Raw genomic sequence first — 576,716 nt, forward strand, 5'->3', positions numbered from 1 at the left:
TGACTCTCTTTTCTTCTTAATAAGTCTGGCTAGAGGCTTATCTATTTTGTTTATTTTCTTGAATAACCAGCTCTTGGTTTCATTGATTTTTGCTGTTGTTTTATTCTTTTCAATTTTATTTATTTCTTCTCTGATCTTTATTATGTCCCTTCTTCTGCTGACTTTAGGCCTCATTTGTTCTTCTTTTTCCAATTTCGATAATTGTGACATTAGATCATTCATTTGGGATTGTTCTCCCTATTTTAAATATGCTTGGATTGCTATATACTTTCCTCTTAAGACTGCTTTTGCTGTGTCCCACAGAAGTTGGGGCTTAGTGTTGTTGTTGTCATTTGTTTCCATATATTGCTGGATCTCCATTTTGATTTGGTCATTGATCCATTGATTATTTAGGAGCGTGTTGTTAAGCCTCCATGTGTTTGTGAGCCTCTTTGCTTTCTTTGTATAGTTTATTTCTAGTTTTATGCCTTTGTGGTCTGAAAAGGTGGTTGGTAGGATTTCAATCTTTTGGAATTTTCTGAGGCTCTTTTTGTGGCCTAGTATGTGGTCTATTCTGAAGAATGTTCCATGTGCACTTGAGAAGAATGCATATCCTGTTGCTTTTGGATGTAGAGTTCTATAGATGTCTATTAGGTCCATCTACTCTACTGTGTTGTTCAGTGCTTCCGTGTCCTTACTTATTTTCTGCCCAGTGGATCTATCCTTTGGGGTGAGTGGTGTGTTGAAGTCTCCGAGAATGAATGCATTGCAGTCTATTTCCCCCTTTAGTTTTGTTAGTATTTGTTTCACATATGCTGGTGCTCCTGTGTTGGGTGCATATATATTTAGAATGGTTATATCCTCTTGTTTGACTGAGCCCTTTATCATTATGTAGTGTCCTTCTTTATCTCTTGTTAATTTCTTTGTTTTAAAGTCTATTTTGTCTGATATTAGTACTGCAACCCCTGCTTTCTTCTCGCTGTTGTTTGCTTGAAATATGTTTTTCCATCCCTTGAGTTTTTAGTCTGTACATGTCTTTGGATTTGAGGTGAGTTTCTTGTAAGCAGCATATAGATGGGTCTTGCTTTTTTATCCATTCTATTACTCTGTGTCTTTTGATTGGTGCATTCAGCCCATTAACATTTAGGGTGACTATTGAAAGATATGTACTTATTGCCATTGCAGGCTTTAAATTTGTGGTTACCAAAGGTTCAAGGTTAGCCTCTTTAGTATCTTACTACCTAACTTAGCTCGCTTATTGAGCTGTTATATACACTGTCTGGAGATTCTTTTCTTTTCTCCCTTCTTATTCCTCCTCCTCGATTCTTCCTATGTTGGGTGTTTCGTGCTGTGCTCTTTCTAGGAGTGCTCCCATCTAGAGCAGTCCCTGTAAGATGTCCTGTAGAGGTGGTTTGTGGGAAGCAAATTCCCTCAGCTTTTGTTTGTCTGGGAATTGTTTAATCCCACCGTCATATTTGAATGATAGTCATGCTGGATACAGTATCCTTGGTTCAAGGCCCTTCTGTTTCATTGTATTAAATATATCATGCCATTCTCTTCTGGCCTGTAGGGTTTCTGTCAAGAAGTCTGATGTTAGCCTGATGGGTTTTCCTTTATAGGTGACCTTTTTCTCTCTAGCTGCCTTTAAAACTCTTTCTTTGTCCTTGATCTTTGCCATTTTAATTATTATGCGTCTTGGTGTTGTCCTCCTTGGATCCTTTCTGTTGGGGTTTCTCTGTATTTCCGTGGTCTGTTCGATTATTTCCTCCCCCAGTTTGGGGAAGTTTTCAGCAATTATTTCTTCTAAGATATTTTCCATCTCTTTTCCTCTCTCTTCTTCTTCTGGAACCCCTATAATACGGATATTGTTCCTTTTGGATTGGTCACACAGTTCTCTTAACATTGTTTCATTCCTGGAGATCCTTTTGTCTCTCTCTATGTCAGCTTCTATGCGTTCCTGTTCTCTGGTTTGAATTCCATCAATGGCCTCTTGCATCCTATCCATTCTGCTTATGAACCCTTCCAGAGTTTGTTTCATTTCTGCGATCTCCTTTCTGGCATCTGTGATCTCCCTCCGGACTTCATCCCATTTCTCTTGCGTATTTCTCTGCATCTCTGTCAGCATGTTTATGATTCTTATTTTGAATTCTTTGTCAGGAAGACTGGTTAGGTCTGTCTCCTTCTCTGGTGTTGTCTCTGTGATCTTTGTCTGCCTGTAGCTTTGCCTTTTCATGGTGATAGGAATAGTTTGCAGAGCTGGGACGAGTGACGGCTGGAAGAACTTCCCTTCTTGTTGGTTTGTGGCCCTCCTCTCCTGGGAGAACAGCGACCTCTAGTGGCTTGTGCTGCGCAGCTGCGCGCAGACAGGGTTTCTGCTTCCTGCCCGGCTGCTATGGAGTTAATCTCCGCTGTTGCTGTGGGCGTGGCCTGGCTCGGGTAGCTACTCCAACATGGTGGAGTCGCGTTGGAGCAGGAGCGGCTGGGAGGCTATTTATCTCCTGCTCCCTGCAGCCCAGGGTTTAGGGTGCCCAGAGATCCCGGATTCCCTACGTCTGGATTAAGTGTCCCACCCTGCTCCTTTAAGACTTCCAAAAAGCACCCGCCAAAACAAAACAACGACCACAAAAAAAAAAAAATTTAAATTAAAAAAAAAAAAAGTGGCCACTTGTTTTTCTTTATTCTCCGGCACCAGCCTCAGACATCTGCTCACCGGTCTTGCTGCCCTGTTTCCCTAGTATTGGGGTCCCTATCCCTTTAAGACTTCCAAAAAGCGCTCACCAGAACAAAACAGAAAATAAAAAAAGAAAAATGGTCGCGCGTTTTTCTGGTGTCCTCTGGCGCCAGGCCACCGGTGCCCACTCACTGTTCTCGCTGCCCTGTTTCCGTAGTATTGGGGGCCCTATCCCTTTAAGACTTCCAAATGTGCTTGCCAAAACAAAACAGAGTGAAAAGAAAAAGAAAATGGTCGCGCGCTTTTCTTATGTCCTCCGGCACCCGGCCTCCGGTACCCGCTCACTGTTCTTGCTGCCCTGTTTCCCTAGCATCCAGGGCCCCCTGGGCACGTACTGTGTCTGCACTCTGGCCCGGATGGCAGGGGCTGGGTGCTCGGCAGTCCTGGGCTCCGTCTCCCTCCTGCTCTGCCTGCTCTTCTCCCGCCGGGAGCTGGGGGGAGGGGTGCTCGGCTCCCGCGGGGCCGGGGCTTGTATCTTACCCCCTTCGCGAGGCGTTGGGTTCTCTCAGGTGCGGATGTGGTCTGGATATTGTCCTGTGTCCTCTGGTCTTTATTCTAGGAAGGGTTGTCTTTGTTATATTTTCATAGATATACGTGGTTTTGGGAGATTTCCACTGCTCTACTCACGCCGCCATCTTCCGCCCCTCTGTCCACATTGGTTATTAAGATCACTTTACATGGTTTCAGCTTTCATGGTCTTTTCTAGAGTCCCATGCTCCTGTGCAAAGCAAGGATTGCCTCGGGCTGGGCTCAGGCTCGGCTGCCTACCGGCCACTGTGCTCCCTGCCTGGGGCTGAGCAGTTTGGAGGACCTAATATTTCTTAAGATGAAAAAAAAAATGTCTTGGGAGTTCAGTATTTCTTCCAATTTCATTTTTTTCTTATGTTAAATTCAGTAAAATTAAACTAAAACCTCAGTTTTTTCCTCAAAAAAGCAGCATGTATAGCTTGAGCCTAATCATGTGAAATTGGTCCCAGTTGCCTCTCTTTAATAGATCTCTTATGATCAATACTTCTTACTCACTGTGGACATAAACAGAGGGCTGGAAAAATGATCACCAGATGCAGGCACAGGTTATTTCTGGAGAGTGAGATTGTAAGTGACTTATTGTTTCTTCTTTGAACTCCTCAGTGTGGCTGAGGATTTCTATAATGAGCAGGATTTTAGATTTTTATTTTTAAATAATTACAGGCTTACAGAAAAGGTGCAAGAATAGTATAAAGAAGTCCTATATTTTCTTCATTCTAGATTTCCCAAATATTAATATTTTACCACATTTGCTTTATCATTCTGTGTGTGTGTGTGTGGTCTGTGTGTGGTTTATTTTCTCCCCCTGAGCCATTTGGAAATAGGTTGTAAACAGATACTCTCTTTATCCTTAAATATCTCAGGTGTATTTCATAAAAACAGGATATTCTCACATAAAAATAGTATAAATATCAAAATCAGGAAGTAAACATTGATACCATATTATTATCTCACCTACAGACCTTATGTGAGTTTTGTCCTTTCCAGAAAAAGAACAATCCTCATGCAGGATCCAGTCCAGGTGCATGGGTTATACTCAGTTGTCCTTTCTCTTTAGTTGTCTTCCATCCAGACAGTCCTGCGTCTTTCCTTTTTATAAACTTGAGACTTTGGAGACTGTAGGCCACTAGTCTTGTCGAATGTCCCTCTATTTGAGTTTGAACGATGTTTTCTTGTGATTGGATTTGGATTATACATTTTGGGTGGGAATAGCCAGGAGAACTTGTCCCCGTCAGGGCACCATCAGGAGGCACCTGGGAACAATATGGTTCACTCATGCAGCATGTGTGGTCTTAGCAAAAACAGTAAGGTCATTAATTGAAAACAAAAATAATTCAGGGCTACCTACCATAGCATTGCCCAAATGACAATGTGAGAAGAGCGCACAGACATGCATGCTAGTGTCAGCCACAGCAGCCACCTGTTTGGAAGGTGCCTCCTGTGTGAGGAAAGTCCCTCTGCTATGGTGTGTGGCTCTCACGTGAGCACTGTGAGAGGGGCTCGTGCCCACCTCCCGCTACGGTTGTACGTATGACCAGAGTTCTGACATGAAGCAGATGGCACATTCAGCTTGTCTATTTGAGGAGAGTTTGGTGAATGGGTGATGCACAAAGGTGTGGGCTGCCAAGGGCACCGTAGGAGGGATGCAGTACCCCCAAGCGAGGGACAGCGGCTTGGCACACCTGCAGGTGTGGGAGGGTGAGGGGAAAGACAGAGCTGTGTGGAGAGGGCTGCCTGCTGGGGCCGAGAGCTTTAGTTAGGGGCCAGGCGAGCCTGGGTGGTGCCGCAGGGAGGGGCCTGGCCTCCCTCTCTTTCCCCTCATTCTCCTGCTGGTGCTCCCTTCTGCTGGGATACACTGGAGTCTGCACTGACAGTTCACGCAGATCCGGCTTCCAGGTGCAGAGTAGGTGGCCAAAGCCAAGGGTTCCATCCACTAGGTCCAGGTGTAACCCAGGAGCTGCTCTCCAATGAGGAAGGGCTGTTGGCAGGGATGGGCACAGGCTTTCTCAGGTACTGCAGGGTCTGCACTATGTTTCTCCTGCTGGGGGTTGCCAGGGCTCTATACAGTGTCTCTCTTTAACAGACACTTCCAAAATTATTGAGCATGCTGGTCGTAAGACCCTGGGGCAGGGCAGCTGGCATTACCCCTGAACCTGCTGCGGATCATTTCCTTGCTTTAGGCCCCACTCAAAACGTGTAGCCCCTCCATGAGGCCACACTGACAGAAATACACAAACAAACAAATAGAGGGGAAAGGAAAACTCTTTCTTAGAAGGGAAAGCCAACTCCAAAAATGTAGAGGAAGTGATGGAATGAGAAAAAAATCACCACTTGGCAACCATAACAGTAATAAATGATTCAGGCAAGAATCATCAACTAATACTAAAACTAGAACTAGTGGGAGAAAATTTGAGAAGAAATAGAATATTTATATAGTCTCAAAGTACCGTCTCAGAAGATATTTGTTACTGGCCAAGCAGAAAACAGTAATTTTATAGTGGAAAAGCTTGACAAACCTTACCAGTAACGGGACACATGGGTGCCATGCGCTGCTTCCTCCACTTTACGGTATTCTAACCTAAAGTATGCAAGCTGAATTTAATGCCAACCCAAACAGGGGAACACTGCTGGTGTCAGTTGAATTGCATACCCCCCAAAGATATGTTGAAGTTCTGATCCCTCAAAACATGACTTATTTGGAAATAGGGTCATTGTTGATGTGACTAGTTGAGAAAAACACACATAAAAGGATGAAAAAACAGGGATGCAGACACATGAGGGGAGAATGCCAGAATGCCATATGAAAACAGAGGCAGACATTGACGTGCTTTAGCTGCAGACCCGGGAATGTCAAGGATCACCGGCAAACTCCCAGAAGACCAGAAGAGGCAAGGGAGGAGCCTTCCCTGCAGGTTTCAGAGGGAGAAAGTCCTGCTGACACCTTGGTTTTGGCCTTCTAGCATTCAGACCTGTGAAACAATATGTTTCTATTGTTTTAAGCTACCCAATTTGTGGTGATTTTTTATAGCAGTCCTCGGAAATTAACACATACATCTGTGCTTGTTAAAGTGCCAATGTCATGAAACAAAATGGAGACGGGACATTTTCATATTCAAGTAAACTAAAGAGACATGACTAGTGAATGTAATAACCTGGGATATGGATTTTCTTTAGCTTTAAAGGACATTATTGAGACAAGTGGTGACATCTGAATAAGGTCTATAGACTAGATAATAATATTGCTACTGTTTATTTCTTGGTTTTGATAATTATACTATAGTTATTTAAGACAATTTCCTTCTTTTTAAGATATATTCATTGAATTATCTCAATGAATATAGGGGTAAAGTGATAAAAGAGTAAAGGAACATCATGTCTGCTCCTGACGTTCAAATGGTTCAGAAACTCCAGCAAATCATTTCGTGGATATTTACAAAATGATTCTAAAGCTGCAGGTAAAAGACCCAGAATAGGCAACACTATACCGAAGAACAAAATCAGAATACTGACCTGACACAACTTTAGGACATACGACAAAGCTACAACAGTTAAGACAGTTCTGGTTTGTGAAAGAAAAGACCAACTGATCAATGGAACATGACAGAGAGCCCAGAAATAGGCTCGTGTGAATATAGTCAACCAGCAAAGGAGCAAAGGCAGTACAATGGAGGAGCAGATGGTGCTGGAACGGGTGTCTACTTAAGAAATGAATCTAGACACAGACCTTATACCTTTCACAAAAATTTCAGTGAAATAAATCACAGACCAAAGTGTAAGATGCAAATCTATACCATAACTAGAAGACACCAAGAGAAAACCTTGGGTTTAGAGATCAGTTTTTTTTAGATACAATAGCAAAAGTATGATCGATGAAAGAAAATTTTGATAAGCAAGACTTTATTAAAATTTAAAACTGCTGCTCTACAAAAATCACTGTTAGGAGAATGAAAAGATAAGTCATAGACTGGGAGAAAACCTTTGTATGACACATATAATAAAAGACTGTTATCCAAAATATAGAAAGACTTCTTAAAAGTCTTCAATAAAAAACAACCCAATTAAGAAATAGGCAAAATATCTGAATAGACATCTCACCAATGAAGATAGAGAGGTTGCAATTTAACACTGAAAAGATGTTCAACATCATATGTCATTAGGATATTATGAATTAAAACAGATACCATTACATACCTATTAGAATGGCTAAACTCCTCCAAACTGAAAATACTGTGATGAAAGGGATGTAGGGCAACAGGAACTCTTGTTCATTGTTGGCAGGAATGCAAATGATGCTTTGCACTGGTAATTCCACTTCAGAATACAGTTTGGTAATTTCTTACAAAGCAAAGCATAGTGTTACCATATGGTCCAATGATTACACTCCTAGGTATTTACCCAAAATGACTTGAAAACATGTATACACAAAATCTGCACATAGATTTCTACAGCACCTTTATTCATAATTGCCAAAAATTGAAAGCAACCAAGATGTCCTTCAATAGGTGAATGGATAAACTAATTGGTATAGCATATTTCATCTGTACAATGGAATATTATTCAGCAATAAAAAAGAGGTATCAAGTCACAAAAGGACATGCAGGAATTTTAAATTCATATCGCTAAGTGAAAGAAAGCAATTTGAAAAGACTACATGTTATATGATTCCAACTATGTGACATTCTGGATAAAACAAAATTAGAGGAACAGAAAAAAAATCAGTGGATGTCAGCTGCTCAGGGAAGAGGGATAGGATGAATAGGTAGAGCATAGAGGATTTGGGGAACAGTGAAACTATTCTAGTGACACTGTAATGTTTTCAACTCTTCTGTGTCTGGAATTATGTCAAAACACAAGGTTAAAAGAAAAGCAACCAAAAGCCAAAACTTTGCAGCCTTAGGGGTTACTGAGTAAACAGTTCACAGCCAAATCTGGTTTTTCTTGCTCCTGAAAATCAAGCTTTGTGCTCTTGATGGCTGCTGGTGTAAAGTACAACACGTGCTCAACCTTAGGCCCTTAGAGGCTTCAGCCACGTGGCAGACTCCTGAATGTTCTCAGGGTTTATTTCCCACTCTCTGGCATGCAGGTACCTTGCTGAGGCACCTAGGTACTAGCATAATTGCGCCAACCAGGTTCAGTTAGCATGATAAAAAATGAAATGAATCAGTTTGGTGTTCTTCTAGACTACATTATGACCAAGTGCAGGAGAGCTGACATAGCCTGTGACAATATGCTAAAGGTATACGGTTGTCCCCACCAGGAGGAGGAAAGCATTTGCTCAGTGAATACCAGGTGCCAGGTCTGGGTGGATTTCTTTCTGTAAAAATACCACCTCTGCAATCTTGCTACAATTCGCCTCATTATTTGACTACTCTGTGAAAATCTGTAGTCATTCTCCATGACCCACTCAACTCCCTGACCAGAAAGGGAGTTAATTGTGGGTGTGGTAGGAATCACCAACCTGTGTTTTCAACCTTTGTTGGTGTTACTAAGCTCTCATGAGAGGCAGAGAAAAACATTTCTAAGAAGGCTGGCAATGTCGTAAGAGCTTAATAAATGGTAGCTATCATCATCATTATCATTATTATTATTTCAGCCAAACAAAGGACAAAATTTACATTACCATTTTTCTTTTAAAGTACCATATTTTATGGATCCTCAGAAGCACGTTTCACACTTTCAACATCTCTGAAATCAGGATAATGCTGATGGTGTGTTAGTGCTGTTCAGTTGGATTAAAATTGAGTTCGTTCACAGAGGATTTCTGTTGGCTTCTGCCAGTCCCCTGGGGGCAGAGACACATTTACCTGAAGCCAATGAACCAAAGCTTCAGGCCCCTCACTTGCACGGCCCTTCCAACTCCCTGCAAGAGGCCCTAGTCACAACATCATATTGAGACAGGGACCCTGGGCTTAGACAGAGTAGGGTGAGGGCCTCTGGAAAAACCTAAGCCAGATTGTCTTTGGCTTCCTGGGGGGCCCAGTTTATTTTTCTAACTTTACCCAGGTCCTGCTTTTCTTCCTCCAGCCCTAAACAAATGATTTGCAACTTGGGCAATGTAGCAAGCAAGCCCAAAACAATGTAGTAAAAACAGGAAGGTTTCCATATTGAAAATAAGATTGCATCTTAAAACCCAATTAGTTAAAAAGTAAGTTTCTTAACAGACAATAACTCAGCCCACCTTGGGAGCAAAGCAGGCAGCCTTGAGTGATATGCTCCGAGACCAGGAAGCTGCTATCCTGGGAGGAAATCAGAGCAGTAAAATTCTTGTAAATAACCAGGAAGCGAGTAAGAAACTTAATGTCTCTTCAAAGATAAACATTTTGGGACCACTTAGCAAGTGTGCATTCCTGGCCCTTTGTCTCTCAACTGCCTATAAAACCCCTAGATGACCACCACCCCAGGACTCTCTTGTCCCCTCCTGGCCTGAGCCAGGAGCTCTGTGCTCTCGCTTATCTCTAAATAAAAATCTCTGCCTTGCTCTCCTACTTTTAGTGTTTGCGAAGTTCATTCTTCAGCTCTGTGAACAAGAACCCTGGCATCAATATGATCGTATGTTTTTGTAAAATTTGTAACAATAAGATATTTTGTATTTATTTTCTTCAAGATGGCCCCAAATTGTATAAGCTATGGGCTCTGCCTCAACCAGGGAACTCAGTAATATGAAAGTACTTTAAATGAAGTTCTCTGAGGTTTTTTGGACTGCACAAATAGCACCACAGCCTGAAAGAGAACCAACTTGGGGGTCAAATGATCAGGGAAGATATTTCCCCTCCCTCCACCCAGTGGCAAAGTTGGAACATGCAGCCTCTTGCTGCCTTATTCTGCATGTCCCTTTCTTGATTATCTTTTTGTATATTTCTCCTCTATACTGAGGCATTTAGTGTCTCAGTTTTATCTGGGTCTCCTACTAGACTTCCGTTTGGACTGGTTTTCTTTCTAGTGTTGCATCCAGTAATGGTGCATCTTACAATTGACGATGCCTTAAGTTCCATGAACATAGCATATAATAGGGCAAGCAGGTTGTGTCCAGCTGAGACCAGTAGACCACCCTGTGGAGTTGGACAACACTGCCCCCTAGAAGTCCCTCTTGTCTCTGGGGAAATTAGCCCCCTAACTACTACTATGAATTCAGGAGTTTTTAAGACTCAGGAAATATTTGGGGACATTGAAACAGATGCCCAGTTACCTATCTGATTGGCATGGGGCTGAGGAACAAATATGAATTCAACTCAGATATGGGGTTCATATCTGTCTGGAGAATGAAATGGTTGGGGGTGAGTCCTGATGAAGCTAGGTTGAAGGAGAGGCTTGGAGAGAATATCACTATGGGGGAGAAAAGAAATTGGTAGGATTGCTCATCTGAGCAAGTGGGGACTACAGGTGAGGCCATGCCAGCCAATTTTCGTTCAGCTTACCCTTTCCAGAACTTGTGTAGTTAGGTCAAAGAATGGAGACAGATGTGGCATAAAATGAAACTTATGTCACAGGAGGCTCAAGAGCTTTGCTATAGGAACTCCTTCCAAAATAGCTGGTTGTGAAAAGCAGTGCAGTGTAATAGAAAGATTACCTGAGCTAGGTAGGAGGCCTGTAAAACTGCTGGAATGATAGCCACTCTCTGCCTGGGACACTCTGAGATGACCACCTGCTGGCCATTCCAGACATATCTGAGGAGCTGAAAGCAGGACTTCTTACAAATAAGTTTGCAAATATGACCTCAGTTGTTTTCACAAGTTCATTGTGCATCCTGTTCATCTCTACTTGATTTATATTTGCACTGTCCAATAAGGTAGCCACTAGCCATATAGTTATTGAACTTTTGAAATATGGCTAGTGTGAATGAGAAACTGAATTTTAAATGTTAATTTTAATTAATTAAATCATTATTTTAAAATTGAAACATTATAGGATATTTGGCTTGTAAAACAAGAAAAATTTGAAAAGCATTTTCTTTATAAATTTAGAGTTCTTCATAAATTTATGTGCTACCTCCTTAACCATGATGTTAATAATACTGAATGGACACAAGAGTTAGTGAATTTACTTGGACAGGGGTGGTTTTGAAGCTGATATGCTTTTGTTTCAAAGTCAAATGAACTCTTCTACAAAAGATGAACCAGTTCTGTCAATAGAGATAGCTGTAAACATCAAAGGAAAACATTTTTCTCATCCTCAGTTCAGCTATTGGAACACTTTTAAGTAAATTTGGAACAAACTGGGTTTGTGAATCTATTTGTTCCACTGTAAATTTTATGAAATCTAAATACAGATCAAGTACCTCTGATGAAAATTTAGTATCCAAATTGAGATGGACTTGAAAGATACAATACAAGCCAGATTAGGAGACTTAGTACCAAAAAGAGAGTCCAAGATATCTCATTAAGAATTTAAAAATTTCTATTACATGCTGAAATGATAGAATTTTGGATACATCGAAATAAGTAAAATGTGTTATTAAAATTAGTTTCAACTGTTTTTCCTCACCTTTTAAAAATGTACATATAAGAAAATTCTAAATTACGCATATGGCTTCTTGCATTCTGTTTCTCTTGGACAGTGCTGATCTAGATTATTTAAAGGCAGGTCCATATTTTGCATATCTCCATATCCTGGGCACCTGGAGGGGTGTTGACATGAACCAGGAGCTGCATGAATGTTTTTGAGGAAGAAGGTTTAATCTTGGAAAGAGTTTTCCACTACTGCGCATGATGGTTACTCAGGTGAACTGCTAAGACTGAATTCCCAAAATAATATGTAAAATCACTGTCTCCTTTCTCCAGGACAGTTTGTCACTCTACATGCATCTTTTGCCTCTTTTCTTTTGGCCACCAGTAGCTAGATGGTGAGGTGCTGATCACCCCCATCCCTACCCTTTTGTTTCCCTGTCCAAGCACCCACAGCACCACTGCTTATCATAAAAGGAGCTGGCAACAGCTTGTCTTAATTCTCCTTTCAGTTCTGCCGAGTAGGACTTTTAGTTTAAAATTGTGAACCTCATCTACACATTGTTCCTCTCCAGGCCATCAATAGAACTTAGCTGCAGAAACAAAACAAAAAAACAGCAAAGTGCCTCTGACTTGTACAAAGAAGTCCAGTAGTTTTTTCTTATCCATTTTGCAAAGCCCCTTCTCCTCAAATGCAACATGGCTTTTGTGTCCAATCCCAGGATTGCACGGAAAGCCTGACTTCTTGTGGTGTGAATTACCTTTCATTTTCAGGAGGAGCAGGAGGAAACAGAATATTTCCTCTTGGACATGACAAGGAAAATTGGGTTTTCTCTTGACTCTGTAACACAGCACATCTATGCTGAGACCTGCTCCAGCTCCTGCTCAACCTATTGTTCAGAATAACTAGTCTATTTAATCCAATCTAGCCAGTTGCTTCAGCTGAGAAAATAGTTTGCTTTATTTCTTCATTTAACCAGCTGAGTAATTTCTTGAACATGACTGGACCTGCTGTGCTGTTGAGTCAGGAGACTGAGTTTCCAAACAAGAATGGGCAAGGACATGGCCTAGGTTACCCCTTCCCCTTCTCGTGTGTCACAATACCCAGGCTAGAGATGCTGGACAAACCTTCATGTATCACTTGAGGTCAGGTAACTATGTGTGGAATATGAAGTATAGAGTGTTTCTGTCTGATATGATTAAGGCTGCCAGATAATTTTTTAATAGAAGCATGTCTCATGATACATGGGACACAGTTCTATTAAAAATATATTCATTGTTTAGCTGAAATTCAAATTTACCTGGCATTCTGTATTTTTATTTGCCAAGGTCAGTAACCCTAGAAAAGATGACAGAATTGCCCCCAAAGAGGTACCATTCACTTTTGACATTTCTCAAAAAAAAAGATGATGTAAAAGTTTATGAAGGAATATCTGTGGCACAATAGCATCAAAAACAATAAAATACTTAGGAATGAATTTAGCCACAGAGAAAAGAGCTTTACTCTGTAAACTACAAGGCATTGATGAAAGAACCTGAAGACGACACAAATAAATGGAAAGGTATCCTGTGTTCACGGACTACGAGAATTAATACAGTTAAAATGTCCATACTACCGAAAGCCATCTATAAATTCAGTGCAACCCCTATCAAGATTTCAATGACATTTCTTACAGAAGTGGAAAAAACAATCTTAAAATCTATATGGAATCACAAAAGACTGAATAACCAATACAATTATGAGAAGGAAGAACAAACTAGAAGGAAACACCCTTCTTGATTTCAAGCTAATTTATAAACTAGAATAATCAAAGCAGCATGGTATTGGCATAAAAAGATACAAAGACCAATGGGACTGAGTTGAGAGTGCAGAAATGAACCCATGCACACACAGTCAACTTACATTTGACAGGGGAGCCAAGAATACTCAGTGGAGAAAGCAGTCTTTTCAATAAGTGATGCTGGGAAAATTGGATATTCATGTGTAAAAAATGAAACTGGATCCATATCTTACACCACTCACAAAAAATTAACTTGAAATGGATTAATGACTTAAGTGTGATACTAGAAACCATGAAAATCCTAGAAAAAACATACAAAAGCTCCCTGATGTGGATCTTAGCAGTGATTTTTTGAATGACCCCTAGAGCACAAAGGTACAGATAAGAAATAAGTGGAGCTACATCAAACTAAAAAGCCTCTACAATGTAGAAGAAACAAAATGTAAAGATAACCTATAGAATGGGAAAAAATATTTGCAATCCCTTATATTTTACAAGGGATTAATATCCAAATTATATAAAGAACTCCCAAAATAGCAAAAAAACAAAAACAAAAACAAATAATCCAATTAAAAATGGGAAAAGGACCTAAACAGATCTTTTTCCAAAGAAGATACATGAATGGCTAACAAGTTCATGAAAAGATGCTCAACATCACTAACTGCTGGGGAAATGTCAATCAAAAGTACAGCGAGATATCACCTCACGCCTGTTAGAATGGATAGCATCATTGATAAATGCTGGCAAGGATGTAGAGAAAAGGGAACCCTTATGCACTGTTGGTGGGATTGTAAATTGGTGCAGCCACTGTGGAAAATAGTATGCAAATTCCTCAAAGAATTAAAAGTATGATCTAGCAATTCTATTTCTGGGAATATACCCAAAGGAAATGAAAAGACTATGTCAAGAGATATCTGCACAATGCAGCATTATTTACAATAGCCAAGACATGGAAACAACCTAAGCACCCACTGATGGATGAAGATATGGTATATAAATGAATGAATAAATGAATGAATGAATAACATTATTCAGCCAGAAAAAGGAGGAAATCTTGTCACTTGCAACAACATGGGTAAACCTTGAGGGTATTATGCTAGGTGAAATAAGTCAGGCAGAGAAAGAGGAATACTGTATGGTCTCACTTATATACTTAATCTTAAAAAAAAAAAACCCAACTCACAGAAAAAGAGATCAGATTTGTGGTTACAGAGATGGAGGGTGGGAGGGGGGGAAAACTGGGGGAAAGCAGTCAAAGGTAAAGACTTCCAGTTACCAGATAAGCACTAGGGACGTGATGTACAGCAGGGTGACTCTAGCTGACACTGCTCTGAGGTATATATTAAAGTTGTTAACAGAGTAAATCTTGAGTTCTTCTCACAAGGAAAACAACTTTTGTATCCATATGAGGTGATGGATTTTAACTTATTGTAGTAATCATTTCATAATACATGTATGTCAAATCATCATGCTGCACACGTTAAACTTCTACAGTACTCAATTATTATCTCAGTATAGATCTCAAACAATCAGGAGAAAAAATATCTGTGGGGGAGAGATAATCTGAGGCCAGCATGGTGCTTAGTGCTTCCTGATAAATCATCTGACAAAAAGCCAACAGAGATTGGGTCTGGATGGCTATTTTCATGCCTTCTCTGATAAACTGAATTATCTGAAGGAGTCATGCAAACTGTAATGCACTATTCTACCTGCTTTGCTTCATTTCCCCCTTTATGTGCCCACCTACAGTCCCCAACAAGATTGTAAACCTACCAGGACAGAAACTGTCTTTTTTTACTGGTATCCTAAAAAAACCTGACAAAATGTCTGGATCCCAGTAGGTGCTCAGAAGTCTTAAGAGATGGTAACGAAGGTGAGAGAGACACCTTCAGACACTTTGGTCTGAAAGCCCACGGATGTTCTCACAACCTCACTGGGCACTTACTGTGCTCCAGGAGCCAGGCCCGAGGCCAGTGGAGTTACCTGGTCTGGGACTAGAGCCGGTCTGTGCTTTCAGACGAGTCCATCCGAAGCCCTTCTCTGGTCTGCTCCAGAACAGATGCTCCGTCCCGATACCAGCCCAAGCAGCAGCCTCCCTGGTCACCTGTCAGCGGACCACTGCCAGAGTGTAATTTAACTGGACATTGTGGAGTTCACTAAGGCCCTGGTACAGTCGGCATGGCCAACCATGCCTTTTCCTACCTGGTAATGAAACCTTATTAGAAACAGCGAGAAGCCCTTGCTGAGAACAGGAAGCACTGGTCAGCCCTGGCTATCCTGCCAAAGGATGATTAGCTTCATGAGTTACATCAGCTGCATTTTGAGCTCAGGAGCACAGGAGGCCGAGTGCCAGTAGCCTGGCACAGCGTGCTGCCAGGTGGAAACACGAGGGTCTGCAAATCCTTTCTCCCCTTCCTCCAGTGCCGGGAACAGCTTCTACATTGAAAACGCACCGCCATTCAGACACAAAAGTACCTCCTTTTGATGGCTGACCTTTAGGGGCCTTCCAGCTGTTTAGGTTAGGGATTTAGGTTGTGGCTGGGGAGCAAAAAATTAATTGTAACAAATAAGAAAGAAAAGAAGCAGGCCTCAGTGTATGGCACATCCATCTGCATGTGCAGCCCATCTCCTGGGTGGCCCTTGTGCCCAGCTCCCCAGGAGTGTGCAGCCATGGAGAGGATTGGTGCTTCACAAAATGTAGCATTAGGTGGTGTCTTGACTATTTCTGTGCCTCAAACAACAAACAGAATTAATGAAAGGTGTCGTGCAAACCATAAATAGCTGTCCTGCCTGTGTGACTTTTTAATATACTTTTTTGATCCTGGAAGCCAAAAAGGAAAACGAGTTGGCAAAATTTCAACCAGGAGACTCCATTTCTTGCCTTCCTTCTCTTCCAAGCTTTTGTAAGGGTAAAAGAGGTTTCTTTTTTTATGTCAACCGTAGCTATTTGGCCCCCAGGCTTGGGGGAAGGGTGTCTTCAAATGTGCCCATATTGGACACATCCTTCGGTCTGGGTTAGCAGCTTATGAGGACAAAGACTCAACGTAGATATTTTTATCTGTAATTGTGTTTGACAGGTGGACTGCCAGAAGCTCGAGGGAAGAATTAAGAAATTAGGGCTGGGCTGTGGTGTACGTGTGTGGTTTTGGAGGCAGTGACAGCCTGTAGTAGGACACAGGTGGTGGTTTCAGTTTTAATCAGAAGACAGGGGAGTCTTACCTGGGTGGGTGGCAGATTCGTGAACTATGTTTGACTGGGGTGGGCTCTGAGAGAGCAGGGAAATACCCTGAAAGAAAAATCTGAGGCTGCAAGTGGGGTAGGCAACCACCACCGAATCAATCCCCCAGACTTAAACTGAAGTTCCCTTTAAACTGATTGAGAGGTGCTTTGCCACAGCAGTGAAATGTGTATGTCTGCACATTAATACCCATGCAGAGCACATTAAAGAGGCTGGAATGCTCCGGGATGCCTATAATTATGAAACACGCAGTGAAACACCATCCCATCTCCCCCTCTAGCGAGGGTGGTATTTTTGTCCCAAATTGTGGCAGTCTTGCAGGCTATGAGCACAACTCTTGACCAAACAGCGCACTTCCACCGGTAAGCCTGAGAGCAGCTGGCCCGTGGATGATGAGGCAGGCAGGACCTTGCTCAAGGACCCTTCCAGAGCCTTTATGAATGGCGCCATGAGCACAGGCCAGGCAGGTAAAGTGATACCCATCTCCACATGAAAGGTGAACAAGGTGGGCAGACTGGAAGCAGTGCACTAAGCATTTATTTGAAGAGGGGCAAGGGAGGTTGCTTAAGCTACAGACTATTAAATGAAGGCAGAAAGACCCTCCCCACTTCCAGGAAGGTTTTCAGCTGAAACTTAATCAACCAGGGAAGCCAGCTGGGGTGGGGTGAGGAGTTGGGGGACGTGGATGGAGAGACGTGGGAGCTTGTCAAGGAACTCATCGGTCAATTGGTGAGGAAGGCAGCAGTTTCTTCATGAAAAGAGGAAGTTTCTTCATTAGCTGAAACAACAAACACCATATATGAGCAACAAAAGACCTGGATGATGAGAATTAGTAAGGCTATCACAGTAGGACTATAGAAAGGCAGGTGTCTCATGGAAATAATTGGCCCGTGAAACAAGGCGGTTTGGGTTTCAGACTTCTGCTCAATTTGTTATTAGTGACCATGGAAAAATGACTTCAGCTTTCTACGGTTTTATTTCCTGTCTGTAAAATGGGGAAAATGATGTAGTCTTAGCAGGATTTGGGGTAGAAATGAAGGTAAAAGGAGCTTTAGACTGTGTTGGCACATAGTAGGCACTCACTAAATGGAGTTCTTAGGTTTTTGAAGAAATTTCAGCCTAACAGTACTTTTTGTATTTGTTCAAAACAATTTTGGGTATTTATTCAGATGCTCATAGGCATCTAGAAAATCAGCTTTGTTAGGAACATCTAGCTTTTATAATCAACAGAAATCAATTCAATAAAAAGGCATTTGGAAAGAGGTGGATGACATATTTTCCATTTGGATGGAGGGAGGGTTAGGTTGCCTCCGCACGGCTGTCTTGCCTTCTGAGGAAAGAGATGTTACGTGGCGCATTGGCGAGAGCTGGGAGAACTCTGCATTCTTTCCTTCCCGGGTCAGTAGCACATCTGGGCTGGTTGCTCTTTCTCCTGCTGCCTGGCTCTGCCTCCACCTCCCATGTGGTCATGGGCAAATCCTTTTCTGCTCTGAGCACTTGTATTTGCTCTGGGATCATAAGGGGTTGGACTATATTATCTTTAGGTTGTTTCTTAGAGCTGATAGTCCGTTCCTTAGCAATGTATGCCACAGATAGGAACCTGGATGGGAATATGGAGATATCAAATTGTGATAAAATTAAGATTTGGATTTACTTAAAGAGCTGGCAAGGAAGCTAAGCCCCCGGCTTAGGCATATGCTCCTGGAATCTTTACCCATTAAAAAAAGACTAAATATATACATATATATATGTGTGTGCATGTATATACATATATGTATATATACACATATACATACATATACATGTGGATGTACACTGGCATTCACATCCTCCAGGATAGAGGCGAGAAAAGCTAAATAGTTGCATTCCCAGCTTCCCCTGCAGGTAAGCATGGTCACGTGAGCAGGTTCTGGTCACGGAGACATAAGGGAGAGGCCACTGGAGGCCTGTAAAAAATGTTTTTCCTAAACTGATAAAAGATGAGAGCCACACAGGAAAAGCCTTCTTCTCCCCCTGTCCCTCCCCTTTCTCTCAACATGAGCGAGGGAATGGCGTCTGCAGTGGTGACAGGCATTTGCCAGCCAGGGTGACAAAGATGAAGACACAAAGCCAATATATCAGGGATGGTATATCAGAAAGATGAACAGGGCTTGGGACCTTAATGAAATTACTGAGCCGCCTAGACCGCCTTATGTCTGGAACTCTTAAATGAGCGTGCTCATGTGCTTAATGCCCAAAGAGTGGTCTGTGGGCCAGCAGTTTAGTCATCACCTGAGAGTTTTGTTAGAAATGAGGAGTCCCAGGCCCCACCCCAGACCTTCTCACGCACAATCTGCATTTTAAAAAAATACTCAGGTTTTGGGTATCTTGACCGCACATTTAAAGTTCAGGAGCATTGGTTCACTGTACCATTAATTAGGGTCTCTTACCTGCAGCTGAAAGGATACCGCATATGTGTTCGGTATGTGTGAACACATGCATGTATGTCTGTGTGGGCATATGTGTACACCTGTACACATTAATATATACAGACACACCCATATGTGTATGCATACATGCGCGTATAGCATGTGTTTGTATGCATACAGAAATACATAAATGTATATAGGAATAGAGGAACCCTGGAAGGACACAGCCACGCTGTGGGAGTCGAGGTGTACGTGTCTGCTGGGGAGTTTGGGGGTGATTTTTCCTTCTTACCTTCATTATTTCTACAGTGTTTGAAATTCAAAAATTTTTAAACCCATGAATATGTACTCCTTTTATAATTAAGGAGCAAAGAGCCGTACCCGCTCTCCTCCCGGTCCAGCAGGGCGAGGCAGGCCGCCACGTCGCTCTGCAGCTGGCACTTGAGCGCCAGCAGACGCTCGTGCACCTGCTGCCGCAGCTCGGCCTCGGCGCGCGCGTCGCGCAGCTCCGCCTGCAGCCTGCCGACCACCGCGCCCAGGTTCTGGAGCTCCACGTCGTGCCAGTGCAGGGCGTCGTGCAAGGTGTTCTCCAGGCCTCGTTTCTGCAATAGAGGGAACGTGGTCCAACCCCGAGGCGCACAGGCAGGGCCCTGGGAGGAGGAGGCGCGCGGGGCAGTGGGAGGGGCCGGCCCCGGCGGGGTCTGTGCAGGTCTCCGGGCAGTGACCTTGCCAGGCTTAGGGAGCTCCGGGAGCTCCGAGGGGACAGGGAAACCTCCTCAGGAGGCCGGGCTCTTGCTTGGTCTAACTGCCCCTCCTGATCGGCGGGGCAGCGGTGCCGGGGGAGAGGGGGAGGGGGGAAGAAGGGAGAGGGAGGTAGATGGGGAATGATAAGGGCGAACGGGAAAGAGGCGTGCAGAATGAGGGGAGACAGGAGAGGGCGAGATTCACGCGCGTGCACACACACACGCACGCACGCACGCACGCACGCACGCAGTGCGCGGCTGTTTTTCCAGTCTTGCTCTCCGAACTGCCGCTGGGCCTTCTGCTCAGGATCTCTCACCCCCGGGCCCTCCCCCACGACACCGCGGACCCCCGTCCATCCCTCGACGAGGACGCCCCCGCTGCCCCCACTGGACGTCTCTGGCCTTCATAGACCCTGCCTTCTTTCTTCCACGGTTTAGTGGCTAGTTCCTCTTCCTCTTGCTGCCTGTCACTGTGGGCTCCCCAGCCCCATCCTGAGCCTGTTTCTCTCTGCGCCGTGATCCGGGGCATATGGTGATGCCAGTCTTCTCTGCCCACGACTCCCGCGGTGACTCTCCCAACGCAGACCTCACCCTGAGCCCAGATTCAGGACTCAGCTTTTTACTGGAGTTGTTTGCGATCCATGGGTCCCTCAAATGAAGGTGTCCCAGATGGCGCCATGGGCTTTCTTCTGAACCCCTGGGCGCCTCCTCTCCTGTGCCTCAGCTGGTGAACGCACATGATCTAGAAGCTGGGGAAAGACATGCCCCGATCTTCCTTCCCTTCCAAGTTCAATCCTTACTGAGTCCTGCTTCTTGTAGAATCTGAAGAGCACGTACGTGTCATCTTCTCCAGCCACCAAGGCCCAGGCTCAATGCTTTGCCCCTCTCACCGGGGCTCACCTCAGTAGCCTCTTCGCTCCCCCCGCCACGGCCTCCAGCTCCTCCTCCTCCTGCATCGCCACACAGCAGCTGCAGTGCTCTGCCTGAGGCCAAGTCTGCACGCGCATCTCCTCCTCCTCCTCACCTGGCTCACTCCTACTCATCCCTAAGACCAAGCTCAAGGGCCACCTCCCCTGGGAAGCCTTCCTTGATACTCTCTCGCCCCTGCTGCCACCAGGCTGGGATAGGGGCCCCTCTGGGTTTCCATGGCTGCTCAAGCACATGCATGCCTTTGAACTTAGGCTCGTGGGCTGAGCTTCTTGGAGGCACATCTCCCTACCAGATGGTGGGCTCTTTGAGAGCAGGAAACCCAGTGACAGGGCCTGGCACAGAGTGGGTGCTCCTGTGTGAGTGTATTGCCCAGGATGACAGCACTTGAATTATGGTTACACTTATTGCCCTACCTGCCTGTCTTCCCGTTAAACTGGAAAGTCACCTTCTCATATACCAAGCCCTGCAAACTGTACGGCTGACTAATAAACACCTTTAAAAAACCGTGTGCATCTGTCTTTAGTGTTTTTTAATAGTTGTAATTACGGTACACATATAATTCAGCATCTGGCTTTTATTTAAACACATAAACAAATATCCTTCTTATATAACACATAAGAAACAAATATGTATCTTCCTAAATTAGACTGAGTCAAATCTTGATGAATCCAGCTTTTGTACCCTGTCCCCCAGGAGCAGATTTTCCACACCCTTTTGGCCACTGTGGTTGAAATGGAAGATTCTTGGTCATGATGGTGTCTTGAATCATGGCTGCTGGTAAGCAAGGGCCACCGTGTTATCTTATTTAGAGCTTCTTAGTTCCATAGGATATGAGGATGTTGAGCCAGATTCCCATCCCAGGTATATTTACAGGTGGCAAAATGTGATCAGTGGAATAAAGACTAGATCAGTATCTGGTCTGAGCTTATTGTTCTGCTGGTGAGATCAGGAAGCTCCTCAATGGCAGGGAGGGTGCAGAGATGGCCACTGGATTTTTTATTCACCTGGGAATCTTTCATTTCAATTTCTCTGAGTTTTGCCCCTTTATCAGGACATTCCTGGTCTGTGAGTGGTGGTTGTTGACATTGGACCTGTAACACCTGTGATGTGGAAAAACCCTGTACAGAATCACACTTGGATTTTCTGTCTGTGGTTTTTGCTCCATGCTCAAAGGTGACTTCCTCATGTGGCCTGGGTTTTTCTCTCATGACTTAGACCTACTGCCCAAGGGACTGGGTTCAAGAGAACCCCTGTCAGAGATCCTGGGTTTCTTCCATCTGTCCTCCAGAACCCACGTCCAGCTCCCCCCGTATGTCTGACATCCTGTTCTCACACCAGTGCCTGTGGGTGTCCTGGCCTAGCCGCCTCAGTGACCCAGCACCAGCAGGCAGACTGAGATCACAAAAGCCTTACTCCCCAGTCTCTAGAGACTAGAAATGACTTCCTTGAATTGCTGAGTCCTCTAAAAGTAAAACAGTGACTTTCTGTGATTTCTGGCCTTGAATTCCGTTCCTCACTTGAGTTGATTGGACACAGAGCTCAGTAGGCCTCAAGCATCATTGCCGGTGCCTGGCTGCCAATATAAACGGTGCCTTGTTGACAAAGGGGCTGAAAGCATGGCCGGCGTGGCTGTCTGAGGCTCACGTAACCTGTGGGGCCTTGTGTGAGCTCCGGTTGTTCTGACTGACAGTGACACGGAGGGCGGGATGAGCTCCGCCGTATTGGAAAGCGGTAGGAGGGTGTGCTGCTGATGCTGGCTCAGGCTGTGCTCCTAACATTGGCTGCAAGGCCCCGTGATCAGAACAGTGACCACAGCTCTGATCCACCAGAGCCAGCAGGGGACAGGCAGCCAGCCCCGGGTCCCGAGCACAACCAGCATGTCGCTGCTCCTGCCTTCTGGCTGGGGTGAGAGTTCTTCTCCCATTTGTTCCAGTAGTTAGCACGATGGGGTATAAGTGAGGGGAGCAGATAATGCCAATGTGTGTTTACTATACTATAATAATAATTTTATAGTGATAATTAATAATAAAAACCCTTTAGTGAGTGCACTCTCTGTGCCAGGCACTGTGCTAATGGCTTGACGTGAGTTAATTAATTACCCCATGACTTTATGAGGGGAATTCTACCTTGGGCCAGCGGCAGATCTCATTTCTGAAGGCAGCTGCTCCAGTGATCCCCTTCCCACGTGCTCTTTCTCCGTGTGACCCTGCCGCTGCCTCGTTGAAGCGTGGAGTTTATTTCCCTGCCCGTGGAACCTGGGCTGGCTGCCATGGCTTTGACCAACAGAAAGCGATGTTCAGGGACTTTGAGCTCAGGTGAGGAGAGGCCTGGTAGCTTCTGTGCTCACGCTCCGAGGGAAGCCAGATGCCGTGTCACACGTCCAGCTACGTAAGTCTGCCAGGATATGAGGAAGGCAAAGATAGCTCCACAGAGAGAGAGAAAGAGATGCACAGCTGAGGCATGAGACATGTGAGCGGCAGAAGCTGTTCTTGGGTGCTCCAGCCCCAGCAGATGCCATGTGGAGCAGGGAAGAGCTACCTCTGTGAACTCTGCCTAAATCGCAGAATGAGTGAATGAATTACTGTGCCTGAAGCCACAACACAGCAGATCGATGTGATAACAAGAATAGATCCTCACTTGGCAAGTGAGGAAACTGAATCTTAGAGAGGTCACACCGCTAGCGAGTGGAAGAGCCGGGATTCAAGGTGCCAGAGGCCGCCTGCCAGGCCCGCTCCCGGGCCCGCGGCGGGCTAGTGGAGGGGCAGAGCCCCTGGGGCCCGGCTCTCCTACACCACCTGTGTTCAGACCCACAGTTTTCTCTTCTGCAGAGTGGGATGGCTGTCACAGTCAGCCTCCTACTCACTGCTTCTTTGAGGGTCCAGTAGGAGAACACATGTAGGCATGCTCTTACGATCACTTTGAAGAAATCATGTTTTGGGCACTGTACCAAGTGCTTTGGTGACATGAAACTAATTAGACATGGTCCTTGCCCTCAATTGGTTAGTGGGCTTCAGTGGATGAGCTGATACAACCATGCACGTCACAGGGCAGGTGGGCGGGATCACACCTGCTATGCGGTGAGCATCTAGGTCTAGGCTCTGGGGCAGCACTTCTGTGTCTCCCACCTCAACTGTGCCAAGTGTGTGAGAGGAGGAGCAGGTAGAGGGGCTGGGGTTGGGGGAAGGGTCTCCCTCCAGCCGCTGGAAGAGCACATCCAAGGGCACAGGGCAGGGAGGAAAGGATGAGTTCTGGGCATGAAATGAAGCTCAAGCTGGGTGGTTCTGGAAGATCCAGCAAAGGAAGGCCTTCTGTTTTACCTCCAGGGGATCCCAGAGGGGAGGGGCACTGAGAATGCAGAGGGGAGAGGACAGCAGATAGAGGAGGACCCCAGGTGGTCCACAGGGAACAGGTGCATCCACCTGGAGGGAGGCGAGGGTGGGTAAAGCTTCAGAGATATTTTGAAGTGAGAAACAGAATCCAGAGACCTCATGTTGGGGACCTTCAACTTACCTGCAGGATGCGCAGGGCACAGCATTGGCTGAGGGACAGAGGTAAGGGCAGGCTGTGTCCTTGCTGGGAATGGAGACAGCTGGGAGCAGCCGTGCTGGGGAACACAGTACCCTCTGCTGTGTTCAGTCATATGTGCCCAGGTTTTCTTTTACCAACCAGGTTATGAGCTTTTAGAAGACAGGAACCATCCAATTCACGTTTGCATCCCCAGGGCCTACCTAAGGGAAAGCTTAGCACATAGTGGGCCCTCAACACCTGTGTAGAACATGTGCTGAGTGATGGGCCACCCACCACCTAGATGCGATTCATCCAGGGTGGTTTTGGATGAAGGGGCCTTGAGGATATGACCCCAACCTTTTGCCTGGAACTTTCTATTACTGGCAGAGTGGCAATTTTGGCAGCTACGAGGAGTTCTGGGGAGAAATGGCAGCCCCTACTGTGCCTAAAACAACTTGGGCAAAAGGCAGCCTCCCTATGATAGGATCAAGGGTTATATTGATGAGTATAAAATTTGTATAACTCTGAATAAATAATGGAATCCTTTTCAATTTTCTGAGGAAAGGAGCATGACTTCAGGCTGCAGCTTCCTCACTTTTCTCACTTCAACTCCTTTTCTCCATCCCCTTGCAGTGACCCAGATCCCGTCACAGTGAGTGGGAGAGACACGGAGCAAAGAGGTGTGTGTCATGTCGTGTCACGTCAGGGCAAGACTGACCCTCTTCCCGTTGCTGACCGGGTATCATGTGACCTTGTTGGCCAGAGCACAGCGCACCCAGGTGAACTGAGAACACTGGAAGGGAACTGCAGGGTGATGGGAAGACCCTGGACACAGGCAATGAAAAACCAGCTGGATCGAATACTTGAGCTAACACGGTGGCAGGTTGGGGGTTCAGGGGCCACGTGGGAGTGCTGGCGGTTTGGTGACGGAGCTGATCTGAGTGGCAAAATTGAGATGAGGATGAATGTGGAGAGGGGGGTTAAAGGGGCGCCAGCAATGGTGTCTGAACAGCCCCAAGGCTTGAAGCTGATGGGAGAGGGACTTCTCAGGGCGCAGTGGAGTCCAGAGCCCCTCAGCCATACAAGGATGGGGTGAACCACCCTCTTCATGCACTCGGCGTGTACCACACGCATGCGGTTTGAATCAGTACACAAAGGCTCCCAGTACACCTCTGGGAGAGCTGTGCTTCACACCCAAACAGAACTTCAGTACATCCCAGGGACCAGAGGGCGGATTGCTGTATTCTTAATGATTACTTTGATGAACAATAATAATTAGTGCAAGAGATCTGCCCCCAAACCACAGTGAGTCAGAGGAGCTTACTCAAGTGTCTTCGTGGGTTCCCCAGAATCAGAGCCGGAGACAGGGATCCTGGTACATGTAAACAATTAAGGGGTTGCTTTTGGGAAGAGGGGTGGTGAGGAAAGCATAGGGCACGGGAAGGCGCTGGGCCAGGAGGAGGTCTCAGTTGGAGCCTGGATACAGCTGCAGCCCATGAAGAGCTCAGGATTGTGAATTACACCTTGGAGCCTGTTCCACTTTGAAGCAAGTGGGCTGGGCTTCAACACCCCCTGTGAGTCAGTCATTGGTTGAGGGCTGGGCTGGGCCTAACTAACATTCACAGCGCAGCCCTGTGAAGGGTATTTCGCGGAACACGAACGGTGCCTACAGCACTTGTCGTTCAGTGTCTGATGATCCTCTCAGGCCTCGGCGCTGTGAGATGGGGAGCTCTTGCAAACTGTCACCCGCATGACTACAGTTCAACAATTGACAGTCAAAATGACACAAGAAATGCCAGGGCTCTTCCTGGCCCACTCACCAGGGCCCGCAGGGATTCCGTCTCGGCCTGGAGGCTCTGCACTTGGCACGAAGTGTTGTGTAACTCCGTCCTGAGGGCCGCAGCCAGCTTCTCTTCCTGGGTCTGCGCCACGCAGGCCACCTCCACCTGCTGGTGTGGGGAGTCCAGCCTCTGTGTGAGCAGGGATACATGGAGAGCCTGGACCCTGCCTTCCCTCTCACACCTCCCAATGACTACTCCACTGCCTCTGACACAGAGCAAACAGCCATCAGATTTTTAAATCCCTCTTTCTCTATAGGCACCTGCACCGACTTGTATACAAACACTTATTTAGTTTGAACATGTAATGCATGTAAACAATAAAATTCGAAAGATTTTCCAAAGTATGTATAGTACAAAGTTCTTTTCCCCATGCTCTGAATGTCCAGTTCTCCTGTTTTCAGTGCTATTCCCTTCTAGAAATACTTTATATATTTATAAATAGATATGGACAGGCACCTCCCCTTGCTTTGGTACTTAACATACCTTAGAAATTATTTTCTATCAGTATAAATAGATAAATTTACAGTCTTTTTAATGGCTGCATAGTAATATTTTGTTTTGAGGTTGCTAATTATTTAGAAGTTCCCCCTGATAGACACTTAGATTGTTTCCAGTTTTTGCCTGTTACAAACAATGGTGCAAAGAATAATCTTAAACTCCCATTTTCCACACATGGGAGCATCTCTGAGAGGTAAATTCCCTCAGTGGAACTGCTGAGTCCCAAGGGGAGGTGTCTGTAATGTTGATGGATGGTGTCAGATTGTCTGTAAGGGAGCTCGGAACTGCTTTGCAGCACCGTAAGACGGTACCAATTGCCCTACACCTCCTTCCAACCAGGAGTTATCCAACTTGATCTGAGAGTTCCTGTTTCCTTATAAAAGCCAGCCTGGCCACATATGTGCACACCCGGGGAAGGTCTGTATTTTGAAACTTCTCCCTCAGGAGGCTGCACATAGTCTGATTCCTCTCCGCACATTCAAGGGAGCAGGTCACTGTTACTCCTTCTCTTTGATGGGGAAAAGGGAGAAAACGAGAGATCACCCTCATTTATCTTCAATCCAGAATGATAAGATGTCTCCAAGCCAGTGATGTAGGGACAAAAATCTTCTTTCTCTCCTAGGTTACTGGCTTTCTGGATCGACCATTTTTACTAAACGTGAATACTTAAATAATTATGCAAAAACAGTCCAATCTAATTGGCTAAAAAACTGCAAATCAAGAAGTTCATATCGAAGTAGTAGTTCTTCCAGTTTGTGCTGTTCGGGGGCTGTAAAGAGCTCAGCAAAAGTGCCCATTAAAGGCCTGGGACCAGCTGAAGGAGAACAGAAGCTGTGGCCCAGCTGTGACTGGCCAGCCCATGGCTGTGTGGCCCTGGGCCACCATTCACCTTTGCCCAAGGAATGAGGATGACAATGAGTGGAGAATGATAGTCATATGATGACTCCCTCCTGGGGCCACAGGTTGTGCATATGGAAGCTTTCAGAACCTTAAAAGCATGCAAATATTGGCTGTATATATTTTCTGTATGTAAAAAGGAGTATTAGTCAATAAAAGAGTTTGTAAAAGCCACTATGAACTGAATAATACTGATAACTAATATGGGTTAAGCACTTGCTCTGTGTCAAGCCCACTGCAACAGCTTTAAGTCCATTATCTCATTTAATCTTTACAACTCCACTAAGGCAAATATCATTATTATTCCCTTTTTACATGAGGAAATGGGGGCACAGAGAGATTGAGTTATTTCCACGACATCATATGGCCTTTGAGGAATGGAGCTGGGATGGAAGTGTAGCAGCAGATCCCAGAGCTCTGCCCTTAACCAGTGTTTAATGTCATTGTCTCCTCCCATCCACCAGCCCAGGACACCTGCAATCCGACTTGTCTTCCCCAAAGTGAAGGTGGATCACTCTAAAACATACTTGTCTGCCAAGTACTCCTATAATAAGTAGCCCCATTTTTCTTCCTGTCTTTGTGGTTGGGGCCTGGCTGGATGGGCTGGGTGGCTGGGTGGGAGGCAGGAGAGGGGGTGCTCTGGCAAATGAATGGGGTCAGGAAGTGCAACACTACAGAGTGGCCAGGGCAGCCCAGAGCTGGAGCCGGCTTCGAACAGCTCACAGTGCTCAATGCTCGGAATTCTGCAAGCTGGTTGTTAAACACAGCTATCATTAACAATTAAATTGTATCAACTTATCATTAAAGAAGTTATATTAAAAAATGGTAATAAGTACTCAAAACATATCACTCACTAATCACTTACACTTTATCATTCTCTATGCTATGCAAGTTGTTTACATTGGTGGCACCCGTGTGGTGGGAAGAACACAGTTTCTGCACATCTCTTCCTAACTCTGTACTCATTTACGCCAAGTTAGGAGTCTGAAATCAGCCCTGGTGAGCATATTTACACCTTTGAGATGGGCAAGCATTTCAAGTCAGGGCTTGAATTACTGTTTTGTTTGCTGTCCAGAACTAAGAACGGCATGCAGAAAATGTTCATCATGCAGATTAAACTTTAAAAAGTGGGGCATGTCTGTAGCTGGTGCATTGTGAATAGCACAAAAATTAGAGGGAATATTCTTCCAGTATTTGAAAACTATTACCTGATTCTCAACAAAGATACATGGATTGATGAGTGAATATCAACCAAAATATCAACCAAAACTCATCTCAGAACCATCCTCATTCATCACTGATGTGAGTGATTTTTTTGCTTATTAGGTATCAATAATCAAGCATTTTTCTGTAGTCTGATTTCATGACACTTTTGTTGATGATAGAATTATAAAGATGGTTGCCAGATTTTGCAAAAAACAGCAAGTCATGCTGAATATAGGGGCAAATGAAAAAACAATGAAAGTATTTTATCTTAAAATTGATGTTTTTCTCAAACTATCTAAAGAAAAACAACAGAAACTTCTATGTTACATTAAGTCCTATTGTGAACCTGACTGACACGTAAACATGTAGCTTACATTTCCCCCCAGAGAACAGTTGTGGAATGTGACCAGCACACTATGGGTGAGAGCTGGGCGTGAGTGAAGTCAAGCCCCATGGAGGGCAAGTTCCAAAGCCTTAGTGGGTGGGTCTGGGGTAGAGCTGCTGGCCAAGGCTCCAGCCACAGTCCTCCACATGGTCTGTCCCTCCTCCCAACCCAGACAATGAGTGGCTTGTATTCACTGGTTCACTGGTGCACACTGGTCTGGAGAGACGAATGCTGGACCCAAGTATTTCCAAACATTCTTGGATGACCAGCATGGGTTTTTGACATACTTAAACACTAGTTCAAACTGTTTTAATTTAAACCAATTCACCTTTTCTTGTAAATAAATGTGTGTAAAATGGAAACTGTGGATAAGTTCTCAGATTTTAGTGTGCATCAGCATCATCTGGGGGATGTGTGAAAATGCAGGTTCTGATTCAGGGGACCCTGTGCAGGGCCCAGGAATCTGCATTTAAAACTCCCATGTGATGCCTGGTCCATGGTGCAGAGTTCTAGATTGCCAGAGAAACTGATAAAAGTATCCCTTGCCATGGGTAGAAGATAACTTAAAAATTAATAACATTAAAACAAACCAACCTTACATTCTAGCAAGTGTTGCCTGCCAAGTTGCTGAGTCCCAAAGCCTGCTTTCTCTTGCTGAAAGGTGAGATTAATAAGTATAAGGGAAGATTAATGACCTACTAGTACCTAATGGAAAGTTTCTTTTACAGTTAAATTAAGAGTAAAAGAAAAAAATCAGTTTGATCACTATGAGTTAAATATCATGTATATCATGTCCCATATCTTCGCAAATCAGCTATCACAAGTGATACTTGTCCATTACTTGGAGACAATTAATTGTTTTAACTCAGAAGTATTTAGATTTATGCTTTCTGGTTCTTACAATAACTCTAATTCTGTTTCCATTTTTGAACTTATTGCCTCCAGATTGCTCCTCACACACAGGTGTGAGATTCTAGAGCCTGAGGATAGGAAGGTAGGACTGTGCTCAGGTGCTCCATGCACTTGCTGGGAGGTGTAATGAGATTCAAATTCGTGGGTCCCCAGGGTTTCAAACCAGCATGAAATCTTGGCTCCACTGTGTGGGAACCAGGCTGCCCATATTTGCACTCCATCTATATTTCTGGGGCAGGAGACCATGTTGACATTTGGGATATGATAAACATTTTCAAATTTAAAAAATTTAAATTAAACTTACATGTTATTGCATGTGAAGGATGGATAGGAGAGAAGAAAGCAGCATGTTTGTGGGTAAGTCAGGATGCAGTATTTTAGAGTCTTCAATGAAGGGGAAAGTGATACACCTACAAATGCAATCCACTTTTCTGATTGGCATGGCAGATCCCCAGAAAATCCTTGGTGATGACCTGGAGGTGGAAGAAATGTTGCTTGTAGGGTGAGGGGACAGTGAGAGTTTCGGAGGCATGGTACAGGCAGTGACGATGCAGGCGTGTTCTTCGCGGGACATGTGTCCAGTGTGAGTGCTCGGGGAAATATGCATTCTGGGATGCAATGTACTCTCCTTTCCTGGGAAGTGGCTGTGTGGGTTTCAGCAAGTCCCTTGAGCTTTCTGGTTTTTGCAGCTGTCAGCAACAGCTCTGCCAGAGCACAGCTAGGCGCCCTGCATATAAGCTTCCAGATCTCACAGGCTCATCCTAACCTCATTATGTCACTATGGTGCGGGAGGGGAAAGCGGTGGGCTCCCTGGGGATCAAAGTCCCCGGTGTGTGTCACAGAGGAATCTTACCCCACAGGGAGGGCACGGAATCAGCTTTGGAGAGATCATGACAGAAGGCTGGCATAACTTTACGTCCCTCAAGACAAAGGCCTCCTAACCTCACATTCCACGAGATGTCACCTGCCCATTCTAAAAAAAGAAAATGAATCAAAAGAAGCCATTCCATGTGATCTGTCTGGGTCAGCCTAACAGTTAAGAGTGTTGGTTCTGGTGTCAGAAAGTATGATTTGAATCCCAATTCTGCCACTTGCTGTGTTCTTGGGTAAGTCACCTAACTTCTCTGTGCTTCAGTTTCCTCTTCTGTAAAATGGATCAAATGACCATACTTATCTCATATTGGGGAAGATTAAATTGCAGGCCTGTCAAGTGCTTAGAACACTGTCTGGCACTTGGTAAATGCCCAGTAAACACTTTGCTGGCACTCTCATCTGCCATGTAAGAGAGTGCTCCTTCTATCCACTGGCTCCCTCCTGCGCCCAGCCAACCCCACCCTGGATGGTAGATGCCTTGTGTTCAGGGACAACTTCTTACCTCCGCACTATTCCCACTGGGGACCTAACATGGCCTTTCACAGCTAAGACGTAACCAACATTTACTGAAGGTCTGCAATGTGTCTCAGGCACTTGCCAGGGACCACAGAAAAGGAGAATGTACCAGGAATGGAATTAAATCAAATTTTCATTTTGATAGGAGGGTTAGCTATCACTATTATAATGGTTGTAAGCCACTTTACAGTCACATGGTATCATAGACATTATTTAGCTAAGAATGGCTTTGACAGGCAGCACACACATCCCTGACCTGCCCCAACCAGACGTAGGGTTTATATGGGAGAACACTGGATGCCATCCAGCCTTCCCCTGAGACACAGGTTCTCCTTAGTGGGAGTTCAAAAGAAGTGCACGTCTCACTCTGTGAAATGCCAGCATGGCAGAGGAGCTTGCCTGGCTGGGCTGAGCCGAGGTCCTTGACTTTGCACACGAACTGCCTGGCTGCTGAAGCTGTCCTCTTTAGGGCGGAGGGCCAATTCCCAGCCTCGATGGAAGCCACCCAGGAAAGCAGAGAGAAGCACACGGCTCTGTGGGCTTGCTCCCTCCTTGGTCATAAGTAAGCACACCCTCCCGATGAAAGCAGCAGAAAGGCTCAGCAATGAGTGTGATTTTGAAGAGAAAAGTATATTTTTCTTATTAAAGTAATTATTGGAGAAGTCTAAATGACAGTATTTTTGTTCTGGTTCATGGAAATCATCCCATTCCTAAAGGGACTCCTTCCTTTGCTTTGTCCCTTCTAGGAGACTGCTAAGTGTTGAATAAGAACTACACTACCTTAAGTTCTCAGAGACTTGGGTTGTTTGATCTTTGAAAATCTCTTATTTTAGAAGTAAGGTCCCTATACTTTTCATGGCAAAGAGCTACTGTTAAGAAACACCTAAGATAGCTTTGAGATCTGCAGACTCAGTTGGTCAGGAACAGGCATTCTTTGAAGCCCGGGGCTTTGGGTCAATAGCACCAAGAGCAGGGCTGGACCCCTGGTTTGGGCTTGACAGATGGAATCTGAATGGGGGAGTGAGTGCAGATTCCATGGCAGAAGGTGTGAGGAGGAGGTTGCAATGTTGGGTGACCTCCTATATAGGTAGGCACTCAAACACTGGTTGTAGGCCAATTTCTGGTTGCAGACACAACACAGAAGATGAGGGTCTGAGATTGCCCTCTACAATATACATGGCAATGCTGGGTAGGTAAAACAGGCAAAGGACACCAATCTCAATGAGGCAGTCTCCACTTTTTCCCTTGTAATGACCATCTGGTCTGCCCATGTGGCCCCCTGGCCACATGGCTCTGTCATACAGCAACAGGAACCAAATCCCAGCTTTTTGGCTCCTGTAATAACCTGTCCTTATTGACTAATAGTATCTTTTGAAAGCTAGCTGTAACTACGGTGATTAAATAAAAAGACAAGTGACAAACCGGAAATGCAACTTATATCACAGAGAGAGGACTAATTTCTCTAATGTACAAAGAGCACTTCACACCAGTAATAAAGAGTCCATGACCTCGTAGAAGTGGGCAAAGCTATGATCTGAGAGTACACAGAAAAGCAAAGATGGATGAAGTTCAGCATGTAAAAAGATGTTCCACCTTTCCCATACATGAGAAATGCAAAATGCAACTATGCCGAGAAACCATTTTTTGAAACATATTTACCTAATATTGGCAAAGATCACAAAGTGTGAGAACAGTAGTGCTGAGGATGTGGAGAAATGGACATGCTCAAACATTTCTGTTGAGAATGTAAGTTGTTCCAACCTTTACAGAGGGAAATTGGGAATACTCTTCAAAATTGCCAATGCACATAATTTTTTGGTGCAGCAATTCCATGTCTATGAATTTATCCAACAGATACATTTCTAGATTGGGAAATGAGGGACATAGAAAGTGTGGGACCAGCCTTATTTATAATAGTAAGAGATTGGAAGCCACCTGAATATTCACCAGTAGGGCACAGGTTAAATAATTCCTGGGATATCCATTAGCTAGAACAGGGCTTGGCAACTTTCTCTGAAAAGGGCCAGATAGTAAATATTGTAGGCATAGCAGGCCATATGGTCTCTGTTGCAACTATTCAGCTCTGCTGGAGAACTGTAAATGCAACCATAGACAATGTGTAAATGAATGAGCATGGCTGTGTTCCAATAAAACTTTATTTGCAAAAAAACAGGCAGGGTCAGTTTGGGCTTGTAGGACAGTTTGCTGCTCCCTTGTGCTTCAGTATCGTGCAGCTAAAAAGTAGTATGTTCTGAATACTACTATCTGTGTCAAAATAGAGAGAAAATATATACATATTTTCTTTTACATGCATACAGTGTTTCTGAGAGAACATGTAGGAAGGGGATGACATGGACTGTCCCCAACAGAAAAGAACTGGGTGGCTGGGACATGGGCTGGATGTCACTTTTCATTGTATATAATTTTGTACGTTTTGGATTTTGAACCGAGTGAGGGTATTCTACGTCAAAAATGCTTTTAAAAAGTAAATAAGAAAAGAAACTAAAGCAAGCTGGGCCCTTTCGCCAAGGCTGCTCTGGGACATACTACACAGTGTGGAAATGGCTAGGTGACTCCCCTTCAGTTGCTGCTCAAACACACTGGAATAACTGTGGCTTATTTCACTGAAGAGCCAGCAGGGATCATGTCACAGACAGAGGACTAGTTTCTCGCCACCACACAGGGATGCTGAGATTACAGGTGCCCTCAGGGGTTCTGCTCTTTGTATTCTCCTTGACAGGAACTCTCCCCCTTGGCCATCAAGGCAATACCACATCAGGCCATCTTGCAGTCTATAAGCCAGTGACCTCACCTGAGAAACAGAAATCCATTTTAATCCAATTTCATATATCCTAGAAAATATTGAGTCTTCTTGGTAACCCAGGTTATCCAACATTTCTCATCTCCTTATGGGTAGACCTAGACCTATGCTGTCCAATATGGTAGCCACTCACCACATGTAGCTACAAGCATTAAATAAAATAAAAAATTCAGTTTCTCAGTTGTATGAGGCACATTTCAAGCACCCAATAACTTCATGTGGCCAGTCGCTGCCATCTCAGAATGCGGCACAGATTACAGAACAGTTCCACCGTTGCAGAAATTTCTGTTAGAGGGGACCGCTCCAGCCGGTCTGTACTGTCTCTTCCAGCTCTACGGCTCCCCATAACCGGGACCCTCACAGTTCACCTCGACCTGGTCACCTCTCTTCATGCTTAACCACCTCCATAATCTGTCATCCTGACTGTTTCAGGCCTGATGGTCACAGCTCAGACCACGTTCCTGATCACAAATGCCTTAAACTGATTCGAGGGGAGTGTGGACCTCCTGGCAGGGTGGACAGCATGGGAGCATCTTATTTGCTACAGAATGTCTGGCCCCTAGGGTCTATAAAGCGGCTGAGTTCTCACTCGTCAGTGCCTCCCGCCCACCCCACCAGTTTGTGCTGGTAACAGAATAAGCCTTTGGTTACTGCACACGTCACCAAGCAGCACTGACCAAAGGAGGCTTCTAGGGATGAGGGGGCAGAGGCCTCCCAGAGAAGGGAGGTCCACGGAGTGGGTGAGAAGGCAAGACAGAGCCTGCCCCCCTGGGAGAAGACTGCGGGCCAGGTTTAGGGTGAGAGAGCAGAGTGCCCTGCTGTGAACCCGGACAAGGAAGAGAGGACCTGGACTCCTCCCGACAAGTCAGGCTGCAGGTGGCACTGTCCACTGAGCAGGTGAGATGAGACGGCAGGAGCTGGGGAGGGATGCAGTCTTAGTTCTCCGTCTCAATCAGAATTCTAGGATGGCCTCCATGATCTCTGCCCCCAGTGCTGTGCCCATGATTAGGCTGCATTATATGTCAAAGGTAGGGGGTTCTGCAGATGTAATTAAGGTCCTAAATCAGTTAATTTCGGGTTGATCAAAAGGAAGAGTATCCTGGGTGGGCCTGATTTAATCAGGGCAAAGCCTTGAAAGGGCGGTGCTCTTCTGCTGGTCTTGGAAGAGGGAACTTCCATGTGGTGAGCTGCCCATGGAAAGGAGCAGCCCAGAGGGTGGAGGGCCTCAGCCCTGAACTGCAAGGAGCTAAATTCTGCCAACACGCTGAATGAGCTCAGAAGGCGAGAACAAAGCCCCAGCTGATACTGGGACTGAGCCCAGTGAGGCCATAAACAGAAGACCCGGTTAAGCTGTACCTGAACGCCCCACCATACAAACTGTGAGATAACCAGCATATACGCTTTAAGCCACTAAGTTTGCAGTAAGTGGTCACAAAGCAATAGGAAATGAATATACCTTGCCACCTTGTGGGGAGGGTCCCCAGTCCCCAGTCCTGCCCATGGGCAAACTGAAGTGGGAAAGGTCGACCTTTGAACCCTAAGTGGCTCTGTTCAGAAACCTCGGAAGGCCTTCGCCTGCAGGTGGCCCTGTTTCCAGCAGGATTGCACATTGTGAGGAAAAGGTTGGCTGGAAGAAATATGTGATTCTGTGTCTCATAAATGACTGACACTGACTTGAAAGAGAATAACTACATAATGTTCTTGAAAGGGTCCCAGAACATCATTTTCCTACTAATGATAAAGGCGTTTTCAAACAGTGGCATCTGTGAAAGAAAAACTTAGTGGCAATAACCTGACTTCAGACTTGCCTCTCTGCTCCCGGCCTTCCCTCCCGGCAGCAGCGAACACATCTGTGAAATGGGGATAACAGTATAGCAATAGCTCCTGCTTTTGAGACTGCTGTGAGAGCTGAATGACAGAAAGGATGTCAAAGGTCCCCACCAGGGTTATCAGTTCCATTTTTGAATTTTACGTCTTTTAGCCATGACTGACGCAGTGACTCAGTGCACCCACAAGTCCCACAGAAGTTTTAGAGAAGCAGGGTGCTGAGAGATCTTAATGCGGCCAAAGTCAGGGTCGAGTGCTGCCTTCAGGACTCTCTTTTTTGTTCGTCACCTTGCAGAGTGGGACCATCTCAGCATTTGAATCCTAGGAAACAGGTGAATGAGAGGACCCTGCAGTGCTCCCGGAGGCAGCCTTTGTCAGGCTGCTGGTGGTGGACAGGGGAATGTTCTCTGTGGCCCCCCAGGAGGTCTGCAGGGTGGAGTGGCCTGCCGGCTGAGGTTCCCGAAGCATCCCCAGTACCCTGAGTTGGGTAATCCTGACAAACGGAAAAGGAAAGGCCAGGCCTTCAGACCCTCCAGAAATTCCCTGACCAACAGGATCCCCCCAAACACTGAGTCATACAACTTGAGAAGCTCTGAAGACTGGACCACCAAGGATCCCGACATCTACAATGCCAAGGGGAGGAGAACCTAGCCAGAACCTCTTTATAAGCCTTTAATGTCTAAAAACTTAGAGGAGTTGGCCGATTAGAGGGAGCCGATGTTATCTCCCTTTACCCCTCGGTCCTTACATGTTAGTGCCCCAGCTTCCTGCCCACTGCCGACCCTGCACCTCTTGGCCTGAGGGCTTTCTCTGGAGGCTTTGAAAGGTCACTCGCTGGCAGATGGAAGAAGACTTCCCGCCTTTCCCATCCTGCATTCTGCAGGACCCCCGTGGGTGCGCGCTCCAGTCTCCCACGGTGGCTGCTGGTTGGAGAAGGCATTCTTTTTTGGTTCCCTTCTCTGCTTCTCCCCTACTGGTATTTTGGTCCCCCTCCCATGGCCAACATCCAAATAAACCATCTCCACTACAATATTTGTCTCAGGATCAGTTTCAAGGGAAACCTAAACAAAAACATAAATTAATCATGTCAATTAGTTTTCAGCCTTCCTGTGCTGAAAGGTAATTAAATACATGTTTGCACTCTCTCCGCAAAAGATTTCGAAAGCAGTGTGTGCTAAGCCATTTCCCATTTATGCTTTGCTGCCAAGAAACCCATCAGAGGTGCTGGCGATGGGCAACTGTCAGGCCCCAGGGCATGACTGCAACTGACTAAACTATTTACTGGAGGACTTCTAGCTGTCAGTTCTGATCTCTGTTGTTGATCAGAAGAATTCACTCATTCTGCAAATATTTTCTGAACTCCACCTCTCTGCAAGAGGCCCAGGCAGCACTGGCCACACTAAAACAAGCACTGTTTTCTCTGAGATGGAGCTTTCTGATGACTCTATTAAAAAAACTTGAATGTGTTCAGAATTAATGCTTGAATTACTGTTGGGCTGGTGATTATTCTCAAGAGGGTGAGGTGTGAGTGACAATGACCAGGGTTTTTTCTTTTTCATACTATGCAGGATTTATTTCTGTTAATTGCAGTGCCCCTCCCTGCTTTCCCAAAGAAATAATCACTACAGTGCAGAGTACATCCCAGGAGTGCTGGGGCAGAAACAAGTTTGCAAACTTCTGGGCCGCCGAGATTTTGCTCTGGGAACAGAGCCGAGGAGAAATGACAGCGCCATGTGGACGAGAGGTCCCTGGACCGACCTCAGGACATCAGCTGCCCTCTCGGGGTCTCAGTTTTCCTCACCTCTCTTATGAGGGAATGGGACTAGATAGTCTCTAGGGTCTTTAGTTATAAATACACATGAGTCTCCTAAAAAAGAAGCAATGGACCCAAATCAAATCTATGGTTCGATTTCACTTTCCCCTCTGCTATTTCCACCTCTCACGTGGTTGGAGGGGCCGGGGCTGCATTTTGTGGAATTTCCCAGTATAATTTGCCACAAAAAGTGTTTGTACTGGTCTGGCCCAAGGAATTGAAGGTAAGAAAGAAAAGATGCTGTTGCAAATGGGTAGAGGATGGAGAGGCGAGGGAGGGAAAGATGTTTTCTGGGCTGGAGAACAATTGGGGGATCCAGAATTGGGGGGCACCCTGCTGGGTGGGTTCCTGTTGATATTTGGGGGCAGGGGATTGGGGGGCCCTGCAAGCAGAATGAACAGACAAGTCCCTCCTGGTTTTCTCAGGGTAGCTCATTTATAAATGCCGGCTGCTCTCAACCATGGCTGTGTATTAGAATCACCTGCAGAGCTGAAAATAGTCCCTTTCTTCCTTCCGATTTAGCTGGTCTTGGATGCGGCCACGGCATGAGCATTTTTTAAAGTGCTCTGAAATAATTCTGCTGAGCAGCCAGGAGGACTGAGCCCTGCTGAGCAGTGACCCAGGGCGCAGGAGCAGCGGGCCCGCCTCCTCTCAAACAGCTACCTTATTCTCACACTCCACCCTTTGCTTCCTCTTCTGCTCTTTCTGTCCTCTGCTTAAAAATCCCTCAATCACAATGTGTGGGGAATGGGGAAGGGAGGAACAGACCCTGTATGTTCTATTTCCTTGTTAAGTCCTTTATTGTTTTTGAGGCTTAATAAAATATGTTCTTCCTCCATGAATGTAATTCATACTACTTACAAAAACTCAAGAAATACTCAAAAACAAGAAAGAGGGAATAACATTTCAACGTGTCAAACAGGTCCCTTGATCAAAGACTATTGGCTCTTACCAATATATTTTAGTGTTTTCTTTCTAATCTTTTCTTCATACCCAGTTTCTTTCTTTGAATGCTTTGCCCCACTTACTCTATCTACCGGAGGTTGGCAGACTACAGCCCACAGGCCAAATCCTGTCCAGCTTCTGTATCTATAAATAAAGATTTATTGAAACAGAGCCACACTCATTTGCTACCTTTTGTCTATAATGCTCTCACACCACAGTGGCAGAGTTGAGTAGGTGCAACAGTGACCGTCTAGCCCAGGAAGCCTAAATATTTATTATCTAGTCTTTTACAGAAAGAAATTTTGGCCCCTGGTATAGTCCATTCTGGACTCTCTTTTTTTCCCCCCATTTTACCTTATTGCCTCAGCATTTCTCATGTTGCTATAAATGCTTCATAAATATAATTTCTACTAACTGACTGATAATTCATTGCATGGTTAGGGTGTGGCTTAGTCTTTCTTCCTCAGGCTTCCCTCCCTTATAATGAATGCTTCAGTGAGTATATTTGGATGTGAACTTTATCAGCATTTGCAATTATTTCTTTAGGAGAGTGTTCAGATTATTCAGCTGGTGGGTGTGGGCATTTGTCATCAAGTCCCTTAGTCAAAAACATCATCCTAGCTTGCACTGCCCAACAATACAGGAGAGAACCCACTTTTCCACATACTTGCCAGCATTGAGTATTACCATTTTAAACATTTTCTGCATTTTAGACAGGGAAACAAGCTATCATTTTAAATTGCATTTCTTTTAGGTCTAATGAGGTTGAAACCGTGGCACTTCTTTTGCACACTGACTGCTTTTCATCTTTGGCAGGCCTCCTTCTGCACAGTGCAGAGTGAAGGGTGCTGGTACTGCCTCTTACCTTGGTTTGTAGCAAGGCTCCTGCCTCCGCCCGGTTCTTTTCAACATCTCTCTCCCAGTGAATTCTGATTGATTCAAGGATGTCTTCCAGACCAGTGCCAATGGGGACACCCATTTGTTCCAGCTCAGACCCTGCCAACTGTTTGTACAGCACTTTCACATCCTGAAAAATGACAGTATACACCTCGGGTGAGTTCCACAGGAGAAAGAAGAGGCATAGGATTCTGGTCAGCAGAAGCCCAGCTTTGTGGGGGATACTTTTTCTTTTAATTCTGCTGCTGCCACAATCCCTGATCCTTTTCCCAGTCCAGCACAGGTGCCATATGCTCTCTCCCCAAGGATGCATTTGTTAGACTGGTCTTCCTGGCCCAGGCCCACCCAAAGTAAATAGCAAAATAAATAAATAAACGATGAAATAAAAACATGGAGTAAGCAACAGCGGCAAGATGAAACTTAAGAATTTCATAAAGTTGGAAATATGCTGGAAGTGATTTAAATTTAACTTTGGAGTCTCTAAAGGATTCCTGTGCGACAGTGATGACAACCTACTCAGCTAAGAAGAGGAGGAAATGGGCTTATTGGTTCCTGGTTCCAGACATGAACATGGTCAGGTGGGCTTTGATTTTTCTGACTGAAAGTGCAGAGCTCCAGTCGGACAGTGATGTGTGTTTAGATTCAGTGGTTCAGAATCAGTGCAGTTCTGGGGGAACAGGGCCATGTCCCCATCGGAGGTCCCCTTTAGTACTGTCACTCAATGATCTGACCTAATTCTATTAATAAACGCGTGTAACCTGCAGCCTAGATCGGCTCTCAGAATTATTTTGTTTGTCCTATACAGTGTGGAATAAAAAATCTGAAATAGTGCGTCTCAGGTAGGGGAGGCCTCCTGCAATTCAGCACAGGGCCCGCCACTCCCCAGACCCGCTGTCCCCCCGGGGGTACCAGCGTGGCCCCAAATCCATCTGAGTGTGAGACTCTTGAGGTAGCCTGGCCCATTATGAGGATTTGAAGGTTTTTCACTGGCGTTTCCCTGCTGCCCGGGACAAACGAGCTGGAGAGGCCCAGATGAGCGGCCATCACTGACGCTGCGGAGCTTGGCCAGACAGGTGAGAGCCTCTGGTCCTGTAGCTGAAGCCGCGTCACCCCTGCCCCGCCTACCTCTTCATAGCTCCTTGACAGAAAGCCAAGCTCTTCTTTCAGGCTCTCTATTTGACTCTGCAGATCCATTTTCGTAAAATTTGCTTCATCGATGACTTTATACAGAGAGTTAATTTCCTCTTCCGCTGCCTTCCGAAACGGCTGCTCATTTTCATATCTGCAGATAAAGGAACTTAATCAGCAGAGCCAGGCAACCCAAAAGAAAAATTTATCAGATTATAATTGTTACTAACAGGCAATTATGTGATAGGCAACGAATGTTAAAAGTCACTGTTGCAACATCTTCGAGGGCACTGTTAATGCAATCGTTACATGCTGATTTATTAAAATGAAAGCAATTGCAGCCACTTGATAACCTTGATTAACGGGGTGCCAGCCCCATGGGGCACTGGAAGCACAGAGCTCTAGGGAAAGGGCCTCCAGGAGTTCAGACCCAGCACCACCCTTGTTCCAATTCGTCATCCTTTTCATCTGAGGATCCTTTCACAAACATTACTGAGAATCTGCTAAGTACCAGGCTACATGCTGGTGATGCCAAAAAGCCCTTCCTTTGCTGTTCTCCAGAGAGCCTGTGTGAGATTCCAGGACTGTGGCTGTAAACCGCAGTGCCTTCAGGAGCCAAGTGGGGGAGGTAGACAGGGGATGAGGACTAGGTGTGGGTGGCAGGTAGAGGTGGGCACGGGAGCACATTCTCTCACGTTCACCTCCAGGGTGCCGCCGCTCCGCTCCTCCGCGGTACTGCTCGCTGGGAGGGGTGCGATGCTTCTCTTCAGTGGCTTCATATGTGAAATATCCAGAGTTTTAAAAACTTGCGATTTATGCAGTAACACACACGCATACACAAGTGTACACACATGGACAAAAGTCTGAAGCTGCTCACTCTGAGTTCTTCCAATCTCTGGTTTGCACAGGGCCGTCTTTCTGGAAACTATGCAACATCTTTTACAGTTTCTCCCAGTGTCATTTCTTTCCTTCCATGGCCTTGCACCCACTGTACCACTCAGCTAAATTTTATGTTACCCTCATCCATCCATAGAAGGGGGAAATCTCACACCTCCCACTCCAGGAAGCATCTTAGGGTCTTAGAATTTTAGGGACTTTAGCCTTCAACTATTCAAATTCCTATCCAGTGACAATCCCTTGATGGCATTCTTGATAGGTGACCACGTAACCTAAGTGTGAATACTTCCAGTGATGGGGAACTGCTCATCTCTCAAGGCCACCATTCCATTTTTGGACAGCTCTAATTATTGCAGATTTCTTCCTTTAAGAGCATTCATCTCCATTCCTCTAAGAGTGTGCATTCCACCCTCTGGAATACGCCCGAGCCAGTCTAATCCCTTCCTTTGGGCAGTCCTGCAAATATTCAGAAGCTGTCCCTTGTATCACTCTCCTGTTCCCCTCCTAGGCCTCCCCAGGCCTTTTGTTCCTCAGGTTAAACATGGCCAGTTCCTACTTCCATTCTTCTTTTAAATTTGCTTCCATATCCCTCATCATGGAGGGGGCAGACACTGACCTTTCCATCTATGTATGCCCAGCACCAGCTCCAGGCTTCAGATATATTTGTGAAAGATTAGAAATGCTCTAATTGTTTGCATCCTTCTTGAAACGTGATACAGAGAGCAGAACGCGAAACTCCAGATGCATCTGGTCAGTGCAGAGCCCCGCGCGGGACCTCCTGCTCCTTTGTTTAAATCCTTCCATTCTGCTCATCATGGGCCTGAGACGTGCTTCCGGAGTTTCTGTTAGTTTGCATGTTCGTTCATTTGATCTTGACCAGCTGTATGTACCGCTGACTCACATTAGGTCTCCTGTCAACTGGAATCCCTGAGCACTTTTCACAAAAGCTGCTTTCAGCCCAGTTTCCCTGTCCTCTCTGGCTGCAGCTGGTATTTGAACCCCAAAGCAGGGGTTCATGTTTAACCTTCTTCAGTTTCATTGTCCCATTGTTCCAATGTGCTGTGATCATTCTGAGTCCTGATTCTGTCGTTCTACTCTTCACAGCCCTTCTGACTTTGTATCTTTGGCCATCTTGCCACACCTGCTTTCATGCACCTTGCAGCAGTTAAAAAGAGTCAGGGAGGGAACCAAGGTCACAGCCCTGTGGCCCACGGCCAGGGAGGGCCCTCAGCGTTGGACTTCGATTCTGCACTCAGGGGATCATTGGTGAAGCATGCTTTTGTACTCTATATGTAGGATTAAAATTTCCACCCAAATGTATTCTTTGTGCAGGATTGTGTTCTTACTAACATCTAGTCCTTTTGGAAACAAGTCCTGTCCCTCCATTTTAAGTGAAAACCCACCCATGTCACCAGCATGGGCCCTGTTGGTCACAGCTGGAAAAGGCCCCTCATGCCTCTGGAGTCCTGCTTTGCTCACCTTTCTAAGGAGTCTGGACCCTTCCAGGACGTGCTCCACTCAGCATCAGATTGCTCTCTGGCAGTCTTCTGAGGGTCTGAAATAGCTCTGGGCTGCCCCTCAAGGTGGCTGTCAGCATTCAGCTCTACTGCTGGGCCTTCTTCCTCCCCCTCCATCCTTCAGTCTTCATTCAGCATCTGCTCGCGGCAGTGTAACCCTCTCGTCCAGACCTGCCGGTCACTCTGGCTCACCTTCAGGGGCATCCCATAGTTTCTGCTTGGCTGCTCCACCATCAGCTCAACCCAGCTTGCTCAAAACCAAACTCATTACCTATTCCTGAAGTTTAGACAAGCTTTCCCTCCCCAATTCTATAGTTTAGTCAAAAGAACTACAAGTTTTCTAAATTATCCAAGCTGAGAACCTACAACTTACCTCTGCCTTCTCTTTTCAGGCTGTATATGTAGGTAACTGTCAAATCTTGCCAATTATTTCTTCAACCCATCCCACAAGTCTGCCCACTGCTGCCATCTCAAGCAGCCTCTGAGCTATAACAAAACTCCAGCTGTCTTCCCTGATGCAGTATTGCCCCCAGGGCAACCATTCTCCACCACATGGAGTCCCTTTTCTTCTCAGAAGCCTTAAATGTCATCCTCTGGCTCCTCGATGATCTGATCTCACCTTAATTTCCAACCACTTCTCCCAGTACAGACCCTGGCCCTCCAGCAGTGCTTCTCTCCCCCTGCTGCCCATTCGCGCTGCCTCTCCTCTCCACCAATGCAAAGCGTCCTTTAAAGCTAACTGGTCAGTGAGCCACTGCTAAACCCCTCTGTGGTTCTCCTCTGCTTTTAGGTCTTCAGGCTTTTTGGTGTGGCTGACGTGGTCCTCCAGGATTGGGTCCTTCCTGGTTTTCAAGCTGCATGGGTTGTCCCTCCTCATTCCCCGCATATGCCCCTGTTACAAAGAGCTCCTTGGAATTCAATTAACTCACCATGCTTTCTCATGTCCTCTTGCTTTTCAAACACTCTCCCCACTGCTTGGAAAGGTCTCCCTCCTTTATTTGCGTGGTCAGCTCCTAGTTAGGTCCCAAATCAGGCATCAGTGCTCTGTCAACCTTCCCAGGCAGGACTTCATGTCCCAGCCTCACCTCTGCTCATGTCAGACATGGCACAACCTCACTGTAATGCTCTTGTCTGAGCACTCCTCTGACTTTGCCTCTGGCGTATGAGCTCCTCGAGGTCCAACTCACTTCATTTCCAGCACCTGCCGGGAGGCCCAGCAGATATTCAAACATCTGTTTGTCTCATTCATTCATTCATTGTTTCAACAAATAATTGTTGAGCATCTGCCTTGTGCATGGCAGGTACTGTTATAGATGCTGCTGATACAATGGGGAGCAAAGCAGACCCAGCCCCTGCTTTCAGGAGTTTACATTCTCCTCACTTGAATGGCTGGATGAAGGCATATATGTATGAGTGAATATGTAGCAAATGAATGAGTAAAAGAAATTGTAGTCAAGTCCTCTTTTAATTTCATACTTCAGTTCAACGTTGAATTTAGGGCAAATGGTTTTGTCTACTGACATGTAGCTCTAATTGCTCAGTAAGCTGCCAGTGGCTGGATGGTGGCTTTGTGCTCCTGTGACCTTGGCTATCATGGTCCTTGTCAAGACAGCAGGCCTGGCTGGTTGACTGTCTCCCTAATTCCAGAAAGGCTACTAATGGAGATCCTTTGAGCAGATGGAGAAGCTTGGTTTTAAAGAAAGGACATGACTCAGTGTCTGAAGAGATGGATGGTGGTGATTCTCCTTTTCATCACAACATTCTTCTTACCCTCAGATAAGAAGGACAGCAAATCATGGTCTTCCCCAAAGACTTCCAACTATATGCCCTTTCCTCTTTGTAACAATTTCGGAGTGTTCCCTTGAATAACAATCTCATCACCTGTCCAATTGCCCAACATGCAGGACGCCTTTCCCACTGAATATTCTCAAAATCGCTGCTCCTTCATAAAACGGTCATCTTCATTTTGATTCTCCATTAGACCAGTGTTTCCCAAAACTCACTTGCCTTCATGATTTTGTGTGAAGCATATCTCCTGTATCATTATCTACTTTACACTGTTCTTTAAATTTATATTCTTAAAAAGTATATCTTAAGTCAATAAATCTTAAAAGCTTTTTATAGTAAATAAAATTTAAATTGCTACCATACATATAGTGGAAAAACAGTTTCATGGATCATAAATAAAAAAACACTATAAAAATAAATACATAACTATTAAAAATAAAATATTCATCCTTATATCACTTAAAATAATCTTCATCAGCCATATACACACCATATTTTAGGAAACACTCTATTAGACTTCAAAGAGGTTGTTCTCCAGGCTGGTGAGCTTTCAAAATACTGAGTACTGGGCCCCACCCACCGGGACTCTGGTTTAATGAGTCAGTGGGCTTGCACTGGCCTTTTTAAATGCCCAGGCAATTCTGATATGCAGCCATGACTGAGAAGCACTGTTCTAAACCAGTAGTTCTCAGAGTGTGGCCCCAGGACCAGTAGGATTAGTATCATCAGCAATTTGTTAGAAACATAAAATTTGGGCCCCACCCCAGACTTACTGAATCAAAAGCTCTTGGAGGGGGTGGGTGGTCACAGCAGTCTGTTTCCGACAAGACATCCAGGTGATTCGGAAGCACACTAGATTTTGAGAGCCCCTGTTCTAAGTGAGCGACACTGGCAAAAATCTCTGAGCCCTGGGGCCTAGTTTGTGTCTACAGGAAGGTCTGAGCCGGGCCATCTTGGCTCAGGATTCTCTAGGGCCTCTCCTGTCCCCCTTGGCTCCCCACGTGGCTGGGGGTGAGTGCTATGGAGTCCAGAGCGGCATTCCCGGTTGCCCAGGAGGCTGGGGACACAGAGGGACTGTCCCTTTGCTGTAGACGTTACCTTTCTTTAAAGTCTTCTGCGCCCGCCTGGATAGCCTCTGTCCGCAGCATGAGCCGGGCGTTTTCCAAGACTGCCTCGCCCACCTAGGAAGGTTACACACACCAAGGGGCACAAGGTCACTGCAGGGTCTTCCCTCACTTCCCGCAGACTCTGCTGGGCCCAGAGGCCCTGGGGGAACATAAAGCCAGTGAGTTTCCAGATCTTTACTGGCTAGGAGGGGGACTTCCAGCGTGAGTGGCCAGAGACAGGAGTGAGACGAGGAAGAACTGGGAGGGGAGGGCACTGAGGCTGCTGCTCCCCAGGGGCCCCGGGGCCGGGCGGGAGCAGACGGAAGACCAGGTGTTCCAGTTCAGGGACGTGGGACAGTGAGAGATGACCCCACTTTACCCAGAGGGAGCACTGCCCTCACACACAGCTGGGGCGCAGCCCAGCCCTGGGCCCCTCGGCCTCCCCACTGCAGCCCCGTCTCACTGCTGGCGTGGCTCCTCCCCAGGACAGCGCCTGTTCCTTGCTGTATCTACCCAAGGCCTGGCATGTGGCAGACACTCTGTCAATACTTGCTGAATGAACATGGGTGCGGATGGATGGTGGGACACCGGTGAGCAGTTGTCAGCCTTCCCCTGTGCCAGGCCAGGGGATCATTTCCCAGAAGCCCCACGGAAGGGTGCTTTAAAGTGCACCTGGGATTTCGGTTTTATTCAGGTATGGTGAGGCCAAAGATCAGGAGATGACTGACATGGAAAAGATCCTTCGTTACCCACAGCTCCCAAAGGGGGGGCAGCCACACCAGGCAGGCCACGTGGGGAAGCACCCGGGTCAGCCAGGAAGCAAAAGGGGCAAGACAAAAGTGTGGGCAAGAGCCTCGACTGAGCTGCTCATGAGGAAGAATGGGTGTGCAGGGTAGGGAGCTGGTCAGGTTTAGCATTGGATAGTTGAGTCATTTCAGCTGTTTCTCTTCTATAGGGGTGACCCCTGGCCACCTGGGATGACTTAGGGCAGAGGAATATTGCCTCCTGGAGTGTAAGGGCAGAGAGAGGAGGCAGGTGGGGGTTAGACTCAGGACTGGCTGGTTTGCATATGAAAGACACTCAGGGCAAGTGTTTACTATCTAAGATTAGCTAGCACTGTGAGAGGCAGGCAGCCTGTCCCTGCCAGTGAGGGCCCAGATGCCGCAGCATCAAGAATACAGACAATAAGACAGTGTAGTTAATCACTGAATACAGTTCATCCACAGAGCTCTGGCTGGGTGAGGGCTCTGGCCACCCTGAGGACTGGCTCTGGCTGCTCCCGCTGGGCCTCCTCTTCATCCTTCTTCAAGCGCTGCAGCCCCCAGCCGGGAGCCCCTTTCCAAGCCTGTGGACTCTCAGCGATGCCATTTTGCAGATGTCGAATTTAAAGCCAAAGGCGAATCACCCTGAGATCTCTCATAATGATGCCCATGGTAAATATCCTACTCTAGCACGGGACCCCAAGCCATAGCAGGCACCCAGGCCGTGAGCTCAAAAACTACCGCTGTAGAGAAGATGGCTTTTAAATTGCAGGGGCAAATACTGGCGGATGTGGGCCCAGAGTTTATAGGATTTGGGAGACTGCCTTTAAGAAAAAGAATACAAAATGACCAATACAGAGGGCCGTGTGTAAGCCAGGGCCGGGGAGTTTCAATGCCTCACCTTGGTGCAGCATAGGTTTGTTTCTTTGTTTCTGATTTTTAAGCTTGGGACCCAGGCATGGACAGAAAAAGTAAAGAATAAAACGACTGGAGTGTCCGTCAGATATATGCATGTCATATTCTGGAAAAGCAGAAAGATGGCTGAAAACTCAACCAAACCACCTCACATCCTGCCATCCAGAACGAGTGCTGACAGAATTTGGAGGTAGGTCCTCTCCGCGTTTGCTCTGCGTTGCCCCCACTGCAACAGTACCTAGTGGGTGGATCTGTAACATTTCCCCAGTTGATTGCACACTTTGTAAATAAGAGAATGCAGGGAGCAATCCGTGAGCACTGGGGAGGAAGTGCTGACTGCTGGTAGGTGGGGTGAGGTGAGGGGCTGGCTGCTCAGCGCCCTGCCCCTTGTTTGCAGTAGGGTTTGGGGACAGGCACTCTCTCTGGGGTGGTCTGGATGCTGCCCCACAGATTGGTAGTTCTATCCAATGTCTGTCCTACCAGGCTTGTGCAGAGCTAGGCTCGGGGAAGCTGGAGGTCTTCCTGCTTTAGCTGTTGTTTAGTAACAACCAGGGGGGGCTTATTCAAGCTGCAAGCAGAGGCTAATTACAGGCCTTGACTTGCCAAAGCGTGTTTGCTGGCTGTGCTTCCCTATCTCCTTCACAGACCGAACAAACCGCCAGCCCGCCGCTCTGCCACAGAGAGCCCTTCGTTGTCATGCAGGCACCTCAGCCGAGCAGAATGTCCCCGCTGCTAGTGGTGGCTCAGCCTCCCCAGCTGTAGAAAAGGCCCATCAGGCGGCATAATGAGGCTGGAACCTGGGCTGAGGTTTAGCACAGGCTGAGGACGGGGATGGGGCCAATGCCAGAAGTAAAACGTGGTGCCTGCAGTGGAAGCGGGAAGGTTTGTTTCCACTTTGTCTCTACTGGGGAAAACTGCAGACAGGAGAGGAAGCAGGGAGGGAAGTCAGGCTTACTGACCCTCTCCCGGTGTGATGAAGCGGCTTGTCCTGGCTGGCTGGAACCCACTGCTAAGTGTTTCAGGAGTTCTGTGAGCTGGTCTGTGAAACACAGCCATCATGAAAATTTTAATTACGTGAATTTACAATTACATAAATTATATTAAAAGACAGGTAATACTCAAAATACAGAGGTCATAAGTACTCATTGCTTCCTGATTGCTTTACTCTGTCATCTCTGCTTTTCAGATTATTGGCTTCTATTGTATCTGGACAGTGGAAATACTATATAATGTGCTCCTGTGCCTCTCTTCTCAACTCTGCATTCAGTGACAGCATGTTGGTAGCTTGATATCAGCCATGGTGAGAGTATTTACACCAGAGAAATTGGCACAGAGAGCTGATGGTTAAATAAACACCAGTTCACTGTGCCCCACATGCTACTAGTTAGCATTCAAGACTTCACTAAATGCTCATGATTCTAACACTGATTTCAATGCATTCATTTTAAAAATGAGGATGCTCAGGCTCAGAGAACTTAGGTAAATTGCCCAAAATCACATAGCTGGAAAGGGGCAGAGCCAGAATGCCAAACCAGGTCGACGTGACTCAGGAGTGTGATTATTTTTAGTCACCAACTTTGGAAACTGAAAGACATCAGGATCAAAAAAGAGACTGTGTTGTGGAGGATTGTTTTCTTTATCCTGCAACATGGAACAGTCAGGACTCCTGGTTCCTATTTAGGTTGCATCACGAAGGTAAAGAAATATCTTCCTGCCTGAACATGAGGATGTTCACCAAATCAGACCAAACCAAGCCATCTCCCACCCAAACCCCCGAGCTTTCATTTCCGAGCCCTGTAAGCTGACAGGAACTGGGGCAGATCTATGGGTCCAATCCTGAAGGCCTGGAGGACTAGGCTGCTGAGCACTTTACTGTCAGGCCCTGCAGAAGAAAGATCATTTGTATTTAAAGCTGTGAGAGATGTTCATTAGCTGCCCGTCCTCTCGGATTTATAGTGGAAGTGGGTGCATATTAACTTCACTTCTCTGATCCTTTTCTTTCCATAAGAAAAGGTAATAAAAATACCAAATGTTAATGCATACAGTCATGGGGCTGATGCTGTGAATACAGGTATATCGCTCATGACCCTGGAGCCACTCCTGACCTCTTTTCTAGTAGGAAAAAAGTATGAACTAGTGGAATAGTTGCACTTACGTTAGACATTAAGGGTGGGCAGGCTGGCAGTTTGCCCATCACCATGCAACTCTGCCCCTCCTCTCCCCTCAGCTCAAACAGAGCTGGAACGTGGACCATCAAGGAGACATGATGCTAGGTCTCCTATTAAAAAGAGCCACTGTTTAATGTTGGCGAGGTTGTGGAGAAAGGGGAACCCTCCTACACTGCTGGTGGGAATGTAAATTAGTTCAACCATTGTGGAAAGCAGTATGGAGGTTCCTCAAAATGCTCAAAATAGAAATACCATTTGACCCAGGAATTCCACTTCTAGGAATTTACCCCAAGAATGCAGCACTCCAGTTTGAAAAAGACAGATGCACCCCTATGTTTATCGCTGCACTATTTACAATAGCCAAGATATGGAAGCAACCTAAATGTCCATCAGTAAATGAATGGATAAAGAAGATGTGGTACATATACACAATGGAATATTACTCAGCCATAAGAAAAAAACAAATCCTACCATTCGCAACAACATGGATGGAGCTAGAGGGTATTATGCTCAGTGAAATAAGCCAGGCGGAGAAAGACAAGTACCAAATGATTTCACTCATATGTGGAGTATAAGAAGAAAAGAAAACTGAAGGAACAAAACAGCAGCAGAAGCACAGAACCCAAGAATGGACTAACAGTTACCAAAGGGAAAGGGACTGGGGAGGACGGGTGGGAAGGGAGGGATAAGGGCGGGAAAAAAAGAAAGGGGGCATTACAATTAGCATGTATAGTGTGTGGGGGCACGGGGAGGGCTGTGCATCACAGAGAAGACAAGTAGTGATTTTACAGCATCTTACTACGCTGATGGACAGTGACTGTGAACAGGGATGTGGGTGGGACTTGGTGAAGGGGGGAGCCTAGTAAACATAATGTCCTTCATGTAATTATAGATTAATGATACCAAAATAAAATTTTTAAAAAAAGAGCTACTGTTTGTCTTAGCAGACCTGTGGGAATTGCTGTGTGAGATGAGGTGTTCTTGAGGGACTATGACTCAGGACCCACAGGTTTTGCAGGAGCAAGAAACAAAGGTGCCTTCAAAGCACCCATTGTGGTCGAGGAGAATGGCAGGGTGAGCCCCAGGGAAGTGGACAGTCTAGGGGTCGTGGTAGCACGGGCTCTGTTCTGGAGGGATGGCGGGGGAAGGGGAAAGGGAGGCTGACCTGGCCGTGAGCTCACACTGCTCCCGGCCGCCAGCTGCCTCAATTTCCCTCCCTGAAGCTGTCTTCCTCTGTACCTGCACATGGAAGCTTCCTTGGCATACTTTATACTGGTGGCTCTCAAAGTATGGCCCCTGGACAAGGAGCATCAGCACCACCTGAAACCTGAAGTAAGTATGCATTCTCAGACCTACTCAGGCAGTGAGTCAGAATCTCTGGAGTGGGGGCCTGACAGTCTGTGCTTCAACAAGTTTCCAGGGCTTCTGGGACACACTGCACTTGGAGAAACCCTGCTCTGCACAGACCCTCCACTGGTCCCATGCATGCCACTTCACGGGCTGCCCCTGGAATCCCGCCATGGCCCTGCTGGCATCGGTGCCTGGATCTGGAACACCTGGTCTTACCACCTCACGCCTCTAGCCTTGCTGCTTGAGAAGTCCTACCCACCTGCATGCTTGGCTCAAGCATGGCTTCCTCTATGAAGCTTTTTATTCATCTACGCACTCATCGTTACCTTCATTTCTTCAGGACATGGGCTTGTATCCCCTGTGCCAGGCTCTGGGCTGGTTATAGAGCCATCAGCAGCTGTGTAGGAGGTACAGTTAGATAGGAGGCAAAGGCCAGCTCATGGAGGGAAGGCCTTGGGGCAGACAGAAAGGAGGTGGGGTTTGCTGGGAAGCCCTTGAAAGGTTTGAGCAGGATGCAGGGGTGACTGTGCAGTGGGGGGTCCCTGACTCCTGTGGGAGAGAGGATGGGAGGGCGAAGACCGTGCTGAGGCCCAGCTAGGGGGCTCTTGCAGGAGCCCAGGGAGATGGTGGTGGCCTTGACAAGGGTGGTTGTAGGGACAGCAGAGAGAAGCCGACAGGTTTCAGACATATTCGGGTGACGCAACACACGGTTGGGGATGGAGCAGTCGTAGGAGAGTGCGGGGTGGGAAACCAGGGTGACCCCGTTAGGGGGGGATTAGCCCGAGCAGCTGCATGCCTGCGGGGCCTGGGCTGACCCTTCCTCTCTCCCGGGGCCCTTCTGCGGCGAGTCACACTCACCCCTGGGTACTACACCCAGGGGACAAGGACAGCGCTCTCTTGTTCTCAAAGACGCTCCTCCGCTCTCCAGCGTGGGCAGGTACGCGGGCAGCTCTAAGATCCGGCTTCCTCTTCCACGGCCTGAAGATGGCGCTGCCCCCTCCGTCCTGGGCTGGTCCGGACGGTCACACCAGCCCCCCGGGGGGCATCAGCAAGGGCCGGGCGCGGAGCGCGTCTTCCTCGGTGGTGGCACGGCCGGCACTGTCATCTGTCCGGGCGCAGCAGCGGCCCCCTGCGGGCTGGGTGAGCCCGGGGGGTGCCTCCGGCCCTGTTCCCGCCCCGCTTCTTCTGGCGGCGCAGGCGGTTACAGGAGCACCGCCGTCACGGGGCTGGATTTCTTTTTCTTTCAGCTTTTCCTCCACAGTTAATTTGAAAAGTCTGGGTCACTGGTGCTGTGACGGGGATCTTCTCCCTTCCTACTGGTCCTCACTGGGGGCGTGGTTGTTAAAATAAAGAGCTGGACGTGGCATACGAGAGATTTGACCATCACGGTGTTTAAAAAATGTGAAGGACAGCAGCATTTTAAAAAGGGGTTTCATTTGGGCCCAGGATACAGTTAGTGCCTTATTTGCAGTTAAAGACCCTGGCGTCCCAGCAGCCAGGGCTGCAGGCGTGGGAGGAGCAGGGTGGGGGTGGGGAACAGGTGCACAGTCCCCGGAAGCCCTTCCTGTTCGTGTGACTGTAAGGTTTGGGATGGATGCTCGGCATGACTCACTTCCAGCCATAAATGAACAGAAGTCGCGATCTGTCCCCAACACCCGACGGGTCCCGCCTCCCCACCGCGACGGTGGTGGCTGCGTCGTCTGGGCCACCAGCGCCTTCGTCGCGGGAGACGCACTTTCCTCCCGTGGCTTCCCTGACACCGAATTTCTCAGGATTGGGCCTTGGGACCTGATTTTTAAATCCCTAAACGATCCCATCTGTGTTCGTGGGTTTAAACACGTGCTGAGGACGGCCGCTTTCACCTCTCCAGCCCGGGACTTTCCTCTCCAGGCCTGCCTACCGCTCTCTCCTTGACATCTCTACTGGCTGCTTCTCAGACATCTCCAACTTAACATGACCCCCAGGGGGATTTTAGATTTTTGCCCTTAAATTCCACCCCCATCTTCCCCTTGTCATAGACCACCAACATCCACCCAGAAACCCGGAAGCCTTGACATCTCACTTCCCCTCACCCCACATCTAATCCAACACCAAATCTGGGCCATTCGACCCCCCACAGCGTATCTCAAACCCGGCTACTTCTCTGCATTTCCGGCGTGTTGCTGTTATGCTGTCCTAGACTCTGCAGCATCTGTTCTTCCCTCTAATCCTTTCTGCATCCTGCTTCCAGAATGATCTTCCTAAACCCTTAGAATCAGATCATGTTGCTCTGATTAAATCAAACACTTAGAGGTGTTTCTCAGACTAACACCCAGACCTCTGACAGTGGCCTTCAAGGCCCCGTGTGCTTGTCAATCCTCCCACTGTGCGCGGGGCTCCCGCTCTGCTGGCCTCTGGTCCTTCTGGCCCGCAGCGGCCTCTCTCCCGACCCGAGGCCTTCACGCGCTGACTCCTCTGCCCGGACTGCTCCTTCCCTCCTCTTGGCATGGACGCTCCCCCGTCCCCATCGCTTCACCCAAGGCCGAAACTGCCTTCACTCTGCCCTTCTCTGCCTTGGTAGCTTTCTTGAAAAACACTTACCACAGGTTGTAGTTGTTATCAATTTTTATTTATTGGTTTATTAGTTACTACTTCTCATTTACCACCAGAATATAAACTCCATTTGGTCAGGCGCCTTTCTGTTCTGCTTTGGGTCCATCCTAGCGCGGTGTCTGCGGCAGTAGGTGTCCGCTGAAAGAAGGAGCCCAGCAAGAGCGCTACCTCCTCAAGGAGACCCAGGGTGGGAAGGCCTGGCTCCCACCTGCGGGGGCTGCCTTCCTGCCTGGGTCTGATGTGACTTGACCTTCAGCACCTCCCTGTCCTTCAGCTCCCAAATCAAAACACTATTAAGTCCTCATCGATGTGCCATCCTCCATTCCTGCTCCATTCTCCATCCTTGGCTCAAGCCCTAATCACCTCCTTTCTGGTTTAACCTGCTGATTGTTACCTGGGGATGTAAAATATGATGCCTGAGCACCATGAGTTAAGACTGTATCTGTGAGTGGAGTTAGGAAACACATCATAAAGTAATGGAGATGTTCAACCATCTTCAAGATAGTTCCTCCCTGAGCAGTCAAAGCCACTGGGAATCCAGTGACAATCAGCAACGCCCGAGGGCGAAGAGTGGCTCTTCGGAAGAACAGGATAATGGGCACTTCTGAGTCTATATTGCAAATAAACCTGGCCTCATGCACAAACTGTACTCTGGCCAAAGAAAGCATGTCTGTAGAAGGGTCAGGTGAGCATGGAGTGAGAAGCCAGAATTGTGGGTGGTGTTAGCCACCATTTTGAGGCAATCAGGAACACTCCAGTCCCTGGAGGTGGCCCTCACTCTTGACAAGGACAGAGTTCCCTAGGCCTGAACTTCCCTGGAAGCGTTTCCATCCACTCCAGTGCCAGGTTCTAGGCTCACCTTGCAGCCTGCATCTAGCTACCCCAGAGATAAAAGGGCTGGCTTTGGAGATTAGGCACCAGTGCTGGGCACTTAATGTTTAATCACCCCTGTATAATAGTATGTAGTCCTGTGTTTATGTCAGGAGGCTTTCTTTGTGGTGAGCCAACCCTTCAGGGCCTGATTTCCTACAGATGCCCTAATAAAACCTGAGGTTTGAGCACCAGGCACATGAAGATACAGTGAAGCTCTAGGCAGCGGCTGAGCTCCCTCTGAGACCTCGCTGTCTCTCTTTCTAGATTTGGAGCAACTGCTTTCCAACCTGCCATCCCCCTTTCTACAGGAATGAACTTGCAAAGGTGCAAATTTGAACTCACATTTTATTCAAGGATGTGCTCTTGACTAAACCCTCGCCATCTGGGCCTTGCTCTTCACACTAGCTTTCTCTCTTCTTCAAACCCTGCTATGAATTCTGCTGTTTCTCTGAACAGGCTCAGGTCTTCCCAGATTGCAGACCTGGACTCATGCAGCTACCCCTGCATGTCAGGACCTAGCCATGCCACCCAGTCGCCATGCGCTCCTTCTTTGCCGGGTAATCTCCTATTCATCCTTGGAAGCCCAGCTGAGTCTGCAGTGGGCACCCTCTGTACCCCCGAGACCCTTGTGAGTACCTCTGCCACTGCAGGCATTTTATTCCAATCTTTTTCTGTCCCCCACCCCAACTGAGCCAAGTGTCCCTGGGACAGGGACAGTCCCTCGTCTCTGCCTCCTCAGCACAGAGCTTCGTGTCTGGCACACAAGCACCCAATCAGTGAGTAGGTGAGCACAGAACTGAGTGGATGAAGGAGGCTAGATGAAGGCTAGCCGAGGAGAGCAAAGTAAGGCCGACATATAAGGCAGGACACAGATGCATGGACCTAAGCATAAGGTGCCCGGGAGGCGGAACTCAAAATTTAGAGCCAAATGTCATGAAACCCCAAAGAGAAGCAACCAAACAAATCAGCCCAAGTGTTTTTAAAGCCTTTACTATGTTTTATGCCTTGTTAAGCCCTTCACAGTCACGCTCTTGTTTAATCCCTACACCTGATGCAAATGGTTGTACAAAATGGGTACATATTAGCTCTTCCCATTACACAAACGAGGAAACTGGGATCCAGAGAGTTAAGTAACCTGTGCCCAGTATTAAGGGGCACAGCTGGATTAATTTATTTCATATATTTATTTAATTTTTTTAGTGGAAGAAAATGCTTTAATATATGATATTAATTGAAAAATGAAATTATTCACATTTGTACAAATGCAGCCATAAACTAATTTTTAAAAAAATTTTAGAAAAGATGAAGGCAACAGTGCTTAGGGCCCCCAGAGGGGCACAGCTGAATTTAATCTGTATCTGTCTGACTTCACAGCCCAATTCATTTTTGCCATTAAAAAAAAAAAGGAGGTTTTATTATGGGAAATTTCAACTACATAAAAGTGTACATAGAGTTTGTGAGGGACTAGAATGATGACACCCCATCTCCCCACCTCATCAATTGAGGTTCCCCTGCTCCTCCCCCTCTCCCTGCCTCCTGTTCCCCGTCAGCTTCAGCTTTTCTCTTGTCCAGAGCTTGTCCCATATTTGTACAAATTTCTTGATTGCTTGCGTTATCAGCCACAGACATTATTTGTTGACTTCCCAACCAATAAATGAAGATTTAGCTCACTCACTCTCCACCTCCCTTTCTCTTCATTTATTGGGTATCTTGGTAGCTTTGAGTCATAAAGCTCTATTTCTCACTGTATCAATTATGGACAACTTCTTTGTCACACACTCTCTTGCTCATAATCACAGATGTTTTATATTCTGAGGTCAAAGGGAAAGACCAAAAACCAGTATAATTATAAAACTATGGATGGTTGTGTGAAATATAGACCCTCTCTGCTAAGAATTATGATGTAGGTGCCCCTGACTGTCAGAAGTTATAGGCCGACTGCCAGATTGTTGTATTTCTCAGCTGCGCATCCTCAGGCCTGCAAAATAATGTCAGCTGTTCGAGTGTCTTTCACAGGGCTACCTTCTCCAGAGAGGGCCTGCAAAAGCCACACGCAACCATCTTGCCTTACCACCCTGCTTGGACCATGCCTCTAACATTAAGTAGCTCCGTTTCTTCTCTTGCAAAATGGGGCAGCTTTAACTTGATAGTACCGGCACACAGTAATCCCTTAACAGACGTTTGTTAAATGAAAAAGTGATACATGATTGAAGAACCAACGGGGAGTAACAGTGAGAATTCATAAGCAGCGAGCTGGCAACCTTTGGGATGGAGCATATGAAGAAAGCAGAGTTCTCACACCCTTCATGGGCTCTTCTGGGAGGGTGGATTTGGGTAGCCACTGTGGGGAGTGATTTTCCAATGCTGCATAAATGCTGACGTGGCCCACAGCCAATTCCACTCCTGGGTACTGACCTAGAGCAGGTCAGCAACTTTTTCTGTATGGGGCCAGACAGGAGGTATTTTAGGCTTTGTGGGCTGACAGTTTTGTGGCAACTACACCACCCTGCCCTTGTAGGATGAGAGCAGCAGTAGGTGATTAGGATACGCATGGGTGTGACTGCATTCCAGTCAAGCTTTATTCACAAATACAGGGGCCTGATTGGATTTTGCCTGCCTGTATTTGCCCACCTCTGACCTATACAGAAACTCTCCCATGTGACCTGAGCGGGTTTATGCCCTCTCCTGCTTTTGATAGAGAAAATTGGAAGCAACCTACATCCATCAACAGAAAAATTCATAACCTATGGAATATACACAATGAAATGCTATATGTATCAACATGGAGAAATCTCTAAAACAAATAAGGACTGAAGAAAGCAAGTTGCAGAAGGAAATAGTATGTGATGGTTGATTTTAGGTGTCACCTAAGCTGAGCCATGGTGCCCACATATTTAGTGAAACATTATTCTAGATGTTTCTGTGAGGGTGCTTTTGGATGAAATTAACATTTAAATTAGTGGACTTTGAGTAGAATGGATCGTCTTCCATAAGGTGGTTGGGCCTCATTCCATACTGTCACAAAGCAATCGGTTTCAAGCCTTCATAGAAGAAAGACAGGAAAGAGGAAGGAGGATTCTGCCAGTAGAAGGTCTTTGGATTTAAACGGGGCCCTGGCTCTTCCTGGGTCTCCACCTGGCTGACACCTCCACCCTGGACTTCCAGCCCCTGTGACCCTGGGAGCCAATTCCTTAAAATAAATCCCCATCCCCACCCCTCTTGTCTAAACATCCTGTTGGTTCTGTTTCCCTGGAGAACCCTGAATAATGTACAGCATAATATAATTTAACATAAAGCTTAAAATTATGCAAAATAATCCTGTAAAGGGCTTGCATACATATATAGTAAAATTGGAACAACATTGGTGAGAATGCCAAGTGCCAGATGTGGAATGGTGGTGGCCTCTGGGGGAGGGAATGGAATCAGGATAGAGAGTGAATGGGGTTTCAATACAAGTCTTTGATTTCACATTAAAAAAAAATGTCTGCAGGAAATAACATTAAGACTGACAATTGTGGGTGTGGGGTGCCTCTCTACATATGTTGGGGATATTTCATAATTAAGAAGAAAAACATGAGCTAAGGTAAAATAACGGGGAAAAGCAAAGGAGCGCAGGGCCAGGTATGCCGCGGGCCCGCCCGCAACCAGGGCGGGCTGGTGGGATAGGCTGGGGGGGGCGGGGGCGGCTCCGAGGCGGGCGGGGAGGCCGGAGGGGCGGACCCGAACGGCCCGCGAGAGCGGCGGGCGGCAGGCGGAGCCGTGGAGCTGGGGTCGGTCGTGTGCACTCAGTGCCCACCCCTCGGGCTCTCTGAGCCCCACTTTGTGTTCACGGGAAGGGGGTCCTGCAGAAATGGTTCTCCCAACTTCCCTCTGACAAGAATTGTTTCTGAGCTCCGACCAATGTCAGAAGACTATACTCACTGGGGACTTGCTGAGGCTTTGTAGGGAAATGGAAGTTCCACGGCCAGGATCCTCACCTGATACCCACTGTGCACATGCCATGAGGTAATACTTAGCCCACTGCGCAGGCTCATGGTCGCATACCCGTTGGCAACAGGCCATTACTGCACGTATTACTGTAAGAAGAGTTCTGCCCCGTGCTAAGGGCAGAGGGGAGCAGAGGCTGAGCCAGGGGAGGGGACAGAGGTGGAGGGGTGTCTAGGGCCTCAAAACTACTGCAGTGAGAATAAAGCACGGTATGAGCCCCTTTTTATCCACAATGTCCTGTTCCTGTTATTGGGTCTCGCTACATCCATAGTAACCTTGCCTAGAGCTGGGAACCCCCTCGGCCGCCTGGAGCTACAGGCTTAAACTGAATTGCAAATGCCTCCTTCCTATTTCAGGGGTGGCTGCTGGCACTCCCCCAGATTCCCTTGGATTTCTTTTTTTGACCACTTTTGTGTGCCCCCCAGTTCCCCAGCGTGTCCCTTCCCAGTCAGCACTGCGTCCTTAGGAGCAGTGTCCTGGGGCTACCTGCACACACTTTTCAGTTCCCTGGACTAGCCCGTCAGGAACGACCGCCGGGGTGAGGGTAGGGAACCAGCTACCTCGCTTGGGGTCAGGGCACCTCTAGGTTGGAGCTTTGCCTCCTCAGACCCCCAGAGAGGTCACACTGAAGCTGGAAGATGGCCTGAGGTGGTCCTCTTGCTGGCCCCTTCCTCACAGGTTCCCCCTGGACGCATCACCACTATAGTTCACCTGCTCAAGAAACCAGACCAGGGCCCTGCTCTTGGGACTCCATCTAAGCCAAGTCCTCTTCTCGGCCTCGTGCTCTTCATCCCGGAAGCCGTCTGGGCTCCGGGTGCTTTGAGGCTCAGTCTGTGTACAGTGGAGCTGAGCACACAGGCTCTGGAATTTAACCACCCAAAGTGAAAATTTCGTCTCTATCACTTCCTAGCTGTGTGACCTTGGGAAAAGTTCTTTAACTGCGGTCTGCCTCAGTTTCCTCATCTTTAAAAAAGGGGTCATAAATGTATGGGCCTCATATGGTGGTTGTGAGGTTAAATGAGTTAAAATATGCAAGAACCTCAGAATGAATTCTGGCACACAGTACGTGTTCAATAAATGTTAGCTTTGTTAATCTCCTGTGGAACCTAGGGGGCCCTTACGGGCAATCAGGGAATGAATATGCTTTACCCCAGGCCTGGGTATGCAGACCCAGGCTGATGAAATGAAGGGAACAAATCTCTGTTATGTGGACACACAACCTCAGTTCATCAGGATGGGACAGGGGCACACTTCAGTGGACTGGCAGGGTGGGTGTGGCTAATACTTACTGAAGGAATTACAGAGGATGCCCACTCTTCCTGTGCTCAAGGCTCCACCTCATTCTCCACTGGGGCCTGACTGAGGGGCCAGGGAGGTGGTTCTGGGAATGGGACTTGAACGGTGAGGGAAATAGGGCAGGGCAAAGAAACACTCACGAGCCTTGTGTGAACATCATCAAGGAAAAGAGAGAACTCTGAGTATTAGACTTGGAATGGGAAAGTGAAGTTCCACTCCTGGTTTTGATTAGACATGGAATTTCTCATCTCTGAACCTCCGTTTCCCCATCTGTAAAAGGGGGTAATAACACTGGTGTGTTTACTCCACAGGGTGGCTGTGAGCTTCTCAGGAGACCAGCAGAGAGATGCTGGGTGCTGTGAGCTATAAGGCACCGGAGGCCTGTCTGCAGCGCCAAGGCAAGGGCATTAGGGGACACTGCAAATTCACAGGGTTGATTATCCCTGTAAACCCCTTGGACGGGTGCTGTCGTGGAGACCCACAGTAGGTCACTAGGTCCACCACAGCTGGGGTTTTTCTCCAGATGAGATAGGGGACTTAAACTAGGAGTCACACTATCTGGAAGGTTCCTTCCCTGAAACACCAGTGTCATGCTCAGCATGGCATGATCCTCTCCTCAAGAGACGCATGTGGGAAATGAGCCTCTTTGAAGAGAATGCAAATTCATGCCTTCAGTTTCGTGCTCGGTCCAGGGCACGTCCTCATGGAGGGAACAGAATGCCAGCACCATTTGAATGGCGTTTCTTTCTCTCCCTGACACTTGCTCAAGGTGCACGCCCATGTGAGACTAGGGTGGCAGAGCAGGAAGTGCGGAGTGAAGGGCTGTCCCCCACACAGGAGGACGTTGCCTCTGCAGAGGTCTCTGTCATCTGTTCCAGGAAACCTCAACTCAGAAATTTCACTACAGTTTTAGAATGCAAAGGGCTCTCAGAGGTCAAACAAAATGAAGAACCGCAGAGAGGTGTGTGGGCTTGTCCCAGGGCTAGTCCTTTGCCCCTTAGAGCCCAGCAGCAAGGACTCATGGAGAACTGTGGGCCCTGACTGTAGAGACAGGGCTTCAAACCCTGTCATTGTTACTTGGAGATATGGGATGCTCTAAAGGACCCCCTGTCTGCAGAACAGGACAAGGAAACTTTCTATTGAGGGCTACAAGCTGATGGAAAGAAATGTATGTGTTTAATGTATTTAGCAGAATGTTAAATTGCCTGAGTCAGGACTGGGGAGCCACCACGTGCCTCTTTGGTACCCTAACGGCGGAGCCATCCTGGGCAGCCGAGTGCAGCCTGCCACAGGCACATTGTCCTGGACGCATCTGAGAGCCCCACCCAAGACGGCAGGCAGCCTTCAAGGGTGAGGAGGTGCGGCAGGCAGCAGAGGAAGGAGGGCCTCTCCCCCTTCTTGCACTTGGTCCTGCAGGGAAGTCTCAGAAGAATCCAGTAAAGGGTCCCCAAGAAAACGAATCTGGTTTAATGTAGCGAGACCTGCACACCATGAAACCACCTCACATCGGTATCTCTCAAGGCAGATTTTTCCTGCCCTCTTCTCTCCTTTCTTCCTGCTTACACCTGGCTGGTTAGAAACAGTAGCAGGGCCTGTGGCAGGGAGACAGCAAGAAAGAGCCTACCATGGCCGCCTGCCCCTCCTCCTAGGTGTGGGGCCCTCCCTGGGGCAGTGGTGGGGTAGAAAACAAAGGTCAATGTGTTGAATAATATATTGACTAGATGTTCTGTTTACTGAATTGAGACTGTTTTGTGACTTAAAATCAGCATGGAATTTTTAGTTACCTACAAGTGATCACAAAAATTATGAGACCATTTGTGGTATCATCCAGGTCCTTTTTTTTTTTTTAACAGTATTTACCTCCGACTGAGCATGTTAAAAGGGACCTTGGAAGAAGGTAACTCTATACCTCATGAGTCCCTCCTGCTCAACGTACAGCTGGCGTCCATTGCACACCCAGCACCGTGCTTGGCACAGAGCACACGCTCAACAACACGCTGGTGTGTTTACTCATCACCCCTCTTAGACGTCCAGGTCCTGGAATCTGAGAATTTTGACTTTTTAATATTTGAACTAAATATAGTGCCTGGTGCAGAGCAGACCCATGTTCAATGCCTGATGAATGAACATAATAGAACTGGATTCTGTGGCAGCCCCACAGCAGCCCCCATGACAGATGTCACACTGTCAAGACTGCTGGTGAGGAAGGAGGCGGGGCTGACGCAGGCCAGCCTCTTTAAAGACCTGTACTTAGGTGTGACGCTGTACTTAGGTGTGAACTGGCCCAGAATCAGACATTTTAATGGTCTTCTGTTCACATCCATCACTGGTAAAGGAGGGAGCAGAGACAAACCTAAGCCGACGTCATGGAAGCCAGCTTAGGGCAGGGGTGAAGAGGCATCTCCCAGAGCTACAGCTAGGCATTGCATAATTCAGCAGATTCAGGATTTAGGGTAAAATGCTGAAGCAGGCACACCGACTGAGGAACTGCCGGCCTGATGGTGACACTGACGGGGCCTTTTCCCACTCACGTTATTCTCCTTCAATTTCAAAAGAGTCAGGGCCATGGTGGCAGGTGTAATTTTCTCCCTCATTTTTCAGATAGGGAAACTGCAGGTGGAGAGATTAGGGACCTGGGTGAAGTATTTTGTGAGCTGAGACAGGACCCCTGACTCCAAACGCAGGTTCTGATCTAAAACCGGAAGCCACAGTGAATGCAACTAAGAAGAAAAAGGAGAGGGTGGATTCTTCCATCACAAATGCAAGCAGGAGGGAATATGACCAGACATACTGGATAATATAGGCAGTCTCAGGGCAAACTGAAATTTTATGGTTGGTTTATAATCCTCAGGAAATTGGAAGCTGTCGTGGAAACACTAACATGAACGGAGAGACTGCAGGACAGCTTGGACTGCATGACTGGCCTCTCACAATCAGGGTGGCTTCGGCAGTGAGGAGTTGATTATAGGCATCCGGAACTTGACACAAATAGCATTTTGCAGCTGGGTGACTAGGTATGCAGACAGTTCCCAGAGCAGCCAGGAGGTGGCGCCACTTACCAAGAGAACCAGGTCAGAGGCAGCTGGGACGCCATCTCCTGGAGGCCACTGTCATGGGTGGGATGCTTCTGAGACACCAAGGGTTCATCCGTGACTAACCCTGGGCAAATGTTGATCCCGTCCCCCCAGGTACTGTGGAGGGAGCTGGGCAGACGGTAGAGGAGGGCCATGCGGTCCGAGAAGTTATTATCATTTCACTACTACAAACAATGACCCAAATTACTACCACAGTTTATTGAGTGCACACCACGGCCAGGCACTAGGCTAAGTGCTCTCAGTGAATTATTTGATTTAATTCCCATGACAAACCTGTGGAATAAATATTTCCTTATTTTAGAGATGAGAACATTGACATTCAGAGAAGTTTGATTCCTTTTAGGTCAAAAGGCAGTCAGCAGCAGAGTCAGAATTGGAACTCAGTTCTTTTGGACTCTATTGCTTGTGCCATTAATCACTGTGACGTACTGTCTCTGCTTGCCTGCCCACCTGCTTCCCTCCCTCCCTGTTTGTGCCAGGCGCTGTGCTGTGTGCGGGCTCAGGGAGGATCAGGCCGTATCCCTGCTCTGGCGGGTCTCAGTGTGTCCTGCAGGCCCAGGTCACAGCAGAGGGCAATGGCAGCCCCAACGGCAGTGTGTCTGAGAAGGGGCAAGAGGGTTTATTTGTACCCAGCACCAGCTGTAGATGCCAGACTTCTCCCGTCTGAGTCTTTAGACTCTCTGAACCTTTTAAAATGATGCTGGGGGTTGTTCAAGCTGCGAATTCCAGCTGACAGTGGTTTGATTTAATCTGATTGGTGATCTGGATCAGGTGTGGGCTTTGCGCTCTCTCAGCAGCCCCCCACCTAGCCAAGTTCTCCCTTCATGGCCAGCTGGAAAGAACGGGGGTGTATTCTGGCAGGTGTAGGCATTCATAAATCTGCTGCTTCACCGATGCTGGGGCCTGGGCCACCCCCTGACCCTCGGAAATGAAGGAGATGGCCTGCATGCCCGAGCATTCCAGTCACAGCCAGCGCACCAGCTGAGCCGCAGAGGACTAGGCAGCAGGGCGCTTTGAGGGCTGTGTCTTCCCTCAAGGCTTCATCTGCTGCCCAGTGAGGTGCAGACCCAGGAAGGTCTATGGCCAGAGGCCTGGGCTGCCACCCGCTCCCTTCACAATCAGGGAGCCGCAGAGACAGGGATTTGTTACCTGGCACACAGCCAGGTAGCAGCCAGCAATGAAGGCAGACGTGGGTGTCAGCTGTACTGGGGCTCTTTGTGTCCACACTGCACAGGGTGCCAGAAAAAGATCAGGGGACTACCTGTTCACCAGAGTGATAAAATCGAATCTGGCTTATTCCCTGTGTGTCTGCAGGGAGAGGTCAGTTTGAGCCAATCTCTTCATTTACTTGTTGAGGAAACTGAGGTTCAGAGAGGTGAAGCAACTTGTCCATAGTCACACAGCAATATAGTGACATTGACTATGTTTCTACTATAGGAATAGTATTCTCTCAGGCTCTCTGAATGATGGCTTTCCTTTCTGAGATCCAAACTCAGTGTTGCTTGATAGGATTTGGGATCTCATTTCAAGTGCAAAGGGAAGTGAAGGTGAAGTTGATTAGGTGCAGAAATATTGGTATTTCTGGCATCTTTCTAAATGACATTTGAGGAAGAGGATAAAATTTGGAAATCAGGACCATAATGTGAAAAAACAATAGCTCCTGTTCTGGGTTGAATTGGGTACCACCCGAAAGATGTGCTGAACTCCTAGCCCCCAGTACCTGTGAATGGGACCTTGTTTGGAAATAGGGTCTTTGGAGATGTAATTAGTTAAGATGAGGTCATTAGGGTGAGCCAGCCAAGGCTACTGGTGTCCTTTTAAGAGGGAAATTTGGACACACACACAGGGTGAATGAAGGCAGAGACTGGGGTAACTCATCTCTAAGCCAAGAACGCGAAGGCTTGTCCACCACCAGAAGGTAGAAGACAGGCAGAAAACAGACTTGCCCTCAGAGCCTCAGAAGGAGCCGACCCTGGTGGCCCCTAGCTCTCCAGCTCCCAGCCTCCAGCACTGTGGCAGGATTAATTTCTATTATTTTAAGTCACCCACTTTGTGGTACTTTGTTATGGCAGTCCTAGGAAATTAGTTACTTTTCTGGGCAATTCCATTTGTCAATTTTATCAATATTGATTGTGCATCTACTGTGTTCGAGGCACTGTGCAGCGTGCCAAAGAGAGGTCAGGGGAGAAGCCGAGCTCCTGCCCTCCTGAAGCCTGCATTCTAGTTTACCTGCATCGCCTTTCAGAGTCCTCACAGCAATCCTAGGAAAGAGGGCTCATTCTCCGTCCACTCAGGGGGCTAGTAACTGGGCCAGGGCCTCATCTGTCAGGAGAGAGCTGGGCCTGGACCTGGCTCTGTAAGGCCACCATCTGGCTTATATCCATGCATCCATTCTACCTCATTCACCGTGTGGTGCACAGCTGCCAAGCTGGCCATCTGGGGGAGTGGTGCAGACAGCAGGAGTGTGGGTCCCAGAGAGCCTACCTGCTCAGCATTTCTGAGGCACAGAGCGGGCCCTGCCTTCTCTAGTCAGCACAGCCCAAGAAACCTCGCCTCGGTGCCCTGCACAGCTATGTGTGAGGCAGGAGACCCACAGGCCAGCTCTGTGTCCACAGGCCTCTGCCCCACCGCTGAGGCTGAGGAGGCCCTATTCAGGCCGGGGAGGTATAACCACGGCCCTGAGGGTGGGTAGTTAACTGCTAGGCCAAAGGACTCTCACCTGTACAAGAACCAGCACAGAGCACGGGTGGTGACCAGGCAGGGACCCTGTGATCCAGGTGGGAAGAGGCAAAGACGAGATCCCGCCATAATCACATTTGAACAGAGGCAAGGACACGCTGCAGCTTCCCACACCGGCGTCCCTCTTCCCCGTGAGAGATGAGGGACTCCTATTTCCTAATAACAGCTCTGTGCCTGCCTCATTCCTCTCGTCTCCTGGATAAGGCCTGGAGGACAGTTCAGTCATCACGCTGCCCCCAAGTCCCAACAGCATCAAATGGCGCCCACGTCCCCGTTCTGAAACCTCCCCCAGATCGCCCAGCACAGGCCCACACCTCATAACCCCTCTGCCCAGTCGTCCCAGTTCTCACTTGCTGCAGGAAGCTGATAAACCTGACTCTGTCCACCTGTACGTGAGTTCTTGGACGTCTGCCTGGCTTTAACAGGTACATGCCTCACCCCCAGAACCAGGACCTGCAGGGCTCAGCCCCGGGGCCCCCCCACTGGGCATGACCTCTCACCCCATATAATGTGCCCTCAGCTCTGCAAGTAGCCCTTGGAACTAGGTGGTGTGGGGGGTGGTCGCTATGCAGGGGGCAGGGCTCCCAGCCTGGAAGTCAGTGGCTGCGCTGATGCAGGCACGCAGTTTAGGGGAGGCCTCCACCTGCTCATGCAGGTGCCCACTGCCCGCAGCCTGCTCAGGAGTTCCTGAACTCCGCTCAGATAAAGATGTTCTGCCTCAAGGGCCAACTGCTCAGCATATTTTTCTGAGCATTAAAATTACTGAAGAAGAAAAATAGAAATCCCTGGGGGTTGGTGGGCCTGCACCGTTTCTGGCAGCAAAGCTATTCAGCCTTCATGTCCCAGTGCTGACCTGCTTGACAGGTGGGACGGCGCCCAGCCTCCTGTCCTGGCCGTAGCAGTTAGCTCCAGTTAGCGTGTTTGGGTGAGGAGCGATCACTGCTCCTGACAGCTGCTTCCAAATTAAAAGGTCAGAGAAAAGGAGAAAAAGGAGGCCCATCCCAGAGTTTGAACTCCTCGCAGAGAGCAGCCCTTGCGGCTGTGACTGTCTCATCGCGCAGGGGGCACTCACAGCATCCTGCGGCCCGTTTACCCCTAGGTCCGCAGTCTGAGGCAGGACCGACACCGGTCTAATAGGTGACTTTTCATAATGCTTTGGGGGTAGACGCAACACTGAGGTGGTCCTGGCTGGGACCTTAACTCAGTGAGTAACTTGATCTCTGGGCCTGTTGCCTTGTTTATGAAATGGGTGTTACGGGCTGAACTGTGTCCCCCTCAACATCATATGCTGGGGCTCCCAGGACCTCAGACTGTGAGTGTGTTTGGAGTCAGGGCCTTTAAAGAGTTGATTAAGTTAAATTATGCCATGATGGTGAGGCCTAATCCAATACAACTGGTGTGCTTCTGAGAAAAGGAAATCCAGACAGAGGTGTGCAGAGGGAAGGTGTGTAAAGACACGGAGAGAGGAAGGCCGTTGACAAGCCAAGGACAGAGGCCTCAGCAGGAAGAATCCTGCCCACACCTTGGTAGCAGGCCTGGGCCCCCAGAACCACGAGGAGACAGATTTCTGCTGTTTAAGCCACCCTGCCTGGTGCTTTGGCACTTTCCCAGCCCCAGCAGAATAACACAGTGGGCATGATCTCACCTTCCTGGGCCACACAGACATTGCTGAGAGAATAAAAAGAGTCAGTGAGTCAAAGTCCTTGCTGACACATGCAAGTGTCAGGCAGACGTGAGCATCGTATCTGAGGCCTGCACTTCAGAGCACAAGTGTGGACAGCGTTATCCTCACGAGTATATCCAAGTACATGATTTTGCTCAGAGACAGTGGAGGGAAACCTGTAGAACTCCCAGAGCAACTGTGCCCCTCAAGGGGAGCTGGACAAACACCCCTAGAATTCAGGGACCTGCCAGGCTTGCCCACTGGAGTTAGTGCCTTGGGGCTGCCTTGGGGCTGCGGGGCTGCACCGGGGCCCTGGGCTTACTGCTGGGCCTCTGCAGGTGCCCTGCAATACCACCAGGGACAATTCACTTCCCAGGTGGCGCTCCTTAGGGAGAGTGACCTCTCCCAGGGTGTCCCCGGGCTCCACCTCCTTGTCTCTTTTACTCCCGCAACAACATGCACACGCAACAGAGTTGGTCCCTATGTTATGCAGATCAAGTTACTCATTGAGTTAGTGTCCCAGCCAGGACCAATTCACCTGCATTATGCAGATAAACTAGGAAGTTAAGAGACATGCCCAGTTTCCCTAGCAAATAAGTAACACTAAATTCCTCTATCAGATAAGCTCCTTCCTCAGAGTTGGCCTGCAATGGGCTCTAACCTGCAGAGTGGGGATGGAGATGATGAAGCTGTAGCACAGTTACAGGCCTGGGACGGTGCCCAGAGGGCGGCTGCTGAGTGGAAGGGAGGGAGGCAGGGTGCAGTTGGGCTGGGCGTGTGGGCAGTCAGAACTCAGGCAGGGACTTGCCTCCTGCATGATGTTCCAGAGTCTGCTGGAAGGGGGCCCTTTCTAACTTCATCTCTCTCTCCATATTGTAGAGTTTTCCCTAAGACTTACTTATACGGTTATTCATTGGTCCTTGAAATAAATAAACAAAATGTACAAGTTATTTTCCAATAGCAGCTAGGCTTTGTGATGGTTTTCCGGCCCCTGGGCACTGCTTTTCATTACCTACTGATAACAGCTGAAGTAACTTCTCATTTCTGCTGAATAATGATGCATGTGTGGCAGTCAGCTTGCCCAATCAGCTCACTTACAATCAGATAAATGAGTCTTTATGTGCATTTCCATAGCCAGATGACATTAACAACGTTTTATTTTCCTAAATTGAGTCTTCAACTTCGGTGGCTCAGCATAAGCCCCTGGGGGAGCATTGGGGACCCCAATAATGTTCTGCTTGGCTCACCCACCCTTTCAATAGCTCCCTATAAAGAGCCACCACGTTTATCCTGGGCACTTGTGCTGGCCGCCTGGGTTAGGTTTTAATTTAGTTCTTCTGGAGAGGGTAGCCCACTAGAAGGTCATTCTTATTGCTCTACTTCATGGGCATTTACCTTTGCTGGGTATTTGTCTTGACAGGAGGCCATTCAGATGAGCCTCTAACCTGCCGCATGCGGCACTGCGAAGGGCGGCATGCTTCTGTGGAGCTGTGGTGATCCTTCTGCCCCCACCCCAAGATGCTTTGGGTTTTTTTTTTCCTGTTTTTAGGTTAAACCTTCTAACAGTGCAAAAAAATACATCTTCCCAAGCAAGCCTGCTTCACCTGGTCTACAGTCACCCAGCCTTCTGATTTAGAAGCATCGTGGTCACGGCCCCTTGCACAAGCCCAGAGAGAGCCTGCCCTCCCACCTCTTTAAACACCAACAGTAGCATGATATAGATGGAGTTTTGCAGCCATTTTACTCAAAAATACATATCGAGGGTAGCTTCACATCAACATATAAGCAGTTCCCTTGCTCTTTTCCTCCAGCCACAGAGGATTCCGTGGTGTCACTTAGCTACATCAGACATTCAGGTGGCCCAGTGTTTCGCCTCTCAGGTGGGATTCTCAAGAAGCTCTCCACCTCTGACTTCAGGTTCTGCTTTGGACCCTTGAGCTCTCTGTTTATGTAGTCAGCTCTGGCTGCCCAACCATTTGCTGGCTGCCTTATGGGTGTCATGACATACCCTCTCTGTGCCAGGGTCTTGGGATGGAGAGGTGAAGCGGCAGGGCAGTGACTGAAGAGAGCTTAGTGCTTGGTGGTGAGAATGTAAGACTTGTGGCATAAACGATGCCACCCAGCTCCCCACTGAGGGAGCTGACCGGACCCTGGCATGGCTTCTACTAGCTCTGGACCATGTCCCTAGGATGACCCCAGCACCCTTAGACTCTCTGCCTCAGAAAGCTCAATGCTGCCAAATGATTTACTTTCCTTCCAGGTCAAACCTGACAAGAGGCCCCTGACCTCACTTTTCCTAGGCAGTGTCTTTAGGAAACTTGAAATTGTAAATCCTTCTCTGCATGTTTGAGATATAAATCTTCTACAACCCAGAATGTGTCCTCAAGGACGTGGGAGCCATCTCTGTGAAATGCAAGCATCTGGGGAGATAGCTCCCCTACCTCCAGTTCCCGTGGGAGGGTGATGCTTAGTTTGGTGGGCGTCTTTCTCCAATTTGTGTGTCATAAAGGTATGAGAAGTGTGTTTCTCCTCTGGATAAGCACCAATTAACAAACACAGATGGCCTAGTTGCATAGACCAGCCCCTCCTCAACCTCCCTTTGTATCTTTCCTTTAGCACACCCCAGCATTTAAAATGCTTCTGCCTTTTGTTTCGGCGGAGCTGAGTTCAGTTCTATTCTGAAGTCTCTCTCCCCTACTGCAAGTAGTCTGAATAAAATCTGTCTTGCCAATTTTAACAAGTGTCCATGGCAAAATTCTCTTTGACAGTTGGAAAATCATATAGATTTTCCTGCTGATGTTCATGCCTGGTCCTGACTCACAACCTATGGTCTGAAGGGCCATCTTCTGGCATGCTCTTTGGGTCCCATATTTGGTCTCTACCTCTTGGGGTAACTTTGCAGAGGACCAGTCAATACCCAAGCTGTTGTCTAAACTGCACCATGTGTGGGTCGAACAACTCTTAAATACATGCATGTAAACACATTGTCTATGTTACTACTCAAGTTGTATCTTCTCATTTATTCAATTCCACAAACTTAATTGGGCACTGATTATGTACCCAGTAATTTATACACATTATTTCATTTAATACCATGGAGCAATCCTATAAGGCAGATATTCTATTTTCATTTTTATTATGAAATTTCAAAGAAACATAAAAAGAATGGTGTAACAGACCCCCATACACCCATCACCCAGCTTCCGTGAGCACAAATGCACAGCCTATTTCGTTTCACCTATACTCCCTCACATTTCTTATCTGCTTCAGATTATTTTGAACAAGCCTCTGATAGAGTATTTCTTCCTCAGATATGTCAGTATGGTTTGCTAAATTATAAAGATGATTTTAAAGAACACATAACTTCAAAAATCTAAAAATAACATAGCACCTGAAAATTAATAACAATTCCTCAATATCATCAAATACTCAGTTCATCTTTTCTCAATTGTCTAATCTATTTTTTAACAGCTGTTTGAATAATGGTTCAAATAAAGTCCACTTCAATGGGTTGACATGTCAATTTTATCTCTTTTAATTTATAGATTCCCCTTTGTGGGGAAAATGGAACTTCCTAAGGCCAGGATCCTCACCTGACCCTAAACTACTTGAAGATGCAACTGGCCTGCTAGGTCACTGCTTCCACACCCTAGGCAATGACCTATTATTGACTGAGTCACTATATAAAGAGCTCTGCTCAGTGCTGTGGGTGGAGGCACAGACAGAGGTGGATCATGGACCTACAGACTGCTGGACGTAGACATGATTCTGGTGCTCCACCTACCACTGGGAGAATAAAGCCAGGTATAAACCCCTTTACCCCAAGAACGTTCCATTGTAGTTTCTTGGTCTCACTAAATCCACAGTGAACTTACCCAGGGCTGAAACCTTCAGGCAAAACACCCTCCCATCTCTCTTTATCCCCCTTGCAATGTTTGCTTGTTGAAAAAATTTGGTGTTTGGTCCTGTAGTTTCCTCTGTTGGGATTTTGCTGCTTTCATCCCAGTGGTGTCACTTAACATGTTCATGTGACCTCTGTTATTTCTGGTAAATTAGTAGTCTTATGTTGAGGCTTAATCACATTCAGCTTCTTTCTTTTTGGCAAGACTATTTCATAGGTGTTGATGTGCTCTCCACCAGCAGGTACACCTCTTATTGTGATATTTAGTGATACTTGTGCTATTTTCAGGCATTTAGTGATTGTTTTTGCCTAGACCAATTATTTTATATGTAGTTGCAAAGTGGTAATATTCAAGTTCTATTCTAATAACTACTATTAATTATAAATTAAAATTAGTAATTATATTATTGTCTTGCCTGAGGGTTTCAGCCCTGGGCAAGTTCACTATGGGTTCGGTGAAATCAGAAATGAGAACAGAACATTCTTGGGGCAAAAGAGTTGATACCCAGCTTTGTTCTCCTGGTGGTAGGTCGAGCACCAGAATCACGTCTGCATCCAGCAGTCTGCAGGTATGTAATCCACTCCATCTCTGTCTTGACCCAGTGCACTGGGCAGAGCTCTTTATATAGTGACTCAGTCAGTAATAGCTTATTGCCTAGGGTGTGGAAGCAGTGACCTAGCAGGCCAGTTACATCATCAAGTAGTTTAGGGTCAGGTGAGGGTCCTGGCTGTAGGAACTTCCATTTTTCCCCCAATTATTATTTGATTTTTAGCTGTAATACTTTTAAAAAAGACACTTCCTCTCTTCAATTCTTTTTTTTTTTTTAACTGTGATGTTATTACAGGTCTTATAGGAAAGGCAGGAAAAATGTAGGATTCTTTCTCTTTATTTACCAGTTTTCAAAATAATGAATTGGTTCCCAGCAGATTCCAAGGGAACTAATTACTGGGAGTTTTTGCTGTTGTCCTTATTGTGTTATACTGAGCTCAGATCTAAGCATATTTTTTTGTGTTTCAATTCATCATAGTTAATAGTCTTATTGATACTTAGCCATCTTTGATTAGTGGGAGCCTATTCAAATTGACTCCTAAATCTTTTGGCATGACTCTATCATCTCCTTATAACATCCTTACTTTTGGTATGACCAGATGTTTCAGACTTATCCTGTGCATTTTCTGCCTCCAAACCTGGATGCAGCCATTTCTCTAAGGAGCCTCTGTTCTTTTAGTGAAAGATGGTAGTTAGAGACCAAATCTAGGGATAAAAATGTACATTGCCACTGGGTTGGCCATTGTTTCTAGGTCTTTTCACTAGTTAGGGCTAGGAAATGGACATATATTAATTTTAGGATCATATACATCATGATTTTATACTGATAATTCCAATTCAAATTCAGGACCAAAGAATTGTCACTAAACTTCATCAGTCTTACAATTGTATCCCGTTTCACCCACATTAAAGGTCTTGATTCTCAATGACACAAATAGAATTACTCTTGCTTTATCCCACAGTACACAGGCATGCACACGCACACACACACACCTGTGTCAGAATAACAATACCAAATACCACCACCAATGCGATTACTGAAAATGATTCAAGATTGTTTTTGCAGCACTCTTTTGCATCCCCACTGGGGCTGTACAAATTACTGTGGTTTAAAAAAGTCACTTGATTAGTTCTCTATGTGATTATACCATCAATTTGATACAGGACTTATTTGTTTCCTTTTCCTTTTGATTTTTAAAGCCTGCTTAAGATTTAAATTTTTTATAATTCTGTAAAATATTTGCATGGTTCCAGAGTCATGTCCACACAACAAGTTATGTTTAAAGATTTCTAATGTCTATTCCCTTTCCCTCTATCCTATTCCCACTCCTCATGTAAGTGATCATTTAAAAGACATTTCTCGTTTGGTTTTCTCCCTTATAAGCAAATATGTATGTATATATTCATATTCCTTCTTCTTAGATAGTAATAGAATGAAATACATACTTTCTCCACCTTCCTTTTTAACTCAGCAATATAGCCTGGATATCTTCACCCCCTAATAGTTAAAGAGCTACTCCTTGTTTCTTTTGTAGATGAATCATTGTTTATTCAATTAGTCCTCTATTGATAGGTATTGGGGTTGTTTCCAGCTATAGATATGATGGAAATGAACAGCTTTGTGCATTCTTCCTGGTCCTGTTTTTGCCAGTGTGTCCTTAGAAGAAACTCCCAGATGTGAGACTGCTGGGTCAAGTCACACATGCCTAAGTGCACGCACAGGCGGTCTAGATATCGCCAAATTCTTCTCCATAAGGATTATAACATTTTCTTGCCCATCAAGACTGTATGAACTTGGCTGTTTCTCTAACATGTCACCAACAAAACAGATCAACACACTTTTGGAATGTTGCCAATCTGATAGGTGAAAGGATTGTATCTTGGGTAGGTTTCTGTTTTGTTCGTATTTCTTTTATTATAAGTGAATTTGATCATCCTTTGATACAGTTAAGAGCCATTTTCACTGACATTTATGCCAACTATTTGTCTATATCTCTAGCCTGTTTGAAAATGAGTGTGTTGTTGGCTTTTATTTTAAAACTCCCAAATTTAAGTGCTGTTTATAAAATAGGAATATTAACCCTTTGTGTTCTAAGTTGCACACTTCTATCTTGTTTGTCATTTATCTTTTAGTTTTGCTTATGGTATTATTTTGTAACAAAAATTAAAAATATTTTTGGTAATCAAAGTTGTTTTTAGATTTTGGATTGTATCAAGGAAAAATATATCCTATAATTTCCTAATTATGTAAAAGAAAAAAATTCCAGTGAATTCCCCCATGTTTTCTACTTGCATGGTTTCCTTTTGTACATTTAAATCTAGGATACATTTGGAATTGACCTAGGGTGCAGTGAGTGATGGATCCGACTGTATTATTTTCTTTATGACTATCCGGGTATGTGAATACCACTTTTAAAAAATCCATCCTTTCCTCCATTGGTTTCAAATGCTACATTTATAAACATTAAATTTCCGTAGGCAGCAGGGCCTAATTTTGTATTTTGTATTTTGTTCCATTGGTCTCCCCATCTTGTAGGTGCCAGTAGGAACCTGCTTTGATGATCGACTTCCCTCCCTGCTCTGCTCCTTCAGCTTTAATTCTTGGCTATTCTTGCCTTTTGTTCTTACAAACAAAATTTATAATAAACCTTGTAGTTCTAAAAAAAAGCCCTATGGTATTTTAAAATGGCATTTAGGATTGCACTACATTTATAAATTAACTTAAGGAGAACTGACATCTTTCTTGAGTCTATATTCAAACACTTGGTATTTCTTTCCAGTGTGTCTCTCAAGAGGGTTTTATTATTGTCTCATATAGATTTTGGACATTTCTTGTTAAGTTTATTTAGAGGCATTTCATTTTATTTCTTGGTGTCATAAATAAGATTTGCTCTTCCATTATGTATTTTTTTGTTTATATATATCAATGTCATGTATCTTTACTGTTATTTTATAACCTGTTACTTTACTAAATTATCTTACTGTTGTACAGTTTTCATGTGCATCCTGTTGGGCTTCCCAGAAAGACCAAGATTTTCTCTCTTTCTTTCCAATTCTTATACCTCCCACTGCGTTCTCTTGTCTAATGGCATTCATTGACTATTACCTCTGACCAAGGTTACATAGGAGTAGAGATGGTAGGCATCTTTTTCTTGCTCTCAATTTCTGTGAGAAATCCTCTGGTATTTCCTTCTTAGACATATTTTATCATATTAGGACAGTCTCCAAACATCCTCATTCAAATGAAAAATCAAGATGTAGCAAGATCAATGAAGAACGTGCCTCGGGGTCATGCAGGACCTGAGTTTGACCTCAGGGTTCTCTGGTTTGAAAATCCTCAGTCTTTGAAGCACCCCCCCATCCCCCCACTACTTTTCATTATCTGGACCCCCCTGACCCCACTGCTCCACATGGGCCTCAGAAGATCTGTGGGAGCAGCTTCCTGCCTCCTCCCCCTCCCCTGCTCCCCCAAAATACTTATTCCAATCTTCTACATCAGTATCCCTGAGAGGAATTCTCCTGAATACATTTTTCCCTGATAGTCACATTTCTAATGACACTTCAGTGTCCCTTGTAGCTTGGCTGACAGCATAGCTGCCTTGCTAGCCTGCTCGGCATTCCCTGTATTAGTGCAGTGGCCCTGACCTCAGCGCATTCCGTGTGACTTGGGACTCAGTCTCTGGGGCCTCACCTCCTCTGTCCTGGCTCTCCTTTTGTGGAACTCCCAGGCAGGGCAGCTGCCTAATTCCAAGCTTGCAGTTGGCCTGTTTGAGGATGAAAGGGTCTGATGTTGTGGCCAGAGCTTATTATCAGCATCATTTGCTTGGTAAGAAAGGTCAGGATCAATCAGCAAAACTGGAAAGGGAAGGGCCACTTTCTGTCTGAGCAGTGGGCAGTGTCAGGTCCTCCTTGGCCTCTGTGGCCACCATCTACAAGGTTCCCCCCTGTTTTGTCTGTGTTTATTGCTTAGCAGAAGTGGCTGATAGGGTCTAACACAGCTGAGGAGCAGGAGAGAGGCCTGCAACTGAAAAGGAACTTCATATATATTAACTCAAACAGGACCAGCTACATAATTTGTGGATTCTAGCAAAATGAAATGTGGAGCATCTTGTTCAAAAAGCAGGGGGAAATAGTGCCTTTATAGGTGGTAAATACAAAGCTCTGTCCTTTCCCCATGGTTTTTCTCTCTACCCATCCCAGTCAATCTCCATGACTTCATCTCGCCCTCCCTTGGATCTTGCACAGGGTGTTCAAGGGCAAGTGCAAACCCTCATAGGCACCAGGGGCTGCACCCCACCTTTTGGGGTGCCGTGTGGCCCATAGACTGCTGAGTCACCCTTCCTGTCAGCCATTGGACTGTTGTGCCATGTCCTAGCCTGCGGTGGGGAAGTCAGGCCAGGCATCTCCTTCTCCCAGAAGCTGGCCACCCCAGCCTACAGAGGACAGTGGCCCCAAGAGTACTGAACCTCAGTGCCACTCTGTAGGTGGCTGGGTCCTGGGTTGGCAAGAGGCTCGCCCTCTGCCCCTGAGTTGCCTGCCAACTTCGCTGTGGCAGTGCCAGCCCTGGGCCTATGTTCCACCCCAGATGTCACCCTGGCCTCCCCTGAGCCTGTGACTGGGCCCTGCTGGGGTGAGGTGGGCAGGAGGGGCCAGAAAGGCCTGGGGTTTCTAGGGGCATGGGACCAGGCAGCTGTGACCCCAAGAAGGCATAACAGAGAGAGAGTGGGGAAGATGGGTCCCCTTTCAGTCCTTGACACGTGCTCCATTGTCCCATCAGACTTCACTTGCAAAACACAAATTCAAAGATAAGGTTCTAAGAATGTCTAGGTGATGAGTGAAGAGCATTAAACCCCAAGCACATGGCCCTACAGGACTGTACTGGCTACACGTACATGAAGCTGACCCTGACTCTGCCCTTAATTCCTCCAGGGTTCACAGACATATACAGGGTGAGGATGGAGAAATTTTCCCCCAGCACTGCTCTCCTGACTCGGTGAAAATGTGAGCTCCACGCCCCCCGACACTTAGTGTTGGAAGGTGAAAATGTGAGCTCCACGCCCCCCGACACTTAGCGTTGCTTTCCAAATGTGTTGTGACATTCTGCGCACAATGTTGGCCTCCATTTCTCCCCTCTCATTCCTGTTCCTTGTTTATCTGAAAGCCTGGCTCCTCATAGCCAGAGGGTGAAAACTCTCAGCTGGGGCAGGAGGCTGTGGGGAGATTCCAGGGCAGAGGGGCCCGGCTTCCAGAGTGGCCCCAGGAGCTCTCTGTGTTAGCCAGGAGGGCAGAGGCCACCTTTGTTTTTTTTTTTCCCCCTCCCAGAAAGCAGTTCTTCCCTCAGACATCTATGTAACTGTCAAACATAAGAGGAAATGATGCTTGTCACTTGGTCTGGACTTGCCCTGCTCCCCCGGCCTGACCTGAGGAAGCGCCATGAAATGGACTTCCTAGCCCAACCTTCTCACAGGGAGGGAGGCCCCCCTGGGTTCTCTACTTGTTGCCCATGCTAAAGAGCAGGTGAAATCTCTCTTTCGGTGCCCAACTGCCATTCTAGCCATCCAGGGCTCAGTTATGAAAGCTCGATCCCAGGCCTCAGGCACAGTGCTGATCATCAAAGAAGATCAAGGAGGGCTTCACAGTGGAGGTGCCAGTCTGTGGTCTACCTGCAGGCAGGAACCATCCATGTTATTATCTATGGACCTGTTGGAATAGCCATGGCTTCATAATATGCATTTTACAGATAAGGAAACTGAGGCTCAGAGAAGTTGAGAAGTTGCTCAAGGCCCCGTCGTTAGCTGGAGCCAGACTAAGTCAGTATCTGTTGAGTATGGAGCAAGGGGAGTGGCCATACTTCTTGACCTAGATTTGGGATGCCTGACTTCTCATGAGAAGTCTGTGCAGCATCTGAATGGAAGAAGTTGTCCAGCAGATGCTGACATTGGAGTATCTAGGGGCATCCTGATGGTCCACAGGACACACATACTCAGAGTAGGACAGCTGGAGAGAATCCTGGAGGCTTAGATTTAATGGCTTTGGGACCTCGGGCTGCTCAGAGATGGAACCCACGTGCACAGATGGGTGTGAGCGGAGCAGCAGCTCCAGGGGAAAGCCAAGAGGACGGCTCTCTGTGTCCTGCATACTGTGCTGTCAGCCAGGCCAGACTGATGGCGAAGGGGATGCATCCTGGGGTGGTGGGGGCAGGAGGGGCCGGTGCAGAGCCTCTGAGTGTGTCTGCTCAACATCACCCTGCCCGCACGGATGCAGCTTTGCGATCTCCTCTGTGGGGGCTGCATGCTGGGCCCCAGGGTGCCAGGGGTGTGAGCTGGCAGTTCCTGGCTGAGTTAGAGGCTGATTTAGCCCAGAGGGACCCCGGGGCTGGGGGGCAGAGGAGGAGAGAAGCCAGCTGCCTGCAGAGACCTGATGAGAAGCGAAGTGCTGGGAGGAGTCCCAGGGGCAGGCCCCCAGGCTGCAGGCCAGAGAAGCCGGTCAGCCCTGCACCCTGCAGAGGTCACCCTGGAGAGCAGGTCCTGCCCAAGCAATGGAGGAAGATGAACCTGTGTCCTGCGCTGTCCAGTAACATGGCCACTCACCACAGGTGGCTATTTAAATTTAAAAAGGAAAATGAAATAAAAATTTCAAGTCCTCAGTCTCATTAGCCATGTTCCAAGTCATGTGTGGCCTCCAGACTGGGCAGTTTGGATACAAGACATTTCAGTCATCATGGGGAATTCTATTGGAATGTAAATGCTTTCATTAATATTTTTTGTATTTATTACATGTTGAGATAATATTTAAAATATATTGAGTTAAATAAGCTATGCTAATAACTTCAACTGTTCCTCTTTATTTCTTGCTGTGGGTAGTGGGGACTTGCCGGTTACCCGTGTGGCCCCTGGTTCCCTGGGACTGCGCCGTTAGGGATGGATACGGGCACACACCTCCACGCAGCCATGGTTCTTAATGCCCATCTGTTCAATGGTATTCCATGTGATGACGGTTGTAAGAACCCTTCTTAACACACATGTTACAGAGTCAGCCCTGGGTGATGGGACAAAGGTAAGCTTTGGGGCTGGAAAAGTTCAGGCTTAAGCCTCGGCTCCATCCCCCTACTGGCTGCATGATCTGAAGCAAATCATTGAACCTCTTTGTGCCTCAGGTTTTCATCGGAAACATGCCATCAATGAATGAGCCGCCACATAGCCTTGCTTTGGACATTAGAGAAGATTGTGAACATAGAGGGACAGCACAGGCTCCCAGAACACCTCAGGAAATAGTGGCCACTGTTACTATTATCATGGTCATGAGCAGTTAGAGCAGAAAGGGTAGGGCCACGGTCAGTTTCCCTGGCCTCAGACCACTCACTCCCCTCCCTCAGCATTCCTGCTCATCGTCCTTCCCAGAGATGATGGTACAACAGGCAGCTGTCAGCACCCTCTCCCAGCCCCACCCAAAGCCCCTGGGCATGACCCCGTCACTCACCTGCTGGCAGCTGCTGGCCCAGGAGGCCCTGAGGGCGCCCCAGCCCTCAGAGCTCGTGGCCTTGCTCTCCAGGTGCCTGCGCAGCTGTGCCTCCAGCTCCTGGCTGACTCTATCCAGGGCGTGCACCTTGGCCATGTATTCCACCAGGCAACCCCCCAGGTCCTCGGCAGCACTGAGGCCCCTCTCCAGGCCTGGAGCTGGCACTGCGGCTAGGCCTGAGCTCCTCAGGCCCTGCAGGAAGACAGTGCTGATGCCTAGGGCCCGGCGGTTCACACGGGCATCCACGCCACCTGCGCACCCACTGGGCACCATCCCTACATAGACTCTGGGTGCTCGGACCAGACCACCCACAGCACTGGTCCTGGAGGCCGAGGGGCTCTCCAGGGAGGACGATGGCCGTGTTCCCCTGGTGGAAGCCCCGTGCCCCTGGAGGGGCCTGCTGGAGCTGGCCCCAGTGGGCATGTCCACCACCACTCGCCTTGTGCTCATCACAGCCCTGCTTCTGCTGTGCCTGGTGGGTTTGTGGAGTCCAGTGGCTTTGGTTTCCAGCCCCAGCATCCCTGTGGCCCCGTCATGTGACTCTCTGGAAGCTCCCCTACCCCAACGGCTGCTTTGTCTGCTGCTTTCCATGAGTTCCCATCATTCACTGAGCTGAAAGGGTCCACCCAGGACTGTGCAGAGAGGCATTCATGCATTCTCTGCAGGCTCATGGGCCTGACCGCCCAGATTTTTCTGCCGCTGGTGGGGGAGGCTGGGTTGGTCCAGGCTGTGGGGGTGGCTCGTCTGGGTTTGTGTATGTCAGTGCCTGAGGGGGCAAGGCGGGCACCAAGCATCCCTACTTCACAGGTGAGTAAACTGAGGCTCAGACACCTCAGATCACAATTTCACGGAGTGGCTAAACCAGGATTGAATCCAGGAGTTCCAGGGCTGATTTCAGGTCTTCCCACATCCTCACACGGGCTGTGTGTCAGTGTGTGAATGTGCCCGTGTGTCCATGCAGGGAAAGAGGGGCATGGATATGAACCAACCATGGTGGAGGCAGCTCCAGGGATTCAAGAGAAACAAACCAAGCCTGTTGCTTCCTTCGCCCTTCCTTGGTCCGGGCAGCTGCTCAGGTCCTTCCCTAGCATCCTTCTTCCCTGAAACACTGCAGTTCATCAGCTGCTTGACCTTGGCCGCATTCTTTCACCTCTTTGGACCTTATTTCCCCTGCGCCGGCCTGGGGTCTAGCTCTCTAATGCACCAGGCAAGGGACCTCACATAGGTTCACGTCCCACACATGTGGGCACTTAATACACTCCAGCCATTCCCTACAACTCACTTTGCCTATTTTCCAGGATACTAATAAAAACAAAAAGGTTTTCCAGTAAACTGTGTAGGGCACTCCAAGTTAGGATTTGAATGTACTCCCTGGGTTTTAATTCCTGCCGTAAGCATCCTCTAAGACGTGTTGCCACAGACGCACCTCCGTCACTTGTCCAGCCCCAGAAAGGATCCTCCAGCCCCCAAGATAACAAAGTGGATCCTAGTACTACCGCATTTAAGCTTTACTCTAGAGAAACCAAGTAACCAAAACCCAGAACAGATGTCCACCGCAGACCCTGCACCGCGGGAACGTGCCTGAAGCAAGAGGAGGGGAGGGGCGGCCGCCAGTGAGCGCCGAGCCCATCCGGTGCTGCGCTCGGTTTCCATGCTGGACTGCCCTGCCGTCTCCATTCCCGCAGGAGGTAGGTACAAGCGTGCTGCCGTCCGGCCTGGGCACTGCACAGCTCCAAAGGCTCACCCCGTGTGCTACGACTGGTCAGTCTCCTTATGTGATGAGCCCCTGAGAGCTGCAGTGACCTGCCTGAGGTCGCCTGTCCAGAAAGTAGCTGAGCTGGGATGAAAGCCCCCTCTGACTCCTAGTCTAATTATTTATCTAGGACCCCCACCCCACCCCGTCTCCGACCACCTAGAGGGCAGGGGACCCACCCAAGGTCACACAGGCAGAAAAGCCCCAGTCGCCTCCTGGAATGTTCTATGTGCTCTTCCTTCCTGATCAGGACACCACATGCTTCCTTTTTTTTGGTTTCCTCCCTTCTTTGTGTGTTGAGCTGACAGAGGGTACTTTATGAACATCAGTGTTGGCTAGTTATCTGACTGACAGGATAAGGAACCAACTTGATCTAGTAAAGGCTGGCAGTGTCCCTTGTTTATTTAGATGTGGCATTCTTGCTATGGTGCACCTTAGGGGCCCATGTGCCCTCGAGACTATTATAACCACAGCCTCCTAACACAGGTGACCCCTACTGGGTCCTGAGGAGCTGCAGGAATTCCAGGATGTAATGTCCAAGGTTAAATGAGGGTTTCCAGCTACTGATTAAGTTGTTTGCAAAGGTGTCATGTTTAGGCGCTGTTATTCTTTGCAGCATGGCGACACTCAGTAGCCAGGTTACCTTCAGATTTCTCTGACCCAGAAATACTTACAACAAAGCCCCAGGCCTGGGGAGGGGACGATGGAGAGGGGCTGCACTTCGGTGACACCGATGTCTCCGAAGATCTGAAGAGAGATGCCTTTCTTGCGGAGAAATCACAAACATGCCCTAAAGGATTTGTTTTATCAAAGGATAAAATCCCAATCCTATAAGCTGCTTGTGCTCAGAAAATTCAACTTATTGTTAAAATAGTTTAAAATACACAAGTGGACATTAGGCGGTATTGTTGTCTAAGAAAGACTTTAAAGTTAGTTTAAAATGAAAAAGAATACAAAATGTATCAGCAACTTAATCCTCTAGCTAATAAAATAAGTTTATTTATATATCCATGATAGTTGAATTCTGTGGATAAGGAAAAATAAGTTGTACATCCATATATATATATTTATATATATATATAACATATGTATCTTTGATTACATATGTTATATATAAATTTTACTTTACAAACAAATTTCTTTCTACACACACACACACACACACACATTGATATATTAAATGCAACATTTGACAGAAATATTATGACAGGCTTAAAAGGTCAGAGAGCAGCACGCTGGAAAACGAGTATCAGGGCCACTCTTGCTTCCTGGTGGGCTGAAGAGTCTTTGAAGAGAGACAACCACCGAACTCATGTTAAAGAGGTTCATAGAACATTGAGAACACACAGTTTTGAAGGCCATCTTTTTCTTTTTAAAGGAAACGTAGGGAGAAAGGAAAAAGTTATGATAAGGAGACCACAGCAACAACACGAACCTGTGAATCAACATTCAAGGTCAATTCCCAATCTGACTATAAGAACATCTATATTCAAAATATACTATCAAACTATTTTCTTTTAGGGAAAGGAAGCGTCAAAGCAGTCATCTCTGTCCCAGCCACTGACTCTGCGGAAGAGCCTGGGGAAGCAGCCGTCTCTGGAAGCCGCTCTTGCCCCTCTGAGGTCTGACCTGCCGGCCGAGCTGGACACGGTGTGGGCCGGCAGACCCCCGGTGCGGGAGGTGGATGCCACGTCCATCTGCTGGCCCACAGCAGGGCTGCAGTGCTGAGGGAGGACGTCGTGATGTCTGCTATGGCAATCCTGATGTTTTAAGATCGCAGGAGGTTTAGAAAGTGGCAGCTCCGCACCTCGAGGCTTCGCACACAAACATATTCCTCGTGGGCACCAGGAGATGGCGCTTTGAGGCAATGAAGCTGAATCCCAATGAGCGCTGGATCCTCGAGGAACAGCAAGCGTTCCAAAGCTGCATGGCTGGATCCAGACCTCAACTCCCTCCAGAGAAAGGCACGAGTGTTTAATGCAGACATGGGTGCTGGAGAGGATGTGCATAATGGGGAGACTTTTTCGCCAGAGAAAGGCAGTCCTGTTGTGAGGACAGTGAGAGCCTCCTGCCATGTGGTGTCCCGGTAGGGGGACATGGCCTTGGGGTGCCTGATGTCCTCCGTGGGCTCCTGGGGGGCTGCGTGTGCCCCTCCTGCCCGCCGTCCATAACTTGGGTGGAATTACATTTGGCAGCCAGGGGTGCCCTGGTGAGGCTGCGGCGCTCTCGGCTGCCCGGGAGATGAGATGCCCCCTTTTCCTGTGTTGTGCGAGAGTTGCCAGTCCCCAGGCGGCCGGTCCTCTTCACTGGTGTGCACACGCAGGGAGAGGAAACGGGACTCAAGAGGACCCGGAACTTTAAGAAGCACCCAAATGGCTACGCCCTTGACCATTTTAACATCCACTTCACAGGGCAGTCTCTTCTCTCACCTGCCTGGGGCTGCTGGGAGCCCTGAGTGCTCAAGGACAGATGTAAGGAGAAGCAATGAATGCAACTGCTTTGCTTAGAAATACTTTTATTTTATAAAGCCACGGTCGTTCTGTAAAGTTTTTTTAAACCACACTTATAAAAAAGATGTTGACAATTCTTAGGGAAAAAAAGGTGAAAATGTTTCTCATTAATTCAGGGTTACACAAAGAGTAATATATATTTGTATATTTATAACTTAGAGACAAAGGTGGGGGACCACAGAGCGGGGGCTGCTGCAGTTAGATCTCTGATACCTGATCGTTTCCCACAAACAGTGTTTCCTGGCAGAAGGGGTTGACGAGGACCATCCCGGTGTCTCTGTAGTCGCCATTGGCTGGGGAGCGGGGCTCTGAGAGCTGGTCCTGGGGGGAGAGAGGGGAGACGGTGTGAGCTGGGGGGTTCATGAGGCGGCCATTCTTAAAGAAGCCACACACGGGAGCACTTATTGCCGCACAGGATTCCTGGGTGAATGTTCCGTCGCCCTCCCCGCCAGTGCTGAGGAGCAGAGCCCTCTTGGACCTTCTTCAGATTTCACAGCAGCTTCTGAAAAAGACTTCCTGCTTCCTGAGTCATTCCGCCTTAGGTTGCCAGAGATGGTATTGTCCCCCTTGTAAAAGCCCAGGAGGGCTCGCTGTCACACACGGCGTGTGGCTCACTGTACAAGCAGGCAGAACCTGGTCCGCTTGGGACCCAGACCCTCCTTCCTGCATCTTTCTCACAGACCTCTGGGAAACCTGGCTGCTTGTCCTCCCCGAACACACCTTACCCTTGTGCACCTCTTTCCTCTCCGCCCACCCACCTGTCAGAGTTTTCAAGGGCTCATTTCTCCCTCTCCCAAATCCTCCCAGAGCTTGGTCAGCATTATTGCCCCATTTCTTATAGCACTAGATGTGCTGAAGGGAACGTATATAGACTCTCTAGGCGGTAAGTGAAAAACTGGTCTATCTACAGCACCCCAGGCATGGAAAAGCTTAGAAATAGGCAAATCACTGACCAGGTCATCTGAACAGCTTTGGCCTCAGCTATCAAGGACTGGAAGCATTTGTGAGCCATTAAATGGTTGCACTCAGACTCAGGCCCAGGTATTAACTGAGGGGAAAAGAAAGTCAGCTTGTTCTACTTGGGAACAACTGCAGTCTAGAACCTGTAGGCTGTTTCGGGGCAAAGAGTCGGCAGTAGGCCTGGCAACCCTGGCTTCAGCCACACTTGTTCAGATGTGTTCACTTTAAGAAGCCACAGTGAATTTTCTAAAGTTTATTTTTAAGTAAAACATATAATATTTGAGAGTACATATTGCTATACAGATAATGAGAGAACGGAAGAAAGGCAGTTTGTTGGTAAAATGTATTTTTAGGAGACAAAAATTTCCTTCAGGGTCTGGAATTTTTTGATGCCCACCCAAGGAGTGGACGTGGGGCCGGTCCCCTGAGCCAGGAGAATCGGAGGGTGTCAGTGAGGGGACAGAAGTGCCCCTTCTCCCCGGGGCTCCAGGTTGGGCTGTGGAGGGCAGTTTTGGAGATCTGGCTGGTCTGTGGGAATTCTCACAAAGCAAGTGTTCACCAGAGGTGAGCCACACGGGACTTTTCACTGTGTAAAAAAGAGCAAGTTATTTGGGGAATAACTAAGGTGAGAAAGAAGAAGAAAAGGGGGAAGAGAGCAGGAAGAGGGCAAACAGAAAAGTTCCTAAGCCCCTTTTGGGCACCGTTTTGCCCATACAGCCCAGATTTGTATTTCGCTGCTTTTAGCAACCCAAAGGGGAGCAGGCCATGGGGGCAGCTCCACTGGGAGCCCCCAGAGTTGGCCACTGCAGGGCGGGTGGTGAGCGCGGCCCGGGGACCTGCATGAGGCAGAATGTGCCCTGTGACCCTCTTTTGGTGGCATGCAGTGCGTGCCTGGGCCAGGGGGTGGGAGCAGATTACAACATTACTCTGAAAAAAGCAGGATGAGGGGAGCTGGCCTGCGGGAAGGGAAGCTGATAAACAGCACCCTGAGGCCAACTGAGCTCTGGGTTGCTGGTTGCACTGCAGCCCCCTGGTCCTGGGAGCACGGCTGCTTGGGGCTGCCCCTTCCTGCAGCCTCCGGCCTCTGTCCCGCGGTGGGCCTGGTGCTCTGTGCGGCAGTGATTCCTGGGATGCTCTACAAGCAGGGACCTTCCTATAGTGTGCTCACAAGCACTGTCCTTTGGCTTTGGTTTTATTTACCAGTTTGCAAAGAGAATATGAGAAATTCAGAATTTGAGGACTGGCCGCCCACACTCAAAGTGGGACCAGTCCCTTTGCCAAGTTACCATGTTCTCACTCACGGTAACAGTTCTCAGGGACACTTACTGTGAAAATGTGCACAGACTGTGCTAAAGTCAATGCCTTTATGAAGCTTGTCCCTCTGTTAGTCCTTCAGTTAAAATTTTTTATTGCATAGCCATGCATGTTGGCTTTGGGCTGGGTGATGGGTAAATTGAGAACAAAACTTGTGGTTCCTTCATGTGATACATATTTACGAGTACCCGCCATGCGCTGGGCACTGTTCTAGGCACTGGGGTAGAGCAGAGAGCAGAACAAACATGGCTCCTGCCCTCAGGCAGCCTATGACCTAGCAGGGGACAGGACAACAGGCAGAGGACTGTGCAATGCCAGGGGCTGAGATGTGTTCTGAAGAAAAACAAAGCAGTGAAGAGGATAGAGACCCATGGGGGTGGGGGGTGGGCTTTAATGTGTATGGAGCAGTCAGGGAAGGCCTCCTTGAAGAGGTGGCATTGGAATAGAGACCTGGAGGAAGTAAGGAATGGAGGCAGCCAGGAGAAGAGCATCCCAGATAAGCACAAGGGCAAAGTGCTAAGATGGAGATGAGCTCCCTATGTTGGAGGAAGAACAAAAGCCCAGTATGTCTGGAGTGCGTGATCCATGTGTGGCAGGAGGTTGGGGAGGTGGGCAGGGCCTGCCCTGGAAAGCATGGTAAAAGGAATGTGGATTTTGTTCGAAGTGTGAAGAGGAGCCATTGGAAGGTCGGGGCCACAGCTGACATGAGATCCTGCTCGCAAAGGTCGTCTGGCTGTGCGGGGGACAGACTGCAGGCGGGAAGGCGGCTGTGGGGAGTCCCGTTTCAGAAGCTACTGTAGCAGTCTGTGATGTGAGGGACGACAGCGGCTTGGACGGGGGAGGCCACAGTGCAGGGGCAAGGGGTGCTTGTCTGCAGGCAGAGCCCGTGGGATCTGCTGGCAGACGGGGGGTTGTGGGGTGTGGGGTGTGAGCGGGGAGGAGGTACCGGCAGCGCCATCCGCATGAGAGATGCCAGGCGAGCTTGTGGTGTGGGCAGGGAGGGTGAGGCCAAGAGTTGGGTCTTGGGTTGAATGTGGGATGCCCCTTAGACAGGCGCGGTAGTGGCTCAGTCTGAGCCTGGAGCCCAGGGATGATGTCAAGGCTGGAGACAGAGGCTGGAAGTCACCCTGCAGAGCTGGTATTTAGAGTCATGGAAGGAAGCAGCAGGAAACAGAAACAGTGGGGGGTCTGGCCTGGGAGCTCCAGGGATTAGAGTTCAGGTGAAGGACAGGGGCCCCGCGATGGGGGCTGAGGGGTGGCTGTGGGAGGTGGGGGAGAAGAGATCAGGGAGGGGCCCCGGGAGTCGGTGAGGACCACTGAGGAGGAGACAAAGGGCACTGACCCATGGTCTGGCGCCGGGCAGGATGAGTGCACAGAATTTACCCCTGGCCTTGGCAACATGGCAGCAATTGTGATTCTGGAGGCAGGGGCGGTAAACGAGGATCAGACCAGCCACTGCATGACTACAGCTCTGATAGGTGCCTGGTGGAAACGCATAAGGAGCCGAGGCCATGAGACAGGAGGGTCACCCCGGCCTGGCAGGCCAGGGAATGGCCCCCTGGGGGGAGTGATGGCCGGATGGGGCCTGAATGCCGAGCAGGAGGCACCTAACTGAAGCTGGGCTAGGGAGGCACAGAGACATCCCAGGAGACGGGCGGCTGGCACACAGCCTGCAGTGGGACATAACTGGGTGCCGGACAGGAAGGAAAGGCAATCCAGTGTGGCTGGAGCTCAGCAAAGGGAAGCACACAAGCGCTCGGTGAGGTAAGGCTGGGGGGCTGGCTGGTGCCAGGCCCACCTCGCAGGCCTGGAAAAGGCTTGAACTCTAACCTAAGAGCGATGGGAAGCTGCTGAAGGGTTTTGAGCATGGGGGTGCTGTGATCTCACCCGTGTGTATAAAAGCTCGGCCCGGCCGCTGTGGGGGATCTGCAGGGGCTGAGGGGCTCTGCCTCCCAGGCTCACACATCTCAGCTCCTCTAAGCCACCCTCCCTTCCCTTCCAACTGTTCGCTGACTACGCATAGACAGGCTTCACCAGGCCCTCAACACAATCTTTCTAAATCTAGGTCACACAAAGCTCACAATTTTAAACAACTTTCCATTAACCAAGACGAACACACAAACTCCATTCAACCCCATTCAAGGCCATCTGAATCCGTCTACCTTTCCTGCTGTACACAGGCCTCTGCCCCACCTTTTACGTGAGAATGCAGAGGGCACGACTCTGCAGTCAGAGACACCTGGGTTCAAGGCCCAGCTCTCTCCCTGGCCTGCCAGGGGTTTGGGACAAACACTTCCTGACCCAATATATTCTCTTCTCCCACGATGCGCCATGTCCAGCACACCCCCAGCCTTTATGCAGGTTGGTTCCTTCCTTGGCTGGAATGTGTCCTGACATTCGCTTAGGGCCCAGCACCCCCACTGTGAAGGCTGTCCTCGGCTAGGTCCCCACAGCAATCTGTAACTCTGCCTTGTATCTCCCCTGGTTTGTTTTCGAATCAGGCTCCCCCAGTTTTTGAATGATGTTTAGAGTTTGTAGATCTTGGAATCTAGGCCCCTTGGGAGAAGCTCTCACTTTCACAGGCCCCAGAGAGCATGTCCCCAAACTGAACCTGTTCCCAGAAACCAAAGTCCCAAGAACAGCGCTTCCCAGACTCTCGCCTATGTGGAAAGCACTGGGAATTCTTGCTTACACGCAGCCCCTGACCCAGGAGGGCTGGGGTGGGCCGGCCTTCCTCGGGCGCTGTTGCTGGGCGTGGGCTGCACAGGGAGGGGCCTGGAGCCTCGGAAATGAGCAGATGCTCCCCGCTCTCTCTAGAACCGGTGCTTCCCCCGCACTTCCAGGGGCGCCCTTGCTTTGGGCCCTTTACCTCAGAGGTTTCAAGGGACTGGATCTCCCTGGGCAACTCCACAGCATGCTTGCTGAAGTAGTCCATGGTGATGGCGTTGTTCCAGTAGCTCAGGCTGTTCTCCGGGTTGGCCGTCTTCTTCTTCCTCCTCAGGCAGCACACTGTCAGCAAGACAGCTGTGGGGAGAGTCCAGTCAGGGGGCGGGAGGGCAAGCACGCGGCCAGCACTGCCAAGAGACACCTGCCAGTGTCCGGGGGCTGTGATGGCCACACACTCAGCCACTCACCCCTTCATTAATCTACTCGTTTGTCCGTTCAACAAGTATGTATATATGTGCAATGCCTTCTCTGTGCCAGGTGCTGGGGAGGTGGGGAGGGAGGAAAGACGGGGCTGCCCTGTTTTCATAGCGTGCAGGAAGGGTGCGGGGGGGCTCAGACTAAATGTAAGTAATAAAAAAAGTGAATAAACAAGGTTAATCCAGATAGCCATACCTTTATATTCCAAAGAAAATAAAACAGGCAAGTGAGAGAGACAAGGGAGGGGAGCTGGAGGGGAGGCTGCCTGGAGTCATCATGAGAGGCTTCCCCGAGGAGGTGGGCTTAGAGCTGAGAATAGACTGTGCGGAAGGAGCTGGCCGTGTGCAGAAGGGGGCAGTGCGCTCCAGGTCGACAGAACAGCATGTGCACAGGCCCTGAGGTGGGGACAAGCTTGCTGTGTGTGAGCAAGAGCAGCACGGCTGGAGTGGAGCACGGGGAGCAAGGCCGGAGATGAGGCTGGAGCGATGCGCAGAGGAGGGATCGTCCTCTGAGCTGCACTGAAGTCCCAGACTTTTCCTTCCCAGTCGTCCTTCCTGCCCCGCACCCTCCCCCAGGGTCAGGCCTGCACTGCAGTCTGAGGCTCCCCTGCAGACTCCCTTCCTTTACACTTCATGGGTGTTTGGCCATCAGTCAATCTCTTGCAGGCCTGATCCCATCTCGGGACCTGCCTCTCGAAGGCCCCACACTACCACAGGGGACACCAGTCCTATTTGCACAGGCCAGGAACCACTGAGCCAACGGTGAGGGGCTTGTCCATGCCCCACGACGGTGAGCGGGAGAGCTGGGCCGCTGTCCCATGTGCCGGATTCCAGAAGACACGCCATCTGCCACAGGCGTCCCCTCCAGAGGCTCACGCAGGTTGCAAGTCAGGGAAGTTAGGGAGCACGGGAGCCTCGGGTGGGACTGAGCCTGAAGGAGCTCACGGAGGTGCTGGCCGGGGGGCACCGCGAAGAGCTGTGAGGGATGCGTGTGTGGGTCCAGCTGGGTGCCATCCCTGGGCACCCTGCCCTGAGGCTGCGCCTCCGGCTCCCCCTCCAGGTGTTCATAAGCCCCAAGGAGACAAGCCTTGTGCTCACACTTCCTTCTCGTCCCAGCTTCCCTCTATTCTTTTCACTGGAAAGAGTAATTCTGACCCAGGTTTTCTTATATGATAACCATTAAGTTATTTGGGCCTGTGAGTAAGACGCACATACATCCATTCAGATTTGACTAACATTCACAAAACAACTAAAATAGCCTAGAACTGTGTGGGCACAAGGGTATGTTAGCTTTCTGAATGCTGGGCTGAACGGCATGCACTGAACGTCTGGAGGGAAGACGGACTGCTCTGGGGTACGCGTGCACCCTCACACACCCAGGGCCAGGGAGAGGTGCTGCTCTGCTTGGGGCAGGCTCAGTGTGGGCTGCTGACGAACAATGCCTGCAGCTGCCTTTGTTTCTGTTTCTCACCTTCCACAAGGCCCCCGTCTTTTTCAGACAGGCTGGCTGAGGACTCCCAAGAATGGATGTGGCATGTGCAGGGCAGACCAGGGACCCTGGTAGAGCCCGACCTCCTGATGAAAACCCAGGGCGCTGACACTGGTGAGCGAGGACCAATTCAATGCCAGGTCCCAGCAGCAGGAGGCAGTGGGCTCCGTGTGTCCTGAGGGTGGCAGCAGAGACCAGCTCTGGAGCCACATGGCTCCCCTGCCCCAGCTGAACATGGCCTGGCTCCAATCAATTTTGGTTCTCAGCACATCTGAAACTGCTCTCTGGCTGGGCTCAGGAGACAAAGTGTTTCCTAGTCCTGGCACACAGACATACTTCGGGCCGCTGGGTAGGGCTTGGTGCCTGGAAGGGCAGGGGAATTGATGACACCCCTTCTTGGGCGGGCCTGAGCATTGCTGTGATCACCCCCCTGCTTGCCCCAGAAGCAGGGGACTTACCAACTGCTCAGCACCTCTGGCCACCTGAAGTCTGGCCAGAGAAAAGCACAGCCAGGGCTGGGCTGAAAAGCCAGACATGAGGAAATCCATGCATGCACTTTGCCGCCAACCTAGAGCGCCCTGACATATCGGGCAAACTGGCAAAGGAGGAGACCCTTGCTTGAGAGCTGCAGAGTGAGCTGTAGGGTACGTGCAGGTGCCGGGAATGTCGGAAGCAAGGGCCCTTTAGGCCTAGAAGGGGTCTGCCCGCCTGATGATGAGATGGGGTTGGGCTAGGAAGACAGCCTGGTGATTTACTCATCTGTGCTTTGAACGGGCACAGCGTCCTGAAGCTGGACGAGTATTCTTTTATCTTAAAGTCTTTCCCATGAGGGCCTTCCCAGGGTTAATGATGGTCCCACAGGAGTCAGGGCCATGACTAAGGTCAAGAAACTGCACAAGGAAGTGGCAAGGGAGGAGACAGGAAGACTGGTGAGTGAAAGCTGAGGGGAGCCTCCCGCGTGGATGGTGGGAAGGCAAGACAGATGCCAAAGGAGGTGTGGGGTCTGCAGCTCACGGGGCTACAAGATTCCACTTTGAACAAAGGCTCGTGTATTCCTTTACAAAGTAATGTGCTCTACCTCGGCGCCTGAAGGCTCCTCCCAGCATGCCTGAAGCATTCTCCAGGTGCAGTTCTAAGCTGTGTCCTTGCCTCTGTCTGGGCTCACACTATTAGGCATGGTTGAGGCAGCCCATGGGTATTCTGGCTTTGCAGTAAGATCTGATCTCATTTCAAACTCATACCTGGCAAAAAGGCTGGAGAAGTCTTTTCAGAATTGCAAAACCCAGGGGGATGTGGCCTGTGGGGGCAAAGGCTAGATGTCTCTGCTGCCCAGCTCAGGGAAAGGGGGTGGCCCTGGCAGGAAGAGGGCTCTAGGAGCTGGAGAGGGAGCCACGTCACACACCTCAGTTCCCTGGTGCTTGGCATGGTGCCTGGCCACAAAGGGCACAAGCAAAATACTGTGTTGAGTCGGACAAAGAACCACCAGACCTGGGCTGACGTGTGCGATCAGGACTCTGGGGTGATTACTCCACCTGGCGGCTTACTCCCCACCTGTAAGGTGCGTTCCTTGTGCACTGCGTTTGCTTGTTTGTATTTTTATTGTATTTTTCTGGTCAGTCTGATTTAAGGATGGAATGATTAAAAAAAAATGGGAACTCACTTTCTAAACTACAGCCTCTAGACACACGTCAAGACTGGAAAATTAGAAAGCTGTCTGTAATGCGGTTGCTTCTCAAATAGGACCATTATTAATAATTTACTGTCTAATAGTGCTACATTTTCTTGTCATTCTCCTGTTTTAGAAGTGGGCAGTTTTAAGAATACATGTGTATTTCTATAAGAGTCAATAAAGCTGCTTAATGAAAGAATGAAAATATGCAACCTGCAAACACTTTCACTTTTCTTGAATTGGGTCTGAGAGCAGAGGCAGGCTGCCCACTTCTGACATGGGAAGTTTCCTTATTAACTAGAAGGAGAAAACTGGGAGAGATGGCTCCTGGACAGAATCCAGAATCTAGACTTAAAAAGATCTTGCTGGAGTACGAGGCCAAGCAGAAATTGTGTTCATGTTAAAGCATACTCCTCCTACACTATCTCGTTCAAATGACCCAGGGCTTGAGGAAAGCCTGGGAGACCTGGCTTAACAGCCTTCTCTGTGGAAAGCTTCTGGGGCTTATTCCTTTTGACATCAGGGTGAGCCCATGGTGTGACACGACAGCCAGTATAACCAACAGAGCTGATGCCAGCGTGGGCTGCACGCATGTGACCACAGCTTCCTGAACAAAGGAACCACCACCTGCTCTCCTCTGCCCTGGCCGGGCATGCGCAATGCTCTGCTCCCTTCTGGGGAAGCTGGGGTGACCTCAAGGCCACCCAGAGGGGAAGGCGCAGTGTGGGGCAGGGCCAGTGAAGCGTGGCCCTTTGAAGAGACTTGAAGGAACAGTGGGTACCTTGGAAAGAGAAGATCACCCTTGAGAGCTGTTCCACATGTGTCTGGGATTGGTAGATGGACTGTCTCTGTGTGGTGCCAGAGGGCGTGGCTTAGGACCATAGAGGACATGACAAGGAGGTAAATTTCAGGTCCCCAAGGGAACTGGGTGACAACGTCTTATGGGGGGCCAAGGGAGGATGGGCTGTCCAGTGATGGAGGGGTGCAGGAGGGTCTCACCCCTGGCGGGGCTCTGGGGGAGGCCAGATGCTAACTCCATTTGGTGGGGTGGGCTGAGACGAGGAAGGAGCCCCTTGAGGCTATTCGAGAAACTCTAAGGATCTAGGATCAAGTACATGGGGAGAACGTAAAGGAAGCCCTAAGGTTCTGAGCGACCACAGCAGGTTCTTTATGGAGATGTCAGGGAGGAGGCCTCCTGACTCCTCATTAAAGGAGTGACAGGCAGCAGCTGGGGGTGGTGGCCTAGGGACAGCCCTTCTCCACCAGCACCCGTGGAAGCCACACCTGACGGCGGGCCTGCACCGCCTGCAGCTCACACATCTGTGGGCAGATAAAACCCGGAGTCAGCGGGGGACAGAACATCTGAATCCACATGTGACTCTCAAGCTCAGTTTAGCTACAAGAATGGCTTTTGCCAAGGCTGACAGAACTTCTGGCAAAACCTTTGCCTCCTCGTTCTTTGGGAGAAGAGGTGAAGGAGAGGAAAAGACAGCGAGGAAGGTGAGTGTGGAGGCGGAGAGGCACGTGAGGGGCTCTGTTACTGGGAGGCTGGAAATTTGGAAGCGCCGCCTTTCACCGGTGGCGTCTTGGTGCCATGTCACTACAGGCTTTAGACAGCTGCCCTGGTGGGGGAGGGCGGCAGGAAGGCATCATGACAGGAGTTCTGGGTCAGAAGACAGGGATGTGGGTGCTCATCCTGGCCTGGCCTCTTCCTGTCTCTGGGGTCCTGGGTGAGCCATGTCACCTCTCCAGCTTGGTGTTCCCTTCTGCACAATACAGAGTTGTCCTACCTGTGCAGCCCCCTAGCTCTGGGGAGCTGTGTCTGTCTGTCAGGGGGCATCTGAGCCATGGACGGCACAGCCAAGGCCTAGGGGTAGGGCTAAGCCATGCTTCTGAATTGCCACTTCGTTGCCTGGGATTCTGGGAAGATTTGAAGCCTGCTAGGTGAGAAATGCCCAACTCCAGGACAAAGGAATTCTGGGGAGGGACCCGCTGATGTGGGAGAAGGAGATAAAGAATGGAGGGAGACAGGGGGAGGGTGAGACACTTACAGCAGGAGGAGATGGGCACGCTGATGGCCAGGATCACCCAGGCGATGTCCATCTTGCTCAGGCAGATGGTGGCCCTGTGCTGCGGTTTGTCCCCTTCAGCCACATGGGAGATGTTTCCTGCTGTCCCAGGCTTCCAGGTGCCAGCAGGGACCAGGCGGTTGAGGAAGTTTCCTGTGGCTGTGGACACCACTGTGGAGAGGGGACTGGACACCCTGTTGGTCATGGTGGGGGTGGCCGTAGCCTCCCCCTTGGCTGGGGTAACAGTGCTTTCTGAGACCCCAGGGGGAAGGGCTGGGGTATGTGGGGTAGAGGAAGTTCCCTGAGGAAGCCCCTCAGAAGGGGCTGAGACACTGGCACCGAAGGCAGCCAGGGGGGGCCCTGTGGCGCCTGGAAAGACCCCAGAGCTGGCAGATGGAGGTCTGTTGGTGTCAAGAGTAACATTAAGCCAGGAGTCACTGTGGCTGGGGCTATCTTGCAGGTCACTGCGGGGGTGCTGAGAAGGCACTGGGGCAGGTTGTAGGTTGGCAGGGGCACCTGAGGCTGCTGTGGCGTTCAGCTCCCCTTGTTGGCTGGTGAAGGGGGATCCGGCCCCCTGGTCTGCTCCACTAAGGCCTGGCGTGTCCTCCATGGGCACCAGGGTGGTGGAGGGAGGTGCCCACAAGGTCCTGCTGGGTGCTGTGGTGGAAGCCACTGTCTGGGGCTCTAGCGAGGAAGCGTAATCCCAGAGTGGATTCCTGGGGGTGAGGGTGGAGGGGTCGGGCTCCACAGACCCTGTGAAGTTGCCTTTGTAGATCTGAAAGATTTTCCCCAGGGGTCGTTTCTGCCCCAGATGTGTGGAGCTCTGATTTCGCCCCCGCTGGCCTTCCTTCCGCCCAGAGTGGCCACTGGGTACAGGCAGGACAGAGCGAGACGGTCCGCTGGCCCCCTTTCGGGAAGAGCCAGGGGGCCGAGGCGGCCTGCGTGTGGTAGCCTGGGTGGGCGTTGTGGTGGTGCGGCTGGTGGCTCCTGCGGGCTTTGTCACCAGGATGGGGGGCACAGCCTCCCCTGGGGGACGGTTCTCTGAGCGGGAGGATGTGGGTGCCGTGGAGGCAGGAAGTGGCCCTGTGGTCAGGGGGCCTTCAGAACGGGGGGCGGCTGCTGTCGCCAGGATAGCGGAGATGCTGTGTGTGGGAGGGCGTCCATCTGGCTGGGGGGTTACTGCCGTGGGGGCCGCTGCCTGGGAGGTGGATCCATTGGGCTGGGAGCTCGGTGTCACTGCCGAGGTGGGGGTGGCCGCCGCGGATAAGTGTCTGGCAGAGCTGAGAGGTGCTGTCACCATGGTGCCTGGGGCGGTGCCTGAGGGGAGGACCTGAGGAGGTTTTCTGGGAGATGGTTCCGGGGTGGCAAATACCAGAGCTTTGGTCAGTGCCAAGGTCAGGAGGAAGCCTGAGAGGGAGACAGAGAGAAGCGCTGAAATGCCTGAGGAGGGCACAGAGCCTGGATGTCCCTTGCCTTGAAACTGCAAAGCTGCGGGGACTCACAGGACACGTCAGGGGCATCCCTGAGGCCCACACGGCCTCCTCAGCCCTCACCAGACTCAGGGTCAGGAGGTCCCACCCAGCGCTGCTGGGGAGAGACCCCCGCCCCGGGGCAGCCAGAGCCAGCTAAGCCAGCCAGGCCCACCTTCTCCCAAGGGGTTGGAAACACCAGCAGTGTCTGCCCAAGGGCAGCTCCCCCGAACAGGCTGGGGCTGGGCCTGGGAGGAAAGTTCGCAGCCTCTGGGCGCCTGCTGTCCCCCTACAGCCAGGGGGTGCTCAAGGCCAGCTGGATTGCTGGGAAGCTGGCAGCTCTGTGTGCACCACCCCCCCGACTCAAACGAGACAGGCTTAGGTGGGCAGAGCTGACCAGCTCCCAGGCCCTTCTGAATCTTCCACTTACGAACTAGACACAGGTACAAACAGACAGCCTCTGTCCATTCAGGCCCACTCACCAAATGATTAAGGAGGGTCTACCCTCTCCCCAACCCTGGAGAACACAAACACACCCAGGGCAGCCTCGGGCCTGGGTGAGTTGGCACAGATCCGCAACAATATTAAAACAAGGCGGAGATGTCCCAGTGCTACTGGAGAGTGACAGGCAGCAGGGGACAGGGCTCCAGAGGGGGACCAGATCGGTACCCAGAAGGCATTAAGCACAGAGAAGCGCAGAGCCTGGAAGAGAAGATGGGTTCCACAATGCCAGCTGGCTTCATGACGGTTGTCAGTGGTGACTGCTTTTCCCACGGTGCCCATGGGGCTGAACTTCGTGGAAAATCACTGGGGAGGCCCCAGCCTTTTGAGGAGGAGCCCTTTTATGCATGAGAAGAAAAACACGGATTTTGCATAATGGTCAGTTGTGTATGTTTTGGTTCACCAAGAAAATGCACAAGGACAAAAACCTATACATTTAAAAATACTTCCAAATATGTGTTAATCGCAACAGCATGTGCCTATCTTTAATACCTCTTATAAATGTGAGATGTAAGATCTTTTCAGATTACAGACTAGAAGCCTGGCCACCCCTGTTTAACACATGGGCTGGGAGGAGCTGGTTTCCACTGCAAAGGATGGCCTGACAGACCTTTCAGGCCTGACTCTGACCTCTCAACTCCTCCTTGTTCATATGAATCCTGTCTTGGTCACTCGCATGCCCTCCCTTCAGCCCTGCTAACTGCCCAGACAATAGTAGCGACCTGTCTCTACCTGGTAACTCTCAGGGCGCCTCCTTCCCCAACCAGGTTCCAAAGCAGGGCCCCTGACAGTGATTCCGAAGTGTCTGGGGCAGTCAGTGAGGCTGCTGACAGGGGAGGCAGGGGCCCTGCTGAGCTTCTGGAAGCAGATTGTCTTCTGGAATGCATTTGAAACAAGGCTGCGGATCACCACATCCAACTTAAGTATGGGGTGGGGTCTTGGAGTGGACCATCCCCCTCATGCGGCACTTGTAAACTACTGGGTGGAGGCAGCCTGGGGGATAGTAGATGGAACAGAGATGGCAGAACCCATGATCCCTGGGACCAATGATTTGCCCTAAGCAACCTATTTTTCTAATCTTTCATTTGTGATCCAGATCATACATCAACAGGGTGCTCTGTTTATTCAAGTCAAACCTAACTGTTTACTGAGCACCTGCTTGGCCCAGTCTTTCACGCTTGATTTAATCATCACAACCATTTGGTGGGGTAAGAAACTGAAGCTCAGAGAGATTAAGCAACATATTCAAAGACCCACAGGAGCAGAAATATAAAACCTGAGCTGTATCCAAAATATGCTTTTCCTCAGCAACCACAATCAGTAATGCAGAAGGAAGAGGAAGAGGAGGGGACGCTGCATCCCCAGAGCAGACAATGTGCCGCTGTGCTCCATGGGTTCAGGCGTTATTCCAAGCCCTCTCCTGCAATTTACCACCACAGGGACAATCTCTTCCTAGGGCTGGTGGTCGTGACCTCTGATGTTTTGAGGGACATCCTCTAACAAGCCTCTGTTTGGTTCACGAACGCATTGGTTCAGTACAGGTACTGTTATAGGCTGAATTGTGTTCCCCCCAAATCTGTATGTTGAAGCCCTAGCCCCCTGCACCTCAGAATGTGACTGTATTTGAGACAGAGCCTTTAAAGAGGTGATTAAGTTAAAATAAGGCCATTAGGGTGGGCCCGAATCCAACAGGACTGGTGTCTTTATAAGAAGAGGAGATTAGGACACGCGGAGAGACCCCAGGGGCGCCTGTGCACAGAGGGAGGCTGCAGGACAGCCGGAAGTCAGCCGTCTGCAAGCCAAGCAGAGAGGCCTCAGGAGAAACCAGTCTTGCCAGCACCTTCATCTTGGACTTCCAGCCTCCAGAGCTGTGAGAGAATAACCTTCTGTTCTTTCCTCCCCAGTCTGTGGTACTTTGTTAAGGCAGCCTGGGCTCAGACCAGGGTCTTAACATTAGAGATTCTCCCAGGGAATCGAGAGGCAGGTACTAAGGCCTGTGCAGGTAGTCTATTTTGGGAAGTGATCTGAGTGGACAGCCATGGGGTCTGAGATGAGTGGACCAGGGAAAATCAATCAGAGGGCAGGTTATGAGCTGATCAGAGTGGGCAACTGAAACTCGCTGTGGACCTCTGAGGAGTGGAGCAGACCGCACCTCACCTTGTCGGTGTGAGAAGAGCATTTACTTACCAGCAGCCTCACCCGCTATGCATGTGCCCAGCATGTGACAGCTAGAGTTAAAATTCAGGGCCCAGAGGATTCCTGGGGAGGAGCACCAGATGCACCTGATACAATCAGAGATCAGAGACCAAGGCCACAGCATTGAGGGTGGCACAGAGCCTTTAGAGAGACTGTGACTGGCCCCAGCAGCAAGCCAGAGGGTCGGAGAAGGGCTTGTTTCAGAAGAGCTTTTGTAGCTCCAAAGGCAGATGGCTCAGGCATCCTGGTCTTTAAAATACTTAGGGAAAGGAAGTCTCCTGACTTCCTGCTATTAGCAGCCAGGGGCTAACGTCCTCCCAGCTGGCTAGCGTGTGACCACAAGCCTTGCTGTAGGACGTAGAGTGTATGCCTCTACCAGGGCTGCCTTTCTTTTCTCTGGAAAGCCTCCCCCAAAGTTATTTTTCCCTCTGGAAGGACTTTTAAAGCACCTCTCAGCCCTTTCTTCTTTGGACTTCTGAGTAAACCTTTGGTACAATGATTGGATCCTGCGGGCAAAGGGTTTTCACCTGGAGGAAGACATTTAGCCGCCACCGTGAGAGGGCTCTCCAGGTAAGTCAATCCAATGCCCTCATTTCACGTGAGGGGTAATGGAAGGAGTGACGTGACTTGGCTGAGAACACACAGCTGGTTGAGTACACAGCCAGGACCAGAGCCATTATTTCAAAACGACTTTTCATTTGTATCATAAAAACTGCTACAGCATTGCACTGCCAACCCCTTCAACCTGTCACCTTCACTGTAGCAATCAGACAAGGGTTGACCTGTCCTCCTTGGCACAAAAGGTTAATTCATTCCCTTGAATGCAAGGGACACACACTGTCACAATAACTGTGCAAGCAGGCCTTCAACCCGGGATCCCCTAACATGGAAATTTTCATTCAAGGCCCTTTGTGCCTGCTGGCCTGCTCACTCCCTCCCCACAATCTGGGGCTACTGCTTCTTTGCATCTCATTTGCATAGATCTGCATAATGGCCTCTGGAGGCTCTAATTCCAAATATGTAAGAGAGACTAAAACTAAAATTAAGCTTGACATGCTTTAAATGTGGAACTTATTTTTAGTGTGTTGGAATAAGGAAGTGTTGGGGTTGAAAACCACAGATTGCTGGGTGTCCAGATGTCACAGGGAGTCCTCCTCCTCCCTAGATTCCAATGCCTGCATGAGCCCAGAACCCAAGGGAGGGAAAGACCCTCCTCCTGGTTATTTGGTTCTGTGGGTAAGTGGGGTTCCTATGGCCAGGATCCTCACTGAACTTAAACCACTGGATGATGTAACTGGCCTGTTGCTAGGCTACCACTTCCACACCTTTAGGCAATAAGCTATTATTGCACTATATAGAGAGCTCGGCCCAGTGCTCTGAGCAGAGGTAGAGACGCTAGTGCTTGACCTGCCTCCAGGAGAACAAGCCGGGTAATAAACCCTTTCACCTCCAAAGAAACATTCTACTGTCATTTCTTTGGTCACACTGAATCCATAGCGAACTTGCTGGGGGCTGAAACACAATGGCAAGACAATTGGTGAAGTTGGCAGGATTCATTGTTGACCAAGGAAAAAGGCTGCCCTTATAGGAGGGGTGCTTTAGTGGGCTGCCCCTGTGAATGGGGAGACAGTGGACTGCCCCCCAATGGGTATGTGGTCTGAGGTGGCTTGCCTCATGGAGGGCTGGGCCCCACCCCAGGACTGGAGGCAAGTGGAGGTGATATGTGAGTAAGTAGGGGTGGCCCTTGGTATAGTAAGGAGGTCTTTTGAGAGACAGAGTGCCTGTGAGGCAGCGGGGACTGTGGGTTGGCTGCTACTCACAGTATTAAAAAGTCTACAGAAGAGAAGGACATGTTCCTGAAAAAGACTCAAGAAATGGCAGCATGAGAATGCTAGCTACAAACTTCTGTGGATTCCCTGAAGAAGGAAATGGCACTGATGCGAGAGGAGGCAGCACAAGAATGCTGGCAATGAGGTGCCGTTGAAGAGGTAAAAGATTCGTTACAGAAGGAGATGGCAGCGCTGCCAGGTGTTCTGAAGGAGAAAAAGGCTATCAAGGAAAAAGACCAACTCCTAAGGGAAGCACAGGTGGAGGTGGCACAAGAACACCAGCTGCGAAGCATTGAGGTGAAGGTTAGAGAGCTGCTGAAGACTGAGGTAGCATTGTTGTGAGGCACTGTAGAAAAGGTAAAGGTTGTAGCAGAGGAGGCACCCGGGGGAGGAGATAGAAAGGTGCCATCGGTCCCAGAAATGGAGGAGCTGGGGAAGGATGAAGGGGTGGTGCCAGAGGCACAGACCCCTCTTGTATTGAAAGCACACCCAGTGGTTGTAAAGAACATAAAGACTCAGCAGCTGAGAGCTCTCCAAGGAGAGGAGCAGCCCCCTCCCCAGGTCGTGGAGCACTCTATGGTCCACTGCTATACTCAGGCTGAGTTGGTGGATTTGGGCTCCCGGTTTAGGCAGAAGCCCTTGGAGTCAATATCAGCTTGGCTCCTGCATCTGTGGGACTTAGCGGTGGATGGAATTGTTCTGTCGGAACAGAGATGGGAAAGCTGCCTTCCCTGACAGTGAAGCCCGCCTTGAGGCAGTGATTACAAAATGCACGTCAGACCCCAGGGAGTTACTCCCTCCCTGCTCGATGGGTTTTTGGCTGCACTTTGTGCTGGGTGGCCCAATCAGGGTGATCTACCATCCTCTCCTGTTAGATGGCAGATGTATACTGAGCTCCAACAGGTGTTATGAGAGCTAGGTGTAAGAAATGCTATCTATAGTCCAGAGAATTATGGTCCAGATGAAGAGATTTTCACTACTGGGATGAGAAATATTGTGCTTTAAATGGCTCCCACATCCCTCTTTGGGTCTCTAGTGGCCATTCTTTCCCCTCAGTTAGGGCATCCCATAAGTGAGGTAACACATACAGTAGCAGACTTAGGAGAGGCTGAACAATGAGAACATGGAAAGAAATAAGGTCTTCTATACACAAGAAGAATTTAAAGGGCAGCATAAAACGTTACGAGGACCCAGATGTGGGTTTATTTAATATGGGCAGGAGCAGATGGAAGGAAATTAGATGGGAAGTCCAATAGGATCTTACTAGAGCTATGGCAACAACTGAAACCAGAGCCACAGTTCCAGCCATTAAGACCAAAGAGGCAGAGGTCAGAGACAGAGCCATGAGTCTGGCCTGTGTGTTTGCAAGACTTCCTGCTGCAGAGTGAGCCAACCTCACCTGAGCCCACACAGGAAGATGATTGGGGAACATGGTTTGACTGACAGGAAGGTAGAGGTATCTGCCCTTAGGGACCAGGGGGGAACTGGAGGCCACATGTAGAAATAGCTATCCATTGGTTCCCAGTGAACAACGTGTCCTGGCTCTGGTGAACACAGAGGCTGAATGTTCAGATTCATGGTAACCCTGAGTGGTTCCCCGGGACCCCCACTATCATAGATGGATATGGGGGTAAGGCTATCAGAGTGAAAAAAAGCCCAAATCCCTTTGGAAATAGGGCATCTACCCCCAAAAGAGTATACTGTGTATATATCTCCAATCCCTGAGTATATTGTGGGGATTGATATTCTGCAGGGTCTGTGGTTACAGACCAATACAGGTGAGTTCAGACTGAGAGTACGTGTGGTGAAGGCAGTTCTGAGGGGACATGCTAAGGCACTAACCCATAGCTTTGCCTGTGCCTCGGTGGGTGACTAATACCAAACAATACAAACTGCCTGGAGGGCATAAAGAGATTGGAGAAATTCTCCAGGAGCTGGAAAAGTTGGGTATTATAAAGCCCACTCATAGTTCTTTCAATTCCCCAGTGTGGCCAGTAAAAAAGCCAGATGGCTCCTGGCGTATGACTGGATTACAGAGAACTGAATAAAGTCATACCCACTATGCATGGTGCTGTCTCCTCTATTGCAGGCTTGATGGATACCCTCAGCTATGAACTAGGAACATACCATTATGTGGTAGATCTTGCTAATGCCTTCTTTTCTATTGACATTGAGCAGGAAAGTGAGGAACAGTTTGCCTTTACATGGGAGGGACGGCAATGGACTTTCACCGTCCTTCCACAGGGATACCTCCACAGCTCCACCATCTACCATGGACTTGTAGCCCAGGACTTGGCTATGTGGGAGAAACCACCAACGGTGTGGCTGTAGCATTATATTGATGATGTCATGATCACGCCCATTTCTCTTTCAGATCTAGAAGCTGCAGCACCTAGACTGCTGCAACATCCACAGGAGAGAGGATGGGCTGTGAACAGCACCAAGGTTCAGGGACCTTGTTTGTTTGTCAAAGTCTTGGGGGTCATCTGGTTGGGTAAGACCAAAGTTATACCAGAAGCAGTTATAGATAAAGTCCAGGCCTTTCCTACCCCCAGATAGACTATATTGGGCCTCTACCTGTGTCGGAAGGATATTGGTATGCCATTACTTATGTGGACACAGCTTCTGGACTTCTGGTTGCTTTTCCTACCTGTTGTGCAGACCAGGAGATGATCAAAAGAGGCCTGGAGCGTCTCTTTGCTGCCTATGGCTGACCACAGGTAATTGAGAGTGATCAGGGCACCCATTTTTCTGGACATACACTGCAAGAATGGGTGTGACAGCTGGGAATCAAATGGAAGTTTCATATGCTATACAAGCCTACTGCAGCAGGCATGATAGAGAGGCACAATAGCTTGTTAAAATCCAGACTAAAGTCAGATACCAATAGTCTGTGGGTATGGCAGTCCACCTATGGACCATGCTATGGCGTTTGAATGAGAGACCCTGAAAGGGAGCCCTGAGCCCCGTAGACATGTTAACACATATGGCTGCCTTCCTTATACAACTGCAAGTACAAACCAAGAAAGAATCACTGAAACCGAGGTTTGGCCCCCAGTGTAATATCTTCTGCCACCACCAAGTGTAATGAACCTGAGAGACTCCATTGAGTGGATGTGGCCTTAGACCCTTTGACACATGGACCAATGATGGTTGGCTCTCCTGGCACCTTGGGGACAAGGCCTGGAAGCTGGCCTCCTGTGTATTCCTGGAATAACAGCAGAGTGGCCATCAAAGATCATAGTAGTATATCCTGAATGGCCAGAAGGTAGGAGCATCTTACTGCGGAGTTTTGTTTTATCATTCTGGCCAGTGCATGCACCTCCAGTAGCACTATATATAGACCTTTCAGTAACCCCCACAGGAAAAGGAATAATAGTATGGTATACTAGACCTGGAAGGGACCCCCTTCCTGCTGCAGTCCCATCACAGGACCACTCTCTTGCATGCATCCTACCTGATGGACAAGATTTGCCTATGCTGGTGTCATTAAAACATGTGTCTGATCGCCCCTAAAGTCTTTGTGCATTGAGAACTTCCTCTGGCTTGAGGATTATTATAATTTTTGTTACCTGTATCAAAATATTGTTGTATCTTAATTTTTGTTATTATCTCTGAGTTGTTGTTATCCTCTGTTGCTATTGTGGAATCTGGTTACAGTGCTCCACCTTTCTCGCACAGGGACCATTGCAGAAGACTGAGAGGGCGTGGACTGTAATTTGAGAATCCTGGAGGGGTGGAGTGGGGAAATTGGGCTTCCTATGGCCAGGATCCTCACTAAACTTAAAGCACCTGATGATGTAACTGGCCTGTTGCTAGGCTACTGCTTCCACACCTTTAGGCAATGGGCTATTATTGTGCTTTATAGAGAGCTCCGCCCAGTGCTCTGGGCGGAGGCAGAGACGCTAGTGCTCGACCTACTGCCGGGAGAACAAGCCAGGTAATAAATTGTTTCACTCCAAAGAAATGTTCTACTGTCACTTCTTTGGTTGCACTGAATCCACAGCAAACTTGTTGGGGGCTGAAACCCATTGGCAAGGCAGGTTGGCTACCCAGTCCACACTGGGCATGGCATCGACATCTGGCCCGGGCAAGGAGGGGACTGGTGGGGAGAGAAGTGGCCAGCACGACTGAGTGCTTCCTGGAGACCACACTGCCCTCAGGGCTAAGTCCTTCTGGTCACAGTCAACCCTCATCACAACCCCACAAGGCTCATACTGTTATTAGCTCGCTGCTGTAACGGAGGGAGCGCGGCACAGACAGGTCAGCAGCGGGCCTCCCTTCACACAGCTTCGGCCTGACCCTGACAGCTCGGCTCCAGCGCCTGACGCTGCCGGCCACTTGCCCTCACAGATCAGGCTGCCCCCCCCTTCCCCAGGCTGTTCTGTACCTTCAAAGCAACGGTCCACAATTTTTGGGAATTGATTATCTATTATTGGTCTTTGACTATTTCCTTTCTTGCCTGTTTACTTCTCCTTCCCTTTCAGGGCTCCATATGACACCCATTTGGTGTTCTTTTAACAGGTGTTAATTTACTTTATTTTGCAGGTAATGGGATCTTGTGGTAGTACCATAAAAGGGCTGGAAATCCCTGCCTTAATTCTCTCCTCTTCCCCAGTCCTGGCATCTCATGTATACTGTTGTTTGCTTAATTAATTAATTGCATACTTTTTCTCTTAAAGTTGCTTACACTCACACAGACATATTTGTTACATAGATAAATTTTCCCTGATATGAACAGAACTCTATCTCATTTTCCTTGTGATTTTAAGTATCTTCTTCTGAGTAGAGGTTTCTTCCCCTTTAAAGTAGGTTTCTGCTGCCAAATACTTTCTCCATTGCCTCGAAACTCTTGCATCAGAATCACAGGGGTCTGAGAAGTCCCTAAGCCATCCCTTAACGCTAAGAGGGCGCTGATGCTTGGTGGGACTGACAACTGCGTCTGCACGTTCCCTGACGCTCCTTCCACCAGGCAGTCTCTTCCCCTCCCCTTGAGCCTGGGGGCCTCTGTGATCTCCTTGAGGAACAGAATGGGCCAGAAGTGACACTACATGATTTCCAGGCCAGGGCAGAAAAGGTCACACAGCTTCTGCAGCTTCCTCCTGGGGATTCAGCCCCGTGTGGGTAGCCCAGTGGCCATGTGGCCACCCTGGGGAGAGACCACACAGAGAGCAAGAGGAAGGCCCGAGGAGCCCCCGCTGCTCCAGCCCCAGCCAGGCATCCGACATGAGGGTGAAGCCTCGGAGATGACCCGGCCCAGCCATGGTGGGACTGCAACCGCAGAGGAGTCCCCGGGAGAGAGCCGCCTACCTGAGCCCAGGCAACCCTTAGCACTCATGAACAGAGTGAATGATTGTTCATGCTTTAAGCCACTGTTTTGGGGTGGTGTGTTTTGCAGCAATAGATGACCAGGACACTTGGGGATTTACTTCTGTATCTGGTATTTCAACAATAAAAGGAAGTAATGTCCAGGGCACATCTGGGAGTCTGCTTTTCACAGGGGCAGTAACATACCATCTTGCCTTTTCTAATTTCAGGATTACTGTACTTTAACTGGAAGGGCAGTTAGGACACTCTGCTGTTTGACTCATTCACCTGACAGATGAGAAGGCTGAGGCCCACCAAAGTGAAATAGTTACCCCAGGCCACACAGCTGCACAGCGCTAGGGTCGCTCCCTGCCCTGCCCACCCTGCCCGTGCCCCACACCCACAGCGCTCTCTTCACATCACTGGGGCCCAGTATGCTAGTGTGGGCCATCCTCTGAGCACCAATGTTCCCTTTTATTCTAACAATCAAACATGAACTCCTCATTCCTCCGAGTGTGGTCTCCCTCAGAGGTGAAGGTGCATCATGGGCTTCAGGGTGAACTGGACACAGCTGCTCTTAAGAGGTGACTCACGCCTGTGGCCTTGGCTTCTTTATGAAGCTGGGGAGTTTTGGGTGCAAATCTTTGCTGCTGCCCTCTTTCCAGGCAGCCGCGTTCCAAATGTTCCCTTCTATCAAGTTGTTCTGGGGACATGCCTCCGATTGCAGGGCTAAAGGACAGAAGGTTCTGCTTAGTGCTTAAAGCTACTGGAGGCCATTACCTGGTGGGATCCAGAAATATCTGGAGATCACAGCGGGACTGATGAGGTCCATGGGAATTATTTCCCAGAGGACAATCTGTACATGCAAGCAAGAAAACCATATGCAGTGGAGTCCGGGTACCCAGACACACCTGTGGTCTCATGAAGTCACCTCGTGCTGACATTCTGGGAGCCTGACAGACCACAGCTTCCTAACATAGAATTACATGCACATGCGAGCATACACGCATGCACACACACACATGTGCACACGCACAGCCTGAATCCCCCATCTTCTCCATGCTAACAAATGGTTAGATTACTTCTCTAAGGTCAAACAGCTACCATGTAGCAGGACCAGGATTTTAACGCAGGTGTCTCTGGCCTTGGTTGCTCGAGACCCCAGGGACTGAGGGATTTTTGGTCCAGGACAGTGTCCTATGTGAGCAAAAGAATGCTTTATGAAGACAAGCAATGACATAACAATAGTAACAGCTGTGATGACCACATTAAGGAAATTAAACATTCCCCAAAGGCAGCAACATTTGGGGTGACTATCTTGCCTTTTCTCTTCAGCTTTAGCTTCTTAGCCAAAGTCATTCAGTTCTACTTGGGTCATCGTCCATCTAGAATCCTCCTGGGTCTTGAAGACTTTGTGAGGAGTCCCTCCTCATGTGCTGTAACTTGCAAGCCTAACCCGTACTCTCGCCCCCAGCTCCCCGAATGGAAATGGCCAGGATCTTCTCTGTACGTTTCTCTGTCTGAATCCTAAGCTGCCAGAGGGCAGGGACTGTGTCTCGTGCAGTGTTATATCCCCACAGCCAGTCTAGCCCCTGGCTGTAGTAAATATTTACTGAAGAATTAAGAAACCCTCCTAAAATACTCACTAGCCAGCTGTGGCAGATTTCATTTTCTGAAAATAACCACTGCAATACCATCCCTACCCACTCATTCTGGCTGAATGTGACTCTGGCACTCCTACTGAGAGGTGAGGTCTCTGTTCCATCCCCTTGAATGTGGTGAGGTAGTGGCTGCGGCGGAAGTGAGGCTGCCTGACTCCTGAGACCAGGCCGTAATGCCTGGTCCTTATGCCTGGGCGCTCACTCAGAGGCCTGCCACCATGCCGTGAGGAAGCCTGAGCAGGCCACTGAAGGGCCCATGGGAAGTACTTGGGGCCCCTGGCCCTGGGTCCCAGCTGAACTCTCAGATGCCACCAGCCCCGGCTTGCTAGCCATGGGAGGAAGCCATCCTGGGAGGGGACCTTCCAGGCCACCAGGCTCCGCCTGCGGAGTCTCGGTGGGGCAGAGACTAGTGATCCTGCCCGAGCTACAGAGGTGGGACAAAATGAATGATTACCCTTGTTTTCAGGCACTGAGTTTTGGGGTGGTTTGTTAGGGAGCAGCTGTGACTGGAATACCATCTATTAGAAGTGAAATTAAAACTCTTCCAGGGACCATTTTGGATTTAAACATGCGAGTGTTTCTTTGCTGCTCTCAGCAGGCTGGTTCTGACCTGGGCACCTCACTCTCCTCCTCTCCTGACCAGACTCCAGGGAAGGGCAACATCTCAATTTTGGCCTCTTTCTATAGCAACATGATTCCTCTGACCTACAGCTACAAGTTCCCCCAGAGGAACACAGGAACAGACACATACTCAGAGTGCCAGGCAGCCTCCTGGCCCACACGCACTCTGTAGTCGTGGGGGACAGACGGAGCACAGTGGAGGCGGCAGGTCTGCCACAGAGGGAAGTATGACCCTTTCCTTCAGGGAGCTGCCATTCTGGATGGGAAGAAAGCTACGACAGGGCACAAGTCCTCACACCAAAGGGGTTCTCCCAGGACGCCCCACACGAAAATGAGAGTCAGAATTAGAAGGATGAAAAGGGCAACTCAGCTTCTAACAACATAACTGTATCATTAATATTCAGGGACTATCCCGCTGACATCACGGGGAAGAACACAAATGCACCAGTTTGGACTGCCCTGTATTTCCCCAAACTGAAAGAAAAAGGCTCATAAAAAATGTCCCATGCTTTACAGTGGAGAAGCCAACAACGGTGAAGTCACGGTGATTGTAAGCACCCTTGTTGTAAAGCAGAACTTTACCTCTGCTGTTTCCCTTCCCCAGACCTGTGATTCCAGTCTGGTCATAAAGAAAACATCGGAAAATTCCCAACTGGGGACATTTTACAAAATATCTACCAGTCCCCACAACTGTCAAGGTCATCAAAACAAGGGAAGTCTGGGAAATTGTCACAGACAACAGACGCTGAAGGAGACACGACGACTAAATGCTATGCGGCGCCCCGGACAGCATCCTGGAACCGATAAAGAACGTTAGGGAAAAATGAAGGAAATCTGAAGCATAGACTTCAGTTAATAATAATGTGTCAATATTGTTTCCCTAACTGTGACAGACATACTATAGTAATGTAAGATGTTACTAACAGAAAACTGTGTGCAGGGTATACAGGAACTCTTGCAACTTTTCTGTGAGTTTAAAACTATTCTAAAATTTAAAAGCTATTTTAAAAAATGTTCCATTAATGTCAGACACAAGGGAGATTGTAAGGGACAGTCTATGGGGTGGATCCTAAAAGCAGATATAGATGGAGGGAGGTTTGCAGGCAACTCTCCCAGCGACCCTGGTATGAGGTCACGCGTCCCCAGATGGGGGCGTGCAGGCAGGGCAGTGGGTGGGGCCGGGGAACGGGGCCCTCCCTGCCCTAATACTGGCTCTGGCTCCTTAGGTCTATCCTAACTTAGTGGGTAAATTCTGATTTAACCTACCTACTGATATGTTGTGGAGCCTACTTAGAGGAAGAGAAAGGGAAAAAAAGTTCCATGACTATTGCCACATCCATCTTTATTCCCTCGGATTCTCACCTTATAAAATATTGCACTCAGAGTCAAAGTGTGAAGTGTGGAGGTGAAATGGTCAGGGAGATGAACAGCCTGAACACAGTTTTTAAACGTGTTCAAATTCCAGCTGAGGGGTCAGGGCCACCCGTGTAATGTAACTGTCACAACTTTCTTGAACCAGGGAGCAGGCTGCACGACATCACAGCTTACGCGTAATCAGCATGGGGCTGGACTGCCCTGCTCCTGAAACAGAGACCCCATCTAAGGTGCCACATGTGGTTACCTCCATCGTCAGTCACCACAATTTCTGCCCATGGTCCTTTCCTGTCAGACGATGATGCATCCATCTCTAAAGACCCAACTTCACTGTCACCCTGTCTTGACAAGCTCAAGATCCCTCCACTTTTCTGGACGGAAATGGTGGCTTCCTGCCCAGTGCTCCCAGGGCACTCTGTTCCCATTCACACCAGGGCCCTTCTCCCCACACAGGCCTTCAGGCAGGGTATGTGGGAAGGCATGGGCCTGGGGTCAGCTCGATTTAGTTTCGACTCTGGCTCTGTAACCTCCTAGTTGCGAGACCTTTGGCAAATTAGTTAAGTTTGTTAGGAGTCCCTCCTCATGTGCCTGTAACTTCTAAGCCTAACCTTTACTCCAGCCCCCATCTCCCTGAATGGAAATGGCCAGTGTCTTCTCTATAGGTTTCTCTGTCTGGACTGAAAGCTGCCAGACGGCTTCACGAACTTCTGGAGCCCCGGAACCCAGCTCACTGTCCGACCCGTACAAGAAACAGTGTTTTCTGAAAAATGTGAGAATGGAAGAATAAATAACTTCATACATTTATTTGTAGCTGAATGTTGACCACAAAACTATAGAAGCTTATTTCTTTGATGCCAATGTCAACAAAAGGAAGCAATAAATGATGTGAGTCCCGTGATGTAGCAGTTCAGGGTGCATGTGTGTGTGTGTTCACTTGGTCTCAGGGGTTAAGATTAACTGGTTCAAATGAACGTACATCCCATAGGCCAGAATGAGGCAGGGGAAGCGGAGCTGGAACCCACTTCCTGCAGAGCCTCCCCAAGACCTTCCCCCACATCTGTGCGCATCACTGCACTTCCATTCCTGATTACCTCCGCAAATCAGCCTTCATTTCTTTCCAAAGTTCTAAAGGGTTGGGTGAGATTTGGGTTTTACAGAGACAAGCCCCAGCTTTGGCTTCCTGGTTCAAGGCGTATTCTCTTGGAAGGTTTTCATGAGAGCGGGCAGGAAGCAGGACAAACAGGAGGACTTCCTGTCGGGGCAGCTGGTAGGGCAGCCCTGTGAAGGGCCTCAGCATGCCCTAGAGAAGCCCAGGCTCTTGCCAAGTGCTTGGCTCCTGTTAACCCCATAAAAATGACTCCCCCAGAGCCTGAAGTCCTGCAGCTTGGGGTCTGGTCCAGGAGGCTCCTCAGTGAGAATAGGACCTTTAGGATGTGAAGAAAGCGAAGGTTCCTGTGGCCAGGACTCTCACCTGGCCCTGGTTGGTTGGCTCCCTACACACAGGTGGGCAATGCGTCGTTAAGGACTGTGTATGAAGAGCTCTGCCCAGTGCTCTGGGCTGCGTGGCTGCGGGGACAGAGAGTCCCGGAGGCAGAGATGAAGGAGGATTGCAGACCTGCAGAAGGCTGGATGCAGACGTAATTCTAGTGCTCAACCTATTGAGTGGAGAACAAAGCTGGTAATAAACCCTTTTACCCCGAGGATGTTCCATTGTCATTCCTCAGTCCCACTGAATCCATAGTGGAATTGCCCAGGGCTGAAACCCACCGGCAAGACAGAGGACTTCTGAGGAACCCCTTGGCCCTGCCCAAAGAGGCTGAGGTTCCTGATTTGAGCACACCAGCATCTGTACACCCGTAGCTTCAAATTCTCAAAAGCCAGAAGCCGAAGAAAAGACATAAAGTCCTGGCCTGGTCACGCCTGGAGGCAGTTACCTAAAAAGAGCATGGGGGCTTTGGACGTGACATCCTCCTGGGCTTGCTGCCAGTCTGAAGTGTCATCTCTTGGCAGCCCCTCCTCCCCGGCAAGCTCTTCTGTGAGGAGGCTAGCAGGGACAGTGACAAAGTGTGTGGAGCAGGGGCGTGGGCAAGGTGAGGGGTCTGATGTCAAAGAAGGGTGTCTGCTCTCTCTGGCGCACCGCCGGCCTGCTCCTGAGCCCCCACAGCTTCTCCCTGAGTGCTGGGCAAGGCTGCTTGGCATCCTCGCCTGGTCCCCCGTCGGGGCTGTCTGCGGGCTGCCTGGCACTGCTCTCTTCAGCTGCCAAAGGTTTACCGCCTGTTCCAGTTTGCCTGGAACAAAATGGCTCAGGCAGTACAGCTGTGCATCCTTGTGAACCTGCCTAATTTCCCATTTCAAGGCAGGATGCCCATACTCCAAGGTATAATTTAGGTCGTAGGCATGAGATAGATTTCACAATTGAATCTGAAACTCAGCCCTCCAGGCTGTGCGTGCTTGGGGATTAAAGCTTTCCTACTCTGTCCTCCCCTGTCCCTCATATGGATACTGATACTATCACTAGTTTAAAATTTCCACTTATTCAGGACCTACTATGTGCCGGGTGCTCTATTAAGTAATTTTTACATATCATCTTTCTCAGTCTTCACAAAACCCTACGAGGTACAAAAGAACAAATCTTAACATACATCCTGTATGATTACAAAGGGTTCCACCTGCCACCTCTTCATTATTCTCTTTTGGGGTATAAATCTATGGATTTAGGTGTCAGAGTAATTCAATGTGGACTTGGAGGAAACAAGCACACACACGGGGGATGACGGATGACTGTCTGTGGTTCAGGACTATGCTGGACAGAGCAGATTTTATGGGCAGCAGTTTGCCAGGGAACCCACGAAAGCCAGACAAACCTAGGGAAGCTTCCTGGAAGAGGAGAAGCCTAAGTCCTCTTACTACCATTCCATCACTTGTTCATTTCTTCATTCACACATTCAACAAACATTTATTGAGGGCTAAGCTTACTGTGGCTTTATGCTTCCCAGGTAAACTGGCATCCTGATCTCAGCCACGAAGATGGCTGCTGTTAACCTCACTACCATCATGGGTACCAAAATGCACACTGACAGAGAAACTTCTGGCAAATTCTGAAAAGGATTTTTTCAGAATCTATCCATGAGTGGGAAATACTTTAGTACACTTTATACTTACAGTGTGCTAATGTTCAGAATGAAAGCACACATTTATTAAGCATCTATTATATTTGCAAGTATTTTACTCCACACACTGATTTAATACCCATAAAAACTATAAAGTGGAGTCTCATCTCCTAAAACTGAGGTTCAGAGAGGTTAAAAGATATATTCGAAGTCACACATTCAAGAGGGAGCCAAGATGCACTTATAAGTATATTTGTGTTTTCCTCTCCTCTACTTTTTCTATTTTTAGCTGTGGGCAAAGCCAGTGGCAAAATCCCTTTAGTGGTAGTGCTTGATTACTTCTGTTCCCAGCAAGCTCACCACCTAGTCAAAGGACTGCGAGCTTCAGCAGGCCTTACAGATGACAAGCAGAAGACCACGCAGAGTCTGGCTGTCGAGGGTTGTCTTGCTCTGGTCCAGCTCTACTCCAGGCACACAGCTAAACTCTGCCTCTGGTGCGAATCCAAGAAAATAAGATCAGGATCAAAACTGAAGCATATCCCTAAAAGGCTCTAATCTTCAGGCTAAGCCTGAGGTAGTGTGGGGACCACCCCTACAGCCCAGCTTGAGAATGTTTCTTCTGTAGTGCCCTCCTTAGTGGTAGAAGCTGCCCCCACCTCCTAGGCAGGGGAAGAGGGGAGTGGTTCCATGCCACTGAGATTTGTGTAGCTGCTCTCTCCCTATTCTAGCCACAGCTCCTAACAACTCAGGTACCCAAGGCACATACGTCATGTACCTGCTGCCCCCCACCCCCAAATGTGGTCCAAATTTCTTTCAGAATCCAGAACACACAGCATTTGAATCCTACAGATCTAGGAAGAGAACACTTTATTCCCACGGCGGCAAGTCAGTCACTAGAATCCCGCCCACTCAGAGCGAGTCTGCATGCAGCAAGCCCGTCTTTGTTCTCTGGGCCTCTCGGCCACCGCAGCTGTCTCAGTCTCTGTCCTCGGCACTGCCGCCACTCCAGTCTCTGTTCTCCTGCAGCTCTGCAGCCCTGTAGCCATGCAGAAACCCAGAGTACTGGGTGAAGCGCTTTATATAGTCAATAAAACGTATTGCCCACATGTGTGTAGTGAGCAAGCTGACCAGGGCCAGGTGAGAATCCTGGCCATAGGAACCTTCACTTTCTCCAAACCTGCATCCAGTGACTGGTTAATGTGTGGTTGAAAGGAGTGATCTCCTTGACTCAGTGTTTAAGGGCTATCCTGAGGGCCATCCCAGCTCCAGAGTTCCCCACAGGGTTGGCTGAGGCCTTCAGTGGGACTGCATTGCAGTTCAACTTCACCCCCTGCTCAGTCCTGCTTCCCTTACTTTCCTAAAGATGTTGATTCTGGGAACACATCCAAAATAGTTCCTCTTATGTGAAATTACAGCTCATAGTCTGCCTCCTGGGAACCAGACCTGCAACATACAGTGTCCAGTTAATGCTGATGATCATTCTCCCTTCTTGTCATACTTCCCCATGTCTTACCCCTTATTTCCCATATTGCCTGTCTTACCTGTATATTCCTTCTATCTCTGTTAACATCCTTTTAAAGATTCACCACGTTTGGGTAGCCTCTTTTGGGGCACCCCTTCCTGGTTCCAGTCACCCTAATCAAGAATGCCACTCTAAACAATAGTATGTAAGCCTCTATTCTTGTCATTGTGTATTTCTCATGTCTTTCCATTAGTCTGGAAGAATAGACATTTGAGAGTAGACATTTTAATTTTAAATATTCCCTCTCACCCAGTCACATACAGTGATGGAGGCACCTAATCCTGTCAGCTGAATGCTTGACAAATCCTTTATCACCACCGCACCTTCTTCTCTCATCTAATTACTTCAGCATTCATTACTGGATATCCTGCCTGAGCTAAGAATTGTTTATAGTATGGGAACACACAGAGAGATAGTGTTTCCTCCCTGCTATCCAGGGAGCTGTGGCTGTGCAGGAGGGCCCGGTGGTAATGTGGCTGAAGCCAGACTGCCAAGGTTCAAACCACTTCTTCCCACTTTCTAGGTTAGTGACTGTGGGCAAGTTACTTACTCTTTCTCTGCCTTAGTTTCCTCACCAGCAACATGGGATTAATAATACTATCTACCTCATAGGATTATTGAGAGGACTAAATGCATTAGCATATAAGGGGTTATAACACTGTCTAGTACGCAGCAAGCATTATCTAGGTCTGCACTGCCCAGCATGGTAGCTACTAGCCACATGTGCTTATTGAGGACTCCAAATGTGGTCAGTTCAAACTGAGACGTTCTGTAAGTGAAAAATACATACCTAATTTTAAAGACTTATTATGAAAAAAGTGTAGAATATCCCATTGTTATTTTTTGTACTGATATGTTGAAATAATATTTTGCATGTATTTGCTTAAATAAATGTCATTAAATTAATTTCAGCTCTTCATTAATGTGTGTCTTGCCTGAGGATTTCAGTCCTGGGCAAGTTCACTATGGATTGGGTAGACCGAGAAATGACAATGGAACTTGGGGTAAAAGGGTTTACACCCCGTTTTATTCTTCCGGCGATGGGTCAAGCACTGGAATCACGTCTGCATCCGGTAGTCTGCAGGTTTACAATCCACCACCATCTCTACCTCCTGCCAGAGCACTGGGCAGAGCTTTTTATACAGTGACTCAGTCAATAATAGCTTATTGCCTGTGGGTGTGGAAGCAGTAGGCCAGTTACATCATCAAGTACTTTAGGTTCAGGTGAGATCCTGCCCATAGGAACTTCAATTTTCCCCACAATGTATCTACTATATAATTTTAAATGATACATGTGGCCCATATTGTATTTCTATTGGACAGTGTCGATTTGAGTCTTTCCTATATAATAATGAAAAGCAAAATATACCAAATGCCATAATGGAGGCACAGATCCTTCCAGAAGAGCTACTCTAACCATGGCCCACCAGTAGCATCGCTATAACCTGGGAACTAGTTAGAAATACCAGCTCTTAGGTCCTCATTTCAGGTCCTCAGGGAACAGGCTACATAGGCTGTGTATTAAAACCAACCACCCTCCAGGTGATTTTGATTTCACTGAAGTTCGACAGGTACTGCCCTAAGGGAGGGCAGGGGATCAGTGCCTGGCCATCAGAGACAACCTCACCCACATGCTAGTGACAGAGAACAGGCAGGGCCGGGGGCCGCACGGAGAATGGTCCCAGCACTTACAAGTCTGAAAGAGACAGTCAGATGGCCTCCAGGAATGCTCCATCCCATTCTGCTTGGTTCCTTCACATGCTACTTTTTCTGGCAACAGTGCCCTGTGGCCTGGCTGGGTCCCTTGTCCTCTGCACCTTTTTAATCTAAAGTGAGCCAAGAACAAATGGAATCTAAACTGTCTTCCCCTGGTGAAATTAATTTGCTTTCATAAAGTACAACCTCAAGAGATGTGTTTGTTATTTCCTGTGTTGTGTGTGTACCAGGTGGATGGGGAGCTGATGGGCAGATTCAGAAACAAGGGTGCAAGAGAGAAGCCGCGACAGCTCAGCAGCCAGCCCATGACAAGTGGGTCAGCATCCACCTAGAGCCACTTCCTGAGAGAGTCTTAAGCTGGCGGAGGATTAGGAGAGGCTGTAGAGATCCTTTTCCATTAGGAAAAGATTCTACACTAACTCCATGATTTTGTACTTTCGATTTATGGCTTTATTTTCTCCTGGGCTCTTACCAAATGGATGCCTTTCAATCAATGAAGTCCAAATTCTGCCTTTGGTCTTCAGTGGGCCACTGAGAAGGACAGAAGTCCAGAAAGCCCAGGCATTGTGATATGGGACGGGCTCATCATGAACTAAAGGACTCTCTCCACATGTCTTTCCCTGGGGGAGCAGGAGAGGAGAGCTGGAAAGAAGGGCCCCCATGGGACCTCATCACTGCAGAGAAGGCTGCACGTGCACGACAAAGGCATCTTCGTACAGAAACCTGTCCGCTCTCTGCCCCTGGGTTTCAAATTATTTACAACTTATATATTCACAGCCATCTTGGGTCACAATGACATCACCTTCACTCCTGTGAAATATGCTGAAGTTTTGGGCCCACAGAAGGTTTCCATTGAATGATTTCCTGGAAGTGGCTTTGTGTCTGCGGCTCCCACCCACCGAGGGAAAGGCAAGCATCAGAACATGTGCAGTGACAGTTGCGTTAGGTTTACTAGCAATGATGCTAACAATTATTTATAATACAGGTGAGAGCAGTAACAGTGGCGAGCCTCTTAATGGTCAAAATGGTGTCATTTATTTGGTCCTACTATGTTTTAGTTACTCTTATGTACTTTACTACTATGCCAAATTATATTTCCCATACAGGGCTGCATGAAAATATCTCACCCCACAGGTTCTTCCTACAACGTGATGTTACAGTCATTGAGAGATGGGGCCTGTGTTCCTGCCCCTTGCATCTGGGAAGACCTGTGACTATGGCAGAAGTGACCCTATGAGTTCCAAGTTCCACTGTGAGTTTGTAAAAGGTGATGTAATAAGTCTGGCTACCCTGAAGCTGCCGTGCTGAGCAAAGCACAGAGATGGAGATGCCAAAGGAACCCCAGCTCTTCAAGCCCCCTGCTGTAGAGGTCTCTCCCCAAAATCAACTGCCAGACATGTGAGGGAACAAAACTTCAGGTGACTTCAGCTGATGCCAAATGAAGCAGAGATGAGCTGTCCCCACTAGGTCCTTTCCAGAATGTAGGCTTGTGAACAAAACAGTATCATTGTTTTAAGTCACTAAGTTTTGGGGTGGTTTGTGGCACAGCAGTAGTAAATGGAACTATTATGTCACCTCATTAAATACATAATAACCTTCAAAGTAGGTATTATTGTCGTAGCTACCTTACAGATGAAGAAATGTGCAGAGAGTTGCCCAAGATCTCACAGCTGGTACCTAGCAGATCTGAGGGGCAAGCCCAGGTCTGTCTTGCTTTTTGTGCAGGTTCTGAGTTACATCCTACTCAGCCGTGGCTGAACATCTCATTCATTCGCTACAGTCCCAGTTCACACGGACATCTGTAAGCAAAGAATACCACTGGGTCTTTTACTATGTCATAAAGAAAGGACACTTATCTTCAAAGGTCTCCAGATAAGGCTGATTGCTATACCCAGTATGAAAAGGTACTTGGCCATAAAGTGGGAATGGGAACAAAGAATGCGGTTGCCTTGAGGTCAGATTAGGGCTGGTGGAACGCTAAGGGATTGACTTATTTTATTTACTCTTATTGTTCTGTTCATGATGATTTCAGTCAGGAAATGTGTTCTAAGAGTCAAATGGCTTCTTTACTGCCTTTGACTTTGGTGTCCAGTTGGACGGTAAGCTGAGTCAACCGGTGTGTAATAATCTTTCAGGGCTGTAGCAAAGTCAGATGTGTTGCTTACGTTTTCACCAGCTGTTACAACCCAAACGGCATTGGAGCTACCCTTGGGACTGGCAAGGTCCCAGAAACAGAAGGAATACCATCAGGGACAGCATAAAGAATAGCTTGGCAGTGCATGGCCTGAGAGGAAGGATTACCTAGCCTCATTCATGGTGAACAGGGACCGTCTACCAGGTGGAGCAGTTTTGGTAAGAAATAGATCTATAAATAGTGATCACAGACTGTTGGTTACCATGGGGAGGGGGTTGGGAGATGGATAAAATAAGTGAAGTGGATAAAGAGGTAGAAACTTCAAAAACACTAGTCATAGGAATGGAAATACAACATAGAGAATATAAGCAATACAATTTTGATATCTTGATATGGTAAAAGAGGTAACTACACTTATCATAGTGAGCATTTAGTGCTGTATATATAATTACTGAGTCATTATATTGTACATCTGAAATCAATATTGTATATCAACTCTATTCCAGCAAAAACAATTGAATTTAAGAAAAACTGCCAAACTATTTATTGAAGTGGTATACCATTTTACTATATTGTTTTAAAATTTAATTATGTTGATTGATGGATTCATTGATTGATGAGGTAATAAAGTATACTGGCATGATTGATAAGTCAAAATGCAGAAAATAAATACAGTGAAAAGTCACCCTCCCAGTTTCAAAAGACCTGCAAGTTAGCAGAGTTACTAGTTATGGACCTTTCAAGAGATCATTGAAACATTCAAAATACTTAACTGCATTTTTCCCCTCCCACTCTTTATACAGATCAATGTGTATTAGACACACCTTGATTTTCTCATTAATATGTCTTGGATATTATTAAAGAGCCATTTTCCAAAGTGTGGAGGAAACTTCTCCTCTCCTTCTTTCCCTCTCCTTCCCCTTTACTCACCTCTAAGCCCCAAGTGTCCACCTGAACGCTGGGAAAAGCTTTGCATTGTCGTGGTCCATTTGATTAAATAAATGTGTCCAGTGAGTGAATGGAGGCTTTTGATTCTGGGCTTCAGCATCTCCATTTGTAAGACCGTAGCATCCCCAAGACTCCTTTACAGCTTCCTCTTTCTAGGATTTTTTGAAGTCTTTGTTGTTCTTGTCAAAATCATCTGAGTATGCATCAGCTGTGGCCAGACATGTGACTCAGGGAGTGAATTTTATGAGTTTTCTCATGCTTAACAGCCAGGCAATAGACTAGTTATCTGAAGAATAGTAATCTAAAGCAATTCTAGCTCTTCTGTTTTTAGTACCATATTTCATCAAATGTAAGAAGCAACACGCTATTGTTTTACATACTACTTAGAAAGAAAAAGTCCTGACAAACTATGACATAATGCTTTCTTACATTTACAATCTTTATTCTACACTTATTGAAAGAGCTCCTTTAGACCCATCTAGACGCTTCAGTCATATATCCCTCCACTAACATCATGGGTTCTGTAATTGCCAATCCTTTTGCAAACATCTCAGCAACAAAATACAACTCAATTTCAACTGCTTTGTGAGTGTCTTTTTTCCTCTGGCCTCATCCAGAACTTGGTTATTGCTTTGGAATATGGAACGGAGACTATTCTTACAGCGATGAACATCCATCCCACAAATAAAAAATTTCTGCCGCGCTGCTCTGCTTTGATGCTCCCTGCACACACAACAGCTTTTTGTTTCAATGCTGAGTCATAGGACTCTTTATGAAGACTTTAAATGGCAGTGAAATATGCATTTGCCTCAAATGGAGAGATGATGAGATGAACAACGACAGCCGACATTCATGGACAAGATGATTGTGTCATAAGCACGGTCTGGCTGATGGTGACTGTATGACGTGTCCTTGTTTCAGACATTGCTAAAATGAATAGAAGTTTTTCTAACAGCATAAATGTAGGTGAGGATGTGTGCTTAAACAAAGTCCTAATTTAAACTTGAGGAGGTAAAGAAAAACCCAACTGCCATACTTCCAGCTGAATATCTGTACACTGGAAATCACCTGGATGGAAACTGGTCTAACTATGGAATTCTTGCAGATGTTAACTGGTAAGCCCACAAAATTGTATCTTCCTAACTGGACATCCTTCCATGAGCTCAAAAAAGATCTTATGGTTTACATAATGAATGATGCATAAGAGTGTGAAGTGTTGACCAATTTAAAGTAAGAAACTCAGAACTGAACGATAGCTAGTTTTTCTAAAAAAACTTGTGCTTAGCACATATGCCAAAGGAATGTGGAAAGGAAAAAGACAAATTAGAAATTTATATCTGTGTATAAAAAGGATTTATGACATTTAAAGTAAGATCTGAGCTGGCCTTGCCAGGCTCTGAGGGGTGGGGGTTGTAGGGCTCTAGCGAGGGGTGCTTCACGTAGGTGTGGCAGGGAAAGCACTGTGCTGTGCTGTGGACCCTCCCTCTTGCCATGGACCTTGTGTCTCCCCTGCCTGAGTTCAGACCCAAGTCTGTCTGACTCCAAAGCCCTGTCAAATGTGCTGCTAGAATCCAATATTAAAACCCTAATATATCCATTTTGTACAACTCATTGTAGTAAACAAGCTTCCTGGCAAAGCTCCCCTGGAGATGGGGCTGAGCAATGGGATGCTCTAGGTGTCAGCTCATCCTTCTGGGCCCCTCTAGCATGGCAGGAGCCTGTCAGATGCCTGACCTGATTTCTTGGGTGGCTCCACATGAGTCTGAATCTCCAGATGCATCCCCAGCTCAGAACCTCACTGGCGCACAACTGATATGGTGTATGACTGCTCCTACCATAGACACAGCTGTGTGAAATGATGTCATCTGTTTATGATGCATGCTTTTCATGCTTTCAAAAAGGGTTCAAGGTGGCTTACAGCACAATACACACAAACACAAGTCTTGTAACATAAGAACTGAGACCCAGACTTTACAGGGGACTAAGAAGACTAAAATGAGCTGAAACAGCGTGGAAACAAATGCAACTGAGAGAAGCAAGAGCCACCTGTGAAAGTCGCAGCTGTGCACCTGAATCCTGTGGTTGCGCTGCTAAGCAACTTTAAAGCACACAGGCTAGTCAGTGCTGCTTCTCCTGAATGCCAAGGAACAAAATCTGGGAGACAGCGCATGCCTGCCTGGTACCTGTGAAGGCAAGTCTGGGAAATGGACTGTATGAATAATTCGGATAGTAGCAAGACACAACACTGTTCTTTTCCTGAAAGGGAGAAGCTGAACATGGCGATTGGAGCAGACAACGAGGTTCTGGGCTGGCTCCTAAGCTGCCTCCTCCATGTAGAAGTGATTGTTTCTTCCCACTTTTCTCCCAGTTCTAGTCTCACACCTGGTACTCCTCTGTCAGTCTAGAAGCACGAGGGCAATCGAGTTGCAGCAGACCCCATATGCCTACTAAGGTTAAGGTCCTGATTTACTGAGTCAGAGGTAAGAAGACTGCACAAGGCAGAAGCAAACACAGCAGTCCTGGCAGGGCCCCTGGCCTGTGGTCCCCTAGTGGATAGGATCTTGATGATGCCATCTAAGCCACATCAGATGCTTGTTACGTCTCTACTTGGGTAGGCTTGGGTCTTACATCTGCATTTTGTAAGAACTAAGACTAATAATGGATATACTTCCATTTAAGGAATCCTTCCAAAGAACAGGGTCGCCTCACTCTCAAGCCCAAAGCAGCATCAGAATGCTCCCCATATCTTCAACTTCATGGGGGTCAGGGCGGGTAGGTGAAGGCAGTTTATTACCCTGGTATCCCTAGAGCAGCGTCTTTGTCTCCAGTTTGACAGTATTCAAGAAAGAGGTCCCCCCAACCCTCAGTATATCATTCTGCTGCTCAAAAATCTACTTAGCTTCCTTCAGTTTAAGGAGAAATGTCAGGATTAAGATCCTGTAGGCATAAAGCGGCAGGGCTGAACTAGGGCTCTCCACCACACTGGAGGATGCATGGCAGCACCTAACATTCCTAAGCTGAAAGAAGCTGCTGTATTTTTTTAGCTACCACTTTTTCATGTTTAGCTTCTTTCTTGTTTGTTTAACTACCACTTCTGTTAGGTTAATATGAAAATAAAATTGTAAATAAAATCACCAAAGAAGACATAGGATCATCCAAGACACAGTCTCAAAGTTTAGGACGGAGGTAACATTAGCTTTTAAGATGACACCAACTTTGTATTCTAGGGTATTTTTTGTGTGCATCTAACAAGTAGTTCTCAAGTTTGGCTTCTCACCAGAACCAAATAGGTTTTTTAAAACTCCCCAGATGAATCTAATGGGAAGCCAAGACTGAGAATCATTGACCTAAAAATAGCTGCACATTAGGTCTTCGGCCTGTGGTCTCCATAGCCTATCTTATTGAATGGAGCCTGAGAGGAACTGGGAGTGGCAGAAGGAGTGAGGTCTCTGGAATTAGATCTTAATGCACATCTAGGTGGCTCAGGAGATGCTGGCAGCTGTGTGATTCTGGGCAGCTTGGCCATTTCAGTTTCACTTCCCTTGTCTGCAAAATAGAGACACATGAAGATTTGGTGATAAATGAAAAGTGTAGCTCATGGTGTCTGGTACAGTCATTGTGGTCGTTGTTATCATACTTACTATTAATCCTGGGGATCTTCTTCCTAGAGCACCATAGTCTAACCACCCATCAGCCTTTCCAAGGGTTCAGAATGAAGAGTGAGAATGTGCTATACTGAGAGAGCACGTCTGAAAAAAGCCCACCGTGCTGGATGTTCAGCAGCACCTATGGCCTTGACTTTCCAAAACAGGCAAAGGTGGGGTGAGACCACCCAGGGATGTGCATCTGCAAGAAGAGGTAGGGGCTGGTGGGGGAATATTACCTGGAGACCATGCTTTCATAAGCATGTTGACTTTGAAATAAAAAGTCCCCCCTGGGTGACTGAAGATCAGCCCCTCCCTCCCAGACCAGATGTGAATTAACCCTGAGGGTCTCATCGGAGCAAACAGCTCACGCTGCAAATCAAGGCTGATGTGCTCTACTTTTTCAGGGCTTTGAGAAAAGCAGCAATGGAAGGAAAAGTCATTCTTCCAGGTGTCCAGCCCTTCAGGCAAGGGAGTCATGCTTGGATCATGGTGACGTGTGGCCTCAGTTATTTTCTCTTTCTACCTACCCTCCCTACCTCAGTAAAACCAATTGTCACAATAGCTGTTTTTTAACAATCCTTTTTATCTGATTTAGAATATCACAAAAACAAAAAAGTCTTCCTCAATCCCAGTTTGGGGAATATTTATCGATATTCTCCTCTATTTGTTTTATAAACCATCCTTTACATTGAACTGTGTAGTGGATGTTGTTGTGTGCCACTGAGATCCAGTCTTCAAGACGGAATTCCTCATCTCCCCCTGCTGGGAATGTTGACTGCTGGTGGCTCAGAGCTGAGTCCCTCATCTGGACTCTTCCTCAGCTAATGGGAGTTGCCTCACTCAAGATCATGCCCCTCCAGTGAGAATCCCAAATGCAATGCCTGGTTAATGTCACGATACAAAGGCCCTTGTCTCAATTTGGGATAACTCTGAAGGGCCGTCCCAGTGCCACGGCTCTGAATGGACTGAGCTGTGTTAACCACACAACAGCCCACCTGCTGCTCTGCTCTGTGTGACCACCCTCACTGACTCGCACCGAACCTCCTACGCTGCAGATCTCAGGACTATTTCCTTAGACAAACAGTTGAATCCATTTGTAATTTACTTTCATATAATGTGTGTGGTGAAGCTTTAACTTATTTTTTCCAAATAATTAATTCCCTCAATATCAATTTTGAATTATCCTTTCCCCAGTTTTTGGACTGCTACCTTTATTGTGTTTTAAGTTATTAAACACAGCAGAGTGTTTTTGGGCTATCTCATCTATTTCCCTAATTTCTGTACTTTTTGTATCTGCAATACAGTATTTTAACTAGTATTACTTTATGATATGTTTTGATATTTGGCAGAGAAAATCCCTCCTCATTATTCTTATTTTTCAGAAATGTCCTTACCATTCTTGCCAGTTTGTACTTCCAGACAAACTTCACACTATTTTCTATAATCAAAGTTTGTATAATCAAAAATTCCATTATTAGAAATTTGGTTTGGATTTTATGAAGACTTATAAGCTTATTTGGGAAATCTTTGCAATACTAAATCTTCCCTTGCGAAAGACTGATAACTCTAGTCATTCGAGTCCTCTTTCATGCTTAGTGAAGTTTTGTAGTTTTCTTTATGTCTTGGCCATTTGGTTAAATTTAGCCTTTTTTGTGGTGTTTCAATTAGGAAATGGTTTTTCTTACATTATATATTCTAGATGTTCACTGCTGATATACAGTGAACTATTTTATTATTAACATATTTTATTGAAGTGAAATTTTCATGCAGATTGGGATGCAGGCAAGGATATTCCCTCTTACCACTTTTATTCAACACCAAACAGGAAATCTTAACTAAAAAGGCCATAAAAGGAAATACAAATTGGGAAGGAAGAAATAAAACTGTTTGCAGATGACATCCTTGTCAATGTAGAAAACCCCAAATAATTGAAAATCATCCTCACAAAGACAGTCAACAGATCTTTAACAAAAGAACAAAGGGAATTCAGGGAAAAAGGACTATTTTTAATTCAACAAATGGTGCTAGAACAACTGGATAGTCACATACAAAAAAAAAAAAATCTAGACACAGAAAAATGACAAGAAAAAATCCTATAACTAATTAGCAAGGTTAATATATAAAAGTCAATTGTTTCCTATATAAGAGCAATGAATTGGAATTTGAAACTAAAAACACAATACCATTTATATTAGCACCCCAGATCCCCAAAAGAAATACTTAAATATAAATCTAACAAAACATGTACAAGGTCTATATGGAAGGAAAACTATAAAACTGATGAAAGAAATCCAAGAAAATCTAAATAAGTGGAGAGATACTCCATATCCTTGGATTGGAAGACTCAATATTGTTAAGATGTCCGTTCTTCCCAACTTGATCAATAGATTCAACACAATCCCAATCAAAATCCTAGAGCAAGTTATTTTGTGGATATTGACAAAATGACTCTAAAGTTTATGTGGGAAGGAAAAAGCCCAATAGCCAACACAATACTGAAGAACAAGTCAAAGGACTGATACTGCCTGACTTAAAAGACTTAGTGTAAACCTGTAGTAATCAAGACAGTATGGTATTGGTGAAAGAATAGACAAACTGATCAATGGAACAGAAGAGTCCAAAAATCAGCCCCACAAAGACAGTCAACACATCTTTAACAAAAGAACAAAGGCAATTCAGGGAAAAAGGACTGTTTTTAATTCAACAAAAGGTGCTAGAACAACTGGATAGTCACATACAAAAAAAAAAAATCTAGACACAGATTTTACATCTTTCACGAAAATTAACTCAAAAGGGTCATAGACCTAAATGCAAAACACAAAACTATAAAACTTGTGAAAAATAACATAGGAGAAAAAATCTAGGTGATTTTGGGGTTGTTGATGGGTTTTAGACACAACACAAAAAGCACAATCCATAATAGACAAAAGATAAATTGGACTTCATTAAAGTTAAAAAGAAAGACACTGAGAAAGACACTGTGAAGAGAATGGAAAGTTACAAAATAGGAGAAAATATCTGCAAAGGACTTGTATTTCTAAAATATACAATATCAGTCCTTTGACTTGTATATCTAAAATATGCAAGTAACTCTTCTGAAAAGGACTTGTATCTAAAATATACAAGTAACTCTTAAAACCCAATAATAAGAAAACAAACAACCTATTTACAAATGAGCATAATATCTGAACAGACATCTCATCAATGAAGGTATACAGATGGCAAACAAGCATACAAAAGGATGGTCAACATCATGTGTGATTAGGGAACTGGGAACTGAAACAACGAGATAACACCGCACACCTATCAGAATAGCTTAAGTCCAAAAAACTAACAATACCAAATTCTGGTGAGGATGTGAAGGAAGAGGACTCTCATTCACTGCTGAAGAGAACACAAAATGGTGTAGCCACTCTGGAAAACAGGCAGTTTCTTACAAAGCTGAACAGTCTTATTATATGAATCTCACAATCGTGCATCTAGATATTTATTCAAATGACTTGAAAACTATGTCCACATAGAAACCTGCACATACATGCTTATAGCACCTTTACTCTTAATTGCCCCAAACTGGAAGCAACCAAGATTCCAGAATGAATACAGAAACTATCGTACATCCATACACAGAATATTATATTCAGTGACAAAAAGAAATGAGTTATCAAGCCACAAAATAGACAGGGAGAAGTCTTAAAAGCATATTGCTAAGTTAAAGAAGCCAGCCTGAAAAGTCTATATATCCTGTGGTTCCAATTTACAGACACCAAAATTCATATGTATTAAGTGTGCAGTATACACCCATTTGTCAACACTCCAAACACATACAGAACATCTCCATACCTCAGAAACTTTCTTTATACTCCTTTTAAGGCAATACTCCCCCTCAGCGGAACCATTCTGATTTCTGTCATTGGAGGTTAGTTAATTGTCTGTTCTTGATCTTCATATAAAAAAATTAATATAGCTATTAATTTTTTCATATGTTGACTTTGTAACTATATATTAATGTCTCTTATTATAATGGCTTAGGATTTTTCAGGAAAATGATATTTCTACAAGTAATAATTATGTATTAATCTTCCATAAGTTTGTTATTCTTACTTTTATTTACATCTTATTGCATTGATTTAAACATCTAGAATAAGGTTATCTAACACTGATGGTGGTGGGCATCCTTGTTTTGACCCTGGTTTGAATGGGAATGAGTAAACATAGTAACAGCTATTAGTCTTAGGTTAAGGAAATAGTCTTTAGTACTAACATTTTTTTAAGGATTAGATATTAATTATTATCAAATACTTTTTCCATAATCTATAGAGATGGTCAGTCAACTACTTTTGCTAGATCCTATGATCTATATTGACACTAATAGCAATCTATCTTTGCATTCTTTGAATAACCCTCATTTGATCCTGATAGAACTTTGTTTCAGATTGTTATCTCTATTTATGATTAAGAGTGATCTGTAAGATTGGAGTGCATGTGGGTGTGAGGTGTGTGTGTGTGTGTGTGTTGTGTGTGTTTAAGGCACCAGCTTAGGTTTTAGTAACTGGGTTACATGAGCTGTGTAATACAAGTTAAGAAGATTTAAATGTTTTCTGTGATCTGGGTCATTCCAAAAAGCATGTGAAATATTTGCTCATTAAACTTTTCTTTTTTTTAGCGTATTTGTAAAATAGTAAAAACTCCTTTTTGGAAGTAATTGACAATTAAAAAAATTATTAAAGTGTCATTGATATATAATCTTATGATGGTTTCAAATATACAAAGTGCACTCTTGTTTAAAATTTTCATCTATTATATACCTTTCTCATACTGAATTTTACTGTTTTCCCATTTTGACAGGCACATTAAAATCTCACTTATATAGTTAGTTTTTTTCAATCAACTCCTGAATATATTCATAAGTGTGGCTTTTCCTAATTTCCAGTTATACTCCTTTTTTAAAAATTTTCCTCTCTATGCTTTCAGTATATTTTGTTGTTTTTTTGATTTTTTTTAGCTGAATTCATAGGTAATTCATCTTCATTTTTCTTTATTAAATGATGAGGCTTTTCAAGGCTATGGGTTTTGTCTGAATTGGGCCTTAAGGAGTTTCTTTCTGCTTTTGCATTCAGAATTTATCATCAATCCATCTTCCTTCAACCTTTAGATATGTCTTGACTATTTCTATAACTTAATATATTTTAACCACCTCTCAGCTGTAAGTTTTGACATGTAGTTTTTGCACTGCTGCTATTTTCTATGCAATCTGTATTTGAACTTTTCACTTCCTCCAATATTTGATATATATTTAGGATGTTTGTTTAATAGTTGTGAGATTTTGGGTTAAATTTTTTATCTTTTTATTTCTGACCCCAGTTTTTATTAGAGTAAGAAGAAAATTCACTTTTTGAATTTACTGAGATTTTATTTTTGTGGTTCAGTGTAGAATTTTAAATGAATGATCCATGAATATTTGAAAAGAAGATTATATCATCTGTCAGGTACAAAGTTTGATATACAGCTATCAAATTAACCTTACTAAGCATATACAAATCTTAATTATTTTTGACTCCATGATTTACTGAAGACTGCAATGGGATGCTAATTTTTCCACAGCAATCGTGTTTCTTTCTAGCTTTTGTCTCTTAATAGGTTTTTGCTCTCTATGTATCCATGCTGTGTTATAGTACATTATACATTCATGGTGGATCATGCCTTTTATAAAATGGTCCTCTTTATCCCAAACTTTCATCTCTTGAGTTTTATTTCTAACCACTATTAAAATTGTCATTCCTGTTTATTTTTGCCTCTTTTATTTGATTTAAAAATATATTTCTGCTTTATTTTTGTCCAATTTTTCTCTATCCTTGTATTTTTAAATCTTTTGTGTCACTGTGTTTTATGTGAATAGAGCACATAGCTGTATTTCATTTTAGATGAAAGTCTGTTGTCTAATAGGGGACTTTAATCTATTTACATTTATTGACATAAATGTTAGGTCTTATTTCTCTCATCTTGCTTTATGATTTCTATTTTATTGTTTGTTGCTTTGATGCTTCCTTGTTTCTTTGTTTTTAAGTATATATGGCTACTGTCATGCCATAATTACATTTCTCTTACTATCTATGCTAAACATGAAACTTTGAATCTTTCACTTACCTTTTCGCCAATCCCACTTAAAACAGTACATTTATCAAGCCAGGTGGGCTGCCCTCATTTCTGTTTCTAAATAATTATGCTCTTTAAACAATCTGTTCCAAAGAACTACCAGCAAAAAAATGTCAATTATTCTTCATTATTCTATTAATTGAATTTTCTAACTATCCCTGGTGCCAGAGACACTCTATCATTTACGTTGAAAATGTCATTTAACAATAGAACTGCTTGAGGACAAATCAGAAATTAGCAGATTTAACTATTTAATTATGAGAGATTTTGGTCATACTTTGCACATTCTAATTCCCTCTGTTACAGACTGAAATAATAAGTCAGATCTTTTCATTATATATAGGTTAAGATCAGCCGTGAGGAATGGGAAGAGAGACACCAAGGGTTCCTTCTCTCCCGGGACCATGACTCACAAACCCTGTCTATCACAAAGCCCATCCACTCTTGGAGAAATCCAGTCAATGTCCTCCTAGCTGACCCCACCATGTCAAAGACTGTGTGTGCTCTGGCTACTTTCCTACATCCATGATGATCTTTTCCTTCCCCCCATTATTTTCAAAGCAGCTCAAATTGCACAGATTTTCCTTGCTTCTTTGAATAGCCAAAGAAGTGGAGGGTGTTCTGTTTACTGGATCTCATTTGTTGTCTTGTAACAACTATGTGTGTCAAGTGTCTCTCAATTTGATTATGGGATCCTTCAGGGTAGAGGTCCCATCTAATATTCTGGTCATGGAATTACTAGATTTCATGGCTGGGAAGAATTTTAAAACTCATCCATAGACCAAGAACTAGGAAGACCAGAGTTACAGCAACAGATCTGATTCTAACTCAATGACTTCCAGAAACTCACTTCATTTCTTTAGACTTGCAAAAAGAGGATGAGTGCCAAAGTCACCTCAAAAGTTAACATTTCATGACTCAATGATAAGACTAATGGCCATTTTATAAAGAAGGAACCGACTATCAGCCCAAAGAGAGAAAGTTATTGCTCAAGTTCACAGAGTCAATTGATGGTCAAATATAATTAGAAATTCAGTCTCCTGACGCCTGGCTTGCGAGGAGCTCAGGAGCCATCTCAGATGCCCTTTGACTCCCAGTGCACCAGTGTGGGATTCTGTCAGGACAAATGCTCAATGGAAATATACGGATTGGCTTAGGAAGAAATGAAAGTCTTCAGAAATATCCAGTTGACCCCAAACGCTAAATACCCTTGAACACTTACTTATTGCAAAGTTGTACAATTACTTCTTCATTTCAACTCCTGGGCACCGATTCCTTTTATACCATGCCAAAGGTGAGCTTTCTTAGATTTCTGTTAAAAAATGTCTTACTCTTGACTTTGGATCTGTCTGCCAAGCTCCCTTACATGTTTTTGATTCTCCATTTGCTCTTGTCTTTCCCACCAGAAAGATAAGTTATGGTAGAGGAATATTAACTTTGTTAGACTTCATTTCCTTATGTGTAACCAGGAGGTGTGGAAGCCAATGTTCTCTGAAGGTCCCTCTAAGCTTATTTCATTGTTTTGGAAAGTAGTGGCAGAAGCAGACTGAGGAAAGTGAAAGGAGAGGGGATGTTTTAACCCTGGTTTCCCAAACAGTTTGTTGTGCAAGAGATTTCAGGAGACAGGTGTAGGGGACTGGAAGGAATGAAAAGGTGAAGGAGAGAAAGAACATCCAGGGGCGTGTTACTGAGCTGCCTGCCACAGTGGGCATTGGGGGTGTATTCTTGCTGGGGAGCCTTGGAGGAGCTATAGAGAATGTACCTCATCAGTCAAAGGATGCGTGGCTCTCTGCATGCTAACCTGCTCACACGTCAGGGGTGTGCATGCAACAGGAGGGCTGAGTGGGCCACCTGGTCAGCTCACATGGCTGTGGTGGAGAAGATGGGGCAGAATGAGAAAGATGGAGAGTTAGCTGGAGCAGGTGTTGTTTGATTACGTCACATGGCTGATTCCTGCAGCAATAGCTAGAGCAAAAGGTGGATGCAGAGAAGGTGAGGGTGGTGGGCCCAGAGGAAATGGATTTGTGATTGAGGTCCTCAGACCTAACTCAGTGCCTGGATGACTCAGATAAAAGGAGCATTGAATCAGAGTCTGGAGTAGACTGTGAGAAAGTCATATTTCCCAGAAAGGTTAAAAATACGGGGCAAAATATTGTTCAGAGAAAGGTATTATTAACCATGTGATAACATGTTACTTCTCTGCTGAAAACCCTCTAGGACCTCCAGCTTACCGAGAGCAAAGTCAAGTCTGAACAAAGGCCGTCAGCCTTGCCTCTGACATGATTTCTTCTCCCTCCCCCACTCTGCTCTAACCACACTGACTTCTATGTTGTTCCTCCACCAAGCAGGCTTCTGCCTCAGGATTTGTGAACTCGTCTGTGCCTCAAGGGCTCTTGCTGAACTTGATGTTGGTGTCTGCTTAGATGTATCTGAGAGGGCTTCGGCAACCATCCCACATATGAAAGTACACTACCATCACCCATCATTCCCTAACCCTACTTAATTTTTTTCTGTAATACTTAACACTACCTTAATTCATGGTCCATGTCTATTTTTTTTATTAATTCATTTTCAGCATCCTCCAGTGGAACATAAGTACCACCAAGGTATTTTTGTTTTGCTTACTAGTGTATCTCTAACATCTAGAACAATTCCTAGAAACAGCAGGTACTTGATAAATTAAAAAAAAAAAGAATGGATGACAGATTGAATGAATGAAGATGTAGATGTTTGTGCCTTGCTGATGCTGAGTTTGTTTTAGGCCCTGAGGAGGGCCTAATAATCGTCAAAGTCTCTTAAAGAGAAGCACAAAGACCATTAGATTATGTTCTTTCTGGATGGTGATGGAAGTTGGTAATGGGTTGTGACAGAGCAAAACTTGAGCTTTTTGGGCTTGGAAAGACCAGTGTGCATGTCCCGGCAGCTGCTTGTTCCTGAAAGGGACTCTGGGGACCCAAGGGAGCATTCTGAGGTACACTGTATCAATTATCACCCCCTGCCCCTGGAGCATCCCCTTACCCCATGGTTACAGATGGTATTTTGCCCACTTGGCTAATTAAATCAGATACTTAAGCTAAACTTAGAGAATGTTTAGGTAAGAGACTGTGTGTGTATACACACATGTACACATGTGCATGAACAAATTCTCTTCCAACCAATATGTAATTCAATAAAAACTGCAAGGATGTGCAGTAGAGCCTTAAGACGGCAGTCCCTCAAGTGTGACTATGTCAGCAGGACACCCACACACACTTGAGAATGAACAAAATAGCTAGGGGAGAGAGAAGATTAAATGAAGGTGTTTTAGTGATAAAGATCTCAAGAATCAGAAAATATGGGAAATATTTAGGATTTTGTCAACTTCCTATAGATAACAGGCAGCTTAGATAATGATCCTAAGAAAAGAGTCATTGAATTCAGACTCTTACAGGAACAGTTAAAAGTAGTGAAGAAGTTTATATTAACTAGAGGCAGTGGCCTGATTCTTAAATGATGGAGAGCTTGTCAGTGAAACTCAGAGAATATCAGTATCTAGTATGAGCACATGTAGCACAACCCCAAACTCTGTAGTGACATTAGTTTTAAGATGTTTGTAATCTTTTGAAATTGTATAAATCTAGCATTCGTGAATGTAAGTAGTATGAAATTGGGGTCTGAAGATTCTAGAAAAATGGAAATAACAAAGAAGCTTGTAACCCTAATGTGATTTACATGGATGCAAGTAAAAGGGTTCACTTATTTCCTGAGATTGCCTATAAAACTTTATATGTAGCCACATAATTTTTTTCTAGGAAAGGGTATAGAGCAGGGTTGGCAGATATTTTATGTAAAGATTGAGATAGTAGTATTTTGGACTTCGTGGGCCAGATGGTCTCTGCTGCAAACCATTCATCCCTGCCCATACAGTGTGAAAGTGGCCATAGATAATACATAAAATAATAGGTGTTCTTGTCTTTCAGTACAACTTTAACTACAGTCATGGAAGATGGGCTAAATTTGGCCCACAAGCCACAGTTTGCTGCCCATGTACTGCCCATGGTACAGCAGTGCTATCTACAAGAACTCTGCAATAATGAAAATGTTCTGTATCTCTGCTGTCCTCTATGGTAGCCCCATGAGGCTACTGGCTACAATCGTGGACAGTACAGATCAGGAACTTTCATCACAGAATTAGAGGCACTGCAAAAAAGCGAAAGACTCCCAGAGAAGATAACCTCACCCTGCAAGGAAAGGTGCTGAGCTGCCGAGGGCCTGCCATCATGGCATATGTACTCACTGAGACCTTGCCTCAGATAGGGTCTTGATGGACTGATGTCAGGGACTGAGGAGGTAGTCAGATTCTACAACAAATTCTCAGGGATCCAGTACTTGGAGCGCTACAGGTATTTCTTATTTCTCTCTCTCTCAATTTATCTGACTGAAATAGCTTGCAAAAGTGACACTAATGGTCATCCACTTTCCTAATAGTTTCTTGGTTGCAGGAACATGCTGTGCAGTGTGACTACTCAGCTTAAAGGACAGGAAGAAGACTGAATTTAGCTGATTGATAATGGATAAAATTGAAGGACCTCAGGTGTATACAGATTTTCTCCCCCTAGTCCCTCCACTGCTGCCTCTATTTTCAGAAAGTGTTGAAATATAACGGAACCTGCCTTTTTCAGCGAGGGGCTAGAAGCATTTTGCAATAGGTGGATTACCGCAGCATCAAAAGGGTCTTGCTCTAACACTATATGATTTACCCGCCTCTAGAATGTCCAAGTTGACATGGAGATCCCTGGTCTCTGCTTCACTATTGATGTTTCTTGTCCACATATTCCAAACCTTCCAGTTTTCCCTGTTAGGTGATTAGGATAACCATCCTTTAGAGCAGGTAACAGATTGTCAATTCACATTTGATACCTGCATTCCATAAAGTTCTCTCTTGTCAATTCTTTTTTAATTTAAATTTTTAATTTTATTTTGGTATCATTAATGTACAATTACTTAAACAACATTATGGCAGGCTAAGGAAGACGTGGGAATTTGTGAACAAAGAGTGATTAGCTAAAGGATGGAGCAGACTAAAGGACAGACTAAAGGATAGACCCCTACTTTTGACTTTTTTAAAAATTTTGGTATCATTAATCTACAATTACATGAGGACCATTATGTTTACTAGACTCCCCCCTTCACCAAGTCCCCCTCACCACCCTGTTACAGTCACTGTCATCAGTGTAGTAAGATGCTGTAGAATCACTACTTGTCTTCTCTGTGTTGCACAGCCCTCCCCATGCCCCCGACACATTGCACATGCTAATGGTAATACCCCTTTCTTCCCCCCCCTTATCCCTCCCTTCCCACCCAACCACCCCAGTCCCTTTCCCTTTGGTAACTGTTAGTCCATTCTTGGGTTCTGTGAGTCTGCTGCTGTTTCGCTCCTTCAGTATTTGCTTTGTTCTTATGCTCCACATATGAGTGAAATCATTTGATACTTGTCTTTCTTCGCAGGGCTTATTTCACTGAGCATAATACCCTCTAGCTCCATCCATGTTGTTGCAAATGGTAGGACTTGTTTTCTTCTTATGGCTGAATAATATTCCATTGTGTATATGTACCACATCTTCTTTATCCATTCATCTACTGATGGACACTTAGGTTGCTTTCATTTCTTGGCTACTGTAAATAGTGCTGCAATAAACATAGTGGTGCATATGGCTTTTCAAACTGGGCTGCTGTGTTCTTAGGGTAAATTCCTAGAAGTGAAATTCCTGGGTCAAATGGTATTTCTATTTTTAGTTTTTTGAGGAACCTCCATACTGCTTTCCACAATGGTTGAACTAATTTACATTCCCACCAGCAGGAGGGTTCCCCTTTCTCCACAACCTTGCCAACATTTGTTGTTTGCCTTTTGGATGGTGGCGATCCTTACTGGTGTGACGTGATATCTCATTGTGGTTTTAATTTGCATTTTTCTGATGACTAGTGATGTGGAGCACCTTTTCATGTGTTTGTTGACCATCTGAATCTCTTCTTCAGAGAACTGTCTGTTCAGCTCCTCTGACCATTTTTTAATTGGCTTATTTGCTTTTTGTTTGTTGAGGTACATGAGCTCTTTATATATTTTGGATGTCAACCCTTTATTGGATCTGTCATTTATGAATATATTCTCCCATACTGTAGGATGCCTTTTTGTTCTATTGGTGGTGTCCTTTGCTGTACAGAAGCTTTTCATCTTGATATAGTCCCACTTGTTCATTTTTGCTTTTGTTTCCCTTGCCCAGGGAGCTATGTTCATGAAGAAGTCCCTCACGTTTATGTCCAAGAGAATTTTGCCTATGATTTTTCTAAGAGTTTTATGGTTTCATGACTTACAATCAGATTTTTGATCCATTTCGAATTTACTCTTGTGTATGGGGTTAGACAATGATCCAGTTTCATTCTCTTACATGTAGCTGTCCAGTTTTGCCAACACCAGGTGTTGAAGCGGCTGTCATTTCCCCATTGTATGTCCATGGCTCCTTTATTGTATATTAATTGGCCATATATATTTGGGTTAATATCTGGACTCTCTATTCTGTTCCACTGGTCTGTGGGGCTGTTCTTGTGCCAGTACCAAATTGTCTTAATTACTGCAGCTTTGTAGTAGAGCTTGAAGTTGGGAAGTGAGATGCCCCCTGCTTTATTCTTCCTTCTCAGGATTGCTTTGGCTATTCGGGATCTTTTGTGGTTCCATATGAATTTTAGAACTATTTGTTCCAGTTCGTTGAAGAATGCTGTTGGTATTTTGATAGGGATTGCATTGAATCAGTAGATTGCTTTAGGCAGGATGGCCATTTTGACAATATTAATTCTTCCCATCCATGAGCAAGGGATGTGTTTCCATTTATTGGTTTCTTCTTTAATTTCTCTCATGAGTGTCTTGTAGTTTTCAGAGTATAAGTCTTTCACTTCCTTGGTTATGTTTATTCCTAGGTATTTTATTCTTTTTGATGCAATTGTGAATGGAATTGTTTCCTGATTTCTCTTTCTGCTCTTCATTGTTAGTGTATAGGAATGCAACAGATTTCTGTGTATTAACTTTGTATCCTGCAACTTTGATGAATTCAGATATTAAATTTAGTAGTTTTGGAGTGGATTCTTCAGGGTTTTTTATGTACAATATCATGTCATCTGCAAACAGGGACAGTTTGACTTCTTCCTTGCCAATCTGGATGCCTTTTATTTCTTTGTGTTGTCTGATTGCCATGGCTAGGACCTCCAGTACTATGTTGAATAAAAGTGGGGAGAGTGGGCATCCTTGTCTTGTTCCCGATCTCAGGTGAAAAGCTTTCAGCTTCTCGCTGTTGAGTATAATGTTGGGTGTGGGTTTGTCATATATGGCCTTTATTATGTTGAGGTACTTGCCCTCTATACCCATTTTGTTGAGAGTTTCTATCATGGATGAATTTTGTTGTCGAATGCTTTTTCAGCATCTATGGAGATAATCATATGATTTTTGTCTTTCTTTTTGTTGATGTAGTGGATGATGTTGCTGGATTTTCAAATGCTGTACCATCCTTGCATCTGTGGGATGAATCCCACTTGATGATGATGGATGACCTTTCTGATGTATTTTTGAATTCAGTTTGCTAATATTTTGTTGACTATTTTTGCATCTATGTTCATTAGGGTTGTTGGTCTATTATTTTCTTTTTTGTGATGTCTTTGCCTGGTTTTGGTAGTAGAGTGATGTTGGCCTCATAGAATGAGTTTGGGAGTACATGCCCTCCTAATCTACTTTTTGGAAAACTTCAAGGAGGATGGGTATTAGGTCTTCATTAAATGTTTGATAAAACTCCGCAGTGAAACTACCTGGTCGAGGGGTTTTGTTCTTTGGTAGTTTTTAGATTACCAATTCAATTTCTTTGCTGGTAATTGGTCTATTCAGATTTTCTGTTTCTTCCTGGGTCAGCCTTAGAAGGTTCTATTTTTCTGGAAAGTTGTCCATTTCCTCTAGGTTTCCCAGTTTGTTACCAAATCATTTTTCATAGTATTCTCTCATAATTCTTTGTATTTCTGTGTTGTATACAGTGATTTTTTCCTTTTCCATTTCTGATTCTGTTTATGTGTGTAGACTCTCTTTTTTTCCTGATAAGTCTGGCTAGGGGTTTATCTATCTTGTTTATTTTCTCAAAGGACCAGCTCCTGCTTTCATTGATTCTTTCTATTGTTTTATTATTCCCAATTTTATTTATTTCTGCTTTAATCTTTATTATGTCCCTCCTTCTACTGATTTTGGGCCTCATTTGTTCTTCCTTTTCTAGTTTCATTAATTGTGAGTTTAGACTGTTCATTTTGGATTGTTCTTCTTTCCTGAGTAGGTCTGTATTGCAATATATTTCCCTCTTAGCACGGCCTTCACTGTGTCCCACAGATATTGCAGTGTTGAATTATTGTCATTTGTCTCCATGTATTGCTTTATCTCTGTTTTTATTTGGTCATTGATCCATTGATTATTTAGGAGCATGTTATTAAGCATCCATGTGTTTGTGGGCTTTTTCATTTTCTTTGTATAATTAATTTCTAGTTTCATACCTGTGTGATCTGAGAAGCTGGTTGGTACAATTTCCATCTTTTGAATTTACTGAGGTTCTTTTTGTGGCCTAGTATATGATCTATTCTTGAAAATGTTTCATGTGCACTTGAGAAGAATGTGTATCCTGTTGCTTTTGTATGGAGTGTTCTGTAGATGTCCGTTAGGTCCACCTGTTCGAATACATTGTTCAGTGCCTCTGTCTCTTTACTTATTTTCTGTCTGGTTGATCTGTCCTTTGGAGTGAGTGGTGTGTTGAAGTCTCCTAAAATGAATGTATTGCATTGAATTTCACCCTTTAATTCTGTTAGTATTTGTTTCATGTAGGTAGGTAATCCTATGTTGGGTGCATAGGAATTTATAATAGTTATATCCTCTTGTTGAACTGACCTCTTTATCATTATGTAATGTCATTCTTTGTCTCTTGTTACTGTCTTTGTTTTGAAGTCTATTTTGTCTCATATAAGTATTGCAACTCCTGCTTTTTTCTTCTATTAGTTGCATGAAATATCTTTTTCCATCCCTTTACTTTCAGTCTGTGTATGTCTTTGGGTTTGAGGTGAGTCTCTTGTAGGCAGCATATAGACAGGTCTTGTTTTTTAATCCATTCAGTGACTCTGTGTCTTTTGATTGGTGCATTCAGACCATTTACATTTAGGGTGATTATCGATAGGTATGTACTGACTGCCATTGTAGGCTTTAGATTTGTGGTTACTAAAGGTTCAAGAGTAATTCCCTTACTATCTAACAGTCTGATTTAACTCAGGTTGTGTGCTATTACAAACACAACCTAAAAGTTCTTTTGTTTTTCCCTCCTTTTTCTTCCTCCTCCATTCTTTGTATGTTATGAATCATATTCTGTACTCTTTGTCTTTCCCTTGGGTGACATTTATCTAGCCTTAGGCATACTTCCATCTATAGGAGTCCCTCAAAAATGCACTGCTGATGTGGTTTGTGAGAGGTAAATTCTCTCAGCTTTTGCTTATCTGAAAATTGTTTAATCCCTCCTTCAAATTTAAAATGATAACTTTGCCAGTTAGAGTATTCTTGGTTTGAGGCCCTTCTGCTTCATTGCATTAAATACATCATGCCACTCCCTTCTGGCCTGTAAGGTTTCTGCTGAGAAGTCTGATGATAGCCTGATGGGTTTTCCTTTGTATGTGATATTTTTTCTCTCTCTAGCTGCTTTTAAAAGTCTGTATTTATCCTTGATCTTTGCCATTTTAATTATTATACATCTTGATGTTGTCTTCCTTGGGTCCCTTGTGTTGGGAGATCTGTGCACCTCCATGGCCTGAGAGTCTATATCCTTCCCGAGATTGGGGAAGTTTTGAGCGATTACCTCCTCAATGACACTTTCTATCACCTTTTCTCTGTCTTCTTCTTCTGGTACCCCCATAATGTGAATATTGTTCTGTTTGGATTGGTCACACAGTTGTCTCAATATTCTTTCATTCTTATAGATCCTTTTTTCTCTCTGCGCCTCAGCTTCTTTGTATTCCTCTTCTCTAATTTCTATTCCATTTACCGTCTCTTCTACTACATCTAATCTGCTCTTAAATCCCTCCTTTTTATGTTTCATTTCATATATGGAATTTCTTAATGATTGAGTCTCCATCTTAAATTCATTCCTGAGTTCTTGAATATTTTTCTGTACCTCCATAAGCATGTTTATGATTTTTATTTTGAATTCTCTTTCAGGAAGATTGGTGAGTTCAGTTTTATTTGGCCCTTTTTCTGGGGTTTGTCAGATTTTGGTCTGAACCATGTTCTTTTGATGTTTCATATTTCTACGTGGTGCCCTCTAGTGCCCAGAAGCTCCAGTCTCTGGAGCTGCTCAGCCCCTAGAGTAGGGTTGATGGTCATAGGGGAGCAGCGCTTGTGCCTGGGGGGAGGAAAGAGCTGTTTCCTTCTTCCTGGCTTCAGTGCCTGTCTCTAGTGTCAGAGCCAGTGGACCGAGCACACAGGTGTAAGCCTCTGTGCTTGGCATCTCCTGCTTTTGTAGGCAAGGCCTCCCTCTGGCTGGCCTGACATCAGCGCAGTGATGGCCGGTTTGCGAGCCAGTACAGGCAAGCCAGGAGGAAGGTGCAGCAGTGATTGCTGTGTATCACAGTGGGGACCTCTGAGCTGAGTAGCCAGCCAGGGGGATTGAGCGCCTGTAGCTCCTTAAAGTTCTCAACCTGCTGGGCAGATCACGCCCAGAAAACCTTGTCCAGGTCTCCCGTCTCTCACGCAGCAAGCTCCGTGGCAATCCCGCCCCTTTAGCAGCACTCTCACTGCTAGTAAGCCTCTCAGGCCTGCCTTTCCTCTGTCACAGAGCCGTCGGGTGTGGATCCCCTCCTCCACAAACAGCAGGAATCTCAGTCTCTCAAGCGCTCCGCCTGTCCCAGCTCCCCAATCTCCAGAGCACCATACAATATAGGTTTCTGCTCGCAAAGCAGATCTCCAGGGCTGGGTGTCCATCAGTCCTGGGCTTCCACCCACTCCCCGCTCTGTTTCTCTTCCTCCCAGCAGTGAGCTGGGGTGGGGGAAGGGCTTGGGTCCTGCCGATCAAGGCTTTTGTACATTACCTGTGTCATGAAGTCTGGTCTGTTCATGAGGTCTGTATGCAGTCTGGTGCAGCCTTCCCTCCTGTTGCTGTTTTAGGGTTAGTTGTATTAACTATATTTTCATACTCTATGTGGTTTTGGGAGGAGTTCTCTGTCTTACCTCTCACACTGCCATCGTGAATCTCCTATCCTCTCTTGTCAATTTTTGTCATGGCTATAGTAAGAGTCATACATTTTTCCAGATATTCAGCATCCACCTTCAACAGAATTACCTCCAGTAGGCTCTCTAGCCTAGTTTGACTCTGCATTTTCCTAAACTCTCTAGGAGATGAGATGATTCATTGGAGAAGCGATTTTCTTCTCTCACACAATACCCTTCCCACTACAAGGAGTGGCTATTCCAGCAGCAAACTGGATACCTCAGCCCCCTCTAAGGATCCTGACTCATTCAGGCAGGTCATGATTCAAAGCCCCCCGCCAGGAAACTGAATTCAAAGTTTCAGTCTGTATTTTTGACACAAACTGACTTCTGGTCTGGTCTCTTAGTTCTTGAGACTTCCCCATCCTCCAGCACTAGAATTCTGGCAAACAATAAGATTGCTTTCTCAGATTCTTGAGTTAATTAGGTTTGTCCCAGGGAAGTATGTATATCATGGAACAGGGGACAACGCTTCTGGGGAAACCAGAAGAAAAAGAAATGATAATATGGGTCCTTGGGGGGCCAGGTGGATATGCAGCTTGCAGTCTATAACTGGCATTGATATAGTAGCTAAGGGCAGATTCCATATGCCTTATGCTCCCAGAGGGTTCTGACAGACAAAGAAAGGCAATATTTTGGTTGTTCCAATCCATACTGCAGTCTGCACTGGGTGTTCTCTTGTTGGTTTTGGGAAATAGACTCATTTGTCTAATTTCTCTGCCTCTATTAGGATGTCCCACCAGAGAAGTGTTCGTTAGGATGGTAAACTGCTCCATGAAAAAATCAGCAATGGAAGAGACTTATTAAGTCTTGATCAAATCCATAACCAGGGTTTCTTTATTCCAGTATTAAAAAAAAATTACCAATGAGTCCTTTGATAAGAGTGTGCATCCCCAAATAAAGCAACTGCCCACACTAAATGTCTTTTCCTTGTAGTAAAACGTCTTAGTTACTTGAAGCCTGATTTCTTTTAGATCTACTGTGATTTCTTCCCTATCTAAGGGCTGAGGGACACGTACACAACTGTTTCTTTGACCTTCTTATTAGAAATATAAACTATATAAAAGAAGGCAGAATAGTATTATGAATCTTACATGTGCCAACAATTATCAACTCCTGTATGGTCCTGTTATATTTAACCCCCATCGGCTTCCCTCCCTTCCTGCATTGCTTTGAGGGAAATTCCAGACATTATATAATTACAACTGTTTTCTAGGGATCCCTCATATCCCCTTTGCCTAATACCCTATGTAATTCCCATCTCAAAAGTTTCTTTTGAAATGAACCCCAAATATCATACTTTTTAGGGATGCTTTGCTTCTCCCAGCCTGACATGTTCTGTGATACAATTATTTGCTCATTAGTTTTAATAGACTTGAACACATTAAAAAAACAGATGTGACCTAGTCAGCATAGGAAGCATGAGTTAGAACCCAGAAAGCTAAGAAAACAAGTTCCAATCTCTAGAAAAGACTGAGTGTAATAGGAAGACACAGTATTTTATTTAAGCAAAAGCAACAGACAGAGCAAACATAACCACCATCAGCAACAACTGCTAAAAAAAAGAAAAAAGAAAAAGAAAAACACAGATGTTCTCCATCTGGTTAGACACTGCCCTGTAGAACCACAGCTCAGTGCCCAAGATGGTCTCCTGTGCATGCTGAAAAGGGACTTTTCTCAGAAAACTAACTGTAACCTACATACTAAATAAAAACACATTTTCTCTGTGTCTCTCTGCCTCCCTCTCTCAGACACACACTTGAATGTTGTTCCCCCTGCTTAACTGTTCCTGATGGAGACTTTAGATTTAGAAAAGAGCTTCCTCCCCACTCGATGCCCCCCCAACCCACACAATCTCCTGGCGAGGCTGCTGTGCAGAGCAGTCACACGCACAGCATGGCCACTGCACCACAGGCCTCCACATGGGAAGTGAAGCTGGAGAAGAGAAAGCATCTACCTAGAGGCAACTTACTTATTTTTAAAGAGTTGTCTTCATGAAGGGAACTATGTGTACCCAGCACATTTCAGGGTAAAGGTAAACAGCCAGAGGTATTTAGGGCATTTTTAAAGCTCCTTTTTCTCCTTCACATTATGATAGTTTCTTTTCAAAAGCAAAACTGTCAATTACTAAGGATGAAAAGATAGGGAAACATTCCTCAGAGAACCTGTATTGCATCTGCCCCAGTGTCAAGTTCGTGGATAGATGGAATCTTAGTGTAACCCTTCTCCAAGTGGACAGGATGTATAACCCTTCCGCCAGAGCACCCTGACCACAGCCTAGAGGCACATTTAGCTAGCTGTGAAGCATTCATTCCAGGATGGAACTGAGATGACGCTGCCTGCGAGAACTGTCTCAGGTGAAGGCTGAGCAGAGGGCCCTGGGCCTCACCCCGTGTACCTGCAAGCTGTCATAAGAATTATTTGAACTTTTTCTTTGCCTTGGTAGAAACCAATAAATAAAAATGAGGCTAACCAAGCAAAGGACAGAGTAAGTAAAATCTCTCCCAGAAGATGTTCCTGTGTGATTAGCAAAGCTGCTCAGAGTTGAATGTGTTGTGGGAAGGAGCAACGGGAGATTGGCTGGGCTTTTGCCACCTCCAGGATTTTCCTCCTCCTTTCTACTGGAGCTTTTCTGCCAGGCTCCGAGATCCTGCCTGCAGAGACAAGACCCAGCAAAGCTCTGCCAGTGACAGCCAGGCTGTCATAGGCATCAATGAACTCATGTTGCCATGTGTCACCTGCTTAGAGAGCAGTATTTATCATTCTTAGCAAAGAGTCCCAACATCATTTCTCAGATTTCTCTGATTTTAGTGACACAGACCTGGAAAATGTTCCAAGGCATTAGAAATAAATAGTCAGGGGTGTTAACTAGACTTGTTAATTACCTTAGAGTTCTTTTCAACATCCCCTGTGTACTTGGGTCAGGGGTCACGGCATTATCTTACACTCAAGCACAAATGAGGAATCCCGTTAGGTACCTGTCACTGCCTGCAACTGTTCCTTCTGACCTCATAATGTTAGGTTCTGAGACTCAAAATGATCAAGAGAAGAAGAAAAGCACACATCTAACTTCAGTTCTGAATGTGGAACCCTCCTGGATAGCAAGCACTTCTAGATACCAATTTGAGACACTGGTATGAGATCAGACACAGGTGAATGGAACTAAACACAAAGTTCCCAAAGACGAAAACTAAGTCTAAAAGGGTGGTACTGGGAAAGAAGTAAAGGAAGTTTTCAACATGTGGTATTGGGACAACCAGTGAGGCACTAGGAAAAAGTTAATTTATCTGCACAGTCACCCTCTGCACTTGCTATGCCCGCCTCTCGCTCACCTCCTTTCTTGCTTCCCCAAACCTTGCTGCTCTTCTGTTCAAAACTTAATGGCTCTTCTCTTGCCTTGCACGTCCTGACAGACTTCACAATAATTTTGTCTCCACCCCAAATGCATCTACAGCAATGGGCCCCGCCCCTGCTCTTTCCTTTCAGGAGGGTGGGATGCTCCCTGCCCCTGCTCCCCCACTCCCCTGCCCTCTGCAGACTTGAGCTTCTGAGGTGAAGGAGCAGGGGCAGAGATGTAAATGCTCCCCTAACCATACTGACCTGGACACCCCTCTGGAGAGGTGGCCCTTCTTCAAACACTTCCAAGGAACACCAGCCATTGGGCCTTTCTGCCCACAGAGACGTTTGCCAGGAGGATCCTTATCCCTACTTAAGATTCACCCAGCATCAGTAAGAAGCTGGATGTGCACAGCTGACTGTGACCTGGGGGAAGTCAGTTCTAACCTGCAATCAGGCCCAGGTGGCCACTTTATGCAGAGAGCATGTTTGGATAACTGCAATTTTCAACCTTCTGTCTTCATAATAGCCTTGGTACCATCATGCCCAGGTTAGGGACCTGAGTCAATCAAGAAATTTTCACACGATCTAAAAATGTGTCTTGCTTCAGAGAAGGCCCAGTGCTCTGACAGTATCTATTAGAGTTATTTTTCCTCTTTGCTCTTGGCACTAGTCTGAGACATGCTTTAGAAAAACACATTCCTTTCATTGGGTGACTATCATTTTTCTTCTGAGCAGGGACACTGATAGCCTGTTCACCACCTTTGCACAAAGTAGACAAAGACACCCTTCCTTTGGGCGAAAAGCTCTACCCTGAGGTGCACAGCTTGAGAAGTCCAGCAGGTGCCCCCCCCACAGGGAAAACCCTGTGCAACTGTGTCTGGTGACCCCATTTCTGAGGCACCCACACTCCAGAGAAACTTACTGATAAACTCATTCACCAATCAAGAGACCACCCGGGGATGGTGGGAAAACAGCACTTCCTGAGACCCAAGCAGGAGCTGGGCACTTGAGTGATTCCTTTCCTCATATCTCCTCAGTGGGCACTGTTCCACAGATAGGAGGTTAAAATATTTGCCAAAGGCTCCACACTTAGTAAGCAAAAGAGACAGAATTTGAACCAGGATTCTGACCCCAAGGCATGCTCTTCCCCCTTCACTATGGAGGGAACACAAAGCAGCAAAAGGTTCCTTCTCTCAGGAAGTACATGCCAATGGGAAAAAGATGATCTAGAAAAATGTCGCTTGCTCCCTCTAGAGTGATTATGGTGTCTCTTGTTCCTTGATTCATAGCTGCGTCTTGGCTGACCAGTGCATCTGAGACGCCAGTTTCCTGGGAGGAATCTCCAAGGTTTATACTCTTCCCTGATGTTTATGCTGCTCTTTTTGATCACCACAGCTCATCAAGACTCAGCTAGATGAAGGGCTTTGCTCAAGGTCTTGTAGCTACTAAAGGGTAGGGCCAGACATCCAATGAACAGTGTTCTGATTTCAAAGACCACCTTCTTTTCATTATATTACATGGTCTCCTAGGTTCCTTGGGTAAGATGGTCTGTGGGGCTGGTTGAATGAAAGCCACAGACCTGGGACAGGAGAGTCTGCCATGGGCGGGAGCCCAGTGTCTAGGCTAGCTCTGTAAACCAAGGCTGCAACAGGCAGGGCGTGCATGCTTTGATCATTAGACTTGGTCCTGGCCCCCAGTCTAATGGAGGAGACTCTCAAGAGAGGGCCACGTGGTCAGTACAATCAGTTCCACATTCACCATGGCAGGGGTATTTGATTTGGTTTTACTTCTTATTTTAGAAAATTTTATGCATATATGCACAAACGGAGAGAATAGTGTAAGAAGCCCCATAACACAGGTATAATGGTGATTAACATGGCCAATCTTGTTTATTTATACACTCCCTCCAAATCATTATTCTAAAGTTAATTCCAGATATCACATAATTTCCTCTGGGAATATGTAAGTATATACATTTAAGACTACTCTCTTAAAAAATAGCCATGATATTATTATTACATCTAAAAAAATTCTTTAATATTATCAAATATCTTGTTCAAATTTCTGAATGCAGCTCATATGCTGATTTTAAATAGTTTGTTTCAATCAAGATCCAAATACGGTCCAAATATTGAAATTGGCTCTTTAAAGTCACTTTTAATAGGTTATTTCACGTGATCTCTCTTTTTTGCAATTCATTTGCCTTAGAAACCAGGTAATTTGTCCCTCTATAGTGTCTCATGTTCTGGATTTTGTTGAGTGCATCTATACCCGGGAAAGATATTTAGGCTAAAGAATGAGCTTACAAGAACATGGCCAAGTAGTGGAAAGATTGCAGATTCTGGAATTGGAGGGGGCTGGGTTTAAATCCCCAAAATGCGACTGACTGTATGAATTTGAGCAAATTACTTAATTTTTATTTTCAAATTTCCTAATCTATAAAATGGGCTTGAAAAATGCCAGGGCCTAGCAGGTGGTGAATTCTAAGAAAAACCACTAAAGAGGCAATAATAAAAGTTTGTAATTTTCTCAGATGTAAACCAGTTATCCCTGCTTTAATCTCCCTCCCACCAAAGGGAGTGGAAAGCACCAGTGTGGCGACTTCCCAGGAACATTCACCCCAAAGCAGAAGCCTCTCTCTGGGTAATCTGTGGCTTTTTTACTGGCACAAAAGAACACTATGTGGTGAATCATTTTCTGAGTTAGAAATCCAATCTGTTTCTTAATTTCCCTGTGTCATACATCAAAGCACTGTCATTGACCAGAGCTTTAAGAGCTTGTTTGTGACAAAGATCACACGGTCTAACTGCTCCATTTGATAGACGGGGACGTGGTGATCCAGAGAGCAAGAAGCCCTGTGGGTGCCTCCTGCTCCAGAAACCATTTCTATTCTGAAATTAGGGCCTCTGGCTGCATCTCTCCCCTTTCCAGAGTGGAAGCACCATCCTTTAACCCTTTCTGGCTGTAAAGTTCGTTATGGCATGCGTCCCTATCTAACATACCATATATTTTTTTATTTATTCCTGTTTATTAGTTTTTGCCCACTAGAATGTCACCTCCAACAGGGCAGGGACTTGATCTGTTTTGTTTGCTGCTGTCCCCAACTCCAAGAATGGTGTCTAGCACATGGAATGCACTCAGCTCATATATGCTACATTGAGCCACGTTTAAACAAGCCTTTTCAGCTGTTATTTGGGGCATCCACACCAAATAACATCTTTAACCAAGATGACACTGAAGGTTACAAGCAATTACTATTTGCTAATGCTCTTCAGATTTCTATTCTGCTTATTTTCAAAATTTGGTTTGCTGTTTATGTTCCTGCCTATAATTTATGTTCTGTTTCCAGTCTGTTATTCACCAAGCCATCTGGGCAATCTGTAAATCCATTACCCACAATTTGGAGAATCTCATTTCTTATAAGAATCGTATTATTGGTATCTGCCAAGACCTTCAAGATTTGGCGGCTTTCCTTTTTCTCCTTTTGCGATAATTTATGTCACTTTCTTAGTAATGGTAATAAAAGCTCAGCATTTTTACTGAGAGCCTGTCAAATGTCTTGTGTTCAGAGAATGGTATGGTACACATTTTTCAAAGCCAGCACAGTAACATGGTAACAGCAATGCATGTGTTCCTTGGGGGTACAGATTCCTTTCAATTTCCCTATCATCAGGTTAGGTGGACAATAACAGGGCTGTGAAAACAGAGAATGTTGGTCAGTCCAGAAGAACTTGGAATACTTCCAATCATTCACAATAACATAGCTGTCGTTCACATTTGAATACATGTTCATTCTGACACAACTCAAAGGGGTTTACAACTGTCCCACCCAAGCCACACTGGCATTTACAATGGCACCCCTCTCCCACCTGTGAAGCTGAAGACCCCGCTCCCAAGCACGGAGCTTTCTCCCACCCACACTGAGCTTTGGGAACCTTAGCTCCCGGGGCTCTGTCTTTTAGTTTGGTACCCAGCTTTTCCTGCTCTGTCTATGCCAACTTACTTGGACAGTCTTCTGGCTTTTGATTTGGTATCTCCCCAAGACCCTGTTTTTTGGCTCACCCTTTGGTCTTCCATATCATAAACCGAGAGGCAAGTATGCCTACCTCCCATTTGACTCAGATCCCTGGGGACCTTGCCAGCTGTTTGGGGAAGAGGAGGAATCTGATCCTTTGGCTTATTCTCAAAACATTCCGAAGCACCCAGAAAATAAAGGATTCAGCCACATGTCTGTATCTGCAAAGAAAAGACGTTCACACATGTTTTTATACTCCCCTTCTCCTTATAATAGCGAGGTCCACTGTTCCTAAGGTTCAGAACTCTCTCACCAGGATGGGAAAAAACTTAGCGGCCACACGGCTCCCTAATGGTGATGCCAGAGAGGCAAGCTTTGCATTGTGCACCTTTACAACTCACTGGTGCCCGAGGGATACTGCCGATCTTTTAAAGAGATTTAAAAAATATGTTTTCCTCAATTTCTATTGCAAAACACATTTTTATAAATATTAGGGGTCCTGTACAAATAAGAAGAACCAAATTATACACCCACAATATCACCACCCAAAAGGCATCACTCAGCCAAATTTTGGTACGTTTCTTCTGGATTTTGTTTTTTTAGAGTGTAAAGAACAGATTTCTTTTTTGGTTTCCAAATTCCTTTCTCCCTTCCCCTCATATGTGTGCTTCCTTTTGCTCTTCCTGTTTTGCATGATTAATGCAATGCCTAGTGACACAGGGACTCCAGACCAACTGACTCTGGGAAAGGACGTCTGTCCTCTTTTTGTTGTGTGTTGTTGAAGGAGAGGCTGTAGAACTTTCCGTTGTCCCTGAACCTTGGTAATAGGGGGTCTGCTTTGAGAATGGTGCTAGCTGAAGCTGCAGAGTAGGTGTGCATGCTTTTTCTCTGTTTGTAGCTGGATAACACCTGTGTTCACTTGGTGATGTATTCGGTTTTTTTCTTTTAATGTTAATGTGTAATATAAAAACAAAAGTGATCTTGTAAACAAGTACTATGGTATCCTCTGTCAAAGTTAAGCCAAATTTAATTTTCATTCCTTGAAGATCTAAACTTACAAAATCCATCTCACAGGCACTTCCACGGTTCTCCTTCTCAGTGAGACCTCACTATGCACGGTGGCTTGGTGGAACCCGCACACCAGTGAGATTTCCTGCCGGGGGAGCGGGGGTCCTGGGAGGAGCAGGGCCCTGGGGGTGGTGTGGTTCTTACCCCCACCTTGGCTGGCTCCTCACTGAACCTGCATCTCTCAGCTACCGTGGATCTAATCTCTGCTGGGCTTGGGGGCTGGGTGAGGGGTGTGAAAAAGTCCCCAAAATTTCCTATGGGAATATAGCCTGGTTTAGGCCTTGTTCTATATGCTTCCAGGTGGGCTTCACAAGGCTTCCTAGGCTTCACAACCATTTAATGTGATAAAATGCTCAAAAGACTGGCGTAAGAGTTAGAATGGCCACTATCCAAAAGATAAGAAACAACAAATGCTGGAGAGGATGCAGAGAAAAGGGAACCATCCTACACTGTTGGTGGGAATGTAAATTGGTGCAACTGCTGTGGAAAGCAGTGTGGAGGTTCCTCATAAAGCTAAAAACAGAAATACCATTTGACCCAGTAATTCCACACCTAGGAATTTACCCGAAGGAAACAAAATCCCTGACTCAAAAAGATATATGCACCCCTCTGTGTATCGCCACACTGTTTGCAATAACCAAGATATGGGAGCAACTTAAATGCCCATCAACAGGTGACTGGATAAAGAAGACGTGGTACATATACACAATGGAATATTATTCATCCATAAAAAGAAAACACATCCTACCATTTGCAACAACATGGATGGAGCTAGAGGGTATTATGCTCAGTGAAATAAGCCAGGAAGAGAAAGACAAGTACCAAATGATTTCACTCATTTGTGGAGTATAACAACAAAGCAAAACAGAAGGAAGAGAACAGCAGTAGACTCATAGATACTGAGAAGGGACTAGTGGTTATGAAAGGGGAGGGGTTGGGGTGGGTGCAGGGAAAAGGGTGAGGGGGATAAAGGGGCACAATAATTCACAATCACGGGGACTGTTGAACCACTGTGATGGACATTTGAAACCAACATAAGATTATACTTTAATAATAATAATAAAAAGACTGGAGGGTTAAGGGACCCTTCCTAGGGATCTAATGCAGGATCCAAAAGCTTGCAGTGGCTTCTCTGTCTTAGGTCCCCTATCACTTCCTACAGGCTTTTATCTCTTCATTAAAATAGGATTATGTATCTACATCTTCACTTTCTTCAGTAGATATTAGGATGATGACAATATTTATATTAAGCTTTTCCTTGCAACCAAGTATTGTTCTAATCAAGTAATATTATCTGCTTTAGTTCCCACAGCCACCTTTGAACAGGGAACCACTATTATCTCCATTTACAGATGAGGAAACTAAGACACAGCAAGGTGAAACAACCTTATCAAAGATTATACAATCAGGAGATGGCAATGCCAGGATTTAAACCAAGACATTTTGGCTATATTGCCTCAAAGGAGATATTTCCAAGAGTACTTTGAAAGGGTATGCAAATCCAGCTTGTTATTATTTTCTCTCAGACGATCAATAATAATAAACCTTGGGGATTAGGCAATGTCACTTCTAAGGACTGAGCCATGAGCCATTCCAAATCCTAAACTGAGGCTACCTGTCTTTGTCCCACATACTTTTGCAAAGTCTAATCTATCCACTAATACAGGCCATGCTACAAAGCACCAGCAGATCCCCACCAGCCGTAGACCTTTGTGGGGTGATGTGGAGACATGGCTTTAGCATGCACGTGACAGTTCTCTGGTGACCTTGGCTGTAACATATAATGGGAGAATGGTTACATCTTCAGACCCAAAAGTGACTTTGAGAATGAAGGTTCTACATGAAGACCAGCTGTACAACCATTTCTTCCCAAAGCATACGTGTTCCTAGGAGAAGTATCAGTCTGAGAGTTAGAAATGGGTCTAGAAATAACATTCCATCATTGACATCACAACTAATAATCTGAAAGTGCTTTTGAAGGCAACTGATCCTATTTGGTTGTGCCTTCAATTAGTATCTACATAATTTAATAACAAAGCTGTCATCCTTTCCTTTTAACTGGATGCTGAGACACTGATGAGAGGTGGCACGCTCTGTGGATTTGTTATCCTTTTTATTTTCGCCAGCTATTAAAAATATTTTTTCTCCAAGTATTACTCTTTCCAATGAAGTCTGAGCTATTTCTTTTCTTCTGAGCTGTTTGTTTATCTTGACTTGATGGAATAGAAAAAAAAAACCTTAAAAATTCCTACAGAAACACAGCTCTATCCATTTATTCATGAACAAGCATGGCAGGGATCAAATCAGGGAAGTCTTTGACTGGAGGTATTAATAGAAAAGCGGAAAGCAGTTAATCTTGTATTAGATTACAGTGGATAAGAAAACTCATCCAACTGGTAGCAGCTTTCTCTAATTCTAATCATCCATGCATTAGGGAAAAGCTTTAAATACACATTACAAAGGTCTTCAGGCTTTAATGCCATTATCAGTGCTCTCTTCAAAGGAGGTAGCAATTACTGGTGGTTTTGCAAGTAGAGGAACAGTTCTACTCCCTGCCAGGGACACTGAGAAAACTTAAAATGCTGGTCCAAAAGGAAAGTCAGAGGACTAAATAAGGGGAAAATGGTAGTTACACAGTGGAGAAACTGGACACCACTTTGACTGGGTGATGGAAATCAACATCACTGAAGGACAGACAGACATTGGACGTGAAGTGCCTGCAGATGTGTTACCCTGAGAAGGACACACCATCGCTTAAGTGACATTCTGACTTGGAAGGTGAATAGACTCAAGAGGAGATATCAAAGAAAAAGAAAAGACTATTTGTCTTTTTTTTTTAGTTTAAATAACTCTTTAATCAAATCCTGTTACCTTATCTTACTTTATTAAGGTATCATTGATATACAATCTTATGATGGTTTCACATACACAAAACAGTGGTTCAACATTCACCCCTATTATCAAGACCTCCCCCCTCCATTGCGGTCACTGTCTATCAATGTAGTACGATGTTATACTCACTAATTGTATTCTTTGTGCTGTATTACTGTCCCAGTGACCTACCTATGTTGTGATTACAAATTATTGTGCCCCTTTATCCCCTTCACCCTCTCTCATGCACTCGCTTCAACCTTTCCCCTTTTGTAACCACTAGTCTCTTCTCAGTGTCTATGAGTCTACTGCTCTTTTGTTCCTTCTGTTTTACTTTGTTTTATACTCCACAAATGAGTGAAATCATATGGTACCTGTCTTTCTCTGCCTGGCTTATTTCACTGAGCATAATACTCTCTAGCTCCATCCATGTTGTTGCAAATGGTAGGATTTGTTTTCTTTTTATGGATGAGTAATATTCCATTGTGTGTATGTACCACTTCTTCTTTATCCAGTCACCTGTTGATGGGCACTTAGGTTGCACCCATATCTTGGTTATTGCAAACAGTGTGGCCATAAACAGAGGGGTGCATGTATCCTTGAGTCAGGGACTTTGTTTCCTTTGGGTAAATTCCTAGGTGTGGAATTACTGGGTCAAATGGTATTTCTATTTTTAGTTTTTTGAGGAACCTCCATATTGCTTTCCACAGAGGTTGCACCAATTTACATCCCCACCAGCAGTGTAGGAGGGTTCCCCTTTCTCTGCATCCTCTCCAGCATTTGTTGTTTCTTATCTTTTGAATAGTGGCCATCCTAACTGGTGTGAGGTGATATCTCATTGTGGTTTTAATTTGCATTTCCCTGATGATTAGCAATGTGGAGCATCTTTTCATGTGCTTCTAGACCATCTGTATTTCTTTGGAGAAGTATCTGCTCAGGTCCTCTGTCCATTTTTTAATCAGGTTATTTGTTTTTTGGGTGTTGTGGTGTATGAGCTCTTTATATATTTTAGATGTTAACCCCTTATCAGACAAATTGTTGACAAATATATCCTCCCATACTGTAGGATACCTTTTTGTTTTGTTGATGGTGTCCTTTGCTGTACAGAAGCTTTTTAGTTTGATGTAGTCCCACTTGCCATTTTTTATTTTGTTTCCCTTGCCTGAAGAGATGTGTTCAGGGAAAAGTTGCTCATGTTTATATTCAAGAGATTTTTGCTTATGTTTTCTTCTATGAGTTTTATGGTTTCATGACTTACGTTCAGGTCTTTGATCCATTTAAAGTTTACTTTAGAGAATTAAGTTAGACAATAATCCAGTTTCATTCTCTTGTATGTAGCTGTCCAGTTTTCCCAACACCAGTTATTGAAGAGGCTGTCTTTTCCCACTGTATATTCATGGCTCCTTTATTGTATATTAATTGACCATATATCTGTGGGTTTATATCTGGGCTCTCTATTCTGTTCCATTGATCTATGGGTCTGTTCTTGTGCCAGTACCAAATTGTTTTGATTACTCTGACTTTGTAGTAGAGCTTGAAGTCAGGGAGCATAATCCCCCCTACTTTGTCCTTCTTTTTGAGCATTGCTTTGGCTATTTAGGGTTCAAAAGACCATTAATCTTAAAATGTACTTTGAAATAACTTTTAAATTACTTTCAAAACTATAAATATATGTATTTTCTGAAATATCCTGGTGTTTTTTGAAAATGCATTTTCAAAATTGTCAATGCTATAAAAAGCAAAAAAAGGCCAAGGAAGTGTTTCAGATTAAAGACACATGACAACTAAATGAATTATATGATTCTAGATAGAATCTTTTTCAGGAAGACATTATGCTGAGAAGTGTATATAGTTGGTGAAATGGAAATATGGATAACTGATGATCAGATGAAGGCACTATTACAACGTTAATCATAATATGATGAAAATTGTAGCTCTACTGTGGTTATGTAAGAGAATGTCATTTTTAGGAAATGCACACTGATGTATTATGAGTAAAAGGCATAATATATGCAATTTATTTTCAAATAGTTTAGAACCAATTACATATATACAGAGAGTGATAAAGCAAATGGGTAAAATGTTAACATTCAAGGGATTATGAATAGTGGGTACATGTATGTTCTTTATACTACTCTTATAACTTTTCTATAAGAATGAAACTATTTACAAATAAAAAGCTGTTTTAAAAAGTCAATTATGGGGGGATCAGAAGATGGCGGCGTGAGTAGAGCAGCGGAAATCTCCTCCCAAAACAACACATATCTATGAAAATATAACAAAGACAACCCTTCCTAGAATAAAGACCAGAGGACACAGGACAATATCCAGACCACATCCGCACCTGAGAGAACCCAGCACCTCGCGAAGGGGGTAAGATACAAGCCCCGGCCCCGCGGGAGCCGAGCGCCCCTCCCCCCAGCTCCCGGCGGGAGAAGAGCAGGCAGAGCGGGAGGGAGACGGAGCCCAGGACTGCCGAACACCCAGCCCCAGCCATCCGGGCCAGAGTGCAGACACAGTACGTGCCCAGGGGGCCCTGGATACTAGGAAAACAGGGCAGAAAGAACAGTGAGCGGGCACCAGAGGCCGGGCGCTGGAGGACATAAGAAAAGCGAGCAACCAATTTTTTTTGTTGTTGTTGCTGCTGTTTTGTGTTGGCGAGTGCTTTTTGGAAGTCTTAAAGGGATAGGGACCCCAATACTAGGGAAACAGGGCAGCAAGACCGGTGAGCAGATGCCTGAGGCTGGCGACGGAGAATAAAGAAAAACAAGCGGCCACCTTTTTTTTTTTTTTAAATTCAAAATTTTTTTTTTTTTTTTTTGTGGTCGTTGTTTTGTTCTGGCAGGTGCTTTTTGGAAGTCTTAAAGGGGCAGGGCGGGACACTTAATCCAGAGGTAGGGAATCCGGGGATCTCTGGACACCCTAATCCCTGAGCTGCAGGGAGCAGGGAGGCCCCTTACGGAGATAAATAGCATCCCAGCAGCTCCTGCTCCAACGGGACTCCACCATCTTGGAGTAGCTGCCCAAGCCAGGCCACGCCCACAGCAACAGCGGAGATTAACTCCATAGCAGCCGGGCAGGAAGCAGAAACCCTGTCTGCACGCAGCTGCGCAGCACAAGCCACTAGAGGCCGCTGTTCTCCCAGGAGAGGAGGGCCACAAACCAACAAGAAGGGAAGTTCTCCCAGCCGTCACTCATCCCAGCTCTGCAAACTATTCCTATCACCATGAAAAGGCAAAGCTACAGGCAGACAAAGATCACAGAGACAACACCAGAGAAGGAGACAGACCTAACCAGTCTTCATGACAAAGAATTCAAAATAAGAATCATAAACATGCTGACAGAGATGCAGAGAAATCTGCAAGAGAAATGGGATGAAGTCTGGAGGGAGATCACAGATGGCAGAAAGGAGATTACAGAAATGAAACAAACTCTGGAAGGGTTTATAAGCAGAATGGATAGAATGCAAGAGGCCATTGATGGAATTGAAATCAGAGAACAGGAACGCATAGAAGCTGACACAGAGAGAGAAAAAAGGATCTCCAGGAATGAAACAATATTAAGAGAACGGTGTGACGAATCCAAAAGGAACAATATCCGTATTATAGGGGTTCCAGAAGAAGAAGACAGAGGAAGAGAGATGGAAAGTATCTTAGAAGAAATAATTGCTGATAACTTCCCCAAACTGGGGGAGGAAATAATCAAAAAGACCACAGAAATACACAGAACTCCCAACAGAAAGGATCCAAGGAGGACAACACCAAGACACATAATAATTAAAATGGCAAAGATAAAGGACAAGGAAAGAGTTTTAAAGGCAGCTAGAGAGAAAAAGGTCACCTATAAAGGAAAACCCATCAGGCTAACATCAAACTTCTTGAACAGAAACCCTACAGGCCAGAAGACAATGGCATGATATATTTAATACAATGAAACAGAAGGGCCTTGAACCAAGAATACTGTATCCAGCACTACTATCATTCAAATATGATGGTGGGATTAAACAATTCCCAGACAAACAAAACCTGAGGGAATTTGCTTTCCACAAACCACCTCTACAGAACATCTTACAGGGACTGCTCTAGATGGGAGCACTCCTAGAAAGAGCACAGCACAGAACACCCAACATATGAAGAATCGAGGAGGAGGAATAAGAAGGGAGAGAAGAAAGGAATCTCCAGACAGTGTATATAATAGCTCAATAAGTGAGCTAAGTTAGGCAGTAAGATACTAAAGAGGCTAACCTTGAACCTTTGGTAACCACGAATTTAAAGCCAGCAATGGCAATAAGTACATATCTTTCAATAGTCACCCTAAATGTTAATGGGCTGAATGCACCAATCAAAAGACACAGAGTAATAGAATGGATAAAAAAGCAAGACCCATCTATATGCTGCTTACAAGAAACTCACCTCAAACCCAAAGACATGTACAGACTAAAAGTCAAGGGATGGAAAAACATATTTCAGGCAAACAACAGCGAGAAGAAAGCAGGGGTTGCAGTACTAATATCACACAAAATAGACTTCAAAACAAAGAAAGTAACAAGACATAAAGAAGGACAATACATAATGATAAAGGGCTCAGTCCAACAAGAGGATATAACCATTCTAAATATATATACACCCAACACAGGAGCACCAGCATATGTGAAAGAAATACTAACAGAACTAAAGGGGGAAATAGGCTGCAATGCATTCATTCTAGGAGACTTCAACACACCACTCACCCCAAAGGATAGATCCACTGGGCAGAAAATAAGTAAGGACACGGAAGCACTGAACAACACAGTAGAGCAGATGGAGCTAACAGATATCTATAGAACTCTACATACAAAAGCAACAGGATATACATTCTTCTCAAGTGCACATGGAACATTCTCCAGAATAGACCACATACTAGGCCACAAAAAGAGCCTCAGAAAATTCAAAAAGATTGAAATCCTACCAACCAACTTTTCAGACCACAAAGGCATAAAACTAGAAATAAACTGTACAAAGAAAGCAAAAAGGCTCACAAACACATGGAGGCTTAACAACACGCTCCTAAATAATCAATGGATCAATGACCAAATCAAAATGGAGATCCAGCAATATATGGAAACAAATGACAACAACAACACTAAGCCCCAACTTCTGTGGGACGCAGCAAAAGCAGTCTTAAGAGGAAAGTATATAGCAATCCAAGCATATTTAAAAAAGGAAGAACAATCCCAAATGAATGATCTAATGTCACAATTATTGAAATTGGAAAAAGAAGAACAAATGAGGCCTAAGGTCAGCAGAAGGAGGGACATAATAAAGATCAGAGAAGAAATAAATAAAATTGAGAAGAATAAAACAATAGAAAAAATCAATGAAACCAAGGGCTGGTTCTTCGAGAAAATAAACAAAATAGATAAGCCTCAAGCCAGACTTATTAAGAAGAAAAGAGAGTCAACACAAATCAACAGTATCAGAAACAAGAAAGGAAAAATCATGACGGACCCCACAGAAATACAAAGAATTATTAGAGAATACTATGAAAACCTATATGCTAACAAGCTGGGAAACCTAGGAGAAATGGACAACTTCTTAGAAAAATACAACCTTCCAAGACTGACCCAGAAAGAAACAGAAAATCTAAACAGACCAATTACCAGCAACGAAATTGAAGCGGTAATCAAAAAACTACCAAAGAACTAAACCCCTGGGCCAGATGGATTTACCTCGGAATTTTATCAGACATACAGGGAAGACATAATACCCAGTCTCCTTAAAGTTTTCCAAAAAATAGAGGAGGAGGGGATACTCCCAAACTCATTCTATGAAGCTAACATCACCCTAATACCAAAACCAGGCAAAGACCCCACCAAAAAAGAAAACTACAGACCAATATCCCTGATGAACGTAGATGCAAAAATACTCAACAAAATATTAGCAAACCAAATTCAAAAATACATCAAAAGGATCATACACCAGGACCAAGTGGGATTCATCCCAGGGATGCAAGGATGGTACAACATTCGAAAGTCCATCAACATCATCCACCACATCAACAAAAAGAAAGACAAAAACCACATGACCATCTCCATAGATGCTGAAAAAGCATTTGACAAAGTTCAACATCCATTCATGATAAAAACTCTCAGCAAAATGGGAATAGAGGGCAAGTACCTCAACATAATAAAGGCCATGTATGATAAACCCACAGCCAACATTATATCGAACAGCGAGAAGCTGAAAGCATTTCCTCTGAGATCGGGAACCAAACAGGGATGCCCACTCTCTCCACTGTTATTTAACATAGTACTGGAGGTCCTAGCCACGGCAATCAGACAAAACAAAAACATACAAGGAATCCAGATTGGTGAAGAAGAAGTTAAACTGTCACTATTTGCAGATGACATGATACTGTACATAAAAAACCCTAAAGACTCCACCCCAAAACTACTAGAACTGATATCGGAATACAGCAAAGTTGCAGGATACAAAATCAACACACAGAAATCTGTGGCTTTCCTATACACTAACACTGAACCAACAGAAAGAGAAATCAGGAAAACAACTCCATTCACAATTGCATCAAAAAAAATAAAATACCTAGGAATAAACCTAACCAAGGGAGTCAAAGACTTATACTCTGAAAACTACAAGTCACTCTTAAGAGAAATTAAAGGGGACACTAACAGATGGAAACTCATCCCATGCTCGTGGCTAGGAAGAATTAATATCGTCAAAATGGCCATCCTGCCCAAAGCAATATACAGATTTGATGCAATCCCTATGAAACTATCAGCAACATTCTTCAATGAACTGGAACAAATAATTCAAAAATTCATATGGAAACACCAAAGACCCCGAATAGCCAAAGCAATCCTGAGAAAGAAGAATAAAGGAGGGGGGATCTCACTCCCCCACTTCAAGCTCTATTATAAAGCCATAGTAATCAAGACAATTTGGTACTGGCACAAGAGCAGAGCCACAGACCAATGGAACAGACTAGACAATCCAGACATTAACCCAGACATATATGGTCAATTAATATTCGATAAAGGAGCCATGGACATACAATGGCGAAATGACAGTCTCTTCAACAGATGGTGCTGGCAAAACTGGACAGTTACATGTAGGAGAATGAAACTGGACCATTGTCTAACCCCATATACAAAAGTAAACTCAAAATGGATCAAAGACATGAATGTAAGTCATGAAACCATTAAACTCTTGGAAAAAAACTTAGGCAAAAACCTCTTAGACATAAACATGAGTGACCTCTTCTTGAACATATCTCCCCGGGCAAGGAAAACAAGAGCAAAAATGAATAAGTGGGACTATATTAAGCTGAAAAGCTTCTGTACAGCAAAAGACACCATCAATAGAACAAAAAGGAACCCTACAGTATGGGAGAATATATTTGAAAATGATACATCCGATAAAGGCTTGACGTTCAGAATATATAAAGAGCTCACACGCCTCAACAAACAAAAATCAAACAACCCAATTAAAAAATGGGCAGAGGAACTGAACAGTTCTCCAAAAAAGAAATACAGATGGCCAACAGACACATGAAAAGATGCTCCACATTGCTAATTATCAGAGAAATGCAAATTAAAACTACAATGAGGTATCACCTCACTCCAGTAAGGATGGCTGCCATCCAAAAGACAAACAACAACAAATGTTGGCGAGGCTGTGGAGAAAGGGGAACCCTCCTACACTGCTGGTGGGAATGTAAGTTAGTTCAACCATTGTGGAAAGCAGTATGGAGGTACATCAAAATGCTCAAAACAGACTTACCATTTGACCCAGGAATTGCACTCCTAGGAATTTACCCTAAGAATGCAGGAATCAAGTATGAGAAAGATCAGTGCACCCCTATGTTTATCGCAGCACTATTTACAATAGCCAAGAATTGGAAGCAACCTAAATGTGCATCGATAGATGAATGGATAAAGAAGATGTGGTATATATACACAATGGAATACTACTCAGCCTTAAGAACAGGGCAAATCCTACCATTTGCAGCAACATGGATGGAGCTGGAGGGTATTATGCTCAGTGAAACAAGCCAAGTGGAGAAAGAGAAATACCAAATGATTTCACTTATCTGTGGAATATAAGAACAAAGGAAAAACTGAAGGAACAAAACAGCAGCAGAATCACAGAACTCAAGAATGGACTAACAGGTACCAAAGGGAAAGGGACTGGGGAGGATGGGTGGGTAGGGAGGGATAAGGGGGGGAGAAGTAGGGGGGTATTAAGATTAGCATGCATGGGGGGGTAGGAGAAAAGGGAGGGCTGTACAACACAGAAGGCAAGTAGTGATTCTACAACATTTTGCTATGCTGATGGACAGTGACTGTAAAGGGGTTTATAGGGGGGACCTGGTATAGGGGAGAGCCTAGTAAACATAATATTCGTCATGTAAGTGTAGATTAGTGATACCAAAAAAAAAAAAAAGGCAGTTCCTGTGTGGTAACCTCCAATGAGTTCTACACAAGGGTATAAAGGGCATATAAAAGTGTAGGCAAAGGGTCTGTTTGTGTTTATACAGAGGATCAAAGCCTAATTGGGCTACCCCGAAAATGAACTAAGATACGATATGAAAAAGAACTTCCAGTATCAGCACTCTCTAGAAGACTCATGCGAGAAGATGATCATCAAAAAACCCCAACAAAGATCCACGCACTGCTACAGCTGTAGATGCACTCATCCCACCAGCTCCTGGACTTGCCATGGGAATGAAGAAGGAGATATCTAAGCTGGCCTGTGCATACAGTAAAACAACAAATTTGACTGGATCTATACTGTTGGAACTCAACCAAGAATTAGGAGAAGTGCAAATTGTAGTGCTCCAAAATCTTACAACTACAGACTATTTACTGTTAAAAGAACATAAGGGATGTGAACATTCCCCAGGAATGGGTTGTTTTAATTTGCCTGATTTCTCTCAGACTGTTCAAGTTCAGTTGGACAATGTCCACCATATCATAGATAAGTTTTCACAAATGCCTAAGGTGCCTAACTGGTTTTCTTGGTTTCACTGGAGATGGCTGGTAATTACAGGTATGCTTTGGTTATGTAACTATACTCCTATTATGTTAATGTGTGTGCACAATTTAACTAGTAGCTTAAAACTTATACATGCTGAAGTTACTCTACAAGAAGATATGTCAAAGAAATAATCAATCTTCCCATGTTTTCTTCCACCTGCTACTTCTATAGCTTTTCTTCTTCCTTCCTAATTACAACCCTTAAATAGAATTCGTGTCTCATATCAAATTTACCGAGTATCATAATTCTTCCAAGTGGTAAAGATACCTCAAGACAAATGCTGGGCATAGAAGCTACAGGGCATAAATATGCAAAGAAATAAAAAGCTAACCATTTCAAACAATAAGGTTTGTCTCTCACTTACCAACTTTACATTTCCCTGTATGGCCCTGGAAGATGACTGGTTAGCCAGAGACGGGTAAGATTCCTCAAGGGAGGAACAACCTAAGACAGGCAGAGTCGCAGGGGGGTCATCAGGTGAGAAATTGGGGATCAACAGAGGTGAGGCTTAGAACCTCACCCCCCCTGTTCTGAGAGAAATCTTGTGCATACGTGGATGTTTTCTTGCCCTTGTCTAGCTTGGATTAACACATAGTCTACAGGCACACACCTGATCATCTACACCTGCTCTCTTACAACACTAAACTATGTTTTCTACCTTTATCTTGTATCTACCTACCACTTCAGCATTTTATTAAAAATAATAATAATAAAGAGAGAAATGTGGTATCCACATATAAATCAAGTATAAAAATCAAATGAGTATTCATATTTGAACTGACTGTTTAGAGTTCATAATGCATGAGCAAAATCGAAAGTTTCTGTGATGACTGCCCTTGTACTGTTCACTATGTAAGAATTTGTTCTCCATGTAAGAAGTTGTTTGTTATGCCTCAGAAGATTGGAGACTGATGAAAATTAGGCTTGGGGTGGATTAATGATTGTGCATTGAGCATTGACTCCCCTATACAGAATTTTATTGTTGTTAACAACCATTTGATCAATAAATATGAGAGATGCCCTCACAAAAAAAAAAAAAAAAGTACACACTTCCAATGGTAAAATAAATAAGTAACCGGGATGTAATGTATAGCATAAGGAACATAGTCAAAATATTGTAACAACTTGGTATGGTGATAGCTGGTACCTAGAATTATTATGTATATAAATGTTGAATCACTATGTTGTATACCTGAAGCTAATGTAATGTAATACTGTGTGTCAACTACCCTGCAATAAATAATAATTATCTACAAAGAAAAAAAAAAGACTAGTACATTTAAAAAAAAAAAACAGTCAATTATGTTGAGATGTCAACCCTCCCCAAATTGACCTATAAATTTGGTGCAATTCCTAACAAAATCCTAGTAGGCTTTTTAGTAGGAATTGACAAGTTGATCCTAAAAGTTATAAGGAAATGCAAAGGACCTAGAATAGCCAAAAGAATTCTGAAAAAGAATGTTGGCACTCTTATAGTACCTGATTTCCAAACCTATTATAAAGCCACAGTAATTAAGACAATGTGGTATTAGCACAAGCTTAGGCATATAGATAAATGGAACAGATTGAGAGTCCAGAAATAAATCCCCGTATAGTCAATTGATTTTTGATAAAAAATATCAGGACAATTCAATGGGGAAGGGGAAAGAGTATTTTCAACAAATGATGCTGGGACCATTGAATAGCCACAGGCAAAATAATGAAATTAGATCTTTAATCTCACTACACACAAAAATTAGCTCAACATGACATGCAAGCCTAACTATAAGAGCTAAAGTATAATATTTCTAGAAGAAAACCTAGGAAAATATCTTTGTGACTTTGGGTGGGTGGAGAGTTCTCAAAAATGACACCAAATGTATAATTTAACCCATCAAAATTAAAAACTTTTATACTTCAAAAGATACTATTAAGAAAATGAAAATATAAGTGATGGAGAAAAATATAAATATAAGCCATAGTATAAAATATTTGTACAATATAGATTTGATAAAAACTTGTATTTGCAATATATAAAAAACACAACTCAATAGTAAGGAAACAATCCAATTTAAACATGGGCAAAAGTATTGAGCAGACATTTCGGCAAAGAAGACATTTCATTTATTATATGGCAAGTAAGTATATGAAAAGATGCCCAGTATTATTAGTCATTGGGGAAATACAAATTAAAACCACAATTAATAGCACTTCATATCCACTAGAATGGCTATACCAGAAAAAGGCAATACAAGCATTGGTGATGATGTGGAGTATTCATACACTGCTAGTGGGAATGCTAAATGATAGAGCCATTTTAGAAAACAACTCGGCAGTTTTAAAGAGTGAAACACAAAAGGAACCATAAAACCCCTTAATTTCACTCCTAGGAATCTACCCAAGAGAAATGTCCACACAAAGACATGTACATAATGTTCATAGCAGCATTATTATTAATAGCCAAAAACTGGACACAATCTTGACTTCCTTCAGCTGGTGAACAGGAAAACAAAATGTGTATATCATAGAACAGAATACTATTCAGCAATTAAAAGGAATGAAATATTGATACATGCTTGTTTATTGATTTTATGTGTCAACTTTACTGGGTTAAGGGAGGCCCAGATAACTGGTGAAACATTATTTCTGGAGGTGTCAGTGAGGGTGCCTCTAGAAGAGATTCGCTTTTAAATCAGTAGACTGATTAAAGATCAACCTCACTGATTTGGCACGGTCATCATCCAATCTTTTCAGGACCTTAATAGAACAAAAAGGCAGAGGAAGTACAAATTTGCTGTCTGAAGGACCTGGGACATCCATCTTCTCCTGCCCTCAGTCACTGGCACTCCTGGTTCTCAGGCCTTTGGGCTTGGACTTGGACTTACACCACTGGCTCCCCCTGATTCTTAGACCTTCAGATTTGGATTGGAACTGCACCAGCAGCTTTCCTAGGCCTCCAGCTTGCAAATGGCAGATCGTGGGACTTCTCAGCTTCCATAATCAAGGGAGCCAAACCCTCATACTAAATCTCTCTATATATCTGTATATACTTAATTGATTTTGGTTTTCTGGAGAACCCTAATAAAATGCTGCAACACGAATCAACCTCAAAAACATTATGCACAGTGAAGAAGTCAGATACAAAAGACTACATATATTGTACAATTTCATTTATACGAATGTCTAGAAAAGATAAATTTATAGAGAAAGATCAGTGGTTGCCTAGAGAAAGATCAGAGGCAAAATTGAGGTATTGCAAATGGGCTTGAGGAAACTTTTTGGGGGTGACAGAAATATTTGATAATTGTACCAGGTGATGGTTGCACAACTCTACACATTTATGAAAATCACAGGACTATATACCTACAATGGGTGAATTTTATGGTATGTAATTTATACTTTGATAAAGCTGTTAAAAAATCAGTATAGCCAAGTTCAGAAGGAAAACATAATACATAAGCCTTTCACTCTGTCAGACCATTCTTGTATGATCACAGTCAAACCAGGCTGTCAACCATTATTTTGCAATGAGATGACAACAGTCCTTGTATAGCACAGGCAGGATAGATAAAGAATTGAGGCAGGCAGCATGTACCAGGCACATTATGATGGTTCCTTTTCTTACTTTATTCTATTTAATCATTCAGGACAGCCAATGAAGTTGATAATTATTCCCATTTTGCAGGTTTGGGCTCAGAAGTTGTTAGGATGGCACAGTCATGTTGGTATGGCTTGATGAAGCTGCATCTCTTATCATGAAACTTATTGTAAGTAATAGCAACCACATGGTTATGTCGGCTTAGGTAGCAAGGCATGGGAAAAGTAAAGCCTGGAGCCAGGAATAGTTACAAAGTTAGAAACTATATTAACAGAAAGAGACTCTAATTTCCTGCTTAGGCAGAAAGGAAATAGCAAGCACATTACTATACAACTTCTTGCCTTTCCAATAGAGTAAAAATACATAACAAAGCAATTAATTAAAATTGGATTTCCTTGGTATTTCATTATGATAGAAGTTTTTCAAAGTGAACTGTCATATGATAACATGTAACTTGGTCTTCATAAATCAACCTTGGGTTTGAAAATTAACAGCAATCATTTTAAGGGTCTATGTAGTTTTCAATGCCCAATGCAGGCTTTCATATTTCATTAAGATTGTATAATGAGTGAAAATAATGAACAAACAATGACCAGATTCCTTCAATGTTTACGTTCCTTGATATTAAGGAGAGGGACACTAGCAAGTCATTGTCAGAAGTATACTGACTCAGCAACTTATTAAATTACACTAATTTTCTACATACAGTGAAATGTTCAGGAAGACACCAAAGAAAGAGTTGTTCTTGGCAAATCTTAATAAAATTCATTGTCCATGAGATTTGTCACTATTATGAAACATTTCCTTTAAAAGGTCCAAAGCTTGACCACATACCCCCTGTGAGTGCCATCTGTTCCCTGTGGGGACCCTGACTGACATGGTTGATGTAAGACAGGCAGAGTATGTAGCATGTATGTCTTCCAAAAATGTTGGTAACCATTAAAATGTATGTTGAAGTGTTTTTAAAATGACAACTCCAAGTAATGTATAAATATATACAGACATTATTCTTGAGGTATTTGTCACCACAGTTGGCTCTAAATAACATATGCTTCTACAATCAGAGTTATATTGTACAATTGAAGATGAGTGTCATGGGAAATTTTCCCATAGGACAGCTTTATTATCAAACAGGCCTCTGGTTCTGATCACTTTTCCTGGACCACTCCAGCCTCTGCCAGCAGAACTCGTCAAGAGACGGTTCAGAACCAGTGCAGTGGGGTATGAGGCCCACTGTCCCAGCTATGACCTCACTTCCGACTTGAGGGTCCGCCACGGAGTGAAGAGGAGCATGAAGCTTAATTTTCTTCTTACCACACTTGAAGGCATGTGTGGCATCCATATGGGGGTTCTCCAGGGATACCCAAATGTCAGGGTAATGCTGAACTGGAGGGTCAATATAACTTGAAGATTACAGTAAAAACTGCAATATTAAATATAAATTAGAATATTTAGAAGATTTATGAAATTTTATATTTTTAAAGGATGGCTGTGTGGAGTATGTCTCCAGTTCACTAAGGGTGTAAATTCCTGATAGGTAAAGTTTGGTCGTGGTGTGTGTGAGTGTGTACATATGTGTGTGCTCTTGTGCTTCCATGGCTGTGTAAGTTTGAGTTTTAGTGAGATAATGAGCAGAGAGAAGCCTGCAATCAACATTCCAGGTTCAGACAACCTGCCAGGAAGTGGCAAGACCATGTCACTCGATGTGAGAGCTGGACGTTACAGATCCCCCATTCCTTCTGCACCTCCCTTCCTCAGCCATTTTAAAGCTGAGAGGATTGAGGCCTAGAGATGCAGTGAAGTTCTTGGAGTCACCCACCATGGCAGAGCAGGGAGCCAGGTTGCCTCCTCCAAGGCGGCTGGGCAGATGCACGCACAGAGCGTGGCCTGAGTTGGGCCCAAGTTATGCGAATTCAAGACACCAAAGAACAAGAAAGAGTGGAGAATATAAAACTTAGAACATGGTTTTCTCTAAGGGTGTGTATTTGTGCTGGGATTTGAATATTAGGAACGTGGAACCAAATGCAGTGAAAATGATGGTTCGTCAGTACACGACTGCAGAGACTGTGGGACTGAAAATGACTGTACTAGACGCTTTTCTGTTACTTGTCTTTTCCCCTAATCCCATCTGAATCATCACTTTATCTCCTAAATATGCATTGTTAAGAATCCCCCTAAGTAACTATTAACAAGTGAGCCAGCCGGCGCTTGTAAACCATTTTACAAACACAAAAGGCTCTGCAAATGTTTATTCTCATTACTGAAACTAATCAACAATGGCATAATATAGTATTTGCAGATAATGCTTTCTAGCAAGGCTCTCTGTGTGACCTAGGAAATGACACAGTTGGTGCCTGAACTCTAGTTAAAGCTGTCAGGTGCGCTGAGGAAAATGCATTTCCCCTTCCCTATGCTGAGACAACCAGAATGCCCAGGAAGGAGCCCCGCCCTGCTGGGAGATATCCTTTCAAGCCCAGTCTTTGGACCATGTGCTTCTACTGCATAAAATGTTTCCAGGCTCTTTGGTTCCTAAGCACAAATCTTGAAAGAAGAATGGCTTTTTCTGAGGCACCTGCTTGGCATTAGAACTGAATGTTGTCTTGCTCACCATGCATGTGGGCATCAGGAGATCTTTCTAATGTTGCTTTTTAAGGTTCCTTACATGCTCTGGGACCAGCCCTTATAACACAGATGGCTCTCACATCACATGAGAGTAGGCCCTTGCTTGTGTGTGCTTATTGGGGGTCTGTATTAACTTTATTTTCTGTATTCTTATGCTCTGGCATGTAGGGCCTTGCAGACCTCCCTGGGCTGGTTAATTCTTGGAGATAGTAAGCTTGCTGTGAGCCTGCCTCTGATATGCAGACCAATCCAATTCTGAGTCCATACCCCTCACTCATTTCTTTTTATCCAGCCTTTGTAGTACAGAACACTATCCCTCTGTCCTAATCACCTAGGGCCAGGTACTGGGTAACTAGGAACCAGCCCTACAGGCCAGAACCCACTAAAATTATTTAAACCAGCCAATCCTAAACCTGTCTACCTGGCTAACCGACTCACCCATTCTTTCCCATGTAAACTACAATCGAAACTCCCGCCCTTGCTTCCTCATGCTCCCTCTGCCTCCTGACAGACCCTGGTGCTTCCCTGTGCGGCCCTGCATGGCATGCTGTGCCTCCTGTTTCTAGGGATCTGTGAGTATAAACTTCTTCCTTCAGGCCAGTCACTTCTGTGTCTTTGTGTCTTAACCATACCTGATGAAAACAAATCCCAGGTGTGTCTTAAAACAGAATCCCTTACACAATTGTGTCCACAGTCAGCTAAGGGGGTAGGGCTGGTAAATATGCCCTTCTGAACACATCTCCAATTTCCTTCTTTGCCTGGGACTCTGTTGCTCCAGGACTGGCTGGATGCTGCCGGGCATCATCACCAGGTGGGCAGCATCACCAGGTGGGCAGCCTATGGGCCCAGTACATCAGTCACTCTCAGGCTGGATTTACTTAGGTGTTTGTTCTGTGTCCTAGGACAACCTCTCCCACAACCAAAAAAAAGAAAAAGAAAAACATACATTCTTTATCTTTTGAATAAACACTTTTGAGGCTTTCAAGGGCTAGATAAATGACACAGTGAGAGAAGAGAAGGCAGGGACCTGTGAGGCAGCCTAAGGATTCTGTCGTTAACATACTCCACCCAGGCCTCTCAGGTTCATTTCCCAGAAACTTAGGGTGATTTCACCCTGTTTTATTCTCACTCTCACATTCCACCTTTCTTCTCTCTGGTTTTCAGATTTACCACTTCTGTGTGACAGGAAGACCATTTTAATGAAATGTGCTAATGGGATATGATAATTACACTTATAACTGGGGAGAATAGGGAACAGATATATGATTGTTGACATTAGGATGGCCCAGGAAAAGACTGTGTGTGAGGTTGAAGATGTAACTGCCCTGGGGGAATGAGAACCATTTGTTTTTTCTATTTGTGGTATCATCCTAGGCAAAAAAGAACAGTGGGCCTGTGACATGAATGAGGAAGAGCAAAGAAATGCCCTCTGCTCCACTAAGATCTCTGATGATTTTAGTCCAATGTCATCCAAAAACCTTAAGCATGGCTTGACCGACCTAATGGTGGGCCCAAGTGATGGAGCAGGGCGTACTGTCCGTAAGGTACTCCACTCCAAGGCATCCCCTAAGCAAAAGTATCACAGAAGGAAACATCTGTGCTTGCTATGCAAATGTAGCTTCAAGACAAGTCTTTTTAGGACTGCCAACCCATCTGCATCTATGCAGAGGTTCTGAGCTTAATCCCCAAATCAACTTGTGTCCCCAGGATGTCTAAACATCCTGAGAGATGAAAGACTAAACTTGCCAACTTTGGTTAGGCTATATGCCACTGAAGAGCTATTCTGTTATTTCTCCCACTGAAATAAATAAAAACAGTTCGTTTCTCTTGTCTGAAGAGTGGCTTTATGGCTACCAGGTCCCCCCAGAGGCACTGAGCAACAGCAGGCTGTAAGGCAGCCGTCAACATTGGGAGGCTTCACCGCTACTAACCTGCAAGCTTTGTAATTCCCCCTTATGGTTCCTAGGTTATACTGGCCATGAACCCAGCAGTGTCAGTCATGAGAGATTGCCCTTTCTTCCCACAGTTCAGAGTTCCCCAGTAGGAGTTTGTGTAGGACTGCCACCTCCGTCCTTCAGCTCAAAACAGGGAGTGGGGTAGGCTGATCTCCTGAAAACATATCTTAAACAAATAATCTGAAAGAATGAAAAAGCCACAAGCCATAAACTGTTCTTTGCAGTTATTTATAATTCAAAAAAATTATAAGCAGCCTAAATGTTAAACAATAGAAAGGTAGCATTGTATAAAATGTCAGCATTGTATGGCAGTTACTAGTTCTGATAAGTATATGTCTGTTTCTGCTGCTCATTCACTGTGTGACCTTGGGCAGGTTATCTAACCTCTCCGAGCCTTCATTTCCTCATCTATAACATGAGCATAATAGAGTTATCAGGAGTATGAAATGAGTTTATATTTACACATATTGTGAGTATGAAATGAGTTAACATTTATTATAATATTTATGTACCTGGTTCATAAGCTCTATGTGAGTATTTGATAAAGTGGTACCTTTTCTAGCTGGAGAATTTTGCAGCTTTTACAAAGTTCATTATCAAGGCTATACAGCAACAAAGAAAATGCTTATAATAAATAGAAATGTTCCCACGAAAGTCTTAAAAGAACTCCACATAAAATATGAATATGAAAATTCATCAAGGGACTACATAAAATGAAAACAGTTGTATTGGGATGGAGGGGATCTTCTGTTTTCCTGACAGTTTGTGTAGCGTTTGTAAGTTTTAAAGATATTTTGATAAGGTTTGGTGAGGGGTGGAGGGAGGGAACATTGTTCCTAGGCCTCTGGTTAGAATGAATCACCTGGCCCTTCTGGCAGAGCTGGGAGAGTTGCCTGTACTACCCAGACTTAATGGAAATCTACTCATAAAAATATCCTCAAAGAGGGAGATAAATGGGGAAAGAGAGGCTTCAGCAGCCAGAAGCAGGGAGAGGGGCTAACGTCAACGGGCCTGCCCTCCCCTCCTGCCCACTCTGACTTGCTAGTGGCGTGATCCACTGCAGGAGGCTGTGGAGCTCAGAGCATCCTGAGAGGTTAGATGGACAAGGACATCAAAGAGATCAAAGCATTTGAGACTCACAAGGTGGGGATAACATACTTTCACTCGTCAGGGACTTACCCACAGTTGGTAAAATAGACAATTCAGACGAAAGACATCAGCATCATTCCCTCTCCTTTCATCTCGGTATCCTATCAGCCCTTACCAGCAGGGCAGCTTCTTCCCCAGGATGAAGCAACATGGTATAGCAGCCCTGCTCTCTTTGTTCATCCCCTACCCCGTTTTCCTCCTCATCAGCAAAGCTTCTCAAGGCTGGAAAGAAAGCTCAGAGACAGCTCTCAAGGCTGCTCCTACAGCCCACTCCTGGGGACCTTAAAAATGTACAGGTCCCTGGGCCTTGAGAAGTAGGAGCTGTGGGGTGAGGCCCAGGATTCTGCATTTTTAATCTCTCCCTACTCCCAGGGTGGATCCCAGGCCCTTGCAGGAATCACAAACACCCCTGTTTTAGAAATAGGAAACAGCTGACCTGGAGCTTCGCCTTCTTCTTCTATCTCTGGGTCACTTTCTATTTTCTTCTTTACCTTCAGTCCACCTCTTCTGCCTTCCTCTGCCTCTCTCAAAATCTTTTTCTCTTTTTCTGAGTTGGGACTGGCATTTTAGATAAAAATGAAACTCCCATATGCGGGAAGGAGGCTGACAACCTACTGTCACTAATAAACACTCTGGCATTGTCCCACCGTGGCCCAATATCCTGACATCTGGCTCCGACAGAGAGAAGTATGCCTGAGCCATGCACACATCTGTCCTGGCAACTGTGCAGGGGTGCCAATGAAACCCTCTAAATTAAATTTGAGTGAGCTATATGCCTAATGAGCATTATTAGTGTATCTGCATGCATTAAAGAAAAAGCTACTGTTAACCAGATATGGTCCTGACCTCCTTCAGAGATGAAGAGGATCTGAGAGTTTCAGCTCAGACCCAGGTATTGTTCTACATCTCGATCAGGTATCCGAGGATGGGGTGCCTCCCAAGAACACGGAGATAGCTGACGTTATGAAGAGTCCATCATTCTCATTGGCTGTACTCTGTTTTTCTTCACACCTAATGAGAAAGCTGCTTTCTTAGACTCTGTACCTTTGAATCAGACACTTTCATTCAAACCTTGTTTCTGGCAGTCACTTTACATGCCCCTCAAATTTGCTTCTGAGCTTTCTGTGCTGGACCTCAGCCCCCCTGTCCACAAAGGCCCCAGATGAGCTGCTCCACTGGCCCTTGACACACTGGGGACCCTGGCTGAGGCAGGTCCTTCCTCCAACCTGTCCGTATCCCCAGGAGAAGTGGGACAGAGACCTGGGTAAACATAAACCTAGGCTCAAGGATAATGGCCGATTGTTGCTTTTTATTTATTTATTTCTTAGCAGTTTAGCAAACTGGTGTTAATAGTTTAATACATGATACTTCTTGATTTGCCTGGCTATTTAATATTTTGAGTTCTGGAAACACAGAAATTTGATTTCTTTTTGCATCAGATTTTTCATGCACTTTGTGTGTAAATGTAAATCCTGTGAGAGTTCTAAGTGCCTTGCCTCCTCTGTGATTCTCCTGTGTAATTTCTGTTTTCATGATGTAATGGTTATTTTGCACTTAATGATCAAAAGAGTAAGGGCTTTGGGGGATTTAAATCTGGACTTCCCTGCTTTGACAGCTTTAATGTTTCTTTTATTAAGATGGTTTAGTTTGTTTTTTGCCTGACTTTAAAATCTAGTAAAATTCTTTTGAAAACTTAAACATAATGAAGAGAAAAACAAGAAAAAAGAGACATTTGTCAATGTTTGTACCAGCATGTTAAGGGTGGACATAGTCCTGGACTTTAGACGTGTAGGAACAGCAGGAATGAAAATGGGACAAGGGAGAATTCTGGAGAAATACTTTGGACAAGAGCCCTTACTCTGTCTTGCTCATTCACTTTAGCGAGAGGTTGTTCTCCTATGGGCAGCCCCATTACCCTTCCCTGACTGATACTGGGCTTCATAGTTCACATAAGGCTTTCAGGAGATTTCATTCCATGCTCATGACTTTGCAGGGAAGTGTACGTTATCACCAGCTCCACTGAAAGATAAGGAAACTGTGGGCCAAGGGCTTGCCGACTAGACTCATGCTGCTGAGTAGGTATGGAACCACAGCTGCCCTGTTCTGCCTACTTCTCTGTCCCTCCCTCTAGAGGAGCTGCCCTCAAAGGCTTCTTCCAGATCTCAAGTCCTGTGATTCTCAGGATTCGGAGCAAATTTGTCTAGTCTGGTCAAGAATTTCAGGTAATTCATACCAATCTCCAAATGTATCCTTTTAAAGAAACAAACATGAGAAAAGTGCTTATGAACTATATGCTAACAATATGACCTTAGCATCCCAAGTTTTATCTAAATCCATCATTTCCTCATAATCTGTTGTTACAAAAGTACATAGCAGGGAGTAGCTGAAAACACAGAGTTTAATTAACTTGAAAAACCCCAAATGCTTCTGCCCACGGTAAGGCTCCCAGCATCAGTGAAGCTTGATTGCAGGCAAGGGGTGTATACTATTCAGTTGGTTCTTCTGTCCTCATTAGGTTGAAATGGCACATACATTCACTTCTTTAAAAATAATTCTTCAGGAAACAGTAAAGACATATGCTTGAAATCTCATAAATCTGAAATTACCCCAATTGTGAGTCAGCCAACATCATGAAAGGGAAGGCTGGTCTATCATTTCCTGAATTTCATCATCTCCACAGCAGCCATTTAATAAAAACTGATGTGCATTTAGTTTTAATTAGTTTCCATCAATAGTGACGGAAACTTAAAAAAAGCAAACCAATAAAAATACATCGCAATATTGCTACTGGGGAATTAAATTGATTCTACCCTTCTGCAGATAAGAGAATTATCACAGGAGGCAAATCCCACATCTCCAGAAATAATCCTCACACCAGTATTTAAATTAAATTGTCCAGAAATAATCATATTTGAAGGCAGTAGAGAAAACATCCTGAGATGAGTCATAATGAGTGATGGCTCTGTGACATAACGGTATGCATTTTTGTGGTTTTATAGTTTTCTTTGGCTTCTCAACTCTAAATTAGATTTTTCTGAAAAGTAAAACAAAATAACATGAACATAGTTGTTTCACTTTTTATTACCACATTCTTCTGAGATGTTAAAAGAATTTTAAATCCATTTTGCTCTCAGCTCAAGACAGCTCTAGGGTTGGAAGATTTTTACTGGACAATAAAACCTTCTTCCTTGTGTTTAATACTATCACTTTCCTTCTGCCTGAGGATGGCCTGTATTTTTATAAAGAGAAGAAATACAAATGCTCATTATCCAATAAAGCACTTCTAGTAAATTAAATTCACTCAAATTACATCCAATAAGGCACAGAGAACTAAACACTTCAGGGAGTAGAACATTAATATTCAGACGGAACGAATCCAAGATCTCCTGCATACAAGTTGGGTCTATCTTTGGCAAAAGGGTGGCAGTGTTCCAACCCACAACATCTCCCCTCAGGGTACTCCGGCTGATTTCCATTTACCAGCTGTCGTTGGAAGCATTTCTAAAATTCAGGTTGACAGTATCTTAGCTCTTCTGTTGTACTCTGATTGAGAAAACAGTCTGCTTCCAACCTTAACTCGATCAGACTCTATGATGTAACAGGAGTCTTCAATTATGTAAAAACTCCTACATACGAGATGTGGGTATGTTCTTCTCCCATTTCATTTAAGTGGAGAAGGAGGAAGCGGACTTCAGCTGCACAAAGGATGCTCCTGCTTGATGAGTTACCCAGTGAAACTGCTCAATGTCCTTCTCAGGAAGGAACTAAAAAGAAAGGGTCCTAATTTGTTAGGTGTTTGAAAGTTGGCTCTGGTCAAATTCCTGGGCAGGACGAATCCATGCCAATGAAGGAATGTGTATTGTGCTAATCGTTTACCTGAAGTGCATCTGATCCAATGTTGGACAGTGTTCAAGACCATTCATTTAACAGGTGACATTTGATAAGGGCTTACTATGTGCCAGCCCTGTGTTAGGCTTGGAGACAGATACAAAGAAAGTTTCTGCCCTTCAGGAGTGTTATAAAGGCTTTCTTGGAGGGAAGTGTTATCTTTAATGGGAATCCAAAAGAAGGCATGACTGACTCCCTCTGCAGATTCAGTGCTGAAGAAAGCTGGGGGCCAGATCCTTCGATGAATGACAAAAGCTCTAGATGTAAAGGCTATCAGTGAGAGTTAACATTTCCTGGAAGGTGCCTACTGATAAATTGATTCTTCTTTGTGTTTCAGAAAAGACAACTTATCTTACACAGTGGAATTATGTAAGATTCTTTTCCCTATTGTTCTTAAGAAAGAGTACTGCATTTGTAGTATATATCCCTTTTCTCAAAGCTCCATTCATGTAAACTTATCTGCTACTCCTGGCTGCAGAAAGCAAAGCATGCTGTTATACCAATCTTACAGAAAGGGAAACTGAGAAATAGAGTGTACACCATTTGGCTGGGTTATTTAGCTTAAGTTCAACAAGTAAGCACGTGAGATAGAACTGGGAGCCTTGTCACCTATCTCAAGCCCAGAACTCTCCACAAAGCTTTGATCAAATTGACTGTAAGCTCAGAATTCTACAGTAGGGGAACTGTGGCTGGAGCATCTGTCTATCTGAGCAAAGGAGGAGAGGACCTTGTGCATGAGAGTATGGGATAGATGCTTGAAAAACCCTTGATGAAAACTGGCTCGAAGGTTCCCCTAGTGGGCAGGCTAAAACTCACCAACTCACTGCCAGTTACGCAGCACTTCGGGGTGGTTGCACCTCCCTGACGCGGTTTACAAGTAGTTGAGTTCCAAGTTCCAGTCATTGCTGTTTCTCTTATGGTGACAATCAGTGCCAAAGCAAAGAGCAAGCAACAAATAGTCACTGTAGGATCAAAGGAGATCTTGGGACCAACCCAGACCTGGCGCTGGGCCAGATGAGGGCTGGGCAAGGAACCTACCACCTGGTGAGGCTGAAGTAGCAGAAATGGAGGGGAGCTTTGCATGAAACCCTATCAGAAGAAATCTTATTAAGAACGCTGATATTTATGAAACAGCTTCCTCCCCCCGCCAAGCACTGTTTGGAGCAGTTTGAAAACCTGCACATACTTTAACTTGCCACACACACTCCCTCAACCATATTTGTACTCATGGGATTTTATAACCATGTATAAAAGAGTTCTCTTCTTCCCTTTGCCAATCTGGTAGACTTCTACTCATCCTTCAAGATTCCCACAAAGTGTTTTCTAACAATCATCTGAGGCACTTGTTCAACAGAGCCTCATCCCAAATGTGCTACATCCAGATTTTTGTTGTGATTGAGCTCCTGGGGGGATGCAGATGTGCAGTCAGGACGGGGAACCACTGCACATCCTGCTTCCCAAAATGGTTTAACGAGAGGGGATTTACAGTGGGATTAACTCCAGACTTTTTGGTATCTGGAGGAGGTGGTAGAGAGATAATCTGGGTCTCTACGTTGCAAAGTGTCTGAGAAAGGCCAAGATGGAAAGCGAAGGGGCTGACATGGCTCCAGATCCTTTCAGGAACCTGCCCTCTGAGTTTGATGGATTCATTAAGGACATAGAGGCAAGAGAGTAAGCAAGGCGGGGAACATATGCCATCCAGGGGTCCTAGAAATGATGAAGCTGCAGTTTTGTTAGGTGAGACTCAGGGAAATTTCACAACTCCATGAATGTTGCAGCTGTCCCACAGAAAAATTTAGTGGTGGTAATTTAAACTTTTTTTCTTCTAATATCTCCATGTACAGGTTTTTAAAGGGTTCCAGAAGGAAAATAACCCATAGTTTGTTTTGACTGATGGTTCTAATTGCCATTAACATTTTCGGTATTGGCTTCTGTATGTTACTCATGGTTCAATAAAAAACATATCCCCTCATGGCCCTCCACTCCCATTTTCATAAGACATCTCCATACAAAAGCAAAGTGTTATTATATGAGCATCTGGTGTTAATACAGTATAGATCCCATTAAAAACATGTAAGCATTTTAGCTAGTGTCATCTAGCCTCTCAAATCATGATGCAATGACTTCTTATCTGCATAAAATCTGCAGGCCTTCTTCACTTCCCATGGTAACTGAAGCACAGTGCTGAGCTGGTGTGACTATTTATTACCTTTGTTCCCTCACCCTCCGGGTTCGAGAGCCACTGAAAGCAGTGAAATGAGTTAATCTGCAGAGAAGGAAAGTTTCATACCAGTTTTCTTCTCCTTTTTCATTAATTACTCTATCTGATCCAGCCCAATTCTCATTAATTTTCTATTTGTTGGACAATTTAACCCAGGGTTCTGTTTCTGAGTCAGTTTATTTTTGTTAAGAGATAACCAAGTGGCTGATAGGTCTCACCTCTCATCAGGTCTTTACCAAACCATTAGCTTGGTAAGGCCTTCCCTGGCCACCCTGTCTAAAAGTTCCCCTGGCCCTGCTCCACCACATTTCCTCTCCCTGTGGCCCACTTCCGTTCCCTACTTAGAGCTTATCACCATCTAATATAAGGCATACTTATAGTTTGTTAATTCTGATTATCATCTGTTTCCCCAGCAGCAGATAAGCCCCATCTGGGTGGGGACTTTTGTCTGTTTTGTTCACTGCTGTCTCCCCATGTCTAGGACAGGACCTGGCAAACAGTAGGTGTTTAATAAGCTCTGGTTGAACGCATAGGTGAATGAATTTTATCGAGGAGACAAACATTCAGATGTTCCCCGTTTTTGCTTCTACATCTTAGGCAGTGTATATAGTATAGGAGTCCCAAAGCTTTGATTCATAGGGCACTTAGGTTCAAAAACCTAAATTAGTATGTATGTCCTAACAACCTAGTAGCCATTTGAAAAATAATGTGCCTACACTGATAAATAATTCAATGTTTTTCTTTAATACTGCAGTTAGTTACTAATGGGATGGGGACTGCACAACGTTTCCAACCTCAGCATCAGACTGGAGAGCAGTGCCCTCAGTTCTTGGTCCATGCTGGCTTTTCTCCTGTGACTTGCTTTCTACCACAAGTGCGGAAAGGCCCCCAGCACAGAGGTATGATGTCCTCATAGGACTGTAGTGTCATTTAACGTGGAAGCTGTGATTTGAGCTAGTTCAGATGTGTCCAACAGACAGGCAGTATTGCTGTACATACACCCACAACTTAAAATACCCTGTAGTGCCCCAAGGTAGTTCTGCTGCACTCTGAGCAGCCTCACTGCAGTTTCAGAACCAGTTTTCTAGAGTGGCTAGATGCATATCCCTTGGAGTTGTGTGACCTGGGGAAAGGTTTCCCAATTGTAAGAAAGAGAAAATAATAGTGTCTAGCTCATTTTTGTTTTGCTTTTTTATTATGGAGAAATTTTAAACCCATGTACAAGTATACAGAATAAAACAATGAACCCTGTATCCTACCACTAAGCCCTAAGAACCATTCAATTATGGCCAACCCTGCTCCCACCACACCCCAAATGCTTTGTTCCCCACAACTGGGATGTAAACCTCAGATTTCATCTAAATATTTCAGTACCTCTTAGGTTTTCTGTGAGAATTAAATGAGTCACTATATGTAAGCATTTAGCAAAGTGCTGAGCATGCTACTATTACTGGCCTCTCAGTACCAGCAGCCATTCAGTATGCATGCACTCAGTGCCTCCCCTCCAGGGATGCATCACCATCCTGCTAGGAAGTGGTGGGTCCCCTTTGCTTTCCCTCATGTGAGGGAATACCAATGAACGCAGGGAACAGGGCTGCTGCAAATGTACTTGCCACCAGTAGATGCTGGCAAACATTCTCTCCACAGAGAACTTCTATGTCCTACCATGGAGAACACATGGCATTTGAATGGCATCAGATGCTTTTTATAAACAAGCTGCATCAAGTTTAGTCTTTCTTGGTTCTAGGTAGAAATGTTCTCTGGGTAGAGGAGAAGCTTAAGTTCTTTTTACCTCCTGGCATTTTGGATGCGGTGGGGTTTTGCTAAATTAAGTGCATCAGAATACTGCTAATCTATTATAGCACAATTTTGGAAGAACTAGGAAAAATCAGTTTAGGGACAGAGGTCCAAACTTCATGTGACTGGCCCACACATACATTTGATTATGAGGGCAGAGCTGTTAATTTATCCAGCCGTTCAGGCATAAGGTAGACATATGATGAGGGTAATAAACAATTACTATTTTCTATCAAGTATTTCATTTAATCATCTTTCCTCCTGGGGCTTGATTAAAACATAACTTAAATTGTCCACCTTGGTCCATCACCCTGAACCCAGCCTACAGTTCCCCAGTGTCTGAGGGATGATGATGGAAATATTAAGCACTTTTATGTGATAGCAGCAAAATCCTCCACTCACCTCTCCTGAATTTGTTTGCTGTGGAACCCAAATGAGTATCTGTGTTCAACAAAGTTGAACAGATTACTGACCTGTACCTTCTCACTTACTGTTTGCTTGGTTTGCCGATCGGAGGGAAGCCCTAACTAAAATTATTTGTATTTCATTTAGCCCAAGGGCAAAATTTACAGTTAAACCATCTAGAGCCAGTATCTACTTCTTTTAGGCAATAAGCATATATCTTAGACTGAGAAGTTGTTTTGAAATCTAATCAGCATGCCCTCTCTCACAGCATTCATTTTATTATAATTTGCTATCAATGTTACTTCATAGTGTCAGTTTAGCTCCTCCCAAAGATGGCCAGCAATCTCATACAAAGGAGCAAACAATTTGGCAAGCAGAGTGAATTGGCTACAAGTAAAACTCTATTAACTTCCATGTAACTTAGGAGGGTAGGGACTCAGTAAACTCACATTTGTCAGTAGCTTTTTCAGGGAGTAAATACACATGAGATATGGTATTAATACTTGAATTCTCCATGGTGCTTTGTTTGAACAGTTTTTAATGCGCTAATACAATCATTGCCTGAGGTCACTCACATCCACAGACATACTCAGTCTTGATCTATTTCTAAAAAGGTTTCATAAACAAGGTTTTGGGGGAATTTTAGTCCATATTCTTTATCAGTGATCTGCTCATTATCTCCTGAACCAAAACATAAAACTATCTTATTAAACATTCCAAGAACCTTCTTGCCAGCTACAGTCTCAATTTCAGTGGAAGCGAGACAAGACTTTGAAGGATGCGTGCCTCTTGTCCAGCCTTCCTGACTACTTTTAGAGCAACGAGGATTTGATGTTGGAACTTGAAAATAGAGAATACTCAAATGTGGGTATTAACTAGATGAAAATCTAAGAAAAACACAGGATCAGAGAAGCAACTAACAGAGTCTACATGAAGAAAATGCAATCCATCTCATATTTCATCTATTTCTTGCATCCTGATAAGCTTTTTAGTTACGATGGCAGTGGTGATCTAGTGACAAGATATACCTGTGTGTTTGGTGGGTCACAAAGATTTTGTGTTCAGGATTCATAAAAAGCCAGGTGTGGTAGGGTAATGATGATAACTAATTCTCTGCTATTCCTTCCTCCCACTGAGAGGGGAAGTCTAATTCCCATCCCACTTAAGTCTGGGTCTGCCTTAGTCGCTTGCTTGACCAACAGAATGCAATCTAAGTGACTCCTGAGACTTCCCTTGCTAGATCACAGGAAGTTTTGCAGCTTCTGCCTATGTTGGGACAGTCTCTTTGGGAGCCCTGAACTACCATGTAAAAAAACCTCACTGCCCTGACTCTGTGCAGAAGAGGCCAGATGCAGGTTCTCCAGCTAACAGTCAGTGCCAGCTGAGCCCAGATTTCCAACTATCCCTGCTAAATACACGAGCAAAGTTGTCTTACAGCCCCCAGAACAACACACCTGCCAACTAAGTACCACCAAGTGTTCTTAGTCAACGTCATGTGGAGCAGAATTACCCATCTGAACTCTGCCCTCCACTTTCTGATCTGTTAAACCATGAGATACAATAAAATGGTTATTGTTTGAAGCTGCCAAGTTCTAGGATGATTTGTTACACACCAGTAGATAACTGGAATACCGAGAATACTGCTTTGCGGCACCGTTGCATAACTGCCACTTCTAGAATTATAGCCAACTGGTCTTGGGGAAAAATAGCTGGAATGCTGTTAAATGACTAAATGGGCCGGTTTAGTCCAGGATTTCAGGGTCATGGCTGGTCTAGAGAAGACTACTGAAAGTGCTGATGGCTTTGTTCAAGGGAAACCAAGACCCATGTGGGGTGTCAGGGCAAGTGTTCAGAGGAATCCACTGTATGGGTTTTGTTTGAGTGTTGTATTGAATGGATTACTTAGGTGATTTTGGGAAGGTACCAGGAGATGGAGAGATCCAGAAAAATGATCTTAGCCCCCTATTTTGGATATTAAAATTTTAAAAGATTTATTGCCTCTTTTCGGAGAAGAAGGGAAGGATAGGGCCAGAGAAAGAAGGTATAAAATCACCTGTGGTCCCTCACCTGGAGTATCAACAGAGAAGTGAGCAACAAGAAGATGACCCTTGCCTGTGTGGGGGAATCTCATGACACTACACAACCAAGTTGGGCATAGGATAAGGTCGCCATTCATTTTGGTTTGCTTGTCATAGTCCCAGTTTAAACCTGTTATTCTGGGGTAATTATTAAGAACATTCTCTTTCACTCTCAAAAGTATCTGGTTTTGGATAATAAATTATATGTTTGCCCTATTTCTTGGGGACTGTGTGGCTCAGTGGAATAGATCTTTGAATATACTGTATATCATCCCATCAACACAGGTGAGGTTTATTGAAAGCTTGTGGGGTTCTTCTCTGGAAGTAATGTTTGTCTTTAGATTTGATAGTTCATATATTCATTGAACATATATTTAATGAGAGCCTACTGTACTGTTTTTCATATTTGTGACCAAATGCTTGGGGAATGATGAATGTAGGAGTGAAAAAGTCTTTGCTAGTGTGTTATGGTTAGAAATGTTATTGGAGAACTCACGTCTGGTCAAAATAGCTTTGTAAGTTCATGTTTTGATGTATCCCCCCTGCCCCCATCCCTTTACCCTTCACCTCAAGTACAGAGCAATGCCAGTTATAAAAATAGAAAACTAAACAAAGCTGGACTCAAAACCAAGATAAACATATCCATGGTCCAGAAATGGAACAGAAAGGTAAAGCAGGGGAAGCCACAGGGCATCCAGTCTGCAGGAAGGCAGGCAGTGACAGTAATCCAGCTCTGGCAGGAAAGGGACTAATGGTACTCTCAAGAGCTTGGGATGGGAACAGGCCCACAGTGTGGAGTCAGGGGCTCTTTTGCTTGTGAAAGTACAGTGAAAACAATGTGTCACTGCTAGCGACTGTGTAAGGCTGCAGCTTTTCGCAGGTGGAAAGTCCAGGGAGGAAGAAAAAAGTTGTGGTCTGCTCGGAAACCGAACCGAGCCACCCACAGGTCTTTCAACATCATAATCTTTTGCTGTAGCAGGAGCTTCAATACACCAGTTCTAGACCTGGTGGAGACACAGGGAAGGAGGAACAGGCACACACGCACACACACACACACACACACACACACACTAAACTCTCTCCCACTTAAAGTGAACCTACAAATCAAAATTCCAAAACACACAAAAAAACCTAATGCTGAAAACAAAATGATAATTAGGTTTTAAATGTATTCTAGATTTGTGTTATTCATTATGGGAGCCACTGGATCATTTAAATTTAAATAAAAATTAACTAAAATAAAATCCAAGTGCTCAACTGCCTCATGTGACCAGTGGCTACCATAAAGGACAGCGTGGGTGCAGATCACTTCCTTCACTGCAGAAACCTCTTCCACTGGGTAGTGCTGCTCTAGGTAAAGTATTTTATGGGGCAGTCTAAGAAAGAATTATAAGTCAATATGTTTATGAGGCTCAAAAGATAAACAAAGTAGTGCCTCCTCTTGAAACACGGAAAGAAATTACAAAATACAAAAATGAGACAAGAGTAAGAAACTTTACCATTCAAAATTGGTAATTAAAATATATTCTTTTCTTTTTTCAAAGTAAATGAAAATCTTTATATGATTGAGAAAGGTCACAAAAATTAGTGCCATAAATTAGAACAATGTAAATTCATACATTAAACATTCTTTTTCTTGGAAGGCCTTTTAAGGCATCTCACCGGTGGGAGTCTCTCATTGTCCTGTGACCTCATATAATTATCTGTTGTCCTTGCTTTTCTCTTTCTCCTCTTTTTTTTTCACATGGGATGGTAAACCGTCTCCCTTTGCTGCTCATACCCATGATTTTAAGATCTCAACCTTGCACCTGATGGTTCTCAACCCTGACTGTTTACAATAGCCACTGGACCTGGCCCTGGAGCTTTTGATATAAGTATCTCAGATGAAACCCAGGCATGGATATTTTTTAAATGCTCTTCAGATAATTATTATTATTATTATTTTTTTGTAGATAATTATTTTTTATTGAAGGGTAGTTGACACACAGTATTACATTACATTAGTTTCAGGTGTACAACATAGTGATTCAACATTTATATACATGATAATTCTAGGTACCAGCTATCACCAACCAAGTTGTTACAATATTTTGACTATATTCCTTATGCTATACATTACATCCCGGTTACTTATTTATTTTACCATTGGAAGTGTGTACTTTTTTTTTTTTTGTTTGTGAGGGCATCTCTCATATTTATTGATCAAATGGTTGTTAACGATAATAAAATTCTGTATAGGGGAGTCAATGCTCAATGCACAATCATTAATCCACCCCAAGCCTAATTTTCGTCAGTCTCCAATCTTCTGAGGCATAACAAACAAATTCTTACATGGAGAACAAATTCTTACATAGTGAATAAGTTACATAGTGAACAGTACAAGGGCAGTCATCACAGAAACTTTTGGTTTTGCTCATGCATTATGAACTATAAACAGTTCAAATATGAATACTCATTTGATTTTTATACTTGATTATATGTGGATACCACATTTCTCTCTTTATTATTATTATTTTTAATAAAATGCTGAAGTGGTAGGTAGATACAAGATAAAGGTAGAAAACATAGTTTAGTGTTGTAAGAGAGCAAATGTAGATGATGAGGTGTGTGCCTGTAGACTATGTGTTAATCCAAGCTAGACAAGGGCAATAAAACATCCACGTATGCAGAAGATTTCTCTCAGAACAGGGGGTAAAATATATTCTTATGAAATAGAAATCTTAACCCATGGACTAAACCTTAGACAGATATTTAGTATGTACTGAATTAGAAGAAGACAGAACTGAGGAATTAGCTCAAGTGGAGCACAAAAGACAAAGTGAATGTTCTCGCAAAAACCAGTAGAACAGGAGGGTTTAGTTCATTCTTGGCTTCTGTAAGTCAGGGTTTTGGCATTCATCTGGGATGGTTTTAACAGCAAAGGCAGCAATTCAGAAAAATAATAGGGGAAGAAGAAACAAAAGCCATTTTTTGAAAGAGGTAAACTCAAAACATCCAGCCAGTTGCTAGGCAGCCACTGGTCTCACTAGCAACCAGCTGGGACTCAGCATTTCCAGTTCTGCACGGGCTGTGACCTTCCAGGCTGCTGGAGCTGAAGGGGACAACACCTTCCTCATAAGAAGAGGCTCAAGTAGGAATGTCAGCCGTCACCTAAGCCATTTGAGGGTAGGCTGAAGGAATAAGGAGAATCTGTTGCTAGTGCTTAGAAACCAGTTTGCTTGACAGAGATAGGAAAATGACATGGAGACAGAAGGCCTAGGCCATGTCAGTCCCTTGAGCAAATGGTCTGTTCTGTGCAGACATTAATAGGTCTCTGGGAAGAACTGGGAACCTGAAGGGCCACATAGGGTGGGAGGTCGGAGGAAAGAATTAACCCTGCAGAGGCAAGCATGATTCCAACCTGCTGATAGAGACTGGGGTGCCAGAGGAACTGCTGATGGTGAGGAAGGCACAGGGCGCTCTGCAGGACTACGTGTTGCCTCTCTGGCTGTCTGGGGGCTGAGGACTCAATGGAGGAGACCAAATGGGAGGATGAGAATGGTGTAGATGATGGGAAAGCAAGTTAGCCCTCCTCTAACCCTTGAGCACTGTGCAACCCCTTAATCGCCTCCTGGCCAAGAAGACGCCTGCCAGAATGCTCTAGAATCTTGCTGTCCAATACAGTAGCCAGTAGGCACATGTGACTAATTCACATTTGACATCTGGAAACACTCTGTGTCGGTCTTCCCTCCCACATCTCTCGATTTGGAGATGCTACTGCTGAGTTTTCTGGGTACCTGAGAGGTACCAACTATATAACGTGGATTATAATTTTCAAAAACACAGAAAGCAACACCAGACACCGCCCACAATTTTCTCTCTTTGGGATTTCCAAAGTTATTAGGAACCTGCAGTATCTCATGGCATCATCATAAACATTGGTTATCAGCATCAGGTGCTGCAATTGCTAACAGTGTAAGAAAGTAAGCATCATCTGGACTGACCCTGTTGACAGAACCGGAAGGCATTTCGGGGAGAGTTCCCTGATTTCAGCCTTAGTTGTCTTGTTAAAAAAAAAAACCAAACACAGTAAAGAGGAAAGTTGCTGATCATGTGAGCTTTCTAGTTACCCAGATTCTGAAGAAATAGTATTCTCCTGTAATTAAATTGTAAGGAGTTAATTGCAATTAAATTGCACAGTATTTGAGAAAACCTGTCACTTCTCAGAATCAGTTCTAAGAACAAAACTGAAATGATAGAGTAATTAAAACCTAAATGCAGCTGTTTTCAGATGGTTCTTGCTCAGGTTGGGGTACGAGCATTTTTTATTTCCTGCAACCTCTGTTGTGTTACTTTTCTTCACACTGGGGTTATAAAGATTACAATGCCACCACTCCCAGGGTGCTGGGTTATTAATCTGAGAAAGAGCAAGCAATTTTTCCTAGCTTGTATTTATTTGTTTACATCCAGAGGTGGATATAAACCATCCCTACCTCATGTATTGCAAAAATTCTTGTTTTAAAAAATAACTTTAACTTCATAAATAAATATGATTATATTCTTAATGTTAAAAATCTAGGTAATGCAGGTAAGGCAAAAATTCTCATTACTCTCCCTACCCATATCCACTCTGCTGCCCTGAGAAAACTGCTATTACCTATTGGTGTGTTCTTCCTGAGAGATCTTACCTTGTTTACACATATCTATGCCTACCTTGAAATACATAGTTTATGTTAACCTTTCTATAAATAATAGCATACTAGACATATTCTGGTTTTAAAGTTATCCACATATTTTAGAAATGTTCTGATTATTGCCAATGAAACTTGCTTATTTTTAACTGCTACCCTATATTCCCTTAAATAGCTGTGCCCTATGTTATTGAGACATTCTTTCCTCTCTGGGCATTTAGGTTTGTCACATTTTTCCTTACTACAAATAATGCTGCAATTAACTTCACTCTTTATATAAAGGAGACAGGACAGTAAACATATCCTTAACTTCACAACCAGAAGAGTAAGAGAACGAATTAATGATAGGTGAGCAGACATGCACCAAGGCGGTACAAGGCTGTATTGCCTCATCAGTGCCCAGTACAGGAGATCCTTCTCTGGCAACCATCTAGACTTCTTGGTGGCCCAATTCACCAGTGAACTAAAATGTCAAGTCGAAGAAAGTTACTTAAGCATGTCAGATGTGAAGAGTTTCTAGAAGAATGTAAGCAACAAGATACAGTGTCAGGAAATGTGGATATGCTGTGAGGGTGGGGGAGGACTGCACACGGAATTTCTGGACTCGGCCAGGGAGCGTTTTGTAGCCTAAAATGCCACTGGGAAAAAAGAGCTTGCAAATCTCTGTAGGGCCCTTTCTGATTCTTATTTGTGTAATTACTCCCTTATCTCAAAAAAAAAAAAAGGTGCAAAAATTAGGTTTGGCAGAGAGGTCCACGGCTAGGAAACCTCAGCAAGAGCCTAAGATGAAAATGATCTAAAAATACTCTGCCGCCTCTTAGTGTTTTGGGCTAAGCCATTATGTGTTGAGGTACTCAGCCTAATAATCCTAGTCCTGCTAGGGGAAGGAGCCACAAGGATGATCAAACCCACTCTCCTGTCTGGTAGCCAACACCCAGAAAGGGAAGCTGACTCAGGCCACGTCACAGAGCTGGTCAGCAGCACAGTCACTATGAACCAGAACCTGTCGCTCCCCATCATCACCCAGTGTGCCACTTGTTCTTGTGCTTCTGTCTGGAAGTGCCACCTTGGCTTGCCACCTTCTCAGACATGTGACATAACATATTTTCATTTAAGCTAAACCTCTCTGTCCTTGGTTACAGCACACAGAGAAAGATGCTCAGTTAGCCCTGGTCCTTCCCAGCTGTCTGTGGTCTACTACTGTAAGGTTAATTTTTATCTGATGCCACACCTCTGCATACCGTTGGAGCACAGCTCTCTGGCAAAACCATACCACACACATCTTGCCTAAAGTGATCAGTCATTTCCCCACCAAAACCAGTTTTGCAAACTCCCCACCAAAACCAATTTGCAAATTCTAGGCTAAGTACCTCAACACATAATGGCTTAGCCCAAAACACTAAGAGGGGGCAGAGTATTTTTAGATCAGGTTCTGGCTCTCATATTTTTAGAGCCAGGCTCTGGTTCTCATTTTTTAACCCCCTTGGCCTGACTTATTTAAATATGTGACTCTTCTGATCCCCATCTTCTCTTCTTTTGCCCTGGCAGTCAAAACCTTATTTACTGATTCATTCAGGGCCATATTTATTTTGTGGTGACTTTGGTAGACTGCAAAAATGGCTTCAGTTCTTCCCTTTACAGTATTTATACCCCTTGTATGGGACTTTGAAGCTCTTTCCATCAAGAGGTGATGCAAGAGCCCTTTAATCTGGGCTGTCATGTGACATGCTTTGGCCGAAAGAATGTGGTGGAAGTGACAGTGTGCCAGCTCTGAGGCTGGACTTCAAAAGGTCTTGCATATTTTTATGTGTTTGTTCTCTTGGACACCTCTTCAGCCTCCATGTGAGCAAGCCTGAGCTAGCCTGCTGGAGCATCACACTGAGCAGGGAAGAGCAGCCCCAGATCAGCCAGCCCTCCAGCTCACTTAGCAGCTGGGTACAAAGGCATGCATGAGTCCAGCCAAAGCTTTAGGAACCACCCAGCTGAGTCCAGTCTACGTAACTGACCACAGACTATGAGCTAAATAAATGATGGTTGTTGTAAGCCACAAAGTTTTGGGGAGAGTTGTTATATAGCCAAAACAAACTAATATAAATCCCTTTATTCCCATCTGCAGGAATGTTTATTAAATTTGGTCTCTCAGAGCAAGGGGACCATGTTTCCCACTTATTTCTGTACATTACCAAGATGATTAACTTAATGGAAACTCAGGAAAAAATTTATTTTTTTGAGGGGAAATGGGAAAGACTGATGAAAATTTGATTCCCACTCTTCCCCTACACTCAACCCATTCTAAACTATACAGCCTATGATTAAGGAGATAAATATAAATCCACGGAATATGGGGCATGCCATTAATCAATACTAATAAGGAAGGATAATAACAAGCAGCAGCAGATGCTCTCTTTACAAAAGATTATACAAGGATATACTAGGAAAACTGTCTAGGAACAGGGTGAAAACCCTGTAATTTCTCAAACATCTTGTCTCCCCTGGTATTTGCTGTGCCATTTCTTTGTCACCTTCTTAGGGTCTTACTCTGAGCCTGCCTCAGGTCCATCTGAAGCCAGCAGCTCATCACCCCAGCTCCAGACTCTCTAGCAAGGGAGGGGTAGGGGGTACACCCCCAATTGCTATGACCAGGGCTGTTTAAAGTCCCACACACTAACTTTTTGTTAGTGTGCTCGTATCCTCCAATTTAATGTAATTTATACACAACTCTAAGGGTTAAGTGGCACTTGACTAACTCACATAATATATATTATAGCCAGCGAATTACACATTTTAATGCTTACTGAAAGGAAAGGAGCGACACACAGCAGCAATTCACCGGAGAATTCCGCTTTATTAGGGAAAGGTGCTGGGTTATATAGGAAGGGGCATGGGGTGATTGTGGTGTTACTTCTATGGGGCTGGTGGCTATTGGCTAGGTGCTGGGATTGGGAGGAGGGTGAGGGGTGATTGGGCTTCAGGTGGTGCCGGCGGGAACCGAGGACTCGGAAGAGAAGCAGGAGATTCGCCATCTTATGGGTGGGGGCCCTTCACTTACTTTGCAGTTTTGTCTGTATTTTGGAGTCATTAATTTCTCTTTATCTACATGTCTGAAACATTTTCACTGGCCCTTGAAATAGCTCACAGGTTCTGGGCTCTGGGCCTATAGGTGCCTCACAGCAAAGTCACTGTCATGTAGTCAATCAACCAACAGGCATTTACTGAGCACCTAGTATCTATAAAGTATTATGCTGAAGTCATCATCAGGCCATCATTTACCATGCTTAGCTACTGAGCTAAGCGCTAAGAACCAGAATAAAGGCTCTGCTGTTCTTGCCTTTAAGGGCTCTGTGTTGACCAAGCCTTGGCCCAACGGAAAGCAGAACAGAAGAATTGTGGAGTTTGCATCTGCCTCCAGGACCTTTCCCTTTAATCCACTCTAAGGGTAAACAGAGGTCATTTGGGGTCATCACCACCTTATTCTTTGGCAACAAAGGGAGACTGGACAGAGTCCTAATTTCTGCCTGCAGCTGACCTTGGGTTAAGTCTTTACGTTCCTTCCCTAGCAAAACCAGGATGGTCTCATGATGGACATGGTGATCTCCAGACTTAAGACTTGGGAGTAACAGGTATTCCAAAATTCAGAGCCGAAACTCGTTCACTCACAGAGGTGATGGTTGGGTGGCACAGAGGATTTCCTCCAGGGGCTTAGACTTTCTGTGCTGTGGCAAAAGCTGTGGCAGAGTGCCGTGTGTTTTTAAATGTTCATTAGTGACTACTGATTTGCCAGAACCTTGCAAGACACACTTTGCGGCCTGAATAAGCCAAACACTGAACAATCAAGTGGCTCCTATGGTTCCAGCCATTGTCAGGCCATTCTGAGGGTCTAGATTATGTCAGCTCCCAGGCCTCTTTAAGTACCACCTTAAGAATCAACTCAAGGGTGGTGGTTCACTTCAGCCTCTCAAACTTTCCTGTGCATATGAATGCCCTGGGAATATTGTTAAAATATAAGTTCTGATTCAGTAGGTGTGGGATGGGGCCTGAGAATCTGCATTTCTGCCTCCAGGTGACATCAATGCTGAACCTCACTTTGAGTAGCAAGCCGCTATATTGTACAGTCTCTTACAGTTTACCAAGAGCCTCCATATACTTTGTCACATTTGATTAACACACCAACTATATGAAGCATTAGCATCCTCATCTTGCAAAAAAAAAAAGCGACAGGCTCAGAGTGACTTGCCTTAAAACAGCCAGAGAGTAATTGGCAGAGCCAGCAGCCTAATCCAAGTCTTTTGATTTCTAGTTCAGCATGACTGCCATTCACTCAGCCCCAGACATTTTTTCTTTTTACTTTTACCTCCCATGTCTTGTGAGGTCATTTGTCTCAAGGTTAAAGTCCAGAGTTAATTTCATCCTTTTCAAACCTTTGAGCTGATAACCTGATTTTGCTCCTCATGCTGCATGGCAGCTGGGGAAGAAAAGATTTTCAAAAGCATTCTAGAAAGGGCTTGTGGTGGTTTTGTCTGAAGTGATTATGCCTGCGAGGAAACCAGTCACGCTTGGAAACACTGCTCAGGGCAGTGAGATGAACAGGCTTTCCATAGAGGTTTGCAATTAGAAGGCTTCCAATGGGGCAGAAACTGAGTCTCAGGTCTGCAGACTTGGTGACAGACTGCTGCTCTCTATTCCTGACAAAAACAAAAGACTGTGGAGCCAGCGAGTCATGGTCTTTCTGTGGAAACAAAGGTATTTTTAATTCTGGGGTAGTACCTATTACATGGCAGCCACTCAGCCAGGTGCTTTGCCAACATCATCTCCAATCCTAATGGCAAGGCTGAGATGTAAGTTATAGTAGCCTCAATTATAGTAGCCTTACAATTCCGAAACTGAGGCTCAGCAAGTTTAAATTGACAAGACACTGCAGCACCAGACCAAACCCAGGGTGGGCTGCAGCTGATGTGTGGGCTCTTACCACTATACTTCACTGCCTCTTAGATTGAGCATCAGTGAAATTACAGGGCAGTGAGACCTAGAGCTAATGTAATTCAGTGGCTCCTGAATCAGGGAGGTAGGCACCCTCACCTTCTCCCATGGTTATTCCTTTTAGAACATCTGTTGTTGGGTTGTGTCAGGCTGCCACACTTATCTCTTTTTATTAAAAAAAAAAATCTTACTGAAAAGTTACACGCAGAGTACAAGGAACTTTTGTACCCTTCACATAGATTTATCAATTGTCTTGCCAATGGGTTTCAGCCCCAGGCAAGTTCACAATGGATTCAATGAGACCAAAGAAATGACAGTAAAACATTCTTGGGGTGAAAGGGTTATTACCCAACTTTCTTCCCATGGTGGCAGGTCAATCACTAGAATCCTGTCCACTCAGAGCAAGTCTGCGTGCAGCAAGCTGGTCTCTGCCTCTGGGCCTCTCTGTCCCCACAGCTGTCTCAGTGTCTGTCCTTGGTGCTGCCACCTTTCCAGTCTCATCTCTGCTCTTCTGCAACTGTGCAGCAGCTGTGCCACCGTGTGGCCCAGAGCACTGGGCGGAGCTCTTTATATAGAGTCAATAACGATGTATTGCCCACATGTGTGTGGTGAGCTAGCTAACTAGGGCCTGGTGAGAATCCTGGCCATGGGAACCTTCACTTTCTCCACACCAGTAGTTAACTTCTGTCACATTTCTATGTGCACATGTGGGAGAGAGTGCTATTTTTTTTTTCTTGGAACCATTTGAAACCATAAAAATCATCTTTACCCTCGTGTGGGGAAAACTGAAGTTCCTATGGTCAGGATCCTCACCTGACCTTGAACTACTTGATGATCTAACTGGCCCGCTGCTAGGATAATTCTTACACACCTGTAGCAATAAGCTATTATTGACTGAGACACTATAGAAAGAACTCTGCCCAGTGTCTGGGTAAAGACAGAGAGGGAGGTGGATTATGGATCTACAGACTGCTGGATGCAGACGTGGTTCTAGTGCTTGACCTGCCACGGTGGGAATAAAGCTGGGTAATAGACCCTTTTACCCCAAGAACATTCCATTATCATTCCTTGGTCTCACTGATCCACAGTGAACTTGCCCAGGGCTGAAACCCTCAGGCAAGACACCTTGAAAACTAGGAACAAAGGCATTCTCTTACATATCCACAGTACAATTATGATCAGGAATTTTTAAAATGACAAAACTACTATTAAATGACTTATTTAAAGTTTCACCAGTTATCTTAACAATGCCCTTTATAGCAACTTTTTCTCTGACCGAGGGGTCAATCCAAGATCATGAAGTGCATTTCCTTGTCACATCCCTTCAGTTTCCTTTAATCTGGAACAGCTGCTCAGTCAGGCTGCCACTGCTTATCAGCCCTTTCACAAGTCCCTGGGAAGGATGTCACTGAAGTTTGAGGGGCCCTGAGTATACCCCACGGAATGAGTGGATATTGTGAGCCCCTTTCCTTAGTGTGTCAAATTTGCCTCCTGCTTCTGATGACTCTCTCAGAGACATAAAGCCCCCAATTCTGCAGAGAGTGCTGGGAACCAGGCAGTTACAGAGCCAAAGCCCACTTCCAACAAAGGCTTGGGCTCCTCCATTCCTGTACCTGGGTGAGGCAAATGGTTTTTAAAGTAGCAGTTCTTCTTGGCACCTCTTCATTTCTGAGGCCTTTGGAGACGGAATTATGCTCTCAACAAATGCCCACCACTATCTACCCTTCCTCTAAGAAAAAAACCAAACAAACAAGATTGTTCCTAATTCCAAACTCTCCTTGATTTTCTTTCAGGAATCCTCGATGAAGATTAAGAATCCCCCTAAAAAGGGGCCACATGATTGTTTGGTGTCTTGCGGCCTGACAAGACTCTTAAGGGTTTTAAGACGGTCATTTAAGAATGCCCAGCGAGTTAGCTTCTGGCTCGTCAAGGCTCCCTGGTGATGACCTATGCCGAGAGGATTCCAAACGCCACACTTGTAATGAAATTCTTTGTTATTCTTAATTTTTTGGATTTTGGAATTAAGACATCTAGATTTGTATTCTTCTTTATGATCCAGGCTACTTTGCATGGTTTGTCCGAGTAAACGTGGTGCAAGATGAGAAAGGCTCCCTCAGCCTCCTCGCACTGCCTTGCCCCCCGCGAGCAGAAGCCTCCTCACTGAAGCGGCTTGCACCCCACCAGCGTCAGTCTGCAAGGATACGGGGTGCTCAGGGGAATGCGAATGTCAGACAGACCCAACATTTCAATATTATGTGGGACATAATTTATACTAACAATTGTTTAATGGTTATGAAATTCAAATTTAACTGAGTGTCCTGTATTTTACCTGACAATCTTAAGTCTAGATTCTGCGGATCACCTTTTAAATTTGCTGGAGACAGTTGTCCCTACTCACATTTAAGATAAGGGAGAAGCCTCAGCCCTGGCTGGCAAATGGCCAACAGCATGGTCATATGGATTCTGGGCTGGTTTTTGATAGATAAAATGGCTAAGTAAATACTGAACCCGAGTGCAGTTTTCATGGTACAGATCCACAATCCTTTATCTATAACTTTTAAAGGCAAAAACTCCCTGAAAACAAAAAAATTTTAACTCACTTGGTAGCAACATTCAACCAACATGATGCTATTTATTGTCTTTACTTATCACACTTAGTATGAATTGTCATACTTTTTCCTACTGAAATATTTGTTTGATCATGGGGTGCTGCTCCAGACCCACTAAGGGTATTACATAATATATGGTAAATATTGTATTACCTTTTACCATATAAAAAATTTCTAAATTCTGCATCTGACCTCAAGAACTTCAAATAAAGTGTGACCAATTAAAAAATTGAATAGCCAAAAGACTTTAGAACCATATTGTCCAATACAATAGCCATTAGCCACATGTGCCCACATTGAACACTTGCAATGTCTAGCCTGAAATGAGATGCACTGTTTAAATACAATAAAATATATACTGTATTTGAAACAGTATGGAAAATGAATATGAATCATATGTTGAATTATTTGGATATATTAGGTTAAATAAAATATATTATAAAAATTGCACCTATTTATTTTTCCTATTTTTGATGTAGCTACCAGAAAACTTAAAATTATTTATGTGGTTCTATTATACTTCTAGTTGACAGCATTGGTTTAGAAATATCTAAGTGTAAAACTTTATTATTATTTTTTTACAGTTGGGAAACTGGATGAGAAAGTGACTTGGGTCATGTGGGCAGTTAGTTTTTGAGTCTCACTAAACCTGTTTTCTGACTCCTGGCTTAGTACTCCTTCCACTTCTCCTTTAAAAGACCTAAGGCCGGCATGAAAACCCTCAAATGGTGAGTCTCTGAGCAGTCTTTAGGCTCTGCACTTGGCATTGGACTTCTAACATCATTTTAGAGTCTAATTATTTGTGTTCTTGCTGACAAAAGTAGGAAAATCAAGTACCAGCTTGAAACCAGTGGTTTCAGACATAACAGGATGAGACTTAGAGAAGCAAATGAAAAGATTTTTAGCTCACTAGTTCCATTTGATGAGATATTTCTCAGGAGGTTCAGAATAGGAGAGGCTGGGGGACCCCTGCCTGAGAGGCAGTAGAATTTCACTCAGAGACTCTGATCAGGGTAAGATCCCTCACCAGCTCTGAGGGAAATGGGTCAGGGCTGGAAAATCACACCCAGCAGACAGGGTGGGAGATGTGCTGACTCTGGTTGACAAATGGCACAAAGGTCCACTACCTTCAGAAAGACCACCCCCCAGAACCAGGTATTAAGCATAAGGTCCTAGTGATCTGAGGGATGGTAAGTACTATTGCAGTGTGAAGGGGGTCATTCGCTCAGCAATAAATAATTACAGCTCCCCAATAAGAGGCAGGTGGAAAGGACTTCTTGCTTATTGCACACACCGTTTGGCTGAACTTAGGGAAAAACAAATCTCCAAGGGTAGCTGAACAAAGAACTCTGGGAAACAAAACAAAGCCACCAGCTAACTGGAAGATCTCTTGTGAAAGTAGAGACAGACCTCCTTCTAATGTGTCCAAGCCAGGCCTGAGAAGCTCTCAGGGGCTGCCAATCCCAGGCTTATGCATTCAGCAGTGGGCTTGGTCTCTCCCATCAGTCTAGAAAAAAAGTTTCAAAGTCAAGAGAAAGAGGGAAGGAATCCCATGAGCTGTTGTCATGACAGAACTCTATATGGCCCTAATGGAAGCACAGACCATCAAAGAAGCTAAATAGAAGTCAGCAGCCCTGTCCTCAGCATCCTAGAATGACCCAGAGCAATTTGAGAAGGGCCCCAGAGCCGGGGGAACTGCTGTATTTGAAGCCTCAGGGACACCTTGCTGAACAGATAATTTTAGCTGCTTGGAAGCATCATTAGCTGGGTTCACTCATTTACACAAACTAGCGAGGTAGTTTCTGGGAAGCACTGGGGTGGGGAGAACTTGGCCTTGGAGTCACACAGGGCTGGGTTTGAATTTTGTCTTAACTGAAAAAGTTACTTAATTTCTCTGAGCCACAGTTTCTTCATTAGTAAAATGGACAAGAAAATAAGCCCAGAGGGTTGTGTCAGGTGTAAATGAGATTGGGGAATGACCCTTTAAAATGTCTCTTTGGCCCTACTTTTACATCTGACCCTGAGTCCTTCCTCAGAGTGGCAGCAAGCTGTCCATCTTTCCTCTGCTTTTCTCAACCCTCCCCTCCCTTACTCTCTTCTCCCAGTACCACAGAGGCTTGAAAATCCACTCCTTGTTGCAAATGGGAGGAACAGAGCATCCTGAAATGGAGTCTTTTGCCGTTTAATTGCTTTAATGGGTCAGAAATTGCCTACTTGGAGAAATTTTAAAACGCAACACATGATTTACAGTTTGAATAGTATTTAAAACCTGCAGTCCTAACACTCAGTCAGTTCACACACTACATAGCAGAAGAGACTCTTCCGAGCTCAGGGAGGGGGATCCCTTGAAGGAAGTACCCACTGTCCCCGTGGTCCTGCTCCCAGTATTTCTCAGCGTGGGGTCAGGAGGGGAAGGCAGGTGCTGGAAGCAGAGTCAGGGTTCACTTGGCTCTCTCTAGGAAACATCAGCTGTAATTTTCAAGTGATGGAAAAAATCCACGGCTTCTAATGAATGAATAAAAGACCGTCTAATAGCCTGGATAGCACTGTGCCCTAGCAATAGGGGAAAAAACCCACACTTACTATTCGTTCTACTAGGCAGACACTCTTTTATCCATAAGAAAATGTGTATGTATTTAACTTCTACCTGTATGTCTCTTTCTAGACCAAAGTTATTAACCTGGGATTCACGGATGGGCTTAAACGGACTCGAAACCCACTACAGTTAAGTGCAAAGTTCACATGTATGTGAAAGTTTCCATGAAGGCAAGGTCTTAAACCAGTTCTGAGAAGTTTGTGACCCATTCCCAAATAAACACACAGTGCTGAGCCACTGCTCTGTAAACTGCCTTGGTGCCTAGTCCTTCTTTTCTCCTGGTAGGCTCTTTAGCTTTAAGCAAAGTCACATTCATCTCACGGCTCATAATGCGCTGTTGATGTCTGGGCCTGGGTGAGGCCTCATTGGTCAGACTGTTCCACTCATTCCAGTATGTTTAGTATACCTGGCACCTGACCACTAAATACCAGTATCACTCCCTCATCACTATGCCAACCAAAAATGACCACATACATTTCCAAATCCCTCTTAGGGGGCAGTACTTACCCTGGTTGAAAGGATTAAGTTTACCTTTCCCTTTCTTCATCAGGAAAATGAGGGAGGTGGGTAAGATGACCTCTAGGGTCCCTTCCAGTTCTGTGATGCAGTATCATCTCACACATATCACCCTGTCCTTGAGTGTCCTGTTCATTCCTATTCACTTCATTTTGCTGACAGATGTGTGCTCCTTGGAGGGACCTGCAAGGTCTCATAAAAAGTATAAAACCATGGCCTGGTTCTAGATTTGGCTCTGCCTGTGGTTAACAGTGACTTTGGGCAGTCCTGGAGTCTCCCTAGGCTTTGATGTCCATCAACTGTAAACAGGATGAGTTGATCTGGAAGGTCAACTCAGTTCTAAGGTCGGATGCTTCTATGCAGTAATAAGAGTAGGGTGTGTGGGATCTCCTGCACCTCAGTGAAGTTCCCAGAAGTCTCCTTTCAGATATCATAATAAACCTGCTTTTGGGGAAAGCAGGTATGATGTTCCTACTAGGCTGGCTTAGAGGTTCCTACAAGGCCAAGGACCCAGCATGTTCCTTCAGTGCCCTGAGAATTAGACCACAGATATCCAATTAAGAAAAAAAGACAGAAAAGGTCTCAGGGAAGGAAATATCCTGGTTGGGCTATTGATGAGGATCTGGGAATCTGATGGCCTTCAGGGGAACTGTGTGGCCCCAAGTTCTGATGGTAACTCCTCTCAGAGGCCTGCTTTAGTTGCTGAAGCAGAGTTAAGAGCTCACAACTTAAAGTCAATGTATTGTTAGTATGGTGCATTAATTTTGCCAATAGCTATTGATTATTTGCTCATCTACGTATATCTTTACCAAGCAACTGAGGTCTTTGAAGACACAGGTTGCATAGGACTCATCTGTGCCTCCTGGGTGCATACCTATCCCAGAGGCTGACTCACAGTAGGGATTCAGATAAATGAATGTAAGCTGGCAGGAAAAAGGCCACCCCATGGACTGGACAGGGGTGAAGTGATTAAAACGAGCTCGGCTTGATTTGAGGTGGCTCACGATACTCTGCAGCTGCAGCTTTCCAGCTTGTATCTATCCTCTAACTCCCAGGAGGGTCAGAAGCGTTAACCACTCTCTCCCTGCAAATGAGATACTTCCTGAACTCACACACCAGCTGGGTGGTCCTGTGCACCTGAACCATTGTTAATTCCTGCTCACCTGCTCACCCACTTTCTCCTGAATAGCATCTTAATGGGTAAAAAACCTTCTACTCTTTTCTCTAGAGATTTAACACCATGTAAGAGATTACTCCCAAGTGATTACTTCTGAATCACTAAATTTAAGTACTCCTATTGAAAAATGACAGCTCTGTGACAGGAAAGTTTGTGGGCCTTGTGAGAGAGGTATTAGCATAGTGTACAACAGGGAAGAAGTTAATATTTTCTAATGACAGTATGATGTAGGTGATTCAACTCCCCAGCCAAGTGGCCTCTGCAGGGCTGTCAAGCCCTGCCTGTTTCTTGGTCCTCTTCCTGTGTCCTAGTGTTTCCCCTTCTACAGAACTCCTGGCCCTCTCCCTCCATTAATGGGCTCAATTTTGCTTTGGTTTGCTCAGTCCTTTTTGGCCCCTTGGAGGTGGTGGGGGGCATATGGCTTAAGGCAAAGGGCATGCACATCTGCCCAGATGTTGGGGTACAGTTTTGGGGTCCCAAGCTAGGTGGTATGATCATCTGAAGTAGGAGTGGTAAGAACCAAAATGACAGGAAGTAGTATCTTGAGATGGTTCATAAGTCAAGACAGCACTTGTTTCAAGAGGATGGCTTGGAACAGGGTGTCAGCACCTCAATAATTCCATCGCTAGTCCCTCTGTGCAGGCTGCACCAAAGATGCTTTGGACTGAGGTTATGGCCCTTTTCCTGAGAGAGCTGTGTGCTGATTCAGGGAGGCTGGAGAATCGTGTTGTGTGTATGTGGGGGCATTCCTCAAGCAGGGAGAACATCCTAACAGCAGAAATTTGCCTACATGATCAAGAAACAAAAGCTTTCAGCCACATCTGACCACCAAGGTCTTCTCAAGAGCAGAAGATATCCTTAATCCCTGCCATTTTCTGGAAAGGATCCGGAAAGTCCCTTCTTCCAGATAGGCCCCATTGCTTCCAGTCTGTAGCCCAGTTCCTTTAGACAAAAGCCCTGTGGGTGGTGGAAGGACCCAGGCTTGAGAGGAAGAGCTCGATTCAACTTCTACATCTCCCTCTGCAAACTAGTGTGACTTTGGGCAAGTCACAAACTCTGAGAGTTTTAATATCATTACTTCTAAACAAAGGCACTAAACAGGTTTCAGGGTCCTTTAGGGTCTTAAATTTATTCAAATAATATTTATTGAGTACCTACTATGTGTCAGGTAGTTTCTAGGGGCTAGGAATGCATCAGTAAGCACAAAAGACTCATGAAATCCCTGTCTTCATGCAGCTTACATGGTAGTGGAGGGGACATGATGATAAAGTAAACTATGTTGTAGTTTAGAAGGTAATCAGCTTCTAAACTGAGCCAAACTAGAGCAGAGTAGGTAAGGAGGACAAGGAAGGTGCAGCCAGCAGAGGAAGGCAAGTTGGAAATTCTCTGATACATGATTTTCTAGAATCTTAAAGAATACCTTCAAAAGTAAATCTTCTGAGGAGTAGGGATATGATGCCTGTCACACTGACATAATCAAAAAGAGAATAAGGTTTAATGATGTTTATTTTTCACAGAATTTGGGGATGATCTTAATTAGCATCTCTTACCTCTACTCTAGTTTATTTCCATTTAGAGAAGATGGATGTTATTTTCAACACTCACTAAAAGTTGGGAGTACTGACATGGAAATCCTTGAAGCTCAGGAGGGGTACAGTACTATTGAAAACTTCCTAATCACAACTAGGGATCCATGGAAATCCCATAGACGGAGTTTATAGGTGACAGGTGGCTTAGAGATTTACTGGCTAGGCTCTGTAATTACTGGAAGCCTTAGATTTACTGGTTTAAGGGATCTGCCTAATAGCTTTAAATGACAACAGATAACTTCTTATCATTGTGAGAAGCCAACTAAAACTGACTCAATAAATGATCAATTACTCTCTGGAAACTCTCCCTTCTCCATGAATAAAGCACTTTCATTGTGCCAGTGCTTGGTTAAAAGTTCTTTGGAGGATTCATTAATTAATGCATTCTTCATTCATTCATTCCTTTCATTCATTCATTATTTCCTCCCCCCTCTTTGCTGAACTGGTTAACACATTTGAGTCCTGAGATTCAGAACTAATTCACTTTTATAATTTTCCTATTACAAAGATCTGGGAAGAGGAAGGAAGGAAAAAAGCAAAGACTGATACAAGGCACATGATGAAAGTTGGTGCTTGCCAGGCGGCAAACATCAAACAATGCAGTTGTACTGAACAAGTACAAAAACCACTGGGTCATGGCTCCCGTTGAACATAATGCACGTAATGGATTCCCTGGCAGACATTTACTAGGTGAGGCCCAATAGTTAATTGGCTTTCAAATCTGGTCCCAGAAAAGAAAATGCTTGGCAGGATCTTCTGGAAATCAGGACATTTTCCATAATACTATTATCTCATAGCTTTACAAATCCCTGTTTATCATTCCATTCTTCATGGCCTCTTTTCTAAAAATTTAGGTATCTGTTCTTCAGACTCTAAGACAAATAAAAAAGCTGGTTGGAAAATAAGGTAAAGTCTAACAATAGGGAAATATTCAGTGCATTTCCTTTGCTGGCACCATTTACATGACTACACAATTGATAATCAAAGAGAAAGTCTTCTTGTTATTAGATTGATTCACATCATTTGTGACACAGTGAATATCCATGGCTCTCTGGACTCATCCTATAGATTCAGGTAAAAAAGTTTACAATATGTTTTCTAGCTTTAAAGTGGATCAAATATGACTTCTTGTCCTCTTTTTTTCTCAACACTCACGTTCTTAATTATTCCACTGCATCCTCTTTAATAGGACTTCTCAAAAATTTTAGGTCCATATCAATCAGATTCTCTTCAGTATGTCTAGAATGATGCCTGGGATTCTGCATTTCTACAAGCTCTCAGGTGATGCCAAAGCTACTTGGCACTGTGCTCCATGGACCACATTTAGAGTAGCAAAGGTCTACATTAACACACAGAAACTGCCCTGATCTGGGTCCACATAATCTTGCTGGACTTTTCTGACAGTTTCTGGCCCTTCTGTTCCAAACTCTTTCTTCACACTGTCCAAGAGGCTTTTCTAAAATGTAAATCTGACACCATAAATTCTCTTCTTACACTCCTTCAATGGCTCCATGATGCTTATCGATGAAGTCTCAGCTCCTTAATGATGGCCTTTGGGCTCCTTCATGATGGGGCCCTGCACCTTTCTGCCTCTTCTGCCACTCCCTGACTTAAGCCTGATGTCCTTGTGGGGTAGCAGCTTCTAAGATCTCCTCCGTGATTCCTGGCTCACACCCTGGAGCAGTGCCCTCCCATGCTGCACAGGGCTCACCTGTGTAATCACTAGAATTTTGTGTGACTTCCAAAATTAGGTCATAAAAGGTATTTTGGCTTTTGCCTCGCCCTCTCTCTTGGATCATTTATTCAGGGAGAAGCCAGCTGTTATGCCATGAGGCCATGTGAGCAGGCCTATCAAGAAACCCACATGGTAAGAAATGGAGGCCTCCTGTCAAAAGTTCACATGAGTGAAATGTTTGGAGAAGCAGATTCTCCAGCCACTAATTAGTTACATATAGCTATTGAGAATTTCAAATTTTATTTTAGTAAACTTAAAACACCAGATTATTAGTGGTTATCATATTGGACAGCACAATTTTATGGGGTATGGGCCAAACTGCTTCTCCTCTGGAATTGCTAGTTGAGGCTCCAAATAGAATTGACACAGTTCTCTCACATTAAGGCAGATGACTTCACCTGATAGTGAGGGGTATCCCCAAGTGAAGCTGTATGCTCCTGCGCTGGTGCCCGAGAACTTTGGCAGCAGTCTTGCCCAAATCAACAGAGGGCCTCCCAAGGCAGTGGTGCCAACTGTAAGCCCAGGAAGAACCCCTCAGTTTTTCTGGGTCTCTGGGTGCCATTAAAAATCAATTTGTTAAAAGGGCTCTAGGACATGGGGCCTCAGACAGCAAGGTAAAAAGCACTGCCTTACATCTGAATATCAAAAGCAGAGGTAATATACCTAGACTTGAGCAGACACTGTGTTAGACACTTCCCTGCTGTGGTCAATAAAGTGATTTGATTTTCCCAACCTCCCTTCTACTCTTCTTCTAGCTGGAGAGGTTGGAAAGCTCAAAATTATGTTTGTTAGATTCCTGCATGGAACAACATTCTGGATGTGCACTACAGTGCTGGTGGGTGACCTGGGAGGCAGAAGCAAGCAAGAGGCCATTGTCCTGCTTACACAGATGCTGGCAGCTCCTGCTCAGAATGAGAAACAGTGTGGCGCCGTATTCAGTGTTCAGTGTCCTGGTCGCTGCTCTGTGGTGCTCAGAGAGGACCGCGGTGGGTGCTGCGGTCTAGCAGGAGCAGGCCCTGCCCTCTGGACCACGGCCACAGCGGTCTATCCTTGGACTTGGCCGTTCCTTTTACTATCCCAGCTTTCTGGTGTTTTGCAAGCACCTACATGCAATCCTTTTTTGCTTGTACTCCAGAGTGATTTCTCCTTTCTGCACTGTTTTCCTGATCTAAACACCTGTGTCATCTTGTTTAGTCCCCACAGCAACTTTCTAAGATAGGTAGGTAATTTCATCACTGCTTATTTAAAGATAACCACCAAGCCCAGTTCTGTTTGTGGTGAGTACTTTGCACATTCATGATCTCATTTCATCTTCTCCAAACAACTCTAGACCTATATCATGGACTGTCTCAAAAGCCAGGGCATGGGCAGGCATAGAACATGGCTGCTCCTTTCTGTGATGAGTTTGTACCCAAAGCAGAAAGGAATAGAATATAATAGTAACTTACAGAGGAAATGATGCTATCTGTGTTGGAAAACTGTATTGTCATCTGTGGACATAAGTTCAGTCCCAAGCCAGCTGGCTTCCTGCTAAACAAGTCACCGTTCCAAGTTCATACAATGAATTCCCTAACCACAGACAGGCAGCTACAAATGAGGATCTTGCTCCTGAACAATTTGGACAAGAGGATGTAGATGGCTGAAGCAGCCTAAATGGTAGCCTTTTTTGGGTGAATCAATGATCTCATCTACTTTGCTAAAGTAGAATATCTAAACTTCACGAATTTTCACTTCCAGATCCCCAATACTCAGTAACACACTGACTACCCTCTTTACAGGATGAAATACTGACCACTCCATGGATATATCAAATAACTGCTCTGAATTAGTTTGTCTCAGGCTTGAGAGGAAGAAAACGATAGTTGTCAACTGGATGTGACTTTTACAACAGATGCCCCACCCCTTGCCCTCTAGCAGTGTCTGTGTGATTTGGAGGATCGCATGACAGACTAACCTCTCCGCTTTGCCCAAATGCTGCCCGCAAACGTGGATCACACAGGTTGGGGATTATCTGTGTCCTGTTCACTCTACTGATGCTGACTTCCGGCCACTTGATTGTTTGAAAGTTCGTCTTTCCAAAGGCTCGCATGAATAATGGAATTCAGACTCAAACTAGTAAATCTGACTTTTCAGTATCAGTGGAATTTCTAGCTATCATCGTTCTGAGGGCTGCTTTTAACCCTTCCACTGAGTTAAACAGCAAGGGTGCAATGTTCAGTGATTTGGGGAATGTCAGAATTTAAGACTTTCAAACATTTTTTGTTTGGCTTTTCTTCTGTATGGAATTGATTCATTTTCTAATTGAAAGGAAAGAAATGATTACACTGAAGTCCTTTCAGAGAGGTGAAAGCACAAGATTATAAGCTACTCATTTAAACCAATAAATCTGTTACCTGTTCTTACCAGTGAGTCCTCTTTAACTCAGAGAAATCACGAGTTTTTCTATGAGTCAGGACATTTTCATATCCATGAAAAAGTTTCACTGTTACACTTATAAGTCAGATTCTCCAAGCATGGAAACAATTTACTCCAATTGCAATTAGGACAGAATAGTAGTGTAGTAAACAGTGCCATATGTAGCACACCCCAAGAACTAGTACAGCTTTCAAAGGTAGCAAACATTCGAGCAATAACTGAGCTTCAGATGACACAGATGTTCCTTGTTACTTTCTTCTTCTACAGAAAATGGAATTGAGCTAATTTCTCACTTGTCACTCCAGTGTATTCCCTCTAATTTGCCACCATAGTATTTGGATTATTTTTCTCCAAGAAACTAAAAGCCCTTCCACTGCATAACTGTCCATAGCTCTTTTAATACTGCATTACTTATGATCTCCTCCTTCCCACTTTCATTTACAGGGGGTTTTGGTACCAGGCATTACCATAGTAACAGAGTGCTTTCCCCCTCACCCGGGCTATCCTCAACAGGTTAGGAAAGACCAACAAAGCAATTGGCTTGCAAAGTTTTATAAACATCACCTATGATCTATAGCAGCAGAGAACTTCCAAAAACATGGCCAGTTTAAGTATTTCACATGGAGGTTTTTATTTTCATCCTATTAGGATGCAGGATATTCAGGACAGAATTTTGTTTTTATAACCAAAAACCAAGAGCCTGATCTCAAGATTTGGAAAAAAAATGCCCGTCAGAAAAGGGATTCTATTTGGGATTTTTGTCAAGATTTTTGTGAAATAACCCTGTTGTGTGAAAGGGGTATGATTACTAGATGGCACATCCAGCAACCAGTGGGGCTTGACACAGAGGATGCATACTAAATATCTTATGAATCAAATTCTCAAAGTCCATAGGTGTTATAGCACTGTCATCTCTAATGATAGTCAATAACTTTGGGGACAGGGCTCCTTGCTTTCTCTGGACCCTCCACCTTGGTTGGTGGGCTCACAGAAACCTAAACCAGTGAAGATGAAAGCTCACTGCTGTCTCTCCTTCTCCCATTTTTGTTTGGGCAATCTTTCTATGTTGCTATGGTAATGCCTGATACCAAAAAGCTCTGTAAATGAAAGTGGGAAGGAGGAGATCGTAAGTGATGCAGTTCATAAAAAAATTTGCCCAGAGGGCAACCTCTTTGGCAATCTGCAAAGCTCCTGCATGTCCCATTTTATAATAAATGCATTTAAATAATACATGACACTATATAGAACAGACACAGTATGTTGAAATAGAGATCCACTGAGCTCAGGAAAACTGCATTAAGTATGAGATTATAAGTAAGTGGATATTTTCAGACATTTGAAAAAATACTAGAGGGAATTTAGTCCATAGATAAGAGGGTTTTTCATTTCAACACATAAAGGTAATAGCTGCAGAATTTCAAAGATGAGTATATGAGGCTTTGTGGATATTAAGCTGGGACCTGATCTGAATGATGAGGACACTGGTTACTGCAGTTCCAAAGGACATGGATTGACTAATGAGACAAAGACATGTTAGTGATACTTCCTCTCTGACATGTGCAACTTCAAGGCCAGGTATGAGCAAAGCTAGAACCTGAGATGGGGAGGAGGAAAGGGTGATTGACACACTGCAAAGTCAAGTTTTCCACACCACTTTTTTTACTGGGCTGATTATTAAAACTAAGCTGGGAATGTTTTTGCCTTCCCAAAGTATGTGCTATAACATTATAGGAAACCTTCTGTCTTGCAGATAATTTTGTGTGAGGATATTTGAAGAAAGTTGCTATGGCTTTTTGATTTATGACTTTATTAAAGTGTTTGGGCTTCAAATTTCCATCAACATTTATTGGAATTAACAACTTCTTAAAAATGGAAATATCCAATGACAAATATCCTGGATCTTGTGAAATGGAAAAATAGCACCCTTTATCTTCCTCAAGGAAGAGAGTCATACTTTCTGTCACTCTAAACCAGCCTCAGGAACAAGTAGGTAAGAAGAGGTGAAATCATGAAGAGAATAATCATTGATTCTCAGCCAGGAAGAACAGGGATGCATAATTTTCAGAAATGCATTAAGGAAAAGGTCTAAGTTGTTCGTGCTGTAGAAAGACCACAAACAACTCAGAAATGAAAGGGTTACTGTGTCTACTGCAGACATGAACTGACTTGGTATCCATAGAGATCTCAATCCGAAGATGTGACTTTTAGGTGGGCTGTTTGAGAAGATTCCCACAGGGACACAGGAGTGCAATCTTCCTAGGCAGCTCTAACTTACCTTTTTTATTCACAGCACTTAGCTGCATATAGCAGACCTTAAGTATTAGATGAATGAAGGAATGAAATGACTACTACTTCAAAAAGGAGTCCCATTTTTTTTCTTGTGGTTCCCCACTGTCCCTTTGTTTAAACTATCCCAGCATCTAGAGATGATGCAGGTACTGCAATCAGCACCATGCTCAATAGGGGTTCTCATACCCCTTTCTTTATAAACTCAAGTGTGGATAAGCAGTTTGAGTAATTAATATGGAAATGTGGACCCAGGAACCCTACCTAGTTAGAACATCTTTTACCCTGTTGCCTGCCAGGACTGATTAAACATAACTCTCCCACTCCGTACCATCCAATCCATAACCAAGTCCTGGTACTCCTAAGATGTTTCCTAACCCTCTACACTTCCCCATCTCCATAACTCATCATGATCTCTGATCTGGCTACTGTAACCACCTCCTAACTGGTCACCCTGTCTCCACTCCTGAATCCCTACAATCAAGTCCCCACAAAATAGCCAGCTATCTTTTCAAAACATAAAGCATACCTATCATTATTTCTGTTTAGAATAATCCAGTTCCCCAAACTTCTTGCTCTTGCTCAGCCCCTGTATACCTCATCCATGGGTCTACTCACTCACTACACTCTAGCCACAAATGGCCCTTTTGCTGTTCCTCAACTGTCCCGAACATGTCCCCACCTTAGGGCCTTTGCCCATTTTGTCCTTCTATCTGGAGTGTTCTTTTTTATTCACCTTGGCAAAGCAGGCTTCTTTTCATCATTCAGATTTCAGCCTAATGTCTCCTACTCTGAGACGCATTCTTGATCACTCAATTAAGTGGCTACAGTCACAAGCTATCACAATAGCCTTGTTGGATCTTTGCATTAGTAGGGTTCTCTTTCTGATGTTTCTTTTAATTTCCTTATTGCCCCCAACTAGCTGTTAACCTCCAGGAGGGCAGAGCTCTCATTTATATTATTCATTATCAAGAATGATGCCCAGCACATGGCAGATGTCTAATAACCCTTAGTTATAAAAAATAAAAGGCAAGTCTAAAACATTGTAGCTTTGGAAGCAAGGAAATGCTTTACTGAAGGCAGGTTCCTGAACCAAGCTAGATGCTAAGTAAAGACATTAACAGCTGGCTCAAGGAACATGAGTTGGTGAGTTGGCATACACAGTTGCTTCTACAGCTGGTGAAAGCCTAGAGTTTCCTTCAGCCCTTGGACCCACAAAACTGATTCTTAGTCTCCTTGGCTCTGGGCCCTGTCTCCACAGGGCATTTGCCTATCTGGACCCTGCAGGTTGCTGGGGTCATCCACCTGTTCTGTGCCAGATCAGGAACTGCTTCCTTGGTCATTTGGGCCATTCAAAGGACAGATCTGCCAGGCACATTTTTCTGAGGCCTGTCTTATTTATCAGAATCACACCCATACTCTAGGTATTTTAGCAAACTTTCTTTGCCCCTGTACTAAGTTGTCCTCACCTAGCGGCCACTGGGTACTATATCATAACTCAAAGCAGATGCTCTTTCTCCCCTGTTGCAAAACTCCTGTTTCATGTGTGGTAACCCATTATTTCCCCTACTGCTAGTATGGAAGAGCTGAAGGGACACAGGGCTTGAAATCAGAATCCAGGCATTAAAATCCTAATTCTATCATTTACTTTTATCCAACTCAACCCTGTGTATGTGATTTAATCTCACTGAGCCTGTTTTCTCATCCACCTACTGGGGATAATTCTACCTACCTTTTGAACGAATAATGAAAACACTGGGGCTTGCACTCTGCAGACAACACACATCTGAGTCAAGGAGGGTGGCAAAACTCACAGACTTGTCCACTTCTCAGTGGTTTCCTCTGGCAGTGCTTCAAATATTCATAGGGAAGAGAGATTCCTCCAGAAGTCCATCAAGAGTTTCAGAACACCAAAAACACTTCTTTGGTCAACAAAACACAATTATCATAAAGGAAAGGGTGATATCTCCCCACAGACTACAGAAGTATTAGAAGCAAACTAATCAGACGAGGTTTACTGAAGTACAAACTCAGACAGAAGACAAGAGTTATGTAAGACTTTGATTAAATACCAGTAATGTGTTAAGTGCCAAGAAAGTCTCATTGGTGAATGGGAAGAATGTTAGCAGACCTACTATCCTATATTGAAAAGCTACCTACCCATCAGGATAACCTGAGACTGAAGATTAAACCAAGGAAGAATGCAAGGATTATGGCACATGGACCTACATGTTATTTAGTAAAGACTAAATAACAAAGTAATCATCTTCAGATCATTAACAAAAGCCTGTTTGATGTTATTTGAGTGCAAATTTTCCTTCTCTGTTTTACACTTAAATTTTTCTGCATTTTGTCAGTGAATCGTAAGCCACTTGAACAGAGAGATTGAGCCCACTGTTTCGTATGTAACAACTCTAAGAATAAATCTTTTCTCTAGGAAAACTTCCTTCAGGCTATAAAATGGGTTCATCTGGTCCTCTATAATCCATGAGTGGTAAAGCTCGCTGCTCCAGCAGTGCTGGAGACCACCAAGAAGGTATTCCCAACTGACAGATGACCTGCTAGAATACACCAGATATTTCAACACAAAAGGAAAACCAGAGGTGAGTGTAGGAGGTAAGGTGGGGGAGAACAAGGAATGTGAGCACCAGGCACCACATACCTGTCACTGTGCAGCCATTTTCACACACTATACCTCCCTGGACCTCGCAGGTGAGTTATGCTTTTTCCCATTTAAGAAGTGAGGAGGCAAAGCAAGGCCCCCCAGCTAGCAAACTGCAGAGCCAGGATTAGAAAGTTCATGATCTTCTATATTCTATGGCCTCAAAAAGTTCACATTATTGACATTCCAGTCCAGTTTGTTAGATTTAGTCCTAAGAAGGAAAAAAAGGGAAGGGAGTTTAATTCTCAGGTAGTTCTCACTGGCAGCTGCAAACCTTGCAGGCTGCTAGCTGGGCACAGACCTCACCTGGACTTCTGTCTGAATGAGAATTAGGCTCTCTTTTTCCTACAAGTTTCTCATCCAACCTTAATCCACATCCATCAAGCTCAGATCCCTTACTAGAGAGCTATGTGAATAATTAATAATTTCTGCTATTTATTTGGCATCTATTAGGTACCAGGTATTGTGCTTGGAGCTTGCAATAAGTAATCTCATTTAGTCCTCACAAATGCCTTTGTGGTAGGTTACCTTATTTCTTCTGGACAGATGAGGAAACTAAAGCAGCTAGTAAATGGTAGGACCAAGACTTGAATTCAAGTATGTTAAAGCTCAAATGGCAAGCTTTCACTATTATTTATACAGCTCAGAGTCAGCTCATAGTAAACCAAAAAAAACCTGACATCTTGGATACTGGAAAGTAAAGCATAAACAGCAATATTAAAAGTCAAATTAATTTAGCATAAATTAGAGTTTGAATTTGCTCCCCACTTTCTCCAGTCATGCTAAACATAGGTGAATAGGTAGATGTATAGAATGCACATTTAAGTACATAGAATATAATTTTTGCTAGAAAAATTTCAACATAATTCTTTTGTAAAATGCAACTGCTCTTTCTAACCAACAGCATCTGCATCACTTGCAATCTAAAACTCAGGCAGAAGCATTCTAAAAATAAAGCCAAGGAGTAATTGAGTGTTTCACATTTACTTGTAATTTAAAAGACAATTAAAAAAATCTCTATTTCCAGGCATGTCCACTAGGTCTGTTGGCACAGAAAGGGTCTCTTTTAGGGTTTTCTCAGCTGCACTAACAATCAACTAATCCTGAAACTGTTCTTCACACTCCAAATTTAGTCCGAGGCTTAAATGACAACATCTATTTTTTAAATAGAGATGTCACTCCAAGATAAAAAAGAAACCCTACCCCTCCTCAAAAATAAAAAAATTTCAGCACAATGCTTTTCCCTTTGTTCATAGCATGAGAAAATGTGTACAGCCCTGGCTCTCTACATCTCTTTTCCCCTGGCCCTGGCCCCCTTCACCTCTGGCCTGGATGAGGAGCTCCTCTGCTTCCCCCCAGGTCTGGAGGCTGGCTCCCAGCAGAGGGGCAGGTTTGAAGAGGACGAAGAGCAGCGGGCAGGAGTGGTGCTACTCGGGGCTGTTGAGTGCTCAGGGGTTCTGGCTGAAGTTAACCTACAGGTGTCCTGAGCTCCCATGATTCAGGAAGCTTTCCTACCATGAGAATTTCCATTTTCAGCAGGCTCCACCCAGAAGGGGCTACCTACCAGAATCATTTTTATTTGTATCTCCTCTCAGTTACCCTTCCTGCATACGTAATATGGATTCAAAATCCAAACCACAAGAAAGCAGGCCTATTGTTAGAAATTCCCAAGAGGTTTTACTATGATTACTATTTTTTCCACTAATAGCCATAACTGACTCATAAGTTTCTTCCCTGATTGCCTTTGTTGCAAGTGGGTTTTTCCTAGGCACATTCACTCAGCCTACAAATATTTAATGAACATTTTTTGTATGTTCCTTCATAGGAATATGACTCATGTTCCCTTACATGATATGTTTAAGACCTCGGGAGTGCTGCATCCAGATTTACAATTGAGTTTTTAAAATTACCTTTCCAATCAGCTACTTCCCACATCTATTGGAATTACTCAGAAACTCTATGAAATCAGACCTATTGTCTTTCCCCTTTTATTTTCTTTAATACTCACAATAACTGCAACAGTCCAATATGCATAGGATACTCAGAACACATTTTTGTTTTTATTTTCCCCCCAGCTTGAAGTATATAATTGACAAAAATTGTATGTATTTAAGATGTACACAGTGATATTTTGGTCTATGTATATATGGTGAAATGATTACCACAATCAAGCTAATTAATCTATTCATCTTCTCATATAGTTACTTCATGTGTGTGTGCCTGGAAAACATGTAACATCTATTCTCCAGCAGATTTCGAGTATACAAAACACACTTTTGAAGATGACTATATTCCAGCCAGGGAAGCTTGGTAAACAATGAAAAGAGGTTAAATTAAATTAACCACTATCAAAAGAAATCTTCCTACAGACAGATTTAGAATTCAGAATGCTTATCAGAAGGGCAGCAAGTGTTTCAGTTTTCTGCATAGATTTGATCATACCTAAAGAGTTAAAAGAGATCTGTACACGTTTAATAGTAGCATCTGGATGGACTGATGAGAAAGACGTTACTTAAGTTTCTTCCTTGGTGAGCTTTTCCTATGCTATCTGACTCCAATGTGAGATCCGATGACACTCAGGACCTTTTTGTTGGTTTGTTTTAGGCAAAATCATCCATCCCTTTTTAATTCTAGAATAGTAAGAACAGAAACAGCCTTATAGACCATTTCTTATTTAAAAAAATACTCTTTTGATAGGTGGATAAACTGAGACTCCTTAGAAATCGGTAAATTGAGACTCGGGAAGGTGAAAAAATCAATAGCAAGTTAGCAGTAGAGCCAACATTAGAATTCAGCTTTTCTGACTTTCAGACAAATGCTTTGGCCACGGAACTACTCTTCTTGCTTTATGTGTTTGTAAAACAGCAACTCCTGCAATAGGGTGCTCTACTTTCTGTTTCTTTGAACACCGTGCACAGGAATGGATGTCAGACACCTCCAAGTCTAAGCCTCCCATTTTATAGAGGAGTGAGCGGAGGCTCAGGAGAGGTCTCCCCACCGACTCTTTTAGTTCTCAAAATGTCATAGCTCCTTGACCCTTCCATCCTCTGTTTCTCGACCTCTCATTACACTCTCCAATGTCTTCCTCTTGATTTTACTTTCCATTTCCCCATAGGAATATGAAGTATCTGCTTAGGAAATAAGACTTCCTTTACTGTTGCAAGAAAAACTTGATCAGAACTTGTATCAGGCAAATGTAAGAGAAAAGTTACCACCTGGGTTCCAATGTCAACTTACAGTTAGAGCATCATAAACTGTGTTTAAAACACTACAGTTTTCCTAATTATTTTATTGCCGAAATTTTCATTGGGTCCTTTACAGAATAACCACGTAACTCCAGAAGTGGGAGAAGCATGGGTTCCTGATCATATCACAGTAAGTGCTTAATGAATGTCTATGAAAATTTGCTTTGGAAAAGAATGACTTTTTGCCATCTTTCTCTGGAAGTTTGAGATTATGAAGATTTTGTTTTTAAGGGAATAACCTAGGCTTTAGCAGTGCCTGGCACATAGCAGACACTTAAGTACTTGCTGAATGAATGAAAGTAATCTCACTCAGTGCCCATTTGGGTTACAGAGTAGCTGTGTATAGACTGACTGAGGTCCTGGGGAAGCTCACCAACTCACCAGACATGTCAGCAGGACTATACCAATCAAAGACGAGACTTCAAATGAAGTAAAACAAACAAAATCCATAAATTAAATCACAAATTAAAATTTCCTTTAATTAAAATTTTCTACTGTACACATGATAATCACTTAAATTACTTTATTAGTCAAAGAATTCTAAAGTTCTTTATTTGTTAATGTGAAGAAAACTTATTCACTACAAAAGTTAATTTAAAATGATGGTCTTTCCTATAACTCTGCTTCTGATCAGATGAACACACTTCTGAAATGTCATCAGTTATGGAATAAAGATCATCAGAGTTATCCTAGCAGCATCTAAGTAACCATGGCAAAAACTAAGACTTAATAGTTGATGTCACTATTGTAGGAGTCTCTGATGAATTGGAAAACTCACCAATAAGATCTGGCTGCTCCCTTGGTCCTATTTTTTTCTGATATAAATATTTCAGTACAATGGGCAGTACCATTTACCATTGTTTTGACTTTTTGACTCAGAAAATTTAACAAACTTCATTATTCACCCACTAGTCTGGTGGCCATTTGATTCACTTCAGGCTTTTTATCTTCTTTCACTACCATATCTTAGGACATCTTTGGCTTTTGATACACTCACTACTCCAATCCCCTGCCAAAATTTACCCAAAAAGTCCACTTCTGCAGTTAGCGGACGGCCTCAGTGGTTAAACAACAGGATTTTGCAAGATACTTGCAAATCATCGAATGTAAAACCACTGGGATTTTTAAACTACCATATGCTGGGTTTTGGGGGGGCTTTTACTCTCTTTTGGAAAATTATTGAATAGGAAATAAAATATAATGACTTATAACTGTCCACATCAGTATGATCTCTATAGGATTATGGGTGGATTTAAAAAATTCTCCATCTTTTCAACTCTAATTTTCTGTCTCCCATTTTTCTTCCTTTTTCTGATTTTTCTCCCTAACCTTCTAGCACCCTGATTTCATTTCCTCATATCTGCATAATAACCATGGACTCAATTCTGATCCCTTTTCTAATTCTTTGTATTTTTTAATCTTTTTTTAATTCTTAATTCTTTGTTACTCTGAGGCTTTAAGCTGATTCAAAACATTTTTATCACTTCTGTTTTGGATTCCCTCACTGGACCATATCACCCTTCTGGAGAAACAAAAACAGACCTTTTCACTGGTCCCATGACTGAATCTTGCATTTTTCCTCTTGAAATATAGCAAACACTGAAGGAAAATGAGCTATGTTGAACGAACTTGGCAGTAAGGCATGGGAACCCTCAGCAATGACAGGTGAAAGAAAAGCTATGACTGGACAAGGAAGAGGAGCTGGAGAAATCTAACCATATATAGACAATGTTGCTATTGACAACTTGGGAAGGCCAACGGGATGTGCAATATCTGGCCTTAGTCTGGACAGGTAATGAGAACTCAGTGGTGGAGCTGAGCCAATATCCAAAGACTCAAGGCCGAGTCAGCTTCTTGTCACAGCTCTGAATGACCAGTCTGTTGAAGGCAGGCCCTCATGCTGAGGATTTATGGAAGACAGAAATCCAGGGGAATATGCTGACAGGAGCTCAGTAGGGAATCCTGACATGGATTTATGGCAGGGTTCTATTGTCCACAGGAAACTGGAGTGCCAGGTGGAGAAACAAAGGCTGAAGTCCAAGGTGGGGGCAAGGGAAGGGACAGCAGGCAGGGCCCTCAGAGAGCAGTGGGGCGAGTCAGGGAGGGATGGCAAATGTCAGTAAAATGTCAGTTTACATCCTTCATGTTCAGAGTATTCTCTGCTTTATTTCTTCCTCTACAACTCCCTTAAAGCTTTTCTATAATTAACCACAGTGTCATAGAAACACTTTAAGGGCTAACGTTCCCTGCCATTTGCTGCTCTGATTCAGTCCTGTAGTTTGCCATATACATTTACTTCCTGAATTCTTGTGGCTCTTTGTTGTACTGGGGCTGTCCCATCACTGTTTCTTCCTCTTACCGCATCAGCTCGAATGAGGCTTAAGTGCCATGACTAGAACATCAGACTCAACAAGAATTGTTAATGTTTCACTTGGCACTGTGAAGGCCATGTCAGTCATCCATGCTTCCTATCTGGCCTCTTCCACCTCTACCGTCCCATGTCCAGCTGGCACCCAGATGAACAGCTGGATGAGGAGGACGGGCAGCACCCTGACACATCTCCCAGAACCTGGCTGCCCTGTCAGCAACCATGCCAGGGGAGCTGTCGATCAGCAGCAAGGGTTTGTGCAGCACCCTTTGAGGGCTAGATGGGGACAAATTTAATTTGAGAAACAATTAAGTGGATGTATATTGGGGGCCAGATTTCTTTTCCCATCCTTTTTCACAGTTGCTATAATAATCTAAGACTTCTAAAAATATAGCCATAAGGATAGCACAACCAGAGCTTGCTAACTAAAAAAAAATGAGGCTAAATGAACTACAGATTCATTGGCTTATGAAAGGAATGGCCCATCACCTCAATTGGTTGCAACATTTCTTTTCCCAAATATTAGCCAGCCAACATGTACTTGGCTGCTGTTTGATTTCTCTAAACAGACCCGAGGGGTGGGGGAAACAAAAGACCAACCAGCAAAGCTGCTGAAACAAGATGAGGTACATTGCAGGGAAAGGCTGGAGGAGCTCACTGACTAAGGTGGAAAAACTGCAAGAAATACAGAATCAGACGGCACAGCTATCCTCAGTGGGTCTCGCAGTTCTCCTACTACAAGGACTGTGACTTATATAACATACAGGAGGCTGGCTGCAGGGTTGTGGGAAAGATACTGAGCCTGGTGAAAGAAGATCTGCATCCAAGTTCCTTGTAGGATCTCGGACAAACACCTGGCTTCTTTGGGTTTCCATTTCCTTAATGGTAAAACGGTGATAAAAATGATGCCTATCAACAGGGTGTCAGGATGCTGAAAGGTATGTTAGATGGGAAAACACTTTATGATTGTAAATCAAATCAAAACTCCTTTGATTGTAGTGCTGATGATGGGGACTAATCATTGCCTCATTCCAAGTTTGAAGAAAATTAAAACATACACAGAGGAGTCAGAAGTTGGATCAAAAGTCATCTTTATTACCGGTTAAGTTGGTTTAAGAACATGGCTTGATCTGTGACTTCTTACTATATATACTGTAATGTACTACCTTCTTTTAATCTTCTGTACCTGTCTTCTTGATTACACTATAAACTTCTGGAGAGCAGAGATCATGCTTCCTATCTCTCTGTATCCCCAGAATTTATCAAAGAGCCATGCATGTAGTGGCCTTTCTATCTGATAAGGAATCATGATTAACCACATGTGAAGCTTCCCCCTTTACTAGTCTGGCAGCTCTTGGAGGGAAGGGCTCATGTCTTTTCACTTCCTGTGCCTAGCATACTGCCTGGCACAAAGTAAGCTCTTTTTAAAAGTGAATTTAAAGATAAAAAACAGAAGGGCATCAAATGGCTTAGTGCCACCCAGAGGTTGTACAGGGGCTACTGGGCATTCTGGTGGGCTCTCTGGGCATCTGTGCCCTGGATATCTCAATTAGATTACTCTGCTAATGTTCTTAGCAGTGAACTGTCAGTTGGTAATTAACTTAGAGCCATGACAGAAGCATGTGACATCCAATGTTTCAGAGTATTACACTGACCCTTGTTCTTCTCCCATGGGATGCACACACCATGAAAGAGTTTCCTTTGGAGATGTGTGAATCAGTTCACAGCTTAATAGCCACGTCTCTGGAACAAGTACAGGAAAACTGTGAGAAAGAACACATCTGCCCTCTCCCTGGTAACTGAGGGAAAGGTGGTGATGCCAGGCCAGGACCGAAGCAGAGGTAGGAGGAGATGCACACATGTGCAGGGGGACCCTAAGGCACCATTCTGAGGAGAGATGCTGCTTAGTTCAGGGCCTTGTTGAGCATCTGAGAAAAAAGGCCTTTCTGTACAAATAAATCTTGATGTCTCTGTGGGGGTATGTAAATTAGACAAAGTTCATTCTACAGTAGCTGCCCAAGCAGGCTGCTCTGGAGTCAAGAGCTCTGTTCTATGTGATTATCTTTAAATTTTCCAAACCCTGAGGGGCTCTGTGAGCCTGATAACACCTGCAGTGAGATAGGCCTACATGTGTGCACCATGCTTTGTGTTCGACCCTGGACTGCACATTCTCTGTAGGTACTGTCAGAATGCCCTGACTTTGCTCTTCATCCAGAAAAAATCAGAATAAAATAGCTTTACTTTAAGGTTTTAAAAGGATTCAACAACTCCTAAATCTTATCATGATGGCCAAGAAGCTGATGGGCTAGAGGCACCATCATTTATTCTGCATCAGTGCCCCACATATCAGACTCTGCACCACAGGGATGATGTGGGGCAGGAAAGGCTAAGGAAGATCAAAACCAATAGTCTGATGCAACCAGCACAGATCTGTGCAGCCACTAGCACATGTGGCATTGAGAACTTAAAATGTTGCTAGTATGACTGAGAAACTGAATTCTAAAGTTTTATTAAATTTTACCTAATTTAAATGTAAAAACTGATTATCAATTCAGTTACTAGAAAAAATTTAAGTATGTGAATCTAATTTTACAACTGCAAATTTTATGAAACCTGAATGTAAATCAAACTGAGATGCACTCACTGTAAGTGCAAATCATACATGGGACCTCAAAGACCTGGTGTGAAAAAAAAAAGAAAGTAAAACACCTTACTGATAATTTTTTAATATTGATTACATGTTGAAGTGGCATTTTGGATCTACTGGGCTAAATAGAATGTATTATTAAAATTAATTTCACCTATTTCTTTTCACTTTTTCTAACGTGACAATTAGGAAATCTAAACTTGTGGCTCATGTTCTGTGTCTACTGGACAGTGCTGATCTAGACCACAGCCCCAATGCTCTCCACATGGAGTCTGGCCTGACCATGAAGACCACCCAAGAACTGTGCCCACAGTTCACCTGCCCAGTTCATTCTACCTTGATGCCATGTTCCCATGTGCCGGGCCCTGCGCTGGAAGCACAGCATGTTGGCTCTTAGCTGACATTCCAAAAGGAGATGTAGACAACACAGAATAAAGGGCAAAGAAAAACCTTAGACAATCCATGTGCTATGCAGAACTTAACTTAGGGGGCTGTGGTGGAGAGAGACGGGTGGTGTGGAAGTTGTTGGGAGGAAGGCATGGGCTGTGCTCTGAATAAAGGGAGCCAGTCATGCTGGGTCAGGGGGCAGTGAAGGTCCCAGTCAGAGGCCCCAACCAAGATCTAAGTTGGAATACTTGAGGAAGTAAAAGAACATTGGTATGACTGGTGTACAAGGGCAGACGGTGGTAGGATGGGAGGTCCTAGAGTGAGCACTGTATCAGGAGTGTGTGGACCCACGTCTAAGCCTCTGCCCGCACATCGACCAGGTGTGCGTCTTAGACAAGCCACTCATCCTTTTAGGGTGGTGTCAGCTTTTCATCTCTTAAATGGAATGGCAATTACTAAAGCATCTTTCTCTCAGCTCTGAAAGTATATGATCTTATGACTTCCATATATTCTAAGAAATAAAATCCTGTGTGAAAAGTGGAAGAAAGAGGAAGCAAATGGGAACATCCTGACCTCTAATCTCTTTCTAGATTTAATAACTGCTTATTTAATACCTCCCTTTTTCTCTTCTCCTCCTCCTCTTTTATTTTTTAAGGCAGTGGAAATTTGACATCTAGCCAACTCATTCTTGTATAACATCAAAGGGCAAATTTCTAAGTTCCCTGATATCTATAAAACTTTTTTTCTTCAAAACCTGGACCACCTTCCTCACAAAAACAATTAGGTGTCCTACACAGAGACTACCTTCCTTCTTTTATAATTATACTAAAATTCCCTCAGAAGTCTTTAATTTTCTAGTTTTCAAGTATCTATTGACTAGGAAAATCTGGCTTCTCAGACTCTGCCCAAGTGTCACTTACAGGGAAACATTTCCAAGGAGACCACATCTGTAAGAGCCATATCTCCAGGGAAAGAATGAGATACCCGGTCACACCCATTTATTGTCACTATTTAATAACTCACAAGAGAAGCCCATGGGGCCACATCTGGGGGAAGGTTCAATTACATCTCTGACCAAGGGGCTGCATGCCAGACAGCTTCCTAAATCAGCTTGCAGATGAAACCTCCAGACTGGTTCTTAAAGAATGAGAATTAGAAGGAAGATTCGTAGGGGGAAGGAGGGAGATGTAATAGTTTGTACTTGTAATATGATGCATGACAATGAGAGAAAGGTCCTAGAAACAGAAGAGAGAAGAGGTTTTACCTTAAGTCCAGAGAAATGGGAGGGGGAGGGGAAGGAATGACGATGGTGGTAAGAACAGTAACGCAACATTTATGGCACTGCTCCAAATGCTTTGCATATGGTCAATGCATTAAAGGTAATAAATTTACATCACTAATTTAAAGTGGTGCCTGGCACATCCAATGACCCACAGATCCAGGAATACAACACTCCAGCTCTGTCCCCCATGATGGGGACAAGTCCAAGGTGTGACCTGTACCCTTACCAGAGCTCACAAGAGAAACTAAGCCCAAGTTAGCCTCTGTAAGGCTTTGCTTGACAACGCTCGCTGGGCTTCCCTTTCCAGGCTGCTCCCCATGACCCTGGCAGTTTCCTGGGATTGCCTCCTTACAAACTGCTGCTCAGGACTCCTTGGCTCAGGACTCAAGGTGTGTTTCCAGGGGGCCTGACCAAAGACATTCACCAAAAGAGAAACTGAATTCCTGACAATATCAGACCAACATTTTGGATGAAATTTGGGTAATTTTTCTTTTTGGAATTTCTATAGCTGAACATTTAAATAAGCAGTTTTTAGCTCAATTATTTTGCATTTACCATAGGTCAAAAAAACCAGTAACATACCAATGATATGATGTGGCTGCATTTATATGAGCTTCCTTTTCTGCTTTCAGGGCTTCTCCTATGCTGTGGTGAGAGATGCTTAGATGTGGCCTCGTGTGTTCAGAAAAGAAAGCTGCCCAGCCACTGAGGCATCCTTTCAAGCTGGTGCTCCCCAGCCCCTGTGGCGGTCCATGCCTCATAATGACCAACAGGCCAAAGCTGGAATCTTAATAATTACCACCCCTGCTGAAATACCCAAACACTGGAACTTATAACCCTCCCCTCTCATTCATCTCCCACTGTCGCTGGGGTTGCGAGGACACAACCTAGCAGGTACTCGGGGCCACAATACTGGTCTCCAACTCCTGGACCCTTGCTTCTCTGCCTTTGGTGAAAAGTGGGCACACTCTCATTTCTTCATCTAACCAAGGAATTTCAAAATAAACTGCAGCATCTTTTCATCTCAGGAGGCTCTGGAGCTCTCCAGAGCCACCGTACAGTTAGTAGACCCTACTCTGCCCAGGGAGAGAGAGATGTCTGACTTTGAGAGAACATCTCACAGAAATCATTGAAGCACTTACAGTCAGTGTTAGCTAGGCTCGCTGATCACAGAACCAGGGGACCTCATTCCTGCCTCTTATCATCAAACACAGCACAATTATGTACTCAGTACTGGCATTCACTGGCAAGGCAGGAAACCTGCCCTGTGCACCAGCTACACATGGGCATGGGAATCATCCAGAGCTGCTCCTGCCCTGGGGGCTCACCATCAATGTGCATCTCTCGTCCACTGAAGGGCACAGCTCTGGAGCACTTGGTCCCTGCAAACCTTCCTGAGAGTTTTATACCCACTCAAACCACTGTTTTTTAAGTGATTCACCCTCTATCTATTCTCAGTTACAACTCTCTCTTGTCCTCACTTTATGTTAAAACTCCAAAGAGCTGCATAAACTCACTGGTTACATTTCCACATAAGGTACTCCTTCTTCAACCCATACCTACCACTTACTGAGCACTAAACTGGACACTGGGCTAAGTGCTCTACGTATTTGTAGTAACAATTCTAGGAAGTACAGCAATATCATGCTGTATTTAATTGAATGGTGGTCACTCAAAAGTTAAGTCTACATACTCTCTCTGAAACCTGTGAGTGTGACCTTCTTTGGAAAGGGTGACATTGTGTGTACATATAATTCAATTAAGGATCCTTAGATGAGATCATGCTGAGTTATCTGGGTGGACTCTAAACCCAGTGACAAGAGACACAGGGAGGACAAGCACAAGGAGAAGAGGAGAAGGCCCTGTGAAGACAGAGGCAGAGTGTGACGTGCTGCGGCCACAGCCAAAGGACATGATGGAGCCAGCAGCATGGAAGAGTCAAGGAAGGAATCGCCCTTGTAGGCTTCAGAGGGAGTGTGGCCCTGCTAACACCTGATTTCAGACTTCTGGTCTCCACAACTTTGAATGAGAAAAAAGTCTGCTGTTTTAAGCCATCAAATTCATGGACATTTGTTAAGGCAGCCCTAGGAAGCTAGTATACTTCCCGGATGGGAAAACTGATGAAGACACTTGGGAGCCCCCAAGTGAGGGTGGGCCACAGCCAGAGCAAAGGTGAGAAATCGCTCGGGAGGGGTGTTAGGACACGCAGCAGAAACGGGATCTAGCCTCTGGAGGAGAAAGCCTAGAAAACTTTGGAGGGAGAAGAGCAAAGAGAAGAGAGCCTGGTGAGGGAAAGAACCCAAAGCAAAAGGTGCACCTAATGGGCGGACTGCGTGTACATCTGGACATGAAGTGAAGTGGACAGCAAGGAGATGAGGGGGAAGAGGTAGTCTGGGACCAGACTGTTAGGCAGTCTTGAAAGCTAACCCGAGGAATTTAGGCTTTATTCTTTAGGTCAGTGAATCTCAAACATTTTAGCCTCATGACCACTTTATACTCTGAAAAATTACTGAGGACCACAAAGAGCCTTTGTTTATATGTGTTATATTTATTATTATTTACTATATTAAAATTAAAGCTGAGAAACAAAAATATTAATTCATTAAAAATAAACTCATTACAAAATATTAATAACATTTTGAATGAAGAATGGTATTTTCTAAAACAAAAAAAAATAGAAGGGTGACATTGTTTTATATTTTTGTAAATCTCTTTAATATCTGGCTTATGAAAGACAGCTAGCTGGCTGTCGTATCAGCTTCTGTCTGCAATTTGTTGTGATATGGTTATAGAATAAGAAAATCTGGCTTCACAGAGATATGTAGTTGGAAAAGGGAGAGCTTCATACACTTCCTGAAAAGGTGTCAGAGATCCACAAAGATAATTGACCCATATTGTAAATGCTGCTCTTGATAATGCAAAGCCATTGAAAAATTATCAGCAGATGACAGGCAGCTAATACTGCATCAGTCTGAAGATGAATTAGAAGGAAGTGTCCTGAGAATAGGGCAACAAGCAGGGAGACTATTAAAGGGTCCAGGCCAGACCACAGGAAGCAATTTGCTAAGCAAAGACATTGGGGATGCAGAGAAATGAGTGAATTCACAACATGTTAGAGTCAGTGGTAGCTGGTATCCAAACGTGTCCAGGGTGGGACAGAGAACAAACCAAGGACAACTTCAGGTTTTGAGGGCTGGAAATCTGGGTGGATAATGATGGTAACAGGAACAGGTAAGGCGTAAGATCATTTCTGGTTTTAGCTGGCTAGAGAGGAAGGGAATGAACTGGAAAGAGAAATGATCTGAAGATTTCAGACGACTGACTCAAAAAGAGATCTAGACAAATGGCAGGCACTGGGAAGCTTACCTTTTTAAACTGCAATACTCAGTACTGTTTAAAATGACACCAAAAGAGCAGTTGCCTTAAGATGGTAAAATTAATTTCTTTGAAAATGAAAATATCGATGAAAGGTAGAGAGAGAGACTCTTTAAATTCTCCCTTAGCCAATGAAGCACACCTTGGCATTAATTAATTTAGTCAGACTGCTTTCCATCTTAATGGAACACATGAGAACGTGAGATCATAGACCATGATAGGACAACTGGCCTGTGCAGGTATTATGGCGGGGACTTTGAGTCTACTAAGGTACAAAATTAAGCATGGTGCAAAAGACAGGAGGAATGTTGATCCCTTGTGGCAGATATTACTGTATGGATATTTCTAATTTAAGAAGTGAGTGGAGGGAAGAATAAAGTCACTGGGTAGCTGGTTGGCAAGAAAGGCTAATTAGAGCTAAGAAGTCACCAAAGACAGTTTCCTCACTTCAATGTATTTTCAGGGACCTCTGCTCAGCTCCAGAGATTAGATGACTAGGCAGATAATCTCATTAGAAATGAAGTTCACACTCAAGCAGCTTTTCATTATGCCTGGAAGAGCCTAGAGTGGTGATATTACAGATTTTGGGTGTCTGTGTGCATAATTCAAGTCTGAGACTAAGGCACAATCCCTATACCCCAGAAATAGAGGGCATCCTTTTCTTTCAAAATGCTACAGGTTAGGGGCCCAATCTACACCAGGAGCTCTCTTTCTCTTCCTCCTCTTCCTTCCATGTGAGAAACAGGCTTATTGAGAGTCCTCTGGGTTGAGCAAAGGGTTACACTGCATGGTCGGCACAGTCAGGTATATGCACAGCATGCAGAGTAAAAGCAAGATGTACCAATAATACAGAACAGGATTTAAGAAATACAAATGCTTGGGTGTAGATCAAATGCTTAATTTACTAAACATAATCACACCTTAACTCTAAGCATCCAAACAACTTTGATTTGAATAGATTTTGGTATATAAAAACTCATTTTCATAAGTTCATAATAATTATCTTAGTCTGAATAGTAACACAACAAATTTTCCAGTACATACACCCAGGGAAAGGCCAAATTTGCTAACTCAGGATTCAGAGCCTCCCTAGCAGTGTTGTGTTCTTAAAGGTTTGTGATGATGCTCCTTACTTCCCATTATTACTTAAAAAGAAAACTGTGACATGGCCTGGGAAAGGCAGTCGGGATCATGTCAACTCCCTCCTCTGAGGGAGACTGATGATAATACCCATTGGCCATGGAAGGTGCTGCGAGGACCAGCAAATCATGCCATGTTAACTGCAGCAGAGCTCCTTCCAGGTTGTACCCACATCTTCCTGACAAGAAGACCCAACAAGGGAATTGGCATCTCTTGTAGGTTGTCTATATGTTATGATATCTCACTCAATACCTTCTTAGGCAGTGGGTGGTCACATCCCATTTTACTTATGAGGCATGTGGAGGTTAAGTAGCTTACCTAACATAAACTTCATCCTGAGTGGTAGGGCTAGGACTTGAACCGTGGTCTGCAGCTCAAAAACCCAGGTATTCTTGGCACTAGTTTCACACCTACTTTATTATGTAACTCTAAAAAAGCAAAATGAGCAAGTGTTTATGTAACCATGAAGGCTGGCATCACCACCCTCATGCTCAAACTTGTAGTTGTTCCAAAGCGTCACATAAAATGTGTTAAACCTTCCCAAACAGCTAAAGTGGGCAGAATGAAACATTCATTAGTGCACTGTGAAATGTGGCTCAAGAAACAAAACAAAGGCAGAGACAGTGTCATAAAAGTAAAATACTAAAACCTCAATTGCCCTGTGTGCTAAAGACTACCTCCCTCAGCCCCAGTCAGGCACATGACTGGTGAGTGTGATGCAGTGATTCAGAGAGAGCCTGGATTTGTTTTAGTCTCCTCTGACATCACCAATAGGATGCAAACTTTCCCAGCATGTTAGAACCACTCCTCTCTAGCCACAGGGACTGCAGAGAGAGAGACCACATTGCTGACTTTCCGTGTGTGTGTTGGATGCTTCAGGCAGGATGAAATGTGGGCATGAACAGAGAGACAGAGAGACCGAAGTGCGAATCCCAACTCTGTCACTCACTGCCTGGTAACCCTGGGCCAGTCCGTAACATGCTCATCAGTAATACTTCATCATGAGCATTTACCTCTGGAATGAATGAGATGTGGCAAGTAAACTGAACAGCCAATGTCTGTGAACACTTAAGAGGGAGTAGCTTCCCTGGTGATAATGCGGACTCATGAACTGGCTCATGCCCACTAGGAACTAAGTGCTTGGTGGAGGTGGTTTTGACAGAAACTCTCTGCAGTAGACAAAGGATGGCTACAAATTCTTGTTATCTTCCCTTTGAGAGCTGGAGTCCAATCCCTTGAGTCAAGATTGGTCTTAGTGACTTCCTTGGCCAATTCAGTGTAGCTCAAGTATTGTTCTGGGACTTCAAATTCTAATTCACAAGAAGCCTTGAAGGTTTACCCTGGCCTCATAGCTGTGAGCTGAGCGGCCATGTAAGAAATGTGACTACCCCAAGGCCATTATGCTGTGAGGAAGCCCCACTTTGTTATGTGAAAAAGACTGAGGGAAAGGATGTTGGGCCAGTCCCCACTGTTCCAGCGTCCAGCTGTTGGAGTTATTCCAACACTAGACACTGTGAAGCAGACAGAGTCTCTGCCAACCTCTGCCCAAATTCCAAATTCATGTGCAAAATAAATGATTGCTATTGCTTTAAGCTACAGAGTTTTGGGGTGGTTTTATATGCAACAAAAGATAACCAGAACACTCTATCAGGATTTTTGCCAAAATCAAAAACATCAGTTTGTTAAGTTACACAAATAAAATATTAAGTTTGTATTGACTCTGCAGTTCTCCAGTCCATTTAATACAACAACAATAAAAAATCTGTTTCTGGACAATGTTAACTGGGCATAACTTAATAATTGGCTGACTACCGACATATATGAGCTATTGTATGTTGTGTATATGCATGCCAGAGTTTAAGATGTCTAGGATTTTACTAAATATCCAATTCTTCTCATGAGAAAAAAAAATGCTACAAATAATAGCCCTTCATTTCAATGAACTTGTGAAAACCGTTCTCTGAAGCCAGACTAATTGATCTCAAGTCTATGAGAGAAGTACTCCACATTCCCAGCTCTGTACAAAGCTGGGATTCAGTGAACAATCAGCTATCTAATAACCAGAGTGGTTTATTGAGGGCCGCGATCCGCCTCCTGATTAGCAGGAAACTCTCTACTCCAGGCTGCTTGTGTTTCTAGGCAGGCTTGCAAACGATGAAAGTGTTAAGACAAAGTTGATTTCCACATCTATCCAGATAATGTTAAGCTTGGGAAGATGGGCTGGCCTTAGTATAGCATGAAGACTTGATTCTGAACTGCAGAATACTTATCTGAAGCCTCTCAATAACATAGGGCCTTATAATATCAGGCAAACTTTGGGGCATACAATCAGTGTAGGTGAACTGAACAAACATTTTGCTGCCTCCCAACTCTGCTATTCTCTTTTTCTTCTCCTGTTCCCTCTGCCTGGCTCCCCTTCTTGAGGGTATGTGTGTGCATAATCCTATTTAACCTTCAAACGTCCCCTCTCTCATCAAGGCAGAGTTAATCATTCCTTGATGACATTGCTTCTTCAATCTGTAAAGCCTTCTAACAAGAAAGCTTATCGGGAAAAAAAAAAAGGCAACAGACCCACAGTCCTATACAGTCCTATAGAGCACTTGGAGAAAGGATGTGAGGGAGTCCCTTCAACTCTGGCGGTGTTCTATCAGGCTGAAAACTGGCCGACACTGAGAGAGCCCAGGCAGGAGTGCGGCCTTTTTGAAAGATCCTGCCCACCATCTCAGAGAGACCTAGGTTTCATCTTAGGCTACAAGCATTCTCCGGGGGGCACGTCGGCAAGCCACAAGCCCACCTTTCCCCTGACTCCTCCCCTCAAAAGGCCAGCCAAAAACCCTGGCAGAGAGGTCCCTCTCAGGTTTAGCAAGAAACCTGCTTGGACTGTGGAGTTCGTGTCCCTTCTTCTCCTTTTATGTGGCGCCAAAACCCGGGAGCAGGAGCCGAGAGTAAGAGCCCTTCTGCAACCTGGGAAGCAGTGGGCAGTGGCAGCTCGTCCTGGGCTAACGCCCAGATCCTGAGAGCCTCCTGTGTCTCGCCCCGTTTCCCTTCCCTCCCTCACCCAAACCTCCTCCATGAACTCCAGTCCAGGGACCGTCTTGCCAGACCTCAATCTACACATCCACCACTGGCCACTATCCCATTGCCATTCCCAGGAGGGTGATTTTGGCCTCGTCGGCTTTCTCTTGGCGTTGAGAGAAAGTTGATCCCCCATCCCCTTTCCCTGTTCCCTTTGATCCTTTCCGCTTCTCTCTGTTCTCCGTTTGAGACCACCACACAAAACGGCACCCCCTGCACTCTGGGGAGACGCTTCCTGTCAGCGTGCAGGACAATCTCATCGGGCTCCAGGAGCCCACAGACTCCAACTGGGAAGCTGATCGCAGGGGGACTTCCCGGCGGCCTGTTTCCCAACCTCGACCACCTTTCTCTCCCTCCACAATGGGCAATTCTCCCTCAAAAACACTGGGAGACACCCCCTCTCAGCTGTCTCCTATGTAATCTTTCCCAATCAGGATTAAAAGGAGACATTAAACCAAAAAAATTGGTCTTTTACTCTACCTCCACGTGGCCCCAATACAAACTCGATAGCAGGTCATGCTGGCCAGTCGAGGGCACTTTCGATTTCCAAATTCTCCGAGACCTTGAGAACTTCCTCTGGAGGCCTGGCAAATGGTCCGACTGAATGACCTTGGCAGCAAACCCATGGCACTAGAGAGCACACGGGAAAGACACACTATCCCCAGGCCTCCTTCCCCCTCGGCGGCAGCCCTCCCTTTGCTCCTCCCTCTCCTCTCTTCATATTCTCACCAAACAAAACCCCCTAAATCTCCTCCCGCTGAACAAAACCCCTCTACGATTCTCCTTGCCGGACAAAAAGCCCCTAACACTGCCCTGACCACATGGCACCTTTACCCCCTGCTCCCTCCTCCGCTGAGGAGCTCCACCGGCTGACAGCCCTCCGCCTTCTCCCCCTCCTCCCGGCAGCCTCGGCGAGGTCCCCGCTGTGGCTTCCCCTGAGCACCCCTCCCCTCCCCTTTCGGTACCCCCAGCCCCCTCTCCTAACCTGCCCTTCCCCTCCTCAGACCTGCTCCTGTTCTCTCGCTTCCCACCCAGCACCTCCCCAGGCGGCCTCTCGCCCTCTCCCGCCCCGCCTTGAGGCAGCAGGCACTGAAAGGCCCTCGTGTTCGCGTCTCCTTTTCAATTAATGATCTGGAGCGTACTAAACAAAAGATAGAGTACTTCTCAGAAAATCCTGATAAATTCAGGACAGAGTTCCTCCGTGTTACTCAAATGTACTACCTCACTTGGGGCGACATTTACCTCATCCTCTCACAATCCTCACGGATGACGAGGGGGAAGGCATCTGGCATGCGGCCGAAAATCATGCTGGTGAGTTGTACCGCCAGCACCTGCTCATCACGCTACAGCAGCTCGAGTGGTCCCCAGGTCTGAGCCCCAAGCCCCCAGTGGACATACCAACTTGGTGACCCTGGTAGGGCAAGTCATGACCACATGTGACTCAGGGAAATTGCCCAGGGGGCAGATGAAAACCCAGCCCTCTTTATGAACCGCCTTTCAGAGGCCATGGTCAAATACACAAACACCAGCCCTAACTCCCCTGAGGGTCTTATTCTCTTATACCTCCACTTCATTTCCCAGTCTTACTAAGATTTTCATAAAAAGCTCGAAAAATTATAAACTGGACACCAGACACCCTAAAGAAGAGCTTGTAGACCTTGCCTTTAAAGTTTTCAACAACTGGGATGAGGAACAAAAAACTCAGAAAGAAAAACTGGCTGAAGCCGAACATCAGATTCTGCTTCCCTAATTTGACCTCCCACCGACAAGCCTGCAAAAGGCTCCGCCCCATACCAACCTAGCATCTGTTTTCACTGTGGCAATCCGGGCCACTGGGCAAAAGCTTGCCCTAATCCCAGGCCTCCTACAAAGCTGTGTCCAAACTGTGGATAATGGGGTCACAGGAAAATGGATTGCCTCTAGCGAAGTCAGCCCCTCCCTTGAGTTCTCCCCCCTCCAGGTGACTGGACACATCTGGTCCTCATGGCCTTGTCTTCAGCAACTGATTGATGTGGCCTGGATCCCAAGGCCCCCTCCAGGACGACACCAGCAGATCGACAGGTAACAATGGTGGTGGCTGGAAGTCAGGTTTCTTTTCTGGTCAACATGGAGGCCAGCCTCTCTGGGCTTACTGAATATTTGGGACCTTTGCTCCCCTCCTCTAACTTGGTTGTTGGGATGAAAAGCTTAATAGAAACACCAGCCCAAACCCCTCTTTTATATTGTTCCTTGGGCCATATTACTTTCACTCACTCCTTTCTGGTAATCCCCCACTGCCCCGCCCCTGGTCTGGGAAGAGATGTCCTCCACCCCATGGGAGCGTCCTTACACATTCCCTCATTCTCTCAGTCATACCCCCTAAAGAGGCCCTCCCCTGTGAGGTGGTACCCTTTTATGGCCTCATACCACCAACCCCTCAAAATAGCCTGGAGAGACCCTACTCAAGCTGTCATAATTAACCAATACCTGCTGAGCTCCAAGGGCCATCTTGGCCTCCAGCCCATCACCAACTGCCTTCTTAAAGCCCAAATCCTAATCCCTACCTACTCCCCCCACAATACTGCCATCCTTCCTGTAAAAAAACCTGATGGCTCTTTCTGATTAGTCCAAAATCTCTGAAAGATTAATGAAGCTGTTGCTCCCACCCACCCAAGTGGTCCTCAATCCCTACACCTTCCTCTCCCATATCTCCCCCAGTACTCACTACTCACTGTACCTCAAATATTAGAAACTAGAATATAGACCTCAAATACTCTACCTTAAAGATGCCTTCTTTACTATCCCCCTCAGCTCTGATTCTCAACAACTTTTCACCTTCACCTGGACAGACCCTGTATCTCTGTTTACCCAACAACTCACATGGACAGTTCTTCCACCAGGGTTTTGGGACAGCCCCCACTCCTTTGGCCAAGCACTACAAAAGGACCTCCAATCTCCCAAACTCGCCCCTAGCCACCTGCTCCAATATGTCGATGACCTCTTGCTTTGCAAACCCTCAAAAAATGATTCTGTATCCCACACTATCTCCCTTCTTAGATAACTGAGGAAAAAGGGATACCGTGTCTCAGAACACAGAGCTCAACTGGTACAGCAAAAGGTCACTTAACTTGGTCCTGACCTCACCCACACTATTAGTTGCATACCCATCTTCTGAAAACAAGCTATTAATGATCTCCCTTTCCCCACCACAAAGCGATATCTTCTTTCCTTCCTGGGCTTCTTGCCTATTTTAGACTCTGGATCCCAAATTTATCACTCATTGCAAAACTCCTTTATGAGGCCTCCCACAAGCATCCCCAAAAAAGGGTGCCAGAGACAGACTTAACTCCTGCTTCTTTCTGGGCCCTTAAGGGAGCACTCCTCAAGGCACCTGCTTCGACTCTACCTAACCCTAACAAACTTTTCTTTCTATTCTTAACCAGCAAAAAGGGATGAACATTAGGGGTACTCACACAATCAGCCAGGGACTCCCTCCAGCCTGTTGCCTATTTGTCCAAACAATTCGACCTTGTGATAAAAGGCTGGCCTCTATGCTTACAGGTCCTAGCATCAGCTGCACTCTTTATCCCCAAAGCCCAAAAAATCATTCTCCACCAGCCCCTACAGGTACACTCCTCACACAACCTTTCTGACCTTCTCAGCCACGAAGTTCTAACCCTTCTCTCCCCCTCCTGAGTCCTAGTCTTATACTATCAGCTTCTAGAACCCTTGGTTACCTTCTGCTGCTCTTCTGTCCTAAACCCTGCCACCCTCCTCCCAGTACCTAATGCCCAGATTCCACCCCTCAACATGAGATCCTTGATTTCCTCTCACCCACTTCCATCACATAACCTCAGAGCATATTCCGGGGTCTCCTGACTGGTTTATTGATGGAAGCACTAAAAGGCTGCTCCCTCCCAGGCAGGATGTGCCATCATTGAGGGCTATCATGGTAGCCAATCCTCCTACCCTCCCTGAGAAGTAATCAAGGAGGCAACCCTCACCGCAGGGACGACCTCACAGGAGGCAGAACTTACCGCACTCATCAGAGCTCTTACTCTGGGCAAAAGGTTGAACTATTAACACCTATACAGACTCCAAATATGCATATAATATCCTGCATTCAAATGCCCAGATCTGGCATGAAAAAGAATTTCTAACAGCAAAAAACACCCCTATACAAATGGACCCCTAATTCAAGATCTCCTAGAGGCAGTACTTCTACCCCATAGAGCTGCTGTCATTTATTGCAAGGGCCATCAAAGATCTAACTCACAGGATAAAAATATCAGACACATCATTCATTGAAATAACAAGGCTGACAAAGTAGCAAAACAAGCAGCTTCCAACCCTCTCTCAGTTCTCCGCTTCCTGTTCCCTCTTACACCCTCCTGCTCACCCCAAGAATTAGCCCTTCTCAAAGCACAGGGGGCGCTCCAAGAAGGGCAATGGTGGTTCCTTCATGGAAAACTGGTCCTTCCTGAAGGCTTACAAAATAAATTCCTTTCATCTTTCTGTGACCAGTTTCTTGGACCAGATCACTCTCTCTGCTCCAATTCCTACAGAACCACAGACATTTTACTTCTGGTCTTAGGACCTTCCTACAAAAGATTATCTCCCAATGCTCCATATACCAAACCACCAACACTCAAAGCAACCTCAGACCTCCTCCCTTCCCTGTCCATCAGTTCCAGGGATCTTTCTGAGACAGGGACCATGGGCTTAGACAGAGCAGGGTGAAGGCCTCCAGAAAAAGCAAGGCAGGATAATTATAGTCAGAGCAATGTAACTACATGCAAAGAAACCCCCTACCAAAACTCTGTGCTAAACATTAAGCTCTAGAGTCTTTCTTCAGTGAGGTCAGTCAATATTTCCCAGATAAAGGAAAGTATCTTAGCATAGCCCATGTTTTTATTATGCGAATCATTTGTAATCATGTGTAAGATTCACTTTAGCATGCTAAAAGGCCCAGGCCTATATGCTGTTTTTCCTCCTTCAGACCGAATCAGGTGATTTGCAACCTGGGCAATTAATAATGGCAAGCAAGCCCAACCATAAACAACATAGTAAAAGCAAGAAGAATTCCATCTTAGATTGCCTTTTAAACTCTTTAGCAAACAGACAATAACTCAGCCCACCTTGAGGGCAGGGCAGGCAGTCCTGATTGATGACTGATATGCTCCCAGACCAAGAAGCTGCTACTCTGGGAGAGAAATCTGCAGTACATTTCTTATGTTAATTTTGCATTATTACCTGGAGGACTGATAAGGAAAGGGAATTAATGTCTCATCAAGGATGAACATTCTAAGACCACTTAATAAGTCCACACCCCTAAGCACTTTATCACATTCCCAAAGACCTCAACTGCCTAGAAAACCCCTAGACAACACACAACTATGGGTTATTTTGTCCCCTCCTGGAGTGAGCTAGGAGCTGTGTCCTCTCACTTTATCTCTAAATAAAAGCCTCTCCCTGGCTCTCCTACCTTGAGTGTTTGCTAAGTTCATTCTTTGACTCCATGAACAAGAACCCCAGCATTACCTCCACGGAACTGACTGACAAACAGACTCTATCCATATGCTTCCAGTAGAGAAACAAAGATACCTCCTTGTCCTGGTTGACACCTTCTCCAGATGGATAGAGGCCTTTTCTATCCTCCACAGTAGCACATTCCTACTCCCTGAAATCATCCCTGACTTGAGACTCCAAACCAATAATGGGCCTGATCACTGCACAGATCACCCAACAGGTGGCCTCTTACCCAAATGTAACCTGGAAGTTCCACATCCCATATTGACTCCAATCCTCAGGCAAGGTAGAGAAGGCTAAATCACCTTCTCAAACAGAGCCTAAGTTTTCCCTCCAGGGTCATTTGGATTGGACTAAGCTCCTACCCTTAGCCCTTTTAAAACTCAAGTCTCTCTCCTGAAAACCTCTTACGCTCAGCCCCTTTGAGGTTCTATATGGAAGGCCCCTTATTGCCTTCAATTTTTCCACCTCCAACTCAAACCTATCCCTGCCGCTTTCAAATTCTTTACTTAATACCCCTAGACATCTCATCTGGAACTATGCTGACTCCACCCTCCCAAAGACTTTGGCAACCTGCATGCCCTCTCTCCTCTGTCCCTACAACCTGGACACTGGGTATATATGAAGCCCCTCTCCCCTCCCAGGGCCTAAAACCAAAATGGACGGGGCCCTTCCAAGTAATCCTGACTACCCCAACAGTGACCAAATTAAAAGGTCATTCCTCCTGGGTACACTTTTCTTCTCTAAAAAAGGCTCCTCTTTTCCAGTGCACACCAACCAGACCCACATCCCTGAAGATCACCAAGTTGTCTCCCATGGCTGAAGAGACCAAAGACACGGCTAAACAATCCCATGAGTCTCTCTCCATAACTTTGCCTGTTTCTTGACCATCCTAAAGAAGCTCTCCCATTACTCGCCCTCCACCTCCTCAGATACAATAATCCAGGACCTATGGCTACAGGGAACTTTCTCTTATTTCTCCTCAAGGCAAATCACCACCTGCACCTCCTGTGTTCTCCTGCTCCGATCCTTTCTTTCTCAATATTACTCATCCTCTTAACCCCTAACACCACAGCACAGACCCTTCCTAAATACCTCAATCAGACACTCTCCCACACGGCTCAAATCATTCAAACCTTTAATGGAACCATCCAACCACCTGGCTGGGTCTGTCTCTACTTTTCCCAGATAACAGACTCAGCAGACCCTCCTCCCCTAGGAACATGGGTCAACACTCCTGCAGGGCTACATTCCACTGAGACTGCCAGTCCCAGGGGTACAGCCCTAGCTGAAGGAGCTGAAATCAGACTTCCAGGGGCACTAAAAGGTATCAGACAGGCCTGAAAGGCTCACTGGCTTCCCCAGCAGGCCATAACCAGTCCCCTCCAAAGTGGACCCCATCTAATCCATCCTGTTCCTTTGTGTATCTCTCGAGCTCAACAAGACCACTATAACCCAGTCGGCTCCTAGATCCCTCTCTCTGCAAATCCACCATTCAGCTTCTCCCCTCCTCTGATCACCTCAATACTTACCATCTGGGAACTCTCTTATGGATATCTGGGTACACTTCCTTCCAAGGCAGTCTAAATGCCACCACATCTAGATATTGCCAAGACAGAGGAAAAGACCCCTAAAAGACACTCCCGTAGCCCACAGAAGAGCCCGAGTGCAAACATCTCAATACACCTGATGGCGGAATCTTCCTAGACCAAAAGCTCACTGCTCTTAGCCAAGAGGGTCCTACAATATTGCAACCAGCCTCACTCCTCTCCCCCTTGACAGCTGCAGCTTTTAGCTCCTCCTTCCATATATGGCACAAATTCGAGGTGGTCCAACATTTACTTGCCAACCCACCCCCACAGCTCCTCCTCTTGTCATGGTTTGATCTTATGGGATGCCTCTCCCCAGAAACAGGCATCTTTTGGGTGTGTGGAGACAAGGCATACATTTGCTTGCCAACCAGCTGGACTGGAGTCTGTACTCTGGGCCTCCTCACTCCCACCCTTTCCTTAGCAGCATCTGATCTACCCATCCCCATATGCCCCATAACCCATGTCAGGAATGACACACCATACAGCTAGTCCCCTTAATGACCATCTTGGGAGTAATCACATGTGCTGGGACAGCGATTGGGGCCCTAGGAGTCAGTCTTTCAGAGTTCATCAGGTTGTCCAAAGAACTTGTGGAAGGACTCAAAGAGGTTTCTGACCACTGGGACACTTATAAGATCAAGTGGACTCCCTGGCTTCAGTCGTCCTCCAAAACCACAGAGGCCTTGATTTTCTGACAGTTTCACAGGGCAGCATATATGCTCTACTCCAAGAACAATGCTGTTTCTACACCATCAAATCCAGCCTCATCAGGGATGGGGCAAAACTTCTTCCTAAGCAAGCTTCCAAACTCCTTGAAGGCTCTTCTAATAACCTGTTTCCTCTTCCTCTTCATTAGCTCCTACCTCTCTTGGCTCCATTAGCCTTTAACACTTAATTAACCTATTCCAGTTAATTAACCTATTCCAAAGATTTTTATAGGACTGAAGGTGGCCATCTCCTCAGCAACTACTGAAGAACACCTCCAAATGGCCTTCCTGCTTCAAACTATGAGAAAACCCCCTTCATCACCCCCTCTCAGCAGGAAGTGGCCAAGAAAAGAATGGCAACCCGTCTTCTTATATCCTTTTAAAGCCACGAATGATAGAATCCAGAACTGAATACTGCATTTTGAATAAGCCCACCCGCCATCAAAGAGAGACCTAGATTTCATCTTACTTAGGCTACAAGCATCCTCCAAAGGACACATCAGCAATCCACAAGCCCACCTTTTCCCTGACTCCTCCCCTCAAAGAGCCGGCCAAAGCCCTGGCCATAAAACATAAAAAGCCTCTTAGCCTGTAAGAGACACATTCTTTGTTCTGATCGCCAGAACAGAGGTTCTTCTCAAGTTTAGCAATAAACCTGCTTGAACTGTGAAGTTTGCGCCCCTTCTTTTCCTTTTAGACATAATCTATGTTTCAGGGATTAGAAATGAGTCAATTAAAACACCTAACCAAAATGCTACCCGTAGATAAAGGGCTTTGCACTGAGGGTACAAAATAACCTGAACTGCTAAATTCTAAGGGCCAACTGGTGATTTGCATCTCACTCTGTTTTTGTGCTATTTTCTTGGCAAAAGTTAACAAGGAGGCACTTGGCCTAGGAAACACAGGTTCTCTGTTCACCTCAGCAAGAACCAGACAAGCACAATGACTCCAAATTTTCCCAACTCAATGGGCTTGGTTTGATTTGGGGTGGGCAATGCTTGCCGTCCCATGTGAATAAATCTGAACTTCAAATCCAACAACTTGAATTGGTTTTTACATTCATTCAGTAACAATTTCAATCCCAAAGGCTATTCTGTCACTGAGTGGTGATTGGTGTTTTATGGCACAATCCCCAAAACACAGGAGCAAGAGGCAGAAAGTCAGTACTCCACTCTCATCATTTACAACAAAACCTAAAGAAATCACATTTTAACCATTCATTATTTAAGAACACATGTAACTATGCAAAGCATTCCAAGCCAAAGGCTGCAGTTACTGAATGTTAACAGGTTCTGTGTGACAAAATCCACAAAACACAGCCTACCATTCCCTCTCCAGGAGGAAATTATGGAGGGTCATAATGAAACACCCTTTATTCTATCACAAAAACAAGCCCATGTTTTTGACACACATTCATTAATTAACTATGCTTAACATACCAATTTAGAATTAATATAATGGAGTCTACATTACAACTGATGCCCAAGGCAATAGAATGACAATGCTAGATACTTTAAGTACCTAGACAACGCAGAGGGAAAATGTACTGCCCTCTCTCATTAGCCAAACTCTAGTTCTCCAGAAAGTATGTAAGTTTCTGGCACTGGACAAACAATGACATTGGTATATTCTAAGATGGAAGAAATGTAGTATCAACTTACTTAACAGTTGGCAATAGAGGGCCTGTAAACTTCTCTTCATGGTATCATCTGGTCCTGCTTGTCCTCCAGTTTATTCATGATTCTGTCTAGGAAATTGGGAGAAGAAAATTGTTATATTCAGGAAACACTGAATTCAAAGTCAAATCAGAAAGGATTCTGTTCAATATGATCCTGGTTAGAAAGCCTAAAATATCTGACTTTGATGAGGAGAATTCTTGGAATGGATATACCACAGCTTAATTTACAACAGTTTGTTATAAAATTACCAATTAATCAATTGGGCAAATCCTGAAACAATACACACCACTGAAGGAAATTCATATGGACAACTAGAAAGTTTGGAATTTTACTATTAATTCCCCTAAATCTCTAGTCTTAAAACAAGAGAAACAAGAAATTTCTATTCTCATTTCTGCTATGGTGCTCACCAAACAAACAACCCACTCCAAAGAACTTCACCACACTTGAATTTGTATTATATTAAATAGCTTTTCCACTATTTTCTGATTAGAAAAGATATCTCCAATATGGAATATTTGGAACATAGCTAAACAAAAAGTACATAAGAATATAGTACAAGAAAATACAAATTACCTCTCCAGACTTTTGACTGTGTACTTCTTTGGTCTGTCTCATGTCACATATTATACACTCTAACTTTTCTCCCTAGCAGCAGAAACATCTTCTTGTGTGGTCACATTTACTACTGTATTTTAAATGGCATACAGTAGCTTTAAGATAATTTTATCTTTACCTAGGATTTATCTTTAAGATAAATTCTTAGAAATGGAATCACAAGGACACAACATATTTCAAATACATTGCCAAATTGCCCTTCATTGATAATGAATATATGAAAATATCCATTAGACTATAACCTACCCAATAACGGAAATTTATCATGTCTTTCCACTTTTGCCAAGTGAATAGAGTAATATTCCATCTTATTGTTTTAATTTGCATTTTATGTTTATTAGTCATTCGTCTTTAAAAATTTTTTAATTTCACATTTGATAAAGATTTTTTAGCCAGGCTCCTGAATCCTTATCCTAGATGCATCTGTGCACTTCCTTGTAAAACCTAGTTTTAGGAAGATCTCAACTGTTAAGCCTTTTAACCAGAACTCCCACCATCAATACCTAATCACTTTCAATACCTGATCAGTTCCTCGCCCTCCACCATCCCCCAGATGAAGATCACCCTGGCCTGACTTCAGCAAGAATCCTGTTAGGCCAGGTCTGCCAGACCTCCTTACCCTTGATATTCCTTTTAGTAATCCCCACTCTGCTCCTTGGCTATAAATTCCCACTTGCCAGTGCTATATTCGGAGATAAGTACAATTTCTCTCCCCCACTGTAGAATTCCACTGCAGTGATCTCTGTGCCTACCCCAATGGTCCTGAATGAAGTCTGCTTTATCATCTTTAACAAGTGTCACTGAATATTTTTTTTTTAACATATTCTTTAATCATTTTCTGTGGTTTTATTTTTTTCTCACGATACCCCAAATGAAACTGATTTATCTTTAAAATTGTTTTTTATTGAGAAATAATTCATCTAACAAAAAGTTCAGCCTTTAACCTATTCAAGTCAGTGGTTGTTAGTACAGTCAAAAGTTGTACAACTATCACCAGTACCAATCCAGAACATCTCCATCAATCTAGTAAGAAACTCCCATGTTCACCAGCAGTCATTTCCCACACTCCCGTCCCCCAGCCCCTGGAAACCATGAATCTACTGTGGATTTGCCGGTTCTGTACATTTCACAGAAATAGAATCATACAGTATATGGTCTTCTGTGTCTGCTCTTTCACTTAGCATAATGTTTTTAAAGTTTACTCATGTTGTAAAGCATGCTATTTTCTTTTTTGGGGGGAATGATACACACAGACCCACCTACCACCCACCCTCCCCAACACACACCCACACACATACATATTTTATCATGGTTAGAAAGGTCCTCCTTAGTCCAGGATTACATAAATAGTTGCCTGTATTTTCTTTCAGTATTTCTAATTACCTTTAGATCAGTTTCTGGACTTTGTATTGTTTTACTTCTCTGTCTGCTCATTCTTCCACTAACAATAAGAATTATTTCAAGTCTTGTTAAAATTAGTCCTCCATTATTACTCTTCTTTTTAAGATTTATCTTATTCCTTGAGCTTGTTTTCCCCCTAAATTAATTTTAAGATCATTTTATTAAATTCCAGAAAACTTATCATTTATTGAGATTATAGTTGGAGTTACCTTCTACTTGTTTAACTAATTTGGGAGAGACTTGATCTCCTCAAAATCCAAATGCGGTGAGGAGAAAATAAATGGTATTTTAAAGACTGTAGCTCTGGAGTGCCAAGGAATTCCTTTCAGAGATGCTTTTTGGGAGGGGCACAATAGCTCAATGACTAGTGAAAGCCCCAATGTGTGACCTAGATGATTAATAAAAGGGGAGGAGATAAACTGTCTCCATTATAAAATAACAGGAGGTTGAGTTCCCAAGGGCTAGGAAAGAAGGATGAAGCATTCCGTGATTCAGAGAGGCTGAGGAGAAGATAAACAAGAGATGCTGGGAGACAGGAAGAGGCAATTCCAAAAGATAGCATCAGGTGGGATCCAAGATTAAAGGATAAAGTGAGAAATTCCCCACAGCGACGACCCATGAACTTTAAGATAAGTAATATTTAATTTTTCATTGCTTGTTTGATGCTGTTTGTACTTATACACTCCCCCTGCCCTCCTCCCACACAGTGCCTATCTACAACAAGTACCCTCAAACCCTCAGCAGAACTCTTGTACAAAACAGGCTTGTATTAGTGGCACTCAGCTGGGCAGTGAAAGAGAAGAGACACTGTCCCAAGACAGGGGTGACTGGGAACAGAGGTGGGAGCCACAGGAGCCATAAGCAATGGTCAGTGGGTGTGTGTGGAGTGCTCAGGACATGGTAAGCACTCGATAAATGTAAAGTGAATAAACAAATGAGTGCATAAATAAATGAATGAGCAAGTAATCAGAGAGCAGAGAAATCACTGTAGTTTATATTCATCAAGGGAAACATAAGATCCTCAGTTATCCTGGAAATGCTCAGAGATTTTTGAGAAACTATTAGACTTCTCACAATACATGGAATAGAGCTATCTTATTCACATATCAAAGAAACAACCGAACCCATACATGTGGGAAACTTTGGATAATCTGGGGGACACAGGGCTATCCCTACTTCTAGCACCATATGGCTTAGTATTTATTAAAAATATATTTATTCAGATGTTTCTATGGAGTTTTGTAGTGTTTTGTCTTCATTTAAATTCTACAGTTTTGTTGAGTTAATTCCTAGGCATTTAATATTTGCTTTTTGTCACTCTGATGGAATTTCTCTTTCCAATATATTTTCTGATTGTCTCTATATGAAAATGGCTGAGCGTTGTATATGCATTTGCTGACCTAACTGAACTCACTCATAGTTCTAATGGATGAGTCTCTTGGGTCAATTGGGCTGTTTTAGGTAGATGGAGAGGCACCGTGAGATGCCATCAAAAGCCTCTTTTTAACCATATAGTAGAGAACACTAACTGTATCTGGTGCCTCAGGGAACAATTTAGGAGCTACAAGGATGACAACTAATTTCTGGGATGAAGTCCTAAGAAAGTACAGTTTTACAGCCAAGTATCTAAAGAAAAGAAAAACAAGAGAGGAGAATGATGAAAGCATTTGACTAAACACGCAGAGATGAACACAGGTGGGGACCTCCCTAATTGTTAGATCAGGGGAATAAGGGGTGCAAGTGACCTGAACCACTCCTTACAGAGAGTGAGCCTACTAGAATCCTACCTCTCCCTTTGGCTTAAATGGAACCATTGTATCAGTTCCTTGACTCAAGTGGGAAATTTTTTTCTTTCATAGCAACTTAAAATTTTCCAATTAGAAAAGGAATAGAAAGTCATAAAGAGCCAAATGAAAAGCTCTGATATTTGATATGCAAATTGACTTGAAATGACAAGTTTATAGAGAATAAGGAAGAAAAGAATAGCCAAGAAAATCTTGGAAAACAACAACAAAAAATCCCCAAGAAGGTAGAGTCAGGGGAGAGAGGGACTGCCAGCCCTAATCCGGCATTAAAACATACTCTAAAGCCTCTATAAATGAAACAATTTGATAGTGACACATGAATAGATCAGATAATATGTGGAAATAAAGGATTTAATAAAGGATTCATATTAAATTGGTGGACAAAAAGATGAACTTTTAAATAAACATTTTGAGATAACGGCAGAGTAATATGGAAAAAGATAAAATTGTACTTATTCCAAATACCACACACCTGTGTAAACTGCAAATGCAATTACCCAATGGCTCACCATCTCTTTAGGATAAAGGAAGAGCTGATTAAACTAATAGCCAACATACCTGAGAGTGACTTCTGGGAAAATAATAAGGAGGAAGAAGAAGAGAGGTCACATATCAACTATCATCACGGGCCCGCAGAGAAGTCTGGAAAGGAACGTACTCTCCCGTTTTGTAGGTAAGGACACAGACACCAAGAAGTCAGTCTTTGCTCAAGATCAAACCGACCAGCTGTGAGACCCCAAGCTCATTTCTTGACTTCTTCAGCTCTTGAGTTTCTTGTTTGTAAAAGGAGTCAGAATGGTACTTGAGATGCTTGCTGCAAAGACTGAGACAGTGCATGCAAAGCACGTGCCCCAGTGCCTGGCACACAGTAAGTGCTCATGCAAGTTAGCAGCTATTGCCCAATGGCAGAAGGTAAGATAATGACACATCAGGCCAGGGCTCAACAACCAACTTTTGATTTTTCTTCACCTACGCTGGAAATGAACCAAAGGCTTTGGGATACTCCCCAAAGAGCCCTTTTTGTGAAATTCAGTGTCTTATTTAATTTGGACTTAGAAATTACTCTTAGGGGTATAAGTTGAACTGTACAGTTCTTATTTATAATTTATAGCCTTGTTTTTCTTAAGAATGATCTGAGGAAGGTTACTAGATGCAATGTATGCTGTGTTATTAACACATCAAAGCACTTTAATGACATCAGAAAAAGAGATCCAAAATTATGTGGACAGGGAGTATTCATTTTACCCTAAGATGCAATGGGGCAATACATTTCACTCAAAGCTTCCTGAAGATAAAGGCAAAAAGGATAGGTAGCATCATTTCCTCTGGCTAAATAAACAGAAGTACATTTTCTCTTTTGTTCAGAAATACAAATGTTTTCTGCTACTAAGTTCTAAGAAAAAAATCTTTGGACAACTTTTTTAATGAGTATTAGCATCAACAGCAGTTTTACAGAATATGAACAGAATAGTCTTGTCATGGTTGCTCCTTATCAACACACAAGAAAAGCTGAAGTCATTGTGTTAAGTAAAAATACAGGGAAGGCATTTTTATGAGCATCAGGAGTGCCATGCTGTAGGGGAAAGAATCAAGCAGGCCTGTCACTGAGTAGCTTTACTGGGTGATCTTAGGCAAGTGACATACTTAATTTCTTTGAGCCTCAGTTTTCTTATCTGTAAATGGGGGTGACACCTAAATCAGATAACTGCTGAGAGAATTAAATGAAGTAAAGCACACAATTAAATGAAGTAAAGCACCCACTGTGTACCTGGTGCACTGTATGTGTCTCTCCCTCTCTCCGAAGCTAATGGTGTACAGACATGCTCCTTTTGGTTGTATGGGGATAGAGAGAACTAGGAGCACAGAAGGAACTGATACTCAGCAGGTCATCCCAGTGCCTGAGCATCCTGAAAACTGGGTTACTTCAGGAAGGAAAATATGAAGCCTTGCAGGCTCACTGATACCATAAGGCACAAACGGATGCATGTGCCCATAGGGCTGAGTCTGGGTTAAATGGTGTTTTCGGTCATATTTTTCTTAGACAGATACTTTGCATATTAAACACAGGAATATCCTTCACTTCCGTAAACAAACAGATGTATTCTCTCATTTTTCTTGAAACTTACAGCCTTTCTAGTCTTTCTTGCACATTTTCCCACTCTTGTTCAAGAAAAATTTCACTTTCCTGTGAACCCATGATCAACAGTGAGCATGGTTACAGTGACCTGTCATTTTGTCTGTCCTGAGAGCTTAGAGGAAGTAGTGGGGACTGTGGTGAACTAGAAAGCATGAGGAGATAGTTTTTTTTTTAGCTTGAACCAATTGTCAGCAGGAACACAAGGTCTTTTTTCCTTTTGTTTTTCTTAAAGAAATTGAAAATCCCCTTTAAAAGCTTTCCCTACATTTTCAAAAGGAGCCAGACATTTAGGTGAATCTCTCTACTTGAAAATACTAGCAATTGATTCACATGGGCCAAGATTACAAGCCAAAAGAAATAGGACTGTGTGACTTCTGACTTACAGATTTCCCTGACATGGAACCTGCATGAACTTTTCTCCAGCAACCTGAGGAGTGGCATGTCTGTCCGTGGGGAGAACAATACTGGCGGAAGCTTTACAGATCCACCCTCTACCCCTACGGCATTTGGCGTTGCCGCCGGCGGCCCTGGGCACGGGGTCTCATTCAGTAAACTTTAAGGGATAAAAAACATCTTCAACAGAGCTCCTTTCCTCTCTTCCACTTCTCTAAAGAATAAGAGAGAATATAGGAAGTTGTCAGATTCACTGAGACACTGAATTCCAAATAAAAGGATGAAAATCAGTCATCTGCTAAGGAAAAGCCTATGAAAGGGAATCAGTTAACATGGATGCTGCGAGGAGGCCTGTGAAGCACTTGTCTGAGTGTTCCTCCAGACCAGCTGGAGTTTATCTGCCTTTGTTGGGGGTGCATGTTCTGCTGTCAATGGTCACTGAAGTCAGCAGTGGGGTAAAAACAGAACCAGGAGCTTGAGGCTTATTGGAATGACACAAACATCCTTCTTCCAGCATTAGAGTATATTAAGACCATTTCTCTCATTTGAGGAGAGAGAAAGGTGCTTGTACGAGGTGAAGAATACACACCACACTTCCCCCTTTATAGTTTTGGTATTAAAGACCGAATGCTGAGGTCAGGGAATTAAATGATATGGTAGCAATGCCAAATACTACAGCAGCACACTGTATCATTTCATGGGCACTGCTTATGAAAAAGATTATTTCTTGTCCACAGAAACTCGTTTTTCTTTTGCAGTGCCTGAAAAACATCTTTAGATATTGAATTTGGGGACCTAAAAGTACATGTATTTCCTTTGGGCAACAAGCATTTGTCCTGAAAGATGTGCCAAGTTTTTACAACAGAAAGGGAGGCAAGGCCATGTGAAATAGGCAACGCTCTTCTCAGAATGTCTTACACATGGACAGAACATCTAACCCGTGATGCACGCTCTGAGCAGGTGGTGTATTTCAGCATGTGAAATCACTCACAATATCAGAGTTACTGCTAGATTTTAATTTTGACCCCAAAGCCGGGCTTTTTTCTGTTCCCCCTCAGCTCCTCCATCCCACTTCAATCTACATAAAGGCTTCTGTAAGTCTTGAGCTAGTATGAAGACAGTTTTAATTCATGGTTCTGGTTTAATCTTTCAAGATATGTAATTTATGTCAAGTGATTCCACAGGAAAGGTAGTCTACTGAATGTCCAGCTGGAGTAAAAATTACTATGAAATGAAAAATTCTGTGGGCAAGAGCACACTAGGCTCAGTCCCACACTAAGTCGTGGTATTACGAGCATTTCTGATGATTCTTAACTTTATGCCATGTTTCAGGGAGCATGAAAAGTAACACATTTCATCTCACCTATGAGGGCCTTAAATAGCTCATTTAACTGTGTTGGTAAGTCTTTGCTTTGATCACTGGAAGGGCTAGAAGAAATACTCAGAAGTACCAAAATTGGTGTTCCCAAAACTAGCTGATGGTCCAAATCTGTTTTTAAAAGAGATTCCTAGGTCTCTTTCTCAGGAATACTAATCCTGTGCTCTTAGATGGGGCAATTGTAAAAGGGTCTGTCTCTCAGGATAAGCCAGGGCTGAAAACTGAGAAACTACCTTAGCACTTCTTACTGGACTGCAGTCCAAAACCCAGAGGAGCACACCTGAAGCTGATTCAGACTCCGGGGTCCTAGAGTGCGGTCAGCCGGGAGGCAGGAGTCCTTGCCCCTGCCTGCAAGAGTCCTGGAGCCACAGTGAGGCCGATCCCACTTGTTCTAATTCCTGAGACTGACAGTTTGATGAGAGATGGAGGAAGTGGGATGATAAATGAAACCACATTTGCAAGTTACATTCAAAATAGAAAATAACTGATTCAGTGTTTCTTAAATATTTAGATCCACAGCCTCTCACGCAATTCAAGTTTCAAGCACCACAAGTTCTTTGTGATCCTTTACTCAATCACTCTTTGATAAACCTCTCACTTGTCCCTGCTACTTGCTTCATAGGGATGTCTGGAAGATTAAGGAGACAATGACTGACAGGTTCGGTGAAGTGAAGAGGGTGTGGAAGCCACAGGCAGACGGAGCACATGCATGAAGCTGAAACCACGCTAACTGCTTATTCCCAAGGTGGAGTGATGTTCCTTTCCTGAAGACTGCTTTCACAGGGGCAACAGAGTGAGAAGGTGAGGCTGCAAATTCTGAGTGGGAGCAGAGGGGAGAGGCCATATCGAAAGGGCCCCTTTCCCTGTGGAGACCACAATCAACTATACAGAGAGAAGCAGGGCAGGAAAACAGTACAAGCAGCAATGAGCCTGGTCAGATGAACATCTTTGGAAAATACTGAGTGCTACAAAATAACAAGCACTGTGTTAGCAGAGGCCGAGGCTGGAAAAGCAAATGAGACACATTTCCCACCTCAAGGAGCTTGCAGTTTAGTGGTGGGGAGAATATCATGTCAAAAAGTATCATGTCAAAAATCACTCTACAGTCAGCTTTGCTCCTAATAGCTGCATTAGACAAATTATTGCATTATATTCTAGAAAATTATAACAAATTAGAAAACGTGTTTCCCTTCCTCAGAGGCTGAGACTGGGATCGCACTTACACGGCAAGGTGGTCTTGAGAATTCAGTGACATAAAACATCAACACAGACCCAGGAACACAGCAAAAGTTAAGAAACATTTCCCATCCCTTCAGAGGAAGGACAGGTAACGTCTTCTGGAGAGCGGCGGGCCAAGGCTTTTTGAAGGAGATGGAATATGGCTAAATGTGCAAGGTTAAGAAGGATTTTGACTGGTGAAGGTGGAAAAGTGCAAAGACACTGAGTGAAGACAGTGAGGCAGGAGTTTGAGGCTGAGCATCGACTAGAAGATCTGCCACTGGCTGCTTCCAAATTCCTACACAGTGCAGTCGTGGGTGCAATGTGGCTGGCTCACCAGCTTCTTAAACAGGGTTGGGCCAATTTTATCATTTTCTGGAGAAGGGAAGTACATATGGAGGAGAGGACAAGACTGACAGAGAGTAGCAGGCAGTACCTGGGGAGCAGAGAGATGGAGGCTAAAGTTTAATCTTGCCAGATCAGAACAAAATGACTGCTAGCCATGAGACAGTTGAAACGTCACTGTCCTGGAAGTCCCAGACAGCTGCAGGGCCCAGATCCTCCCCACTGATACATGGCATTAGACAACCACCATGAGGTGGTGGTACCAAACCCAAGCTTACACCTGGATAGATGAGGCTCAGGCAGCTGGACCCTCTGATCTCTAGGCTAGCTATGTAGGTTCACTCTCCTCACTTCTAACTTCACAGTCATGTAAGCACATGGTTTACACCAGTGGTTTTCAAAATGTGGTCTTCAGAACACCAGCAGCACCCAGGAAGTTGTTAGAAATGCATATTATCAGGCTATATCTTAGACCCACTCAATCAGAGACTCTGGGGGACCAAGCAATCTGTGTTTCAACAAACCCTTCAGGATGCATTCTGAAGTTTGATAGCTCCTGCTTTGCACAAGTGAATTTCCGGACCCCATTTATTATGTTATGTCAGGACTTTACTCTTCAACTGTTATCTTGGGCTTATCACTTACATCTTCAAAGCACCAATAAATGAGTATAGAGGAAGATGGCATAGAAAAACCCATTTTCAAGGTCTCTTTTAACTGTAACATACTATAGTTCATTAGTTCAACAGAGGGAAAAGGTTTACAGTTTGTTAGTTCAAACACAGTGTTAGTGTTGGCATCCATGACTCTTGTTGAGAGTATTAGCATGGTGTGCCCAAATTCTCACGGCTAATTTGGAAATACCACCCATCTCCATTTTCCAATTTTTAGGCTAGTATTATTAATGCTGTATTAGTAACTCTTATATGGGCAGGGGGTAGAGTTGGAGGGAGGTGGTAGGAACATTAACAAAATGATTTTAATGTATTACTTGTCCCTTGTGGTTATATACAAACAGTAATCACTAGACCTTTCACTGAATTACAGGTGGTCATAAGTGATTTAAAAGATTAAATCCTAGAACAACTACTTAAATAAACCTCTTTCCAAGAACCTGGAAGACTTAATGACAGCCAATACTTCAAGGTAAATCAAACATGTAAGTTTTTTGGGCCTTGCAAATCAGCCCAAGTCAGCAGTCTAAAATTCAGAGGTCTAAAAGGTGAAGAAAACAGAGTCATACTTAAAAGAAATCAGACTGGCAATGAACTAGGCTTTTGAAAAACAATTAGCCATCTGTTTTCCAGTGCTGTCCCTCTTCAAGCTATTGATACATACTGACATTTGGACATAGACTTTGTTAATTAAAATGTAAGTTCTCAGAAGGCAGAAACTTTTTCTGTCTTGTCTACTGCCATGTCCTCAGAGCTTAGAATAGGGTCAGGCACATAGTAGGTGTTCAATATACTGATTACATAAATGCATGTGATCCTATAAAACTGATGTAGGTGGCACTGTCAAACAGAATTTTCTGCAACAGAAATGTTCTATAAGTTGTATTGTCCAATGTAGTAATTACTAGCTACAGGGGGCTATAAAGCACTTACAATGTGGCTAGTGTAACTGAGGAACTGAATTTAAATAGCTACATGTACATAGCAGATACTAGATTGGACAACACAGTTCTAAAGGCTGGGGAAAATGTGTTTTGGGGGAAAAAAACAAACAAAATGAGTGTGTAATATAGAAAACTTATTATCTATTATTTCTGACCCAGGGAGGAGGTTTGAGTAAAGGGAGATTGGGGGGGCAACATTTCCTGGGCTCCAGATTCCACTTCCCCTTTAAGCCACTAAAGGCTGTGGAAGCAGCTGCTGAGGCAGGGAAGACTAGGTTTCAGATTTAAGGAAGTGAGTCTGTGTTCCTCTCCATCAGAGACAAGATGGTTTTGAACCCATGGACACAACAGCTGGTGGAAGAGTGGCTGCTTTATGACCAAAGACACCAAGGGTCTGCAGAAGCAAAAGCAGCGAAGAGCTTGACTTCACTCTTGGCTCAGCTTCTTTTCTGGTTCATGTATTTGTTTATTCAATTATTTTCATTCATTCAAATATTTTCCAATGCTAAGTGCCAGGTCCTGTTTCCTTGTTTTCCATTTTTAGGAGACAATGTATGAAGGCCACATCTAGGATTGGGTTAGGTCTTGAGGTTCTTGGGCTTGCCACAAAATAGAGGACATCCTGGGAAGAAAGCCCTGCCTCACAAAATGAGATGATTAAATGAGAGCCATATAACCCTTATTTTTTTAAAAATGCCCCTTTCTTCTCTATGCACACCAGTGAAGACTAACTGTCATTTATGTATAGATATAAGGCCTAAAATTAGGGCTATTACATGCTGCCCTGCCATTTGGAAAAACTGGGAAGGCCTTGAATGGCCTAACTGCAAGTTTCCCTCCCCACTCTGCTCTCATAGATAAGGTTCCCTAGCCAAGCATCTTTCCCATCAAAGGGATCAGGCAAAGCTCCTGCTTATCTCTGAGTAGCAGGTTTCAGTTCCTGAAAGCAAGTGGAATTATTCAAATAAACCAATCACATCCTCCTCAGGAACCAGGGGGCACCCCACCCTCTTGATGCTACAGAGCCTACCTCCCCCAGCCCCGGTTGCTCACACTGTTCCTGAGTGCAGCTCCCATGGGGCTGTGTGTGTCCCCATCCCCCAGTAAAGTACATATGACTCATCAACTACCGTGGCTTATTGTGTCCATCTATCCATGCAGACGTTGCTGTTTGGCCATCCCCAAAGCCCTAGGGCTGGTGAGGGAGGGGGAGCAGGATTCCTCCCCTCACCAATGGAGTGATAAGAAGCAATTAAAACAAGTTATACATTAAAAAAAAAACTCTTCATAAGTAATTCATCAGTTGCTACCAGGCCAGATATAATTTACTGATACTGAGGACAATCCTCACCCTTCTGAGCTCTCCCTTTACCTCAGGTGCATGAAGTCTGGAAACTACATTTCTCGGAGATCCTTGCCATCAGGATTTCCATTAGATTCCCACCAACTGGAGGCACCTGCATGGCATTTGAAAGGTGAAAGAGAAGACATTCTTCTCCAGCAAGAGCTGTGGGGTTGTGCCAAGAGACAGGTTTTGTCAGAGGTTCCTGAGAGGCCACCAGAGAACCACCTGTTTGGTTACTTGAGGCAGCTAAGGCCTTCAGTAGCTACTGCCCTGTTTCCTTCATGTCCAATCTCCTAAAATTTGCTGTAGCTTATTCTTTTGTACCCTGGTTCATCTCCTCTTGGCGTTGGTTCTGACTTCAGCTATGGCTGTACAGGCTTCAGCTCACTTCACACTGGCATCATTCTGCCCCAAGTGCAGGATACACATTTCCATTTTCTGTTCTGGGATTCCTCCAACACTGCAGATGTCATGGGAATCAGTTGGGGCCATGTACATGTATGCAACTCAGAAAAACAGGGAGGGAAATTCTTGGGAGCCAATGGGTAAATCTTCTTACCTTTCATCCTTCAGGCAGATAATTCTAGAAGGTACTCTGTGATGCTTCTCAGCAGGTTCAGACAGAATCAAGTGCCTACTTCCCATAGGCAATTTCTACAGCATACCCCTGTTGGCCATTTCCTTATCTCCCATGTCCCTGGGATCACCTCTAAAGTAAACCACCTGCTCACGAGTCCTTGCCTCAAGCTCTGCTTTGGGAGGAATCCATACTAAGACAGTGGTCTCTTGACCTTCACTCCCCAAGGCCTCCTAAGGTTGTATAAGCTTCTGAATTCCTGTATTAAAAGTTTCCTACTTTTCAAACCTAAAGTGGCCTCTATTTTCCTGACTCAACTATAATTAATATAGTTATATAATATTCCATCACATGTTAGATCATACTTACCTATAAGTCTTCAAATGGACATTAAGAGTATCTTCATTATTTACTTTTATTACTTTCAGTACACTGATTACTATGGAAGACATTACTAACTGTTTTACCAGTAGCCATTGTCTCAGTTTTTCTTACTAACAAAACCCAATACGGATTAACCTGACAATGTACCTGACCCAAACCTTAATTTCGCAGTCTCCCTTGCAGCTAGGGGAGACACAGTTCTGGCTAAGGAAAGATAAATAGAAGCCCACCTGAGATTTCTAGGGACATTTGAGCTATCCTCCTTGTCCTTTTCTCTTCTGACCTGGAACAAAGAGATGAGATAAACTTGCCGTCCTACAGCCACAAGGGGCCAGTGAGGACAAAAGCCACTGAGGAAATCTGAGAGGCTGATAGTATCCTGGAGTCGCCTCAGCAGCCCTGAATGTCAGTCTCCTCACTTGTTATGTAAGAAAAATAAATGTCTATTTTGTTAAGCTGCTAATAATGATTTCTCTGACACTGCTGAGTGCAATCCCCTACCTGATATGCTGCATTCATATGTTTAACTTTAGAATCATGTCCTTTGACTAAACTCCCAGAAGGAAATTGCTAGGTCAAGAGAGTTGTATAAGCATAGATTCATGATACATGTTGCTAAATTATTTTACAAAAGAATACATCAATCTACATGGTTATCATAACCTGAAACTATTCTAAAAAGGAACATTGTACTTGTTTTGTAATTATCTTGCTAATTCATTTCCATTTTGATCAGCAGTCTAATATTCTATTAGTAAATTCCAAGCTCACAGGCTACATGTGATAAAAAGCTCTGTGGTAGCCCTACTGAAAACAACTGTCACTTTTTGTCCACTCAGAAAAGTGGCACATACAGTGATATCCCTACAGTGATTTCATCACAGGCTATTAAAGTGGCAAGCATGACCTCCTTCAAAAAGAATTCCCCTGCTGCTCCAAAGAGACTAGTCAAGTAAGACACAGAGATGAGAAGGCACGAAACAATGAGAAGATGACAAGGAGAACAGTTTACCAACAGCTAAAAAATCTGCTATTATTTATAAAAGCCAGAGGGAAAGATGGGGAAGTTCGTCCATCACTCCAAATTAAAAGAGAACTGGTAGGTAACAAGAAACAAAGGAGGGACATTTCTATTTGACAACTCCTGAGTAATTACGACCCAAAGGAGTACTAGCTAGAAAAGAGACATTAAAGACACCATGGATGGTAAAGAGAAGCCACAGTCAAACAGACGTGCCCACCAGGATGCACGAAGCACTATGCCTCTGTGTTCAAAGCTCAGCTTCATCTTATGTCTGAGCTTATTCCCCCCTTTATTGGCAACTTTAAGAATAACGATCCTTGGCTGAAGGAGTCATCCTAACACTGCTTCATGGCAGAGAGGCTCTTGGGATGTCATTCATTCATTTACTTACACTCACGCGGTCTTCCCTCACTCAGGCCCACTTTCCCTGCATGCCTGCTGCCAGTACCCACTGGCCTCAAGGAGCTTACCATGTTGGAGCAGTAATAATAGCATAATACAGAAATAATGACACAGTGTAGGTTAAGAACCACAATAGAAATTTGCTGTAGGAGGTGAGAGTAGGAGGAAGTTCCTCAAGATGGGTTGACTGGAGAATCCTATGTGAAAAAGAAGGCAAACCAGTTGAATCTCAAAGGGTGGAAGGACGTCAAGAAAAATGATCAGATGAAAAATCAATAAATGTAATAGAAAAAGAATAGGAGGTAAAGTAGGAAATCTTGGCTCTTGTCCCAGTTTTATCTCTTAAGACTCTAAGATCTTACTCTTATATGTGCTCTTAAATTTTGTGAGCCCCAGTTTACTTACCTATAAGAACAGGAAGCAGTATCACCCTTCACAGTTTGCTTATTACATGTATTAAATTAGGTAATACATTTGGAAGTGTCTTATGATCTTATGAATTATAAAGAGATATAAATATAATTAAGTTGGCTACTCATGATTATTTTTATTAATCTACATACAGTAAACAGAATTAAAAAGTTCAAATATGGGAAAGTTCAGGGTATTATGACTGCGAGAAGCTTTTCTTTCTAGATACAAAATTGTACATGATTTATATAATAGATTGTTAAATAGTTGTCTGTCATCTGTTTTTCCTGTCACGCATACATGCACTGCCCCATACCCTCCAAGTGCTAGTTCTCTGAGGTCAGACACTGGATTTTACTATGTTAGTGTTACCAGGTAACTGCTACACAACATTCACACAGGTCTTTGTAATTAAATTTTTATATTCTCATGAGTTTGGCTATGTTAAGTAGGATTAAAGATGTTACAGTCTCATGAGAATGAATTCATAACCAGAAAGGAAATCTAGAGCCTTTAATAGATGAAAGCAGTTCTGTATCAGAAAGGAAGTTGGTATCCAAACCATGTTTTGTTTCTCACCACACGTTGGTAGGCTTTCTGGCCAGTAAGAATGTGGGAACTTGGAGAAAAATTAGGTTCCCTGCTGACTGGAAAAGAAAATTATGGGATTTCATATTGCCCAAAATATCATGGGACTTTTACTTCCTTTTATGATGCTATTAAGCTGAACATTCAGGAAGTTGGTTTAAAAAAATATAGCAGAAAAGGCAACCTACTTCTTTCTCTTTGTCTAGTTTGGAATGAGTCTAGTCAAGAGAGGCAATGTAATTTGAAAATTTTTTAGTAAATGCAGAAAATTGCCCATAGCAAAACTTGCATGAATATGCTCTAGGAAAGTTAGGATTTCAAGAAAGTGTCCAATGAAGTTACTTATATTATGAATTCATTGCAAAAGTGGTGAGGTTAAATTAAGTAGAGGTTGAAATGATTTAAAAATTAATATTCCTACTATTGCTAAGCATTTGTATTTAATTGAACCTTATATTTTATAAATATGATAGATTCCACTAATTCTCATACTTAACAAATATAAGAGTAAACTATATACAAAAAGCTTAATATTGTGAGAAAACATGCCCATCTCTTTAATTCAGTTGATCAGTAATCTGACACATAGACCTAACAGTTTATCTAAGGTCTCACTATCCATCTAGGCACTATAGGTTAAAACTGTAGGTAAAAGCACAGGAAATTGACATTATTGTTCAATGACTGTGTGCCCAGTAGAACGCTAGATGGGAATGTTTCATTGGTGGCTTCTTATCATTAAGTAGGCATCAGTGGCCTTGTCTTTTTTTTTTTCTTTGTCTGGAGTGCTCAGCAAGTTTAGGTTACTCATGGTCATAAAACTAGCTGGTAAACTTCCTTTTTCAGGAATCCATACAGGATTCCTTTTGCCTGACAAACTGAATTTCCTCAGCATGTTCCCTCTCATCTTTTATTGCTTTCCAACACATTCTTCTTCCTCATCAAGCTGGCATTCTTACCTGCTTCCTGCCATGTACACTGACATATAAACTTCACACTAGAATGTCCTCATTTCCCTCCCTCTGGCAATTCAGACATATTTGCTTCAAGACTGACTTTCTCCAAAACTGTTCCCAGCTGTAATTCCTCCCTGGCCTACCTCCCTCAACAGTCAGAAACATATTCTTCACAGAATTATAAGAGGCCTTAGAGGGCAACTATTTAAATCTCATCACAGTACAAGAATCCTCTTTACAACACTGAAAACTGATTTTAAAAAATGTAAGAGAATGGTTTCCATGGTGAAACTGAAGAGAAGAAATTCATGCTAGGAAACAGGGATGGTAAAACACAAATTATTACAAAGTGCATATGTATTCTTCTTTTAATTCCAAACTTCCCTGAGACTCGAAGAGAATAAATGTTACACTTCATTTTTAATCAAGAGCCTATTTTGGTAAAAGCATCAGAAGAAGCACTAATTTTGCTCTAAGTTCATTACCTACCTGTTGCCTATGGTAAAATGTCTGGACCATGAGACCAGAGCCTGCCATCTGGTGGTAGCTAACTCAAATTACAGGTAAAAAAATTTTTGAAGGAAATATTCTAGAAGGAAATAGAGATTAACTCCGAATATTGAAAGTAAGCCTACAATTCTATTAATGACACATACAGAACAGAATTTCTCAACTTTTTCATCACCACCCCCATTAGGAATCTTTCTGGACATTTTTTCCCAAATGTACCCCATACATTTCAATACCACAGACTATATATTTGTTTCTATAGTATATGCATATTTGGATTTTATAAAAAAAGAGATTAAGTACAAAGTTTACTACTATTATTCAATGCAGGGTTAAGGATGACTAAATAGCCATTTTAAGTTAGACATTAAAAGTTACAAAGTTTTTAATATTTATCAACTTGCCACAGCTTTATAGTATACCATACATTTTGTGTATCTTACGTGAACTTAGTATCAATTCTGCTTGTATGATACCCAAGAAAAACCAGAGGGAGAAATTAAATATTAAGGAATAGTTTTCCTGGATAGGAATGAGTTTTAGAAGGCCACAAACTATTGCAATTTCTAAGACTACTTTCTCCTCCCCATGACAAGGATCACTTCCTATCTCCTTGGAGCAAAACTGTCCATTAGGAATGTGCAGTACAAAATATATAAGTATAGCAAAAATTATTTCAATACCTTGCTACATGACACAGAGTAGAAGCAAATCTATGAAGATGTTTTAAAGCCAATGTGAACTTCATCACAAAGGGCAGCATCATTATGCACAGAGGGCACAATTAATTCTTCCTGTAGATACAAAAACAAGCTCTAGCTTCTGTGGCATTCCCCTTTCCTGGTTCATTTCCCCTTTCTCCATACTCCTCTTAGTTCATTACTCCATCTCCTCTTCCACTGCTACCTCTTAAATATGGGTACCCCTGCTTCTGCTGGCCTCCACCTCTTCTTTTCTTGCTCTAAACTTTTTCCCAAATATTATTCCTTCCAACTCCCCCATTTTAGTTACCTCTGAATTAATTAATCCTCTAGCTGTGGACACTTTCACAAATGCCTATTTGACAATTCCCCAGAGAATTCCTGCTCAAACCTCAAACTTAATGTGTCCAAAATAATGTTAATAAACTATTAAAACTATTAATAGATGTTTCAACCACCTTCCAGAGTTATCTTAGTAACACATTTATTCTCTCAATAATCCAACCAGAAACTTTCAACCTCTACATCTTTTCAGGTTACAAACCTCTATGTATCCTTCCTTTGCTATTGTGGTGGCTTCCTAACTCTTCCTCCTATGTCTAAGCCTTGTTTCTTCAATCTGTCATGCCTTGGCCATGGCGCATGCATGGATCTCAGCATAACAGCTAGCTAGAAAGAGAAGCTGGGCAGGGTGGGATAGGGGTGGGGCTAGGGAAATGAAGCTGATTGGAAAAGCTGGGCCTGAGAAGTTGTGCTACTTCAGCATGTCAGCACCCAGAGATGTACTCAAGCAGCCTGGCACATCAATAGCACTGTCTGAAATAACAGGGTGGCTTCATCCATTGGTTCATGAACTCATAGCAGGGCCCAAGTCCTGGAAGACAGTTATAATACTCTCCTACTGACTGGCCTTCTACCTCTTGGTTTTTAAAACTCAAATCTGATCCCATACTACTATGCTTAAAATTCTCCAGTGGTTCCTTCCCTACTGGGCAATGATAGAAGTTATGAATCTTAACCAGCTGGAAGCAGGACGTTGGAAAGGATGACTGGCTCAGGAAGCTCCTGCTTCATGAACTACATCAGAAGTGATCATAGGACAAAGGTCTGAGACAAACATCTAAAACCACGATCTCTGAGGAGATAATCCTTCCTTTTTAGCTTGGTCACTGCCAAGATGATACTGTGCTCTCCATACTCAGCCAGAGGAGTGGTTCCCTGAGTAGGATTCATGCTTTTATGACTCCATTCCTTCCTGGTCCCTCTACCTAGAATGCTGTTCTCTACTTTGCCTGTCAATGCCTATCCAAACTGCTCATTTTTCAAGGATTGGTTTAAACATCATCTCTTCTGCGGACTTTGATCAAGACAGCTTCATGGATAGGAAGGAGGAAAGTCCCTGGGCTCAGGATGCGGCCTCTGTCGGGAACATTGCCAGTTTTGTGGTGGCAGGGAAAGAGAACCCCTTCCTGTTAATTGAGCATTGGCTGTTAAAGCTTCAGGCCAGAAGTGACACACATCTCTCCTGCTCACATTTCATTAGTCGAACAGATTGTATCACCAAGCTTGGACAGGGAAAGAAATCCTTCTCTTTCTAGACTTTATCTTAAGTACCTTGAACTTCTTGGGAGAGGGTTACCCCTTAGTCTCTCCTTCTTGGGCCATTTTGTCCACTTGGGGGTCACCGTAAGCTACTCAGAAGTTTTTTTAAAAAGGTTATGAAGACCACAACTTTAATTTGGTTCTTGCCATGAGACAGATTTAATTAGCCTTCATTGTTCAAAGGTATCCTCAGTTTCTTCTGTTACATTTTGGGTTATAAAGAAGTTTCTTCTTCTAATCCTATAAAACTTGGAATTTCTGGACTCTTAGTCCCTTTCATTTCTGCTTACAAAGTGTCCATTTCCTGTCTTAAATCATCTCTTTCTTATTGTACCTTATAAAATGCAACCAACAGCAATCAAAGGATGCTATTAGCATTCACCTAAATTCACCTCTTTACCTCAAGGAACAAGCTCATTAGGTGCATTGTATGTATTTTAAATTGTCACAGGTGACAGTTTTAATAAATGTTTTCCTATTGCAACATGGGATGCCATTCTTCCAGGATCCATTAACAGCTCCCACATGGGACCACTGCCTGGACCCAAGCCAGTGCCCTCTATTTTAGTGCTTTTTGTTGTTACAGCAGCTCCATTCCTGACACTAATTACTATGTTAGTCAAAATATATGCTACAAAAGACCTCCAGATCTGAATAACTTAAAAATAACAAAAGTTCATTGCTCACTAATACTACATGCCCATCACAGATCATCCATATTTTTATTCCTTCAAGAAAGGGCTATGAATGTTTTCTAATAATACAGTCACAAAACTTGATTTTGTCCCATCATTATATACGTTTACTAATTCATGCATTCAATAAGTATTTATAGATTAACTACTATATGGTAGACTGTTCTATACCCTATGAAAACAGCAGAGAAGACAAAACTGGCAATGTTTCCAACAGAGGCTACATTATCAGCCTATGTCTCAGAGTAAAGATGACAGTGAGCAGAACTGCAGCCCGTCATTGTTGGCTTGTAGAATGAGTGAGAAATAAACTTGTGATTGTCATCTATTGCTATTTGGTGGCTGTTTTCTACCACAGCATAAATCAGCCTATTCTGATTAATCTAGTGACTTTTAAAAACATTTCTCACAACTCAAGGGAGAAGAGATCTATTTCATACTAACAGAGGTAAAAGTTTGCTCACTAAACAAAGGTAGTCAGTCAATAGTTGAAGAGAAAATGCTACTGAATTAAAACCTATTAAGGTTCTGTAGGGGACTATTCTTTGTTAAAACTGATTCCCTTCTCTGATTCTGCCTCTTCCCCTCCCCATCATTTTTCTTAAAGGAGCAGTCTCTGCATGGCTGTCTTGCTGTGGTACTCTCCTCAACCCCTATCCTCAAATTCTATTCACAATGATCCTACTCAAAAATACATTCTGTTGCTTCCTCCAATTAATCCTAAATGAAAATGATTTCATGTTTTTGATCATTATGCATAAGAATGAAAGAGACTGGCACATTTAGAACTTTTTTTCCTTTGCAATGACCCACTGTTTAACAGAAATATCAGCTTTATCAACAACTCTTATGGAATCATAACATATTTGGCACCAACAGCCACAGAATGTTGTGTTGAGCCCTGAGTTTAGATTCTCATCTAGAAGCAACTGCCTCTAATGTGTGTGAGTCAATGTTCCTTTTTGTTCACAAGAACAAGGAAGACAGGGCACACTACCATCTCTGAGCACTTCAAGCAGCCAGCACAGTGCCCGGCACAGAGCATGTGATCAATAAACGTTAGGTCTTCTCTTGTACTCAGACTCCTCTTTGCTTCTTTAGTGAAGAGATCTGGCTAATCACACTTACTGTCATTTTAGGGTTTTAAAACAGGCATGGCAGGTAATTTCTTCACAGCACAGCTTCTAGACAAGCTCAGTTGTCTAGCTTGGGGTGACCAGGTCTGGTTCCATGTCTTAAAGAGGTTTGATGACAGCAGGAGAATTTAGCAGGAATATCCAATAGAGATTAGTAATATCAATAGAGATTAATTTAATTAGTTTCTCTCCCTCCTCCCTGGCAATATTCAGGGAAGCTCAATAAATAAAATTTCCTATTCTTCTCCCCATTGATATACCTCTGGATAATAATCATAGAAAAAAAGGTCTTTGTTCCTGAGGAGGACAATGATGTTAAATACCACTTTTTTCCCTGATGTAAATAAAATCAGAGCTGACATCTTAAAATTCCCAGAAGTCTTCACCCTGGACATTAGCCCTTTGGCCCAGGTGCTCTAACAAAACCTTGTTGCAAAAGGTCATTCCCACATTCACAAAACTGCAATCTTTAAGGTTAGAGAACAAATAATTTCATTTTCATGTGAAACCAAGTTAAGTGTTGAGATCTCTGTTGCCATGGAGATGGGATTTTTCTTGCAGTACTGGCCTTCTGCTGGCAGATGAAGCCAGTAGTATAATCAATAAGAAAGCAGTACTTCATTTTCCACTGCTGTCTTGGGGATAGGATTCTGAGCAAAAGCATATAGAACCGTATTTGACTGGCCCTGAATTTCCCCTGTGAAATACTAGCATGCCTAATAAAATGGCAATCTATGCCTTCACCATGCTCTGAAGGATTCACTGAAAGTTGAAGTACACAGGCTAGTCCTTCACTCATATCAGGTCTTGGTCATCAAGCTTCTCTACTTCTTTTGGACTCATCTGGTAAGTCCTTCATATGCCTTGGGACTTGCTTCTTAATCAAGAACCATCTTGGGTTGAGAAGTCCTTAGACCCTGAATTTTGGAATAAGGTTAAGGGACATAAGTGAATCTCTCTAGAATACGGTGTTTCAAATTTGTGTCAAGTAATCTTCTGTGACTAGACATGTTGATGCTACTTTATTCCATTACATTTAAGATGATATCTCTCTGGCTTTTTCTTTTGATCATTTGGTTATCTTGAAACTCTCCAATTTCCTCTACTTCACCACTGAGGAACAACTTGGTAGAGTATGACAAATTAAAGACTCTAGAGACTGAGAGATTCCTGAATTGAACATTTCCAGAATATAGCCAGATAAGGACTGAGTCCTGGAACAGGAAGTTTCTGCTTCACCAGCAGCAAGGCCAGTTAGCAGAAACAACTTATCTGCCACACTCAAGAAACAGGGCACATTTATGAGGGGTCTCAAGGAAAGAAACTTAATTAAATTCACAGGGCTACAGATAAGGAAGGTGGGCTAATGCAAAGCTGGGAAAGTCCAGGGATAGGTGGTTAGTCCATAGAGAAGGCTTGTGGATTGGTTGTTGATGGTGGTCAGACACTGGTCACATGCAAGGGGGATGTGGTGGTTCTGCAGATATTCTAGATGCTTGGTAAAATGACTTCATCCAGGAATGTGGAGTTTCTGGTTAGCTATGCCCCAAGGCTATTAACTCATTACCTTCCCTTGTTTCTCTCCCTCCTTCACCAGTCCTTATATCACTTAATTTAGGACACTCCAGAAATTTTGCCTTGTCAAGAGGAACAATGATTTAAAGGTTTTCCCGATATAGCAGATGAATGGCTGATATCTCCTCTTACTTCCCATGTGTATATATTGAACAGTCAGCATCCAATCCCTGTAGAATTCCACTTTAAAAATATAGTGATTCAAGCAGGGTCTGTATTTACACAGGTAGAAAGCCTTCCTCTATATGTAAAGGTCATCTCCATCCAGAGAAATGCAAACAGAATAAAACTGCTTAGAACTTTTTTTCCTTTGCAATGACCCACTGTTTAACAGAAATATCAGCTTTATCAACAACTCTTATGGAATCATAACATATTTGGCACCAACAGCCACAAAATGTTGTGTTGAGCCCTGAGTTTAGATTCTCATCTAGAAGCAGCCAGCACATACCAATAAAATGGGTATGTGCCTAACCACTAGCTCAGCTGGATTAAATGCCTTGGTGTTCTCGGAGGTCAACAGGCCCAGGACAAGGACCATGTGCACAGGTGGTAAGAGGAAAGAGAGCCAAGGCAGAGTTAACTGTGTGTTCACCAACTCATTTCTTCCTTCTGCAGGACACAGAGCTAAACTATATTTCCAAAGCTCCCCTGCAGTTAGGTGGGGCCATGGGTCTTTGTCTTAGAAAATGGCCCGGATATGACCCACCTATCTATCTTCCATGACCCTCACCTCTCTTCCTCATTTCCCTGCCAGGTAGAAACAGAGAATCCAGTGCAGGGATGATCAATCTGAGAGAATGGCAGGCTTACATCATATATATTTTCAAGGTTCCTAGATTAATATGTGGAACAGGATCCTTCTCCAACCTCACCTACTGCTAACCTACACTGGAACAGGATGTGAGTAATATATTTTTATTGTATCAAACCACTGAGATTTTAACTTTTTCTTTTTAAAGCGACTGCATTACCTACCCTGACAAAAACAGAAGCCAAGTGGATCCTGAAATATGGTTCCTTCTGCATGTTCAGACCACCTTAAGAAGCCAAATAGTGTCTTGAACTAACCTTAAAACAATTCACATTAGGATTCTGAGGCAGCTCTTGGTAGATGGACACTGTTTATTGATCCTCTGAGTTTAAGGATCAAGAAACAATATATATATTTTTTATTAAGGTATCATTGATATACACTCTTATGAAGGTTTCACATGAAAAACAATGTGGTTGCTACATTGACCCATATTATCGAGTCCTCCCCCATACTCCATTTCAGTCACTGTCCATCAGTGTAGTAAGATGCCACAGAGTCCCTACTTGTCTTCTCTGTGCTACACTGTCTTCCCCATGATCCACCCCCACCACACACCATGTGTGCCAATCATAATACCCTTCAGTTCCCTTCTCCCTCCCCCACTCCTCCCCTTTGGTAACCACTAGTCCCTTCTTGGAGCTTGTGAGTCTGCTGCTGAGAAGCAACATTCTTAATAGTTAGTGCAAACTTGGAATTTATTGCCAAAAACAAAAATTATCTTCCTTCACTTCCCCAAACCCTCTATATGTCTATGAAAGGAAAAAAAGAATAAAATAAATAGAACCACTTCTAAAAACTGGAACTCAGATATGTCATTTCAGGGTAGGGAAGGACAAGGGAAAAAGAAAGGATCATCTGTAACATCCACTTTTTCAAATTATTCACTCATCATTTATATGAGATTATCCTCCTACAACACCACTTTCATTTTGCAAATGTGTAGTGTGCAGACTTTCCTGGTTCAAAGGGAAAGGTTTCCAAGAAAATTAAATGTCAAGGCTGCTTGGCTTATTGGTTTTGTTCTGTATAAATTTCCTTTTTAATTCAGTTTTGAATAATAACATTCCTCAGTGTCAATGTGACAAATTAGCTTCAATCTTAATGGGGTTTGAGAATTGAGAAAGATGGTGAGGACTAGCTACAGTTCTCATCTTTTTAGGTTAGAAATAGAGAATTAAGTCCAAAAAACAGTCTTCAGTGGCTTTGAATAAGAAGTGGCACATGAGGTATCAGATTTTTTTTAAAGGCTATTGACTATTTGTTCTTGTCTTTTTCTTTTCCCAGCAGGGCCCTGCTATACATAAAAGCTTTAAAGCTAGGACACTCCCATGCATGCGGACAGGAAATTGCTGGGAAGGCCACGATGTCCTATGAGATCACACTCAAGACTGTTACTTAGGTTTATGAGGAATGAGAGCCCTGGAAGGCTCAGAGAATCCCTCCACCTCTCTGCCCTGCAGTAGCTCCATATAATGCCATTCTATTACATAGTTTCCAATTCTGGAGTCGGTAGTGGAGGGTGATAATGGATAGTAGGTTTAGATGTAGATCCAACATTTAGTCAAAAAAGATTTTAATCTTTCTTTAACCTCTCCTCAGTTTACATATATTAAAATATAAAACAAAAGAGAATAGTCCTTAGACACATGTGAAACATTAGTTTAGGCTATGAGAGATAAAGTTTAGACTATGTTACCTGCAAGAGCAGGGCACACCTAAACATGTGATCTCAACATTTCCCCCTTTCCTGTAAAAACAGTTATAATTTTAAAATGCTTAAAATAAAACATCCTGCAATTCCTCCACATTACAATGTGAGAGAACAGCCCAGATAGGTTAACTGCCTTCCCCAAGGTCTGGTTCTCTGATATGATCTAATTTAATATGACAGAATACACACACACACATATACATGGAGAGAGAGGAGAAATGGTACACTAATTTGCATGTTAAACCCTCAGAGGTCTAGCAGTAATGATGATATTTAAAGTATACACTACCTAGCAAAAAAGATTCCTAAAGACTTGAAACCTGCGATTAGAAAAGCTGTGCCAACTTTGTTGCCAAAATTTTATCAAAGGGAATTTGGATTGGGAAGACTTATTTCCTTAAACACTCTTTCCAGGGATAACTTCACAAATCAATGGAGGAGACATTTCCCACAGATTGCCACAATATGCTCTTGACTGATATTTCTGTTTCTACTTAAAAATAGGACAGACAAAATTTTATTTTTATTTTATTATTAATATACACTTACATGAGCAACATTGTGGTTACTAGATTCCCCCCATTATCAAGTCCCCACCACATACCCCATTATAGTCACTGTCCATCAGCATACTAAAGTCACCACTTCTCTTCTCTGTGCTATACTGCCTTCCTGTGTCTGCCACTTACATTATGTGTGCTAATCGTAATGCCACTTTTTCTCCTTATCCCTCCCTCCCTTCCCACCCATCCTCCTCAGTCCCTTTCCCTTTGGTAACTGTTAGTCCATTCTTCGGTTCTGTGAGTCTGCTGGTGTTTTGTCCCTTCAGTTTTTTCTTTGTTCTGATACTCCACAGATGAGTGATATCATTTAATACTTGTCTTTCTCCACCTGGCTTATTTCACTGAGCATAATACCCTCTAGCTCCACCCATGTTGTTGCATATGGTAGGATTTGTTTTCTTCTTATGGCTGAATAATAATCCATTGTGTATATGTACCACATCTTCTTTATCTACTCATCTACTGATGAACACTTAGGTCACTTCCATTTCTTGGCTATTGTAAATAGTGCTGCGATAAACATAGGGGTGCATGTCTTTTTCAAACTGGGCTCCTGCATTCTTAGGGTAAATTCTTAGGAGTGGAATTCCTGGGTCAAATGGCATTTCTATTTTTAGATTCTTGAGAAACCTCCATACTGCTTTCCACAATGGTTGAACTAATTTACATTCCCACAAGCAGTGCAGGAGGGTTCCCCTTTCTCCACAACCTCGCCAGCATTTGTTGTTGTTTGTCTTTTGGATGGTGGTCATCCTAACTGGTGTGAGGTGATATCTCACGGTGGTTTTAATTTGCATCTCTCTGATGACTAGCAATGTAGAGCATCTTTTCATGTGCCTGTTGGCCACCTGAATTTCTTCTTCGGAGAAGTGTCTGTTCAGATCCTCTGCCCATTTTTTTAATTGAGTTATTTGCTTTTTGTTTATAGAGGTGCATGAGCTCTTTGTATATTTTGGATGTCAACTCCTTATTGTATATGTCATATATGAATATATTCTCCCATACTGTAGGATGTCTTTTTGTTCTACTGATAGTGTCCTTTGCTGTACAGAAGCTTTTTAGTTTGATATAGTCCCAATTTTTCATTTTTGATTTTGTTTCCCTTGCCCATGGAGATATATTCATGAAGAAGTTGCTCACTTTTATATTTAAGAGAATTTTGCCTATGTTTTCTTCTAAAAGTTTTATGGTTTCATGACTTACATTTCAGGTCTTTGATTCACTTCGAGTTTACTGTTGTGTATAGAGTTAGACAGTAATCCAGTTTCATTCTCTTACATGCAGCTGTCCAGTTTTTCCAACACCAGCTGTTGAAGAGGCTGTCATTTCCCAATTGTATATCCATGGCTCCTTTATCATATATTAATTGACCATATATGCTTGGGTTTATATTTGGGCTCTTTAGTCTGTTCCATTGGCCTATGGGTCTGTTCTTCTGCCAGAGACAAACTGTCTTGATTACTGTGGCTTTATAGTAGAGCCTGAAGTTGGGGAGCATAATCCCCCCAGCTTTATTCTTCCCTCAGGATTGCTTTGGCTATTTGGTTTCTTTTGTGGTTCCATATGAATTTTAGAACTTTTTGTTCCAGTTCATTGAAGAATGCTGTCGGTATTTTGATAGGGATTGCACTGAATCTGTAGATTGCTTTAGGCAGGATGCTCATTTTGACAATATTAATTCTTCCTACCCAAGAGCATGGGATGAATTTCCATTTATTAGTGTCCTCTTTTATTTCTCTTAAGAGTGTCTTGTAGTTTTCAGGGTATAGGTCTTTCACTTCCTTGGTTAGGTTTATTCCTAGGTATTTCATTCTTTTTGATGCAATTGTGAATGGAATTGTTTTCCTGATTTCTCTTTCTGCTAGTTCATCATTAGTGTATAGGAATGCAACAGATTTCTGTGTATGAATTTTATATCCTGCAAGTTTGCTGAATTCAGATATTAGATCTAGTAGTTTTGGAGTGGATTCTTTAGGGTTTTTGTGTACAATATCATGTCATCTGCAAATAGTGACAGCTTGACTTCTTCCCTACCAATCTGGATGCCTTTTATTTCTTTGTGTTGCCTGATTGCTGTGGCTAGGACCTCCAGTTCTATGTTGAATAAAAGTGGGGAGAGTAGGCAACTTTGTCTTGTTCCCGATCTTAAAGGAAAAGTTTTAAGCTTCTTACAGTTAAGTATGATGTTGGCTGTGGGTTTGTCATATATGGCCTTTATTATGTTGAGGTACTTGCCCTCTATACCCATTTTGTTGAAAGTTTTTATCATGAATAGGTATTGAATTTTGTCAAATCCTTTTCAGCATCTATGGAAATGATCATGTGGTTTTTGTCCTTCTTTTTGTTGATGTGCTGGAAGATGTTGATGGATTTTCGAATGTTGTAACATCCTTGCATCCCTGGTGTATGATCCTCTGGATGTATTTTTGAATTCAGTTTGCTAATATTTTGTTGAGTATTTTTGCATCTATGTTCATCAGGGATATTGGTCTGTAATTTTCTTTTTTTGTGGTGTCTTTGCCTAGTTTTGGTATTAGAGTGATGCTGACTTCATAGAATGAGTTTGGAAATATTCCCTCATCTTCTATTTTTGGAAAAGTTTAAGTAGAATGGGTATTATTTCTTCTCTAAATGTCTGATAAAATTCAGCGGTGAATCCATCTGGTCCTGGAGTTTTGTTCTTGGGTAGGTTTTTGATTACCGATTCAATTCCATTGCTGGTAATTGGTCTGTTAAGATTTTCTGTTTCTTCCTGGGTCAGTCTTGGAATGTTGTATTTTTCTAGAAAGTTGTCCATTTCTTCTAAGTTATCCAGTTTGTTAGCATACAGATTTTCATAGTATTTTCTAATAATTCTTTGTCTTTCTGTGGTGTCCATGGTGATTTTTCCTTTCTCATTTCTGATTGTTTAGGTGTGTAGATTCTCTTTTTTTCTTCATAAGTCTGGCTAGGGGTTTATCTATTTTGTTTATTTTCTCAAAAAACCAGCTCTTGGTTTCATTGATTTTTTTCTATTGTTTTATTCTTCTCATTTATATTTATTTCTTCTCTGATCTTTATTATGTCCCTCCTTCTGCTACTTTGGGCTTCATCTGTTCTTCTTTTTCCAGCTTCAGTAATTGTGTATTTAGACTATTCATTGGGGATTGTTCTCTTCCTTCTTTAAATAGGCCTGGATTGCTACATACCTTCCTCTTAGAACTTCTCTCACTGCATCCCACAGAAGTTGAGGTGTTGTGCTGTTGTTTTCATTTGTCTCCATATATTGTTTGATCTCTGTTTTAATTTGGTCATTGATCCATTGGTTATTTAGGAGCATGTTTTTAAGCCTCCATGTGTTTGTGAGCCTTTTTGTTTTCTTGTATAATTTATTTCTAGTTTTATACAATTTCAATCTTTTTGAATTTACTGAGGCTCTTTTTGTGGCCTAGTATGTGGTCTATTCTGGAAAATGTTCCATGTGCACTTGAGAAGAATGTGTATCCTGCTGCTTTTGGGTGTAGAGTTCTGTAGATGTCTGTTTGGTCCATCTGTTCTAGTGTGTTGTTTAGTGCCTCTGTGTCCTTACTTATTTTCTGTCTGGTTGATCTGTCCTTTGGAGTAAGTGGAGTGTTGTAGTCTCCTAGAATGAATGCATTCCATTCTGTTTCCCCTTTTAATTCTGTTAGTATTTGCTTCACATATGTAGGTGATCCTCTGTTGGGTGCATAGATATTTATAACAGTTATATCCTCTTGTTGGACTGAGACCTTTATCATTATGTAATGTCCTTCTTTGTCTCTTGTGACCTTCTTTGTTTTAAAGTCTATTTTGTCTAATACAAGTACTGCAACTGCTGCTTTTTTCTCCCTATTACTTGCATGAAATATCTTTTTCCATTCCTTTTCTTTCAGTCTGTGTATGTGTTTGGGTTTGAAGTGAGTCTCTTAAAGGCAGCATATAGTTGGGTGTTGTTATTCATTCAATGACTCTATGTCTTTTGATTGGTGCATTCAGACCATTTACATTTAGGGTGATTATCGACAGGTATGTTCTTATTGCCATTGCAGGCTTCAGATTCGTGGTTACCAAAGGTTCAAGGGTAACTTCCTTACTATCTAAGAGTCTAACTTAACTCACTTAGTATGCTATTACAAACACAATCTAAAGGTCCTTTTTTTCCCCCTCCTTTTCTTCCCCCTCCATTTTTTATGTTTTTGGTATCATATTCTATACTCTTTGTCTATTCCTTTTTAATACCTCTGGTACCTATTTAACCTTAGGAACACTTCCATCTGTAGCAGTCCCTCCAAAATACACTGTAGAGATTGTTTGTGAGAGGTAAATTCTCTCAGCTTTTGCTTATCTGGAAATTGTTTAATCCCTCTTTCAAATTTAAATTTTAATCTTGCCAGGTACAGTATTGTTGGTTTGAGGCCTTTCTGCTTCATTGCATTTAATATATCATGCTACTCCCTTCTGGCCTGTAAGTTTTATGCTGAGAAGTCTGATGATAGCCTGATGGATTTTCCTTTGTATGTGATCTTATTTCTCTCTATGGCTGCTTTTAATAGTCTGTCCTTATCCTTGATCGTTGCCATTTAAATTACTATATGTCTTGGTGTTGTCCTCCTTGAGTCCCTTGTGTTGGGAGATCTGTGCACCTTCTTCACCTGAGACACTTTCTCCTTCCCCAGCTTGGGGAAGTTTTCAGCAATTACTTCCTCGATGACACTTTCTATCCCTTTTTCTCTCTCTTCTTCTTCTTCTGGTACCCCTATAATATGAATATTGTTCCATTTGGATTGGTCACACAGTTCTCTCAGTATTCTTTCATTCCTAGAGATCCATTTTTCTCTTTGTGCCTCAGCTTCTTTGTATTCCTCTTCCCTAATTTCTATATCATTTATTGTCTCCTCCACCATATCTGATCTGCTTTTAGTACCCACCATTGTGCTCTTCAATGATTGAATCTCCTTGCTAAATTCATTTCTGAGTTCTTGAATATTTTTCTGTACTTCCATGAGCATGTTTATGATTTTTATTTTGAAATCTCTTTCAGGAAGATTTATTAATTCAGTCTCACTCGATCTTTTCTCTGTTGAGATTTTGCTCTGAACCAGGTTCCTTTGACGTTTCATATTTGTATGTGGCATCCTCTATTGCCCAGAAGTTCTATGCTCCAGAGCTTCTCAGCCCCTGGAGTGATGCTGGGGGTTGCAGGGGAGTGGTGCTGGTGCCTTGGGGGAGGAAGGAGTTGTTTGCTGTTTCCTGGCTGCTGTGCGTGGCTTCACTGACAGAACCAATGGGCTGAATACACAGGTGTAAGCCTGCATGCTTTGTGTTTGTAGCTGCTGTAGGTGGGGCTTCCCTCTGGCTGGCCTCACACCAGGGCAGGGACTTCCAGTTTGCGTGCCAGGTGCAGGCTAGCCGAGAGGAAGACACAACAGGCTGCATATCATGGTGGGGGGCCTTGGAGCTGCATAGCCAGCCAGGGGGATGGAGTGCCTGAAGATCATTTAAGTTCCCAACCTGCTGAGCAGAGTGCACCTGGACAATTTTGTCTACCTGTCCTTTCTCCTGAGGAGTAAGCTCTGTGCAATCCTTGCCCCTTTTGCAGCCCTTTTGATTTTAGGAAGTCTTTCAGACTGCCTGCCCAGATTGGCTGGATATGAATCCCTGTTTTCCACAAGCAGCTGGAATCTCTGTCTCTCCAGGTATTCTGCCTGTTTTAGCTTTTCAACCCCGCTAATCACCAGAGCACCATGCAATGTAGGTTCGTGCTCCCAGAGCAGATGTCTAGAGCTAGGTGTTCAGCAGTCCCAGGCCTCCACTCCTCCCCACTCTGTTTCTCTTCTTCCTGCCAGTGAGCTGGGGTGGGGGAAGGGCATGGGTCCCACTGTGTCACAGCTTTGGTACGTTACCCTGTTCCGTGAGGTCTGCTCTTTTCTCCAGGTGTATGCAGTCTGATGCAGCCTTCTTTCCTGTCGCTCTTTCAGGATTAGTTGTATTAATTATATTTTCATATTATATGTGGTTTTAGGAGGAGGTCTCTGTCTCACCTCTCACGCTGCCATCTTTAATTCAATCCAACTGTGCCTCAACAGACAAAATTTTAAAGAGAAAGTTTTCATTCCTAAGCCTTTTCAGAGTACTGAAAATCAACCCCAGCACAGTGGTTGATGCTATGCTCTTCTACAATCATTACATGACATGGCTTTTTGGGAAGAGTTCAGAGGTAGTACAGTAAGGAATAAATTATGAGCTGTATTTACAGTATGAACAGAACAGCACTATCAAGTCAAATGGCTTGAGGGAAGTTAAACAACTTCTACATCCAATGTTTTGAAAGTAAGATCTGGGAATGTGCCACAAATGGACCACAAATAGTTACCAATACTCTGAAGCAACTCTTAACAGTTCTTAATAAAGTGAACGATGTTGGCTCTAGTGAAAACAATACCAAATGAAATAAAAAAGAAATTGGTTATTACTGTTAATCCTCCAGCCTGAGAAGGATGTCAGCCCTGTTCTGGAATCTGCATTCTCTGACAGATTGGAAAAGTCCTCAGTTCATTTGCTAAAGGCAGTAGAGACACCTGTTCATTGCCGGGTTAGAGTTTTCCTACAGTTGGAGAAATTAAGGAGCACACAGTGAAGTTCCGCCCTCTACTCCACAGCCAGGAGTTCGCCTGTAGGATCTTTGGCTCTGCAAACAAGAAGGGGAACACACGCATGGGCAGAATCTAAGAAGAGCTTACCATCTCCCTTCAGCCTGCCCCATTGCAGGCTCAGGTGTCCAGAGGGGGCTGAGATTTAGGCTACTGCTTAGTAAACAGTGTCTGAGCATGGAACAGGAGAAGCCTGCATGGCCCTGGACATGAAATGGTTAAACAGGAACACCTTTGGAGACCAGCAGAAGTGCAGGTAGGGTTAAGGGCTGAGAGGGATATAAGAGTGAAGCAGAAATCACCCATATGTCCATTCAAAGGGGGAAACAACTGTTTCTAGCTGGGTCCCCCAAGCAGGAAGCTACTTTTCCAACCAAAAGTAGCTTAAATATTCCCTCCTATTTGGTTTATAGTTTATAGCCAAGAGGTCGTGACACTGAAAAAGGACATAGATTACAGAAATATAGACAGAACAAGAGCAGCAGCCAAGCCAAACCTAGGTAAGTGGTAGAGCAGGGAGCTATTATTCTGGAGAATCTGTAGCATGTAGCAAACTTCCATACAAATATAAGCAATGAAGACAACATCTTAAGAGAATTTTGAGGAGGTGTGTTATCAGAAACTAGGAAAAACCTATAAACAAGAATGAAAAACCTCATGGGCTTACCATCATGTAATCAAGAATATCATGGAAAAGGATCAGCAGGAAAAAAAAAACAGTGTTCCACTGAAGAGCCTTTTACAAGTTAGCAATACACATTTATGGTTTGGTTAATTTATTATAGAATGTATGGAACAGGCTTTCAAAGTTTAACCTACAGTGCAAGCAACTTGAAAATGCAGGAGAAAATGTAATTTTTTAAATGTCATCTATAACTAACCTGGCTTTCCTTTTGAGCCCTCATCTGCTGTTAGTGAGAAAATGTTACATTAGTTATACTATTAACTAATCTTCATTTAACCAACCTGCTGAATAAACCAGCACCTTCCATTCCTTCTCCACAAATCATACTGACCAGTTTCCTTGGCACACTGAGAACTCACAGATAGCAGGTTCCTCTCTGGGTGTCTCCACATTGTCTGCTTTCAAAAGTCTATTGTATCGCCAAATCGGTTTACATCCATTTTATGTGTTATTTTTAGTTGTATAACATAACTAAATATACTGCAAAATAAGAAAAAAATGACTGTGAAGAGAATGTTGTCTGTATGAAAACTAAATCGAATGATTTGAATAAACTTAATTAAGCCAAGTTTATTTTAACAATGTTTCAATTAGATGTCAAGGCAATTGTAAAATATTCTTTTAAACTATAAAAAACTAAGATTCTACACTCTCATTCTTTACAGTGTCACAAAGAGGTTTCCAGTGAAAAAAATACAACTAGAAATTGTAGATGAAACATTATGAAGGGATTTATGCCAGAAGTAAGAGCTCTAACTGGAAGGCCAATATGAAAAGAAAAGTTCTTGGCCCCGCACTGGAAGATTCTGTATGAATATACATTTACATTAAATTAAAATCAAATGTACAAGATAATTGTTTTAACTTTTCCAAAAAATCAGTTCTGATCACAGCTGATATAACACCTTTTACTGTAACTAAATGTCCAATCCAGCCTAAAATTTAGTATACAATCATTTAAACAGTTCCTTCAGAAAATACTCCAATTCCCTGATAGCACCTCCTCTTCCTATCATAGCACACCAGCCATCCCCGTGTCTGGTGGAGACCACCAGTCACTGTGCCAGTGCTTTCATAGGCACTGCCTGGCACCTGCTGGTCTGCAGTAATGCCTTGTTTCCCTGTCACCATGTGCCCTTCTGGCCTCTGATGGTAAAGTGCCAGGCTGGTCCCTTCTCTCATCTCCAGCAGTGCTCCCTGATCAGTCTGGCCAACTACCGTTGCTCTTCAGCTTTCTCTCAGCTCTGGCTGGCTGCAGACCTGAGTGTGCCCCAACACCATTCAGCCCCCAGCCCAATGGTCCCAACACCTGTCTGATGCTTCTGTTTTGCACCTTAGCATCCTTGGCACCTGGTAACTGAGCTGCTCCATAGTGGCGTGCAGGGCCTCTGCACAGTGCCCCTTCCCACTCCCCAGCCCCAACAGGAATACAGGGGCAGAACCCTGTGCCTGCCGTGCTTCCTGAAGTCCTCACTCCCCTGACACCAAAGCTCAGAAAGAACCCTGCACATGCCCTCTCATGCCCGCCTCTGTCTCCCTCCCCCTTTCCATTTTCCTTCCTTCCATTATTACTGTGGCCAGAACAGAGGCAGACCTTTCTCTTATTTCTCTTACAGTCTTTTCCTTCTTCCTTACTCCGGTCTCCACGCTGTAGAGGAAACCTAAGCTGGATCCTCCAGGCTTGTCTTCTCTATACCTAAGGGGCAGGCAATGGAATTTAATGGGCCTTCACTTCTCAGTGCCTGCTTTGAAGCCCCACCATCCTGCCAGTTTCCTGTGTTGGAGCTGTAAGCCTACTGTGCCTTAGGAACAATGTGCTGCAATGAGACAAGCCTTTAAGGTCAGGTGGGGGTCCAGGGGGAAGCAGTATCGGTTAAATATCTTTAAAAACATAGACTTGTTTTTATTTATGTGTTTGCTTACTTATCGTTCCAGAGTGAGGGTTTAAACTTTCCTGACTAACACTTCTGTAATGATTATAAAGTCTCCTCCACTTCTAGCTAAAGACTGTATATAATTCTACAATTGTTTGGACTGGACAGTACAGAGAGGACACTGTGCCAGAGAGGATAAAACTGAGCCAGGTTGCACCTCCAATATAAATACAATTTTATCAAGATGTATTTGGTATGAGTGCTATTACGCAAGAGGTATCTTCCCTGGATTCCAGAAGACTTCATTGAAAGGACAAGGGTATTCAGCACACCTCTAGCCAGGCCCTATGCTCCTGGGACAAGAGAAGAATGAGGTTTGCTGAACTGAACTGAAACTGGCTGAAGCAGTTCCATAGATAAATGAAGGCATAAGGCAGTAGGTTTAAGGCTACAAGACTACTAAAACATGGAAAGAAAATGCCTTATCATGAACCTTCAAACCAGCAGACAATAAAACCACAGCATGACAATAGTTTACCACTACCTAATGACCCTGGGATTCCTAGGTTTCCCTTCTCAGGGTCTGCTAAAGTGCAGATGTACCCAGCTGATAAATCTACACTGGAATCTCAGGCTGTTCTGTCTAAAGTGATCCCCATTAGGTCTTTTTAAGGACCTGTTCATATTTAAACTCATAAAAGGTCTCTGGAGAGATTCAAACCTACGGGTTTTCCTAGATAAAAGTAAAATTCAGTCTTTTACATTCTGCTTAGGAGTATCATTCCTAAAGGGAAAAGTTAACCCTCCCTGCCCTCAATGCAGTCTGGTTACTTATCTGCCACCCAAGAGGACTCTGCTTCTACTCAAGTTGGAGTGAAAAAGCTAGCAGTCAAGTGTACGCAGAAACGATGAAACCTTAACATATTTGACAGAGAGATGGCAGCATGGCAGCAGAGCCACCCAGGTGGGTTGCCTAGACCGTGAGGATCTAGATGGAGTATTAGGTGAGGGAGATTCTGGTCCAGAGGCAAAGGCTATGCCATAAATTCATTGTGGCTTAAAAGATCTTTGACTCAATGCTTTGGGCAAATAGACTTCTGAATATTGAAATTCTGTTTCAATATTGACCATCTTCAAATTTTCAGGGCTTAAAGCTTAAAAGCTGAAATTTAATTTTGATCACTGTCAAGCTACTTGATAACAGAACTTCCCAAGAGTGAACTCAGAACTGATTAAAATTGGCTAATCCTATCCTAATTTTCAAAATCCAAGATCAATATGGTGATAATGAATAATCTCCCCTCTCCTGTTTAACTGAAATTTGTGCTTCAAGATTTAATCTGCTGAAAGCCTCACTTTCTTGGAGCAAAATTACTCCTTGAAAACCCTTATATGTTCCACTTAAATGTGCCTGAAATTGTTTCTCTATGCGATGGGGTCTCTTCAGAAGAGGATAATCTCTGAGTGCAGGCTAAGGGAGGGGCAACTCTAGTGATGAAGAAGTGTCCCTAAGCATGCAGTGTGTAGAAAGATTACAGATTTTGTCCTCAAAAGGCACGGAACTAAGGAAGGAAGCTGTCAGATTGAAATTAAAGATACATGCATGTGCTTTCCAAGTTCAGAGCAGTCATAAAGAGTAATGTAGCCCTGAGTGGATGCTAGGAGAAGAGTTCTCTCTCTTCTCTTATGATAAAGAAAAATAAAGAAATCCGGAGTGTTAGGTCATAGATAAGGCCACTAGGCTCTTCTTTTCTGGGACAGGACACAAGACCACAGGTGAGACTCCTCTATTGACACTTGGTGTTAGCAACTTCCTATGGTTGCCTAGCTTCCTGTGTTAACAACTAGACTGAAGATAACTTCTAAACATACACTTTAATACAGATTATCTGAAAACAGTTGGGACGATGTCTAATTCTCTGAATAAAAAATAAATTCAGTGCTTTTGGAGTGTGTTTTTTGTTTTTTTATTGGAGAGAACTGCCTAACACTACCATATAATGTTCTTTATTTCACACAGGATGTTCATAATACAATCATAGTGAAAGTAATTTTTAAAAAATTTATTTCGGGGCTTCAGTTTGTTAGCCAAATTATTCTGGAAACACCTACTGTGTCACAATTGTCAAATGCAACCAGATCCTCATTTATTAATGCTGTTCATGAGACTCAAGCAGTTCTCCAATATCACTTCCAAAACTTAGTGAATGCTAGCCTTTTAAACAGCAAATGTTTAATAATTTCTATGATGAGAAGCAGGAAAAGGTATTATTTAAAAGCACAAATCTGGAGCCAGACTGCCCAGGGTCCAGTCTTGGTTCTGCCATTTTTAAGTCACATGCCCTTGGGAAAACTAATCAGCTCTTTGTGCTTCAGTTTCTTCATCTATAAAACTGAAAAATGGGAATAATTATATCTCATAGAGTTGTAGGAAGGGTTAAATGCAAAGCACTTTAAGAGTGCCTGGCACACAGTAAACACTATGTAGGTGCTTACTATCATCACCATTGCCAATGTCTGCAGAGAATCTTTAGCAGCCAGATTCCAGATACGGGTAAGTCATGGGAACTTCCGACACCTGAAGTGGTAAATGAGGCATTGAAGTAGGTAAATGAGGAAACTAAGAGTTCTCGATCAAGAAACTGAGAGAAACTAGCCACTTGCATTTCTTTATTCCTTAAATGGTAATTAGTGATTTATGCTTGGCTCATTTAAGAGTTAGGCTTTTCAGAAAAAGTGTAACTGAGTGGGGTCATTTCATAACTTTAATCAAATGGACATCTATTTAACCAAATGCTATGCTATTTTGCTTGATGCCCTCATGTGCTGTTTCTCAATCTTTTCACAGAAGAACATCTAATAGGAGATGAGATTGAACTAGTATATACTACCCCACCCCTAGCCAATCCTACATTCTGGAGTACTGAGGTACAGAGAGAAGTGGCCTAAGCAGGAAATTTTCTTGAAGTTTGTTTTGTCTTTAAAAACATGCACATTTTGCTTTATATTCTGTAATGTAATATGTAATATGCACATCTTTTAATATAAAAATAATTTTTAAATTATTTACCAATAAAATTTGCTTACATTTGTCCCCGAAATCTCAAGAAAAACTGTTGCTCTCAGAAAGCACATCACATTTACCTGTTTACCCTAGAGCTTTGCTAACTTCTTTCGTGTACCTTTCGTGTACCTATTAAACATGGATAAGCTACAATGCTGAGGCACAGGCTAACAGAAAGCTAGCTATCACCATCATATACCTGGTGGTGCATTATCTACATGTCAAAGAGAGAAGAAAGCCAGAGCCAATGACCTCAGGCTCACAAATAAGGAAGCAAAATAATGAAAAGGTATCAACTGATGATCAATTCACCTTACAGAGCTGCATCTTCTAAGAATACCCACTGCTTTTAGTTGCATAATCTTTAATACTTACCTAAATGTTAGGAACACGGGCCAGGATGATATGAGGTTTAACTGTTTATTATCTAGGGACTGACAAATCAGTTTGAGGATTAACCAGGCCCAAAAGGTGTGCACATCAAAAAATAAAACCACTGCAGTTCAGAACAAATATCTGTGTCTTTGAGTCTATTACTGGAAACATGTATTAATGAATAGATACAATCTCTTATCAGCTCTTGGGAACACCTCTATTTCTCTACAAGAACAAAAAACAACAAAAAAGCCAGAGCATATTTTAACAAACTGGTATTTTTAAAACTTTGATATTAATATTCTGACCATTTCTTCGTTGAGGAAGTAAAATGATATTTAGTTGTGCACACACCAACAATACTGAAATTATTTATGCTTTTGGATGATGTTTTAGAATGTTAAAGTGTTTCTGAGTATTGGATACATTTTGAACTTGAATATGTTTACAACTCAAATTTTGGTACCATATTTTGACCAGTTGTGGTTTAACCATGTTTTAAATTATCTGTGATTTTTCCTCTCCCCACTCAACAACTTAGTTAATTAAGACCTGCGAGATCCCAGAGTCTATTGCAGTGTTTTCAGTGGCAGCATCTTAGAAACTTTCACTTTGTTTAACTAAGTAGAAATGGGATGGTGGCCAAAAACATTGGGGTGGCCTTGACTCTTCTTTTTTATACAACTGTCAAGAAAATGGAAATTTCTGACCAGGATTCATGCCTCGTTTTAATATTGCCCAGTGTGTACATAAGGAGCCTGCTTTGCACATCTGTGGGACAGAGCAGCTGGTCAGTCATGAGAGTACTGGCCCAGGGGAGGGGTGGAAAGGAAACACCCATTCTCTCCTCTCCTCAGTTCCTGGTACATAATTGGTCAGGTGTCCACCAGTCATCACAGAGAGCAGCCCACAGAGTTCCTCCTGGTGCTAGGTGTGGGATTAATGGGCTTAATATATAAATCAAGTAATATAGAAATCAAATGTATGAAGATATGTGACTTGATTGTCTCTCCTACGACCTCTGATGTTTGGTCAAGGACAGAATGATTAAAGCCATAAAAAGTTCCTACAGCTCGTGACCCCCCTCACATGGTTTCGGTGTCTTTGAGGAGTGTCCCGCCCTTGGGCTGGACTCAAGGATAGACAATGATCATGTGCTGAACCCCCTATTCAGATTTCTTCAGATGTTCATTTACTCAATAAATATGAGGAGAGCCTTCTTGGCATCACTCTTGAGCTGTTATGCCTTGAGTCCCCTGGCTGGTCCGTTCAGGTCTTCGATATCTCATGGTATTGCCTCCTTAATCTGCGGGTCAGAGACAAGGAAGAGGCTGACACTAGGGGTGGGGAGGCAGAGAACAGGAGGGAGCGGAGGAGGGTGGTCCAAGTGGAGAAGGAAAGCCTAGAGGGAGAGCCGGAAGAGAAAAGCTGCAGAGCCTGGATGCTAGGAAGGGTGAGGATTAAACTCTGTTCCCAGGGAACAGCAGGGAGCAGCGCTGGAGCCAGCTGCCTGTACATAGCTGGGTGACCGCTGTGAGAATAAATGCGGTAGGAACCCCTTTTAACCTCTCAACTTGCTCTTGTCTTTATTCAGTCTCATTGAATTCATAGTGAAATTTAAGTTCCCTGGAGCAGGGAACCCCCTCCTCCCAGAGCAAAACAACATGGCTTCTGTTTGCATGGGTAGATAGTATGAATATGAGTTTTTCCATAGCAGTCATAAACGCAGCTGAAAATGTTTAGTTTAGAATTCTTAAAAACGTCTACCATTACCATTCTTTACAACTAAGTGGAAAATAACATTGCCATCTCTTACTATGAAATTTTAAGGAAGATGTTATCTTAATAGAAATGAGAAAATGCTGTGGCATAAAAGTTAGCCCTCTCTCCATGTCTCCCCACTGTTAACATCAGAGTAGTAACGATAAAGTGAATGCACTTTATTGAACTCAAGAAATGATGAACTCAAGAAAATAAAAAACGTTATTAACACCTGAACAACCTCACCTTAAAGGTCTTTACCACATATGGCAGCAAGTTGACAGAGTGAAGATGCTCCCCAAACCCAGGACTCTCACTGTAAGTTGATATGGAAAATTTCTGAAATGTCTTAAATTAAGCGATAAAAGAGCCAGTGAATAAGGGAGAGAGACAATGGAAGGCAATGAGTTAATAGTCTCAGGCCATAGCTAACCAGAAACTCCATGTTCCTAGATGAAGTCATTTCAGCAAGCATCTAGAATGTCCCCAGGACCACCACATCCCCCTTGCATGTGACCAGTGTCTGACCACCATCAACAACCAATCCACAAGCCTTCTCTATGGACTAACCACCCTGGACTTTCCCAGCTTTGCATTAGCCCACCTTCCTTATCTGTAGCCACTGTGAATTTAACAAACTTTCTTTCTTTGAGACCCCTCATACATGTGCCCCATTTCCTGAGTATGCCAGATAAGTTGTTTCTGCTAACTGGCCTTGCTGCTGGTGAAGCAGAAACTTCTTGTCCCAGGACTCAGTCCTTGAATTGGCTATATTCTGTAAAGGCTCAACAAGTCCTTTTATTTCAGAGTTCTCTCAAGTCTCTAGAGTTTTTGACTTGTCAAAGTTCAGTGTTCCTTCTACTAAAACATATTGCTTCCCACTGGCCTCAGATGCTAATACAAATTCATTCTCACCAATGACAGGCTACTGGGTCTTCACTGCTCAGCTCAGGGACTTCCCATTTGTTCAAGGTGTCAGGCTTCCCATACATGGCTCAGAGATGGGCTGGGCTAAGGACTGTGTTACATCATTCGTGTGTTCCATTACCTGAAGAACTAGCTTTTACAAAGAGTCAAGAAACTCATGGTGTTAGATCAAGTTAGGGAGAAATCCTGGCTCTCACTGCTCTTGCTTTGACTTGATACTGGTTCTTGTCTGCCGAGATTAGTAAAATTATTCTTGCCACAGAGAAGAAAATGGCACTAAATGTAGTTCATGCAAAGGCAGGCACATGAAGATGATTGTGACAGCTGGTCTATAAATTTGATTTAAAGGACAAACTCCTAGCTCGAAATAGTGAGAAAACTGAAAATCAGGAACTTGACAGTGAAACAGTAGCTGTCAGAGAATCGATCCCTGCTGTGGGACAAACTGGGGCCTTCACACAGCCTGAGCTTCTGAGGCCAGTGCTGGTTTGATTCAGAGGAGATAACTGAGATAAGAGAAGGATGGTCCACCCAGCAGCAAAGATCCCCAAAGACTAACAGATCCAGGTCACTGAGCGTGCTGTGCCCCCTTAACCCTTCAGGGAGGCAAAGGGCTGAAATGCTGTCCCTCTCTCATAGCCTGCAAGGCTGCAGCTACTGTTTCTTTTAAACTGATTTTTCTGATACAGAAAGGTTTGGGGAATCATGAGGGGCAGCAGTGTGAGCTCCTGAATAACTGTCCCTAGGATAGGGTCCTGGACAGCTTGGCTAGGGCAAACAAGAGCAGCCTCTTCTCCCCCAGCCCCCACTGTCAACTAGGACAGCCATTACCACTGTAATTCTGTTCTCCTTATCCCACCCTCCTTGACTCCTGGAGGGTATGAGGAATTTGGGGGCAGCTTACCCATCACTGGGGTAAGCTGGGCTGGGAACCATGTGCCACCCCAGGGGATCATGTGTGGTTTCCTTACGTCTCCCAGCTGTTGCCTTCCACATTGCCTTTTCCCCAATGGATGGAGAAGATAATACCCACTTTATATGCCCATTTCCTCTAAGAGGATGTGGATGTGTGGGAGGGAAAGGAAAGCAAGGCAAAAAGCCAGCAGACAATGTTGGAAAAAGGGTTCCCAACCTCTGCCTTCTGAGTCCCTCCTTCTCTTATGAATAGTTATGCCTAGTAATTCCTTCTCTTGGCACTCTCTGGGGAATGGTAGCCAAGAGGATCAAGAATGTGTTAGGCAGAAGCAGGAGAGAACTGACAGGCATGTGACCGGAAAGCAGGCCAACAGCATTAAAGCCAGGTTCCTTGGATGCAACCCTTGGACCAAAATTCAGATGGGGAGAAAGGAAGCCCCAACCCAGGATGTTACTAAAATGCCCACATTACCTTTTGGACCCACATTCCCAGAAACCAGTTTTACATGCTGCCAGAAATAGACAGAATGCAGCTGGGTGCTCTGAGCTGCGCTACTCTGCAAATCATTTAACTGCATACAAATGATAGCTATTATACAGCCGGGATCCCCCAGGGAAATAATCTCTAGTCCCAACTCCTCTTCTAACCTGATGAGTCAGGTGAGGTCAGCTGGTTGGGGCAGTGGACTGCGGAAGCCAAGGGCTCGGGAAAGCTACTTTGGCAAACCTGGCGATTTTACAGAGTAAAACCCTGCTTCCCCCGACCACCCCCTGACCACATCCTGTAACCCTAAGGATCTGTCTTGCAAATGTGTGTTGGACATGAGAGCCTAACAGAGAGCATCAATAGCTCTGAAAGTCAGAACTTACTACTGGAGGAAAGAGTAAGGGATAAAACTTGACCTAACTCCCACTTAAGAATACTAGTTACTGTTATGACTGGGCAGTGAGACCACCCTTCATCTTGGTCTGCTTACATCAGGCTGTCTGGTATCACATTCTTTTCTCTACCCTTAGTTCCCCTTCCCTTTTAGGTTTGGTTTCTAACACACAGTAGTTAAAAACAAAGCAAGTTAATAACTACATCTAATCGGAGTCAATAAGGTTCTAAGTGAGGAGGAGCTTTGTGAGAGTAAACATCTCTGCTACCCTGGGTTCAAAGGTAAATCTTCTGTGTATTTGGTTCCTAATAAAAGGTTCCTGGGATTCAGTACTCTCCAAGCAGAGCTATTTAGTTTAGCTGAGAATTCACTAAAATCTTTATCCAGTTTCTCTTTTTTTTTGCTGTATGCATAGCAGGTACAAAGCTGTTAAACCATGAATATCCCCAATCTCATCTCTACCAGCCCCAACTCCAGGTTCCAAGTGTGCATGCCTGATTCCTGATTTTTTATTATGCTGATTCAGAAAATGGGTCCAAAACCTGGAGGCCTCAGCCAGGCTACAGGTTTTTTAGAAGAGTTCTTGGTTGGGAGTTGGCAAGGAGACCAAAAGAGATTAAAATTGGTGGAATGGCTGTCATGAGTGTCAGATATTGTGAGCAACAGAGATGGTGAGACAGAATTTTAACAAGTTTTTTTGTAAGTGAAAAACATGCCCTCCCACCTTGGGCATTTTTTGGGACCATTTCAGTGCTTTCAATCATATTTTCTTGCTGTACAGCTGTTTCTCTGAACATGTCACTGCATAGAATCTGGACCAAATGGAACCCCAGTTATATGAAAGTTTCACCTTTTTGTTTCTCTCTAACACAATTAATAATAACAAATATGTATGGAGCACTTCCCATGTGTCAGTCTTTCATTCAGTAAATACTAACTGGACACCTGCTATGACAGGCACTGTTCCAGGCCCTGGGGAAACAACTGAGAACAGGACATGAAAGGTCCTGGTCTTTATGAACCTTATTTTCTAATGGGAACAGATAGACAATGAATAAATAAATAGAGAAAGAGACATAAAGAGTGATAGGTGGCTACGTTAGCCTGGGTAAATTAAAGAATGCCTCTTTGAGGATGTTAAGCCAGATCTGATGGTGTGAAGAAGCCAGTCCCATGAAGATTAGTGGAGAGGCATTCCAGGAAGCAGAAACAGCTGTAACACAAGTAAAAATGCTGGCAGGTCCTTGGAATGTTAAAAAAGGAAGAAGGTAAGCATGGTCGAATCAAAAGGGCAAGACCATATACAGTAACATCCAGGATGGAGAGGGACTGGATCATGTAGGGCTATACAGGCTTGGCTGAGGAGCTTGAGTTTTATTTAGTGTGCCAAAATTGACAAGTCACCAGAGGATTTTAAGCAAGGAAGTAACAAGATACAATTTCTATTTTTAAAAGGTCATATTGGCTTTAATATGGAAAACTGCTTTTGGGGGAAAAAGGTGAAAGCAGGAAGGCCAGTTAGGAGACCATCACAGGGGCTCAGGTGACAGTATAGCCTTAATGTCAGATGCCATGCTTTGCAGCCACATCATTCACTATATCCTCACAGTCCCCAAAGAGGTATACGAAATTAAACAAGGACTGGGGTTTGACATAAGGACAAGCTGCACTGACTCAGATACATAAGAAGTGGGGTGGGAGGGCTCAGCTGAGTGACTTGCAAGGAGTAGGCCGATAGGTCCTCAAATTCAACAGAGGTTTGAAGGTATGGCCAGGTTAGCAGTGACAGAAAGGTGTGGTGGTCAACTGATTACATCCACGCTGGGAGAAGATCCATAGATTTTTCTTTAAATGGAAAGCATTCAAAGGTAGTAGCCCGATCATGGCCAGTCCAGCCATGCTCTAATGAAAGAAACCTGGCCTCAGATTCCAGGACAAAAATATTTTTTTTATTATGGTATCATTTATGTACAATCACAAGAGCAACATTGTGGTTACTGGATTCCCCCAATTATCACATCCCCACCACATACCCCATTACAGTCACTGTCCATCAGCATAGTAAGATGCTATAGAGTCACTACTTGTCTTCTCTGTGCTATACTGCCTTCCCCGTGCCCCTCCCCCATTATATGTGCTAATCGTAATGCCCCTTAATCCCGTTATCCCTCAGTTTTCAGCCATCCTCCCCAGCCCCTTTTCCTCTGGTAACTGTTAGTCCATTCTTGGGTTCTGTGAGTCTGCTGCTGTTGTGTTCCTTCAGTTTTTGCTTTGTTCTTATACTCCAAGGATGGGTGAAATCATTTGGTACTTGTCTTTCTCCACCTGGCTTATTTCACTGAGCACAATATCCTCTAGCTCCATCCATGTTGTTGCAAATGGTAGGATTTATTTTCTTCTTATGGCTGAATAGTATTCCATTGTGTATATGTACCACATCTTCTTTATTCATTCATCTACTGATGGACACTTAGGTTGCTTCCATTTCTTGACTATTGTAAATAGTGCTGCAATAAACATAGGGCTGCATATGTCTTTTTGAATCTGAGATCCTGCATTCTTAGGGTAAATTCCTAGGAGTGGAATTGCTGGGTCAAATAGTATTTCTATTTTTAGGTTTTTGAGAAACCTCCATACTGCTTTCACAATGGTTGAACTAACTTACATTCCCACCAGCAGTGCAGGAAGGTTCCCTTTCCTCCACATCCTCGCCAGCATTTGTTGTTGTTTGTCTTTTGGATGTTGGCCATCCTAATTGGCATGAGGTGATATCTCACTGTGGTTTTAATTTGCATTTCTCTGATGATTAGCGATGTGGAGCATCTTTTCATGTGCCTGTTGGCCACCTGAATTTCTTATTTGGAGAAGTGTCTGTTCAGATACTCTGCCCATTTTTTAATCGGATTATTTGTTTTTTGTTTGTTGAGGTGTGTGAGCTCTTTACATATTTTGGATATCAACCCCTTATTGGATATGTCATTTATCAGTTCGTAGAAGAATGCTATTGGTATTTTGATAGGGATTGCCTTGAATCTGTAGATTGCTTTAGGCAGGATGGCCATTTTGATAATATTAATTCTTCCTATCCAAGAGCATGGGATGAATTTCCACTTATTAGTATCCTTTTTAATTTCTCGAAGAGTGTCTTGTAGTTTTCAGGGTATAGGTCTTTCACTTTCTTGGTTAGGTTTATTCCTAGGTATTTTATTCTTTTTGATGCAATTGTAAATGGAATTGTTTTCCTGATTACTCTTTCTGCTAGTTCATCATTAGTGTATGACTGCAATAGATTTCTGTGTATTAATTTTGTATCCTGCAACTTTGCCGAATTCAGGTATTAGATCTAGTAGTTTTGGAGTGGATTCTGTAGGGTTTTTTGTGTACAATATCATGTCATCTGCAAACAGTGACAGTTTGACTTCTTCTTTACCAATCTGGATGCCTTTTGTATCTTTGTGTTGTCTGACTGCCATGGCTAGGACCTGCAGAACTATGTTGAATAAAAGTGGTGACAGTGGGCATCCTTGTCTTTTTCCCAATCTTAAAGGAAAAGCTTTCAGCTTTTCATTGTTAAGTATGATGTCTGCTGTGGGTTTGTCATATATGGCCTTTATTATATTGAGGTACTTGCCCTCTATACCCATTTTGTTGAGAATTTTTATCATGAATGGGTGTTGAATTTTGTCAAATGCTTTTTCAGCATCTATGGAGATGATCATGTGATTTTTGTCCTTTTTATTGATATAGTGGATGATGTTGATGGATTTTCAAATGTTGTACCATCCTTGCATCCTTGGGATGAATCCCACTTGATCATGATGTATGATAGTCTTGATGTATTTTTGAATTCAGTTTGCTAATATTTTGTTGAGTGTTTTTGCATCCATATTCATCAGGGATATTAGGGTGTAGTTTTCTTTTTTTTGTGGTGTCTCTGCCTGTTTTTGGTATTACAGTGATGCTGGCCTCATACAATGAGTTTGGAAGTATTCCCTCCTCTTCTATTTTTTGGAAAACTTTAAGGAGAATGGTATTATGTCTTCCCTAAATGTCTGATAAATTCAGCAGTAAAGGTATCTGGTCCAGGAGTTTTGTTCTTGGTAGTTTTTTGATAATCAATTCAATTGCATTGTTGGTAAATGGTCTGTTCAGACTTTCTGTTTCTTCTTTGGTTAGTCTTGGAAGGTTGCATTTTTCTAGAAAGTTGTCCATTTCCTCTGAGCTATCCAGTTTGTTAGCACATTAATTTTTCGTAGTATTCTCTAACAAGTCTTTGTATTTCTGTGGTGTCCATAGTGATTTTTCCTTTCTCATTTCTGGTTCTGTTTATGTGTGTAGATTCTTTTTTTCTTCATAAGTCTGGCTAAGGGTTTATCTATTTTATTTATTTTCTCAAAGAACCAGCTCTTGGATTCATTAGTTTTTTCTATTGTTTTATTCTTTTCAATTTTATTTATTTCTCCTCTCATCTTTACTATGTCCCTCCTTCTACTGACTTTGGGCCTCATTTGTTCTTCTTTTTCCAGTTTCAGTGATTGTGAATTTAGACTATTCATTTGGGATTGTTCTCTTCCTTCTTTAAATAAACCTGAATTGCTATATACTTTCCTCTTAGAACTGCCTTCCCTGCGTCCAACAGAAGTTGGGACATTGTGCTGTTGTTTTCAGTTGTCTCCATATATTGCTTGATCTCTTTTAATTTGGTCATCGATCCATTGATTATTTAAGAGCATGTTGTTAAGCCTCCATGTGTTTGTCAGCCTTTTTGTTTTCTTCGTACAATTTCTTTCTAGTTGTATACCTTTGTGATCTGAGAAGCTGGTTGGTGCAATTTCAATATTTTTGAACTTGCTGAGCCTCCTTTTGTGGCCTAGCATGTGGTCTATTCTGGAAAATGTTCCATGTGCACTTGAGAAGAATGTGTATCCTGCTGCTTTTGGGTGTAGAGTTCTGTAGATGTCCGTTAGGTCCATCTGTTCTAATGTGCTGTTCAGTGCCTCTCTGTCCTTACTTTCTGTCTGGTTGATCTGTCCTTTGGAGTGAATGGTGTGTTGAAGTCTCCTAAAATGAATGCATTGCATTCTGTTTCCTCCTTTAATTCTTTTAGTATTTGTTTCACATATGTCAGTGCCCCTGTGTTGGGTGCATAGATATTTATAATGGTTATATCCTCTTGTTGGACTGACCCCTTATCATTATGTAATGTCCTTCTTTGTCTCTTGTTACTTTCTTTGTTTTGAAGTCTATTTTGTCTGATACAAGTACTGCAACTGCTACTTTTTTCTCCCTATTGTGTGCATGAAATATCTTTTTCCATCCCTTCATTTTTAGTGTATGTCTTTGGATTTGAGGTGTCTTGTAGGCAACAAATAGATGGGTCTTGCTTTTTGTCTATTCTGTAACTCTGTGTTATTTGATTGGTGCACTCAGTCTATTTACATTTAGGATGATTATTTACTATCTAACAGTCTAACTTAACACATTTATTATGCTATTATAAACACAGTCTGATGATTCTTTTTTCTCTCCCTTCTTTTACTTCCTCCTCCACTCATATAAAGTTAGGTGTCCTATTCTGTACTCTTCATGTATCCCTTGACTGACCTTTTGGACAGCTGATTTAATTTTGCATTTAGTTAGTAGTTAGTTGGTCTAGTTCCTTTGCTGTGGTTTTATTTTCTCTGGTGACAGCTATCTAGTCTTAGGCATACTTCCATCTGGAGCAGTCCCATTAAGATATACTGTAGAGATGGTTTGTGGGAGGTAAATTCCCTCAATCTTTGCTTATCTGGGGATTGTTTAATCCCTCCTTCAAATTTAAGTGATAATCTTGCTGGTTCGAGTATCTTCTGTTTCATTGCATTGAATATATTGTGCCATTCCCTTCTGGCCTGTAAGGTTTCTGCTGAGTAGTCTGATGATAGCCTGATGGGTTTTCCTTTGTAGGTGATCTTTTTTCTCTCTCTGGCTACTTTTAATACTCTGTCCTTGTCTTTGACCTTTGCCATTTAAATTATTACGTCTTGGTGTTGTTTTCCTTGGGCTCCTTGTGTTGGGAAATCTGTGGACTTCCACAGCCTGAGAGACTATTTCCTTCCCCAGATTTGGGACATTCAGTAGTTATTTCTTCAAAGACACTTTCTATCCCTTTTTCTCTCTCTTTACCTTCTATATATTGTTGTATATAATGCAAATATTGTTCCATTTGGATTGGTCACAAAGTTCTCTTAATATTCATTCACTCTTAGAGATCCTTTTTTCTCTCTCTGCCTCAGCTTCTCTGATTTCTATTCCATTAATTGTCTCCTACACCCCATCTAATCTACTTTTAAATTCCTCCATTTCTTGTTTCATTTCTATTATCTCCCTCCTGAATTCATCCCTTAGCTCTTGAATATTTTTCTGTAGCTCCATCAGCATGTTTACCACTTTTATTTTGAATTCTTTTTCAGGAAGATTGGTAATTTCAGTCTCACTGAGTCCTCTTTCTGGTGTTTGAGGGATTTTGGATTGAACAAGGTTCTTTGGCCTTTTCATGGTCCTGGAGCAATGGGAGTGGTCACTGGCAAGTGGTGTGTGTGTCAGCTGGGAGAACAAAGTCCCTTCCTGCTTGCCAGTCACCATGCCTGTCTCTGCTGTCTGTGAAGGTTAACCGCACACAGGGAGTGACCTCTGGGTTAATTCCCTATGCTGCCATGGGCAGGGTGTCCCTTGGACATCCTAGGACATTGGCAGGGTTTGCAGGCCAGCAGTGCTTGTTCTGCTATGAGAACAAAACCCCTTTGTGTCTCCCAGTCTCTGCACCCATCTCTGCTGTCTGTGCCGGTCTACCACATGCAGGGAGCAACCTTTGGGTATGGGCTGGTTAGCCACACACAGGGAGAAGCCTCTGTGTTAAGCTGTGTAGTTACTGTAGGTGGGGCTGCTTTCCAGCTGGTCTGCACTAATGGAAGGAACAGTCGGTTTGCACACAGGTGCCAGCACAGAGGAAGAAATGGTAGGCTGCTTATCCTGGTGAGGGGCCTTGGAGCTGCGTTGCCAATCAGGTGGATAGGGCACCTGAAGCTCCTTAAAGTTCCCAGCGTGCTGGGCTGAGTGTGCCTGGACAATTCTGCCCACCTGTTAAATCCTTGTTTCTTTAAGACTTCTAAAGTGCCTACTTTTCTTTTTTCCCAGGGCAGCCAGCTGTGGGAACCTGTTCATAGTCTTAGTCTCAGACTTTGCTTTTCAGCTCCTCTAATATCCAGAGTACCATGCAGTGTGTGTCTGTGCTCCTGGGGCAGATTACTAGGGCTGGGTATTTAGCAGCCCTGTGCTTCCACTTCGTTCCCACTCTGATTCTTTTCCTCCATCCGGTGAGCTGGGGTTGGGGGAGTGCTCAGACCCTGCTGGGTGATGGCTTTGTACTTTATCCTTTTCTGTGAGATTCTGACTTCTTGCAGATGTAGACTGGCTGGTGTACTATATCTTCTGGACACTCTTTTAGGAATAGTTGTATTTGCTGTGTTTTCAAAATATATATGGTTTTGGGAGGAGATTTCCACCACCCTACTCATGCCCCAATCTTTTCCACCTCTTCCTAAAATATTTTAACTTATGCCTAGAAGAGCAGTGTTCAGCCTCTTTGAAATGAGTCCTAGAGCCTGGGGACCTCTAGGAATTCAGTAGGGAAACCAGGTTCTGTTTGATTTTTTACGGCAGAACAGAGTATCCAATGGAAGCCCTTTTTCCAATTACTTTCTGAAACTTCTCTTCCCATATCAAAGACCTAAAATGTAGTTAGTGCCATGGTGTGGCTTGTGGGTATCTTCCCCTTTCATTGCTTCAGTTTTCCCAGAAACCTCAGCTAATTGCTAAGGCTAATGTTTAAATGGTAAATCATGACACCAACTAAATATGAACAAAAGTTAATTACTGAGGTAGTTCAAGTCTCATATGTTAATTAGATGTTGATGTAAATTACTACGTTCCCCAGATCACCAAGTTTGAGTACCTATTTATTTGCTTCTTTTCTTTCTCCTTCTTCCTCCCTCCCTTTCTGCACCTTCTCTCCCTCCTTCTTCCCATCTCTCTTTCTCACTATCCCTTTCCTCCTTCCTCTCTCCTCACCTTTCCTTAAGCCAACAGTAAGTATATGTCAGTCATCCTAGAAGAAGGTCCCTTTCAATCTACGATTCCAGATATTTAAATGGATGTTTCGATGGCTGTGGAGAAATTAAGGGAGAGGGGTTTGGTCAATTCAAACGTCTGTTTTGATCTGATTTGGTTCAGAGTTAAGCAAGTTATGCTACACTATAATACAGGTTAAAAATATCCTAGCAAATTACATCTGTCCTTCAAGTCCTCCAATGAACATTTGTTCCCTCCTGCAATAAGTAGAAGTCAGAAAGGAAATAGCAGAGGAGAACATGCGGATGGCAGGCCAAAGATCAGGGGTGTAGCCCTGATAATTACTTGTGAGAACTTGAGCAAATCTTTTAAGCCCTCTAGACCTTTGTTGCCTGGTTTATGTAAAAAGGGAGCCAGACCAGGCTGCTTCTTCAATACAATTCCACCCTTAAAAAGGATCTGAGTATTATTTTGAAGTATGTATTTCAAAGTCAAAGAACATGTGCATGGAGATTATAGATGACAGGTGATTTATAGATTATATTTGTCACTTGTTAAGCTTAACAATATCATCTACACTTGTTAAGCTTTAGGTTTCTAAGAGAGGTCCTTGTACACCATCATACAGCTGGGCAGGGTGGGATATATGGAGTGCTTATTACTGCCTAACTTAAAGCTACTCATTCTTTTCTTTTGTTGCAGGGTCCACACATATTGTAAGATGGTCAGTTTCTACACCCCCTTCCCTACAAGGGTCAGGAATCTGGATACTGGAAGTGAAATGATATCAAACCACTAAGCAAATTGCTTTGTTTGCTAAGATTGTAAAAATGGAGTATTGTTTTGGACCCAAGGCTAATTTTCAGGAGTGACTTTAGTTTAAGAACACACACATGTTCTCACAGCCTCATACCTAGGCCCACTACCCAAGCAAACCCAGTTGTTTCCTCATATGATTCCTTGGGATGGTTAGTTTCTCTTCTTGCACCAGCTCCACTTTCCAGAACCAACTTCTATTCACCATGGAGTGCTGGTAACTCATGACCCTGCCAGCAAACACTGTGACTGCCTGCATGTTAGACCCAAGATGAATGAACCACCTCAGGCTGACCAGGAAGCAGCCAGCCTCCTCATAAGTATAGCACAGATCACTGGAGTTCTTGACAGCTCTCAACAAAGGTGACTGTGAATCAGGAATTTTCTGTTTGGCCCGACTCTACCCCTGCTTCTCAAAATGCTCTTACTTGTAGTGATACCCTGATCAAAACCATTACACTGTGTCTTTGCTGGATCCTCCTAAATAAAATACAACAAAACAGAAAGAGACCTGTACTTTTTTATACACAACAATAGTACAACTCCTTTCAGGTTCCTGGATGCGATTCCAAAGTATGTGTGCATGGGAGCAGGTGATCCCATGCACAAAAGCAATTCTCAAACACCAGCAGGGTGTCTGAGAACTCAACTCAATTCTGACATTATCTGCCCAGAGACAGCACCAAATTAAACAGGTTAAGGGCTCAGTCTTACAAGACTACCTTCCAACCCCAACTTCAAATACTAGTCACAAGCCCCAGGTTTGTGCTTCTGACCAACTGGTTACAGATTAGAATTCCAATAACCTCCCACTTAGGCTCAATTAATTTGCTAGAGCAGCTCACAGAACTCAGGAAAACACTTATGTTTACCAGTTTAATAAACCATATCATAAAGGATACAGGTTAAGGGCCAGATGAAGAGAGACAGAGGGCAAGGTCCCAAAATAAAGGAGCTTCTATACTCAGACAGCTTGAGGCCTGGCCCCAAGGCATGGAAGTGTTCTGGTTCCCCATGAATGGAAGCTCTCTCCAACAGAGAAGCAGGATCTAGAAGAGAGTTATGCTCTTCTCAAGAGATTTTATGAGGGTTTCACTGCATAGTCATGATAACTAAGTCATTGTCCACTGGCTGATTCAATGCCCAGCTCCTGCCCTGGGGTGGGGTCCAAAAGTTTCTCATTAACATGACAAGACGCTCATTTCATCTTAAGGATCTTAAAGTTTCCAGGAACTGTGGATGAAGACCAAAGATAAATGGGAAATATGTATCAGGTCATCATGATCAAAGTGTATTTCTTATGACTCATTATATTGCAAGACCTCACACAGAATGAGAAAGAATTCAGGAAAAGTGATGGGAAAGTGGAATGGGAAGGCACAGAATAGTAGTGTAAGTCCAGGGAGAGGAAATCCTGGGGCAAAACATCTCTAAAACCGAAATCAGCCAAAAGGAGAAATAAAGTTTAAAATCTGTTAACTGCTTACAAATTGCAGTCAGGGGCTGTCTCTCTTTCCAGCTCTGGCAGAAGCAAACCAGCACCCCACCCCACCTCTCAGGTTGAGATAAGCCCTCTGTTGCCCAGGTAATTACCCACTGATATGGAGATTAACTTTTTCCCACCCTTGAGGAATGCCTATTGATATGCAGATGCAGTAAAGTCATACTTCTCTCTCCATCCCTGAGGATGCACTAAAGCCAGGTGAGATATTCTGAAAATATTACAATTTTACCTACAAGCAGTTAAAGGAAAACAGCCCCAGTGCCACCCTGCCTGGGTCTCAATGCCAGCTCTGCCACTATTAGCTATGTGACCATGGGTAAATCATTTAACCTCTTGGTGACCATTTCCTTATCTGCAAAATGAGGAAAATGACAGTGCCCATGCATAGGGTGGTCGTGAGAATTAAGTAAGTTAACGAACATGTGGAATAGTGCCTGGCCCAGAGTTAAGAGAGCTATGTAAACATTAATTATTGTCATCATCTTCCTCCTCTTCATTGTGGGTTTCTCAAAACTGAATGTAAACTTGTGATTCTATTCTTGGAAAGAATCATACCAGAAATATGGTACAAGAAAGGTACAAGAACTCTCAACGATTATTAGTCTAAGGGATGGATCCCCTTGAGCAAATGGAAGAAAACAAAAATAGCCATTTAGAGCCTGGATAAATTCAGCCAAGGGGAACTAAGAAAATTGCACAGGTGTATAAATGCCTTAGAATATCTAAACTCCAAGAAAGTGGGCTGTGGGGATTTACCTAACTTTATTAAGAAAACAGAATGAAAACAAATTTACAGGTGGAAAACCATAAGATATGTCTATAGTGATGAGTTCCACTCATCACTGGCAACTGGTATGCTAAGTGACATATGGAACCCCTCACCACCTGGTTTAAACAGGAGAAAATCATAGAGGATGATCTATCAGAAACAGTAGGATGTCACAAGAAAAGGTCTGGGGAGAGAAAGAATGCAATCTGGGGAGAAATGAATATTCTCCCTTTGTTTATGGCAAGTCTGCATTTTTGCTATCTTTTGCAGGTGATTCATCACATGCTCCAACAGATAGCATGGCTGGAACTCTCCCTGGATGCAAAAGGTTGGTGGTGTTTACAGCCTAGTAAATGTATCTACGGGCTGAGTTCTACTCAGCTGTGTTAGCCTGTCTTTCACAAGCCTTGATTAGCAGCTGGTTCACATTAGCCAGCTGTGGGAAAGATCAACAGGAGACAGTGACTAGGGACACTAGCCCTATGATAGAATCTCTTATGATTGCCTTTTGACCAAATTACTGAATTAATTCTCTTGCCCCTCATTCTCGAGACCCTCAGTTCTCCAAGTAGTGCTGGAAGAGGGACAGTGCTATCTCACATTGCCCTCCACACACACTGCCCATGCTTAGGTGTAGGAAGGGGGTAGCTTGTCAAAGTATCAACAACAGTTCACCATGCATGGCTGAATTATAAACAGTTTCTCTCCTATTGACTCTTTGGCATTTTTCAATTATCTATGAAAAACATGTCACTTTTGTGAGGTTAAAAATAAGACTAAAAAGTTTGCTTCCTTAAGCCAACTTACTTCATAACTAAACAATATCTAAGATATATGAGGCACAACAGAGAAAAACATGGAGGGCAGAACTCACCTTTGTTTTTCTGTGGGGTTTTTTAATCTATAAAGGCTATTGACAAGACTCACAGGATTAATCAAAGTATTAAAGGAGACAACCCACTGGAAAGTGACTAATACCTGGCATATACCAGGTAGGATTTGCTCCTTAAAGATTAGCTACTAGTTTGGTCTAAACAGACTAAACACTCCAAAGTCCCGTGTCACTGCCTCCAGAGCTGCACCTGCCAGACTTCTAACAGACTTACACTGTTAGAAGGGATGAGCTAACACCAGAGATGGGCTAATCATTCATCTAAGAACAAAGAGGGGCCCCATTCACTTGACTCATGTGTACCTAGAGAAAGCTACACTGATGGGGGCACACTTGAATCCTCATTCCACTGGCTGGCTCAGATCCTGAGGGTTAGTAACTACTATATCATGTGCTTACTATATTCTTTAATGCCAAAAAAAGTTCAATATAAGGTAGTTTTTTCTTAGGCACCATTCAAGAGGATTTGTTGTTATGAAGTTTTTAGAAGTACTCTTTTTCAGACTGCCATTCCTTGCATGACCGACCCTCAAGCATAGGTTCACAGTCACATGGTCTAAAATGGGCCCAATTTTCTCTACATGAGAACCAGTAACAACCAACCTCAAAGCTTATTACTTTAACATGACAAATTTATTTCCCGCTCATGCTCTATGTACAACACTGATTGGGTAGAGGCTTTGCTCATCACAGCCTCTCAAGGCTCAACAGTGCTTCCATAATCACAGTGGCAGAGCAAGAAGGGGGAAAGTAGTTAATCACACAAAGGCTGTTACAGCTTCTGCCTGGAAGTGACACATGTCCACTTGGGCTCACATTTCAGTGGCCAGAGTAAATTGCATGGACATACCTAACTACAAAGGGAACAAGGCAGTACAATTGTACCATATGTCTGAAAGGCACCAAGCTTGACATTTCTGATGAACATCTTTGTTATCTCAAATGACAACACTGTCTGGAAACTTTGCAAAATTCTTTCATAATCATTGTCTCATTTGATTTCTACTCCACTCTTATAGTCTGGGTTCTATCAGCATCCTATTGTATAAATAAAATAACAAAAGCTCAAGGAAGTTAAGTGACTTGATTAAATCACACCAATAGTTGGTCAGATTCTGGAACTCCAAATCCCAATGGTTTAGTTAAAAAGCTGTTGAGGTACAGTCTTTGTACCTATTTCAATATTCTATTTATTTGTACTATTCATTAAACACATTTTCTGACATTATTCAACTTTTCATGTATATTATACATGCACTATATCTCTAATGAAATCATGTGCTTCCTGAGGACATATTGTCATATAGTGTTTTGTGTTCTCTACAGCATCTCATCTACTTGAGAATCATAAAAGAAATATATTTTCAGGTGTATCTTGGTTGACTTGTAAAACACCTATAGAATCGCTATTTTCTGAACACCAAATCTGTGCTTTGAGCATCTCAGGAGAAAGATGCCAACTAGATAAGTTAAAACAACTACTTTTTAAGGTCTCTGCATTTAGAGATGTCCTCCAGATGCCTCCTGCCTCTACAGGCACAAGGTGTCACAGGTGGGAGACGTCATGTGCTTCCTTTTTTCATCACATCAAATCACACCCTGCACTACTGATAATGCATCATCCTTATGACAGCCTCCACACACATTGTCTTTGTTTCAGCACTGAAAGTTCCTCTCTGTGAATTCCTTAAAGTCATTTTGTCATCATAATGTCACTTCTACAGATACCCACAGGCAGAGTTACTTCTGAAAACACTGGGATGAATACAGCCAGTGCTCCTGCATGTATATATAGGGCAAGACTGTAAGACTCAAAACCAAGTGTTTGATTAGCAACCAAGTCTGATTAAAAAGCAGAGGTGATAATGGTAAAAGCAATTCTCCCATAGCTTCTGTAACTTATCTCAATATAACCACAGACTGAACTTGCCCAGGACATGCTACTTAATTTTCTTCAATTTGCTCATTTGCAAAAGTGGGATAATGTTACTTACTTCATAGGGTTGTTAGGGGGATTAAATGAGAAAATGCAAAAACACTTAGAACATGCTTAAGACATGGTAGGCACTCACTAAATGTTGGCTATTACTTTCCTTTGAAGTCTGCCAAATTCTTCCACTTGAGCCAGTTGAGCTCAAATTAAAATATAACAAAATTTCAGTGCTGGAAGGGTCACTGGAATCCATCTGCTCCAGAGAAATTCAAGAGATTTGCCTGGGATCATATAGTTTACGATGGAGCCAAGACGGGATCTGGACCTCCTGACTATAATTTTATATCTGATAGGAACATCTTGTTTGGAATGGGGTTTGACATAGTAAAGAAGCTATCTACTTGATTCTAAACAAAGTTGATTTACTTTGCTTAGTTTTCACTTCTTCTGAAAATCCCTCTTTTTAAGTACACTGAACACAGCCAACTTCTATCACTGTTAAATTTTGTGCTGAGTAAAAGAGGAAACAAACCCAAGTATTAAGTCAAAGATCTTTGCAGCCTAGAGGTAGGACTCTAGTCTGAAATTAGTTCTATTTTGTTCACCAGCTTAATGATATTGTCAGTTGTCTTTTTAATTAAGTTGCCCTTAACTGCTACACTGCATGAATTTTAAGAGCTAACTGAAATGCTTGCTGTGTTCAAATGTACTTCATAGTGAAATAATTTGACTTGGTTCTCTTTTAAGAGGCTTAGATGAGGGCATTTCAGAAAACAGCTTAAAAGTGTTTTTCTACAGTTAAATTCTCACTCCTCCAAAGTAAGCTATTGAATATGTCTGTGAAATGAAATCCTGTCCCTGGTAACCCAGGGGAGATATAGAGGAGCCATGTGACAAAGGCATTACCACCCAAATAGATGGTGGCAATTTTCAAAACAGTAAAGGTGCATGTCCTCCTTTTATTCTTTCTTTCTAAAATCAAATCAGCATTCAGTGGAGAGCAGGTATACAATTCTAGCTTCTCTTTTGCCCCTATAAAGGCTCACCTGAGATACCTCTTGACCAAAACAGATGAAGTCAACCAAAGTCAGCCTGTTGCCATTACACTGGGAAACAAAAAAGAGACACTACCTCCCTCTGGGGAAAAAGCCTGACTGAGACAGTGACATGAATTCCCATCAGGCCAACTGCACAGGAGTATGCTACTGCTGCTTCTTAGCAACCAGTGCTGTTCTTCCAAGGCACTGTAAATAGTGTCTTGCATCTGAAGTGTGACTTGAGACTGATTAAAATGAATGCTCTACTGGCATCTTACAAGTACTCAAATGACAAAGCTTGCCCATGGAGTTGAGAAGTAAGATGCTGTTTTGATCAGCAGAAACCTCCAAACTACCAAACAAATACATTATCACTGTAGATACATACAGTGCCATCTGGCTTATTCTGGTTGGCGTCTACCAAGACATTCAACTCACCATTCTCTTACCCAGCCACTTGTTCTACTCCACCACTAGTACAAAAGGAGACAACTGATATGTGAGGCACCCAAGACACCGAGATCCTGCAGACTGGTTAAACAGTCTTTACTTACAGTGAGAAGACACCACAGTATTTAATACAGTCTGCAATTAAAAATATTTAGGAAGTGCTATATAGTTGATCTACTGCTACTCAAACATAAACACAAAAGAAAGTGGTCTATCACTTAAATTCTTCATTATATTAGCTCAAACCATAAGACTAGCAGTGTAATAGGTTCTCTTACTGTTATTTGTTTTCACTGCTTAAAGTTCTGGGTTTAATGCCAATGCTTCCCACCTCACCCCAAATTTCTATTGGATTCTTCTTGGAATATAAGTGATAAAATGACCGTACAAAGAACATTCATGCCTTAAAGGTGGATTATAATTTGATTTCTATGGTGGTATTCCCAATGAATATCCCTGGAATGGACTTTGCAAAGTCTCTCCAGTAACCTAGTTCAGTTTTAATATTTCTCATGTGTTCATTCATTCATGATTCATTCATTCAACAAGTATTTATTGAGCATCTTAATACCAGGAACTGTGTTAGGTGTTTAGGAATGCAGACAAGATAAGCACATTCTTGCCCTCAGGCTTGGAGTCCCAAGAGGGCACCAGAAAATTAGTAGCCACCTGTAATACACCATGTCAAATCTAATGATAAAGGAGGGTCAAGGTTAAAGGAGCACCTAGCAAGCTACCCTTCCCAAGACTCTAGGTTTCATAGAAGAAATGATGATGAAGTAGAAGATGTGAAGAAGCAGAAATAAAGTGTTCTGGAAAAGGGAGTATCAGATATATGGACCAAGAAGAGGGAGGACATGCCAAGTGAAAGAAATGGACAGAAATTCACGATTGACACAGTTAAGTTGGGATAATGAGGCCAAGAGAGGTAAGCTGGGGCCAGATTATGAAAAGTTATGCAAGCCAAGCAAAGGTGTTTGATTTTATTCTAAGAGTATGAGGGAGGCACCACAGGGTTTTAGAAAGGAAGGTAGGAATGTTCTTGCACTGCGGCCTGGTGCCATCTTGGTACCTGCTGTAGTGACGATGGTCAGACCACTCTCCTCATAGTAATGCCACCTGATCCCACCCTACTTCAGAAACTATTACAGACATTTCAAAACCACTTAATAACTCTTTTTAAATATAAAATAACACATTTGTTAAAATGCAAAAGTTTTAGGTTACATTCTTGAGCTAGAAGGGACTTAAAAATCATACATTCTAATGTCTCTCACTTTCCAGGTAAAGAAGTTAAAATTAAGAAAGGTAAACTGTCTCATCTGAGGGCCTGTGGGTGCTGAAGGCTGAGCAAGGCCAAAAAGCCAAGTTCCTGTTGGTCACTGCCCTCTGTAGCAATATCAGACAGTGAAGCCTATCTAATTTGACTGAGTTAGACATTTTTCTTCTATTACATAAGCGGGCTTAAGTGAATTTTTTAACCTTACAAGTACATTTGAAAGCTAAAGGAGCTCTCTTGAATGATCTTCATCAGAAATGTAATATAACAAATACTATGATGGAGTCCTGCCAATAATGTAGATTTACAGTTTGAATGCAAAGAAGACCTTTAAATGAATCTCAGGACTTTTTCCAGTGTTAGCATCATCTAATCAAAAACATAATTATGATATAAGTAGTATGCTCATGGAAGATAATATTTTTTTAATTCAATGTCCCTTGAAACAAAAAGACAATACCACCATCTCAACAAACCAGGCTCTCTGGCTCCAAAGCCTATGCATTCCCAACTGCCTCAAGAAAAAGTTACTATACAGACTTTAATTATTGCTTTTAAAGATTCTCTAACTAGAGCATTAGCTATAAACTTTTCAGGTAATGTACATCCTACCAGCACAATTTAATTACAGCATATGAGGTTGAGTTTTATACCCTGGGAAAATAGTTGGCTAGGAATTCGAACAGGCCATGTAATGGCTTCTGCTAACCCTGAATTTAAAAGACTGAATATTTTTAAAATTAAGAAAACATAGGCAGATGTTAGATCCTAGTTTTATGTTTAGTGAAATGACACTTATAAACTATGGCCCACATCTTTTCAAGACCCAGTCCTGAGAACAATATGAACACAGTTGAGATATGGTGCCCTGTTTGTTTAAAAATCACCTACCATAGAGCCGAACTAGCTTTCAGAGGAAGGCATGGTTGAGAAATACCTTGAAAAGAAACAAAACAAAACAAAACAACCAGCCTGCGTGCACTGGATATTTACTGGGTATATTTCAATAATTTTCCAGCTTCCTCAATCAGTTTTTGTTCATTTGTTTATCCTTTCATCAAAGAAAAAAAATGTGTTTTAAGAGAGTTACATTTGGAACCAAAGAGGTTACAAAAAAGTTAATTTTTTTATAGTGCTTATAAAATAACTTGGATAACATATTTGAAAGAGCAGAATTTCTTATTAATACACAAATAAGTGGATTGTGGGCCTGTGGAACATGCAAATGCAAGTGCTGAAGAAATGCAAAGCAAGGAAAATTCAGGAGAAAAATTTTTGACTTTTTATTTTGAAATAATTTTAGATTTACAAAAGAGTTGCAGAGATATCACCAATTTCTTATACATACCGTCGTCCAGCTTCCCCCAATGCTAACATCTTATATAACTATGGTATAATTATGAACTAAGAAATTAATACTGGGACAATATTGTAATTAAACCACTCCGTTCGAATTTTCCCTTTTCACTAATGTCTTTGAAGGAGCTCAGGACAGGTCCCCCTAAATAAGGGGGATGTTTTTGAGCTGACGGCATTTGAGAAGCTGCAGAAGAGCTCTCTGGCTTCTTTTCCACCAAGTAACACTCCATAAAATTTACCACAAGAAAGGTGCCCTCCCTGTACTTGGAAAAGCACCCTTACCTCAAGATACTGGAAACAGATGCTGAAATGGGTCTGCACAAACTTAATAAAATAACCTTTCTTTTCCACAAGCTTCCCTCCACCGTATGTATCTCCTAGTCACTAACCCACAGTTTACGGCCTCCAGCCCAAACCCATTTTGTCATTTCTTCACAAACCTATTAGTTTTTTGTCTAAAAGGTATAAGTTCTTTCTGCTCTGGTTACTTCTTTAGGTCTGCATTCTTTTCTGAAGGCCCCCATTTCTGTGTAAAAAATTAATACTAATTGCATGCTTTTCTACTGAAAGAATTGTTCTTCCCCTTCCATTCTCTTCCTGTTACTGGCTCTAATCCCAGACCCCACAGTGTATTTCCTGGTCTCTTCAGGCTCCTTCAGTCCATTACAGTTTCTCGGTTTTCCTTGCCTTCATTCTTCCGTAACCTCGATACTTTTGAAGTGTACTGCTCAGGCATTTTGATTTGGAGCTACGGGTTTGAGGAAGAATACCAAAGATGTGAAGTATTCTTCTCATCACATCGTATCAGCATGTACATGATGTCAACACGATAAGGTGGTATTCACCTTGATCGCTTGGCTAAGGTGTGTCTGCCGGGCTTTCCCACGGTAAAGTTACTCAGGTTCCCTCTCCATTCTCTATTCATTAGAAGTGAGCCACTAAGTCCAACCCATACTCAAGAGGAGAGTAATTAAGCTTCACTTATTGGATGAAGAAGTCTCAAAGAATTTGTCAACATACTTTAAAACCACCACAATAATAACTACTTGGGGAGAGATATTATGAATCTATGCAAATATACCACTTTGTGAAGTTTTGCCCTAATTTTAGCCTTTACTGATGGATCTTGCCTGCAGCAATTTGCTGTGGTGTTCCAATGATGATTTTCTACTTTCTTCTTCTCTTCTATATTTAATAACTGGGACTCTTCTGTAAGGAATATTTACCTCTTCTCTGCATTTATTTATATTAGCATAATATAAATATCATTGATATTTATTTTCTTCCTTGCATTATACAATACTACATTGATTAATTCTGTTACCAAAATTATTCCAGCTTTGGCCACTGGAGGCTCTTTCAGATTAGTTTCTGTGTCCTTTTAATATATCTTTCTTTTCTTGAGCATTTCCTGACTTTCTGGCACCATAAGATACTCTAGGTTTATCTGGTGTTTTCCTTCCAGCCCTAAAATCATCCATTTCTCCAAGGAGCATTAGTTATTTTACTGGGAATGGTATTTAGAAACTAGATATGGGTACTAGGTATGCTCACTGCCGAAAGGGTGTTACTGTTTCTAGGACCTCTCAGGGACAGAGCTAGAAAATATATGTATATATTTTAACCTATGTCTACACAGATACCTGTATATCCATATGCACAACATTAAAACAAACATGAATTCATATTGTTATCTCCAACTTTAATCCAGTGACAAATGGATGAATTCAAGCATTCACAGGAGAGTTTCCAGTAAAAGAAAGTTACAATCAAAGAAAAACTTCTCAAAACTGGCCAGTAAAAATACTGATATGGTCATTAATGTAGTTTCTTTGAATAAAATGTTCTCAGCAGGTGGTAGCAGGCTGTATTAACTGCATTTTACAGGTGAGAAGTGAGTCTCCAAAGAGGTCAAGGAATGTGGCTAGTATCCCACATACTGTTAAGAGGTGAGCCTTGCCCTCCCTTGTGGGGTGTTCATAACTTGGGAGTATCAGAGAGAACAAGGAGCATGGCAGGCCAGGGAAATGCAAAAAGGGAAGGCAGAGAAGGGCATACACCGGGCCTGGCAGGGACCAGCCTGGCTGGAGCAGAGCACAGGGACTCTGTGTAGGGTTCAGTGCCTCTCTCCAGTATAGCACATGCAGAATGTACCCAGGGGATAAAGAGATTTCCACACCTAAACTCTGCTTCTGCCTCCTTGGGTAACTGGTTTCATCTTTCTAGACCCATTTCCTCATCTGGAAAACATATTTTTACCATGCCAGTCAATAATAAAAAATAAAGGAATGAACAGATAAATGCAAACTGTTTTGCCTCATAAGCAGTTTTGCTTCTGGAAATGTTAACAAGGGTAAGAATAAATACTGCAATTGAAAATGCACTTTGTAAACAGAAGGCATACTTTGTGTGTGTGTGTGTGTGTGTGTGTGTGTGTGTGTGTGTGTGCAAATTTATTCATAATAGTCCCAAATTGGAAACAACCTAGATGTCCATCCATAGGTGAATGGTTAAACAAAGTGTGGTACATCTATATCATGTAATCATGCTCAACAATAAAAATGAACAACTATTGATATAGGCAACAACCTGGATGAATCTCCAGAGAATTATGCTGTGTGAAAACAGATATTCCCAAAAGATTGCGTACTAACTCTATAATCCTATTTATTTAACACTGAAATGACAGAATTATAGAACTTGTGAAATGATTAATGATAACTAGGAGTTAAAGAGGGAGGGGGCTGAGGTGGACAGGAAGTGGGTGTGCCTGTAAAAGAGCAATATAAGAGTTCCCTGTGGTGATGGAGATGTTCTGTATCTTGACTGTATTAATTTCAGTATTTTGCTTTCAATATCACACCATGTTTTCAAGATGTTCGCATTGGAAGAAACCAAGTAAAGGTCCATAAAATCTCTCTGTATTATTTCTTACAACTGCATATCAATCTATAAATGCTGCAAATTAAAAAGTTAATGAAAATAGAGAAGTGCACTTACATTTTCAACTATATTATTCAGTATATCACACTATTTGAGGTAGAAATTTCAAACTTGTAGATCTCATATTATTTATTTTAATTCAAATAAATCTAACGTAAGTTAAAAGATGAGCTACACATTTTAAAAGGTGAGTAGAAGGATAAATTGGAATAAAATGTGAAATTGGTTACACGATAAAAACTTATTAGATAAAAAATTTTTTTAACTTTTCAAACTTCTAGAGCAACAATAACAAATCATTTCATTATTGCTCTTCCTCAACAGAAACTGTGAGCTATTTATTTAAAAATTAAAACAAAAATCAAAGATCTTTTTGTTCACAGTACAAGAATAGCATTAATTTAGTCAGATGTCAAAATGATATCAGATGTCACAAATTTGATCCAGTTATAGAAACAGTTTTTGTTCTATTTTCTGGTCACTAATTATATTTTTTTTCACCTAATACTTTTTTATTAAGGTATTATTGATATACACTCTTATGAAGGTTTCACATGAAAAACAATACAGTTACTACATTCACCCATATTATTGAGTCCCCTACCCCACACCCCATGGCAGTCACTGTACATCAGTGTAGTAAGATGCCACACAGTCACTATTTGCCTTCTCTATACTACACACTGTCTTCCCCATGGTCCCCCCTACACCATGTGTGCCAGTCATAATACCCCTCAATCCCCTTCTCCCTCCCTCCCCATTCCTCCCCTCTGGTAACCACTAGTCCCTTTTTTGAGTCTGTGAGGCTGCTGCTATTTTGTTCCTTCATTTTTGCTTTGCTGTTATACTCCGCAAATGAGGGAAATCATTTGGTACTTATCTTTCTCTCCCTGGCTTATTTCACTGAGCATAAACGCTCCAGCTCCACCGATGTTGTTGCAAATGGTAGGATTTGTTTCTTTCTTATGGCTTAATAGTATTCCACCATAATAGTATTCCAGGTACATATTCCAAGTGTATATGTACCACATCTTCTTTACCCATTCATCTACTGATGGACACTTAAGGTTGCTTCCATATCTTGGCTGTTGTAAATAGTGCTGCAATAAATATAGGGGTGAATATGTCTTCTTTGGGTACATGAACATGTATTCTTTGGGTAAATTCTTAGGAGTGGAATACCCAGGACAAATGGTATTTCTATTTTTAGGTTTTTGAGGAACCTCCATACTGCTTTCCACAATGGTTGAACTAGCTTACATTCCCACCAGCAGTGTAGGAGGGTTCTCCTTTCTCCGCATCCTTGCCAGCATTTGTTGTTCTTAGTCTTTTGGATGTTGGCCACCCTAACTGGTGTGAGGTGATAAATTGTTGTGGTTTTAATTTGCATTTCCCTGATAATTAGTGATGTGGAGCATCTTTTCATGTGCCTGTTGGCCATCTGAATTTCTTCTTTTGAGAACTGTTCATATTCTCTGCCCATTTTTAAATGGGTTATTTGCTTTTTGGTTGTTGAGGCATGTGAGTTCTTGATATACTTTGGACGTTAACCCCTTGCCAGATATGTTATTTAGAACTATATCATCTCATACCATAGGACACCTTTTTGCTCTGCAGATGGTGTCGTTTGCTGTACATTGGATGTAGTCCCATGTGTAGAATCATTTCAGCTTGATGTAGTTCCATGTGTTCATTTTTTATTTTGTTTCCCTTGCTCAAGGAGACATATTCAGGAAAAAGTTGCTCATGTTTATATTCAGGAGATTTTTGCCTATGTTGTCTTCTAAGAGTTTTATGGTTTCATGACTTACATTCAGGACTTTGATCCATTTTGAGTTCACTTTTGTGTATGGGGTTAGAAAATAATCCAGTTTCATTCTCTTGCATGTAGCTGTACAGTTTTGCCAACACCAGCTGTTGAAGGGGCTGTCATTTCCCTTTTGTATGTCCATGGCTTTTATCATATATTAATTGACCATACACTTGGGTTTATATCTGGGCTCTCTAGTTTTTTCCATTGGTCAATGGTTCTGTTTTTGTGCCAGTACCAAATTATCTTGATTACTGTGGCTTTGTGGTAGAGCTTGAAGTCAGGGAGCATAATCCCCCCAGTTTTATTCTTCCTTTTCAGGATTGCTTTGGCTATTCGGGGTCTTTTGTGGTTCCATATGAACTTTAGAATTATTTACTCTAGATTGTGTAAGAATGCTGTCAGCATTTTGATAGGGATTGCATGGAATCTGTGGACTGCTTTAGGCAAAGATGGTCATTTTGACAATATTAATTCTTCTTATCCATGAGCATGGGATGCGTTTTCATTTATTGGTATCTTCTTTAATTTCTCTCTTGAGTGTCTTGTGGTTTTCAGAGTATAGGTCTTTCACTTCCTTCGCCAGGTTTATTCCTAGGTATTTTATTCTTTCTGATGCAACTGTGAATGGAATTGTTAGCCTGATTTCTCTTTCTGATAGTTCATTGATAGTATATAGGAATACAACAGATTTCTGTGTATTAAGTTTGTATCCTGAAACTTTGCTGAATTCAGATATTAGATCTAGTAGTTTTGGAGTGGATTCTTTAGGGTTTTTTATATACAAAATCACATCATCTGCAAACAGGGACAGTTTGACTTCTTCCTTGCCAATCTGGATGCCTTTTATGTCTTTGTGTTGTCTGATTGCTGTGGCTAGGACCTGCAGAACTATGTTGAATAAAAGTGGGGAGAGTGGACATCCCTGTCTTGTTCCCGATCTTGGGTGAAAAGCTTTCAGCTTCTCGCTGTTAAGTATAATGTTGGCTGTGGGTTTGTCATATATGGTCCTTATTATGTTGAGGTACTTGCCCTCTATACCCATTTTGTTGAGAGTTTTTATCATGAATGGATGTTGAATTTTGTCGAATGCTTTTTAGGCATCTTTGGAGATGATCATGTTGTTTTTGTCCTTTTTGTTGATATGGTGGACGATGTTGATGGATTTTCGAATGTTGTACCATTTTTGCATCCCTGGACTAATTCCTACTTGATCATGATGGATGGTCTTTTTGATGTATTTTTGAATTCAGTTTGCTAATATTTTGTTGAGAATTTTTGCATCTATGTTCATCAGGGATATTGGTCTGTACTTTTCTTGTTTTGTGATGTCTTTGCCTGGTTTTGGTATTAGAGTGATGTTGGCCTCATAGAATGAGTTTGAGAGTATTCCCTCCTCTTCTACTTTTTGGAAAACTTTAAGGAGGATGGGTATTAGCTCTTCACTAAATGTTTGACAAAATTCAGCAATGAAGCCATCTAGTCCTTGGGTTTTGTTCTTAGGTAGTTTTTTGATTACCAATTCAATTTCGTTGCTGGTAATTGGTCTGCTCAGATTTTCTGTTTCTTTCTGGGTCAGCCTTGGAATAATGTATTTTTCTAAGAAGTTGTAATTTCTTCTAGGTTATTCCGTTTTTTGACATATAATTTTTCATAGTAATATTTCATAATTCTTAATATTTCTGTGGTGTCCATAGTGATTTTTCCTTTCTCATTTCTGATTCTGTTTATGTGTGGAGACTCTTTTTTTCTTGATAAGTCTGGCTAGGGGTTTATCTATTTTGTTTATTTTCTTGAAGAGCCTGCTCCTGCTTTCTTGATTCTTTCTATTGTTTTACTCTTCTTGATTTTACTTACTTCTGCTCTAATCTTTATTATGTTCCTCCTTCTACTGACTTTGGACCTCATTTGTTCTTCTTTCCTAGTTTCGTTAATTGTGAGTTTAGACTGCTCATACAGGATTGTTCTTCTTTCCTGAGGTACACCTGAATTGCAGTATACTTCCCTTTTAGCACAGCCTTAAGTGTGTCCCACTGATTGTGTGGTGTTGAATTATAGGTGTCATTTGTCACCATGCATTGCTTGACCTCTGATTTTATTTGGTCATTGATCCACTGATTATTTAGGAGCATGTTGTTAAGCTTCCATGTGTTTGTGTGCTTTTTTGTTTTGTTTGCATAATTTATTTCTGGTTTCATACCTTTGTGGTCTGAGAAGCTGGTTGGTACAATTTCAGTCTTTTTGAATTTACTGAGGCTCTTTTTGTGGCCTAGTATATGATCTATTCTTGAAAATGTTCTCTTGTGTATTTGAGAAGAATGTGTATCCTGCTGCTTTTGAGTGTAGAGTTCTGTAGATGTCTGTTAGGTCCATCTGTTCTAATGTGTTGTTCAATGCCTCTGTCTCCTTACTTAATTTCTCTCTGGTTGATCTGTTCCTTGGAGTGAGTAGAGTGTTGAAGTCTCCTAGAATGAATGCATTGCATTCTATTTCTGCTTTTAATTCTGTTAGTATTTGTTTCACATATGTAAGGTGCTCCTCCTGTGTTGGGTGCGTAGATATTTATAATGGTTATATCCTCTTGTTGAAGTGATCACTTTATCATTATGTATTGTCCTTCTTTGTCTCTTGTGACTTTCTTTGTTTTGAAGTCTATTTTGTCTGATATAAGTACTGCAACTGCTGCTTTTTTCTCCCTATTAGTTGCATGAAATATCTTTTTCCATCTTTTAATTTCAGTCTGTGTATGTGTTTGGGTTTGAAGTGAGTCTCTTGTAGGGAGCATATAGTTGGGTCTGGCTTTTTATCCATTCAGTGACTCTATGTCTTTTGATTGGTGCATTCAGTCCATTTACATTTAGGATGGTTATTGATAGGTGTGTACTTATTGCCATTTCAGGTTTTAGATTCATGGTTACCAAAGTTTCAAGGATAACTTCCTTACTATCTAAGAGTCTAACTTAACTCACTTAGTGTGCTATTACAAAAACAATCTAAAAGTTCTTTGTTCTTTCTCTTTTTTCTTCCTCCTCCATTCTTTATTTATTAGGTATTATATTCTGTACTCTTTGACTATTCCTTGATTGACTTTGGGGGTAGATGATTTAATTTTATATGTGCTTAGTAATTAATTGTTCATTCTTTCTTTACTGTGGTTTTATTAACTCTGGTGACAGCTATTTCTCCTTAGGAAAACTTCCATCTAGAGCTATCCCTCCAAAATACACTGTAGAGATAAACTCTCTCAGCTTTTGCTTATCTGAAAATTGTTTAATCCCTCCTTCAAGTTTAAATGATAACCTTGCTGGGTCGAGTATTCTTGGTTTGAGGCCCTTCTGCTTCATTGCATTAAATATATCATGCCACTCCCTTGTGGCCAGTAAGGTTTCTGTTGAGAAGTCTGATTATAGTCTGATGGGTTTTCTTTGTAGATGATCTTTTTACTCTCTAGCTGCTTTTAAAAGTCTGTCCTATACTTGATCTTTGCCACTTTAATTATATGTCTTGGTGTTGTCTTCCTTGCGTCCCTTGTGTTCAGAGATCTGTGCACCTTCATGGCCTGAGAGACTATCTCCTTTCCTAAATTGGGGAAGTTTTCAACAATTACCTACTCAAAGGCACTTTCTATCCCCTTTTCTCTCCCTTTGTCTTCTGGAACCCCTATAATCCGAATATTGTTCCATTTGGATTAGTCACACAGTTCCCTCAATATTCTTTCATTCCTAGATATCCTTTTTTCTCTTTGTGCCTCAGCTTCTTTGTATTCCTCTTCTCTAAATTCTATTTCATTTATCGTCTCCTCCACCATATCTAATCTGCTTTTAAAACCCTCTGTTGTATTCCGTAATGATTGGACCTCCATCCTAAATTTGTTCCTGAGTTCTTGAATATTTTTCTCTACCTCCATGAGCATGTTTATGATTTTTATTTTGAAATCTCTTTCTAGAAGAATGATGAATTCAGTTTCACTTGATCCTTTTTCTGGTGTTTGTGGGCTTTTGGTTTGAACCAAGTTCCTTTGATGTTTCATACTTGTATGTCTCGACCTCTAGTGCCCAGAAGCTCTACTCTCTGGAGCTACTCAGCCCCTGGAGCATTGTCTGGGTTTGCAGGGAAGTGGTTCTGGTGCCTAGGGAGAGAAAAGAGCTGTTTCCTGCTCCCCAGCTGCTATGCCTGTCTCCACTGCCAGAACCAGTGTGCCGAACATGCTTCAGTTTCTTCATATGTAAAACCAAGAAAATTAAAATATAATACAACTAGGTCTGTTGTGACAATAAAAGAACTGACATATGTAAAGCAGAGAACAGTGCCTTGAACATGGTGAAAACTACTTAAGTGTTAGCTGTAATTGTCCTTTATTACTAAGCTTATCAGGTAGAATTTCTCTATGCTTTGCATTTGTAGCTGCTGTAGGCAGGGCTTCCCTCTGGCTGTTCTGATGCCAGGGAAGTTGCTACCAGTTTGTGATCCAGGTGCGGGCTGGCCGGGAGGAAGTTGCAGCAGGTTGCATGTCACAGTGGGCAGCCCCAGCTGTGTAGCCAGCCAGTGGGATGGAGCACCTGATGCTCCTGAAAGTTCCCAACCTGCTGGGCAGTGTGAGCCTGGACAATTTTGTCTACCTGTCCTTTCTCTTGAACAGTAAGCTTCATGCAATTCTTGCCCCTCTAGCAGCCCTCTCACTGTTAGGAAGTCCCTCACACTGCCCACCTTTCTTTTTTCCTAGAGCAGCCGGATATGGATCCCTGTTTTCCACAAGTGGCTGGAATCTCCATCTTTCCAGGTATTCCACCTGTCTTAGCTTTCCAACCCACTAATCTCCAGAGCACCATGCAATGTAGATTTCTATTCACAGAGCAAATCTCCAAGGCTAGGTGTTTAGCAGTTCCATTTCACTCCCTCCATGTTACATTTCTCTCCTCCCTCTGCTGAGCTGGGGTGGGGGAAGGGCTAGGGTCCCACCTGATCATGACTTTGGTATGTTACCCTGTTCCATGAGGACCGCTCTTTTCTCCAGGTGTATGCAGTCTGGCACAGCCTTCTTTCTTGTTGCTCTTTCAGGATTAGTTGTATTAATTATATTTTTGGATTATATGTGGTTTTGCAAGGAGGCCTCTGTCTCACCTCTAATGCTGCCATCTTTAATCCCCTCTGGCATACTTTTATTTTAACAGGTCTAGATGAATACAATGTACTTTAATATCATGGGAAGTATGAATTGAAATATATTAGTCTATCTCTGGAAATGAGACAAATTCAGAAGATCCACTGAAAAAGATTCAGACTAAAGCAAGATGTATTTCTAGTATTTTTAATATATCCAAGTAGTTTGTGATATTAAGTCCAAACACTGAGCTTGTTTTAAACTCAGCCCAGAATATAAACTCTCAGAAAACAAGCCTATGCCTCAGAAACAGTTTTGGATTTTCAAGAGGCCAGAGGCTCTGGATATGAACTAGTAACTCTTTCAGTGCCACACCACTCTTTCTTTTTCTATATAGTCTTCTCCTTCTTTATCACATTTTTTTTCTGTTTGTTTATCACATATGACAATCTGTCCGCAGGAGCAGAGAGTAGACTATGGATTAAAAGCATAGACTCTGGAGCCAGATCATCTGTATTCAAATCCTGTTTATGCCACTTACTAGTTATATAACCTTGAATAACTTCTCCATGCTTCTGTTTCTTCATATGTAAAACCAAGAAAATTACAATATAATACAACTAGGTCTGTTGTGACGATAAAAGAACTGACATATGTAAAGCAGAGAACAGTGCCTCGAACATGGTGAAAACTACTTAAGTGTTAGCTGTAATTATCCTTTATTACTAAGTTTATCAGGTAGAATTTCTAATGAGGGGACACTGGCTGTTAGTTCAAAAGTATTAGCAGATATTTTATTATCACATTTAATCACATGAGAAGAAAGGAAAAGTAGAATCACATCAAATACATGTAAAGCCCATTTCCTAGAACTAAACTTCATGGCCAGGATGTGATTTTTAGGGAGCAGGCAAATATGTAGAATGGACTCTGATTTACAGCAGCAGCTCCTGGCTCAGACTCTCTCCCTCTACTTCCCAACACATGCCTCCATGCTGAGCAGGGCCATGTTCTCACAGTTCCCTAATAGACTCACACTTGCTCTGTAAGCTGTACCATCCTGCCCATCTCTCCTACACATGTTAAATACTGTCCATCCTTAAATACTACTTTATTCTTAGCACCTTCCTTAGCATCCTTTCATGTTAGCCAATCCCAACCTCTGTTTTTACTTCTTTTCATATGTATGCTGAGAAGTACACCACTCCGAACATAATTTTTTCCACATTATCCATGTGTATTAGGTGTACACTCAACTGGGTTGTGAATTCCTTGAGAACACATCCTTACACAGGCTTCTTCTCTATCTTTTATCAGTGGCTCTCAACTGGGGACAATTTTAATCTTAGGCAATATTTGGCAATGTCTGGAGACATTTTGGTTTTCTGCAAAGGAGAAGCGAGGCACTACTGGCATCGAGTGGGTAGACCAGAGACGATGCTATCCATCAGTTCAATACACAAGACAGCCTGCCCTCCCCATAATAAAAAATTATCTAGCTAAAAATATTCATTGTACCAAGATTGGAAGCACTGCCCAACAATATCCAGGACAGTGGAAAAATAATATTCCAATTTCATGATTTTTTTCTGTAGTATCTCTCAGTGAGCCAAGCACTAACTCCCAACTTCCATTCCAGAGTCATCCAGTAACCTGGGGTTCCTTTTATTTTTTTCTTAACAAGCAATAATAATCATGAAAACAAGGGGGAATATTTTGTCTTTACATTATTTAGGCATTGCAGCATTCAGGTCACCCCTAGTAGCACCAGCAGCAGTGATTGTTCAAATCTCATTATGAATAAAGACAACTCCTTGGCCAGACAGGTCAGTTCCTGCCTCTCACCTCAGCCCGACTATAGGCTCTGGAGGACTTAAACCAACAGGCTCAGCTCAGGTTACTTATCTGGATATTAGCAGCCCATCCCATGGGCAGGTAGGATCGTAGGCTAATTTTGTTGCTCTTGCCCAGACGTATTTCAAGTGAGTACAGTGTACTCCATGGCACCCACCTGCCTAACTTGTTGCAGTTTTCTCTTACCAACACTGTCAGACTTGCTCAGTCCCTGTGAATAAGCTTTATCTCTAGCTTCCTAAGTAAGTTCCAGTTCAAACCCATAAGTCAGGTCCTCATCCTCTACTCTGATTCTCCGCAGGCTCAGATATCCAGGTGATGGACTTTGCTCCCAGTATCCCAGTCACTGGTTGTGGGCCTGTTTCAGCCACAACGGCCCTGCTGACACCACAGTTTTAGAACTAGCTTGACCAGTAGAGGTGTCTATACCTGCTTCTCTCAATAGCTTAGACTTTAAGGTTCTTCTGGATATCAACTTTTCCCCCTTAGATGGTATGTTTTAAAATTTATTTTAAGACAGATTCCAAAAGATTTGGGCAGCACACAACTGGGTAAGCTGGATCCTTTGAATCCCTATAGTCAGTTTCTCCCCTAGTATATTTTGGCAAGCCCATTTTACTACTGAGGTGGAACTCAAGAAGGCACACATAAAATTTTGTGGAAGGAGGAGGAACATACAAAAATGTAAAAATTTTAATAGCACAGTATATACTGATTATAGAAAATAAAACAAATGAATTATGACAAGTTGCTATCCCATTCTCAGAACCAGATTTCATATGAATTTTCTGTCTCCTGGTACTGTGATGTTTCTATCACTCACACGTGATTATGGATCAAGACTTCTTGTGTAATGCACAGAATGGAAGGGGATAAATGAAAGGAATAGATTGAGATCACAGCAATCAATTTTGTACTTATTTTCTATTTTGTGAGAATGTTCTTAACAGACATTTTACTACCACTTAACTATCTTACTCAAAGAGCTTTCTCTCAAAAACAAACAAATTGGTCAGTTATTAACATATAAAGTTGTCCAGCTAATATTCTTTCTAATCAACCTAGCCTTTGAATCACAAAATTCAGATATTTTGCCATTTGTAGGATGCCTACTGACATGACCTTTCAAATTATGAATAGATCATGATGTAATATACATACCCATAATATACATATCCAATTGCCTGAATTAAATCAGTATGGTTTATGGCCAAGTCAGGTAAACTGCACCTGCAGGGCTCACAGGAGATAACTGAACAGACTCAGATGTTTATAAACAGAGTGTACATGCACTAATTTGAAGTCATCGAATTATCAAATGAATTTTTAAGAAAATTTTGTACATGCAGGAAGACACAAGATTTCTGGAATGGCTGAGTGAGGAGATCAGCAAATCTATTCTGATAATTCATGATAAACTTGGACAAATTTTTCAAAAACAAAATTTATTGAAATAACAAAGATCAGTGTGGAAATAAATGAAATAAGACACACAAGATAATAAAAAAGACCAATGAAACTAAGAAATAAGAAATCATTTCTTGAAAAAACAAACAAAATAAACAAACCTTTATCTAGACTCATCAAGAAAAAAAAGGACTCAAAATCAGATATGAAAGTGGAAGTGTTACAAATGATACCACAGAAATACCAAGTATAAGAGATTACCATGAACAATTATACAACAAATAGAAAGCCTAGAAGAAATGGATAGATTCCTAAAAACATAAAACCAGCAAAGCCTGAGTCATGAAGAAATAGAAAATCTGAAGAGACCAATTATTAATAAGGAGATCAAATCAATAATGAAAAACCTCCCAACAAACTAAAGTCTAGGATCAGATGGCTTCACTGGTGAATTCTACCAAACATCCAGAGAACAATACCAATCCTTCTCAACCTTTTCCAAAACTAGAAGAGGAGGTAACACTTCCAAACTCATTTTATGAGGCCAGCATTAACCTGCAAGCAAAAACAGATGGGGACATGCCAAAAAAAGAAAATTATAGAGCAGTATCTCAGATTAACATAGATGCAAAAATCCTTGACAAAATATTAGCAAACTGAATCCCACAATACATTAAAAGGATCATATATCCATGATAATGTGGCATTTATTCCAAGGACACAAGGATGGTTCATCTGCAAATAAATGTGACATATACCACATTAACAAAATGAAGGATAAAAATCATATGATCACCTCAATAGTTGTGGAAAAAGCATTTCATAAACTCAACATGCATTCATTATAAAAATTCTCAACAAGGTGGGTGTAAAGAGAACACACCTCAAAATAAAAAAGGCCATAGCTAGCATAATGCTCAACAATGAAAAATAAAATAAATAAAAAGAACTGAAAGATTTTCCTCTAAGATCAGGAATAAGCAAGGATGCCCACTTTTGCCACTTTCATTTCACTTAGTCCTGAAAGTCCTAGCCTGAGTAATTAGACAAGATAAAGAAATTAAAGGCATTCAAATCAGAAAGGAAAGATTATAACTGTCTCTATTTGCAGATGACATAATATTATAGTTAGAAAATCCCAACTCTACCAATAAACTGTTAGAGCTAATAAATGAATTCAGGAAAGTTGCAGGACACAAAATCAGTATACAAAAATCAGTTGCAGTGCTATTTGCTAATAACTACCAGAAATAGAAATTAAGAAAACCATCCCATTTACAACTGCATCAAAAGGAATAAACTTAACCAAGGAGGTAAAAAACCTATCCACTGAAAACTAAGACATTGAAGAGAGTACAAATAGATAGGAAGATAGTCTCATATTCACAGATTGGAAGAATACTGTTCAAATGTCCATACTAACCAAAGCAATATACAGATACAATGAAATCCGTATCAAAGTTCAAATGACATTTTTCACAATAATACAAAATATAATCCTAAAATTTGATCGGAACCACAAAAGACCCTGACTAGCCAAAGCAATCTTGAGAAAGGATAACAAAGCTGAAGGTGGGAATGTAAACTAGTTCAACCACTGTGGAAATCAATATGGAGGTTCCTCAAAAAACTAAAAATAGATATACCATCTGACCCAGGAATTCCACTCCTAGGAATTTACCCTAAGAATGCAGGAGCCCAGTTTGAAAAAGACATATGCTCCCCTATGTTTATCACAGCACTATTTACAATAGCCAAGAAATGGAAGCAACCTAAGTGTCCATCAGTAGATGAATGGATAAAGAAGATATATACATATACACAATGGAATATTATTCAGTCATAAGAAGAAAACAAATCCCACCATTTGTAACAACATGGATGGAGCTAGAGGGTATGATGCTCAGTGAAATAAGTCAGGCAGAGAAAGACAAGTACCAAATGATTTCCCTTATTTGAGGAGTATAAAAATGAAGCAAAACTGAAGGAACAAAATAGCAGCAGACTCACAGACTCCAAGAAGAGACTAGCGGTTACCAAAGGGGAGGGGGATGGTGGGTGGGGAGGGAAGGAGAAGGGAATTGAGGGGTATTATGATTAGTACACATGGTGTGGTGGGGATCATAGGGAAGACAGTATAGCACAGAGAAGACAAGTAGGGACTCTGTGGCATCTTACTACACTGATGAACAGTGACTGCCATAGAGTATGGGGGGTACTCAATAATACGTGTGAATGTAGTAACCACATTGTTTTTCATGTGAAACCTTCATAAGAGTGTATATCAATGACACTAATAAAAAAAAGAAGACATTAACAAATACTTAAGACAAATACCAAAAAAAAAAAAAAGGCATTTCCTGACTTCTAGGTACATAAAGCTATGAGGAAAAGCCTAGAAAAATCAACTGTATCGCATATAGCCAAAGGACACCAAGATGTATCCAAGCAGTACATGGGTAGCAAAGCAAGACAGGTCAAGTGAAGCTAATTAGATACACTTCCAAGAGGATGGGATTCCTCCCACCTAGATTTGCACTGTTGAAAATGCATATCCTCAGGCCCCACCCGAGACCCACTAGAGCAGAAACCCTCGGAGTGGAACCCAGACACCTGTGTTTTGACAAGCCCACCAGGTGGAAAAACACTGAGCTAAAGAATTCCAACCTTTCCATGTTTCGTCCCCTTTTCTGTCTCAGCTGACAGGTCATGTCAGCTGAGCTCTGCTTCTCCTTATGGAAAGTCACCATGACCAAAGTCTCCTATCATTACTGGAAGGAATGGGCTATTTTATCCCCTCATAAATCCATCAATGAAGAGTAAACAGAGTTTTAATGCAACTGACAACTCTACTCAAGCCCTCTGCATCCACCTTAGAAAATATGTGGGCTCACACTGATCCTCACTTGCACTTCAGCTTTTTAAAAAAACCAATCTCGGGAAACAGCACTATGTTGTTAAGACTTGGGTAAAAGGACAACCTGTTCAAATTTCGACTCCAGTACTAGAAAGCTACAGAAACTTCGGGAAGATACCAAGAACTTTGAGGCCCCTGAAAAAAGATGATGACCCCCTGTGGGGGGCTGACTCCCCAAGTCCAGAGGGAGAGAAAAGCCCCCAAGTTGCTGGTTGGGAGATGGAAAGGCTGTGGTATTGAATGGCAGTGATGATTGACCAGCTCTGTGTATACATTAAAAAGCACTGAATTGTACACTTTAAAAATAAAGGATGATTAACAGTAAAAAATTAATAAATAAGAAGAAAGCTGAAGGCATCATACTTCTTGGTTTCAAACACTACAACACAGCTACAGAAATCAAAACAGCATGGTATTTGCATAAAAACAGGCACATGGATCAATGGAGCAGAATAGAGAGCCCAGATATAAATGCATGCCTATATGGTCAATTGATTCATGACAAAGGAGCCAAGAATATACAGTGGGGAAGGACAGCCTCTTCAATAAACGATGCTGGGAAAATTAGACAGCCAGATGCAAAATAATAAAACTGAACCACTATAATAGGGCATACATAAAAATGAATTAAAAATGGATTCAACTTAAATATAAGAATTGAAACCATAAAACTCCTAGAAGAAAACATAGGGGATAAGTTACTAGAGATCAGTTTTGGAAATGATTTTTTGGATTTGACACCAAAAGCAAAAGGAACAAAAGGAAAAAACAAACAAATGAGACTACATTAAACCGAAAAGCTTCTGCATAACAAGACAAACCATCAACAAAATGAAAAGGCAACTTACAGAATGGAAGTAATATTTGAAAATCATATATCTGATAAGGGGTATAAGTATAAATATGTAAGAACTCATTTAATGCAATAGCAAAAACCCCAAACAATCCAATTAAAAAAATGGGCAGAGGATCTGAGGAGACACTTTTCCAAAGACATACAATGACCAACAGGTGTATAAAAAGATGTTCAACATCACTAATCATCAGGGAAATTCAAGTCAAAACCACAATATGGTATTAGTTCTCATTTGTTAGAATGGCTTTTATCAGAAAGATAAGAAATAACAAGTGTCAGTGAGGATGTGGAAAAAGAAACACTCCCATGTACTGCTGGTGGGAGTGTAAACTGGTATAGCCATTATGAAAAATAGTGTGGAGATTCCTAAAAAAATCAGAAGTTAAACTACCATATGATCGAGGAGTTCAACTTCTGTGTTTACCTGAAGGAAATGAAAACACTAATTTGAAAAGATACCTACAACCCTGTGTCTACTGCACCACTATTTATAATAACCAAGATATGGAAACTACATAAGTGTCCGTCAATGTATGAATGGATAAAGAAGTTGTGATATGTATTAGTAGACTAGCCATAAAAATGGAGAAAATCTTGCCATTTGCAACAACATGGATGGACCATAAGGGCATTATATTAAGTGAAATAAGTCAGAGAAAGACAAATATTATATGATATCTCACATATGAATCTTAAATAAATCCAGATAGAGAGAACAAATTTATGGTTACCAGAAGCAGGGAGTGGAAGAGGGTAGAGGTATGGGACAAATGAGACAAGGTGGTAAAAAGGTACAAACTTCCAGCTATAAGATAAATAAATCCTGAGGATGTAACATACAGCATGGTGACTATAGTTAACAATACTGTATTGTATATTTGAAAGTAGCTAAGAGAGAGTTTTTAAATCTTAAAAAAAAAAAAGTAAATCTTAGAAAAAAAATTGTAACTGTGTGCTGATAGATGTTAGATATATACACCTATCAATTCATTATGACGTACATCTGAAACTAATACAGTGTTATATGTCAATTATAAAAAAATAAAATAAAATAAATCAAAATAAAGATTCTGGAAATTGACAAGAGGCAAATTACAAGTTGAGGATTTATTCAAGAAAATCTGCTGAATCTCAGAAAATAACAATGGGGTGTCTGTAACATTTTAGCCAGGTTCTGCTCATATCCTTTGGGCCCTCCCACCTCAGGTCCACTACCTGGAAATTTGACCCCAGCCTCGGCAGATAGAGAAGGCTATGAAAACTGGAAGTTGTGCTGCCCTGCTACAGGGAGCTGGCTTTATTTGAAGCAGAACATGGAAAAATTCCTACTTGGGCACTGCTGGAAACAATAGTGATCTCAGCAGCAAACAATCAGGAAAAACTAACCTCATGGGTGACCTGAGGTTTTGATATACAGGTCGGGAAAAGTATGGAAGGGCAGACCAGCCAGAAATTAAATAGGGAGATCCGGAAAAGGAAACACGGCCAAAGAGAGCTTCCCCTTTATTTCTGGTTATCTGGAAGGCTGTGCATGCTCAGCAAAGACCAGACAGGGCTCTAATAAGCCCACTTATTTGTCCTTAGTTGATTTCCCCCTAGTCATTGTGTATCTAGCACATCAAATGATAACTCATTTATACCTACCTGCTGTGGTCACAAATCACACAGCATGAGAGACCATCTACATTGCATCCTTCATTACCCAGACAGGAAAATCAAAGCTTCTGAGTGGTTTAAGAACATGAGTTCCTGAAAAGTTAGTAGAAAATCCACAGATGTTAGTATAAATGGCTCCTGTGACTTTGCCAAAATTTATTTACCTGCAGAAAGTTGGCATAAAATAAACAAAGAAAACTGATCAGGTAGATTGGGACCTGTACCAAATATACATAAAGGTCTTCCTCAATCTTTGCCCTACATTTAGTCTCCCTTCCCTTTGTTTTACTCTTTTCTCCTGAGAATTCTTTTGAAGAAAGAGAACAATAGGGGCTCTTTAGGAATTCGCCCCTGTGGGTTCTCAAACAGGTTATAAACCCTGCACCAGCGAGTGGATCACAGGTGTCCCATGTGTGACTACCTATGAATGGTCATTGCGCTTAACTGATCTTCTTGACTTCTCTTCCACTTTTTCGTAGCTCCTGACTTCTGGTTCTAGCTCATCATTTTATGTGCTTTGGGGGTGACAACTTATGCTAAAAATGGTTTTTTGGTTGGGTACATAGAATTTCCAAGGAAAATGTCTACGACATAGATATATACTCCATTTCTAATTGCCATCCCAAACTATTAAGTATAAACGTTTTCATCTTTACAACATAGCTTCTTTCCATAATAAGGGGCTATCTATTACTGTAAATTCTGCTTGTTCAAGCAAGTGCTTATAAGTTTTCTTAGAGACAACAAAACACTCCTTGTGAATTAAAGGCTGTTTCCCCCAAGTTAGCAGAATGTAGGAAAGCTACTTCAGGTTGGTCCCAAGGAAACTTACATATTTATTTCTTTCCTGATGGCTTGACATTTGGCTCATCATTGGCATTTAGTCAATTTTAATTGCTAGGAAAAATAAGGAACAAATCCCTATATTTATATAGCTGACATCTTTGCTGCTCAGAACATTGGATAATCTGTCCTTGTGATAAGGACAGGCAGAAATTTTAATAGTTTAAGAACATCATTGACAAATAGCCTAACAGGCATTCAAGAAAGAGTACAAAGCAAAGAACGCAGTAGGGCTGGCTACTGCTCTGTGGAGTGAGCCCCTTCTTCAGGTTTTTTCCTCTCTTTTTTGATACTTGTAGAAAGCACTGGGGAGAGAAGCCTGAACATGGGGCAGGCATAGAGGGGTGGTATCTCTATCAAGGGTAAACACCTAAGTGAAACTATTTCATCATAGAAACTACATGCGTTCTCTTCAGTGGGGTCAAATAAATATTGAAATACGTCTGGAGGCAGCGTGGTATGATTTTGCCACAAATCATACTAGGGTTTGAAATGTGGCCACCATGTACCTGCTCAGTGACCTTGGACAGTTTGCTTACTTTCTGAGCTTCTCTGAGTTTCTTGAACTGCACAACTGATTAAATAACTTAGGTAAAATGTCCAACACTGTCCATATGTACTCACATGTACCACCAACCTCTCCTTACTTTCTTCCTTACCAGTGCTATCAGGAGGGAGATGCTAATAATGACAAACCTATCTCTATGCAGATACAGCAAAACATCATCTTGTAATAATTATAATTTCTGAGAACCAAAACAAAAATTGCAAGACTTATTCTGCAATTTAACAACTCAAATTCTGGTTTTTTGTTTTTTGGCCAGGATGAAATGATTAACTAGACACTTTTTCAATGGAGTCACTTCTACAAGACCAAATACTTTAACAGCAGCTGATCCACACAGCAGGATCCCATGGTTTGTCTATAACTCCAACTTAAAAAAGCTAGCAATTACTTCAGATCATGGTTCTGCCAGACAGAGTTCAGCTCCCCAAAGGAAACATTTTACAGTACATTTTATTTTGTTTTATTTAGTTTTGTTTTTTAAAAGGTCCTTGGCCATCTCCTTCCCATGAAGAAATGCCTAGAGGTGATGGGACCCTCCGCATGCCTGAATCCAGAGCACTACATAAAAGATGGCAGCAGGCTGCTCAGGTTTCAGTCTGACATACTACACTGGCTGCCAATGCTATTTCACACCTTGGCAGGAAGAAGCTCTTGTCAACTCTCAGCAGTGCCCACTGCAATTGTTACATGTGAGTGATGAGCAGGTCACTGAATCACCTCGATGACTTATGCTTCAAAAAGAAAGCCCTTCTCTGGGCTCAAAGGCCAGGGAGCAATCTCAGGGGGTAAATCTGATCTTGCCAGCTAAAAACATCAAGCAGGCGAAGAGACATCACCAAGATGGTGAAACGGGTCATTCTTGACTTAACTCTCCTTCACAAGAACAACTAAGATTTATTCAAGAACAAGACACCATTGAGAGAATCTTAGAACACCAGGGTAAGGCTGAAGCACCCCCTGCACCATAGAGACCAAGCAAGACTGCACTAGAAGGGTAAGTGAAGTGGCTACACATGGACCACACTGCCCTCCTACAGGCCACTGGAGTTCTCCCCTGAGCCTCCAGTTCTTTCACTGAGAAGAGAGAACTCAGGGAAAATGAACCAGCATTAAAGTCACTTTGTGGGATCCCCTACTCTGATCTTGCAGGGGATTGTGGGGGAATCTGTGAGGTCTAGTCACTAGAAATCGTATTGTGACACTGAAGGGGGCAATGGCTTACCATTACCAGCACAGAGATCTGGGCAGACTGAATTCATACCTGCAATGCCCAAGTAGTAATCCCGACCATCAGCTTTTTTCATCTGCAGAACCAGTTGTGGCGCATTCTGACTAGGGAACTCAGGGCAAGGGGAGACATATCTGTTATGATTTGGATCCTCAAAGGAGAAGTTCTGCCCATGTCCAGGCAAGGTGCTGAGTTAGAGCCCTACTTGGTGTGAAGACTGTGTTCCAGCTCCATCTGACCAGAAGGGCTGGCAACAAATTCTGGAAGCTGAATGTCCCAGTGATGGTTGAGTCAGAGGTAGACAAGCAGAGCTGGGTGCCCCCAGATTTAAGTCAGTACCAGGCATGGAGACCTCCTGTGCTATGGATAGGCAGAGCAATTAATTTGTAAACAAGGTTAAGTATAACTCCTGGCCCCTCCCAGCAAGAGAGCCTATTTGGAAACTGAAAGTACCCTGAGTGGTGCCTCTCACTTCTGCCCAAGCCAGACAATGCTGATGGTTTGCAGAGTAAGTCCAGTGGCCTTGTTCAGCCTGGGAACTTGAAGTGTGGGTCAGCTTGAGTTAAACAATAAGCAAAGAGCTTTACCAATTTTAGAGCTGCTTCTCCAACTGAGCCTGGGCTGGGAATTTAATTCATAGCCCTGTGCATTGCTGAATACAGCCTGTCTAACCATGGAACCTAGCCAGAGCACACAGGAAGTTGCATAGCCCATTCAATAGCCCTAAATACAGTGACACTTAAATGGAGAGCACAGCCCATGGCTTCCCTGTCTGTAGAGCAAAACGGTTGGCCTCATATGATCAGGGAATTCAGTGCACACTCAGGCTAGATTCAGGTCCCCAGACTAAATATACAGGCCTTGGGCCTGCCCTGCTGCTCTACCAGGTTATGGAAGCTAATTCATAGCCTCATCTATTAATGAATAGAGTATCCAGATCTAACCATCTAGTAAGCCTGACCAGAGAATACAGGAAAATGCTGAGACCATCCAATAGCCTCACTTTGGTAGGGAACTGAGCTAGCAGTACCACCCAACTGTTCTCAGCCAGTGGCACCAACCCCCCACCATGACCCTATCCCATCTTCAGAATTCAAATAGTTATTTCACCCAAAAGAGACCATAATAGTAGGCCTCACCTGCCCAAAAACATTACCAGAAAACACACCCAGAAGCTCAAACAGAACTGAATCATGAATGTCTTGACCAAAACAACCCCATGATCTGGAAGAGGAGCCCCATTACTCAAATATGCAGATACCAATGTAAAACATCAAGGAGCACAAAAAAGCAGGTAAATGTGACAACCAAAGAAAACTAAAAAATGTCTAATAAATGAGCCTACAGAAATGGATGGAGATCAATGAACTTCCAGACAAATAATTCAGAATAGTCTTCTTAAGAAAGTTTAGCAAGCTATTAAGAAACACAGACAACTAAACAAAATTAGGAAAACAATGCATGAACAAAACAAGAAGTTTGAGAAGGAAATAGCAACCATGAAAAAGGGAGGAAGGAAGGGAGGGAGGAGGGAAAACTGTAGAGTTGAAATAATTTAACTGAAAAATTCAATAGAGAGTTTCAAAAGTAGACTCAGCTATGAAGAAAGAATCAGTGACATGGAAGATAAGGACTTCAGAAACTACCCAGTTGGATAAACAAAGAGAAAAAAGAATGAAAAAGAGTGAAGAAAAGCCTATGGCAATGATAGGACATAATGAATAAAAACAATATTCACATCATGAAAATTCCAGTAGAAGAGAGAAAGGAACAGCAAGTATATTTAAAGCAATAATGGCTGAAAACTTCCTGAACCTGGGAGAGAAAGGGACGTCCAGATCCATGAAGCACAAAGGACCCCAAATAGATTGAACCCAAACAGGGCTACAACACAACACCTTATAATAAAATTGTCAAAAGACAAAGACAAAGAATTTTAAGAGCAGCAAAAGAAAAGAAAGAAGTTACATATAAGGGAATCCTGATAAGACTACCGGCAGATTTTTCAACAGAAACTTTTAGGGCAGGAGAGAAGGGCATAACATATTCAAAATGTTGAAAGAAAATAACTGTCAACCAAGAATTCTATACCCAGTGAAGCTGTCCTTCAGAAACCAAGGAGGGATAAAGATTTCCCTGAACAAAGGCTGAGAGAATTCATTACTACCAACCTGCCTTCCAGAAATACTAAAGGAAGTTCTTTGAAGGAAAAGAGCACTACTTAACATCATAAAAGCACAAATAGGTAGCCTAATTTGTTCCTTCTCTCCTTCACTAAGAGTGAAGGGATGGAAAAAAAAGATTTCAAGCAAATGGTAACCAAAAAAAAAAACAGGGGTAGATACTCTTATATGAGAGCCAAAATAAACTTTAAACTCAAAATGGCAAAAAGAGACAAAAAGGTCATTATATAATGATAAAAAGGATCAGTACATCAAGAATATATAACAATTATAAATATTTATGCACCCAACATTGGAGCACCTAAATATGTAAAGCAAAAACAGAGTTAAAAGGAGAAATAAACAGTAATACAGCAATAGTTTGGGACATTAATACCCCACTCTCAACAATGCACAGATCACCCAGAGAATCAATAACGAAACAGTGGATTTGAAGAACCCTATAGACCAAATGGACTAACAGATGTATATAGAACATCTATCCAACAACAGCAGAACACACATTCTTTTCAAGCACACATGGAGCACTTTATAGGATAGATGATGTGTTAGGTCACAAAACAAGTCTTAGCAAACAGGAACTGATATGACACCAAGTGACACTGATCACAGTAACATGAAATAAAAAATCAATGAAAGATGAAAACTGGAAAATTCACAAACATACGGAAACTAAACAACACTCCCCTGAACAACCAGTGCATCAAAGAAATTAAAGGGGAAATAAAAGATTCTTGAAACAAATGAAAATGGAAACACAACATACCAGGTTTTAGGAGAGGCATCAAAATCAGTCCTAAGAGGGAAATTCATAGCAATAAACACCTACATTAAGAAGAAAGACCTCAAATAAACAATCTAACTCTATACCTTAAGGAACTAGAAAAAGAACAAACTGAGCCAAAGTTATCACAAGAAATGAAATAATAAAAATTAAAGCAGAAATAAATAAAATAGAGAATGGAAAAACAACAGAAAAGATTAACCAAACTAAGAGTTGGCTCTTTGAAAAGACAGACAAAGCTGACAAACCCTTAGCTAGACTGACCAAGGAAAAAAGAGAAAGGAGCCAGATTGACAAAATTATAAATGAAAAAGGAGACATTACAACTGATACCACAGAAATTCAAATGACCACGAGAGACTATTATGAACAACTATATACCAACAAACTAGACAACTTAGAAGAAACGGAAAATTCTTAGAAGCATACAGCTTACCAAGACAGAATGAGGAAGAAATAGAAAATCTAAATAGACCAATTACTAGTAAAGAAACTGAATTAGTAATAAAAAAATCTCCCAGGGAAGAATTTGCTTAGATGGCTTCACTGGTGAATTTTACCAAACAGTTAAAGAATTAACACCAATCCTCAAATTCTTCCAAAAAAATAAAAGAAGAGGAAACATTTCCAAACTCATTTTTACAAGGCCAGCATTATCCTGACAGCAAAACCAGAAAACACACTACTAGAAAAGAAAACCATGGGCCAATATCCCTGAAGAATATATGTGCAAAAAAAATACTAGTGAACTGAATTTGGCAGCATATTAAAAGGATCACTCACTATGCTAAAATGGGATTTCCCTGAGATGGAAGGATGGCTCAAAATGTGGAAATTAATGGGATACATCACATTAATAGAATGAAAGAAAAGAATTATATCATTTTGAGAGACACAGGAAAATACGATACAAACTCTTAAATTAAGTATAGAAGGAACATATTGCAACATAATAAAGGTCTTATATGACAAACCTACAGCTAACATCATACCTAATGGTAAAAGGCTGCAAACATTTTCTCTAAGATCAGGAACAAGACAGGATACCCACTCTCAACACTTCTATTCAACATAATATTGGAAGTCCTAGCTAAAACAATCAGGCAGGAAAAAGAAAAGGTATCAGGATTGGAAAGGAAGTGAAATTGTCTCTACAGACAACATGATTTCATATATAGAAAATTTTAAGACTCAACCAAAAAACTGTTATATCTGATCAATGAGTTCAGTAAAGTTGCAGGATACAAAATTAACATACAAAAATTAGTGTTTTTATACATTTAACAATAAAATTTTTGAAAAACAAATAAAAATATCGATCCCATTACAACAGTATGAAAACAAAATACTTAGGGATAAATAACTAAGAAGGTAGAAGATCTCTACACAGAAAGCTGGAAGACACAGAAAATCAAAGATGATACAAATAAATAGAAATGTATCCTATGTTCATGGCTTGGAAGAATATTGTTGAAATGTCAAAACTACCAAGAGCCATCTATAGATTCAACGCAATCCCTATCAGATATCCAGTGGAATTTTTTTTTAAAGAAGTAGGAAAAAACTTCTAAAATTTATTTGGAGCCATAAAAGACCCTTAGTAGCCAAAGAAATCCCAAGAAAGAAGAATAAAGCAGGAGATAACACACTTCCTGACTTCAAACTATAATATAAAGCTATGGTCATCAAAACTGTATGGTACTACAATAAAAATATGTAGGCATATGGAACAGAACTGAGAGCCCAGAAATAAGCCCAAGTATATATAGTCAATTAATATTCAATAAGGGAGCCAAGAATACTCAATGGAGAAAAGACAGTATCTTCAATAAATGGTGTTGTGATAATTAGATTCACATGTAAAAGAATGAAACTGGACCCACATCTTACACCATTCACAAAAATTAACTCAAAATGGATTAAATACTTAAATGTAAGATCTGAAGCCATGAAACTTCTAGAAGAAAACATAGGAACAAAGCTCCTGACATGGATTTTGGTAATGATTTTTTGGATATGACACTTAAAGCACAAGAACAAAATTAAAAATAAACAAGTGGGTCTACAAACTAAAAATCTGCACAGCAAAAGAAACCATCAATAAAGGAAAAAGACAACCTATGTAATGGGAAAGAAATTTTCATACCACGTATCTGATAAGGTTAACATCCAAAACATATAAAGGACTCATAAACTAAATAGGAAAATACAAATAACCCAATTAAAAGTGGGCAAAAGACCCGAACAGACAGACATTTCTCTGAAGATGATATACAAAAGGACAACAGGTACATGAAAATATACTCAACACCACTGGTCATTAGGGAAATGCAACTTAAAACCACAATGAGCTATAACCTCACACCTGTTAAAAGGGCCATTATCAAAAAGAGGTCACACACACACACACAAAAGAAAGCTGGCATGGATGTGGAGAAAAGGGAGCCATTGTACACTATTAGTGGGATTGTAAATTGGTACAGCCACTGTGGAAAATAGTATGGAGGACCCTCAAAAAATTAAAACAGAGCTGCCATATGATCCAGCAATTCTACTTCTGGGAATATAGCCAAAGGAAACAAAATCACTATGTTGAAGAGAGATCATTGCACTCTCATGTTCATAACGTCCTTATTTACAATAGCCAGGACATGGGAACAACCCAAGTGTCCAAACGTATGAATGGATAAAATTGTGATGTACATATTCAATGGGATATTGTAGAAAAGAGGAAATTCTACCATTTGAGACAACACAGATGGACCTTGAAGACATTATGCTAAGTGAAATAAGTCAGAGAGAAGGACAAATATTGTAGATCTCCCTTATATGTGGAATCTAAAAAAAGCCAAAACCAAAAACTAAACTCATAAGAGATCAGACATGGTTACCAGAAGCAAGCAGGGGGAAGGAGAATTGGAGGAAGGTGGCCAAAAGGTACAAATTTCCAGTTATAAAATAAATAACTACTAGAACTATTATATACAACATGATGATTATACCTAACACTGTTACATGATATATATGAAAGTTGTTGAAAGGAAATCCTCAGAGTTCTCATCACAAAGAGTAAAATTATTTTCCTTTCTTTCTTTTCTTTTTATTGTATTTATAAGGTGCATATTAGCTGAACCAATTGAGGTAATCATTTAACAATATATGTAAATGAAACATCATGTGGTCTGCCTGAAATTTATGCAGTGATGTATGTCAATCATTTCTCATTAAAACTGAAAAAAAAGAGGAATATGCAAAAATACAAAAAGTGAAACAAACAACAAAAAACAGCAGGTTGGAAACATAAGCCCTGCAAATACTTAAATTAAATGGAGGTTTTTTTCCCTCCACTCTTCCCTTGCCCTACCTCAGTCTTTCTTCTCTTCTTTCTCACCTGACTTACCAGATGCTCTTAGACACTCTCTGTCATATCTGCCAGCCTATGAACAGTGCCAAGATAAAAATCGATCCCAAACAAGAGGTTCTACAAGCCAAGAGCAATCACTGCTCAGGAGCAATAATTTTGCAAAGGCAAATGAAAGCAGTTCTACATTTCAAATTCCTGACCTAAAGTTTAAGTGAAGTCCTAGCATTAATTATGTTTTGTTTATTGTTGAGAATAGACCCTTTTCATCCTGAATCAGAGATCTGTATTCTACCTCAAGGTGCAAAAAAAGCAAAATCCTTAATGAACAGAACAACAGATACAATCAGAAAATGTTGAGTTCTCAGCACAGAGATAATCCATAATATCTTAAATACTGGTTCTTCTAAGACCAACCTACCATTTGTCCCCAAAACATAAAATGGTTACGTTCCAAACTAAACTCATTCTCTCTCCCCAGTGTCACCTGCCTTCCACCCCCAAACATGCACTCCACCTCCTGTGCTCTCAATCTTACCAGTCCTCCAAATTAGAGTCCATGGAGTAAATCCTCCAATCCTCTCTGCTTTAAATCTGCTATTAAGATTTTACCTTGTCAATGTCTCCCAAAATTTCATCTCTTCTCTTCATTACTTTTGATTTGCCTTCATTTAGTTACTGAGCCTCCTCCCAGGTGACTACTGCAATTTGTGGCCCGTCATGCAGTCCACACATTTCACTCTTCAAAAATGCAACTAAATCTAGTCACTCCACTGCTTTAAATCACCCCCAACTCTGTTGCCTTCAGTTTGGCATTTAAGGCTCTTCACAACCCACTAGCTAGCTAGCTAACCTCTCTATCTCCATCTGGCACCAACCCCCGCTTAAGTCCCCGCCCGCTGAGCCTGATGAATGTTCCATGAACATACCCAAAGCCCTCCAAAACTTCACATCTCATGCACTTAGTCTCTCCTGATGTGCCCCTCCACACTCCCTAAACTTAGCCACCCCTCTCTGTGCTCTCAACAACACTTTGTCCTGATCTCTAATTTCACATTTCGTTTACACTGCAATTATGTATTTTATGGGAGTGTATCTTCATCTCTGTATCACTGATATATAACATGGAGTTTGCTATTAAAAAAAGATTCACCAAAAGAAATTCTAAAGGACACACTTTAGAGATGGAAAATGATTGCATATGGAAACTCTTGAAATGGAAGGAAGTAACAACAAGGAAAATTATCGGTAAATAGATAGGTAAAAATAAGCAAACAGTACTTGAAACTATAAGAAAAATATGTAATTTGAGGAGGAAAAATAACGAAGCTGAGGACAGGTAAGTCTGAATTTTGGAGCATGAGTGGTAATATTCTCATTAAACAGAAACTTTATAAAGTATGCATATTAAACTATCAAGAACAGCTACTAAGGGAATAGACATAAAGCATATGACCTCCAAAAAAGTAGGAGAAAAAGGATAATAAAGAAACTAAAAATATTTTTTTAAAAAATCAGGAACAGGGGATTCCCTTGTCCCCTCCTGATGTAAGCTGGGAGCTCTGTCCTTTCACTTTATCTCTAAATAAAAGCCTGTACCTGTACCTTGCTCTCCTAAAAATAAACAAATAAATAAATAAAAATTAAAAAATCATAAACAAGAACAGAGTGTTAGCTATTACCACATATATTCAACATTGTTCTGGAGGGCCTGACTAGGAGAAAAAGAAATGGAAACAAAGATTTAAAAATTATAAAAGATGACTTGGAGCCAAGTCGGCGGCGTGAGTAGAGCAGCGGAAATCTCCTCCCAAAACCACATATATCTATGAAAATATAACAAAGACAACTCTTCCTAGAATAAAGACCAGAAGACACAGGACACCATCCAGACCACATCCACACCTGCCAAGACACAGTGCCTCTTAAAGTGGGTAAGATACAAGCCCCGGCCCCGCGGGAGCCGAGCGCCCCTCCCCCCAGCTCCCGGCGGAAGAAGAGTAGGCAGAGCGGGAGGGAGACGGAGCCCAGGAATGCCGAACACCCAGCCCCCGCAATCTGGACCAGAGCGCAGACACAGTGCCTGCGTGGGGCCCTGGATACTACGGAAACAGGGCAGCAAGAACGGTGAGAGGGTACCAGAGGCCTGGCGCCGGAGGACAAAAGAAAAGCGAGCGGCAATTTTTTTTTTTTTTGCTGTTTTGTTTTGTCAAGCGCTTTTTGGAAGTCTTAAAGGGATAGGAACCCCAATACTAGGGAAACAGGGCAGCAAGACCGGTGAGCAGATTCTGAGGCTGGCGCCAGAGAATAAAGAAAAACGAGCGGCCATTTTTTATTTATTTATTATTTTTTTTAATTAAAAAAATTTTTTTTTTTTTTTCTGGTCGTTGTTTTGTTTTGTCAGGTGCTTTTTGGAAGTCTTAAAGGGGCAGGGCGGGACACTTAATCCAGAGGTAGGGAATCCGGGGATCTCTGGGCACCCTCATCCCCTGGGCTGCAGGGAGCAGGGAGGCCCCTTACGGAGATAAATAGCCTCCCGGCGGCTCCCCCTCCAATGCAACTCCACCACTTTGGAGCAGCTGCCCCAGCCAGGCCATGCCCACAGCAACAGTGGCGATAAACTCCATAGCAGCCGGGCAGGAAGCAGAAACCCTGTCTGCGCGCAGCTGCCCAGCACAAGCCACTAGAGGTCGCTGTTCTCCCAGGAGAGGAGGGCCACAAACCAACGAGAAGGGAAGTCCTTCCAGCCGTCACTCGTCCCAGCTCTGCAAACTACTCCTATCACCATGAAAAGGCAAAGCTACAGGCAGACAAAGATCACAGAGACACCACCAGAGAAGGAGACAGACCTAACCAGTCTTCCTGAAAAAGAATTCAAAATAAAAATCATAAACATGCTGACAGAGACGCAGAGAAATACGCAAGAGATATGGGATGAAGTCCGGAGGGAGATCACAGATGCCAGAAAGGAGATCACAGAAATGAAACAAACTCTGGAAGGGTTTATAAGCAGAATGGATAGGATGCAAGACGCCATTGATGGAATTGAAATCAGAGAACAGGAACGCATAGAAGCTGACATAGAGAGAGAAAAAAGGATCTCCAGGAATGAAACAATATTAAGAGAACTGTGTGACGAATCCAAAAGGAACAATATCCGTATTATAGGGGTACCAGAAGAAGAAGAGAGAGGAAAACGGACAGGAAGTATCTTGAAAGAAATAATTGCTGAAAACTTCCCCAAACTGGGGGAGGAAATAATCGAACAGACCACGGAAATACACAGAACCCCCAACAGAAAGGATCCAAGGAGGACAACACCAAGACACATAATAATTAAAATGGCAAAGATCAAGGACAAGGAGAGAGCTTTAAAGGCAGCTAGAGAGAAAAAGGTCACCTATAAAGGAAAACCCATCAGGCTAACATCAGACTTCTCAACAGAAACCCTACAGGCCAGAAGAGAATGGCATGATATATTTAATGCAATGAAACAGAAGGGCCTTGAACCAAGGATACTGTATCCAGCATGACTATCATTTAAATATGATGGTGTGATTAAACAATTCCCAGACAAACAAAAGCCGAGGGAATTTGCTTCCCACAAACCACCTCTACAGGACATCTTACAGGGACTGCTCTAGATGGGAGCACTCCTAGAAAGAGCACAGCACAGAACACCCAACATATGAAGAATCGAGGAGGAGGAATAAGAAGGGAGAGAAGAAAAGAATCTCCAGACAGTGTATATAACAGCTCAATAAGCGAGCTAAGTTAGGCAGTAAGATACTAAAGAGGCTAACCTTGAACCTTTGGTAACCACGAATTTAAGGCCTGCAATGGCAATAAGTACATATCTTTCAATAGTCACCCTAAGTGTTAATGGACTGAATGAACCAATCAAAAGACACAGAGTAATAGAATGGATAAAAAAGCAAGACTCATCTATATGCTGCTTACAAGAAACTCACCTCAAACCCAAAGACATGTACAGACTAAAAGTCAAGGGATGGAAAAACATATTTCAGGCAAACAGCAGCGAGAAGAAAGCAGGGGTTGCAGTACTAATATCAGATAAAATAGACTTCAAAACAAAGAAAGTAACAACAGATAAAGAAGGACACTATATAATGATAAAGGGCTCAGTCCAACATCAGGATATAACCATTCTAAATATATATGCACCCAACACAGGAGCACCAGCATATGTGAAACAAACACTAACAGAACTAAAGGGGAAAATAGACTGCAATGCATTCATTCTAGGTGACTTCAAAACACCACTCACCCCAAAGGATAGATCTTCAACACACCACTCACTCCAAAGGATAGATCCACCAGGCAGAAAATAAGTAAGGACACAGAAGCACTGAACAACACAGTGGAGCAGATGGACCTAATAGACATCTACAGAACTCTGCATCCAAAAGCAACAGGATACACATTCTTCTCAAGTGCACATGGAACATTCTCCAGAATAGACCACATACTAGGCCACAAAAAGAGCCTCAGTAAATTCCAAAAGACTGAAATCCTACCAACCAACTTTTCAGACCACAAAAGGCATAAAACTAGAAATACATAGAAATACATAAAACTAGAAATACAATGAAAGCAAAAAGGCTCACAAACACATGGAGGCTTAACAACACGCTCCTAAATAATCAATGGATCAATGACCAAATCAAAATGGAGATCCAGCAATATACGGAAACAAATGACAACAACAACACTAAGCCCCAATTCTGTGGGATACAGCAAAAGCAGTCTTAAGAGGAAAGTATATAGCAATCCAAGCATATTTAAAAAAGGAAGAACAATCCCAAATGAATGTTCTAATGTCACAATTATTGTAATTGGAAAAAGAAGAACAAATGAGGCCTAAGGTCAGCAGGAGGAGGGACATAATAAAGATCAGAGAAGAAATAAATAAAATTGAGAAGAATAAAACAATAGCAAAAACCAATGAAACCAAGAGCTGGTTCTTCAAGAAAATAAACAAAATAGATAAGCCTCTAGCCAGACTTACTAAGAGGAAAAGAGAGTCAACACAAATCAACAGTATGAGAAACGAGAAAGGAAAAATCACAACGGACCCCACAGAAATACAAAGAATTATTAGAGAATACTATGAAAATCTATATGCTAACAAGCTGGGAAACCTAGGAGAAATGGACAACTTCCTAGAAAAATACAACCTTCGAAGACTGACCCAGAAAGAAACAGAAAATCTAAACAGACCAATTACCAGCAACGAAATTGAAGCGGTAATCAAAAAACTACCAAAGAACAAAACCCCTGGGCCAGATGGATTTACCTCGGAATTTTATCAGACATACAGGGAAGACATAATACCCATTCTCCTTAAAGTTTTCCAAAAAATGGAGGATGAGGGGATACTCCCAAACTCATTCTATGAAGCTAACATCACCCTAATACCAAAACCAGGCAAAGACCCCACCAAAAAAGAAAACTACAGACCAATATCCCTGATGAACGTAGATACAAAAATACTCAACAAAATATTAGCAAACCGAATTCAAAAATACATCAAAAGGATCATACACCATGACCAAGTGGGATTCATCCCAGGGATGCAAGGATGGTATAACATTCGAAAGTCCATCAACATCATCCACCACATCAACAAAAAGAAAGACAAAAACCACATGATCATCTCCATAGATGCTGAAAAAGCATTTGACAAAGTTTAACATCCATTCATGATAAAAACTCTCAGCAAAATGGGAAAAGAGGGCAAGTACCTCAACATAATAAAGGCCATCTATGATAAACCCACAGCCAACATTATATTGAACAGCGAGAAGCTGAAAGCATTTCCTCTGAGATCGGGAACTAGACAGGGATGCCCACTCTCCCCACTGTTATATAACATAGTACTGGAGGTCCTAGCCACGACAATCAGACAAAACAAAGAAAGACAAGGAATCCAGATTGGTAAAGAAGAAGTTAAACTGTCACTATTTGCAGATGACATGATACTGTACATAAAAAACCCTAAAGACTCCACCCCAAAACTACTAGAACTGGTATCGGAATACAGCAAAGTTGCAGGATACAAAATCAACACACAGAAATCTGTGGCTTTCCTATACACTAACAATGAGCCAACAGAAAGAGAAATCAGGAAAACAACTCCATTCACAATTGCATCAAAAAAATTAAAATACCTAGGAATAAACCTAAACAAAGAAGTGTAAGACTTATACTCGGAAAACTACAAGTCACTCTTAAGAGAAATTAAAGGGGACACTAACAGATGGAAACTCATCCCATGCTCGTGGCTAGGAAGAATTAATATCGTCAAAATGGCCATCCTGCCCAAAGCAATATAGAGATTTGATGCAATCCCTATGAAACTACCAGCAACATTCTTCAATGAACTGGAACAAATAATTCAAAAATTCATATGGAAACACCAAAGACCCCGAATAGCCAAAGCAATCCTGAGAAAGAAGAATAAAGGAGGGGGGAGTCTCACTCCCCCACTTCAAGCTCTACTATAAAGGCATAGTAATCAAGACAATTTGGTACTGGCACAAGAGCAGAGCCACAGACCAATGGAACAGACTAGACAATCCAGACATTAACCCAGACATATATGGTCAATTAATATTTGATAAAGGAGCCATGGACATACAATGGCGAAAAGAAAGTCTCTTCAACAGATGGTGCTGGCAAAACTGGACAGCTACATGTAGGAGAATGAAACTGGGCCACTGTCTAACCCCATATACAAAAGTAAACTCAAAATGGATCAAAGACCTGAGTGTAAGTCATGAAACCATTAAACTCTTGGAAAAAACCACAGGCAAAAACCTCTTAGACATAAACATGAGTGACCTCTTCTTGAACATATCTCCCGGGCAAGGAAAACAACAGGAAAAATGAACAAGTGGGACTATATTAAGCTGAAAAGCTTCTGTACAGCAAAAGACACCATCAATAGAACAAAAAGGAACCCTACAGTATGGGAGAATATATTTGAAAATGACACATCCGATAAAGGCTTGACGTCCAGAATATATAAAGAGCTCACACGCCTCAACAAACAAAAATCAAATAACCCAATTAAAAAATGGGCAGAGGAACTGAACAGTTCTCCACAAAAGAAATACAGATGGCCAACAGACACATGAAAAGATGCTCCACATCGCTATTTATCAGAGAAATGCAAATTAAAACTACAATGAGGTATCACCTCACACCAGTAAGGATGGCTGCCATCCAAAAGACAAACAACAACAAATGTTGTTTGGCGAGGCTGTGGAGAAAGGGGAACCCTCCTACACTGCTGGTGGGAATGTAAATAGTTCATCCATTGTGGAAAGCAGTATGGAGGTACATCAAAATGCTCAAAACAGACTTACCATTTGATCCAGGAATTGCACTCCTAGGAATTTACCCTAAGAATGCAGCACTCAAGTTTGAGAAAGACCAATGCACCCCTATGTTTATCACAGCACTATTTATAATAGCCAAGAATTGGAAGCAACCTAAATGTGCATCGATAGATGAATGGATAAAGAAGATGTGGTAAATATACACAACGGAATACTACTCAGCCATAAGAAAAGGGCAAATCCTACCATTTGCAGCAACATGGATGGAGCTGGAGGGTATTATGCTCAGTGAAACAAGCCAAGTGGAGAAAGAGAAATACCAAATGATTTCACTCATCTGTGGAGTATAAGAACAAAGGAAAACTGAAGGAACAAAACAGCAGCAGAATCACAGAACTCAAGAATGGACTAACAGGTACCAAAGGGAAAGGGACTCGGGAGGATGGGTGGGTAGGGAGGGTTAAGGGGGGGTAAGAAGAAGGGGGGTATTAAGATTAGCATGCATGGGGGGGGGTGGGAGAAAGCGGAGGGCTGTACAACACAGAGAAGGCAAGTAGTGATTCTACAACATTTTGCTATGCTGATGGACAGTGACTGTAAAGGGGTTTATAGGGGGGACCTGGTATAGGGGAGAGCCTAGTAAACATAATATTCATCATGTAAGTGTAGATTAATGAAACCAAAAAAAAAAAAGGCAGTTCCTGTGTGGTGACCTCCAATGAGTTCTACAGAAGGGTATAAAGGGCATATAAAATGAAGGCAAAGGGTCTGTTTGTGTTTATACAGAGGATCAAAGCCTAATTGGGCTACCCCGAAAATGAACTAAGATATGATATGAAAAAGAACTTCCAACATCAGCACTCTCTAGAAGACTCATGCCAGAAGATGATCATCAAAAAACCCCAACAAAGATCCACGCACTGCTACAGCTGTAGATGCATTCATCCCACCAGTTCCTGGACTTGCCATGGGAATGAAGAAGGAGATATCTAAGCTGGCCTGTGCATACAGTAAAACAACAAATTTGACTGGATCTATACTGTTGGAACTCAACCAAGAATTAGGAGAAGTGCAAATTGTAGCACTCCAAAATCTTACAACTACAGACTATTTACTGTTAAAAGAACATATGGGATGTGAACAGTCCCCAGGAATGGGTTGTTTTAATTTGTCTGATTTCTCTCAGACTGTTCAAGTTCAGTTGGATAATGTCCACCATATCATAGATAAGTTTTCACAAAGGCCTAAGGTGCCTAACTGGTTTTCTTGGTTTCACTGGAGATGGCTGGTAATTACAGGTATGCTTTGGTTATGTAACTGTACTCCTATTATGTTAATGTGTGTGCGCAATTTAATTAGTAGTTTAAAACCTATACATGCTGAAGTTACTCTACAAGAAGATATGTCAAAGAAATAATCAATCTTCCCATGTTTTCTGCCGCCTGCTACTTCTATAGCTTTTCTTCTTCCTTCCTAATTACAACCCTTAAATAGAATTTGTGCCTCATATCGAATTTACCAAGTATCATAATTCTTCCAAGTAGTAAAGATACCTCAAGACAAATACTGGGCACAGAAGCCACAGGGCATAAATATGCAAAGAAGTAAAAAGCTAACCTTTTCAAACAATAAGGCTTCTCTCTCACTTACCAACTTTACATTTCCCTGTATGGCCCCGGAACATGACTGGTTAGCCAGAGACGGGTAAGATTCCTCAAGGGAGGAACAACCTAAGACAGGCACAGTCGCAGGGGGGCCATCAGGTGAGAAATTGGGGATCAACAGAGGTGAGGCTTAGAACCTCACCCCCCCTGTTCTCAGAGAAATCTTCTGCATACGTGGATGTTTTATTGCCCTTGTCTAGCTTGGATTAACACATAGTCTACAGGCACACACCTGATCATCTACATTTGCTCTCTTACAACACTAAACTATGTTTTCTACCTTTATCTTGTATCTACCTACCACTTCAGCATTTTATTGAAAATAATAATAATAAAGAGAGAAATGTGGTATCCACATATAAATCAAGTATAAAAATCAAATGAGTATTATTCATATTTGAACTGACTGTTTATAGTTCATAATGCATAAGCAAAACCGGAAGTTTCCCCTTGTACTGTTCACCATGTAACTTATTCACTATGTAAGAATTTGTTCTCCATGTAAGAACTTGTTCGTTATGGTTCAGAAGATTGGAGAGTGACGAAAATTAGGCTTGGGGTGGATTAATGATTGTGCATTGAGCATTGACTCCCCTATACAGAATTTTATTGTTGTTAACAACCATTTGATCAATAAATATGAGAGATGCCCTCACCAAAACAAAAACAAAAACAAAACAAAACAAAAAAAAGTACACACCTCCAATTGTAAAATATATAAGTAACCAGGATGTAATGTATAGCATAAGTAATATAGTCAAAATATTGTAACAACTTTGTATGGTGATAGCTGGTAACTAGAATTATCATGTATATAAATGTTGAATCACTGTGTTGTACTCCTGAAACTAATGTAATGTAATACTGTGTGTCAACTACCCTTCAATAAAAAATAATTATCTACAAAAAAAAAATTATAAAAGACACTATAAAACTTTTGTTATTTATAGGTAGTATGTTTACGTTGAAATCCCCAAAGAATTAAAAGATAATTAGTGACTAATTAAGAGAGGATTAAAGATGGTGGCATGAGAGGCAAGACAGAGGCCTCCTCCTAAAACCACATATAATATGAAAATATAGTTAATACAACTAATCTTGAAAGTGCAACAGGAAAGAAGGCTGTGCCAAACAGCATACACCTGCAGAAAAGAACAGACCTCATAGAACAGGGTAACATACCAAAGCCATGATCTGGTGGAACCCAAGTCCTTCCCCAAAACGAGCTCACTGGAGAGAGGGAGAGAAATGGAGCAGGGTGGGAGTGGAGGCCTGGGACTGCTGAACATGTAGCTCTGGAGATCTGCACTGAGAGCACAAACCTACATTGCAATGGTGCTCTGGTGATCAGTGGGGATGGAAAGGTAAGACAGGTGGAATACCTAGAGAGACTGAGATTCCAGCTGCTTGCGGAAAACAGGGATCCATATCCAGCTGCTGTTGGATATAAGAAAGGCAGGCAGTCTGAGAGACTCCCTAACAGCAAGAGGGCTGCTAAAGGGGCAATGATTGCACAGACTTACTGTTCAGGAGAAAGGACAGGTAGACAACATTTTCTTGGCACACTCTGTCCAGCAGCTTGGGAACTTTCAGGAGCTTCAGGTGCTTCATCTCCATGGCTGGATACACAGCTCCAAGGCCCCCTACAGTGACACACAGCCTGCTGCACCTTCCTCCTGGCCAGAATGCCCCCAGATCACAAGCCAGCAGCCTCTGCCCTGGCATCAGGCCAGCCAGAGGGAAGCCCCACCTACAGCAAGTACAATTGCAAAGCACAGAGGCTTACACCTGTTTGTTCGGTCTACTGGTTCTGGCAGTGGAGACAGGCATTGCAGCTGGGAAGCAAGAAACAGCTCTTTCCTCCCCCAGGCACCAATCCAGCTCCCCCACAACCCCTGACAATGCTCCAGGACGTGAGTAGCCTCAGAGAGTAGAGCTTCAGGGCACGAGCGGGCACCACATACAAATACGAAACGTCAAAGGAACCTGGTTCAAACCAAAAGCCCACAAACACCAGAAAGAGAGTCAAATGAAACTGATCTCATGAAACTTCCTGAAAGAGATTTCAGAATAAAAATCATAAACATGCTCACAGAGGTACAGAAAAATATTCAAGAACTCAGGAACGACTTCCATTTGGAGATCTAATCATTAAGGAATAGAATGGAGGGTTTTAAAAACAGATTAGATATGGCGGAGGAGACGATAAATGAAATAGAAAATAGAGAAGAATACAAAGCTGAAGCACAGAGAGAAAAAAGGATCTTTAAGAATGAAAGAATATTGAGAGAACTGTGTGACCAATCCAAATGAAACAATATTCGTATTATAGGGGTACCAGAAGAAAAAGAGGGAGAAAAGGGGATAGAAAGTGTTTTTGAGTAGGTAATTGGTGAAAACTTGCCCAGTCTGGGAGGGAGATAGTCTCTCAGGCCATGGAGGTGCACAGATCTCCCAACACAAGGGACCCAAGGAAGTCAACACCAAGACATATAATAATTAAAATGGCAATGATCAAGGATAAGGAGAGACTTTTAAAAGCAGCCAGAGACAGAAATAAGATCACATACAAGGAAAACCCATCAGGCTATCATCAGACTTCTCAGCAGAAACTTTACAGGCCAGAAGGGAGTGGCATGATATATTTAATGCAATGAAGCAGAAGGGCCTTGAACCAAGAATACTCTATCCTGCAAGGTTAAAATTTAAATTTGAAGGAAGGCTTAAACAATTTCCAGATAAGCAAAAGCTGAGAGAATTTATGTCCCACAAACCATCTCTACAGTGTATTTTGGAGGCACTCCTATAGATAGAAGTGTTCCTAAGGCTAAACAGCTGGCATCAGGGGTAATAAAACCATAGTAAAGAAAGCAGAACAATTACTCACTAACCAAATGTAAAATTAAATCATCTATCCCCAAAGTCAGTCAAGGGATAGAGAAAGAGTACAGAATATGATACCTAATATATAAAGATTGGAGGAGGAAGAAAAAGGAGGAGAAAAAAAAGACCCTTTAGACTGCTTTTGTAATAGCACACTAAGTCAGTTAAGTTAGACTGTTAGATAGTAAGGAAGTTACCCTTGAACCTTTGGTTACCACAAATCTAAAGTCTGCAATGGCAATAAGTACATACCTATCGATAATCACCCTAAAAGTAAATGGTCTGAATGCACCAATCAAAAGATATAGAGTCATTGAATGGATGAAAAAACAAGACCCATCTATATGCTGCCTACAAGAGACACATTAGAATAGATGGACCTAACAGACATATACAGAACTCTACACCCAAAAGCAACTGAATACACATTGCTCTCAAGTGAACATGGAACATTTTCCAGGGTAGATCATATACTAGGCCACAGAAAGAGCCTCAGCAAATTCAAAAAGACTGAAATTGTACCAACCAACTTCTCATATCACAAAGGTAGGAAACTAGAAATAAATTAAGCAAAGAAAATGAAAAAGCCCACAAACACATGGAGGCTTCACAAAATGCTCCTAAATAACCAGTGGATCAATGACCAAATAAAAACATAGATCAAGCAATATATGGAGATAAATGAAAACAATAATTCAACACTGTAAAATCTGTGGGATGCAGTGAAGGCCATGCTATGAGGGAAATATACTGCAATATAGGCCTACCTCTGGAAAAAGAACAATCCCAAATAAATAGTCTTAAGTCACAATTAATGAAACCAGAAAAAGAAGAACAAGTAAGCCCCAAAGTCAGTAGAAGGAGGGACCTAATAAAGATTAGAGCAGAACTAAACAAAATCTAGAAGAATAAAACAATAGAAAGCATCAGTGAAAGCAGGAGCTGGTTCTTCAAGAAAATAAATAAACCAAATAGATAAACCAGTAGCCAGACTTATCAAGAAAAAAAGAGAGTCTACACACATAAACAGAATCAGAAATGAGAAAGGAAAAATCACTATGGACACCACAGAAATACAAAGAATTATTAGAGAATACTATGAAAAATTATGGTAACAAACTGAATAACCTAGAAGAAATGGACAACTTTATAGGAGAAAAAAGCTTCTGTACAGCAAAGGACACCATCAACAGAACAAAAAGGCATCCTACATTATGGGAGAATATATTTCTAAATGACATATCCGACAAGGGGTTAACATCCAAAATATATAAAGAACTCACAAGCCTCAACACCCAAAAAGCAAATAGTCTGATTAAAAAATGGGCAGAGGACACGAATAGACAATTTCTCCAAAGAAGAAATTCACATGGCCAACAGACACATGAAAAGATGCTCCACATCACTAATTATCAGGGAAGTGCAAATAAAAACCACAATGAGATATAACCTCACACCAGTTAGGATGGCCAGTATCTGAAAGACTAAGAACAACAAATGCTGGCAAGGATGCGGAGGAAGGGGAACCCTCCTACACTGCTGGTAGGAATGTAAGCTAGTTCAACCACTGTGGAAAGCAGTATGGAGGTTCCTCAAAAAACTCAAAATAGAAATACCATTTGACCCAGGAATTCCACTCCTAGGAATTTACCTAAAGAATGCAAGTTCTCAGATTCAAAAAGACATATGCACCCCTATGTTTATTGCAGCACTATTTACAGTAGCCAATATATGGAAGCAATCTAAGTGTCATCAGTAGATGAATGGATAAAGAAGATGTGGTACATACACACAATGAATACTATTATTCAGTCATAAAAAAGAAACAAATCCTATCATTTGCAACAACATGGATGGAGCTGGAGGATATTATGCTCACTGAAGTATGTCCGGCAGAGAAAGACAAGTGCCAAATGATTTCCTTCATCTGTGTAGTATAACAATGAAGCAAAACTGAAGGAAAAAACAGCAGCAGACTCACAGACTCAAAAAAGGGACTAGTGGTTACCAAAGGGTACGTGTATGTGTGGGAGGGTAAGTGGGAAGGGAGGGAGAAAGGGATTGAGGGGTATTTTGTTTAGTACACATGGTGTGGCGGGGGTGGCACAGGGTAGACAGTGTAGCACAGAGAAGGCAAATAGTGAATCTGTGGCATCTTACTACACCGATGGACAGTGACTACAATGGGGTATGGGGGAGACTTGATAATATGGGTGAATATAGTAACTACATTGTTTTTTTATGTGAAATATTCATAAGAGTGTATATCAATAATAGCTTAATAAAAAAAATAACTAGTAAGATTTAGCAAATTTGATTTTCACAAAACTAGTATGTAGAAATCAATTCCATTTTTATGTTCAGCAGCAATCAGTTAAAATACTATAAACAATAGCAACAAAAATATAAAGCATCTAGGAATAAATCTAAGGAAAGATGTGTTAAGTCCTTTCTATGAAATGTTTGTCACTGAAGGAAAAAGCATGGTACGAAGATCCAAACAAAAGAAGGATTTTTTTGAGATACCATTATTAGATGGTAATACTATAAAGGAAAGAAAGAGGATGATTAACACAAAAGTCAGGTCAGGTTTGACCTCTAGGAAGGTGATTGTTTACTACTTAACCTGAATGGTGTAAACACGAATACTCATATTTTTAGTTCTTTAAATTGTACATATAAATTTTATATTCTCTTTTATATGGCTGAAATTTTACAATTTTAAAATGGGTCTAGATTAAACTTAGCCTAATTAATCACCTAACCTTGTGGTGTGCCACACCCCACAGGATTCCCACATTTTATAAACAGAGCTTGAGAGAAGATACTAATTTTGTAAACTTTGAGAAATATGTCTTGAATAATCCTTTCATCTCCAAAAGAGGAGGCGGCAGCTGCTATAAAATGCAAGAAAAAACTCCTTCAGGAAACATTCAATTTTGAGTGCAATTGTCTTTACTTTTAAGTTTTAAATGGAAAGGTTTCTAAGAAAGGCTATTTACATAAATATTCAGCTGTTTACCTCTGCACACAATGTAAGAAAGCATAAATATGATGACAATTCAGGAACATTAAACAGGCATCAGCTCAACAATAATGGAAAATTTAGGGAGAGTCTCTACCTCATTAGCCTAATCTACTAGTGCTTTACAAGTAATTTTTTTCTAACAGTAGATAGAGTGCCAAATTTGCAGATGATTTGGAAGTGTAAATTATGGTGGGCTAAATTATAGGGAAATAAATTATATTTCATTTGCACGCCAATATACTCCCTTGGGTGGGAGAGAAATACCCAGACATACATCTTGCTTGGGCACCAGCATTTAACCCATAGCCCAGCTTATCTGTGCAGCAGACTGTATTTTCCAAATATGGCCACTGCAATATTTCCAGTCCCATGTGCTCTTCCAGAAACTTCCCACTTCCCTATCAAGACATGGAATCTGTTTCCACTTCCACAGAACCTGCGTGGCCTGTGTAACTGCTTCAATGAACAAACTGCAGTGTAGAGATGTTGTGTGATTTCCCAGGGTGGGTCATAAAAGATAAGGTTCCTGCCTTTTTTCCTCTTGGGTGCTTTGAGAGCATTGTACTGGCATTGAAGTCTGGCTACCCTGAAGTTGGCATGTTGGAGAGACCAGACAGAGAGAGAGGAGAGAGAGAGAGAGAGAGAGAGAGAGAGATGTTGGGGGGTGGGGGGAGACCAGCTGTTTAGTCTTCGCAGCCCAGGCTCCAGACATCTGAGAGAGCACTCCAGCCTCCCAACCATCCCAGCTGAGGCTGAGAGAAACAGAGATGAACTGTCCCCACCGAGTTCTGCCCACATTGCAGATTTGTGAGCAAAATAAATATGACTGTTGTTTTAAGATACTAAGTTTGTTGTGCAGCATTAGAGAAATGGAACATTTGTCCTATCTATGGGAAGGACACTGGATGCAAATGTCATCCTGTCATGAACCATAAGGATGAAAGATTGAGAACAACCAACCCAAATAACATGGTTTCTTAGAAATCAAAATGATAGCACTGTATTTCACTCAGAAAGCAGCAAGCACCATCTCTGAAAGTTAAATTTGACGTAGGATTCATCACCTTTTGCCACTGATCAATGATGATAAGTGGGTATGCTTATAAGACTATCATTTGCAAAAAAAAAATCCTTTAATATTTTTGCTTTTAAGATCTTCAAAGGATCTCTGAGATGCAGGTTAAGAACCTCTGTTTGTAAGTGAAATTTATTCCATTACTGTATCTACCTTTCATTTTGGTCTATTTATGTTGGTATCTAAGTATGCTATCAGATGTTCTCAAAATCAGTGGAACCAAAATAAAATCACTGAGGTCTACATATTGTTGGATATTAGTGGAATTAGTAGAAAGTCAGCAGATTTTAGAATCCAATAAAATCTCTCTCATTTACCATGTGACCCTAGGCAAGCTACTTAATTTGGCTGAGCATGTTTGTTGATCTGTAAAATGGAAATAATACCTACCTCTTGGAGGGTGGTTTATAGAATTAATTGAGCCAATATACATAAAAATACTTAGCATGCCTGGTACATAATAGGCAATCAATACATTTCCTTTCCTTGGCACCACTGTATTTTTTTTTTAATTGAATCACAGGCTAAAGAAGAATGAAGGCCTCTCGGTTTGTCCAGTTTTAAGAAGCTCAGAGAAAACCAGGCTCACCTTCCAATCTGTGAGTACTGCTCCAACCCTTGGAAGTGGGCCTCCAACTCACACTGGGAACTTCATCAAGAGCAGCTCACTGAATCCCTCTGTTCTGCTTTACTTTGTTGTAGTTGCTATTGTTTAAATGGTACATATTTGAGCCAATTTAACTCTGCATTCCAGTTACTGCTTTTTCCTTTAATTTTCAGAAGTAACTAGTTTTATATATATATATATATATATATATATATATATATATAAAATATATATACATACACACACACACATAAGTATACCTACACATATTTTTTTTCATTTAGAGGTCAATGGGGGGCTTTATGCCATAGAGATAGATTAACCACATTGACCTTGATATAGATGACCTTACTTAAAAACTAAACTGGAATTTGAACATTTGAATCCTTCACTAAAGTAAAACATGTGAGAGCCAAATGTGGAAACTGAAACAATAAAAAAGATAAAGGGGGCCCTATAACCAGGAAAGGCACTGATGTAATGGAAATGAGCCAGCATGGACCAGGGGAGTCTGAGGGAGGCAGACTGTCAATGTTGGCATGGTCCTTATCTGTTGGAAAAACAATGAGGGGTACACTTGGGAGAAAGGGTGGAGGTAGTTACAGTCAAGCAGATAGATAACTCCTTGCTAGGCAGGTTCTAATATAGCTTCAGTGGAAATTTCCTTTTAAGAGCATAAACTCTGCAGTTCCATGGTTATGAAGCAAGACTCTTTCCCATTCGATTTCTCAGACAGGTTTCCCAACTGAGGTATGTGGGAGGGAAGAAAAGCTGGAGAAAGCAGCCTTCTGCGTACTGTCCAATATGGGTAAGCCACAGGCAGCCTTGAAATGTGGCTTGTGTGACTGGGAAACTGAATTTTACTTTATTTTAAATTTTAAATTTATTTTACTTCCATTAAGGGTAAATTTAAATGTAGAAATAGACACTGATTCAGTTATTATAAAACTGATATGCATGTTTGAAATGCATTGGGTATGTGAATCTACTTTTTCAACTGTAAGTTTTAATATTGATATGTTCTCTGAAAATTTAGTGTCCAAATTGAGATGTGCTGAAATTGTAAAATGTACACTGGATTTCAAGACTTAATATGAAAAAAAGAATGCAAAATATCTCATTAACAATTAGTTACGTTTCTGTTAAAAATGGTAATTTTTGGACATATTTGATTAAGATATTAAAATTAATTTCACCTTTTTCTTTTTACTTTTCAGGGGCTACTAGAAAATTTAAAGTTACAACATATAAGGCTCATGATTGAGGCTCACATTATATTTTTATTGTGTAGTGATGCTCTAGATTTTAGAGGATCTAGATGAGAATATCATTTTTTTAAAGAACACTATAGCTAACATAATATTTTGGCTTCTTTATCAAAATCATACTAGGAAGAGGTTATACCACTGAAGAGCCTGAAGATAAGTCTAACTATACTCTCCCAATAAATCAAAATTTGACAATTAGTTTAGCAATTTGCCTCAGATTCATTTGTGTCAACAAACAAGCATCTGATCAGTTTTAATGTAAAAGTAACATTGAAGTTTCAGACAGAAGAAATTGAATGAAGCAATTGAAACCCTGAAACAGAATACAGTGAACCCTAATCTGAGTCCCATGTCATCCTTTGTATTTAAGCATCACTAGACTTCAAATATTTGATAAATATCACATAACAGAATTCGTCTTCTTTTATATGACCCAAAGAAGAAACCACATAAAAAGAAATAATTATATATAATCCTAATATGTATATCCATATACATTCTAAAAAAGAAACTATTTTAAATACCCTCTGAACAAGAATCAAACATATGGCAAATAACAACATATACTTCACATGTACAAGTACAACTTAATCAGTTAAAGAAAATTCTTTTTAAGATTGTAAACTAAAAGACTGAAAATCTTTGACCTAAATCAGTACTGGCAAACTAGCCTGTCATTATCATCACAGGCATCATAAGATCTTGTACCACTCCCACAACTGTATTCAATGAGCAGCATCCATGCTCATACCATTCCAGAAAGGCAAGGATTAGCTCTCACCTCTACCATTTTAAGAGTTGGGTAATCAATTAATCATAGAGAAGTTAAATTACATAGGGAAGGTTCAACAGTTGCTCAAAGTGGCTTATTTCTGCTTGGGCCCTGAGCTGTCATTCAGGAAGCTGCCACCAGAAGCATATGGTGCTTATTAATGGGACAGTTAGTTCATCTTAGAGGGACTCTGTAAGGTTTGGTGCTGTTAGCATACAATTTGGTCAATGCTTTTTTATTTCCTATAAAAACGTAACTCGATAAATACAGCAGCATAATTCATTAACAAATCTTTAATCACTACCTTTTCCTTATAAAGACAATCTAGCGTAATATTTACATAAATTTTAAAAATCTACCTTCAAATTAAGTATCTTTTTCCACTAAATTTCACTACTTTAAATCTTCAACTAATTTAAACCTGGGTTTATTCTAGAGTCTAACTGGATTTTGATAAAGAAGCCAATTAGACTCTAATTCCTCCAACAAGCTTGAGGTCTTCAGAAAAGAGTAGAAGCTCATTGGGTAATTTTCCCGAGTTAGTCTATTCTTTCTCCTCCTCCTATTTTGAGCTTCAGAAACTTACTTTCACAGGGCATCTGGGGTCTCCTCTGCTGGGGCTTCCCTGCCTTCAGAAGGTGCAGCATGCTTACGCCTTCCCCGTACCCTCACCCGAGCGCACGTCGGGTGTCGCTCCTCCCTTCCGGTGGCCTACCTCTGCTCCACCACCCACTCTTGGCAGTGGCCCCAGGGTAGCAGAAAGAACCATAGAGGCACTGTTCTGCTCTCTCCACTCTGTGGTCTTGTTCCAATCAGGGAAACATTCCTATGGCAACCAGCATGCACAACCATCTCACCCCCCTTCCCTGAAAGTTCCCTGTTTGCGTGGCAGATATTGGCAAGGACACTGAATTACTTTAACTTGCCTAGCAACTACCAGCCTGTTTGTGCCCCTCTAAAGGGGCTTAGCTTTTTTCTCTTTATTTTTTAAAACACACTCAGGGGTTGGCTGGCTGGTTGGCTGTGGAACAGGGAGCTGCCAACTTAGCCTCCTGGGCACTGGCTTGGAGCCTCCTGGGCACACAGCTCTTGCCAAACTGGAGCCTCCTCTTGCCCCAAGGTTAAAAAAAAAAAATGTCTAAAGACTCAAGCCAGTGACTCCAGGGTGGCAGCAGTAGGAGGTCACTGTGGGCTAACTCCAGGGAAATTTCAATTCTTAAGAGAACCTCAAATTTCCCCCATTCTCATCTGGAAGAAGAGTCAAATTAGCAGTGTATTTGTCTCGATTCAGAAAACAAGGTTTATTGATCATGTTGTGTAACTTAGGAACCTCCTATTGACTTATTGATTTATTTAACTTTTAGATTATACTTTACACACTTAAGTAATTTTTGTATCAGTAAGACACACGGTCCCAAAAGACTGATTTTTGTGATCCACATTTTTCTCTCTCAGTCAATTAAAAAAAATTACTCAAAGTGCCTATAATTTAGGTGCCCAAAAATGAAATACTTTCTCTGAAAACCCAGAGGTAGAGGAGCTTGAACAATGAATTAATTGAGTTTCTCCAGCCCTTGAGTTGGTTTGCGTAGCACCCTTTCAGAACAGAGGCTCACACCAGATGCTAGCTCCTAAAAGCATGTGATGAGATAACCCAGCCAGGTCCTAGAGAAAAACTAAAGCTACGGCCTTCTACAAGGAAAGCAAAGCCACTAATGCAGATGGGGAGAGTTGCCAATTTAGGCCTCAAATAGAACTGAAAGTGAACACTAATGGACACTGTCCATCTTTTGTGGGACAACCTCCTTCTACTAACAGGCAGCAAAAGACCCACCACTGTACTATGCTTGCCACCTTTGAATTTCTTCTAAAATTAGGCTTCTTATTCAGTTTTGGATCCCCAGACCCTGTTCAATGATAACACATAGTGAGTGCCAAGTATTTACTGAAATGAACCATAGACACAGGAGTAACTAAAAATGTAAATTAAAATGCTGTTTTCACCTATCATATATGCAGACTAAAACTGTCATAATCAGTGTTGACAAAGGTGTGGAGAAACATGAAACTTGTGTGTTTGTGGGTATTTTTTGTTTTTTTTAAAGTATCATTGATATATGATCTTACGCATGTTTCACATGAACACCACTGTGGTTTCAACATTCACCACATTATCAAGTCCTCACCCATCCCCCACTGCAGTCACATGAGTGTAGTAAGATGCTATAGAGTCATTACTTGTCTTCTCCATGCTGTACTGCTTTCCCCATGACCTACCTATATTGTGATTGCTAATTATAGTGCCCCTTAATCCCCTTCTCCCTTCCTACCCACCCTCCCGCACCCCTTTCCTTTGGTAACCAGAGTTCCTTCTCAGGGTCTGTGGGTCTGCTGCTATTTTGTTCCTTCAGTTTTCTTTTGTTTTTATATTCCATTGGTGAGTGAAATCATTTGGTACTTGGAAACATGACATTCTTACACACTGTTAGTAGAACTGGTGCAGTAATTTTACAAGACAGTTTGGCACTAGTGACACTAAAAATGCACACACTTTCACTAGTAATTCCCCTGCTGTGAACATGTCCAGTAAATATATTTATAAAAAAATATAAAAAGGTATGTCCATAAGTGTTTACTACAGCACTGTTCATAACAGGATAAATATGGAAATAACCCAGTGTTGATAAATAGAAGGTAAATTAAATTACAGCATGCCATCTCAATAGAATACCACATAGCCATTAAAATAAAGTTAATCTATATATACTGATATGGGCAGATATACAAGATATATTGCTAAGAAAAGTATATTGCACAACAGAATCCATAGATTTCCATATATACATATATAAGAGTAGATGTGTATTATTTATATCTTATGTACGTAGATATGTATAAACATATTTTTCTGTGCATGTGTGTAGATGAACAGAACTTTAGATCATTTCTGGAAGGATCTGTAAAAATTTAGCAGTAGTTACCTGTAAGAATGATATTTAGCAAGCAGAGAATGGAGAGGAAGACTTATTTTCATTTTACAGTTTTTTTTAATGTTGATTAATTTTAAAACAAAGTCTTATTCATACTTTAAAAACATGTTAATTCATAATTGCTTTCATATTATTAGTTAAAAAAAAATAAAGCCAGAAAGTTATTTCTTACATTCAGGTATACAGTATAACTAATACAAGAGTCTCTAAAACTATAGGCAGCTCTTGTATTAAGTGAGAAATTGTAGAAGTAGAAGTAGCCGCTCACATAAGTTGTTTACAAAGCTTGTACTTTTAATATGTTGGACACAGTAAATATATAAAAACTTTGCCAGAATTAGAAAATCAGAGCTATGCAAATTAAGATAAAAATTATGAAGAAACACATTGTAATACACAAAAAATAAGCCAAAATATACATCTCTTCTTCTAATGCTTGCTTCTTGGAGGTGGGCGGGGGGATGATTTTGAGGTGAGGGAAGCACAGAAACAACTCCTGCTGCTAAATTAGAAATTGTAAGCCTCAGAAGCTCTGTAAATATATAAAAATTAAGAACCAATAAACTGTATCTAAGACTTCTAAATAATGTTTAATCAAGTAAAGAGACACAAAGCTGTATATGCATCTTTTTAGGGGGATTACTTAAAATGCAGAGAGGGACAGCTGAAGAGAAACTTCCCTTAGTCATTGTCAACTCAGTAACAAGAAAATTGGAACCAGAGTATAAAATTAATTTTGTTCCACTTCCAAAGGTTAGAAGGAACACTCCATTTTTTAAAATGAAGCATTGAAGTTCATTTCCACATTATTTCCAGCCTCCCAAATATTTCTTTTTTCTTACAAACTCAAAAGAAAAAATTTCCCTTGGTACACATTATAAAATCCCAGAAATACTCTTGACATTGTCACTTTAACAGTCTATTGTTCTCCTAACTCCAGGAAATCTGTGAAAGCCAGACATAATGACTGTTGTGACGGTTCCCAGTAACAAGAAGAGAAGTTTCCTGTCAAAAGAAGTGCTCTCTCCATTTTCATCATATGTAAAACATGCTTCTACAAGCACCTTCAGAGATAGTGGAGCTTTTCTGAGACCCTGAAAATGTACTACCAATGATGAAAGAATGAATCAAAATGACAGATGAATTTATGGGAGTTTTTCCCTTTCAGCTACAGCAAACTATGTGATTTATTTCCCAATTAGTGCTGATTCTTTGGTCAGAGAACTGGCTTTTTACTTTAGAGATGTCACAGGCAGATTCCAGATATTAAGCCAAGAAAGAAACAGAAAAAAAAAAGTTGTGGATTGGTGTTTATTTGCAATACTCTAGATCTTAGACTAAATGTAGTGGATATGAAACATGTTACATTATACTGTTCTTCCAATAACTGCTTAAAGCCACCACGATTCTAAATCTTCCATTATGATGGAGAGGCACATTTTCAGTAGAGATCTACTGGTCAGGTGAGCAGAAAGAAGGCAGTATATTTCTGGAGGTCTTGGACCAGGATTCAGAAGCCCTGGGTTCAAGGACTTCAGAGTCCTTAACTTGTGGAGCCATCGTAAGCAGAGACACCCTTGTTTGCCTCACTTCTCCCAAGTACACAAACAGGGACAGAGGTGTCAATGTGTCAAATCAAGTGGGATAACATATGGAAACAATCTAAAAAGAAAAGGATGCCAAAATGGCCTTACAATTAGAAAGACCAAGAGTTTGTCTTCGTGACACTGTCTTGTACAAATATATTCCCGTGTGACTCAGTTTCCTTATCTGTAAAGTGGGAATAACAGCAATGTACTTCATGGATACTATGAGGATTAAATGAGAGAACGTTTGAAATGTTCTTAGAAGAGTGGCACAGATAAAGCAAATGCTCAAAAAGTTTAGCTATTATCTTCAGTACAAGCTCCTTTATTTGTTTAGAACTGTGGATCCCTAGGAGTGGACAGTCCATAGATGTTACACAATCATAATATGAAGTAACAAATATGAGGCATAAATATAAAGCAGGAATCAGCTATGTTCACCAGTTTGTTGTAACTAGTGGCCCAATAAAGCGCAAAGCATCATATAACCATGGGACATGGCTTGGACAGGACTTGCAGAGGCACACAGCAGCTCTGTGTGGAGGGAGAGGCAGAAGGCCATCAATCTCTCAACTAGAGATTAAGTGGCTTATGCGCTAAATATGATGTGCACAGAGATAGAGACTTGGCCTCTTCTCTGTGCCTGGCTGTTCCACAAATATCTGAAAGATGGGTAGATGGATGGACAGGAGGAACACAGGTAGTGCTTTCAAAAACAATCCTCTTACAGAGTCCCTAAGAGAGAGTCTATATAAGGCCTCTGGACCGATTCAAGATGGCAGTGTGAGAGGTGAGACAGAGAACTCTTCCCAAAACCACATATAATATGAAAATACAGTTAATACAACTACTCCTAAAAGAGCAACAGGAAAGAAGGCTGCACACCTGGAGAACAGAGCAGACCTCAAGAAACAGGAGTGTATATCAATGATACCTTAATTTAAAAAAAAAAGACAGTCTATATGAAAGACAAAGGAAAACCCCAAAGATGTATTCTCATAACATTCATTTTAACAATATACACTATAGGCCAAGCACAGCACAGAAGTCTTACGAATAAGTTTGTTTATGCAATTTTGGAAATCTAACCAAGTTTTTAGAGGAAGAAGTTGGCCTCTATCTTGGACTGGAATCTAGTAACAGTGGGGATAACTAATTACTTACCTCCCTAGTTGGATTTCATATAGGCAACTCTTCTTGGCATCCAAACCTTCAAGATACCATTTAAGTAACAAGCCATTTTTATCTTAAGAAACCAAGGGAAAACTGAAAGTCTTGTTCAAGGGATGTAATTGTACCAGATGGTGTCCAAGGGATTAAGGGGCATGTAATTAATTACAATAATACCTTACACATTCATATTGATGGAAGGAAGATATGTGTGACAATATTGAATTATGGATGAGTTTTAATGGAGCAGAGTTTTATTAGAGTAATTCAAATTAAATACTAATAAACTATTACCAAGCAGAAATCTTCGTAGGACTACCTTAATGACTAGAATCACTCATAATCAGTACATAGTTAGGATGCAAACAGAATGCAAGAAAGGCATTTGAAAACCGCCCTTACTCTCAGCAGGTTAATGTTTCCGAGCAAACTTGCTACACTATTCATTTGCTCTGGGGATCCTTCTTCATAGATGAAACAAAGTAAACTTCAGATGTACCCTGAAGAAATTATGAAGGACAGTGAATTGATGGGGTATAAATGGATGACACTGCTGAAGACAGAGTCAGGGCTCTGTCAGATGGCTGCAGCCAACTACATATGAATTTATTTTTAAATGAGTGTTTATACCCCATTATTCATGCACATTATCAGGAGAGGCTCTGTCTTCGCCTATAAAGCAGAAAAGAACTGCTGAATGAATTTGGTGTGCTGAATGTAGTGGGAGAGTGGATGGAGGAGAGTACAGACCCTCTTTTTCCCCTTCTTTTCTGTGTTTTTTGCTTTACTCTTATTTTGGGATACACTATGACAGCTTGTTTAAACTGAGGAGCCTGAGAAAGATGCACCTGACAACCCAGACTCAGGAAAAGCACATGCATGAATGCATTTCCCAGCCTGTGTGGGATCACCAGACCCCGCTGACTGGAGCTAGCACATTTCCAAAGCACTCCAGAAGCTGCAGAGTGATCGATGCTACTCATGATACAGCTACCTGTAGACAAAGAGGGCGGATGTCTTCATTTTATAAGAGAGGTTAGTGATGTGACCAAGGATGAGGCGCTGTTGGATAATGAAAGGGTCTGGCATGGAGTTCGGTCCTCCCACTCTCGGTCTGCAGTCATGTTCCCACACCACACTGCCTCCGTACATAACAAGGCTTTTTTTTTGACACACTTTTATGGTAAACTGACACCCCCTGGCATCCAATCTATTATATCTGTGGGAAGCAGAAACCTCAGTAGAGAAAAACCCATGGTTCATAGCCCTTGACCTCACTGTGATGTCAAGGGACTTATTAGCTACTTTTCAGAGGTTAAGTACAGTTTTATTTGCATATGCTCGTCTACTAGTGAAAAACATGGTTTGGGGACAATGTCCAAAGGCAAATGACCTGTTCTGAATTTTTATTTTTTAATAAATTTGAATTGTACACTGGGGCAGGAGTGGGTATTCTTATAAGGATAAATTAGAGGCAACGGAAAAGTATTTTGCAAACACAAAATTTAATATAAATGTTAAATTAACCCCAAAACTTTGGATGTTCTCTTACCCCATTTTTAGGGAAAGAAGGATTCCATTTAAAGGCTGATGGCACTCTACAGTGTAAGTAATATATTAACACGGGGGAGATTATTTTTTCATCGGAGACATAGCAAAAACAAAAGTCTGATAAAATAATAATATCAGTTTAGGTTTGGGGTGATTTCAGGATTGGATTAAAATGTTACTGAGATTACACCATTGAGTGGTTCCCGTACCTGGAAGGACATGAGAATCCCAAAGCAGCTTCTACTCAGCTGTGTGTAAGAATCACTGATTAACCAATCCTCAAGAGACCAGGCAACCTGGTGAGTCCCCAATGGACTGTTAAGTCCATGTTGCTCTCTCCTCCAGAAAAGCTTAATAATAATGCCCAAGGAAGGGCAGTTTTAAAATAGCTACCCCCTCTGGGCCAACTGGGGAACTTTTGTGGTTTAGAGAGTTGCAACCCTCACACACTTGCTGATTATTCTAATGAGCAGCTGGAATCTTTCAAGAGAAAAAGTAGTCAGCAACATGGGTTTCAAGGACATTTTGAGAACTGATTGGCAAACTCCTATCTTTGATGTTTACCAAACCCAGTGGACCCAATCCAACCCCACAAGTCTGTATTTAGCATTATTATGGACAAGGCATTGGTGCCGCCTGCCTTCTGATGTTGGATTCATGGTAAAACATGACAACAAGCAAACAAACTGACCTATTACACAAACTCTCTCACACACACACACACACACACACGCGCACACACACACACACACACAACTTTCCCTGACCACAGTAAATGCAGTACAAACAAGGGAATCTGTTGAGAGTATCATTAGGAAGGACCTGAGAGATCAGCAATGATTACCATGGCAACAACAGCCAATGGCACGCTGCCATTTTTAGCTACTAGTGCAATGATTTGAGATCTGAGTCTCCCTTGGATGGTTTCTAGTGGCTTTTTAAAGAGGCCTTGAAAGTCATCTGAAAGCTCTGCTTTTGTCTTTTGCAGAAAGGAATGCATTCTTTATTAAAGGTTGTTCACGGTCCAGATACACAACAGAGGATAAAGGTTCAGAACTCTTATTCACTAATTTTAGTTGTTTTTGAACAGTCATCAGAAACTGTTCAGGTCTAGCCTATTAAAAGCCATTCGGTCACTCACATGGGATGGTTCCCTTGTACATTAAACCAGATTTTAGCCTCACTTGTTCCATTAAGGACCAACACTCATTTGATGCTGTGATCTATTCTTAGAGTTAACTATCAGCCTATTAAATGGCCTGGATACACTCAAACAATCTTCAGCATAGCCAGCCAAAATTAGTACTATTTGAATTAAATACAAATACATCAAAATACAGATATATTTTCCTTTGAATGCACTAGTATCTCACAGCTAACATTAAGAGGGTTTAGCAAAATATGTCTGGGATATGCTGAACACAAGTTAGTTTAAAATCAGACTGAATTTTATGATATGGTATTCATCCTGAAGGGAGAGTGTCTCAGAATCAGAAGGTATCTTTGAGGTAACTTAGTACATCTTCATAGGCAGCATACAAAAGAGTACATGTAGAATAACCCCATTTACATAAGTGTGTATGCTTGTATATACTACATGTATGTGTATTGTACTCATACATGTATATAATACATATATATGTACTGTACGTGTGTATAAAATACTAGAAGAATGTAAAGTTTTAACATTTATCTGTAAACAATTATAAATATTTTGTTTTGTTCTGACATATTTTCTAATTTCTTTTTCTCCTTTCAGGGGCTTGAGTTAATCATTAACCTCAGTTAATGGCACATTATCATCATTGTCCTTGAGAGATTCTATTTTGCTTTATTTACTGTTCCCCTTATTATCCCCACTTCTCCCCCTCATTGTCACGCAATCCTTGTACAACCATTATGATGGGTTTAATAGGTATCTCTTTCATATGTGCTGTTACAAAGTGAATATCATTTCTTAGGCATGTATTTTAACTTGGGGAAATGGTTCTCTACTGTATCTAACTTTTCTTATTTTTTTCACTTGGTTGATAAATGGCATCTAATCAATTGCTTCAAACAGCTGCACAGTACTCCTTTATGTTTATTCCCTAAATTTGGACCAACCACTTTCCTAATGAAGGACACCCAAGTTCCCTCAACTGCCTCTTATGGCACAATAACTATATGTAATTACACCCTGCTATGCTGTTTTTATATATGTGTGTACACATACGTATGCATATATATATATATATAAGTGTGTGTATGTATATTTATAATAAAAATATATAAAATATCTTCATACATCTCCAGGAGTGCAACTGCTGGGTCATGCAGGTATGAGTGGCCCTAATTCAAGTAAGTGTTGCCAAATGGCCTTCCGAAATGTTAGCCTCAATTTGTGCTCCTGTTAGCAATGCATGAAGGTCCCCACAGTCCCAGAAACACTTGGCATAACTGAACTCTCTAAAATGCTATACATATTGATTTAATTTGCATTTCTCTCATTACTGGTGACATAGAGTATCTTTTCCAATGCTTGAGGGTGTTTTCAGTTCCCTCCTCTTCAACTGCCTTTTCAAAATCCTTTGCCCTAATTTTCTACAAATAACTTGTATTGCTTTAAAAATAATCTACCCAGTGAAATCAGTTGAACAAGACAAGCAACAGAGGCAACAAGAAAAACCCACACATGAGAACAGATGGCAGTTAACCCATCTTCTGAAAATGGCAGTGATGCTGGAGTCAACAGTGAATTTGAGAATTACACGATAACAATAGCAGGGACAGTAACAACTAATGCTGTTATGTGAAATATGTCTGCTATGGTCCCTAGTGGAGAGATGGTCATTAAACACAACTTCCCTCTCCTATATTCTTAGATTACCACAAGTCTGTGAGAAAGAAAAATTGTATACTATTTTTATTATCCTTTCATGGATAACAAAACTATGTGGAGGGATGTCTTGACTTGCCTGGTAAGTGAAACAGGCATGACTGAGTAAGTGCTTCCAAGCTTCCCACTTCATTTCCACCAGGAGTGTAAGCTTGGAAGCAGAAAGCCTTGATCTGCAGCTCTTCAGCTTATTAACTGTATGGCATTAGGCAGGTAAAGCCACCTCTTTGAACCTCAGTTTCCCAGTAATGACATTTTCTTCATGAGGTTGTACTGAGGATTAAATGAGCAATTCCCTGTAAACCATGCAGAATAATGTCTGGCACCTAGTACGTGCTTAGTCAGCGTTAGCTGCTGCTGTTAATATTACTCAGTTTGTTCTTGGGGTCTGGAGATTATACTAAATTGATACTATAAACACTCTTTTATGAAAGTCCTCCAATTACATGGCTTTTATAATTCATTTTGAAGGGCTGAAGGCCACATAAGAGCATATAAACACTTTGTATCTTAAATATTGCATTTCACTCTAGACACTTTTCATAATTTTTTTCCAATTTGGTTTTTTAAAAGTATCTTGAGAAATGAAACATTTTTTTTTCTGAAATATTCTGGGGTGTTTTATCCCAGGTCCTTCCATTTCCAGTAGTTCATCTGAGGACTTCACAGCCTAGATAAATCAAAGCTGTTGGAAAATGGGCCTCCATAAAAAATAGGCTAGTACTTTTAGTCTTCCTTATACCAGGATTTTCTTATTCATATTTCTCTCCATGGAAGTAAGAGGGGACATCAACTAAAGAAATACCATAACCAGTAGTAACTGTGGCCTGTATACAAGCAACCCTCATTTTTCTCAGCTTCAATAACCTTCCTTCCACCACTTCATAGTAACTCACAAGGTGCACAAGTAAACTTAAAAACATGTGGTTTTCTATTTTCCCAGAGTCATTTTGTTCCTGGGGGTTCCATGGCTACCATTTTTTCCCTTATCACCATTCCTCCGTGTTAGAAATGGCACAAAACTACATGTGATTTATTCTAAGAATTAATGTTTAAACAAAAGGGTATTAACAAGAAGCCTACAGGTCAGAACATGTACCAGGGAGTCACCCCAGCTGGGAGGGGAGGGAGATTAAGATAAGAGAGGGATGTGCATCACTTCCAAAAATGCAGAAAAACTTTTAAAGCAGTCAATAAAATTAAGACAAATGTAAAAAAAAGCCTAATATAGATATAATTTGCTTAGGTGACGTCTGGGAAAGAATGTTCCTCAGCCAGTGAGGAACCAGGGAAGGGACTCGTGTACTAAGAAACAAACTGCTTGCTGTGGCCGCCCTTAGTGCTTCCGCTCACCAGACACACAGTCCTGTGAGGCTGCCATAAAGCCTCGCTCTGCTCTTCTCTTTGAGTTCAGACCAGTGGGCACGTTTCTCACACTCCTGCAATTCAGCTCGTTTCACTATAGCCTTCAACAGCAGATACCAGAATTTTTTTTTTTTTAATTTCCCAGTGGAAAAAGAGCTGTTTTCTTGAGGAAAGAGAAAAAACCCCACAAAACTATATTGTTATTAATGCTGACAAAGTATATAAACTCTCTCTGCAGACACACTCTCAAAGCCCTCAGGGCTTGTTCTTGTTTTCCAGCAGAGTGAATATGTCAATACAGACCTGCCAGCTGTCTCCCTCCAGAACTAAATGATGCCTTAATCTCCCCTTCATGGAGAAGTGTGGGGAGAACGTGAGGCAGGCAGGGCAGCAAAGGCAGTTTCAACTCCATTTACTGACAGCAGCCAAGGGCAGGACTGAAACCTAGTGTAAGTCTGTGACTACCAAAAGACACACATTTTCTTAGACTTAATATTTGGTATGGAGGAAAAGCCAGCTTATTGGGCAGATGACTAGTGTGTGTGTGTGCATGTGTTCACTATACGTGGGAGTATATATGTATTCCTTGCCCTGTTCCTAAACTGCTTTAAGGCAACTTACAAAGATGCATACTTAATTATATAGTAAGAAAAAAAAAATTAATGCAAAATAGTAAAAATGAAGCAATGGACCGTGTGTGTATATATAGTTATATGTGTACATATATATGAATACATACATAAATGTATGTGTAAGTCATAATACAAACCCTAATTAAAGAGAATTTATAATCCTGGCTATATAAAAAGGAGGAAAAAGGGTGGTAAAAACCGACAAGCCAAAATAGAACCCAGGAGAAATAACTTAGGTTGAGGAAAATCAGGCATCGAAGACAGGGTCCTGAGTGCAAATACCAGTTCTGCCAGTTACTTACTGGGCAAGTAATTTAAACTTTTTGAGTTTCAATTCCTCATAGATAAAGGTAAGGATACTCCCCATCTAAATGTGTTATTTCCAAGATTAGTGGACAATATTCCTAAGGTCATAGGAGATCACAATTTCTGCCCTAAATCTTTGATTTTATACTGTGCTTAGAAATCTGATTGTATTTACAAGAGGTTCTCAAAACGTCCCTCGACCAGCAGCATCAACTTCCCCTTAGAGCTATGTAAAATCAGACCCCGGGGATTCTGGAGTCAGTTTGAGTGTGGGGAGGAGAGGGAGGGAAGGTGGTCGCCAGGTACAGCAGCTTGCCATGTTTGAGCATGCAGCCATGACCTCTGGCACGGAGCAGACAGGTAGAAATAGTCAGGCTTAATGAAGGTGTGCAAATTACTGGACTTTACCTCATACTTACTGAATTGAGACTTGGGGTGTGGTACAACAACTGGACTTTAACAAACACTCCTGAAGATGCTAGTACACACTTAGATCTAAGAACTACAGAGTTAGGAGACAGGGTTTTGATTCAGTAGGTTCAGGAGTTGTTTCAGGTCAGAGTTTTCAACAGGCTTGCTTTAATCAAAGATCCCAGCACCCCTCTGGCGCTGTTCTGTAACAGCAGTGAATTCACACCACCCTCCAGCTATGTGAAGCAGAATGCTGGTCACCAGCAGCACTCGCCACATCCTCAGACCATCAGAAGTAAGGCCAAATCTTGACCGAACCAGAAATGTCACAAATATGTTGATCAAATAGTAATGGAGGATTTGTGGACAGAAAGCAATAGAGGATGTAACCCTCTTAGAATGAAAGGAGAGTAGAAAAAAGAAAAAAAACAAACTGCTGGAATGTGTAAACTGGGTCCACTGTAGGACTTATGTAGAAATACTTCCCTTCACATACCCAGCACCAACCACTTATTTCTACCTGTCTGCTCTGTGTCTGAAGTCATGGCTGCATGCTCAAACACGGCAAGCTGCTGTACCTGGAGACCACCTTCCCGCCCTCTACTCCCCACACTCAAACTGACTCCAGAATCCCCAGAGTCTGATTTTACATAGCTCTCACAACATCTAGACCCTTGATTTTCCTTTTAATTTCTTTGTTTGTTCATCTGTTTGTATTTTCACCAGTCTCCTGAGGGATGGATGGGCAAGAAAAGGTGGAAGAAAAACGTAGGCAAAATAGTCAGGCTTAATGAAAGTGTGCAATTACACAGCAAGCTACAGTACAGGATTTGTGAATAATTAGTGAATTTAGGTTATCTTGTGGGGTCCTGTAAGAGTCTCTGTCTCCACTGACCAATCCTGAAAAGAAGATCTATAATGGCTGCAAACTGCAACTGCCAAGCCTTTTATTACATACTAATGTTGCCCCAAAAGTAAGATCAGTCTGATTACTGCTGCACCTCCTGCAGTGTTAAGAAGATGCTATTAATCATAATAATTGATTAAAACTGCAATGAAAAACAGTATAAAACACACTGAAGAATATCTACGGCACAGACTTGCCTGCTTACTGATGCATTATTAATGCATGTAATGGCAGGCAGCCTTTCTAACTTTTCCCACCAGACTCTTTGAGTTTTAGAAATTAAATAATTCTTACAAAGGAATAGTCATATTAACACAGAAAACTAAGCAAATGGACATACTTTGTGTCTCATAACAGTGCATAAAATTCCTGGGGAACAATTTTTGGTTATATTTGTCCTATTCCCCTTAGGAATAGAGTCAGTTTATCACTCTAAACACCCCAAAGATACATGATACCTCAATTTAGATGGATATACTCCATAGCAATTACAAACCGTAGAATGTTGTAATTAGAATGCACCTTGGGAATCATCTAATCCAACTTCTCTCATTTTATGGGCAAGGGAATCCAGAGCTGGGGGAAATCCAATATTTGCCCAAGATCACACAGCTTGTCAATGGCACAGTGAAAACTAGCACTTTCATCTCCAGACTCTCCAGCCTGTTCAATATATTGTGTCATTCTGCCTTTGAGCTGAAAGCAGAGCCAACCAGGTATGATGCCCCTGAGGTCACCTGCATGGCCAAGTGCACCCATGATATAGAAAGGTCACCTTCAGAGATAAAGTCTCCATAGGAGATCTATTTGCCCTTACACTATTCAAGTGAAATCCCAAAATATGGGGACCACCTAAGGAAGCATTCAGTCTACCCACATCACTCTCCTGAGAAGGTTGTAGCTCCGAGGCCATGGCTGCTCACTGATAGGATTTAGGTGGAGAACTTCCAAGCCCTAAAGGTCTCAGAGACAGAGGATGTGTCACCTGATTCCTCCTAGGTACCATGGAGAATCACAAGCAATCACTCTTTCCCTGAGTGGATGTCAAAGTTTTGCTGGCACTTAAATCCCTCTCATAATTTGACTCCGCCAGAAGGTCAGAAAATAAAGGCTCCAGATGAGAGTTTTCCTACAACACACTTTTCCCTATGTCTGCGTGGAGTCTAATCATCACATGCTGTCACACTACATATACTTCCATATGGTGGTAACCCACAGATGTGCCTCTAGCACACTCTTCGGATAAGTCATTTGTCTTTCAGGGGCTCATGCTAACTTTGTAGGAATGCAGAAAATAGGAAGCTCTCCACTAATTAGAAAAATCAAAATATGATCCTATGATTTTGGAGTCAGATAAAGATTTGAAGATTTTCACTCAAAAAAAAAAAAGGAAAGAAAGAAAGAAACAGAAATATTTGGAGGTTATTTAATCCCTTAGTGACTGCTTTCCAGGCCCAAATGGCATGCAATTCAGTTAATCTGTAAATACTCCATATGTAAGAGACTCTCCAGTAGTCTATTTTTCTTAGCACTCTGCTATTCAAAACCCTTCAATGTCTCTCTCCTGCTTACAGAATAAAAAATAAGGTTCTTAGACTACAGGGCAAGTTTTTTACAATCTGTTTAACAACATTTAAATAAGATGAATTAGTCTTTTAAAACCCATACTGTACTAGTTACCTAATACTACAAAACAAGTTAACCTAAAACTTAGTTACTTAAAACAACAATAAGCATCTTACAGTTTCTGTGGGCCAGGAATCTGAGAAAAGCTTAACTGGATGATGGTAGCTCCGGGCATCCCATGGAGTTGCAGACATGAAGTTGTCCAGAACTGCAGTCATCTGATGTCTTGACTGGGATTAGAAGATCTGCTGCCAAGATGGCTTTCACATGGCCTTGCTGCATAGACCTCTCCAAAGGGATTGCTCATCTCTTAGGACATGGCAGCTGGTTTCCCTCAGAGGGAGAAACTCAGGAAAGCCAGCTGCAAGCTACAGTGTCTGCTTTGACCCAGCCTCCAAATCATCATCATTTCTATAATACCCTATTGGTTACACAGACCAGCCCTCTCCAGTTTGGGAGGAACTACGCATAGGTGTGAATCCCAGAAGGCAGGGATCATAGGAGGCTAGCTGCTACACATGCCTGCCAGCCCCATGCCAGGCCAGCCCCCTCACTGCCTCTGCTTACGCAGTTCTATCCCCACGGCTTGCCCCTCCTCCTGCTCATGTTAACGTGGTACAGGAAAAAGCTCACCACTTGGAGGGAAAACTGGGTTTCCCTCAAAGACTGGAATCTGATTCTGAGCAAGTCTTTTAGCCTCAGCTCATATCTGTAACACAAATACTATTATTACTGCTACAAAAGTTAACTGTGGGTACAGAGTGAAACCCAGTATAGAAAAGTGCTTTGTAGACTGCAAATACATAAAATTATTCCTCAATTTCTACCTCTCTTCCAGGCCTGCGTGTGTGCTATTGTTTCCTAAAGCTTCATCACCCAATGGGAAGCCCCAGCCTCCTTCTCTAAGGTTCTGACAGCCTATGTATATTCCCACACAGTCTTCTCACATTCCACATTTAGTATAAGTATTTACTTAATGAAATTCACTCCTACTAGGTCATGATATTGTCCACAGAATAGTCAATAAATACTTGATTAACTGAGCTGACATGCTTTTAGAAGGTCATTAACCACCAACCAGAGACAGGGAGGACTTTCTGTACACATTGTCCATGGGATACATATGATCTAACTGTGTGGGAAAGGTGGATTTTAGTTCTAGGTGTCCAGGGCATCTTGAGGCCCTATGGTAAAGGAAACAGTTTGGCACTTTTGAACATTTCTTGGGTATCAAAAGCTGAGGTCCTAGGAGAAGTCGATGGTTTTTAAGGATCCATGCTTAGCCAGTTTATCCCACCACTTGCATGGGAAAGTAAGTCAAGGGAGGTTTGGAATAAGACTATTATAGGCAGAATTGTAAAGAGGTGCTCTCCTCCCAGTTTCCCATTCCCTGGCTATTCAATCAGCCACTAATCTAGGTACTGCTGTGGAGGTCTTTGCAGATGGAATTAAGGTTACTCATCAGCTGACTTTAAGAGAGGGCTATTATCTGGGTGGGCCTAATAAAATCCCCTGAGCCCTACAAAGCAGAAGAGTCAGAGATATGTACGGAAAAGGGGAGGCAGGAAAGATGGGACAAAAGGGGAGGTCAGAGAGATTAAAAGTATGAGGAGGACTCAACCCATCATTAGTGGCTTTGAAGATGGAGGGAGGGAGCCATAAGCCATGGAATGTGACCTCCAGAAGCTGAGAATGACTCCAGCTGACAACCAGCAAGAAATGGGGATCTCAGGATTCTGTCAGTAACCTGGTAAGCTTGAAATGGACATTGATTTTTGGGCTTGTGAAACCTGAGTCTGAGAAGTCAGCTTACTCAACCCAGACTTCTGACTTACAGACTGAGATAATGTGTGTTATTTGAGCTGCTAATTATCTAGTGATTTGCTTTGGCAAACAGCAACAGAAAACTAATGCAAAGAGTAAGAGTTAAATGATGTTGTGGGTTTCTGAGAAGGAAACAGAGCCCTCCTCTGACCATCTTCACTCTGAGCCAAGTCCAGATGAATGGGGGATGAATCAACAGAAACCCCAGGGAAGTTCAGAGGCTCTGAGAGAAGTTCTGCACATCCTGAGGGATGGAACAGCATTGGCAGCATAGGGTGAGCGTGGAAATGGATGGGGGCCACCTTACAGGCTCTGGACTCCAGTGAGGCACCAGGGAATTTCTCCCAGAAGTATCAGAGATGAAGTAGATGGACCAGGCTCCAGGGAACCAGAGGGATCTGCAGGATCGGAATATCAGGAGGCAGAAGCAGAATGAAAACTTCCAGGTGTGCATTCAGCAAAGCCAAAACCCACCAGGAACTCTACATCTAAATGGATGTGTCATGGACATCAGAATAACACCTAGTCCCCAGAAACTCACCCTAAGGGAGAAGGAAAGTAAAAGGCAGGAGGAAAGAATCCTAAGTCAGCTGAGTATCTGCTCAGACAAGAGAACAAGGAAAAAAGTCTGGAAGTCCCTGAAATTATGACAAATTGGCAAGATTTTGTTTTCTTCCAACAGAGAAAATGGAGGCTCAGTAAGTTAGAAAAATTCAGTTATAGACAAATAACCGTTTCCCATACCAAGTTTGTGAATGTAAATTTTAACTGCCAGAAATAGTTAACATTTATCGAGCAGTTATTATCTTCTAGGAGCTATACTTCACATTCATCCTATAATTTAATATCCATAATAACCTTCTGAGTCTTGCATTGTCATTATTTCCATTTTACAGGTAAATAAAAAAATGTTAAGAAAATAGCCCAGAATATTACACCTGGTAAATGGTTGATGCAAGGTTCAAATATCTACCCACCTAGTACTCCATCTTTGAATCCCTTACAGTGAGTGTGTAGGAGGGACAATACTATTTATAAAAGCATTTTTATATATCCTTCTGTGATTATACTATTTATAGGATCAGTTTTATGAATTCTTTGGTATCAAAATAACAGCAATAACAAACATATTGAGGGCATACTACATGCCAAACCACTCTAAGTGGTTTTATGAATCACTTGAAAGTTCTCCATTTTATAGTTGAGAAAAGGAAGGACCTGACTTGTCTGAGGACACAGAGTAAGAGGTAGGACAGAGCTGAGCCCAGGCACTCTGACTCCAGTCTTCACATTCTTATCCATGAGGCTACACAACCTCCCTAACCTGAGTACCATTAGGACTTAGAAGTCAAAAAGAAATGGTGCACTGCTTATTCAGGCCCAGAAGAGGGATTCTGACAGCAGCACGGAGGGGTGTTCATGGAAGAGCACCGTTACACTCAATGGCCATGCCCATTAAGGTTTAGCTGTCCTTGAAGAGATCTAGCCTTTCTTAACCCACTCTCATTTCTTTGATTTTTAAGATACACCATCAATTTATTAGCAGCTATTGAGAAAACAAGCACAGTTATCTAAGTCCTACTCAAATTTCAGAAACATTAAATGTGTCTTAATATGAGGATGTGCAATATTTGTCTTTTCAGCTGTACCACTTGCTGAAATAGCAAATTCAAGTTCATTTATTCAAATCTTTCTAAAAGCCAAGAATATGTTAGATGCTAGGGAGTCAGAGATAAATAACATGCCCTCTGGTCTCACTGGGCTCACAGTCCAAAACAGGGACACTTTAACCAAATCAACTATAATATGAATTAGGAGAGAAAAGCATGTGGTGGTAAGTATATAAGAGCAACTAGCTGGAAGTGGGGAGGCTATGAAAGAGAAAACTTTCTGGAGGAAGCCATGCTACCAGAGTTCAGTTTGCAAGGGTCTGAAAGCAAACAAAAGGCAGAAGATGGAATGGAGAGACCATGACTTATTCAGGAGACTATAAATATAGTGAGAACTGTCAAGGGAGAAAGTCCTTTCACTGACCTTTACTGAATCAACACCTAAATTGACAGATAAGCTCCATTCTCTCTGAGTGACATACTTACTGGCAACTGTGCCAAGCCAAATACTCTCCGCCTGATGGCTTCTCTCCAGTAGGCTGGGGCACATAATGCTTCCCCAAGTGGAGGGATATGCTTGCCAAGAGTCACTTCTGTTGGTTCCCAACCTGTGTATGCCACTTGTGTTTGGTATTATAGACACGTAATTTAGTAAAATTATATATTTTATATATATGTGTGTGTGCGTGTGTTATGTAAGCAAATGAAATAGGAGTGTGAACCAAAAGAGTTGTTGTTTTCATGAAAAGTAGGTTGACTCTTTTAGAAAGACTCAGAAGACTACCTACCAAAAAAATTACTATCAAATAACATGTGAATGAGATAGTCATAACAACCTAAAAGAGTCTGCTCTTGTATTTACTCTACTTGAAAGAAACCCCAACTGGAACTCATAAGTGACATATGGGTGTGGTTACACAGAAAAAATGATGAGGGACTCAACGAGTGCAACCACATTAAAAGAAAAGGCCTTGGCTGTACATGGAATGATTGGTTAATATATGTTCAGTTATATGTTTTAAGTTAAAATAAAAATTTTAAATGCATTTTTATATCTCCCTATTTTAATCAATATTTGTTATTTAAAAAATCATGCCTGAAATCAGAAGGCATCTACCATAATTTAAGACAACTGAAGATAAGACTGTAAGTTGGGCACATATCTACAGATGAAGCTGGAGAGATTGGGACTACAAATCCCCCACAAACTCTGCATCCAGGCTAGAGGATGTGGGGTTTGCATGATGAGTATAGAGGAGCCAGTGATGTGACGAGATTCCTATTCGACCAAGATCATGTTGGAATGTGGAAAATGCTTTAGTGACAGTCAAGACTAGCAGCTGGAGTAAACTAGTAAAGAAATGATGAGGCTTTAATTAAAGCTTAGATAGTGAGGGAAATGTACTTTGCAGTCGGTACCTAAAGTAAGCAGTACTTGATCAGCTGGTAGGACAATGGAGAAGTGGTATGAAAATGGGAGCTCTCACTACACCTTCCTGGAGTACAAATTGGCAGTATGTTTAGAAAATCCTTAAAACTACAGGTACCTTTGATTCAGCTATTCCATTTTTATTCATTGCCCATAATGATCACAAAATTTCACACACAGTTTTACTTACAAGGCTCTTTACATCCCTCCATTATACATAAGAGCAAAAACTGGGAGACAGCTGAGAATGTCGAAAAACAGGCCAGATAAACTATGGTTCATCATATGGTTCATTGGGGCAGATCATTTAAATGTTCCTCATTTAGGTTTTAAAAACTATGATTTCAGTTTTGAAAGCCAGGTATAGCTATCTAGATGGACACAAACATAAAACAAAGCCAAAAAGGCTACTTATGGTGATTACGGTTGTGATTAACAACAATGATCTTGATGGTGTGCATTTATGGAGTTAAAGGTTTTTCTTTGCTGTGCTCAACTCTACTTTCTATAATTAATGTATTACTCCTATATTCAGAAATGTATTAGAAAAAAATTACCTCCAGGTTGCAGATTTGATGGAATGGATTATGGAGTCTGGGTCTTAATGCTGAAAGTTTTAGAGTACTCTTTTGAAGTTACTGGAAAAATACTAACTCTACACCATTTTATTGATTTAGATCATGGATCCTACTGGTAAGTATTTATCCAAGTTGAAGAATTCTCATTTTTTTCAACCCATTTCCACAGCAGCCCTTCTCTGTCCTTGATTTACTTGGATTTTCTCAGATTAAATCAAACTGAAACCAGACAGCTGAGGCAAGAAACCTAAAGCAAATATTCCTCCATTTGGCAAACCACTGACAATTCTTTATAAAGTCATGGATGAGAACACTGCAGCACCCATATATAGTAGTGGATATGATGAGGCTTACTAATATGATGAGCTTTACTAATAGATCTAGTCCTAAAAAGTAATAGTACTTTCATCTTTGTCTCTAGTACTTTATCTCTATGGGTACTAAATGACGACAAACTACAAAGAATTCTACATAGGAGTCTAGCATTCAGATAGTAAGACAATACAATAGGTAACAGCAAATATATTAGATTTAATAAAACAATATAACAGATCATTGTCAAGCAACCTTTTCAGTGTTACCTAGATGTATATGTGATTACTAGATAAAGTGACAAAAACTGGAGCTGAAAGGATATTTCTATATTATAATAAGAATAAATTCATAAGCAAGTTTATACTTAACAAAGTGGTTTCATATAATTAGCTATTTAACTCTTATGATGAAGATATCATGCCATTTAATACGTGGAAAGAGATTTTATTAAGTATAAAATGTTTTTCAATTTTATCCTTTCAAGCACCACTGTTATTTTTCTATCTCCTTAAAAAATTATATAGATTGAGGGATTACAAACATGCAGAGTTTGCAATGGGAAATCACCTCATTAGCTTGGTAAAAGTGTCTATATTGGGTTTTCATAAACAACTCCTTTGTGCCTGAACTTACAGCATAGAACCACTATAAATTAATTCTGGATTCACCACAGGAATAATGTAAGACATGAAAAAATGACCACAAAGAAAAAACCTATAGTAAATACACAACAGATAAAGAGAAAGAAAGGAACATAAGCATATTATTAAAGAAAGTCATCAAACCACAAAGGAAGAGAGCAAGAGAAGAAAAAAAGGGACCAAGAAGAACTACAAGAAGAGCTAGAAAACAATTAACAAAATGGCAATAAGCACATAACTACAAATAATTACTTTAAATGTAAATGCACTAAATCCTCCAATCAAAAGATACAGACTATCTGAATGAATTAAAAAAAAACAGGAACCATCTATATGCTGCCTGAAAGAGACATTTTAGACATAAAGATACACACTGACTGAAAATGAGGGGATGGAAAAAACATATTCTTTGCAAATGGAAACCAAAAGAAAGCTGGGTTAGCTACACTTATATCAGACAAAACAGACTTTAAAACAAATACTATAATAAGAGACAAAGAGGAACATTACAGAATGACAAAAGGGTTTAATGCAACAAGAGGATATAACATTTGTAAATATTTATATGCACCCAACACAGGAGCACCTACATATATAAAGCAAATAGTAACATATTTAAAGGAAGAAATAGACAAAAATACAGTAATAGTAGGGGACTTTAATAATTCACCTACATCAGTATATAGATCATCTAGACAGAAAACCAATAAGGAAACACTGGCCTTAAATGATGTTAGACCAGCTGGATTTAACAGATATTTACAGAACATTCCATCCAAAAGCAACAAAATAGACATTCTTCTCAAGTGCACATGAAATATTTTCAAAGATTGATCATATATTAAACCAGAAAACAAATCTTAATAAATTTAAGAGGACTGAAATCATATCATCTTTTCTGACCACAATGGCATGAAATTAGAAATTAATTACATGAAGAAAACTGGAAAATTCACAAATATGTGGAGATTAAACAACATGCTATCAAATAACCAATGGGTCAAAGAAGAAATGAAAAGAGAAGTTAAAAAGTACCTTGGGACAAACAAAAATGGAAATGTATTAAACCTATGTTTATGGGATGCAGCAAAAGCAGTTCTATGAGGGAAGTTCATAGTATAAATGTCTACCTTGAGAAACAGAAAAGTATCAAATAAACAACATAATTTTACACCTCAAGAAACTAGAAAAAAATACAAACGAAGTCCAAAGTTAGCAGAAGAAAGGAAATAACAAAGATTAGAGTGGAAATAAGTGAAATACAAACTAAAAAGACAATAGAGAAGACCAATGAAACTAAGAGCTGGCTCTTTCAAAAGACAGACAAAATTGACAAACCTTTAGCTAGAGTCACCAAGATAAAAAGAGAGTGGACTAAAAATCAGAAATGAAAAAGGGAATATTACAACTGTTGTCACAGAAATACAAAAATCATAAGATATTACCATGAATAATTATGTGGCAACAAATTGGACAACCTAGAAAAAAATGTTTAAATTTCTAGAAACATACACCTACCAAGACTGAATCATAATGAAATAGAAAATCTGAACAGAACAATTACTAGCAACGGGACTGAATCAGTAATCAAAAACTTCTCAATAAACAAAAGGCCAGATGGCTTCATTGGTGAATTCTACCACATATTCAAGGAATAATTAATACCAATTCTCTCAAATGCTTCTAAAAAATAAAAGAGGGAGGAACTCTTCCAAAAAAATTTTATGATGTCAGAATTACCCTGATACCAAAATCAGGTGAAGATGCCACAAAAAAGGTAATTATAGGCCAATATCCCTGATGAACATGGATGCAAAAATCCTCAACAAAATGTTAGCAAACCAAATTCAAGGATTAAAAGGATCATGTACCATAACTAAGAGAATTTTATTCCAGGGATGTAAGGATGGTTCAATATCTACAACTCATCAATGAGACACACCACATTAACAAAATGAAGGATAAAAATCATATGATTATCTCAATATATACAGAAAAAGCATTTGAAAAAATACAAAATCCATTCATGACAAAAAAAGAGGGTATATAAGTGAAGATCTATTCTCAACAAAGAGTACAGAAGGGAAGATACCTCAACATAATAAAGATCATATATGACAAGCCCACAGCTAACATCATACATAACGGTGAAAAGTGGAAAGCTTTTCACCTAATATCAGGAACAAGACAAAGATATGCATTCTCACCACTTCTATTTGACATAGTATAAAGCCCTTGAAAGTTGTAGCCAGAACAATTAGGCAAAAAGAAAGAAAAGATATAAAAGGCATCAAAATTGGAAAGGAAAAAGCAAAATGGTCACTATTTGCAGATGACATATTACATATAGAAAATTCTAAAAACTCCATCAAAACACTGTTAGAATTCAGTAAAGCTGCAAAATACAAAATCAGTATACAAAAATCTGTTGTATTTCTTTTACTAATAATAAGCTATCAGAAAGAAATTGAGAAAGCAATCCCATTTACAATTACATCAAAAAGAATAAAGTATCTAGGAATAAATTTAACCAAGCAGGTAAAAGACATGTATATTGAAAACTACAAGATATTAATGAAAGAAATTGAAGATGACACAAATAAATGGAAAGATATTCTGTGCTCATGAATTGGAAGAATATTGCTAAAATGTCCATACTACCCAAAGTGTATATACAGATCCAATGCATATACCCAAACTAATATACATACAGTATATATGAATGTATATACAATGAATATACAGATTCAGTGCAAACCCTATCAAAATTCCAATGACATTTTTCAAAGAAATAGAATAAACAATCCTAATTTGGATGGAACCACAAAAGACCCCAGTCTTGAGAAACAACAAAGCTGGAGCCATCACATTATGATTTCAAACTTTATCACAAAGCTATAGTAATTAAAGTAGTAGGTATGGGCACAAAAACAGATACACTCATCAGTGGAACAGAATAGTCCAGAAATAAACCTATGCATATACAGTTAATTAATTTATAACAAAGGAACCAATAAAATACATTTGGAAAGGAGAGTCTCTTCAATAAATGGTGTTGGGAAAATTGGACAGCCACATGCATAAGAATGAAACTGAACCACTGTCTCACACCATACACAAAAATGATTAAAGACTTGAATGTATACTTGAAACACAGAATTTGTAGAAGAAAACATAGGTGTAAGCTTCTAGATGGGTCTTAGAATTTTTTTTGTATACAAAACAATAGCAAGAAAAGCAAAAATAAACAAGTGGGACTACATCAAACTACAAAGTTTCAGTACAACAAGGGTATCATCAACAAAATAAAAAGACAACCTACTGAATGGGAAAAATACTTGCAAATCATATAGCTGATAAGGAATTATTATCCAAAATACCTAAAGAATTTATGTAATTCAATAGCAAACAAAAACAACAAAAAATTTTTAAATGGGTAGATTATCTGAATAGACATTTTACCAAAGAAAATACACAGATAGCCAACAGGTATATAAAAAGATGCTCAACAAGATTAAACATCAAGGAAATGCAAATCAAAACCACACTGAGGTATCACCTGACACATGCCAGAATGGCTATTATCAAGACAAGAAATAACGTGTTGGTGAGGATGTGAAGAAAAGGAACGCTTATGCACTACTGGTGAGAATATAAACTAGCACAACCACTATGGAAAACAGTTTGGAGGTTAGAAATAGAACTACCAGGTGATCTAGCAATTCTACTTTGGAGTATTTATCAGAAGAAAATTAAAACACTAACATGCACCCCCATGTTCACTGCAGAAAAGACACTTGTACCCCCATCTTCACTGCAGCTTTATTTACCACTGACAGGGAAACTACTATTTAGATATTATTACCCAAGACAGGGAAACAACCTAAGTGTCCACTGATGGATGAATAAAGAAATTGTGGTATGTATGTTCAAGGTAATATTATTTAGCTATATAAGGAAATCTTGCCATTTGCAACAACATGGATAGAGCTCAAGGGCTTTATGCTAAGTGAGGTAAGTCAGAGAGAGAAAGACAAACACCATATGATCTCTTATACGTAGAATAAAAAAAAAAAAGCTCATAAATACAGAGAACAAATTGGTGTTTGCAAGAGGCAGGGATAGAGGAAGAAATGGGTAGACTTTTTTTTAGTTTAAATAAATTGAATACAACTTAAAAAAATAGACTCATAAATAAAATGGTTATATGTTCACCATCAAAAATATAAATCAAGAACAATCTACTTTTTTTACTTTGTGTCTACTCCTTAAATCTCAAGTGTATTTGGAATGCATTAACCACCCCAGAACATTGTTAAGGATTTTCTTTGAATAAAAGAAGTTTCAATTGATTTTTTAAATAGCAAACACCACCGATGCAGAGCTATTAACCTTGAATGACTGTTTTTCTAAACACAGTGTATTCTGGAGACAGATCAAATGCTGTATCTTGCTCCCACAATGACCCACTGTCATGGCCTCTACGTAATTTCAACAACATTGTTTGGAACAGTCAATCTAACCAAGTTTTAGTACCCCCATCCTCCAGTTAATAGAACAATGTTTTAACATGTAGGAGGCGGGAAAAGGGGGGAAGATGCCGGCAGAACAAACACAGGCAACTGTCATCTTCTCCACTGCGACACCCAGACATTTCCTCCTGAAGTCAACTGCTCAAGTTAAATTGAATTTTGCCCTGGTGTCTTGGTTGTCATATTTGTAAACCTCCAGCGTCTTATCACTACTCATTACTCAGTGCCAGTTCACTCACAGTATTCTGCTGGGCATTACACCAAATTATTTAGATATACTGGGTCTTCTAGGATCTAAGAAATATAATCCACAGAATGCTTCACAGTGACTGAACTAAACAAGAGAACAAACAGTAACAAGAGGCCCTCTGAATCTGCATTGCTCTTTACTGTGTATCATCAGTTTTGACATACATTCTAGGAAAGGCATAGTGTATGGTGGTGGGTGATGCAGAGCCATCATCATTGTGTATGTGTGTGAAGCCAGCTGTGCAGATATAATCCAGACTGTGCTATTCAGCAGTGGAGACACCCTAAGAGTCTCCCTCATCTTCCTATTGCATTGAAAAATGCCGCCCGCTGCATCCTCAAGAGTGAATATAAGTGAGCACTACTTCATGTGCTCCAGGAAGGCAGTGTGGAAGAGAAGATGGCCATATCTTTATTGTTTGGGATAACTTCAGACAGTCTTCTTTCTTCAGTGTACCTTACAGATTTGTGCCAAGATGGCCAAGGTAAAAACCCTGACATTGAATGGAAAGAAAATTTGTAAGAGATTAGAATAGCAGCTGACTGTCAACTTTGCCACAGTTAAGTGTTCTATGCAGAATTCTTGTTTTGCATAATAAATAAAGAGTTCATATATGTAATCAGACCAGCTTTTTATGGAGGCTGAGAGACGGCACCTGCATGGTAGATGGAGCCACCTCCTGCCCCTGCTACATGCTCCCACACATCTCATCAACCTCTTCTTGTCCATCATGTGAAATGCACATCACTAATGAGTCATGCATTGAATCTGCTATTAAAACACAAATTCCTTTCTGGGCAGCAACATATCAAGTTATCAGCTATTAATAAACTCTTCATTAATTAACCAGAAATTAAGAAGCTAATTATCTAGAAAGGGCCTAAGGGAATGATGGGAAAAGCAGAACTGTTCATTTAACAACACTGAGGGTCTCCTACTGTACATCATAGTACCAAATGGGGATACAGTTCATTCATTCACTAATTCACTCATTCACTCCCTCCCTGATTTGTTCATTCATTCATTCAATAGATATACTAGGAACTAGGGTATAAATTCTGCCCTCAGAGAGACTATAATCCAGTAGAAGAAACATTATTTGAATCAACAAAGAAGGAATAAAACCACTGAATTTTAAAATGAGCTAAGTACTATGGAAGTTAGTAGATAGGAGAGAGTAATACCAGGTGAGGGAACTGATATAGCTTTACAGAGAAGGCATCCTTGAATGTTCAAGGATGGCTAGCATGTGACTATGTCAAGTGGGGGAGATGGCTGAGGAATAGCATAAAATTGCAGACCTCCTGCTGAAAGGGGCCAGCCAGCCAGCAGGAGACGGCAGAAGTCTGGTGGACTCCAGATGCTGGGGAGAGTAGGAGGGAAAGTGAAGGGACTATGTGTGTAGAAAGGAAGGAGGGAATTCCAGAAGCAAACAGCATGTCTTGTTTACCAACATGCCTGGGGCCAGGCCTGCATTTATTTATGTTTCAGGCCTTTTTCTTCTGAAAGTATAATTTTGCGGATCTTGGAGATTCTCTGCCCAAAGCCCCTATTTTACAGAAGAGAAAAAAGAAGTTTGATGAATTACCCAAGTCCACAGAGTTAGTAGGAAGCTGATCTGAAACTATTAACTAAGTGGTCCTGAAATGAATGAATGTAGTATTCTTACCCTTCAATCAAGGTTTTCCACCTGGCTAGCAGCATCTCTGGTGTATGCATGTGTACACCTGAGAGTGAAGGAGAAAGAACAAACGATTGACTCTGAGGTTAATCAGGAGGGACACGGATCTTAATAAAGGGGTTAAAAAACACAGACCTGCATATGTTCACATATTGAGAGAAGTTTCCTTTGGAAACGAGGACTGAACTGGAAACTTGGGCTACAGTATTTTCTTTCTATACAATGGGTGGTCAATGAATTACAACTCAAGCTTTTAAGACTTTCTTTGCTACCAAAATGTCTGCTTCAACTCCCTCGTCCTCACTATTATTATAAATGCAAATGACATGTTCATAGATGGCCAAAGATTGGCTTCTCAGGATAAAATGAAACCAGCAGAAAAGGAGTCACAGCCACACACCACTTGGGTTTTCAATGAACTGAAAGCACCTCTAAACATAATAAGATTTTCAATTCAGAAAAATACACTGTCTTAATAATGAACATGAAATGCCAGGAAAGACATAAAAGCATTTAAAGTAAGTTGCATTGGGCCTTCTATCCATCTGTTCTGGGAAATTTCTGCCTCCATCAGAATTAAATTTCCTCCACCGGGTAAGTCATATTAATTTCCCATAATTCCAGACCATTCAGAGCAGTGTTGAACAGATAAGATGTTTACAAATCAGAGAATTAGAGAATGTTGGCAAGTATCTTAGACATTTTCTGAGCTGCCTCTATTTTTATATAAGATGGAAATAGCCTAGAGAAAAAGTGACATGGCCAAGATACACACATAATCAAGATGGAGAACCAGTTCCAGAAACAGGTATTCTGTCTCCAGGCTGTTTCCCCACCTAGAGTCTGAGGAAAAAGCTTTCTTGCTGTTCTCCTGGCCGGGTGGGAGGAAGATGCTAAACCCTCTACCAAGTGTGCATTGTGCTCAGGGCTCAGGCTTTATTCATGGATAGGTCCAACTCCTATTTCAAAAGGACTTCATTCACCTTTCAAATCCTTACCTACAAACACAAATATATTAGTATATATATGTAATTAAATATGTAAATAAAATATTAAAAGTGATTTTCTTCCAAGCCACTGCCAGAGTAACTTTTTCAGATATGTCTAAGTAAACTTTTTTGAGATATCTCCACAGCTTTGTTCCATTTTTTCTACCTAATACCCCTTTTTGCTTTTAAATATTTGATGGTTCTATGAATGAATGTATTCCAATATAATGAACGTCAGTGAGTACTACAGAATTAGAAGCTATGGACATGTTTTACAATAGAAAATGGTTTAGAGTTGATCACTTGATGGGAAATAATTTTGCTACTACATTATCAAGACTACATTGTAATTAGGAAAACCTTTTAGAATTTAATGTTAACTGAAAAAATTCAAGTTATAATACTGAATATAATCGATTACTATACTCTGTAAAAATACCTTTTTATAAAAAGGTTAAAAATTTCACAATGGCCATTGTGTTGCAGCTGTAGAATTATGAGCAAATGCTACTAAAAAACTTCTAAGATTCTAAAAAGTGAACTATTATAATATTCTGATACATTGTAAATTGTACAACTAAAGAAAAATACAAATTTAAATTTAATTGAAAGGAAACTATTAAATATTACTTGGGTGAAAAAGGCTAAAGGAGACAATCAGCTGTAGTTCCTAGACCCTGGAGTTCAGGAAACAATGGAGATGTTTCACAGCATTCTGGGTATGACAACAAATCAATGTGGAAGAATGTTCTAGAAAGCTACTGGCTTTTTCATAGCTAGTTCCTTGTCAGTCTGCATCTGAAATGAAGTTCATTTATTTGCACCACTTGTTTATAAATTCAAAGCTAACAGTAGAACAAAAAGACATCCTACAGTATGGGAGAATATATTCATAAATGACATATCTGATAAGGGGTTGCCATCCAAACTATATAAAAAGCAAATAGGCCAATTAAAAAAATGGGCAGAGGAGCTGAACAGACACTTCTCCAAAGAAGAAATTCAGATGGCCAACAGACACATGAAAAGATGCTCCACATCAGATAAATGCAAATTAAAATCACAATGAGATATCACCTCACACCAGTTAGGATAGCCAACATCCAAAAGACAAACAACAACAAATGTTGGCAGGGATGTGGAGAAAGGGGAACCCTCCTACACTGCTGGTGGGAATATAAATTAGTCCAACCATTGTGGAAAGCAGTATGGAGGTTCCTCAAAAAACTCAAAATAGAAATACCATTTGACCCAGGAATTCCACTTCTAGGAATTTACCCTAAGAATGCAGGAGCCCAGTTTGAAAAAGATATATGCACCCCTATGTTTATTGCAGCACTATTTACAATAGCCAAGAAATGGAAGCAACCTAAGTGTCCATCAGTAGAGGAATGGATAAAGAAGATGTGGTACATATACACAATGGAATATTATTCAGCCGTAAGAAGAAAACAAATCCTACCGTTTACAACAACATGGATGGAGCTAGAGGGTATTATGCTCAGTGAAATAAGCCAGGCAGAGCAAGACAAGTACCAAATGATTTCACTCATATGTGGAGTATAAGAACAAAGCAAAACTGAAGGAACAAAACAGCAGCAGAATCACAGAACCCACGAATGGACTAGCAGTTACCAAAGGGAAAGGGACTGGGGAGGATGGGTGGGAAGGGAGGGATAAGGGGGAAAAAGAGGCATTATGATTAGCACACATAACGTAGCGGGGTGGGGGACATGGGAAAGGCAGTATATACAGAGAAGACAAGTAATAATTCTATAGCATCTTACTACGTTGATGGACAGTGATTGTAATGGGGTATGTGGGGGGCACTTGGTAATAGGGGGAGTCTAGTAACCATAATGTTGTTCAAGTAATTGTACATTAACGATACCAAAAAAAAAAAAAACCTAGGAAAAAAAAAATTCAAAGCCAAGATGTTGGACTATATCCTGGCTACCTTCCCTACCACTTCAATAGTTAATCAGAAAAAAATGCCTTAGTTAGATATCAGGAAAAAGCTTCAAGCTTCCTCCCAAGGCATGCCTTGAACTAGGTACTGCCAAAGTCACCATACTTTTAGACATAATATTTTATTAGACAGGGACAGACAAACTGAAACAGTAAGAGAAAGTACCAGAGAATGTTTACTTTCAGAGAAGCCTGAAACAAGCTTGGTACAAGTGTGTTCTCATGCTACCATGAAGGTTTTTAGATGTCTCTCAAATAAAAGAAGTATCTTTTTATCAGAGTTTTTAGAAAAAGATTAGTAGGTAAAACGGGAATTAGTATGTTCTTTCAGGTATGAGCTGGGCTTTGTAATAAGACTCTGGGGCCTATGGACCTGATGGCCATGTAAAAAATAGTCAATGTTAGTATTTATTTAGTTCATGAATTTGAATTCCTTAATGAAATAAAAGGGATAAATGCCATAATACTTTACATTTCTATACTTCATAAAAGTTTACATAGCATTTTATGTTTCCTTTTTTTAATGAACACATTTTATGATGAGTAAAGCTGGTTTATTATTCCCATTTTACAGAATCTAAGAATCTAAGGCTCAGAGAGATTTGCCCTGTCCAAGGTCACTCAAAGAGCCAGGATTTAAGACCAGGTCTCCAGACCTAATCTAATGCTCTCCCTCTACAGCCTTTTCCAGGCTAGTTTGATTAAACTTTGCCTAAGGGCAGAAAAATGAATCTGATCACCTTTCCTGGTCTTCCTCAGGTCAGAGTTTAAACAGGTTGGTGGTGAATAAGTTGAGAGTAGTATTTAACAAAACATGCAGTTTTAAAAAGTATGATACTAATGAATTCATACATTTATAAGAAAAACTATTCCACCCATCCAATAGTTTTTTTAACTTAGTAAACCACAATCAATAAATGTCAGGGAAAGAATTAATAAGGAAGAGAAAGTGATGACAGATGTGCATTAAACAGACATAAAAGCTACTGATCTAATAAGCAAATCCTTAAGAAAGGCTGTCCATCTGGGTTTGTAGTTAGTTATAACCTATGATTCCCATCACTTATGTACATTGGGGAAGCCAGTATACAAAGAGGATTACTTCCTAGAGCACAGAAGAAGCCAAAACAATAATAAATACAAGTACACAAATACATGGAAAAATTCAATTTCTCAGGTAATCAAGGAAATATAAGTCAAAATAAGATATGTTTTATCTATGAATGTGCAAAATAATTTAACAGTAACAGTGTTGGAGTACAATGAAACAGACACTTCTTCATAGACCTAGAGGAACTATAAACTGGAATCCACCTTCATGGAAGCTTTCTGACAATGTTTACTAAAAATGTGTATATTTAACCAGTAAGTTTACTTACATTAATTTATCCTAAAAAATTCACAAACACTAGTCTAATGTGCTAGGGTGACCATCATTGTTTTATTCAAGTAAAAAACAATATAGGTAACAATAATTTAACAAAGGCAGACTTTTTAATAAACAAATTCTTGGACATCCATATTATAGAACATTATTCAGTCCTTAAAAATTTGTGTTGTCTAAGAATATTTAATGACATGGTAAATTATATGATGTATGAATATGTAGGGCATATATTCTTATATAAGTATGATCTTAATTTTATAAAATAAAAAATTCATAACTATATGTATGTAAATCATAATGGAAGGAAAAACTCCAAACCAATGGATTTGTCTGGATGCTGATGGCATGGAAGACGGCCTTATTTCACTCTTACAATGAAATTTTAGAGTTTCTTACAGACAATATGAGAATGGTATACATTGACTTCTCAAGCTTTATTTGGTATGAGTATACAATATCTTTATAATGGTAGGAAATGACTTACTGATGCATATTGATGGGTTTGTTACAAAGTCATCCTGCTCACAGCGGATGGGAAGAAATCTTAATGATACATGGACTCCAAACCTCCAAATACTAGATCCCAACAAAACAGCGGCTATGTGCTATCTCCTTTTAAAATGAAGTTGAGGAAAAGACTCTCCTGAAGAACTGTTACATTTATCAAGCAATGAGAATTACATCACTGTCTTGAGATGCCAGAGTTCAGAAATGCTGACAACATTTTGCTTGGCTCCAGGTGTTTTATATAAGAACTTTAGGGAAGTTTTTTGTTTCTGTGTTTTTAAATGGAAGGACTACAGAACCCAGGATAGAATTTCTATGTTCTAAAAGCAATGATCTCCCTCTTGGGTAATGCATGTTTCATTCTGTAATTAGTTTTTGTCACGAGTTGTCCAAGGTTTCGGGTTACATGCCTGTAAGAACCACTGGTCACCTTCCATGCCTACCATGTTCTTCATCTTTGCTGGTCTCATTTTAATCTGTTTATACTCAACCTAAAAAGCTGGCAGAGTGTGAACCTGCCTTTAAATTCCATTAGTTGAGCCTTTCATTTTTGTGTAGTTTGGTTAAGGGATTAATTCTACATATCAAATACATGCTTCTCTCATATTTGATTGAACTTGGAATGCTTACCAAATGCTGGTATGCATCCAGCCAACAAATCCATTTTCAGTCTATTCAAGATAGTCAAACCTACCTTCAACAGGTCAACTTATAAATGAACAACATTTCCAGTCAGACCATTAGTACTTTTCATGTGAGTCAAGAAATGAAGCTAGCCTGTATTTCTGAACCATATGGTCTGTATACATGGGATTAAGAAAGGCAGATTATTCATTAAGCCAGCCTCTCTGTGGCTCCTGAACCTCCTCTTCTCTCCTTTCCTTCCTTACCAAGTTCACTGCCAGTTCAGTCACTATCCATATGAAGAGACAACCTATAGTGGTGTCACCAAACCTACCCAACCACAGAGTACTGTAAGAGTCCATGAGACACATTCAGATTAAAATGGATGAAATCTTTGTACCTAGTCATTTTGTGATTTAAAAACTACAAAGCAGAATGATCTTCCTGACCTGCTAGATGCTGGTGAGGCAAAACAAAATGGCAAACCTAAGGCTCTTCTTTGGCTGCTACCATGCATGGTAGATAGGTAATAACACTAAAAGCTCAAGTGTCAAGGAAGGAAGATAGACATGGTCCTTGCTCCCAAGATATCTACAGTCTTCTAGAGAGAAGAGGCCCAGAGCAAGCTAACCAGCAATGCCAGGGAGTGCAAGAAGGGTGCTCTAGGGTAGACAATGTGGGCCTGGCACAACCAGTCTTAATGAGAGAAGTAAGCTTCCTCACCTGGTTCAATGAAACAATGCCAAGAGTGTCATAATGCTACAGCTTCATGACATTTTTAAGGGCCAACATAAAAAACAAAAACAAAGAAGCAAACAAGAACAGAAAGAAAAAAAAAAGATATTCCCTTGGTTAACCCCAAGCCAGAGGGAGCCATTGTCCAATCTACTATACCAGGGCTGGGCATCAGAGCAAGTTGTCACCTTCTGTGGTCATACACATGAAGACATGGTTATTAGATCCAAACTGTGCAGAACTAGAAGGATGAATCAGGGGTGGTAAGGTATGAAGGAACTCCTGGAGGCAATGTTCAGAATGCAACAAAGCTTTCTATCCAGCTCAGTGACCTGTAAAGTGGGAAGCAGGTCAAGGAGCTACAAAGAAGTGTCACAGTCAAACTAGCTGGAGGAGCCCAGAATTACTAAGGGAGGAGCCCAGAGAAAATGGGAACCAGGATGAGTTGGGTACATCTGTATCAAGATTGCAGCAAGTTGCTGGTGACCAACACAGAGTAAAAATGGAACAGAGTGAAGATCCTCAAGTTTAATGTTCTTCCTCAGGGATTCCCTGAATTTCCTGAACATTCTGAATTTCCTTTTACAAGAGGGAGTTTAAGATTTCTGAGACAAGTACAAAGATTTCTAAACATCTGCATCTTTCCTAGTCATTTTGTGATTTAAAAACTACAAAGCAGAATGATCTTCCCATAGCCACAGGAGTTGGATGGTGAATTATGCAGCCAATCCACAGTAATGTCCAAAGCACATTGCAGTGGACAAAGAGTTCTCCACTCTGCTAAAAGATCTTTTCTGAACTTGGGCCAACTTCATTTAGCTAAATGAAATGTCATCTCTCCTTCCTATGTCTGACCTCTGGCAGTGGTAGGTGCTCTAGAATCATCTGCTCTGTGAAAGCAGGACCGTCCTGGTCATCATCATACATATCTCAGCCAGTGGAGGATGAGACCTGTTTTCACATAGATGTTTGACAGAATGCTCCTCTTATTCACTAAACTGTTCTTTTATACAGATTCTGTAGTTACACAGAATGCTCCTCTTATTCATTAAACTGTTCTTTTATACAGATTCTGTAATTACACTGTAGTAAATAAATATAAGGTGGAAGGAATTCAACAACGGCGGAATGCTTGCTGTTGTCTCAGGTCCTGTACGTGTACTGTGAACAATTTATCATTTAATCCTCACCTCTAACTTAGAAGTGGTTTCACCTCACTTCACAGATTGTGGGGTGGGGCCGGGGGAAACGCAAATGCTGCAGAAATTAAGAAAGCAGAGAGCTAAACTGTGACTACAAGCATACCTGGCACTGAAGTGAATTAACTGCTTTTATCTATAGACCAGGGAGGGCACAGGGGTGGAAGGGGAGCCTCTAGAGCAGGAAGCAGAGAAGAACATGGATGCAGAGAACGTTTGAGGGTGCCATCCCTTTCACCACTCACTGGACAGGATCAGTATCTGAGAATTCTATTTCTTTTCATGTGAAATTTCCTTAGTAAGCAATTACCAGTGCAGTCTTCCTTTTTAAATATGTAGCTCAGAAGCCAAAGAAAGAAATGAGTCAAAATTGAACAGATATTGAACATTGAAAAAAGAAAAAAGGTGGAAGATTTAGAAAACTTGAAAATTCCATTAAAACACTGAGGCTCCACTTTTAAAATATTGCCTTTGAAGGCTAAAATACTTTTTAAAAATCATAAATGGCACACTGATCTAAACAATGGCTTTCAAACTTCTTCAGGTTGTCAAATCCATATAATCTAAATTACTCTTCCACAAAAGAAAAAATTATAGTGATTACAAAAACAAGAAAAACCTACCAAGAATGTACCACCCAACATCTTATTAGGACACCTCATTGCCACAGAAAGCAAGAAAAGACTCAAAGACTAATGTGGGTTTGTCAAAAAGACACAGGAGCCAGATTAAAGAGTCTTCAGTAGTTTAAAAAATGACTATGAGTCTGAGTGACTAGATAAAAATCCGTAAGTATATAGTACATACATTAAAAAATAGAGAAACGGAAACCCTCATGACTCAGTCATATTCCCATTTGGGGGCAGCCTCTGATGTGAGAATCAGTGATGTTTCACTGCTCCTTTCACCTTGACTTTTTGTTTTGTACAACCTTTTCCCATCATAAAAGTAAAATAAGAAAGTGAATAAGCACCACAGTGAGCAATGTCTTTGGTGGCAGAGAAAGAAATTATCCTTAAGACATAAATCACCTTTTTGAGACTATAAGGAAATGGAAAAACAGAATGAAAACAATTTATTTTTGTAACTAGGGGGTGGGGGAAGCAGGGCGGGGAATACCTGGTCAAAATACCTTTGAAACCAAAATAGGTCAAAGGGAGAAATGAAATGGGAGAAACCCGTTTATTGCTTACAAGCAGTTGTCCACTTCTGCTTGCCTGTGTCTCTCGCGACCCGGCTGCAGAAGAAAGGACCCCATCCAACCTCTCCAGTCCAGATATGCCCTCGCTCCCCTTGCAATTACCTATTGATAGGAGATGGACTACTTCTCTCCAACCCTTGGAAAAACCTTCTGATATGGATATGCACTAAGGCCAGGTGAGAGATTCTGGAAATACTGCGATTTTACCCAGAGCCCACCCTTCCAGAAATCTCGTCTCACAATCTACTTGTTCCCCATCTTCCACAGTGGACTCTGTGTGAGAAAACTGGAGCACTGTAACCAGACTAATAATATACAGTAGCAACAGCAATAAAATCATGATAATTCTCAAGCCAGACAATTCAACTAGGTTCAAAGTCCTGTGCAGATCAAGTCCATAGCTCACCCATTCCACAGGCAGTCAGCAGGTGAACAGGTAGGGAGTTCAGAGCAATCATAGCACAGCAGCTGCAGCCAGGGGGCAGCACCAGGCCACAGGGACTGTAAAAGAAATTATCCTAAGGGCCATAAGATACATGTTTTAATGACACCAACACAGGCAAATCTTGTCTCTCAGGTAGGTAGGATGCATGCAAGAGAGTGGTCTTGTGATAGGACAGTGGCAGGAATGGTATCTCATCCTGATCTACTATACCAGACTTTCACCCCCCTCCCTGTGGGAGTTACAGCTGGGTCAATATATAGGGTTACAAGATGTACATGCACTGGCCATAAAGATTAAACAAAATTTCCCTGTAAGATGCTCTTACATCCCAGACATTTTGGGTACAGTACCATGATCTTTGGGAGCCACTCTGCTGTTACTCCAGGAACACATAGGAGACCAGTTTCCAGGCCTTTTCCCCAAGGTGCCAGAAGTCCAGGTGTCAAAATGTTCAGGGCCATGTCCACTCAACAGAGTCTCCAGGGTTTAATACATTTGGGGCTCACAGCAGGATGTTGCTCTGCTGGCCATATCCTGGCTTCAATAACTCTCCCTTGATTTGCACATACAGTTGTATGGGAGAGGCAGAAATGTGTGTTAGCATGTCCACAGGGTTTAAGACTCCTCATTCAAATGCTGTAGTACTGTCCATAAACAAGCTGTCCTGCTCCATAGATTATTGGTGTCCAACTTCAGGCCAGATTTCAACAAACCACTGTACCTTCTATCATGCCTGCCCCAGTAGGGCTATACGGTACATGAAACTTCCACTTTATTCCTAATTGCTGCACGCATTCTTGTAATGCATGTCCAGTAAAGTGGGTGCTTTGATTGCTCCCAATCACCTGTGGCTGGCCATAGGCAACAAAGAGACACTGTAGGCCCCTTTTGTTGTTTTGCTGATCTGCATGACATGCAGGAAAAGCAACCAACAGGCCAGGAGCTGTGTTCACACAAGTCATGGCATACCGATATCCTTCTGATATGGGCAGAGACCCAATATAGTCTATTTGCCCTGACAAGAGGTATCGGCCCCTTTACTATTGTCCCATGTTGCTGCAGGACTCAGTGTAAATCCCTCTTAGAGCACACAAGGCATTCCTTCTGGGCTCTGCTGACTTCTTCAAAGGTCAACAGCAAGCCCCACCAATGGGCTATGGCCCACAGTGTCTTTTGCCCCATGTGCAACAAATGCTAATATATTCGTCTACATCAGAGGCAGGCTTTCCTTCTAGCCAATGCACCTGGGCCAATGTGTCCACATCATCATTCCCTGGGGATGCCAAAGGCAAATGGCCAGTCACATGATATACAGTAACTGTCTTAATCTGACCAGAGGGCCATAGGTCTTTCCACAACTCCTGCCTCCAAACGGTGAATGACCAACCCTTCAGTTGACATGGCACCATGTCGATAGCCACAGAGTCAAGCCTTGATAGATGGCCCAGCTGTCAGTGCAGACAACTATGGGGGAAGGCTCCTTGGTGATCACGAGCCATACTGCCTGCAACTCAGCCCATTGACTGCTCTTCCACTCTCCATCCTCCATCCATATTGTCTCACTCTTAGGATGGAAAGCCACAGCCCTCCACTTCAGGGGCTGCCCACGACTGGAACCGTCTGTATACCAAGCATCTTCAGGTATAAGGACTTTTCCCTCCTGATAAGGATTCTCAGCTACCAATAGCTCAAAAGCAAGTTCTTCCTGCTTTCCACTGGTATACAGTCACTGGCCCCAATAAGCATTAGAGTTCTCCACTTAAGGGGCTAGTAGAGAAGGTGCTACACTGCTGTAAATATGCAATGCATTTGGTCAGTGTAGGGGTCTGTTTCATACCACTCCGTGATCTTTGGGTCCAGTCTCATAACCCCCCTGTGATGGGATAGGTGGTTATCACCTTGGTTGGAGCTGTTCCAGTGATTGGCCCCATAGCCACAGCAGGCAGTTGCTTCTCTGTCAAGGTGACCAGGACCTCTGCTCCTTTCCATAGTTGTGACCAGAATCCAATAAGTTGGGGTATCCATTCAAGCCACTGCCAAAGGCTCCATCCATAACCATCTTCCATTACATGAACATCCAGCTCACAGGGCCTTGATGAGTCCATTACACACAAGGCCTGTACTGCCTTGACTGCTCAATCAGCAGCAATAAAAGCAGCTGCACATGTATCATCCTAGTCCCACCTGATGCCCTTTCATACCAACCAGTAAAAGGGTTTCAGAATTTGTGCCAAGTGCAGGATAAACACTGACCAGTAGCCACAAAGACCCAAATACTCTTGCAATACTGCCACAGTGGTAGGGGTGGGGAAAGCCTGGACTTTGTCTATGACTGCTTCTGGGAAAACTTTAGTTTTACCTGACCAGACAACCCCCAAGAACTTTACAGACAAACCAAGGTCCCTGAATCTTGGTGCTGCTCACAGCCCATCCTTTCTTCTGTAAATGTTGCAGCAGTCTAGGAACTGCCCCTTCTAAATCTGCAAGAGAATCAGACGTGAGCGTATCATCAATATAGTGATACAGCCACATGGTTTGCAGTTTCTTACACGTGGCCAAGTCCTGGGATACAAGTCCATGACAAATGGTGGGGCTGTGGAGGTATCCCTGTGGAAGGACAGTGAATGGCCACTGCCAGCCTTCCCACATGAAGGCAAACTGTTTCTGGCTTTCCTGTGCTATGTCAATAGAGAAAAAAACATTATTATCAAGGTCCATAATATAATATGCCCCTAGTTCATGACTTAGTGTGCCCGTAAGGGCTGCCATAGAGGGGACAGCAGCATGCAAAAGGGGTGTAAGTTTATTCAATTCCCTGTAATCCACGGTCATACACCAGGAGCCATCTGGTTTTTTCACTGGACACACTGGGGAATTAAAAGGACTATGAGTGGGCTTTATGATGCCCACCGTCTCCAACTCCTGTAGAGTTTCTCCAATTTCCTTGTGCCTCCCAGGCAATTTATACTGCTTAGTATTTGTCACCTGCTGAGGTACAGAAAGAACTACAGGCAGGTGCTTAGCAGGTCCCCTCAGAACTACCTTTAACCACACATACCCTCAGTCTGAACTCATCTTCAGTGGTCTGTAACAACAGGCACTGCAGCATATCTATCTCCAAAATATATTCAGGGATGGGAGAAATGTTCACAGTATACTCCTTTGGGGTTTGGGCTTTCTTCACTCTAATTGCCTTACCCCCATAACCATCTACCACAGCAGGGATCCCAGGAAAACTCTTAGGGTTGCCGTAAATCAGAGAAGATTCAGCTCCTGTGTCCACCAGTGCCAGGACATGTTGTACATTCACAGGGGACCAATGAATTGTTAATTCTACATGTGGCTTCTGGTCCCCACCTCATCCCCCAAGGTAGGTACTTTGACACCCAGCTCAGTTGAACCACAATGCCCAATCGTCATCCTGTGGGGATGAGGGTCTGAGTACTGTCCCCCAGGCAGTCTCGTAGGAACACAGGCCAGACATGGGGCTTTTACTCCAGCTTCTGTGTCCTGGACCTCAGCAGCTGGAACTGCTGCTCTGGCTTTAATTGGTGCCACAGTTCTAACAAGATCCTATTGGGCTCCCCTTAATTTTTTCTTTCACTACCCCCACCTTTATCAAATCAACTCATATCTGGGTCCTCAAGACCTTCACAGGGTTCTTTGCACATCTCCTTCCAGTCGTAGCCTATACTTCCTTCTGTGCTCTCATTGTTTCAACTTCCCCAGATTTGCTAAAGTACGTGTAGCCTCCCTTATGGGTTGCCCTATGTGGGGGGCAGGAACAGTCACTAGGGACCCAAAGAGAGATGAGGGAGCTGTATGAAGCACCAGATTTCTCATTCCTACAGTGAACAACAACTCACTGAGGCCCTGGGGGTCCATATTATAGATGATATTTTTCATGCCCAACTCCCATAACACCTACTGGAGCTCTGCATACATTTTCCAGCTAGTGGGTGAGTATGGTAAATCACCCTGATTAGGCCAAACTGCTTTGATGGCTGCTGTCAGCCAATCCAGAAGCACCTGATTCCCTGAGGTGTGAGGTGTGATGGGCACTTTGCAACTACTGCTGGAGGAAAGGGTGAGTCATCAGAGAAGCCATTCTACCCTTTTCAGAACCAGCATAACAATGTTCTCCACCCCCATAACCCAGAGATGCAAAAGCCACGTAAGCAGAGGTTCTGATGTCTCCTCCCCCTCAGGACTCAGCAGAAGAACCGCTCCCAGTCCCACCCCTTCATTCTCTCCCAACATCTCCTCTACCATCTCCAGGGCTGAAGGCACTGCTCCTTCCTCCCCCTGCCCCATGGCCTCCTGTAATGTGGATTCTCCTGATGTCTTCTCCCTCATTGCTTATGTATCTTCCAGGAGTGTGACCTGTCTTCTCAATAACTGTCTCTCTTTCTTAAGGGTATCCCACAGGTCATCACCCAGCTTCTCCAAGTGATGTGGAAGTGTCTCTCTCTTCTGCTGAAGTCTCTGTCTCTCCTCAATAACACTTTCCACTATCTCAAGAAAAAGACATCCCACAATCCCGACTGCTACACAGCCACTCAGGGCCTCTAAGCAGCCTTCTGTCTCACAGAGGGCGAATTCCACAGCTTCCGGTGTCTCCTCCCTTCCCCAATTCTGGGGAAGGCCCCACCCCTCTAGGAGGTGCTTTACCCTAGACCAATTCCCCACTAGGGTCTCCCTAATTGGAAGCCCCACAAACAGGGGGACCCCGGGTGAAGCTACACCCTCCACCACTGCAGCCACTGGGGCTTCCCCACTATCCACAGTGGGGGTTTGGGGCATCTCCCACCATCTCCAGGGGCAGCCTACCCAAAGGTCACACTTATGTAGACAGATTTTGTGTTCAGAGGTCCTGCCAACTACTGCCAGATGTAACTCTGATGGGGAAATCCCGGGGCAAAATACCTTTGACACTGAAATCAGTCAAAGGGAGAAATAACATGGGAGAAACCCGTTTATTGCCTAAAAGCAGTTATCCACTTCTGCTCATCTGTGTCTCTCTCGACCCGGCTGCAGAAGAAGGGACTCCAACCCAACCTCTCCAGTCCAGATATGCCCTCACTCCCTGTGTAATTATCTATTGATATGGAGATTGACTACTTCTCTCCACCCCTTGGAAACAACTATTGATATGGATATGCACTAAGGCCAGGTGAGAGATTCTGGAAATACTGCAATTTTACCCACAATTTTATATTTAGAATTTTATATAAGGAGGCAGGAGACTCTTCTTCCAATGTTACATTGATTTTGCACCACGTCTTAGATAGGTTGTATCTTCTAAATATTTGCAAAGTTCGATAATTTGCAGTGTTAAGATTTTTAAAAATCAAGAAATATTCCTGGAAGTAAAGGACAGTAAAAGAACAGCCAATCATAACAAAAACTGAAAGATAGAGAGCTGATAACATGAGGCCTCCTGAGTGCTTCTGACAGTGGCGACAGCTGCATGTACAACTGAAACACACCAGGCCCAAGTCAGGGATCCTAGACAAGAGTCCTGCCACCCACTAGCTTGTGCTCTGGAGAAGCCCCTTCAACCCTTGCATATGGCTTCCTTAATAAAGGAGTTGGTCTCCATGACCTTCACTCCCACTCTATGAACCCATGAATGTCTGAACTTCTGTCTCCCTGAGCTGTGTGCCCTTGGGTGAATTCACTTCCATTTTCCTCAGTTTTCCTCATCTGTAAAATGGAGATGTTAACAATTATTGCACCTTGCTAGTTGCTGTGAGAACTAATGAAATAGTACATGTAAAGTTCTTGGAACAGTGCCTGGCATGTAGTAAGCATGCTGAAAATGTTAGCTATTGTCAGTATAATAATAAAAATTGTAATTATTATTTATTTTAAAATACATCCAAAAATGTCTCCAGAAGCTAATAATCTTTCAAACCAGCTCCGATGCCTTCATCATTCTGGCAGGAATTGCCTCTGTGTCCCTTGTTCTCCTATGACATTGTGTTTTTGATAGGTCCTGGGTATCCATACCACTTAAGGATAGATAACTTCACAGTATCCTGCTCCAAACCGTGATGTTAGGCTACTTCTTTGGAATGGAGAGAAAAGGTAAGAGTGGCTGGAACAGCTCTAACAGATTTATTTATTTATTTTCAATGAGTGTAAAAGGAGCTGTACCAAATGGAAAACCAAGCATTGGGAGAAAACGAGTCAACTAGAGGGCCTAGCATTCATGACCTATGTAGGAAAGTCTGGTTATATAGAATGTGGATAAATATGGAAGCCAGTTACATGTGGTTCTTGACACTGTTCTCTTTGGTTTTAATCATTTGTAAAATTTTTAAATTACATTGATATTTAATTTTTTAAATCTATGATTAAAAAAAAATCCAATAGTTGAAAATTAAATCTTTTCCTTTGTGATCCTGAGACATGCACTGTGCAGATGACCAAAAGCTTCCTGGTTGAAGAGTAGTTTCTTGGATGCCTTGTCTCTGCTCTCTATAACCATGTCCAGAGCTTCAACTTCAGGATTTTAAGAAATTGTATTTATCTAGAAAGGTTTTAGTCATGCATATGAAGTGATCATGAAGTTTTCAAAATTACTGTATGTCCCCTTTTTCCATTACCTCAGGAGTAGCCCCTAGGAAGGTGAGAAGCAATAGAGTCAAGGTGCAAAAACACCTTTCTCTCCCAATTACTCAACTATCCTATTCCTTTGAGAGTCCCTTAACAAAAGGTGTTTTAAAAAGAAATTATATATTCCTTTATAACAAATCCAGAAACACCATTGTCTTTGGAATGCCCTCTGGGTTAGAACTACCTAAAAATAGAACATTACCTCAGGAACATAAAAAGAAATACAAGTTGCCCAATGAATGTGACAGCACAAGGAGAATTAAACAAAACAAAGAAAGCAAAGAACCATGAAATACATGTCTTTCTAAGATGTCCCATTTTAGTCCACACGTCTCATAATTGGGTAGGTCTCAGAACAGTATTAAACCAGGAGGAGAAGGTGAATAATCTCTGAAGCCTGGATACAGGGAAAAGCATCTAAAAAGGAGCAAAATAACTCACCCAAGTGCCTGTTCCAGTTTAATAGTCCATGAGGCACAAAACAACGACTCTTTCAATTATTCAACAGACTTATTCACTCATCAGTATGAGTGAGGTGCTGGGGTAGGGAAGGATAAGGAGGGAGCGTTTCTACTGCCCTCACATGTGCTACAACAGAGAGGCACGGACAGGGTACAAAGGGATCAGTAGGGAACAGCCAGGCCAGGTTGAGTGGTCAAGCAGGGAATCAGAGGAGGGCTTCCCAAGTGAAGCCTTATGAGAGACAAAATAGCCTAGTGGTTAAGAGCACAGGCTCAGGGCAAGACTGCCTTGGTTCAAATCCCAGCACCACTGGCTCTGTGAACCTTCACAATTAGTCAACCTGTTTCACTTTGCACACTATAAAATGGGTAAAAAGTAGCTACTGTCCCAAAAGTATAGTGAATATTTCATATAAAGTATCTAGAATAATGTAAATTATTGGCAAACAACCATATATTGTCCAAACAGGACACTCTGAGGATAAGTGAGGGTGATGCTAATAATGACATGGAAGCAGAGGGAATCAACTAGAACAATTCAAGGCAAACAGGACATTCAATCACCTGTGTGTGCTCACAGATACTACTGGAGGATGGATAAGCCTTTCTCAGAGCTACATCAAAGTCTGAGACTCTTCTACCCAATCATCCTTCCTTCTCCCTTTCTTTTTTCACAGGTGTCAGACCGGCAACACAGGCTAAAGCTTTTCCTGCCTCTTCCTGCTTCCTCCCCCACTGTCTTTCTTTCACAGATGTGATTCCTCCCTCCCCCAGTAAATCTCTTGCATTTTGAACCCATGTAGGTGTCTGCTTCCTGGAGGAATCAGCCAACATGAAAGCAGAAAGATACCGTGCTGAAGCATGGAAGAGGAGTTAGAGCCTCCATTACTATGCTAAGAAATTTGATTTTTCTTCTGGAGACGATAGAGAAGTGCTGAACTACTGGAAACTGGTGCCACACCTATCACCCTCAGCACCAGGGTGGAGAATGGCTTGACAAAAACAGAGCAACTGTCTTCCAGAGACGCACCCAGATGAGAAATGAGGGTATGGATGATGGCGTAAGTGACAAAGCCTAACCACATGTGCCAACCATGTGCCTTAGAACTGTGCAAGGGAACAGTAACCATCCCACCGGACAGGGAGAGGTGGAGCAGCTTACCCAGGTCACCATCTGGTCCGCTCTAAGGGCCACACTCTTCATCAGACCACTCGGCCTCCCAAAAAAAGTAACCCAGAGGAGAAACTTTAAGGAGCTACAGAGGAATATGGTGAATTCTGCTTCATATATATTAAACTCCATTTAAAGTCTGCCTGGATACAAAACTTACCAAAACATTATGTGCAGGGCTGACAGTACTTCATAATGACAACACTGAATTGTACCAGCTTTCCTCTGTATTTCCATCAGCATTCAACACTGAGCACCTACTACTCACAGCTTCTGAGTATAACAAAATCAGTATATGGAATCTATCCTTAGGGATATTAAAACTCAATGGAGGAAACAGACACACATGTGAATAACCATGTATATGGTCATAAAATATATGAACAAAGAGCTATGGGAAAATACACAAGACTATTAGTTTTGACTAAAGAGCTCAAGTAAGGATTACAGGGCAGAAAGCGAGTTGGGCCTTGAGGAACGAGCAAGCATTAGACAAAGCCTCCTTTCTCTAAAGTCACTGTCTCGTACCAAAGGTGACCCACAAATGCTCTTGGAGACATTTGCTAGGAGAAGCTCAGGCAAAGCAGATGAGTTGGTTAGTTTCAGTATGAAAATCCACATTAATCAATTCTTTAGAAGCACCTGGAAATGAATCACAAACAAAAAAATCTGAAATTTGCCATCCTTCGGCTTCATGCTTATTCCTACTTACTCAATCTGCAACAATGAATGACTATGAATGGAGGTGGGCAGCAGACGGTGGGCACTGGGCCATTATCTTCTAGGTGGCTGCCACAGCTCTCAGGCACATGGCTGAAGAGTTTACAACTTGGGCTTTCCTTCGAGCCTTTTTCTTGATGTAAACAACCTTGGGCAGCCCCTTTCAGCACACAGAGCTTTATTTTATCAGCCAACTCCCTTGGATAAGTGGAATATGTGGAGAATAATCTACTTCTGGTAATTTGTGTCCTTGGCATGCAGCAAGAAAACACCCAGGCAAAACTCAGGTCTCATACCCCATGCACTGAAGTAAGGCTACTGGTCTTGAAGAAAAGCACCCCAGCCTGTCCTCAGAGGCTTCTCTATGCCTCTGGCGAGGCCCTGCCTTAAAGAGGAGGCACCCTAAGTACCTTTGTCCCAGCAGATGAGTACAATGACAACTGTGAAGTACTCTTCTCTACTTTCAGGCTTTATGTCTGTCCCATGTGCCATTTACTTCAGAAGGACACCTTGCTTGGGCCCTTCTCCTCTCAGAACTATCATCCCTTCTGACTTGCTGTCCCTTCCCTGCAAAGTAAAGATAATGGCGAGCATCTCCAACAATCCTCAAAGCATCACTGGGGAGATGTGGACAACTCTGCTTTTTGAAAGACACTCTGAACAAAGTCCCAGATAAATGCTGTATGCAGTACATACTACAACTCACCTGACCAGGCTCACTTTGTCTAATGCTTGCTTGTTCCTCAAGGCCCAACTCGCTTTACACACGGAAAAAATCCAAGTGGGGGGGTGGGGTGGGTGAATAAATGATCTGGTAAAATGCATCTGCCCAGAGTCTCTTTCCCTCCTTATGTCACAGCTCTCTGTCTGCCATTCTTTTAGGATCTCATCACATACCACTGGTACTGTGCATTGTCTTTGATCATTTTATACTTCTGTCATACTATTTTTTAAGTTTGTCTTCCCAATTTAACTCAAAGGTTCTGAAGGGCAAAAACCACATCTTAAGCATCTCACTCCCCTCAAAGCTTTGAGCAAAGATCTATACATAAAATAAGATTTCGATACCAATTTGTTCAATAAGTGAATACCTTTTTGGGTCTTCAAAAACTATCAGTTCCCTCTCCATTTTTTCTACAAGACTCAAGAGTGATAAACTATAACTGAAGGGTGTGTGTATGTGTGTGAAGGGCAGGAACACTGCACAATTGGTAAATGAATAATTTAGTCATATTTAGTGCAATTATTCTTACTGAAATAAATTCCAATCTTAAAACTCTACTTGAACATCTCATATTTCTAATTACTTCCTGCTACCTGGCATTTACATTTCTGCTGATTATTCATTTAAATTACTGAGTCACTATCAATAATTAAAAATTGAAAACATCATTAACTCCATGGCTCTTCAAAGGGTGGCAGTCTTATAAGTATGGCTTTAAATTTTCCTGGGCTACTTCAACTGTTGCTTAAGCTAACCTTAGACGTTCAGCTATTCAAAGAATCTCTGTAGAGCATCACTCAGTTGCTACAAGGGGTTCAGACACTGACCTGTTTGCGAGTATCCTGTCTTTTCTTATGCTTCAGAGCTGGGAGAAAGACTGGAGCTGTCCCTTTGTTGTTGTTAAGTGAGTGGATGTCCCAAAGGGTTGAGAAGTAGGGAGTCTGTGCCCTGCCATCGACAAAAAGTGAGTCGGGCATATCTGTGAGTAGCTGAAAGCAAAGACGTGAGCTCTGTACACACACGAGCTCTCCAAACACGACTCCTTTCAGCCAACATAAGCTGATGAGACTGCCTGCCCCATACTGCCACCCACTCTGCCTCATGTTTCAGTTTAGGGAAACTTTTTCCTCAAGGCTGATTTTAGTTTGTCTTATAAGGCCTGCAAAAGAAAGCTGGCAGTGTCCACTGTGGTTCCTCTGAATGCCCCAGGGCTGCCCTGGGAAGACACACCCCACCTGCATCAAGGAAACAGAGGCAACAGAAGGCAGTCTGGGAGCAAGCGCTCAGGGAATCCTGGCCAGGTCCCTATTCGTTCCTTATACAGAAGACAAGAATGAGAGTCAGTGAATGGGCCACCTCTCCCGTGACTAAGCAGCAGGCAGGGGAAGCTGGCCTGAATAAACAGGAATCTACCTGGTCACAGGAAGACTGGAAGTGCAGGGGAGTTGGGGAGAAAAAAGGAAAAGTTGTAAGTGTTTCTATTTCTGCCTTTTTTCATTTTGAAAACATTGGGGGCTTCCCCAGTGAGGAAATGTGACCATATGTGTCCCCTTGGAGATAGTTTTTGTTTTTCCCCAGAATTTCATAAGATCCATCAAACCACCAAGGAAGAACTTGGACAGAATGTGGAACTTCCCTGGCCGGACAATTCACTGGAATCCATGCCCTGGGGCCCATGCCTCCTCACTGTGCTCATGGCCTATAGCCCCCTTTGCCCAGCACTTCCTCTGGGCATCAGCCTGCCCTCAAGTGGCTGGCTCTTCACTCAACATCACGACAATAAAAAAGGAGAAAGGTGAAACACAAAGCAACTTAAACAAGCACTTTTTCTCTCTGCAAAAATAAAGCCTAAGACCTTTGATTTCTTTTTTTTTTTTTAATTTTCAATTTATAAAACACCTGCTGCCAACCCTACATGTCCCCAGTCTGGTCCCAAGCACCTGGACACCCAATTGCTTCTCTTGCCTCTTACCTAAGTCTCTGACCCAGCCAGCCAAAGAATGAGGAACCACAGGGGCCTAGCCCACAAGTTCTGGTGTCTGGGCCATGGATCTGTCTGCCTCTTGGGCTCCAGCATGACCACCAGATACATGGAACTGAGGCAGTGCCCCCAGCCCTCTCGGCTCTGAATGCTGCCATCCCCTGCTTTGATGTGGTGGCCCGATTCTGATTATTTGGCCCTGGCCTTGATTTCTCTTCCTTCCATCAGCTTCTCCCTAGATCTGGACCTCTGTTTCTGATCTGAGCCTGATTCTAGTTAGCACTGGAAAGGTAGTGTAGTAGAAAGAGAAGACCCTTCCCTTTGCAGGGATTAGGCAATTTGGGTTTTACCTGCTGCCAAGGCCCTCTTACATCTCAACCCGGAAAACAGCTTTTTGGCCTTCAGCTAAATGAAGATAGACTATCAGAAAGGTAATTAGTTCTAACATTGTGATTCTAGAAACAATCAGAGGGAACAATTTAAAGTGAAAGATTATAGGACATAAACTTTAAGAGCACAGTACCTTAATTATTCTTAGACACTCTGCTTCTACAGTTTTTCTGTTCCTCTGACTTCTTTTTCCTTTATGGTCAACTTCTTATCCCAAACACTACTGCCTGAAACTCCAGCATTTTGTCACAAAAATAAGCAGCTACTCAAAACCCTTCCAGGAGACGGCAAAGTCATCCCTCTCCCCATCTGTGTATCTCAGCCTCCATATGCCTCATAAGGATGGCAGTCATGTCCTTGACGTCTCAAAGTGTGAAAGAATGCTAAACTGAAACGACAGACACATGTAAGGAATTATTGACTATTAGTGCCATTTCCTGACTTCATGGAGAAGTTCTGTTCCCTCTTACCCTTTGCCAGTCTGACAATGCATCAGTTGATTCTTCCCTCTGCTTCCTATTTATAGGAATTACTTTCATCCCTTCACTGATCTTTAATCTGTTCTCCATCTTAACCTTTTACACTTGCCTCCAATTCAGCTCTGGAACAACTAGCTGAGTTTTCTAGGCTCAAAGATCGGGAACCCCAGGAGGAGAAGGTGCAGAATAAGGGAAGTTGGGGGAGGCTAACCAAGACCAGGGTTGCTAGCTTTAAGTATCTGGCTAACAGAGACAATACACTAAGGGCCTCATAACCTACACCTCAACTCCTTGCCAAGTCACTGCATTCTCCAAGCATGTGCCCATAGTTTTTTCCTTCCTTCTCCCTTGGCCCATAATTCCCTGCAACTGCCACTGCTGACCTCAGAAAGCAAGAGTGAACAATTCAGAAAGAAGCTGTTTTCAGAGGACCCTGACTGAAAGATAAAGCGAATTGGGTATCCTTAAAATCTGCATTTGGAGGGAGGGCCAAAAAAGCGGAGTTGATATGGCAAAATGGAGCCTCTGAAAGAGCAAAGTGGAGAGCTGCTCTCTTGGCTGTTTCTCTCCTTGGTTTCTTCTTTTCATCTTTGACCTCTTTGCCTATTCTTTGGGAGATGTGATCCTCAACACGACCTCCTCCTCCTCTGTCACTCTTACAGCACTCATCCAACCACTGTGAGTCCCCATTACTCACCAGAATGTATCAGAGGCCCCTGCTGGGTGGGTGGGATACAAGCTGCAAACCGCTGAATTAGAGTGTCTACATAACTTTAGTAGTACATGCTGTAAAAGTAGCTTCCTTGACCCACATTTTCTAAATATATTAATTGCCTGGCTTCTAGACTGTAAGTACTCTGGGGGCTGACATGACTTTCAGCTTAATTTTAAAGAGTATATTTTATACAGCATAAGGTCAAGTATATGTATTAAAATACATGTAATTTATTACATATATTATATTTAAAAGTATATGTATTAGAAAATCTAGACCATTAAATCCCTGCTTTCCTCCCTTCCCAAGTCTCAATGAGCCTTCCTCTTCCTTCATGTCCCACACCTCCAAGAGCTTTATCCTTTCCAGATCATCTCCTCCTTGCTTTAGGACCTTGGGGTCTCAGATACCATGTTTCCTTGGGGCCTGTGTTATGCTCCCTTACTCTTTCAGCCCCCTCTACTTGCCTCCCCTTGAATGCTGGTTTTTAAAGGTACATTACTCCCATGTGCCTTTGTGCCTCTGTTCTCACCCTTCAGACCATCTGTTACTTCCTCTGTGACTCACTGCTGGTACAAAGCAAGAGAAAGCTCCTCCTTTCCCACAGCACCAAAACACAGAGTGGACTAAATGTCCTGTCTTTCCTACCACCTCACAAAGGACAAGGCACAAGGGAAAGGGAATTATGGCCAGAGGAGAAGTTAAAACCATAGGGATATGCTAGACTTGAGTGACAGAGAAAAAGATGACACAGAAGAACTATGATGGGGTGGACTCCTGAGGGTTTTCAGTAAGAGTGCTTCAACTTTCTAGAAATCACAGCAAAACAACAAGAGATGTTCAAATCACTCACTGGTGATCAAAGGAAAGAAAAACACAATGGGATTTTACTTTTCACACATCAGCCTAGAAAAAATTAGGAAGTTGGACAATGCCAAACCTTGGTGGGGACTTGGGAAAACAAAAACCCTCTAAGAAGTACTGGTGGAGGGACAGTCTGATGCATTCTGGAGAGCAATCAAATACTACCTAGCAAAACCAGTATGACCCAGCAATTCCACTCCCATGTGTGTATCTCACAGGAAGGCTCATACACAGTCCAGAGAGGCTGTTGATGGCAGTACTGTTTGCAGGAAGAAATGGGTAGAGGGAAACAGGGTGAGCGTCACTGGCTGGATAGTAGGTAAATGTGACAGATGTACCATTGAAAAGCACAGCAAAGAGAAGCAGCAGGTTAGATGTACGTACATACAGCACACGGATAGATCCTAAAAATGCAATGCTTAGTGGGGGAGAAAAAAGACATGAAATAAATTTTCTTTTAATATATGAATACAAAACAGTATGAATTTTACAATACACTCAAAAAGATATATATTAAACAAATTATAATGATCATCTGTGGGAGGGAGGGAATCAGAATGACATATGGGGATAAAGGAAATATATATATATACACATATACACACACACACACACACACATATATAAAGAGAGGGCCTTGTACAACCAATGCTGAAAATTTGCCAGAAACCAAAATTATCTATATTTGTGACTTTAAAAACTCCAGCTTTAGAAGACAGGTACTTGAAAAACAACTCTGCCGCTTTCTAAATATATAACTTGGGACAAATTAATTACTCTCTATGAACTTCAGCTTGTTGATTAATATTGAGAATGTGATTCCTATTATAAGGTATTTTGAGAGGATTAAGAAAGAATATGAACCTGAAATACAGCACATGTTTAAGGAACATTAATTTTGCTCTAGACTATTATAAACCCACATCTCTGGCACTTTCTCCAAAATCTTTTTGTGAAGATGAAAATGTTCTGTATGTCCAAGATAGTAGCCACTAGCCATAGGAGGTGGCTGAGCACTTGAAATGTGACTAATGCAACTGAGGAAATGAATGTATTTGATTTAATTTAAATAGATATTTGTGGCTAGTGGCTACCATGTTGGGCAAGAAAGCTTCAGGTCTTTCTACATGATCCAGAGCAGTAATAGCTAATTGCCTGATGCTTGGCATCTCTGTTGTGAATTAGCAAATGAGAAGAAACAGAAGACATGAGCCAGAAAAAGGCAAGAGGACCATACACATTCTGTCTTGGCTCATTCATATGTCATTTTACATGGGTGATTTGATTTGATATATGAGCTCCTAGATGACAGGCCTGAGTTCACTTCATCATGAACTATGAAATTTGACACAGAATAGGCACTCAGGAAGAGCATTCCCTGTCCAATGAAGAAGTGTGAAGTGAGGATGGGCAAAGTACTACTACTAGCCAATGAAACCAAAATTTAAAATCAATCCCCTTACCTTTTAAGCCTTCCTGATACTTCAGTCAAAATTAATTACTCTTCCTGCTGTTCTCTGAATATACGTGTATAAGTGTGACAAGAACAACAACATAGAACAACATCATCAGTCATTAAGGAAAAACAAATCAAAACTGCACCCACTTCATATCCACTAGAATGGCTAGAACCAAAAATTCATAGGATGTAGAGAAATTGGAATCCTTATACACTCTTCGTGAGAATGTCAAATTGTGCAGCCACTGTCTGGCAATTCCTCAAGTTATGAAACAGAGTTACTATATGACCCAGCAATTCAACTCTTAGGCATTATGTTCAGCAGAAATGGAAACACAAGAATTTGGACATAAATGTTTATAACAACATTATTTGTAATACCCAAAGCAGAAACAATCCAAATGTCCATCTCCTGATGAATGGATAAACAAAATATGGTATATCCAAGCAATGGTTATTAGAAGGGCATAAAAAGGAATAAAGTACTGATACATGCACAAACATGAATGCATCTTTAAAACATGCTAGGAAATGGGAATACAGAAGAAAAAACTGCCTGTCTCAGACCTTATTTATTAAGCAGTTTCTAAAGAAACCCAAAGATAGGAGAGAAGAAAACAGAACAAAAGACAGAATAGACTCTCCAAGAATTGTAGGACAATTACAAAAGGTGTGAAATGCATAATGGGAATACCAGGAGAGAAAGGAACAGAAGAAGTATTTAAAGCCATAATGAGTGAAAATTTCCCTAAACTAATGTCTGACACCAAACCACAGACCCAAAAAGCTCAGAGAACACCAAGCAGGATAGATGCCCAAACAATTACACTTATGCATATCATATTGCAACTGCAGAAAATCAAAGAGAAAATTTTGAAGGAAACCAGAGAAAACCTTTAAGTATTTTCATAGCTATCTCATAGCACCGGACACATGTAATACATTCCTGGAGCAAGTAACCAAATCCTTCAGAGTAAAAAAGCAGATGCCAAATGAGCAGCTTTTTATGGTTATGAAGCCTGTTCTTAAACTTTGAAAATGACTTATTTGTTATAAAAATATTCCAGCAATAGTCATCGCCTGTTTATTAAACTACAACAACAGTTTATATTTACCTAGTGAAAACTCAACATTTGGATGATTTGTAATTGCTCACTGCTTCTAAGGACAAAAAAAGGAGGAACAACATATAAGCATTTGTCACCTCCAACTCACCCCCAGCCCACTGCTGAGTCTGAACTTCTGAACTTCTCTGCTCTTGAAGGTGAGGCAAGGAGAGTCAGTTTTCATAAAAACGGGGTCTCCAGAACTGAACTCCTGTGATAATCTACATTAGAAAGGATAGAAAGTCACTATTGGGAGGAAAGAGAAGCTCAAGATAATAAGGAGGGCAGAGAAAAACAAGCATGAGTTTTGAAAGGGAAGACAGGGGAGCAGTTGGTTAGACATGATACATAAGGCAAATGCAGTAAGACAGGGAAGGAAGAATTCGGTAAGTGGTGCTGAGCACTATGGTTGGAATTCTCTAATGGTTTTTCTTTAAGAGACTTAGGGAAAGACTTAAACCATTTTTATGCATGTTTAGATATCACCATTTCCACTGGATACTGTGACTGGCCAAGAGGCTGTTCAGCTTTATGTCACTTACATAAACACTCAAATCAAACAATGTCCACTTGGGCAAATCTGATCATTTGAGCACCAAAATAACAAAGTGGTAGTAATAGATTATAAACCATGAGACTACATAATAATAAACAGATGGAGAAATACATAAACTGAGAAGGGAGGGCTCTTGCCAACAGCAGAATATCTAGTGCTGATTGCTCAATGTGCAAATTTGGGGGTGGAGGAAGATTCTGGAAAAATCATCATTTTTGCAATCATACCCATAAAGACTGATTTAGGCAAGAATCATCATTGGATGTTAAACCTAGGGAAGAAATATTTTATGAGAGGCAAGATATTTACAATAGTAACCATACAGTGGAAAAATTGGACATCTTGACCAGTGGATCAAACTTAACCACAACCAGTGTTGGACAGGTAGGTAAGTAATTCTGAGTGTAATAAGCTCAGAAGGATCCGATACTACACGTACGCAGTATCCAGACCAGGAATGCATAATCTGAATCTATCATGAGGGAACATTCCAATGTTCCTCATTTTGGATTTATCAAAAAAAAAGGTGATCAGAGGCGGAGCCAACATGGCGGCATGAGTAGGACAGAGGGAATCTCCTCCCAAAGACATATATATTTTTGAAAATACAACAAATACAACTAATCCTAAAAGAGAGACCAGAAGACACAGGACAACAGCCAGACTACATCCAAACGTGCGAGAGCCCAGCACCTGGTGAAAGGGGTAAGATACAACTCCCAGCCCGGCTGGACCCGAGCACGCTTCTCCCCAGCTCCCGGCGGGAGGGAAAGGGAGCCCAGGACTGCTAAACACCCAGCCCCAGCCACCCACAACAGAGCGCAGACACAGTGCATGCGTGGAGGGCTGGAAACTAGGTAAACAGGGCAGCAAGACCTCTGAGTGGGTTCCGAAGCTCATGCCCCTGTGACAAAGAAAAGCGAGTGCTTTTTGAAAGTCTTAAAGGGACAGGGACAGAACAGCTGGATGAAAACAACACAGGTCACAGCCCAGTGGCTGGAAATTACAGGGAAAACCGGGCGCAGTAACCCCCTGGGCAACAGCTCTGAGACCCCTCACGGAGGTAAACAGCCAAACAGCCCCCCTGTCCATTAACTCTCTGGGCGCTGCAAAAGCAGAGAAGCAGCCTATGGCTGGTCACGCCCTCAGAAAGGGAGCTTCCTCCACTCCGGCCAGGCAAGACACAAAGAACCAATCTACACGCAATGACCCAACACAAGCCACTAGGGGTCGCAGTTGTCCCAGTAAAGAAAGGCCAGTAGCAAGTGAAAAGTTTGGCCCTCCCAGCTGACAGTCAACAGCACCTGTCGACATGAAAAGGCAAAAAAATATGATCCAGACAAGACTAACCCAGACAGCTTTGGCATCTGCTACATCTTCCCCTGAGAAGGAACCTGGGGAGATAGATTTAGCCAGTCTTCCTGAAAAAGAATTCAAAACAAAAGTCATAACCATGCTGATGGACTTGCAGAGAAATATGCAAGAACTAAGGAAGGAGAATACAGAAATGAAACAAGCTCTGGAAGGACTTCAAAACAGAATGGACGAGATGCAACAGACCATTAATGGACTAGAAAACAGAGAACAGGAATGCAGAGAAGGTGATGCAGAGAGAGATAAAAGGATCTCCAGCAATGAAAGAATTCTAAGAGAGGTGAGTGACCAATTGAAAAGGAACAATATCCACATTATAGGGGTACCAGAAGAAGAAGAAGAGAGAAAAAGGGATAGAAAGTGTCTTTGAAGAAATAATTGCCAAAAACTTCCCCAAACTAGGGAAAGAAATGGCCTCTCAGACCACAGAGGTACACAGAACTCCCATGACAAGGGATCCAAGGAGGGCAACACCAAGACACATAATAATTAAAATGGCAAAGATCAAAGACGAGGACAAAGTATTAAAGGCAGCCAGAGAGAAAAAAAAGGTTACATACAAAGGAAAATCCATCAGGCTATCATCAGACTTCTCAACAGAAACCCTACAGGCCAGAAGAGAATGGCATGATATACTTAAGGCAATGAAACAGAAGGGCCTTGAACCAAGACTACTGTATCCAGCACGAATATCATTTAAATATGAAGGACGGATTAAACAATTTCCAGACAAGCAAAAGTTGAGGGAATTTGCCTCCCACAAACCACTTCCACAGGGCATCTTACAGAGACTGCCCTAGATGGGAGCACTCCTAAAAAGACCACAGAACAAAACACCCAACATATGAAGAAGGGAGGAGGAGGAATAAGAAGGGAGAGAAATAAAGAATCATCAGACCACGTTTATAATAGCTCAACAAGCGAGTTAAGATAGACAGTAAGATAGTAAAGAAGCTAACCCTGAACCTTTGGTAACCACAAACTTAAAGCCTGCAATGGCAATAAGTTCATACCTTTCAATAATCACCCTAAATGTAAATGCACTGAATGCACCAATCAAAAGACACAGAGTAATAGAATGGATAAAAAAGCAAGATCCATCCATATACTGCTTACAAGAAACTCACCTCAAACCCAAAGACATGCACAGACTTAAAGTCAAGGGATGGAAAAAGATATTTCATGCAAAAAACAGAGAAGAAAATAGGTGTTGCGTTTCTGGTATCAGACAAAGCAGACTTCAAAATAAAGAAAAGTAACAAAAGACAAAGAAGGACATTACATAATGATAAAGGGCTCAGTCAAACAAGAGGATATAACCATTATAAATACATATGCACCCAATACAGGAGCACCAACATACCTGAAACAAATACTAACAGAACTAAAGGAGGAAATAGAATGCAATGCGTTCATTCTAGGAGACTTCAACACACCACTCACTCCAAAAGACAGAACTCCCAGACAGAAAATAAGTAAGGACACAGAGGCACTGAACAACACACTAGAACAGAAGGACCTAACAGACATCTACAGAACTCTACATCCAAAAGCAACAGGATACACATTCTTCTCAAGTGCACATGGAACATTCTCCAGAATAGACCACATACTAGGCCACAAAAAGAGCCTCAGTAAATTCCAAAAGATTGAAATCCTACCAACCAACTTTTCAGACCACAAAGGCATTAAACTAGAAATAAACTGTTCAAAGAAAGCAAAAAGGCTCACAAACACATGGAGGCTAAACAACACGCTCCTAAATAATCAATGGATCAATGACCAAATCAAAATGGAGATCCAGCAATATATGGAAACAAATGACAACAACAACACTAAGCCCCAACTTCTGTGGGACACAGCAAAAGCAGTCCTAAGAGGAAAGTATATAGCAATCCAAGCATATTTAAAAAAGGAAGAGCAATCCCTAATAAACGGTCTAATGTCACAACTATCGAAATTGGAAAAAGAAGAACAAATGAGGCCTAAGGTCAGCAGAAGGAGGGACATAATAAAGATCAGAGAAGAAATAAATAAAATTGAGAAGAATCAAACAATAGCAAAAATCAATGAAACCAAGAGCTGGTTCTTCAAGAAAATAAACAAAATAGATAAGCCTCTAGCCAGACTTATTAAGAGGAAAAGAGAGTCAACACAAATCAACAGTATCAGAAACGAGAAAGGAAAAATCACGACGAACCCCGCAGAAATACAAAGAATTATTAGAGACTACTATGAAAACCTATATGCTAACAAGCGGGGAAACCTAGGAGAAATGGACAACTTCCTAGAAAAATACAACCTTCCAAGACTGACCCAAAAAGAAACAGAAAATCTAAACAGACCAATTACCAGCAACGAAATTGAAGCGGTAATCAAAAAACTACCAAAGAACAAAACCCCCGGGCCAGATGGATTTACCTCGGAATTTTATCAGACATACAGGGAAGACATAATACCCATTCTCCTTAAAGTTTTCCAAGAAATAGAAGAGGAGGGGACACTCCCAAACTCATTCTATGAAGCTAACATCACCCTAATACCAAAACCAGGCAAAGACACCACCAAAAAAGAAAACTACAGACCAATATCCCTGATGAACGTAGATGCAAAAATACTCAACAAAATATTAGCAATGCAAATTCAAAAATACATCAAGAGGATCATACACCATGACCAAGTGGGATTCATTCCAGGGATGCAAGGATGGTACAACATTTGAAAATCCATCAACATCATCCACCACATCAACAAAAAGAAAGACAAAAACCACATGATCATCTCCATAGATGCTGAAAAAGCATTTGACAAAGTTCAACATGCATTCATGATAAAAACTCTCAGTAAAATGGGAAGAGAGGGCAAGTACCTCAACATAATAAAGGCCATTTATGATAAACCCACAGCCAACATTATATTGAACAGCGAGAAGCTGAAAGCTTTTCCTCTGAGATCAGGAACTAGACAGGGATGCCCACTCTCCCCACTGTTATTTAACATAGTACTGGAGATCCTAGCCACGGCAATCAGACAAAACAAAAAAATACAAGGAATCCAGACTGGTAAAGAAGAAGTTAAACTGTCACTATTTGCAGATGACATGATACTGTACATAAAAAACCCTAAAGAATCCACCCCAAAACTACTAGAACTGATTTTGGAATACAGCAAAGTTGCAGGATACAAAATCGACACACAGAAATCTGTGGCTTTCCTATACACTAACAATGAACCAACAGAAAGAGAAATCAGGAAAACAACTCCATTCACAACTGCATCAAAAAAAATAAAATACCTAGGAATAAACCTAACCAAAGAAGTGAAAGACTTATACTCTGAAAATTACAAGTCACTCTTAAGAGAAATTAAAGGGGACACTAACAGATGGAGACGCATCCCATGCTCGTGGCTAGGAAGAATTAATATCGTCAAAATGGCCATCCTGCCCAAAGCAATATACAGATTTGATGCAATCCCTATGAAACTACCACCAACATTCTTCAATGAACTGGAACAAATAGTTCAAAAATCATATGGAAACACCAAAGACACCGAATAGCCAAAGCAATCTTGAGAAAGAAGAATAAAGCAGGGGAGATCTCACTCCCCAACTTCAAGCTCTACTACAAAGCCACAGTAATCAAGACAATTTGGTACTGGCACAAGAAAAGAGCCACAGACTAATGGAACAGACTAGAGAATCCAGACATTAACCCAGACATATATGGTCAATTAATATTTGATAAAGGAGCCATGGACATACAATGGCGAAATGACAGTCTCTTCAACAGGTGGTCCTGGCAAAACTCGACAGCTACATGTAGGAGAATGAAACTGGACCATTGTCTAAGCCCATATACAAAAGTAAACTCAAAATGGATCAAAGACCTGAATGTAAGTCACGAAACCATTAAACTCCTGGAAGAAAACATAGGCAAAAACCTCTTAGACATAAACATGAGTGACCTCTTCTTGAACATATCTCCCCGGGCAAGGAAAACAACAGCAAAAATGAACAAGTGGGACTATATTAAGCTGAAAAGCTTCTGTACAGCAAAGGACACCATCAATAGAACAAAAAGGAACCCTACAGTATGGGAGAATATATTTGAAAATGACACATCCGATAAAGGCTTGACGTCCAGAATATATAAAGAGCTCACACGCCTCAACAAACAAAAATCAAATAACCCAATTAAAAAATGGGCAGAGGAACTGAACAGACAGTTCTCCAAAAAAGAAATACAGATGGCCAACAGACACATGAAAAGATGCTCCACATCACTAATTATCAGAGAAATGCAAATTAAAACTACAATGAGGTATCACCTCACACCAGTAAGGATGGCTGCCATCCAAAAGACAAACAACAACAAATGTTGGCGAGGCTGTGGAGAAAGGGGAACCCTCCTACACTGCTGGTGGGAATGTAAATTAGTTCAACCATTGTGGAAAGCAGTATGGAGGTACATCAAAATGCTCAAAACAGACTTACCATTTGACCCAGGAATTGCACTCCTAGGAATTTACCCTAAGAATGCAGCAATCAAGTTTGAGAAAGACCAGTGCACCCCTATGTTTATCGCAGCACTATTTACAATAGCCAAGAATTGGAAGCAACCTAAATGTGCATCGATAGATGAATGGATAAAGAAGATGTGGTACATATACACAATGGAATACTACTCAGCCATAAGAAAAGGGCAAATCCTACCATTTGCAGCAACATGGATGGAGCTGGAGGGTATTATGATCAGTGAAATAAGCCAAGTGGAGAAAGAGAAATACCGAATGATTTCACTCATCTGTGGAGTATAAGAACAAAGGAAAAACTGAAGGAACAAAGCAGCAGTAGAATCACAGAACTCACGAATGGACTAACAGGTACCAAAGGGAAAGGGACTGGGGAGGATAGGTGGGTAGGTAGGGATAAGGGGGGGGAAGAAGGGAGGTATTAAGATTAGCATGCATGGGGGGTGGGAGAAAGGGGAGGGCTGTACAACACAGAGAAGGCAAGTAGGGATTCTACAACATTTTGCTATGCTGATGGACAGTGACTGTAAAGGGGTTTATAGGGGGGACCTGGTATAGGGGAGAGCCTAGTAAACATAATATTCGTCATGTAAATGTAGATTAATGATAAAAAAAAAAGCAGTTCCTGTGTGGTGACCTCCAAGGAGTTCTACACAATGGTATAAAGGGCATATAAAAGTGTAGGCAAAGGGTCTGTTTGTGTTTATACAGAGGATCAAAGCCTAATTGGGCTACCCCGAAAATGAACTAAGATATGATATGAAAAAGAACTTCCAACATCAGCACTATCTGGAAGACTCATGCCAGAAGATGATCATCAAAAAATCCCAGCAAAGATCCACGCACTGCTACAGGTGTAGATGCACTCATCCCACCAGTTCCTGGACTTGCCATGGGAATGAAGAAGGAGATATCTAAGCTGGCCTGTGCATACAGTAAAACAACAAATTTGACTGGATCTATACTGTTGGAACTCAACCAAGAATTAGGAGAAGTGCAAATTGTAGCGCTCCAAAATCTTACAACTACAGACTATTTACTGTTAAAAGAACATATGGGATGTGAACAGTCCCCAGGAATGGGTTGTTTTAATTTGAGTTCTCTCAGACTGTTCAAGTTCAGTTGGACAATGTCCACCATATCATAGATAAGTTTTCACAAATGCCTAAGGTGCCTAACTGGTTTTCTTGGTTTCACTGGAGATGGCTGGTAATTACAGGTATGCTTTGGTTACGTAACTGTTCTCCTATTATGTTAATGTGTGTGCACAATTTAATTAGTAGTTTAAAACCTATACATGCTGAAGTTACTCTACAAGAAGATATGTCAAAGAAATAATCAATCTTCCCAGGTTTTCTGCCGCCTGCTACTTCTATAGCTTTTCTTCTTCCTTCCTAATTACAACCCTTAAATAGAATTCGTGCCTCATATCAAATTTACCGAGTATCATAATTCTTCCAAGTGGTAAAGATACCTCAAGACAAATGCTGGGCATAGTAGCCACAGGGCATAAATATGCAAAGAAGTAAAAAGCTAACCTTTTCAAACAATAAGGCTTCTCTCTCACTTACCAACTTTACATTTCCCTGTATGGCCCCGGAACATGACTGGTTAGCCAGAGACGGGTAAGATTCCTCAAGGGAGGAATAACCTAAGACAGGCACAGTCGCAGGGGGGCCATCAGGTGAGAAATTGGGGATCAACAGAGGTGAGGCTTAGAACCTCACCCCCCCTGTTTTGAGAGAAATCTGCATCCGTGGATGTTTTATTGCCCTTGTCTAGCTTGGATTAACACATAGTCTACAGGCACACACCTGATCATCTGCATTTGCTCTCTTACAACACTAAACTATGTTTTCTACCTTTATCTTGTATCTACCTACCACTTCAGCATTTTATTAAAAATAATAATAATAAAGAGAGAAATGTGGTATCCACATATAAATCAAGTATAAAAATCAAATAAATATTCATATTTGAACTGTTTATAGTTCATAATGCATGAGCAAAACCGAAAGTGTCTGTGATGACTGCCCTTGTACTGTTCACCATGTAACTTGTTCACTAAGTAAGAATTTGTTCTCCATGTAAGAACTTGTTCATTATGCTTCAGAAGATTGGAGACTGATGAAAATTAGGCTTGGGGTGGATTAATGATTGTGCATTGAGCATTGACTCCCCTATACAGAATTTTATTTTTGTTAACAACCATTTGATCAATAAATATGAGAGATGCCCTCTCAAAAAAAAAAAAAAGTACACACTTCCAATTGTAAAATAAGTAAGTAACCGGGATGTAATGTATAGCATAAGGAATATAGTCAAAATATTGTAACAACTTTGTATGGTGATAGCTGGTACCTAGAATTATCATGTATATAAATGTTGAATCACTGTGTTATACACCTGAAACTAATGTAATACTGTGTGTCAACTACCCTTCAATAAAAAATAATTATCTACAAAAAAAAAAAAATGTGTGGGGGAAGACTGTTTTCTTCAAAAAGGTGAATGTCAACTGAGAGTATAGAAATAAACTCATGTTTATTATCATTGGTTTTTGTCAAAGGCGTCAAGGCAATTCAATGAGGGAAGAATTAATTATAGCCATCTTAGTTGGTGGAGTAACTGGACCCCCCGTACACTGCTTGTAGGAATATAAATGGTACAGATAGTCTGAAAGCAGTTTGGGAGTTTCTTACAAAGTTAAACATAAATTTGTCATGATTCTATTCCTAGTAATCTATACATGAAAAATGAAAAGGTATTTTCACACAAAGACTTGTACATGAATATCCACAGTAGCATCATTCATAATAACCAAAAATTGGAAACAACCCAAATGTACATCAAATGATGAATGGATAGAAAATGTGGTATATCCACACAGTGAGAGTGGGATTCTATTAAACAATAAAAAGGAAAACATAGATACACGCTACAATATGGATGACCTTCAAAAATGTTACATTAAGTAAAAGAAGTCAGAGGTGAAGACTCTCTACTGTAGGACTGTATGGAATGTCCAGGAAAGGCAAATGTGTAATGACAGAAAGCAGATAAGTGGTTTCCTGGGGCTGGGGTTGGGAGCAGGGACCGACTGCAAGTGGACATAAGGGATCTGTGGTGGTAACTGAAATGTAATAAAACTGGATTATAGAGATATTTGGATAATTCTGTAAATTTACTAAAAATCTTTGAAACTGCATGCTTAAACTGGTTTTTAATCACATGTAAATTCTTTATCAATAAAACTTTTTAAAAACCTAATGTTATAAAAGACATAGAAAGGCAGTGGGACTCTTCCAGAGTAAGAGAAACAACTAAACACAGTAATTGATCCTAGACTGGGGGATAAATATGCTGTAAAAGACATCACTGGGTCAATGGAATGTGGATAGCATATTAAAGTATAATATCCATATTAAATTTATGAAATTTGGCCATCTAAGAGAATATCCTTAGTCATAGGAAATACACAACTGTTTAGAGGTAAAGTGCATGAGATACGCAACTTAACTCTCAAATGGTTTTAGAGAAAATACATACATTCATAGAGAGAGGGAGAGGGGGAAGGAGGATCGGGAGAAGAGCATGTGCACAAGAGCATGCAAATGGGACAAAATGTTAACAATAATATGAATCTGGGTGAAGAGTATAAGGGACTTTATTGTACAATATTTCAACTTTTCTAAAAGTTAGAATTTATTTCCCAATCAAAAAAAGTGAATTCTCACTAAGCACCTTTTGCATATTGGGCATTTACAAGGTACTGGTAGCACAGAGAGAAGACAAATTCCTGAGCTCCTGTCTTCAAGGACCTCAGACCTGCGCTAGCGCCACCATATCCTCAATAAGAGCTCCCTGAGGGCAGTCAATGCTGAATTTTTTTTTTTTAAGGCAATGGACCATTCAGAGTTGCTGCAGTATCCTAGGTCCTTTGTACCCACCTCCAGCTCAGAACACAATCATTTCTAATGACAACGGGCTATTAAGTGAACAACAATAAGCAAAAGCATTCATTGCAAAGTTAATTGTAGACAAATCAACAAAAAGCTTTTTCTTTAGGTTACCTGCCAGGAAAGGGACATTGCTTTGTTATAGAGAATGAGTCCTTGCAACAAAATGTTATAATGAGATTTAAATCATGCTCTGCTCTTAATAAGGGGAAAACGTAATAAACCCTGAAGAGTGTTTGTATCTGTATTCAGAGCACTTCCTCAGAAATTGCATCACAGCCCTAAGCCTTTTCCAGAGGAAAATCCCCTTTAAGTTTCCTCAGCTTCTCTGCAGCTCACTGCCCATAGCTGCCAGGGGGAAGGGGCAGTGGTAGCAGGTGCACCACAGCCCTGTGACTGCCCAGGCTCCGCTGCCTACCAGAGTTGGTTGATGCCTCAGTGAAGCCAGTCTTGTGCTGTTCCCATTTGCTATCCTCTCTTGCCACTTGTTTATGCCTTCTTCTCCCAAGACTGCAGGCCTCCCAGAGGATAAGTACAATGTCTCATACACTGGGCATTTACAGGGTCCCTCTGAATCTGTGATAGGCTATCAAAATGTCTCAAGTCACCTGAAAAGAAGTGTGTGAAGGTTGGCAAGGACCTATGCAGTTACTATACAGGTAGTGTCACTCCGTGCCTCCATGAATGAAGGGTGGTATTAAGCCAAAAGAAGGTGGACAAAAATGGAGCAGTGGACTTTTACAGGAAAATATATTTAAAAGATACGTTAAAGGTGAAAGATGCTGGGTAGCATCAATCAAAGAGAAATGTTATCCTAGAGGAGAGAAATCTATCAGTTCCTGTGAGTAAAAACCGGATATATTAAATCAACAAATTCAAGAGAATACATACATATTCTCTCGTATGAATATACAGTGTATAGAAGATACTGTGGTATAGAAGATACTGTGGAAAAGCAGATAAGGAGACTGAAGAACACATACATTCTTAGCAGCGTAAGAATGAGGTGAGTCAATTATACAGCCAAACTTTAACCAAAGACTGGATAGACCATGCACCACTCCTGGCTACAAGCATGATACAGTAAAGGCAAAGTTAAAAATGAAGAAGACAGAATTCAGGATGGAATACCATGTGGTCTCGATATTTCCACCTTAAGGGCAGGCCTAGGGAGGAGTTTGGGCACTAAATAAAGGATAAGATATGGAGGGGAAAGGCTTGGATTGTAAATAAAAGGATTTTTACAGAATTAGACTAAGTTCCTTGAGAACAGACTTACTTGGCCTGGTCCTAGTCAATCTAAATAAATAAATCTTACAGTTGCGTGTTGTCCCAATCATTTCTTCACACGACTGCTGAAATGAAGGAAAGTCTTGAGGGAGTAAGGTACATGCCCTTATTTTATTAGCTGGGTATGTATTTGTCTAATTACTTCTTCAGTTACTTAAAAAAGAACTCATTCTTCTATCTAAAAACCCAATGACAAACCAAAAGTCAACCATGTGACTTAGTAAAGCCCCATAAAAAAGTAATCCAGGACCAACAAAAGTAGTCTACAAAAATGAAATGGTGCCCTTTGTACGCCTAGTAAAGTCTTCCAAACTAGATCCCGACAACAACATCCTCACAAAGACATGAAGCGTGTATCAGTTCGCTGCCCCACAAGTGGTCCCACCTTTGGAGAAGAAAGGTCATTCAAGGTCTGTCACAATCTGCCAACAGCATTCCCGCTCTCTAAATTCACCTCCCAGCCCCGCTGTGTTCCATCCAAACAGAAGTATATACGATTTTGCCCTACTTGGAATGCTTTCCCTACTCCCTGGTATTTAACTCTACCCATCCTTCCAGGTCCATACTGAATCTGACAGCTGCTGGAAGAAGCCTCTCCTGATTGGTCCCATCCACAGTGATCTCTCCCTTTTCTAAAACTAAGACATGTCTTCTTTGTGCAGCAGACTTGGCACTTAGTGTTCTCCATTTTTTTATGTGTTTCACCACCCCAACTAATTATGAATGACTTCTGGACATTAAGGACCCCACCCTGTATCCTTACAAGTAACAGATGCCCCAAATGTTTATAATTTTGTGGTTCTCTGAACACATTTCCTGCCCCTCAATCCATTCTTCACACATCAGTAAGAGTTTTCTTAAAACTTCAAACAGATCATGTCACTCTTCACCCCTACCCCATTTCAAACTCTTCACCAGATTTCCATTGCACTTAAGCCTGACTTCACTCCTAGCCCTTCATGGAAGTTTCTACATGATTTGGTTCTTTCTTAATCTCCAACCTCATCTCTTGCCACAATACTCCAAACCAACACCTGCCTTCCAGCCATATCTGCCTTCTTAACATTTCTAAACATGCTGGGTTTTATCCTGCCTCAAGTTCTTTGCCCATGCTATTTCCTCTTGGCCTGAAATGCTGTGTCTGTCCCCTGCCCTCCCCCAAACCAGCCCCACAGAGGAGTCACATGGCAGGGCTAACACCTTCCTACTACTCATGTCTCAGCTAAATTCACCACTTGACAGGCCTTCCTTGACCAAACCACCTGAAGTACATTTCCCACATTACCCTATCCCAGCACCTGATGTTTCACTCATAGCACTATAATTTCTAATTTGTTTACAGTTCTTTTGGCTCTCACCCTCACAAGACACAAAAGGTCTCTGAGAGCAAAGCATATATTTTGGCGAAGACCAGATACAGTACCAAGTAATTATTTATGTGTTGAATTGAGAAAATCATAACTGAAGACATTTGAAAGCCTATTCTAAATTCTTAATATAAGTCGGTGGTATATGAACATTAGTAATTCAGAGACCTCAAGTAGGTGAAATGCAATGAAGTTTTAGTGGACAGCATGAAGGAAAACTTCAGGTACTAAAGAGAAGTTGTCAAGAAAGGTTTCGGGGACCAAATGAGCAGGAAATTCACCTCTGATGCCAGGATTCTGCCCTGGCAATACCTTTATAAAGATTGCATCAGCCACTCACTAAATGGAAAAACATTAAAGTCAGACAATACCAAGTATTATGAGGATATGGCACACAAAACTCCCACTACACTAGTGGGAGCATAAAAATGATAAAATCACTTTGGAAAACAGTTCAGCATTATCTAGTAAAGCTGAATATTCACAATCCCTATACCCAACATTCGGTAAGTATTTAGCCTAGAGAAAGTCTTACACATGTGTAGCTACTTAAATATACAAGGAAGACATGAACCAAGACATGTAAATAGGAACATCCACAGCACTGCTGTTTACAAGGGAATGGTAAATAGTACACATGCACTAAGTGAAAATGAATGAACTATGGTATAAACTTCAACAAGGAGGAATATCAAACAATGCTGAGCAAAAAAGCAAAGGTCCCAGATAAACATGCATGTTATGGTTCCACTTTTTAGTTAAGAACATGTAAAAAGATGTTAAGACTTAAATACTAAGGCATAACTGCAAAATTTAGAAGGCTTGTTACACCTAGAAAGGGGAAAGGAGGGGAATGCAATGGGAGAGGAGCACATGGGGACTTCAGGGGAAGTGGTCATATTCTAGCTTTTAAGCTGGGCAGAGGGCACACAGAAGGTGTACATTTTATTCTTCAAACCTTCCCTATATATGATGACTAGTCTTCTGTGTATAATCAGTTAATCTTCTTAAAGAATTAAACACTGATCAAACCATAGAATTGGGAAAGATAAATGGGATTTGCTCTTGTACTAAGGCAACTGTGTGATGGAGCAAAGATCCCTTCCAAATGACTGCTACACAGCCCAAAGCCATATATGTGTCCTCTCAAAAGCAAGAATATCCATCCCTATAACCTCCACTTTCCTTAGCTTCATTCAATATTCTATTTTTATTGCCCTACCATTTTATTTCTTCACTTTCACTCTTAAAATTTAACTTGTTACATTTTGTGCACCTTTGTAAACCACTTTAAATCTTTTCTAGAATGAGATGTGGTGCAAAATAAGTAAGAAATACATTATAAATAATAATATGGTAATTCAGAACAGATTGAAGGGTTCATCCCATAACCAGGCTCACAAAATACGAAAGGGGCTCATTCCAGATGGAAATGGGAATGAAATTGGTGGTTATCTCATAATAATACCAATTAAATTTCAAGCTCTAGGCAAGTCCGTAATTCACAGAAAAAAATGAGTCTGAGTAAATCAATGAAAATCGAGTGAGGGATGTCATGCATGGACTGCCAAACACAGTACAGTAACTGGCATATAAGTACATATGAAGAATTATGATAACAGTAAAAACTCACAAAAACCACACTAATGAAGCATAGATGAGTAGCTTTTCATAGCTATTATGGTTATTCTGAAATCTTACATTTAGAGAATGCATTTACCCATTACAGAAGAACCTCCAGGACAGTCTATTTCCTTATTGACAGAATCAAAATTGCCGAGCATTAGTAACCCTGAAATTATGCTGAAAAATTCAGATGTCTGATCCTATCCACTTTAAGCCTTGAAAGCAGCTGAACTATGAAGAAACAGTTACATCCTGGTATGGCAATTTTCATTTTAAAATGATATTTTTATTTCTAGAATGCTATGTACAAATACTTACAACCACATGAATGCCATATGGACCAAAAAAAGCCCTCTCATTAAAAACATTGGCCAAGTTATGAAAATAACTTTTTAGAAATAAGACAGGCACTATCAATTAAATGCAACATAGAGGCTCTTAATTAAGGGATATGCACCCTGTATTGAGGTCCTTTCATTTTTTCATAAAGAAAAAACCTGTTTCTGGAGCATGAAAAAAAAACTGGATTTCTTCTCTACTAACTAGAGTTTAAAAATGTCAAAACTAGGTCAGAGGTAGAGAGATTAGGCTTAAGCCACCCGGAGAAGACAAGAAGCCACAGTCACCTTTCTGAGCTGTCTGACTTTGACTCCCTAAGACATTGTTTTCCTAAACATGGCAGTTTCCTCTATGAGGCAAACACACAACTACATTTACAGTAAACTTACTGTATCTACAGTAGGTAGGAAATGCAACATGCTGGCTAATTGCAAATCATGATAAGAGGCAGAGCCTCCCTCTGTATACCCAAGTATCTCCTGCGTCACTGCATATCTGTGTGTGTGTATCTATCTATGTGTTATTTGCACATATCCTTATACACACCCAAGCATTTGGATTGCTAGCACCTACACAATTAGAATAGATACACAGTACTAAAACAATACACTGACCACAATTTAATTCATTCAACAAATATACAATGAATACACCTACATTCAAGGATCACACCATTTCGGCTTTGGCATCTAGGACGTCCCAAAGGATGAGATCATTTCCTCAAAGTCACCATATAAGACATAAAGACCCAATCCTGCCTTCAGTTTACAGCCTGGCAGCGATCTGACTTGACTTTGCTATCTCAGGACATTCAGGATCTTGCAGGGACTGTACTATGACCATGACTGTACTGAGATGTGAGCAAGTGTCAATGCAAAGTTGGAGTAAAAAAATGCCAGTAAATCACTGTTTATTATTTACATACTGTGTAAGTTATCTGTAGGATAGATTCCTTTGTAAGGAAGGAAAGTGTACCTTTAAAGCCACAATTTCATCAGTGCCATCTTCCCCTGCTTTAGTCCAATTTCTGAAACCTCTACCACATGCTGTAATTTTCTATAAGAAAAAAGGTTTCCTTCTCTAACCAACCTTTCTATTCACATTTGTTCCCTTTGTTTTGAAAATTATGATTCCTATCTGAAAAGTTCCCTGACACACAGTGTAGTAAAATGTTAAAACTCAAATGTTTCATGAAATGACATCTCTGTGTGATGTTCTTGTAAAGGGTAGCAAGATTCCAGACAGAGGAGTTAGAATTATTAGGTCCTTTGGCAAACCTTTCTTGGATCTCTTTATACAAGTGTGTTTAGGGCTCAACAGACTATAACATAGAGAATAAAGACACCAACATCTGTCCACAGGGAGACAGTAAGGACTTAGCAAGGAGTTCATTTTGAATTTTAAATGCAGTGCTCGCAAACAGTTAACACAACAAATTAATTTCCCCAGAATAGATCACTTAAAGGTCAGTTCATACATTTAGTTTCTTTTGGCTTGTACTATGGAACCCCTTTGAGGTTGCCTAGAAGGTAGACTGAATGCCTTTCAGGTTGGTAGAAGTGACCCCTGGTTTTAGACCACATGCCTTCCTGCAGAGAGTATCTTAGTTGAGCAGAGCCCTACGGGCGCACTGCAGGTGCTCTGCCCTCAGACTGGCACACAGTGCAGCGTTCATCTGTCTGCACTCAAGCAACACAGATGGGTACCCAGGAAGGAAAGAAGCAAGAAATGAAGGAGGGATCTTCATCAGCCACAAAGGAATCTGCAGAAATATGCCATAAAGAGATTCGGTCTACATCCCTTCCTTTTCTATAAAACTTAAGACCACCCCTCAAGCGGGACTCTGTAGACCCAGAACCCAATAGCCACATGGTGAAATATGTGAAGTGATTCACAAAGTTGAACAAAGCAGGAAAACCTCCAAGACCTCCACTTCTCACACCTTCAGTGGAACCCTTTTGAGGTTGCCTAGAAGGTAGACTGAACGCCTTTCAGGTTGGTAGAAGTGACCCCTGGTTTTAGACCAAATGCCTTTTTACCAGCCTGGTTACCTCCTCTGGCTGGGATACCCTATGTGCTTGGTATAAGACCACCCCTCAAGCGGGACTCTGTAGACCCAGAACCCAATAGCCACATTGCCTGCCTCCCATCCCACTCCCTGTGCTCGTAGCCTTGGGACCATCAGGACTAACTTCCTTTTATCCTTATTAACAACAGACATGGTGAGAAGACCAGGTCACTTCTCAGTCCTCCAACTTTTATGGCTCTATGGTCTCCAGCATCCAAAGCCCTTTTTCTGGGCCTTCTAGAACTCACAGGCAGCCTTCAGGAAAATCCCCTGTATCCTTGGCCCCCTCTCCATATCTCCCTCTGTCTTCCTACTCTAACTGTAACCGGCTGTTCCCTGAGGACACTACTCCACACACCCCAACCCTCTAAAGTGGTGGCTGTTTTCTCCCCATAATTCCTTGAACCACAGGGCCTATAGGTGGTGTGGGTGACCTTATTTCTTCTTTTTACTACATCCACACCATTGTCTTTCCCTTCCTTTTCTATAAAACTTCTGAGCTTTGAGTCACACAAAATCAGACTAGTACCCTCTCCCATTCTGGAAAAATCTGGGTTCCCGGCTCCCTGCCACTCTCCATCACTGCTGTGGCCATTATCCTAAGTGAATTCGGTATTCACACAGCTGACCCTCCCGAGTCCTGGTCCTCCACCCTAACTCCAAGGTCACACACACCAGGTCTTAACTAAATTCCTTCATGTTACTCTCCCACCACCACACCTCCTCCCCGTCAGTTCCCTGCCTCTGGTACTGCAACTTCAGGAACCTCAGGGAGACCACTTTTCACTGCCCCTTAGCCTCCTCATGGCTGGTCTCACCTCCTTAACCAGCTGAAATCCCATGTTCAACTGCCAGAACTTCTGCCTTCCCAAGTGGGGAGGGAGCGCATCCCACTCTCATGTGGACATGCTCACTTGGCAAAACTACCGCCCGGTTAAGTTCACCACTCCACTCACACACACAGAGGTCCAGAGGGAGGAATAACACACAGGGCCACCGAACACTCTCACTTTAAATCTGTGGCCTCGGTGAGCCTTTCACATTCCCCAGGCAAATGGCAAAAGTCTTCCAAATTACTGTTGGCAATCTTTCTCCTCCCATTCTCTCCAGAATCCACAGGGACTTGAAAAGGTTTTGTAAAAATGAACTGACATTAAATAATGTCACCAGACTTTAGACTGAAGCAAATTCAATTCTGTGTAAGTAAATTTTAAATGAGATTTACTTAAAGTTTCTAAGGTGGTACCTGTGTCCTGAATAAGAATGTTTCTAAAGATTCCCCTTAGCACTAATTTCTTATGATAAAAAAAGTGGAGGACAGGTGGCCAAGTACATTAGAGATCCAAACTCACTAACCAAATTCCTTTCAGCCTACCCTGATTCATCAGACCAGGGGCTCCTTTCCCTCTGGCACAAAAGAACGTCCATTAGCTGCAGGCAAATGTTTTTATTCTTTGAGTCTAAAAATTTTAGGGCATTTTTAATGGAGAATAAAATTATCAAAAACTCTCAAAAGGTTTTATGGCTACTTTTTGTGCATTGGGTCAACAGGTTATGATTTGTCAGTGTCAAAGAATGTTATGATGATAGTACAGGAAAACATCCACATTAGAAAAAGAAAAACTGGACTAAGGAATGACCAAGCACTAATTTAATTTGCTAAGTGACCTTTTCTCCTATAAAATGCATTATGACTTCCCAGCCCTGCCATGGAGAACACTCAGTGTGCATACTACCTGATTTAAATTGCAGGTGTTTAGGATACCCAATGAATAGCCAATAAAAGAAATTGCTAGCTCCTTTTAAAAATAAGCAACACTCAGTTAAATGGTTCTGGAAGCCCATAAAAGTGTGCCAAAATACCTCCTTCAATGTAGAGCACTCATTATATATTTTTCTTTCATATTTGGGTAAATACTCAAGCTAAAATGATACATTTGACTACACGTGCCATCATAAAAGCTTACCTAGGCAGGCACTTGCATATTCCACACCAGAGAACTGCACACCTACTTGAAACCCTATTGCCTTGGAATTATTCTAGACTTTAAGCTCCAAGGAAACAAAGACACTCTTATTTACTATCACCTACTGACATAGCACATACACAACTGAACTTAATAGATGCTCTATGAAAAGAAAAGCCAGTCCTTTACACCCATTTAATGTGCTGCCTTATTTGGATGATGCTGCAAACACTTGATCAGTCAGGCCAAATAGGTTTTAAATATTGTTGTGATTTTTAAGAATGAGATGTGTTAATTGTACAAACATTCAAAATACACAGCAAAATACCAAGACAAAAATAAAAATCACTTGGAAAAAGACACTGCTAGGGTTTTATTGAATATTCTTTGTGTGTTCACATACATACATATATTTATGAACAATTTTATATAAATGGGCTCATATTATTCATGTTGGTCTGTGATCAGAATTGTTTTAACTTACTAATATATCATGGATATCCTCCCATAAAAAAATTTTTTTTTAACTGCCATGTCCTTTTTAAAGGCTCTATAGCATTCCACAATAGACATTTACCATTATTTAATAACAAGTCTCATACTAACGGATATTTAGGTTATTTCTAGTTTTTTCTTCCCAAACACAGAACTGCATTGGGAATCTGTATGCATGTATCTTGTAACAGCTGTGCAATTGTTCTCTCTAGACAAATTCTAGAAGTTGAAAGGTTATAATAACATAAACCTAACCAACTAGAGTACTGCTCCAGAGGTCCCCACTCTTGCCAATACCAGTATATGCAACTTTATACTCACTGCCAATGTTTTTCTACTTCCATGTTAGGGATATTGACATGAACATGCTTTAAAAATGTTTCAATCACATCTTTGAATCTTGTTTACAGTGATTTTCGAAGTTTTTAATTATAAAACTTAGCAATTTTTTTAAGTTTGATTTTCATGATATATATGGAAAGATTCCATCATTTCAAACTTTTAAAAATCATCAGTATTTTCTGCTAGTATCATTATTCTTAACTTTCCTGTTATCAGAAACCCCTTTGATAATCTGACAATACCACAATCATCCAGAAAAATACCCTTAAGTATTAAAAACTACAATTTCACAGAGAATCCATTAACTACATGTTTGATCTTGTTCAATCACATTTTCTGTAAATGTTATGTTTCTCTACAAACTAATGTAGAATGATAAAACATGTCTCTATCATAGGACTATCTGTCTAAGCACGATGCAGAACACCCACTATATCTACAGGTTAAGCGGGCTCCCTTCTAGTATCTTCTTTCTTAAGGATTCCACCCCCACTGCTTTGCTCCTCTTCCCATGCATACTCCATGAATAAATTTGTGAATAAACCTGTAAAGAGAAATTATCTTTAGCTTTTGCCTTGGAATCTCTGGCTAAGCCCACATATGTAAAGAGGTTTGAACACAACAGGATCTCTTTCCATTCTACCTTCTGGGCTCATTTCAGAGAACCTCTGAAGTTTATTCTGAAACTACAAATTTTTAATTACAGTTATTACTTGCTCATCACTCATCTTTTGGCCACTCTCAATTTCTAAAATTTCACCACTCTATAAGACAAGGCTTCAAATGCAACTCCAAAGAGTTAGGGGAATTGGAAAAACTCAAAATTTATAAAAGACATAAATGATCACAGTACAGAGACCTAACAAGGGAACCAATAAATACAAGGAGAAAAGGTACAAAACTACTGTATACTGCTTATAAACATCAAGCAAGAAAAACATATATAAGGTGTTCTCATTATCAAAATGTTAGAAGTACATTATCAAAATGTAAGCTATTCACATGATAGCTAAGCCATAGGACCCAAAGAAACTGAAGATCACAGTACTTCAGCAAATGAGTATTTTCACAGCATTCTCACAAAATTCATTCCAGGGCAGGGTAGTAATCTGGGTTACAGACTAAGCTCTGCTATGCATGAGCTACTGACCAGCCTTGGACAAGTCACTTCTCTTCTCTGAGCTGATAAATCTCAGATAAATACCGAATCATCACTAGCCTCCTTGGGCCCTAAGGCAGTTCCCCATCATGGGCTTCTGTAGGTCTTGGTGCCTCTAGCTCTCATCAGGCTTTTAATGGTTTGTCTGAAGTCTATCCTCTCCCCTTGATAGTATGTTCCATGTCTGTTCTCACCTCAGATACCCTGTGCCTTACACAGTACCTGGCACAGAAGTGAATGAGATAATAATAAGAAATAATAAAATCAATAAATGCATGATCACAAAATTAGATGGTAAACCAGATGACCTCTAGGGTATGCTTAGATGTTAATGTATTAAGAGCATTTCTTCCTCTTGAATTTTATAAATGTTCATGTTCAATTAGCTTAAAATATTTATGGATCACCTAATTTGAATGGAGTCTTCTGCTTGGTCTACAGGGAGAAAAAGGGTGGTCAAGGATATATGAGAACTAGGTCCTGTCCCTGACCTTCAAAGAAATTGATCTGGTTAGGAAAAAAATTGCATTAAACAACTAGGACAAAAATTAGAATAGAACAACTTTAAAGACAACAATGACTTCACGAGTGTGATGGAGAACTCAAAAGACAGTTAAGTAATCTGCGTAGGACGAGCTGGGATGATGCTCAGTTAGGAGTACACTACACAGAGGTATTCACTCCTCTGCAGCCACACAGCCAATGTTAGTGGTACCTAATGGAAAAGAACCTAGGCTTCTTCCATCTTCTGGTAGTGGAGGGGAAAGAAAGCCCCCTAAGTCAAAAGTGGGGCTCATATTCCTTTGACTGCAGGCTCTTCTCAACTCCTGCCATGTGCCTCCCATAGCACAGGCAATACAAAGAATGCAAGAGAGGTAGATGGTATGGTCCATCTGATTGTGGTGACAAGTAATTGAGGGAAAAAATTCCTGTAAGTAACAAGGTCTCACAGTCCAAAAAGCGTGGCCTCAAACTATAACACCCAAAGCAGCAAAGCTAGGTGAACAGGGAGACCTGGAGCAGATCTGTGAAACACGGCTTGGCCATTGGCACCTCTCTGTCTCTTTTCTTTGGGCCTCTTGCCCCCTTGGGTGCATTCCTCCCCCATCATTTCTACCCTGGGAAGAGGGCTGATAGGCATAAGAGAGTAGCTACTACACTTAGCTACCTGCCTTGCAACCAGACAAAAGCCTGGAAGGGAACCCCAGGCCAACCAGATTTGGCAAAAAAGACATGTCTGACTAGGCAGTGATTCTGAGGGTGGAGCAAGGGGTGACTGGAAGAAGAGCAAGATACAAGACCTTCTTTCTTCCTTAGGAGCAAACCCTCCGAGGAGCTTCCTTGGCAGAGCCCGATCCCATCAGCAATTATTCCTGAGTTCTGAGGGAACAGGCAGAGCTCACAGGGGTAAAGCTCTGATTAGCCCACAGGGTAGGAAATTAAGAGCTTTATTTAAAAGTGAAGGTGAAAAAAAAATAGTGAAGGTGAAGTAGGATATCTGACCTAACACAAGTCAATATGACAGCCATCTATTTGAGCCTCTGCATATCTCTCTTTCCATTTGCTTTTCTTATCCTGGTGCCCATAATTTTAAAATAAAAAAATTCAAAATCAATAGTTAAAAAAAAATCCAACTTGCTCAGAAGCTGTATTTGTTGCTTCCTCCAACTATGAATGCTTCTGTGAGGAAGGACAGACACATGGCTGAAGCCCTGGTGTTTTCCCCGCCAAACCCTTCAGAAGGATGAACAGGCAACTTAGTGCAAAGCAGTCTGATAGTTTGTTACCACCTCCCTTTCTCTTCCATGACAACACTCAAATGCAGGCACTCCTGCCATCACGTTCATGGAATACAAACACTGGGCAGCTCCTGCTGCCTGCCTGTAAAACATCTCTACTCAAAGAAGTTACACTAGATAACCTTTCTGCTTATGAACAACAACAAAAAAATGTATCCTAACTGTTCTACAAAAGAGGTGTGGGGAAAATTGAAGTTCCTATGGCCAGGATCCTATCCAAAAGAGCAATCTGGGAGGAACAATACATTGCAATGGATCCTTTCAAACACCAAATATTCCCATGACAGTTTAGGTAAAAATGTCTGAGGTAAAAAGAGACTAAACCATAAAATTTAGACAACTGGTAAGGGTACAGTTAGAAACACATGAATAACCAAAGAATGCAGAATTCACACAGTTGTACTTAAGTCTCTCACCAATAAACTCAGGAGAAAAAAAGAGATAAAATTAATTCAATGAGAATCATATTTATATCAAATTACAGCCCATGCAAATAACTCTAAAAAAAAGATCCAACTAGAAACAAAATGCAAGCACTTACAATATTCTTACCTTGGGTAGAAAATATTTTAAATTATTTTGTGTTTGAGACAATAAGGAAAATGGCAAAAGGGAAAAAGACTGAGAAGGGGCAGGAGGAATTAGGTTTTATGAAACCAAAATGTATAGCTCTAACATATGGCTGAAATCACATGGGTAAGAGGTAGAGACCCATAATTGAAATAGCGTAAACAAAGAAACACCGATATGCCTTAGGCTCCATAGTCGAGAAGGGCAGAGCTGCCAGGAGAGCATCACCATTGTTTGAGAACACTGGCAGGTTTATTCATTAAACATATAATACTTGAGAATCAACACAGGGCAGTCTGCTTAAACAAACTCCAAGAGTTTGTCCAAGCAATCCTGTTAATGTCATGTTGCATTTTATTAAATGATGTTCAGAATGAAAAGCCTGTTGGTTGGGCCTTTGAAAACTTTACATTAAAAAGACATACCAGAGGGAGGGGCGGAAGATGGCGGCATGAGTAGAGCAGCTAAAATCTCCTCCCAAAACAACATATATCTATGAAAATATAGCAAAGACAACCCTTCCTAGAATAAAGATCAGATGACACAGGACAATATCCAGACCACATCTGCACCTGAGAGAACCCAGAGCCTTGCGAAGGGGATAAGATACAAGCCCCGGCCCGGCGGGACCCGAGCGCCCCTCCCCCCAGCTCCCGGCGGGAGAAGAATAGGCAGAGCGGGAGGGAGACGGAGCCCAGGGCTGCCGAACACCCAGCCCCAGCCATCCGGGCCAGAGTGCAGGGCCCTCGATACTAGGAAAACAGGGCAGCAAGAACAGTGAGCGGGCACTGGAGGCCGGGTGCCGGAGGACATAAGAAAAGCGCGCGACCATTTTTTTTTTTTTTTGCTTTTTTGCTGTTTTGTTTTGGCGAGCGCTTTTTGGAAGTCTTAAAGGAATAGGGACCCCAATACTAGGGAAACAGGGCGGCAAGACCAGTCAGCAGAGGCCTGAGGCTGGCACCGGAGAATAAAGAAAAACAAGCGACCACCTTTTTTTTTTTAATTAAAAAAAATTTTCTTTTTTTTTTTTAATTTAACAATTTTTTTCTTTTTTTCTTTTTTTTTGGTGGTCATTGTTTTGTTTTGGCGGGTGCTTTTTGGAAGTCTTAAAGGGGCACGGCGGGACACTTAATCCAGAGGTAGGGAATCCGGGGATCTCTGGGCACCCTAACCCCTGGGCTGCAGGGAGCAGGGAGGCCCCTTACGGAGATAAATAGCCTCCCAGCAGCTCCTGCTCCAACGCGACTCCACCACTTTGGAGTAGCTGCCCAAGCCAGGCCACGCCCGCAGCAACAGCAGAGATAAACTCCATAGCAGCGGGGCAGGAAGCAGAAACCCTGTCTGCGCGCAGCTGTGCAGCACAAGCCACTAGAGGTTGCTGTTCTCCCAGGAGAGGAGGGCCACAAACCAACAAGAAGGGAAGTTCTTCCAGCCGTCACTCGTCCCAGCTCTGCAAACTATTCCTATCACCATGAAAAGGCAAAGCTACAGGCAGACAAAGATCACAGAGACAACACCAGAGAAGGAGACAGACCTAACCAGTCTTCCTGAAAAAGAATTCAAAATAAGAATCATAAACATGCTGACAGAGATGCAGAGAAACATGCAAGAGAAATGGGATGAAGTCCAGAGGGAGATCACAGATGCCAGAAAGGAGATCGCAGAAATGAAACAAACTCTGGAAGGGTTTATAAGCAGAATGGATAGAATGCAAGAGGCCACTGATGGAACTGAAATCAGAGAACAGGAATGCATAGAAGCTGACATAGAGAGAGACAAAAGGATCTCCAGGAATGAAACAATATTAAGAGAACTGTGTGACGAATCCAAAAGGAACAATATCCGTATTATAGGGGTCCCAGAAGAAGAAGAGAGAGGAAAAGAGATGGAAAGTATCTTAGAAGAAATAATTGCTGAAAACTTCCCCAAACTTGGGGAGGAAATAATCGAACAGACCACAGAAACACACAGAACCCCCAACAGAAAGGATCCAAGGAGGACAACACCAAGACACATAATAATTAAAATGGCAAAGATCAAGGACAAGGAAAGAGTTTTAAAGGCAGCTAGAGAGAAAAAGGTCACCTATAAAGGAAAACCCATCAGGCTAACATCAGACTTCTCAACAGAAACCCTACAGGCCAGAAGAGAATGGCATGATATATTTAATACAATGAAACAGAAGGGCCTTGAACCAAGGATACTGTATCCAGCACGACTATCATTCAAATATGACGGTGGGATTAAACAATTCCCAGACAAACAAGAGCTGAGGGAATTTGCTTTCCACAAACCACCTATACAGAACATCTTACAGGGACTGCTCTAGATGGGAGCACTCCTAGAAAGAGCACAGAACAAAACACCCAACATATGAAGAATCGAGGAGGAGGAACAAGAAGGGAGAGAAGAAAAGAATCTCCAGACAGTGTATATAACAGCTCAATAAGTGAGCTAAGTTAGGCAGTAAGATACTAAAGAGGCTAACCTTGAACCTTTGGTAACCACGAATTTAAAGCCTGCAATGGCAATAAGTACATATCTTTCAATAGTCACCCTAAATGTTAATGGGTTGAATGCACCAATCAAAAGACACAGAGTAACAGAATGGATAAAAAAGCAAGACCCATCTATATGCTGCTTACAAGAAACTCACCTCAAACCCAAAGACATATACAGACTAAAAGTCAAGGGATGGAAAAACATATTTCAAGCAAACAACAGTGAGAAGAAAGCAGGGGTTGCAGTACTAATATCAGACAAAATAGACTTCAAAACAAAGAAAGTAACAAGAGAAAAAGAAGGACACTACATAATGATAAAGGGCTCAGTCAAACAAGAGGATATAACCATTCTAAATATATATGCACCCAACACAGGACCACCAGCATATGTGAAACAAATACTAACAGAACTAAAGGGGGAAATAGACCACAATGCATTCATTCTAGACTTCAACACACCACTCACCCCAAAGGATAGATCCACTGGGCAGAAAATAAGTAAGGACACGGAAGCACTGAACAACACAGTAGAGCAGATGGACCTAATAGACATCTATAGAACTCTACATCCAAAAGCAACAGGATACACATTCTTCTCAAGTGCACATGGAACATTCTGCAGAATAGACCACATACTAGGCCACAAAAAGAGCTTCAGAAAATTCCAAAAGATTGAAATCCTACCAACAAACTTTTCAGACCACAAAGGCATAAAACTAGAAATAAACTGTACAAAGAAAGCAAAGAGGCTCACAAACACATGGAGGCTTAACAACACGCTCCTAAATAATCAAAGGATCAATGACCAAATCAAAATGGAGATCCAGCAATATATGGAAACAAATGAAAACAACAACACTAAGCCCCAACTTCTGTGGCACACAGCAAAAGCAGTCTTAAGAGGAAAGTATATAGCAATCCAAGCATATTTAAAAAAGGAAGAGCAATCCCAAATGAATGGTCTAATGTCACAATTATCGAAATTGGAAAAAGAAGAACAGATGAGGCCTAAGGTCAGCAGAAGGAGGGACATAATAAAGATAAGAGAAGAAATAAATAAAATTGAGAAGAATAAAACAATAGCAAAAATCAATGAAACCAAGAGCTGGTTCTTCGAGAAAATAAACAAAATAGATAAGCCTCTAGCCAGACTTATTAAGAAGAAAAGAGAGTCAACACAATCAACAGTATCAGAAACGAGAAAGGAAAAATCACGACGGACCCCACAGAAATACAAAAAATTATTAGAGAATACTATGAAAACCTATATGCTAACAAGCTGGGAAACCTAGGAGAAATGGACAACTTCCTAGAAAAATACAACCTTCCAAGACTGACCCAGAAAGAAACAGAAAATCTAAACAGACCAATTACCAGCAACGAAATTGAAGCGGTAATCAAAAAACTACCAAAGAACAAAACCCCCGGGCCAGATGGATTTACCTCGGAATTTTATCAGACATACAGGGAAGACATAATACCCATTCTCCTTAAAGTTTTCCAAAAAATAGAGGAGGAGGGGATACTCCCAAACTCATTCTATGAAGCTAACATCACCCTAATACCAAAACCAGGCAAAGACCCCACCAAAAAAGAAAACTACAGACCAATATCCCTGATGAACGTAGATACAAAAATACTCAACAAAATATTAGCAAACCGAATTCAAAAATACATCAAAAGGATCGTACACCATGACCAAGTGGGATTCATCCCAGGGATGCAAGGATGGTACAATATTTGAAAGTCCATCAACATCATCCACCACATCAACAAAAAGAAAGACAAAAACCACATGATCATCTCCATAGATGCTGAAAAAGCATTTGACAAAGTTCAACATCCATTCATGATAAAAACTCTCAGCAAAATGGGAATAGAGGGCAAGTACCTCAACATAATAAAGGCCATCTATGATAAACCCACAGCCAACATTATACTGAACAGTGAGAAGCTGAAAGCATGTCCTCTGAGATCGGGAATTAGACAGGGATGCCCACTCTCTCCACTGTTATTTAACATAGTACTGGAGGTCCTAGCCACGACAATCAGACAAAACAAAGAAATACAAGGAATCCAGATTGGTAAAGAAGAAGTTAAACTGTCACTATTTGCAGATGACATGATACTGTACATAAAAAACCCTAAAGAATCTACCCCAAAACTACTAGAACTGATATCGGAATACAACAAAGTTGCAGGATACAAAATCAACACACAGAAATCTGTGGCTTTCCTATATACTAACAATGAACCAACAGAAAGAGAAATCAGGAGAACAACTCCATTCACAATTCCATAAAAAAAAATAAAATACCTAGGAATAAACCAAACCAAAGAAGTGAAATACTTATACTCTGAAAACTACAAGTCACTCTTAAGAGAAATTAAAGGGGACACTAACAGATGGAAACTCATCCCATGCTCGTGGCTAGGAAGAATTAATATTGTCAAAATGGCCATCCTGCCCAAAGCAATATACAGATTTGATGCAATCCCTATGAAACTACCAGCAACATTCTTCAGTGAACTGGAACAAATAATTCAAAAATTCATATGGAAACACCAAAGACCCCGAATAGCCAAAGCAATCCTGAGAAAGAAGAATAAAGTAGGGGGGATCTCACTCCCGAACTTCAAGCTCTACTATAAAGCCACAGTAATCAATACAATTTGGTACTGGCACAAGAACAGAGCCACAGAGCAATGGAACAGACTAGAGAATCCAGACATTAACCCAGACATATATGGTCAATTAATATTTGATAAAGGAGCCGTGGACATACAATGGCGAAGTGACAGTCTCTTCAACAGGTGGTCCTGGCAAAACTCGACAGCTACATGTAGGAGAATGAAACTGGACCATTGTCTAACCCCATATACAAAAGTAAACTCAAAATGGATCAAAGACCTGAATGTAAGTCATGAAACCATTAAACTCTTGGAAGAAAACATAGGCAAAAACCTCTTAGACATAAACATGAGTGACCTCTTCTTGAACATATCTCCCCGGGCAAGGAAAACAACAGCAAAAATGAACAAGTGGGACTATATTAAGCTGAAAAGCTTCTGTACAGCAAAAGACACCATCAATAGAACAAAAAGGATCCCTACAGTATGGGAGAATATATTTGAAAATGACACATTCGATAAAGGCTTGACGTCCAGAATATATAAAGAGCTCACACGCCTCAACAAACAAAAAACAAATAACCCAATTAAAAAATGGGCAGAGGAACTGAACAGTTCTCCAAAAAAGAAATACAGATGGCCAACAGACACATGAAAAGATGCTCCACATCGCTAATTATCAGAGAAATGCAAATTAAAACTACAATGAGGTATCACCTCACACCAGTAAGGATGGCTGCCATCCAAAAGACAAACAACAACAAATGTTGGCGAGGCTGTGGAGAAAGGGGAACCCTCCTACACTGCTGGTGGGAATGTAAGTTAGTTCAACCATTGTGGAAAGCAGTATGGAGGTACATCAAAATGCTCAAAACAGACTTACCATTTGACCCAGGAATTGCAGTCCTAGGAATTTACCCTAAGAATGCAGCAATCAAGTATGAGAAAGATCAGTGCACCCCTATGTTTACTGCAGCACTATTTACAATAGCCAAGAATTGGAAGCAGCCTAAATGTCCATCAATAGATGAATGGATAAAGATGTGGTACATATACACAATGGAATACTACTCAGCCATAAGAAAAGGGCAAATCCAATCATTTGCAGCAACATGGATGGAGCTGGAGGGTATTATGCTCAGTGAAACAAGCCAAGCGGAGAAAGAGAAATAGCAAATGATTTCACTTATCTGTGGAATATAAGAACAAAGGAAAAACTGAAGGAACAAAACAGCAGCAGAATCACAGAACTCAAGAATGGACTAACAGGTACCAAAGGGAAAGGGACTGGGGAGGATGGGTGGGTAGGGAGTGATAAGGGGGGGTGAGAAGTAGGGGGGTATTAAGATTAACATGCATGGGGGGGGTAGGAGAAAAGGGAGGGCTGTACAACACAGAAGGCAAGTAGTGATTCTACAACATTTTGCTATGCTGATGGACAGTGACTGTAAAGGGGTTTATAGGGGAGACCTGGTATAGGGGAGAGCCTAGTAAACATAATATTCGTCATGTAAGTGTAGATTAGTGATACCAAAAACAAAACAAAACAAAACAAACAAAAAAAAAACGGCAGTTCCTGTGTCGTAACCTCCAATGAGTTCTACACAAGGGTATAAAGGGCATATAAAAGTGTAGACAAAGGGTCTGTTTGCGTTTATACAGAAGATCAAAGCCTAATTGGGCTACCCCGAAAATGAACTAAGATACGATATGAAAGAGAACTTCCAACATCAGCACTCTCTGGAAGACTCATGCCAGAAGATGATCATCAAGAAACCCCAACAAAGATCCACGCACTGCTACAGCTCTAGATGCACTCATCCCACCAGCTCCTGGACTTGCCATGAGAATGAAGGAGATATCTAAGCTGGCCTGTGCAAACAGTAAAACAACAAATTTGACTGGATCTATACTGTTGGAACTCAACCAAGAATTAGGAGAAGTGCAAATTGTAGTGCTCCAAAATCTTACAACTACAGACTATTTACTGTTAAAAGAACATATGGGATGTGAACATTCCCCAGGAATGGGTTGTTTTAATTTGTCTGATTTCTCTCAGACTGTTCAAGTTCAGTTGGACGATATCTACCATATCATAGATAAGTTTTCACAAATGCCTAAAGTGCCTAACTGGTTTTCTTGGTTTCACTGGAGATGGCTGGTAATTACAGGTATGCTTTGGTTATGTAACTATACTCCTATTATGTTAATGTGTGTGCGCAATTTAAGTAGCAGCTTAAAACCTGTACGTGCTGAAGTTACTCTACAAGAAGATATGTCAAAGAAATAATCAATCTTCCCAGGTTTTCTTCCGCCTGCTACTTCTATAGCTTTTCTTCTTCTTCCTTCCTAATTACAACCCTTAAATAGAATTCGTGCCTCATATCAAATTTACCGAGTATCATAATTCTTCCAAGTGGTAAAGATACATCAAGACAAATGCTGGGCATAGAAGCTACAGGGCATAAATATGCAAAGAAATAAAAAGCTAACCATTTCAAACAATAAGGCTTCTCTCTCACTTACCAACTTTTCATTTCCCTGTATGGCCCCGGAACATGACTGGTTAGCCAGAGACGGGTAAGATTCCTCAAGGGAGGAACAACCTAAGACAGGCACAGTCACAGGGGGGTCATCAGGTGAGAAATTGGGGATCAACAGAGGTGAGGCTTAGAACCTCACCCCCCCTGTTCTGAGAGAAATCTTCTGCATACGTGGATGTTTTATTGCCCTTGTCTAGCTTGGATTAACACATAGTCTACAGGCACACACCTGATCATCTACATTTGCTCCTTACAACACTAAACTATGTTTTCTATCTGTATCTTGTATCTACCTACCACTTCAGCATTTTATTAAAAATAATAATAATAAAGAGAGAAATGTGGTATCCACATATAAATCAAGTATAAAAACCAAATGAGTATTCATATTTGAACTGACTGTTTATAGTTCATAATGCATGAGCAAAACCAAAAGTTTCTGTGATGACTGCCCTTGTACTGTTCACTATGTAACTTATTCACTATGTAAGAATTTGTTCTCCATGTAAGAACTTGTTTGTTATGCCTCAGAAGATTGGAGACTGACGAAAATTAGGCTTGGGGTGGATTAATGATTGTGCATTGAGCATTGACTCCCCTATACAGAATTTTATTGTCATTAACAACCATTCGATCAATAAATATGAGAGATGCCCTCACAAAAAAAAAAAAAAAAAAAGGACAGACTTCCAATGGTAAAATAAATAAGTAACTGGGATGTAATGTATAGCATAAGGAATATAGTCAAGATATTGTAACAGCTTGGTAGGGTGATAGCTGGAACCTAGAATTATGTATATAAATGTTTTATCACTGTGTTGTACACTTGAAACTAATGTAATGTAATACTGTGCATCAACTACCCTTCAATAAAAAATAATTATCTTAAAAAAAAAAAAAAGACATACCATAGGCTTAAAGATGGTGGCATTGAGAAGTGAGAAAGATACCTCCTCCCAAAACCACATATAGTATGAAAATATAGCAAATACAACTAATCATGAAAGAGCAACAGGAAAGAAGGCTGTGCTAGACTGCATACACCTGGGGAAAATAACAGACCTCAAGGAAAAGGATAAAGTACCGAAGCTGTGATCCGGAGGGATCCAAGCCTTTTGCCCACCACAGCTCACCAGAGGGAGAAAGAGAAACAGAGCAGGGAGGGAGTGGAGGCCTAGGACCGCTGAACACCCAGCCCTGGAGATCTGCTTTGGGAGCACGAACCTACATTGCATGGTGCTCTGGACACTGCTGGGTTGGAAAGCTAAGACAGGTGGAATACTTGGAGAGAATGAGATTCCAGCCACTTGCATAAAACAGGTATCCACAACTGGTTGCTCTGGGACAAAAGAAAGGTGGGCAAGTCACTTCTCTTCCTAACAGTGAGAGGGCTGCTAAAGGGCCTAGGATTGCACAGAGCTTGCACCTGAGGAGAAAGGACAGGTGGACAAAATTGTCCAGGCACACTCTGCCCAGCAGGTTGGGAACTTTCAGGAGCTTCAGGTGCTCCATCCCCCTGGCTAGCAACACAACTACAAGGACCCCCACCATGATACACAGCCTTCTGCTCGTTCCTCCTGGCTGGCATTGGCTTACAAATCAGCTGCCCCCACCACTGTGTCAGGCCAGCCAGAGGGGGGCCCATCTAAGGGAGCTACAAGTGCACAGCACAGAGGCTTCTCCCTGGGCACTTGGCCCATTGGCCCTGGCAGTGGAGGCAGGCACTACAGCAGGAAAGCAGGAAAGAGCTCTTTCCTCCCAAAAGGAACCAGCGCCACTCATGTGGTCCCCCGCCATCACTCCAGGGGCCAAGCAGCTCCAGAGATTAGCTCCTGGGCACTAGACAGTGCCATATAAATATATGAAATGTCAAAAGAACCTGGTTCAAACTAAAAGCCCACAAACACCAGAAAAAGGGTCAAGAAAAACTGAACTCATCAATCATCCAGAAAGAGATTTCAAAATAAAAATCATTAACATGCTCCTGGAGGTACAGAAAAATACTCAAAAACTCAGGAATGAATTCAAGAATGAGACACAAACTTTGAAAAATACAGTTACCTGAAATGAAACATACAATGGAGGGATTTAAAAGCAGATTACATGAAGTACAGGAGATGGTAAATGAAACAGAAATTAAAGAAGAGGAATACAAAGAAGCTGAGGCACAAAGAGAAAAAAGGATCTCTAAGAATGAAAGAACATTGAGAGAACTGTGTGACGAATCCAAATGGAACAATATTTGCATTACAGGGGTACCAGAAGACGAGAGAGAGAGAAAAAGGGAAAGAAAGAATCTTTAAGGAGGTAATTGCTGAAAAGTTCCCCAAGCTGGGGAAGGAGATAGTCTCTAAAGCTATGGAGGTGCACAGATCTCCCAACACAAGGGACCCAAGGAAGACAACACCAAGACATAAAATTAAAATGGCAAAGATCAAAGACAGGACAGACAATTAAAAGCAGCCAGAGAGAGAAAAAAGATCACATATGAAGGAAAACCCATCAGGCTATCATCAGATTTCTCAGCAGAAACCTTACAGGCCAGAAGGGAGTGGCATGATATATTTAATGCAATGAAGCAGAAGGGCCTTGAAACAAGAATACTCTACCCAGCAAGATTATAACTTAAATTTGAAGGAGGGATTAAACAATTTTCAGATAAGCAAAAGCTGAGGGAATTCACTTCTAACAAACTGTCTCTACAGTGTATTTAGGAGGGACTGCTATAGAGGGAAGTGTTCCTAAGGCAAAATAGCTGTCACCACAGGAAATAAAACCATGGTAAAGAAAGTAGACAAATTAATTACTAAGCAAATGGAAAATCAAATGAACTAATGCCAAAGCCAGTAAAGGGACAAAGAGTACAGAATGACACCTAATACATAAAGAATGGAGGAGAAGGAAAAAAAAAGGACATTTATGTTGTGTTTGTAATAGCATACTAAATGACTTAGGTTAGTCTGTTAGATAGCAAAGAAGTTACCCTTGAACCTGTGGTAACCATGAATCTAAAGCCTGCAATGGCAATAAGTACATACCTATCGATAATCACCCTAAATGTAAATGGTCCGAATGCACCATTTACTAGAAATAAATTACACAAAGAAAATGAAAAAGACCACAAACACATGGGGGCTTAATAACATGATCCTAAATAATCAAAGGATCAATGATCAAATAAAAACAGAGATCAAGCAATATATGGAGACAAATGACAACAATAATCCAACACCTCAAAATCTGTGGGACGCAGCAAATGCCATGCTAAGAGGAAAGTATATTGCAATACAGGCCTATCTCAGGAAAGAAGAACAATCCCATATGAACAGTCTAAACTCACAATTAACTAAACTAGGAAAAGAAGAAAAAATAAGGCCCAAAGTCAGTAGAAGGAGGGACATAATAAAGATTAGAACAGAAATAAATAAAATTGAGAAGAATAAAACAATACAAAGAATCAATGAAAGCAGGAGATGGTTCTTGGAGAAAATAAACAAAATAGGCAAAACCCTAGCCAGACTGATCAAGAAAAAAAGAGTCTACATATATAAACAGAATCAGAAATGAGAAAGGAAAAATCACTATGGACACCAAAGAAATACAAAGAATTATGAGAGAATACTAAGAAAAATTATATGATAACAAACTGGATAACCTAGAAGAAATGGACAACTTTCTAGAAAAGTACAACCATCCAAGGCTGACCCAGGAAGAAACAGAAAATCTGAACAGACCATTACCAGCAAGAAAATTGAATTGGTAATCAAAAAACTACCTAAGAACAAAACTACTGAACCAGATGGTATCACTGCTGAATTTTATCAAACATTGAGTGAAGACCTAATACCCATCCTCCTTAAAGTTTTCCAAAAGTAGAAGAGGAGGGAATACTCTCAAACTCATTCTACAAAGCCAGCATCACTCTAACACCAAAACCAGACAAAGATACCACAAAAAAAGAAAATTACAGACAAATATCCCTAATGAATATAGATGCAAAAATACTCAACAAAGTATTAGCAAACTGAATTCAAAGATACATAAAAAGATAATCCATCATGAACAAGTAGGATGTATTCCAGGGATGTATGGATAGTACAATGTTCAAAAATCCATCAACATCATACACCACATCAACAAAAAGGAGGACAAAAACCACATGATCACCTCCATAGATGCTGAAAAACCATTCTACAAAATTCAACATCCATTCACGATAAAAACTCTCAACAAAATGGGCATAGAGGGCAAGTACCTCAACATAATAAAGGCCATATATGACAAACCCACTGCCAACATCATACTTAACAGCAAGAAGATGAAAGCTTTTCCTTTAAGATTGGGAACAAGACAAGGATGCCCACTCTCCCCACTTCTATTCAACATAGTTCAGGAGGTGCTAGCCACGGCAATCAGACAACACAAAGAAATAAAAAGGCATCCATATTAGCAAGAAACAAGTTAAACTCTCACTATTTGCAGGTGACATAACATTGTACATAAAAAAACTGTAAAGAATTCACCCCAAAACTTATAGATCTAATATATGAATTCAGCAAAGTTGCAGGATACAAAATTAATACACAGAAACCTGTTGCTTTCCTATATGCTAACAATGAACTAGCAGAAAGAGAAATCAGGAAAACAATTCCATTCACAATTGCATCAAAAAAAATAAAATACCTAGGAATAAACCTAACCAATAAAGTGAAAGGATTATACCCTGAAAACTATAAGACACTCTTGAGAGAAATTAAAGAAGACACCAATTAATGGAAATACATCCTATGGTCATGGGTAAGAAGAATTAATATTGTCAACATGGCCATTCTGCCTAAAGCAATCTACAGATTCAATGCAATTCCTATCAAAATACTGATAGTATTCTTCAATGAATTAGAACAAATAGTTCTAAAATTCATATGGAACCACAAAAAACCCCAAATAGCCATAACAATCCTTAGAAGGAAGAATAAAGCTGGGGGGATTATGCTCTGCAACTTCAAGCTCTACTACAAAGCCACAGTAATCAAGACAATTTGGTACTAGCATAAGAACAAGACCCATAGATCAATAGAATAGAAAGTCCAGATATGAACCCAAGCATATCTGATCAATTAATATAAGATAAAGGAGCTATGGACATACAATGGGGAGATGACAGCCTCTTCAACAGCTGGTGTTGGCAAAACTGGACAGCTACATGTAAGAGAATGAAACTGGATTATTGTCTAACCCCATACACAAAAGTAAACTCAAAATGGATCAAAGACCTGAATGTAAGTTATAAAACCATACAACTCTTAGAAGAAAACATAGGCAAAAATCTCGAGTATAAACATGAGCAACTTTTTCCTAAACGCCTCTCCTCGGGCAATGGAAAGAAAAGCAAAAATGAACAAATGGGACTACATCAAGCCAGAAAGTGCAGTCAAGGAACCATCAGTAGAACAAAAAGTCATACTACAGTATGGGAGAATATATTCATAAATGACATATCTGATAAGAAGTTAACATCCAAAATATATAAAGAGTTCACATGCCTTAACATCTAAAAAGCAAATAACCCAATTAAGATATGGACAGAGGATCTAACAGACATTTCTCCAAAGAACAAATTCAGATGGCCAACAGGCAATGAAAAGCAGCTCCACATCGCTAATCATCATAGAAATGCAAATTAAAAGCACAATGAGATATTACCTCACATCAGTTAGGATGGCCAAAATCCAAACGACAAGGAACAACAAATGCTGGTGAGGATATGGAGAAATAGGAACGCTCCTACACTGTTGGTGGGCATATAAATCAGTTCAACCATTGTGGAAAGCAATATGGAGGTTCCTTGAAATACTAAAAATAGAAATACCATTTGACCCAAGAATTCCACTCCTAGGAATTTGGAAAACAAGATCCCTGATTCAAAAAGACATATGCACCCCTATGTTTATTGCAGCACTATTTATAATAGCCAAGACATGGAAGCAACCTAAGTGTACGTCAGCAAATGAATGGATAAAGATGTAGTACATATACACAATGGAATAGTATTCAGCCATAAGAAGAAAACAAATCGTACCATTTGCTACAACATGGATGGAGCTAGAGGGTATTATGCTCAGTGAAGTAAGCCAGGTGGAGAAAGACAAGTACGAAATGATTTCACTCACCTGTGGAGTATAACAAAGCAAAAACTGAAGGAACAAAACAGCAGCAGAGTCACAGAACACAAGAATGGACTAGCAGTTACCAAAGGGAAAGGGGTTGGGGAGGGTGGGTGGGAAGGGAGGGAGAAGGGGATTAAGGGGTATTATGATTAGCACACATAATAAAGGGGGGCACAGGGAAGACAGTGCAGCACAAAGAAGACAAGTAGTAACTCTATAGAATTTTACTATGCTGATGGACAGTGAGTGTAATAGGGCACTTGATAGTAGGGGGGAATGTAGTAATCACAATGTTGCTCATCTGAAACCTTCATAAGATTGTATATCAATGATACCTTAAAAAAATAAAAAAATAAAAAATACAACTCCTTATTTCCCAATCAGTGAGGCCAGCAATTTCCCTACAACTCTGCACTAGAATGTGGTCAGCCTTCTCAAAGAGTGGATTCAGGCTTTCTGACAATTGCTACTAAACATATAAGCTTTGCAAACAATCTTCCAATAACCCACAAATACTGTTTATATTCATTCTAGGAGTTAAGAATTCAGGGTTTTTCTACTGTAGATATCTGATGTTCTTTCTTTCAGTCTTGCCCACCCCTGCTCCCTCTAGACAAACTTCCAGGACCACATCCTTACTGAGGCAAGCAGCCCTAGGCAGCAGATGTTTGGACCAAGAGACAGCATCAGCACCCCTAAGACTGCCTTGTGTAAGAGCGTTGACCAATAGGAATGATAGTCACTACAGAGCCATCATTCTCCTTTTCTTCTTGGTCCTTAGAGTTAGGCTGTGGGGACAAAAAGCAGACAGTAGGAACACAAGGACATGAGAAGAGAAGCCAACATGGAAATGCTGGGCCATGTGAACGGATGAGAAGTGTAACACGGACTAACCAACCACTGTTAGTGCCAATACATCGTAGAGTCGCAACAGACTGGGAACAAACATCCTTGCCCTGAGTGAGGTCCTGTCTTCATTCAGTATGGTGAGACTATGGCACTTTCTCATCCTTAAAAGGCCCTGGGATTCTCCTCAACTTGCCACTCTGATACTCTGTTTTCTTTCTCACACATCCTTACTTAAGCCTTGTATTTCTTAAGGTAACTTGAATGAGTTTGTTTTGGTGATCAAAGATGTTTATTTGGGCCCCACAGTAAGATGTTCAAAGTGTTCCTTTTCTCTTCACTATGAAATAATCTCAAGATCTCCCATCAGACAGCCTATATAAACATAATCCCACAAATTTAGGGTCTACTTTGCCAATATTTGCAATCACAGAGAAAAGAAATGGCTGGCAAAGCCTATGTCCCTTGGACTGCCTTTAAATTGCCTTTGTTGCATTTTTTCCCCTCCCAATAGCTTACTGCCACATGTAGACCACAATTTACTTCCAAGTGAGTCATGAATGAAAACCCAGCATCCTGTGGGAGCTTTAGTAGCCTCTCCACCCCTTGTGACATTGACAGATACACCGTTGTAACTTCGGGTTTGATTTCAAGGCTCAGGGGCCAAGTTCTGCATTGGTAAAACCTGACTCTTCCGGTCCTTACAGAATAAAACTGGCTTCCAAAGAAATTCCAGCACTAGAAAAAGGTCAGGTCATATAAAAAATGAATGCACCAGCTCCTGAAAGGACCTGCATTTTTCCCAACTCTAATTACTACCTCCTCCCAATAAAAAGACACCACCCATCTCCCTAGCAGACACTGATTCTCAATCGCAGGTACTGGGAATGTGGGAGGACATGGTGGTTGGCTCAATGACTTGGTTAGAGTAATATGGGCCTTTAGTGATCAGGGATGCTAAACATTCTATAGTGAACAGGAAAAGTCCACACGATGATGTACCTTTCTATCAAAATGCTGACAGCACTGCCCTGAGAAACACTGAACCCCTTCTAACATTCAGGAGACAAGAGCAGGAAAGAAAGGCCAACTGAAGAGAGGAGGGTAGTATGAGAACAAGCAGTGCACTCCATCAGAAGTGAACAGCCAGGTAAACTGTCCAGCAGTCAATCTCCATGACTGATCCACGCCATGTCCACCTCCCCCGCCTCACCTCCAGCAATACTCAGGTGACACAAACCCTTTATGCTCATCTCTTCTACCTTGGATCTCAGGCTTATTTAGATTTAAATTACATTTTTTTAAAATTGTCTTTATTTCCATATCTTTTCAATTTTATCTAATTATGATAGTTTCTGAGCAATATTGGTAATACTAATAGATTATTTTAACTGAAAATTCTTCCATGTTGCTAAAGGGCTTAATTATTACATTTGCAGTCTAATATGTCTGTTGGAAAACTTGCCTTAGAGCCTAATTCTTCAGAGGATTACTCCCTCAGAAGTTAAGCTTATGAATTAATACCTTCTTATGAAACACTTTTCTGAGCCATGCTGGGGCTTGGCAGAAGAGGAGGTGAAAAGTCTCTTGCCACCTCTCCCCGACTCTTTGTTAAGCTCTAAGACGGATCAAAGAGACATCTTGCACAAGCAAGTTTCACCACTGAGGGTCAGCACATGGAGAGAACAAATGCAAAGAGACAGCTCAACAGCCTTGGATGAAAGGACAAATATTTTAGAAGCAGTGCACTCGATTGTCAGAGCGCCATGGCACTTCCTGTCACAGACAGGTGCCACAGCAAGGTAGAAAGTTCAGCAAGACACACTCAGACTGAAAAGCTCCCCAGGATGGAGAAGTCCAAAACACAATTGTTTTAAATGAGGTGAGGTCTTGTTAGAAGAGTACATTACCACTACCAACGTGGGTTTCCAACAAATCCAGTCCTTACAGACTAAAGCAGTGCTGCCCAACAGAACTTCCTGTGGTTATGGACATGCTCTGTCTTTCTGTCTGTCCAGGATGACAGCCACTGTCCACATGTGGCTGAGAGCACTTGAAACGTGGCTAGTACAAATGAAGAACTGAATTTCTAATTCTATTAAAGAAATTTAAATAAAATAGATACATGTGGCTAGTGGCTACAGTATTTGACAGGGTAGAAAAAGGCTGAAATCATGGTTTGGGGAAATGATCTACCATAAGAATGTCTTATATATCTTCTGACCACCTGAAACATACTTTCCCAGTGCCCTCCCCACCATGAACATACAGACAATTCACAAGCATCAGCAACCAGGAGAGCAGAGCTTCTCAAACTCTGGCATCCATCAGAATCACCTGGAGGTCTCGTTAAACCAGCTCAGCCCCATTCCCGGAGATTCAGACTCAGGAGGTCTGAACACTTGGACAAGGACTCGGTGGTTCTGCATCCGGCCCAGGGCTGCACTGAGCAGCACTAGAATAGGAACTCTGTGCACACCAGCCAACCTCTAGTAGAGTGGGGTTTCTTGCATGTGTCCCTGCTCTGCTACACTGGTGTGCTTTCCTTCAGGGTGCATAGACTCCCTCTCAAACAGTCTCACAAGTTTTGTTTAAAGCCTATCACAATAATGTATGACATGACATAAACAAGGCTAACTGCCTTGGATGGCCTCTCCATACTTTAGACCCAAGAGAGAGCACATTTGTTGTAAATTTTCTGAATGTGTTGAGTAATTACAGGGAGCAGAAACACAGCAAGGCTGAACTCAAACCTGCCAGGACAGTTTACATCTAATCCCTGCAATGGCCCTTAGAGTCAAACTGAGACTTTCTATGAAAATAATGAAATTTCTTCAGGTCTAGGTCTACTTCTTTATGTCCTTTGGTCTAATTATACATGAGTTGTTTCACCATGAAGAGACCACATACAAGCAATCTCCTTGACTGCTCTTCTGAACAGCCTTCCTTCTACCTCCTTCACTCTCTCCTTTAAGCCTTCATTCAGAACATACTATTGCAATGAACTAGAACATTACACGTTCAAATAAAACCAGAATCCAGTACTATTCATTATTTCTCATCCCAGTAACTCCTTGCCCTTCTTCAAACTCCAAATGTTCCCCAGTTACTGCCTTCACAAGAATTAAACATGACCCCTGGGTCCCAGAAACTTGGGGAGACAGGTATTGTTTCCTAGCATCTACAGAGCCCCCAGGTAATCACACAGTACTACATGCATCACTTCCTTAGGCTATGAGCTATTAATACTGTGCCTGCTATTTACAGGTAGGGAAACTAGCAAAATGAGGCTAAATGATTAAAATACAGTCAGAATCGTTAAAATACAGTCTGAAACTCAGAGCAAGATTAAATCACTGTGTCCCTTCAGCAGTGGTTCTCAACCAGGGGCAATTTTTCCCTCCAGGTGACACCTGAACATGTTTGGAAACATTTCAGATTGTCATGATTGTTGGGGAAGTGCTACTGGCATCTCGTGGGTGGAGGCAAGGATGAGGATGTTGCTAAACCTGGTGCACCACACAGGACAGCCCCCACCACAAAGAACTGCCAGGCTCAGAATACCCAGAGTGCCAAGAATGAGAATACTGGCTCCTCTCGCGTCTCTCATATGCTTTTCTTTGGCCCCCTAATCAATAGTTAAAGAATGGTTTCCTCTCTAATTTGATCCTTTCCAGCATTTACATAAATATGTCAGTCAAGTGCTATTTCTGTCACACTATACTTTTTAGTTGCTTTTAAAAAAGATCAATGAAAGCCACAAAGGAAAACAAGGAAAGCTAGCAAAGTCTAGTTCCTCTCCTTTAATGAGAAAACCTAGCAAAGACCAGGTCCTGAGCTATGGTCTGTGTGTCTGGCTGCTCACCTGGACTCCAGTCGTTGGTATGTTTTGCAATTGCCTTTTCTCTGCTTTGCTCATCACTAAGCATGTGTTTCATTTGGGAGCAGTAAAGATGTATGCTTATGGGAATCTCCAGAGATCTACAGTCCCTAAATGTCTATTTTGTTCAGTAAATTGTACTCATTACTGAGCCATGTGAGGCAGCAAAGGACATCAGCCTTTCTAGGTGCCCTCTGTCTGAGCCTGGGTGATGGGACATTATCTGGCAAGGGCTCCACAGTGCTGAAATGAGCTGCTTAAAATAACCCTCTATGCAGTTTTTCAGCTGAGCACTTCCAAAAAAAAACCACAAAACACCTTTTGTCCCTCTTTCCCAACCATCTTTTCACTTTCCTTAGATTTGCATTAATTATAATTTTATTTTCAAGCAGTCTGGTTTTAGTTTAAGCTCTAGAAGCTAGACAGTTCAGAAAGCTCCTGTCCACCCATCCTTCCTGGACCTCCACCAGTACTCCAAGAAAAGCATACCAAACAGTGAACGTCTCCTTCTGGTCTCAAAAATCTTCAGCACAAGTGAAAATCCAAAGTCAGCTTTGATTATAGTGCTCCCACTGCCCACATCCATTGCACTAGGGACTGCACATAGCTGAGTGAATGGACATGTGACATCTAGTGACACTGGATAAAATAAAGGAACAGGCAGAACCACATGCTTGCTAGTACTGTTATCCACCAAAGCAGGAATCATCCACCAAAGGCAAGCTGTTTCTCTCCTGGAAGAAGGGGAATGCTAGAGAGGGGAATATGAGCCAGTGGAGCTAACAAGATGATATGGCTACCAGGAAAAGGCAATCAGGCTTGCTTCCCATCTCTAAAATACAGATCTTTCAGGAAAACCCAACTACTCCTCCCATGTAAATCACATCCCATACAAATTCATTAAAAGTTCCTGTATTGAGATATTTCCATGCAGACTCTATCCCATTGCACTGATCATAGTTTTCTCTTCATAATTGTTAATTTGCATGCTGTGAGTTGAATCACTAAAGGCTTTGGGAACCTTTCACAGAAAGGGCACCCCACTGCAATGAGTCCAAGAGGCTGGTAAGACAAGAGCCTCTATGACATAGTAAAACCAGAAAATCAATGGTAGAGAATGCCTTTGACTTACCCTGGAGTAGAGGGTGTGAGAACCTTCGAACACACTTAGATCCTCACAACCCATCAGCTCTGCTGCTTTTCACCACTCACTCACCTCTGCATGTTGAACCACGGCTGATCAATCACCAACTGCCAAGATGAGAAATGAGTGAATGCATTAGGCCAAATGATCCACAACTTCAAGTCCCAAGCCACAGCTCAAGAGAACCTGTGACAGTAGACCAAGTGCTCAACACAAACACAAACCCATATTGGGTATTGAGTGGCTCAAGCTCAATACAAGTTTATATCTGGTTCCTGTATCCACACTGAACGGTGAACAGGTCAGTCAGGTCCTCCCTGATGCAGTGACCCAGGCACCCCAGCTGACAAAGTCCTGTTATTTTTAGAACAGTTTCCCTAGGGGTCTTCTCCATTCTAGCAAGGTAGGAGCAGAAAACAGCATGGAGGAACTCACACAGACATTCTGTTTCTGCAGTTTTTTCCTAGAAGTGGATCACACACTTTCCCACTTCCACTCACATTCAGTTGGCTAGAACTCCATCGTACAGCCACACCTAAGTGCATGGGCTGCTGGGCACCTAGCTGTTATCATCATACAAAGCTGGCTCCAGCCCAACCAACATGACAGCATTAGGTTTAGAGCATGGAGTCCTGAGTGAGACCCTGGCACAGTAACCTCGGCTTAGTTACATAACAACTGCATTTTGGTGTCCTGGGTTCCTTAGCTGTAAAGTACTCTGCGTCCCTGACAGGGTCAATATGAGACTAAAAATGAGACACAGCAGCACTTCTCAGACTTTAATATACATGCACAGCATCTGGGCATCTTGATAAAATGCAAATTTCAATCCAGTAGATCCTGAGCGAGGCCTCAGATTCTGCATTTCTAACATGCTCCCAGATGATACTAATGTTGCTATTCTCTGACCACACCTTAAGAAAAGAGATAACGAATTAGAGAATATTTTAGTAAACCACAAAGTAACTTGCAGATACAAAGAATGACCCCAGCACTGACTATCTGGCCATAAGTGAATTTCCAACTAACCAGCATTTTTAGGTTATGTTTCAGCTAGGTGCCAGACAGGATTTCATAGAGTCAATGGATTTTGGAAATGGAAAGAATTTAAGTGGTCGCTATTCTCTTATGTTCCAGACAAGGAAACAGACTCAGAGAAGTCAATGATGCCCCTCAAATCTCACAATAACTCAGAAGGGTGCTGGGATTAGAATGTAGAAATTTGACTTTTTCCATTATTACATAAATTCAATTGACAGCTTCCTGATGAAGGATAATCTTTATTCTTCTGCTAAAGAACACTACTCTGGTCCATAATACTCAAAAAGGTACCAGAAGGTGGCATTCACCAGCTTGGGTGACCCTTTTACCAAAGGTAGGCAAGGTGTCACAGATTACCATCAGATTTTCAAGCAGATATTCTTAAAAAATGTAGTGACCTCCACCAAAGTTGTGGCTCAAATGTTCAAAACATGACCTGAACACAAAATAACTTTTGTATACTTTCTAGCAAAAACAAGAATCTTTATTTTCAGTATATAAAACTGTATGGCACTCCTATTTGGAAACAATTTTAACAAGACAATTGAGGTTTCAAATTCAAAAGGGAAATAAAATAATTAGCTAAGAAGGACAAGCAGCAGTTTCTGTGGTAAAGCCTGGGGACAAATAAAGGGACCTTAACTTTTTTTAATCTCTACATGTTTTTTTTTGCATGTAAACTTATTTTGCATCTCTGAGATCATGGTGAGTCGTAGGAGCTTACAGAATAAGAAACACAGAAACACAGGACCTCAGAAGTAGCAGACAGGAGTCAAAAACTCAAAGTCATGTCAGAAATGCACTGACTCTCTAGAAATCTGGCAGACTGGAGAAAGGAGCCCTCTTCGTATGCATGTTATCTCCAATAAAGCAATGTGACTTTGCAAGTGTCTTGTAAGAGTCGGAGGGAGTACTTACTGAACATGGAATGATAACTGGAAATCAATACTTGCATATCCATTATTAATTTAAGATGGGCAAAACGCTATTAGTGTCTTCATTTAGTGAACAACTTTAAGCATTTTAATAAAGGTAAAATGTTCTAAGAACATCTATAGGTTTATTTCCATACTTCATCCCATAATCCTCTTCCATCATAGTGTCTTTATATCCTTAAAAATTCTCCCACCCTGGCAGTTTTCCACAATCTGCTCTAGATTCTGGAATGTTTACCCTATTTTTGTGTCGTGGATCTGTTTGGCAGTCTGTTGAAGGCTCAGGACCTTCTTCACAGAAATGTATTGAATGTATAAGATAAAATATGGAAGATTATAAAGGGCATATACATGGAAATACTCTTCTATTCACACAGCCCTCAAAGTTCCATGGACCTAATGAAAGAACATCTGATTGGACAGCGACTCTTCTAGGATGATCAGAGTTTTTGCTCATAGGAAATAGTATGCAGAAAAGTTTTAAAAACCCAAAAATGCACAGGAAAGAAACCTGCTCAGGATCAGTCAGTGAAGAAAAGAATGCAAAAAGAAGCCTGACCTTGACTTTCTGCCCAAACTCAATGCTATTCATGCTGTGGCTTTAAAATCCTACATTAAGAAATTAATCAGAGAATTTTCTTGGCTCCAGCCCTGTAGACACAGCAACTTCTGCATCTGGATGGCAGGTGAAGAAAGGCAGCAGTGGAGAAGAAAAGATTAAGAGCAGTCCAAGCCTAAGTCCTCGTTCTCTAACTAGCTCTCTGCCACTCACTTGCTCTGTTAGCTTGGTCAAGATGCTTAGCTCTGAATTGAAATTCCCTGTATAAAACTAAAAAAAATTCCCTGTCCATAAAATTTTTTAAATGAGTTAAAACATCTCTTAGGGTTTTTTCCAACTCTCAATTACTAGGATTCTAAGACAATGCACAATCACTTCTCTGGGAAGAAATATTATTGAGATTTCTTTTTGCCCTAGGTTCACAGTATGAAAATACCTTCTGATGAGACCTTGTCAGAGGCTTTCAAAATACCTTATGAGAATCACCTAGTTAGAGAATTTTAGAGTTGGAAGGGATCGTAAGAGAAATGTACTACCTCAGCAATCCCAGGGACCAGGCTAGAAAACTGAGGTTCAGAAAGAAAGGCAAAGAGCTTCTCTTGAGGTCACATAAAGAGACAATGTTAATGGACTGTTGTGACTACTGCCATCTAGCACCAGCAGGATTTTAAGATTCTCAGCAGTAAAGATTCTCAGTAGTAAAAACTAGCTCATCAGTTCATTTGAAGAGAGACAGAAATAAACCTCAAATAAGCTGAGCCATGAAATGGGAACCGCATGAGGAAGTAGGTGACCTGGGTAATGACACCCAGAGGCAGCGTCCTTTACCTCCAGCAGAGTCAAAACTTGAGGCCCGCATACACACTATAATCTCACTGGAAACAGCACCCACCTCCCTCAAATATCATGGTACAAAATCTACCTCAAAACAACAGTCAATAACAGAGAACAGCTATTTCAAAAGAAGGGAATGGATGAATGAACCCTAGCTAATTAGGTCAACAAACCAAAGTTCAAGATTTGGATTAATACAATCTTGAAAGGACAGCATTAGCTAAGAAAATCTCAATATACTTGTTAGGAATTTTCCATTTTTAGAAGAACTGATTAAAAATAACTTTGAGTTACTTTCTGTGGACAGCCCTAAAGTACAGTAATTACTTAACTAGCAGTATTTTTCCTAATACTCTCACCACTATCTTTGGAGCATGTAATTATTGGATACTGATCAGGTTTAAAAGTCATACTTATATTCCACAGCCCCATCTGTGTCTAGGCTAGATTTACATGCAAAGAATTAGAAACTATGAAGTTGTTGGAAATTTCGATTACATGATTTCAACCTTATGTTCAATTAACCAACAACACATACTCTGAGTACTTTCAAAACCTGTGCTATATGCTTGTCGGTTTACCCTCTTGCCTTCTCCCCTACACACAGCAAGCAAAGGAGTCACAACCATTCCTCAATCCCCACAACACACATTATTCCTACCTTAGATAAACAGTTCTGGATTTTAGAACTTTTTCCCTTTTTTTTTCAGATTCTCTTTGGGAGCTGACACAGACTTTCAAAGTCTTCTAGACTAGAGGTTATACACCGCTGGTTGGCCAGCTCCTTAGTTCATCTCCTCCAGGAATTCCCAGAAACAGCAACACCATCTACCGGTAGGGAGGGCACAACTTGTTTTCTGGAAGCCTGTGGCTGACATGAGCCAAGGATCTGAAAGAATGGCAGCCTAGATGTCTGTCTTTATGAGCTTTTCTTTTGTACAGCACACCACAAGCATAATTGATGCTTACAACCTGAGACATGTAACCTCCACAGGAGTCTCAGTCATGAAGGGCAAGTCCTCTGGAAGCCATATAAAGCCAAGCCAGGCTAACCAATAATGAGACAGCTGTCTGGAAATGCCTCCTGAAGGCTCCAAAGGCAAGCAGCAGAGAGAGCCCCACTAAATAAAACATTGCCTGACTCTTTTTCCCCAGTGCTTCTCTGTCAGAAGATCTCCTGCTTGTCCCCCTCTATCTTGTTAATGTTGTGGCAATGTTATCGCCTTCTATCTTACAGCATGTGTCCTAGGCAAGGTGTTCAATGTGAAGGCTCTTATATTTACACAATGTGACACAGACCCTGCTCAAAGGACACTACTGCTTTGGCATGCAGGTCGGGCTCCAATCTCTCTCATTCACTCCCCATCCTCTGTGTCCCTGACCCAGGGGACAGAAATAACAGAAAGGAAGTGGTTTTGTCATTGCTTTGGAAACAACCCTAGTGGGCTTTTATTGAATCAAAAAATAAAACCTTGTCCTGTAGGTCACTAAGGTACATTGCTTCCCTCACGATGAACTGAGCCTGCCAATCTTCCTCTTTTCCCTTGGGTAACCTAGTAAGTGTTTCTCACTCGACCTTTCAAAACCCCTGCCTCCCTTCCACAGGCTAAACATAAACACTGTATGCCCTTTGTGTAGTTTACATTAACAAAAATGACATTTTTCTCTCTAAACATCAAAACATATGCCTTTTCAAACTATATCACTTACCCCCACCCTCAGATTCCTTCGTCCCATACCACCAAAAAAAGACTGACAGTTTTAAATTGTTCCCACTAATTGGCTTCAAGCTCCAATATAGCAGATGACAACCACTATTTCACTTTACTAGGGTCGTTTGTTATATTCCCAAAAAGCTTTGCAGTAACTTTTACTTTAATTCATCTCAGAAAACCACAAGTAGATTTGTTGCAGCTAATAACTGTTAGCTCTGAATCCCCCTAACAAATTTAAATAAGAGTTCCCTTTCCGACTTGCTTTAACTTGCCAAATAAATTGGTTTCTTAGCAAACGTAGGCATTTCACAGGCATGAGGTGTTTCTTAGATGTTTGAAAAATTATGCTGTTTCCTAAAGAAACAAAACTTTGTATGTGGAAGATAAAAGTAATAAAAGGGCCTTGAAGTTGTACAAGATGTTTCAGAGAAATCAGGTAGAAATTCTTACCCATTTGATACCAGAATACCTTCTAAATGGATTACAGTAAAACTCCAGAATACAGTAAAATCTTTGTAGTGATGGTTGAATCATTTCTTAACAGGGAGACTACCAGATTCATTTAACAAATTAGTTAACCACAGGAAAACTGAAGTGATTTCTATATTTCATTATAAGATGTACATTATGCCCTTGTTATTTTGCAGATCTGGGGAAATGGGGAAGAGGCAGGGGATGCCTTACACACAGGCCTCTTTTTCAAGTATGACTTAAAGGAGACATACCCTCCTGCCACACCACACACACACACACACACAGCTTCAGCCCAGAAAAAACTCAGTTTATAGAGAACACCAACCCCCGTCCCCCAACAAAAATTCTATCTTCTTGAAAAGAATCTTAATACGATGGTCAGGTCTGCAGTTCACTGCAGGCATTTCCCTCACAATTTACTAATCAGTTTCACTGGACCTGTAATTCCTCAGTGTAGCCTCTCATTTAGACTGCTCCACCAGTGCCCAGCTGCTTTTAAGACATTTTTTTCCCATCTCTTAACGAACCTCCGGATTCCTTAGACAAGCTGAAAGCGTTCAATTTCGTCTTAACTTTGGGATGAGAGCTCGCGGCCAGGCCCACGGCAGCTTTCTACGGGGAGCATCGGGGCTCGGCCCGCCGGTCATGCCCCCACCCCCGCCCGCACAGCTGCGCGAGGAATTCGGCTTCTCTCGCCGCCGCCGGATCAGTTCGAATCCTGTGGCTTGGCCAAAGTGACACTACATTTTTCTCTTCGTCCCCACGTGACAGGTCCTGCTGCATTAAAGCCATCATCTGCCGGGTCCCAGCCCAGGTCCGGCGCTGTGACGCCCCCGCCCCACCACCCTCACGTTTACCTGGGGAGGGGGCCCGACGTCAGCATCCCCCGGGCGGGAAACAAAGGCGCAGGCGAGGCTGCGAGCTAGGCAACTCCCCTCCGGCGGACCCGTCTCCGGAGGACGGGGAGGTGCATTCAGGGGTAGGAAAGGGGAAACCGAGGCACCAAGGGGGGCGTCTGAGCCCGGGTCGGCATCCTCCCAGAGGCGGGTCTCCGTGACTGGCAGCCCCCCACCCAGCCCGCCCTCCCTGGCTCGTCCGCACATGGCCGCGGGATAGGGAGGCCGCCCCGCGGCGGCGCTTACCTCTAGAGAGGCGCTCCGGCTCCCTCCGACGGCTCGGGAGAAAGCCCCGCCGCTCGCGCACGCGCACTCGCGTTCTCGTGCCTTCGCGCCCCCGCGCGCGCCCCTCCGACAGGGCGCTGGTCCGCCCCGGCCCTGTCCGTCAGCATCCGTCAGAGCCAATCCGGTCGCACGGGAGGACGGGAGCGGTCACGTGGCATGGCCAGCCAATCACCAATTTGCCCTGAGCAACACCCACTCCGATGTCCCTGGAGGTTCGGTTGCTACCCAGCCCAGCCGGTGCGAGTAGGCACAGAGGCTAAGTGGGGCTCGATTGCTGAATGACTACATCAGTTCATACCTCGAATTCTAAATGTGAATAGGAATCACCTGGGTGTCTTGCTACAAGGCAAATTCTAATCCAGGAAGTCTGGGAGGGGAAGCTGAGAGTCTGCCTTTCCCACATGACGATGATCATCACCGTAAAATCTTGCTACCCAGAGCACCTGTCAGAAAATGATAGTTGTAGCCCCTGCTCCATGTTATCTGAAAGTTCTCTGTGACTAAACATGGGTGTTCTGGTGGCACTCACCGTTTGGGCATTGGCTGAAGGAAAGTGTGTTTAATTCCCACATCACCTACCCTTAGTCTATGGAGCAGCAACCTATGCCTATTTGGTGGTTGGAGTGTGGCAACTAGAAGTGGGGACTGAATGTTCCTTATAAACAACACTGTCTACATTCATCCTAATTTATTGAACACTCATGTCTGAGTGGCACTGTGCTACACTCTTGCCAGGAGAAGCGACATAAGTGGTTTCTGCTTTCTGGAAGTGTACAATGTCATAGAACTACGCAGGTAGTCTCAGGACTTTTCAAACTATATCACTTACCCCCACCCTCAGATTCCTTTGTCCCATACCACCAAAAAAAAGATTTCAGGAAGAAGCATATGGGGAAAACATGAAGGGAGCTAATGGTTTCAATCTTGGACAATTCAGGCGTAAGCCAGAGAAGTTGTAACATAACCTACCTCAGGAATCTTAAAAATTGTCCACATATCTTTGTCAAGAATTCCAGAGTCTGGACATCAGGAAGCTCGGTCCCTCCGCCATCTCTCAACTTAACCTCCATCTAAGTGTTTTTATACTGGCTAGCTTGAACCTTTGTTGTTCAGCATAGTCAAGCTGTTAAACTCAATAGTATATATACCAAAGTGATTCAAAGTTCTAAGTGCTAAATTCTCCAAAACCTTCCCCCAGTTATTCACACCAGGTGGTATGACACTGTTTCAAGCAGTTTTCTCTCACTCTTCACCAAGTGATAAAACTGCCACTTAGAGAAAACTTCACCCTTGTCAGTCTGCCTTGGACCTGTCTGCCTTATCAGCCCCAGAAGGGCAGCCTGCTTAGCCATCTCAGACACTGTTCATCACAGTGTCCCTATCAGAAGTGGCATAGCACAGAACTCCGTTTCAAGGAAGACACTGGACCTGGAACAACAATGGTTCTGGCGATAGCAGAAGTAAATAAATGTCTAATCAAGACAAATATGCTTGAAAGCCTCAAAGTTTCTTTTGCTATCATTAAACCAGTGTATCTCAAGCCTGGCTGCACAGTAACGCTTTAAGGAAATAGATTTTGGGGACCCACGCCTGTAGATTTCTGACTGGGATGAGGAGTAGAACCTGGGCAACTGTAGGTTTAAATTATTCCATAGGTGATTTGTATCCAGCTGCTTGAGAACACCCCCATTAGCTGCTAGGTGGAAAGACTCATTCTTTAACAAGGAAAAAAAAATCAACTCTGTGACACAAATCACTAATGAGGTAAAGACTTAAAAAAAGAGGAAAGTTTCCACATAATTTGTGAGAGTAGATTTTTTTTAAAAAAGAAAGACCAATAATTATTCTTGGTAATAGATACCCCAAAGATTATTTGGTGGAACAAATTGAAAAGTCAGGTCCACAACTAGATTTAGTTGCAGTGCTGGTTAACTAAATACTTTAAAAACAACAACATATTACCTTTTGTTAACCACAATAAACTAATCAACTCTTTGGTGATGTCTTCAGTTGTTTTATGCCCTTAACTAAAAGCATATTTCTATTTAAGCTTTATTAAAAGTTATTCTCTGAGACTTTTCCCAAAGTGTGCAACACAGTCACCTGGGGTACTTGTTAAAATGCAGATTCCCAGCATCTCCTCCCACCCCAGACCTCCTCTAAGCCTCTACCATGGAACAATCTGAATCCAGCACTAAATTTGAGTACAAGTACCTCCTGGTACAGAACATCTACATTATAGACAAACACTCAAGTAAAAAAAATAACTGTGCTATTAATTTGCCATGCTAGCTAAATAAAAGAGATGGGTCTATTTTAAAGAATTCCAGGATATTCTCAATCCTCTTTACTGGGGTTTTACCAAATTCTGTTATTTTTTGAAATAAAGTGATTAGTGCCTGAATCTTAGAAAGCTATTCTTGGAGCAGAGTTTTCCTATGGAGTGATATTTGCTTGAGTGAAGTATGACCTAGTTTTTTACTGAATTAGTGAGGTCCCGTCAGAACCTGTGCCAACACCAGCCATCTTGCTTGAAAGTGACTTTATTTGCCACATCAGAAATATGGAATATGATGTGTGAGCCTGCGAACTAGCTTCCCTCCTGTTCTGACACTTTTAAAAATACATTTTACAGCATTCAGATGGTGGAGACATTTTTCTCACCTTGTAAACTTGTAGCTTTATATACTGGGTAAAATAAGGACAGTTTCACTGATATTTAACCAGAATCAATAAGGTAAATTTTTAACTAGAAAAAAGCATTTATTTTTCTCTTTGTGAGTGTCATCATTACAAAAAGAGCCAAAAGGAAACAAAGAGATTCTGGTTGAAGGATAAGAATTTGAAAAAAGTACACCCAGGCTGTCATTCATTTCTGTTTCTAAGTCTGCTTGCCTCCATGCATAACCTGACTATCCTGTCTCAGGACATGGATATGTTAATACCTGATAAAATCATGAGTTAGCTTAAGCAAGACTTCCCACTACCCCTGCACCAAAAATTGCTTAGCAAGAAATTTGGGTACATTATCTAGAAGAAAGAGGTAAGATATAAACTACCAAGTCCCCAGAAATCTACCCATTGCTCCATCATGACCAGATCCCCCATATACTGCCTTATAATTGTTAATTATATTCTTATCTCTCTAGCCATAAATAGCTGCTGTAAACTTAAATAGTTTCATTCATGAAAACCCAAGATTCTAGTCTCCATCTGTCATATAAATCTAGCTAGGATAACATTTTATGTCTGTGTGTCTGTATTTTAATAACTGGCCCCCTTTTTTATTCATTATAACTACTTAACACACTGGATGTTTTTTAGATAAGTTTATGTTCTTTATAGACAACTAAAGAATATATTCTTTTTTATAAATTTCAGAAAGTATTCAGACATTGAATACATATAGAACAATATGATATGCCCCTCTGCCTGACCCAGTTTAAGAAATAAATCATCATTAATACAGCTCCCATGTACCCCTCTGTCTTGCTAATGGGTTTCAGCCCAGGGCAACTTCACTATGGATTCAGTGTGACCAAAGAAATTGACAGCAAAATGTTCTTTGGGGTGAAAGGGTTATACCCAACTTTATTTCCAGGTGGCAGGTCAGTCACTAGAATCCCATTCACTCAAAGCGAGTCTGAATGCAGCAAGCCAGTCTCTGCCTCTGGGCCCCTCTGTTCACACAGCCATCCTCTGGGCCTCTGTCCTCAGTGCTGCCACCACTCCAGCCTCTGCTCTGCTCTCCTGCAGCCTTGCAGCCCTGCCACTGTGTCGTGCCCAAAGCACTGGGCTGAGCTCTTTATATAGAGTCAACAGCCACGTATTGTCCACAGGTGTGCAGTGAGCTAGTCAGCCATGGCCAGGTGAGAATCCTGGCCACAGGAACTCTCATTTTATCCACACCCTCCCAACAAGTTGATTGTTTAGGTGGAGATACCACACACAGCAAGTTCAGCCACAAAAGGAGAGAGAATGGCTTATGGATGAAAATATAATATTATATGCATATAATAGAAAAAAAATGTGAATGGGGAAAAATTCTACTGAATAAAATGTTTGGAAGTTCCCAAACTGATAAAACAAAAAGATAACAGAGCTGGAAATTCCACATTATCTGATTCCTGTGTTTTAAAACTACACAATTAAACCAGGAAAGCAGGTAACTTATAAAAGACACTGCAAGTAGTTTGGAGCAGGGATAAGGTGAGGAATTACGTCTCATTCATTCAACAAAAACACATGTGCCCTTCTTGTAGCTCATTTTAAGAGAAGCCATCACAAATAAAAATAAAAAGTTGTGTTGCAAGTGATGCACATAACCCTAAGAAAGCATACAGAAGGAGCACCAATTCTAATTGATGAAATGAGGGAAGACTTTCTGCCAGAAATGAGGCCTGAACTGAATTCCAAAGAACTAATTAGTAAGGGTTAGTGTCTTGCCTGGGCAAGTTGCCCAAAAGTTCACTATGGATTCAGTGAGATTGAGAAATGACAACAGAATGTTCTTTGGGTGAAATGGTTTATACCTGGCTTTATTTTCACAGCAGTAGGTGGAACACTAGGATCACATCTGCATCCAGCAGTCTGCAGGTCCATAATTACCCTCATCTCTGCCTCCACCCAGAGCACTGGGCAGAGCTCTTTATATAGTGATTCAACCAATAATAGCCTATTGCCTATGGGTGTGGAAGAAGTAGCCTAGCAGCAGGCCAGTTACATCATCAAGTAGTTTAGGGTCAGGTGAGGATCCTGGCCATAGGAACTTTCCCCACAGTTAGCTACCAAAGAGCTAAAGGAAGGGTGTTCCAGGCCTAGCAACAGCCATTACAAAAGCACAAGAGCATGTGTGGATAAAATGAGAGGTCCTGTGGCCAGGATTCTCACCTGGCCCTGGTTGACTAGCTCACTGCACACCTGTGGGCAATTTGACTCTATATAAAGAGATCTGTCCAGTGCTCTGGGCATGACATGGTGGCAGGGCTGCAAGACTGCAGGAGAGCAGAGGCTGGAGTGGTGGGAGCACCAAGGACAGAGGCCCAGAGGACAGCTGTGTGGGACGACTATGCAGAGAGGCCCAGGGGACGGCTGTGCGGGCAGAGAGGCCCAGAGGAGGGTTGTGTGGGATGGCTGTGCAGGCAGAGAGGCCCAGAGGATGGCTGTGCAGACAGAGGGGCCCAGAGGCAGAGAGTGGCTTGCTGCATGCAGACTCGCTCTGAGTGAACAGGATTTTAGAGACTGACCTGCCACCTGGAAATAAAGTTGGGTATAACACTTTCACCCCAAAGAACATTTTGCTATCAATTTCTTTGGTCACATTGAATCCATAGCGAACTTGCCTGGGGCTAAAACCCATTGCCAAGACAGCATGGAACACTGGGGAAGGGAAAGTAGCTTACTTTGGCAAGATGTGAAAGGGGAAGGAGGATGTTTGAAAGATGAGGAAAAGACCAGCATGAAAAGATGACAAATGCATGATATGCCTTTCCTCCCTCCTCTAATCAATCAGGGCCTTCAACTCTATTCTGGTGATTATGAGTAGATTCTAGAACCAAGTCCTAGCTCTTCCACTTACCTGCTTACATGAGCCTGGACAATTTGTTCCTTGGAAGATATTTGATAAATGACTACACAGTTTTCTCATCTGTAAAATGAAAACAATGTCAATACAAGCAAGTACTTGCCTTACACTTGTTAATGAGCTAATTAAATGATATAAAGTACTTAAGCAGCATTTGGCATGTAGGAAGTACTAAATAATAGTTAACTATTATTAATAGTACTCTTCTGACCCTGGATGTGGCCTCAGACTCCTCCTCGCACAGTGTTACTATACTCCCACTTCAACCAATCAAAATTGGTACCCAGGGGGAAACCTGGCTGATCCTGCCCTACGGGGTAGCCCATAGCCAATGACTAGCAGATGTACACGTACAAAAACTCAGCTCCTTTGCGTCAAAGTGTGACAAACTCCGCAGTGCTAATTTATACTGCAGAGCTCCCTGAAGATCAGGCAGAATCTGTTCCTTGAAATCCCACCCTCACCTGGCTCTTATGAGTTCCTCCCAGGAGTGCTTCCTTTATAAATTACTAGTACCTGAAGGCTTGGCTCAGGTCTGCTTCCAGGAGAGCTCAACCTAGGGCCACCCATTTGCTTATTATTAAGACTTAGCATTTATCACGGTGAATTTAAGTAAAGGGATATACTCTATGTGTGAGTTGCCTGAGAACAGAGCCCATGATTCATTCATCTTTGAATGAACACATCCCGCCCCGCCCCATCATGACCCGTAATTGGAGTTCAGTAAATCTCTGTTGAAATCTGGCATGTCTCCCCGTATATTCTCCACCCCTCACCAGCCCCTTCTCTGATCCTAACCTAGCCTCTCCATATCTTCCGCTCTGGTAACAGCTCTAGCCACGCTAGCCTTGGAAACAGTTCCTCACATACACGAAGCCCACTCATCTCTGGCTAGAATACTCTGCCGCCGCCACCCCACCCCTACCCCCACCCCAGCCGCACCCCCACCTTGTATTTGCAGGGCCCTCCTTCTCTCACTGAATTCAGGCCTTTGCTGCATGGATTGTTTGTCAGAAAGGCCTTCCCTGGTAGAATAATCCAAAGTGGCATTCCACTCCCCTCAAGCCCCTACCTCCCCTCTGTTACTCTCGAACCCAGACTTTCCCAGCCCAGGTTCCAGGAGAGTATTAAGCCCAACAGAAAATTGTTTCAGTGACTGTTTTTTCCCATCTCCCAAGAATAGTACACAGCAGGTATCATTCTAGCTGCACAGAAGTTAATTCATTGTATATAAAGGGTGCCATAGGGCATTAGAGTTAGATTCTCTAGTACAACTGGTAGAGAAGGGCTGTTCTAAACTACAATCCTACATTTTTTTTTCTTCCTTAGCTCTTATCAATATCTGTAATTATTTCTTTGTTGTCTCCCTCTCCCACCCCTCACTAGAATATAAGCACATGAATTTTGATTTGGTCCTTGCTTATCCTCAGTATCCAGAACTGTTATACAATAGGCACTCAAAACCTATTTATTGAATAAACTCACTGGATAAATTTGTGTTATAACTTTTCATATAAAAACGTTTCAATTGCAAAATCGATCCATGTTAAAACTTCTTCATATAGAGGAATATATATTATAGATGCCTCAATTGAAATGATGAGACCAAAGATGTTAAATGGAATTGGTAAAGCGGAAAAAATTTATACAGATAATAATAATGGGAGGCTTTAACTACCGAAACACAAAGCAAAAAGTAACTGGTCAATCAGGATGAGAGATACAGAGGCCAGAGGGTGGGGGGACTGAACTGGTTGTTACTAAATTGAGGACTGCTTTTTAAATCCCACAAGGAAAGAAATAGAGGGAACTTTCTTCCCAAACAGGATCAGAAATGGACCCAAGAGATTGCTGTAGGTGAGCCACAAAGCAAAAATTAATAACATAATTAAGTTCTACATCCTTGTGGGGCTGGGGAAAACCAAGAAATCCATACCACACACTATAGATTTTTTAAAAAGGGAAATATAACAAATAGAGGCCCCATTTAGGAGACAGTGAAAGGAAGGATTTTAAACAGTCAATAACCCACAAGAAAAGCCTATATGCTTTTTCATCGTTTGCTCTCCATGAAAAGCATGTATGAAGTAATGCCAATAAGAAGGATTAGAGGTAGGAGTTAAAAAGAGAACTGCTAGACCTGTATAATTTCTCAGAGAAAAAAGAGAGCATCTTCCCCAAATTGGTAGGGAAGCTCATGTGAAGAAAATTAAGAAACCCAACCAATTATTAATGATGAGAGTAACTACAACAAAAGCACTTTGAAGAGCACCTTGCAAGTGTCTCCGAAACCAGTAAAAGGAGATTACTTTAACATGTCAAAAGGAGGAAGTCACTCAAAGAGTAAGTGATGTTGATCTTGTTGGGATAAAGGATTTGCTCAAAATGGAAAGGGGCATAGCTCAGAGGCTGAATTATGTGCTGCAAATTAAGATAATGAAAGAATAATATAGACATTTCCTTTCCTGTGATATCCACAAAGATGGACTAGTTAGAATTACTTGATTGTAACAATGACCATGTACCCAGGATCCTCTGCAAGGCTGGACAAATCAGTGTGGAGAAACCTTCCCAACTGAGAGTTGGAGAATCGGCTCACTTGTGTATATCGATGTGCAGTGGCCACCCGTTCATGTAAAGGGGTTCTTGAAACAGACTTGAAAAAAGATAATCCCAAAGATTATTTTTGTTTAAATATGCAATGATTTTTAACCTCAATTATAGGCTCCATGACTTGACCAGACTTAAAATAACTTAATGACACAGCTATTTGACTAGACAGGCCTGATAAGAATTACCTGTGTCCTTGTTCTTTCTATTGTTTCTTATCTCTTGACATTAACTACCCCTTGTGAATTTATTGTCCAGTTACTCTTAAAGTTACAGGTTTAAAACAAACTGAAAGCCTTGCACAGAGTAAACATGAAATAAATGTTACTTGCTTTAAAATAATTTTTTCAATAAATAAAAATATAAAAATATGAATAAAAAACAAAAATATAAAAACCAAAAAATTGAAATAAATTACAAGCTGTCCCCCCATATTTCCCCCCCAGCTTTCTTTTCTTTCTTTTTGAGTACTGGGTTCCCCCTGGAATTCCATCAACCATCTCCTACTAACAAGGGGCCCAAAACCACAGCCTTCACATATTTTTATTGCAATTTATGCTTAAGAGCTCTTATGGTTGTAATTCCTCTAAGAGGATCTCAGAGTAGCTAAAGCCATACCCCATTAGAGAGAATACTCAGTCTTCTGTTTTCAAGATTTAAAACAAAATGATTCATTTTCTCTTGGCTAGAGCCCTCTCCCCAGCGTTATAGATGCCTGTGCTGCCTAAGGTTAGAAGTGGTTTCAAAGAGGGCTCTGGACCCAGTCCTGTGCTTCTGTCAAGGATTTTTATTTCCACAGTCCAAGATCTCTCCCATCTGTCAAAATGTCACCATAATACACACATTTTCTATTAAAGTCCAAACTAAGACTAATGATTCCCAACTCTGAGAGATAATCAGAAATAAGCTTCAGAGAAGTACTTTACTAATTTCCTTCAGTGTCCTCCTACAATATGTGTCTGCTCTAAATATCATAATAGTCATTACCAAGCCTTGTCATCTCCTAAGTTTGGTTCACCACCTCCCTTCTGAGCCCCGACAGCTACCTTGAATGTCCCCTACTGTGGCTTCCATCACACTGAATTATACAATTGGCTGTACACTGGCTCACACCCCTCCACTAGACTAAGCTCTGTGAGGATAGGGACCATTTCTATCTTGTCCTTCACTGGATCAGAAGAATGGCTGGTCCAAAGTAGGTACTCAATAATCATTTGTGAAATGAATGGGAGCTCTAATTCTCAGAATCCTCCCTCTACTTTTCTGGGCATTTCTGCTGATTCTACTCTGAACTGGAAAATTGTCATTACCTATTGGTTAGGTCTATCATTAATATTCCTTTGTATTTCTTTTCCCTTCTAGGCTCTGTGTTCTCTCTACTAATATGTGAATGTATGAATATTTAAATTCCTTTCAGGTTAAATCCCTTTCTCCAGTCTCACCTTTCTTTCCTTACCCTTTAATTCCTTATACAACTCTATGTCAAATATGAGTAACTAACAACTTTTACACATTGCCAATGATTGTAGCAACAGCCATAAATCCTAAAAAGTGAATATGTGAGATTGATTCAAGATGGTGGTGTGAGAGGTGAGACAGAGAATTCCTCCCAAAACCACATATAGTATAAAAATACAGTTAATACAACTAATTAACAGTAACAGGAAAGAAGGCTGCACCAGACTGCATACACCTGGAGAATAGAGCAGACTTCACAAAATAGGGTAATATACCAAAGCCTTGATCAAGCGGGACCCAAGTCTTTCCCCCACCCCAGCTCACTGGTGGGAGGAAGAGAAATGGAGTGGGGAGGGGGTGGAAGCCTAGGACTGCTGGACACCCAGCTCTGGAGATGTGCTTTGCGAGCAGAAACCTACATTGCATGGTGCTCTGGAGATTAGTAGGGTTGGAAAGCTAAGACAGGCAGAATACTTGAGAGACTGAGATTCCAGCCATTTGCAGAGGACAGGGATCCACATCTGGCCACTCTGGGACAAAGGAAAGGTGAGCAGTCTGAGAGGCTTCCTAGCAGCAAGAGGGCTGCTGAAGGGGCAGGGATTGCATGGAGCTTGCTGTGCGGCAGAAGGGATAGGTGGACAAGGTTGTCTGGGCGTGCTCTGCCCAGCAGGTTAGGAACTTTGAGGAGCTTCCAGCACTCCATCCCCCTGGCTGGCTACTCAGCTCTGAGGCCCACCACTGTGACCTGCAACGTGCTGCACCTTCCTCCTGGCTGGCCAGCACCAGCATACAAACTGGCAGTCACTGTGCTGGTGTCAGGCCAGCCAGAGGGAGGCCCCACCTATAACAGCTACAGATACAAATCACAGAGGCTTAGACCTGTGTGTTTGGCCCACTGGCTCTGACACTGGAGACAGGCACTGCAGCTGGGAAGCAGGAAACAGCTCTTTCCTCCCCTCAGGCACCAGTGACTCTTTTTATGTGCAACCCCAAACCTCACTCCAGGGACTAAGAAGCTCCAGAGACTGGAGCTTCTGGGCTCTAGAGGGTGCCACATAGAAATATGAAATGGCAAAGGCAAAGGAACCTGGTTCAGACCAAACTCTCACAAACCCCAGAAAAAGGGCCAAATGAAATTGAACTCACCAATCTTCCTGAAAGAGAGTTCAAAATAAAAATCATAAACATGCTCATGGAGGTATAGAAAAACATTCAAGAACTCAGGAAAAATTTAAGATGGAGATTCAACCATTAAGAAATTCCATATCTGAAATGAAACATACAATGGAGAGATTGAAAAGCAGATTAGATGTAGTAGAAGAGATAGTAAATGGAACATAAATTAAAGAAGAGGAATACAAGAAGCTGAGGCACAGAGAGAAAAAAGGATCTCTAAGAAAGAAAGAACATTGAGAGAACTGTGTGACCAATCCAAATGGAACAATATTCGCATTATAGGGGTACCAGAAGAAGAAGAGAGAGAAAAAAGGGATAGAAAGTGTCTTTGAGGAGGTAATTGCTGAAAACTTCCCCAATCCAGGGAAGGAAATAGTCTCTCAGGCCATGGAGGTGCACAGATCTCCCAACACAAGAGACCCAAGGAAGACAACACCAAGACATATAATAATAAAAATGGCAAAGATCAAGGATAAGGACAGACTTTTAAGCCTCTGTGATTTGTGTCTGTAGCTGTTATAGGTGGGGCCTCCCTCTGGCTGGCCTGACACCAGCACAGTGACTGCCAGTTTGTGAGCCGGTGCTGGCCAGCCAGGAGGAAGGTGCAGCACGTTGCATGTCACAGTGGTGGGCCTCAGAGCTGAGTGGGGAATGTGTTCTTACTGAGTTGCAGCCTATTACTGCAACATGCAAATGCAAAATCACACCTCATGATTTTTTAAGAATCTAGAAATCTTGAGTTTCAAATGAGAATTTATCCAGTTTTTTTTTTAAAGAAGTCTCTATGGGTCAAACAAAACACATCTTCAAATCAGATATAGCCGCAGATATACCCCAAGGCTAAAAAGGCCAATTCCCCATCCTAAAATCTCCCAAACTCCTTTTCAGAGCTGTGTCATGTGATCAATACCACAGCAAGGGAATTGGGAAGTTTTTTTTTTAGCAGAGTACACTGTTGCTGTGAATAAAATCAGGATTCTACCAAAAAGCAAGGAAGGAGGCCACACATCCTAAGGAAGACAGATGCCCCATGTTGGGAATACTAGGTCTAAGAGAATTCCACAAACATTCACGTTTCAGCATCCTCCTTTCTTCCTGTTATTGAGTGATCCTTGGAAGTACCTAGATCAATCCATTAGCCTGAGTATAATGTGACTTGTACTGTTTTATTATAGAACTACATTAAACTAAAGGACTGCAATCTTTGTGCCAAATGTGGCCATTTTCAACAGAAGACAAGTCTGCATAACAGAGACAAATGAGAAAGGAAAGATGTGCTAGAAATTCCAGAGGCACAAATTAAGATGTGAATCCCTGATTTTGCTAGGGCTTTCCTCATATGACAGATGTACTTCTCCTGTCATTGCCCCAGTCTCAAGCCAAGCAAGTGGCTGAGAAATTGTTAGATTTAAATTACTTTGGGAAATACTTTTGCAGTCAAAAGCTGTATGGACCAAGTGCCCATTTCTCATTTTCATGTCAATTACTGTCTTATTTGAAGAGTCAATTCTACTAATTTTAAAATTTAGAAAGAGAAGGCAATAATCTGGTGCATGGCCCTGGGTGAGGACTGACTAAGCCCTCAGGACTGCCTTACTGTGTTTCTGATTTTAAATTTTTTGGCTTCACCTTAAACCACTAGGTGTAGTGCACCAAACTGAGACACCAGGAAGAATACCAATTTCAGGTTTTCAGTAGTTTCAAGAGATCTGGATTCACATTTTTGGTTTCACCTAGAATTCATTTTCTTCAAATTTTATGACGGTCGAGAGTGTATTTAACCTCACATTACATTCACTGGGAAGAAAGGGAAAACATTTGCTTCCAGTTTTTAATTTTTATTCATTTATATGTTTTGTTTGTTTGCTTGCTAATTTTGTATGGTTGTTTGTTTTTTTGGTATCAATGATGAAGTCTTCTTAATTAACATCTCTAGTTATCAAGATTTTTAGAGCTTATGATGTCTGAAGATTTGTCAATAGCAACAGAAATCCACATTTGAACATTAAATCCTCAATGCTGGAATTGTTTACTCTAAGCCATGCTGACCAACTCTTCTTGTGCCTTCATCTATTTTTGTCAAAGAGGGCTGTCAACTTTTGAAGAGCCAGTATTTGTATTTCAATCTAGCCCAGTCTCTTCGGAGTTCATCCTTCATTACTCTTCCACTGAGAAATGTCAAGACCTTGTCTTTTCCTGAAGCTTTAGGGACTGATTTTTCCCTCATCTTCAAATTCCAAAGCAGGAATCAGGTGAGAATTATTTTTTTCCTTCTCATTCCAGAAGTTTCACTTATATTACATTTGCCTTCAGCAACCCAAGCCAAGTCTTGTGAATCAATCCTTCATTCACACTCTTAAGGCCACAGTTCAAGCTGTAAGATACCCCTCCATTCTGGGCAGGCAGCGTTTTGGACTAGGTGTATGAGAAGTACATAAACCACAGCTGCGGTAGTTTATCCAACATTAAAAAAAAATCTTCTCATGTAACAAGTGTTCCAGAGATCAGCTGGCATTGTAGCTGTGCAAGATCATTGTTGCAAGTCAGATTCCTTGGGAATGCAAACTGTGGTGGAGGCTGCATGCAAATTTACTGAGAAGTGCTTTGGGGATTAATATGGGTGGGGTAAGGAAAAGCAGCAGGATTAGACAAGAGACAGAAGTTGGGCTGTGGTGTAGTTCCAACAAGGCCTCAGCCTGTCACATGGGAAGCTCTGAAGCTGGCCCCTCAGAGTTCTCTGTGCTGAGGAAAGGGGGCAGGCCTTTCTACCCTCTCATCAACCAGTCATTGGATGCAGGCTGCCCACCAGGAAGGGAACATGACCTGGGGTGGGGTGTCTGTCTTTAGCTGAGGGCAGTTCCCAACAAGGGCTGACAGCTGAGGGACATCGACTATCAACAGTCTCAGCAGTGGGGATTAAAGACGGTCCTGAGGGGGGATTGAGGCAGTGAGAGCACAACGCCCACCACAGCTGTCAATGTCCCATACTCCTTTTTCCTTTCTGATCTGCCATTCTAAGCATGTGGCTTTCATGAAAGCTCATGAATGCTTCCTGATCTCAAGATAACCATTCCACCCCGAGCCTTATTTCTGCACTCTGCGCAAGAACAAGAAGGAAGCAACAAGGAGGGGCACATAGCATCTATATCAGGAGAGCAACTATTTCCCAAAAATGGCCAACAGTCTTCTATGATGTCTCACTGGCCAGGCTTGTCACATGGCCACTCTAATTGCAAAAGATGCTAGAAAATGTGTGTTCTAGTCAGACACATTACTACCTTGCAAAATCAGGGATTCAGGGTTTTTAAAGAAAAAGAAGAGAAAGGCTATTGGTATTAGGAACTACAAATTCTCTCAAACCATCTGATATTCAAGAAAGGTTAACTCCCCTTGGCATCAAGTTGGTGGCTCTATAAACCTCAAGGATTGCTCCCAATTATATTATAAGAAGTTCCTTCTCTATCTTAATTGTACACTAGTCATACTACTACATACTTCTGTAGTCATTGTAGTGAGACTTCATTTTCTCATAATCATGTTTCTCTCAGAATAGTAATTCTTAAACTTTTCTCTGAATGATTCATCACTCCTCTCCTTCACCCTTTCTCTGTCTCACACGTGTATGTACACAGAGACATAGTTTCACTAATCCTGCACTGCTGAGAGAGAGGGATGATAAGCAATCATCATTAAAGTCTTGTCAGTGCTGGAGCAAACTAAGGCACAGCTAGAGATAAGGGCGAAGAAAGACCATTGTCAAAAGTAACACAGAACAGAGGTGAAAGTCCAGGATGGGGAAACCTGCCAAAGGAGTGTTGACCAGGAGTAAGGTTGCCAAATTCAGCAAATCAAAATACAGGACACCCAGTTAAATTTGAATTCCAGATAAACAATTAATAATTTTTAGTATGGCATCAGTGGACTGAATGTTTCAGTCCCCCCTGAAATGCAAGTGTTAAATCATGATGACCAATGTGATGATATTTGGAGGTAATTAGGTCAGGAGGGCTCCACCCTCAGGAATGGGATTAGTGCCCATATAAAGGGGACTCCAGAGGGCTTCCTTGCCCCTTCTACCATGTGAGGCTGTAGGGAGATGCCCACCTATGAGCCAGGAAGTGAGCCCTCACCAGGTACGGAATTTGCTGGTATCTTGATCTTGGACTTTGCAGCCTCCAGGACTGTGAGGAATAAAATTCTGTTGTTTAAGCCACCTAGTCTGCGATACTCTGTTACAGCAGCCTGAATGGACTACAATACATCAAATATTGCATGGGACATTCTGATCCTAAAATTTTATTTGTTGTTTCTCTGAAATTCACAAGGAACTGGGTGTCCTGTATTTTATCAGGCCACCCCAAGGAGGAGGGACTGTGTCATTGTGACAGTTGGATACAGTGTTGTGCTGACTTCACTCCTTCCTTGGGACTTCTCCACAGACCTCTAGCTTGAGAACCACCATGTAATATTTCTGGAGACTCATCAATCAATGCAGCTAAAGCTGAAGCTCTTTTTTTGCAACAAATCACGTTTTTAATATTTCGTGGAGCACAGCCTCCCTAGGGTACCTGGATAGTTTTCAAGTGAGTCTTTGATCCACTGAAATTGTGTGGAAAATTTTGTATATGTGCTTATGTGCATCTTTCCGGGGAGGAGACCCATAGCTTTCATCCCATTCTAAAAGGTGTTCTGGACTCAAAATAGTTCATTCCCAGGCAGGGGGCCCTGAGAAAACCCCAGGTAGCCCATTAATCTTTCTTGGTTATTTTATATGGAGACAGAGGTAGAAAAATTAGTCATGGAACAAATGCTTCAGAACTCTTCTTTTAGGGAATTGGAACAAATATGAAGAGAAACTTCCTTTCCTTTACTAGTCCAAAATCAACTATAGACTTAGACATTAAACAAACTTTTTCAGCAAAGCTTCTTAAACTTAGAAATCATCCACAGTTTTCTCAGCACTTCCGTGGGTGAGGTTTCTCTCCTTTATTGAGCTATTTTAAAGGGTAGATGTAGATATGAGAGGCCACCACACTCCCTCTTTTACCTCTGTCTTTGGAGGGACAGATTAAGAGGTTTGTCTGTGGTCAAGTCCTGTAGACATGACCTTGTCATTAATTCTTTCTCTTAAGCTCAAGATGCTTGACAGTGAAGGCCTCCTATTATGATTGCTCACTTTTCCTGTGGGCTTGTGTTCTCTTATAAGAAATGCTACAAACTAGCAAGCATAGAAAGGGGCTTGGCATCTAACATGAGAGAGCAGAATAACCCATGCTTCGTGCTCCCCTCAGTTCCTAGGTCAATGGCATGGTCTAACCTTTGAACATTGCACTCTCTTAACAGTTTTCTGAATTAATGTGCTCATAAATGACATACTCACTGTATCATGGCAAACTGTCAGGAGAGACCCCAGACACATCTACAGGATTCTCTAAGGGTCACTGGCACAATACCATAAACTACTTCCCAGAGTGGGTTATGTCCATATAAGCATCTTGAAGGAACCACATCTTGACCTTTGCCCTGGATCTAGTTTAGTGCTGTGAATCCAGTAGGGAGCCATATATGTTTGTTGAATTGCTGACTGAAGGATGGATGGGTGAATGAATAAATGAATGAGTAAATGCTTTGTTAGACCAAGGAATGGGCTTAAGATAGCTTGGGCAGTAGTTAATATCAACCTTCCCTCTTCTGGATGCAGGCTTCTTCCCTGAGAATTCAATGCAGAATTATTCTATCCCTCTCCAAACTCCAAGAAGAAGGAAGCATATTTCAAATTTGCATTCTATTCTTAGAGGGATTTTGTTATCTTCTATTTTTAATATTCAGACAAATTGATTTGGGGGAGAAAAAGAGAAGACAGGTTCCAAGATCCTAGATCCATCTTTAAAACAGCCCATCAGCGTCACTAACCCAGAACCAGGAATCAGAAAAGATTTCAAGGAGGAAGCGTCTTCTAAACCCTCCCAGATGAACAGGGATTAGTTAAGTAAATAGGGTAATGAGTGTTGGGGAGGGGGTGAAACCTTAGTACAGAAGCTATATGTGGGTGCCATAGTCCAGCGGTGAGAGGCACCTTGACACGTTTGAGACATGTCAGGCAGGGTTCATAAACCAAATTAACAAGTACCACTCTTAAGCATGAACAGATTCCTTAAATGCCCCTACTCCTACCCTTGTCCCCCTGCCCCTAGCTTGGGCCCATACCTCAGGGGGCCAGTGCTTTGAAGGATTTTCATCAAAATTTTCTAAGTTCCCCTCTGGTGTCTCAGACTGGTTGGGGATGACATTGCCATTTCAGTGGGGCACCCAGAGCCCAGACTGGAACCTACCTGGACTCTGTTCTCTCTTTTGGAGTGTGCTTAATCTTCTACCCCATGTGTGGGGTTAAGCAGATGCTCCAGGACTCACACCAAGGGATTGTCTTGGGGCCCCAAGGGCCAGGCCCTGGTTCCAGAATGATGGTCTGGCAAGCAGATTGCTCCAACTGGCAGGTGCAGTATTTCTGGTGTGGGATCACATGGGATTGGACCACCAGAGTGGTGCTAACAAGCTGATTTGGGGTGACTCAAACTGTTTATATAGACAGGGGCCCCAGAAAAAAATATTTTCCCCAGGCCTGCATACCCTATGGGTGGCATTATGAAGGAATTTGTGGACTTTATCTCAAAAGAAAGAGTAAAGATCAATCTATATTACCCCAAAGATCAGTTTATCTAGATCTTCTCGAATAAAAAATATTTTTTATTGTAGTAAAATATATAGAACATAAAATTTCCCATTTTAACCATTTTAAGCATACTGTTCAGTAGCATTAACATTGTTGTGCAACCATCAAGTCTCTCATTTGATACAGTAAGAAACCAACTTATCTGGGGTCACACTGGTGATTAAAAGAGCTCATGTGCAGTCAGTGCTTTTCCGATTTTTCCAACTCATTTATTTTATGGATAAGGAAACTGAGACCAGAAAGGCAACATGAGCTCGGCCACGTCAGGAGTAGGACTAAGTGAGATCTCCAGACCTCCTAGGCCGGTGCTCAGCTTTCTCCATCCCACTGCTTCAGGCTGACCTGACCTCCCTCACTATCTTCCTTCCCCAGTTCTTTCCACCAGAAGTTCCAGGCCTCTGTACACCAAAATGTGAATTTCACATAGCCAATTATCACCTAAAAATGATTTTCTAAATTGGTGCTTGAGGTTGGGGGGGGGGTGTCAAATCCATTGGCTGCAATATGTCTTCACACCAGACTTCAGTAGTTTGTCAGTTATGGATTAAAGAATCTGCTTTTTACCATTTCCCATCATTGCTAAAGTTCTTTGTGAATTTTTGTGGCTGTGAATCAAGTTTAAAGAATTGGGAAAGTGATTTTAGATTAATTCCAATGCATTAAATATATCAGTATAAGTTTGCTTAAATATATGGTCATTCAAGAGTGTTTGGCACATAGTAGGTGTTCAGTAAATATTTGTTTAAAAAGTGAATATAGCTATTATTCATTTTTGCTCATTTAAAATGATTAAGATATAATTTACATGCAGTAGAAGTCACCCTTTTAGGTGGATAGTTCTGAGAGATTCGAGAAGTGTTTACTGTCATGTAACTACCAAAACAATCAAGGCATAGAACAGGTCTTTCGTCCCCCAAATTTCCCTATGCCCCTTTGCAGGCAAGCTTTTCCGCCCAGTAGTCTGTCCACAACCACTGATCTCTTTTCTGTCCTTCTAGGTTTGCCTGCAAGAATGTCATAAATGGAATAATACAGTATGTAACCTTTTGAGTCTGGCTTATTTCTCTTAGCATAATGTTTTTTAAGTTCTTTGATGTTGAAGCATTTGTCAGTTGCTCATTCCTGTATACTACTGTATACCATAGTTTTTAAAATCCATTCCTCTTGTAAGGTACTTGAGATTGTCTTGTCTGAGGGTTTCAGCCCCCAGCAAGTTCACTATGATTCAGTGAAACCAAGAAATGACAATGTAAACTTCTTGGGGTAAAAGGGTTTATACCTGGCTTTATTCTCCTAGTAGTAGGTCATGCACTAGAATCACATCTGCATTCAACAGTCTTCAGGTCTGTAATCCACCTCTGTCTCTGCCTCCGCCCAGAGTACTGGGCAGAGCTCTTTACTTAGTGACTCAGTCAATGATAGCTTATTGCCTAGGGTGTAGAAGTGTTAGCCTAGCAGTAGGCCAATTACATCATCAAGTAGTTTAGGGTGAGGTGAGGATCCTGGCCATCGGAACTTCAATTTTCCTCAGAGAGCTGTTTCCAGATTTTATTATGGGTTGAATTTTAATTTCAGTTTTTGTTCATTTAAAAGCCTATCAGCACCTGGGATGGTAGGAAGCAGGCATATTCAAACCTTTTTTTTAGCTCATATTAATTTACACATTTGTATGGTCATGTTGGAAATGGTAAAGATATTAGAGTTATGACAAAGTATAAGTAGAACTTCCTGATAACAAACCAAAAGGTACAATGCAAAGCATAATCATAGACACTGAGTGCAGTTGGACCCTCACCCTGGATCTGCTTCAGAATCTTGGTGGATGTTTGTTCTTTTTCTGATAAACTTGTGTATATCCTATTTTGACACTGGGGGAAACATATTCCACGTATGAGAGCTGTCCCATTTTCCCGGTTTTCTTTGCAGCTATGGCAGAATCACATGACCTCAGCCCCACCAATCAAATGCCACACCGGAAACGGCTTTCCCTTTTCTCGGGAGGGTGGAAGTGAAGGTGTCTGGCTTCTGGGTGCAGTAAGGTGACAGTCTGGTGGCACAGTTCAGCATTGCCATGGCAATCTGTGATGTCTGTGATTAGTGGCATTAGCTGAAGAGACCATTTGTTGCAGCTAAGGACTCTATCTCAGCAGAAAGGGCCAGTAACTGAGCCCTTATTATCATTTTCTCTTCTGCAAAATGGCTCAAAATTTCCAGTCTTTCCATGATTAACTGTTGAAGATGTCTCCCTATAGTCACACACAGCATTTCTTTTTGAAGATCCACCTAAAAACTGCACTCAAGTTTTGTGAATTCGGGCTTCCCCTACAGATGCATTTTTATCTTACAGACATCAAGTCATGTAACTGATTTGATGGTGTTTGCTTCATTTTATTGGCTGTTAGAGAGTTCAGAGCTGAATATGTGGCCCAGTGTCAACAGTCACATAGACCTTAAGACTGTATTTTGCATTCCAGATTGCTCACACTTGCACTTTATTTTCCTACTTTTTAAAAAACTTATTCCTGGTTTCCTTATTCAAAAAAGTTCATATTATATAGAAGAAAATTGAACATTATCCCACTACTCAGAAAACTCTAGTTATATATATATAATATATATATATATATAATAAACATAATATATGTAAATAATTATATACATTATATAAAAATAATTATATATCTAATTGCATATTATATAGTTGCAACACATAATATAATAGTATATATATATATGGAATTATTACTTTAATATATGTAATTGGTTAGAAAATTCAAACTGTACAGAAAGGTATAAAATAAAATCTAAGTTTCCCACTTCTTCTGAAGTCCATTTTCCCAAAGATAACCCCATTTCCTTCAAGAAAAAAATGTGAATCTGTGAGCATTTATTCAAAATCACATTTATTTAAACTTACACAAAAGATATTATGCTCTCTCAATTTTCTGCACCCTTTTTAAAAGTAATATATATTATTAAAATATTTTTTAATATATATATCCTGGAGATCTTTTGGTATTGATATATACAATGGGAGCCACTCCTGTTTAAATGTCTCCATAGTAGTCCATCTTATTAATGTATAAAAATTTACCTAGGCAGTCCCCTGAATGATGGACCCTTTGTTTTCTCAAATTTTTCATTATTATAAAAAAATTTTGCAATGAATATTCCTAAACCTCTATCTTGGTGAAATTATGCAAGTTAATTCCTAGCAGTGAAATTGTTAGATCAAGTGATATAAGACTAGATGTTGCTAAATTGCCCTCGGCACCAATTTTCACTCCTTTGTGTGTTGTATCAGCATTGCCATTTCCATATATTCTTATCATCACTAGGTATCATCAACCTTTAAATTTTTGCCAGTGGGGAAAAATGGTACCTAATTCTTGTTTTAAATTTCATTTATTTAATCATAATTTTCAGGGTTAAAAAAATCTTTGGATGAATATATTTTTGGAACTCATTTCAAAGCTCTTTTGAATTAATGTGGACTATAAAAACTTCTATATATCGCATTTGTTTGGAGCACTTAAAAAGCACCGTCCTGCCTCTAAATCAGCAGTGCTCCATCTTGGCTGCACTTTTGAAACACCTGGAGTGCTTTTTAAAAATACCTTTGCCTGGGCCTCATCCCAGACCAATTATGTTAGAATCTTGGGGGTTGGGCCCAGCCTCGATATTTTCAAAAAGCTGGTCAGATGATTCACAAGCACAGCCAAGGTTAAGAATCACTGCTCTAAATACATTATAATGGACGCTACAAACAGTGTTCAAAAGGTTTAAAGCTCAAGACCTCGATAGTATCAGCTGAATGTATGCAAGTGAAACATTTTCCAAACTGCAATTTTTTTTTTCAAACAAGGGTCTGATGTATTCCGAATGGTGAAATGACAGCCCCCTTGCTCAGCCACCATCCTTCTCTTCCACTCCACTATAGACCAGTCTGTGTGGCCAGCATTTCAGTAAGAGAAGACAAACTCACACTTTACAAATGTGTTTAATAATTGATGTGACCAGACCACAGAGAATCACTAGCAGAATGGCGATTAATATCTTTATGGTAAAAAGTGTAAGAGACCCTTCCTGTTGAGCTATAATTGGCTCATCCTCCAGTGAAGAAAAAGAAAAGATTATCATAAAGAAAGCAAGTCACTGCCATCCTATGTGAAGAAGCCCCTTTAAAGTTTGCCTGTCATTCTTTAGCTTCCCTGGTTCCTGTGACAAGTGTAACACAAGTTGTCATTTTATTCACTGGAGCTAAACCATGATCTATTTTTCTGCCAACTCAGCAAATACCTAATAGGAGAAAAAACACCTGGGAAATGATCCAGTTTTTGACTCAGTTTGAATTTTCTATGATACAAGGAAAAGATCAGATGAAGTAATACCAGTAACCTGTGACAAGATTTTGAATGTATTCTCATTTTAAAGTACAAAAACAGGTGATGTGAGTGGGAAAATAACTTTAAAAATTTTTATGATACAATTGCTTTTGATTTTCTGTTTCATACCAATATCTGTTTTCTCCTGTTCACCAAAGGAATTAGATTACATTTTCAATCAAAAGTTGTTAATAGGCAAGAGTTAGAACATAAAATTTTAAAAAATACATTGACAGATTAAAACTAAGAAGTTGCCATTAATTAGTAACTCAACTCTGACAGTATAACTTTAAAAAGAAAATATTTGGAATTTTAAGCTTCTCTCTTTAGCTGAATTTATTGTGTTATGATTTATGTACAGTACACTGCACATTTTTAAAGTGTATAATTCAGTGAGTTTTTAACAGATACACTCCTGAAACCACCACCATCATAGTAAAGAATTTTTTTATAACTCCAAAAGTTTCTTTATGCACATCTGCAGTCTCTCCTTTGACCCCTGGCTTCCACTTTTGATCTGCTTTCTGTCTCTACAGATTAGTATATATTTTCTTTTTCATATGATGGGATCATACAGTGCGTACCCTCTTTGTGTGTCTTTTGCCTAGCAGATGTCCGTGAAATACATCCAGGTAGTTGTTGCCTGGCCCCATCATTCATCCCTTTCATTGCAGAGAACTATTGTATTTCAAGGTGTTATGTTAGTGTATGTATAGTTTAAGTTCTAATGCACATATATAGCTTCGTTGATTTTGGGGGACATCTTATAAATCTCGAATATTATGATTCCCATGGAAGATGAGATGGCTCTTTACTATCCCAGTCTTCTCTGTCCTCAAACAAAATATCTTTCAGGTTGTACACACACAGCTCGATTGGGTGCCGTTTATATCATGATGCACCATCTGCTCAACTGCATGTGGCAATGTAAGTTTTTAACTAGTTCTCTTTCAGTGAGGCCAGGATATTTCCCCTTGCCTACCCATACCCTGATATTGATTATGGGTTCTTCTTTGTAGAAGCCACTCCCATTATTTTGTCATGTTTAAGAATATTCAGTGGCACCGCCTTGCTACATCTCCACTGGGCATATTAAGCTCCACCTGGATGTGTCTCCACACCTGGCCGGCATCATTTCTTACAGCTCCCAAACATGATCTGGCCATATCAGGCCAGCCTCTCTGCCATCTTCACAGGCCATCATCACCTCTCATGGGTGCTTTTCCTGACCCTGCTCTTTCCTTGCCTGTCCAACGTTCATTAAATCCTCTTCCAGTCCTTACCTCAGCTTCTGATTTTGTGGAGTTAGTCCTTGTCTGAATTCCTGATTATAATTCCTGTTATACTGTGCTGTACATTCTAACACTTGCTTCTTACTTATTTCCACATATATGTATGATCTCCTGAATTATATTTCAATCTCCCTAAGGTCAGTAACTATGTCATTTACTTTATATAAATATAAAATGACAAACTTGCAAAATATATTGGTGTCTGTGTTCCCCCAAACCTCTAATAGTGTGCAGTTGTCACCATAGCCACCAACCAATCTTTGACTTTACTTTGAGCATGTAAATGACTTACATCATTTATTGTGAGATCTCTTTATTGCCTAGTGCCTAGGTAAGCTGCACTGAAACTTAGCCATGAGCCAGATTCTAGCTCCTAATTCTCAATTACTGGGGCCTGACCTTAGATGAAAGAATAAGATGATGATTATCACAAAAGTTTTGCAGAAGCAAAGGCCAGTAATGGTAATCTGTGGAGACCTTGACAGGCCTGCATCAAACACAGGTGCATAACCAGGGTGAGGCCGGCAAGGGGGAAGGAAAAGGAGGGAGATGCTGATATCAACTCCTTTTAGCAGAGTGTATTGAGCCTAAATAGACTGAGAAAGCTATTTTTAAAAGCCCTTCACTTTGTGCCTGATTTACAAGCAGACACTAAAAATATTAATAAGTAGAAATGGTGCTTATCCATGAACATGATGAGCTTTCAATTTCTGGAGCCACAAGGTGACAGACTGCTGTGAAGATGCTTGCATCCCCATAATATACTGGAGGGATCCGACTTTAAAGAAGAAAACATTGGTATTTAAAATCCCAGTTTGGCATTTAACTGTGTTAAGTCATTCTGTTACTTTGGCATCACTTAAATAGCCTTAAAAAAGGAATTAAAAAAAAACATTGTACTACACATCATGGAAGCTTTAATATAGAGGCTTTAAGCCCAAGGGAAATTATGTCCTGTGCAAATTGTTTCCCTGATACTGGCTTTCTTCTGGGACACCTAGTCCCAACTTGCACATGGCTGTATTGATACAGGTCAAAGGTTGATTTAAAATGGCTGTATTATCAGGGCAAAGGCAAGAGAAATAATCTCCAAGGTATTTTATCACTGGGGGAAATTTAATCAAGGAAAACAGGAGTTGGAAGACAGAATTGTTCCCAAACCAATTTACCAACCTATTCTTGCCAGGAAAACCAGGTACCATCCTTAACCACATGACTTGGGTGCACCATTATAATAATTAAAAATAGAAAAGCCTATGCATGGTATAACTACCTTGGAAAAAATTTGGCAGTGTTTGATAAAGCTGAAGATACACATACCTCATGACCCAGCAATTCCATTCCCAATATACCCTATAAAAGGCATGTGTAAGTACACCAAAAGACTTACATAAGAATGTTTATAGCAGCATTCCTTGTAATAGCCTTTGTGGAAACAAGCCAATTAACAGGAAAACAGATAAACAAAATGTGGTATGGTCTCACCATGGGATACGGTACAATGCCATTTTAGGCATCTTTCAGTATGTTTGCTACATTTCAAATTTTTTCAAAAGAAGGAAAAATGGGAGTACAATATTTTAGGTTTCTTGACAATATTAATTTTGCCTGGCACCTTATCAAGGGAATTTAATAATAAATCTATTGCTGTATGTCTTTGTGTGCTTTTTTTGAAGTTGAACCATTACCCACTTTAAAAATTCTCCTTGAAAATATCTGTTTACTTCTGCTTTCTACACAAAGTGATAACATTTTTCAAACAGAAGTTAATGGGCAAGAATTAGAACATGGAAATCTTTTGAAAAATGAAAACTATCACTGCTCTTGATCTAACACCAGAGAAATAAAAGTAATATTTAGAAGCCTTCACTTGAAAGCTTTTGAAGGATTTACATTGATAGACTATTGGACAGGGACCAACCTGTGAGACCATGAGCCCTCGTGTGTCCTCTTTTTAGTTAACTGTTCATCTCAAATCGTTTACTGTGTTACTCTCTGGCTGTCCTCTGATGGACACCAGTCATGCGGAGTACATGGGACACTGATGAGGCTGTGGGCCTGAGCGAGGGGCACTCAGGGCCCAGATCCCTCAGGTGTTCTGTCTTACTGAGCATCCCTGAGGAACACTCAGTCCATGTTTCACTTTTCTCTTCATTCAACTGAGGCTGTAATCTTCTTAGGCTACTTTGCTGACTTGGCATATGGAATCATTATTTTAAGGTCAAAAAAATTAATTTAGATTCAAAATATCTACTTTTATGGGTACATTTTAATACATTCATAGGAGTGTTTAATTTTTCAGCTTTTATGTTTTTGGCATTTTTAAGGGTTTTCAGTCTTACATTCATTTTTTTTAAATTTTGGTATCATTAATATACAATTACATGAGAAACATTGTGGTTACTAGATGCCCCCCATTATCAAGTCCCCACCACATATCCTATTGCAGTCACTGTCCATCAGCGTAGTAAGATGCTTTACATTCATTTTTAAAACGGCCATCACTGGCTCTCTCCTTTCTTCCTACACCCCTTGGGATTAGGTATCATTTTCAGTGGCTGAGAGCGAGCGAGCGTGAGAGCCCCCACCTGAGCGGAGGGAAGGAGGCAGGGCAAGCCCAGAGATGGGGTGGCTCCATAGGTGGACGACGGCCTTTTAGCGCGAAAGCCTTGGCACGAGACAGTGTGAGGCCAGAACAAGATGTCACTTCACGACTTAAAATGAAATTTTTGTCTCTGTACATTTTTTTCAGGCTATTGATTTATGCATCAGACAGAGACACTTCTCCATTTCTTTTAAGATGAAAGTAGTAGTGTCAGTGTAGGAAGAATACAAGGGAAACAGAACTTAGTCATGCAGCATGGATTCAGAGAAATTACAAAAAATCCTAATATTTGAATATACAAGATATTTGATCTATAGAGAAAGCTCATGTATCAAAACATAAATTTCTTTCTGTCTTCAACCATTTTTGAGTGATAGACACCTTTGAGGGTCTAAAAGTTATGAATGGTACCTTGCCCCAGAAAAATGTTTCTGCATGCATTTCTACATTACATAATGTTTTCACATCCACTGTCAAAGGAATCACAGAGATATGCCAAAGCCTACCCACCTACTGTGACCCTTAAAGACCTGGAATTCTAGACTAACGCCCAAGGAACTTGGAGCAGATGAGATGCAGGGACAGCCGGGCAGTCGGGACAGTGTCTCACTGAGGCAGTCCAAGACTGAAGAGGCAGTCACCATTTTTCTAGTCGTGTTCTCCAGCTCTGTGAGCTGGGCTTTTCTCATTGTAAGGCACAGTCTTATTCACTGTTGCTCAAGGCGGGCTCCTTGTGAAAATACCTGAGGAAATTAGCAAAACTAGAATGTCAACCCTCTGGGTGGCCTCACTCAGGGAAAACTGCACAGCCAAGCCTCGTGATGACATGACGATGGGGACTCACAGGTTCAGGCCCAGGATTTCCTTTAGGGCTCAGAGAGGCTCCTAACACAGCTTCCTGTATCTTTTACCCTAGTATGCACCTTCTGTGTGGCTCTGCTGCCGACTCTGAACTTGAAACCAGTGCTCCAAATCTGGTTGCTTCAGGTGATCGCTGTCTCCTGCAGATGGGCTCTCTTAGGGCCTGATTCTCTCCCCTGAGCTGATCGGCTGTGATCACCTTTGACTTGGAATAAGTATCTCAGAAGGACCTGGGAACAGCCAACCTTCTGAAGTTCATCCTGTCCACCATTTTGCCCACAGACCTCATGATACTACATATATATATATATACCTGTAAAGCTAGCACCTGGAGGAGTTCTAGACAATATGAAAATAAAATTCCACGGAGCCATGGCCACTATACACCAGCAATGAGTCAATGGTAAATGTGAGACTGGAGATCATCATGTGGGAAACACATTCTGACTGGATTCCCTTGGGCATTAGTGCTACTCAGAATAGACCTTTTGTTGAAAAGAACAATGTTAAGCAAGCTCTGCTGGAAAATTTAGAAACATATCTCTGGTGATTATATATATTAATGTAGGTTCATCAGTAGTAACAAATGTACCACTCTGGTGGGGGTGTTGATAATGGGAGAGACTATGTGTGTGTCAGGGCAGGGGACATATGGGAAATCTCTGTACCTTCAATTTTGCTGTGAACCTAAAACTTCTCTCTAAAAAAATTAAGTTTTATAAAAAACATATAAAGCAAAAAAGTTTTTTTAAAAAATTTACTCTTAAAGATCATGCTAGTTATTTTTCCCCAACAGAGCACCCATTCTCAACCAATAACATATTACCACCGTCTTCCTTAAAATTAAATGTTATCCATTGAATTATACTAAGGCAAAATAATATTATGAGTTACTACAGGGAAGTTCAGTTAGATTTGTTTTCCAAATAATTTATTTGCAACAAAATCTATAACCTTCTTTAGGAATGGAAAAATTGTGCCTTAAATGTCCATGAGATATGAGAGGGTTTGATTTCAGCTCCTCGCTATTTTGGCCAGCACTTCCCAGGATATGTGCTGGAATACAAGGTTTTATGAGATTCTTAGAGGACCAAAGAGTTTTGTTCAACAAGCTGGGAAACCTAAGTACTCTAGTCCTCATCCTGAGGATTTATAACACCCACCAGCACACTCAAGATACTTGGGAGCCCTGAGATTAAAAAGCCTGTTTCACTGTATTTAACAGTATCTCCCAATTCTCAAATGTATTTGATCGTAACTGTCATCCATTTTTTCCAGCTGTGTATTGACTTCCCAGAGAAACTCTTCTGTGGATGAAACTTTGAGAAGTACTGATTTGGGTTAATATGCCTTAGAATTCTGCCTGGAACTTGGGACTGTTGTAAAGTATAACCTTTTGAGAACTTAAGTTCATTTCAGCTTGTTAACTCATCATTGAAAAATCACTACCTTTAGTGAAATAAATTCTGTTTTGCCTTTAGTGAAATAAATTCTGTTTTGAATCAGTATGTACAGAATGGACTCGTTTTTAGATAAATGTGCATTAAAAACTTTAATATACCAGCTACTATTATCTCTGGGTGGAGGGGTAAGGCAGCTTTTCTTTACTCACTCTTCTTCTTCTCTGTCTCTTTGAAAGCCTTTGCTACTTTTGTAATAAGAAAATGTATTTTTAAAGGGAAAAATGCCCACTGAGCTTTTTGGGAGAATATTGTTTAAACTGTTTGGGTAGAGGTGGTATGAGTCTGGGAGAGGTAAGGGGGTAAAAGGTTTCTCTGCCTTTCCCATCCTCAACCTTGTTCAGCCTTTTCTTTGGCAGATGAAGTCTAAGTGGGAAAATGATGAGAGTAAAGGTTGTTGACTCAAATATTTCTGAGTTTTTGCACCTATTATATTGGAAGGAATGGAAAGTATTGCTAACAAAGGCTCACGTCATTTCAAACTTTGCCTTGAGATAAAAGAATGGAGTTTACAATCTGAAACCCCAAGATCCACAAGAGAAGGCCAAAATATACTTGCCTGTTATTAAAAAGGGGATTTGACAGAAGAAATTAGGGTTCACCAAGAAGAAGAAAGATAGCAAGTAAGAGTTAACAAAATTTCTTCAGCTGAGAGTCAGTGAGCCATTTTGCTACTATTGTTTGTGTCATTGATTTTTGACTGAGAGTTATGTGGTGAATTTACCCCAAATGTTGCCACATGTAAAATGGCCCAGGCTAAACAAGAAGCTGAAATGAACTGAAGTCCTCAAAAGCTTACACTTTACAATAGTCGCAAGTCCCAGGCAGAATTCTAAGGACAGTAAGCCCACCTCCACCAGCATCCGCATTCCTTTGCCAACCACAGATGTCTCTGACCTCATGCCTGTCCCTGCACACATCCTCCCACCCTGCAGAGTCCTTCCTGAGCAGTGCTCAGCTCTAGAAGTCAGCCTGCTGGCTGGTTTGTACAGCCCAAGAGCAAAAAGTAGATTTTATACTTTAACAAGTTGGAAACAATCAAAAGAATAATAATATTGCATAACACTAAAAATGATATGACATGCAAATTTCCTTATCACTAAAGGTGAACCACTACACCCATTTGTTTGCCAATGGCTGATGGCTACTTGGCAGAGTCATGTAGTTGTGACAGAGGCCTTATGACCCACAAAGCCTAAAATATTTACTACCAGGCCCTTTACAGAAGAAGTTTGTCAACCTCCAGTCTAGACCACTGTTTCCCAAAATTCATTTCATAGAACCTTGCCAAACTCCATGAGATACACCTAATGACAGACTCTTGTGTCAAAAAAGTGCAGGCGAGTCTTTCTGTGATATGCCCCACTTAGAGCTCATGCACAGAGCTGAGTAAATCTCTGAACTGCACTATGGTTTAAAAACATAAGTTGAACCCAGTGTCTCACAACCTTATTTGGAGATGGATACAGTTTCTCCAAATAACGCTCATGAACATACCTATAAACACCCCCAAGAACCCAATTTGGGAAATACTGCTCTGGGTCAATTCTTCTCCTTTCCCTATTAAAACATATCTGTCCAGTGTTCCATTTTTTTCTGGACCACACCCCAATGCTATTGCTTTGGAAAATAAAAGAAGGATCTTGTCTTACCAACTGAGAACTGTGTTTCTCAGTTTACATATTTTCATATGGTCTTTATAAGTCTTCCTCAAATCTAAAATGGAACTAATGACAGTTCTCTTGCAATCACATAGCAGTGTTGTGGGGGTGAATAAGATAATGTGCATGATAAGTTTCTAATTATCAGAACATACCATACAGAAATAAGACATTATTATTATCACCTCAAATCAGGAGATGTGCAACCATCTGTTGAAGTCTCTTGAACTCTACTTTTCCTCATTCAATTATTTCTATTTCTGTATATTACTGCCAAGCTAATTTCCTAAAATTACACTTTAAAAAATCTAAATCCTCTACTCAATTACTCGTAATTGCTCCTTATTGTTAAATGCAGTGTTTTGAAATTGAGTTCTACGGAGCCTTTGAGTTCCATGGAGCTTACTCGGGTCCCCTAAGGATGGAGAAGGGTAGACCTAGACCATGGGGCTCCCAGTTTAACTATCTTACGTATTAGAATTTCCAAATAATAGTTCATTTTAAAAAGAATTCAGCTGCTAAAGACATGTTAGAAAACTAGTATGCCCACGTTTCTCTCTCCTGTGTAATTTTCAGATCTCCGGATCCAACTTTATTTCCATCCATTTGCAATAGTTGTTTTCCTATCCAGCTGGATATTGATAGGACTGGCTGCCTGAGAGGGCTGATCAGTGCTGCATCTGTGCATGATTCTGGGAACACCGAGCAAGGAAAAGGTGACAGGGTGTGGAGGGACCTGTGCAGGACACACACAAGGACAAGGACAGAAGCAGTGCTTCAAGGAGAGGCCGACCCTTACAGCTAGGGAGCAAACAGATCTGAGGCTCCAGTCTTCATTCAGACATATCTCAGGTTGTAAGGAGAAGCTTAGAGAGAGAAGGGGGAGTTGTGTGTGTGAGAGAGAGAGAGAATGAGGGAGACAGAGATGGAGGAAAGGAGCAAGACAATAATGGAGGAGTTTGAGAGATACGGGTACCAGGAGACCTTAATTTCTGGTGCCATCCAGGTCATTAGCCAATACCACAGTGAATGAGTCAACACATGACAATCACTTACAAAAGTGTCTGGGACATAGTCAGTGCTATAAATGTTAAGTATTGTTATTATTGGTTGTACTGCTACTGTTGTCATTATTATTCTGTATAGGGCATGGAAAAAATAGGGATGTAGCCCCACTCACAAAAAATTGTTAGCTAGGGTAAGACAAGACACTGGACCTATTTAAATTGGTGCCTCGCCTACTTTATTCTATCAGAACTTTATTAGTTCTTTCAAAGCACCACTATTTGTAATTATATTTAATTTGGGTGTGTTTTTTTGTCTATTTATGGCTGTCTGCTGTCTCTATTAGATTTTTAAACCCTAGGAAGCCAAGGAAAAGGTCTGTTTTATTCTCAGTCCTATATCAGTGCCTAGCACAATGCCTGGCACAGTGGGAATTCAATATACAATGATGACTCACTGACTGAACAAATGAGTGACAACTGGATATAGAGTAAGGCCACGGCCTCAGTGGCCTTAGTTGGAAAATCCTCTGATGCCCAAATGTTCCAGGTAACAGGGATTCAGAGTGACAGGCAGAATTCCCAGGGTACTTCCATCCTAGACTGGGGGGCAGGAGACCATATCGCCCAGTGACAGGTGGGGCTAGTATTCTGGACATCTAGCTCAGGCAGCCTGTGGCAGCAGCTGTCCAGGGTCTCCTTGCTAACAGATGGACTGGGGCTAGGAGAAAGGCTCAAGCTGACCGATGTCCTCAAGGTCTCCAAATAAACCCTCTAATCCTCTTCCTTACACACGCTCCTACCTCTTGCACAGCAGCTCAAGCAGTACAGTTTTTGCCTTGCAACATGTTCCAAACTCTGTTACCTTTAAATGAGTTTCTAATGTTGAGCCATACCTTGAACTTCTGTTACATACATTTTGGAAGTTTGAGAATGCTAATTATACCCTTTACGTGGTCTGAGTTCTTAATCAATTGACAAATAATAGCAAGAAGCCAAATGAAGCATTAAACAACATCTGCCTTATTACCCATAATGGTGGACCAAAGAATATCCTCCTGTCTCTCTTCCACATTCTGGTCTCAGGATCCACAGTACCCTGACTTAGCCATCTAGATGTAGACAGAAAATTTGGAAGAGAGTGAGCCTGTTGATCCAGGCTCCACTCAGTTTTCTTTCCACATGAAGACAAAAAGCAGAAGCCCCAGCTAGCTATTGTACATACTTTGCCTAAGGCTTTCTTTTAAGGGAGAAAATAGCTTTGAGTTTCAATGCAATGGTCCTGGAAATTAGCCCTACTTGGTTCCTTGGGGAGGAAAAGATGAGGGAGTACAAAGTAAGAGATCAGAAATAGTCCTCTGAGACTTCCTCCTTCTGGTGATTGGTATGGAAATTCTCCCAAAGGCTCTTCACATATACATCTTGCATATGCCTAGACACGTACATTTGTTTCATGAACATCTTGTCACTCCTCTGGGTTAGTTACTATTTCAACATATGTGGCCCCTGTATTTTCCAAAGATGGCCATAACACTACCTCCCATCCCACAAACTCTTTAGAACCTTGGCATTCCTTCATCAAGAGATGGGGTCTACATCTCCTCCTTTTGAATCTGGATGGGTCTTTTGACTACCCCAACCAACAGAGTATGGCAGAAGTGACATTCTGACTTCCAAGGCTAGATTATAAAAATACCATGTACTTCTGTCTTGTTATTTGAGGACACTCTTTGATCAGACACCCAAGATCAAAGTCCAGGCATTTTGTAGATGCCATGTAGAGAGGAACTGAGTCCCTGGAGCTACAGCTCAGCTAAATTTCCACCTGACAATGAGCATCAATTTGCCTGTCACATGACCGGGCTATCTTGAAAGTATCATCCAGCTTCCAGTCAAACTGTTCCAGCTGATGAGCCATCCCTGCTGAGCTTGGCCCAAATTTCAGATTCATGAGGAAAAGAAAGAATTGTTTTGGGGGTGGTTTGTTGTACAGCAGGAGATAACTGATGTACAGTCTAACCAATCTTAAAGACCGCAGCACCAAAGACGGACAGTGAGAATTAGGGTGCAGCATCTTACCGAGTAACATGAATGAGTTTGAGTATGAAAGATTTCTGATCACAGAGCAGACCAAATACTATTTGATTATTAATATAATCAAACTGGACTGCCCCAGGGTTCATTCACAAAAGAAGATGTGAGGAAAGTACTGAATGAAATTAGCTTCTGTACCTGGGAACTTTGTAAAAGGGGTTTTTCTCTGCTAGGGATAACAGGTGAGGTGCAGAATTTCTGAGCTTAAAATGTCTTTAATTTTTTTCAGAGTGCCGCACAGTGGGAAATCAAATCATCATCTTCAAATACGCCACTAAGTACCAAATCCTGCCTGGACAATCATTTCAAAAGACTAGCTGGGACTTCTGAAAGGCATGTGGCCTCTCTCCTGGCTATTTTCATCTTCTTCCCTTTCTTTTCAAATGGCCTTTTGGAGTCCTGAAGCCTTCTGACAGATCAAAAAGTCACAGAAATAGACTGACAGCATCTCCAGCAGTAGATTGGAAAAGCTGTGGTGAGAGATTAGAACAAGAATGAGTCCAGCACTTGACTGGGAGCTCCAGAGCATCCCAGATCCATCCTCTGGAAAGAGCCAAGAGTTCACAGAGGTGCAGGAAGATTGGGAAGAGAAGAAGCCATATTTAAAGCTCCCTTGCATCAAATTTCAAACACTTTGAGGTTCACCAGCATAATTTCTTCCCAGGAATAAAGCTAAGAACCCACCCCCCTGCCAATTCCTACCACTTAAATCATTTTATTAAGATCTCTCATTTTTATCCAGGTCATTTGGAAAAAAATGTCCAAATTCTCCTTTATAACTATCTACAGAAAAAGTATATATATATATATAAATTCTGCTCTGGGCTGAAATTTTTTGGTGAGCTTTTAAATTGAAGTATAACAGAAAAGTGTACAAATCACAAGTGAGAGGTGAATGGAATTTCACAGAACACAAACATACAGCCACAAATGAGATCAACAAGAGCACTTCTAGTGCACCAGAAACCTCCCTCATGTCTCCTCCCAGCCATTGCTCAACCCACGCCTCACACCCCCAACCCTGCTGAGAAGGGTGAACAATATGATTCCATCAAACGTTAGAATTTGATGCCCAGTATTGTTCCCTTCACGAAGTATTTCCAGTGAAGTGTGTATTTTATTTTGTTTACACTTACACTGACCCCTTGGCTTGCTTCTTCTCTCTTCCTGATTCCTTCTCCTTCCTCCCAGGGCATAGGATGTTGCCCCTAGATTTCCCTAGAATTCAATGGAGAGTGACCTGGTGAGCAAGGACAAAGAACTAAATAACAGGGCTGGAGGACCTTAAAGCTAGATCATTTGCTTTAAATACAATTTCTCTTGATTTATAGAAGAGAAAATTGTGGTCCAACATGACTAAGTGGATTACATTTGATCACACAACTAGTTAATGGAAGTCCAGGTCTATACCTCTTTTTGCTACACAGCAATGCCTCCACACTATCCTTCCAACACATACCTTAGTACAAAAAGAAAACCCACCTAAGTTATGCTTACAGAACATTGTCCTTATAAAAGGAAAACAGAACACCTATACTTTCTCAAAGAAATCAAACCCTTTTCCTTTTTGAGTCACTTTGAAACATTTTATCATATCAGAACAGTTTTTAAGCACAATTTGACAGAGCTTAACTTTCTTTTTCTCATTCATTCATTCATTTATTCTCCCATTAATTCCCTCACTCATTTAATGAATATATATTGAATATCTATTCTGTGCCACCACATAATAATAATAATATCTATTATTCTATCTTCTAGAGATACAACAGTGAATTTAAAAAAAAGTAAATCCTTGTCCTCATGTAGCTTACATTCTAATAGGAGAGGCAGTAAAGAAATAAGACAAATAAGAAAATATATTGTGTGTTAGATGTTGATTGGTGTTATAGAAAACACAGCAGAGAAGTGAATGTTGGAGGGTGAGGTGAGATGAGGTGTTCTTTTGAAATAGGTGAACAAAGTGTTCACTCAGGTGACATATGAGTCAATTCCTGAAGGAGGTAAGGGTGGAAAGCATGCAGATACTGGGGAACAGCATTATTGGCAGAAGAAATAGCAAGCGCAAAGGCCCTGAGATGGGATTGTGCTTAGTATGTTCAAGGACTAGAAAAGAGCCTGGTGTGGCTGGAGCAGAAGGAACAAGATGAGAGTAGTAGGAGAGGCAGGCAGAGAGGTAACAGGGACTCATATGTGCCACCATAACTTACTATACTCTAGTAGAGAGCAATGGGGAACTATTGAGTGTCTGGGTCAAGCAATGCCATGATAAATATATTACTATATCACTAGTGGTTAATAGGATCACTTTGGTACTTCTGTTGAAAATAGTACTCAGGTAGGTGAGAAGAAGGCAGGATTCTTAACAGGCTATTGTAATAATCTTAGGGGAAGAATCTTGTAACTTGTGTGATAACAATGGAGGTTATGAGAAGTGGCTGAATTCACAATATGTTTTAAAATTTTAAGAATTGATTTGTTACAAAGAAGAGTGAGTCTAAGTGTGGAGGTTTTTTTTAAAAAAAAACAGTTAAAAAAATCCATTGTGAATTGGGAAATTAAAGATGGTGGCATGAGAGGTGAGACAGTGAAATCCTCCCAAACCACATATAATACAAAAATATAGTTAATAAAACTAATCCTGAAATATCAACAGGAAAGAAGGCTGTGCCAGATTGTATACACCTGGAGAACAGAGCAGACCTCATGAAACAGTGTAATGTACCGAACCCATGCTTTGGGGGAACCCAAGCCCTGCCCCCACCTCAGCTCACCAGTGGGAGGAAGAGAAATGGAGAGGGGAGGGGGTGGAAGCCTAGCACTGCTGAACACCCAGCCCTGGAGATCTGCTTTGGGAGCACAAACCTACATTGCATGGTGCTCTGGAGATTAGTGAGGTTGAAAAGCCAAGACAGGTGGAATACTTGGAGAGACTGTGATTCTAGCCATTTATGGTGGACAGGGATCCATATCTGGCTGCTTTGGGACAAAGGAAAGGTGGGTGGCCTGAGAGGCTTCCTAGCAGTGAGAGGGCTGCTAATGGGGTGGGGATGGTAGGGAGCTTGCTGCTTGGGGGAAGGGATAGGTGGACAAGGTTGTTCTGGGCGCTCACTGCTTAGCAGGTTGGGAACATTCAAGAGCTGCAGGTGCTCTATCTGCTTCGCTGGCTGTTCAGCTCTGAGGACCCCCTCTGTGATATGCAGCCTTCTGCGACTTCCTGCTGGCCTGTCAGCACTGGCTCACAAACCGTGATGCCAAACAGATGGAGGCCACACTTACAGCAGCTACAAATACAAAGCACAGAGGCTGACACCAGTGTGCTCAGCCCACTGGTTTTGACAATGGAGATGGGTACTGGAGCCTGGAAGCAGGAAACAGCTCTTTCTTCCCCCCGGGCACCAGCAACGCTTCCCTGCGACCCTTGAAATCACTCCATGGGATGAGCAGCTCCAGAAGCTAGAGCTTCTGAGCACTAGAGGGAGCCATATACAAATATGAAATGTTAAAGGAACCTGGTTCAACCCAAAATCTCACAGACATCAGAAAAAGGCCCAAGTGAAATTGAACTCACTAATTTTCCTGAAAGAGTGTTCAAAATAAAAATCATAAACATGCTCATGGAGGTACAGAAAAATATTCAAGAACTCAAGGACAAATTTAGGATGGAGATTCAATCATTAAGAAATTCCATATCTAAAATGAAATACACAATGGAGGGATTTAAAAGCAGATTAGTTGTAGTAGAAGACATGGTAAATGGAATAGAAATTAGAGAAGAGGAATAGAAAGAAGCTGAGGCACAGAGAGAGAAAAGGATCTCTAGGAATGAAAAAATATTGAGAGAAATGTGTGACCAACCCAAATGGGACAATATTCGCATAGGGGTATCAGAAGAAGAAGAGAGAGAAAAGGGGATAGAAAGTGTCTTTGAGTGATAATTGCTGAAAACTTCCCCAATCTGGGGAAGGAGATAGTCTCTAAAGCCATGGAGGTGCACAGATCTCCCAACACAATGGACCCAAGGAGGACAACACCAAGACATATAATAATAAAAATGGCAGAGATCAAGGATAAGGACAGACTTTTAAAAGCAGCCAGAGAGAGAAAAAAGATCACATACAAAGGAAAACCCATCAGGCTATCATCAGACTTCTTAACAGAAACCTTACAGGCCAGAAGGGAGTGGTATGATACATTTAATGCAATGAAACAGAAGGGCTTCAAACCAAGAATACTCTACATGGAAAGATTATCATTTAAATTTGAAGGAGGGATTAAACAATTTTCAGAGAAGCAAAAGCTGAGAGAATTTACCTCCCAGAAATCATCTCTACAGTGCATTTTGGTGGGACTGCTATAGATGGAAGTGTTCCAAAGCTAAACAGCTGTCACCAGGGAAATAAAACCACAGTAAAGAAAGTACAAAAATTAGTTACTAAGCAGATGCAAAATCAAATTAACTACCCCCAAAGTCAATCAAGGCATAGACAAAGAGTACAGAATATGATACCTAATATACAAAGAATGGAGGAGGAAGAAAAAAGGGGGGAGAAAAGAACCTTTAGGTTGTGTTTGTAAGAGCATACTGTGTTAAGTTAGACTGTTGATAGTAAGGGAATTACCCTTGAGCCTTTGATAGCCATGAATCTAAAGCCTGCAATGGCAATAAGTTAATACCTATTGATAATCACCCTAAATGTAAATGGTCTGAATGCACCAATCAAAAGACATAAAGTCACTGAATGGATGAAAAAACAAGAACCATCTATATGCTGCCAATAGAGACTCACTTCAAACCCAAAGACATACATAGAACTGAATGTAAAGGGATATGGAAAAAGATATTTCATGCAATTAATAGGAAGAAAAAAGAAGGTGTTGCAGTACTTGTATCAGACAGAATAGACTTCAAAACAAAGAAAGTAACAAGAGATAAAGAAGGACATTACATAATGATAAAGGACTCAGTCCAACAAGAGGATATAACCATTATAAATATATATGCACCCAACACAGGAACACCTACTTATGTGAAACAAATACTAAGAGAATTAAAGGGGGAAATAGAATGCAATGCATTCATTCTAGGAGACTTCAACACTCCACTCACTCCAAAGCACAGATCAACCAGACAGAAAATAATTAAGAGACAGAGGCACTGAATAACATATTAAAACAGATGGACCTGACGGACATCTATAGAACACTCAAACCAAAAGCAACAGGATACACATTCTTCTCAAGGGCACATGGACATTTTCAAGAATAGATCATATACTAGGCCACAAAAAGAGCGTCAGTAAATTCAAAAAGATTGGAATTGTAACCAACCAGCTTCTCAGACCACAAAGGTATGAAATTAGAAATATTGCACAAAGAAAATGAAAAATCCCACAAACACATGGAGGCTTCACAACATGCTCCTAAATAACCAATGGATCGATGACCAAATAAAAACAGAGATCAAGCAATATATGGAGACAAATGACAACAGTAATTCAACACTGCAAAATCTGTGGGAGGCAGTGAAGTCCATGCTAAGAGGGAAGTACATTGCAATACAGGCCTACCTCAGGAAAGAAGAACAATCCCATATGAACAGTCTAAACTCACAATTAACAAAACTAGAGAAAGAAGAACAAATGAGGCCCAAAGTCAGTAGAAGGAGGAACATAATAAAGATTAGAGCATAAATAAATAAAATTGAGAAGAATAAAACAATAGAAAGAATCAATGAAAGCAGGAGATGGTTCTTCGAGAAAATAAACAAAATAGATAAAACCCTAGCAAGACTTATCAAGAAAAAAAGAGAATCTAAACACATAAATAGAATCAGAAATGACAAAGGAAAAATCACCACGGACACCACAGAAATACAAAGAATTATGAGACAATACTATGAAAAATTATATGCTAACAAACTGGATAACCTAGAAAAAATGGACAACTTTCCAGAAAAATACAACCTTCCAAGGCTGACCCAGGAATAAACAGAAAATCTGAAGAGACCAATTACCAGTAATGAAATTGAATTTATAATAAAAAATCTACCTAAGTACAAAACCCCTGGACCAGATGGTTTCACTGCTGAATTTTATCAAACATTGAGTGGAGACCTAATACCCATCCTCCTTAAAGTTTTCCAGAAAGTAGAAAAGGAGGGAATACTTCCAAACTCTTTCAACAAGGCCAGTACCACTCTAATACCAAAAACAGGGAAAGACACCACAAAAAAAGAAAATTATAGACCAATATCCTTGGTGAACATAGATGTAAAAATACTCAACAAAATATTAGGAAAGTGAATTCAAAAATACATCAAAAAGATCATCCATCATGATCAAGTAGGATTTACTCCAGGGATGCATGGATGGTACAACATTAGAAAATCCATCAACATCATCCACCACATCAACAAGAAGAAGGACAAAAACAAAGCAATCATCTCCATAGGTGCTGAAAAAGTATTCGACAAAATTCAACATGCATTCATGATAAAAACTTTCAACAAAATGTGTATAGAGGGCAAGTACCTCAACATATTAAAGGCCACATATGACAAACCCACAGCCAACATTATACTTAACAGTGAGAAGCTGAAAGCTTTTCCTTTAACATTGGGAACAAAACAAGGATGCCCACTCTCCCCACTTTTATTCAACATAGTTCTGGAGGTCCTGACCATGGCAATGTGACAACACAAAGAAATAAAGGACATCTATATTGGCAATGAATAAGTCAAACTGTCTCTGTTTGCAGATGACATGATATTGTACATGAAAACCCCTAAAGAATCCATTCCAAAAACTACTAGATATAATATCTGAATTCAGAAAAGTTGAAGGATATAAAATTAATACACAGAAATCTGTTGCATTCCTATACAGTAAAGAGGAACTAGCAGAAAGAGAAATCAGGAAAATAATTCCATTCACAATTGCATCAAAAAGAATAAAATATCTAGGAATAAACCTAACCAAGGAAGTAAAAGACTTATACATTGAAACTACAAGACATTCATGAGAGAAATTAAAGAAGATACCAATAAATGAAAACACATTTCATGCTCATGGATAGGAAGAATTAATATTGTCAAAATGGCCATCCTGCCTAAAGCAATCTACAGATTCAATGCAATCCCTATCAAAATACCAATAGCATTCTTCAACGAACTAGAGCAAATTGTTCTAAAATTCATATGGAAACACAAAAGACTCTGAATAGCCAAAGCAATCCTGAGAAGGAAGAATAAAGCTGGGAGGATTATGCTCCCTGACTTCAAGCTCTACTACAAAGCCATGGTAATCAAGAAAATTTGGTACTGGCACAAGAGCAGACCCATAGGCCAATGAAACAGACTAGAGAGCCCAGACATAAACCCAAACATATATGGTCAATTAATATATGATTAAAGAGCCATGGATATACAGTGGGCAAATGACAGCCTCTTCAACAACTGGTGTTGGCAAACTGGACAGCTACATGCAAGAGAATGAAACTGGATTATTGTCTAACCCCATAAACAAAGGTAAACTCAAAATGGATCAAAGACCTGAATGTAAGTCATGAAACGATAAAACTCTTAGAAGAAAACATAGGCAAAAATCTCTTGATTATGAATATGAGCAACTTTTTCCTGAACACATCTCCTCGGGCAAGGACAACAAAATAAAAAATGAACAAATGGGACTACATTAAGCTAAAAAGCTTCTGTACAACAAAGGACATGATCAGCAGAACAAAAAGGCATCCTATAGTATGGGAGAATATATTTGTAAATGACTTCTCTAACAAGGAGTTAACATCCAAAATATATAAAGTACTCACATGCCTGAACACCCAAAAAGCAAATAACCCGATTAAAAAATGGGTGGAAGATATGAACAGACACTTCTCCAAAGAAATTCAGATGGCCAACAGGCACCTGAAAAGATGCTCCACATTGCTAATTGTCAGGGAAATGCAAATTAAATCCACAATGAGATACCACCTCACATCATTTAGGATGGTCAGCATCGAAAAGGCTAAGAACCACAAATACTGGTGAGGATGCGCAGAAACGGGAACCCTCCTACACTGCTGGTGGGAATGTAAACTAGTTCAACCATTGTGGAAAGCAATATGGAAGTTCCTCAAAAAACTAAGAATAGAAATACCATTTGACCCAGGAATTGCACTCGTGGGAATTTACCCAAAGAATATAAGTTCTCAGTTTCAAAAAGACATATGCAATCCTATGTTTATTGCAGCACTATTTACAATAGCCAAGATATGGAAACAACCTAAGTGTCCATCAGCAGATGAATAGATAAAGAAGATGTTGTACATATACACAATGGAATACTATTCAGGCATTAGGAAGAAACAAATCCTACCATTTGCAACAACATGGATGGAGCTGGAGGATGTTATGCTCCATGAAATAAGTCAGGCAGAGAAAGACAAACATCAAATGATTTCCCTTATTTGTGGAGTATAACAATGAAGCAAAACTGAAGGAACAAAATAGCAGTAGACTCTCAGACTTCAAGAAGGGACTAGTGGTTACCAAGGGGGAGGGGTGGGTGAGGGCTGGTGGGGAGGGAGGGAGAAGGGTATTGTGGGGTATCATGATTGGTGCACATGGTGTGTGGGGTAATGGGGAAGACAGTGTAGCTCAGAGAAGGCAAATAGGGACTCTGTGGCATCTAACTACACTGATGGACAGTGACTGCTTTGGGGCATGGTGGGGGGACTTGATAATAAGGGTGAATGTAATAACCACATTGTGTTTCTTGTGAAAGCTTCATAAGAGTAGACATCAATGATACCTTAATTTAAAAAATCCTGTGGTACTCCACCCATCTTTGATACTCCAGCTGTCTCCTCTGCTTGAATCCAAGTGGGCTTTGATCTATTTTGATTAATAGGGTACTGGAAGTGATGTTTGGTGACCTCTAAGATTTGGTCATAAAGGCTATTAATTTCCGTCTTGGATCTTTTGCAACTCCTGTGTCCTTCTTGGAATCCAGCTTTCATGCTGTGAGATGTTACGCAATAGGGAGATGCGAAGGTGTAGGAGCACCATTGATGGTCCCTGCTGAGTCCAGTCTTTGATTCCAGCCCAGGTACCAGTGAGAGTAAAGAAGCCTCCAGTGATTCCCCTGATTCATTTTTAAGTCTTCCCAGCTGATGCCTCAGACATCCTGGAAAAGCGATAAGCACCACTGTGCCCTTCTAAATTTCTGGCCCACAAAATCTATGAGCACAATGGGCTGTAGTTTAAGTTAGTAAGCTTAGACTTAGAAAGCTTGTTACATAGTAGCAGATAATCAATATAGAGATTCCAAGTAGGGGTTCCTGCAGTGAAGAATATCAAGAATAATGTCACCCAGATTCAATTTGATCATGTTGTTACACGAAACCTACTGGGCAGCTGTCCAAGGTCTAGGGACAGTAACTGTGCAGTCACAGCCTGTTAGGAATGGGTAATAGCCCTGATTTCACTATCTCCTCCTTACCAATAACAAAACCCCTGCCAACTACTTAAAAAGCTGGATTGAACAGATGCACGCAGCAATCTGGTTCTTCCCTTTATTGGGATTAATTACAATCATTTTGATTTTATTGGCTTTACATTTATTGTTATCTTCTCAAAGAAGCCAAAAAAAGAAAAGAACAAATGCCTTCATACATGGGAATGCTACCCCAGGCTCACGAGACAAGCTAGGCATGGCTTACCCTCCACGTGATGAGTATGTGTGTCAGAAATGGAGTGGGACCAACGTTCACACTGATGGAGAAGTCAGGAACTTCATGTGTGGACTTGATCACCTACCAGACTATATTCAAGACTTTCTGGCCAGAGCAGACATATATTATTACAGTAACAAGAATTATTGTAATAAAAAACAGTGTGGTAATGAACTAAAAGCCAGACAAATAGATCATTAGAAGAGCATAGAGAGTCCTTATGTATGTGGGACCTTGATATGTGTTGGCATCTCAATTTTTAAATGAAAGTTTAAACTTACAAATTTATTTGTATTGTTTAGATAAACGGTACTGGGAAAACTGAGTTCACTACGTAGAAAAAAGTGACATTGGATTCATACTTCACCCTGTGTGAAAAAGAACACAAAACAGTACAAAAATGCCAGAGCAACCAAAGCCCTTGAGTGAAAGGTACAGGTGTTTGGCTAGGCTAACACGAAGTGAGGATGAGCTCAAGGAAGGACGTAGGAGATGACTTGTTCAGCATGACCCCAAAATTTGAAATGATAAAGAGCTCTACTTCTCATCTTACAGCAGAACTGTGCAAAATTGTGAGAGGGACTTCTCTGTGCCCCCAAAGCCTGTTTTCCTTCCCTCCTGTGGTTGCCACATCTAAATGATCAGATTCTCTTGCAGTTTGCTGTGTCCGTGGCCTGAACCCTGACTGTTGGACTGCGGGCAGAAGTGGCGTATGCTGCTTCCAGGACTGTTGCATGTAAACTTTCCATAAACATTCTGCCATCTTCTTCCCATGTAGGTCATTGGAAAGGACTCTATTGATCTAAAGGAGAACACAGACTCAAGATGAAAGAAATCGGAGCCTTTGCAGGCCTGTGTGGAAGGCTGCCTGCTAACACTGCCCGCTGCATTGGACTATGATGTTAGCGAGAAATAAACTCTTGGAGTGTTGAACCACTGAGATTTGTTACCATAGTTAGTGTTGCCTGAAATAACCAAAATTACCTTCATATGGATTAAAATATAACATTATAAATGCCCTAGAAAACAATTTACAAGGAAGGTTTCACGATGTTCAGACAGAAAAAAGGTTTCTAAGCATGGGGAAAAGGTCCAAAACATACACTGATGTTTGATAAATTCAATGACATAAAATTCTTTTAAACCAATCACTATTTATTTGTTTATTTAATCATAGTGGGTACAGTTACCATGAGATCTACCCTCTTAAAAAATGTTTAAGTGTATGTACTGTGAAGGATAAGCACAATGTTGTGCAGCAGATCTCGAGAACTTACCTTGCTTAACTGAAACTTTATACCTGTTGAACAACTTCCCACTCCTCTCCCTCGAGCCCCTGGCAACCACCTTTCTACTCTCTGTCTGAGTCAGACTGTTTTAGATCCCTCCTATGAGTGGAATATCACACAGTGTTTGTTCTCTATGTCTGGCTGATTTCACTCAGCATAATGCCCTCCAGGTTCATCCAGGTTGTCATATATGGCAGGATTTCCTTCTATTTTAAAGCTGGAAATATTCCATCATATGCATGTTCCACATTTTATTTATCCATTCATTCCTGGATGGATACCTAGGTTGTTTCCATTGCTTAGCTATTATAAATAATGCTGCCATGAACATGGGAGTGCAGACATCTCTTTGAGACCCATCACTAATCATTATTCATTTAGTTAAAAATAAACTTTCACATTTGCTTTATAATTGTAGTCAATACACTTCTGGGCAAACAAAAACAATTTTTTTAGTTTAAAACATATCTGAGCTATATACATATTATTCCTATTAATGTTGAGGCTATAATGATGATAATTAAAAATTAAAATATTATTTATACTAAATAATAAAATAAATGGAAACATTATTCACTAGCTGGTATGTAAATATTTTCAAAACATTGAGAATCATAGTCCCATCAAGCTTCAATGTGACAAAACTATAATGTCTTAAATAGCAGCCGTTTCTTAAACCAATGATGAAAGATAAATGATTCCTAACTATTTCTTGAAAAAGAGACAAAAGGAGGCCCACGTTTTTCAGCATGGTTTCTGTAAGTTCTCAGTATGGTCTGGATTATTTGGTTTGTTTGAAGGTTGAGTTAATCTAGAATGAATCCTCTTCTATTTTTCAAGATGAGAAGGTAGTGGTGGGGCTAGAGGAGCAGGGGAGAAAGAGAACAAAGAGAAAAAGTCCTTTTCGCAGAAAATGCCCCCTTGCACCTCCTGGCAATAATGAATTCAGGTTGGAGGGAGAGGTGGACAGATAATCATAGGCAGCAAAGGGGAGACCTGAGTGGAGGGGAGAGGAAAGGTCTGTCTTCAACACAAAGGCCCACCTGGTGGTGAGGGACCACACGGGGCCGGCCCTTGGCTTCATATTCTATTGGAAAAGTTGCTTGTGATGTGATGACTTGTAACTCTTCTCTTGTGAATGGATCATGTATAATTTCAGCCACCAACTTTTCTTCTGTGCATTTAGAGTTTTCTCCATTCAGGTCTATTCTCAGGAAGTTATTTCATCCTTAAACATTTCAGTTTCCCCCAGGCTGCAGATCTCGGATGACTCTCTAGGCTAGTATTCTTCAAAGATGACTCCAGTTTTTCATATTCCTTTTGAATAGAGCTAAGCCTGGCAAGGAGTTCACATTTTTTTCTGAATCAATGCTAGCATGCTCTGGGGCAAAAATTTTTCCCTTTTAATAAAAAGCTTGCTTTTATTTGGCCTAAATATTCTGAGCAAAATATTAGACCTCTGAAAAATGTGTCTCTAACTCCCACAAGAAGCTGTAAAAGTCAAAGCCCGAGGGAACAGAGCCAAGATGGCGGCGTGAGTAGGACAGTGGGAATCTCCTCCCAAAAACATATATATTTTCGAAAATACAACTATCCCTAAAAGAGAGACCAGCAGATACAGGACAACAGCCAGACTACATCTACACCTGTGAGAACCCAGCGCCTGGTGAAGGGGGTAAGATACAAGCCCCAGCCAGGCGGGACACGAGCGCCCCTCACCCCAGCTCCCGGCAGGAGGAGAGGAGCCAGAGTGGGGAGGGAGAGGGAGCCCAGGACTGCTAAATAGCCAGCCCTAGCCATCCGGGCCAGAGCGCAGATACACAGTGTGAGGAGTGCGGGAAACTAGCGAAACAGGACAGTAAAACCTGCAAGTGGGTCCCTGCAGCCAATGCCCCTGGGACAAAGAAAAGCGAGTGCTTTTTGAAAGTCTTAAAGGGACAGGGACCCCACATTTGGACGGAAGCGTCCCAGGACACTTATCCCAGCATCTGGGAATCCCAGGGAACTCCGGGTGCCCTAACCCCTTGGGCAGCAGCTCTGAGACCCCTCACAGCAATAAACAGCCCCCTGTCCATTCCCCCTCCGGGGCCCCACCATAGCAGAGTAGCAGCCGGAGGCTGGGCATGCCAATGGCAAGGGAGCTTCCTCCATAGTGGCTGGGCAAGAAAGAGACCCAGTCTATGCACAACTGTCCAACACAAGCCGCTAGGGGTCACCGTTGTCCCAGTAAAGAAAGGCCAGGAGCAAGTGGAAAGGGTCTTGGTTCTCCCAGCTGACAGACGAGTCAACAGCATGCACTGCATCTATCAACATGAAAAGGCAAAAAAATTTGATCCAGACCAGACTAACCCAGACATCTTCCATATCTTCCCCTGAGAAGGAATCTGGGGAGATAGATTTAACCAATCTTCCTGAAAAAGAATTCAAAACAAAAGTCATAAACATGCTGATGGACTTGCAGAGAAATTTGCAAGAACTAAGGAGGGAGAATACAGAAATAAAACAATCTCTGGAAGGACTTCAAAGCAGAATGGACAAGATGCAAGAGACCATTAATGGACTAGAAATCAGAGAACAGGAACGCAGAGAAGCTGATGCAGAGAGAGATAAAAGGATCTCCAGGAATGAAATAATTTTAAGAGAACTGTGTGACCAATCAAAAGAGAACAATATTTGCATCATAGGGGTACCAAAAGAAGAGGAGAGAGAAAAAGGGATAGAAAGTGTCCTTGAAGAAATAATTGCTGAAAACTTCCCCAAACTGGGGGAGGAAATGGCCTCTCAGACCACAGAAGCACACAGAACTCCCATGACAAGGGATCCAAGGAGGGCAACACCAAGACACATAATAATTAAAATGGCAAAGATCAAGGACAAGGAAAGAGTTTTAATGGCAGCTAGAGAGAAAAAGGTCACCTATAAAGGAAAACCCATCAGGCTATCATCAGACTTCTCAACAGAAACCCTACAGGCCAGAAGAGAATGGCATGATATATTTAATGCAATGAAACAGAAGGGCTTTGAACCAAGAATACTGTATCCAGCACGATTATCATTTAAATATGAAGGAGGGATTAAACAATTCCCAGACAAGCAAAAGTTGAGGGAATTTGCCTCCCACAAACCACCTCTACAGGGCATCTTACAGGGACTGCTCTAGATGGGAGAACTCCTAAAAAGAGAACAGAACAAAACACCCAGCATATGAAGAATGGAGGAGGAGGAACAAGAAGGGAGAGAAATAAAGAATCATCAACAGTGTTTATAATAGCTCAATAAGTGAACTAAGTTAGACAGTAAGATAGTAAAGAAGCTAACCTTGAACCTTTGGTAACCACAAACTTAAAGCCTGCAAAGGGAATAAGTACATATCTTTCAATAATCACCCTAAATGTAAATGGACTGACTGTACTAATCAAAAGACACAGAGTAATAGAATGGATAAAAAAGCAAGACCCATATATATGCTGCTTACAAGACTCACCTCAAACCCAAAGACATGCACAGATTAAAAGTCAAGGGATGGAAAAAGATATTTCATGAAAAGACCAGGGAGAAAAAAAGCAGGTGCTGCAATACTAGTACCAGACAAAATAGACTTAAAAACAAAGAAAGTAACAAGAGATAAAGAAGGACTTAACATAATGATAAAGGGTTCAGTCCAACAAGAGGATACAATCATTATAAACATATATGCACCCAATACAGGAGCACCAACATATGTGAAAAAAATACTAACAGAATTAAAGGAAATAGACTGCAATGCATTCATTTTGGGAGACTTCAACATATCACTCACTCCAAAGATCCACCAGACAGAAAATAAGTAAGGACACAGAGACACTGAACAACACACTAGAACAGATGGACCTAATAGACATAGATAGAACTCTATGTCTAAAAGCAACAGCATACACATTCTTTTCAAGTGCACATGGAACATTCTCCAGAATAGACCACATACTAGGCCACAAAAGGAGCCTCAGTAAATTTAAAAAGATTGAGATCCTACCAACCAACTTCTCAGACCACAAAGGTATAAAACTAGAAATAAATTGTACAAAGAAAGCAAAAAGGCTCACAAACACATGGAGGCTTAACAACACACTCCTAAATAATCAATGGATCAACAACCAAATTAAAATGGAGATCCAGCAATATATGGAAACAAATGACAACAACAACACAAAGCCCCAACTACTGTAGGATGCAGCAAAAGCAGTCTTGAGAGGAAAGTATATAGCAATCCAGGCATATTTAAAGAAGGAAGAACAATCCCAAATGAATAGTCTAATATCACAATTATCAAAACTGGAAAAAGAACAGTAACAATGAACTAGTAGAAAGAGAAATCAGGAAAACAATTCCATTCACAATAGCATCAAAAAGAATAAAATACCGAGGAATAAACCTAACCAAGGAAGTGAAAGACCTATACCCTGAAAACTATAAGACACTCTTAAGAGAAATTAAAGAGGTCACTAGAAAATGGAAACTCATCCCATGCTCCTGGCTAGGAAGAATTAATATTGTCAAAATGGCCATCCTGCCCAAAACAATATACAGATTCGATGCAATCCGTATCAAATTACCAACAGCATTCTTCAACGAACTGGAACAAATAGTTAAAAAATTCATATGGAAACACCAAAGACCCCAAATAACTAAAGCAATCCTGAGAAGGAAGAATAAAGTGGGGGGGATCTCACTCCCCAACTTCAAGCTCTACTACAAAGCCACAGTAATCAAGACAATTTGGTACTGGCACAAGAACAGAGCCACAGACCAATGAAACAGAATAGAGACTCCAGACATTAACCCAAACATATATGGTCCATTAATATTCGATAAAGGAAACATGGACATGCAATGGGGAAATGACAGTCTCTTCAACAGATGGTGCTGGTACAACTGGACAGCTACATGTAAGAGAATGAAACTGGATCACTGTCTAACCCCATACACAAAAGTAAATTTGAAATGGATCAAAGACTTGAACATAAGTCATGAAATCATAAAACTCTTAGAAAAAAACATAGACAAAAATCTATTAGACATAAACATGAGTGACCTCTTCTTGAACATATCTCCCTGGGCAAGGGAAACAAAAGCGAAAATGAACAAGTGGGACTATATCAAGATGAAAAGCTTCTGTACAGCAAAGGATACCATCAATAGAACAAAAAGGTATCCTACAGTATGGGAGAATATATTCATAAATGACAAATCCAATAAGGGTTGACATCCAAAATATATAAAGAGCTCATGCACCTCAACAAACAAAAAGCAAATAATCCAATTAAAAAATGGGCAGAGGAGCTGAATAGACAGCTCTTTGAAGAAGAAATTCAGATGGCCAACAGACACATGAAAAGATGCTCCACATCACTTGTCATCAGAGAAATGCAAATTAAAACCACAATGAGGTATCACCTCACACCAGTAAGGATGGCTACCATCCAAAAGACAAACAACAACAAATGTTGGCAAGGTTTTAGACAAAGGGGAACCCTCCTACACTGCTGGTGGGAATGTAAATTAGTTCAACCATTGTGGAAAGCAGTATGGAGGTTTCTCAAAATGCTCAAAATAGAAATATCATTTGACCCAGGAATTCCACTCTTAGGAATTTACCCTAAGAATGCAGCAGCCCAGTTTGAAAAAGACAGATGCACTCCTATGTTTATCACAGCACTATTTACAATAACCAAGAAATGGAAGCAACCTAAGTGTCCATCAGTAGATGAATGGATAAAGAAGATGTGGTACATATACACAATGGAATATTATTCAGCCGTAAGAAGAAAACAAATCCTACCATTTGCAACAACATGGATGGAGCTAGAGGGTATTATGCTCACTGAAATAAGCCAGGCAGAGCAAGACAAGTACCAAATGATCTCACTCATCTGTGAGTATAAGAACAAAGAAAAACTGAAGGAACAAAACAGCAGCAGAATCACAGAACCCAAGAATGGACTAACAGTTACCAAAGGGAAAGGGACTGAGGATGATGGGTGGAAAGGGAGGCATAGGGCAGGGAAAAAGAAAGGGGGCATTACGATTAGCATGTATAGTGTTGTGGGGGCATACGGGGTGGGCTCTACAACACAAAGACAGGTGGTGATTATACAGCATCTTGCTACACTGATGGACAGTGACTATAGTGGGGTGTGTCGGGGGGACTTGGTGCAGGGGGGAGCTTGGTAAACATAGTGTTCTTCATATAATTGTAGATTAATGATAGCAAAAATAAAAAATAAATAAAAAATAAAAAATAGAAAATAGAAAAAAAGAAGTCCAAGCCCAGGTCAGTTCACTGCACAGCTTTCCAAGGATTCATTAGAAGTAAGGCTTCACCAAGGTTCACAGCCCCAGCATGGCACCACTGGCACCCCTCTAATCCACCTTCCGTGGTGATGGCTGTACAGACCTATAATTGCAGTGCATACTCCCTAGTGTTGCACTTGGAACCTAAACCCCACCTGGCCACTGGGACAGACCATCAGGGGAGCTGACAGAGAAGAGGACAGACACACTAAAGAACTCACATGCTCCACAACTGTTCACTGCTACTTCCTCTCTCACTCTCTTCGGTAACTTTTTAATTAGGAAAATTTCAAAAAAGGAAATGTAGGTATCATAGTACAACAAACTTCCACTTACCTGCAACCTATATTAAATATTGTTAACACTTCATACAATTTACCCTCCCCACCATATTCATTTTTTTAATTCTTTAATTTTTTAGATGAACCACTTCAAAATAAATCATAAACATCCTGACACCTCAGTATACATTTCCAAAATATAAGAAGATTCTGCTACTTAACTATGTATCTTTGTGGTACTACTGTTACCCACTTTACAGATGGAGAAACTAATGCATGAAAATCTCTTTGAGGACAGTTGGGAACTAAATACAGCTTTAGCATATTTAGCTGTTCAGGTGAGCTGTTCAGCTGTTTAGCTGTGTAGGGTGAGTTGGTGAGTGACCCTGAGACATGGGTGAGGGTCTTCTCAAGTGGCAGCTCTGAGGAAGTTCACTGAACTGTGGGGGCTTACATAAAAATTTTAGATTACTATGAGAGAAAAATATACATCAAAAAATAAGAAGACAAGTGACAAACTGTGAAAAACATACCCAGTTTGTATAGCACAGATGAAAGGTTAATATTCTTAATATATAAAGAGCTCTTCTAGATCAATAAAAAGCTGAATACTTCATTTTTAAATAGAATAAAGTATTTTAGTGGCCATCTTTTGTTTTGCTAGCCTAGTATCCTTTCCCTCTATTTTGCATGATTTTGCTTTGGGAAAATACCCTTTACTACCTGATGGAACTGTTAACAGCATGGTTCCACAACCCTTACCTTAATAACTGGCATGTGACCAGTGAGACTACCTAACCCTCAGACACACTGATTAGTTCAGGGGTTGGCATGCTCCCAATTAGTCAGTCTTCTGTAGGCACTACAAGCTGTTGCAATTCTATAAAATAAAGTAATCCCTCCTTTTTTTCTTTTTTTTGCTGGAATCACTAGCCTGAGGACAATGTAAGCTGAGTCATCTTTGCTGCTGCATGGGGAAGAGCATGGCTAAGAATATGGACCACTGGGGTGGGGTGGAAGAGAGAGAGATGGTTTCATGAATGCATGGTTTGAGGTCCTAGATATAGACTTGCCTGAAAGTAGGCACACCCCTAGGTTTCCCAGTTATAAGATCCAATAAATCCTCAAGTATGTCAAATTTCTGCTGTTTGCCATCAAAGAATATGACCTAATATATTTGTTTCTGAACAATCACAAGAAAAAATGCTTTAAATGGCCAATGGGCCATTTGCTAATATATAAATAATCTCATGAGTCAAAAGGAAAAGGCAAATTAAAATCAGATCATATATTTCTCATATAATATTTTCGAAGATTAAATAGGTTTACAAATACTGCAAAGATATAAAATTAAATACTCTTCAGGTTATGGGTATAACATGGAAGGTGTAGTGGGAACAAGGGTTCCTGATGGACCCTCTTGTTGATTTAATCCTTTTTGCTTCCCTGGGCTAGACTCTGCTTCCAGAAATCCTCCCATTTCACTCAAACTTCCTGTTCAGTGACCAGATCCTATGACCCACCACTTTCCAAAAAGTGCCTGAGCTCCCTTGCTGTATCCATGGTCCAGTGGCTTAGTCCTAGCTTCACTGACTTCTCTGCAGCAGGGCACCCTGAGATGAGTCTGCTCTGCAGGAAATGACTAACAAGCCAGAAACTTCAGCTTCTTCCCCGTTAGCCTACCTCTTCACACCATGGTCAAGACAGACATGTACACACACATACAGAGGTCTGGATGTTAACACAATTTTGAGTGGGGACTGTGGCATCTGACTGCCAGGGTTTGAATCTTGGCTCTGAATCTTACTAGATACATGACCCCCAAAAATATACTTAACCCCTCTGTGCCTCAGCTTCTTCATCTGGAAAATAGGGTCAATGAAAATATCTTCCTCATTGTTTTGAGGGTACATGCATACATCGGCAACATCCTTCAGCATAGCACATGGCACACAGGTCACCATCAGTACATGCAATTACCATTCTTTTATAGGCACACACATTTGTTTTCAGAATGGGAAAGCTTATATACCATTATGAAAATGTATTGACAAGTGACAGAAACCAGTGTCAAAGTAGCTTGGGCAAAGAGGAAGTTTATTGGCTCATTTGACTGGAGAGTCCAGAGGTGGAGCTCACCCTCAGCCTGGTTATATCCAAAGTTCAAATGCTGTCAAAGGGCACAAGTTGCCTGAGAATTGGGCTACTGAGTTTTATAATTGTGATTTGGATGCACAATAGAATTAAACTCAGAGTTAAGAAATCAGGGTTCAAATCCCAGTTTTACCACTTGTCAATGTGTGAATTTGAGGGAGTCAATCCCTATCTTTAGGAAAATACACTGCAAGGGGCATGAGAGCCACACCATCATATTGCTGCCGGGCAGCTGCATCTGGGGAGGTCTCTCCCCGCACTCTAGGTGAAACCTCAACCTGAACAGGGGGAGGGTTCTTGACTCTGAACAAGAAAGAATTCTCTAGAAGGTCAGACAAGTGTAGGTAAGGAAGGAATTCATTAGAGTTAGAGTAGCAGCAAATGGCAGCTGCTTTACAGGCAGCAGAGAGCAAAAGGAAGAGCATAGGGAGGAAAGGGAAGCTCACTGAACTGCAGCCCAGCATAGGGAAGATCCATGGCCAACTCCTAAACCAGGGTCACCTGGAATCCAGTGTCCACTTGAATCTGCATGGCATGGGAACTAAGTCCCTATCACCCCAGGATTTGGGGGAGCTGCAGAACATTGGATGGACTGAGGTTATGTTCTGAGAACTTCCCAAAGGCAAAAAAAGTAGATTTTCAGGCAGGCTACTAAAGAGCATGATCACACAACTGCAGTCCTGTCTGGGTCATCCAGGTGACAGGAACTTGCAAGCCCAAATCAGAGATCTCAGTAGCCTTTCCCTACTTGCCTAAAGTAGGACAAAGAGAGCGAAGACTTGTGCTTAAGTCTAGAAAATTGAATGACATAGCTAAGTAACAAAGATGCTTACCACTAGAAGAGCACAGAGACATAACACAGTAAGTTGAGCAGTGAGAAGTTTTCATTTAAGGTAAAAAGTACACACTCAAAAAGAGATGAGAGTGGGAAACCTGAGAAAGGAAGCACAGTTAAGGGCTTAGGATTCTGTGTTTTAAGGCTTTCAAGAATGGGACAAAGGGCAGTGGGGGCGGGGGTGCTGGTTTGACATGTGGTCTCATGATGTCTTTCTCTGGTGAGAAATGCTATGTCACCACCCACAGTCCTCTAGGTAATTCTGTAAAATAAACATAACACAAGGAATTTGTTGATCCTGTTCTTCTCCAAGATGGTGGTTACCCTCAAGCAGCAGGCCAATGTCATTTAGGACTATTTGCCCTGCCCTAAGCTAGTGTGGTTGTTGGCTAATTACCAAAGAATACATAAGGAATCTTACCTCCTAAATCCCTGTTTCCTTTTTTTTCTTTCCCCTTTATTTATTTTTATTAAGGTATTATTGATATACACTCTTATAGGGTTTCACATGAAAAAACAATGTGGTTATTACATTTACTCATGTTATCGTGTCCCCCCCATACCCCATTGCAGTCACTGCCCAACAGTATAGTAAGATGCCACAGAGTCACTATTTGCCTTCTCTGTGCTTCCCCATGATCCCCGCCACACCATGTGTGCTAATCATAATACCCCTCAGTCCCCTTCTCCCTCCCTCCCCACCTGCCCTCACCCATCCCTCCCTTTTGGTAACTACTAGTCCCTTCTTGGAGTCTGTGAGTCTGTTGCTGTTTTGTTCCTTCAGTTTTGCTTCATTGTTATACTCCACAAATAAGGCAAATCACTTGGTACTTGTCTTTCTCTGCCTGGCTTATTTCACTGAGCATACTATCCTCCAGCTCCATCCAAGTTGCTGCAAATGGTAGGATTTGTTTCTTTCTTATGGCTGAATAGTATTCCATTGTGTATATGTACCACCTCTTCTTTATCTGTTCATTTGCTGATGGACACTTAGGTTGCTTCCATATCTTAGCTATTGCAAATAGTGCTACAATAAACATAGGGGTGCATATGTCCTTTTGAATCTTATAAATTATATTCTTTGGGTAAATTCCTAAGAGTGGAATTCCTGGGTTAAATGGTATTTCCATTTTGAGTTTTTTGAGGAACCTCCATATTGCTTTCCACAATGGATGAATTAGTTTACATTCCGACCAGCTGTATAGGAGGGTTCCCCTTTCTCCACATACTCACCAGCATTTGTTGTTCTTAGTCTTCTCGATACTGGCCATCCTAACTGGTGTGAGGTGATATCTCATTGTGGTTTTAATTTACATTTCCCTGATGATTAGCGATGTGGAGCATCTTTTCATGTGCCTGTTGGCCATCTGAATTTCTTCTTTGGAGAATTGTCTGTTCATATACTCTGCCCACTTTTTAAGCAGATTATTTGCTTTTTGGGTGTTGAGGTGTGTGAGTTCTTTATATATTTTGGATGTTAACCCCTTGTCAAATATGTTATTTATAAATATATCCTCCCATACTATAGGATTCCTTTTTGTTCTGTTGATGGTGTTCTTTGCTATACAAAAGGTTTTTAGTTTGATGTAGTATCATGTGTTCATTTTTGCTTTTCTGTTTCCCTTTCTTGAGGAGATGCATTCATAAAGAAGTTGATGATGTTTATATTCAGGAGATTTTTGCCTATGCTGTCTTCTAAGAGTTTTATGGTTTCATGACTTAAATTCAGGCTTTGATCCATTTTGAGTTTACTTTTGTATATGGGGAAAGACAATAATCCACTTTCATTCTCTTGCATGTAGCTTTCCGGTTTTGCCAATACCAGCCATTGAAGAGGCTGTCATTTCCCCAATGTATATCCATGGCTCCTTTATCATATATTAATTGACTATATATGCTTAGGTTTATATCTGGGCTCTCTAGTCTGTTCCATTGGTCTATGGGTCTGTTTTTGTGCCAGTACCAAACTGCCTTGATTACCGTGGCTTTGTAGTACAGCTTGAAGTTGGGGAGCACAATACCCCCAGCTTTATTCTTCCTTCTCAGGATTGCTTTGGCTGTTTGAGGCCTTTCGTGGTTCCACATGAATTTTAGAACTATTTGCTCTAGTTTGTTGAAGAATGCTGTTGGTATTTTGATAGAGATTGCATTAAATTTGTACATTGCTTTAGGCAGGATGATAATTTTGACAACATTAATTCTTCCTTTCCAAGATTTTTCATAGTATTCTCTAATAATTCTTTGTATTTCTGTGGTGTCTGTAGTGATTTTTCCTTTTTTATTTCTGATTCTGTTTATGTGTGTAGATGCTCTTTTTTTCTTGATAAGTCTGGCTACGGGTTTATCTATGTTGTTTATTTTCTCAAAGAACCAGCTCCTGATTTCATTGATTCTTTGTATTGTTTTATTCTTCTCAATTTTATTTATTTCTGCCCTGATCTTTATTAGGTTCCTCCTTCTACTGATGTTGGGTCTCATTTATTCTTCTTTTTCTAGTTTTGTTAATTGTGAGTTTAGACCATTCATATGGGATTGTTCTTCTTTCCTGAGTTAGGCCTGTATTGCAATATACTTCCCTCTTAGTACAGCCTTTGCTGCATCCCACAGATTTTGTGGTGTTGAGTTATTGTTGTCATTTGTATCTATATATTGCTTGATCTTTGTTTTTATTTGGTCATTTATCTATTGTTTATTAGGAGCATGTTGTTAAGTCTCCATGTGTTTGTGGGCTTTTTCATTTTCATTGTGTAATTTATTTCTAGTTTCATACCTTTGTGGTCTGAGAAGCTGGTTGGTACAATTTCAATCTTTTTGAATTTACTGAGGCTCTTTTTGTGGCCTAGTATATGATCTATTCTTGAAAATGTTCCATGTGCACTTGAGAAGAATGTGCATCCTGCTTCTTTTGAGTGGAGAGTTCCATAGATGTCTGTTAGATCCATCTGTTCTAATGTGTTGTTCAATGCCTCTGTCTCATTACTTATTTTCTGTCTGTTTGGTCTGTCCTTTGCAGTGAGTGGAGTGTTGAAGTCTCCTAGAATGAATGCATTGCATTCTATTTCCCCTTTAATTCTGTTAGTATTTGTTTCACATATGTAGGTGCTCCTGTGTTGGATGCATAGATATTTATAATGGTTATATCCTCTTGTTGAACTGACCCCTTTACCATTATGTGATATCCTTCTTTTTCTCCTGTGACTTTCTTTGTTTTACAGTCTATTTTATCTGATACAAGTACTGCAACACCTGCTTTTTTCTCCCTATTAGTTCCATGAAATATCTTTTTCCATTCCTTTACTTTTAACCTGTGTATGTCTTTGGGTTTGAAGTGAGTCTCTTGTAGGCAGTATATAACTTTGGATCTTGTTTTTTTATCCATTCAGTGACTCTATGTCTTTTGATTGGTTCATTCAGACCATTTACATTTAGGGTGATTATCAATAGATATGTACTTACTGCCACTGTGGGCTTTAGATCCATAGTTATCAAATGTTTAAGGGTAACTTCCTTACTATCTAAGAGTCTAACTTAACTCAGTATGCTATTACAAACACAATCTAAAGGTTTTTTCCCCCTCCTTTTCTTTACCCTCCATTCTTTATATATTAGGTATCATATTCTGTACTCTTTGTCTATCCCTTTTTATTATCTCTGGTGACAGCTATTTAACCTTAGGAACACTTCCATCTATAGCAGTCCCTCCAAAATACACTTTTGAGATGGTTTGTGGGAGGCAAATTCTCTCTGCTTTTGCTTATCTGGGCACTTTTTAATCCCTCTTTCAAATTTAAATAATAATCTTGCTGGATAAAGTATTCTTGAGTTGAGGCCCTTCTGCTTCATTGCATTAAACAGATCCTGCCACTCCCTTTGGCCTGTAAGGTTTCTGTTGAGAAATCTATGAGACCCTGATGGGGTTTCCTTTGTATGTGATCTTTTTTCTCTCTCTAGCTGCTTTTGAAAGTCTGTCCTTATCCTTGATCTTTGCCATTTTAATTATTATATGTCTTGGTGTTGTTTGTCTTGGATCCCTTGTGTTGGGAGATCTGTGCACCTCCATAGCCTGAGAGACTATCTCCTTCCCCAGATTGGGGAAGTTTTCAGCAATTACCTCCTCAAAGACACTTTCTATCCCTTTTTCTTTCTCTTGTTCTTCTGGTGCCTCAAGAATATGTATATGGTTCCATTTGGATTGGTCACTCAGTTCTCTCAGTATTCTTTCGTTCCTAGAGATCCTTTTTTCTCGTTTTGCCTCAGCTTCTTTGTATTCCTCTTCTCTAGTTTCTATTTCATTTGTCTCTTCCACTGTATCTAATGTGTTTTTAATACTCTTCATTGTGTTCCTCAGTGATTGGATCTCTGTCCTAAATTCGTTCCTAAGTTCCTGAATATTTTTCTGTACCTCCAGGAGCATGTTTATGATTTTTATTTTGAAACTTCTTTCAGGAAGTTTTATTAGTTCAGTCTCACTTGCTCCTTTTCCTGGTGTTGTTGTTGTTGACATTTTGGTTTGAACCAGGTTCCTTTGACATTTCATATCTCTATGTGGTGCCCTCTAGTGCCCAGAAGCTCTACTCTGTGGAGCTGCTCAGCCCCTTTAGTGATGTCGGGGGTTGCAGGGGAGTGGTGCTGGTTCCTGGGGGGAGGAAAGAGCTATTTCCTGCTTCCCAGCTGCTATGCCTGTCTCCACGGCCAGAACCAGTGGGATGAATGCACAGGTGTAAGCATGTACACCTTGCATTTGTAGCAGCTGCAGGATGGGCTTACCTCTGGCTGGCCTGACACCAGGGCAGGGTTTACTGGTTTGCCAGCCAGGTGCAGGCTGGCCAGGAGTAAGGCACAGCAGGCTGTATATCACAGTGGGGGGCCTTGGACCTCTGTAGCCAGCCAGGGGAATGGAGCACCTAAGATTGTAAGTTTCCAACCTGCCAGGCAGAGTGCACCCAGACAATTTTGTTTACCTGTCCTTTCTCCTGAGCACTAAGCTCTGTGCAATCCTAGCCCCTTTACCAGCTGTCTTGCTTTTAGGAAGTCTCTCAGACTGCCCACCCAGACCAGCCGGATATGGATCTCTGTTTTCCACAAGCAGCTGGAATCTCAGTCTCTCCAGGTATTCTGCCTGTCTTAGCTTTCCAACCCCACTAAGCACAAGAGCACCATGCAATGTAGGTTTGTGCTCCCAGAACAGATCTTCAGGGCTAGGTGTTCAGCATTCCCAGGCCTCCACTCCCTTCCCGCCCTATTTGTCTTCCTCCCTCCATTGAAATGGGGTGGCGGAAGGGCTTGGGTCCTGTTGGTTCACGGCTTTGGTACATTACCCTGGTCCAATAGGTTTTTCCTTTCCCCCAGGTGTATGCAGTCTGGTACAGCCTTCTTTCCTGTTGGTTTTTTAGGAGTAGTTGTATTTATTACATTTTCGTATTATATGTGGTTTTAGGAGGAGGTTTCTGTCTCACCTCTCACACCACCATCTTTAATCCCCTCACCTAAGTACCTGTTTCTTAAAATGGAATGTTAGCCTTAAGATGGGGTCTCTCCTGTTCTTACTATACTGTTTATATCTCAGCATTTTTCCTCATAGGCAGGAAGAGTTAATCATGTTGCTTGTCCAATGTCCCTCCCCTACTTCAATATGGTCATTTTTCCACCCCCAGTTAGGGATGATTAACCGGATGACTGTTTTATATATGTACTTATGTGTCTGCATACATGTATATACCCTAATTTATTTTTCAAGATTATGTCTTCCATAGTCTCAGTTTCCAACAAAGAAAGATGTTCTGGAGTGGCTCTGTGTGAATCCTACTAATAGAATTTATTTTTTAAAAAAACAGTTTTACTATTATTGTATGCAATTCAGATAATGGACACAGAGCCCAGCACAGAAATCCAACAATATTTGTCCACAAAGCATGCCAAGAATCAATTTGTAAGGTTGTCCAAGAAATCACAGCAGCAAAAAGAAAATTATATGCTTGCACACATTAGGAGCATCATCACTGTTAGATCTTTACCACAGGGCTGATCCTGCACATCAGCTGTCATCATTTTATTGTGCTGACTAACAGTATTTCCCTTCCTAGTCATCCCATTGTCTTGCTCTGGCCAGGGGACAAATCCTTCTGAGTATGTAGGTTAGAGGCAGCAAAGCCCTCCCCATTATTAGGCCTCCAAATCTGTAAATTTGCAAACACAAGTGGCTTCTTACATGAATAAAATCCCTGACACATTGCATCTGGGTCAAAACTAACAGTGGGACCAGAAAAGCACTTCCTAATTATCAAGAAAGTAGTCTTTTTGTCAGTTTGTGAGACTTTACTTTGGAAGTGTAAGAGGTGGAAGAGAGCTCAAAGATCATCTTGTCCAACTCCCTCATTTTATGGCAGAAGGTCCAGAAAGAAAACCCCATGTAGCCAAGGTCACATAAGGAGTGACAACTGTTACCAGAACCAGGGGCTTCTGTCTCCTCATTCAGTGACGTGTTTGCTTCAGAGTGGCCTGCTAATACCAGCTAGATGATTGCACCTGCTTGTTTATCTTTTGCCTTGTGGATTTTCTCTGGTGAATTTTAATGTTCTGCATTGTCATCATCTCTTCAGGACCCTCCTGGCTGACCCTCCCACCCTCCAGGCTAATATGTGTTCAGATAAGAAGCAAGCTTATTTTAATACAAACACAAGTACTTGTTTTGAGTTTGAAGCTGATTTGGCTAATTAATGCCATTGTTCCACTCCATTAAAGCAAATCACCAGGAGTGGCCTGTGTGCACTTAACTGCAATGAAATGCTCTTGGCAGTAATTTGACCCATGAAACTGGAGAGTACTCAACTGCAGCACAGTTACTCCCAGAGTTTTGTGCATTTTCTTTATGCAACACTCAGCTGGATTTCCGTTTTGGTTTGTGTCTGTAACTCCGGGGGGAAAATATTTTCCTAGCCTAGGGCAAATAAACCTTTGAAGCTAAAATCAGGCAAAGGGAGAAATAAAGTGGGAGAAATCCATCTCTTGCTTACAAGCAGTTGTCTACTGCTGCTCGCCCATGTCTCTTGCAACCCAGCTTGCCAAGGCCCCACCAAACCTCTCCAGTCCAGGTGCACACTTGCTCTCCACCCACTTTGTAATCACCTGTTAATATGGAGATGGACTACTTCTCTCCACCCCCTGGAAACACCTATTGATATGGAGATGCACTAAGGCAAGGCAAGAGGTTCTGGAAATATTACAGTTTTACCCACAGTGTCTTCTCTGGTTGTTGTATCCTCCAGTAAATGGAGGGAGCTGATTGTGAAGAAGAGGGAAGAGGGGACCTTTGGAGAGAAAAAGCACTATTTACAGGATTGAACCTAAGACATGTTGCTCAATTTATGAACAGCCTTTTTGATTAACTACATAAAGACATATCATGAATGTAGGATGCATTGTATATACTCATTATTTATGGAATCAATGAATGAAAAAAAGAAATGAATTAATAAAACAGAAGTCCTTCTTACCACTCGCTTCCCCTCTGTTCTGCAGATACATTTTGCCTGCCACTTGGAGCTAAATCCATTCGTCATATCTCAGTCCTCACCTGACTTGACTCATAAGCAGCATCTGATAAGCTGACTGCCTCCTCCTTGACTCACACTCTTCTCTTGGGTTTATGGGTACCACTGTTAGGAATGTTAGGTAGAAAGATGTGAGCAGCCAGGGAAGGGGAAGATAAGGTTCAAAGTAAAAAGTGCACAAACTGCCCAGATGGGGAGACCCATGTGAAGACAACAAAGGCTTTTCAGGAAGATAATTTCCTTGCCTATTGGAACCAGGCCAAACCAGTCCCAGCCAGACCCCAACATGGGCACAATTGAACAAAACTAAGAGCTGCCAAAAGTATACCTTATCATGGGGAAAGGACATGCGTACTTAGAGGAATGGCTATATAGATGGACCTGTCAATCAAATGACCTTGCCTCCTAGCCAGCATGTACTATACAGGCCTCCCACCTAAGGATACAGGATTTTGTCTGCAATGACTCTGGCCCACTCTCCCCTGGAAGTGTATTCAGATAAAACGATCGTGTCTCCACCTTTCAGTTCTTTGTTTTGGCAGGAATAAGAACCGAGAACAAACTCAGCCCAGTAACAACACTCTTGGTTTTCCTCTACCTTACTCTTTCCCTATTTCATTCTTGGGTTTATTCTTCTTCACTCTCCTAATCTCCACATTTTTGAATGACCCAGGGCTCAGCCCTTAACGCTTTAATTTTTTTGATACACATTCATTCCCTTGTTGATTTCATCAAGATCCTGGACCTTTCCTCTGAACTCCTAATCTGTTCATCTAACTATCTACTTAGATTTCCACTTGGATGTACATACTTAACATGATTAAAAGTGAGCTCCTCATCTCTGCCCCCTAAACCTGCTCCTCCTGCTGTCTTCTTGTTCAGGGCAAATCCTTGGAGTCATCCTTGTCCTTATCCCGCAGGTGACAACAACACTCCAGGGCATGGTGGAGCCACAGGATAAAAAAAATGCTGGGTTCCTGGATGGACACAACTGCTCATAAGGCTGGACTCCCTACCTCTGGAATGTTACATGACAAGAAAGAGTTCTAAATTATATAAGTCACTGTATTTTTGCATCTCTGTGTCACAGCGGCTTACTTAGCCTGTGCCCTAATTAACACAGGGGTGAGGAACTAGAAGTTGTGAATGTTCAACCCATTCTTTCAAGAAGTCTGAGAATGTGGGAAGGAGAGAAATAAATAAGACTATTGCTGGAATGTTTTATTGAAAAGATAGTGAGAAAACTTGGCTCCAGGGGAAGCTTCTGAAATGCAGTCACTGCGATACAGGCCAGTGCTCTGAAACAGTAAATTTGCTGAATGTCCCCTTGAGAAACCAACTTAAGCAGGACTTTGGGGGCAGAGGTGGACCTGGGAGGTCTTAAACGTCTGAGCCTCATTTACAACACCATTTCTTCTTCTTAAGGTAATATACACTGGAAAATTTTAAATAATGACATTGATGACATATTAGGAAGCCTAGAATGAGCTACTTAGTCCTGAAATGGGCAGTGTTTTATATGGAGCCATCCATGCTCCTACTTCCCTCTTTACCTCTGAAGTATGCCTGGACAGGGGTGATGAGAAAGCCAAAAGGGAATGAAAATACCACAGCACTCAGTAAGTAAGCAACTTTCTTTGAACTAAAAATCAAGTCCTGGGATCTTACTTACCCATCTTCTGGCTGGCTGCAGTCATCTGCTTCCAGATGATCTGTCTTTAACACAGGAGGATACAGATAAACATGGCTGCCAATGTCTGCTTTTTTCCTCCAGCAACATGGGAAAGTGAAAGGAAAGAGGAGAGCTCACCGCCTGTTGCTCCTGGCTTCTTGTAATTGTCACATCCAAACCCCACAACATCTGACCCAAGAAACAGGGGCGAGCTTTCCGAGCAAACTTTTCAATCAAACTTTTTCTATTGCCCTCAGGAGAACTCCCTCTGCATGTCATTGACCAGAACTGGGTCATTGGCCTAAACCTATCATTAGCACTGTGCAGGGGGAGAGGAACAAAATGGGGGCTGCCACCAAAAATGAAGGGAGCAATGTGTTTGGGGTAGGCAACCAACATCTGCTGCAAAAGCAACAATGTCAGTAATAATGGCTACAATTTATTGGCCCTTTACAGTGTGTTGAGAACTGTGCTTAGTGTATTATATGTATTATCTCACTTCACTCTCACAGAACTGTGATAAATATACTATTTTATCATCATTTTTAAATTTTGCCATCTGTTTTTTTCATTGAAGTATAGTTGACATACTATAATATATTAGATTCATGCATACAACATAGTATACATTTGTATACATTGTGACTAATCACCAAAATAAGTCTAATTACCATCTGTCACCATGCAAAGCTGATTACTATGTTACTGACTATATTTCCCATGCTATACATTACAGATGACGCACTTGTAAATCCTGGTAGAGCCATGATGGGAACTCAGTTCTGTCTAACTCCAAATCCTATATTCTTTCATATAAGCTATACTGACTTTACTATTTAATTAAGATTTTACAAAGTTGATTGAGGACATGGATCCTTATTGATGGATCTGTCCAGTTATATGCCATTCATGATATAAATTGGACCCAGATCAATGGTAGCTTGGATACTGACATGCGACAGTTGGTAGGTCCCATCAGTGAGGCTCACATAAAGTGAGGTGGGGCGGTACTTGTGGGCTTAGAGAATGGGCAGTGGCTTCCTGAATGCTAGGTGAAGTTGGGAAATGCAACATCTGAAAAGATCCACAGTTGTACTGTTATGACAGAGAGAAGCAAAGTGGTGATTAGAGGTGAAGGACAAGATAAAGATTTAACAGAGACCAAAAATGGAAATGTCTGTGGCAGGTGAGTTGGAAGACTAGGCACAAGGTATGAATTGTGGGTTAGGTGAGGGCCACAGTAATAATTCAGTGACTAGGAGTATGGGCTGCAGTATCATGCCTCAGTATGAGCTGCAGGGGAGGATGTGGGGATTTAGAGGGCCAAAGCCGGGCTGCAAGGGAATTGCAGGGAAGAGGCTTGGAGGGAGGACCCTTGAGAGGATTCCACCTTTTCAAGTGATTTTCAGCTAACCCATCTCATGGAGGCTGGCTAGCAGGCCAGGGGGAAATACTGTTTTATTCTCCACTCCATCCTTGTGTGTCCATCTGCCCACATGGGACTTCACGTGGCCAGAGTGCTTCACATTTCCTCTGAAATCTTTGAGTGAGAGTCAGGGTTAAGGAAAGTAACAGAGAAGAAATCAGTCAGTAGGGTGAAAAGGACATGGAGAAAGCCCTAGAAGACAGGTTATTGATTTAACTGAGTGGCAACACCCCTCGCACCTCTTACCAGTTTCTATAAGACAGACACCTTTTAGAAGCTACATTCCCTCCTTTTGTCATAACTCTGTGTTAAAACTTGTGAATTTTTTATTGAGTTATCAAGTATTATAAGCCCCCTTATATCTCATGGATAAATCTAGATTCCTAGAGTAAAAAAATAGTTGAAAAAATATTTACAATCTTGTACTTCAGTTGTTCTCTCAAACAACATTAAGCTACAGAATGCTTTCTCTCTCCTTTCTTTATTAGTTTCTTTTTCTATTTATTTCTCTCTCTCTCTTTCCCCCCACCCCATTTCTCTCAATTTAAATCTTATGTGGAATCTCAAAACATAAACAAAAACTGAGCTGCTCACGTGGACAGAGAAGTAAGGCAACTTCCTTTGACCCCCAAGGTGGCCGTTACCTGAAAAACACTGATGTGGTTCAAGTCCTTATTTTATAATAGTCTGAGGCCCAGAGAAGGAAGTGGTGTGCCTCAAGCCACACAGCTGGCTTTGAAGCCAGAGGTTGTTAGAACATCATAGTAGCATATTACATAAATTCCTGAAAAACTGAAACTATTTTGTCTCATGGTTGAAGCTATACTTTCTAAAACCATTCCTTTTTTTTAAATCGAAATGTAGTTGATTTATGATATTATGATTTCAAGTACACAACACAGTGGTTCAACAGTTACACACATTATTAAATCCTCACCCCAACTAATACAGTTACTGTCAACATAGGAAGATGTTGCAGAACCATTGACTATATTCTCTAGGCTGCACTTCCACCCCTGAGACCAACTTATATTATGATTGGGATTTTTGTGTCCTTTTATCCCCCTCCCCCTTCCCACCCACCTGTGCCAACCCCTCCCCCATGGTAACCACCAGTCACTTCTCAGTGTCTATGAGTCTATGGCTAAAACCAATGATTGTCAAACACTCAAACCTAACCAACCACCCAAAGAAGCTCTCTCGGCGATTCCATATCCTCCTAACAGGGGGCACAAAGCCTCCTCTAGGGACCGGGAAGCCGTGGCTGTGGCTGCTCCCCCACAGGACCTTTATATATTACAAACTTGAAAAATAAGCGAAGTGCGAGAGTTTATAAAAAGGCATCTTTGGATGGTGTGCTGCCCACACAGATGCATAGGTGTCTGGAATTGCAGTTGCTAAGTCTTGCATTTCAACACTTTACCACAGGGTACTGCAAGCACCCTGAGTGCCTGTTTGTGCTTTCCTAAGGTTTGGTCAGCAGTCAGCAGAAGGGAGTAGCAATAAACAAAAAAGGAGATAAAACTCTCTGGGGGAGTGATAACAAAGTGGCAAACATCTGACAGGTGGATCAGGGAGAAGGAGCGATCAGATCACAGGGCACCTAACACCTACCATACACACACCACACACACACACACACACACACACACACACACACACACACACATACACACACACACACACACACACACACACTCAGGTAGGCAAACACAGCTTCCTGAGTGTTCAGGCTACCGCAGTAGCTCTGCTTTGCCTCTGTGCATTGGCATTCATGATACACGTACCCAAAGGGATATTATATTCATATCCTAAACACTGATAAGCACCACTATCTAACTTTTGCCTGTTCACCACTCTAAAACCTCTCAAACTGAGGGGTCAAGGGAAGATAGGAAGATGAAAATGACAATAATTAAACAGAAGCTGCAACCTTCATTTTCCTTTGTAGTACATGAAACTGTGCCAGTGTCCAGAGTTACTTGTCATTCTGACTCCCTGGCCAACACACTTACCTAAAGGAATTAAAATTAGCATCCTTTCCACTTACTAAATAAACTCTCCTCTGTAGCTCTCATACAATTTGGTGCTGAAATGAAGGACTGCATCCAGTGAATGTGTAGCCAGGTAAGATATGTAATCAAATGTAAAGACATTCATTATTATTAGCACAATGGCAATTATCCAGCATAAGATTATAGAAAGGAAAAACATGAAAATTTCATCCTGAACCAAGTGTCTCTCTCCTCAACCAGACAAAGTGAGAACACATTCACTTCAGAGCCCATGGTTCACCTTGTCAGGACTGCACTGATGCTAACAAAGGTATTAAGGTGATAGGGTGCCAGGGTGGCTCTAAACAGAGCATGGATATGCAAAACATCTTTTCCAATGGTATAACACCCAGCATTAAAGTTATTACCATGTGTTGAATTAAAAATTGTAAAAAAGGAAAAAAATCATCTGATATCCAGTAACACTGTGCCAGTTGCTGGAATGTCAAGATGGGCAAAACTTCAGTTGGCAAGCATGCATTTTTATAGAAAGTAAGGGTTTGGAGGAAAACTACAAAAATAATATTAATATGCATTTGCAAAGCCTAAATAAGAGAAGTTCGAGAAAGCAGCCATGTTCCAAATCAACCAGAGCTTGTGGCATAATCAGTTCTTTACTGTTCAGAGAATATTGGTATGGCTCTGTGACCTGAAGAGGTGGGAGTGCCCACAAATTTCAAGTTATGTACACTCAATGTCTCTGTAGAGTTTTAGTATTAGCCCTTCTGGCTTGAAGTTGAATGCCTTTCACACTTGCAGTCTTCTAGTTTTGGTTTTGCAAGTCTCAGCAAAATACTTTTGTATGCAAAACTCCCAAGCAAATTCACAAATTCTGGTACATCACAAGGACATATATTTTGGTCTAATATTCCTGTCCATAAGTTGAGGGTTGGAACACAAAGAGGTCTCACCCTATAGACCCTCTCATATAGTTTATAGGATGGGGCAGCAGTATTTGTTGTCTTCTTTGGCGACTCTATCAGTCAGAGTTCTCCAAATAAATCAAGAAATAAGGTACATGTATATACATGTAATAGGAATTGGCTCATGTGGCTATGGAGGCTGAGAAGTCCCATTACCTGCTGTCTGTAGCTGGAGAACGAGGACAGCTGGTGATATAATTCAAGTCCAAAGCCCTGAGAATCGGGAGGCTGATGGTTTAAGTCCCAGTCTGAGCCTGAGAAACAGGAGTGCTAATGTTCAAGGAGAAGAGGGGTGTCTCAGCTCCAGGAGGTAGAGCAAACTTGCCCTACCTCTGCCTTTCTGTTCTCTTCAGGCTTTAGGTGGATGGGAAGATGCCCACCCACACTGGTGAAAGTTACCCTCTTTACTCACTCTATGGACTCAAATGTTGGTCTCTTCTGGAGACACTCGCACAGACACACTAAGAAACAGTGCTTTACTAGTTGTCTGGGAGTCCCTTGGTCCAGTTAGGCCAACACACAGAATCAACCATCACAGGGACTGATGTGAACAGCCTAAATGTTGGCCAGTCTCCTTACATCATTAGTTAAAGGCTTAAAGAAACAACTCAGAACTTATAGAATTTGAGGCCAGAGATCTTTTTTTCCTCATACCCAAGATGGTAAATAGATTTCATTTTGAGTGCTGAATCTGACTGATTAGCAAGGGCTGTCTAGAACCTCTATGAAGAAAGTGTATGAGGATTTATCAGAAAAGAGTACTCTCATTGGTGACGTCTGCTATGGTTGTGATAGGAAGCATTAGAGAAGGAAGGTGGTGTGTTTGCTGAACAATACTGTCTTCTCTACAAAAACCTCCCTAAGGAACAATTAAACTATCATTTTATTCATGAATAGCTTTCCACAAACACATTTAGTTAACTCTTACTTATCCTGTGAGTTTAGCTCAAACATGACTTCTTTAGGGAAGCTTGCTCTGACTTTTTTAGGTTATTTTCAGTTACACATACTCACTGTAATAGCTACAGTGGAGGGAGGACCTCCTGGGAGTCAACAGACTCAAATTTGTGTCCTAGCCCTGCCATTTGGCTTAGCAACTCTCCACCATACTACATTGCCTCCATTCAAATATAAAGATTTTTGTTTCTCTTCCTGACTCTGACACTATTTATTATGACCTAAAATGAATATCTTCAGAGAGCCATGCAGGTAATGTGTGTATTATAGACATGGAGGAAACCATAGTTGAGAACATAGTTGAAAAACATTTATTTATTTATTTAAATTTGGTTGTTTCTAAGCAACCAACCTTGGAATTCATCTCTCTTCATCAGTGCAATAAAGCAGTAGGGTCAGAAGTTTTCAGAACTATTTTTTATAGTGAAATTGTTACTCAACATGAAATTTCAGACTACTCATGGAGAACTATGATGTGCGGAAAGAGATGCCATGTTGCTGTTCTGAGTGAAGGTGGGTGGAAGAGGCTACACACTGCAATCATGCCCATGCTGCCTCACCTGCAGCTGCAGGGAGGTCCTGAGGCACACACAAGCACCCCATTAAAAAAATAACTTTAAAATTTGAAGTAGTTATAAATTTACAAAAAGTTGCCGAGATAATATAAAGGCCCTATATAACTTCACCCAGTTTCCCTCAATGTGCCCATTTTAAAGAAAGCTCGGCACAACAATGTGAATGTACTTGACACCACTACACCATACACTTAAAAATGGTTAAAATGGTAAATTTTACCTTATATGTATTTTATGACAATAAAAAATGTAAATTAAAAAGGCTTTTGGATCCACTGCTAGAAAATCCTTCAAAGCTCATCCATCTCCGAAATTCTGTGATTGTATGAATGCTAAATGTTAGATTACCCCATTGCATTCTACAATCATGGACTTTTAGAGCTTAACTACCTTAGAAATCAGCCAGTATAAGATATATTTCAAGCTTGTCTCTGTCATGGAGTTTAACTAGAGTCTTGAATCAGGCCCCTAATAAATGTGCTTACAGTGGTGGTTTTTATTATTTTGTATTTTCATTTTTTTCTACTAGCAATTCTCTGTTGACTTTTTTTATGATCAGCAGGATCTTTGGATGTGCTTAACTCATTTTGATTTATCTGATGGTGGAAGTGCATCCCTCTCCATCCCCTTCATAATGGGCTTGGCAGTTCTGCCTTATATTATTTTCCATTTCCAATGTCAGTTTACAGTTTTTTTACGGCCATACCAAGACATATGGGCTGCACAGAAATGGCCGTGGGTTCAGTAAAACACACTTCCTTTCTTCTGTTCGTTACTGTTTTCTTTTTAAATATTAGTCATGTACATAATCACATATAATTTTACATAAATTCAGTATGTATGATCATATCATCCATATTGTTTTTTAAGTGCAGTTTTTGCTTTTAGTTTTTCCTTTTCCATATATTCCTCTCTTGATCTACATTATCTCCTTACAGACAGTTACTCATGTTAACAACCTACTGTATATGCTTTCATATTATTCTTTATACTCAGGTATTCATAAATAAATGACTACACATGGTATGTATACATATTCATGATATGTATATATGTGCATATATGCCCACATAGAGAGGTTTTGTCATTATTTTGCAAAAACTGGAATATACACATACTTTTGCATCTTGCATTTTCTTAATAACTCTCGTTCTAACGGCTACATGACATTTTACATTGCAATGTTTCATAATTTACTCAACCATTCTCTTTTCGATGGGCAATCTCTTTACTTCTACTTTTTTCTTTTGTGCCTCTAAAATAGTGCTGCAAAAAACCTCTTCATATATATGCTATGTATTTGTGCTTTCATTTCTATCAAATGCCCAGAAGAAGCATTTGTTTATCAAAATGTATATGCATTTAAAATTTTAACAAATAGCAGCAGCTTGCTTTCCAACAATAGCTGAGGCAATCTTCTCACCAGCCATGTACAGTGGTACCCTTTTTCCTATATTCCTATCAGCAATAGAGGTTGTCAATCTTTATAATTTTTGACAGCCTGAAGTAGTAATGCTATATATTAGTTTGAGAATATTTTCATATATTCCTTGACTATTGGAACCTCCTATTTTCCTGAGTTTCAGTACCTTATTATTTTTTGGAAATCTTTTGTCTTAGAAATATTAAACCTTTGTCCTCTTGTTGCAAATCTTTCTTCCACATCTATTACTTATTAGTTGACTTTGCTTCTAGTATTTAATGATACCTACTATGTGCCAGACACTATTCTATGTACTAAGGATTCAATATGAACAAAATAGGCAAAAATCCCATCCCTCCTGAAATGCATATTCCAGAGATGAAACATGGGCAACAATTAATCAATCAATCAATACTATTCACAGTATTTTAATATGAATTTTAAAGGTTTTATGTGGTCAAATAGGTCTGACTTTTCTTAAAGAGTTTCTGGGTTTCCAATCTTAAAGAAGGCCCTTCCCAAACACGGGCTGGTGTGAACACTATCTCTAGATTAAAATTAGGTAACATTTTAGGCCTTGGAATTTCATTGAATTATTTCATCATAATTATATCAAACCTTCCCTTTCTATTCCAATCTGCATTTATACCTTGTCTATATATCAACATGTCACTATATATCATAGATGGCACTAATTATTAGATTGAACTATATGAAAGTGTCATTTCTGTAGACCAAAAAAATGGTTGAATATCATTAGGTGCATATAGTTCAATCTATAGATAAGGAATGGGAAAAAATATTTATTAAGGTCAAGTGCTTGCTTGATATTGTAATATATATTTTATGTGCAATATTTCATTAATTTCCCCATAAGCACTTTGAAGTAAGTAATTTAGCTCCATTTTTAAAAAGAAGAAACATTCTTACAAGGTAAGATATCACTATCCTAAAACTATTAAGAGAAGAGCTAAGATGGATCTAATTAGTTGATCCTAAAGCCCAAATATATTTCTCATTGGCATTAGAATTTAATTCAACAGGAATTAATATTCCAAAGGACTTTGAATAGTGCTGAGGACTTTAAAAAGCACTAGACAAGTTCACAGTATTTTAATTTTAAAGTTTTAAATAGTACCCAATACAAAGAAATAACCCAGTTAACGTGGGTTAAATGGAATCCTTTATCCTACAAGAGGTCATATCAAAATGGAAAAATAAAATATACACAGGAGTAAGTGCAAGCGAAATTTCAGGTGTTCAATGGATGTTATAGGTGAAACATGTGAGTTTCATTTGTTTTATTTTTTTCTACTATTAAATATTACTTACACATATGCATAGCATAGTCCCTACACAGAGTAGTCATATAATTATACTGATTTATTTAATTAATGATAAACCAATACATTGTAAAAATATTTGAAAAACAGAAATACGGAGAAAATTGTACACAATCCATAATCCCACTATTTACACACAATATGGGCTTTTAAAACCCACTCCCATCAAATTTTAAGTCTATAATTTAGGTAATATAAATAATTTCTATCTATTTCAACTGGACATTAGATACTAAGTGGTTGCCCATGGCATTATTCATTCTTATTAAAACAATTTTTTCAGCTCTCTATAATTTATTGCATAAGTACAACTAATCTAATTACCCATCATTTTTTCCCCCTGAACATCTAAGTTGTTTCCAAATTCTTGTTATTATAAATAATACTATGATAAACTTCCTCAGATGCAGATCTTTGTCTACCTGTCTGAATATTTCCTTGGGATAGATTTCCGAAGCTGGAGTGGCTATGTCAAAATCTAAGAACATTGTTAAAGCTGTTGATATATATCACTAATTTGCCCTTTAGGAGTACAGTACCAAGAAATGATCCATTTAAAATTATATTTGGATATGGGTATCTTAAGCATTCTGGAAATTCATTTTAAAACCAACCTATAAATATTTAAATCTAGAAAAAACAAGAAGTCATTGGATTTCTCACAACTCCCTGTATCCACTCCAAGGTGGAAATAGCATTCACTTTTTTAATTAGTTGCTCTCATGCTGGAGTTCAAATATGTGTTCTGAGGAGTCCATGAACTCCTGGGTATTATATACACATTTAGTGCGAGTCTGTACATGTGTGGAAGTTTTTTTTCTAGTGACGATACCCATATCTTTTATCAAATTCTCAAAGGAATTTGTGACTCCGAAAACGTAAAGAACTTTACCTTAGAGTGAATGTAGACAGTGGAGCCATAATCCCACATTCTCCATAAACACTGGAAGAGGTGGGTGGATGGGTTAGGTTTCAAAGAATTTCTGCCTTTCGACTACAGGCAAAATGAAAACTAAAATAAACATGAGATAGTAATAAAAATGTGATTAAATAGTGTGGGCACTAATTGGTGATATCTGCTTGCAGACAAATTGAAACTTGGGCAGCAGATTAGCACAGGAGCCATGTCTTATGACTTTGTGGTTTTTATTAAACACAGTGCCATTTCCTCTTCTACTTTTGCAAAAACCATCCTTCTTAAGCCAGTACTTAAAAGCTATGGGCCTTTTTCTCATTTTACCTCTAACTCAACTAATTACAAAGAAATAAATATTTTATCATCTTTCTTATGATAACCTAAGGCTATTGAATTTTGGAGTCAGAGCCATTATTAAAATATACTATTAAAAATGACTTTCTTCATCCATAAAAATGCACATGAGTATTTGATAAAACTTCATGATATTTCAACTGTGAAATATGATTTTCTTCTAGAGAACCAGCCACACTGGGACACCATTAAAAAGGGTGAATCCCTCATAGTCACACTGATTAGGATTCCATCCTCTCTTCCTCCTGGTTACTTTTTAATTAGTTTGTAGCAGAGCCTAAACTTGGCCTGAAATCCCCTCGTCTCCCTTCAGCTGAAGAAAACCACTCAGCTTGGTGTCGCTGCAGCACAATAGCACCTTTGGGTGTTCTAAGAGCCACGAGTGCCCTTCAGCCAAACGTCAGGGTGATGCATGCTCCTGGGGTATCTTTTCTCCCGGTAATGATGAGAACCCACTGAGAGTCAGGTCGGTGTGCCCCACAAGGAGAGGTCTGCTCTTTCTTATGCTTCTAACCAGCAATTAGCAGCTTGGATCAGGGCTCACAGTCTCCTACAGTACAAGAGCCAAAAAAAAAAAAAAAAGAAAGCTGTGCAAGCATGTGGGGAAAAGTTTTTCCCCATTGAGCTCAACAAATCAAGTAACTCAGAGGCACTCATCTTTCACAAAGTGTGGTTCCTAGCTTCACATGTCACAGGGCAGGATAAGAAACCGCGTGGCTGATGGCAACTCTGCATTCCTATCGTTTGGGTTCCATTTCATCAGCCGTATTTGTTGCCAATTCAAAACAGGGTCTTTACTCTTTCCCTCCTCTGCCCTGCACACTCTCCCCATCACCTCTCCACCGCGTTTAATCGTGGAGATGTTCTTAAATGATAAGGAAGGCTGAGGAAAAAAGCTAGAACACAAGGATTTTTAAAAGTACATATTAGTGGAAGACTTGCTAATGTTTCTAATTTATTATCCAAAATAATCTCTCTAATCCTAGGTGGAAAAATTACTACACCGATGTGTTTCTGTTTTAATAGTCAGAATTTATTTATTTACTCTGTGCCCTTTACAATGCTAAGTGCTTAATCCACCTTGGGTTCATTCAAATCTTACAATAACCATGTGAGAAAGGTGTTACTGTGTCCATTTTAAAGAGGGAACTAAGCCTCAGGAAGGTTAAGGAACAGGCCCATGTATGGCCAGAAAGTAGCTGATCTTGGGTTTAAACCTGAATCCCCTAGACACCTGAGAGAGCACTCTTAACTACAGCTGTTCTAGACTGCTTTAAATAGGACCTCCCTCCTGGAACCGACTTCCTCTGAGGACAATGAGCTGGTAATTTGTCCCTGAGTAGGAGCTTTGAGTAAATGAATCCCTTAAAACGATCCTAGGTACAATGTTACAAAGAAATGTGTCAGTCAGGGTCCTATCAGGGGAGCAGAACCGTAATAAATGATGTGGAATGAGGGATCCGTTATAGGAACTTGGATTTAGGTAATTGTGAGATCCGGTAAGAAGTCTACGGGAGGCTTGTCACCTCTGTATCTGGTGACAGGCTGGGTGGGGACGCTGAAGTATCTGCAGGTCAGAAGAGCTGGCAAGGGAGGAGAGAAACTGAATGTGAAGCCAGAGAGAAGGACAAACTGAAATCCACATCTGTCTCTCCCCATCTCCAACCCCGGTGACAGTGATCTGCAGAAAACGTTGGTGCTTTTTGCTACATTGCTGCATATGCACCTGGTTTGGGACTGGGAGGAACTGTGGGAGGAGACCTGGTGGAGCTGGAGGGCTACAGAGCAAGGTGTGGCCCGGCGCCAGCAAGATGAGGCAGGAGGTCAGTGACAGTACGCGCAAGCTGCAGTGCTACCTGGCGGCTTACCCTGACCTTGCTGCTGCACTTTCACCTTCTAAATGGTATGCAAACTTCTCTTTTGGCCAAGCCTAACCCAGAGCCATAGAGGAAAGGGAATTTGAGGAAATGAAATTCTAGCCAGTTAAGTTGACACACTACAAAACCACCAAAAGGAACTTCTGAAGGGATTGTGTGATTGGACGCTTCTGTGTGACACACATTTACACCTCCATATTACCTTTCTCTGGCTAGACTGCCTTCCCTCCCCTCGCCGTTTGCTCACAGACCCTGCACCCCTACTATTTGGGTGAAAGAAACAGTACCTGACTTCGTGGAACTCATAAATACGAGTCTAGACAGCTGTGGGAATCAAGATATTTAATCCATACTTCCGGGTAATTTTTGAAACAGGTTTATCATGAATGAAATTTTAATTACATGGGGGTATTAAATGTGTTGGTGACCTCTGATGTTTTCCATGTTCTGGGAGAATTCCCTACTCTGTCTGCTGAAAATTCACTGAAAAATCATCCTCAAACTGCAGTCAGTTATTTTGTAAAGGACTGTCATATCCTAGATGACATTTTCTCCTGTACTTCTCTGCTTTGGTAATATATATTGGAATCTGTAATAAAAATATATATATAGAAAAAGCTTCTGATTCCAATCAAGACTTACAAGTCACTGAACAATTTTAAGGAACGAGAATGACATGATCAGATTTGTGTTTTAAGAAGACTTATGTGCAGTGACTATAATGGGGTATGTGGTGGGGACTTGATAGTAGGGGGAATCTAGTAATTGTACATTAATGATATCAAAAAATAAAAAATAAAAAAAAAGAAGACATGTGGAGAACATTTAAGAGAGGGGCTAGAGCAGGTGCAGGTGGACAGGTTAGGCCTGGAGCTGCTGAGAATCTGGAAGCTGGGATGAGGAAGGTGATGGTGAAAATGGAGAAAGGGAGGTAGATTCCAGAGACACTCAAAAAATAAAATCAATATTATCTGGTGATGAATTATACATAGTGAGGGAAAGAAGAGTTTTCAAGAATGGCTTCAAGGTTCCTGGCTCTTGTGAAAGAAGGATGGAAGTGCTGGTCACTAGGATACTGTACGTGGAAGTTCTGTTCGGGAATATCATGAAGTCATCCATGGACACGTTGAGATACTAAATTGGCGGAGCTTCTGAGACATACAAATGGAGGTGTCAGCTGGACAGTTGTATATTCCAGGCCTGGATCTCAGAGGAATACTTTGGGCTGAAATTCTAAATTCAGGAGTCTAGCTCATTGTAAGTGGTAATTAACATAATGAAAATCAAGGAATTTTCTTAACAAGAATGTAGAGTGATTATAGTATGGTGAACATTTTTGAGCCACCTTTCATTTTGAAGGAAATTATTCCCCAGTGGAAACCTGTGGGGTGGGTATCCACCCCTGGAGAGTCAGGGAGCAGGAATGAGACCAAGACTGTCCACTGGATACTCCCACTCAGGACTTAAACTTTTTAAAGATTGACACAAAGATGTAGGGACTGTCGAGAAATCATTTGTCGTGGTAGCACAGGCAGTGTGGGGGGTCCACCAGCTGGGTGGCAGGCTTGCCGGTGACAGTGCCCAGGCAGCGTGCTCTTATGGGACGGCCTTACACACGCTGTCAGCTACCTGGCCTTTACTGGATCTTCCACATTTTTACAGCTAGTTCTTTAATCTTCCCATTGAATTTGTGAGTTGAGTGACATCCTATTAACTAATTTAACTGCTTAAGCTAAACAGAATAGAGTTCTATCACTTCCTAATAAGAATCCTATTTATATAATATATATCATATATAGATAAAGTGCATTAAAACATTATATTGTTAAAGTAGAAATTAACACATTACACTGTAATGATATATTTATACATCTGCCTCTCATATCAGACCTGTGTTTTTAAAACTGTGGTTGCTGAACAAATTAGTAGATTTTGAGTTCAGTTTAGTGGGTCACACCAGCATTTTTTAATCAAATAGAATATGATATCATAGAAAATAAAGGAAAAGAAGAGAAGAGAATTTTAAAATCAGAGTAAGTACTGTTTTTGGAAACTTGTCTTAGATACAGGTATTGAATTATGCCTGGGTGTCACGTAAAACATATTAACATGAGCCAGAGAGACTCCACCTCCTCTTAGAATATAGAAATCTTCCAGTAAGTGTCACTCTCACCTTAACAATAAGAAAAAATGAGATAATCTATAAAATCCTCATTATCCTTGACCATCAGAAAGGTGAGGTTGCAAGGCAACCACCTGAAATGAATTGCAAAGGGCAAGAAGCCCTTCTGAAGTTTGGGGAACCCACGAACAGAATCACCTTGGGCAGGACATGAGAGGAAGATAAGGTCATTTGACCTCAGAGGACAGGCAAAACCAGCAGAGAGACATCTTATGACAAGGTGGCATATGAATGGCAGCATTTGAATACCCTTGTCTGTCACTGGAAACCACGCTACTCTAAGGCCTTCAGTGAAGAGGCTACATTTCAACCAGAGTAATATTGTTGACAATTTATTAAAAACAACATTCACAAATATCCAGGGAACACATGTATCCATTTTTGTAGAACAGATGTTTTACTAAAAATTGTACATAGTAATAAAATAAATGTCCCTTCATTGTCATCCTTTAGCAGTGCTTCATCTTAATTTCCCACTAATCTTCAGTTGATTCTTAAAGTTTCTCTGCTACCTTTCTCTCCAAAATTAATCATGAAAGAATGAGGGATTTTTTTGATTGAAGGAAGTGTTTCCTATAAAGTGAGAAATGTTTTTAGTTTCTTAATTGATACTTAAATTATACACATATATTTAAAGTCTCTTAATTTATGTTCCTAAAATGAAAAACACCAAATCTCTCATTTAAAAAAACTGTAAGTGAAATATTGTTAGGTTCATATTTATTTGGACATATAATATTGTTGAGAATCTATTTATTCTAAATATAAATATACTCTACAGTGTTGTTCAAAATTAATTTTATGGGACTTTTAAAGATATCGATTTTATAACAATGCAAAATCATTATTAATAATATATAAACAGTATATATAAACAGTACCTTTCTGTAACTTTTCTTTTTTTGAAAGAAAAACTGTTCAAATGCTGATGTATAATAACATCTAGTTAGATGAATGTATAATTTATTTTTTAAATTTTATTTCTATTGAAGTATCATTGATATATAATCTTATATTGGTTTCAAATATACAATACAGTGGTTCAACAGTTACCCATATTATTAAATCTTCACCCCCTCTAGTGTGGTTACTATTCGTCAACATAGAAAGATTTTACAGAATCATTGACTGTATTCTCCATGTTGTACTACTATCCCCATGACCAATTCACATTAAGATTGAGGATTTTTGTGCCCCTTTATCCACCTCACCCTCCCCACCCATCCACCCCAACTCCACCCCGATGGTAACCACTAGTCACTTCTCAGTGTCTGTGAGTCTACTGCTGTTTTGTTCCTTCTGTTTTGCTTTGCTTTTACATTCCACAAATAAGTGAAATCATATGGTATTTGTCTTTTTCCATCCAGCTTATTTCACTGAGTGTAAAACCCTCTAGATCCATCCGTGTTGCTGCAAATGGCAGGATTTCTTGTTTTTATGGCTGAGTAATATTCCATTGTGTATATGTACCACTTCTTCTTTATCCATTCATGTCTTGACAGACATTTAGGTTGCTTCCATATCTTGGCTATTGTAAATATGTGGCAATAAACATAGGGGTGCATATATCTTTTCAAATCAGGGATTGTTTTCTTTGGGTAAATTCCTAGAAGTGGAATTACTGGGTCAAATGGTATTTCTATTTTTAGTTTATTGAGGAACCTCAATACTGCTTTCCACAGCAGTTGTATCAATTCACATTCCCACCAACAGTGTAGGAGGAACGGTTCCCCTTTCTCTGCATCCTCACCAACACTTGTTATTTCTGTATTTTGGATAGTGGCCATTCTAACTGGTGTGAGGTGGTGTCTCACTGTGGTTTTGATTTGCATTTCCCTGATGATTAGTGATGTGGAGCATCTTTTCATGTGTCTGTTGGCCATCTGTATTTCTTCTTTGGATAAATGTTTGTTCAGATCCTCTGCCCATTTTTTAATCAGGTTATTTGTTTTTTGGATGTTGAGGTGTGATTTCTTTATATATTTGGATGTTAACCCTTTACGAGATGAGTCATTTATGAATATATTTTCCCATACTGTAGGCTGCCTTTTTGTTCAGTTAACAGTGTCCTTTGCTCTACAGAAACTTTTTAGTTTGGTGTAGTCCCATTTGTTCATTTTTCATTTTTTTCCCTTGGCCAAGGAGATGTGTCCAGGAAAAAAATTGCTCATACTTATGTTCAAGAGATTTTTGCCTATGTTTTCTTCTAAGAGGTTTATGGTTTCATGACTTACATTCAGGTCTCTGATCCATTTCAAGTTTACTTCTGCGTATGGAGGTAGACCACAATCCAGTTTCATCTCCTGCATGTAGCTGTCCAGTTTTCTCAACACTGGTTATTGAAGAGGCTGTCTTTTCCCCATTGTATGTGTATTCATGGCTTCTTTATCATATTTTAATTGGCTATATATGCATGGGTTTATTTCTGGGCTCTCTATTCTGTTCCATTGATCTATGGTTCTGTTCTTGTGACAGTACCAAACTGTTTTGATTACTGTAGCTTTGCAGTAGAGATTGAGGTCAGGAAGCATAATCCCCCAGCTTTGTTCTTCTTTCTCAGTATTGTTTGGCTATTTGAGTTCTTTGGTGGTTCCATATGAATTTTAGAACTATTTGCTCTAGTTCATTGAAAAAATGCTGCTGGTATTTTGATAGGGATGGCATTGAAGCTGTAAATTGCTTTGCATAGGATGGCCAGTTTAACAATATTAATTATTCCTATCCATGAGCATGGGAGAGATTTCCATTTATTGTGTCTTGTTCAATTTCTGTCATCAATATCTTATAGTTTTCAAAGTACAGGTCTTTCACCTCCTTGGTTAGGTTTATTCCTAGGTATTTTATACTTTTTGTTTCAATTATAAATAGAGTTGTTTTCCTAATTTCTCTTTCTGCTAGTTCATTGTTAGTATATAGGAATACAACAGATTTCTGTATATTAATTTTGTATCCTGCAACTTTGCTGAATCTGGTTATTAGTTCTAGTAGTTTTGGGGTGTAGTCTTTAGGGATTTCTATGTATAATATCATGTAGTCTGCAAATAGTGACAGTTTAAGTTCTTCCTTACTAATTTGGATGCCTTCTATCTCTTTGTGTTGTCTGATTGCCATGGCTAGGACATCCAGTACTAGGTTGAATAAGAGTGGTGAGAGTGGACATCCTTGTCTTGTTCCTGATCTTAAAGGATAAGCTTTCAGCCTTTCACTGTTGAATATGATGTTAGCTGTGGGTTTGTTGTATATTGCTTTTATTATGTTGAGGAATGTACCCTCTATAACATTTTTTATCATGAATGGATGTTGAATTTTGTCAAATGCTTTTTCAGCATCTTTGAGATAGTCATATGGTTTTTATCCTTCTTGTTAATGTGGTGTATGATATCGATTGATTTACAAATAATATACCATCCTTGCATCCCTGGAATAAATCCCAATTGGTTGTGAGGGATGACCCTTGTGATGTATTTTTTAATTCAGTTTGCCAATAATTTGTGGAAGATTTTTGCATCTATGTTCATCAAGGATATTGCTCTATAATTTTCTTTTCTTGTAGTATCTTTGCTTGGCTTTGGTATTAGAGTGATACTGGCCTCATAGAATGAATTTGGATGTATTCCCTCCTCTTCTACTTTTTGGAATACTTTGGGAAGAATGGATATTAGCTCTTGTTTAAATGTTTGGTAGAATTCAGCTATGAAGTCATGTGGTTCTGCACTTTTGTTTTTTGGGGAGTTTTTGATTACCAATTCAATTTCATTGCTGGTAATTAGTTTGTTCAGGTTTTTTGTTTCTTCCTGAGTCATTCTTAAAAGGTTGTGTTTTTCTAGGAATTTGTCCATTTATTCCAGGTTATCCAATTTATTAGCATATAATTTTTCATAGTATTCTCTAATAATTCTTTGTATTTCTGTGGTATTTGTTGTGACTATTCCTTCTTGTTTTATTTGTGTACTTTCCCTTTTTTTATTTGTGTACTCTCTTTTTTTCTTGGTACGTCAGGCTAGGGATTTATCTATTTTGTTTAATTTTTCAAAGAACTGGTTCTTGGTTTTGTTGATTTTTTCTATTGTTTTATTGTTCTCCGAACTGTTAATTTTTTGTTTTCATTTCATACTTTTCTGCAGATCTGTGACCATATTTATGACTTTTACTTTGAAGTCTTTATCAAGAAGATTGATGATCTCTGTTTCATTTAGCCTTCTTTCTGGTGTCTTATCCTGTAGTTTTATTTGGATCAAATTTTTCTGCCTCTTCATTTTGTCAGGGTTTCTGTGTTTCTTCCTGTATATTAAATGGATATGCTATGTTTCCTGGTCTAGAGAGTAGTGGTTTTATGAAGAAGGCGTTTTGTGGTACCCAGAAGCTCAAGACTCTTTACTGTCCAGGGATTGGTTCTCCTTTGCAGTGGAGCCTCAGTTGCTGCTGGTGGGCCATGGGTGGTGCTGCCTTTTTGTCTGCCAGCAGTGGTTTCAGTCTGCTGTGTCTGGCAGTTTGCGTCAGCTGGCCCTTTGTGATCAGAGCAGTGGCTTCTTCTGGGATTGTTGTGGGCAGGGCCGCCTTCTGCCTACCCTTCAGTAATGGAGGGGTGCCCTGCAGTGAGGATGGGTTGGTTGTATGGCTCTGGGACAGGGTGGGGCATGGAGAGTCTTGCGGTGGCTCAGTATGCTGCCCCACAGCAAATCACACTGTTGCCCTCTGGTGGCTGCAAGGCAAGCAGTACCAGGCTAGCCATCCATGGGGAGGAAGGAGCTCTCTGAGCTGGCTCCAGGCATCTCCCCAGTTGGGCCGAGACAGGGCCGAGAATGCTGGGAGAGCCTCCCTCTGCCTGCCAGGTGGGAAAGTCTGATGCTGCTGGGCTGAGTGCGCTGGCACACCCGCGGCGCACAGGGAAGCACCTCAGGGCAGAGTCCCCAGTGAAGGGGATGGAGCTCCCAAGAATGCCCAACATGTTGGGCCCAGGGAGGGCTGGGGAGGTATGCCCACCTGCACTTCCTTCTGTGGAGCGAGCTCTATCCAACCCTTGCCCCTGTGGCTCCCCTCCCACTGCTGGTCAGTCTTTCAAACTGCCACCTCTGTTTGGGTCTCAGTGGGACCAGCAGAGTGTGCCTGTCCCCCAAAAGTGGCTGGAGTCTCAGCTTCCCAGAGTGTTCTAACTGTCCCTGGTGTCCAGCCCTGCTAATCACCAGAATCCAAGGCAATGTGGACTCAGGTCTCCCAGAGCAGGTCTCCCAGGACAGTTGTGCAGCGTTCCTGGGCACCTATCCCCTCCCTGCTTGATTTCTCTTCCTCCCACCTCCAGGCTGGGATGGGGGATGGCTTGGGTTCTGCATGATTGCTCTGCCCCTTTACCCTTCTCTATGTGTTCTTCTCTTCTTCCCCAGGTCTGCTCTGCAGTCTTCGGGTCATTTTCAGGGTTAGTTGTATTTGCTGTAGCTGCTTCCTTGGTGTTGTGAGGGAGAAGGTGTCCACCTTGCCTTCCTACTCTGCCATCTTCTCCATATACTTTCTGTCACTTTTCTACATAAATTCCTTGTAGGGTGTGATGGTTAATTTTATATGTCAACCTGAGTGGCTTACATGTTTCAGAATGAGATTAGCATTTGAATTGGTGGGCTCAGTAAAGCAGACTTCCCTCCCCAATGGGGGTGGGCACCACCCCATCCATCCAGTGAGGGCCTCAATAGAGTAAAAGGCAGAGAAATGAGGAATTTGCCCCTTTTTTCAAGTTTCACTAAAGAGCCAGGACATGTCATCTCATCTTCTTTTGCCCCGAGCCGGGATTTGCATCATCTGCCCTCTAGACACAGACTGATTTATATCACCAGTTCCCCTTGGTTTCCAGTTTGCAGATGGCAGATCACAGAACTTCTCAGAGCTTCCATTATCATGTGAGCTAATTTCTCAAAATAAATCTCTATCGGTATCTATAAAGATAGCTATAGATATATCCTATTGGTTCTGCTTCTCTGGAGAACCTGCCTAGCACATAGTGTTTGCTTATGATAAAATGGTATTGATTATGATAAAATTATGATATAGTTGAAACAAGCTTTATTGTTGGTGAAATGAAATGCAGGGTCCTTAGTTGCTCACTGTCTGGTCATCTACTATTTTCAATATCAGTGGTCTTCATCCTTTCTCCCTAAAATTTGATTTTCTAGTTATTCAATAGCTGTGTTATCTGAGGGATGCTCAGTCTGATTTTTCAGTAGCTTCTTCTTGGTATTAGGAGAAAGTTTCAACTTCACTGCACATTTTACAAGGCCTCCCATGATCTGACCTGGCCTCCAGTTCAGTCCCACTTCTGTGCAGGCTGATCTATGGAATCTATGCTCTGACATACTGAGCTTCTTTTAGTGCCTAGAGTAGGCCATTCTCTCTCCCTTCTAGGCCTTCTCAGCCAAGTTTGGGGAAAGACAGCCATATTATCAAGTAAGTTTGGGAAATATGTGCACCATTACTGTCCCTTATGATTTCATAATCCAATGTAAGCAAATTAAAAACTATTAGACATCCATGGCTTAATATTATCCAACCCCAAATTTCCCAAACTTATTTTTACTACATGCCTTTTTAAAATATCGACTCTACCTTACAGAACCAGAGTTGCATGGTACTTATTTTGGGATAAGGTGATCAAGATCGCCTTGATCTTATGATCTTATCCTTGATAGTTTTGGCATCTCTGGAAGCCATGGGTTTCATTTCATCATGCAAGAGACACCAGGGAGCAAGAGCTCTGGATCTTAAGGACTTCTTGTCTTTAGACCTTCCACTCTTTCCCTGAACATCCTCATACTCCCAGGCTTGAGAAGGAATTCTGTATTATGTCAGACACATGAATATGTTTATTCTCAGGCAGTGAGGATAGAGATGAGGTGGGGGGATTCTCCAGACACATTGCAGGCAGAATTGATAGATGTAGTGATAAATTGGATATGGATGTTCCTACAGACTGAATGTTTATATCCTTCCGAAATTCATATGTTGAAAGCAAACCCCCACTGTGATGGTATTTGGAGTGGGACCTGTGGGAAGTGATAAGGTCATGTAGGCAAAGTGCTCATGAGTGGAATTAGTGCTCTCATAAAAAGGGTCCCAGAGAGTACCTGCCACTACCAGCAAAAAGATGGTTGTCTATGAACCAGCAAGCAGGCTCTCACCAGACACCAAATCTGCCTGTGCCTTAATCTTGGACTTCCCAGCCTCCAGAACTGTGAGAGATATATTTATTTTGCTTATAACAAGTCTACAGTATTTTGGTATAGCAGCTCAGACAGACTAAGACAAGTGTAAATGAGAAAATGAAGTCAAAGGTGATTTTGGTGGTGAGTTCATTAAGAAAGGAAGAAAATGGAAAGAGGGGTAGGATAAATTGTTGTGTGCCCACCATGCAAGGCACTGTTTACGCTCTGGGGGGGTATAGAGTTATGAACAGAGATAATTTATTATTTTTTACCTGTTGGGATTACAGTGGTATGGACGATCTGAAAATTGGAGTCACCTAAAAATCCATAAATGGCCTTTGGGCAGACAGAACCACATGAGCAAATACACTGAAAATTATTCTTCTAAATTTACTTCTTGAACAATTCTTACAGCTCAATACTTCTCTCCTTATTAAAGCACTCCTACTGAATCTACTGTTCACAAAACATGTGCTTTCTGACCTTAGAAGCCCTGCAACACAGCACAAGTTTAAAGAACATGTAATGGACAGAGGGAGGGAATGAATTGTGATTCCTACTTAAGTCTTTTCAGCCATGACATCACAAGAGAAAATTCACCAGCAGCATAAGCAACATTTATCTGCATTTGATATGCACTGAGCATCTCCTAGGTGCCAAGCTGGGTGCTTTCATGTATGCCATCTAATTCTCCCAAAGATGCAGCATATTTAATCCTATAAATAATTGAAAAACTGCCACAGATGTAGCTTTATTCTACCAAAGAGAAAAACGTATATTTTGCAAAGGAGCCAATAGTAGACACATTCCAGTCTATGAAGTCCAGTGTAATTTCAACTTCAACTTTTAAAGATAAGTGCAAATAAAATCTCAACAGGAGACTTACTAATTTTTTTGTGATCAATTTTCCTTTAGACATAGAGAAAGAAAATCACAAATTAGACACCAGTTGCAACTACCAAGAGATCTTAGTTTCCTAAGAGAAGTTTATTAACAAGTATATTCAGTCTTTTATATGACAAGAGCTCTTTCTTGGCTTTGGATTGTTGGAAATCTGTATGTTACACTCAAACCGGAGGGAGAAAGTGAATGAATGTGCACCACATTCTATAATGGAATGGCGAGTCAAGGGTCTTTTCATCTGTGATATCAAGAAAGGAAGTCAATAAAAAGGCATTTTTCATTTTCTTCTTTTGTTCTTCAGTGCTCTACAATTTTTCTACAATGAAAATGCTTTACTTTTGTAATGATGCAGGGAAAAGGAACAAAAGGACAGGACTATAGAATTATTTTGGTGAAGTCTATTAAAACCTCAAATATAAAGACTTGTAAAAACCAGTTACTAAAAATTAATATTGATTTTTTAATGTGATAAAACAACCACAACTGTCATTTCTGGTCTCCTTTTATCTTTTATTCACTTAAAATGAAAGTAATTCAGGGAGAGTTTGAGGTATTAGTCTTCCTTGCTGCCAGCCTTCCTCATCTCTTCTCAAATGGTGTTAACGAAGGTTGATTTATATGTTCAAGTCCATTTGACCAATACCTGGTCTTGATGAACAGCCTTTTGTACTTCCAGTTTTTAAGAACAGCCACAAGGCTTGACAAGACTATTTCTCCCTGAAGCAAACTGTCTATCCAATCCCTCCCCAAAGACCCAAAATTCAGAATATCTGATTCACTGTCTTCATGACCAATGGATGGCAAGAAAGAGCCAAGGTGTATGAAAAGCATTAAAAAAAAAAGTCTCAAAACATCAGCTGTAGAGGCAGGAAGAGACTGCAGATGACTCAAAGGAGAAATCTAAAGAGTGTTGACAGAAATAACACAGACTTTAGAGTCAGACAGGCCTGAACTGAATCCAGTAAGGTGACCAGCAAGGATTTCTAGCCTCTTCGAACTTTAGTCTCTTCGTTACGGAAGTGAACGTATAACAAAGTGGCCTTACGGACTGAGATGGCATACACCGCACAGGCAGACACCTAACGGTTGGAGGTGGAAATCCCACCCTTATCTCCAAGGGTGATTTGGACAATTATTTGAAATAACACATGTAAGACACATATCACAGAGCCTGGCATGGACTGAGAGCTTAAAATACGGCATGATGATTAAAATTCTCATCAAGTTCTCATGTCTTCACTTAGTTAGAAGTGGGTAGGCTGAGCTACTGCCCAAGGGATTACAGAAGGCAAATTTCAAATGCCAGAATTACTGACAAATGAAGGTGGGCCGGGTCTGGCTAAAAATAGCAAGAAATCCAGGCAGAGAAAGAGGAAATACAATTTCTTCTTACTTCTGATATTTTTGTCTGTGGGCTACAAGCCAGAAGGCATATGCCAACAACTACCCAAGACCATGGTTAGCATGAGACCCAAAGCTGAATGCTGTTGGTAGGTGGCTGAGTCATACAACTCTGTCACCTACAATTTACGTTTATACCAGAGCACTAAACACGAAGGAGCTCTTCATTAGGACCAAATAGAATTGAACTATAGGCATCATCCATACTTTCTCAGCAGAAAAGTGATGGAGATACTGATGAGAATTTATTCACTTCTTCATTCATTCAAATTTATAGTCTGCCTACTCTGTGCCAGAATGCCAGAATAGGGATGGCCTCCTAATATAGGGAGGCCAGTGAGTGACATACGTTCTTCCCTGAAGGTCTTTTTAATATAAATGGATGGATAATAATATACATGACATGATTATATATTGGGAAATCTAAGTTCTGGGCATGGATAGTGGTGATGGTTGGATAGAAATGTAACTGTGCTTAATAACATGGGACTGTACATTTTAAAATGGTTAAGATGGTATTTTTTAATGTATTTTTGCACAATTTTTAAAATTGATATTCATTTTCCCTTTCTTAACTTCATGTATTGCCCTTGACTTCCACATAGAAAAAAATTGACACAAAGGGACTAGCTCTCTACCAAAATAATACAAAGCAAATTGTACATGGAAAATGTAGTCATTTCTCAACTATTTGAGTGTGAAAAATAACAGGCATTAGAAAAATATGGGTGAAATACTTTTGTCATTCCTTGTCAATGATATTAGTAACTTTAGGTTTCACAAAGTCAAAGTCAGCCCTTTGCAATGTAATAGAGGTAAAATGCCTCCAAGCTATAGAGAGAACTTTGTAGTTGGTGTTCAACTGCACATCAAGTGCAGTTTGCCAAATTTTGCTTTACTCTCATTAACAAACTATAAATTTTAACTAGTATGTTTATATTTACATAAAATAATTACAGTTTTCCACTTTAAACTACCCAACACAAACAGGGATCTTATTAGTAGTTCCTGGAAGTGCTAGTATATTAATTTCTACTCATGGACTTAATTAAAAATTCCATTGACATTGCAGAACAGAGAATGCACCAAGTCTCAGATTCTATCAGCAGGAAAGTACACTAAAGGCCCATAAATAAGGACTCAAACATTTTTCCAATGACTGCTTGCTTGCCACCACCCAAATGAGTTTTAGAAACATTTCCTTTAACTATTGGACTTCCTATTGGTGGCTTTGTTTCCAACCCACTGGGCCAAAGCTACATCCCCTGCTCTTAGGTTGGAGAAATGAGGCCAGATTTTAAGGGGAATGTGTGGGTGAGAGACTGGAAAGTCAGTTTTATGCTATTCCTAGAAAGTTCTTTTTCCCTTCTACAAGCATGTAGCCTTGAAAGCTGGCTCCATATCCATTTGGTTTAACTTCTAGATTTACTGAATTGCATAAGCTACATTGCACTTTAAATGAGAAGCTTTTCCTAAGAACTTCGGGAAGAAACAACCCACTGTACATGCTTAGCAGGTTTCTGGCAAGCAAAGAAGATGGTCTTTATAGGCTTTAGTCACTGTCCGAAGCTCCATCCATCACAAACATTAATGGGTCTTCCCTCAGTTGCAGATTCCTTTCCATGGAACTCATCATCAGTCATCAAGGAGGTCTGTAAATCAGGCTCCAACTCTGACCTTTGACATCTATTCAGAATCAATGGTCTCTCTTTTCAGCCCCACTTGATTCCATTCAGGAAGTCATTGAAATAATTAATATTGGAAAGGGGAATATTCTGTTAGTGTTTGGAAGAAAAAGGAGGAATAAAATCATTCAAGGTTTCCAGGAACTGATCTTACTCTTTTTATTCTCTTTGCAATTGCACCCAGACACCTTGTCTTTGGAGCCAAGGCAATTGTGAAATTGCTCATTTAGCGTTTAGTAGCACAGACCTTGAGCCAGAATTTCTTGGTTCACTTAATAACTGTGTGGTGTTGAGTAAGTTACTTAACATCTTTGTATCTAGATTTCCTCATCTATAAAATTGGATTAAAAAATACAACCTACCTCACATGGCTGAAAAGATTAAATGATTCAATGCCTATAAACAACTTAGAATAGTATTTAGCGAATACTTAGGTGGAACATATAAGTGTTACATAAAATAAATTCTCACTCCTCCCTCACACAAATCCATCATATTCTATCAGTTACCAGTCTCATTGATTTTGCTTTCTAAATACTTCCCAAATCTCTCCCCTCCTACTGACCCCCTGTGTTATGGTCTGGTCAGGACCTCATTTCTTGCCTGGATGGCTACCATCCTGTTCTAACTGGTCAGTTCGTTGGACACCCCTTCCCCATCCTATTGACCATCAGGGACATCTTTCTACAATCTAATGACATCACTCTCATGCATCAAATGACTCCCCATCATCAGGTCAGGTTCAAGCCCATATCCTGACATCCCAGGCCCTTGACACTCTGGTCCCGGTATGCTTCTCCAGTCCCATCTCAAGCCACTCCTTCTACATCCCCTGTGCCCCAATTATATCAACATTCCCACATTCCGTGTACTGTCATTCAGCCATGTTTTCACATACGATGTTTTTTCTGTCTTGAGTGTCAGCCCACAATACCTTGTCTACTTTCCAAACTCCTACTTGCTCTCCAAGCCCCTGTCTAAAATATCCACTTCTTACTGACAACTTCTGTGACTCACTCAGGGCAGAATTACTTTCTCCCTCTTCTGTATCCTGCAGCTCTTTCAATATTCAGCTATTAAACCATTTATCACATTGTAATGTAATCACTTGTCCACCAGACAATGAGCTCTTCAAGGGCAAGGATGTATGTGTCTCGTCATACATTCATTTATCCAATCATAGTAGGGCTGGAGACAAAAGTATAAACAAGACACCTTGATCCAGGTTTTTACAGAGCTTATGATCAAGTAGTGGAGCCAGGAAATAAATAAGCAAATAAAAAAATTAAATAAGCAAATAAAATGCAGTGACTACCAAGAAGGAGCATCAAGTTTTCTTAGGAAAACCAGCAGGTGACATTTCTATATCCTCAGTGCCAATCATGGTGTCTGGCTCATAAGCTCTCAGCAATACAGCCAGACCAAGAGACCATTGTGAATTCTCATTTTGAATATCAGGTGATTGATTCTATTTTCAACTTTAATTCCAAGTCCTGTATAAATATATCTCTAGAAGAAGACAATCACTATGACAACTATTTACTAGCTGTTGTGAAACATGCACACAAGCCTGGCCATTCATCAACCTAGATCAAGCAAACTGCTGATGTAGATGTAGAGGGAAATTCTAGTGCTTTAGAAATGTCTATATCAGAATCATAGAGTAATTTGTGGATTCTAAATCCTGGCCCCCAGTTAGCTCACACTCTAAAGGACATTCGCAGCAAGCAATAGTTCTCAAAGTGTGGTCCATAGACCAGCAGTGGTAGCACCTTGGGAAACTGTCAGACATGCAAATTCTCAGGGCTTGCCTCAAACCTACTAAATCAGAAACTCAGCCGGGGTCTGCCAGTCTGTTTTTAAAAGCCTCCAAGTGATGCTCATGCACATTCAAATGTCAGAACTATGAATCTAGAGCATAAATCTAAATCATGCCTAACTTGTCACCTTAATTGAGTCCTCCTCCTCTGATAGGATTACAATGAAAAGGGACATTCCAGGTATGTCATCTTAACTCTCTGGCCTCAGGTCTCCAAGCTCTCTGGCAACCTAATCCCATGAAAAGTACTTGCCATTTCCTCATAGGCCAGGGACTTCCATGCCTTTGCCTGAAAAGTTAATTAAGACCAAGTTCAAATGCCATCGACTTTGAGAGGGTTTGTCCAACTTCTCCAGCAGAATTAAGCACTCTCTCCCTTTGTCTTTTTATAGTATGTTGTATGCATGTTCCCCACAGTCTTCATTATACTACATGGTGATTATTAGCGAAATACATTAAGTATCATGGTTCATTCCCTGCCCACAGTTCCTAAAAGAGCATCTCTCAACACTGTGTCTTAGGCTCATGTCCCCACACTGGGATTACATAATTCTTCCAAAAGTAGCCCATACAGGCTCACCCGTAGTGTGAGTGCCGTCCTCTCAGCATAGCAGCCTCAGACTAGTTGGACTGTTTACACAGCAGTTCAGGTCTTCAAAAGCAAATATTCCAACAAACAAGACAGAATATGCATGGCCTTTTACAACTTAAGCTTGGAAGTCCCAGAGCGTCACTTCCACCATGTTTGTCATCCAAATGCCTACAAGCCAGCACAGAGTCAAGAGTAGGAGAGACGGACCCCATTCCTTGATGGGAGGGGTGTTGAAGAATTTGATGCCATGTTTTAAAACCATCACATTGTGATAACAATAGATTTCTTTTAAAAGGCAGGCTGTGTGCATTGATTCTGGCTATGAAGGGTAAGATCTCACAGAAAAGGAGAGGGCATTTGCAGATATCTTAAACTTCAATTCTATTTAATCTGCTCGTCACCAAAGATATTATATGGTATGACTTCAATGTTTTTGATGTGTACAGAGATTGGGGTACTGTGTACTGTCTTTCTAAAATACACGGAGACACAGATTTAGGACTACATAATTTACATTGGTTTAGAATATACAAAGAACTCTTATACCTCAATAAGAAGACAAAATGACAAAAAATGAGTATATGATTTCAATAGACATTTCATCAGAGAAGATATACTGATGGCAATTATGCACGTGAAAAAATGCTCAACATCATTAGTCACTGTAAACGTAAACCACAATGACATCATGTCACACCCCCTATAATGGCTATAATAAAAAAAAGATAGGCAATAATAAATACTGAGAAGATGTGGAGAAACTGAACTCTCATATTTTGTTAGTGGGAATGTAAAATGGTGCAGCCACTTTGGAACATAATTTGGCAGTTTCTTAAAAACTAGCTAAAATTTTACCATAAGGCCCAACAATTCTACTCTTAGGCATTTTCCCAAAAGAAATGAAAACATAATCCACACAAAGACTTAACTGGCACATGAATATTCTTAGCAAAATTATTAATATTAACTAAATACTGAAAACAACTTAAATATCCATCAACTAGTGAATGGATTAATGTGGTATAATCACACAATGGAATACTGTCTAGCAATTAACAAGAAGGGACTACTGACACATACTATGATACAGATGAATCTCAAAAACACTGTGAGATGTGACACAAAAGACCATATGTAGTATGGTTCCCTTCATATGAAATGTTCAGAAAAGGCAAATCTACAGAGACTGAAATCAGATTATTGATTTTCTGAGGGGGATGGCTAGTGAGGAGAATTGAAAGAAAAGAGGCATGAAGGATCTTATTGGAGTGACAGAAATGTTTTTAAACTAATATATGGTGATGGTTGCACAACTTGGTATACTTACAAAATCACTGAAATGAACATTTGAAAAGGGTGATTTATATGACATATTAAATTTGCCTCCATTGGTTATAAAATTAAATTATTAAAAATTAAAATAAAAAATTTAATTTATTTTAGTTTATTTTTATTATTTTTTTTTTCTAAAGGACCTTGATTTCTGAATATGTAAAACATACAGGGTCAACTTTAAAAAGACATTTTCACCCCATCAAAGAACTAGGCATGTTACTGGAATACAGACCACAGGGAACAATGTATATGCTGGTTGCATGGTGAACCACCAGTCTTAAATCACAGTTATGACTAACTGATTGAGGCCAAGGAATATGGAGATTAAGAGCAGGGTTAGAGTCAGACCTGGGGTCAATTCTTGCCTCCACTATTTACCTGATGAATGAACTGGACTAAGTTTCTAAACAACAGTTTTTTCATGTGCAAAATGAAGATTGAATATTGCAAACCCTAGAGGATTGTCAGAACTAAATGTGATAATGTTTTGGAAACATATAAATGGTAGTTATAAGCCATTATTGAGAGATAAAATAATATTTCTTCATTCTCTGTAGTTTTAAAATATATGTAAATGTTAGAACAAATACATAACACTGCTTGAAAAATGTTTCAGTGCTTTAATACAACCCCTGGTTTAGTGCATGCTCAATAAGTGTTAATTGAAAAAATAATTTTAAAAAAACTTCATACAGCTCTTATTACATTGTCTTAATATTTAAATCAAAGCTTAACCCAGCTGTGCTCTTGTCTCCAGATGCTATTAGGATTTTTTTCTTTTTTTAACTGACTAGCTTATACTCAGTTGCTTCTAGGGTTGGGATGGACAGTTGCAAGATTTTGAGTAAGTATGCCATCAGAACTTTCCAACTTCTCTCTTAGACTAGAAATACCCTAGATTCTCTCTTCCATAGTTTGAAAATGAGGATCTGGTTTTTTTCTTCTCAAACGGTGGTTACTGATCTTAAAGCTCTCTTCCCAATCTCAACTAGAAAGAGGAAAAACAGCCAGGAATAAAGTGCAGTATCACCTCCCCTGTTCACAACTCTGATCTTCCCTGACCTTCTCTCCAAGCAGCAGGAAGAAAGGAGTGAGTACTGCAAACTACAGCTCCACCTAATAGGGAGGCTGTTTTCAACAATCCGGTGGGAGTCATTTTCCACTCTATTTAAAGAATAAAGATGCCTTTTTCCTTCTGAAAGATGTCTCCTGCTGCTGACTGCTCTTCCAGATATTACCTGAAATTAAATTCAATAACTGCTGAGGCTGCCCTTGCAACTTGCAACTATTATAGTTCAGGCATAGAAAAAGGCATTAAAAGGAACTTCAGAGATTATTCTAATCCAATCCTCTTGAGTGAGAAATTTGCTTCTGATAAAACTGTTTTAGTAGGAGTTCCTTCAAACTAACATATTAAAGATTTTGTGCCCATACATGTGTATGTGTGTAGAAAACATTCTGGACCAGAAGTGGTTCTAAGGTGTAACATAACCACAGAAGCTGTCAAACTTTTGTGAGCTTCAAACCACCTGGAGGGTTTCTGAGTCAGATTACTGCCCTGCTCCCTCCTGCCCTGATTTCTGATTCAGCAGCTCCAGGATGGGGGACAGAGAATTTGCATCTCTAACAGGCTCCCAGGTGACACTGATGCTGCTGGTCCAGACACTACACTTGGGGAACCATTATTCTAAAAACATAGCTTGTGTATACACTGAACCAAATTCTTATAGTCACCATTATTACCTGCAATATTCAAACAAATGATTTTCCAATGTGAATCTCTTGAATGAAGAATTACTCTGAAAACTTAACTACTCTTTTTTGTTTTTCTTTTAAACACAGACATTTCTTGCCCAGGAAACAAACTGAGCTAGAAGAGGTTTCTTAACCAGACTGTTGCCCATTTCAAGATTTTATTCCCTACAATCCAGTAAATACCGTCAAGCAGATCATTTCTCTATTCCATATCTCTGATACATGATTTCTATATATGGTTAAACACGCACATATTCTTATGACATACTTGTTTTAAAATGATGAAAGGTGAAAAAATTAGATCACTGTTTTTTTAAGAATTTAAAACAAGGTAAAGGTCGACACCCATATATTACTGATTCTCATATTTGTCTTTTGTGTAGACACCATAAAATGCATAACACTTTATCTTTTCTCTGTACCTGTGGGGAGCACATAGGGAGAAAGGTATCATCATGTAATTACTGGGATATTGTAACCTGGAAATTCTTAGTGTACGTTTGACTTTATAGAATAGAGGTGCTTTTTAAAAATTGAGTATAAATGCTACTGAATGTCAAATCCAATTCTCTTACTGGCTCTCATTATGAAATTAAAGATAGGCTCCTTTGGAGGAAAAGATCGGCTTTAACATGTAACACAGTCATACCTAAGAATATAATGTCATACCTAAGAATATAATAGACTCTTTAAATAGAAAAATGGTAATTTTATGATAAAAAGAATAATAGCCAATGTGTGCCATAAATTATGAATACCAAGTAACTAGGGTCATTCTCATGTTTGATACACTTACTTAAAGGTCAGGGGGAAAAAAATCCCTGATAGGTTAGTTGAAAAGAACCTCGTGGCTGAAGACGTCATTCAGAAAGCCAGCAAGGAGACTGCTGCAGTAAACAAATGCTTAGGATAGCGTGTTCCCTAAGCCAGAAGACCTGAAAATGCTTGAAAGCTAGTCAGTCTGGTACGGTGAATCAAGGTAGTCCTTTAGAATTAAATTTTAAGTAGAGAATTTCTTTAAGCAGCAATGCAGCAGAATGATAAGAGCAGATTCACATAACCAGACCGCTTGGGCTCTGTTCTCGACTTCACAGCACTGAAGCTGCACAACCAGAACCAGCAGCACTGGCCTCACCTGGGAGTTAGAAAGGCAGGTTCTCAGCCCCAGCCCAAGCCCACTGAATCAGTCTACATTTTAAGTTCCTTGAATGAGTCCTAAGTCCATGTGTAGCGGATGCTGGATGCACGTTCCAGTTGCCCCTTCAGGCCTGAGACACTCTTCTAACAGCAGCAGATGCTGCCCTTCTCTGGGACGTGCTCTTGCCTGGAGAGAGCCACTTCTCCAAAGCCATGCCCCCTTTCCCCAGGGTAGCCTTCATCCAGTGACTGGTCCCCCTCCAGTTTGGCCCCCTCACCCTCCTTGCTACCCTCTGAAGGGCCGCCTCAGCTTTAGAGCTTCCCAAGGTTTTGACAAAGGGTGTTGCTAAGACTGCATTCTGTTCAAGTTCTCTTTCTGTCCCATGCTACTTCTTCTCTTCTCTTGTTCCCTCCCCTTCCCTTCCTCTCCCCTCCCCTTCCCTCCCCTCCCCTTCCCTTCTCTTTTCCAGGTGTTTTTTCCTGAGATCACTTCTTACTAAACTTTCTGCATATTGAGCTCCATCTCTGGATCTGCTTTCTAGAGAATGGAACCTTCAACCGCACTGACATTTGAAGTGCTTGAACTTTGGTCATGTAAATTAATCTCTGGCTCATCAGTTTTCTCACTTGTAAAATACAGATAATAACAATAGCCTTCTCATCATGTGCTATGAGGATTAAATCATCTAATATTTATAAACTGCTTAGAGTAGCAACTGGCTCATGCAGTGTTAGGTAAGTTTTAGTAATCATTACAGAGTGGGTCTGTGGATAAAGTGAACATCTGTTATGTCAAGATTCCTTGTTTCAAAAAATCCACGACCACTAACATGCAAAAATTAGGTTCAACTGGGGAAAAAAATCTGTTTACTTATGTATTCAGTTACTTTGCAAGGCCTGCTGGGAAGGAAGCATAGGAGCACATATACGAACATGCTATCTGAATTAGAATCAAGAATATTAAGCTGATAAAAACAAGTGGGTTACACTGTCTTCAGATCATAGCGAAATTCTTATTTCCTCTTAGGCAGAAAGCAGTATAAAACAGAGACGAGCTCTATGACATGAATCAAAAAGACAGTGATACGTGGAAGCATTAGAATCAAATGATTTCAAGGGAGAAAGGGATCTTATCTAGTCCAACTATTCATACAGGAGTAGATAAATCTAGTTGCCAAATGAAATAGATATGTATAAACCCTATCTTTTTTCTCCTGTTTGCAGTTTTGAGAGTGTTGACTGTTCTCTTTCCAGAAACGAAACACACACACACACACACACACACACACACACACTTGGAATTAATGACCATGGCCCTAATGTTTTTCTCCAGATTTTGGCCCCATTCACGTCTGGCTTTATGAGCCAGCACTACCTTTCATGTGGTAATCCTTTTCCTGGGTCTTCATGGGGCTATGATGTCATTTTTTTCCCTCTTTTAAAAATTGAAGTTAAGTTGATATACAATATTATACTGGTTTCAAGTGTACAACATAGTGTTCAACAGTTACATACATTATTAAATGATTACCCCAATAAGTGTAGTTACTGCCAACATAGAAAGATATTATAGTATTATTGACTATATTCTCTGTGTTGTACTTTCATCCCTGTGACTAATTTACATTATGATAGAGATTTTGTGCCTCTTTATCCCCTTCAGCTATTTCACTCACCACCCCAACCCATTACCCATGGTAACAATGAGCCTCTTCTTGTGTCTATGACTCTATTTCTTTTTTTCTTTTGTTTTGGTATCATTAATGTACAATTACATGAGCAACACTATGGTTACTAGACTCCCGCCATTATCAAGTCCCCACCACATACCCCATTACAGTCACTGTCCATCAGCGTAGTAAGATGCTATAGAATCACTACTTGTCTTCTCTGCGTTGTACTGCCTTCCTCGTGCCACCCCCTCTACATTATGTGTGCTAATTGTAATGCCCCCCTTTCCCCCTTATCCCTTCCTTCCCACCCATCTTCCCCCTGTCCCTTTCCCTTTGGTAACTGTTAGTCCATTCTTGGGTTCTGTGAGTCTGCTGCTGTTTTGTTCCTTCAGTTTTTGCTTTGTTTTTATACTTCACAGATGAGTGAAATCATTTGATACTTGTCTTTCTCTGCCTGGCTTATTTCACTGAGCATAATACCCTCTAGCTCCATCCATGTTGTTGCAAATGGTAGGATTTGTTTTCTCCTTATGGCTGAATAATATTCTATTGTGTATATGTACCACATCTTCTTTATCCATTCATCTACTGATGGACACTTGGGTTGCTTCCATTTCTTGGCTATTGTATATAGTGCTGCGATAAACATAGGGGTGCATATGTCTTTTTCAAACTGGACTGCTACATTCTTAGGGTACATTCCTAGGAGTGGAATTCCTGGGTCAAATGGTATTTCTATTTTGAATTTTTTGAGGAACCCCCATACTGCCTTCCACAATGGTTGAACTAATTTACATTTCCACCAGCAGTGTAGGAGGGTTCCCCTTTCTCCACATCCTCGCCAACATTTGTTGTTGTTTGTCTTTTGAATGGTGGCCTTCCTAACTTGTGTGAAGTGATATGTCATTGTGGTTTTAATTTGCATTTCTCTGATGATTAGCGATGTGGAGCATCTTTTCATGTGCTTGCTGGCCATCTGAATTTCTTCTTTGGAAAAGTGTCTGTTCAGATCCTCTGCCCATGTTTTAATTGGATTGTTTGCTTTTTGTTTGTTGAGGTGTATGAGCTCTTTATATATTTTGGATATCAACCCTTTACCAGATATGTCATTTATGAATATATTCTCCCATACTGCAGGATGCCTTTTTGTTCTGTTGATGGTGTCCTTTGCTGTACAGAAGCTTTTCAGCTTGATATAGTCCCACTTGCTCATTTTTACTTTTGTTTTCCTTGGCCAGGGAGATATGTTCATGACGAAGTCACTCATGTTTATGTCCATGAGATTTTTGCCTATGTTTTTTTCTAAGAGTATTATGGTTTCATGACTTACATTCAGGTCTTTGGTACATTTCAAATTTACTTTTGTGTATGGGGTTAGACAATGATCCAGTTTCATTCTCTCACATGTAGCTGTCCAGTTTTGCCAACACCAACTGTTGAAGAGGCTGTCATTTCCCCATTGTATGTCCATGGCTCCTTTATCATTTATTGATTGATCATAAATGGGTTAATATCTGGACTCTCTATTCTTTTCCACTGGTCTGTGGGTCTGTTCTTGTGCCAGTACTAAACTGTCTTGATTACTGTGGCATTGTAGTAGAGCTTGAAGTAGGGGAGCGTAATTCCCCCACTTTATTCTTCCTTCTCAGATTGCTTTGGCTATTCTGGGTCTTTTGTGTTTCCATATGAATTTTAGAACTATTTGTTCCAGTTCATTGAAGAGTGCTCTTGGTATTTTGATAGGGATTGCACTGAATCTGTATATTGCCTTAGGCATAATGGCTATTTTGACAATATTAATTCTTCCTACCTAAAAAGCATGGGATGAATCTCCATTTTTCCTCTTTAATTTCTCTTAAGAGTCTCTTGTAGTTTTCAGGGTATAGGTCTTTCACTTCCTTGGTTAGGTTTATTCCTAGGTATTTTATTCTTTTTGATGTAATTGTGAATGGAATTGTTTTCCTGATTTCTCTGTCTGCTAGTTCATCATTAGTGTATTGGGAAGCAACAGATTTCTGTGTATTAATTTTGTATCCTGCAACTTTGCTGAATTCAGATATTAGTTCTAGTAGTTTTGGAGTGGAGTCTTTAGGGTTTTTTATGTACAATATCATGTCATCTGCAAATAGTGACAGTTTGACTTCTGCCTTACCAATCTGGATGCCTTTTATTTCTTTGTTTTGTCTGATTGGCATGGCTAGGACCTCCAGTACTATGTTGAATAACAGTGGGGAGACTGGGCATCCCTGTCTTGTTCCCAATCTTAGGTGAAAAGCTCTCAGCTTCTCACTTTTAAGTATAATGTTGGCTGTGGGTTTGTCATATATGGCCTTTAATATGTTGAGGTACTTGCTCTCTAGACCCATTTTTTAAGGGTTTTTATTGTGAATGGGTGTTGAATTTTGTTGAATGCTTTATCAGCATCTATGGAGATGATCATATGCTTTTTGTCCTTCTTTTTGTTGGTGTGGTGGATGATGTTGATGGATTTTCGAATATTGTACCATCCTTGCATCCCTGGGATGAATCCCACTTGGTCATGGTGTATGATCCTCTTGATGTATTTTTGAATTTGCATTGCTAATATTTTGTTGAGTATTTTTGCATCTATGTTCATCAGTGATACTGGTCTGTAGTTTTCTTTTTTGGGGGGTCTTTGCCTGGTTTTGGTATTAGAGTGATGCTGGCTTCATAGAATGAGTTTGGAAGTATTCCTTCTTCTTCTATTTTTTGGAAAACTTTAAGGAGAATGGGTATTATGTCTTCTCTAAGTGTCTGATAAAATTCCATAGTGAATCCATCTGGTCTGGAGGTTTTGTTCTTGGGTAGTTTTTTGATTACCAATTCAATTTTGTTGCTGGTAATTGGACTGTTTAGATTTTCTGTTTCTTCCTTGGTAAGGGTTGGAAGTTTGTATTTTTCTAGAAAGTTGTCCATTTCTTCTAGGTTATCCAGCTTGTTAACATACAGATTTTCATAGCATTCTCTAATAATTCTTTGTATTTCTGAGTTGTCCATCATGATTTTTCATTTCTCATTTCTGATTCTGTTTATGTGTGTAGATTCTCTTTTTCTCTTAATAAGTCTGAATTATTATATGTCTTGGTGTTGTCCTCCTTGGGTCCCTTGTGTTGGGAGACCTGTGGGCTTCCATGGTCTGAGAGACTATTTCCTCCCCAGCTTGGGGAAGTTTTCAGTAATTACTTACTCAAAGATACTTTCTATCCCTTTTTCTTTCTCTTCTTCTTCTGGTACCCCTATTATGCAAGAATTGTTCCGTTTGGATTGGTCACACATTTCTCTTAATATTTGTTTCATTCCTAGAGATAATTTAAACTCTCTCTGTCTCACCTTCTCTGTATTCCCATTCTCTGATTTCTATCCAATGAACAGTCTCTTGCACCTCATCCAGTGTGCTCTTGAGTCTTTCTATTGATTGTTTCATTTCCGTTATCCTTCCAGACTTCATCCCTTAGCTCTTACATATTTCTCTGCAGCTCCATCAGCATAGTTATGACTTTCATTTTGAATTCTTTTTCAGGAAGACTGGTTATATATATCTCACCAGGCCTTCTCTGTAGTGTTGTTTGAGTGATTTTGGACTGGACCAGGTTCTTCTGCCTTTTCATGGTGATAGAAGTGATCGCTGGTAAGTGGTGCGTGTTTCAGCCAGGAGAACAAGGTTCCTTCCAGCTTGCTGGTCACCTTGACCTTCTCCACTGCCTGTGTCAGTTACCCACATCCTGGGAGTGGTCTCTGTGTTAATCCCCTGAGCTGCCATGGGCGGGGCAACCCACAGGCTGCCCTAGGGCACAGCCATGGTCACAGGTGCATGGTGTGTGTTCTCCTGAAAGAACTGCACCCTTTTCTGCCTTCTGGACTTTGCTCTGGCTTCCTCTGTCTGTGCTGGGTAGCTGCATGCTGGTGGCAGCCTCTGGGTCTGGCCCCGTTAGCTGCATGCTGGGAGAAGACTCTGTGTGGTTGCTGTGGTTGCTGTGGGTGGGGCTGCTCCCTGGTTGGTCCACAGTAATGGCGGGTCAGCTGGTTTGCTTGCAGTGATGGCAGGGGAATGAATAGCAGGCTGATTATCATTGTGAGGGGATTCGGAGCTGCATTGCCACCCAGGGGGTTAGGGCGCCTGAAGTTCCTTAAGATTCCCAGTGTGCTGGGCTGAGTGTGCCAAGACAATTCTGCCTACCTGTTAAACTTTTGTCCCTTTAAGACTTTTAAAGCACCTGCTTTTCTTTTGTCACTGGGGAGCCAGCTGTGGGGACCACTCGCAGTCTCCGTCTCTGATTTTACTTTTCCGTTTCTCTAATATCCAGTATACCATACGATGTGTGTTTGTGCTTCTGGTGCAGATTGCTAGGGCTGGTTATTTAGCAGTCCTGTGCTTCCACTCCCTCCCCACTCCAATTCTTTTCCTCCTACCAGAGAGCTGGGGTGGGGGAGTGCTCGGGTCTCACCAGGTCACAGCTTTGTATCTTACCCTTATCGTAAGATGCTGAGTTCTTGCAGATGTAAATATAGCCTGGCTGTTGTACTGTATCTTCTGGCCTCTTTTAGGAATAGTTGTATATGCTGTATTTTCAAACTATATATGGTTTTGGGAAAAAATTTCTGCCGCCTTTCTCATGCCGCCATCTTGAGCACCTCTATGACTCTATTTCTATTTGCTCATTTGTTTTACTTTCTTTAGAGTCCACAAATAAGTGAAAATAATATGCTATATCATATTTCTAATGCACAAATCACTACAGCCAAGTCACCAATTCATGTGATGATATAATTTATTTAGTCTTTGCCAGATTCCCCTCTGTAAGTACTTTTGGGAATCTTCTGGAATTTGCATTGATCACCACCTGGATATGAGCTGCTGCTTTGCTCTTCACACAAACCTCTGTCCACAACTCTCTGGGACACATTTAAAGGGCATCCCTCCAGATTCTCTCCTCTATACTACCTCCCTGCAAGTGGCGTGAGGGATGCAATACCCTTCTCTCAGTCATTTTCAGTGATAATAGCATCTTGATGGTAACCTTTAATGAGACTTTGCAGAAAGCCTGAAGGACACAGTGGTAATTTGATTGTTTAGGTTATAGACTGCTGTGTAACAACAGAACCTTAAAACAAGCACCACCACTACTTATTATCAGTCACAGTTCTGTGGATCCTTTACATCATGTGGTATCATCTGGGGCTGCAGCCATCTAGCTCAACTGAACTGGAATGTCCAATTATATAAAACAATGTTTAACACTAAGTAAAGCTCAAAATAAAGTTAATCCCACAATTTCTAGAAATAGAGGAGTATGAGACCTAGATATAGGTCTCTGTGTCCAAAGGCTGCATTTTACCACCCACTTAGACAGGATGAGGTGGTGAGAGAGAATTGCATATAGATCTTCATCGAAGGTTATCTGTAAACACTCTCCTCTCCAGCCCAGGGAAACTTGCTTTAGTCTCTGGGTGAAATTATTGTTTTTCTTGAGCAGCCGAAACCCACAAGTCTATGCTAAGTTATAATTAGGAAACCTAAATGTATATTCTTCATGGAGTATAGGATTCCCAAGTGGGGAAATTAATATAAAATATCATTTGGAACCAGTGAAAAATTTGTTTCCCTTCAGCAGAAATAAATGCAAAGCCATTTTGTATGGACATTTAAACTATCTAGGATATTAGGGAATTCCATGGAGGATAAGAACATGAAATGGTTTACAATTACTAATTACAAATCACAAGAGGTTATGATCGGCCATAATCTCTATTGTAGTAGATCTACCGTATACTTATAAAACAGCAGAAGCCACAAATACAATTATCTTCCCAAGCACTCAAACAATAGCATCTAAAAAAGACTATGCAAAAAAGTATGTTTGAAATAATTAAATGATAAAAATTTTAAATGTAATAACATAACAAAAATAAAAATAAGTGGTCACTTTAAAAGTGAATGAAAGTTTCTAAAGATGAAAAATGGAATCATTAAAATTAAAAACAGGTAAGTTAAGCAGAAAACTAAACACACTGAAAAAAAAATAGTAAACTGGAAACTAAATCTGATGAAATTACCCAGGGTGGAGCATACAGAGAAAAAGATTAAAATCCTTAAAGAAGATAAGAGAATGTATGGATATTAGAGTATGTCCAGTAAAATAAGCCAGATCTAAAGGAGTACATATTATATATTTCTTATTATACGAAGTACAAAAATAGGCAGAACCAACAATGGTGATAGAAACCAAAGGAGTGGTTCCCTTTGCAGGCAAAGGGCACTACTGATTGGGAAAGGGCACAAGGGAAATCTCTGCAGTGCTGGTCGCATTCTGTATCTAGATCTCAGTTGTGGTTATATGGGTATGTACATATGTATGTACATGCATACACATATGTGGTACACACACCAGTTCTTCAAGTTCAATGTGTTCAGTATGTGGACTTTTATGCACTTCACTATACTTCAAATAAAAAAATAGAGAATTTAACAGACATGGTATCTAAAATGAGAGGGTCCAATATATATCTAAAATGAGTTCCTCAAAATGAGAATTGAGAGATGTAACATTAGAAGAAATGGTAGATAATATTTTTATAACTGAAGAAAGATCCAAGTTCTCAGAATGAGGAAGCACACCATATCTGGAGAAGGGTAAATAAATAGATGCTACATAGACCCATCATAGTAAAACTGCAAAATACCACAGACAATGAAATTCTTAAAAACAATCACTCGAGGAAGAGAAATTACCTACAAAAGAACAAATAGACTAACATCAGATTTCTCAGAGAAGAGAGAAAATAATTGTTAACTTGGAATTCTGTACCCAATTAACTAGCAAGTACTACTACTGGTGGAAAGTCCTGCTGAAATTTCTTTTGAAGGATATTTAAAAAGGGAGAAGTAGGATACAAGAAGAGATGGAGAGCAAAGGAACTGATAAACATGTGAGTAAATGCAGATAAGTATTGGCTGAAAAAGTGACAATCAATAGTAGAGATTAAAATAAAAATTCAACTAAAATGCAGGACCTCAATGACCTCACAGATTAAAATTGAGAGGTTTTAAAATGTTAGGAGAAGAGTACATACACTGATCAATTTAGATTTTGTTAAGCCATAGGCAGAGAGAAGACATGTGCAATGCACATAATTGAAAAACAATTTGTATACCAAATACATCAAGAACTATAAGCTAATAATTACAAATAATCTAATAGAAAATTAGAAAGGATATGAAAAGGCAGTTCACAGAGGATGATCTAATTACCTCCCAAAGTCCCCACCTCCAAATACCAGCAGTGGGGATTAGGTTTCAACACATGAATTTGGGGGTGGGTGCAAACATTCTCTATGGCATCTAGTAAACTGGAAGATGCACCTACCCAATGACCCAGCAATTTCAACTTGCTGATACGTACCTTTAGACTCTAGTGGCTCCCAATAAGTAAAATTCTGCTCCCTAGGGGATATTTGGCAATATCTGGTGGCATTTTTGATTGTCACTACTGGAAGCTCACTAATGGCATCTTGTGAGTAGAGGCCCAGGATGCTCTCAAACATCCTACAACACCCAGGTCACTCTCTCACAGAAAGAATTTCTTTTTCAAATTATCAATAGGGTTAAAGCATAAAGAGAATGTTGGGTGACAAAAGCACACTGCAAAAAGAAATGGATTTCTGTTGCCTTTTACGTAACATCTTAAAAACACAAAGTAATGCTCTACCATATTTAGGGGAGTTGTTTGGCAAAATGAACATGGTAATTCCCCTGCTGTATCGATGTCTGTGCAAAGTCCCCTCCCACACTGACTACACGTGTAACTTGCTTTGGCTAATAGGATAACAGCAAATTTGACATGAGCAGAGACTTGAAAAGTGCTTGGGCATTATGGTTTGCCCTCTCTTGCTGCTCTTGGGAACTGTGACCACAATGATGTGAATGATCACAGGGCCATTTTGTTGGGTTATGAGAGACTCTTGATCAAATCATCCCAATCACACCAGCTAATACTGAGCCAACTGCCAGACATATCTGTAGAGCCAACTAGAGATCTACTCCCTTGCCCAGAAAGAACTGCCTAGCTAACCTAAGAATTATGAAAAATAATGTTTATTGTTTTAAACCACCAAGTTTTATTACAAATCAAAAGACAACTGATACAATTGTTCATAGAAAATGTATATGCGGTAAAGCATGGATGGGTAGATTGAACAAACACCACTTTGGATAATGATTAACCTTGGACACAATTCTGGATGATAACTATCTCCCTGGAAGAAGAAGGGACAGGAAAGGAGGAAGTGAGCTTCAGTGGTACCTGTAACATTTTCTTAGAAATCACAGAAAGGGCTTCCAGTTCCAGCTCTGACATAAAAAGAGCTTGTCTTTTTTGTTGTCTTATCCTTATAATAATAAAAAAACTGGAAATGAATTACTCTTCTTGATCCCATCAGAGAATTGAAGTTGCAAGACACTCCGCCACCCTGAAATCTGAAGAGAGGAGCAGACACGGAGAATCACAGCTAGGGTTGCAACCTGGAACTCCAACTGCCATAGTCAGGACCTGGTAGGAACTCTTACATGGTTCATGTTGATGAAGTGCTTAATGTGGACTAGCATGAAAGTGAGTTATACCTGGAAGGCATGGTCTTGGGGGGTTTCCACACTATGGATTTTATCTCCAGGAATGCCACCAGGTTCTCATGGTGAGTCAAGGAAAACCCCTGTGTATCTGACCATGGAAGGGGAAAATTAAGTGCTTCAAAATACATCCAGAGCATTCTCCATTAGGAAGACCTACTCTCTAAGGGAAAAGAGCTTATTAGAGCCTTCTCTCACCTAAGTGGGCAATTACCAACTTCGAGTACCTTCTAGCCCTCCTGTCTCATCTAAGGGGGAAAAGAGCTGAGAAACAGGTGAAAGTCACAGCTCAGGGACACAGGCCCAATAAAAAGACTGTGATTTAATCATAAGATTATATAAGACTTCCGCTCTCACATCTTAACACCAAATCAACATGGCTCCAGTAAAATAAGGGTGCATTACAGCTCATAGGGCTGCATGGTACAGACTCTATTTAAGAAGGGGTTCTTAATGAAACAAGCCAGTTGGAGAAAGACAAATACCATGTGATTCCACTTATATGTGGAATCCAAAAACACAGAAAACAAAATGAACAAAACAGTAATAGACTCAGAGACACTGAGACATGACTGGTGGTTACCAAGGGGGAGGGGTTAGAGTGGGTGGTGAAATAGGTAAAGGGGATAAAGAGGCACAAAATCTCAATCATAATGTAAATTAGTCATGGGGATGAAAGTACAGCATAGAAAATATAGTTACTAGTTCTGTAACATCTTTCTTTGTTGACAGATAGTAACAGCACCAGTTGGGGTGAGGATTTGGTAATGTGTGTAACTGTTGAATCACTATGTTGTACACTTGAAACCAATGTAATACTGTATGTGAACTATATTCAATTTTAAAAATTTAAAAAAGAAGAGGTTTTTAGGGAAATCCAAAGACAAGAAGGAAGATAAAAACAAGGACACTAAAGGAAATGGAAGTCCCCAAAACCTATAGCACTAAGCACAGCCCAGCTCCCAGCCAGAGTAACACAAAATCTCACATTAAAAGCCTATCCACCGCAACTTCCATTATTTGATATATCATATCCAGCTTTCCACAACAACAACAAAATATGACACATGCTGAAAGACAAGGAAAAAAGAGAGCCTGAAGAGACAAAGCAAGCAGCAGAACTAGACACAGAAAAGGCACGCATTTTAGAATTATAGGGAATTTTTAAAAACTATGACTAATACGTTAAGGGCTGTAATGGAAAAAGTAGACAACATGTAATAACAGATGGGTAATATAAGCAAAGAGGTGAACACTCTAAGTAAAAAAAAAATTAACTCTTAGAAAGAAAAAATGTTGTAACAGAAATGAATAATGCCTTTAACAGCATACCAGATACAGCCAAGGAAAGAATCATTACACTTGAAGATAGGGCAATACAGACTTCCCAAACTGAAATGCAAAGAGGAAAAAGAATGAAAAAGTGGAACATGATATCCAAGAACGGTGGGACAATTCCAAAAGATGCAACATATGTATAATTGAAATATTGGAAGGGAAGAGAAAATGGAGCAGAAGAAATATTTGGCTGGAAATTTTCCAAAATTAATGACAGACACCAAACTTCAGATCCAGCAAGCTCAGAGCACTCAGAATAAATAATGAAAAAATTTCCTGCTATTCATATCATATTCAGGCTACAGAAAACCAAAAATATTTTAAAAAACCAAAGTAGGGTAAACAACTCACCTGAGAGGAGCAAGGAAAAGAATTACAGTGGACTTTCTGTCAGAAACCATGCAAGCAAGAAGAATGAAGTAGAATATTTAAAGTGTTGAAAGAAAAAAATCACCCATCTAGAATTCTATACCCAGTGAAATTTCCTTCAGATGCAAAAGAGAAATACAGACTGTCTCTGAGAAACAAACACTGAGGGAATTCATTGACAGATCACCTGCCCTGCAAGAAATATTAAAAGATGTTCTTCAGAGAAAACAAAAGTGATATGGGTCAGAAGCTTGGATCTACATAAAGAAAAGAACATTAGAGAATGAATAATTAATGAAGGTAAAGTAGCATGTTATTTTTTCTTGTTTTTAGTTGATCTAATAGAGAACTATTTGAAGTAATAATTGCAACAATGTATTGAGTGACTAATATATGGATAAGTTAAATGAATGACAGTAATATTTTAAGAGATAGGAGAGATGAATTTGGATATATCTCAGCATCCTTATCTTCTTAAACTCATCTCTTAAGAGACCATTATTTTGAATAATGGACCTTTGTGACTGACTTGATAAACTACTGGGATATTTTCATCTTGAGGTCTAATTTAATCTTAAGAGACTTCTTAGACATGCAAACTTTTCTAAGTTTTATTTGCAGCACAATGAGAATCTCTATAATCTTCAAGAAAGGCCCTAATCCTAGGCATTATAAAGACAACCTTATTTGCTCCCTTTTCCAAAATCCTATGTCTGGAAACTGGAAGAAGTGTAAGTCTCTGGAACTTAAATTAAATTCTTCTCTCATTTTCTTTGGATAAAATTGGAAATCAAATGTGTGTGAAGGTCACCAACTCTTGGAATGTTTTAGATGCACTAAATTAAAAACTACCACCATTTTGGCTGGGTTGACCACTAAGCAATTTTGACTATTGTGCCCAAGCTAAATCTTATCACATCTTATAAATTATCAGCAACAAATCATGTTTATTTAGTTCTCAGTGGAGTGTGGCTGTTATGCCACAGTACCCTTAAATTATTTTGCACTTTAAGAGACAGCTTTGAATCAAAGTTGGCATTTGAACCCAGTTTCCTTTAAACCACATTTTTAATCTCTATTATTGTTACATGATTTATTCTAATTGTTCTCTCCACAAATCAAAAGTGTTGGGTAGGCTTGTTTTTCTTTTAAAAATACCTGTTTTCCTTTGTAATTTTCCATAAACAAGAGTGAAATTGAAAATCTATAGCCTTAGCAATTTTAAAAATTATACAGCTATTATGCCAACATGCCAAGGAGACATCATAAGCAACTTGCTTTGGAACACCTGCTAAAAATATTTTTTCCATAAAAGGCATAATTTTTCTGTTGAATATGTACTAAAAATAAGTAAACACATACCCTGTGAGACAGCCTCTTCTCATGAAAACACAAAGGGAACATGCATTAGAAGTGAAACAACAATGAAAATTGGAATCCAATTAATTTCATTTTCTGGAGGGATTTGGGCAGAGTAACTGATGTTTTTCAATTTAAACAAATTATAAACAATAGTAAACTATTTACTATTAGTGAATTGAACATTTATTCAGTAACTTTACAGTTCTAATTGTTTTTCCCTATAATATACAGTAAATGCACTCACTGACATTTTGACAACTGGTCCTTCAGTCTCCATTCCCTGCAACTCAATTAACTAGGTTTTCTACGTTATTCACATACATGTATGTTTGATTTGGAATTGTTAAGAGAAAAGGGTCAAATTCACCTTATATTGGGTGGTATATAAAAAGTCTTAAATGTATGTGATTTCAAATCAGCCCTTCTTCATTTCTGTTCCCCGGAGCTATAGGCGTTTATAAAGATCTGTTTTAAAGAATGTAAACAGTGCCTGGCACAGTGCTTGGTTCATATAATTACCATTCCAATAAGGAGCACAATTCACAGTAGAAATTACCATCGAAGGAATATAGGTTGCCTGCTCCTGACTCTCCCCCAAAAGGCTACTCCAGTTTGTGGTTTTTCATGTGTGACTGAAACAGCCTAACAGTGCTGCCCTGTGCTCTGTGTAGCAGTGGGCTGCCCTGGAAGGCTCCATTTCCTAGGCTCCTGGTCAGCTGGCTTTGGCTAATGAGAGCTGCTGGTGGGAGTCTGTAGGGAAGTGGGAGAAGCCAGGGTATTTCTCTCCTTCTTCTCTGTCCCCTACAACTTCTCTTACTGCAGCTGGGTCTACATCACTGCTCTAGCTCATGCTAGACAAGTTCCAGTTTTTCCAGGTAACACTACCCCCTGGTCTCTGATAACACCACAGTCCTCCATGTTTCTTCCAGCCTAAAGATGAGGGTAGCTTCCTGCTATGGATAATCTCTAAACCATTTCCCAGTTTGGGGCTGGCTTCACAAATCTTCTATCACCTTTTTCAAAACCAATGCATCTGGTTCCAAAACACTTAAGCAGCTTCTGCTTTCCTAGTTAGACCGAACTACTACACTGACTAACTTGAGAAGGTAGAAGGCACAGTTTACAAACTGAAGGGAGAGCTAAACTAACAAGGCTCGGGAGTACAGGAAACAGTGTTAAGAAGGCAGGGACAGTCTCTTGAGCATGGCCATCATGATTCAGCTCCAACAACCTTCTTCCTGTGTGCATCTCCCCTGGAGATTCAGATTCCTAGAAGAGGGAATTCATCGGTCAAGCTTGGGACACAGACCGACCCCTGGGTTGGTGGTAGTTGTGGTGAGACAGCCAAAGGAATCCCAAAGAATGGAAGACAGAAAAGTTCCTCAGAGGAGGTGATGCAGACAAAATAACAGATGTCCACAACTGTAACACTGATCTTGCCATGGTCAGATTTTGGTCCTGCACCTTATAGGCTTAGACATGATGTGGACACTCTGCGAATGAGTCCATGTCTCAGAAAAAGACCCATATGAAGTTTTTCAGACATTGAGTCTATCAAAAGGCTAATTTTCTCATTTATAATGAAAAACACAACTGTCAGGTGAGCTACGTGTTTAAGATGTCTTGATCAGCACATTCTTTCCTTTTAGGCAAACCACATGGAAATCAAATAGTAGATTAATTTTTAAGCTGACATTGGGCAAAAGGTACTATTTGAGAGGTGTCTCAAATAGCCCATGACTTGAACATTGAGGCATCCTGAGAGGTGTCTCTACACTAAAATAATTCGAGACACTATTTCTCTCTGTTGCAGGTTGGGTTTTCTGGAAGCAGTGCTGAGATAATTGGGGGCACAACTTCCTTTCACAGGAAAGGAAGGGGGACAAGCCAGGATGGGGCAAAGGGAGAAGCTGAACTATGAGGCAGACCTTGCAAAGCCATGGCCCACTTGGCAGGGGAGCTTGGAGAAAGTCCTGCCCACCAGTGTCCAGTGTTGGGTTGAGATGCCCAGGCCTCTGTGCTCATGCCTTACTTGGTCACTCAGTATGGCCTGCTCTCAGGTCAACACCTGGGACTGGCAGCTGTCTGCAGTGGAGGCAGACCCTGCAGAAGCAAGATGGCATGAACTGTTTATCAAATTCATTGTGGGCATAATCTTGCTCTGCCAGCAACACACCTCAGAGCCACTTAGCCAGGAGCTCCTCCCCTCTTTCCTTCAAAACCTTTGTGTGTGATCTCCATGTTCTATTGCTCTTTGGATGGTGCTTCCATGTGTGCCGACAATTTCTGACTCTTACTCTCCTTTTTAAAATGCTGATTTCTGTCCACCCTCTCTCTCTCTCTAAGAAACGGTATACAATGGAAGCAATTTTTGCTCAAAAGTATCCAAACACTTTGTACCTTATCACCTTGAGATGACTGTTGGATAACTGTGATTGGTATTTTGGGTGTTTCCAAACCTTTTAAACACACAGGGACAATCTCTTGTTTTGCTCTCAGGCATGCCATTTCATCCATTGTGGGTGGACATCACTACATTGACTCTGAGGGGACAACTTTGGTTGCACTGACCAAACACAGTAGGTGTTCAATCAATAGTGCTTTCTCCCCTCCCTCTTTTTCTATTTCCTTTCCACTCTTTACATATATATACACACAGGCTTAACAGAACATTCAAGAATGCACTGCACTCTGTGATAAATCCTACTTTGGCTTAGTGTCCAGTGACCCTAGACTGAGGTCATATTCAGGCTGGATGCCGCATAACACCCTCTGGATTTACCTGAACTAGAATAAATTAGAAGACAAACAATCCCTATCATCTCAAGACAAGAGAGTCATAGACATTATACACATGTACTGAAGTGGTAGCAGGGTCTGCATTTCAAGAAACACAATAGATAATTGTAGTCACTGTCAGGTTAATAAATATAGTTATTTTTTTCTTCTCCATAAAATCTACCATAAAAACCCAAGTTAAAGTTGACATGTCATTATTCGGTGAAGTCATTCTAAGAGCCCAGACATGATTCACAGCCTACATTATTTGTGGATTACAAAGGGAGAGGGAGGATTGGGTGGTTGCAGCTCAGTTACTTTCAGAAATTAAATTACAAGCTATAGTGCATACATATATGTATGCCCTAGAAGAAAAATATAGACCACTTCATGCTGAATATCAAATTAATATATATTCTGTCTCAATTCAGTCTTTTAAAAAATGTCCAAGAAGCATTTTTGATGTTACTGCCTATGCCTGCCATCACCCACATTTATCCATCACTCACTCTGCCTCTAGACATGTTCTTTTCTATTGTCCTAAGCCCCCAGTCCCATTGTTTTCTTTTTTTCTTTCCTGCAGTTATTGCCCTCATGATAACTCCTCTGCATCAGAAGCAAACATTCTCCATTGAAAATTGCCTCCCATCAGTTGGCAATCCAAAATCTAAGCATCACAGAGCAGAAAAACAGGACAACATCATGGCTCAATAAGCACAGCCTTGATTATGTAATCAAGTTTAGGGTCCATATAAAAAAACACGTGCATATTTAATTTTTATTCCCCCGCCACCTCATAAAAACCCCATAAACGTTTATAGAATGCCTATTTGAATGGTAGACAGGGGGTATGGGTTTGTATGCACATATAGACAAAAAGTTTATATTTTCCTGGGTATATTCATTTCTGGGAACTTGCAGATAACTGATATAAATTGTTTGATTCATTCCAATTATGCTATCTGGGCATCCAGAGTCCTCGGTTTCAGCTGTGTAAAATTTGGACCCTATTCCGTTGGCCTACATGGTAGAATAATAGAAAAAAAATTGGTCTGGGCATTTGTGGCTAACTTTTGCCACCTGTCATTTCATGCAATTAAGGGTTAAAGCTGCTGCCCCAAATGTATTCCATCTATTAATTTATTTTTCTTTTATTCAGCTAGAATGTCTTCTTTTCAAATACACTTGTGAGCATTTCAGTTAATCAAGAACACAAGTCAATCAGCAACACCTTAGGAAATTTCCCCAGGTTGAAGCAAACAGCACCCATGACAAATTTCCTCTGTGATATCTGTCTCCACCTTCCTCAGACTGTGGCACATGGATCATGTGTGTGTATGTGCGTATGTGTGTGTGTGTTCTCTCCCTATAGCTCTCCCCTTATGCTATTATATTCTAGTCACATAGAAGGCAGTAAGTGCAGAGGTACAGTCAAAAGCAAATTCAATAGTCTCATTTAGAATCTGAATGAAAAATAACTTAAGTATTTCAGAAAACTCTAGACCCTTAAATAGACAGAATATTAAAAGTACACAATGACCCTAAGTTTTTTTAAACTGCTTGATGAATTCCTTGTACATTTCCCCATTCCATTAACAGCCATGCCCTTCTCCAGGCCAGATCTCACCAGCTGGGTCATCCTCTTTATTCTAAAGTTCCCAAATCAAGTCATTTCTATATCATGCTGAGGATTCTTGCATTAATCTAAATTCATCTTTTGCAAACAGTAGATTTCCATCCTATCAACTCTAATCTCATGTGAGAGAAATTGGGGGCAGGAGGGAGCGGTGATGGACCGTTCTATATCTTGATTATGGCGGTATTGATTACCCCATTCTATACATTTGTCAAAACTCAGATCAGTGCATTGAAATGGCTGGATTTTACTTACATATAAGTTAAACCTCAATAAACCTAACTTAAATAATAAGGATGACTTTGACAGTATAGTTTGATTCCATTTAAATCAGACTAAACCAATCCACAGCAAGGCTCTCAACCTCAGTCCTAGTGACACTTTAGGTCGGATGTTTCTTTGCTGTGTGCAGGGCTGGCTTCATGGGCTGGTGACCTGTACTGCTACAGAGGTGTGGTTCTTTGAAAAGGCTCTGATGTGGCCATCTTGAGTTTCTTAATAATTTGGTTTTTGAACTTGTGCTTTGTAGGAGAAATCTGATGGGACAATGAAACATGTATATGAGCAGAGGTGATACCTCAGGCATCTTTGTGTGTAGCCATGAGCTCAGGTCCATAAGCATGGCAAGCAGCAAGCAGCAAGAGCATGGATCCACTGAGCTGGCTACCCAGCACCTGCACACTTTCCCACAGTGGTCTGGAGGGTGGCGAGACCTTAAATTGGAGCCCAGGGCCAAAAGACCTGGGTTAGTCCGGAATGTTAGCAATAATGGCAGAAATCACAGAAGCAGTAATAGTTCTTCTGGAGAGAGGAGAGGCTTGAGGGCCTGCAGTGGGAGAACAGCTAGCCTGTCCATCTCCAGAGCCCATCCTTACAGCATCTGCACAAATGTTAATGCTCATCTTAAGCACTAGGGACTGTGGGCACTTAGGCAGTAAACTTTGTCAGTAAACTATTTTTTAATATTAAAGCACACAGCAAAGATTAAAGATGGTGGCATGAGAAGAGACAGAGACCTCCTCCTAAAACCACATATAATATGAAAATATAATTAATACAACTAATCCTGAAAGAGCAATAGGAAAGAAGGCTGCACCAGACTGCAGACACCTGGAGGAAAGAACAGACCTCACAGAACAGAGTAATGTACCAAAGCTGTGACACAGTGGGACCCATGCCCTTCTCCCACTCCAGCTCACTGGCAGGAGGAAGAGAAACAGAGTGGGGAGGAGTGGAGGCCTGGGCCTGCTGAACACCTAGCTCTAGACATCTGCTCTGGGAGCATGAACCTACATTGCATGGTGCTTTGGTGATTAGTGGGGTTGGAAAGCTAAGAAAGGCAGATTACCTGGAAAGACTGAGATTCCAGCTGCTTGTGGAAAACAGGGATCCATATCCAGCTGATCTGGGCAGGGAGTCTGACATACTTCCTAAAAGCAAAAGGGCTGCTAAAGGGGCAAGGATTGCACAGAGCTTACTGCTCAGGAGAAAGGACAGGTAGACAAAATTGTCCAGGTGCACTCTGCCTGGCATGTTGGGAACTTTCAGGAGCTTCAGGTGCTCCATACCCCTGGCTGGCTACAAGCTCCAAAGCCCTTTACAATGATACACAGCCTGCTGTGCCTTCCTCCCGGCCAGACAGCACCTGGCTTGCAAACTGGCAAACCTTGCCCTGCCATCAAGCCAGTCAGAGGGAAGCTACCCCTACAGTAGCTAAAAATGCAAAGCATAGAGATTTATACCTATATGTTCGGCCCACTGGTTCTGGCAGTGGAGACAGGCATAGCAGCTGGGAAGCAGGAAACAGCTCTTTCCTTCCCCCAGGCACCAGCACCACTCCACTGTGAACCTCAACACCACTCCAGGCACTGAGCAGCTCCAGAGACTAGACCTTCTGGGCACTACAGAGCACCACATATGAATAGGAAATGTCAAAGTAACCTGACTGAACACAAAATCTCAACACCAGAAAAACGATCAAGTGAGACTGAACTATTAAATCTTCCTGAAAGAGATTTCAAAATAGAAATTGTAAACATGCTCCTGGAGGTACAGGAAAATATTCAAGAACTCAGGAACGAATTTAGGATGGAGATCCAATCATTGAAGAACACAATGGACAGTATTAAAAGCAGATTAGATACAGTGGAGGAGATGATAAATGAAATAGAAATTAAAGAAGAGAAATTCAAAGAAGCTGAGGCAAAATGAGAAAAAAGGATCTCTAGGAATGAAAGAATACTGAGAGAACTGTGTGACCAATCCAAATGGAACAATATTCATATTATAAGGGTAGCAGAAGAAGAAGAGAGAGAAAAAGGGATTGAAAGTGTCTTTGAGGAAGTAATGACTGAACACTTCCCCAATCTGGGAAAGGAGATAGTCTCTCAGGCCATGGAGGGGGACAGATCTCCCAACACAAGGGACCCAAGATAGACAACACCAAGACATATAATAATTAAAATGGCAAAGATCAAGAATAAGGACAGACTCTGAAAAACACCCAAAGAGAAAAAAAAGATCACATACAAAGGAAAGCCCATCAGGCTATCATCAGACTTCTCAACAGAAATCTTAAAGGCCAGAAGGGAGTGGCATGATGTATTCAATGCAATGAAGCAGAAGGGCCTCAAACCAAGAATACTTTATCCGGTAAGATTATCATTTAAATTTGAAGAAGGGATTAAAAAATTTCCAGATAAGCAAAAGCTGAGAGAATTTACCTCCTACAAACCATCTAAAGTGTATTTTGGAGGGACTGCTATAGATGGAAGTGTTCCTAAGGTTAAACAGCTGTGACCAGAGGTAATAAAAAGGGATAGACAAAGACTACAGAATATGATACCTAATATATAAAGAATGGAGGAGGAAGAAAAGGAGGGAAATAAAAGAACCTTTAGATTGTGTCTATAATAGCATATTAAGTGAGTTAAATTAGAGTCTTAGATAGTAAGGAAGTTAACCTTGAACCTTTGGTAACCATGAATCTAAAGCCTGCAACGGCAATTAGTACATATCTGTCGACAATCACCCTAAATATAAATGGTCTGAATGCACCAATCAAAAGACATAGAGTCACTGAATGGATAAAAGAGCAAGACCCATCTATATGGTGCTTATAAGAGACACCTCCAACCCAAAGACATACACAGACTAAAAGTGAAGGGATGGAAAAAGATATTTCATGCAAACAATATGGAGAAAAAAGTAGGTGTTGCAGTACTTGTGTCAGACAAAATACACTTCAAAACAAAGAAAGTCACAAGAGACAAAGAAGGACATTAAATAATGATAAAAGGGTCAGTCCAACAAGAGGATATAACTACTATAAATATCTATGCATCCAACACAGGAGCACCTACATATGTGAAACAAATACTAACAGAATTAAATGGGGAAATAGAATGTAATGCATTCATTCTAGGAGACCTTGACACACCACTCACTCTAAAGGACAGATCAACCAGACAGAAAATAAGTAAGGAGACAGAGGCATTGAACAACACAATAGAATAGATGGACCTAACAGACATCTACAGAACTCTCCACCCAAAAGCAGTAGGACTCACATTCTTCTCAAGTGCATAGGAACATTTTCAAGAATAGATCATATACTAGGCCACAAAAAGAGCCTCAGTAAATTCAAAAACATTGAAATTGTACCAACCAGCTTCTCAGATCACAATGTTATGAAACTAGAAATAAATTATGCAAAGAAAATGAGAAAGCACACAAACACATGGAGGCTTCACAACATGCTCCTAAAACCAGTGGATCAGTGACCAAATAAAAACAGAGATCAAGCGATATATGGAGACAAATGACAGTAATTCAACACCGCAAAATCTGTGGGACACAGCGAAGGCCGTGCTAAGAGGAAAGTATATTGCAATACAGGCCTACCTCAGGAAAGAAGAACAATCCCATATGAACAGTCTAAACTCACAATTAATGAAACTAGAAAAAGAAGAATAAATAAGGCCCAAAGTCAGTATAAGGAGGGACATAATAAAGATTAAAGCAGAAATCAATAAAATTGAGAAGAATAAAACAATAGAAAGAATCATTGAAAGCAGGAGCTGGTTCTTTGAGAAAATAAACAAAATGGATAAACCCCTAGCCAGATTTATCAAGAAAAAAGAGAGTCTACCTACATAAACAGAATCATAAATTAGAAAGGAAAAATCACTATGGACACCACAAATACAAAGAATTATTAGAGAATACTATGAAAAATTATAATGGAACAAACTGGATAACCTAGAAGACATAGACAACTTTCTAGAAAAATACAACCTTCCAAGGCTGACTCAGGAAGAAACAGAAAATCTGAACAGACCAATTACCAGCAATGAAATTGAATTGGTAATCAAAAACTACCTAAGACCAAATCCTGGACCAGTTGGCTTCACCACTGAATTTTATCAAACATTTCATGAAGACCAAATACTGATTCTCCTTAAAGTTTTCCAAAAAGTAGAAGAAGAGGGAATACTCCTAAAGCTATGAGGCCAGCATCACCCTAATAACAAAACCAGGCAAAGACACCACAAAAAAAAAGAAAATTACAGACCAATATATCTGATGAACACAGATGCAGAAATACTCAAAAAAAATTAGCAAACCGAATTAAAAAATAGATCAAAAAGATAACCATCACGATAAAGTAGGATTGATTCCAGGGATGCAAGGATGATAAAATATTAGAAAATCCATAAACATCAACCACCACATCAACAAAAATTACAAAAACCACATGATCATCTCCATAGATGCTGAAAAAGCATTTGACAAAATTCAACATCCATTCATGATAAAAACTCTCAACAAAATGAGTATAGAGAACCAAGCATATATGGTCAATTAATATATGATAAAGGAGCCATGGATATACAATGGGGAAACGACAGCCTCTTCAACAACTGGTGTTGGCAAAACTGGACAGCTACATGCAAGAGAATGAAAAGTGGATTATTGTCTATCCCCATACACAAAAGAAAACTTGAAATGGATCAAAGACCTGAATGTAAGTAAGTGATGAAACCACAAAACCCTTAGAAGACAACACAGTAAAAAATCTGAATATAAAGATCTCTGTCCATCTGAATGCATCTCCTCAAGCAAGGGAAACAAAAGCAAAAATGAATACATGGGACTACATCATGCTAAAAAGCTTCTGTACAGCAAAGGACACTATCAACAAAAGGAAAAGGCATTCTACAATATGGGAGAATATATTTGTAAATGACATATTCGACAAGGGGTTAACATCCAAAATATATAAAGAGCTCACATGCCTGACAACACCCAAAAAAGCAAATAACCCAATTAAAACATGGGCAGAGGATATGAACAGACACTTCTCCAAAGAAAAAATTCAGATGGGCAATAGGCACATGAAAAGATGCTCCACATCACTAATCATCAGGGAAATTCAAATTAAAACCACAATGAGAAATCATCTCACAACAGTTAAGATGGCCAGTATTGAAAGACTAAGAACAACAAATGCTGGTGAGGATGTGGAGAAAGGGGAACCCTCCTACACTGCTGGTGGGAATGTAAACAAGTTAACTACTGTGGAAAGCAATATGGAGGTTCCTCAAAAAACTAAAAATAGAAATACTGTTTGACTGGGGAATTCCACTCCTAGGAATTTATCTAAAGAATATAATTTCTCAGATTCAAAAAGACATAAGCACCCCTATGTTTACTGCAGCACTATTTACAATAGCCAAGACATGGAAGCAACCTGAGTGTCCATCAGTAGATGAATGGATAAAGAAGATGTGGTACATTTACACAATGTAATACTATTCAGCCATAAGAAAGACACAAATCCTACCATTTGCAACAACATAGATGGAACTGAAATATATTATGCTCAGTGAAATAAGCCAGGCAGAGAAAAACAAGTACCAAATTATTTCCTTCATTTGTGGAGTATAACAATGAAGCAAAACTGAAGGAACAAAACAGCAACAGACTCACAGACTCCAAGAAGGGACTAGTGGTTACCAAAGGGGAGGAGTGTGAGAGGGCAGGTGGAGAGGGAAGGAGAAGGGGACTGAGGGGTATTATGATTCTCACACATGGTGTTGGGGGGATCATGGGGAAGACAGTGTAGCACAGAGAAGGCAATTAGTGACTCTGTGGCATCTTAGTATACTGTTGGGCAGTGACTGCAGTGGGGTATGAGTGGGATGTGACAACATGGGTGAATGTAGTAACCACATTGTTTTTTCATGTGAACCTTCATAAGAGTGTATATCAATAATACCTTAATAAAAAAATAAAGGGAAAAAACATTAAGGCACACAAAATAGCTACTGCAATAAAGCATATCAGAGTTATCTGACTCCAAAGAATTTAGAATCTCTGATTTAAAAAATGAGTGTGACACTGGGAAAGAAATATCTACGGGCCTAGAAATAGAAATTAAATTTAAAATCCTTGCATTTGATAGAAAAGGACATTGTTTTATATGGAGCTTCAAGTGAGATAAATATTAATGAGGAAACACTTTTTAAATTAATTTTTTTGGTAAATGAATATACAGCAATAGAATGCATAAAAAAGCATTTGAAGTTCATACAAATCATGAAGCCATTTACAATTTCCACAAGTTACAGAAAATGTCAGAGGAAACATTAAAATGCCATTGTATGTTTACATTTAGAATTAAATTCAGACTTAGATGAAACTGATTTGCATGAAGAGTTAAATCTTTTTGGAAAAACTGTTCTACAGGAATCATCAATGGAAAGATCTTTCTTGAAATTAAAAATGATCAAAAATTATTTACAATCTTGCCTTTGCCAAAAGCTAGTGGTGTCACTTTGAATTATATTGACTGAAAATGAAGTTACTGTAGGCATAAATATTGAGGACCTAATAAAAAAGTGAGGCAGAAAAATCTTATGTTCAACCAAGGTATCACATTAATGAAGTATATTTGTTATTTGTTATATAAAATTAAGATATCAGAAGCATGTTTTTGCAATTTGCTTTTCGTGTATTGCTACTACCCTGATTATATTTTGTAGTCATAAAGCCCTTCTTCCTTAATGGTGAAAAGGGGGCCTAGAAAGAGAACTTCTAAGATCCCTTCCAGCACTTAGATTGCATCCAGACAATAAACGTCCATCATAGACTTCAAAAGTGGTTTCCTCAAGTGGGGTCTCTGTCTTTTGTCAATCTGCTCCTATTGTGAACATTCTCAGTATTCTGCTCACACAGATTGCAGCTAATGATTTGAATGTTTATTGTGACAAGTGGACTGCACAGAACTGGACTTTTGTTTTTAACATTCTATTTGAAGATAGACTCATGAGAAGAATTACTTTTTGTCTCAAGTATGCACTGGACACATTGGTGTGCACCCCTCATATCCAGAGGACAGAAATGCCTGTGATTGAAAACTGAGACTCTGTTGGTGCCGATTTTGTCAGCAGCAAACTGGGCTATGAGAACGAGAGGGCGGGGGCCATAAGCTCTGCACTGGCCAGTGACACACTCCCAACTCCAAACGAAGCTCTGGTGCTGCTGAGGAAAGTCCAGTTTAGAAACAGGAGCTGGTACCTCTACTTTTGGTGGGAAGACAAGTTACCTCCTCAGCAGGTCAGCCATTTGACGGGCCTTTTCCAACACCACCAGGCAGTTTTAAATGGGTTTTAATGGGGCTTGATGATTTCTCTCATTTAGTCTGGCTTTACCTTCCTTGAAACAGGCTTCCACAGAGACTACAATGATGAAAACCCACAACATTCATCAGGCCAGATCCTCAACTTACATGTCATCAGATTAGGAATCACATTTTACAGCACAGGACATGTAGGAAGATGTGCATTAAACTGTCATTTCATTATTTCCTCCCAAAGCAGTAATATGACTGAAATATTTTCCTCAGTAGCACTTTTCTTTCACTTTCAGTATTTGTAAAACAATAGTGTTATTAATTTTATTGTTTCAAAAATAGTAGTTCTTGTTAACTATAAAAAAAGCAGTTAGTACCAAAAGGTTTAGCATAAAAATAAAAATCACTGGAAACATTTTCTCCAATAAATAATTACAGTGCTTTTCTATGCCTATGTATTTTTACAACTCTGAGAAAATAAACTATTACATTTAAGCCAGCTTTTCCACTTAACATACCATGGATGTATTCTATGTCAATAACCGTAGCTCTTTATCATTATTTTTAATGACTGTGCAACATTCCATTGTATGGATATATGATATTTATCAGCACCCATATTTTTAAAACATTCCATTATTTTTCTATGTTTTACTAATAAAAGCAATGCTTCAGTGGATTTTTTTGCACACATGTCTGTATGCTCTTATTCAATTAATTCCTTAGGATACATTTTTAGAAGTACTATCCTTAGATCAAAGAATACATATATTTTAATTCTCACACATTTTTCCAAATTGTTCTCCAAATGATAGGACCCTTTATAGTCCTACCAGTAAGTTTTCCCCAAATCATCATTGACACTGAGCATTATCATCTCCTTGACCTTTATCAGTCTGATAGAGGAGAATCACATCTCATGGTTGTCTTCATTTCTATTACTATTTATTTCATTATTAGTACAGTGAACATTTGTTGATAATTCATTGAATATTTGTGTGATTTCTACTGTCTTTTCAATTCCCAAGCAGTTTGTCCATGATATTTATTTATTCAGATCAAACGTGTAATTTTCGTGAAAGGATAGGTTTTGTTCGTGGGTCATTTGTGGGTCCTTGAACTCCTTCCCTCTTCCCTTCCCTCAGTCTCAGCAGATGATGGGAACTCCATCCATCTCCTGGGTTTCCCCCTCCAAGCCCTCCTCCTTCTATGCCCATCATTTCTTCTCCCATCTGGTCCCAAAGCAATGGTCCTACTTAAGATCAATTCCTCACCTGTGTTCCTCCCATCCCATCCCACCACCCCTAGGACTTCACTCCTCCACTCTGTTTCCAATCTCTTTCCATCAGCATTTTAACACATTGCCATCCTTCAAAAATGAAAACCTGTTCAAACTTTCATCTCTCTCCACTTACTTTATTTCTCCTCCCCCTCGCAATCAAATTATTTTAAAAAAGAGCTGTCTACACTCACACTTTCCACTTCCCATGCAATCCAAGTACCTGCCAATTACTGCAAAATCTGTATCCCAACACTCCTAAGAGCACTTGGCCTTTGAAGTGCTGAAAATAAATTACTGAACGATTGAATGAATCATTGCCCAAGCTGGAAACATCAAACATGCATCCTTTACTCTTCCTACTACTGAACTCCTCATTCAGTAGACCACTCAGTCTTTTAGAGGACAATTCCTGAGTTCTGCTATCTGTCACCTTCTCTCCATCCTCACTGTCAGTACCTTAGTTTTAGTGCCAACTACCATCCATCACCTTATTATTACAGCTCCTTAACAGGTCTGCTCTGACTCTGGACATCATCAGAACATAGACGCTGAAGTGGCCTTTCACAACATACTTCACTGCTTAAAAATGCTACATTATGAATTCCTACAGATTCCAGGATTACAGTAAACTGCTTACTATAATACATATTTCATGACTGTGACTACTCTGTGGTCAGAACTCAAAACATACCGAGTCATAATTCCCAGGAGAGGATGTCGTTTTTCCTGCCTCTAGAAATTCACACCTGCCCCTGCTTTTGCCCAACTGCCCTTCACTTCCATTCTTTCACTCTTCCTGCCTGGCAAATTCCTACTTGCTATTTGAACTCACTGATTCTGGAAAGTGTCCCTCCTCCCCTGAGACTCAATCAGGTGCTCCTAAATTTCCCCCATGACAGCCATACTCATCTGTACAACACTCACGCCGTTCTCTTAGAAGCATCTGTTTGTCCAACCAGCCTATTGAATTAGTTGACTTGGCTTTGTTTTCTCCCACCAGTGCTTCCGCACACTGGAAGAGTTCACTTTCTTTCTTCCTGGTAACATCTAGGATATATCTCATTGCTTTTACTATCTTAGGTATTAAGTAACAGTCTTGTTTTGAAATATTAGGAAATGCAGTACAATTGAATATTGGCATTTCCATCTTTCATCCAACTCTCAGTTTCTGCTTATGATGCCTCCAAGATGGGGTCGGGGAAAGGTATGAGAAGAAAAGAGGCAAAGATCTATTTATTTAACTGGTGTTGCCTGTAGCTCTCATTTGGTTACTGAATGCCCACACCCAAACACTGGCTCTTCCATGGGGCACAGTGCTATTGCTAGAATATGTAAGCACATTGAGGCAATAGGGAAGGCCCCACTTGCCATGTTGTTGTGTTTGCCTTCCTTTGAGGACCAGGCCATATCCACAGTGCCTGGCACAGAGTAGAGTAATAATAAATTGCAAGGAATAACTGCTATGCATTATGATACATCTGTGGTAAAGTCATAGCAATATACTGGACTACACGAGTAGGGAGTGGTCGAGTCTACTGAGGATGTTAGGTAGGACTCATGAATGTGAGATTTTCCTTGAAAGGATGTGCCCTGCATCATCAGTCTCTAAGAAAAGGCATAAGGTTTTCTTCTCTATTTTTGAATAGTTTGTTATTGCTTTGTAGAGGAATATAATGAATATAAAGAGCAATTTTTAAAAATCCTCTACTATCATTTTAAGACATCCAAATTAATAGTAACGCTCATATCAGGCTTGTCTGAATTTAACATGTAAAACAGGAATGATTTTAGCTGTAAGTAAACAATTATAAAAGTGAATTTCCAAAAGTATTGTCTAGGGGTTTTTCTGGTTGGAAGTAACAGAAGCCCTTGGATTTAATTTTGGCTACAAAGACGACAGCGGCCATCATAGAAGCCAAAGGCAAAAATGTAGGTGAACCTCAGGAACACACTGGAACCTCAGTATAACTCGAATGCTCCAGTGAAGCCCCCAGATTTTCTCCCATTCTGTTTTGCAGCATTTTCTGTTTTCTAGTCCACATAGTTTAAATCACTGCCTCTGAGTTGACACATTACTAGTCTTCATCCTTAACTTTGCTTGTTCTCAGTATTAGTTCCAAACCCCTGTTTGGATTGGATGTCCTAGTCTGGTCCACCTTGGTTGGGCATTATGTAGATTGTGGGGGAGGGCATTTTAGAGAGGTGGGGATGAGCAACTGGACTTCTAACCTAAGAGATAACTAGGACAGATATTTCAAAGGTTTGGGTCTTTATCTAAAGAAAACTTTATCTCAGGATTTGGGCAATTGATTTAACTATTGAGAAGAGACATTGCTCAGTCTATTACTCTGAAATTATTTACAGTCTATTCAAAGGTACAGGGATCTCCTTAATTCTTAACAGAGAAATTTCATTGCTACAACACCATTGTTCCTTTTACCCCTAGTTTTGATCCACTCTTACTATTCTTTTTGAAATCAGAGAAGAGAAATAACAACACAACATTTCAACTATAAGTGAATCTTAAAATCAGATTTAAAACTCAAACTCCAAATTTATGAGCTTCTCTTCTGATCAACAGGAGCTCAACAGGAGCCTAATCAGAAATCAGAGGTGACCCAGAAAAGGCTCATATCTATATATATATATATATACTGGCTTCTTCTTTGTATCACCATGCTAACTTCTGTGGAACACTTACTTTACCTCCATCAGCCTGTTCATTCACATTCCTCTGTTTTCCTCCAGCTCTCCTTCCTTCCCTGCTGCACAGGTATTCTCGGAGCATGTAATTCTAGTCTGCACCAAGGAAGTAGTAGATCTCAGGGCCTGATAAGTATTGAAAGTGAGGAGGATTCAGAGAAGAGGGAAGAACTGGAGAAAGACAGGAAGAATGCCATGGGTAGTTGAAGGCAAGTGTAGAGTTCTCTCCATTCCCAGTAGGGTTCATTCCCATAATCACATTTTCTTTTCTTTATTATCAGGCAAATATGGCAAGTACAGGATAATCTCAGAAGGCACAAGATGCTGGGTGACTTTCACCTAAAGGCACAACCGTGGGTTACACAATTCTAATAATGTTATTTATAGCTACAATGTCGTGAATAATACTTGTTTTATGAAGGAGCACTGTACTTGTTTATTTCCATCGGTGCCATCATCAAGATGCAGTTTTAGATTGGCACACATTTAACTGCTGTACTCACAACACAGAGAGCAAGCACCCATGGTTGGCTAAATGGGGACTGAATGTACAACATACCTTCCAGAGGCTTCATGTTTGTGAGCCCTTGTCGGCATCATTCAGGACTAAAATAGAGAGCCTGAAGCTGAACACTAATCCTCATAATCATTTGGTGAATGTACCCTGAAAAGTAACAGTATAGCCAGTTATTGTAACTGAATTTTTGCCTTCAAATCTATGGGCATTCCTTATTTCAGTGAAGATAAAGGAGTGGAGGCTGGCAAGGAGGTTGTTATTTGGACCCCATGTAGCATCCCAGTTTTATAACTTTTGTCTCCCTCTATTTCTCAGTATTCCCAAATGAGCAGCCTGGAGCTGACTGGAACACAAGTTGTGGCTCTTTGTTCTAACGCGTTTTTGCTTTTTCATTTTAGGTGAAATCAAGTGGACCTCATCACACTTATGGGGCATCTATCACTCTGACAATCCTGGATAAGAGAGAATAGGACTATGGTAGACAGGCCAAGATTGAACTAATTTGCTATTGCTTTCTTGGGGACAAGAGAACAAAAATCTTTCCCTCTTGGAAACAGTGAGGGTTTTCTCTAAAGAGAACGGTTGTTTCTCCTGTTAATATTCCTGGGATAAAGGAAAACTCAAGAAAGGTAATTTGACAGTCCTTGCAACAGAAAAGGGAGGGAATTACTCCTCTCTTTGGTCTTGACCTGGAGCCATGGGGAATCTCAAAGCAGCTACAGTGGAGGGGGTGAGGCCAGGCGCTAGAGAACTCTGCTATTGCTTGTGAAGCCCAGCAGCTATGCCAGAAAAGCGACAGCACAGAGAAGGGGCTGCACAGGGATGCCACAAGGAAACTTGGCAGTGGAAAAATTTCTGGCAAGTAGGCCAGTGAATACATATGTAAAGCTGAAGATATTTGCAGTATATTCAAATATATACCGTTATTTGCTATCATTAGCCAAGGACTATTTGCCTCGATAGATGAAAATTCTTTTATCTTTATAAATACAAAGATACCAATTCTCTAATCCAGAAATAATAGAGGCCCACAATACAGGACTTTCCCTGGGCTATCCCCCACTTTGGGCAACACCTTTGGTGAGATGTCATTTTGATTCAAGACTAGATTGTGTACTTTATTCCAACAGCCCCCTGCACTGAAGAAGCTTACAATCTTTGAAATTATGTCAAAAACTATATTTATATATGTACTGGACTAGAAGAGAGAATTAGCATGAAAAGTTACATATAGAAATTTCCTCTTAAATATTTTTATCCAATACCTGTGATGTGGCAAGTAAAATTATGGTTTCAAAGAATATTTGGTATCCTGGAAGAATATGATAAGTGAGGGAAAAAACAGGATACGGTTTTGTATATACAGTGTGATTGCAATTTTTAAATCAACATTATATTTCATAGGGAAGAAAAGTACCGGAAAGCAACACAATAAGTTGTTGACACTGGTTCTTGCTCAGTTGTGCAATTAAGATAATTTTCATTTTTTCTTCACTTTTTTTTAAGTTTGCAATTTTTTTTTTATTTTTTTTTTATTTTTTTTTATTGAAGGGTAGTTGACAACAGCATTGCATTACATTAGTTTCAGGTGTACAACACAGCGACTCAACATTTATATACATGATATTTCTAGGTACCAGGTATCACCATACCAAGTTGTTACAATATTTTGACTATATTCCTTATGCTATACATTACATCCCGGTTACTTATTTATTTTACAATTGGAAGTGTGTTTATATATATATATATATATATATATATATATATATATATATATATATATATATATATATATATATATTGTGAGAGCATCTCTCATATTTATTGATCAAATAGTTGTTAACCACAACAAATCTCTGTAATAGGGGGGTCAATACTCAATGCACAATCATTAATCCACCCCAAGCCCAATTTTCATCAGTCTCCAATCTTCTGATGCATAACGAACAAATTCTTACATGGAGTACAAATTCTTACATAGTGAATAAGTTACATGGTGAACAGTACAAGGGCAGTCATCACAGAAACTTTCGGTTTTGTTAATGCATTATGAACTATACACAGTCAGTTCAAATATGAATATTCATTTGATTTTTAAACCTGATTTATATGTGGATACCACATTTCTCTATTATTATTATTTTTAATAAAATGCTGAAGTGGTAGGTAGATACGAGATAAAGGTAGAAAACAGAGTTTAGTGTTGTAAGAGAGCAAATGCAGATGATCAGGTGTGTGCCTGTAGACTATGTGTTAATCCGCGCTAGACGAGGGCAATAAACATCCATGTATGCAGAAGATTTCTCTCAGAACATGAGGGGGGAGGTTCTAAGCCTCACCTCTGCTGCTCCCCATTTTCTCACCAGATGGCCCCCTGCGACTGTGCCTGTCTTAGGTTGTTCCTCCCTTGAGGAATCTTACCCGTCTCTGGCTAACCAGTCATCTTCCGGGGCCATACAGGGAAATGTAAAGTTGGTAAGTGAGAGAGAAGCCTTATCGTTTGAAAAGGTTAGCTTTTTACTTCTTTGCATATTTATGCCCTGTGGCTTCTATGCCCAGCATTTGTCTTGAGGTGTCTTTACCACTTGGAAGAATTATGATACTCGGTAAATTCGACATGTGGCACGAGTTCTATTTAAAGGTTGTGATTAGGTAGGAAGAAGAAAAGCTATAGAAGTAGCAGGCAGAAGAAAACCTGGGAAGATTGATTATTTCTTTGACATATCTTCTTGTAGAGTAACTTCAGCATGGATAGGTTTTAAACGACTAATTAAATTGTGCACACACATTAACATAATAGGAATATAGTTACCTAACCAAAGCATACCTGTAATTACCAGCCATCTCCAGTGAAACCAAGAAAACCAGTTAGGCACCTTAGGCATTTGTGAAAACTTATCTATGATATGGTGGATATTGTCTGACTGAACTTAAACAGTCTGAGAGAATTCAGATAAACTAGAACACCCCATTCCTGGGGACTGTTCATATCCCATATGTTCTTTTAATGATAAATAGTCTGTGGTTGTAAGATTTTGGAGTGCTACAATTTGCACTTCTCCTAATTCTTGGTTGAGTTCCAACAGTATAGATCCAGTCCAATTTTTGTTTTACTGCATGCACAGGCCAGCTTAGATATCTCCTTCCTCATTCCCATGGCAAGTCCAGGAACTGGTGGGATGAGTGCATCTACACCTGTGACAGTGTGTGGATCTTTGTTGAAGTTTTTTTTTTTTTTTCTGATCATCTTCTGTCATGAGTCTTCCCGAGAGTGCTGATGTTGGAAGTTCTTTTTCATATCGTATCTTAGTTCATTTTCGGGGTAGCCAAATTAGGCTTTGATCCTCTGTATAAACACAAACAGACCTTTTGCCTACACTTTTATATGTCCTTTATATCATTGTGTAGAACTCATTAGAGGTCACCACATAGGAACTGCATTTTTTTTTTTAATCATTAATCTACACTTACATGACGAATACTTTGTTTACTAGGCCCTCCCCTATACCAGGTCCCCCCTATATACTCCTTTACAGTCACTGTCCATCAGCGTAGCAACCTGTTGTAGAATCACTACTTGTCTTCTCTGTGTTGTACAGCCCTCCCTTTTCTCCTACCCCCCCATGCATGTTAATCTTAATACCCCCCTACTTCTCACCCCCCCTTATCCCTCCCTACCCACCCATCCTCCCCAGTCCCTTTCCCTTTGGTACCTGTTAGTCCATTCTTGAGTTCTGTGATTCTGCTGCTGTTTTGTTCCTTCAGTTTTTCCTTTGTTCTTATACTCCACAGATGAGTGAAATCATTTGGTATTTCTCTTTCTCCGCTTGGCTTGTTTCACTGAGCATAATACCCTCCAGCTCCATCCATGTTGATGCAAATGATTGGATTTGCCCTTTTCTTATGGCTGAGTAGTATTCCATTGTGTATATGTACCACATCTTCTTTATCCATTCATCTATCGATGGACATTTAGGTTGCTTCCAATTCTTGGCTATTGTAAATAGTGCTGCGATAAACATAGGGGTACATTGGTCTTTCTCATACTTGATTGCTGCATTCTTAGGGTAAATTCCTAGGAGTGCAATTCCTGGGTCAAATGGTAAGTCTGTTTTGAGCATTTTGATGTACCTCCATACTGCTTTCCACAATGGTTGAACAAGTTTACATTCAAAAGTTTGCAATTTTTAAATAATGTTTCACTCTTAGGAACACAAAAACGTTTTTCTAAAAATGTACCTTTAAAGACTTTAAGATATGTACTGTTCCATGGAAAGGTGGGAAAAATAAACATAGGACAGCAGATCAAGAAAAGGATGAACTATATTTTAAATAGCAATTGGATTAGGGTGGTGAGATTATGGCTTCTTAATTTCTAGATTTCCTTTAATGTCATTACACTTCTTTTATAATGGAAAAGCCTAATAAAAATAACTCTTTAATGTATAAAATTCTAATAAAGCACTGAATTAAAAATTAAAGCAAAAAAAACTTAAATCTAATTAGCAAACAGTAAGCACTAAGAAAAATTATAGAATTTTTTCTCTACAATAGCAATGTATGGATAATAAAACCAGAACCATGCTACTAGGCTTAATATTAAGTGATTGGGGGTAGTTGCCAGATATTAAAAGATACTTGGAAGCAGAGTGGGTAGGATGAGCCAGAATAAGCTTTGGGGCAAGCCCACGTGGGCGTCTGTTCTGAAACCACTGCTTACTCACTAGGACACCTTGGTAAGTCACTGGATTTTCTGAGGGCTGGTTTTCTCACCTGGAAGGGACTATTGTGGTAACTGCTATTCTCAGGGTCCTTGTAAGGTGTCATGTCAATGTACATGGAAGGTTTTTCAACCTGAAGCACATCTTCAAAGTGCTGATGGACTACCACTAACTCCTACAAAGTCACACAACAACTGATAACATGCATTATGCAGAAAAGGTCTCCATCTTCCCACAGTGGCGCCCAAAACAATCCACCACATCAATTCTGAGTATCAGCTATGTAAAGACTAATTTCAGACCCCATGATGACTCTAGAATCCTAATTACTCCTCAGCCATTATTTTATAATATTTTATTACATTAAGTTATATATACAGGAAAGTGCCTAAATGATACATGTAAAGTTCAATAAAATTTCAAAAGGTGAACATACCCATGTGACCATCATCCAGATAAAGAATCGATCACTATCAGCACCCCAGGAACCACCCTGGTCACTCCCCTCCTCCTCCCTAAAAGTAACATATTCTGACTTTTAACACCAGATATTAGTTTTTCCTTTTTATATTGGAATCACTTTTGCTCAGCATCATGTTTATAAGATTCATTATGTGTGAATTACAAGATTCTCATTGTGTGTAGCAATAGTTTGTTCCTTTCTGTTGCTGTATAGTATTCCACACTGTTAAATACACCACAGTTTATTTGCCCATCCTCCTACAGGCCACATGCACAGTGCTGCTATAAACATTCTTGTATCTACATCTTTTGGTGGAAAAATGCCCTCAGTTATCTTAGGCATATACAATGAGTAGGATTGCTAGGTTTTACAACATACTTAGTTCATCTTTAGTTGATAACTGCCTAACAGCTTTCTAAAATGGTTCCCATTTTTCTTTCTTTCTTTTCTTCCTTTCCTTCCTTCCTTCCCTCCCTCCCTCCCTCCCTCCCTCCTTCCTTCCTTCCTTCCTTCCTTCCTTCCCTTCCTCCCTCCCTCCCTCCTTCCTTCCTTCCTTCTCTCTTGCCCCTGGAAACTAGCATTCTACTTTCTGTCTTTATGAATTTGACTACTCTAAGTACCTCTTATAAATGGAATGATGCAATATTTGTCCTTTTCTGACTGGCTTATCTCACTTAGCAGAATGTCCTTAAATTCATCCATGCAGTATCATGTGTTGGAATTTCCTTTCTTTTTAAGGTTGCATAATAGTCCATTGTATGCATACAGCATTTTCTTTATCCACTCATCTATCAATGGACACAGATTGCTAACACCTTTTGGTTATTACGAATAATGCTGCTGCTATGAACAGGGGTGTACAGACATTTGTTTAGATCCCTTCTTTCAGTTCATTTGGTTATTTATCTAGAAGTGGAACTGCTGAATCATTAAGTAATTCTGTTACATTTTTTTGAGCAACCACCATAGTCTTTTCCATTGTGGCTGTACCATCCCATGTTATTTTAATAGTTTTTCTTTATCAAACCAAATTCAAGTCTTTCTTCTCAACATTTTATCCATCTTTTGGTGATAACCCAGCCTTTGTATGTTCTGGCCCTGGTTATCTGTATGACCTGACTGAGGCAGGGAACCAGGGTTCAACACAAAGAATACCTGGTTTCTATTTCTAGTTCTACCACTAACTCACACAAGTATTAAATAAGAAACAAGAACACTCACAGGCATCTTGAAGTTTAATTAGAAAACACAGAAGTTACAGTGATGGCAAATTTTTTTAACACACTTGACTGTATATATCAAGTGAATGTTTTTACCCTCAAAGGAACCACTCCAGCTAGACTGAGTCAGATCACACTGTTATTGCATAAAATCTGTTTATATGTCTTCTTTTATAACTATCTCCAGAATCTAAATTTATTACATATCCATTACTGTGTAAGGACATAGAGATTCAAAGAACTGAGGACTGAAAACCAAAGAAA

General features: G+C 41.8%; 2 protein-coding genes and 1 long non-coding RNA gene across 15 annotated transcripts; 1 reads left to right on the plus strand and 2 right to left on the minus strand.

Annotated features, from left to right (window-relative positions):
- Positions 1-17,217: 17,217 nt before the first annotated feature.
- BFSP2 (beaded filament structural protein 2) lies at positions 17,218-80,104 on the minus strand. Of its 2 annotated transcripts, none has more exons than XM_057497928.1 (7): positions 79,523-80,104; positions 46,146-46,228; positions 40,843-40,999; positions 39,686-39,847; positions 26,107-26,256; positions 19,488-19,708; positions 17,218-17,476 (listed from the first exon to the last, which is right to left on the minus strand). In XM_057497928.1, exons 1-7 carry the CDS (start codon positions 80,078-80,080, stop codon positions 17,473-17,475), a joined length of 1,335 nt encoding a protein of 444 aa, XP_057353911.1. In that variant the 5' UTR covers positions 80,081-80,104; the 3' UTR covers positions 17,218-17,472. The 2 variants fall into 2 exon arrangements, with proteins under 2 accessions (XP_057353911.1, XP_057353914.1); XM_057497931.1 differs by having other exon boundaries at positions 26,107-26,235; positions 79,523-80,091.
- LOC130682868 (uncharacterized) lies at positions 35,126-39,776 on the plus strand. Its single transcript, XR_008996265.1, has 3 exons — positions 35,126-35,263; positions 37,631-38,098; positions 39,637-39,776. It is a non-coding gene; the product is annotated as an uncharacterized LOC130682868 (long non-coding RNA).
- Positions 80,105-83,227: 3,123 nt separating the features above from the next.
- Positions 83,228-445,597, minus strand: TMEM108 (transmembrane protein 108). Of its 12 annotated transcripts, none has more exons than XM_057497905.1 (8): positions 445,462-445,597; positions 438,750-438,868; positions 369,845-369,902; positions 234,195-234,280; positions 133,396-133,490; positions 94,451-95,875; positions 88,968-89,122; positions 83,228-84,145 (listed from the first exon to the last, which is right to left on the minus strand). In XM_057497905.1, the coding sequence occupies exons 5-8, from the start codon at positions 133,466-133,468 to the stop codon at positions 84,023-84,025; spliced, it is 1,776 nt and encodes a 591-aa protein (XP_057353888.1). In that variant the 5' UTR covers positions 133,469-133,490; positions 234,195-234,280; positions 369,845-369,902; positions 438,750-438,868; positions 445,462-445,597; the 3' UTR covers positions 83,228-84,022. The 12 variants fall into 12 exon arrangements, with proteins under 12 accessions (XP_057353888.1, XP_057353884.1, XP_057353887.1 ...); XM_057497901.1 differs by lacking the exon at positions 369,845-369,902 and adding an exon at positions 378,873-378,967; XM_057497904.1 differs by lacking the exon at positions 369,845-369,902 and having other exon boundaries at positions 234,195-234,276.
- Between the last annotated feature and the right edge of the window lie 131,119 nt (positions 445,598-576,716).

The sequence above is a fragment of the Manis pentadactyla genome, chromosome 1 (genome assembly GCF_030020395.1).
Source record: "Manis pentadactyla isolate mManPen7 chromosome 1, mManPen7.hap1, whole genome shotgun sequence".
NCBI classification, from domain to species: Eukaryota; Metazoa; Chordata; class Mammalia; order Pholidota; family Manidae; genus Manis; species Manis pentadactyla.

Coding starts and splice junctions, on each gene's coding strand:
- TMEM108 (XM_036883322.2), bottom strand. CDS start 118,962: ATGGAGATGCTGAAGCCCAGAATCAAAAGCCTCCATTCACTCACTGGA. Junction 89,123..94,450: donor CGTGCCCATCTCCTCCTGCT/GTAAGTGTCTCA, acceptor CTCTCCCCACAG/CTGTCTTGCTGACAGTGTGC. Junction 84,146..88,967: donor AGTCCCTTGAAACCTCTGAG/GTAAAGGGCCCA, acceptor CTCTCCCCCCAG/GACCAGCTCTCAGAGCCCCG.
- BFSP2 (XM_057497928.1), bottom strand. CDS start 80,080: ATGCTGGGGCTGGAAACCAAAGCCACTGGACTCCACAAACCCACCAGG. Junction 41,000..46,145: donor GCAGAAGACTTTAAAGAAAG/GTAACGTCTACA, acceptor CTTTATCTGCAG/ATATGAAAATGAGCAGCCGT. Junction 39,848..40,842: donor TGTCAAGGAGCTATGAAGAG/GTAGGCGGGGCA, acceptor GTCATTTTTCAG/GATGTGAAAGTGCTGTACAA.